The sequence below is a fragment of the Pangasianodon hypophthalmus genome, chromosome 5, assembly GCF_027358585.1.
Source record: "Pangasianodon hypophthalmus isolate fPanHyp1 chromosome 5, fPanHyp1.pri, whole genome shotgun sequence".
Taxonomy (NCBI): domain Eukaryota; kingdom Metazoa; phylum Chordata; class Actinopteri; order Siluriformes; family Pangasiidae; genus Pangasianodon; species Pangasianodon hypophthalmus.
In genome coordinates, this window is record NC_069714.1 from 23545538 (window position 1) to 24039729 (window position 494192).

Here is a 494192-nt window from a genome sequence, read left to right on the forward strand (position 1 = left end):
TCTATGTGTGTACCTGATTACCAGTGCAAAAGCAGCACTGAATGGTTGTTCATCTCTCTTGAGTATGATATATGATTTATGATTATACAACATCTTGGGAATCTCATAACGCTCTGTTTTTTTGGTTTTAAAATATTGGATTGATGACAGAAAAGTCAAAAGAAAATTAATATTTGCACAAAAAAAAGTCCCTGATTACCCTGTTCATGTACAGATTATGGTACTCACCAACCCTTGGAAAAATGAAGAAATTTAAATTAATAAGTGCTAAATCTATGACTGACCAATATGCAGCACTACACACAGCCACTAGAGAGAAGCATTGTAACATGTTCACTTTCCAGCTGCCTCCAAACCTGTTTCCGAATTAAGCTGAACTCAGTTGTTGTGTGATTTATTACAAGCGGGTTGCGCAGTGGCTAAATCAGCAGCACATATATCAACCATTCAGCTGTTTCTCGGTTTATAAAGAGATGAACCAGCAGAAAAAAACCCAACAGCACACTAGTTCAAGGAGACAGGGCGCCTGCAATGTTTCGGAAGTATTTTTCTGTGTTTGCTGCACCTGCAAAAATGCATGTTGACACAACCAGTCTCAGAAAAATGGATCTTTTAAAGATTCTAGAGCATGAAAAGGAGGCTTAGCTGAGTCTCTGTAATGCTGTATACAGCACAATACAAAAAACGGTATGTGACAGCTTTATAAATGTGTAATACTCTATTAGAGCTACATATCTGTGTAATTTCATGCTTCATTTAGGCAAATTCTTATAGAACCACTCACTAAGAAAGTAGCCTGCTGTAGATTTTAGATTACAGAGTGGGAAATTGAGTGGGTCTACAATGCACTAACCAGGCAAAGAAATCATGTTGAGAAAAAAACATCAATAGTGTGAGATGAATGGTGCTACAGATAATTATTTGTGGGAAAATTATAGCATCTGACTATTCAGAAATTAAAAATGAGTTAAAAAAATAATCTCAGTCAGATCAGCAGGGCAACAAATTTGGATTCTTTTGAATTCAAATTGTTTAACAAAATAAAAAATATGGCAGAACAATGTTACAGCAGTCGGAATCCGTTTCAGTATGGTTTTAAAGTTGAATTAATGTTGAGGTAGAGTGGCTATCTTGCCACCTCACAACTCCAGGGTTTCTGGTTCGATCCTGAGTTTTACATTTTCTCCCCATCTCCATGTGGGTTTCCTCAGGGTTCTCCGGTTTCCTCCCACCTCTCAGAAACATGCAGATGAGTGGAATGGCTATGATAACATGCTCCAGGTATGAGTTTGTGTGTGGCCAGGCTCTGGATTCAATGTGACCCTGACCAGGATAAAGCATTTACTGAAAATAAGTAACATTAACTGCTTATAGACTGGATATAAATGCATAGCAAAGACCAAAGCAGGATCTTCCTTCGAAGAACACTAAGGAATTTATTAAGGAGTTAAGCAGGCTACTGGGGTTATTTTATCAGCCTGTTCTTTTCTGAGTGAGTAGCACCACTGCAGGGGACATCAAGTGCTTGAGTAAGCTGATTAGAAAAGCCAGCTCCATCACAGGACTGACTCTGGACTTACTGGAGGCACTGACAGAGGATGGTAGTAAATTTGCTGACAACTTGTCAGCATCGTCCAGCACTGAGACACAATTCTGCTCATCCCCTCTATGGTTCAATATCCAGGAGCATCTCCAGCTGCACTCTCATTGCACTAAGGGCATTCTGGGAAACATTATTGGGAATGCTTTCTGCCAGGTGCCATCAGACACCGCAGTGTCTCCCCTCAGCAATAGGACAGTATCCCTGAGCAATAACTCATCCTGCATACCACTGGGTACTTTCTATAAGAGCAATAAATAAATAAAACACCATATACCACTGCTTTAGTTTGATGCAGTCTTTTTTTTTTTTACCTATCAACTGACAGACTGTCATTAGCCTACTTTTACATATTTGTTTACTTTTACTTCAGGTTCTGTAATCACTACCAGTTTTGCTACTATCACTTAAAGACATACCAAAATATGGCTTTCACTGGTGGAAAAAAGCATGTGTATTTGTATAACTCTAAACAGCGCTGAATGATTAAACAGCCGACTGACTGATTTTCTTATGGTAAGTAATTTGCATGTAATAGCAGGAATATTGGAAGATAAAGTGCAAAGACAGCTAAAACAAGTATATAACACATTAAGCAGTGTATGAGCTGAATCTAAAGATCTTTATATTCTGTAACTGCTTTATCCCGGTCAGGACCACAGTGAATCCTAAGCCTATCCCTGCAACACTGGGCGTCGGGTGGGAGCAAACCCTTAATGTGAAGCCAGTCCATCACAGGGCACCTCATTCACACCTAGAGGCTATTTAGAATAGCCAATCCTGCATGTATTTGGAAGGTGGGAGGAAAGACATCCCAGATTAAACCCATCTGGGGTGCTGTGAGGAAGCAGTGATTGGACCACTGAAGATTGGAAAATGACCAATTTCAGTCATAAAATCAGTCTGTTTTGGTGAGCGTGTGCCCACTGTAGCCTCAGTTTCCTGTTCTTGGCTGACAGGAGTCTGCTGTTGTAGCTCCTCCATCTCAAGGTTCAATGTGTTGTGTACTCTGAGATGCTTTTCTGCTCACCATGTTTGTAAAGAGTGGTTGTTTGAGTTATTGTAGCCTTACCGTTTGAATAACTGCATGGATGAGCAGGTATATAGGTATTCTTAATAAAGAGGTCAGTGAGAATATTAGAAAATAAAATGCAAAGACAATTAAAAAACAAGTATACGACACATTAGGTATTGTATGAAGCAGAGTACAACAGAGTACAATTTGAAAAGATGTGAAAGATTTTCCTAACATGCCCTGTTATTATGACTGGCCAGGATAAAGGCAGGAATGGCTGCTAGAGGAAAGAAGCAATAGTGCTTTCTAACATACTGTAGTAGAATGACATGGTGGCAAAATCTGCTCCAGGATGACACAAGATATTAATTCAACCCAGTTTTATTCATATGTATACAGTGGTGTGAAATATTGTGCCTGCTGGGCTAAGACAGTACAAGGGCACTGTACACATGACTGCCAAAAAAACTCCAGCATTAACCAGCATCCTCTTTTCAAGCATTACCTCCAGCGTCTAACTGACATTATTAAGAAAGGATTAAAGATATAGTCAGTATAAGTCACATTAGGATTACTGGCGCCACCACTGAGCACTTGGCCTTGAATTATCCCTATTCAGCAGTTTGCTAAAAGCAAAAAAGATATGATGTGAATGCGTCATAAAGTGCACTCTTCATCTGGCTCCTTCACGGCCCCACAGGAGCAGTAATGTTTCCCAGCATCTCCATCCCTGATGTTTGCTGTGAATGGTCGGTCTGAGTCCATACAGTGCCTGGGGATGAATGATGGAGCATGGCTCATGGATATCCACTTGCAGCAAATGAGATGCTGTAATAGCTCATTTCTCTCTCAAATTGCCACCTCTGCTGGGACTGTTTTTTTTATTGTGGGGTTGGTAGACTTGTGCCAATTCTTCTGTGACCCAGATAGGTTTATTTTCATCAAATTTACAGATTGGAGAAATAACAGAAGGAGGTCACCTGTGAAATCTGTAGGGTAAACACCTATGGGAGTGGGCATACAAATAATTTGTTGAAATATAGCTCAGGCAAAGTTATTTATTCATGACATTGCAACATATTAATACAAATGAAATACATTTGTTTTTGTTGCTCCACATTTTGGGAGCCCCAATCCTCTGCGCCCTCGTTATTAATTAACTGCTGTTGTTTATTGTAAATTACAAAGTTTTTGAACAAATGGGATTTTCTTTCTTGTTTTATTGCACTATTGCATTATTAAATTGCAGAAGAAATTAAACATGTTCCATCAAATAGCTAAATCTTTGTATTTAATGACTTTTTCATTCTCGGATTGTCATGGGACTCTGAGCTTTATTAAAGGCAAATGCACTTGAACCAGATGTCTTATAAATCTCAGATTATATTAGTATCAAATATAAGATCTTATCAAATATAAGAAAAATATACACTCTCTGGCCACTTTAACAGGACCACCTGTGCACCTGCTCATTCATGTAATTATCCAATCAGCCAATTATGGCAGATGCGTAATATATAAAATCATGCAGATACAGGTGAAGAGCATTATTTAATGTTCAAATCAAATAGGGAAAAATGTGATCTCAGTGACTTGGTGCTAGATGGGCTGGTTTGAGTATTTCACAAATTGCTGATCTTTTTTGCTACTTTTTTTAAGCAAACAGTCTTTAGATTACATATAGAATGGTGCGAAAAACAACAAAAAATATATATATATATATATTCTTTGACACAATCTGTACTGTAAAAAACATCTGTAAAATGGCACAAACTGTCCAAACGATTGATTGATCAGTCCCGAAGGGGAATTTTGGGTGAAATAGCTGGAACATGAAGTGCAAGCTATAAACAGACTGTTTATAACTATGTCTAAAACCATGCTAGCTAGGTGTGATTTCCTCACATGATGAATGTCAGCCTGTGATCAAGTTGATGGTCAGCTACAGTCATGTACATAAATATTTGGACATTGTGAAAATTGTTGTTATTTTAGTCACCAGCCACAGGCTATTGGAGTTGAATTAAATAAGAGCTCAAAATGCAGACTTTCAGCTTTAATTTGAGAGTATTTCCATCCAATTTGGGTAAACGTTGTAGGAATTACAGCACTTTATAATATGTGGTCTCTCCCCCTTTACTCAACCTTAATTTTATGAGATACAGAAAAAAAAAACATATTATAGTTAAAAAAAAGTAGTTTATAGTTATGAATGTAGTTTTCATAACTATATGTAGTAGAAAATATCAAAAATTCACCATGTGAAGAGTTTTCCAAGGCCGCCACACATACACATATATATATTGGTTTACTAGTTCTATACATGCTTTGGACTAAATTGTAAGTAAATCTTATTACAATTTTGGGTTTAGTCTAAAGAATACTCTGAAGATGTTATTGGTACACTAGCCATATACTTATTAGTGACCTATTATCTGGGAAGTTGAGGGTTGAGGGCTTTCTCTTAGACATGTGATGCTGCCACATCTTTTTGTACCAATGGGAAGAATCCCACACTTGCTATGGCATCATCAAGATTCAAACTTCTGATCTCCTAACCACAGAGTGAATACTTAATAGCTGCTCTGGAGCAAATAAATTTGTTGTAAAAGTGAAAAACAAAATGTTCTGATTATTGTTAATTGATTTTGTGAATTAGGAGACCTTTTTTGCATAGTACATTTAAAGACAATGCTGGATCTTTGCTTATGTGTTTCACAGTAAATGAATTCATTCATTCATCTTCAGTAGCCATTTTATCATGGAGTTGGAGTCTATCCCAGGAACACTGGGCATGAGGAGGGAATACAGTCTGGATGAGATGCCACACCATCTCAGTGCTTCACAGTAAAATCAAGTTAATATGGATTTGAGTAAAGCGGGTTCTTTATCCAAAACCAGTTTAAAATGCATGATTGATTCATATTGAATGAAATATTGGATACTAAATGTATTGGCTCAATAATTGAACATTATTAAAAGTAGGTTTAAAATATTTGGCACTAAGTGTACATTTCTTCAGTTGTACTTAGACATGCTGTGATATCAAAAATTGAGTGAAACTGGCACAGAAGTATACATTGGATTATGTATAGTGAACTTGAATTGAAGTATATCTGAGCAAAATTTCCACCAGCAGGTAATAATGAGAGGTCCAAATGCTATAAAAACAGTATAAAAATGTGTATTTATCACAAAATAACTCATGGCTAGCAGTGCATTTTATGTGTAAAGTGCTTTTTACAGTACAAATTGCTTCAAATCAGCTTTTCAGATACAAGTATTGCTGATTTTCTTTATAAAATGGTTGTCATAGTTAAGAGAAAAAAAAATTCTTTATTTTTAGATTTCACAGTTGCTTATGATGCAGTGAAAATCCTGCTTGAGTCTTAACATGGCACCGCTAGAGGACTGTCGAAATATAGAGTAGGTGCCAAGCCACGGCTTTTACGCTTGACAGACTGAAGTCTCCCAGTGCGCCTTCCCCTTTATCATACCTCACAAACAAGCCCTGGCTGTGTGATGAGACTTCTGGCCCTGTTCGTCTGGACAGATCTGTGAGCTGTTCCATTTTCATGTGCTCTTTGGGACCAAGGCCCTGAGGTAGACAAGTTGTGCGCCATTTGTCTTTTTGTGTGTTCTTGACCCATCCATTAAGCACTGCTGGCTACTGAGTAGTTCCTGCTGGAGCACAGCACTTTGCCAAATACGCTCAACTCTTACATGTGACAAAGCAGAGGGAATAATTGAATTGCTGGTGCCGCAGCATGTTATTAATGGCATGAGATGTCGCCATCGTAGCACTCACAATTTATAACCAATAACGTGGAGTGCAAAGCTTCACATTTCTTTTCCCAATGCTGACTTGTCCTGACGTCAGTGCTTTGCACCTAAAGTGTAAATTTTAATCTCAGTGCTGGGTCTTAAAGGCTACTCTTGACCTCAGTGCAGCAGCATTTGACTAGAGAGCTGCAAACTACTTCAGGCATTTGCACCAGAATAAATTCAATTTTCTCCAAGCTAATGAAAATGAATATGGATAAGGGAAAGATAAGGGGAAATTATTACCACTCTCAGGCATGGATGCTCCGAGTCAAGGATTCAGGCTCTTTAAAGGGTTTTTCCCTTTATTTATTTATTTATTTATTTATTATTTATTTATTTATACTTCCAATTGTTTATATTTCTCATGGTTGGAAATGAAGCAACTTCACTTCTTAGTTGGTTTTCCTACAATTTCTAATTCAGGGCAATATTTCAGGAACACCATGTCTAAGAGGAGCAGAATACAGAATTAGATTAGCCTACAGCAAGAGGAGGCAAAGCTTAGAAAGTGATGGAGGGTTGTCAGTATTTTACAGAGTGTTTCTTTATTATTTATAAGACACGAGCATTTGCAAGCAAAGGCTTAAATTAAATGCCATAATGAAGAAGCTAACTGACGGAAAAAAAGCTTCATTTAATATCTTGTGCTAAAAACCCACTTAGTGTTGTAAATAGATTTTCTTTTATCCAAGAGCTCTGAACATGAACAGGATGAATGCCTTGCTGGGAAGCACTATCCACTTCAGAATTGTATTTCAATAACATTCACATGAAGTTACCATCAAAGCTGTCAAGCTTCAAGTGATATTATGATGGAACGGGATTCGAGAGCAAAGGACTGTTGTAGTTATAGACCAATAGTATCACCACAATGGTACAGAAATGATAACTATGACTAAAGATGAAATAGGATCCAAGCTGCATATAAACACTCATGAAAACAAGAGATTCGTAAAACTATAAGAATATTTATGGTGGCACTTGAAAAGCCATCAGATGTTGCTCTGACTGAATTCTAGCAAACTGGCCCAAAGTTTTTCTGACTATAACATACAGTACTTAAAATTCAACTTAAAGAAATCATCATGTTCATGTTGTGTAAGGAGCCAGTTTAAGAAACACGGTGGTAAAAACCATCAGTGAGCCTAAAGATGTCTTGCTATTTCCTCACACAGGGAATGTTAGGCTTTGATCAACTTGTTGGATAGCTGTGTGCCCTATTTCCATTCAGGAAAGCCTGCTGTTTTCAGAGCTATACATAGTAAAAAATGTCAGTTGCACCTTGTGAATGAGTCATCCAAGCTGCACATATTAGGGAACACTATTTAAACAGTCCACTTTAGGCTGGTCAACATGTAGGTGGTTTGTAGGGTGTCTATCAACTGTTTCTCAACAGCATGTCAAATTATTTTTATCTACCTTTCAACAATGTAAACTGTATTAATACCAGATGGGTCCATGTGAACTGAATTAAAATTGATAGGACGAGGGAGAAGTTAATAGATAATCAGTCTATAGAGGATCTACTGAATATCAAGAACTACAAACTGGATCATTCAAATAAAGTGAAAGCAAAAGAGATGAGTTTATAGAGTGGCTATACTTGATTTACAAAACCTCAACAACCATAATTAATTGATATATTGTTTAACTTTGGTTGATTGGCTGGTCTTTATTGATATGAATTTGTCTTTATTCATATGAAATTAAACCAAATCCAACACATCCAAATTGTTGACAGTCTTTCAAATTTGTACTTGTTTCCAATAAGAAGGGGATCATGTAAGATGTGTGAAAAGATGTGAGATATGTAGGATATCTGTCCCAAAGAACCTAGATTAGAACCAGGTAAAGCTGCGTCCAACCTGGTAATACCTGGCTTGAAGAAAAGTCTACTTCAGTGCCTTTATACTGATACATGCCTGTATCAGTCATGGCAAATGGCTTCATAAAGCGAGTCCATCAGACAAATCAAAGCCACTCTGGCAGGTGATAAATGGTGTTCATTGCAACTGTATACAAGATCTGAGAAGTGACAAAAGGATTCCACATCACAGAAAGATTGCCTTACAGTTATCAAGCTGGCAGCCTCTGACTGTTTTGAGCTTCAGATATAGCTTGCAGCTTTGGAGTCACTGACAGACAGGCTTCATCTTTGTTGTGCCTGGGGGAAACTACAAAGTACTTCAGGGGCTAAAATTTGATATTTAGTTCTCCCCAAGGTAATATGACTGAATAGCTGACCGAAGGTGCTTTAAAAATGCAATAAGGCATGTTTGCTTTGCATGCAGTAAAATGTGAGGGGGACAATAGTATTTTTCCTCTCTTTTTAAATGTGTATAGGTTTTTTCAGTGCCTAAGGAGGAGACTTGCTCTTATTTATCTGTCTGCTTGCACTCACTAATCCAAAAAAATTCAGCAACATCATGTCCAAGGTAAGGAACAGAATGCAAAATTAGATTAGCCTAGAGCGAGAGGGGGCAGCGCTCAGAAAGTGATGGACAGTGTCGATATTTTTCACAATGTTCCTGTATTATTCATCGGATTTAAACTTTGGCAAGGAGCAGGTTAAAAAGGAATGTTGAACTGGATGGAAGAATGTCATATTTTCAGCATAATCCACAAAATTTTATTCAAACATATTTTAAAATTGCTTTTTAAGCAAAGAAGTAAAAATGATGTACTGTGGCAACAGGTGAGGTATCAATTTCTTTTCAAATATAATAGGATTTCAACTCAAAGTAAACAGACATCTTTGAAAACCAAAATCTCATATGTTGTATTTCTTTTTAATATCCAGTGAGCCAGAGGCAAAATGGGTTTGCAAATAAATGAAGCTGTAACTTTCTCTTTCTCTCTGTGATAAACAGGATGGTGAAGAAAGCTGATAGGATTCAATTTAAAGGTCAAAACTTCATAAGCCATTTATTAATTAGTAATGATGTTTGGCTGAATGTTGATTTTGGTATATACAAAGCCTTACAGAAATAATTAATCAGATAATCATATCATTTCCATCCCCATTTTCATTAGTGTTCATATCAGCATCAAAGAGCTGTGGCAAAAGAGCAGAACTATTTAGATTAATAATTTCCCTTTCCTGTGTTATAAAAGGTTTAAAGAAAATACTGAAAAAGAAGATCTAAAAGAAATTATTAGTTGCCTTAGAAATCTGTCCTTTGAAATGCAAAACGCAGGTTTGAGATGTATGCCATCTGAAAGGTTGTAAATAATTTTTAAAAGCTGTTTCCCTTTTTGAGATATTCTATTTTGACAGGTTTTGTCTAGGAGACAATGCTTCAAGGGAAAAAAAACAGTCATCTAAGAAATGGGATGCTGCTCAAATTGTCATTAGTTATTTCAAGGCAGAATTGATGAGCATATTATGCAAGGGGTCATTAATTAAGGTTTTTTTTGTACCGCTGTCTCCCAAAGTAAAGCAATCAGAATAGTTCATATTAATCACGGAGCTGTGGAGAGTTACAAATTACAACAATGCAATTAGGCACTAGAGCCCTGGACATGTACTCTAGTTGTTTGTAATTAGCCAGGAATAATCAAAGATTTTAGAAATGTTTTAATGGGGAAAACATTATATTATATTCTTATATTTCTTTTCAGTATGTTTCCAGTAGAGACAAATACATATGAAGCCTGATATATTTATATCCCAATGTATCAGACATTTGTGTTCCTAAAAATTTGTCACCATCTCCGCAGGGGAAACCATGGATGAACAGTACATTGGTTTTCTTAGTCTACACTCATCTTTGTCTTGTCGACAGATCATTGACCTGACACCAGTCCACAAGCCAGCTCTACCTCTACTATGTTTGCTGTCTCATCATTGTTACTGATGAGTTCCAGTACCATGGTTTCATCTGCAAACTTGATGACTAATTTCTGGGACAAACCCTGAAAAATAAAGAAAGAAATTACCCATGTTAATTGTGTAGCAATGTTGCCAATTACTGTTTTTCTTTCTAATTATATGAATATTTTCATTCCAGAAACACATTAAACATTAGAAACTGCACCTTTAAATGTCATGTAAGCATAGGATGTAACTCAGTGAGGATTAGATATTATGATGCACAGTGATGGTGGACACTTGGACCCTTCTGACCTTCTCTTCTTATTTGAATCCTTTTGGATATCCACATTATTCACCAACAGTGTATCTGTAAGGATTTTTAGTAATCCTGGTAAATTTGAATACCTGTGTGACTGGACCTTTCACTAACCACACAGGGGTATCTATTTTACATGGGAGACTCAATCGACTGAAATGTAAAAAAATAAAATAAAATAAAATAAAATAAAACAAATAATATCTTCCAGTTTATGACTGTTAAAGTTGTAAGCACAGTAAACAGCAGAAGAACACTGCTGAGGTGATAATGGTGCAGTAACAACAACAACAAAAAAAAAACTGTGAGAATTATAAAAAGTCTGAGACACAAATTAACTCCCACTGGTGATTCCTCAGCAGTCTGCCAAGGCTTTGATGAGAGCATTAGCATATGTAAGAGCAGCTAAGGGGACATCTAGCCACAGGACATCTTCCCTCTCATATGCTACAGCAGACAGATCCGTGATCCTGTCTGTGGGCACTGAAAACTCTGATTTTTATGATTAATTCCTCTTAGCATGATGAGTGACACTCCAGAGTTATGAAGTCAGGCAACTTGAGTTAATGAGAAAAAGTGCATGGAAATGGACACATACATACATACATATGTTTGTTTAGCACTAAGATGCAGAGGGAGAGGAACCGACAACATGGTTTTCTATTGCAGCTTACAATTCACCGACTCCTTTTTTTGACACATGAGCACATATAAATAGACTTTTACTCAGTCTGTGACTGTTACACAGTTTGTGATAAATGACAGATATTCAAAAGCTAAATTACAGTAGGTGTGAATATACTCCATAATTACACTGCCTGTTCCTGGTGTCATTTGGCACCACTACAGTAGTGTACATGACACGTAGATATTAAATTACCATGTCTTATGTGTCAGTGACTAAAATGGCACTTCCAGCACTGTAGAAATTCCGGCCATAAACCACTAAGATGCAGGAAGTTTTCTATTTTAAAGGTTAGGGTTCCCGGGAACCTTGGAACTAAAACAACCTGTACCAAAAGATCTTTAAAAAGGGAAGTTAAATTGAATTTTAAACAAGTAACACCTAAATGAGATGTAACTTTTTATGAGTTTATAGATGTAACAATTATCTATATCTACTTACAGCACAATACTGCTGAATTCTCAAATCTGATTGGTCAGAAGATATTAATTAATTTTGCTTTGGCTTCAGAACTTCTGTCGGAGCCATGGGGTTGTAGAACTTACAGGTTTACATTAATACACTCATTCTAATATGTATTGTTTCTATACTAACAGTTAACTCACTGGGACTTGTATGGCAGACATGAGGCATAAATGGATTTTAAAAGATTACATATATAATTGTTCATATGGGGGGAGGAGCATCCAGTGTCACTGCTTTGTAACAGTCGGAAAGAAGCCGGGCATTGCGGTTTCTTTATACATGACAGGCTGCATTTTTTGGTCTTATTAACTTCAAGAGTGAGGGGTTAAAAAGAGAGGCTGGTGAGTGAACTAGTGTTTATAGATATTATAAGCGATAACAGGAACAGTTTCATGGACATTCCACAACATAGAAGCATAAAATGTATGACGTGTTGTTCTTTAATAAATAAATAAAATGTCATTGGAAAATTGCTGTAGTATAAGAGAAATAAAACACTTTTTTTATTAACAGGTGCTGTTATTGAAAAATTCCATAGAAAAACTTTACTGCAGTATATGGCTACATTTTCCCCCTGATATTTTGAGTATAATCTTGAACTTGAGCTGAACAACAAAAGTGTTTTTCCAGAAATTGTTTTGCTAATCTTAATTAAGTGTGCCAATAATTCTGCCAAACACTGAAAATGTTGGGCTAACAGTCCTGTTGCTATTTAAACTCAGCCATATTTGGACCAGAATTATGTGCGCTCAGGACTAGAATTCAGTCTTGGAGCTCTCCATTGAACTGCATTCATTAAGCGGTGAAAGGTGTAATCTGATCCTAGATCCTGTTTAGTACATAAGGTCCATTTTATTTTCCAGGCCAGTGGGCAGAGATTTCACTGTGTTTTGATTCGTGTAATTCAATTATTTAAAGGAGAGGACACAAATGAATTTAACTGAAGATGTCCTTACCATTGACTTTCCAAATCACCGGTATAGATGGATTCGAAGAAAGTGCTTGTTGAATCAAAGCTTGTTGTAACCTCAGACAAAACCAATTTGCCTCCTCCGGCTCAGCTCGAATAAAGCACCCAGCAAAACTGCTTCAAATCTAATTTAAGGTTCAAGCTAAATAATTGCCTGTTAATGTCACTCTAACTGATGTTTGCTACAGAAGAACCTGATTTTATAGTGCCATCTTCCCTGAATCTTAATGCGTCACACAGCAATAACAGATACCTGTGACAGTTTGTGCTACAAGAGTAGACATTTTTGGGTATTCTTGTTTCTCTTATACTTTCTTTAGTCATAGAGTTATTTTTTTAGTCTTTTTGAACTGTGCTCTAGCTCAGAGTTGATGTGTTAACAAGGAAAATAAACATGTAATTATTAGAGTCGATCAATAATCTCATTATAATAAACACATGCTAACAGTCCTTTAAACATCCCAGTTGTGTTTTCGCAGCCAAATTAAGGTTAGAATTGCTGTAAGTGTAAGACAGCTAACAGACCTACTTTTCCTGTCAATCTTTAAGATTTATGAAAGGCACCATGCATCAAATCATAACTGTTTGGATTATTTGCATGGTCCAAAAAAGGCAAAGATTTATGCTTCATGTAGCTGACCCAGAAACAGCTCTTTTTGTAGATAAACTCAGGACAGCATGATGGGTAGTGATAAACAAGCATACTTTCGGAGTGAACATTACACAGGCTTGCATTACACAGCTGCAAAAATATGTCTCTACTCAAAAATGTTTCCAATAAACATTGGATGCATGTTGCATACACATTACAAAAGTACTGGAAGCCACTGAAACAAAATTATTTCAAACCATCAAGGGATCAAGGAGGAAACTAAGGACAAGTAAAATAATTTAATGTGTGATATGGTTACAGACCATATTATTGGTCTTTATTGGTATAAAACAAAATAATACAAAAACACATAATTCTGTACAGTGTTTGTGCCATTTACATGCAGAATCAAACAGGTTTACATCAGTGATTGGCCAATTCAAATGTGTGAATTTCAAAAATGTTTGTTAAAAGACTATTTTCAAATTACCCAAAATGGTCTTCACAGCTACATATGGAAATGGTATATATTATAATTTATACCACATGGCTGTTGAATGTGACTGGTCAGAAGGTGTTTATTTATTTATTTATTTATTTATTTAATAAAAGAGGCTCTTACAGTAGTTCTGGCTGCAAGGCAAATCACAGGTTTATATTAATGAATTTGTTCTAATACATTATCATTTGTATAGTAACAACGTACACAGGGGCTTGTATGATGAATTCTCCATGTAATCTAAGACTAAAAATAAATGGACTTATTAACTAAAATGTTAATAAAAACAAATGTATAAACATTGATATGAATATGTGAATAAATCACACCATTCCATCGTCAAATATTATGCTTTTATAGCACTCCCTGTTATGTTTTACATTATTATACTACAACAGTTATGATCAAAACCCTGTCAAATCAATGTTTTAATTATAAAACTACATTAAATATTGTATCATGCTTTCTAGATTTATAAGAGAAACAGAGAACTCCAAACCCGCGACCTTTCAAGGAAGGTCTAATAATATACACGAGTGAGCAAGGACATACGCAGCCATAAAATAATTGACACAGCTCGATCATTGGCTGATATGCAGGCAGGAGCCTAAAAATAGTCTTGATGCTCCTAGAGAGTGGCCAAGTCCAAATAAACAGATATGGAAGAGGTCAGTCAATACAGGTGTCACAGCAACACTTGAGATTAATCTCTACCATCCTGGAAATGCAGGAAATCAAACGACCTGATCTCTCTGATCTTTGTCCTATCTGTCCATCTCTCACTCTGTCTGACCCCCCTCTCTCTCCCCCACCATGCACAGTTCCTCAGATTTCATTTCACACAATCAATAATATATTCCAAATCATAGTGACATTTATGGGACAGTGCAATCTATTTCCTTGTCTGTGCAAACCTAAAAAAATCTACATTTTCATGTTGTGAAAAATATGAGAATAGTACAGTTCAATTATTGTGCTATATGGATTTACCAACATTTACATAACTACAGCCAAGCAGCCAGAGTGTAAGTTTCAATATTTCTTGTTTAATAATTTTGGCATCAAAATATGTATTATATTTTTTCTGGCAAGAATAAATGATACCATAAATCCTCTGACCCAGCAATATAAACAGATTCTGCTTTGATAATCAAATGTAGATTGACACCAGATTCCTTGGCCAAAAGAATCATCATTATTATAACCATTATACCATACTATGATTTACTTTTCCTTTAAATGATAGTATTTAGATATGCTTGCTGTAATCTAAAGGTCCCCTCAGGTTCCTAGAGCCCTCTGTAACACCTGGTGTGTTTCCACCCCGAAGTGGATTAATTCTGTATAAAAGCATGGCTGGAAGTAAGTTATTCCACTCGTATCACAGCAATTTACAATTTTTAATTTATTAATGAATGACACATTTCATGTTTTAAATCATTTATAGTTACATCTGTGTTTGCCTTAACTTTATGCAGATTGTCATGTTACTGAAAAAGTGTAAAATCCTCTAAACTCTACAAAAGGAAAAAAAAAAACAACTTACTGACTGACAAAGTGCTGACACATTAGACTCCTTCCATAAATGTTGCATATACATCTCCTAACAGAAAATTTCATCAGATCAGTGCTTACACATTTTTCTTTGTTAAACAAAAACATGCCTTTTTAAAAATTTATTTATTATTATGATTTGATTATGATTTGATATGCTTTGATTATGTAGAGCTTACACCATACAAGTCCCTGTCAAGGAGCTGTTACTATAGAAATTATAATATTTTAGACGTACAAGTGCATTAATATAGACTTTAATTTATGTTACAGCCAGAACTTTTGTCAGAGCTGCTGTTAGAGAAAATTAATCCACAACTTCTGAGTCAAGAATTCAACTGCACTGTGGTATAAAGTATTATAATGCAGGATCTCCTTGATGCAGATTTAAAGGGTCACACTCCTTTTGGTTCATAAATCTGACCTCCTCTGTGTGGGATGAGTGTCCAAGTAATTAGCAATTGCTTTGTGTTTCCTGAATTAATTTGCCTTCATAAAAACCTACTGGGAAGAAGTTAAGTTTAACTAACACATGGTGAACCCAAAGCATGTTCTTGTTGATCTAATTTCAGACTTATCTGCACAAACGTAATGGGTAGCTGTAGTGTCAGCATGTCCTTTGTCAACAAAAGCACAACTGTTCATTGTATTCAGCATTAAGCTGATCATGAGTGTGCTTGTTTTCTACTCTGAAAATAAACCTAGATAGCAACACATAGGTATTTGAATTTAGAGACGAGAAATTGTGCAATCATTAGCCATAGTAATTATGCTGGGGAGGTGGCATCAGAGCTGGAGATGCAGAAAAAAAAAACCTTAACAAACTGATCAAGTCAACTCATCAACTGATCAACTCACAGCCATTCTGGACAATAAACATCATCCCCTCCATGACCTACTGGTTAAACAGCGGTGCTCCTTTAGTAGAAGACTCATTCAGCAGTATAGTAGGTTGTTTGTACCAACAGCGTTCACACTCTACAACAGCTCATCACTGTGCTGGGCAACTGTTTTGCAACTATAAGCTCATTAACTGACATTAATATTAATTGACAAGTTTGGTACAACTAATTTAATAAATATAAAATATTGATGTGACTGTGAAACATTGCATAATTAGACAAGGCCTCGGCAATCAGAGACCAGTAAGTGTGATGCAGAAGAGCAGTGAAGTGCTCCAAATGCACTACATAATGCACTACATAATGTACTTCATTATGGCACTTGAAATTACAAGTCTGTTCTTTGTAAACTACACTTCCTCACATCTCAGACTTTACCTGCCACTGTTAATACTACAAGACAATACTACGAGACATGTTCGTGAGACACAGACGCAGTGCTCAGTGCTCCATCTATAATTATACAAAGTGTGATGGTCTTGCTCTTCCACTAAGTGCAATATCGTGTCATGGTTTGACCTAGTGAGACTTGGAACAGGTGAGAGAACATGAACTATGAGAAATTTGGCAGTGACTATGTCAAATGACTTTCAGAGGTCCTTTCGCACTGCATCACCTACACGAAGTTGGTCAAAAAACTGATGAGAAACATTTATAACTAGTTAGTCTAGTTGTCTAGTCTAGACATTTTGGATTAACCTATAATATGAAATAATATGTATGTTGTCTTCACAATACAATAAAAAATGGACAGAAACAAGGAAAAATTAATAATTTTTCATTTTACACAAGAAAAAAAAAATCAGTAATAATTCATTTTATAGTTCCATCATGATACAAACTCCAAATTACTGGGTAGTTATGTTCCATGACAGGCCTAATTTTCATAAAAAGCTACTCATTGTTATCTATAACTTCTGTGAAGAAATTTGTACATCAGTTGCAGTTGCAAGTATTTCATATTTTTTTCTTCTGGCTGGATTATTGGGAGTTAAAATATTGCAAAAATATTAGAGTGTTTTTCATGTAAATTAGATGGATATGAGGGTAAATTAAGGCAATCTGTATGTATATGATATAAATAAGGCACTAGTGGGTGCAAACATTTTTCCATACAGTTAAAGCCGATCTATTGCACTGAAATCACCGCATGTGGGCTCAAAAGATTTAATACTCAACGGTCTTTCACCATTTAACAGCTCTAACTACACAGGAAAGACATATGGGAACAAGTTAGCTAGCTAGCAAATCTACTAATGCTATTGCTGTATTTGAATTAATGCATCCAAATAAGTCAGTATTAAGACAATCTCTCATAACTCCAGACATCTATATTGGTCATCAACTTTGTTTCAATTTTAGTCTTTAGATCTTCTTGTAGTATTCACATTTTTGAAGACTACATGCTGTATCAAACACTTCTTATTACATAGGTGCACATGCTTTGCGTCAAACTTGGTTTGTCCTGAGAATTTCTTCTACATCAAGTAAATTTGGTGACAAGCATGGACTTAAAATCAGTGGCGTTGTATCAGCTGTTCAACAAATGTTAAGCTTCATAGTCCTTATTCACAGCTCCAACTTTTTTTGTTCTTTTTGGATTGTCCCCCATTTTCTCCCAAATTTTGGTCTTGGCCAATTCTCACCCCCTAGTCAGATCTCATCTGTCATTTTTTTATGACGACTACCAACAAGGAAAGGTTAACACTAACACATGCTTCCGACACGTGAAGCCAGCCAACTGCACCTTTTTTGAACTGCTGCTCAAACTGCTGTGTCGCAGGGCGACAGAACACACTCAGAGGAAGGCACAATTCACTCTCTTCCACATACATGAGCTTACAGATGCTCATGATTGGCTAGGTTTGCTGTGATCAACAGGGGAGGAAGAGCAATACCATCCCTCCCAGCTAGAAATTTTGGTCTCTTGGTTTCCAGCCATGGATGTCTGTGGCACCACCAGCATTCAAACTCTTGGTCTCTGGATGATGGGGTGAACACTTTTCTGTCGTGCCAGACTGGAGCTTCCACAGCCCAATATGTTTTAAATTCTGTGTCTTTTGAGTGACTAACAATTTTTTTTTAATGTTGCAATTTGACAGATATTTAGCTGATATTCAATTTTTTGTTTGTATTTCTAGATGGTGAGTTCACAGCCCCATTTAGTTCCATAGAGTTGTAAAAATGGCAGCTGCAACAAGCACTAATAGAGGCTCAATGCCTCAGGAATCATGCTGGTGCATAATTGCTCTATGAACACTTTCAGTGGGGGAGGAGTAGTGGAAAGGACACTTAAAGATATTGTTGCCAGGGTTGTGGTTTTATACCAAATTGGTCTAGTTAAAAAAAAAAGCTCAAACAAAATCTTTTTTTATTTTATAGAAAATAATTGGAATTAAATCTAATATATTTCTGCAAAAAAGGCCAAATGTAAGTGCAGACAGTATGTTTTGATTATATTGTAAGATATTGCAAAGATTGGGGGAAGGAAAAGGGGGATAATGTCTGTACATCAGAAATGTGTGCACCACACTGACCTTGTTTCCTATTTAAACATTGAGAAAAAGAACAAAAATGTGTCTCACTTTTCCCCATGCCCAATAGTTTTCGGACAAGTTTAACATCTTATGTGGATTTGAGATGTAGTTGGGTTGAAAATCTTGCTGAAACCTGGCAACTCTGCTTAATTATGTTAGCTCTTCTGCGTAGACATCTCTGACGACAGGAAACAACACCTGCTGTTTTGAACACACTTTAACAAAGTTGCATTTAAAACCACTCCAAATGAGCTGCTAGACTGTATGCTGGATGACTGCATGTTGTTGACTCTCAACTGCCTATTACGGGGTTACTCTAAAAGTTCACTTAAGTCAAGTTAGATAGAATCTTGACTGAATTTTGTTTGAGGTATGTTGTTGTTAATGTTGTCCTGCCCCACCAAAATCTATGGTCATGAGCTGCTGCTGATTAAAATATTGATAATAGGAACAATAAGTGATATAATGACATAATACGCAGGGGATGGAAAAGGGGAATGGCAGTTTTCCAAGGGCTTTGATTTTTTTAGAATAATGTTTTAACAACATACCCTTGTATTTTGCTGCAAATCAAGCCCAAAGTAACACTATAGTTATCAGACCATTTCAGAAGAGTGTATGTCAGTTCCTAAATGGATTAAACCCAGTCCATGGGTTTTTGGGAGCTTTACTGTCAGAGGAGGTGGCCAGAGGCAGATGGTGTTTAGATGCACTGCAGGATGGAGCAGACTTCCTTCTGTCACTTAGTCCTCACTGCATGAACAGAGTTAATGCAGTGCACTTGAATAGAAGAGGAAGAAAAGATATATATGTATATGCCAGGTCCATAAGTATTTGGACAGTGACACGATTTTCATAATTTTGTCTCTGTATCCACCACAATGGATTTGAAATGAAGCAATCAAGATGTAGACTTTCAGCTTTAATTCAAGGGGTTTAACAAAAAATATTGCATCAACTGTTTAGGAATTACAGCCGTTTTTACAGACTGAAAAAAGTAATTGGACAATTGACTGATAAGCAGTTTCATGGCCAGGTGTGGCCTGCTTCCTTGTTATTTCATGACACATTAAGGAGATAAACGGTCTGGAGTTGATTCCAAGTGTTGAATTTGCATTTGGTAGCTATTCATGGGAAGAAGTGTCGATGCAAGTGAAGGAGGCTGAAAAAAACAAAACAGACCTATCAGAGAGATAGCAGAAAGTTTACGAGTGGCCAAATCAACAGTTTGGTACATTCTAAAAAAGAGGGGAATGCACTGGCAAGTTCAGCAACACCAAAAGATGCAACACCAAAAGTCCTGGAAGACCACGGAAGACAGCTAAAGTGGATGATGGCATAATTCTCTCCTTGTTGAAGAAAAACCCCTTCACAACATCTAGCCAAGTAAAGAACATGCTGGAGGTATGCGTATCTTTGTCAAAGTCTACGATCAATAGACGCCTTCATGAATGTAAATACAGACAGTTTACCTCAAGATGCAAACTACTGGTAACACTCAAGAACAGAGAGGCCAGAGTAGACTTTGCTTAAAAAAAAAAAAAAAAATATATATATATATATATATATATATATATATATATATATATATATATATATATATATATATATATATATATGCGTGTATATATATATATGCGTGTATTTGCAATCTCCTCTGTCCAAAATTCGCATATATATATATATATATATATATATATATATATATATATATATATATGCGAATTTTGGACAGAGGAGATTGCAAATCTACTCAGAGCTGATCTAGTGACCAGATGTCAGATGAAGTGTTTTGTTGGTCTCTATTAACTACATTCACCAAATACTCTGGAATTTCGCTTAAGCTACTGATTGCAGTCCCTTGTGTTTCCCCAGCAGATTAGTACTCCTATATATATATATATATATATATATATATATATATATATATATATATATATATTTCCTCAAGGGAGGAAACTCAACATTTGATGATGTCCCTGGGTTCCAGACTTCAGGCAAAGGACTGCAAAGGATTTTCATCCAAATATTAAAAATAATCCTAATATTTATGATTGTTAGTTTGTCCGATTACTTTTAAAATTTATTTAAAATGTAATATTTTACAATTAAAAATTGTCACTATCCAAATACTAATATATATATATATATATATATATATATATATATATATATATATATAGAGAGAGAGAGAGAGAGAGAGAGAGAGAGATAAAGATATATAGTAGATTGAAAACAAACAAAAAGTTACAGTGAGATGCTGTGTATGAGCCTGGCTTGAGTAAAGCACTTACTTAAAATGAATGAATTAATGTTTAATATTATAAACATTTGCAGTTAATCTGTAAGTTGTATTCACATTTCAAGAGTGTAACAGATGCCTTACATATCAGCAAACCAGCACAATCACACATTCTGGACTTTCTGTGATTGTAGAAGGTGAAGTACTAATCTGCTGGGGAAACACAAGGGACTGCAATCAGTAGCTTAAGCGAAATTCCAGAGTACTCAGTGAATGTAGTTAATAGAGACCAACAAAACACTTCATTTGACATCTGGTCCCTAGACCAGCTCTGAGTAGCTTTGCAATCTCCTCTGTCCAAAATTCGCAACACCTCAGCGACCCTGTGAAGGGAGTAGCAGTTTGAACTTGATAGCTGGATCAAAAGTAACATTAACAGAAATTAAAAATTAACAGAGTAATATCACAGAGCTTTCACAGTGACTTACACGTCTTCAAGCCAGATATCTAAAGGTTATCTAGAAATAACATTTGAGAGATACTTTGCATGAGGAATCTTTCAACTCTGAGACCAAACAGAGGGAAATTATTTTTCAGCTTCACCTTAGTGATTAAAGGCCAGGTTTTAAAATGAGTCTTGGAAATGGAGTCTCTGAGTTTGAGTTTGAGACACATTTCACAGCAAGACAATAAGGCTGGAATAATCAAAAGGTCTGCAGTGTGGCAAAACGACTTTTTGCTGGAACTTCATGCTACCCAAACACAATCTGCTTTCACTTATTAGGACTTTAAAAAAAAAAAAAAAAAAGTATTTATTTTTCATTTTTTTCCATGTTTTAAAATTTATCAGACTTGCTTGTTATGTTATTTTTTTATTATGCATGACAAAATAATCAAAATATGGAAATATAGTTGCTGAATAAATCAAATTATGGTTTGTCTGAGCAGACAGCTGACAGGTTTTTAATTAAATGAATGTATTATTTTGCTTAAAACAATTAATATGAGCAATCATTCAATTAAAGTGGTATATAAATGCTGCTCAAAATGGACAGTAACCACAAGTCTACAAGGGAAGCTACATGTTGACCTTAGTGCCAGGAACTTGCAGACATTAATGAAGTCGGTTGCAAAGATACCTGTGATCATAGAACAAAAACATAGCTTTAGATGTTCTCCTGTTGGATCCTCTATTGATCAACAGTCCTGACCCCTACCTAAGCCCTCTCCATGGATACCATATTCACAACAAACCACTAGAGAGTCAATCTAATCATAGAGCATTGACCCAGCTAATCCCTGGATCACACACAGCCTTGCTTGTAGATTTTCACTTGAGGAACCTGATATACTATTCCAAGCAATTTCATGCAGACAGTGCTGCATGAAATTGCTTGGTGTAAAGACAATTGATTATTGAAATCATGTCATTCCATGCAGCAGCAAATCAGCATATCATAGCAGCTTATTTTAATAATTCAAAAACTGAAAATAGTAGAAAAGCAACACCAAGATCTACAACAGCAATAACATAAAATAATGATCACACTCAAAAACCAATGATAACATCTCACAGCAACATCATTAAAATGGTTTATCATCTTCTTAGGGTTTCCAGGAAGCAAAAGAGCTGCTCAGTAGCATAGAGGCAAACATTAAACACATGGAAACAAAATCAGCACTGCAAATTTTCCACGTCTGAAGCCCACCTGGGACTGGGCTTCAGGACATATATGACTGCTTTGGCACTGTGTGATTAGCAGGTTTTGTGACTGTCCATTATTAACACAGTCAAGTTTGAGTGAAACTCCCATTGGCAAGAACCTTTGTCTGTGTTTATTAAATTATGACAGTTCTTTTCTTTTTGATGGTTTAACTGCCACTGATTAAATGTCACAACAATGGTTGTTATTCTGTAATGATGTTGTCTGCCATGAGATATGATTAATAAAGCTAAACCAGCTACAATATCTGCATGGTCAAGGATTGCATTGTCCCTTAAGAACTAAATGCTCCTTAATTATGCTCTAAATAAAACATCCTATTTATATATACTTTGATCTTTTCAGTTGTTTTTTTATGTTGTGTAAAGGCTGTTATCATTTGTCTATTTGTTTCATAAATGAACAAAGTAAAATCTTTAATCCTGGGTGGTTTAAGTTATCTGTTGGAAACTAATAACAATTTTTTTTTATAGATTTTAGTATCTGATTTAGTATCTGAATATTTTAGTAGTGACTGTTTGCATTTAGAGCACTGTGGAATACACACCTTCAACAGAGGCCTCTATGGTTAGGTCAGATGGGTAGTGAATAATTGGACAAATGAACATGGAAGGACTTAACCATTATTAACTAGAACAAATAACTCATATCTTAACTGTAAATCAGTGGGGTAATCAAAGCTGTACATACTTATACGTAATATATCCACTTTTTAGTTGATTGTTTTGGTTTTAGAATGAATTAACCTGATCTCAGGTGTGATTTTGGACAGGAGAACTGTGGTGTGTATAAATCTCACTAATGGAAATAAAATGTTGATCATAAGAATCATTTGTGATGAAACGATCTTGGTAGTCCCTTTTTGTTGATCTTGGTAACCGTTCAGCCATGTTGACATGGTATGATTTGCACAGGCTAACATTATGTTGGTGAGTCACTTGCACCAATGAGCAATAAACGCAACACTTACAAAAGCTGGAGTGGCCAGTGAATAGCCACGAATAGACTGCATTTATTGAAAATTACACAAAGAAAAGTATTTTACTGGCATTAAAGAGTGTTTGTGGTGGGCCACGTGTTTCCCTAGTTTAATATTACTACTGCATGCTACTGCAGTTGCAATTGCTTGTAATTTGTTCTTAAGATTTTTATTAAGGAAAACTACTATACATGCATCCATTATCATTATTATTATTATTTTTATTATTATTATTATTAGTAGTAGTAGTAGAAGCAGAAGTATTATTGGTCATATATTAAATATTTAGGGAAATGGTCACAATAAAATGCCATGCCAATTACTGATCATTTGGATCCTCAGATTTGCAATATTCACAGCTACAGAGCAAAAGCATAAAAACAATCTGTTTTTCTTTGATAATATATCTTTAGTTCTTTCACATTCACACTGCGGCGTGATCGGACATCTTTAGGGACATCAGTCTGATGCCCTCACACATGGAAAAAACAAACAAACAAACAAACAAAAACTCCTCAGGAACTTGCTCCATGAGATAAAGCTAAGAAGCCATCTTCCCAAAGAGCAAAATATTGCTCTATTAAAGGGTAAAAGGACATCAACTAGTCATCCTGTGCCTGGACAGGATTGTCAGTGGCAGCTGACAGCCACTGAATGCTCATTTTTATACATTCAGAGTGTGCACTTGATGAAGAAGTCTTAAAGAAAAAGGCTTGTACCAAACATGGAAGAGGTTTACATCCTTTGATGAAAATCAGTATATTGGATTTTTAAAGGTCACAACCCCCAAAAGACGTGCTTATGGACCTTAACCTAATTTAAACAGAAATGTGTCAACAACATGGCTTGAACGTAATCCTCCATCAAAGGCTTCTTGTTCATTTTCATCTTTTATTTGGCATCAGCAACCCAAATAATACTGAATAATTCTCTGACTAATCGTGTTTCCATCCTCTCCTTATGATAGTTTTTTAGAATTCCACTTGAACTAAGACACAGTGCAGATGCTGTATGGTGAACTTTGCTATATATATGACAGGCCTCATATATCTGTACAACGAATGCTACTACAAAACGGTACTGTTACAAACATATAGCTTTTGATAGAATTCAGTGCCAGGCTGATTTAAACAGTTATGAGAGTGTGAAATCATTCTTTTTGTCCTTTCAAGCACGATTGGTATGCGCAAAAGCTTAATAAATCCTATTTCTGGTGTTTTATGTTTGGCTTTGGTTTTTCTCTATAACATGACAAGCTGAATTTTTGTCTTATTAACTTCAGGAGAGAGAAAAAGTTCAGGCTGGTGAGGGAATGACAGTTTACAGCTGCTATAATGTAAGTGTTAACACAAACTTGTTTTGTGGATGTTCTACAAGAGTAAGTATAAACAGATAAAATTACAATGTGTCGTTCATTAATAAATGAAGAAAATTGTCATCCTTGACAAATGATTGTGTAGACAAATAAAACTCTACATGACATGCTGTTATTGGAAAGTAATCAACTTCAAGGTGGTAACAGTAACTCCGTTTCACATCAGCTATATCATGCCACCTCAATGTTGATGAATTTTCTATAACAGTATGTCTTGTGGTGTTTTATTCCTTACTTAACAAGCCCTGAATATTAGGGCAGGTATACTGTATATATACTGGATGAACTCAAACAAAAGTCAGGAACAGCATTTGTCCTATTCTGAAAGGATTTAAAAGAACTGTACAGAGCGACTTTTGCATATTTAATTGATTTTTCACATTAGATCAGCTGCTTAGTGCAGGCACAGTGGTTACGCTTAAAAGACTTCTTAATCTTTTTCGAGCAGTAGTCTGAGGCACTTTTTTTTTTTTTTGCATTTGCATTTCTTCAGTCTTGCTTTTTGCAAGAGGAGGCCTATCAAGAACCCAGTGTAAATGCGTTCGTATCTTGGTTTAATGATTTCTTCTTGAAATTGAATGTCAGTGTAACTTACAGTATTTGGCAGGCACCATTATACAGAGTGACCTGCAGATGTGATTTGCAGTCTTGATCAAATGGTATTTAAGAATACATGTTGGTAAAGCAAGAAAAAGCATACAGGTTGAGCGTTTTTCATTTATTATTATTATTATTATTATTATTATTATTATTATTATTATTATTATTATTATTATTATTATTTAATTAATGCTCATTTGAAAGTTTAGTGAAGAGATGCTTCTTGATTTTAAACAAATGTCTCCTGCCTCTAATTAGTGGACAGCTAGTAATATCTGTGTATGCAAAATGTACATTTGAAAGGGAGAAGACGACCTGCATGTTCACTAGATGTAGGTAGCCACAGATGACGGAAATCTTTTAAAGGTGGTTGCTTAAAAAAAATAATAATAAAATAAAAATAATAATAATAATAAAAAAAAGATGGCAAAATTGCCAGCCCTAAGCACCTCCAGGTTTGCCTTGTAAGTGCCACAGTAAACCATATTTATTTATTCCTCCTGCACTTAGGATAATTCAGTTCATTTATTCCTACTGCAGTTTGGGTGCACAAAGTGCAAAATAATTTGACTAAAGAGACAACACATTGAATTAATTAAATCTGGGGTACAACATTTTTTAATGGTTGATGATTTTTTTTTTAATGGTGTAAAAGCTTAAATGAAGTGCTGCGTCGCCTTTGTGTTTCTGTGCTTAAGGCATGTATGTAGTCTGAAATTACTGATGATGTCATCAACTGAGCATGATTATCAAGGATGCACTTCCTAATTGGTCCTGTCCCAAATGGTGCCCTAACCCTTTCAGTCCTCCTCCAAGTCTGCACTTTGGTGACATCATTGAGGATCATTTTGTAACTTAAAACAGTAATTTTAGATCAAAAATATTTTCAAAAATATGTCTCCCCGATTTTGAAGTGAGTTGGCCCATATTTCACTGGACAACTTTTTTTTTGGTTTCTACCACACAGGTGTTGCTACCCTAGACATCTTTGGTGATCATGACAGAGCTCTCAAACTGAACATAAATATAATTTCATACATTTCAGAAGTTCTTCAACCATCGATTATTTTGGAAAACATATCTCAGTTTTTGAATTCCTTTTTGGTAAGTAAACCTAAGTAAATACTGGGATATGACACTACACATCCAATACTTGACAAGACTTAACATAGAAAATGGTGCTTTTTGTATAGTGTTATGTAATAATTGTACAAGGATCATTTGTGTAGGTGCTCATACATTTTATGGTAAATGCACAATTTAATGCACAATATTAGAAACCATACAATGAAGCTTGGTAATTAAGCACTAACACGTTTTGCAGGCACTCTTTCCCAATGAAACATAGTGCACTAAATGTGCTGTGATGTATGCGCACACACACTTAGACCCACATTAAGGAAAGTAATTACAATGTTCTCCAAATGCAAATGGATATATATAAACAGAGTCTATGTGATGCCATTTTCCAGCATCTCAGTTTCACTGAAGCTCTCAATAAAATCATTCAGAAGGGTACCTGGTGTAAATGATGCTCAGATGTTCTGATACCATATTTCCTATTGACATGCAAATATGATATTTTAGTTCTAATTGTGTGTGGCAGGTGCATTATGTTTTACATCAGCAGTCTGTAGAAAACTGTTGGAAACTCATTAACTCTGATGAATATGGTTTAGAAGGACTAATGCCTTCAGATACGCTGATAAAAGTTTCTTGTTGAAAATGTCATACTGAATTTCATCTCATTTATTGCATATTCGGTTATTCTTTTACTTGCCACCCAATTTCCGCTAATTATCTGCCTTCCATGTCTTGCAAAATGACACCCTAATAATTAGAGGGAGAGGACATTTTTTTTAAGTTATCCATTTCAGAAGTGTTACTGAAAATCAGTTTCTTGCCTCAAGTATCATTCATTATAATGGATCCCCATACGAACAAATATAGAAATATTATATAGAATAATTATAATAATAATTTTATTAGTACACAAAGTTCAGGCGCAAAAATATAGTCTTTATTTCATGGTTTTTAAGTGCTTTTACAAATTATTGGTGATAGGTTTTTGTCTTTTTATCCAAAGGTATTCCATCAAGAAGAAGAAGTTTTAATATATGATGAAAACATTCATGGCTTTGGCACTATTGACTGTTGATATGATCCAGCTTCAGTTTTAGCTGGCAGCCATTATCTGCATCAGACTAGCAATTACCTTCATAGCAAATAGCCAAAAGTCACAACCGCATTGATCTTTCTGTGAATGTTAGATACATTTTGAACAATTTCCTGAAGGAGCAATTTCAACAAACAGTTAATCTTCCATAGAGGCTTCCAGTGCCATTATAAAAATAGAATTCAGTACAGGTAGACTTTATTCAGTAGAATAAAATGCTAAAACAATATTAAATTTTTGTTTGAGATTTTGCTTTAGTAAAAATTCAAAAATCATATATAAAAATAATCTTCAATTATATTTTAGTTTAATTTTTCTACTTTTACTTTAATTCAAGTATTGCAGGATTTATATAGCACTTGTACAGGGAGGTTGTGTCACTCTGTCCTCGTCAGTGAACTTCACTGTCTTGATACGTTGCTGCTTTCCTGAGGCAATTTGTCCATTTTTGACACCATATGCTGGATTTTGCTATAATAGCTCTAGGACTACAATGAGATTGTATTGATAAATGCATTTTGCTTTCGGTTTAATCATTATGTTTTTGATCTATGTTTTCATTTTTTGTAAGTTGCACATATAATAGAGAGAAAATGCCAGATCCAGTATCGATAATGTAATTGCAAAGCATTGCATCATAAGTCTTAGTGACAAGTGTATAAATAAAACATTTTCCCCTTTTACATTTACCAATAAACTGAGCTAAATGTATTACTCATTACAGAGAGCAAAACATTACTTATACTAGAACTACGCTATGAAATGGTGTTAAAGGCTGATAAAACATATAAGCTAAAATGATGTAAGCTACTGTGCAAGTGTTGTACATTGGTGAACGATATATATATCAATTAAGGGTACTTTAAGTGGAAATAGAAGGTAACATGACAAGAAGTCTATTTCAGTGGAGTGGACATCAAACTCCTATTCTTCTTCCCATCTTAATGGGAAAACAATTGGTTCAGCATTACACATTTCTCTATACACATTCTGTATTTGTGAACATGTATATTCACAAATAGTTTATATTTCTGGTGAGCATTCAAGCTGCAGTAAAATTGTCATGTCATTGGTCATTGTTGGTCAAGGGACATAAAAGCAAACTGGGAAAAAAATGTTTACTAAATGTAGAGAAGCTCCTAAATATTTTCAGCCAAATATCACATAGGTTATATATTCAGCTGGTATCACTGAGGTGACATGGAAATTATACAAGTACTGTTATTAGCAGTACTAGTTTATGCCTAGTAATACTTTAATGATACTTATAGAAATTCCCATGGAGTACATATTTTTGTAATGTTCATGCATTTTCATTTGGAATGCCATGTTCAATTGACATCCATACAGGATTTTAATGTGCGATCATAGTGCATTATTGTTGTTTCATAATCCTATTGGATTGGGTTGGTGAGGGGATGACTATTTATAGCTGCTGTAACAGAAGTGATGACAAGAACTAACCTGTTTTGCAGATGTTCCATGACATTAAGTATAAACGAATAAAAAGCATGATGTTATTCTTTAATAAATTTTTAAAAAAAATGTATGAGGAGCATAAAACAGTTTTTTGATGCCTCAGCCCATATTTCACCACACTGTTGGTGAGTATTTTTCTATAACTGCACGTCCCTGTCATGTTTCATTCCTTACATATGCAACAGAAGAACATAACAGAGTGACAGTATCTTGGTCTAGATGTAGTTTTAGAGATTTTGAGTTTTGAGGGGCAGGAGAGGGTGGGATGTTTTGGCTGCAGAAACTGTACTACACTAATATACTGTATCACTCTCAGGAACCCATCATCTCTGCTGTCAGATACTGACGGATAAGTAATGGTAGCACAATCAAATAAGTTAAATAAATCTCTCTTGAGAGAACTGTGTCAGCGATGGTGTCTGGCAAGGCGCTATGAAAGGTCACCTAAAGAAAATCCAGGAGAACAGTGCTGATAGAATGCTGGCTGTGTGAAATCTGTCACATTAGGTTTAGTGTAAACAGAATGCTGTTACATTCTGTTTACTGTTATGCTGGCTGCGAGTAGCCGAGGTTTTGCCAACTCATAAACTCTTCATGAACTGGTATCATTAGAAAAACTTGAGTCATGGATAGCAGTATGTGATTTTTTTTTTTGATTCCCCTCTTATGAGGATCACACATCACAGCACACAGCAACAATAAAGACAATGTCAAAATTATTAAAAGGAATCTGCACACTCATAAAAATGTGAAATTGTGCTATAAAAGTGATTTCAGGTTCAGTTATTGGAGATCATGACATGACTATTTTGCAAACCCTTTTACACTCACACAGTGGCAAGCATGGAGATTTCACCACAGCAGATGGTTTCTTTATAGTAGCAAGTCAAGTGACTGGATCTGGGTTATAATCTTAGACATGTTTTACTATTTGCTTTTCTTTATCTTGATAGCATTACCTGGCTTCATCCCTGGCTTCAGGTTTGAGTATATTTAAAATTCATGTACCAGGTTTTCCCTGAACACATTGCATCTATTCGACAGTGGGACTGACTGCCTGTCCCTCGCTATTAACGTGCATGCTCCTGTTCCTTACATCTTAAACCAATACACATTCTTGCCCCTTCATATCTCACAGAGCATCTCTAGCCTTGCACTCCAACTCACACACTCGGGTCCTCTTGTTCTGCTCTACTGGAGATTCCTAATTAGGGAGAAAAAGTTCCCTGCAAGCTCCATTATTACATTATTGCCTCCTTACAACAGTGATTGTGAGAAAGATGTTAAAATGATTTTTCTTATGAATAAAAAGTATTTTTCTTTTATTAATAATTCTAATAGTTTTCTTTATGAAAATAATAATGGTGGTGTTGGTGGTGGTGGTTGTGTTGATGATGATGATGATGATGATGATGTCTGCTGAGTTTTCTTCCAGTTCTGGAGACTGAGAGGGTCATGGCAAAATATCTTTACACTATTCTTTCCTGTTATTTGGCTTATGTTTTGTATGGTCTCCTTGTAGGGCTCACAGAAATTAATTTTATTGAAACTTTTTTCCCCTTTCAACAACTAGGGTAGTGTAAACCTTTTCTCACACTACACAGACCACCTTGAAATGCTTCTGCCATGAAAAACACTCAGTGCTGTAGAATGTCTGAAATATTATTTATTACCCCAGTGCTATTTACTGCAAATACACCACTGAATAACTTGCTTTTTGTACAAAATATATTAAAATGGAGTTTGATAGCTGTCACATCCAGGCTGTCACAATCTGACAAAATGTGCAGCTCGCTAAACTCGAGAGGTAAAATGTGGCAGAAACATCTCTCCTTGCAGAAAAAAAAGTATGTATTTTTTAAAAAGTTATTTTTGCTATTCTGTAGGACCAATTTTACATGATATAACCTCTGTTCAGTATCACAGTAGTTTTTTTTATTATTATTATTGTTTTCCAGACCATTGACTTGCATTATTTACCAGACTACAGGTCACCATAATTGCTGTGGTACACATGACCTCTGCATATTTATCATTGCAGGTCATGGAAATCTAGCTCAATCCAATGGCTCATAGCTGTGAAAAAACATTACCAATGGTGTCAGCTCTCATCAGGCATTTTCTATTCTTGAATCACTATGAAGCAGGTACCTCCCAGACAAGCAAAATTTATCACTGACTCAGGAATTCTACCGTTTAAAAAAATGCTCACGGTCACTCTTTTGTCACTGTTTTTTTCCCCAAAAAAATTTAATTGACTTCTTTTCCACAGAAACAGCAAACCATAAAATGTCATTAACAACAATGTAAAGACTAACAGATAATCTAATATGGAATTAAACACATAAATAAGCACAGACATAATCAGTGATAACAATATTATGTTATACATATTGGACACATACTTGCACAAACATATAAATTTATAAACTTGTTTTATAATTTAATACAATTTCATTTCTACCTAATTTATTATAGTAAAAAAAATTCCAAGGAGGCCATGACAAACATCCAAGTACCAACATAAGTTATCACTTTACTCATGGGTTCTGTTCAATGGCCTACATGTCACCTACATAAGCCCTTAATGACAACTAATATAAGCCTTCATATCAACAGGCATCAGCTGTCGTAAAGACTGTTTTCATCAGTTTTAATATCCAGCTTTGTTAACATAAGATTCCGTTATGAGACTTTGTGGTACGATGACGTGTCTATGTCATGACTCATTTTGTAACGCAGTGTACTTCTTGTTTGTCAGAGTCTGATAATGGCGATGATGTTTCAGAACCTGCCAAGTGAGATTCTGTGGCAAAATGAACATGTTTAGAATCATCTGAAATTCACACTTTGTGGAAACATAGTTATGAAACTCTGAAATGATGTACCACTGTTAAATAGTGAAGGTTTTTCACAAAATAGTTATGGATGACTTTGGCCCTTTGGTAAAATTTGTTTGAAATTTTTGTGGATAAGGTTTTTATCAATACTTATACCACATTACTGTTGAATTCTCAAATCTGATTGGGCAGAAGGTATTAATTAATGTTCTATAACAGCAGCTCTGACAATAGTAAATCCCAGTTTTATATTAATGCACTTGTTTTAATAAAATTAAATATACTGTAATATTTCTATCAAAATTTACACAGGGACTTGTATGGTGGCAGTTCCACCTTAACACATTTTTAAAAAATATCTGTAATTGTTCATATAGTGAAGTTTTCTTTGAGGAGACATTTACTGTGCATGTATATAAAAGTTGCCCAGTCTTAGCAATTTGTAACAGTCTGAGTTAAAGTTGTTCCTTGATGTTCTCTGACATGGGAAAGTCTTCAGGATAGAGGGTTTTGCAATCTGCATTTTTTTTTGTCTCAATAACTCAAAGAGAGAGAGAAAGAAGAGGTGCTGATGAGGGAACAACTGTTTATAGCTGCTCTAACATACATTATATGGCCAAAGGTTTGTGGACACCTGACCTCACACCCATATGTGGACCTTCCACAAACTGTTCCCACAAACCGATTGTATTGGATGTCTTTGTGTGCTGTAGCATTACAATTTCCCTTCACTAGAACTAAGCAGCCCAAACCTGTTCCAGCATGACAATGCTCCTGTGCACAAAGCAAGCTCCATGAAGACATGAACACTTTCGGGTTGAACCGTTACTCCAACTGCACCCCAGGCCTCCTCACCTAACATCAGTGCCTGACCTCATTAATGCTCTTGTGGCTGAATGAGCACAAATCCCCACAGCCACACTCCAAAATCTAGTGGAAAGCCTTCCCAGAAGAGTGGAGGTTATTATAACAGCAAAGGGGGACTAAATCTGGAATGGGATGTTCAACAGACACATATGAGTGTGATGGTCAGGTGTCCACCTTTGGCCATATAGTTTTAATCATTACAGGAACTAATTTCTTTTGCAGATGTTCCTTAAGATTGAAAGCCCCCAAGTGTTTTATTTCTTATGTAACTACACTGTAACAACATAGTTTGAATAAATGTATATTTTATTTAATCTTTAATCCCTATAAGTCTTAGGGCATGATGGCAGGTCCAAACTTATGAACAAATTCATCTATGATGTAACTACATACAATTCCTATTAGTTGTACTGTAGTTATAGAATAAATCTTAGCAGTTCCTGAATACTACAGGGTGTCCTGTACATAGGGGAAACACTTTTTAGCAAAATGTAACTTTATTTACAAAACATCCTCTACATGATTTCTTTGTAAACACGTATGGAGTCATCTCTTCCAACTTTGACTCCCAGTTTGGTAACAGTGTTGTGTGTGACGTGCTCGCCATGTTTCCTGTAAAATTCCACTGCAACCTTGCGACAGTTTCCCAATCCAGGCATGAGAATGATTTCACTAAGTTCTTCTTTTGTCAAAGGCATTCTTAAAGTCTATCTGAAAAAAATATATAATATGAATAAACTAAGTATGGAAGACATTTTGCTAAAAAAGTGTTAATTTCCCCTATGTATGGAAACTTTTGGTACACCCTGTATGTTTAAACTGAATGCTAAGCTGAGAATTTAAGTAGTTACATGTTTTATCAAATATACTAAATATAGAAAAAAATACTTTTTTTCAAAAACTAGAAGAATGACATCACATCATAATGAATAAGTATTAATTTATCTGAATTTTGTCATGACATTTAAATGTGAGGCGTTGTCATGATACAACCTAATGACAACAAAAATCTGTCACTTGAAAGTCAGGTGTTATGTGACTATGTGACTGTTATGTGACTGAGAAAAATAGCTCTTAGCTGACTCCTTTTTGAATAAGCCTTTATTCATGTTCATATAGTTCTGTTATTTGCCAAGAAGTGCTTATGTAGGTTTCGTGTATCATTGTGAGCACTGCCATTATATTACGTATTACCCAGTAAAATCTAACTGTCTGAGAGGCTGGGATTATCGCTTAGATCAGTAAAATGTTGAATTAAACAATGTATTGTTGTGGAATTTAAAATTGCTTGTCAAACATATTCAGTCAGACCTGAATTGGACACACAGCATCAAGAACAACACTCATCAAAAACTTAACAAAAGTAATGTTTGGAACTGCTATCCAAACATATCACTGAAATAAATCTATCATCGCTGTCATAGAGTCAGAGAACTGAAAATGAGCCAAGCACAATCCAGTGAGGTGTGAATGCAAAAAACACATTCTCAGATGACCGTCAGTCAGTTAAGAAAAGTTCTGAAAGTAAAATAAATGTAGATAGAAGGGTATAATGTTTGCATTTAACAGGTGTTTTCATACTGTGAACTATTATTGCAAGAATTAATAGATGAGAGTACATCATTATGGAATGTTTAGCATACATGTGAAAGAGACGTAATTTGGGAAACATGTTACTTTTAAATGCATATTCAGTTGCTTAGTGGCATTTTCTGTGTCTGGCTGGAATAAGCAACATTTTTGTGCTGCCAGATAAACAACACGGATATGTATTTCTACTCATTACAAAGTGTCAAAAGTTATTTGTTAACCATAAAACTAATGTGTCTGAATATAATGGATTCATAGATGAACTGACGGAGATATAGAGCTATTAGTGTGTCGGAGAGCTCTAAGGGTCTGGCGTGTATAATGGGCTAGACAGCCGAAGGTTATTGTGTTTTGACATAATTATTAACAAATCTTGTCAACCACTGTGGAGCACAAACAAATACATGTACTTTCACTGAGAAACACATTACTAAAGGAGCCCTTTATGGTCAAATTACATATACTTCATACAAGCACTGCAACAATGTGACAGCACATCTATGTCTCATTAAACACATCCTATATGGCTATGACACAAACAAAACTATTAAGTATTAAAGGTCTCTTGTCAATGGCGGAGGGACCATGAGGGGCTGAATAACCCAACCAAAGCACAGTGTTTAGGTATCATGGTACCACATAGGCACTTCGGCAGTTACATCTCGGCCAAAAAAATAATAAAATGAAACACAGCAGCGGCTTGTGACCATAGATTTTGTTGGGTAGGACATTAATAATGATATAGCCAACTGTGATAGCCTTGACTTCATTTCGTTTGAGTCTATTGCAGTTGATTTATGCTGTAGGCTATTATCTAGTGAATTTAAAAAATAACCCTGTAATAGACAGTTGACAGCATACAGTCATCCAGCATACAGTCTAGCAGCCTGTTTTGAGCAGTTTTAGAAGTACCATTCTTCAGCTGCAGGTGTGTTTCCTGTCACACACACAGTGGCTAATATAATTAACCCAACGCTACATCTTAAAAACCACACAAAAGATCTGAAACTAGCACACTGGAAAAGGGAGAACCACATTTTGACAATCCCCCTTTCCCAATCTTTGCAATACGTCTTAGACTAGAAATGGTTCTGTACATCATATATACACTGTCTACACTTACACTAGCTTTTGTTTGCAGAAAGTCTGAGAAGATTTTAAATTAGCCCAATTTGTTGTTCCTCTTTTGGCTGCTCCCGTTAGGGGTCGCCACCGCAGACTGTTGGTCGGCGTATTTGATTTTGGCACAGTTTTCACACTGGATGCCCTTTCTGACGCAACTCTCCCCAATTTTATCCGGGCTTGGGACTGGCACTTAAATTAGCCCAATCTAATATATATTAAAAAAAAAAAAAAAAAAAAAAAAAAGATCCAGGTCCAGGTCGTTAACTGTTCTGTCCACTGCTCTTCCCCCAAGAATGGGGCAGCATGACTCTTGCCACAATAGGCCTCTAGTGATTGTTGCCATTGCCGTTTTTGACCACTAGGTGTATTGTTGCCCCATGATTGCACAACATCTAGAAATGTGAGGAAATCAATGGAACATTGGCATATATCTCAAATAGCGGATATCTTCCTTTTTTAAATTATTGGTCACTCAAAAAAGGTTATTACTATTTCAATGGAATTTAAAATGTATAAAGTTGTGAATGGGGACTTAATGAAGATTAACATTTGTTGAACGGCAGATATATGATAGGGATCCGTTCCACCTGCCCCTAATGGATGAGCTGCCATTGATAAAATACAAGGCAGAGCTTTAATGAACATTAGTTGGCAGTGATGTTAGTCCCTATATTCAGTTGCTTTTCCTGAGTTTCATATGCTGCACTATAATAAATATATTGGAAATAAGGCCTGCCAATCTCTGGTTCTCTCCTACTTTCTCTATATTAACACATAAATGGACAAATGAACTGACATAATATGAGAAATTATGCACCTGCTGGGAAATAGAGGGTAGGAGGATTTAGCTCTGCAGAGCTTTTCTGTAAGAGCCACAAAAGAACATACTAATATTACTGAACATATACTTGGAGGGAAAAATTCCCAGAAATTCATAATATCATGCTTGTGTTCCTACCAAGTAGGAACACGGCGCTAGTCATTGCTAACCAATATGTAACCACAGTCTTAAAAATGCAAGTAATGCTAAAATTTATCAGCATGACCTGCCTATTGAAAGTCATACATTTTGAGCTGTAAGATTTACTTATTTAGAAATGAATAAAGAATACAGTATTGTGCATTTGTTTGTGGAGTGCTCATGATGAGCTTTAAGGCTTGCTGCTGCGCCATCATGGCTGTGCCCCATTAGTTGAATACATTCCTGACCCAAGGCTTTGATGCAGACGCTACAGAACAGTACTGATTGTATCCAAGTCTTTGCTAATCTGGGAACTGCTTGGCAGAGACTTGAGATACTCCAAGTGCCTGCGGGCGTCCTCTTGGTTGTGCCGCACGTAGTATATGACATAAGCAATCACCATGGTGAACCAGCCGAACATGGTGACAAACATGGCCACGTCTGTCGTCTTGTGATGAACATTGCAGAAGTTGATGCCAGAGTCCAGGACCTGAATGACGGGCTTGCTGGCATACTCATCCTGCACAGCTGTATGGCAGCTCACCTCGCTGGCGGTCTCAGGGTCGAGTTCTAATTCACGCAGCACCTCCTGTAGCGTGCATTCACAGTGCCACGGGTTGTTGGCCAGGCCAATCTTGGCATGGAGCCGTGCAAAGGCCTCCTTGGGTACTCCACGCAGGCGGTTGTGGGACAGATTAAGCATACGCAGGGTCTCCGAGATGCCCTGAAAAGCGCTACCGTCCACACTGTCAATGGCATTGCGTGACAAATCAAGCTCCTGCAGGCGAGGGAGGTGTTTAAAAGCCTGGCCAGGGATCTTAGTGATGTGATTGGAGGAGAGCAGCAGAGCGACGGTGTCATGCGGTAGATCGGATGGGATGGTCTCAAGGTTGCGGGAAGAACACTGAACCACCACCAGGCCATTCCTATCTGTGCACAAGCAGCTCTTGGGGCATGCGGATGCCGTGGTGCACAAAAAAAGCACTGTAAAATGCAATCTCAGCACAAGGGAATGCACTGAGAGGAAGAAATGCTTCCCGGATGCAGAAATGCCCACAGGGAAACTCATGGTTTCCGCCACACTAGAGTTCAAGGGCGGTCATTATTAATCCATGTGAAGCATGAGGAGCATTCCCAAAGTGACTTTTCTTCTTAGTAATCCATAGGTCAAATGTAGAACGCTGACTTAGCTGTTCTGATGTTTAATGCGATCATTTTAAAGACAAAGTGTATATTATTGTTTACTGCAACTGTCTAGAAATCAATCCAGTAGGGCATTAAGACTGGCAGTTGAGTGTTGGAGAGAGACGTGTCGGAGCCACGTTTTAAGTGCACCCTGAAAGCAGGAGGACAGTGAAGGTGGGGCTGGACATAACTCCTGTAAAATATAAAAGAACAAGAAAAAGATTATATACAAGAGGAGGCCTTTAAGATCAAATTACATGTGGTATATATTTCAAATACAGATGTTCTGTCAGTGCTGTTTGTTAGTCATTAAGCCTTAAGAGTAAACCCAGTACTCCAATCCAGCAATACTTTCTTCACTAAAGCTTTCCAGTGAGCATCGACTGAGCAATCTTGCATTATTTGTCCAGCCTGCCCCGATTCACATCATATACAGTATCATGTACAATACATAGAGTAGTAAAGGTCTCCTGTGAATGGCAGATGGATCATGAATAACAACCTGAGCTTGAGAATACAGACGAATATATTACTGCACAGCACCATTTGAATGATGAATAATCAATTAGTTGGAGAATAACTCATGTTTAATTTTGAAGTGCAGTTCCTTAATGAGTACTCTATGGATATAATATTTTAGAATACTGTTCAATATTCAAGAGGGTCTTAAAATGTAAATGTAATCCATTTCTGAGTTTCTGAGTATTATTTAATAGTAAGCACAAACAGTGGTGTGGAAGCGAGGTGTTGGAGAGAAGACTTGTGGCTGTCTGCAGGCTGAGTGTTTTGCTATTGTTTGCTCACTGCATGGTCGATGCACTGTGCCATCAAGACATGTTCACATCATGGATTAATTCATAGGACCACCCTTATTTGGGTAATGGCTATCTATCTTGCAGATAACATGTTGCTGTGCAGTATTATCTCAGGCTCACTGTAAATATATAAATGATTTGGTGCTTTTTGCTTAATGCCTGTACAAGCTGACACATTTCTCACACAGCAGTTTGTCTCAGTGGTTGAGGTTTTAAAAAGTAAGTGACCACAGAGACAAATTTGAGTTTTGTTTACCACGAGGTATAAAATGCAAAGTGGGACTGCTTGCTCTGTCTCCACAGGAAAACGGTGGTAATACAGTAGCTTGGCTAATTAAACATACCATAAGATAACTCACTGCCTTGTGAGGATGATGTGAAATTAAATTAATTATAAAGCGGGCTGTGATGGCACACCAGCAAATGTCTATCTGCCTACAGCACATGGACACAAACTGTATAGTGGATAAACACTTAAAGCAGATTGAGTTTTATGGCATACATTTCATTTTGCATCCGTGTGTGGGTGGCAGTTAAAAATTTCAATTATTATTCATATGCATGTTCTATATAGACTTTTGCCATTACAAATGATAGGCTTCTGGATTTTCTGAAATATTGGCTGTATAACCATAAATGTACTTTAAGAAAACATTGCATTAGAGAATATTAGAGGTTTAAGAATAAAAATATATTCCTCCCAGTTGAAATTAATGTTTTTTTTTTTACTATAATTACACTCTTTGATGATGGAACAAAGAAAAGCTTTTTACTCTGTGGTGAAATTTATTGCCATAACTAGGAGGGATGATGACTTTAAGCAGACACATACGACAGGGGGGAAAAAAAAATTACACACACTCAGTGTGCACACTGACAGACCTGTCTGCACTGGCACATTTTGAATTATTTGCATTTGCCTTATAACAGTATATGCTGGAATGTCATGCGTATCTTCTTAACCACAGCACAATAGGCAGAAAAGATTCACAGGGAACCTAATTCACATTCACATATCATAAATACTATTAAATTATTATCGGAAAAACATAAAAAATCAATTTTTTAAAAGCAACCATGCACAAGTGTATAAAGGACCATTGTAGCAAAGCAAATGAACAAACAAAATTTTATATATTTCATAATGAAAAAAAAACATGGTCCAAATAAGGTTCAAAGTCAGATAAATATCACATTAAACCCCTTTAAAACTGCTTGATGACCAAATCCAGCACACACCTAAACCAACTGCAGTATTTGACAGCTTTGACAAATCTACTTGTTCCTATGCAATATACTGGAAAAACACATTTTGTTTTTCTATTTCTTTCTACTACTGTTACTGTAACTGATAGGCAGTTAACAGTCCGTCATAGCTGACCACATGTGCTGAGTTTGTATTTCAGCATACAAAAATATGCATTGCACAAAAAAAACCAAAAAAAAAACACGAGAGATCAAATATCATAAGACATTTAAGCCTGGTCCCTGATGGCCAAGGCATTCATCCAGTAAAGCTTTGTTAGCAGGACAAAACACACTGTGGAATGAAGAACGTTATTTCTAAAACCCTTAAGGGTAGCCTGCTCTGGTTGTCCTTTTTGAGTGACCTTTAAATGGCCTATGAACCACCCTGTAACAGAGGATTTCCATTTTAGAGAAGGTCAGAGGACAACCCTTAACAGAGGAGAAGCCGAAGAACCCTAAGGGAAGCTTGAAGGGTTCTCAGTTGGGCTAATTCTGGAATATCTGGAAATGATTCATGGCTTTTGTTAGACAGCTTCAACACTCTACTATTATTATTATTATTATTATTATTATTATTATTAGTAGTAGTAGTAGTAGTAGTAGTAGTAAGAAACATCCTAGAACAGAGCCAGAGAGCTGATGCGATTATTTTCTTATGATACGAGTCTAAGGCATTTACCGGTTACAGATAATAAACAATACACAACATTATTACAGATATTACAGCGTCTCAGGAGAGAAATGCACATACTGTACCGTACCGCAGATGACCGGAGAGAGTCCACTACACTTGTTGCAGCGACCCGCAGCTCCCTTTAACCGCTTTCTAATGTTCAAATGAATAAGATCGAGGATAGAGGAAATAAAGCTGAGCGCTGATTGGACGCTGAGTGCCGCTCGCTCCGCCCACACTGATCTCCAGGAGCCGGCGCGCGCTCAGACGCGAAGCTGCGCGTCTCTGGACGGAGAGCTGGAGAAAGTGTGTGTGCAAAGTGTTGAGCTGGAGAAAGTGTGTGTGCAAAGTGTTGAGCTGGAGAAAGGGTGCGTGCAAAGTGTTGTGCAAAGACCTCGGTTTGCTATTTCTAGTGGATTTTCCGTGCAACAAACTGCAATTTATTTATTTATTTTATTTTCTTAAGAAAAGGGACCTCCTTTCTCCACACTTGGACCATATTGCGCGTACAGTTTGGATGTCCAAATAACCCATATAGAATAATAAAACTAGAGGTAAAAAGGGCTTGCTCTCTCGCACTTCCTTTCTAAGAGACTAGAGATTTGGATCATGGTGTATCATGAACGCGTATTCTAATAAACGACGTCATGCGTGGTGCGTTCATGCGTTAATCATGCGTTAATGATTCACTTTGGTGATTTTTTTTTTTAAAGCGTACTTGAATCTAAAATAGCCGCACCGTGTGTGTGATATTGGCAGCTTATGTAATGACTCAACATAATGCGCAGTCTGTCAGTAACAGCTGACAATCCGGTGCATTCAGACCGAGCAGCACTTCCAGCCTCCTTCTCTGTCTCTGATCACAGTAAGCGACAATCACGTCAGATTTTACACTTCTAGGTAAACTGATGTATTGTTAATGGCACAACGAGATGCTGGACACAGGATTAGCATTAAAGAACTCAAATGTTTGTCATTATTTAGTATTATTATTATTATTTCTGATCATCATCACAACCTGGTCATGAATCTGTGTTATTAATCTACATAAAGTAGCCCATAATAAGTGAATGAAGTGGGGGGGGGGGGGGGAGATCAATACACAGTAATTTGCAAGTTTAGTCACAAATTAAAAAAAAAAAACAAAAAAAACAAAATTGTGATTGCATAAGTATTCATTTTCTCATGCAGTTTTCATCCAAATGAAGTCTGGAAAAAGACCAGGTGAAGTTTTTCTAATCTTCAACTGCCCAGTTTTGGTGAGCTGTGCCCACTGTGCTGTAGCTTTCTCCTATGCCATTTATATATATATATATATATATACACTGTACAGTCCAAAGTTCATACACACTGAACAGTCCAAAGTGTATAAACACAAGGCACCATGTGGCAAATATATGGTCTATGCAACGGCAAGGACTCTTGGCACATGAACATGGTGTTGGAATTGGTCAGGCTTCGTAAAAACACTTGTTCAAATGTCTCAGACATGTTGTTCATGAGATAATGGCAAACAAGGTTAAGTGTTGAGGCAGAGGGTATATGGAGAACTTGGAAACTATTTAAATAAAACTTCACTTCAGTTCTGTTCACTCACATACTAACAAATATGTATATGGTATCATGCTTGACATTTAGAATTGGAGTCAATATACAGTAATTATACAGTAGTGTTTAGTAGCATTTTGAAAGATGGCCTACTGTATGTGGGTGGATATGAAGCCATGTTTGCTTCATTTGTACTGCATTTCTCTGCAGTGTTTCATGACATGTTTCACGTTACATGTTTCCTGATAGCTCAATGCTGGAATGTTGGATATATATCACTGTCCACTTTATTAGGAATTCTTTGTTTTATTATTTGTTTGAATCAGAATCAGAATGAGCTTTTGTTGCCAAGTGTGCTCACACACACACACACACAAGGAATTTGACTTGGTATGAAGCTTCCAGAACACACATACCAATAAGATGGCAAGACATATAATAATAAAATTTACAAAATAATAATAATATGAGAGAATATATAACACTGTACAGTAGACACAATAGGCTTAAATGGAGTAGATATATGTACAAAGAGATTGTGGCCTGGGTGGGAGGTGTCTGAAATTATTTTACTTGCCCGTTTCTTCACTCTGGTTGTTTATAGAAGTTGGTGAGGAACACACAGTTGTTATTGTATTGCCCTGATAAATGAAAACATAGTTTGAAGGAGGGTGTATTTTCTTTTTCTCATGACTGTATATGCATGCGTACATACATACATACATACATACACACGGGGGTCCAAAAGTCTGAGAATAAAATCTGAGATTTTCTTTCCTAGAAATAAATAGAAGGTTTTAGAATTTTGAAATATTTAAAATAAACAAAGTAAATGTTAAATATCTTATTTAATATGAATATTTAATATTCAAGATTCTGCACTATTTCTAGGTCCCTATTTAAATGTAAGCAAAGTGGTTATATTGACCAGCTGCTTTGTACAGAAGGTCAGATTTTCCTCATGCCTAATCTCTTCTATTGAAGCACGTGTTCAGACGACACTTAGATGGATTTGATGGTTTTTGTGAAGTAAGAGAATGACACTAAGATAATATCAGATCTTGTCTCACCTTTTTAGTTGAATACAGGTCTGGGCTTTGATTAGGCCTTTCAAAAACATTGATCTTCTTTGGGTTAAGCCGTTCCTTTGTTGATTTGGATGTATGCTTTGGGTTGTTGTACTGAAAGGTGAAATTCCTTTTCATCATCAGCTTACTAGCAGACACCTGAAGGTTTTTCACTAAAATCGACTGGTATTTGTAGCTATTCATGATTCTCTCCACCTTGTTATGGTCTGATGAGATCAATTTCAAAAGGTATAATAATTCCATAATTCCAAAATGGTATTTTTGAGACCAATTTCAAAAGGTATAATAATTCCATATTTCCAAAATGGTATGTTTGGTGCAAAAAAAGCACATCAACAAAAGAACACCATACCCATGGAGAAGCATGGTGGTGGCAGCATCATGCTTTAGGGCTGCTTTTCTTCAGCCAGAACCATGCTTCACCATGGGTATGATGTTCTTTTGTTGATGTGCTTTTTTTGCACCAAACATACCATTTTGGAAATATGGAATTATTATACCTTTTGAAATTGTTTTTTGTGAGAAAGAGCTTTAGTCTAGCCACCCTACCCCATAGCCCAGACATGTGAAAAATACAAGAGATTGTTGTCACATGCAGAGGGTAATCAGTACTTGTCAGATATTCCTGCAGCTCCTTAAATGTTGCCGTAGGTCTCTTGGCAGCCTCCCTGTTAAGTTTTGTCTTGTCTTTTTGTAAATTTTGGAGGGATGTCCTGTACTTGGTGATGTCACTGTGGTGCTCCATTTTCTCCTCTTGTTGATGATGGCCTTCACAGTGTTCTATGGTACATCTAATGGTTTGGAAATTCTTTTATACTCCTCTCTTGATTGATACCTTCCAACAATGAGACCCTGTACATGCTTTGTAAGCTCTTCAACAGTCAGATGAAACCAAGAAGATGTGAATCCTACAGAAACAGCTGGTCTTTATTTGCGGTTAATCAGAACAATTTCATTGATGACAGCTTTATGTTACTTTTGAACATGAGATTGAATGTGATTGGTTCATTCTGAACATGGGCCACTTCCCCAGTTATAAAAATGTGCACACTTACACAACCAGGTTATTGTAACTTTCTTATTTTTCCTTTTTTTCCCTAAAATGTTTCTGATTGTTTTTCACTTAATTTTTATGTGCTGGAATTTCACATTGAGGGTGGGAAAAGTTCTGACATAATTTATCTTGGTTTAATTTTTATCACAAAAAGTTAGCATTTTAACAGGGGTGTGTAGACTTTTTATATCCACTGTAAATGTTTCAAAATTTACAGTGGATATAAAAGGTCTACACTCAAGTTGTCAATAATATAATTACTAATAAAAATCATTGTATTCAGTTAGAAAAAGAATGCAAAATAGAAGCATTTTCAGTAGTACTCTACGACTTTTGGACCCCACTGTATACAGTATATACACAGTACATACTATATATCATTTAAAACAGGCATCAAAGGTGCCAACAGCATTATTGAGAACCCAACACACAATACACATGACATATTTCTGTTGTTCCTTGCAGGTAGACGATTGATATCTGAAACCTCAGGTTTTAAGGTTTTAATAACATTTGGTATGGTCTGATATATATTCATGTACACTATGTGTATAGTCCCTGTACTGCTGCTGTCACTTGTTTGTACTAAAATGTATCATCAAAAATTTCCACTGTTTGCAATAAATCCCATTCAGTTCTTTCCAGTTGGCATGCTTCACTCTCTGGGTTGAAATCTGTGCTGGCAAGTTTTTCTGTGTGAAAGTCCTCCAGGCCTGGCATTTATTCATCAAAGCAATTTTGCTGCTCATCTAACCACATCAGTTTAATCAAACTGGGAATTTAACATCATATTGCCAAAAGCAAACATCTTTTGAAAAATTGAGCAGTTCATCTGTCAGTATGTGGTAAAAAGCTTGGAAGTAAGGATGAAGAATGACTTGTTCAGCAGGTGATCAAGACAGCACATTAAAGTATTAAAGTACACTATGGATTAACTTGCGGATCTCTTTGTCTTCTCAGAGCCATTAATAAGCAGCTCAGTGGCATGCAGTCATATAGGCCTAGATCATTTCCGCCACATAAAGTGGAAAAGATGCAAATTGGCTACTATTGGTTTAAAGTGAAAGCATTTTGTTGCTGTGGAAATATTTGAGTGTTAACATGTCTTACACCACACTATGGTTGAATTCTCAAATCAGAAAGTATAGATTCATTTACTATAAGAGCACAGTTATAACATAAATGATCGTTATTGTGTTTGTTTTAAAATGTTTAGCAACCCGTACATATGGAATTCTTTGACAGAAGCTGTAAAATATATATATATATAATTGTTGATATGGTGATGTCTTCTGTAAGGATATGCTTATTTAACTTTTTAAAGGAGTCCCAGGTGTCAGTGCTTTGTAACAGTCAGTAGGTTTTCTGACACAGGAAAGGAGGTTACGCTTTCCGGTTTCTAAGTAACAAGGTGTGTTTCTTTTTTTTTTGTCATGAAGAGGGAGAAAAAAAAGAGATGCTGGTGAGGGAATGAATGGTTCTAGCTACTATAATATAAGAGATAACAAGAACTAATTTGTCTTGTGGACGTTCCATTACATTAAATGTAAATAAATGAAAACTGATGTTTTGTTCATTAATAACTTTTTATAAAAGCAAATTGCTGTGGTATAGGTGGAATAACACTTCAGGGCCATGCTGTTATAGGAAAATGATCCGTGTCGGGTTGTATCACAGCACGCCAGCGTGAATTAGTTTCCTATAACAGCACCATTCACCATGTGTTATTCTGTACATAAACAGAAAGTTACCCAGGACAATTTGCGACATATTATTTTGGCAAATGCATATGAAATATAATCAGTAAAAATGAACCATGTAACTGTGTTAGTAAGTGAGCAGAAATCTAATCATAACCAACTTCATATTACCAAGCTGACAGTGATACAAGGGCTGTAGTGCTCTTTACAGAGCACTGAGGTGACATAGTTGTAGTTTTTAATAAGGCATGGTCATAAATGAATATAATGAGGCCATGAGTTAATATATTGAGGCCACAATTTAATATTTCGAGGCCACAAACTAAATAAGTAAGCTGTGGATACTAACTGTGTAACTACAGCGGACAACATGTTATGCTGTAGAATGACGTATTTAATATCTCCAGTTAATTACTTGGCTAGAATAAGTAAAAAAAAAAAGGCTATTCTTTTTGAGAATTCACTGTAGGGGACATGGGCTAAAGGTATTTCTGTGTCTCAATGCCAGTGACTCCAGTATGTCTTCATGCTCCATTCCAGGATTAAAATAAGGTGTAATATTACCACTCGTCTCCAGGCTTAGCTTCCTGTGGCCACTGTGAATAATTCAATTGATTTCTCTATGTCTCACTCATTTTAAAATCCAGTAGTTGCCAATATATTCAAGCACTTCCTAGCTATGGACCTTGACCTAATATATTAATTTGTGGACACATTTTATTAAGATGAAAAACATTTTATACAGGATGTTGTGCGTGCACACACAAAAATTTTTTGTCTTATAGAAAGTATTTGGTTGTGTGTTAGTTGTTTTGAAAGTGGTGTGTATACAGAATAGTTTAGGGGAAAATCACTGTGGGCTCATTTCATTTGGAGTTTTATTGACAGACAGCACTGAATTTGGTTCTAACAAGCAAATTACAGGTAGTTCAAAATGTAGTACATGCTTGTTCTTCTGTGATTAAACAAGAGAGCTCTCTTTAGTAGAAACGATTCATTTATTTTCTACTGGGTCCAGAGCCTTTGGGAGCTGGGAACGCACCCTGAATGGGACAATAATCCATTGCAGGGCACCATGCACTCACACATTCACCATCCAGTCTACCTACTGGCATGTTTTTGCAAGGCAGGAAGAAATCAGAGAACACAGAAGAAACCCAGGCTCAGGCTCAAACCCTGGAGCTGTGAGGTGGCGATGCTACCTGCTGCACTACTGGGCCTCGCAAGTGCTATGAATCTGAATGAGTGAAAAAAAACCTACAGAAATCATTGTAAGAATATTGAACCATAGAGAAATGCACAGGGGACCTTTTCCAGGCTTTTCATTTCATTATAATTCAGGGGAATAGAGCAAATGGATATATGAATTTATTTACATTTTTGTATTAGAAATATATATAATAGATTTCCTTCATGTAACGCGTAGTGTCCTTAGAGGAAAGACTTATGACTGGCAGCTTTATTAAAGAGCACAGTCTAATAACATTTGATGCTTGTGTTTTTGACCCAGGGGGAAATAAAAGGTAGAAGTGGGCTGTTAATTTAAATACTCACACATTCAGTTTTAGGAATGGATTTGAGCTATTGAGCTTGCAGTTTCGATTCTGAAATATATAGTCAATTTATTTATAATAAACAAAATATATTGATAAACGATGTGTCATAAATGGTCAGTTCACCAGGTAATGTAGTTTAAAATACAGAGTAACTGTGTCCTTAAATCCCCTTGACTATAAAGCTCTCTGTGACCAGGCACCGGAGCGCTGGCAAGAGATTCTGCTTTCTAAAATAACGTTAATCTGTCTCCCTCAGCTCTCACAAGACCTCTGTACTTATGTCATGCATAATGAACTAGATAAGATGCTGCTTGCTATAGCCTTAGCTATATCTGATGGGTGTGAATGTGATTGCTATAATGTACTGCAATTTTCATTTGGGAAATTAGGCATAATGCAACCTAATGCTACTTACTTCTGAAACTAAGCAGCCTAGAAATGTTCAGAGACAGGTTGTGTAGAAATGTGACTCAATGTGGCTTAATCATAGTATTAAAGTACTTTTAAAGTGCAAACATGGTACAAAATGCTTTGGAAAAAGATGTTTTAAAAACAACAATATCTTAAAAATAACAACAGCCTATGACTACATAGTGGTAGCTCAGTGATTAAGGTACCAGGTTACTGCTGAGAAGGTTGGGGTTTGAACCCCAGCACCACCAAGCTTGGGCCCTTGAGTAAGGCCCTTAACCCTCTCTGCTCCAGGGGTGCTGTATCAGGGCTGACCCTGCACTCTGACCCCAGTGTGGTCAGAATTTCACTGTGCTATAGTGTATATGTGACAGAATAAAAAAAATAAATCTTCTTTATTTTAAATATTGTAAAATTACAAAGACGGCGGCCCAATGAGACACATGAGACAACACACGAGAGGGTGAAATGAATCAAGGTGGCCTGCATGAGAGTAACAAAATAAAGCAGGCAAGTGGTACTGTAACGAGATGCACTAAAGTGACAGCTTAGCTATACATTTACACTTACAGCATTTAGCAGACACCCTTATCCAGAATGACTTGTAATTTGAAGTGATTTGCAGTCTTGAAAAACATCCTCATGCTAGTAGAAATAGACCAGGATGTAATTTGATCAATTTAATTGATTATTTACTGCTCGTTTATGTGCTTGGTGAAAAAGTAGATCTTCAGTCATTGAAATAAAATGAAATAAAGGGAATATGTGGTCGGTTCGATTTGAGAGAAAATGTTGTGTATGTGATTTCCAATTTGGTTATAAAAACAAATATGGAATCTCCCAATATGAATTATGTAGACTGAATGTGATCAGTTGACCTAATATTAACATGATCCAATTACATTATAAAATCTCATGAGGCTGTTGGTGCTGACAGGAAGAAATTACTAGCATAACATTAACCTGATTAACTTGATGAACTCATGTGTGGCATGGTAATGCAGGGGGTAATGGTACCACCTTACAGCTGTAGGGTCTGGGACTTTGTGGTGTTCCGTTTTATTCCAGGGCTTTGAATTATACATGATCAAGTGATGTTGTCTGTAGAAAAAAAAATTGTGTAAATGCAAATCAATTCATTCACGTGGAACCAATGTGCACATTTGAATCAAGTAAATTCAACAAACTTTTTTTTCCCAGAGTACATGGGTGCCAGTACAGAAGAGATTCTTAATGCATGTCTTCCTTTTATCTTGATGAATGATGGGTCAGGTTGAGCTAGTGGCTCGAAGGGAATGTGGGGCAGACTGGGGTGCAATCATCTGCATTTTAAATCTAATGTGGGCAGCTACAGGCTGCCAGTGGAGAGAGCACAGCAATGGGGTGATGTGAGATAACTTGGAAAGATGGAAAACAATGTGTGTAGCTGCATACTGGATCAGTTACAAGGGCTGAATGGTATGTATGGGAAGACCTGACAGGAGTCCAATCTGGTACTGAACAAGCACCTGAGTTGCCTCCATGGACAGGAATGGCCAGATGCTTCTGATGCTGTAAAGGAGAAACCTTTATTGCATGCATCTTGAGACATACTAGGATTATGTTTGAGGTGATGAAGCTTCAGGATGTCTTCTGAAGAAAGAGGAGAAAAATATTTTAAGAGAAGGGGAAGAGGGATAGTGCAGTGTAGGAACAGGGGCAGGAGGGAATGATTGGCAGATTTTGTTAATCTTCTCATCAGCAGTCAGGGTAGAGGGTGAAAATACAAGACTTAAGTGAATAAAAATGTAATGAAGCTTGTGTGGATCAGTGAATCCATTGTAGAAGGGTGTCTTATGCAGCAGTCCCATTAGAAGAGAACCTTGATAGAAGAAAGAGGTATGAGAGGAGATTTGCATCTATTCGTGATCTCTTTGACTATATCTCAGCTATGTTGATGTATGGCATTGAAGATTTGAGGTCAGAGGGCAGTCTTACATGATTGTGTTTTTTTTTTTTTTGCATGATATTGGCTCTAGCGAGGAGCAATAATAAGTCCAGGGCCACCGTCTGACAGATTGTAAGCACAATATGTAAATAAATGTTTTGGGCATTGTAAACACTCTAAAAAATGCAATTCAAGGGCAATGTTAAACACTTAAATATGACCCTATTAATGATTTAATCACATCATCTCTATAAAGTCTTTTTGTTTGCATAGAGGAGATTTTTGCATAGAGAGACAGCATCTTAATGGTAGATATTGCTTAACATGAGAACATAATTATATATTGATAAAATATATGAACTGCACTTGTGATCTTTAACTGTAGCAGGTGAGTGATTCGTCAGCTTGTTCTTTATAGGAAACCACATCAAATTAACCAAAACTTTTAAAGCATTTATAATTAGACAATTAGTATAGAAGAATATTATATATGTGAATTAATAGCACAATCAAATAGTCTACATTACACACACGTATTACACACAAATACAACCTGAATAAACACAAAATGCATTTTTTAAATTATCATTTCATTTATTGAAGGAAAACAATTATCCAACAACAACTGGCCTGGTGTGAAAAAGTAACTTCAACCCATTCACACACTACATGACTATTTGGAAATGCCAAACAGTCCACAACACATGTCTTTGGAATGGGGATGAAAGCTGCACACACACATAAGGCAGAGACAGGATTCAAACCCCCAACCCCAGAGGTGTGAGGCAACAGTGCGAACCACTAAGCCACCATGCTTTTTAACAGCACTGTATATCAACTTTGATAGTGCAATATCAAATATTTTATTATCTAATGTGAACCTACTGTTTTTCATCATATGCTTTATTCATCCAGGCACATATTTGTTCTTTTAAGCTGTAGAGTGTGTACACTTCTAGAAGTTTCTCTGTAACCTATGACATGAGGACAAATTGTTCATGCATCTTTGTTCTGGTAAAAACTGGTTCTGCCTTAACGTTTTCTTAACACAATGTTTTCTTCTTTCTATTTCTTAACACAAGAAACATACGATAAAAAGTGCTGTTAGGCAAAGACAGTTTTTAAGACTGCACTGAGCACTTAGTGTAAGTGTCTGTTTTTCCCTTGGGTGCTTGAGCTTAAAGTTGTTTTGCTCATATGGTCTCATTCAGTGCTTAATTTGTAAAACATGAGGTACCTGCACACCAAGGAAGAGATCGAAAAGCTCCTGGAACATACAGACACTACAGTACTCCAAGTTCTGTATTGACTGCAATCATAGACCTAGAGCTAATAGCGTAGGTATGATGACCATGGATCAATGAGGGATTGCAACTTTAACAATATACGCTCAACCTCACAACAAACATTTTGCTCAGAACACTGAGTCCTAAAAGTACATTATGCACTTTAAATGACATAAGACAAATATAATAACATGGATACCAAAAAAAACTTTCTTAGCTAGCCTAATTATTCAAATTACTCCACAATGCGATCATCTAACTTGCAGTCTTCCCCCAGTGGCACAATTTGCTCTGCTCCTCTGTGGCAGTTTTTTTTTTTTTTACATCTTGTTCTTCCTTTTGCTTACTACTTTTAGAAATGACATTAGTTCGCTTCTTTTCAACATATCCATGATGTGTGAGTGTGTATGACTGATAACGTGAGTACCCTAAGATTACTAGTTACCAGTCGGTCATCATGGAAGGGAGCCAATTGTATTTTTGGCAGGGAGGTTACACATATAGTACGATCATTCATTAAACTGATTTTTGTTATTATATATTATATATATATATAATTATTGTTTTAATTCAAAGGAGAAACAAAGCTGAAGAGCTCCTAATACTTTTGTTAAATGATAAGCATGAACAAGGTTTCTTGACTTTTTTCTGCCTGTTTTCTTTCAAGGTAAATGAGAGAAGCAACAAGAAACACAGAGAGTGCTCTCACTGATATCCATTATTGACATTATTCTGGCTGTATTCACACCCCTGCATCTACACAGACAGCCTAGTCAACCTGCAAAGATAAACAATGTAATAACTGTCAGTTTTCTCTTTCTTCCCCGAGTAAAACAGGCCTTAATGTCAGACTAATGAGCATCTCAGCACACATTGTTTTTTCACTCTCCTTTTCCTCAGATGACTGAAGGTAAAAGCAGGGTGATTAAAAAACAACCCTCAGTAGCGCTCAAAGCAAAACCTCAGTAGTGAAGAAAACACCCATGACAGCAGAATGATGGTGTGCCACCTTCCCTTCTTAATGAACACAAATCAAATAGATTTGGACAATGCTAGCATAGGATGTAACCCTCCAAAACACACATAAAAGTGAAAAAGGATTTTGCCATGGGCAAAGGGCTATGCTGTCTACTGCCTAAGCAAAGTGTGCACTCAGCTGGTAGCATTAGCCATGCTGAAATGGACATCTTAGTGTGAGATTGAAGAAAAACACCCTTCAGTCAAGCCTTCTAGAAGTTCTGTAACACACTATGATTAGATGTGATTACATCAGCAGGAGTAATATTGAGTTTCAGCCAACATAATTACAGTATGCAATTGAAATACACTCTAAAATTCAGTAGATGTCTGGAAATAAGTTGTATATGTTGTTCCCTTAAATTAATTTATAGTGGAAAAGCTCTGCTTCTAACCTTCATTACGCTTCAATCTGTAATACGAAGAAAATAAAAAGTATATCAAAGCATGACTGATGAATTATGCATTGTTTTCAAGTAATCACTGCATTAGGTCCAGACATGATATTTTATTTCACACTAAATATAACTTTGGTGTAGGTTGAAGGTCACTGAATTTGGTATGGTTGGTATGGTGTGGTATATTGGTATAACTCAAGGTATGGTTCGAGGAAAAATAACTTGGTATGACTCTTGTGTGTCAGTATTATCAAATCAAATCAGAAAACAACGCATTAGTTTACACTGTATTAGAAAATTCCACTATAGACAAATTACAAACCATATATAGACATGCCATGAAATAGCGTCCACCAATTTTTCAACAAAAATCACCAATTTTTCAACAACATGGAACCATTGACATCATAAACATGGAATGAAAAGTCTTAACTGAGTCCATGTGAACTAAATTTGAAATTGTAATAGCACTACAGATAAGCTGATGGATGATCTACTAAATATCTATCTATATAAACTGGAGTATCTTTGTAAAGTGAAACTGCAGAGTTGATTATTTTTCTATTATAACCTATGTCCTATAATGTCCTAAAGTGTTTTATTTCTCTCATACCACAATAAATTGCTAAACATTACACTCTCATTTATTAGAGATAGTCAGGTGATACTTTTTGTCCATTTATAGTTACATTTAATGTTGTGGAATATACACAAGACAAGTTAGTTCCTGCTATTCTTTACACAATAGCAGTTATAAACAGGCTCCCTCACCAGTCGCTCTTTTTTTTCACTCTCTCTTTCAATAAGATTAAAAAAAATCGGGTTACCGTGTTATACCATAAAGACTCTCCCTGCAACAGGGAACTTAAAGGAGCAGATTTACCTCAAAGCACTGATGTGGAGTCTTCTTCTATAAATGTTAAATTAACATTTTCCTTATAGAAAGCTTCACAATAGCAAGAATTACATTTCTCTTACTTACTACAGTTTCAAATCATTTCAGAGCCAGCTGAAAAAAAATCCTTGCTTTGGATAATATTATAGATTGAGAAGTTTTATATTATGCAGGAATTTAGCATGACAACCATCTCCTGAATATATTATATCCTCAGATACAAGTGTGTGTGAGAGATGGTCGTCTTGACCTTCCTCCAAACCAATCTATCCATGGACCTTTTTATTAAACAGGGATTATTATTAAACCCAGTTCAAGAAGCCGGAACTAAGCGGCTGCCTTTCACTTATGAAAGAAGCAGACAAGGCCACAAGGTCTTGCACATTTGAACTGCAGTTATACGTTGGTGCATACATTTCTGCAATCTTTGAGGGTATTGTGAAAAATGACATGATGGTATTGTGAATAATAGCACACAGTGACATTGATTAATATTATTTTTGCCCATATGTGCCTGCATATTGATAGAAGGTTATTTTGTTTGGAATTCATGCTGATGAATTGTGGAAATGTGGACATGAGGTAGCAAGGTAAAAAAAAAAATTGATTTTAGATAATTGTTAAGATAGAATGAGTCTTGTGATGGGAAAAAAAACCCTGTAAAATATGTTTGTTCATAGTGGTGAGGTTCATAGTAGTGAAGGGAAGGGAGAAAAGGAGAAGGCTATTGTTTGAGTCTGGCTACTGGACTGCAAAAAAGGGCATACGTGGGGTACAAGCTCAGTGCCTAACTGGAGTCTACCCTCAGGCAATTCTGCTTCTGCTGGTTTATCTCGTTCCTCTTCTCTGGTCTCCCCACAGGAAACAGCCAACCATAGAGTCCCAATGCAGTTTTCACCCACTGGCCTTAGGTGATTTGCTGTAACCATGCACCCAGACCCTCTGAATTCTTGTTTAGCATTGCTAACCATAGAGCTGACAGTGCTCCTGGTAGGGTGATGCGTTTAAAAGTGGCCTTCCATCACAGCCTCAGCTCACGCCATGCCATGCTTGTTTACCCCAACCACTAGATGAGAGATTGTGTTACTTTTAGAAGGTCATCTCTGGATGTCTCAGTGGCTATATAAAGTTCCATTTATTGTTGTGGAGTCCACAAAGCAAGTTAGTTCCTGTTATCCATTACATTGTAGCAGATATAAACAGTTAAAAGTTAAAGGAACCGCTTTGCTGCTGACTGTTACAAAGCACTAACACTGGAGACTCCTTCCAAAAAGTCTTCTCGCAGAAAATCATATCACCAATTACACATTTTGTTTATTCCTTTAGTCCACCATACAAGCATACAAAAACAAACAAACAAAAAAAAACCATATTCAAATGAATGCATTAATATAAACCTGTAATTTGTCTTGCAGCCAGAACTGCTGTCAGAGATGTGCTTTTATCTAATCAACCAGAAATGAGAATTACTTTTATTTTTAGTTCAGAGAAGAAACTTTGTTAACTCTTTGTGTAAAGAGTCCCTACATAAAGGGACTACACTTCTTAAAACTGCACTTATTTAAAAAGCCTTTATGTTCGCAAACTGAAGTGGTAAACAATTTATATAGCAGTATTTATACCTTCTACAACACTTATTAAGAAGCTCATATGTCAGTGAACAAGATATATAAGATGTCCCAAGGCTTCATGAATGTGCTGTTGGTGAAAGACCAAATGTCCACTTACTTGCAAGATAACATTTAAAAATACAGTAAAAATATTTATTATCTGCCCATAATGAAAATTAAGGCCTCTTCTGTCTTCTCTTTTTTTTAGGTAAAGGCAAAGTCATGCTACATAAAACACCTATTGGTCCCTCATGAGTTTTGACATAAGCCTTTAATAAATCTCCAGCATTGCTTTATAAGAGACTTAGGCCCAGTTTAGGGATGCTTCAAATAAAGAACTACCAGAATTTCTTACATTAGCTGTGTGTAACTGTTTAGATGACCTAAGCAGTGATTAATATGGACCATGAAAACCGAACACTTTGTTCAGCTCAGACATGCGAAGGCAGTGTGACCAATGACTAAAAGAAAGCAACACATTAACATGGGCAAACTGTACCTAATTGTTCATCAAAATTGTTCACTTTCCCTCTAAGTACACCTAGACCTTGAATTCCCCATGCTCAAGTCTGTTTCATAGACTAATTGCATGTGCCAAATGGCAGGAGTGAAATCTGCTTCTGTAACCATTTCGCTTATTCAAGTGCAGCAATGCTATGACAACGCAAATCCATCTCCATCTCTTGTGTAATAGATTCTGATTAGAAAGACCTTTTGTCCCAGCAGATGCATCACAATTACTGGCGCTCACGGGTAAATGGTCTGACCACACCATTGCTACTCAGCTACTCAGTCTGCCAAGTCCACCTCTTTCGCACTTGAGAGCATTTTAAAGGTCAACAAACTCAACTTCTTATCTTTTCAGATGCAGTCCTGAACACATGCTTTCATGCTAAATCAATAACAGCTATAGAACCTCAAACAAATGTTTATTAGGCTAAAAGAAGGAATGGGAATAAGGGAAAAAAGAACTGAAGTGAGAGAAGAGAATTTGGAAAATATGTGGAAATAAGGCAAGCCAACTGGGTTTAAAGGTGGGAGGGAGTTAAGTCATTTCTGACATGTCATTAAGAAATTAATTTAAAATTAATTTAAATGGATTCTCTCTAGAATTAATGAATGTAATATGAGCCTACTATGTGTATTCATAGAGCTGTGGTTTATTGTATAAATAATCTAAAACTGATGGTGATTTTATGGTTAAATATGTTTTCATCTGATAGATTTGTCATGTAAATGGTAAAACTTTATCCATAGACTTTGGCATCCTGAAATAGCGGCTGTCAGCAAATCCTGAGCCTTATCTTGTGAACACACGTGGAAAGCTCCTGGGCTGCTTAGGATGCTTTACCTGCATTATATAGCTAATTAGTTTGACATATTATAGAAAATCACACTATTCAATGATGAGCCAGTTTTAACCTACATGCCAGCCTGGAAGTGCATGTGGGAATTCAGGCATATTGACTTTAATTACAACTTTGTTCAAGACAGTCCTCAGGGGGCTACTTTTAATTTAAAGTGTCAAGAGGCAGCTGGAAAACAACAACCCAAATCAGGAGACAGGGAAACAGGTCCTTGGCAGTCAGAGCATGAACTCCTGAGTTCCCTGAGGCAGTACTGTAAATCTTAGGAACTTTCTGAAGCAGATCTGAATATTACGGAAAAGTGACTAGTGGTATGTTGAAGATCCTCAATAAAGTTCCAAACACAAGCATAACAGGGTTTAGCCTTCATGTTCTGTTCATTACTTAGCAATAAGTGTGAACAAGATCTCTTTTATTTTATAGAAATATAACTGCAAGAATGTATTTGAAGATTCTCAATATATCATCACCTATGTAATTTATGTTATTGATATTCATGGAAATGGACACACATTAAATTCCTTCCAATGCTTAGGGATCCTACTGATAGCAAGATCAGCAAAATAGTGTGAGTGTGAGAGTGACAAATTCTAATGAATGAATTCGGATAGATTTCGTTCAGTTTCATACACTATATGGCCAAAAGCACGTGGACACATGACCATCACACCCATATGTGGATCTTCCTTTGCCACAAAGTTGGAGATAAAAGCTGTATAGAATGTCTTTGTGTGCTGTAGCATTAAACTTTCCCTTCACTGGAACTGAGAGATCAACCCCTAATCTAACAATGATTTTGTACATTTTATTTCATTTGAATTGAGACCATGTTGGGATGTGCATAAGAGTGTAAATAAGAGATAAAGGGAATGTCCTAGTGCAGGGGTCTTCAGTCTTATCCACAAAGGGCCGGTGAGGCTGCAGGCTGTCATACCAGTCAAATCAGAGGCACTCTTGATAGTTGATTGAAGTGGAATCAGGTGTGGCTCCTGCCTGGTTGGAATGAAAGCCTGCAGCCACAGTGGCCCTTTGTGGATAAGATTAAAGACTGCTGTTCTAGTGGCTGAAAATCAATTTCTTGTTTCATATTAACAAAGATCAGTCAATCTGTAACACTTTTATATCACTTTGTCATTTTAGATCCTCTAGTGCTTGTAGTTGTGCACATTCTCTAATCTAACACAACAAAGCAATTACTAGCATGTAGCCTAGTTTATGTTCTTCATATTTTCATCAGAATAACATGGACATTCATTTCATTTTTCTAAAGGTTAGAAAGCATTTGATAGTTTTTGTACAATTTTCTGGCCACAGTCTTCAGGATCTTGGACATGTTTATTGAGGAAAGATTCCTGAGGCCTGTTTCACGAAGCGGGTTTCAGCGGCTACCCAGGTAAGTTTGCGTTTAGTTTGAGCAAACTCTGTTTATTTGTTCTCAACAAGGTGGATTGGTTTTCAGCGGGTTTCATCGTCATGGCTAACCTGCTCCGGAGCAGGTTTTATTCTGGGTAAGAGAACTCAAACCCAATTTGGGCCAATCAGCTGTGAGCAAAGTGATATAAATCTGATGCATGATATTTAACCCTTTAGTGTTTGCAGCGATGGCTTCAGTGTTTGTGGAGAATCCTCTGGAGCTTGGAGCGCAAATAATAGGAAGGGCACATCAAAAGGAAAGGATTTTTAGGGACAGACACAATCCTGGATCTTCCCAATGACCATCTGTACAAAAGATATTGCTATTTGGCAGATGGAAAAATGTATCTATGCCAGCTTCTTGAGCCGCAGGAGCCACGCTCTTACTGTACCGCAAACTGTGTGTATTGTTTTGCGGCTCTTTGTGAGTGGTACATATTTTCATGTGGTGGCATTATTCCTGTCCTAATATATTTTCACAAATTTATATATATTTAAATATATTTATATTAATATTTAATTTAAAAGGACATTTATATTAAATGGAATTACATGAAATATGTTGGTTATAAGTTTTCAATCTGTTTATGCTCATTGTGAGCTTATAAAATTAAACATTTGCATTTACACAATCAGCAGTATTCCTGAGTTCTGGCAGCTGCAGTGGTGTTGCTTTTATGCAGTAAGCGTAGGTTTAAATTCTTCATATTTCCACAAAATAGTTTTTTGCCCTTCAGCCGGAAGTATGCTGACCTGCCTTTTTCCATGTTGAACACTGTTGGCTTTTTGCTGCAAATGTCTGGATTTTATGCGGATGCGCATGCTAAGCAACCACTGACCCAGGGTTAAAACCTGGGTTGACTGAGAATGTTGATAACCAGGGTCATGAAACCTGTTAACCTTAATTAAGGCGGGTTGGATTTGTTTGGTTTTGTCAACTCAAAACTTGCTCTGCAACTCTGAGTTTGTTCAACTCGCTTCATGCAACAGGCCTCTGACCTTCTACTGAAGCTAGGGGTCTAAAAGACTAAGACCCTTGTGATCATGTTACAGCCCAATAGATAAGAAAGGAATGATTCCTGTAAATACTGCACAGGATGGTGTTTAGTATATTTAGGAATTCATCAGTTTGACTTCCTGGTGTATGTAGTATATATGCCACATATTAGATTTGTAGAGTAATTTACCTTTCCAAACCTCTTTGTCATGCATGGTTATTTCTTTTCAAAATATTATTTAAACATACAATGGATCTAAAAATTCTACACATCCCTGTTAAAATGGCAGGGTTTTGTGATGAAACAAATTAAACCAATATAAATCTGGTCCGCTCTTTTCCCACCTTTAATGTGCAATCAAAGGTATACAAGGTATACAAATAAGTATAGAAATAAAAACGATCAGAAACATTTTAAGTTACAATAACCAGATTGCATAAATATGCACAGCCCTAAACTAATACTTTGTTGACACACCTTTTTGATTTTATTACACCACTTAGTCTTTCTGGGTGAGTAGCGTGGCACATCTTGACTTGGAAATATTTTCCCACTCTTTTTTCCAAAAACATTCTAGGTCAGTCAAATTGTAAGGGCATCTCCTGCACACAGCCTGCTTCAGGTCAGCCCACACATTTTTTTATTGGATTCAGGTCTGGGCTCTGGCTAGGTCATTCAAAAACATTGATGTTCTTCTGGTTAAGCCATTCCTTTGTTGATTTGGATGTATGCTTTGGGTCATTGTCATGCTGAAAGGTGAAATTCCTTTTCATCATCAGCTTACTAGCCGACAGCTGAAGGTTTTGCACTTAAATTGACTGGTATTTGTAGCTATTCATAAGTCCCTCCACCTTGATAAAAGCCCCAGTTTTGGCTGTTTTGTTGATGTGCTTTTTTGTGCCAAACATACCTTTTGGAATCATGGAATTATTATACCTTTTGGAATTAACCTCATCAGACTATAACGCATTTTGCCACATGGTTTGGGGTGATTTAGTTGGGCTTGGATGTTTTTTGTGAGCCACCCTACCCCATAGCCTGGACATGTGAAGAATATGAGAGATTGTTTTCACATGCAGAGTATAATCAGTACTTGTCAGATATTCCTGCAGCCCAATGTTGCTGTAGGTCTCTTGGCAGCCTCCCTGGTAAGTTTTTGTCTTGTCCTTTTGTAAATTTTGGAAGGACATCCTGTTCTAAGTCATGTCACTGTGGTGCTCAATTTTCTCCATGTTGATGATGGCTTTCAGGGTGTTCCATGGTACATCTAATGTTTTCTTTTATACTCCTCTTCTGATCTATTCCTTTCAACAGTGAGACCCTGTATATGCTTTGTAAGCTCTGTAAGTGCTTCAGCTGTCAGATGAAACCAAGAAGATGTGAAGAAAATCCTACAGAAACAACTGGTCTTTATTTGCGGTTAATCAGAATAATTTCATTGATGACAGCTGTATGATAATTACTTTTGAACATGAGATTGAATGTGATTGGTTCACATGGGTCACATCCCCAATTATAAAAGGATGTGCACACTTATGCAACAAGGTTATTGTAACTTTTTTATTTTTCCTATTTTTCCCTAAAATGTTTCTGATTGTTTTTCACTTAAGTTATATACGATGTAATTTCACATAGAGGGCTATCATTGTGGCTAGAATTGAGCCTATGACCACTATCCATCTTATCCATCTTCAGGGATACCACAAGTCTTTACCATTTACTGTCTTTACCATTTATTTGCAGATTCTAAAAAGGTTAATGGTTTACCTGGTTTACAAAATTTTTGATCATTGCTCAAAGAATGTTTCCACTTAGACAAAAGCTAACACTAAAGAAACATTAATGTTCCTGCAAATAACATTCCTGAAGGTTATATGACAAACATGTCAGGATACCCAGAGAACTTGACAGATTGGATGTTCTTAGAACCAAAAATTCCCAGAACCATAACCTTCACAGAACTTTCTTCTATTCTAATATACTCTGGGTAATAGCTGGGAAATAGGAACGGATGTATATGTCGCTGGCTACAATGGCAACGAGCTGTATGTCTAAGAAGATAAACATACTTATTTATAAATATAAACTCTCCCTTGCTTCAGTGGATAATCTTACCTAGATACTCTAGACATGTTCCTAGGAACTTCTGCTGTAATCATAAAGACTGCTCATCCCAGGACTATTATTCACTATATGCTCATACATCCTTGCGACACACGTAGCACTATTTGACTTAAGAAAATACAATTGTAGAATGATTTAGAATTTCACTATCTTGTGTCATCCAGAAGAGGATGGGCTTCCTTTTGAGTCTTGTTTCTATTCAGGGTTCTTGAACTCTACAATGCCAATTGTTGACAACAGTATAGAAATAAAACTGTATTAAATTGATAAGAATATTTATAATAGATTGGGTTAAGATTTTTATATTATTAGATTTCTTCACAGATATTGGAGAGAGATGGTATAATTATACATATGTTTAATATTAGTTTCTAATTTAGACCACAAACCAGAAAAATCTACTGAAAAACAGAGAGAAAAAAACTCCTTATTAAGTCTAATGGGTGGGCATGTTTGTATAAGTGTGTGTGTGTGTGTGTGTGCCAGCTGTCGACTCATACAATCAATTGAAAGTCATATGTCGGATTAATATCCAAGCCAACTGGCAGAGATAACACACTGAACCCTGCTACACTGGCATGTTTATCTTGCTTTTCACTTTTTTTCATATGTAATTTATTTATTTTTCTGGTGGAAGGGATTCAGACAAGCAAATGCTTTTGGGGACTTGGGGAAAGCAATCAGGGGCTGCTTTATCTTATTTCTAGCCAAGAGTAAACTCAATTGGAGAAGGAACAGAGGCAGTCTGGATGTGACCTCAGCTCTCCCTGGAGCAATGGTGCTAATTTGGAAACACGATGATTCACTGGGACTGTTACTCTAAGCACTGTGCTTTTCCGTGGGGATGTATGTTTAGGCCGAGCAAGGAAGCCACAATCTGATTTCACTGAGAATGGTGACATCCTAAACGTAACTCTTCTACAATATCACATCATCTCAGTAACACATGCCACTGTCCTAAGATGACATAATTCCATTCAGTTCAATTTTATTTGTATAGTGCTTTTGACAATAAACACTGACAAAGCAGCTTTGCAAGAATCTGTATGGAGCTTTACATTTAGATCAGTGGAAAGGAAAAAACTCCCTGAAACTCTTATGAGGAAGAAACCTTGAGACGAACCAGACTCTAAAGGGTATCCACCCTCTTCTGTGTGACCCTGGATAGGGGAATTATAAAGCATTATAAAGCTGGGTATACTCTACCATAATTGTATACTATAAAGTTGTTGAAAGGATGTTTATTATGAGCATTATAGTCTTTATGATTACAGCAGCAGTTCTCACATACATGTCCACAGTTACTATGTGAGATTATCCACTGATGAAAAGGTGTGTTTTGGGCATAAACTTGGGTTTTTGGGATGTGCAGTCTTTAGGGTAACCATGTGGGACCATTCTCACCACAGTGAGTCACAGTGAAGACGTTCCAAGCCGAAGAAGAAGCAACAGGATGAATCAGGCAGGTATGGAAGAGGAGCCATAGCAGTAGAAGTGTGTCAGGGTCATGTAGGCAGCAGGGGTACAGCTCAAAAGAGAGAAGTGGTTTAAAAGTTTACTTTACCAATGATACTGTTGCAGATGAATGTGCAGTGGACTAATATTCAGTTCCACTTCAGATATAAGCTCCTACCTTTAACCTTGCTAGTAATGTCATTCATAGTGCTGCTTATAGTTAAAGTTACTGGATGCATTTTAATAATAATAATAATAATAATAATAATAATAATAATAATAATAATTAGTTTTATGTATATAGCGCCTTTCTCAAACACAAGGTCGCTTTACATCGGGATGATAAGGAATTCTTAAGTAACACATACAAAAATGTAAAGGATCAGGAAAAAAATCACGACAGTTAACAGAATGGGGTTAAGGATGAAGGGATGGAAGGTGTTATGTGATGGGGCTGGAGCTAGTTATTTACAATCAGGGAATTATAGCACTGAGTGAAGAGATGGCTTGTGAGAGGAATGTCTTGAAGGAGGAAATGGAGGAGATTTCTCTGAGGCTCTGTGGAAGTGAATTCAATAACTCGGGCACAAGCAGCACTGAAGGACCTGCTGCCCATGGAGGAAAGTCTGAATCTAGGGATTGTGAGTAAACTGGAGCCAAATGACCTTAACACATGGGTGGGGGTATAGAGAAGCAACAGTTCAGTTAAAAATTTCAGCTAGTTTCTGTAGTGATGGCAAATTTTATTTTGTTTTGTATTTTTCCCCATATCATAGCTAGTGTCTTATGCAGTGTATCCATTGCTAAAAAAAAGCATGTGATGGTTCAGGTTTGGTCATGACTCAGTGTGTGGTCAGAAACCTCAGAAAACTCTCACCTGGAGTAATCTAGTACTCTACATCTCTCCCTCTGACCTATAGAAGATGCCAATTATTCATTTCCAAACAGCTGGTTAATTACCCCGTTTGTGTTGGCCTGTTCCAGAGCCATTAATAGTACTGCGTTTCAGGGAGATGCAGTCAAATAGTTAATATTATGAGGTAATTACTGCAATATGATTACAATGTACAAGTACAGCCATGTTAGGCTGGGTTCATTAAGCTGCTTTGTAACATTCAGAGCCCTCTAGTGGAAGTTGATAACATATAATTGATATTTTCTGCAGGTAGATTATATGCAAGGCAACCTATTTCATGCACAAAGGCATTAAGTGTACAGACATGGCAACAACATAGATAAATAAATAACACAATATAATATATAGGTAAAGCTTTACATTCCTTATCTAACATTATTGTATTGCATTAGTTAACATTACAAATGATAAAGTTCAGCATTAATAAAAGCATATGTAATTTTAACAAAGTAACTTAACATGTATTAACTGACATTTGTTGAAATGTTAACTAAACTCACCTGCACTTACTTATGTTTATACGGTCTAAAAATAAGTCTGCATAGATAAGCAAATAATAATAATAATAATAATAATAATAATAATAATTAATTACAGCATGATACTAAAAATTTGATAACTACTGAATTTTGGTCTACAAGTGTAAATATTAAAGCTTGCTTTTTTTAGCCTCAGTTCTGATTTTTGCTAGTTAACAATCACAAACTTGTTCATGGTGTTCATATTGTTCACTGTGGGCTTCATTTTATTCATTGAAGGCATGAATGTTTAATGCAGGTGTGGATTATTTGGCTTATAATAATTTTATTATTTAAAAAAAGACATAATTAATACAAATATTAGTTATTTTGTTAATATTACTTACGGTGTATTATTGCTGATTTCCATGGTTTGCTAATGTTAAGTGATGGGTTAAATAATGTCAAATAAGAGAACCATAATGCAAGCAGTTATGTGCACAAGAGAAACAGTATTGAATGTAGTCCATTCCATAGCCCAGGGATTTAATCACAGGCACAAAAGACCAGAAATATTTTCAATCTAAATGGCCGGATCTCAGTTTGAGCACATTTGAGATCCTCCTTGGCTCCAGTAGTATAGAAGCCAAATGCTGCCTCACCATATTTTAATTCTCTGCACCACTAGCTGGCCAGGTTGTATAAAGGTTCTTTAAGAGGTCTGATTCCATGTGAGAAATGATCCTATGAACTATAGTTTGTAGGTAAAACAATCTTAACATTAGTTATCATGCTAATATCACTACTAAAATACACACACACAAACAATATCAAGGGAAAAAACAAAACTTTATTTCCTTTTACAAAACATTTCAAAGGTAACCTAACCTCAATCTTTTAAAACTAATATAGACCTGCAAGCAGCGAATTATGCAATGTTAAGTAATTACTCCAAACAGCATAATTTACAGAAGCACAAAGAGGAAAAGGGCCCTTGGTTTTTTGCAGCTCTAGTACAACAAAAACTGTGTATGAAAGATGATAAATGATTGAAAACAGATTTGTCTGTGTTACATGTGACTAGCAGTAAAATTTAATGTTAGTAGGTGTCACAAAAGTAACATGAAAATACAGTGACTTTAATGACATGAAAAGACATCAAAATGCAATGTGATGTGAAAAAAAAAACATGATGGCACTGTATATAGTTAATTGATTTAATACATCATGGAACACCTATTTTATTGCATTTATTGTGTTGTAATAATAATAATAATAATAATAATAATACAAGTACTAAGAGGTGAGAATATTATGCTTCTGTATAATGAGCTACAGCACGGCACATTATATACCCAAATCATAACAAAAAGAACATTCCATATGAATAATACAAGACACAGTCTTGCAAAAACATACAATCTAAATGAATGTTTGAATACAGCCTAAGACACTCGCACAAAAATCCTACATTTCAACTCAGTGCAAAATATAATGTATATGACATTTAATAAAATAATCTCTAGCATATTACTGACACAACCATTAATAAAACTATAATGAAATTTCAATGAACAAAACTAATTTAAAGCAACAATATTACATCATCTCAGTCATGTGTAGCGTGCCACTGGCTCGAGATGACTGTGTGCATACTTTTTGTGTTCACAGCTGAAAATAATTTGCGAATAAACTTCAGATTTTTGTCTGATTACATCGGAGCATGTTGCGTAGTGGAATAACATTCAGTTGCATATAACTGGATCGTTTAATTGTGCATCTCACACCAAATGGGATGCATGAGTAACTTCATAATGTTTTAAGCATGAATACATGAATTTCCTTTATGGATATATGTGGTTTCATAAGTGTTCTTTCCAGACTCAGATTAAGTCTAATCCCAGATTGAAAGCCTTTTCAATGCGAAATGTCTACAAATTCTAATCTACTTTACTGCACTTAATCTGAGTCTTGAAAACCAGGTCAGAATGTGATCCTTTTGATTTGAAGAACATTTTAGGGGAAAAAATGGAGACTATGTAGAAATATAAAGTCTCCATTTAAAGAATAGTCCATGAAAGAATTACATTCAACTCAGCCTCAGTATCAAATCTTTTAATTTGACACTGAGGCACACACGGTTAATTTGAGATTTAAACACTGAGCTGGAAAAACAGTATAATAACCATAATAGAGTCTATTTACTTTTATCACCAAAGTTGCTGTGCGCTTGACAGGGCTTTATGGTTCAGAGTGTCATTTTTAGAAGAATAGCTGATGACCAGAGCTAAAACCGGCCAAATGGATCTGAACATTTAGTAAAATGCTACACATTTGGCTCTGAAAGGGTCTCAAAATAACTCCAGATTACACACACAGAGTAGCGCAGGAAAATTACCGGAGACTGCATGGAGCTGCAGGTTACAGGGTTTTATCGCCAATGATGATTACGCTACAAAATGGCCAAAACAAACGGTAAACAAGGCTCCAGAGAAGAAAGAAAATAGAGGTCTGGACTGCACATGGGGAACCATGGGAAGCCAGTTTAAAAAATGAGTCATGGGGGTTTGAAACAAAACTGTGAATGCCAAAAAGTACTCTTTGATGAATAACAAAAGTAGACACCTAGGGCCCAGTTTGTGTCTAAGGATTTTTTGCTACAATACCTTGGTTCACCTCAGGCTGGATTAATGCTATAACATAGAATTTCACCCAAACCCATTAAAATGATCATTAATCATCTTCACGCAATGGTCCTAAATCTTGCTGATCTCAGACACAGTGGTCGATGGACATGTGAGAAACATATTGCTGTGTATAAGCTGCAGATTGGGTGGCTACATGTTCGAAAAGCTCTCCGAAGACTACAAGCTTTTTACCTGCATTAGCTGCAAATGTGCAGGCAAAAAGACGTTTGCTGTCCATTAAACTCTTTCAGTTCACCGAAAAGACTGGAAAGTAATTTGTAAAACAAAATGAATCATGCAGTCAGTGAATCAGGTTTCAGTGAATCAGTTTTACACTTGTAATGCTTTAACAGATATCAACAAACCATGTTTTATAGACTATTATACCATGGCGGCTGTGTATGAAAATGTGCCATAGAGTAATGGTCATATTTAATTTGAATAAATCGTAGCAAGGACACAAGCTACACTGGTTCATTTCTATTCAACTCCTTTGTGTGCTGTAACTGGGTATTTATTTATTTATTTATTTATTTATTTATTCAGCAGCTCTGAATGTGAATGCAGAAATCAGGCTGATAACGGACATTGTGTGTTGTATCATGTTGCAAAGAAAGGTGTATAAAAATGCGGGAGCCACTCGATCTCTAGGTCTGTTCCTGGCGTTAGCTGGTGTGTGAGGTGAAAGTCTGAGCCCTTGTGAGCTACTGACTACTTATTCATTTTGAAATACATTAATTTTGAAACCAGCAGTGCAGATCCAGCAGCACAGCAGAATATGGATTGAAATAAAAATAAAAAAAAAAAGACGACATGAATGACCCACAGTGAAAATATATGGTGACATGGAAGGTACTAGAGTGTCAAAAAAGTAAAGTGTCCTTTAAAATCAAGAGGTTAGGAAAAAAAACAAAACAGAGGAGCATTGAGATAACAACGCAGGAGCAGTAGGAACAACACTGAACTGGAGATTTTGAACAGACAGAGATTACAGAATCTAAAATCGTTATAATAATTTAAAATCCAGGGTAAACTAGTACAGAGGAAGAGAAAAAAAATAATAACCAAGGTGTAATGCCATTGGCTCAAGGGTCATGTGATGCAGTGAAGGATGATGGGTAGAAATTAGATAGTGCCCATTCCAGTGACTTCAGACGTCAGCCTAAAACAGTCAGGAGAGGAGGGACGGGGAGAGGACAGGGGTAGGGTTGGTGGGGAGAGAAAGAAAAGTAGAGAAAATAAAATAATTTTGAATTATTTTTGAAACTTTAGTAGTAAACTGACAACTCTCTTGCTATTACTAGTGCTAAACGTTTTTTACCTGCACAGTGGTCATGCGTTTGTATTTATTGATGCAATCAAGAAGAAAACAGTGAAGCACATGGCTAAACTGAAATAAAATCAACTTCTCTTGCACACAAAAAAAGTCTTTTGAATTGAAATCAAATTAAAAGAACAGTCACAGTGTTTGACAAGCGCAAGCAATCAAATATCAAAACTATGAGAGGAATAAACTGTAATCAGATCTTGCATGGCAAAATATGCCACTAGATACCAACCACATATCAGTTTTCTTCTTTTTTTTTCTCTCTCTCTCTTTTGCATTTTTATACTACATGACTGAATCAGTAAGCAGAATTTATGGAAGTCCTGAACCGCAATATGTGAAAAAAAAAAGAAATGTCATGTCGTTATTGTGACTTATTTCAATATATCATTATTTTAACTTAATATATTAAAATAACAATTTCAACTTAGTAACTTATTTCACGATATTATATCAATATTTCCACTTAACATTTCATTATTATGATTTAATATCTGAAAATAAATGTCACTATTCTGAGTTCTCATTATTTAGAGATATTATGTAATTATTTTGACTTAACATCTCATTATTTTCTATTTCCTATTGCAAGATATTATGTCCTTATTTTGAGTTATTATTTAAGATATTATGTTGCTTCCAATTGACATCTTTATTATAACATAATATCTTAAATTCAAAAGATGTGACATTGAAATAAAGATACATCTTGAAATAATAACTTGAAATAATGAGAACTCTTGACAATAATTAAAGATATTAATGACAATATCTTGAAATAACGAGATAATACCTTGAAGATAACTGAAAATGTGAATATCTTGAAATAAGTAGATATTAACTTAACACAAAAAAATGACATCTTCAGCTAACAAGATAAATCAACAATGAGATACAAAGGACATAACATCTTGAAATGATGAGTCATTAAGTTGAAACTGTATCATAGGGTCAGGTGCAGTTCATGGCTTCCGTAATATTTAACTAATCTATCAACCAAAAAAAATAATAAATGACAATCCAGAAGAATCATTCAGCATGCTGAAACACTACTGAAACACTACATAGCACAGGATATTCCTATTCTGTTACAGTATTCTGTATACACAGATTAATCTACAGGTAGGGGCAGGGAATGCTGGGACATTTAGGGAAGTCTGGTACATAAAGTTAATGGGGAAAATTAACTTTCGCTGTTCGCTTCAGATAATGAGAGCAGATTTGGGGCTTCAGGATGTAGTCATTGAAGAGGGGTCAATCCACATGGCTGCCACATCTCTGAACCTGTCAGCGGAATTATGGGAAAGCAATATCCATTAGTACATCCCCCGCCGCTGACCTGCAAGGCCTACCATCACTCATATATATACATATATATACATACATATATATATATATATATATATATATATATATATATATATATATATATATATATGTAATATACACACACACACACACACACACACTCACACATGACACGATATACACATGACTCTGAAGCTGAATGTCCTACTTCATTCACTGCTTTGCAGAAAACATTTCAAAATAACATCTGTCCTGCCTTCCAGTACTGTATTAACACGCTATCATACACTTGCCTTTTTTATTTTCAAATGCAACAGTCTGACCCTCGGTAACTGACACAATGTATGCGTCGAAGACAAAATAGAATTTCAAAACTGATGTAAAATGCATCTGCATCAGAGATATTTAATAGAAGTGAATACCCTTGCCTTTTAGCAAGCACATGAAGCCCTACCACATACCTGTTTAGCTTAGCTTCATACAACCTTTTGAAAATAGTGCGAGCACTGTGGCTCACACTGTTGCAAACAGGTTTCCTGAAGATGTTTCCTTTATAAGATTGAAGGAGAGCTTTGATACTTGACTCAGCATGGATGTGGAAGACCCGAGGCACTTACCTTGCATTAATGAGGTACTGGGCAAGGCTGATGTTGGCGGGGGTTCCTGTGATGGTGATCTGGCGCTCTGACGACCCTTCCATGGCATTAGCAATTTTGATCTGTGCTCCAGACATCTGACGGATCTCGTTGATTTTGGTTCCCTGGCGCCCAATTATGCAGCCTATTAGCTGGGGAAAAAATTGCGAAGGCTATTAAAATGCAAAATCATATTCTGGGAAACAGACCTGGAGAGCTCTCTGGTGGACCAAAATAAGTGCTATGCAAATTTGTATTGATATATAAATAACATGTTTTTTTTTCAAATCTATATATCTGTATATATATCTATATCTATCTAACTATCTATACATATATATATATATATATATATATATATATATATATATATATATATATATATATATATATATATATATGCCAAATATTTCCACAGTATAACAGAATATACCAGGGATTCTTTACCAGGTTAGATGGTCATGCTGGTATAATTTATCTCTATTCCTTTTATACCACAGCAATTTACCAACACTATTTTTTTTATTAAGCATGATGTATGTCTTATCCATTTATAGTTACATTTAATGTTGTGGAACGTCATTTTAAACAAGTTAGCTCCTGTCATCACTTACATTGTAACAGCTATAAGCTGTCTTTCCCTCATCAGCCTCTGTCCCTCTCTCTCTCTCTCTTTCTCTCTCTCTCTCAATCTCGTAATAAAAAAAATTGGAGTTCAAGTTCAAGACATTCCAGTGTTGGAAAAGGTACAGCTTTACCTTTGTCTGTTAAAAAGCGATGACACTGGAGACTCTATAAACTATCTGTTTATGTGGAGTGTCCATCATACAAGCTGTTACTACCAAAAGACAACGTGTTAGAACAAGCCCATTAATATAAACCTGTGATTTGTCTTGCAGTCACAACTTCTGACCAATCAGATTCAAGAATTCAACACCACTGTGGTATAAAAGTTCCATAAAGAAGTAGAATAACTCAGTAAAAAAAAAACTCAAACTCGAACTGTATTATCACTGGATATTTTATTTTTTATATCTTAGAACATTGTGCCAAACCTCTTAACTGAGTGTGATTCTTGTGCATTGATTCGAAACTATGTGCTCAGGAAGCAAGTTCTGCCTTCAATATGGCTGCTATATTGCTAGCATGTATAGTTTACACCTTTATAGATAACAGTGCATTATACAGTGTTAGAAGTCATATAAGTCTGTTAGAGATACTGAACAACTTGATATGGTTCGTGTTGAGCGTATCATGATTTCGACATGTAGTTTGCAAATTGGTTATAAGCGTCCCCAAATTTTCACAGCATTAGCCTTGTAGCCCCAGTACAAAAGTGAAACAAAACCTGATTGACAATCTTCACATTACCCCAAATGCAGGTTTATTGTTAGCCAACACATTTTTATAACCATAAAGTAATTAATAGTAGTATTTAGTCTCAAAGTTAACACTATGTTGAGCAAACTGGTGCAATGCCTGCTCTGTGTGCGTTTATATTTCCTTCTCTGAGCATCACAACAGCTAAGATGCTACACAGCATGGGAGCTCAACAATGTACATTACTCAAATGTGTATAATAATATTTTCCACAGACATTCTAACATTATATATATATATATATATATATATATATATATATATATATATATATATATATATATATGGAGGTTTTTTTTAATATAGTTAATGTGGTTTGAATTAAATTAAACCCATTCAAGTAAAGTGAGCAGTCAAATAGGCTAATGGCTATAATAAGAAGCAATATAGTGACTTTATGACTTGATTTCCACCACTGCAACTAAAAAAAAAAAAAAAGACCTCCATAGCTCCATAGGGTGAGTGTATTGTGTGTTTGTTTATACTCACATCATTGGGAATGGTGAGTTCATGAGTACTGGCCGGGGGACTGGCATCCAGACCTGAGAGACAGAGCAGGTGAGGGTTGGGGGAGAGACCACAATAAACCACACACACACACACACACACACACACACACACACACACACACACACACACACACACACTGCAATCTGCTGGCATGGTGAAAGGATATACTGCCAACAAGCTCAAAAAGCAAAACTCTAGTTCATTCCAAGTATATAATTGTCTTAACAGTGTTACATTTTTCCAAATTGAAAAGTTGATTTTATTTAATTAGCTCTGACATGCATAAGTGATGTACTAACCATGACCATGCATGCAATAATACTAAATTTCCAGTTTGGGCTGTTCATGCCAAAACACACGCACACACGCACACGGCTGACATAAAAAAAATACTTATTAAGGTGCCTGAAGTGCACTATATATTTTCCCCCATTGTATAATCTCTAAGACTTCTTTTGAGGCATTAGGAGAATTTGGGACAGCAGTTTGCTGATGTGTTGCATAAGACAGACTGTTAGAGATGTCAGGTGTTTAAAATTTCACTTTTGGAAGATTCAGGAAAGTTGCAATAATGTCCTTTCTTAAAAAGTGCCTTTTATGCTTTCTCTAAGTGCCTTTTATCCTTTTCAGCATTTGGGAGAATGAGGCTTCTCTTTCTTTGCCCAGACTGAGGCTACACAGTGGTGTCAAATGAATGTGCATAAAATATCATGTAATGGGCAACAGAACTAAATATATTTCATTCTCTAGCAGGTACACCCAGGGCCTCATTTATAAAATGTTGCATGGATTGCAGTAAAACAAGGAACTGAGCATGATGCCCACACAAAAAATAATCAGCTCTATAACACCATGCCAGGGCTGTCTGCCACTAACATTGCTCTTCAGAAATTCCCACCAGTATACGTGTGCGCATACACAAGCTTTCAGTTCCACCTTAAATCTACCATCTGCTAAATACTGTAACCTTAATTGTTTATTAACACACCCACATGCATGGCAGTCTGGGAAAACCTGTCAGATGTCATTGTGGATAAATTCTGGGAAGCCAAGGATATACTTTCTACTAAAATTCTTTTCTGCCAATAATATACTTTGACCTCTACTTTAAGTAAACATTATATATATATTTGGGAAAATAGCCTAAAATAATTTTCATGTTTTGTAAAAATACATACATACATACATATATATATATATATATATATATATATATATATATATATATATATATATATATATATTACACACACACACACACACACACACATATATATATATATATAGATAGATAGATAGATAGATAGATAGATAGATATACATACGTACACACATACATACATTATATATTTATATATACATATACATATATATGTGTATATATATAAGGAGCAAGTTTATACATGTGGTTGTGAAAACAGTCTTTTGTCTAAAACCTTGATAGCTAAGCATGCTCTTCTCAGCCATGAATGTTACAATTTTAATGAGCTACATGCCATAGTGAAATGGACATAAGCCTAATCAAATCAGTTTGTACTCATATTGGTACCAAATATCCACAATGCTCCTGCACCACCACATCAACAGAGAAGAGTGTCTACACACTGATAAGGCTTGTGCTATATTGATTTTTCCCTGCTTATAATTTTCCATTTAATTTTAATTGCCCCAAACTGTTTCAAGATTCATGAAGTGACGTGACGTGATATGATGTATGGTGACCCATACTTGGAATTTGTGCTCACACACAGCCAGAGCAGTGGGCAGCCTTTTTTGCTGTGGTGCCCGGGGAGCAGTTGGGGGTTTGGTGCCTTGCTCAAGGGTCTCACCTCAGTCGTGGTATTGCGGGTGGGAGAGGGCGCTGGTCATTCACTCCCCCCACCTACAATCCCTGCCAGACCCGAGACTCAAACCCACAACCTTCAGGTTCACCTTCGGGTTGCAAGTCTGACTCTCTATCCATTAGGCCACGACTGCCCCTACATTAGGAGAGTAGGGGAGATTTTTCAGGGACATCTCTAATAAATAGACTTAATTACTGTAATGTTAAAGATACATGACAACAAGGAGGCTAGTGTTTAAATGCAGTGAGTGACTTTTACCTCAGGTGATGAGAGAGATTGATGTGGACAATGCTGATATTCAAAGTCAGAACTCATTTCCCATTGTAAACTTATAATTCTTCACAATTTGTCAGTAACGTTGTTTTTCCCCATAGGTAGATTAGGTTATAAGTGTAGAGGTAGGTGAGGCATCTTTCACTGGAATTAGATTGAAATCTTAAAATGCAGTTTTCTACCTTTTCACTTTTGGGGGGTAATCAGATTGTTAAAATGCGATAATTTCACTTGTGATTGCGATAGCTGCAAAAGGGAAACATAATTCAGTTCAGGACAATGTGATTAGAAGAAAATGTAAAAATTTGACCAGGTGAATGGTTTTCCAAGGCTGCCACACATTTATTATTAAGTCATGATCTCATGTGCATATAAATAAAATCATGATTTTCAGTGTAGCCTGTTTCAGTGTTTTCTGTTTGTAGGAAAGCTGGTGGAAGTGAAAAAAGTAAAAAAAAAAAAAGATAACTTCAGAATGTAAATAGTCTAATACATAATCATTAAATAAAATATATGAATGTTGACCCAGGCCATCTTTGATACCATGTTAGAATAAACTGCATATTACATATGGTTATTACAATGGTAATTCTTCCAGCAAATGAAAGTAAATTCATTCTTCAGCAGTTATACTTGCTGTATATATTATTACACACCCTACAGTCTGCCTTTATTGCTATAGGGTGCTTTCAACAATGTTTTTGGAAAACTGGTCATTGGTGCAAGCTACATTTTTACCCTAAGTGTGAGGAAATCTATCTATCAGGGTGGTATCTTCCTTTAAATCCGAAATGACGCAGGAAAGACCAGAGATGCCAGACTAATCAGTCTGATCCCACTAAAGATACTGTTGGCAAATAGATTATCATTACCTGTAAAGATAAGGGGATTGGAGAATTAAATTTTTAATTTCATTTCATTCATTCATTTCCCAGACACTTTTATCTGAAGTCATTACAGTTGAGACAGGATACAACCCATCCTGCATTGCTCAAAAACTGGATAATAACTGGAACTGAAAACAGCACATAAGTCATCAGAAATATCCTTGTGTCATAAGACATACTCTTATGGCATAGTCTGCCATTAGCACAGTTCCTTAGAAGTCCAAGGCATCCATTTTCTGTAATACACCATTTTTATTCCCGCATGCGTACTAGAAAGAGCTTTATGCTTACTGATAAGAAACTATGGCTCAATTGTTCTGCTTTTATCATGACTAGGGAATATGGTTAAAAGCATCATTTTAAAGCACTACTTTAAAAATATAAGTAAAAGTATATTTCCACATCAAATTTACTTTTTTTTTTTTTTAAATACTGATGTGTGCATGGAAAATTACAAATGCACCTTTCAAGCTGTGCTTTGTGCGTACGACATTTTTATAAATGAGGCCTCTGGTTATACAAATGAGACCCCTACTGATTTCATTGCCATCATATAGATTAAACTTCCTGTTATTTATGTCCAAGATTTATGGTTAAACCCACAAACACACATGCACACACGTACACACATGCACACACTTTTTTTTTCTTTACTAAAATAGGTGATGCTGAAATCTCATTTCTCATCCGCACTCTATTATTTTCTCTTATGTCCTAGCTAATAGTAGAGGCTGTTCAAGCAAATAAAATAAATACATATACAAGTTAAAAAAAAAAGTCACAGCAAAGTGAAGAGCAACCACCAGGGGCATGTCAAGAAGCGTGACATTAAGAGAAGAGGAAACAAAAGAGAGTGAAAGAAAACGACAAAGAGAGTGTTTCTACAGGTACAAAGAGAAGGAGACTCTGAAAGGGCTTGTGGGTACGTACCGGGGAAAGCAGGGGTGGTCTGTCCGAGGGGGGTAAAGGGGGTTTGCTGCATAGCCAACTGGTGGAGCTTGGTCAACTGCTGAGGGGGTAGGAGGGACAGTAGAACTAAGAGGTTATTGTTATAACACAGGTCACACTGAGAAAATCAAGAAACCGAAACTAGTATAAAGAGAAGACGAGGAGAAGAAGCCGTGACACAGTGGTGAAACAAAAGCGCTAGAAAGTGAGAACGAGAGCAAAAAGTGAGATCAACTTGAGGAGGACTTGGCCTGACCCTGTGAATGAAAGTCTCAAGCCTGGTTTATACTTGGCGCATGGCTTTGTGTGCGTATGTGTTTGTGTGTGTGTGTGTGTGTGTGTGTTTGTCTGTGTGTATGGCATTGTTCACATACTTGCCTGCATACTTTATGTACATCTGTAAGATTAAAAGCAACATCCACTTGATGGCACATCAGAGCCAAAAAGTCCCTGTCCATCAAGTCAAACTGTAGAATGTTTAGCGATTTCATGCACATTGATTTTAAACAGCACTGTTTCTCTTAAAACGTTCCGCTGTTGTCGTGATAGCTGTCATTATCCGCATCTTGCATTGAAAAGTTTTTTTTTAATTCAAACACTAACCATAATGGGTAAACTGGTTGTTTGTGTGCACACATTAAATATCTAGAACATATCTAGATATAAGAATGTGATTTGAGATAATGCTAGTTTGTTTAGTGAGTTATATTGCCCTCAGTATTTACATTGATATTGCACCATGCAGGCATGTAGCTTTAATTTCTGATGATGTGCAAAAGTTAAGCTTAAATAAGCACAGGATATGTGCTGCAATCCTCTTGTGTATGTGTAGTTAAAAACAAGTATAATTCAGGCTTTATTGTTTGTTTTAGCAGAGAACGTTCTATCTCATATAAAATATTTAGTTTAATTTTTTCATATATAAATGACAATCAAAATAAGGCTAATTCTTGAAATATTACCATCTCTAAAAGTGAAATTATGCTCACTATCTTTTCAGATGCATGCTTGAACCCTGTATGAACTTTCTTCCACGTACAGCCTTTCATGGCTCCCTTCACTCTTTCTAACAAATGGTGTTACGAAACTCCCTCACTGTTCCTCACAATCTGAGACTAATGCATAGTGCTGCATTTGTCCTCTAAATCTGTGTTTAAAAGCAGGTAAAATTTAAGCCCAAGCTTCATTTGAGTGATTGTAATGTCCTCCACTTTCTCCCTAAGCATCAATCACTGCCTAAGTACACTGAGAAGGACTGACACACACTAATGTCTCTGCATATGATTACTATTGAGACAGATTCATTCTGATTATTAATGGAGATGATGATGAGGCTCAAGGGGACTGAGGAGACGTCTGCTGTTTGCGTATGTAACCCAGTCTGTTTAATCAGGAGCATTATATTGTTTATCATGAGTGTCATTGACAGATCATTAGCATTTATAAAGGGCTCATTCAGTGAGAGATAATAATATGGGCAACAATGAAATGATTAGAGTGGAGTATAAACTACAGCAATTAGCTCGCTTGCTTCCATTGCAGGGCTTCAAATGTTTGAAATGTACGTAAAATGTTTCTTTGTGCTTACTTTTTTTTATTTAAAAAATCGTTGTACAGGAGGAATAAAACACTTCAGGATGTGGTGTTATTTGAATTTTGAATATTTTGAATATTTCCACTACACATATACTGTTTATAGCATAATAGTTCTCTGCATGTGGATTTCCTCCAGGTTCTCTGCTTTCTTCCTACATTCTAAAAAACATGCACTGCTATGCTAAATTGTGTGAATGTGTGTGTGTGTGCACGGTGTCCTGCAATGGACATTCAGGGTATATTCCCACCTCACGTCCAGTGTTCCACGATATGCCCTGGATCCACCACTACCCTGACCAGGATGAAGCACTAACTGAAGATGTATGAATGAACGAGAAAATTATGAAGGTACCTGTGTAGTGGTGTAATACACCATTACACCACTACAATTTAGCTATCCTCTAATGTAGGCCTGCACAACATGCACAAAAATACTGCAATTACATTGTTGATATTTCAATGCCACAGCTTGTCAAAACAAGTAATACATCACGGTTTACACTCAACAGTTTTATAGCTGTTATAATCTAAGTGATAACAGGAATTAACTTGTTTTGCGAGCATTCCTCAACAAATTGTTAGCGTTAGCCAGTTATCGTTGTACAGGAGGAATAAAACACTTCAGGATGTGGTGTTATTTGAATTTGAAAATAAACAACTTCGGGATGGTTACAGTAAATCTATTTCGCACCAGACTGCATCAAACAAAAAATAAACCACCCTGCCACTGATTATTTTCCTATAACAGCATGCGCCCAAGTGTGTCATTCCTTATATAACAGTGTAACACTAAGTTAACAGGAGTATTTATTTGTTAACTATTTGCACCATTCATGAATAAAACTAATTTTACATATATTAGCTTGTATTAAATTAAATCATGAGTATATGTTAATCAACGTTCCTTGGTGTAACAAAAAAAAAAAAGGGACACGACATTTAACCTAACAAATATTGCCAATTAAACACTGCAAATGTTAATTAAAGCATTAGTTCATGGACTTTTTTTATTCAAAGATGGAATAAAATAGAAATTGGTTAAAGCTGGTGTTGTTTGGTTTATTTTGAAAAAAAAAATCATCAACTAATACAAGTATTAATTACTTTATTAGCGTGACGTATGGTGTATTACTGCTGAAGTTCACGGTTTTTATTGTTAATTGATTTCATAAATATTGTTGCTTACTGAAAACATCTGAAACATCAGATGGTTGGAATGTTTAGAGGACATTATAAAAATGTAGAGATTATATTAATTCTAATATTAATTATAATAATTTAGAGAGATTTTTTTATACAAACAACAGGCTTATGTGAAATCTGTTTCACAAAGGCTAATATCGTAATAATGATTAACTAACAATATATTGTGCAGCCCTACTCCTTTGTTTGCCATTTTACTGGCATCACATATTTGTTATTGTGCTTACAGTCTGAAAAAAAAGGCTGTTCCTCCAGAAAATGACAAATCCTGTGATGGTGTCATTTTCGAATATGACAGGCCAAGTCCTAATAAGTCTGGCCCACACCTCGGAGGGCTCACGTCATGAACAATTTCAGATTGTAATGCAACAAAAATTACACATCAGAAATGTCATATTAATATTATTGCTTAATATTAATAGAGATGCATGTTGAAAAGCTACAGAACCATGCAGATAGGAAGATAGGAAGTGGGGATGGGGGAAGGGAGAGCTGTTAGGAACTCACATCTGGATGTGGAATAGCATACTGTCCCTGAATAGTGTAAGCCTGTGAGAGAAGAGGAGAAAAGGGAAAGACGGGAAAATAAATTAACACTTTTTTTTTTAGCAACCTATTAAACAACAAACAGGTGATGCATAATCACTAGAGCTCCTGTTAAAACCCCATACTTTCATGTCTAGGCTTGAAATATCATCTTCGCACCCAAGTATGAATAATTTAAATGTAAAGCAGATTGGACCTCCCTCATTTCAAGATCACATATATTGTCTCTGACAGTCAGTAATTTTTTAACTGACTGTTTAATTTGTTATGATGTGTTTGTGACTTGCATTCAGAAAAAAATGGCATTAATGATTTCTGCTTTGAGTTCAGACTCCATCCAAAGGGCCAGCTATAATTAATTAATGGCTGTATGAAATGGAAGTGGATAAGGTTAAGTAAGTGGAATGTTAAGGGTGCAAAATCGTCATAACTCTTCATTTAGCTTTCATTATAATATTATTGAGAATATCTTAAGCACACACTGCACTGTGAGTCATGTTAACAAATGAGTTGGAATGACTGTTAAACTTGCCTGATAAAATATCCCTTTAATATTTCTTCTGCCTTCAATGGTGCTCCCTTTATTTTGGATTCCTTGTCAATTTAGTATACAACCCAGGGCATTTTGCCCCACTCTATTAATTGCGGAAACTATTTGTTTTTATGCATTGATTTGATTTTTAGGCATATTAAAAGGATATGATATCTTATTTAAAGGGAGAGAAGAGATTTGCTTGACAAGAGCTTGCACATCAGATGTTAATATAAAACTTGAGATGTTATTCAGGTCAAATACAACACATTTTTGAGATCAAGACAAACAATCTATCTCTACAGTGTAAACTGACATTTTGTATATACACTAAGGGTTGCATAGAATATTCCGCTAATAAAACATTCACTAGTTCCTGCTTTGGGGAGTTGTCACCTAGTCAGGATGGTGGAAAACAACAGCGAGGCAGAGGGCAAGGAAACGCAGGCAGATTACAAATACAAATTGTTAGTGTGAAAGTATTTCAGACTATATGAAGCATGTTCTACAGTCAACTGCACATTGTGTAAGACTATTCTGGTAAAAGTTGTTGTTTTTTTTAATCAAACTTTGTCATCACTTTGTAGTATAGTGGTGTGTCTTTTTTTTTTCTTTTTTTTTTTCAATTCCGACTCCCCGAAGGAATTCCTTCTGCAGTTATTTATGTTGTCCTTTAAAGCTAAATAAAATTTAAATAAAGTCCTTGCACTGAGGCATACTAAATTCCATCCTGACCAACACTGTGTGAAAGAGAACATTCAGTGCTCTCAAGTTCACATCACTATAATCCCACTCAGCTAGTTCGTTGAACATGGCTGTTCAACTCCTGGGGCATTATCAGCCTGGGAAAACCTCCCAGATTTTTACTAGTCGAGGCCAGTCATTGAGCTATAAGGAGAGATCTGTTGACGGGCATGAGCTTCCATGCTGCGCACTGTCGGTGCCAATGCCACATGTGCCAGCAATTTGTCCACACAAGTGCATTTTCAGACTTTGTACATCCTTACATAGTGTAATATAATGTAATACACATATTTAAATAAATATTTATTTATTTAATGTAATTCATTGTATTATTTAATTAATACATATAATACAGATTTATTATTTTGCTCATTTATTACATTGATTGCTGATTTATTTTTCCCATGTTAATGTAGCCTAAAGAAGCCCAAAATGTAATTTGTAGCCGGGGTTTGGCTGTTAATTGAAATGCGGTTTGTTTGGTTTGTTCTTTGCTGTAATCAGCATTTAGCTGCACTAATAAAATAACCTAAAATAGTTACGTCCTGAATCAGTTGCCTTAACTACGGCAAAGATGACTAGCTGACTAGTTTATCGAATTACTGGTTGACCAGTAAAAATGAATAGTCATGCAACCCCTAACATAAACCAACAAAATGCCCAACACACTTCAAATATTATAGCACTATAGTAAACAGTGCCATCATGCTCAGTATGTATCTATAAGCAAGTCCAGTCTCTCTCTCTCCCCCTCATATAGTATTTGTCCCTGGGCAGTAGGGACTATAGCCGTAGGTAGCATGCATGTGAAAAGGTGAGAAACCTGAGTGCACTAACAGGCAGTGGCTGGTGCTGCAGTAAAAGGCTGAGATTGGCTGCGGACGCCGCCAGCGGGTCGGCTCTTACCTGGCCACCTGAAAAAATGACCGGGGTGGAGGCAGGCTTTGGGCGATAGGGGATGGTGGCACCTTTCGGTGGGGACTAGCAGAGGGAAAAAGGGAAGAGGTGAAGACAGTGTTAGACCCAGGAAGACATAGTGTGTACACAGGTCTGTGTGTCAGTCTGTGTGCAAACACATCAGTATGTACATCATTGTGTGAGTTTGTGTGCGTGATGTGTGCTTGAGTTGTCACAATGTTATATATATATATATATATATATATATATATATATATATATATATATATATATATATATAAAGAACTGAGATGTGGAAACAATTCTGCCAGTCTCTAACATCACCCATGAGAGTGCATAACCAAACACAAACAGTACTCCTTTCTCTTCCTATTTCTCTCCCTTTTTCAACACTCCATCCTATTTTTCTGTCATGCTGTCTGTTCAACTCCCTCTGAGCCATTTGTGATGTTGGCTGCGTGACTGCAACAATCACCATTATAAATTTAGATTCAAATTTGGTCATTGCATGAATTTTTAGTCAATTTTAGTATAATTAGAATTGCATACAGCAGTTGTTCCTAAAATAAAATACCACAGACCCCCTTATAATTGCAGCACAGATTGATTTCATGAATATAAATTGATTATTCATATATTAGGCACATTACGGAAATATACCCCATAATGTGTGGTGGTCTGAGAAAACCTGCTGGATGTCACTGTGGCTGAATTCTCCCATAAATCAGTAAAACAAAAAAAAAAGTAAAAATAAAAGTTTTTGGCCAAAATACTTATAATATACTTTGACACATCAATTTTAAGAAACCATAAATGTAACGTAGAAATGTTTTTATTTAATCTTTGTAATCTTGCCTTGGCTGCCTTCCTGAAAAGAACTCAGTGGTAAAAACCGTTAGACAAAAATGTCTAAAACCTTGCTAGCTAAGTGTGATTTCCTCACACAGTGAATGTCATACTTTGATCAAGTTGTTGAATAGCTGTGTGACATGAAAAGGACACAAGCCTAATCAGTTCAGAACATGTACGCAGTCGGAATGATATTTTTAAATGCAAATTTCTCCTTCACTTTTGGGGGTAACTAGAATTTCAAATGCTATAACTTTACTTGTTATTGAGACACATACAAAAGAGAAACACACTGCGGTTCAGCTAAGCCTGTAGTTTTTAGAACTATATATAGTGGAAAATATGAAGGGTTTTCTCAGGCTGCCACACAAAAAATGTGTTACTTTGAACCACTGAAGCTTTTTATTCTTGAACTCCTGTCCACAGAACACAAACCTGTTATAGAGTGCTTGTATTATATCAACAGCAATTTATGTAGTTTTAGTAGTTGACATTATTTATACCTCTTTGTCATCTTTAGATTAATCTTATTTAATTCATGTGACTATTCCATTAAGTTTATAACTACAATAAATAAATGATAAGTATAATAATTTGATTGTGGTTGATCAAAATCTCCAACACTTCTCCATTTTCTCCTCAATTTGACCAGCTACCATTTCCCACCTAACTGCTGCTCATGCTGCATCACAGGGAGGTGTAACACACTCTGAGGAAAGCTCTATTTGCCCTCTTCTGCATACCTCACAGTTGTCCGTGATAGGCTAGTGCTACTGTGATTGACAAGGGGGAAAGAGTATGCCATCATTCCCACTCAGAGTCCATAGCCAGCTTTGCTCTCATGGCTCATGGCCACAAAAGGCTGTTTCATTGCTGGGATTTGAATACACAATCTCCCAAAGATAGGATGAACGCTTTTCTGTTGCACCACAAATTGAGCCCAAAACAAAGAAACAAACAAAAAGCACTCTATTTTGCATAGTTTCTATCCATTCGTGCTTTAATTAAATGAATAGCCCATAATGTCACTCAGCTGGCCATCAAAATCCAGATCGTACAAAAAGAGTGCTGCTTTTTAAAACCTAGACGAGCTGTTTGTACTGTTAATTCTCAACCTGTACAAACCCAGCACAAACAAATATAAATACTATGTGTTCCCTGAGTCCATGGGATCTGAGGGGAGTAATAATATCTTTATTTTTTTGTTGTTGTTTTAGACATATTTGCCACTAATCAGTTGAAACATTGCCGTGTTACAACCTTTTTGCTCCGTGGTTATTTCCTTTGGTAGAATTTAAAAACACATTGTCAATGAGAATTTTTGTCAGTAATTTCAGTGATAAGAACATTGCATGGTATTGCATTTTAATGTCTATTTGCACTCTGTAGATGCAGTATTATGTACTTTATCAGCCTTATATTCAGGTTTTGTCACAGAAATATCAACTAAAAAATAAGAAAGGACTGGAAAGAGGGAACTCGACAGAGAGAGCAATAGAGCATGTGCATCAAGGAAAAAAACTGTGCTTCTGCCAGATAATTGACTGATGTGGCAGAGAAGGAGCAGAGAATGAGAGTATTTCAGCTCTGTCCTGTAAAAGCAGAGAGAAAGAGAAGGCCATGTTTGTCTCATCAAAGGGAAGACAAATGACAGACAGGCTGTCAAGGCTCTGTGTGTGTGTGTGGGTGTGTGTGGGTGTGTGTGTGTGTGTATGCTTTTGTACTCTGAAAGCCGTTGCATACAGGCTACTTAATTAACAGGTGAAAAGTTCTTGGCTAATGTGTGCTACTGTAGAGTAGGGAGAGTTCAGCTGAGTTTGTACTGCATGTGGTATGTGGTAGTGTTTGAGTTTTCTCAAAGCCTTGGTCCAAGCACACTGGCCACTGCACTCTACCTCCAGCATGACCACACATATCTGTTTGACACACTGGATGATGGCGTCCGGGGTGCCCGAGATTGTCACAGCGCGCTCTGTGGAGTTGGGCAGCATGTCCCCGGCCACTTGCACCTGAGCTCCTGTGGACTGGAGAGAGACTGAGAATATAACACGAGCACACACAAATATAAAGAGGTCACATCACACACACTTTAAAAAACATGCTCAAACATAAGCATACAATGGGGGTCTAAATTTACAACAGATTCTGTCATTTTTCACTGAAAAAAGTGTACAAAGTAATGTGTACCAGTGTATCAGACTGATGATGGCAATAGAGTGTGTTAGCCATTAAGAACAAACACAACAATGACCACAATGTGTGACGGGAGTGTATGTGTTAATAAATAAATAAATTAAAATAACATTAAAAATTCAATCAAAGCATTAACAAGATACATCATCAGTTTAAAATGTGACTTGTCATATTTTAAATTTTTGTACTATTCAATAATACACTTCAAATTCACAAGTAGGGGTCACATCTCCCTTTATACCACTGTGCTGTTGAATTCTTGATTCTGATTGGTCAGAAGGTGTTGATTAATTTTCTACAACAGCAGCTCTGACAATAGTTCACATAGTTCACGCTTCACATAATCTAATCCTAATAAACAGATTTTTTTTTTTAAAAATGTATAGTTATTTAACTAGGAAAAATGTATAATCATTGATATGGTGAAGTGTTCTGTAAGGAGATTTATATAACATTTACGGAAGGAGTCTCCAGTGTGAAAGGTCAGTAAGTTTTCCACTACGGGAAAAAGATGACTTTTTGCTTTCCCATTTCTTGAGAAAAAAGTACGATATTCATTAATAAATCCCTAATTGTAATAGTTGGCAAGCTGCTGTGATAAAAGAGGATTAAGACACTTCAGGATTTGTTGTACAATTTCAACTTCAGGGTGGTAACAGTGACTCCGCTTCGTGTCAGGCTGCATCACACCTCCCTGTCGTGCTTTATTCCTTAATTATTTCTGGCTGTTCACATCCACATGAGAGTAAAACTGTCAGTTGGTGGGCAGAACTGATTGTCATGCTCTATTTATTTTAAAATATAGGGTTTCTATCACTCAGCAGTACTGTGGGTGGGTATAAACACTGTACCTCTCTCATCTCCTTGATCTTGGAGCCTCCCTTGCCAATGAGAGAGCCACACTGGCTGGCTGGGACCACCAGCCGCAAGGTGACAGGGGGCTTGCTGGTGGCCGGGCTGTTGCTCATGGAGTTGATTATATCCTGAGGAAGCATGTGAAAGAGAACAAGAGTCAAAATGTCAAACGGCTGCAAAGCTCTCATTCACACAGTTTAATTTCTCAGAGTCCAGGCTAATGATTCAGTTATCTTAGAGGCATTTATTCAGTAACTATGATGAATTATTCAGTAGCTACAGTGAAACAGAGAAAATGAATGTAGGAATGAGAGTGAGGAATTTAAGATGTTCAGTCTCAATAGTTTTTCCATTCAATTTTATTTGTATAGTGCTTTTAACTATAGTCACAAAGCAGCTTTACAGAAAAGATACAGCTTTATATTTCGATTCCTAATGAGCAAAGCGACAGTGGCGAGGAAAAACTCCTCAAGATGGCACAAGGAAGAAACCTTGAGAGGAATCAGACTCAAAAGGGAACTCATCCTCTTCTATGCAACAGCAGATAGTGAGATTATAAATCATTACTCTCCTACAACTGTATAGTATAAAGTCAAACAGTACTAAGTGTGTTGGAATGTTCAGGATGAGCAGATTGTGAATAAGAGTCCTGGAATGAGTGCAAGACAGTGTTTATGATTGCAGCAGCAGTTCTTAGGTACAAATCTATAGTATGCAGGTTAGTTTATCCACTGAAGCAAGAGTGAGACATTTTACCATGATGGCTGAAAACTTTCTAAAGAATGCAACACTTTTTAAAGAAGGCAGAAGCCTTGTGGTATTTTGTAATCTGAATGCCTCCCTGAGCAGTTAGTGAAGTGCCAGCTGCAGTGATTGGTGATTGGAGATTTAACTTTGATGACATGTTTTATTTCAGAGTTTGAGGAGCTGCTAGCACTGCTCACTGAATGGATTCAGTTCTGCTCAGGACAAACAAACTTTAATCCATTAACTTGCATGCAATGCATTGTTGTTTCTAATTTATCCAGGTATGTAAGACAAAAAGACAAAAAGATGTAAGACAGAGATTATTACTATTAAAAGCCATGCATGATCAGTGGCTAATAATGTGTACCTCTTCAAATTTATAGGCAATCATGGCAAAAGCCTTAAAGATGGCGTCTGTGGGTCCTGTGATGGTGACGATTCGCTCTGGACAGTTCCCCTCTGAGATGTTGATGCGAGCAGCACTCTGTAGATCACACAAAACTTGAGGTGAACCTTTTGAAGTACAAATAAGGTTTTAACCTTAGGGTCTATAAAAGATGCATATTCATATAATATTTGACTTTATTTCTGTACATTTTTTTGTAAGTAACTGCTGGTTCTTCCCAGCTCTGTCTAAGGTTTAGAAAGCTAACATGCTGTCAGTTTTTCAGTATTACTGAAACCTGAGTGAGAGGAGATGTCACTCCAAAATCCCTGCAACTAGGGCTCAGTCACTCCTGGAGGATAAAAAGAGAAACAGAAAAGAGACCAAGACAGAGAGAGGTTTTCCTTACCTCCTCGCGCATCTTCTTCACAGTTTCTCCTTTCTGAGAAACAAAATATAGTGTCAGGATTTAAAAAAAAAAAAAAACTTTAAATCATCTCAAAATGCTTTCAAAAAGTTTTTAAGACCATATAATATTGTAGATATTCTTAACATACCTTTCCAATGATGCTTCCGACTTCCTGAAAAGATAAAAGTATAAAAAGTACATTCCCATACAACGCAGTAACAGCTCAGAGTGACAGTGAAAAGGAGGAGGAACTAGTTTGTTTAATTGCTGGTTATTTGATGACTAACACAAGTTTAATGCATTAAAAAAACAACTCAAGTCAAAATGAACAAATCAGCAGATGTATTTTGCCTTAGTATTTAGCTTTCTATCTATCTATCTATCTATCTATCTATCTATCTATCTATCTATCTATCTATGCCTGCCTGTCTATCTATCTCTCTCTCTCTCTATCCATCCATCCATCCATCCATCCATCCATTTCTTTCTCTCTGTGCTTGTCTATTCATCTGTATGTCTCTCTGTCTGTGTCTGTCTATTGGTCTGTCTGTCTGTTTATTAATTTATCTGTCTATCTTTTTGTCTGATAGAGGTAAGACAAAGCATAAATAAAAATATAGTGATCTAGAAAGCAGCACTCATTACTCAATATTTTACTACCCCATCTTCCACTGTACATACTTCATACTTATACCCCATCTTCATATATACATACTTCTTCTCTGTACATACTTTGCCATGCATGAGGAGGCGGATGGTGAGGGTGACGTTGAGGCCGCCCTCAGACTGCACTTTGCTGGATTCCATGGTGGGATTGAAGGAGAAGTTGGTGTATGGTCACGTGACAGGAAATCCCCAGGAGTAGGAAGAGAGAGATGGTAATGACAGCCAACCAGTCACCTGGAAGGTATACATATGGATTTACACAGATAAGTGACATGCAGAAGAATATACCTTTACAGTATACTGCCTTTGCATAGGTAAAACTTTTATGCATGTTAAAAGGAGGGCTGACTTTATATGGCAGCATGTTCTGAAATCAGTACTGATGCTATATATGCATACTTTGAACACGAGAGGGAGCACTTCTCATCCTGTAAATTCAAGTCTCCACTTTCCTGACATACAGTACATCTTTAAACCCCAAGGATTATTCAGTACCTCATCTGGCGCTTTACTTCATATGGCGTAAAACCCTCAAACACAAATAACACAGATCAGACCCTTTTCATGAAACAAAAAATAATCATCTGTAGGACAGAATCCTGTACTTGTATATGAATCTAAGCTTTAGCATTATACACACAGAATGAAAATTTTAAGAGATGTTCTTACTGAGAAATCATTTACTGTCATTATACAGATGTGTGTGCTGTACAATGAAATTCTTTCTTTGTATATCCTAGTTTGGAAAAGTTGGGGTCAGAGGAGTAATTCAATTTGATTTAACTCAATTTTATTTGCATCACACATGTAACAGTAGACCTTGCCATAAAGCAACTTTCCAGAAAGATCTAAAGCTCTGTTCCAGTGCTCTTACAGAAGAAGAATAACGGTCACAGTTTGCTGGGGCTGAGATTTAAACTCTAGCCCAGAGCCTTAACCATTGATAGGCAAAATCTGCTTTCTCTACAAGAAAATGAAATGAGATTAATTCCCTTGCACTAGTTCACCATCAAACTGCAAACTGGCACACATGGAGAGAGTGTGTGAGAGAGAGTGAGAAACAGAGAGAGAGAGGCAGACAGAAAGGGAATGGACAAAATTAGTTCTCCCTTAATGCTGTGGCAGGTCCACCCAAACCCCCCCAGACACACACATACACACACACACACACACACACACACACTCTCTCTCTCTCTCTCTCATATCACACCAGTCACTCAGCAGACATTGAAAGATGGAAACATTATGCCAGGCTCCAGGACAGAAAGTTGAGGATGGTGAAAAGACAGAGAGAAAAATAGTCCATGAAATAGCTGAGGGAGTGAGTGATGAAGACTGCACGTGGAAGATGATGGCACAGCAGGAGAATTTTATGGAGTGTTTGAGGGTGATTTTTTTCTAAAGGTGTATAGGAACCTGAGACGTGTTTGTGGGATGAAGCAGAAACAGAAAGGGAACAAGAGAAGTGATTGAAAGGTGTGTGCATGGTGTGTGTGTGTTTGTGAGAGAGAGGGTGGATTGAGAGAAAGCAGTAGAATAAGATGGACAGATGAATGCTGGAGCCAGATGTCCACCAATCTCCCCATAAAACTGCGGATTGCATAAAGCCCCTAATCCACACTAAACCCATGATGGGAAATAAAGCCATGTCACAAAAGATCAGAATTCGGCCTTGTGAGGTCCCTTCCTTTATCATTACGAGCTCTTTGCTGTGAGGAATCAGTGACCTGGTGAAGCATGAACACTATCAGCTAGTTAGACTTCCTAGTGACATAATAAAGATTCTTATATATTTATTTATTTGTTTTTAACCCATTAAATTCTTGGGCTTGAGAAAATAGAGTACATACTAGTAGTGCATAGTAGGGCATAATCACAGACAAATTAAAGAGTATAAGGAACATAAAAATATTTTTTCTATCATTAAATTACTCTTTTTAATGCTAACATATATATATATATATATATATGTATGATGTGGACATGCACAAATTGTGTGTCTGTTGCACAACTTTACTTGCATACTGTACATTCTCTTAAATCTCATGAACACTATACTGTATTTGGCAGTAAAAAGGCCAGAACAGGAGCATCCTTTTCACTAAAGTCACCCATCAGTATGAAAAGAAGCAGCTTATAATTACATTAAGCTCAGAGTCACGGTGAGATTTTTGTGTTGTATGATAGCCCTTTTAAAGTGTCACATCTGTTCCTTCAATCAACACACACACACACACTCGAGAGAGGCTAGTTTTGTTTAAAAGCTAATTAATATCATCAGTACACAGCACTAAAAAAACAAACCACACAACATGGCATAATTATCATACACTATAATGGAGAACGGGCGCTGCATAACAGCTGAAGAGATGCACCTGTTATATCTCTGGTATTTTTAACCATGAGCTGTTTGTATTTCATGACTACAGTCATGTCATTACGGTTTCATTAAATCAGCATTTGTGCTCGGAGGTGAACGGCTGAATGGTACAAGAGCTATTTTGAGAATCCTAAACATGAGGTAATACAAATGTACAAAAAAAAAAAAAAGAGAAGCAGGCACTTAGGCATGCTCAGAATTTAAAATCCGAGTCCTTCCTTTGTGTTGGGGTTAGCCGAGTCAGTCACACAAACATAATGCATATCTGAATCAAAAGGCCACGTGTGCTTTGAACCCACAGCCAGAATTAAACATAAGTTCTTTGAATACACTTTTGTATCTAATTTAATCATTAACATGACAAATATGTAAATTTGATATATTCCTGATTGTTATTAAAAGCCATTTGCTGTATACCACATGATGCTGTAAGTGGGTCATGCTTTTCCATAAAGAGCTTCCGGCCCTTCCTCTGAGCTTGCTATCGAATTAATCACGCTTTATGCTTGGTCAAGCAGAGCACCCCCAAAAAACTGCTCTGCTCTTTTTTTGTTTCAAGCACACAATTTCATTATCCAAATTAAATTATAAACACTATATATCTGGTAACACTTTACTATTAAGTCCACAAATAAACATATACTGTATATAATGCATGGTATGTTAAGCATAGTAATGCTTAACTAATGTTTTCATAATGATGAATTATGAATAATGCACAAATAAAGAATAAATGCACTAATCCTTAACACATCAGGAAATAATTAAGAGTATACATTAACTACATTAACACATATGAGTCATATATTGAAAAAACATTTAATAGTGATAATGATTAGCATCATATGAACATCTTGTCTACTCATTCTGCAAATTAATAGATTATTTACATTATGAAGAGTGTGTTTAGAAAGTCAGTTAAATTAAATTCATCATTATGAAAGCATTAGTTTCATAATAATGAATTTAATATATGCTTATTAAGGGTGTAATGATAGTGTATTGTATCATTCACAGTCTCTTGATTTAATACGCCTGGCTCTTGATTTAATACGCCTGCTTCTTCTTTATGTCAAATCAGAAAAGGTTACTGGGATGTAAAGTCACGCTTCTCTTAAGCACATTGTTTTTCGAATATGCTAGCATACTCGCGTATCGACTTGGAAAAAGCAGCAATGGCTATAATCAGCATCAAGCAGGTGCTTGAAGTTTCCACCAATCTTGAACATCTGGTGCAAAGGAGCACTTGGCTTCAATGCTGATGGCCAGTGAGTGGTGGACCAAAACAGTGTGCCGAATCTGCCAAATAACAGTACAGCACACTGGCGCATTCACCCTTCTGTGTCTCTGAAACTAAACAAAACATGAGGCAACACACCCATGTGTATGCATGCACAGCAAACTCTCTTCAATCCGAGCGAAAGAAATCACTGAAATGATTGGGAAGTTCGTAGCGGAGAACGCAGTATTCAAAAACACATCCAGGGCTACAGAGAGCTATGTAACTCTGACAGCGGAACAGGAAAAGCCCTGTGCTTCAGACATGCACACGAGAGTCACGCCAGTGAAACCTTAGCTATGCAAATACTGTCGTTATATTTTAGTTAGAGAACCTTTATAATTGTTTTAATCAAGTGAAAATGAAAACCTAAGTCACATATTCAGGCAATGCTTGTGTTGCTGTTTTGAAAATGTATCATATTGAGACACCATTGTATCATATTGTATCACATTTGACTTTTGTTTATCATTACACTCCTAATGCTTATTTGTGGACTTAAATAATAAGTTGGCAAGGATTCAAAGTTTATCTTCAGCTTGTCAAATCTTATCTAGCTCAACATGTTTGCATCATCCCCCAACTGTAAACACTACGGTGCTACACAGCAGCACCACTTTTAATAACATTATATCTGATGTATGCTCTTATGCTGACTACTGGTGCTTTATTAACTGTAACATCCATCTCTAAACTTGCTCAAATAAAAAGTATTTAACACAAGCATCCTTTCTTACAGTCATCTGCAAGAGTTGAGGTGATTCAGCACTCTTTTCGTATAAAGGGTCCATCAATAGATTATACTTGGGCTAGATGTGCATTAGCAGGCAATCAGTGTATTAAAAGCTACTGGAGAGGAATATGCTGAGTGACTTCCCAGCAATCTTAGCTCCTTTTCAAGCTCCTTCATAGAAGATTAGAGAACAGAAGTGTTTCTTCAGACATGAAGATGAAACTGGACAAATCTCACATGCACAAATACGTCTTGCCGTCACATGGGCAGCAGGGTGTAAACTACTGTCCCTACATTCAGATCAGGAAAAACTATTGTATGCACATAAACAATCTCTCGTATTGCAACGTTATTGTATTGTATGAAATGGTCTAGCTGGGGTTATTGTTACGTTTGCATGTTGTGTGTCCAAATCTCTTTTCAAGAAATATGGATTAATATTTTGAGATTATTAAATACTCATGACTGTATTTAGTTTTTTTCATTTTTTGCTGCTTTATATGGCTGACTTGTGCTCGGACAGACTTCCTCCAATGATTTGAAAATCTATTAAATCTATGAAAATCTAGTTAGTTCGGAAAAATGTTCATATCTTAAATTTATGTATAAAGATTCACTAATACGGATTGTGCTGTAAGTTTTTAAATAGTTTATTTATTTATTTATTTATTTATTTATTTAGATTTTTTTTTCATAAATACATTAATATATATATTTTTTAAATTATTTCAATCACAATGTATTGAAAATTTTGTGAAACTAGTTTCATATTAATAAGTTGAAAGAAAGCAATCCAAATCAAATATATACATTAAGACAAATAAGTCTAGCTATTCAATTAGGACAATAGAAATGTCACCCTCTAAAAGGAGGAGGAGCGATGTAGTGGCTGAGCTGCATTACTGGAATATTCATCATATGCTATGTGAGTACACTTGGTAATTTATACTAGATTAGCATTTATCAAAATATGAATGTGAATACAAAGAAAATGAACGTTAATGAAACTTTTGCTGAATCTAGTGGGAATTTGTAGTTTGGTTTGGCCTACAAAATATTTGCACACAACCTTACTAGAAGACTGATAAATGAGGCCCAATTTACGAAGAAAAAGGTTTTAAAAATTATAATATTTTAGCTACGATTTATGATTTACCTAGGTATTTAATGAGCTATAGCCTACAGTACATAATGCAGTGGTGTGCTAAGACTTATCACATGACGTTCAGCATGTTTCAGTTGATTAATTCAATCACGTTTTTCATACTAAGGCAGAGTAAAGTCTTAATTTTAACGTTTAATCCATGGAGAGGTGTTCAAGCCTAAACCACAAGTCCAGATACCTTTGTTGCAATTCCATTTGTAGAGAAATAGAGAAAGAGTTTGAAGTGAAGGGCTGACAATATTTTAGAGCTAGACAGAGCAATAAAAAGAGAGAGTGAGTGGGGAAGCAGTGAGTGCAGCCCTTGCTCTGGGCTGTGGAGACCTGGCAGAGGAAGAAGAGGAGAGAGAGGAGGACTGGAGCTGGAGGGGAGCTGGCAGTGCGGCCTGTGCAAATCGACAGCCATGATTTATTGTATTAAACACATCACCAGGCCTGTCAGTGTGTCAAGGGCCTGAGCATAACATGACATGGCAGTGTTTATTGGAGACACCATGGCTCATACTACATTTCAGGGCAAATTACTGCCCAGGGCAACACATTTGTTTTTTTTTTTTTTGTTCATTCTTGTTCCACACTACAGCTTCGGCCTAGAACAGGCAGAACATGAATATAAAAGCAAGACAAAGCAGTAAAAGTTAAAATGAAAAGTTAAACAATTTTAAAAGGTCAGTAGTCAGTTTATTTGCTCTATCTCCTGCCACTGTCATATATATGAAGCGTCTATCTAAAATAGGTCTACATCTGTATTTTTTTTTTAAATACATAAATTTTTTAAATAGCATAGATTTTCACAATAGATAATATTTAGTTATAGATGAGTCACTGGGCTGAAATGCCTCTCTGCACAGCAATATAATACAGTAATCAATCAGACAGACTCTTACACACAGCTGAGCATCTGTCACTTGAATAATGCTTGGCAGATTTTGCTTCGTCACTGGCACTGAACATTGCACTAATAATATGCACAATGACGCATTATGCGACTTACTGTTTTGCTCTCATAATGTAATGAAACTTGGTGAGGGAAAAAAAAGAACTGATGACAAAAAAAGCAAGCTACAAAGCAGCCTCCCATCAGCCCTCATGTCTGGCTGGGTGGGGAAGATTATCTTTCCTTGCCTAGCTGAGAGCTCTCCTGTCATCTCCATGAATGTGAATGTGAATAAAGTACTGCATTCTGGAAATGGTGCCCACTTATTCCTCACATTATGGTTCAAATGCAAAGCTCCAGTTTAAACAAATCTACAACACAAAGTGGAAAACATTTTGTGTCCGTGCTAATTCCTATTCTTTTATCTACGTGTCACAAAGCTGATAAATAAAGCTGTAAAATTGCTGTTAGAATGTCCCAGAAAAATTATTTATAATGCATGCCTTCTATCTTATGAAACGAGGTTTTCCACAAATGTTGAAATCTACCGTCTACTATCCTTCACCATAATATGGCTTCAGAAAAATGCTCACAGAGACAATGAAGACAATGAATCTTCTCTTAGTAACGAACTAAAGAAACAAAACATTGACAGTAAACTAACACAGACACACAGGATCAATCTCTTTACACATCTGTATTTAATTTATGGATGATTCTAGTTTGGAAATGCAACATATCCGTGAAATATCACCAGGCAATCAAAGCTATTTCCTGAACAACCACACACAGTTAACCGTTTTATCAAAATTCTGATAAATTAATCTTTGTGAGTGTTTAGATGATGCCTGCTTCCTTGAAATTCTGGGATATAAAAATAACTGTAGAAGACTGCATGTGACTATACGTTACTCATTACCATGAAAACATGATAGCGATTATACAGATATTATAGAGAAGACATAAATGACTGGCAGATGCTGCCAGACTTTTATTTTTTGAACATTTTTCTTCATTCAGGCGTTGTTGGAATCAAACTTTAAATGAAGAACGGTAGAAAAATCAATCATAGTAAACACAACCACCAATAATAATAATAATAATAATAATAATAATAATAATAATAATAGAGATTACGTTGTTGTACTGTGCTGTGGTCCATCTGCATTCTTGGGTACATGCATGTATGTGGAGGAGGGGGTGTATGATTACAGACATTCGGATCTAACAGCTTTAGATGAGGGTTTTTACTGCAGCGCTTGTGTCAGCATGGGCACCGTTCTTCCCTCGCTTTCCCACTCCTCCAGTCCAGCCCCTCCCTTACCCTTGCCTTTCCCCCGACGACCGCCTCTAAAGCTGTCAGCACAGATCAGTCGCCCTCGCCCAAATCTCACCCCGAATTATAATCACAAATCCAGCCACACATATCCACTAAATCAGCACATCATATAACAAGTTATTCACTACTACAAAAATCATGGCAAGAGCCCAATTGCAAAGGAGGCACCTCTAGTTGTTGGCTGGTATCACAGCGAAGGCAAGGTCTGAAGATGCAGGCAGTGAATGATATCATCATCTCTCCTGCAATGTTGCCTTTATGAATTCATATTGACTACTTCATCAGTTAAGAGCTTGCTAAAACAGTTTCCCCTGATATCATTTTGTCAAAGGAAGTGCAGCCATTGTGTCAGAATTAACTGCTAGCGACCATTTTGGGATTGCAACAAATGCACTAAACATATCCGCAGCTGGCTACAGCACTAAATCCAGACCTCAAGTCTCCACCTAAGCTGATGTAGGTTCATCACCAAAGCCTCAATCCCACCAGAAACGACAACCAGACAACCAACATCAAAACCAACTATTTTCTTATTTTGGTGATGTGCATTGGTAAAGCCATAGCAGAAATCTCCAGGGCAATTATGCTATATTATAATTTTAATATGTTGTGAAATCTATGAGATATGTCTAGGTTAATATGGCACCGAATTCTAGCACACCGTAGACCAGTGATGTTGTGCAAAAACATTTGTCTGATTCACTGTGGCAGATAATGAAACCATGACAGTAATCGAAGTAACGATGTCACGGAAGACCACGTAGTGGCTTTCATAAGGATGATGTACTTTTTTTCTCCTTTACTGATGCTGACAAACATGGCACATTGTGTAATACAACACTATCTACCCTTAGTAGTCACACCAGCTGTTAAATGATGAACAAAAATTGCTGCATTCTGCATTACCACAACTCAAAAGCTAGCGATACAACTGAGCAGTCATGTCATGACATTATTCTCCATTCACTGACCACAGAACTCCATCCACTGCTTCCTTTGGCAAGTTCAAGACAGGCAGTGAGGTAACCAATTGACAAATAATTAGAAATCTGGTCCAAATAGGGGTTTATAAGCCAATCCAAATCAAACAGGAGCACAATGCTAACACAGAAGCAAGCAATGAGATGATCGATCCTACTCATGTCTTCAAAGGATGACCATTCATTTGTTTTATTAGAGCTCCTCAATCTGACGTCAAAGACAGTATTTAGTATAACTATTCCATAAAAGAATGTTCAGTCATTACATAGTTAGAAAGTATTTAAGAAAACAATTAAAAGAAGCTTTAACAGGAAGTCTTTTACCTTCGTGCGGCTCCTAAGAGATGGCCACAAATTAGGACGCTTGGAAAAGACTGAAATTATTCAAATAATTGCACGAAGAAAGGATTTCTCCACCGTCCTTTCTTGCTCTCAGCCCCGACAGAAGCTGGAGTTTGATTGGCCCACATATGAGGTCACGTGGGCGAGGCATTGAACACGTGACCTTTGTGGCGAAAGTGAAGCACAAAAAACTGCCTGCATCAAAATGTCGCTGTTTGTGCTATTGTTTCTGATTGAGGTTAATTCTTGGTTTAGAGGACGAGAGGTGGTCTCTGTGTGCCAATCGAGCAGCCCCAGGGGTATTCGGGGCGAATGGGGGGGGTGGATGGCACCCATGACACCCGCGATAGTCATCTGGATTCTCTTGCAGGTCAACACATCAGCGGTCTGCACAGTTGTATTTATCTCAGTACATTCACTTCTATTGCTTCATTTGTCAATTGAAAGAGAAAGGTTTGTCATAACAACTGGACTTCAACCAGACCATCGCCCATGTCCCCATTTTTTCCAGGCAAAGGACCTTAGGCATGGATAATGACATAAAACACAGGGAAAAGTCTTACTGTTGTAACCTGGCTCTCCTGATGGCTACCATGATGTCTGATCTGCATCATACACTCTCTACCCCCATTTAATCTCACTGCATTTGAGATTGCAAGCAGTGTCACAGACTCAGGCGGGATTATAAACCCCACAGACTAATCCATTTCAGATGGACAGTAAAATGGGAATTAATCAACAGATAAGCTGCATTGCTTTTACCAAAATGGGACTGGATGAATTTACAAAAGGGGTATGGCATGATGAAACCACCCAGTGAAGGTGTAAAAAGATTTACTCACAAAATTCACTATATTTAAAACCACTATTGTAAAGCAATTCCAACAACATCCCACACCTTCTGTAAAACACATAGGGCCTGTGGGATATCGTCTAAAGATTTTGCCCTTGGGATGTCAACTCAAATGGAATATCACAGTGGTGAATTAAATGAGGGCGCAGCAGTCGAGGCTTTCTGTGCATTCAAAAGAAATTAGGGTCATGAGCAATTTGTTTCACATACAAACACACGTGCACTTATGGGCCCATAAAAAGGACACAACTAGGTTCAAATTTAACCAAACAACAAAACAGGAGTACAAAAAAAACTACAGAGCACAGTGATGACACTCGGAAGGACATGTTGTATTTTTAACTGTTTATAGTTACATTTAATGTTGTGGAACATTCATGATACAAGTTATTACCTGCTATCTCTTAACATTATAGCAGCTATAAACAGTCATTCCCTCAATAGCCACTTTCTTCTCTCTGTTGAAGTATAAGAAATACCTAAGACCAAAAAAAATGCAGCTTGACATGTTACACAGAAATTGGAAAACAGAAAGTCTTCTGTCCTGAAGACTCTACCATGTCAGACAACTTACTACCCGTTACAAAGCACTGACACTGGAGACTCTTTCCATAAATGTTAAATAAACGTCTGATTATAGCACACATCACCATATCATCAGTTACATGGGTTTCTTTGTTACAAGATTGTTTCGTTGTTACTATAGAAGCAATAACATGTTAGAACTAGCACATTATTGTAAAGCTTTGATTTGAATTTCAGCCAGCACTATTGTCAAAGCTGCTGTTATAGAAAATAAATCAACACCTTCCGAACAATCAGATTCAATAATTAAACAGTGTTGTGCTATAAGGAGCTATAAGCGATGCCCCAAGCACTGTCTTAAAGCTATGTTTAAAGTGCATGGAATGTGCAAAAATGTAATTTATGTTAATAGACTATAATCGAATCTGTCTGCCATTGGTCTTACCAGATGTAGGGAAAGTTCCTGAGGTTGATTTAGGACCAAAGGTGGTAGAGAATGGGCACAATGAGGGATGAGAGTGACATCCTGGTCCTATAAGTAAACTGCCCTATCGCCTCCAGCAAGGACACAAATCAGACAACTTACATGGAGTGGGATGTGATTGGCCAGTGGGTTGTTCAGGCATAGCAATAGCTTCATCGTCTACACGTCAACTGAGCAAGCTAATCGGCCCAGACGAGCGTGAAGGACAGAGCAATCGGTGTGATCAAAAAGACAAGAGGTGTGAGTTAGCTGTTAGACAGTAGATATAATTTCACAAGAACTGATGGTATGTAGAGTATACTTTTATAATGCCATTGAAAGACGGGACACCTACTCATACATGTGTTTCTCCAGGTTGGGACTCATGATTGGCTGTTTAGCTATGCAGTGCTAAAGCACTTCCACCATCGATTGGTTGAACGAGCCTCAGTGTCAAATTGAGCTGTGAACCCTCAGGCTGTAATCAAGCACCTCATTATTGGGTTGGAACTTGACCGTGGCTCGCCTGGCTCGGTTCTCTGGACTCCGAGAGCAGTGACGGGCCTGATAAAATCTATACATCACTTACTGCTGATGGAGTGTGTGAGAGCCTGCCGCAGAGACTGGCAGTTCAAGTCATTCGAAAATCCTTTAATGTTCACTTTAGTGACAATGTATTTCCATTGTAAAGTCACATCCACTCCCTTCCCCGATCTTCCATTCTCTAAAAGGTGAAAGAAGAGGATGATGCTTGGGACAAATTACTCTGGAAGCTTGCTTGGAGGGAGTTTGTGTGTAAGTGTATAAATAGGGTTAGAGTGGAAAATTCTTTAGCTCTCGGATTGCGTTGTGCCAGCTCAAAGGGGTATTTGTTTCTGCATTTGATTCTATAAGCTTTTATGCCCCCTATCCACATTCAACCCGGATGTAAGTAGCTAATGGAAAATTTCGCCTGACCCTCCACTCGACCATGTTCGGTGCTTTTAATACTGAGAACGCTTGCAGCTAAAACCAATAACCAATGAACATGAAATAGAACAATAGGAGAGCTGCACACTCTAAGAAAAAAAATAGCACTAAACTGTACCTTTCCTTGTTGCATGTGTGGTACCATCTAGAGTGCATATATTGTACCTTTAATATGTACCTTTCACTTAAAAATAGCTTAATCCATGGTGCTGTGAACCATCATGTCTTACAACATATTGCTTAATTTAGGAATTATTTGGCATAAAGACTAAATTACAACCTTTCTCAGAGATCCATGACTTAGCGTTAAAAGAAAGTCATGACTGCAATTCACTAGCATCATCACACTTTAGCAGGGAAGAAAAAAAAACATTTTTAAAAATTTTGTTTGGCTTATAAACCAGCACTCTGCAAATGTTCTTTTTATACATTTATTTTTTCACTGCTCAATGGTAAAAGCATAACTCTGTGTTGAAAGTTACAATGTAAAACACCACATATCTATTTGATTTTTTTTTATTGACTGTTAAATCTAGGTATCAAAAAATGGGCAGAAATATGTATAGAGGGTTAAAGTACATATAGTTTTTAGAGTATAGCTTCCAAGGCACATTATATGCACCTTTCTAGGTAAAAGATTCAAACTAAAGGCACAAAAGGTGCACCTTTGTATCACCCCAGCGACAAGGACAGCTTCAGTTTAGTACCCTTTTCGCTGAGAGTGTACTACAAATTTACATACGTATATTTTATGTACTAATGGTGTCAATGGGGATGTCTCCACCACCAGCAAGTATAGTCCTTCTTGTAACTATTTTTTTTCCTCAAATACATTCAAAATATTCTTCAAACAGGAAGGCAGCTATTGAAGAAAAACTATTTCAGACATTTGACCTTGCTTTGACCTTGACCCTGTTTGGACCATTTCTAAAACCTAATCAGTTCATCTGCTATTTACAATGAATTCCATTATAGCACTGTGTAACATTATACTGTACATCTAGTTCAGGCTTCTTTTTCTTCCCCCATCTCATTACTTTGCTGTGTGAATGGATATTACAGACAGAAGCTGAGTTACCGTGCAGATCTCCAAGCTGCAGATTTCCTGGCCACCCGTTTTTTGTTTATAAATATTTGCTGATGCGCTGTTTCAATTAATCATGTACATGCTGAACTGACAAGCAATACAAGGCTATTAAGACACTTTGCTGAACTTGATGCTTTTATCCCCCTTCCTGCTTTCTTCTCTCTCTTCCAACCATTTCAGGTCAAAATTTTGCAGCAGTCTTTTTTTTTTTTATTCCCTATCAAACATTGCAGACTAGGCAGTACACAGAATGCACAGATCTCTATGTGGCTTCTGTAAACTCCCCACCACAGGATTCATTTCTAGTTCTAAAAACTTCAAGTGTTAATAAATATCGAGCTTAGCCAGGCAATTGTGAGCAGCCATGAGACTGGTATTAAGAGTTGAAATTACCTTGCTGTGTACTGCAGTTCAAAAGAACCTGATCAACACACACACACACACAAACACACACACACAAACCCCTACTGAAGTGTAACCAAGAATATATTTCCATGCTGTGCATGAATGAACCTGGGTTTTCTTTGATGCTGCGTTCCAGGACATTTCTTCCCAAGATCATAATCTTCATGAACTTCCCCTGGGGTGCATCTATCACAGATCCTTAGCCTAGATTATTTACTGAATAAGTAATGCTATAATGTAGCGAAGACCCTGCCACCACCACCACCTCTACCCTAATACACTGTTTTTGGCATTACATCCTGATATCTTGGCTCAGCATGACTTTAGTTTGATCATTGTTTATTACTGAGAACAGGATAAGAAACCATGCAGAACACACTCTGGTGTTTGGAGATGATCTGTTGAAGATAAGCCTCTAGACATAGTTGGAGGCAGCAGTGTTTTGAGGGGCGTGAAGTGAGGTGAAGTCACTATCATCTGTCAAAATCTAAACAGCAAATCATCCTTTGGGCTACGGATTCTGGCTTTAAAGACAAATTATAGTGCAACCATAAGCATAATGTCTACAACGAGATAGCTGTATGTAATTGTACCTCATTTAGCCTAAGAGCCTAAGACACTTATAATGCCAATGTGTTCAGTGATTACCAATGCAAAATGTGAGCAGGAATGAAAGGGAAATTGTAGTATGGGAGAAATCACTAGGAGAGAGATTAATGCTGAACATAAGAGCCAAAGGTTTAGCATACTCTGAGTGAAGTAATGGGGATGGAATTACATTGACTGCTAATGTCAAAGCTACTCTACTTTTACTGGGAATTTTATAATGAAAGTGAAATAGTTAATAATCAATAAATAAAGCTGTTAAATATTTCACTTTACAGATTGTTAACACCCCTGTAGCTATACAGTGAAGCTATGCTGGTTTTAGATATTTGGGTAATGAGAACAGAAAAGCAGCTAGACATGCCAATTATTGTCTCATGTTAGCCAATTTCTAAGAATCCACATTACTTAATTTTTAGGTAACTTTCCAAGGGTTAAGGCTAGAGGCTATACCTTGTTTATAACCTGAAATCCAACAGTATCCAATGATGTCACACTTGCTTTCTGAAGTCTTGGAAAAGGTTTCATGAGGTCAGGCTCAAGGGAACACATGATTACTAGAAGGTTAGAGAATTATCACTGTATCAAATATTTATGTAGGGTGTTTTTTCTAGACCTTTTACTTTCTATGCATAAAATCTAAGTGCAAACATATGAGCATTCACCGGATTCAGCCAGTGCTAATTTATGCTAGGTACCACTCTTTCTATGAGACACACACACATCTTTTCTCTGTCTCTCTTTCATAGTTACATAACATTTTTGGTTATTTTCATTGTAGTTAATGAATAACTCACTAGTAGTTATTGAATTCTGGAATGTCATCTGTTTCCCTTTTGTATTAAAACCAAATAAATGCATTGAAATATGAAAAAAAAATACATTGGAACATTTTTTTGACAATGTGGATATATTCAGAGCAAATTAACACTTACTATTTACATATTATTATGCCCAAGTTTAAATAGTGAATATAAGTTCAATAACTGTAAACTTGATGAAATTTACCCAATTCTTACAAGTCTCAAGTTTAGATTTCAGCTTGAGTCAAATCACTACCTTGAAAACGGCCATCATCATATTAACTTATAAAAAATATCTTAAAATTGTGTACATGCAGCCCTGACAGTATAGCCAATCATAAAAATCAAATGTAATGTAAGACAACACTATCATAAAACATTACACCACTACAATAGGTGGTTGTACATCCAGCCATCCAAAGCCAGTATCCCAGCTCAGCCTGCAATGAGAGGTCCAGTGAGGTCAGGAGGTTGTGCTTTTCCTCAAAGGGAAGCCACATCATGCCTTAAACAGACTCAATGATTCAGAGAGTTTCCTCTTCATGGGCTATTATTTACACTTCTCTGCTTCTATACAAGCCATCTCTAATCCTAAAAGAGACAGCCATTCAAAAAGACAGCATAGCCAGCAGCAAGCCAGTAACCCAGAGACAGAGAAAGAAAAGGCAGAGGAGAAAAGTGTGTGTGTGTGTTTAATGCCTTCTATATGAGTATGGCTATACAGCCCAGGATGTCACAGAGGATCCTGGAGTAATCCTCCTCAACCTCTCCTCTCCCGGAAAAATGTCTGACTCAGTGGTCATGAATGTGGCCCAAGCACACCCATGCCCACTATGAGGAATCTAAATTACTCACATTTCAAACTAAAACTGACAACAAGTCCTACAAAATGCACATAGAAGTAAGGTAGTGTGCCATAACATCTGCATACGACACTCATGCAACTACCATGACGCAGTGGGCTTAATGGTGTTCTGTACAGACAGAGGCTAAGCCGTCCTTCCCACTCAAGGAGAACAAGCTGGCCATAGCATTTCTACAGTCGTTAGAACTATGGCCTTTACAAGCTTTACATGGTTTTCCATTAAGTTCATTAAGTTACTCCAGAAATGCCCTAATTTGACAAGGAAAATAATTTTATCCAAAACCATCATGTTTTATTCATTTATTTTTTTAAGTTGACAAATATTGTTTTGTTTGCTCAGTCATGTATGAAGCTTTAAACAGTGCACCAACATCTGTGCATGTTGTGCACTATATTACCACTATAGTGCAACATCTGTGCACTATATTACCACTGGAATATAGTGTACTTTCTATTACCCACCTTCACATATGATCTTACTCAATCTTAACTCATTGGTTTGATACGAAAAACTCCCAATACGTCCAAACTAGGTACCTCCTGCACACACTTAAAATATGGACAGAATAACAGCATTAAAGTAACACTAATAGTACTGTTATACACGATATGGTCAGAAGTATGTGAACACCTGACCATCACACCCATATGTAGTCCTTCGTCAAACTGTTACCACAAAGTTGGAAGCACACAATTGTATAGAATGTCTTTGCATGCTGTAGTATTACTATTTCCCTTCACTGGACCTAAGAGGCCCAAACCTGTTCCAGCATGACAATGCCCCAGTGCACAAATTGAGGTCCGTGAAGACATGGTTAGCCAAGGTTGGAGTGGAAGAACTTGAGTGTCCTGCACAGAGCCCTGACCTCAACCCCACTGAACACCTTTGGGACAAACTGTAACACTGACTGCACCCCAGGCCTCCTCACCCTACATCAGCGCCTGACCTCACTAATGCTCTTGTGGCTGAATGTGCACAAATCCCCAGAGGCACACTCCAAAATCTAGTTTATAATAACATTAATCCAAAAAAGGATGAAAAAAGGAGTTGGTTTTTGTTTAACTGGGTGAATGGCGTTGCATCCCCACTCAATTTAAGCTCTGGCTGTGGAAAGAAAGCAACCATCTTAGCCAGTTCCTAATATACCCTCTTCTCCTTGCAGAGCTTATGAACAACCTAAGTGAATCTGCATATTGTACATGAATATGCAAATTATAATGCATATTCATACACTCTTAAATATGAATTCCTTATGTTTTGGATGTGATTATACAAAATAAGGCTATTTTCAGATGTACCATATATTTATATAGCTATAGATCCTCTGTGATATTTTGAGCTAACAGCTAATATCACGGTTGAATCACACTGCACTAGATCACATTATTATTGTAATTTATCTTCAGCACAGTACATGAGAAAAAAAAGCTAATAATAATAATCTAACAGTAGGGAGAAAAAAACGACTTAGCAAGTGAAAATATCTTGAGTAGTTAAATTTATTTGGTATTTCCTATTATAAGATTACCATAAACCAAAAATAATATTGGTAAACTTTTTTTATTTTTTATTTCTAGACTTCTTTTAAACTAATTTCAAACTTGAAATAGTCTTGTTCTGTTGGCAGATAATTGTGCTCATTTTAAGCATTTGTTTCTAGAAAGAAGCAAAATTATCTGCCAAAAGAATAGAAAAATATAAAGCTTAAAATGAGTAACAATTTCTCAAAAATAGGTTTAATAATCTTATATTTGGTTTATTGTAATCTTATAATAGGAAATACTTGATCAATCTGACTATATTTAAGATATTTTCACTTGGTAAGATTTTTTTTTTGTATGTCTATGTAAGATGTCTATATGGGTTTTTTCCAGATTCTATGGTTTCCTAACACCTTCCAAAAATCTGTCAACAGGTGGATTGAATGAAACAATGGTACCTAGTATACCATTTTTGTGGTTTCTCTAGAAATGGTGCATGTGTATGTATCCATACACTGTCATGAATCATTAGAAGCACTGGAAAGCATTACAAAAGTTTCCCAGGCCACAACAGACGAGTCTTCCTTGTTTAACAAGCAGCAGACCGACTCTGATCGCTGAAATCCAAAACCTCTGCAAATCCCAAACAGAGGGACTCTATTTCTCTACACCAATCTGAGGCAAAAACCAAGCTTCAGAAAGGAAACCTGAAATAAGTTAATGAGGGCAAAGTTAGAAAGCAAAACTTTTGGGCAAAATGAATGAAGGCCTAATAAACCCCACAGGGAGGTCCAGTCCTGAACTTTGGAAGTGGAAAGTAGCTCAGTAAGGAAAGAGACATCTGCTGTTTCTCCACAGATGGTTGAAATCTTGGTCAAATCTTTTGACCATGTGTTCATACCCTTCTCCCTTATCTCCAAGGTGGACCCAGTACAGTAAGAAAGTTTTATAACCACAACATTTCACAATGAAAATGTCATTGTAAATACACACAAAATCTATGGAATGCTATTTAAAAGCAGTAATAACTCATTTTTTGTCAATCTCTATCTTGCATGAGAAAACACTGAATAAACAAAACAATAGAAATTCCAGCCACACAGGAAACCAGCAAGGACTGTAGATTTAAAACAATGTTTTATTGATTTCAAAAATGATGCTAGGCCAAAATTATGTGCGTACACTAAATTTATGGTTTTAAACCATAAGTGGTTTTAACACGATTGCTCTGGGCTGACAAATAGCACAACAGAAAAGCTTTGGCCTTATCTTCAAAGCAAAATAGCAAAACTGGCCATGCTCTCTGGGTGGGAAGGATGGTATACACTCTCTCCCTCGTCAATCACAGCGATACAAGCCGATCATGGGCGTCTGTCATCCCATGAATGCAGAAAAGTGTGTAGAGTGCTTCAGCACGTTGGCTGGCTTCTCGTGTCTCAGAGAAAGCATGTGTTAGCCTTCACCCTTCCTGGCTGGTAGCTGTCATATGATAGGGAGCTTGCTGGTTGGTGGGAATTGGCAGGTGACCAAATTGCAGAGAAAATATGGGGGGAAAAAACACTTTCATCTGTAGTGACTTACATTATCAAATTTAACTTCCTCGTTCACTTCATAGACTCATCCGGTATTTAAGTCTCACTTGGGTGACTGTGTTCATATAACATACAAATAACTCATGACTGCTATACATACTACAACATAGAAATATCTCTAGGAATTTAATATGCATACAAGGATGTTTAAAGTACATGGGAAATGTGTCTTTTCTAGTGTTAATGGGATGTCTAGGTATTGACCAAGATTTTAATAAAATGGGAAAGATGACTATTATAGTCATATACAAGATGGAGCAGGACAAACAATAATTAGATCAATGACAATGTCCAATTATAGGCCAATTTAAATCAGGCTAGATTGGCCTCAGTAGTGATGTTTATAAACCTCAGCAGTCAGTCATCAATGGGTGATGGTGTATAAATGAGAATTTTCTGATTTAGTCTATTAGCTGAAGATAGATAACTGGATGTCACAGAGGCACCTGGAGTAATAAAATGGAGTAAAATAAAAACTAGAATGTTCTCATGTGTAACTTACATATGTATATAAGCTAATGCTAAAAACAACAACAACAACAAAAACTTATTTTAGGACAAATCCACACCGGTTTGCCCTTCTGCCTCACATCCCTCATGAGTCTCCTACCACTTCAATTTTGGTGCACTAACTGACACAGAGAGCATTAAGAAGAATAATGTTGTGGTGAGTATTCCCTCATTTCTCTGACACAGGCAGCTTTGCCTTCATTGTGAGCACATCTGATAAGTGCATTATTCAACTCAAAGCACTCAAGCAGCAGAAATCATTCGGCATAATCACTGAAACACTGAGACAGAGAGGAATGCCATGTGCAAACTGCTAGCTATTCCCACAGATCTCCTCTTGATCTCACCCATAAGCCTTTCCATGCAATTTTGACTTTCACATGCTGAGATTTGGAGTAAAAAATTAACCAGACAATGAGCACGGAGCATTTATGTCTGTATTGTACTGGTAGAATTTTGGTTTATTTTAGAAAGATTCTCACTTTATGTGCCAGATCTGTCTCCAGTTTCTCTTTGGAATGTACCCTTGGCTAAAAAACCCTAGAGTAGAAAAGACTTGAGTGTGCATGGGTATGCTCTCGCTACATTTTATTGGCACCTCCAAAAACGGGGACAGGTTGCTGGCAGAAGACACCTGAAACTGCACTGGGTAACTGAAATCAACTGTTAAGTCACTCATCACTCTTGGCAAAGAATTTTTTGTGCAGTCCGTAAAAACATATGTGTGTGTGCGAAATCTTTAAGCAAGGCATCAACCCAATCAATCTTTAGTGCATTTATGATTTTAGGTGGCAAAAGAAAAGTTATCATTGGAACATTTAAAGAGCCATCTCCACCTAAAGGGACAGAAGGTTACTTTTGCCCCAAAATATGTAACACAAACTGTGTATAAATATACTTATCTAGGACATTATGAAATAAATAACTGTATGAATCTTTCACACTTCTCCAACTCCCTACAGCGTTTTTCACTCCTCTCTAAGCTTCAAGATTTCTGGTGCTGTTTATACCAAACCAAACTGTGTGAGAGTTTGGTGCTGAGCAATTTTATTGTATCATGCTGTTTTATAATTAATTTAATTATTTTATTTATTAATTATCATTAATTTAATAATTAATGTGGGATAGAAATTTGCTTGGATTATTCATAACAATGAACCTCAGTATACTATAATATGGTATATATGGGTAGTATTATCTCCACACGGTGACTGTGAGTGTACCTAACCACTTTCCTTCTCTTTCTGCCGAGCTACACTCCTGAGCTGCCGGTGATCCAGACCCCCCTACGCTCTGGACCAGATGAGCATCGCTCCAGAGCTGCTGGTGATCCAGACCCCCCCCCTTCACTCTGGACCTGTCCACCAGCAATGCTTCACACTGCCACGAAGACGCTTCAGCTGTTTTCCATGGACTACACCAACAAACATTGTACTCACACACACGCACACTACAGTGTAAACCCATATGAGGATGGGTTCTCTGTTGAGTCTGGTTCCTCTCAAGGTTTCTTCCTATCACCATCTCAGGGAGTTTTTCCTTGCCACCGTCGCCCTGCTTGCTCATCAGAGACGTCTCGCACACACACACACACACTTCACTTTACTTTTGTTTGTGTAAAGCTGCTTTGAGACAATGACCTTTGTAAAATAGCGCTATACAAATAAAAATGAAATGAAAAAAATGAATATTCAATTATTTTATTTGCCTCCTCTCTCATAGTATTAGTCTACATTTTATTTTTTCATTGTGTGCTGTTTTTATTGTGTGCTGCATGGTACTGCAACAGACAGCATAGTTCATCCTTAAAATGTCTCATTATTCAGTATTTTCTGCCTGATTTCTTTGGTCTTGTAGGTGAGTGCTTGTTATAATGAGGGGAGCCTATTAATGAAATTGAAAAACCTGTGTCCCAAAAACTCTACACAAGAAAAATCTGGCAACAATAGTGATATAAACCACACACACGTCATTTTAAATCATTTGAATGGTCCACCTAAAGTCAATGAACAAGCAGAACTTTGAATACAGAAAGCTTTCTCAGTGTACTGACCTGCACTTTGATCTTAAAATGCCATAAACTGTAGTTAACAGCTCAAACGCAATTCGGAAAATGTGACTTCTCAGAGCTTCTCAGACTCCATTCTCATCTCTTAGCTGCTTTCCATTTTACTAACCTCAGAATTACATGAATTCACTTTCTGTTTGGGTGTGAAAGTAGACTAGGGGTGATCTGTATGACCTTCTCAACTTTTCATGAACCAACGTGTGGAGAAAATGCCAATGGCTCCATGCAAGCTATTTTTAATGCCCATTCTGCAGTTCATGTGTGGATTACCCTTCAGTGAAAGCTGCCAATGTGGCGAAGGCACTCATGATGACAAAGGACAACAGCTCCCTTGAGAGTTCCCTCAGAGGTGTCTGACAGACGCCGCATGCTGATGGGGAAGTAATGTGCTGCAGCATCAGCATGGAGAACAAGGAGTGAAAAAAAAATCTTGGGGGAGTGGGAGGCTGGGGTAAATTCATGTTTGAACCCTCCCCGAAATATTTTACAGTAGTTTCAAATGCTTATTAGAGAGTATTTAACACACAGCACAGCTGATTATATATATATATATATATATATATATATATATATATATATATATATATATATATATATACATTTTAAATATATATATGTATATATATATATATATATATATATATATATATATATATATATATATATATATATATACATTTTAAATATATATATATATATATATATATATGTGTGTGTGTGTGTGTGTGTGTGAAATAACATTGTTTTGCACAGTAATTGCACTATAATGATCATAAAAGGTCAACAATGCCATCATTATGATTCAAAATTTGTTTTATAACATTTTATGGGCTACCGGCTCCTATGGTGAGAAACAGGATTAACCAATCATCCATTTTTCCCAGTTCAGCTAGCAACACTCTGAACATAGAGATATCAAGGTGACAGCCAATGAAGATGTCACTTCTCCATTAGTACTAGCATATTATTTTAATCCTTTTCAGTATAAATATCATAAATGCATTTTATTTTCTAGGCATTTTTATTTTCAAGGAAGCTATTAATGCTATTAATACGGCAGGTTTGGTTGGCTGTAGATCATGCCTTAAATAATTAAACGACAAATTCTGAATACCACCACTGCTCCTGTCTGGCATCCCCTCAAAATGTATGAGCACATCATACTTATCAGTGTAACTGTACAAATCATGTGATTCACACAATTTCTCACCCTTCCTGAAATTAATTCCTGGCTACAACAGAGCTATGCATCCTAATGATATAGATATTTATGACTACATTTCCTGTAATTTCAGTCACATATTTATTTACACCTCCAATAAGACAACCTTATTCACTAGATGTTAGACAAATCTTTAGCATGACTAACACATTTATTTTTCAGTAGGGTAAACTGACAACCTGTCAGGACATTATTCTTCGATCAGAGTGGACAAATGCTCAAAATGCAGCTAAGATGAGAACAAATCTCTCTCTCAGTCACCCTGCCCCATAATTTTATAGCATTTTCATCAGACCACTACTCCAATCATAAAATCATGTGCTAGGTCATTTGAGTAATGTTAACTGCTTTCATTGCTGATGAACAAAAATGTCATGTCATACACTAGTTTTTAAGTTAAAGTCTTGACTGGAGGATGTGGATGACATTTAGGTCATTAATAAAACTTCACAAAGACACTAGGCCATATTGTATAGTGTAGCTTATTGTTTTAAAAAAATAAAACTGCCTTTAATCAGTTTCTCCTTTAAGATGTAAGTAAGCTAATATTACGTTATGTGTGTCAGGAGTGTGAAACCATGTACAGTTCCTGAGTTTAAGACATCAATACCCGATCTTTCTACAAAATAAACACATCAATTGTGCAGTACTGTGGCCCACAGGATGCGGAGTGAAGAACTCCAGCATGAAAACATTACAGATCCCAGCAGATGGTGGACCTCAGGCATGATGCCAGATTAGCAGAGCATCATGCAGGGTTCTAGGACAAAAAAGAGCAGCAGGAAAAACAGAAACAGGAAGAGGAATGCAAAAAAAAAAAACTCACCAGAGTAAGTGCAGGGTCAGGGCTGTCAGGTCATAAATGGTCCGATTGGGCCGACAGAGAGCACAGCTGTGTCGCAGTGTGGATCAGTACATCAGCCTTTAGACTTCTTCCCAGGTTGATAACCGGCCCATTCTGCAAAAGAAATCACACAAACTCACTAGCAATGACTCATAGATTAGTCCTAGCTTTCCAGTCATCCTTGGCCACCATACGTAGCACAGTAGCCACGCCAGGGTCTTACTGCAGCCAAAGGGGCTTCATGACCCAACAGCATGCGTGAACACACACAGGAGCCATATGAGTAACGATTTGCTTATCATACGCTTAGATGGCTTGCCTCATTAGGAACATCTCCACAGATGTAGAGGAAAAACAGGTATTTGCACAGGCTTTTGTCTCTAATTAATTAGTACAAAAGTAGAAAAGTCTTAGATACCACATCTCTTATATGCCTAATGCATTAGTGTGTCAGTAGAAAAGTGAAACAATATTTTCCTTCAATATACTTTTCTAAATGTATCATTACAGAAGAACAACTGTTTTAATAAGTATTTTTAATAAAAACATCATTAATACTGTTTGGGATTTTACCTGTTGAGACACACGAACTGTAACAAGTTTATCAAGAAGCCTGAAAGTCTACCGGCCCATTTCTTTAGAAGACTGCATGACAATGTACCTGAGAGAATTTATGCAATTTTAAGTTCAATTATGACTTGATTAATTTTTTACTGGTTGTTTACTTTGATACTTAATAGCTTTTCTTTTTATTACTTTTGAAGGCTTGTTCCCTTCACACAATTCCTTTACATTTGTCTAAGAGGAGTGGCTGGTCTACAGTCCACTCTGAAAGTATTGGAACGGCAAAGGCCAATTATTTTGTTTTGCTATACACTAAAGACATTTGGGTTTAAGATCAAAAGATGAATGAAATGATAGATGAATTTCAGCTTTCATTTCCTGATATTTACGTCATTTCCTGATATTACATCCTGAAGAAACCCACTCTGGATCCCTCTGACATCAGCAACTACCGACCGGTATCACTTCTATCTTTTCTTTCTAAAACCCTTGAACGAACTGTCTACAATCAACTGTCTCTCTATCTCTCACAGAACAACCTCCAAGATTCCAACCAGTCTGGCTTCAAACTGGCACACTCCACAGAAACTGCCCTTTTGGCTGTCACTGAGAAGCTGCATGCTAGATCATCCAAACTATCTTCAGTCCTCATCCTCCTTGACCTTTCTGCAGCATTTGACACAGTGAACCACAAGGCTCTCTTGTCCACCCTCATGAGCCTAGGAATTTGTGGTGCAACATGGCAGTGGTTTGCTTCCTACCTGGAAGGTTGGTCATATCAGGTGACATGGAGGGGATCCACATCTGCTCCCTGCAGACTCTCCACTGGTGTCCCACCAGGCTCAGTATTTGGTGCTTTCCTGTTCTCCCTCTATACTCGATCTCTTGGTGCAGTCATATCCTCACATGGGTTTTCATACCACTGCTATGCGGATGACGCTCAACTCATCCTCTCCTTCCCTCCCTCAGACACTCATGATTCTGCTCGGATATCAGCATGTCTGGCAGACATCTCATCAGAGATGATAGCTCATCAGCTGAAACTTAATCCCAGCAAAACTGAACTGCTGTTGATCCCAGTTGATTCATTCCCATCTCAGGATCTTGCTATCTCCCTAGACAACTTTCAGATCTCGCCTTCGGTTACTGCATGCAACCTTGGGGTAACCATGGACAATCTGTCCTTTTGCTCTCACATTGCTAATCTGACATGCTCATGTTGATTTCTCCTTTGTAACATCAGAAGTATTCATCCATTTCTTTCCACACAGGCCACACGGGTGATTGTTCAGTCTCTTGTCATTTCAAGACCAGACTACTGCAACTCACTCCTGGCAAGTCTGCCTCTGAGTGCCATTCGTCCTCTGCAATTGATCCAGAAGGCAGCTGCACGACTGGTTTTCAACCTTCCTAAGTTCTCCCACACCACCCCATTGCTACGCTCCCTCTACTGGCTTCATGTAGCTGCCTGCATCAGATTTAAAACACTGATGCTTGCCTACAAAGCCAAAAACGGACCAGCACCCACTTATCTCAAAGCATTTATCACATCCCGCATGGCAGCACGCTCCCTCCGATCCTCTAGCACTGCTTGACTGGTCCCACCATCTGTCAGGGTACAAGGAAGGCATGCATCGAGACTGTTCTGGCACCAAGGTGGTGGAATGCACTTCCCCTAGATATCCGAACAGCTGAGTCACTGGCACTCTTCAAGCGACGTCTAAAGACTTACCTCTTCCTAACGTACTTAAATTAACACTTTAAAAAATTGTATTGTCTGAGTGTTTGTCTATTACCTGCCTAGCAGAATTTTTGGACTGATGGTATTCCTAGTTTGTGACCTAGCGGGCCAGTATCAGAATGTATGTTTGATAGACTTCAAAGCACTTTTGTAAGTCGCTCTGGATAAGGGTGTCTGCCAAATGCCGTAAATGTAAATGTAAATGTAAATCTAGATCTGTTAAACAGCTTAGAACATGGCACCTTTTGTTTGAACCCACCCATTTTTCAAGTGATTGAAAATATTGGAATATGTGACTGACATATGTTTGTTGTTGCCCAGGTGTGCCATTTTAGATAGATTGTTTAAAGAATTAATAGCTCTGAATGTCAACTGTTTGTTTGAGCCCTAGGTTTCCCCTGTGAAGAATGCATTTGTTGTTTAAAAGGATAAACCAACAAGAAGACTAGAGAGCTCTCTATGGGACAAAAGCAAGCCATTTTGAAGCTGAGAAAAGAAAGGGAAATTTATCAGAGCTACTGCACAAGCATTGGGCACAGCCAATACAACAATTTGGAACGTCTTGAAAAATAAAGAAACCACTGGTATACTAACAAACAGACATCTAACAGTTTACCACAAGATGGAAACCACTAATCAGCAGTAAGAATTGGAAGGTTCCAGATTGGATATTGCAAAGAAATACAGAGAGTTCTGGAACCAAGATTAACCTCTACCAAAGTACCAAAATGATGGAAAAGCCAAAGTGTGGAGAAAAAATGGATCTGCTCATGATCCAAAACATTCAAACTCACTGGTGAAGCACGATGGAGGTAGTGTCATGACTTGGGCTTGCATGGCTACTTCTGGAATGGCCCCCTTATTGATGATGTAACTCATGATTGTAGCAGCAGAATGAGTTCAGAAGTCTACAGAAACATCCTGTCTGCCAGTCTACAGAGAAATGCATCCAATCTAGTTGGATGGAACTTCATCATGCAGCGAGACAAAGACACAAAACACACTGCCAACACAACAAAGAACATCAACAGTGGAAAAAGTGGAAGGTTTTAGACTGGCCACGTCAATCACCAGACCTTAACCCAATTGAGCATGTCTTTCACCTCCTGAAGGGGCCACTGAACTGAAAGAAGCTGTGGTATAAGCCTGAAAATGCAACACAAAATCTATCTGTTCCAATCTGCTCACCTAAAAATTGGGTGGTCTGCTGCAAAGGTGCCATGTTCTAAGTTGTATAACACATCTAGATGTAAATATCACAAACGAAAGCTGAAATTCTGATCTATCATCTTATTCATCTTCTGATCTCAAACTCAAACTTCAGCGTATTGCAAAAAAAAATTGGCCTTGCCATTCCAATATTTTCAGAGGGGACTGTAAATGTCCTGGCAGGGCTAACCCTTCCTTCTCTCAAAGATTAAAGGACACCAATAAAACGTTTTTCATTTTTGGCAATCTGATTATTTGCTGTTAACAAATGTCATAAGGTGATTTGTGTGCATATGTGTGTGTGTGCGCGCATAACCAAGCACAACAACGGTCATCGGAAAAATACCGGAGCTGATTTTTTTCATGCAGCCCATCGGTGTCAGTCATGTCAGGTGATTATACAGAGTGAAACAAACCATAGAGTTCTTCATTTGGAGCTTCATTTGGGCAGATATTGGTCAGCCCACTTCACTGACACATTTGAATGTGAACAAGGTCGATTATTTACTCCATCATCCTTTTTTCCCCAAAATGCCTTTGGAGGAGAAACTAAAAGGACTAAGCACACACTGTCCAGTCAAAGTACAAATTACACAAAAGGACAGATGAGAGAACCGTAAGTTTAGTGTTTTTGGTGTGAATAGTCTGCCCCACATGATTCTTATTATTGATGGGACTTCATTATATAATGCATTGCTTATTCCTAATAGTTTCATTGTCAAGTTATTGAGAGATATTAGACTTTAGTCCTCCATCACTGAGTTCAAGTCTACTGAACAGTACCGTATCTCTATTTTCCTTTAACATTAAACATACTGTATATGTTTGGCATAAAGCACTACAACACACTTGAACACACACACACACACACACATTCATGAGCACAGCTCAGATGAATAAATATAATTACAATCTAACCAGAGAGGGATCCAAAAGGTCTCCTGGCTTTTCTCTTCCAGGTCATGTGACCAGGTGCTGTCACACTTCCAGAAGACTGAGGAAAGATCAGTCTGTTCAGTACAGTTCTACCTGTGGGGAAAAAGAGAGATAGTGTAAGTGTGAAAAGAAGAGAGGATTAATTACAAATCAAAATCGGTTTACAGTATTCATAATTGATAGAATTTACATATTACCTAAGCCTTGTTTTCTTTTAAAGGGATTTGTAGATATAAACAATAGTTTCCGGCTTTTTCTTCTTCTCAATAGGCAGTTCTGTAAACAGAAAAAAACCAACAAGTCAAAGTACTTTACTTCATCTGTAAGTAGAAAACTAATCTGTATTGTAAATTAATGATAATCATTAAGAAAGTGCAACACAAGTGGTTTGTTAACTGACTAGCTTTATGTGTCAAAGATTTTTTAATCATCATCAAATATAATAATCATAAGTATATGCTACAGATATTAATTTGTTTTACTATACTTCATTAATATTTGATGTTAAGATTGTAATGTGAGCTGTTATTCTGACTGACAGTTTTCTCCCTTCCAGCATCTCTGTATCATATAGACAATTATTCTGACACATTTCCCTGTGCAAAGGAGGGGAAAAAGCTGTTTATTAGAAATTCCTTTATAATAAAGGTCTTAGGGCAGTTATTGAATTTTGTCAGTAAACATTTATGCTTTATCAATACAGGTATTAGACACAATATTAAGTCTTACTAAAGCTGTTCTTATTTACTTTTATCCAAATTTCCTAATGCAGTCTGCAGTCTTTATGTAGGATATATGTTTGTACCGGTAATACACAAATTAAACACCGGTAATACACAAACTGTTTCCTCTAAAAATGTAGTCTTACCTCTGAAAGGATGTATTATGCAGATTTAAATCATGTTTAATGATAGATTTCAATAACTGCAATTAGACTTCCATTATAAGTGAGCTTTGAAAACCATGGTAATTGCACTTGTACTACAGATATGATAGATAGATAGAAATTAGATTGGGGGTGGAGGGCAGGGGGCGGGGGGGAATTGACAACCTTTACTGACAGGGATGCCTCTGTAACCAGCAAGTCTAGGCCTTCTTGTTACTAATCTGTATGCCAGAAATACCCTTAAAATGTACTTCAAAAATGAAGGAAGCTATTAAAGAAAAACTATCAGACATTTGACCCTGCTGTGACCCTGATCTTGTTTGGATCACATCTAATCAGTTCATCTGATGGTTACAACGATAATGCCATATAAATCCTACAACATTCAACCACTCATTCTTGAGATATCACACTAACAGACGGACAGAAGGACAACCTGAAAAGATGATAACTCCCTCCCCCCTCAGTAGTGGAGGCATAAAAAGACAAAATGCTGGAGTCTTTTAGTATGTGGGTTCACAATGATTCAACTATATGAGCATTCACTACTTCTTATTTCTATTTAAACTATTTAAATGACACTCTACACTGCAATGTCTATTACAGGTACTTAATAGAATTCATGGAGTACCACAATAGCTGAACACATTAGCTCTAACAATCTAATTTCAGGTGTAGTGTTGTGCTGAGAAACTACTGTCCTAACCAAAGGATAGTTATAGAAAATATAGAAAATGGTGAGATTCAGACAGACAGCAATAATGAGTGAACACAATCAGCTGTGTGAGCGTGAGAATTGACACCTCAGTCCTGCCTCTGACAGCACACTGCCATCTAATGCTGCTATTTTTAAACAGTGAATTTCAACTGTTAAGCTAAAATTAGATATCTTCTCGATCTAGATCGTATTAGGCACAGATGTCATTCTTAACTGTTATAAGTAATAGTGCAATTAAATATATGTACCTAAAATCAAAATGGTGGTTGCAACAAATATTGGAGTAAGATTTTCTGATGACAGAGCAAACAGTGGTTAATCAATTTATTTATATTATTGTTCAATCTCAAGATTGAACTTCTGCAACTTGTTCCTGGCAAATCTTCCCCTGTGAGCCATCAGACCTCTGGAACTGATCCAGCCTGCAGCTGCACTACTTGTTTTCCATCTATCCAGGTTCTTCCTGTAGCTTTCCCTGCACTGGCATCCTGTAGCTGCTAGATTTAAAACACCAAAATATCAAAATTAAACCTCTGAAGAGCTGAGACACTGGCTGTCTTCAGACGAAGACTGAACACCTACCTCTTTATTGAGTACTTAAGCGAGCAATAAGTCTACACATAATTATTGAAAATATATTACAGGGTTTTAGCTTTATTGTATTCTTAAAACCTGGCCTGCTTGTACTAGTGTGAGGATATTTTCCAAGGCTATAAAGCACTCTGGATGAAATGTACATGTAAATCTGTTTTATATTTTTGTATTTTTATATTTTTTATATATTTTATATCAAGCCAGGTTTGTGGTTATTTGGAGAACACTGGAGAATAGTTATTAAAGACTTCTTTATCCACCACAACTATCTATGATAGTATAGACTATATTAATCCAATTCAATTTTATTTTTATTTTATTTTTAACAATAGATTTACAGCAGCTCTACAGATGTAAATTTAGCTCCCTAATGAGCAAGCCAGAAGCAACAGTGGCAAGAAGAATCTCACTGAGACAACATGAGGATCCAGACTTAGTACAGATCCCATCCTCTCCTGGGTCATACTGTATAGCATGATTATAAATCATTACAGTATAACTGTATTAAAAGAATGCTCAATATGAGCATATTGTGAATAAAAGACATGGGTTAAGCACTGGAATGCAGTTCATTTGTAAAGCTGCACCAGAATGCTTAAAATGAGGACAGACTGCCCTCTATTGGCAAAAAAGAGTAACTCTACAAATCAGAGCAAACACATTTATACAGGATCCTGAGCTCTGGTTCTGGGGACCAACAGTCCTGCATAGCTGCAATATTATCATGTTCATGAAAACTAGCAAGAAAAGTGTACAGCAGTGTAACTTGTAATAGGACTCAAGCGTAGAGAATCTATGCATTAATGAATAACTTGGTGCAGTGGTTCCCAGTGCCAAGCTTGTGGATGACATTGTCTGATAAAAAAATAAATTATTAATACTAGCATGCCTCGTTTAGCTTTTCAGCCACTTATCAGGTTATTTACCAGGTTTACAGGTGACATGACTGCCTTTTCTACAAAATCAGGTTTTAAAACCAAATCAAAATACTCACTTAGTCCAAAATGTAACTGTATGAACCCAAGACATATCTACCAAGGTCAGGCCAAAGTCATTTTCATTTCCCATGTGAAAAAAAATATAGAGTGGATTGAAGCAGCCCAGTTTGGCAACACTGGACCTTTATGATACAGTAAAGAAGTGTCAGGGGCATGGCCACATGGGTAGCACTTGACATTAAGAGTTGCCACCTCAATTGCAATCCAAATGCAAATCACATCTCTGAGAGGTATTTTAGTACACAATTCATGCAGACCTAATAAATCATATCTAGCTCATCTTCAGCAAGAGCTTTATCCTGGCCAGGGCTGCAGCAGATCTGGAGCCTACCCCAGGGAGCAAGGTGTGAATAAACCCTGGATGATATACAAATCCATGCACACACATTCGCACACTCATTCACAACTACTAGCCAATCCACCTACCAGTATATTTTTTGGGAGATGGGAAGAAACCCACGCATACACAAAACTCACGAAAACAATAACATGAGTTCAGGATCGAACCTCAACCCTGGAGCTGTGAGACAGCAGCACTACTCACTGCACGACCACCATATCTAGCTTGTGTTGATTTAAATAACCATTGAAGCTCTGTATCTGTTTTAACCAAATTCATTGATCAATATGTACTATAGATCAATTTATAATTCAGAACACTAATGTAATTATGTGGCCATTTATTTTGGAACAGATCACATGGACTGCAAAAATAATCCTGTCTTATATATAGTGTCACTCTGAAAAGCTGGCTGCAGATGAAAAAAAAGCTACTTTCAAAAAAACATCTTTTGAGGGTTGAGTTCATACACAAACACATACAGAAACTATCTGAAACCATCCTCTGCCTGCAAATATCATAGAGTTGCTTGCATCAGTGCACCGGGGTCGGCTGTTTGATTTCAAGTTCCTTTGTTTGCTTGATGTTTGTGGCTGTGAAAGCAGTAGCATGAACATATCTGAAGGAGGTGAATGTGCTAATCCTGTTCTCAGAGCCTCTTTAAAACCACTCTAAGCCTCTAGGGTCCTAGAAAGACTTATAATGAGTTTTTATTAATTATATTTATGAACTTCGTGGTGTTTTTCTTCCAGTTACTTCTCTTTTTACTTGAAATATACAACCCACATTTAGTGTGTTCTTTCCCCTGGCCTTATTTGCACTCCCTTTCTAAAAACCTGGGCATGCTACAGTGTCAGAGCTAGAAAACCACAAATCTGTCTAGACCAAAGTCTTCAGAACCAGAACAATCTAGTACATGCTTGTAACTCTGCAATGCCAGTTCACAGAGAAACATTTGATGTTTATCATCACTGATGTGCAAAAACATGGAGACAGGCCACTTTATCAAGTGTAATCATTAGGGAATCTGTGAGACAGTCACATCACACGTCCATCACATCTTCTGTTCCTCTGAGAGAATGCTCATTATGAACAATAAATTTCAAGTCAAAACTGAGTGCTGCATTCCATTTGTTCCATAATCTACAGATGAAATATGCGTTCAAACACTTGATGTGTGTTCCTCAGTGCTGAAATTGTCAGACGGAGTGTACAGAGAGCAGTTAATTGTTTCCTCTGAAACAGCCACAGATCTGATCTCATTTGACACGGGGCGACACCAGAGAGACACACAGGTGAAGATCTATTAGGACACAGCATGAAGTTCAGCAAAAGGAGACTCAGCACATATCTCTCACCTCATAAATGTTTAATGATATCTAAAAGCTAATACTTCTCACTTGGATTTCTCTGGCCTTAAGAGTCTAACCTCCATACACTCTGGCCTGACCCCTGCTCAGATAGCCAGGTCATGAAGAGACACTGAGATGGAGATGTGGGAATGTGGGAATGTGGATCTGTAAATCACTTATCATAAAACAATTTGTTTAAGAGAGGGGGAGAATAAGGTGCTTTTATTTATGGCCAAATGGAGTATGGACACAATAATCCTATGTGCATCAATGGATAATAGAGAGAAAATGCAAGAGAAAGCCTAACAGCTAAGCAGTGAAGAGTTCTTCATTAGATTATACGGTTTTAAAAAAACATATTGCTATAGACATTTTCATGATGCACAATATATCTAAATATATCTCAGAATATATTCATGTATCTAAATACAGTATATACACAATATATCATAGTACTCAAGTTACAGAGCTAACCGTGCCTTTTTCAAGCTACTTGCCAGGGCAGTGTAACACACTCAGAAGAAAGCACTATCTGCCCTCTTCTGAACATGTGAGCTCACAGACCCCCATGATTGGCTAATATCACTGTGATTGACACCCACTGACAGAACATGGTCAATTTTGCTGCCTTGGACTTCACCCATTGATGGCTGCGGCATCGCCAATTCAAACTTGCAACCTCCTGTTGCTAGGGGAGCACTTTTCTGTTGCGCCACTCAGGAGCCCAGTATTTAGAAAAATTATTAGAGGAGGAACATTAACACATTCACTACCTAGTAAGATGGTGAGAATGTGTAACTGAAAATAACAATGAAGTCAGTGTTCTAAAAATATTTCAGATGCATAAAAGTATAGTGACTTAATTTATTACAGTATTATATATTAATTTTAGGGAACATTAGAACAGTACAGGAAAACAGCAAAAATTTTATTATTTATTATTTTTAATTTATTATTATTATTTATTTAGCAATCTTGTCATCACATCTTGTCTATCCGTGATGCTAAACAGAGAGACTTATTCAACACAGACAGCTTGTTACTCTCAGAGATTAAAGGAATACTCTGTCATTTTCTCGATCCACTGCATCTATAACATACTGCAACTATCACAGACAATAATTTTGACATGTACTGAGAAATGAACAAAATAAAAAAAAAAGTTTGCTAGCAACTCATTTAGAATGCAAGTCTAAGGGCAGTTTAAGTTATGTAACTATAATAAATTCAACAGGTTTTAGGATGAGAGAAATGTCTTACTAAAGCTGTGCTATGGTTTTATCTTAATTTGGAACACTGAAGCCATACACTTACAGGTAATTCTGGTTCCTTACACTTTCCTGAGAGGACTCTGATCTCTTAAAGGATGAACTATACAGATTTTAAGATTCCTTTACAAATATATTTGACTTAATCAGTCATGAATGTGTTCCGCAAACAAGTGCCCTTAGATGTCAATTATAAGTATCATTTGAGTAAACTGGATCTCTTCATTTCTCATTACAGGGAAATGTGTCTTAATTCTTGTCTGTGGTAATCACATATGTAGTAGATTGAGATTAGGTTGAAAAACTCTGGAGTGTTCCTTTAAAGCCCTGCATCTGCATCTGCATCAACAGAATATGGTTCAATTCACAGAAGCATCAGGGGTTGTAGGAATTGATCCTGCAGCCAGAGGGGGAACTAGTGCTACAGTCCTGTCCTAACATGACTGGGGTCTTGGACTATCTCCTCAACTCCAGGATGCTAAATATGCTGATGCTGTGCTTTGGCCCTGTGCATCTTTCCTTGTGAAAAAGGAAAAGCATTGGAGTATGCAAAGAAGTCTTTTGCAGTAAAACTCTTGCCTACACATTATGCACATCAATAAATTGATGCTACTAGAATTTATTTAATAAAGATTCTTTATGTAAGAAAAAAAAACAATATGGGGTGTACTTTTTTATCCATTTATAGTTATGTTTAATGTTGTGGAACATCTCATCACTTATTATACAGCAGCTATACACAGTCAGTCCCTCACAAACCTATTTTTTCCCCTCTCTTGAAGATAAGACAAAAAAAAAGAATGTTACACAGAAACTGCAAAGCCTTCTATCCTAAAGATTTTCTCAATGAGGAAAACCTAAAGGAACAGCTTTAGCTTTGTAACATCTCTGACTGTTACAGAGCACTGACACTGGAGACTCCTTCCAAGTATGCTAAATAAACATCTCCTCACTGAAAACTTCACTGTACGTGAAGCGTCTGTCATACAACTCCCTGTGTACATATTAGAATGAACATATTAATATAAATCTGCGATTTACTTACTGCTGGCACTACTGTCAGAGCTGCTGTTATAGAAAATTAATCAACACATTCTGCTTAAGCAAATTCGAGAATTCAACACCACATGGTATAAACAATAATAATGAGGTCCAATGCACAAATTTTAAATACTTAATATCAGCGAGGGTGATTGTGAATGCAATTTCTGTTAACATCAACGGAAACAAATGCATCCTACAATTGCAACACACTGTATATAGAGCTGGCAAACTCAAAACACCTACATAACATGCTGCATATTTATTTATAATTATTACCAGCAGTGTGTTAGCCTCAAGACACTGTCATCAAGTTTACCAGCAATCATTCAAATCTTTTGCCTTGCAGTCATGAAATATTAATAGGACCTAAACTATTTATATTGTGAGTATTAATAATAAATGGCAGGGCTTTAAAATTTGTGCTTCAAGTCAGATCAGAAGGCAGCTATTTCATCCATTTCTGTTGATCGAAGCATATATTAAAGAACTACTGTTATTACTGTATATAGTTTTCCAGTCAAAGATTTGTCTGCATATAATCCACGTAAATAGTGTTTTTGTAACACATACACACACACACACACATATATATATAAAATTTGTAGATGAAGGTTTTACATGTAGGATAAATGGAAAAACATGTTCTTTTCTTCACTGCGGAGGGCCAGGAAATGGTGAAGTGACAGAGTGATTGCTTTATGACTGGGATAACGTGTGTGTTTACCAGCATGATGAAAATGAATCAGCAGTGATGCTCTTGGGGTAAATGCTCTTCAGGCAAAGATAGGCAATCAGAATGTTTACCAGTACTGACATTTTGTTTTATCGACATTATTTCTGGAAATTTGCAGCAGTCTTGCTAAATTCAAACTGTTTGCCTGCAGTGATCTCTACAGTATCTCTTCCTGTCCATCTCTTCCTGGAGACAGCAACAAATAGCGCTTAGGCATCACAATGAATGAAAGTGGAGGAGGCAGGGTTTATCACATGTTCAGGTAAACAAAGCAAAAATGCCATGGGCAAACTGACGTTTGTATGGCAAATAGCTCATTTGTAACCTTAAAAAAAAAATATATATATATATATATATATATATATATATATATGTCTACCTAAAGGATTAAATGGCCAAATTAAAGTCAGTTATTTATGCAATACCTTTTTGCAATTCTCTAGGAACATTAACAAAAGAGCTTGTAGAAAAAAAAAACCCTCTAGCTAGTATTAAGCAGAAATCATGCATATTGTGTTACAAATGGAAACATTAGCAGTGGGATGGTGAAGAAGTGGGTAGTGTTGCCGCCTTACAGCTCCAGGGTCCCCAGTTTGATTCTGAGCTCCGGTTACTGTCTGTGTGGAGTTTTGCACGTTCCCTCACCACTCCCAGACATATGCATGTAGGTGGATTAGATACGCTAAATTGCCCCTCAGTGTGAAACTGTGTGTGTATGGTGCTCTGTAATGGCCCGGCATCTCATACAGGGTGCATTCCCACCTCATACCCAGAGTTTCTGGGATAGGCTCCAGATCCACTGTGACCCTAACCAGGATAAAGTGCTTACTGAAAATGAATGAATGAATTTAATAGTGATGTTGCTATAATACTTCTTTACATGTATCAAATCATGCTGTAAAATAAAAAAGATAAAAGCTTAGTGTTCACTGTGAACCATTTCGACTGTGACTTCAGTTTATTTTGTTAAAGCCTTTCTAAATGTAGAATTTGACTTGGTGATTGTTCCATAGCCAGATTTCCTAGTCAAAGGGCATGTTGTCCCCAATTTCAATTGAGTAAACTGTTATACAGCATTAGACATTGATTGAATATAGTTATCTACTGCTGCCTGCTACTGTTTAACCCATCTTTTTTTTTTGCTTTTAATAAGTTTACTTTAATGTGTCGTCACAAATTGTTCTAATGTGACAACAAACCTGCATATTAAAGTAAGATTCTTCGTAAAATATTTTGCAATTTTAAATTCAAATTGCCCAGCACTGCCATAGACTGATAGACACGACTTACTTCTATTAATCCACAAACAAGGTTTTTTTAGGTGATTTTAAGCGCCATACGCATACACAATATTGTATAGCATCTATGCAGCACAGCCTATATGCACAGTAAATTTGCATTAATAAATGCTGAGAATGCTCCATTAACATAAATGAAAAAAAAGACACTTTTTGTGAAAACTGCAGTAATAAAACTGCAGAACAGTCAACAGCAAAGCTGAACGCTGAAATCATCATTGGTGATAGTCAATGAATCTCTCAGCAGTGTAGATCCTAATCAATTAACCATTATCCCACATTCTATTCGGTTCGATTAACATGAAGAAAATGTTAAGTGCCTGTCAAGCGTGTTCATGGGAAAAAAATGGGCTACAATATTTTGCTGATTTAAACTGATCCACAAAAAAGAAGCGACTAAGGCTGTCACTGATGCTGAAATGACAAAATATTAAAGCAAATAAATAATCCCTGAAATATTACTGCTAACACTGTGCAACTTAGACAGAGAAACCAGGGATGAAAGCAAAATTTCTACGCAGCAGTTGCCACAATCGGTGCGACGCAGGTGTGTGTGTGTCTGTGTTTGGGCTGCTCGTGACTAAAACCTTTGAAAATCCTTTTTAAGACGTTGGGGAGCGTTCAGCAGTGGAACTGAGCTTTCAGCAGGCCGGAACGCAAACACAAGGAGCGGTGGGATCACAATCACACACACAATGCACACACACACAAAACAGCTCAGAAAGAGTAAGCAGAAAGTCAGCAAAGTGCTTATGTGCAGAAACAGCGAGCAGGACACCGGGGGTCTATCTCCTCCACACAACCACACAGAAAGACCAACAGTGGAGCTTAGAAACACTTCATTTGAAAATTTTAGCAAATATGTAAGGAAAAAAACCACTAGGCTGCATGCTGTGATAGGACAGTAATCAAGGACAGAGTGGTAGAATGAGTTACATTTACCAACGCAAAGTTGATTTTTTTCCAATTACAGAACATCCTGAAGTGTTTTATTTGTCTTATACCACAGCAATTGGCAATGGTTACAATTTTTAATTTATTACTTAGATAATTTTTATCCATTTATAGTTATGTTAATGTTGTGGAATGTTAATGAAACAAGATAATTCCTGTTATCACTCACATTATAGCACCTATAAACAATCATTCCCTCACCAGCCTCCATTTTTTGTGCCTTGAAGTTAAGACAAAAAAAATGCAGCTGGTTATGTTACAGAGAAAATGCAAAGCCCTTGGTCCTGAAAATATGCCTGTGTCTGAAAACTCACTGACCATTATAAAACGCTGACACTGGATACTCCGTTCATAACTTAAATGTTTCCTTACAAAGTTTCACCTTAGATTAAATGTTTTTCTTTGTAAATCACCACATTTTTAAATGCATTTATTTTTAGCCTTAGATTATGTGGAGCTTGCACTATACATGTCCCTGTGCAAGTTGTTAGTACAGAAACAATAACGTATTAATGAAATGACAAGCTCATTAATATAAACCTGTGATTTGTCTTGTGATCTGCACTACTGCCAGAGCTGCTGTTGTGGAAAATTATACAAGAGTTATTTCTGGTCCACTAATCTGATGGTCAAGCAGTGTTCCAAGAGTGCTTATATTTCTTATAACCGCACTGGAAACTGATGTTTCACGGTGTGTATCACTCCTCTTGTCTGTGTTTGCCACTTAAATTTCCACTTCCTAGTTCTAAACGGTTACTACAGTAGAGTTAGCGACATCATCAGCAGACATGGTAAACTTTACTTTTTTCATGAATATAACTTTTGACTTAAAATATGAAAGCTCGTCAGATGAAGATGAAAAGGAAGAAGGGACGCAAGTTTTACCAGAAACACCTTTAGCCAGCTAGCTGACGTGCTATAAAGTGATTGTAGCTTCTTTGGGATCTATTTCCTCTAGCAAAGCAAAAATAAGCACAACAACATTTGGCCATATTATATGCAAATTATCACTTATTTGATATTAATTTCTTGTTTATAGAACTGTTAAATAAATTCCATATCACATTTGCAATCTTGTAGTTACACTGAATATTGGTATGGCTTCTTATCACTAACACATACACTTAAGTCACGTACACTTAAGTCACATGTGCACCAAATCCACCAGTATACACTGGTATACATTATATACATTTTAAATGTACACATTTACATTTTATACATTTTAAATGATTTATTGAACACTCTATACTTTAGCATTTTGTTTAAATGACCTCATTTTAAATGATTTAAATTATTATTTATTTAAATCTAATCAACGAATGGGTTTAAATTTTAGAAATGTTAGAAGTTACTTTATTTTGTCGGAACAATCTCATGTAATCGGAAAAGGCCAATGTTCGTAAATCACTTTAATTAGGCACGCCGCATATCTATGTTTTGTTACTAGCATTGTCTAGGAGTCTTTTATCTATATGCTTAATGGTTTTTACACTCCAAGTGCCCTGCCTTTAATAAAGCACTCATTTAGAGTTACATTAGGATCTGAGAGCAAACAATTAAGTTCCACAAAGATTTAGGTTTCCTTTTCTAGGTGCTATTCTGTATCATTTTGTTTGCTCTGTGGCAATAATATTGCTTAAACTGCAAGAAGACTCTAGGTGTTCAAAAAAACTTTTGACTACTAATCCATTATGATTAGCACTAAACATATTCAACACCTACACATACACCACCAATTCATCAGTATCTGGGCTAATACTTGCCCGAAACACTGGATTCGTATCAGATTGGATTTGTCTTTGTATCAGCGTTGGCCTCCCAGAAACACAGCAGACCCAAAAAAGAGTGCACGTGAGCTTTTTTAAACTGATTATTTAGGCTTGTGCCTGTGGCACAGTAGTCCATCAGTAATATAAAACCTTTCAAAACAAAAAACTTGGCAGCTTTCCAGCTCACTTACCCCTTTCTATTTTGCTCTGCTCATGGCCACATAGACACATATGCCCAGCATTTTGCTCAGGGAAAGAGAGAAAGAAAGACAGCTCGCATTATTATATGGGGAAAATGATGCTCAGGTGTGCCTTCTATTACCCCTGTAGGTTTTGCCACCCACCCAGTGCAGAGCCACGCTAATCCACGCCCCCACCTGCTACACTCATGTGTTCCTATTCAATCTATACTATTGTATTTTATGCCAAAGGCTATCAATGAGGGGATTTGGTCCATGTTACACCTCTTGCCAGGCACTAAGTTATGACAGCTAGCTGCTCATGTCTGAAACGAATTTGTAATTCTTTAAATCGGCTCATCAGGAAAATGGTTTAGGCACAGATCTTAACATAATAGAAATGATAATAGCTGAAAATCACACACTGATTACTGCAGGTGGCGGGAAGTGTGGCCTTTTCTCGGTTTCTTATGTCTCTTTTTTTGTGTCATTCTATTTCTCCTAAGGAATTTTGTCACATTTGTGACAAAGTTGATACCTAAATGACCCACAAGTGAGAATTCCCTCTAAGATATCAAAGAGAAAACTTCTGGAGTTCTCATCACTTGGAAATCAATCATTCAAGTCTCCATCAGTGAACAGTTGATAACTTCAACAAAATAGACTTCATGTGGAAACTGTAATGAATTTCCTGGTTACACAAATGCACTTTTTGACCATGTAGTACACAGTGATAGAAGGGAATTATTTATAATCACCCTATCCTGTGTCACCAAAATGAGGATGGGTTCCCTTTTTCCTTGCCACTGTCGCCTCTGACTTGCTCATTAGGGACAAATGTATAAGTGTAAAATTTATATCGTGAATTTCTATATTTCTGTAAAGCTGCTTTGTGACAATGTCCATTGTTAAAAGTGCTATATAAATAAAACTGAATTGAATTGAAACCTTTAAGCAAAGAAATTCCTCTAGGATAACAGCCCTGTTGTGTGTTATTCCTTACTTATAATTCTGATATCACTTCCATTTCAGTAACAGTAAAATGGGATTGTGCAACCAGCAAACAGCAAACAACGACTTTGTAGCATGAAAAGAAAAAAAAGAAGCATTTCTCTCAGAGATGCTTTTATATGCAAAATACAAGCAGGGTCCGTGCTCAAGTCACACAACTATTGACTGTTAATTTCACTTGGCATAATGTGCCTGAAGCAATTAAGATCAGTGCCATATTGTTAGCAGGCAGGCTGGGTTGTGATCAATATTGTTCCCCTTGGAATCGATTTAGTGCTTTTTGTTGCAAGTTGTTAGAGAGAAGACCTGACGTATCTTTGGCCATCTACCATGACTGTCTGTGAAAACAAATGGATTTAAAGATAACTTTTTAAAATTGTGTTCCAGAAGGACAAATTAAACCCTTTCACTAAGAATTACATGTGAGATATAAAAACATAATTGTAGATAAACTGGAATAGCAGCCCCGATCATGGTTCACCTGAGCACCACGTGTCAAACACAGAAAGGTTTTGATTATGCTCCGATTGTCACAATGGCATCTGTGTGCTTGATTGCATGTTTGATTCAGGGAAGATGATTCACCCTCACGTTCATCAGTGACCTCATCTAATACTGTGCATTCGGTAGTTATACAGAATCGCTTATTAAATGACTACCACAGAATGGCATATAAATATAAAAATATGAACAAAAAACTTTCTTCTTTTCAAATAAAAGACTGAGGTTAGTTTGGTGATGCAACGATGCTGTCTTCTGAGAAACAAGAGTGAACACAAAAAATAGATTACACGCCAGTGACTAACAGCAGCTCATGTAAGCATTCCACCATAGAAAGACTGATTGCTTATTGAACAACATGGTTTAATAAATAAGTACATTTACAAAGGAATTGTTCTTTTATTCACCAGCATGATAAATTACCAAACTCCAAGACATGCAACTGAGCCTAAAATTATCCATGACTGAGTTTCTCTAATGTAGAAACTTGCCTGAGGTAAACCTGTGAAATATTAGGATCTAATGGCTTGTGGAGTCTCACAACGCAATAGAGGAGTGTCTTTAAAATGGACATCATTTACATCCAACAAATCAGATTGTTAGATGATGCAGGCATCTCAAAAGGGACGTCATTATTATATAGCAGTATAATATGGGCTTATCAGTGCTTTTTTCAATGCACTGCACTTTCATAACATTTCAGCTGCAGCCATTTGCTTCATAAAAATGTCTAAGCAGAACAATCATCATGTACCTGCAATAACAAACACAGGGCTTTATTTATCAGTCTTTTAGTAAAGCTGTGTGTAAATGTTTTCATAGGCGAAACTGAACTAAAAATTCCTGGAAGATTTACAAAAGATGCTGATTTTCTTCATACTCACATATGTATGTTAATAAACGCCAAGTACCTGTAAAATGCTAAATGTGTTCACAGCACAGCGGATTTACGTTTAGTGAAACAACACTCACATCGAGCTGAAAACTTGACAAATTGATGACTAAACAGTAAAAGAGCGCCTCCCAAAAGCAGCGTGTGCTAAATCTTCCAGTAATGAAGCTCAACCACTGCAGCTTTTTGGTTACCACAGCCACACATTAACTCTTCCCATTCTTAACCGTTTATCTTGGCCTAATTGAATACCTAGGCGTATTTGCCTTAATTTATGGATTTGTTTTAGATTGCTTTCTTTCAAGTCATTAAAAATATATAAATAGACTGAGTATAATTCACTGAGCTTTACATTAGTGAGTCTCCTTATATATAAGCTTACACACCCTCAGAAGTTCTCACAGGATACAGACGTTTCTCTGAACTAACCGGATTTTCAGGAATACCACATTTCATTTTTGAATACTCCTAGAAATGATTTACAAATGAATTCATTCATATCCAGCTTGATAAATGAGGCCCATTGTGCTTTCGACTGTGGAAGTCCTAAAGTGGAAAAGAAAATGAAAATTGAACATTGTATGAGTCAAATGAAAACCTCATTTTTTTATTTTGCACTGTTTATTACAAATACTGTAGTTGTCACAAAAGGGTATCAGGTTTAAGGTAAAGGCAGTGGAGGGGTATATAGAGAACAACGGACCAGCAGTACATTTGCACTAGTAGTACTTTTGCAACTACAGATTTAACACACTGTTTCTCTAATCTATGTCACACTTTTACTGGACTCACCCACAGAATTTGAAAAACACAATAGGAAGCCTAAAAACCACACCCGCAAATCAAAAACTGAATCTGAGAACACAATGGCAAGTCATTATGGAAACACTGTGAACTAGTAAGTGAAGCAGGTTGAGCATTTGTGGAGGATACGGATACATTTTAGAGGATCTTGACAAGTAAATATTCTCTTAAACAGTGAATGATTCAGGTATGTCTTCTGATGCATACTGATTTCCACCAGGACATTTATGATGATGTTATATTGAGGTTAATATACTGTACTATATACTGTATGTACTTACTACAGTATGTACCTTTTCTGTGGCTGATTTTCTGTTGTGTTTTGCATTTGCGCTCTTGGATTTTATTTATTTATTTATTTATTTATTTATTTGTGTTTTTCTGATAAACACACTAACTTAAATAAATAAATGATTCTTGTTTTTTCTTGCCTTTTTTTTAACCACTGAATTTCCTCTTTTATTCAACAAAAGATTATAGCATGATAAATATCAAACCCCCAAAACATGCAACTTAGCCTTAAATTTACTCATAATTGAGTTTTCCTAATCCGTAACCTTCCCTTTGCTGTTGTGTTCTCTGATTTTTTCAATAGTCTTTTGGTTTTGCAATTTAGGGGCTCTATAAATAGCACACAGCTGTAACAATACCATCTGAGTCACATAAGACAAGGCGGCGTACGCAAACATGATAGCAGCTCATTCTCAGAATCCAATTCATTCCCAGCACAAAGCATGTGTGTTTTCCAGATACATCAGTGTATTTTACATGCCCTTGCTTTTAATTAAGTGCTAATTGGATTCCATAGATACCCTTCATATGCCCCATCTCACTGTGTCTCTGAGTATTGTACTGCTACACATTGTCCACATTCTGTCTCGAAATCCCTGGAGATGCCACACAGTTCCCCTCCATCCTCCAGAGAGAGGCAGGGCTTTGTGCCACATTACCCATAGTCCCCTTGTGCTGCTTGAATCGTTAAATTTTGAAGTCCTTCATGGTCAAGATGGAGCGAGACAGCTGGCTCTGAAAATCATGAGCAGTAAAAAGCAGAACTACACCAAAATATTTCATAGCTTGCAGTGCTGTATATTAATGAAGCTCTCAGCTAACTCAACGTAAAGGAAAAACATGTGAAAGTGCATTTCACCATGAAGCTGTACATCTGAACTCATGTAGAGGTGAGAACATATGAATAATATGTGTTCATGTGGGAAAATTTACATGAGGATATAAATGAATTGTGTAGAAAAATCACATGAGAAAAATGAATCATGTGAGAGAAACACTTGTGAAAATAAATGAATCATGTGAAAGAATTGTGTGAAAATAAATGAATTGAGGAAAAATCACATGTGAAAATAAATGAATCATGTGGTGGGGAATCACAGGTGAAACAAATGAATCATTTAAAAATAAATGAATCATGTGGGGAAAAATCACACGTGAAATAACTGAATCCTGAAAAATCACATGTGAAAATAAATGAATCGTGGAAAAGATCATATATGAAAATTAAATGACTTGTGGAAAAGATTCATGAGAAAACGTAAATAAATGAATCATTTGGAAAAACACTCTTGTGAAATAAAAATGAATCACACGTGAAATATAAGTGGAACAATCACATGAGACAATAAAAAAAATCATGTGGAAAAAATCACAGGTGAAAATAAATGAGTCGAGGAAAAAAAATCACTTGAAAAATTAATCATGTGAAATCATGCAAAGAAAATTGCATGTGGAAATATAAACAGTCACACATGTAGTCAAATGTCTATGACATGAAAAAAAAATCCCATTTGAAAATATAAACACATGAACCATGTGTGAAAATTCCACTGGATTAAAGAAATGGCATAAAAATAAAAACACATGCAGTACATGTGAAAAATGTGTGAAATGTAATGTGTGAATTGTATAAAACCACATGACCACATGTAAATTTCTCATATGAATCACTTAATTATTCACATGTGAAGCTGATATGATTCTCTGTAAGGCTAGCCATGTATAAAATCTACCCTTTTAAATGAAATCAATGCAAAATCAACGCAGCTGTAATCTAATTCTGTCCTCAGACATTATCATTTACATTCTAACAACCGACAGCTGATCATTTCTGAACAGTTACATAGATTATGTAATTAGTTACGAACTCTGAATGTGTAAACTGGCAGATTAAGCATCAATTCAAAGGCATTAGAAGAGCAGAAAAGTGACTCACTTGGGAATATTTGTATGCAAAGAGTGAAAAGGAGGGCAGAATCAATTGAGTGCACGGCTCAATGACAAGGCATATATGAAAAGATAGCAAATAGGTCTTTAAATTAGCATGGGGAAGGAGGTGTGCTGCGATGTTTAGCAAACCACTCGACACACTCACCCCCTTACAGAGCACTGACATTAAAACACTTTGATGATCAGGAGCCTTTAAAGTCTTAATCCTACAAACGGCTCCTTTACAAAATTCAAAGCCTCATCCGAGATTTGAATAATGCTCATACCAACCGCTCCCCAACTGCTACCAGCCTCACACACACACACACACACACACACACCTTTTTTTCCCCTCCATCCAGGAATAGAAGGAATAGACAGCCCTCAGCCCTATCTTCAGATTTACCTTCCCTACTGTAAGAGATAGGAAGGATTGTGTTATGATCTAACTGACAGCTCTTCACTCTCTCCCCTAGGTAATCATCAAGGGGAATTAGCCGCTGGATAAAATTCCAAACCGTGTGGGAGAAGTCTTGCTTCGCTAAGTCATCTGGCACACAAATTTCCCTGCAGGAAGCAGATTGCTCTTTAAAAGTGTCAGAAATTAAAGCTCTTATTAATGACAAGCACTAAAGACTGAGGCACTTTCTACTGCCCACTGCCTAGTTTAATATTTTGTCATGGAAAAAAAAAAGATTGACCATGAATATTAGTCAGAATTATTCACATTTAGACCCTTTTCCTCAAAACTGAAATGAATAATAAACTACCAAGACAATATCGGAAACACAAAACAGCATATCAGGAGCAGTAGTGAAATCCTGAATCCATGAATCCATCCTTGAATATCCTCTTATATGATACAATAATGATATGTTGCTCATAATGAGACTGATGATAGTTTAAATAATGTTACTGATAGCTTGTTGACAGTGTAATAATTATCCACACCAGATTACTCCAAATAAAGTGTTAATGTATTTTTATGGCTATAATATTCCCTCAAATTTATAAATCCTAATATAAGTCAAAATAAAACTGCCTTAGTAATACTAGCTGTAAAAGCAATTTTAAAAAATCAATAAATTTTATCCTCACTGATATTATCATTATTTTATGTTATGTTTAATTACTTGAGAAAAAGCAAAAATCATACTCAGGATTAAAAATAAGATTAATTGTGCAGTCCTAGGTTTTTTTCCTTACTCAAGCAGAAGTTCTTCTGCTTTTAACAGCAATCTTGTAATGAAAATGAAACCATTAGAATAAAGCAAGCTGTTAAATCTTTCTGTTTAGATGATTCACAGCTCTGTATTTGTAATGTGAGAAACTAGCTGTCTGGCTGGAGACATTGGAATAGGAGCAGGAATGAAACACCTGGGCGTGTGCTTTTACTTATAATATAATATAAAATAATCAACTGCAGGATTGTGTGATGCACAAAATTGATATACAATAAAGCTATTAGAGTAAGAGTTCGTTCTTGTGTATAACTTAAAAATGAATGAGTGAGTGAATGAATGAATTAAAGAATGAATGAGTGTGAGTGATTGAGTAAGTGAAATGAGTCATTAAATGAGGGAGTGTGTGAGGTAGTGAAAGAATGAGTGAGCAAGTGAAAAAATGTGTGCATGTAAAACGAATGAGTGAGTGTGTTAGTGAAGGACTGAATGAATCAGGGAGTATGTGAGTGAGTGAGTGATTGAGTGAGTAAATGAATGAGTAAGTTATTGAGAGCGAGAGAATGAGCAAGTGAGTGGGTGAGTGAGTGGGTGAGTGAGTGGGTGGGTCATTAAAGGAGTGTGTGAGTGAATATATGTGTGAATGAGTAGAAGAATGAGCGTGTGAATGAGGGACTGAATGAATCAGGGAGTGAGTTAGTGAGTAAATGAATGAGTTATTGAGAGCGAGTGAGTGAGTGAGTGAGTGAGTGAATATATGTGTGAATTAGTATTATATAACAAATGAATGAATAAGTGAATTAGTGAGTAAATGGATGTGAGTGAATGAGTGAGTGAGTGAATGACTGGACAAGTGAATGAATAAGTGAGTGAGTAAATGAGTGAGAGAGTGTGTGAGTGAATGGGTGAGTGAGTGAACTTCTACATAGTGCTTCACATCTTAAGCAAAAAAAAAAAAAAAAAAAAAAAAAAAAATTATACACCAACTGGCCTTCCCTGAGAGATTTAAGGCTACCAGTTTACAGAGACAGTGCCATGAGCACAACAGCTTTGTGTACTAGTCTAGCTGGTAGAGGGACAGCAGTTCCACAGCCATGTGATTTTGAGCTCAGTGGTTTGCCACCACACATGCTGTTCATCTCTGTTCAGAGAGCTAATCTGGAGAGCAATGGCTCTGGCTCATAGAACAGCAAACTGTGCTGCACAGGGATGAAGTGTTCTCTCCTCTTCCATCTGCTACCTTACACAGTGCACTTACTGCTGACTTAGCTGGGCAGATGCTTCGGGAGTGCAAACACAAGCCACTCGAAAGTGTGTCAAGCAAGCAGAATTGTTACAGAGAGGGCATGCAAAAGACCTAGGCAGAAGCTCGCGGAGAGAAAAACAAGGAAGCACGGAAGGGAGCAAGATATGGGAAGGTTCTGAATAAAACAGAAAAACTAACATTTTAATTTGGAGGATCTCACATGAGTCCATCTCAGGGTTAGAAGAACCTAAAAAGGTCTCTTGAGCAGGACATGACATGTTTCCTCCTCTCTCCCTCCCACCCTTTCTCCTGCTGAGGCCAATCTGCCCATTATTGCAGTCCCACACTGCCTGGATGGCGAGCTTGCCAAGTAGCAGGTGGAAGCGTAGCAGCAGATCCTCAATGTAAAAAGCCCTGGCCAAAATCTCTGGAGAGGAATCCATTTGTGCCACCCTGTCACTTTTTATCCACGCCACCCACGATGGCTAAAGCTCAGAGGACCGAGGGAGCTGAGAATCTGGTCCATCACCTCGTGTGTGGTGTTTCCTCGCTCTTCCTCCCCTGATATCAGGGTCATGTGACCCACTGACACAGTCACATCATTGGGAAGGGTTAGGAGCGCGTGTGCGGTAGAAGGGCCAGTCGAGCGAAGTCTCACGCTTCTAGTGACACTCAGCGGATTATGTCTAAATAAAGCTTCTGCACTGTGTGATTCACACGGCCAGTGATCCCAAACACGAAGACACGACACTGCTTCAGCTTCAGAGAGAGAGAGAGAGAGAGAGAGAGAGAGAAACGGAGAAGGCATTCGTCACTGAAGTGCCACGGCTTAGCACGCCTTGAATAATCAGTGGTTAAGCTGTCAGCCCTGCACTTGCACCTAACACAAACTCTTTCACTCACTAATCAAACAAAACCTCACACATCCCTAGAGGGCCAAAAGCAGGCAAGAAGAAAGGCCCCTGTAGCAACTCTGCCTCTTTTATTATTTGCCTTACTTTTAGTGACATGCTACTTTTATAGTACTTTTATTTTTTATTTTAATTATTTGACTTTTACTCTAAAGCTTTTACACACACACACACACACACACACACATATATACATACATATATATATATATATATATATATATATATATATATATATATATATATATATATATATATATATATTTTCTTGTTTTTTCACTGCTATTACTTATTGCATTATTATTATTGCCTATTTTACTATTTTATTTTAAGAGTTTTGTTGTTTATGTCTCAAAGAATTTTTTTAGTTCACTCTACCACATAAAGTAAAAAAATAAAGAAATAAACAAACTAAATTTTGAGCTGAATTAAAACTGTATGCTACATAAATAATGCTTTTGTTGTTGTTGTTGTTCTTCTTCTTCTTCTTCTTCTTATTATTATTATTATTATTATTATTACTATTATTACTATTATTATTATTTAAAGAGGCACAGACTCCACGCTCATTCACGCAAAAACCTTCACAAGGTCATTGTTTGCGCCCTGTCCCTGGATTGAACTATGATACAAACTGGAGTAATTAAACTGGATCATAGACAAATTAACACCTTGGGAGATTGTACTTAATTACACATCCGGTGCCAACTGACTTTTGTGACCTGTGATAGAGAGAGTTGAGAAGTATGTGTGCTGTTTTCTCTGATTGTCCCTGAGAATCATAAATAGTCTGAGCTTTAAGGCAGACTCCACCCCCTCTCCTGCTCTCAGGCCCCGATTGATCTCACGGCCCATCGGCGGGTTAAATTACACTGCAGAGTGGCTCTGCACAAAGGGCTCCTGGATTTCACAGGCCATAATTCTGTACCACCAACTTCGTAAAGGTACAGCATTTCAATCACAGCCACACCACCACCACCACCACCCCACACACATACACACACACACACACACACACACACACACCTCAGGGCAGCTCTTTGGATCGCCTTATGAGTTATGTCATGATCCTGATGCTGATAGCTTCATGGAAGAGGGTGGATAATCACCTATGCGAGTTAACCCTTAGTAACAAGCAAGTGTGCACTACATAAACCACAACTCACCCTACAGCAAGTGTTAAATAAACACAGGAAACAAGAAATAATTCCCACACCCTGAAGATAACGCACATCCAGTTGAAAAGTTTAGCACAATCAGGTCTCCATATACTTTTGACAGTGAAATGGATCTGACCCTGAGGGCCAGACTACCACTGCGTTCTGGCACAGAGAGTGAGAAAGAGAAGAGAAATGGCACGACCCATTCATACTGCAGCTCTGCCTTTCCAACAGCACGGAAGCAAAAACAACATGGGATCCGGAGGAATAAAAGAAACAGCCAAAAGCACAAAAAGACCAGCTGCTTCAAGAGCATGACTGTCAGGAGGGAAAAAAATGTCTGTTTAGAAAGAACATTATAATAAGAAATCATCTTGCAAGTAATAACTTTTGCCTAAAACTTTCTGTCACGCGTCACACATCTGTCTGAAGCTGATGGAAGCATACACAGAGATAAATATGTAACTGAAACTAATCTGGAGTGGTTTAGCAGGTTTTTAGCCCCACATTGATGACATTTTAATTTAGCAAGGCTTAAAAATCGGGTCCGTATATGTGAGATAAGCTGGGTTCATTTTTAACACCCAGCTTTGCAGCATAATTCCACCATGGCACACCGCTGGAATGCAAATCCATGTTGACTGACAAGCAAACTTTACAAGACAGAAAGACAGGTTTTTAAAAACAACTTTCTCTCTAACAGAAATTATTTTGTCTTGCAAAGCAGGAGAATGTCACCTTGGCTGAATTTCAGAAACAGCCAAAAGTGATGAAATTCGGGTTTTCACCAGCATACTTTGGCATCTCTATTTTAAGAAAACACATTTCACCAGAACGAGTGGAAATGTTTTTATTTATGCTACTTTCTAACTTTGCCTTGACGTCTGCCTGTGAAGACCATGTTGTGTAAGGACAGTTTAACAAATGTGCTCAGTTTGTGTAAAGCTGTCTAAAACCTTGCTAGCTAAGAGAGATTTTCTCAAGCACTGAATGCCACCATATGATCACATTGTTGCCATAGCAAAACAAGCATAAGCCTAATCAATTCAGTCTGTAATCAGATACCGACTCTCAAAATGTCTGCAATGCTTCTGCACCATCACATCTTCAAAACAGAGAAAAGCGCATACACACTCTGTACAGGCGATAGCCAACAGAACAGAACAAACCCAAAATAATCATTCATTATTTAATTAAGTCTTTAAAATTTGGTAGCAATGTTGTCCTGCTCTAAGTAGATACATTAGGCAATAAATGTAGAAGTAGGCAAGGAGTGTGTCAGTAGAGTTGGGATTAAAATCTCCACTTTTGGAGGTTTCCAGATTAGAAAATGCTAGCACATTACTTCTTTAGATACATACAAAGCAAATACATTTAAGTCCAGGAATTCATAATTTCTGTATATGTAGTAGAAAATGATCAAATTTCACAGAGTGTAAGGTTTCCCCAATTCTGCCACACATACAGTATCCATTCACCTCTACACGACGGTCTTTATAGAGAACCGACCGTTAATATTAAATTCCTTAAAAGAACAGCAGCTAAAAATGAGAGCTTCTGAAAAGTGTTGACGCACTGCTGTTTCTAGGATTTGACAGAGGTAGAGAGGAAAGAGAGGGGGCAGGGTGAAAGAAGAAGCTCATAAATTACTTACTCAACATGGGATGTGATATATGCTTCTGAAATAAAGCTTTTAGTCAAATACGTTCCATACAACATTGTGGGCTCATAATGCAGGACTATGCAAACCATAAATATATTTACTTAACAAGACAGTGACACTGTGCTGATTAAAACAATAATAATTAAAATAAAAGTTAAAACGAAAAAGCTCTCATTATATAATACAGTCACAGTGTGCACAAGAAAATTTTCCTAAATATGAAGCTGATATCACCACAGTTACACAAACAAACACTGAACTGAATCAAATGCACCGTAGGAATACCCATTTAACTCGCTAGGATTTAATCCTGCACTGGAGATTTTTAATGTGTATGTGCTAAAATGCGTCACCCCGCTAAGTTCCAGCTCCACTTCCTGCTTGGATCTGTCAACTGCCTGCGATGAATTAAAGCAGCTTTTTAATTTGAATAATCACTTGTTCTTTATCTCACCGCTGGAAACAGGCCAGGGTGGCTGCAAAGGGATACTGGTGTTAATTAAGACACCTGTTCTTCTCTCAGTTTACTTGCCTAATCAATGCCTCCGCACTTCCAACATCCCCAGACAATTTGAGGTCTATGCTGCAAAACAAGCCTGCAGTCTCAGCATGATCATGATGAATAAAGCTTCCCATAGCTACACCCGACAAAGCACTTAGAGAAATTCGCTTTTTCTTCCAAAAGGCAGGATAAAGAGAATGTATGTGAGAAACTGGAAAAACAAAATGGCCAATTATGATGATGAGTGGGCTACAGTAGAGTGCTGATTCCGCTTCAGTGTCCACATAATGTAAAATCAAGACTAACTACACTTAGTGGTCATGGCTTCAAACAATCCTGTAACAGAGACCACTGCAGGCCCAACCTGGACTAGAGACTAGAGTGTGATGCAGCCTGCTTCAGCACAAGAGCCAAAACACTTGAGGATCTCTGTGAAATATGTTCAGTCAGTACTGATAGCTCAATCACTTCTTCAGGAAAAATCTAATTCGCGGCAAAGTGCTGCGGAGTGGAGGACCAGGAACTAAGCAGGTTTTTTTTTTTTTTTTTTGCTGTGGCTGCACTGGTGTGTAGACCATGTTAATGCTTGAACTGACCACCTTGATTGGATCAGTTCTAGTCCTAAAGTAATTACAGTTTCTGCTACGTCATGCTGTTTGTCTTCTCTTTCTCTGGAAATCTCCAAAGCACATGCACTATCAGGTTTACCGTACAGTATCTGCTTTTACACTGAGCCATTTAGCCGGTGATTTTGCCCAAAGGAACTTTTAATAAACAGCCACAATAAGTTTTTCCTGGAGCAAATTGGGGCTGCAGTAAGTGTCTCACTCAGAGGCACTATAGCAGCGGATGGGAATCAATAAACATAAGCAGAAAAGTAATGATACCAATAAAACTACCACAGCAGAACAAAAGAGAGCTGAAGTACACACTTAATACAATTTCTTTTTTCAATGAGGCTATAGACTGCTTCTAAAGTGGTGCAGGTGAAGTCACAGCTTGACAAGAGAAAGTTGTATGAAGCACTCAGCATGAGCCGAATCTGGGTTCAAAAGCCGTGACAACAAACATCCTAATCCCTCATGTCTCTACCCACTTCCTCATGAGAGGAACTGCCAGAGGGAGAACTTAAAAAGCCAGAATAGAAAGAGATGGTGGGAGTGTTAATGTGTTTGTTAGAGAGTGTAATATGCAGGGAAAAGTGGGCCAAAAACATGCAAAATGAAATCAGACTTAAAAATAAAGATGAAGAAAACAAAAAGCCCAAAGGAGAGAAAAGCTATTATACCTTGTGAACAGCTGGAGCAGCTCTGCAGCCGGTCATGTTAGTGCGGCTCCTTACCTGCGGCGGCTGAGATGGGATGGTGAAGAGAGGAGAGTCAAAGGGGCTGATGGGTACAGGGTCCAGGCCAGTGCAGTCCGGGAGGGAGGAAGGACGGAGTGACAGGGAGCAGGGAGACGGGGAGGCCAGAGGGGGGAGAGGAAACGCTGCTCCTCTTCCTCTTGCTCTCTCTGCTACAGACACACACACAGTGAGACACACGCACACACACAGAAGCACGCGTGGGCGCGCGCAGAAGAGGCAGACACCAATACCTGCAGCCAGTCAAATAAGAGGAGAGTAAAGAGTCCCCTGCATGCACGCGCACTTCAGCACTAGGAGGAAAGACACAGCTCACCTCCCACTCTCTCCCAGGAGCCAATCACGTGCCAGCAAGCTGCTTCTCTTGCCACCAATGGGAGCCCAAGCAGCCTTTTCCTCATACCAGCCAATAAGTGCAATAGCTCATATCCAATCGGAATAATGAATCTGAGAGCAGTGCAAGGCTTCCCTTTCTGAAGGACAGACTGAGCAGTGCACTCAGCCGGCGAGTGTGATTTAAGACTGCAGCTGACATTAGAGTAATTAGATTGTGAGGCACTTAACCCACCACAATAACACCGCATGCTCCACTGCAGAACTGGCAGAAAAGCTTCTTCACATCCACACAAGGGCTTCAGCAAAGTGTGCAGATGCAAAATAAAAGCAGCAGAGGCAGAGAGAAGGAACAAACTGACCTAATACACTCATGTACCAGAGTGTATTTATTCTGTATTTATTATACAATTATTCACCTTTTTTCCCCAAAGCCAACAGAGACATGGCATCTCATACATGTGACTAAAACCCAAGACACAAAAGTGAGCTGATTTCATAAAGACTTATTTTATTTTTCAGATCGATAGCACAGCCGAGCTCCCAGCATGATACATGATCAATGGCAGACTGTCAGAATGATAAATGAAAAGCACATCAAGCTTCAGTTCCTCTGCACTGCAGGAAGCAGAGCTCCAGAGACAGAAGAGCAATAAATGTCCCGTTATTAACAAGGCGCAAAGATCAGGGCTGTCTCTCTCCTTCTCTCTTTCAGGTAAGCTCTTGGGAGATACTGGGATTGAAGAAGTGAAGAAAAGTGCAAGAACTGTTCTTCCTGCTGAAGCCACAGCTTTATTCCAGACCAAGAGGCTCCAGGAAGTGGTGAAGTTTACAAAAGCAGAAAAATCAATGAAGCTATGAATATGGGAGTGCATCATATCATGGGCCAATACCACACAGCATCACTGTGCGAAACACCCAATCATGACTCAGCAAGGTTGTGGGTTGAGTGCACCATCAGCACTGTCAACTGTCCTTCTGTCTCACTAACTTTTTTCCTCCACACACCTACATGCACCACAGACCGGACAGATTTGAGTGTGGCTACCTGGCAAGGTGTCGCAAGGACCCGATATCATGCAAAAAGAAAGAAGCGGCATTCTGGATGGAGTTCGTTCACTTTGTACGGCTGTTTCTGGGAGGGAGAAAGTCCCATAAAAAATGCATGAGAGATGGGAGCAGATGTCACATTGAATATGCTTCCAGCTGTAGAGATATTGGTGCACAGAAACCTCAGAGAGTGCTAGGTACGTACCAGTGAACTTAACACTAAGAGCGTGTGAGTGGGAGAGAGTGTGTTTGTGTGTTGTGAGAAGTGGGGGATTATGGGAGTAGGAGAAGCACTTAAGTGTCTCTGAAATGCTGCTTCTACAGGACGTTCCAGGACGAAGTCTCCAAAACAGTGCGTAAAGGTAAATATTTAGGAAATAAGGCAAAGGACAATTGACATTTAAAGTGTTCATCATCTACATTTCACTGTAACAAACATATAAAGCAGGATTTCTGTAATGTAGACATTGTTAACACCGGTAATATGCAAAGACTGGGTGCGCATGGGTGACTGCTGCCATATTGGATGATGACAGGAGGAGATCTCATTAAAAATGCATAAATTCAGGGGTAGTCATGCTTTAAATGTCATTCCTACCAGCGAGAAAAGCCTCTGTACATAGTCACTGTGTGTTATAGTAAGTAAAATGTTTTCATGATGGTTTTTATATGTGTGCCCAGTATCAGCAGGTTAATAAAGCAGAGCCATCTGCGATAATACAGGTCTTTTTCAGATCACATTCTCTTGACTGTGACATTTTAAAATCTGTATATAAGTGTGTGGCAACCTGGGAAAACCCTTCAAAGGTAAAATTTTGACATTTGCTATATTTTTATTGGGTCATTCAAACATTTGAGAATTTTTTCTGCTGTCATCTGTACAGATGTGTACTTCTGATCATTTCTGTCTGTTCTGATGATATGATGGCACAGGAGCATCGTGGACATTTTGACAGTTCTTATCTGATTGCGAACTGAATCTATTAGGCTTATGCACATTTCACTATGCCACATGGTGATCAAACGACTTGATCAAAGCCTGACATTTGATGTGTGGGGAAAAAAGCACACTTAGTTAGGAAGGTTTTAGACATCTTTAGGCAGAATGACTACATTTACCACTGAGTTTGTTAAACTGGCTCCTTACCCAACATGATCATTGCAGGCAGAAAGCCAAGGCATAGAAATAAAAACATTTTCATGTCATTTTGTTAAAATATATTTGTGCTTTCTTAAAGTTGAGGTGTCAAACTATATTATTGAAAATTTTGTTTCTTTGTCATTTTGTTTACCAGAATTCAGCCGCAGTGACATATGAATGGATTTCGCAGGATGTCGATGATTTAAGGAAACACATCAACTAATAACTATCTGATTCCTCCTTGATAAATAGCAGATTAAAATTTAAGTCTTATCTGCCTCTACAGATCCGGTAACTTTTAGACCCGGTAACTTTTATATTTTCTGTGTAGAACCTTATAACAAAGTGTTTTCCTAATAGAAAGGGTTCAGTAGAACCTTTTTGGAAGCTAAGAACCCTTAATAATCCAATAAACCCTTACATAACCCTTGACGAACTTTTTTAGAGTGTACCAAACAGCTTAAAATAAGCAAGTGTTTCTGAATGTCTTTTGATGGTTTGGTAAATTTGGTTTTCAAACTCGGCTTTCCCCGACATTAAGCTTATTGACCTCACGTAAAGAAAATCAGCAATGTCTTCTATACTGAAAATATGCTATTTTTAAGGGTTTATAAAAGTTAGTGTCTGTGCTTGCAAGGTATTGTCTCAAAGCGGCTTTGCAGATATCCGGATGTAGATTTTTTTTTGCAGATAGATTTTGATCCCTAATGATTAAGCTAGAGGAGACAGTGGCAAGGACATAAGGAAGAACTTCTCTTGTGGGTGACACCAGATAGTGGGACAATAGTCATGCCATTTCAAATAAGCCTTAGAAAACATCTTAGTTGTAATATTTCCATGTTTATTTCCATGTAAACATGGAAATGGCTAGTTTCTTTGTTTTAGGCCTCAGTTAACATTTTTCCGGCGCAAATTAGCACCATGTCAGCAAAAATAGAGCTGCTTGGTTCTGAACGTTTTTTTTTTTTTTTTTTTTTTTTTTTCTTCTTCGCTAAAAGGCAATTAATGAGGCATAGTTTCAGCAGATAGGGTGAGGTATGCTGGGAGTCAAGGGAAAGGCTTGTCAGTGTATTTATTTCAAGTGCAGATCTCCTTGCAAACATCAGATGGCTCTAAAAATGACAAACTGCTCCTTTAACACAGACCCCTTTCATAAATATTGTACAAAATTCTTTATTAAATTAATTATTTCTTTTTTCTTGGGAGCTTTTAAAATATGTAAAGTATATTTTAAATGTATAACTACTTTTACAAGCTTTAATCTTGCTTTCATATACATACTGGTAGTACTTTATTATATTGTACGATTAGTAGCTGGTATTTAATAGTTTTTACTATGTAAGTGTGGAGTAGGTAGCTGGTATTTAATAAATAACTATGTGGGTAAATACCAAAACTGAAATTCATCACTACACTGACATCCCTATGCTACAATATTTAGCTATTGATATATTACAACCAAAATAGAAACCATTTGAGTATCGTAAGACCAAATAAACAACATTGCAAACAAAAAGCAGCTTTTGTTTCCAGACATCCATGTTTCAGCATGAATGTGCTAATATTGAAATTTTTGACTTTTTTTTAGTTGAATGCAGCCAATAAGTTGTTACAGCAATGTCGCTTATTAAAGCATGGGAGGAAGATTTTGCAAGATTTTTCACAACAGGCAAAAGAAAACTATCAGATTCATGACCTGACACAGCCTTGGATTGCACCACTTTTTAAAAATTACACAAACATGAGCCTAATAAATAAACAAGCAGTCACAGAGTGAACCATATGTCATGTCCTCACTTAACACCTGCTTGAAATTGACTTTGTTAAAAAGCCAGCACATTCAAGTGCAGATATTTTAGCAGATGAGCCATTAAAGCAAACTAAAAAAATACATTGCCTTTACAGTAACCCCAGAGAAACATGTCCATTTCAGTGACTCCTGAGGACAGCATAAACACAGCACGTCTAGCACACATGGCTTCCACACGAGCACCAATGTAATTAAAGTCCTCATTCTGTCCCGCTATTGTATCATTACTGTCTGTAAGCCACTTAAATGTGATTACTTATTACTCACCAGATACTAAGTATAGCCTTGGTGGAGCAGAGTGGAGATAACAGGCAGCTGAAGATGTACCGCCTCGTTCTGAAAAGCAGAGTCTTAGGAGCATAATCTAGCACTCAGCAAATTACATACAAGTGCTGATTTACAGGCCAGGCATCAGTGATGCCAAATGCCAATCACAAAATAACTAGATTTTGTGGGGGGAAAAGGAATATTTCAGTTTAAATTCACTACAGTGGATAGATTTTGAAAATCAGTTTTAAATTGTTCATTTGGGAATAAATAAAAAGCAGGTTTCTAAAGCACAGCAAAAGCAGTTGGAAAAAAAGCAGAGGTGAACTGAATCAAATCGTTTGGCATCATGCAATTTGTTCTGACTGAACAGTTGCTCTTTAACGCACTACTGGCTGAAGAAGGTCCTTTCCACAGTGTGAGCAGCTCTTTTTACTCACTGATTTGTACCTCAGAGGTCCTCTCAAGGCCGCATAGCTAAATCCTGTTGAAGGGGTTATAAAGCCCTCGAGGCGGACACTGAGCCAGGGCAAAAGACACTATAGAGGAGAGTGCCGTCTCGTCAGAGGGGCCTGGAGGGTGATTTAGGGACATACATGAATCATAGCTTCTGGCTTTCTTTTCCATAGGGGTGAAGAGCACAAGCATGTGGCTCTGCAATGCATGAACTGTATTTAGGCCACTGTCCACTCTGGAGTTATATCTAAATGGACATGATCACTTGGCAAAAAAACCCAAAAAACAAAACAAAAAAAACATTAAAATTTGGAGAAAAAAAATATATCACCATGGGAATTTTTGGTATTTTGAAATAATTGCATAATTTTCTAATTTCCATACATTTCTACATCAAATATGGACAAGTAAACATACAGTTTGCCACCTAATGTATTCTCATGATGGCAGCAAACAGAAGCTCAGAAAGGTACGCTCCATATTCAGCATGATGCAACACTGCAGAAAGGTACAGTATTATCTCATTCAATTCCATTTTTCCAGCTATATGGATACATAAGTTTCACTCTTTGGACAGTCTTGTGGCACATACTGTATGCTTTTTCAAAACTGTTTTGGAGAAAATATTAGTTTAGTCATAGTTGTGCCTCAGCTGATCAGTTAGACCCAACAGTATAAAAAACGCATTAGTGAAATAAAGGTAATAAAACCAAGCAATTTTCACCACATATACATTTTCATTCTGTTGCATTTAAAAATAACAATAAAAAAAGCGATTTTCTATCTGACAATTCTGTAACTTTAAGATACTACACCGTAAAGTTTTAATAAGGTATAAGCTGCTACAAACTTTCAACTTTATTTGGTATTTATACCTTTTTTATTGTGTTAAACCTCTCACATATAATAAGTGGCATGTAAGTAAAATATTTGTAAGAAGAGAGCAGCAGTTTCTGAAAAACCAGTACGCCTGGCGCCAACAACCATGTCATGGTCAAATTAACTGAAAACACCTTTTCTTCATTCTGATGCTTGATGTGAACATTAACTGAAGTTCTTGACCTGCATGATTTTATGATCTGTGTCTGCATGATTTATGGATTTCATAATTGCTGATTGGATAACTGCATGAATGTGCAGGTGTTCCTAATAAAGTGGACAGTGAGTGTATGTTGATGGGATGGTTTGAACAAAAGTTGTGCTCCATCAGCTGTGCTGTAGCAGGTGAAAACACTAAATATTACAGTTCCATTTGTACCTGTCTTATCAAATGATTTACATACCTCTTTTGATAGAACTCCAGTGCAGCCATCTTCTTTCTCAGGTGTAAGTTTGAAGACAAAAACCATGTTCAAAAGCTAAAAGATTCATATCATATCATATCGAAGTCTAAAGATAACATCTATTACACAAGAAGTATTACCAATACCATGTTTTTTTCATGTGAATGGTGAAAAATCATTTATTCAGTGCCATGTAAAAATGATGAAGCACAAAACAGTTACAAAAAGGATGTGAGTTCCACAGGGCCATACTTATATCATCACCTCTACAGCAGAGTTAGCATTTGAGATTTCATACAGACGTATTATAAAAGCACGTCATTTCATAAATTACTCTCTGTACTGAACGTACATGTCTAATTTTCAGAAAGCAGCAACTGAATGAGTTTCCCACTTAGTGGTGAATGATTGCAGTTTGAAGTGGTACTGATTTCCAATTAAAAGCACCTTTAACTCCTTTACTGTTCTCTGAAATATATGGAGATTGTTCTTCTTTTTTTTTTTTTTTTTTTTTTTACATTTCCTGTATAAGTGGTCTGGAATGAAAAAAAAAAACAATAACACAGAGAATAAAGTCCATATTAATTTTCCACGGATCATATTTCATATAATTTTGATCCCATAGTCTACGTACAAGTGACATTTGCGTGTAGTATTTCAGGGGCTAAATACTGCAATATTCAAGGAATCACAAAACTAGTCTTTTGTGGCCATGGTTTAGGAAAAGCCTATTTTAGGTTCACACTTGCACCTGTGTATATACAAGCCATATCCTGCAAAAAGTGCTAGCTAAAATAGAATAAAACAGTATTCTACATTTCAAATTCATCACTTAGGGTTTTCTTTGTTTTGTTTTTAGCACAAAATAAATATTTACTCTCTTTGTAAAATCTAAAACGGTTTTAGTCACGTCTGCCCCTTAATTTTCAAAAATCCTTGAATGAGAATGGAAGCAATTAACAAAAACAAAGTTACACAAAATATGTAGCTACAACTGGTTAAATATACCACTTAAGACATTTTTTTATAAAGAAACATAAAAACCAACAGGAACGACAAACATTTCATATACAATTTTATATGGAAAATACAATTGAAAACCCTGCCTCTCTGCATTTCCTGTCCTCTCTGGTTCAAACCCCTCCTACAAAATATGTGCCAATGCCGGGAGACAGCGCCAACAGCCTGTCTTGTTGGCATTATAAAAGGAACCAGAGGACAGCGGGCAGCCTCTCTGCGATGCAGACCCAGGCTCTGTCTTTTTGTTTTTCACGTTATAAACAGGGTGGAAAATTGGAAGAAAAAAAAATCTGCCCAGACAGTTAACCTAATGTGGTCTGCACTATATAAGACTGATGGATCATTTACTTCTTAGACTGTATGATGTAGCTGTTCTCGATACACAGCACTATGAAGTTGTTGGAGCAGCTGCTGGGTTTCTGCTGTAGGAGCTGGCCAGCCTGCAGAGATGAGGCCAGACCCATCACGGCGTGATCTGACGTCCTCCACGTCTCACAGTAGTTATCCATTTGACGGTGACCCTTACCATTGGAGCCATGCCAGATCATCTTCTCTGGCCTAGAGCGCACACAGGAGGAGAAATATTAGACTACAGAATGAAATAAAACATGTGATGCCACATACAGAGTCAAGCAAAGAGGGGGTGGGGGATTTAGTTTTGTCCTGTGTGAAGGTGACTCAGGTGTCGTTACAGTGGAGAAATGCTTACGCATCAGTTTGGGTACTCTGTATGAGGCCTAGGGGAAAAATTTCTATTTTAATATCTAATTTTTGTGTAGTGACAAATCAGAGCATCTGACCTCACAGTAACCTAAAGCACTGATTTTATACACCATGATTGGTGCTTTATAGTAAAACCCTGACAATGAATAAGATCCGTTTTATCAGAAGTGATACCAGTGCAAACAAAACACAAAACTACACAAAATAAGTACAAACACAGTGAAAGAAATCTGGTTGAAATTAACAGTGAGGATTGTTGTATGTAAAGTCAAAGCACTTACCAAGCACTGTCCCTGAGGATATCTCTGCCATCAAACGAATATATGGGTACGTTGGTGTTAATCCTGCCCTCTGAATCCCCGAACAGTGATTCCCAGCTGCTGAACAGCACTTGGTCCTGTGGAGAATAACATCAGCACAACATTGACCCATGACCAAGCACAGGGGAAGCCAAATGGCTCAGTTCACTGCTTTCCCCGCTAACACACCCCGATTCAGCAACTGAAATTAGCTGATGAGTGCAGAGAGAGAAAACACTAAAGAGCACCAGGACTGCGGTGGGAATCTCTAACTAAAAAAATGGAAACGAAGAAAAAACATACACAAGAGTGTAGTATAAAACTGATAAATTTAAATATTTTGGCATGGGATATACAGGAATAATACTGAACATGAGTATTCCTTGTAAATATGAAGCAAAACTGCCTTTATTTTGTTGTATTTAATTTAAGATGATGGTTAGATGACACCCATTTATAAAAGGACATGAGGGTAAAGAGGACACATACCTTGAGGTTGACAATGGGCAATGTGTTTCTGTCAGATTTGCGAACGATGCTGTAGAGATCCTGCAGTTTGGAGGACAGGAAAGCCCTGAACGTTCCCTTCAGGCCTGCAGCACGTGCCTGCTGGAAGCACAGGAAGTCTGCGCCACGGATGCCCCTCATGTTCCCCACCTGAGGGCTGTTCAGGGCTATCAGATGCAGCTGTTCACACAGAGAAACCACATGGCATTATACACAAGCAGCTCCAGCCAAAACAGAATTAAAGACACATTTACAGCAGTTATTAAGGACACAGCACCACAGAAGTCGGGTTAAGTTACAGCTTTGTTAAATATATATAGATTATATATACAAATACACTGTATGGATACCATGCTTGTGGACATCTGAGCATCACACCCATATGTGGATCTTCCAAAAACTGTTGTATGACTGTCATAAACAATTGTATAGAGTGTCTCTATATGCTGCAGCATTAAGATTTTCCTTCACTGCAATTAAGAGGGCCAAACGTGTTCCAGCATGACAATGCCCCTGTGCACAAATCAAGGTCCATGAAGACATGGTTTGGCAAGGTTGGTGTGTAAGAACTTGAGCGATCTGCACAGAGCCCTGACCTCAACCCCACTGAACACCTTTGGGATGAACTAAAACACAGACTGCACCCCAGGCTTCTTTGCCTGACATCAGCGTGTGACCTCACTAATGCTCTTGTGGCTGAATGGACAAATCCCCACAGCGACGCTCTAAAATCTAGTGGAAAGCCTTCCCAGAAGAGTGGAGGTTATACATTCAAAAAGCACATATATCACATGTATGTAATGGTCAAATGTCCACAAATCTTTGGCCATATAGTGCAGTTACATATATAAGGTGATAACATTTCTATAATGGTTTATATTAATGCACTCATACTAATATGTTATTGTTTGTATGGTAACAGATAATTAACAGAGACTTGCATGGTGGATGCTCCACATAATCAGAGTGATAATAAATGACTTGCTGCTATTTAACAAATAAAAAAATATATAATCATTGATGTGGTGAAGTTTTCTGGAAATGTTTATTTAACATTTGTGGAAGGAGTCTCCAGTGTCAGCATTTTGTAACAATTTGTTTTCGCCATAGGAAAGGTTTCAGGACTTGTGCTTTTGTGTTTCTGGGTAAAATGACAAGCTGTATTTTTTCAAAAACACCTCTGAGCAGAGAAGCTAGTGAGGGAATGACTGTTTATTGGTGCTCTACCTTGTCTCACAGACACTCCACAACATTGTGAAAAAATTGTGAAAAAAGTGCTACGTGTCATTGACCAGTAAAACAAAAAATTGTATTTGTTGGCAAATTGATGTAGTATAAGAGGAATAAAGCTGCTTGCAGCATATTGTTATAGGAAAATAATCAACTTCGGGATGGTAAAAGTAAATGCGCTTCACTTAGGGCTGCATCACACCACCTCATCATTGATAATTTCCCTATAACAGCAAGCTACATTAGGTTTTATTCCTTACATAATTATAGAATTATTGCTCTGTTAACAACTATGTGTGAAGTAGAGAAAAATGACTTTTTTTGATGTCAGGTAGTAAGTAGAAAATTTAAATAGAATGTTTTTGATGGCTAATAATAAGATTATTTTAATGTATTAAACAAAATGACAAAGCAACAAATACAAATACTGAAATTCTGACACTGATATTTTGCCTTAGAAGGGCCACATCAGTTACCAGAAGAAATAATAATAATAATAATAATAATAATAATAATAATAAAATCTACTGTGTATGGTTGGAAGCTTACCCCCGGTCCTGATGTGTGTACATGACCCTCAGGCTGATGGACGGGTGTGCTGGGTCTTTGGATCGGGGCGATGGGGTACCTCTCTGGCTGTACAGGGATGTACTCCTGATGAGTGTGGGACGGATATCTGTGGTCCGGCTGAGGTGGGTACCTGGTGTCTGGGTGAGAGGAGTAGTGTATGTTGTACTGTGGATCACTGCCTGGTTGAAAATGCTCGCTCCCGTGGCTCTCCGGCTGCCGGACTGGAGTTTCAACAACATGGGAGTAATGCCCTGCTCCGTTATTTGCTGAGTGGCTCTGAGAGTAGTGCACTACCGGGGGAGGCTGTACTGCTGCCACCTCGTTGTTCTGTAAATAAAGTGGACAACAGTAATACGTATCACAGAAAGCCAAACCGTTCCTTCGATGCTCTACCATTTAAGCTGTACACTTAAATGCAGTTTTAATGTAGTTGCTTTTTTATGTAGTTGCTTAAGTAATAGCTGAAGACTACAGCTCTTCAGATATAAATCTACTTACTGAATCTCTGTAGAAGGGGCTATAAGTCCCAAGCTGGAAGAAAGCAGAATTTCATAATCAAAAGAGTGAAAGAAATGCCACTCTGTTTGCATAAGTATGAATTTATTTTGTGTTATTTCTGACAGGCAAAAGCACCATACCATGACTTGTTTGACGCCATCACGCACTCTGACATAGAGATCACTTTTGTCCACTATGTAGATGAGAGCACCCTCTGGTTGTCTCTGTGCTGTTGCGAGCATTAAGTCAAATGTTCTCACTACTGTCACCTATAAAATATAACAGGGCAGAATATTATTGTTATTGGAGTCTTGTACCAAAACTGAAAGCGGCTCAGTTGTAGGTATTACATAAAGCTAAGAGCTAGATGCTGACTTAAAGCAGTCTGCAGTATTAAATCACACTGCTGCTCAGGTTTGTCAGGCTTAAACTCAGTATGAGATCTTATAAAATCTTATACTGCAATGTCCTGTGGAACTGAAAGTTACTGAGCGCTTCCAGGATTTTACTTACTCCAGCGTTCTGGCCAGGCAAACCAGGTGGACCAGGAGGACCAGGAGGGCCAGGAATGCTGACTGCTGAATGGAAAAAAAAAATCATCAGTGTTCCCAATCAAGAAATACAACAGACTCTAGCTTAAATTGAGAATTGAATTCTTGTATTAAAGAATTTAGAATGCTCTTTTTTTGGGACTTACTTGGCCTGTGAGCGCCAGGTAATGAGGGTGAACCAGGTGGGCCGGGAGGTCCTGGTGGGCCTGGGGTTCCTGGACGGCCTTCATAACCAACACCAGGAGGTCCTGGTGGACCCTGTGGACCTGGAGGCCCTATGATAGAATCTCCTTTTGGACCCTGCAATGAACAGTACAGGTAAAGAAATCATTAGGTTTAGACCCCATAGATTTGGATAAGGTTTGTCCAAAAAATATGCATTTCAGTGTCTTCATTCTCTAACAGAACCTCATTAGGTCTTGATAGTTTGCTAATGAGCTAAATCACAGGTGCTAATAGAGGGTTAGTTCAACCTAAATCTCAGGGCCAGATGTATGTACATCAAGAGGCGTAGCACAAAACATAACTTGCTGCAGGCACAAAATAACACTCGCTGTGCATCTGGAATTAATGTTCAATTTACTAACGCTGAGCTTGGAGCCAACTAAATGCACTCTGCATGAGACTTAAATTGCAGTTTAAAAGCTGGTGTAACATCAACCACCAAAAAGCTCAGAATAAAAAGGAAGTTCACTAACAAAGATAATGTGTTAATAAATTAAGTTCTTATTAAATAAGCTGTACCAAATGAAAATTCTCGTCAGAATAAAGTAAACATTTTGGAAGGCATTAATATGGCTGATATGCTTTTAATTACTACTTGGTTTTAATGAAAGCTGCTCTGTAGATAATTAGCTTTATAGAAAAATATGCAATTAAACTCGACTAAGCCTTCTATAAAATGTCACAAATGTCCTACTTAATGCGTTGAATATCTTTGCTGGACATGACGAAATTGACCTGTGTTCTCCTGACATATGTGCTATGATCAGGTTTGCCAGATCTGTATGATAAACAAGCCAGATCTGTATGATAAACAATTACTAAAACATTTAGTTTTCCTAATTCACAGAGATTCCACAATGGTCTTTATCATTACACACTTTCTCATCCATGGCACAGAAGTTCACAGAATTTTTTTTTTTTTTAATAAAATTGTATATTTCCTAATTGGCTTTTCTGAGAAACATCTGTGATTGGCCATCTATCATATCAGTCAAAGTGCTTCCCATGCATCACAATATCACAATGCATAATGCTTTTTTCCTATATATATAGTACTGTGAAGAAGTCTTTTACACATGAAAAGAAATGCTGTGAAGCAAAGACGTTTTAAAAATAACAAAATGAAACATTTCTACATAAAATAATACTATAAAGAGCATTAAACAGTAATAAACTAAATAAAGTCAGAATTTGGTGTGATAACCCTTTGCTTAAAAAAGTATTCTCAGGTACAATTTGTGCAGTTTTATAAGGAAGTTGGCTGGTAAGTGTTACTGAGCATCTTGGAGAATCTGTCACAGTTTCTAGAGACTTTGACTGTCACACTTGCTTCTGTTTTTGCATCAAAACCCAGCAGGCTTCATTATGTTTTTTTGTCTGAAAAGTGGTTTGTTACATAATATGTTGCATTCTTTACTGACATACAAACATTTTTCTGTAACTTTTAATATTTTTTTGGAAAAGTAATGTTTGGAAATATAAAATATGTTTTGTACTGACTCCATAATGCAGAAGTCATAAAATAAACAACTAGAACAAAATTTGTACTTTAAAAATAGGGTGCCTAAGACTTTTGCACAGTACTGTGCATAGTTACACAACCTGCCTTCGCGCAAACTGCAAAAGCCATATGTCACAGGCTGCAATGTGTGGGATAAATCAGATAGTGCACAGTTTATAGCATCAGTTAGTGCTAAATTGAGTGTTGAAATGGCAAAACAAGTGACCTGAGTGCCTTTGAACGTGGCATGAAAGTAGGTGCTAGTTTCTTTGCAAAAAAAAAAAAAAAACATCTCAACAATTGAAAACATCATGAATATAGTCAGATTTATCTTATAATAGGAATTACTAGATAAATCTGACTATATTCATGATATTCATGATCATCAAACATATGTCTAATAATATATTAAATATTAAACATTAAATAATATTTTAAAACATTTTTTACTAATTTCAAGCTTGTTATCGTCTTGAAATCGTCAGATAATTTATATAAGATATCCTTTTTTCGCAGCATATGCTTGATCTAGCATCTTTAAAGCAGCTCTCACCCTGGACTGCTTCATGAGCAACTGTGTGAAGGGTTTACTGAGAATGGTGTGAAAAGCAAAACGCTACCAGCGATGCCAAATCCTGTGGCTGAAAACAGACTGGAGATCTGTGTAAGCATACAGTGCCATAACCAGGCAACTTACATTACAGGCCCTCCTCTTTAGTGTCAGTAGTATAGATAAATGGTGGCTGTATGATGGTGTGGGGAATGTGGGGCAAACGTAAGCACCCCCCGATACATACAGAACAAATATCTTAGCACCGCAAAGTTCATTTCATAATTTCATTTCTTATAGCTACAGTGTACTAACACTTGGACATACACTCAGACTTAGACAGTTAATGCATCCACCGTTTTGTCGAATTCATGCTCAGGTGTATTAAAAACAGCAACAAACAACAACTCAGTGTATATGTTTCCCAAACCCTCCCCACTAGGTCTTACGGGAGGTCCTGGTGGTCCCTGAACACCTCCGTAGGGAGAACCGTAGTGTCCGCCCGGCTCGCCCTTCTCTCCTTTCAGTCCGGTGTCTCCACGCTCACCCTTCAGTTCGTTCTGTGAACATACACAGCACAAAGACACGGCTCTCAGCACACACCTTCTCCATTGTGATATATACCTATTCTGTATATATTCTCCATTAAAAAGTAACTGACCTTCAGAGTGTAAATGTCAAAGTTACCTACAAAAAGATATACAAAAAGAAAATATGTAAACAAATGTAAATGTAAACTGTTGGATATTCAATCTGTTGGATTATACAGATCAAACTGATGTTTTTTTTTTCAGAAATGATTTATAAAGTTATTTACATGCCACTAAATATACATTTTCGAAGTTGTACAGGAAAACATTGCTTAAATGCTAGAAAGGGAGTGATACCTGGCGCCCCAGGAATACCAGGAGTCCCACGGTCTCCCTTCTCTCCTTTCATACCTAGAAAAAAAGAAAAGTTGCATAAATAATGTCACTACATCAGTCAGTAAAAACCTAAGAATAAGACAGGTGATGACTACAGCCTCTGTAAGCAATATATTTGATCCACACAGTGTGTATTATTCCTGCATCATGAGCTAAACAACTAAATGTAAATATCTCCTTCAAAAATGGCAACCGTTAACAATTAGGGAAATAAGTAGGTGTTCAAAGGAAAAGGTCAATCATTACTGGCATTGAGGTCCCCACTGGACTCTGTGTAAACAATTTAAAATTAGTGCAAATATGCAAAATGGCTCACCAGGATACACTCTTCCAGAGTCTTCATATCTCTAAAATGAAGCACAAAGAGTTAGGAGCCTTATTGCACTTCTTGTGCTTTGAAAATCCAGATATAATTAATAATCCATTTGTTCAGCAGTGCGGTGTTCTAAGCAACAGTTACGCATGAATTAAACAGCTTATCTAATACTAAAAAAATAAATAATAGTAATAATAAAAACATACATTAAATCTCTCCACAGCTGTAGGGTATGCTGGGGGTCCTGGGGGACCTGGAGGGCCTGGAGGCCCAGGTGGACCCTTAAAAGACAAAAAACAAAAAAAAAAATTAAGAAATGCTGTTCAGTTGTCAAGCCAGAAAAGATTTCATACACCTAAAAATATACAAATGCACATTTTATTCATTTTGTCCTTACAGGATAACCATATCCTGAGCCAGAGCCTGACTCTCCTTTTTCTCCTTTACTTCCAGTGATACCTGGTCGACCCTGTAGTGATATGACAATGCCACTTTAGTTTACACAAACAAGCTGTCTGGAAGTTACAAGATTTCAGGAAGTTAATAATAACATATTTCAATGTTCAGCTTCATAAATGGAGGACTTACAGGCCTGCCTGGCATCCCGATCTCACCCTTCATGCCAGGAGGACCATATGCTCCCTGTGTGAGTACACAGCCAGAGGGAAATGTTACTTACAATATCAACGCTGTAATTTCTTCAAAGCAGAAATAAAAGCAGAAATAAATAATAAATAAATAAATAAAAAACCTATATTATACTCACAGGGGGTCCAACTGGTCCAGCAGGTCCCCTCTCCCCCTGGAGAAAGCAACAACAATGAAAGCATGAAAAAAGAAATCAGTGAATTTAATATGCTGCTGTACATGGCTATACATAGCTTTAAAATTCCCATTTTAAGCCCTCACCTTTTGACCAACTGTTGAACCAAGAAACAGAGGGCTTCCATCAGGTCCAATAACCACTCCAGGTTCTCCTTTCTCACCCTACAAACAGAATGTGCTCAAGTGGAGGCAAGAACAGGGCAACATCATATGCATTATCCATGGCTCTATTCTTTTGGTTATTCTACGTACACCACAAAAAAAGAAAGATTTAATTGGGAAAGCTCTGAAAAAATGATAAAATTTGAGACAAATCAGCATCAAACTGTGTGACTGACCTTAATGCCATGTCCTGGAGCACCTGGGTCTCCTCTCTCACCCTTTGGTCCCATCGGGCCCTTTTTCAAAATAAAGACAAACATTAGGTAGAATTCAAAATTTCATTTAAAGATCTACACTATTCCACTTACATTCACTATAATTGATTGGCCATATCAAATATACAGACAGGTAATAAATTAAAGAGAAAACTCTTCTTGGCTCCGTTATATTGTCTGAAGCATTTTGCTAGCTTGGTTTAAGTGCACTTGTCCCCCTTGAAGGAGGCATCACTGCAAATCAATACAATTTATAGGGCTTTTGACTGATCATCTTTATCCAATGATGAAACATTTCAGGGTATAAGGGCTCAGTGAATAGTTTGATGAGTAAAGCACCAGACAACAGCTCAACTGAACACATATGGCAGACTCCAGAGCAATGTTTCAGACAGTGCTCTACATCACCATCATATAAACACCAACTGAGGGTATATTTTTTTGGTAAAAATGGTGTTCATCCCTCCAGTATATCTTCAAAGACTTGCAGAATCTATAACAAGCAACTTGTTAGCTGCTCTGGTGCCTCATGATGGCCCAACACTTTACTAGCATACTTTATGTTGGTTTTCATCAGTCTGTATGTCACTCCACTATACTAAACGATTTTATCTCTCCACTTCTTACCACTCCTGCCATTCCAATCATGAAGTACCAAACCTGAAGCCCACAAGCACTTGCTCCCACTCAGCCTATATATGCATCTCCTCCATTGCCACTGATTCACTGCTGACTTTGATCAACCTTCTCCTTCACCTAGGAGTTACGGTTTTACTGACTCAACCCATGACTAGTGCATTGTGTGCCCTTACTAGCCATTAATTTATATTTCCTTGTGACATACTATCTGATATAAAACTGATTCATGATTCACAGTGCAGGCAAGAAGATGATGGCTTTCCCAGGATAGGTCTTGGTTCCTCACAAGCTTTCTTGGATTGCTCACAGAAATATGTATTGTAAAATGCTATAAATATTAAATTCTATTCTGAAACTGAATTTAATATATTTGAGATTATCAAGTGTATACAATGAACCACAATAGGCAGTGTCCAAACACTGTACCCAATATTTATCTATAACAAGAGTTCATTTGAATTGTGGGTAGTGTGCAGTGGCCACAAAAACCTTACTAAGACACTTTGTTGTTTTTTTCCCCCTATAATTTGTCATCTGTCTGTATTTGAAATTCAAATGTTGTTTCTTTAGTTTTCCAGTGAAGCAGCAAATTTCAAAAGCCACTATTATAATGCGCTAGTTAGCCAGGAAAATGAATCTAATTTATTTAATTTATTTAAAATTAGCCAACAACACTTAATGAAGAAAATTTGAGATAATTTTAGCGTAAAGTTTGCATACTCAATTATTATTTATTTATATATTCCTCAATCTACCTAACCCAGTGTTCACACTAGCAGGCGACAAAGCGACTATTCATTTTCTATGTACGTATACGACAAATAGATGATTGTAAGACATAAAGCACGACATGTGATATTGAGATTTGAATTGAGATTTTCACAATTCTATTTGAATTAGGTATGACATGGGAAGACAGCAAATCCAAAAAACTGGCTCAAATGATTTCCCTGATCAATCGTATGGCGTGTATGGTCCGATGTCTCTTTAGTTTAGCACTCATAACATTAGTTCCTACCTGCAATTAGTTCCAGTTAACTGTCTGACAAGAAAACTGGAAAAAAAAAACTCTAAAAGCATGGTTTTATCTCATCTGGTCACATACAACCATTTTTATATGTGTACAGAGACATTACAAAGAAAAAATAAGGCTTGGAGGGAAGTAGCAGAGATCACTGGTGCCCCTGGTGGGTACATAGCTAGTACAGTTGGATCTCTTTGCTAATCTGCCAACAGAGGTTGCATGAAGCCTAGCAAGTAAGATGTACATCAAACAAAAAAAATTTTCATGCTGATTAGTGCATTATTTAATTAATATTTAACTAGTTAGCTTTTTAAACTATATATAGAGTAGCTACTACTGTTTCTGATCAAAAAATATAGAGTAGCTACTACTGTTTCTCATCAAAACTAAAATGTGCTGGAGAGTGCACAACTGACAACAGTTACACACCCACAAGAGACAAACTACAAGCGACTTGTTGCTTGCTATTGTGAACATAGGATAAGTCTCAAAGCTTTAGTACAATGTAGAAAAAGCAAAATTTGGACAGCAAACATGTCTTGGCTCATAGCCACCAATTTCGTAATTAGAAAATGTGCGTAAATTAGATTTTTTAACCAAATTGGTCCTTTAACATCAGTGACTTAGCAACTAAACTGACAAACTGTACTTACTGGGAATCCTGCTTTACCAGGGATGCCAGACTGAAAAGAAAGTAATTCATCTTATTAACATAACCATACACATTATATATCAATTACATAAAGAATGTTAAATATTGTGACCTGCATGGTGCAGAAGATAATCTAAATGCTGTGCCACAACAACAAAAGCCTAAAATCTTTTCATTTCTCAATCGGGGAAATAAATGTCATGTTTGACTTCTTCTGTACAGCACAGTTTGGTCAGGAAGGGTTAACATACAAAGTTTTTCCTTCATATTATGCTGCTCTCACTTTTTGTGCTCGCTAATGTCTGGCATTTCTTTACAATTCTCTCCCTCAAACAAACACAAGAGAAAACATCTGTTTGAGCGCTTATTTTCTATGAAAGGATGAGCAATAATAACAAGGTTACAAATCAAAACAGTGTGTTAAATTGGTAGTTGCGCAGCAGAAAAAATAAGTTGGTATTTTAAAATTACTGGTTATAATCTGTGCAACACTGAACAGATATGAAAGTCCAACTATGATGCAATTAATTGCTGGAAATTGCTAGGAGCAGCACCATGAGAAAGATCCCTGCTCCGGTTATTTGCCTGTACAATATTTGTCATTATGACAATCATTGTATATTTCTATTTTGTAAATAATTAAATATACCTATTGCAGTGGGACAGAATAAGTTTCAGTTGAATTAAAAGGCTCTTACCAGACGTCCTTCAACCACAGTATCATGCTGAGAGAAAAGGGGAAAAATAAACAATTAATTATTAATTGTTCAACAAGACTTTCTGATATAGGTGTACTAAAGCGACAGGAAACCTTTTTATTTATATATTTTATTTACTTCATCCGTAGACCGATAGATGATTTGTCCTGGAGGTCCAGGTGGTCCTGGAGGGCCTGGATGGCCAGTACCATCGCGACCTGGATCACCCTATTACGTAAACACATCAAACCAATTACATCTGAGTCACCATCAGGATCCTACATGTTTGTTAACTTTGTTAACATTTGAGGAAATACTCACCTTCTCTCCTTTAAATCCACGCTCTCCCTGGGGTCCCTGTGGAAAAAACAAATCTGCAGTTAGTCTCCAGCCTTGATTGCTCATTACAAGATTCACAATGCTTGTCCTAATGATGTGTGGCTCTAAGAAATCTGTTTATACCAGATTGATCTGGTTTATGATAATGAATGTTTTGGCCCGAAATGACACAAGGGATTCAGTAGAACATAAAAAAGTAAAAAAATCTTCCTGCGCCATATTCATGCCTGTACCTATATAACCCAATCCAAAATATAGCAAATATAGCTAAGACTATAACACTAGATAATTGTGACTGTCCTTAAAAAAGATTAATGGAGAAAGAGAATCATTGTGGTAACAGTGCACTTTATACACAGGGACTGATAAGATCTGATGTACACATAACCCTGCGTAGATGTTTTGTATCTACAACTTAGCAGTTTCAAGAAACTGATTATTAAATACCATTTATACCACAGCGCTGCTGAATTCTCTATTCCGATTGGTTAATTTTCTACAACAGCAGCTCTGACAGTAGTTCTGGCTGCAAGGAATATCACAGAGGTATATTAATGTGCTCATTTTTTTTTTTTTTTTATAGTAACAGCTTACACAGGGAGTTGTATGGTGGGCACTCATTCTACATCTTTTTTTTTTTTTTTAAATGTATGTAATTGTTGAAACGAAGTGAGGTTTTCTGTGAGGTTTGTGAGCTTTGTGGTTTCTCAGTAACATAAGCAGCTACAATTTCTTCTTACCGCAGATATTCTTCAATATTAAATGTAACTATAAATGGATAAAACATACATCATTCTTTAATAAATAATAAAAATGTTAGTGCAGGCTGTGTTGTAAGAGGATGAAATACTTCAGGGCATGCTTTCATTTGAAAATAATAAACTTTGTGATGGTAACAGTGACACACCATCCTGTCACTGATTATGTTCCTATAACAGCATGCCCTATGTGCTTTATTCCGCACATAACATGGTGGTCAATTATTTGCTAAGAAGAAATAGCTTTCTTTGATATGCATCCTATGCAAAATTGTGTTTACATGGGAACAATTCTTTTCCTGTATGTCATCATTTATACTGATATACAACACCATTAATGGTATAGCGTTTATCCTATAATATCATCATATTTTTTTTAAATCACACGCCTACCTGTGGTCCAGGGAAGCCATCAAGTCCAGGATGGCCACCTGTTCCCGGAAGTCCCTCGCTGCCTTTCTCTCCTTTCTGCCCAGGTATACCAGGCTGACCCTACAGAACACCACACACACAGCAAAACTCAAAATGTCATCTACATACATAATCAAACAACAAAATCATTTAACAAAGAATTACTCTAGAATAAAAATATGAACAAAAGAACTTACAGGCAGACCAGGTGGACCCTGAAAAAGAATTACAGTGATACAAAATCCATTAATTTAAAAAGCACTGCAAATAGAGTCAACAATAATGAGATATTACCAGTAGACGAGGTCACTAACCCGTATGCCTTCTGGTCCTCTGACTCCAGGCACGCCACTGAAAAAGTTTACACCTGAACCCTCCATGTCGTCCTGAACAAAGAGGGAAATGCAATTCTCATAACAGTCCCAGTCCACCCAAAACCAACACAGCACAAAGTTCGTCAAAACATAACACAGCAGCACAAATTAGATACCACACACACAACACTTATATATATATATATATTTCTGATAAGAAATTTAACAAGTTTTCATCTTAAAATACAGATTTAATATCTATTTTTATACAGATTAAAAATATCTATTTAAATACAAATACAGAATTTGTATTTATCTACATTTGTTTCATTTTATATGTGTATTTTTCCTAATTGCCTAATTTTCACTATTTTATAATTCTTTTCATTCTATTGCTTAATTTAAATAAGAGTGCTGTGAGATTTTGGAAATCTCAATAAAATCTCAAAAGTAAAAAAAAATGTAACACGAACTGCATATAAATTTATAGTGATATTATTATTGAACTCACAAATCCAGCACGGTAGCCCGGCCCTGGAGGCCCAGGTGGTCCCACGGGTCCCATTGGTCCTGGAAGGCCAGCGAGGCCAGGCTCTCCGGGTGTTCCTGGAAGACCAGGAGGCCCCTGTGCACCCTGTGGAAATGCAGAAAATGAATGTATAATGGGTGGGAATAAATTAATATTTTTAGATAAAAGTCTGAAATATCTCATACCAACAAGACTTGACTTATAGTTATCTTACCTTAGTTTTACCTTATACCACTTTCACTCACAGACTTGCTATTCTATTCTATTCTATTAAACAGATAGATGATATAATTTTGACATGAGAGTTTACGTAATGATGGTAAAGAAGATTTTGGCTAAGTAGGTGTGTGTTTGGTGGTCTTCTCTCTCACTTTCATTTCACACTGACACCCACCAGGAAGAGGGGAAGGAAAATTAATAATTGATTTTTGATTGATTTTCAAATGATATTTGATGCAGCAACCATCTGTTGTATAAAACACAGGAAGCTGTTGTTCAAGTATAATTAGTTGGCTTAAATAATAATGTCTGATAATGTCAGCTATTAGATTTCTGCCTAATCATAGACACATGTGAGTACAGGTCAACCGCACTTGCTACATGACTAAAGATGATACAAAGATCAACTGGGAAATACAAGAACAGAGAACATGAAAACGAATAATCGGAATAATCAGCTTACATCAGCAGTATTCAGTCAGGCCACTAATATCACACAAGTTAGATCTGGTACTAAACAAAACTACAGTGCAAATGCAATTAAAGATTAGAAAATTAGCACTGTAAATTCACAAACACAACCATCCCAGTTTGCTCACAAATAACATCCAAATAGAAAAATATCGACAAACAACTTCACACATCCAAGATTCTATATAAAAAAACTCCAACAGAGAGTCAGCAAGCCCTACTCTACCTGTCAAACTGAGGGTGTTTTATCACAGACAATGAGGAAGAGAGGGAGAAAAGCTGGAGGAAGTAGAAGAATAGAAACTAAAGAAAACAGATACATAGGAAAATCTTGAACTGGAGATACTGAATATGTCTTTGGAGACTATACTTAGTTTTAAGTATATAAAAACGCTAGCCTGATTAAGATTTTCTTTAATCTTAAGTGGTGAAAATACACACTGTATGCTCTGTAATACATACAGCACACTGTAATCACTAAGATCTCCAGAATGCACCGCTGCTCTCAAAATGCATGGGTTTCCCAGAGTATTTCACGAGTTTGCATCAGCATGTGCATGTGCATACGTGTGTGTGTTGTTGTATATGTGCACGTGCTCTAACCTTTTCTCCCACAGCTCCAGGTAAGCCGAGCTCGCCGGTATCACCCTGCAGAGCATGACGTGAGTGTGTTTAATATCACATGCAGTGACATTTCAGAGGACTTACAGGAGAAGAATTAGGCCTGACATGCATTTATAAATCCCTCAGGGGATTATCATCATGATGTTTAATTTTAACATGCAAATTCTTCTTATCCGTGCAAACTAATGATGCAAACCCACAACTTGTCAAAAAACTAGTAGGAGGCTGGGGATTAAGGTGCTAATGCTCTCCTACCTTCTCTCCTTTAGGGCCAGGCAGGCCGGGTTTTCCATCAGCACCCGAGAGACCTGGAAGTCCCTGTAGGTTACAATATTTATGTATTTTAAACAACAAGTACTGCATTTCTGAAAATGTATGGTCAAAGGCAGGGGTTTCTCAAAGACTTAGCCAGGTTCAGGCATATTTGTAGATGAACCAGCACATAGAACTTGGACTTGGTAAAGGCCTGGAATGGAATACTATCACGTATTGCAGATTTTTTGAAAGCTATACCGGTTGTCCTGGAGTACCGTCCTTTCCAGGTGGACCAGGAGGTCCAGACACACCAGAAACAGTAGCATGTGTAGCACTAGCAGGACCTACAGGTCCTGGAAGCCCAGGTTGGCCAGGTGGGCCAGGAGGACCAGGCAAACCAGGCAATCCCTAAAAGACAGATTTACAAAAAAAACAAAAAAAAACAAAACAGAAATACTCTATTAAGGCTGGATGGAAATCAGGGGTGGAGAAATCAGCAACGTCCACAAAGCAAAAGTTTTCATTTGATATGTGGCTATTTTTAAAATTATGGTAATTAGTTATGTTGATATCTATATGGTATGTAGAAACTGTCATGTAACTCTCTAGCGTAGTAACAGACACTTTGCATTTTAAACATACTGAGATGTTAGCCAGACTCGAATATTATATTTTACATGTGATACGAGGATAAAACACTGCAGCTCATAGGTGAAATCTTCGCCTGTGATGTTAAAATGTAAAAAATTTTGTTAAAATAGGAGAATAATTTACACTCCCTGGGACGAAACATACCATTCTTCATACTGTATATCTAAAAACATCATTCAGTTATTATTGGCCCAGTGAGTGGCTTAAATTGCTGTTTAGATTTAAAGATCATGGAAAAACTAAAGAGAAATCAGGAAAAGGGAGGAAAAAAACATATCAAGACATATCCAAGTGCATGCAAAAATGTTTAACTAATGACATTCTACATTATGTTATACAAAAATGAAAAACACGGTTTTATTGTATGGCATGCTGCTGGAAAGCCAAAGTTAAACTGAATTCACTAATGGAGACTAACTGCAACATAAGATACCCTGTGTTTCTAACGCTTACCCGCACACCCTCTAGATCACCAAAGCCAGAGCCCTCCATGTCCACAAATGTCTGCATATAAAATAAAGAGTATTGATTATTAAAACAGTTTTTAACAGACATTTTGACACAAGCCACCACAAGTCTGACACAGTTCACTGAATACTCACAGGCCTGTCTGAGCGAGACGGGGGTCCTGGAGGTCCCGGAGGTCCTGGTGGTCCCCTGGGTCCGGGATGACCTTCACCCTTGTCACCCTGAAAATGAGATATTTGCAGATCATGTATGTGAAATCTTTTATATCTTTTACATCACCAGGCACAAATCATTGTAACTAGCATTTCAGTGTTGTTACTTCAACCACAGAAGCATTTCATTATGAACAAGAACATCATTCTACAATGAACATTCCACCATCCACCTATTAATACCGCTGGATGCTGCTGTGTTGCAGCAGGTCTTGACTTGGGCTTTAAAATGCATGATTCATAATGTGATCATTGCACTCACTTTTTCTCCTTTAGCTCCAGTATCTCCAGGAGTTCCTGGGAATCCAGGTTGTCCGGGTGGTCCCTAAAAATGTACCAGAGAAACTGAAGTTAAATGTAAGGTATTTGCATATATATTTGTGCAGTGTATAATGAAAGCAGGAAATAAAAATAACCATTCTGTTTAATCAATCCATTGATTAATAATAATTTAACTTTCCCTGTGCTACAGATTAATCAAGTCAAAGAGAGCTAGAGCAGTGCACTGTGGGACATTGTAGTTACAAAGAGAAGTGCTATTCACAGCCATTTTAGTGACCATTTGTGCTAGTGGGCGTGGCCAATTCATCAACTATGGATGTCCTTGCAAATTAACACAGAAACGCATTTCCTAAGTATGAAAAGTGCAATGTAAATGGGTGGATGCAGGAATTATGCAATGATATTTGCAATTTTTAAAAAACAAACTGAGCATATAAGGCATGTATGTGTGCGTGTGTGTGCATGCTTTTTTCTGAATGGGGGAGACTATCTGAATACTGTGTACATATGAAAACTTTATAATGCTGGAATATCCAAGTATAGGTATGTGCAGGACTGTTTTTTAATCCCACTCCTGCCACCTGTGAAGGAATTCTGACCAATCTTAGCCCTTTCCTGCAGAAAGTTTAACCAATCACGCTTGCTCTGCTCACAGCTGCTCTTGCTTGTGTAGTCAAAAGGGAAATATTACATGGAAGCCATTCAAAAGCAGAAATGCACTTGACCCCGGTCCACATTGTATAAGTGTTCCATTACTCAGGAGAACTTACAGCAATTCCATCTTCACCAGGGTCACCCTATAAGAGAACAGAAAGAAATCTATTTATAGGGTGCATTTGTTCAGACACGAGCTGAAGCATCTGGGAGACCCCATGCATTACACCGCACGTTTCAAGGGCAGAATACAATGGCCGTTTGCGCCATTAATTGCGTTCAATGGGCAAGACACAATAGGGTTTTGACACAACATCAGTTTGTATGACATCCACAAATGAACAGCACATATTATACATGAACATATTATACAAACAGGATGCTGGGTGACACTGGTCACAGCTTAAGTCAGTGGTGTTATAAATGAAGGGTTTCAAGGTTGTAAGAGAGCCTGGTGCTGTTCACCTGCAGTCCATATGGTCCACAGCACTGCAGAGCACTTCTCCAGCCTACAGCTGGAGGCTGGTACATTAGGATTACACTGGGATAGGCTTTATAAGTAGCTGATGAGCTAAATCTGATTTATTATAGCAGGATAAATGCTAAACTCTGCAGTGCTAGGGACATCCACTGGCCTCATACCACAATCTGGAAATTCAATTCATTTCAATTTACTCACTTCATTGAGCCTAATTAAGTGGGAGATGCACTGGCCATTAGTGCCAATTATTATCAGTTAGAGATTACAGACTGCAAAGGTGCTATATAAGTGGATGTGCAGTGGATCCTAAACCAGAAGCACATAACGATCCAAACTGAGTTTGTGAATGCTTGGTTTGCACTGCTAGTATGAAGCCACACCTTCAGGGCATACAGCAGTTATATTCATTTTTATTTTTTTGGCCAAAGCCCTACATACATCTCATTAATTTCCATACAGTAAATAAATCACTGTATGTGTGTTTTCGCTTGGGAAAACTCTTCACATGGTCACATTTTTCTACTATACGTTATTAAAACTACATGCTTTCCTGAACTAAAATATGTATCTCAACCAGAAATAAAGATATAGTATTTTGAAATCTGGTTAACCTCAAAAGAGGAAAGACAAAGTTTAAAGACTCTGTTCAACTCAAACAACTCAAATAAAGTGAGTGTAACATCGCTGGGTGGGGAAATCACCCTTAGCTAACAAGGTTTTAGACATCTTTTGGCAAACCAACTGTTTTTACTACTGAATTCGCAAAACTGGCCTCTTTCTCAGTATCAGATTATGTTATAGGCAGAAATACTCAGTTTTGTCCAACACCGGATTTTTTGGTCTTTTTTGACTGTTCCCGAGAATTAAGCCACATACCTGGCAAGTTTTCCTAGAGCACCACACATTTCTCTGCTGAGAATAACTCAAATAAATCCATATAGTTTGTCTTCAGTTACAGACAAACATACTGTTGTGTATGTGCTTCTGCTTATAGACAAATAGTCCATACATAAGTTCTATATATAACTGTCTCATGGATCTCTACTAAACCATGTAAATAGCAGTGCATATGTATATTTATAAAGTTCTGCATTTATCAATGAGCAATAAAAATTGTGTTTACATTGTTTTACTACATTGTATTGTATGTTTTGTTCTTCAGAAGTCCCTTCTGCTTATTCTCCACTGTATGAATACTACTAAAGAGTGAAGAATTGTTTAGAAAAGAAGTGTCTATGCATGTTATAGAGTTGCTCACAGGTTCTCCTTCAGGCCCTGCTGGCCCTGGAGGTCCTGCAGGTCCTGGAGGTCCCCTCGGTCCTGCTATACGTTGCACTACTGAGCCGTCTCCCCTCTCCACTACGTCAGCACTGGGCCCGGGAGGACCAGGGGGACCTTGAGGACCAGGAGGTCCTTGGTCACCTTTTGGTCCAGGATAGCCAAATCCTGCAGCACCCTGAGAAAATGAGAACCATGAGAATCAGGAAGTGCATGTGACAAAAATCACATTCTTAAAAGAGCTAATAACTTTTGCACATGTTGGAAGTCATAGTCATGTTTAAGTCACTTCAGAATTAAAGGAGCAGTTTGTAATATTTTGAGCCCTCTGCTGGCTGCGAGAGCAAAATTGCAGTCGCAATGAAAACAACAACAAGTGTCTTCTAGCCTAGCCTTTCTGTTGAAACTACATTTGCTGTGTGAGATCATTTCTAGGAATAGGGGCAGAGCTGGTGGAGTCTTTTCTGGCTGCGGGTGGAGTCTAAATGAAGAAAATTTGCTATAAAGATCCAATGCTATGCAATATATAAGCAATAAAACACTACAGTTACAGTTTTGCCACTGACTGTTACAAAGCACTGGAGAATCTTTCCAAAAATGCTAAATAAACGTCTCCATACAGAAAATCTGCCATCCAGGTACCTGTGTAAGTTGTTACTATAGAAAAGATAACCTACTAGAACACATTCATTAGTATAAACCTGTGATTTGCCATGTAGCCAGAACAAATGTCAGAGCTACTGGTATAGAAAGTTAATCAACACCTTCTGACAAATCAAAAATTCAATTTATGCTAGGACTCAATGATTACTACAGTCTGAAGCATTACAAACTGCACATGTAATGGTGGAATTTTTAACAGGAAAACATTGAGGAAAATTCACAATGGAATAAAAGACAAGATATCAGTTTTACTAAAATATATACAAAAAAGATCGAGCCAGTTTATCAACGTAGTAATATTCACAGTGGGTTTTGGTAACTGTCATAGCATACCTTCATTCCTTTTTCTCCTAGGCTACCCTGAAAAAGTACACATAAAAGACAAATGTTGATATTACAACACAAACCTTCTGACATCTATATGGGTGAAATGACCAGTACAGAGGCTTCTTTATCTCATGGTTTTGTCTAACATACATTTCATATACCTCAAATATTTATACAGCCTGTATACAGTGTTTAACAGATTACAAATATATGTTTTAAAGATAACATTTAGCGTACTTTCTCTCCTTTAGCACCGCCTCCAGATCCGGTCATGGACCCTGCATCTCCCTTGGGCCCCTCAGGACCACGGTCTCCTTTGGGTCCTCTCTCTCCTTTCTCACCTTTTTCTCCCCGAGCTTCACCTATGCCTGTTAGCACTGGACACAATGTGGATGTTTCAATGTGAGGGGCATCAATGCCACTTCAATCAATGTCAATCAAAGCTTGCAGCTTTTCAACTTAACAACAAAAAATAATTTTTTTAATCTTAACTAAACACACAGCTTCCCCATTCAGCCCTGACATCAACATATTTCTTAAGGAATATCTTCCATCATACTTTCCATTTATGGCTGCTAAAAAACATAAAAAGCATCAGGAAAAAGAAAAAGCATTATTTTTCGAAGTATTGCTGAAGTATTCCTTTAAGAAATATTCCCACATCTCACCAAGCTGCAGCATCAGCACTCCTGTACAGTGACATGAAATAGTGTAGCAATGCCGCATTTCATGCAATACACAAAAGTCACTGGTGGTACCCGCTCTGGCACTGGTGCAACTAGCACTTCTGAAGCTTCAAGCTTTATCTCAGCACTTCATGCATAGCATCATTGGGAAAGTCTATTGGAGAGCACAGAGCAGCAGCAGGCCTACGTTCATGCTCTGTGACCCACCTTGGGAGCTGGAAGTCCCAGGCCTGAGCTCCACAGAGTTGCCTCTCTCAGCACCGGAGCCAGAAACTCCTCTGCCACCAGTACTCACAGTATATGTATGTCGGGAGCTATCAGACAACCCTGTTACTCTCCTAGAGCTTGAAATTCGCCCTGAATCAGCAGTTCGGTCTGAGGTTCGCCTGCTATCTTGGATCAAAATTGAAGTTCGTGTGCCATCGGCTGAGACAGATGTACGCCGGGAATCATCATGTATATCAGATGTTGGCTCAGAATTGTCAAATGAGCCAAATGATCGGTGTGAATTGTCAGAAGTGCCAGAAGAAGCATCATTTGAGCCAGATGATCGTCCAGAATTACCGTGTGAGCCAGACGTTCGACGAGAATCAGCATATGAGCCAGAAATTCGTCCATAGCCATCAACTGAGCCTGATGTTCATTAAAAATGATTAACTAAACCCATTGTGGAAAAAGAAACTTGAAATGTAGACACTTTAGTTATTCCAAAATCATTCAGCATCTTTCTCACACTACCATTACTTTATTAATATTCTATCAGTAAAGATATCCATCCATTTTATTTTTTATAACTAGCATCTTAATGATGATTGTAACACTAGGGTTTTTTTTTAAATAAATCATATGTGACATCAATAATTTAATGTGAAATCTGTTGTCGCTTAGTCACACTGACAGCTGTAAGTGATATCATGGCCACTAGAGGGCGTGACATACAACAAGATGGTCTCCACTTGAAATTTGGGCTCATCACAATAGAAAAGACACTGGATAGTTCTTTTCCCTTTCAAACTTGGAATTAGACTGCAATTTTGACAAGTAATATCTAAGCAGAAGATAAACATCGGAGACTATTGTAACCACTGTGCTAAAACCGCAATCATAATTAAAAATATTTCCCAGTATAATCCAGTTTAACTCTCAGAAGTAACATCAACTGTAAAACAATCTAAACCAAATGCATTAAAAAAACTTTACATTGCTGTCATTTTTTTTTAAACAGCAGTCTAGACTGAGGTTTAGGTCATAAACACACTCACCTTTGGGCACATCCTTGCTCACTGTTACCACAGTAGGGTTTACTGGCGGTTGCTGTAAGGGGCTGGAAGGTTGACTTGTGGTCTACAGGGGAATATACAGAGGGAAGGTGAGATCTATACAGTATACAACATAAACTACATACTATAGCACTGCACAAAGCCAAAGGTTGCTGGTATTTTTTAAGCAGATGTAGTAGTTTTTGTTAGGTAATGACATACCATACAGCTTTTGGAGTATAACTGATCATTATTCATTGCAGATGCCATGTTATGGTTTGTGGGTTTCAACATTATGGCTGCTTAGGATTGATTCTAACCATAAGAGAAAAGTAACTCAGCATCCCATGGGCTCTGGAGTGTTTTTTTTTTTTTTTCCCCCATGTTCCATGTTCTATGTTTCGTGAGTCAGAAATAAAGGAATTTATCAAAACAGTGCTGTCACGTATGTAAGGAATAAAACGCAAACAAACATGAACAAACAAAAGTTTACTTCAAGAGAGAGACTGCTGAGGTTATAACTGTTTATAATGTAATGTAAGGGAATGTAATACAGGAAATGACTTGTTTTCATGGATATTTCACAACAATAAATGTAACTATAAATGAATAAAAAGTGTGCTGTGATATTATTAACAAGTTCATGTGGTATAAGAAGAATAAAAAAGACAAGTACACTATAGCACATGCTGTTTTTATCCTCTCTCTTGAAGTTAATAAGACAAAACAGCTTTTCATGTTACTAAGAAGCCAGAAAGCACAAAATCCTCTGTCCTGAAGACTTGTCTGTGGTGGAAAACTTATCATGCATTACAGAGCACTGGTACCAAAGACTCCTCCATGGATCAACATGGATCCATGGATCCAATACAATTATATATAATTCTTTGTTTAAAAAAAAAAAACAAAAAAAAACTTTATAATCAGTTTATTATTAGCCTTAGAGTGTCGAGCGTCCACCATTCATGTCCCTGTGAATGAGCTTCAGACCAATCAGAACCAGATCCAACATCCCGGGTTGCAGAATATAAATTAAATATATAATTTAGTTACCTTTATACGGCTTATGGTTATTCACGATTTCTTGTTTCCTGAAGTATCCTACTGTCTAAGTCATGTTTCCCTGAAGATTCTTTATCTCACATATACAGTGACAGCATGTACTTATTTTAAGTCTGACACTCTCACAGCATAGTCCAAGAAACTGAAATGAGAGTCAGCTCCCACTGGGGCACAGAAATAGGACAAGAATGGCGTTTAGGGTATACTGACAGTGTGTATTTTAGCCTGAAGAGAGTGATCAGGATGAGAATTGGGGCCCAGGGCCTCACACTTTTTATCTGTCAGCAGATAGACGTATGTGGAGGAAAAGAAGCTGCTGAACATCTGCTATCACAGCTACTGGTCTATGTGTGGGAGAGTCCTCCTTACTGCTACAAGGCAGAGATGACATCTGACACAACTCCACTCCCAAAATCGCTAACTCGCGCTGAGCACATGACAGTAAGGGAGGATAGGTGTTGCCAAGTAAAGCCTGCTTCAGGGGGAAAAAAATCACTCTCCTTTGTTGGTACACATTCCTCTTATTGTTGCACAAGACTGGAATTTTGCTCATCCTTAGAAGCTCAGTGGTACTGTAATAAGGCAGGACCTCCATTCCACGCATCCATTCGTCCCTGAGGGAACTGGGGAGTCACTGACCTTTCACTGGACTGCTTATTAACTTTACGCAAACTGAAAAAAAGCACAACCTGTGACCGGCATGACCTGCACGCCAATAAACCATAATGCACTTGTGATTCTGCAAATCATATTTCAAGCTCACGGCGCTAACTTAATGAGAACAAACTCGTGTTCGCACAAGAGTCACAAGATGAAGCCTTTTATTAGCAGAAAAAAAAATCCTACAAGATATGATTAGATGAAGCAGCTCGCAGATGGTAGACTCATGCTGAAGTAGCTACAAGAGTTCACGCTTTGGGAGTTTTTACCCCAGAAATGCTTCACACCATGAGACATCGTCACGCCAACATACATCTTAATCCACTGTGAAACAAACAGGGAAAATGCCCCCGAGGGAACAGACCATCAATCAGGAACAAATTCCACTGCAACACAATGGAAAATTTGCTTTGCGGCACCTTCTTGCTTTTCTTCAGGAGCTTGTTTAAACCCGTTGCATGCTGTAGGAGGATTGGAAAAGAATGAAGCTGCTGACTCTGTGTTTCCTAACAGCTGTTGAGAACATTTAAGGCTGATTTTATAGTCCTAATAAATACCTGTCAATGAAAGAAAAGGCCGCCGTGATGCGGCACAAGCTTCAAAACAGGAGTTTGATACTCCAAGACTTGTTTAATTCAGGAGGAGCACAGAAGCCAAAACATCCCCCTCTCAGAGCATAATGTTCCTTTACACTGATGGAAAAAACAGTGTATTAAGTAAAAACGCACACAGAAGCTGAGGGAAGAGACCAGTGCCTTCAGTCCAGTGGAGCCACCTGGTTTTCCCTTCCTTTGTAATTGGGGCCAGCATGCTCAGGCAGAAGCACTAACTATCAGACTGAAGGTTAATTTTTAACCTTAATATGGTCCAGTGTATGCGGAACAGGAAGGCACAGGATGTTTTTTGTGTCAGACTTGGACCCAGATGTCAGTGTTTGACTGGATTCCCTCCAGAAGATAAGAGTTTGTAAAACCGCAGTCTGGCCAAAACTCACATGGCACACACATCTAGAAACAGACTGAAACCGTACCACACTGCTATTTGACCAAGTTTTGAGTGTGGAAGATTACATGTAGGTTGATTGTGAAAGTTTGAGGTCCCATTGTTCATGGTTACAAATATAAAGATAGCATAAACAATGCTTTAAGGAAAGTTAAACAATAAAAGAAGATAATACCGAGACTGTGTACTTGTTTTCGTAATCACCGCTTCCATAATCACCCGAGGCCTGAGAGAGAGAGAGAGAGAGAGAGAGAGAGAGAGAATTATTTCATCTCCTTAACTTCATTTTATCAGTATGATCTTATTACCTTGATGTTATCTCAAAAGCCAGAGGTTCTGCACAATTCTGCAGGCTAAAGGATCTTTTTCACTGGGCTTTAAAACTTGACTGTATGGAAACGGGACTGCAGGCAAAGCATTCTCTCTGAAATATATGAGAGGATTCCGTGCACTACCAGCCACAGGGCTGGTATCTATCAGTGCACAAGCATTTACAGTGTAGACCCTGGTTAATGTAAACCCCAAAACATGTATAAAATACTTCAGAACTACATACCATCTATATTTCTTTTTTTTGCCACTGCTGGAAGAAAGTAAATGAATGTAAACATTGCACAGCAATCAAAATTCACTCTTTTTTGAGTTTCTGAATGTGCCCCCTTTGGGTCCTATGGTAAGTTTTAAATCCAGACAGAACACAGTAAAAATATGAAAAGTCCTGCATCACTTGTTTTATTAAACTTTTTATTGAATATATAAACCTAATTATGACAGTAAAGGATGTCTCCGCCATTGCCTAAAGCTGTGCTGTCTGGTCACATTCTTTTCTAAAGTTTTACCCTGAATAAATATACATTTTCATAGAAGAATTTCTATAGTTACATAATCTATGTCTATTATGTTACTTCATATATGGGGAAGTGGCAGTTTAGCAGTTATGGCTTTGAACTAGTGATTGAAGAGTTTAAACACAAGAACAGAAAGCTTGGACTGTATCCTCTTTTATTTGTAATTTTTTATTTTACTGATTAAAACAAAGTTGTGGTTGAAATTGGTTTTACAGCTGTCTTCACAATTATATATATTTTCTAAGATATTCCTGAGACAGAAATTGAGTTAGAACAGTTTGTTCAAGATCTGACGTATTGGGCTGCTTTCCCAAACACACATTAAGTCTAGCTGTTGTCCAGAAAACCCCCTACGAATTCCACTAAGTACATAATTTATTCCAAGGCAAGGTGTAATCTAAATCAGATCATCCCATGAAGTGAGTCAGGATGTGACTATGGTCCTTCTGGCTCATGGAAGCAGCTTTCTGGGACTTACTCCATCGGAATCATCCTCTTCTTCCTCACAATACCGTTCAGCTGCACGAGGGTCTCCAACCACCTTCAGATCTCCAATAATACCCTGAAAGACAGACATTCACATAAATGAGCAAGTCTGTGTATTAGTGCAACTCGCATTCTGTGTCAGATTCCCCCTGGTTTTCTCACATAATCAAACAATTGGTATGATGTCGCTGACTTCGAAAGAAGAGTGCCTGTTCATCCGTGTGCTTTATGACCATAACTGTAACTGGTACCATGAATATAATGTTATTCAGGCTACCAACTACTAAGCAACATAAGCACAAAACACACATTAAGAGCTTTTCCAAATTACATTAACTGAAATTCATCTTCACAAGTATCCAAATTTCTCTCTCACTCAATGACCAGGGTTGAGGTCAAAGGTTTACCGCAAGAATGTAGTCAAAGGGGCTTTATGACACCTTAACTGAACTTTTGTGGTGCACCGTGACCTTTACTGAAAATCCCACACATCCGCAGTCCTAGCCCGGCTTAGTCAAAGCACAGATCTGCCGATTAGTACACAGCCCTAATGAGAGCAAAAAGATGGTAATCATATCTAGCCTAATGAAGCTTGTAATTATAATGGCTGACTCATTACAAAGACATTGCTGATGTCACTCTGAAAGGCCTCCCTAGACCACATAAAACACAGTGAGATCAGAGGGGTTGTGTTGAGGCGCATCCCACCCATCTGCTGCTGAATGCCTATTGTGAACTCTTAGTCCAGCACTGAAAGTGGAGCATTCCTGCTGGCCCGGGCGCCTCACTATGGTTATGGGCAGACAGCAGGACAGTGCTGCCATGGATAATAGGTAGGAGGGAGATAACCTCAGTGTGGTCCCACTCCCTTGTAGAAGATCAAGATGCATTTTCAGAACCACTTAAATATTTGGAATACCTATGTAGCACACAGATATAAGGCTACACAATAAATCCATTTACAATGGCTATTACAGTGACAGTTATGTTAGCCCACTACATGATGTGTTCAGTGAAATGGAAATGGGACAGTTCAAACCTAAATAAGTGGATGATTCCATGATTACAGTGCCATTTAGCTTGTAAGTCTTAAAAATAATTTGTATTATTTTATTTACATTTAGATATTATTTATCAAAAGATGTGTTATCCAGTATTAATCAACAATATATCATGTTTACGAGGTTTCTTTGCTGACAATGGCTGCATGTCACTCTAAAATGCATAACATGGATAAAAGTAACTAGATTAAGATTTTCAGCATAGAATTAACAAATATACAAAATGTGGTTAACTAGTATCTATGCTAATGACATGAGGACATGTCTAGTGATTTATTTAAAATATATTTTAAATTAATAATTTATTTTCAAGCTACGATTTCGGTACCAGGATTGTACGTTCAAAATGACCTCATGAGTCAATGTCACATTACCACTGAAAATAATTTTCTTCTTCCCATGATCTTCAGTAAATTCATTCATACAACTTCCTGTTGAACATGTGATTTGTGGAATATTCTAAATAGTGTGTTCAAGTCTTTTGTGCACCTCACTAATGGAATTACCCATGTAGTAATTAGCTAGGGTAACCCACAGAGAAAAAAATGCTACTTGCACACACTTACAGATTAGATTTGGCTAAAAGTCTGCAGTTCTCATCAAGTGATCAGGAAGGGTTAGTCAGACCATGATCAAAACCACAAAGGGCCATTTGGAGGCTGACTCTACTATATCTGCATTTCCTTGTTCTGGAGTGGAGTGTTTGACTTGAAACAAAGCCCACAGTGTACTGGCTTATAACCACATAGAAGAGTATGTCTGAGGAGAATCACCAAGAGAAGCTGTGGCATTTATACACTGATTAAGAGAGTTAGCCTTTAAATTAGGTTCATATGAGCATTCTCTAGCACTACCAGACAACATTTTTAACATGTTTAAGATATAATTTTCAGGCCTAGGATAAGATAAGGAAGGAGAAGGTTGCTGCTCTAAATTTTTTTCTCCCATTTCCTTCCAATTTCCATTTCCCATCCACTAGCTAGCACTAATGTTACGTGACAGTTACCAACCAGGGAGGCTCAAGGCTAGAATTTGCTTCATCCAAGACATGTGAATACAGCCACTGCATCTTTTCTAACTGCTGCTCACACTACATCACAGTACAACTGAGCAAACTCCAGGGAAAGTGCTAACTGCCTTCTTCCACATTTATGACCTCCCAAACAGCCGTGATTGGCTAGTTTCACTGTGATTGACAGAGGAGAGGGTAATGACATCCCTCCCACCCAGAGAACACAGCCAATTTTGCTCTCTTGGACTCCCAATCAAAGATGGCTTAGGCATTATCAGGATTTTAACTTTTCTGTTGCACCACTTGGGATCCCCTGGATCCCCTTTCAATAGACCACAGGTTTTAGGGGTAAATTCAGGATTTACAAAATTACATTAACTACTCAATCAAATCAAACTAGTACAATGGCAGGCATAATGGCTTCTGCTAATTTTGCATGCCTCATGCTTGAGCAAGTGATCTGTTTTTGTAAAACACAATACTGTTACTCTTGACTGTTTTCCAGGCTATCTCTGACTCATGCTTAAACTGGCAGCAGGGCAAACATACCACAAACTTATCGTCATCAGCTCCTCCAGCTTGACCCACAAAGATCCCGGCTCCTGGTTCCAACTCCATTTCATCTGGAGAACGCTCAAAGCGGAGCACCTGGGGCTCCGAGTCACAACTGGGGTACAGGGTGACTTGATCGTCCAACACGCTGATGGAGAAACGAGTCCAGTAGTTGACAAGGGAGGGAACAGTGAAGCTTGCAGCCTCATAGGATGCCTGGGAGTCTGGCTCAGTGTAGAACAGGACAATATTCTGCTTTCTGTCCTTCACGGCTGTAAGCTTCACTCCGACGTACATGATTTTCTGGTTGGTGTCGGTTATTGAGAAGATGACTCCAGCTTTGGTAGAAGTGGGCTTCAGGTTGAACAGGAGGGAGAAGTCACGGTAAAAAGATGTGGGCAGGTGCACCCGGGCCAGCTGACCAGTCTTGGAGCTCTGATCGAGCACAAAGCCAGGGTCTGGTTCATAACTCTTGGTGACGCCTTCAGGAAGAGGGTAACCAATCAGCTGTGAGAGCGAAACACCTCTCTCTGCTGTAAAAGAAAAGAAGAGGAATAGAGATTAATTAAACATGATAGACAACATATAAAAGAAAACGTGGAAATAAGTGAGGTTTACATTTGGGTTGTAGGGAAGGACCTGGTTAGAAAAGTGTGTTGTTAGACTGCTGGATCACACCTTAAAGGAATGCACTCAAAAGTGCTAACATTCCTAACAGTGAATGAAAGTATGTAAGGACTAGTTTGCATGGCTACATTTACCATAATCCCAGCACAGCTTTCATTCAACATTAGCAATTAGCATTTTTGTTCCTTTAAGATGGAGTTTTTAGGGTTCATTTGGGATTAAGCAGACTTCACATGGAAAAGTACTCAGAACGCCCAACCCCACCCCTTCCCCTCCCAAACACTGCCTATATAGTGGTATATTGCTTTATTTTTATTTTTATTACCATGCAATTCAATACACAGAAGCAAAATAATAAAATAACACTTGCATTCAATCTATATTTTATTCTGAAAGTCCTACACTGTATGTATGAGTCCTATACCATATATATGAGAGAAATGTGTTGGAACCTTTAGGGGGAAAAAACTCCATGCCTTAATAGGAAATAACATTTACCCCAGATGTCAGAAAATTCTCGTCTTTCATTGGGGCAATGACATTCAACTTGTATTTCTCCTTAGAGGATCAGTGGGTCACCTCAAGAGAGTTGTAAAATAAAATAAAATAAAACAAACCTGCCCACACAGTCTTCTCTAAAATAGCAAAACCAACCCTGTTGGAAAAAAAAGCTAAGCATAAGCATCATTTGTGATAGGGACTGCTCCACAAATTCAATGCTTGTGCAAAAAAGGAAAGGAGCAGGAAGGATTCTGTTGTAAAGAGCCATCGTTTGTTGTTTCACCACAAATGTTCTAACATTTTAAGACATCAATGCCATGGCTAATTAGACTTTGTTCATATAATCAGAATAATTAGCCTTAATTTGTTTATTTCACCACCAATTTCAATAGTCAAAGGACTGTTCGTAGGCTCAGCTCAAACTAAATTACAAAACAACACATCCAATGCCTGTTAGTGTATCTAATTTAGATAAGCAGAGGAGTGCCCCAGTGTTATGCTATTTACAAGCTATTTTTTTATGAAAAATGTCCTATTTAGCTGTAAATCAGTGTGGAGAGAGAGTCTGCCGAAAGACAATTATGTAACGACCCAACTTTATTAGTTTAGCTGGCTTCTAAGAAAATAAGTGCAGATGAGGTACACAGACACTTGACGCCATGCAGCATAACATGCTAAAATGTAGTGATAAAGCTCTACAAAGTCTGCACAGATGAAACCCTTCACATTCTCTTCCACACTTATCAGCCTTGTCACATGTCACATGGCATTAGCTGGCATCTGGAAATAAGATGTCAGTTAGCCCACTATCACTTTACGTGCACATCTGGAACTGGAAGCCACATGTTAATGTGATAATGTATATCTTTCTTTCACTGATAATATATATCTTTCTTTCAGAACACAGTGCTATGTTGCACCTTCTATGGAACTTAGGAGCCAGGGCCAGATTAACAAATGAGATGGTTAAAACAGTCAGTCTGCCTAAAGAGGTTTAATCCTACATAAGTAAGCAAGATTTTCTTACACAATAAATGTCACTCTTTGATCAAGCTGTTGGATAGCTCAGTGCCACAGCAAAATGGACATGGACAAGCCTAATCAATTTAGTGTATAATCAGATAGCGGCTGTCAGAACGTCTGCGATGCTCCTGCACCATCACATCATCAAGACAGAGAAGAGCACTTAAACACTCTGTACAGAAGACAGTGGGAAAAGTTTTAAAATGCTTACATAACCTGATAAAATACATTAATAACAAGAAATTTAGTCCAGAGAAGAGAAGTGACTGAATAACTAGAAGAACTCAGCGATTATTATTATAACTAGAAATAAATCAGCGATTATTTCCACACCAATCTTGGCATGAACAAAGATCAGACAAGTGAAGAGATGATGATGAGCCTTGCGTTTAAATGCCTCGAGTAACTTTACCTCAGGTGATGAGATTAGAGACTGATGTGAATGGTGCTGATAATCAAAGTAAGCACTACTTAGCTTAAATTACAATTCTTACAAATTTGGCAGTAATGTTATTTTTCTGCAATTAGATGTACAAATGCAGAGGTAGGTGGTGTGTCTTTCAGTGGAATTGGAATTAAATCTTTAAATGTGATTTTCTCCCTTTTCAGGGTAACCAGATTACAAAATGCTAGAACTTTATTTATATATAAAATATATAACTGCTTATACATAAGCATATGTAACAGAGCATTCTACAGGTTTTTAAGCACTTGGTCTCATTTATCATAATCATTTGGGATCCTGTAATTTCATCAAGAGGTGCAGATGGTTTAGTTTTGGTTTTGTCAAAACATTAAGTCAAAATATATGATCAAGAACCTGAGGCAATGCAATAGAGTTTAAAAATAAATAAATAGATAAATAAATAAATAAATAAAGACCTGCCAAAAGACCACTGTCACATCAACACAAGGGTCATAGCCTGCAAGAAGTGCAAAACATACATCATTCACAGCAGACATGCAGGATCTGAACCCCAGCTGAACATTTCGTTGTAAACTATGCAAGAAGAAAAGGACTAAAATAACCAAACCATAAAAGAAAGACCCTGACAGGACAATGCTAAACTCAGAATAGGGCGAACATCCTGCACATGTCCAGGTGCTGCTGTGTGAAGAGCCAAACTAGAAACTGAGCACTCTGAGGATTGATCCATATATAGAGTCTGCGCGAGACTGGAAGAACTGTCACTGACCAGCTAAGATTCCCAAGCACCTTAGGGAAACAAGAGTCCTTGACTGTTACATTTCTGTCAGCAGGCGATAAATTGTAACAGCAGAATCCAGATGGCTGCAGGAATTAAGTCACACTCAGAGACTCCCTCAGGGTGGGACAGGTCTGTTCTCTGAGAGGAGCACAAAGCCAGCTAATTCACCAGTCATTTCACTTTAAGATTTGACTATACCTTCAGTTATGTAATGGCCCCAGGGTCACCAGACAGCTAAGAAAGATCAAGCAAGAGCCATGAACAGGAATGTGGTGCTAATCTTAAAAACAGAGACATGCTTTTTCTGAAGCATGGCCATGGGGACTGCAATTGTTTTAATTGACTTACAGCAGTGGAACTCACAACCCATATTTATCCAAGTTATTATATTTATTATTGAGTTCTTCTAGTTATTAGTCAATCTCATTTGAATTGAATAGGTTTAATCCAAACCTTAAAAATGCACATCAAGTCTTATATGGTTTGTCAAGTCAAAGCTGTGTAAGAGATATTTGGAAAGGAAAGAAGAAGTAAGGCAATGACCTTAATCCAAATGAGCTGTTATGGTATAAGAAGGACGAAAAGATTCGAAAGAGGTGTCTAGCTAGTTCCAAAAACCTCTTGGGATGTCCTGCAACATTGTTAACAAAATACCACAAAAAGCCCATGAACAAGATGAACATGATGGCCCTTTTTTCCAGATGTGCACCAAACAACAGTAATAAATTTGCAAGGCAAAATTCTATTGAATAATTAGCAGCTACCCCATTTTCATTTCTCGTCACCAACCAAACAGACCACAGACACGCCTTCTTATGTTCTATAGGTTCACGAGAATGAGGGTAATGTCAGCACAAAGAAAAAATAACCAGTATCTGAAGCAAATGCCATCTTCCACATCCCACATCCTTTAGTGAGTTGGCTTTTTGATGGGACAAATTTTAATCGAGTTGGTTCTGACCACTACTTCAGCTGAAAAAAAAACAACTCAGAAATGAATATCTTTCAAATAGTATTCTCCTGTATCAATTATAGCAAATATTACAGCTAAAAGTCCCTCCTCTGGGACCATCTGGAAAAGAATGACTATATGAAAAAAAGTGTTTGTAGCAGTAACAGCTGTTAAATAAGGTTTTTAAAGAATATATAGTTTAATTCCATAGTAGTTTTTTAAATCTTTTTTTCCCTTCATTTTTTTGTAAAAGAAATGCTAGGTCTCCTTAAACGTTCGACATGAAAATTCTTATTTAGTTATTTTACCTAAGAATAAAAGCTGGGAGCACAGGAAAGCAATTCACATGAGCAACTTGATGTGGAAGTTTCTGACATTGGAGAAACACTCCAGGCAATTAGCAACCTTTCAGGTAATTATTCCCATTAACTGAAATTAAGTCTTCTTTGCTTAGTATACCGAACTGACTCATTGTCAGATATTAAGTGGATGAGTTTTGCATGTGTGCTGAGCTTTCAGAGGGTGTACCACTCTTTCTGCTCCTCAGCTGTATATCACTGTCACTTACTCAGAAAAAATGCAAAATGCACTGTAATTTAAGCTTGTTTGACTAATCTCAGGAGTCAAACCAGCACACTCTCACTCGAGAGAGACCCAAAGCGGTGATCCGTTAACCCTAAAGGTGCAGCAGGAATCAAGAGTTAAAAATTAGCAATTTAATTAGAATGTCTTCATGCACATGGGTTTTTTTCTTCGCACAAATTTCTGACAGTTAAATTAGTTACTGAAGGCAGTGAGGCACAGAAAAAGCAGACTTCTCAATGAATGCGCTTGCAGGCTTTACGCTTCTCAGCTTGCACTCAATCTCACTCTGTTTGCACTGACGAAACAAAAAGGCATGTCTTTTTGGTTTACAATCACTTTGTTGATGGGAGAAAAAGACTGAGTAAATATTCCCATTCAAATTAAGGTAGTAGAGCTGTAGCTGACAGAATGTGAATATATTCAAGTGCATTCTAAGCTCCAACTCCTTTAATAGTGGTCGCCAAGAGAAGAGAGTTTGACGGTTTTAGATTTTTTTTTTTTTTTTTTAAGAAAAGTTCCCCATCGCCAGGCAGTGAGCCATGCAGTCAAAACATCACATTAGAGGCTCTCAAGACCTTTATGACCTTTTCCCATGTTGCCAAAATCTGTGCCTCATTTGGGTTAATTTTGTAAACCAAATTTCACATGTAGACACAATACATGCCCAGATCACTACATCCTTATAAACCATTTAAACAATTAAAAAACACTAAATATTACATTGACAAAGTAGAGACCTTGAACAGAAGAAGATGAGCACACAGTTTTCTAACTATTCTTTGGTGACTTTTCACAGAAAATTGAATGTCGGAGAAAACAAAGGATGATTGTGCTTTTTGCAAAAGCCACACCAAAATGCTGGCATTAGAATCTGATTAGAGTCTTTTACTATGCATAAAATGATATTTCATTTACTTATATAAAGCTGGTTGTAAGGAAACTGTGATAAGAGCTGATCTATGACTGATTTTCTTATTGTTTGGCACAGTTTGAGGAAAAGAACGCTCCATCAACCAACCAATGTCTCACTGAAGAAGGCCACATAAGAACATCATTTCCTAAAATGCATCTATGAATATATAAACATATTGGCTTTCAAATATGTTCTTACAATGAGTTTAAAAAGCAGTAAATCTGCATACCTCTGGTACCCAGTTGCCACTCATTCATAGAAACCCCCACATCAGTCCCAATCACTGAATGAGTAATTAATGGAGAAAGTAGCTGGTTCTGCTTTTGGAGTTTACCCATAGAAATCAACAAATGAGCTCAAAGCCAAGATCAGAGATGTGCCTTTTTTGATCGCACACATTTTCCTAAACAAGACCTCAGCAATGCTTCAAAACATGAGGCTTGAGATCTATATTTATTGACTGCATGGTGTGCATGTGCTTTTTTTTAACCACTGATGAGACTCTAAATCTCTAAAGTTAATTCCTACAGGTGTCATGAGATCTTAAACAATTTATTAGAACATATTAAGTGTTAAAGTCTGGCTCTGGTCAATTTTGAAAGAAACTACACCCAATTACAGGTCCATTTCCTCTGGCAAAACATCTGGATAGTGAGTCAGCACTGAGACCTGTGGTCACCAAACACTGTCAAGTATCAGCAAACACATTCTGCCCACCAAGGAAGAGGACAGGAAAACACCAACAAACTAAAAAAGGAGAAAATGTTCCCAGACTTTGCTGAGAAAAAGGAAAGCCTCATCCTCCTTGAGTCCCTGAAGTGACTTACAATACAGAGAAACACAATCCATGTACTGTATATGATAAGCAGCTGAACATTCTTGACCAACAGCTGCTCTCTGGCAGCAATTTTCCGATTACCAGCTCAGAACCGTAATCACTCTGCCACCACTTCCCACGCATCAGCTGTGCTATACAATCAATTATCTACACATCATCTTGGCAGACACAGTTGAAAAGTTTGTCCCTTTCCCAGGTTCTCAGCCAGCAAATTAGGTTCAGTTCTGGTACCAAAAAGATGCTGGTGTGAAAATGAGAAATCAGTAACTTTAGAAGAAAAAAGAATTAATTGTTAATATGAACAAAGCTTCACTTAAGAAGGTACACATTGTAAAATATATCGCTAAAAACAATCACACCATGCTGTCTTGCACCTAATCACTGTCTATGGTGATATCTTTAAGATGTGCATGGATGATGAATGGGAAAGTATGTTCCCAGAAACAAAACGTAAGATCCCCCAAAGTTTGTAGTAATGGTGTAATGCAATGAAGCTATCTGTATCTGTAATTTGTTTTGTTTGCATTTTCGTTTAAATTTAATATGTACCCTAACACTATGCCCCCAGAAAAACTGGAAATCCTGCTCACGCAGCTATTATACCTGCCTGTGACATTTTCTAACACATTTATTTGGTTCTACTTCCCTAAATATAAACAAAATAGTAGCCTAATTTAAACCACAGCAACACTGACCATGCAGTTACTATGTAAATGCATCACACAGCACCACACATTCATGTTAATGTAACGTGGATACTTTATCCCACATGGTTCCTATATGACTGCTCACCCGTATAATAGTACAAACCTCCCACTCACGTGACTTCACCTGACCAGGCACACAGCTTTAGTCTCAACCAGGTGCCCTGTGAACCTTTCTAGCAAGCTTTCTTTGAAAAAAAAAAAAAAAAAAAAAAAAAAAACCCACAAAAACAAAAAAGCAGGAATAGTAAGCCTCCTCTTTGTATCTGTAGCTGTATCTGTTTAAAACACATCTGTTCAATCTGAATAATGTTTTCATATTTGATTACATCCTTAGTTGGTGGTGTTTTTATGCCATGTACTCCCACATCTCATGGCATGATGGTTAAGCTCACAAACTGACTAATGTGAGAAGCCATTCTTATAAAGGTTCAATAGACCAGCACCAGAACTGACGCCAGATCCTTGTGAGTGGAAAAGACGGTAAGAGTGATATGGGGACACAGTATATTCCAGTTAGACACCCTACTATAATAAAGATGTCAAAAGTGGGGCCTGGTCCAATTAGATTCAATCAGCAATATTCCCACTGTGATTCAATCATCCATGTTCCCAACACAGGATCACCTCAGTGAGAGAGAAGTCCACAATGTATGCATTGTAATTTGTTCATGCAGCACCAAAAAAGGCCTGTGTAAAACCTCTACCTCCTCTGAATTCCTGCTCCTTAAAAAAGAAACAGTGAGATTGATCACCTACAGAGCCATCTCTAGTGGCTGACAGGACGAAGCCTTAAACTGTTGATAAACTGGCATAAAGTAGCACTTCCCACACACCATGACGCAGTCAGTACAGATAGCAGGATGTGTCTGATATATTGACCATTGAGAGCCATGAAGTGTGAACAAGTAGACTCTTTATTAGGACTGTGTGTGAGCGTGGGACAGAGTGTGAGAGATGAGAAAGACTGAAGTATTCAATTGTGCTGGGAAATATGGGGCAAAAGGAGAAAGTTGGACATGGGTGGGGATATGAGAGGGCTGTGGCTGAGTAAAACTAACAAGGTAATGGACAGGAATAGTAATAAATCTTTACTCATACCAAGCCGGGCAGGTTGGACCATATTAGCTCTCCCATTCAAACCCACCCCACAAATTTCTCCTAAGGAGATTAATAAAAAATTGCAAAAATGAACAGTGCCCCATTTTTTTTTTACCATAGTTAACACAGTTCAATTTTTTTGCTAATAAATAATGTGCAGAATTCACTTCATTCTGTACTAGCACAATCTTGAAAATGAATAAATGAATGGAATTCCTTTCCATCATTGGGTGCTTTGCCATTGAATCCTAACCACACTTTTCTGCAGACCACCAAGAAGGTTTTCCAGAACCTGTTCAAGTGTTCAGCATGCTGTTTGCATTAAAAACTTCCCTAATACTGCGGTCTGAATCTTGCCATTGTCCCCTCTGCACTGAGACAGTTGCTGGTTTCACTCCTCCTGATTCTGAAAGAGTGATACCAGATGCTCAATCTAGGAGTGTAGAAACACTTCAAACACAGTTTTTCACATCGCTCTGTGGAACATCCACCTGTGATGTATTGTTCAAGAAACACAGATTTACAGCAATGGTGCTGTGAAGTTCTCTGAACAGGTCTCAGAATGCATTTCCTCTATCTCTGCTCTGAAGGACTTGCCCAGAGATGTCCATTAAAGGATATTATTGGTGCATGCACTCTTCAGGACAACGGCACTCTTTAAAAATAAGGAGTTGATGCTAAGAATGCATTTGCACACATCTGAAAGAATATGAACAATAAATACTGTTCTGTGAAAGCCAGATTTTTTTTGTATCAATTTTAGACATTTAATATCACCAGAAGCCATCATCAGAAAATCACCCAACAGTAAACTCTGCAGTCCTACTAAACCATAAACCCTAATTCAACATGCTTCCTGTACATCTGGCAAAAGACAGGCAGATTGTAATCACAAGACCCGTGACTGTGGGAGAAATTGAAAAAATGGCTGTGAAAAATTCAGCATGACCGTAATAATTGCAAACCAGTGACATCTAGCTGCTAAGAGCTTTAGGAAAAAGCTGGCGATACTAAGGAAGGATCATGTGAACATTTAAGGAAATTTTTCAGAATTGATTACAGACTAAGGTTTTGAACTAAATTGCTTCCCTTTAAAAACTTAAACTAGATTAACTCTTGTCTGGAAAGTACATAATGTCTATGCATAATGTTATGGAACACAATGTTCCAGTACAATGACTGACGATACTGTTTCACATGCCCTTTAGTCACACTCTTTTTTTCAGGAATGCATTCATAAATGTACCCCATGCCCCTGCTGGATAGACATTCCAGCATTTCAACGATTTAAACAGCCAATGACCACAAGAGACACATGTTACAGGGCATAAAATTTCCCATTTCCCACCCCATGTCTGTAAACCTCACTACTTCCACATGCATGTCTTTATTAAAGTTAATTAAAGACGACCCAATTAAAAGTAATGACCCTGAAAGTATCCACAATTATACCAAAGGGAAATTAACCTAGTTTTGATGACATTATGAAAGAAATTGCTCTAGGGACATGGTCACATGTAAAGACAAAGACATTAACAAGGACATGCAAAGATTTAGTCAGGCTGTGCCATGCATAGTGGAACACCATGAAGTGAAAATGAAATAAAGCACAGAGCGTCCTGTTGCCTTCCCTCTCCCCATCCACACCACCATGCACTTACATCTGTCTCAAGACCACACAGCATTCAAGCATGCAAATCAACTCAGACAAATAACAAAAAACGCCTTGAAACAGGTGAACGACACAACCCACAAACAGATGGCCGCTGGTTCAGAATGCATCTCTTCAATGGGCTGAAAAGAGAGATGGCATTCTAACCCGCCTTTACCTTTCTGGGTACTAATGGACAAGCACTGATTGCCATCATCACCCTCCTCAGGGAGTGAGCTGCATTCCACTGGGAGGCGTCTATCCTGCAGGAGTGTCCAGCAGCTGTCGATCAGGAGCTCGCAGAAGCTGCGGCATGGCATCTGTGGGGACAGGCCTGGCACCCCGCAGCGTGGCATTGCCAGCAAACAGAAAAACCACTCCACTGCATGGTGGCAGCCTGACTGCATGAGAAAAGCCCACTCACCCAGAAGTGCCTGCACATCCTCCACACTGCTCTGGTTAAGAAAGTTGGGTACTCTGAAACTATCGGTTTTCAGGCCATGGCAAAATGGCAAATCATAATCAACCAACACACAGCGTGGGGATTCAGTGGCAGGTGTCTCCCTAGCTAAGAAAGAACGATTGCTTTCTACAGTTAGTAAATCATTTGAGACAGAGTATTCATGAGAATACTGTGTCATGTTATTAAGATCAGCATGCCATGTAGAGCTATTGCTATTTGATGTGTTTCTAAAACCGCTGACACTTTCAGAAGAAATGTTTATGCTTATGTTTAACTGACTTGTAATGGGGTCACCAGGTGAACCAGCAACATTGCCAATGTGTTCATCCATTTGAGAGAGATCCGCTTTGGTCAGATTCTTCTCCAGCTTAGTATCCTCTGCAAGAAGATGGATATTATCCCCACCAATGGACAAATTGGTTTGAACATTGTTGATTTCCTGGTCTTCCGACAGAGGGGACAAAGTGGCAGGTTTAAGTGTAGGCCCAGATGCAGGTTCAACCCCAGACCCAGAAAGAGACAATGATCCAGATCCAGAGCCAGACTCTAACCCAGAACCATGTTCTACCTCTGCCTTTGACTGCTCATTCCTGGCTGAACCAACTCTAGAGCCCCCTCCACTCCCCATCTCCTCACCCTTAGCAAGGACATCCACATCGGAAGCATCTGTGCCTTTTGTCCTCAGGTGTTCTCTTGTAGGTACTGTTGTTGGAACGCTTGTGCCCAAAGTAGTCAAATAGTTTGGTGTCTGAGTGCCCGGGCTGTTGTCCTTTGAGTCATCAAACCAAAACCATCCATGTGAGTGCCCAATGCACAGACCCACCAGCACACCAAGCCACAGTCCAAGCGAAGACATCTTGTTCAACATCTGATCTTTCAGCAGCTCACACAGGGTCTTGCAGCAGGCATGCCCACATGCAGTAATCCACACTTACTCACCCTGGAGTCACAACACTTAGCCCCTCAAAGCAGGCAGAAAAAGTACAGAGGAGGAGTAAACTATTCTGTGTGGGGGGGCTGGTTCCTTATTGGGCTGAGCTTGGGACTTTTCCTCCCACAGCTCCTCCTCCTTCTTTTGTCTCTGTAGTGATACAGTGTGTCTGCTGATAGATATTCTTGCCAAAAAAATGCCTGTGAGGCTTCCTTTTGTGAGTGCTGGTGATTTGAGCGACTGGGACAAATGCCTCCCTGATGGAATTTTTTTTTTTTTTTCACTTTTACAGTCTTTACTGAGGCAGAGACATTCCACAAACTACCCCCCTGCAGTTTAAATGGACTGTGCAAAATTAGTCTTAAAACACTTCTGACTCTTAAGATTAAGGATAAATTATTGTAGAAGACCATATTTTTGGTTTCTAAAACAGGTTGGCACTATTAGATCAATGAAAAAAAATATCTGAATAGACTTCATTAGCATATATCCTGCAAAATATTTCTTTTTTTTAAAAAAATCTGAGAGCACTGAATATCCATCAGCTGTGCCTTTCCCATTCCCATTGAAATAGGTTAACCCTATAGAGCAAACTTAACTAACAAGACAGATCCTTTTGGATGGCTAAGAAAAAAAATGATCAATTTTTAAGTATTAACAAGGCATGTCAATCATATGTACAGTATCAGACTGCAGATGAGAATTCCTGTACAGGAATTCAGTACAGGATATATCTTCATCTATCTCTCTTTCTCTTGCTCTCTGGTCAATGTAAATTGTGCTCTTTGGCTCTACCTTGCAATTACTTTTCCACCCCCAACTCTCCATTCCATGCAAGAAGTAGTTAAACAGTGATCCAGGACTCACTCTCCTGTTCAGACTGGTATAGACAAGTCCATAAGATCTGGTGACAAGGACACACATTAATGGGAGTTGTGAGCTACAGAATTATTACAAGACAAACAACTAGTTGTTCCATATGCCTGTAGAGGAAATAAACTCATGTAAAGGATGATCAGAAGTGTGCATGCATGGTTGCCCATGGCTTTCACCTCTATATCAGCTGTCTGACAACAGAGACCATCTCATGTGTCAGCTTAGCACAGGAGTATGACCATCACAGGGGAAGAGAAATTCTTCCAAAAGCAGGCACTTCCAGCATGCATTAGAGTTTAATTCAGTATAATATCTTAAAAGTGTTATTAAAACAATGTTTACATTTTTTTGCCTGCCAACAAGACTATAGGACATTAACCACTGTAAACAACTAAATGAGTTTAATGAGAGCTCTTGCCTCTCAATTAAATATTACCTGATAAGGTAAGGCATTTAAAACATCTAACTAAATATGTGGATGGGAGTACAAGTCATTTTGGCAAATATTTAATCCTTTTTAAGCATACCTCTTAAGCATACAAGAACACAAGGTGGCCGAATGCACTTAGCTAACCTAAAGCTGGACATAATCTGGTTTAGAAGCAGTCATACTGAGCATAACTGGGCTCCTAGCATATTTGACGCACACTGCCTGAATTAAAAAAAAAATAGATGGAAAAGGCTGGAAGCCTCTGACTGCTGTAGTTGCATTGTAGTTCTGTTTAAAACTAAGCTAGAGGAAGAAACAATGAGCAATAAGGAACAATGAGCAATCCTACACACAAGATACTTGAACCTGCCTTGGTTCTCAAGGAGCAACTGCAATTCGTGACCCCTCCTCTTCGCAAGCATTTAGCCAGGAAACAAGGTCAAATGAGTGGGATGTCCATGGGGAATAATGTGGGAATGACATGAACAAATGCTAAACAGCACTTCATCTATTTGGCCTCAAGCAACATGACAAATGGCTATTGCAGAAAATGGTAAAATATGCCAAATACACTAATATAGGGATGTACCAGTGAGGAAACAGATGCAGAAAATCAATAGTTCTGTGCCTATATCAGCCAATGAATAAACATGAAATATGGTCAATTAAATAAAGTTTAATTAATCTTAAAAACACGTCTGATTCTTAAGACTAATGAAAAAAAAAACTTGGAAGACTGCATTTATGGTTTCTAAAACAATGTATTCATGGCACTATTAGATCAACATGAATGGTATCTGGATAGACTTTTAATAGAGTCCATCCTACAAAACATGTTTTGAAAGTTATTTATTAAATAAAAATAAAAATCTCAGCAATATGCACTGTGACTGATTAACAGCTGGTATCAACACTAATTAGCCAAAAACTTATGGAGACCTGATTATATAATTTTATATAATTATTTGCCAATGTAGATATTATTATTATTATTATTATTATTATTATTATACATTAAATATTAGTGCTTATGACCAAACATGCAGCAGTACATCCAATTAGTTTCATCATGACCAAAGTCTTAGAAAAGTATCACTTGCACATTATCCCTTCCTCTCCGGGAAGAGAAATTTATGAACCATAACACAGTCACCACCATTCATAACCTCAATTCACAATGGGCTTGTTCTCTGAGGGAAAGTGCAAAATATCACTTCATGGCTCGGGTATGTCCACGGATGGAAAACCCCATGCTCTATATGTTGATTCCCTCACAGGACCTGTTCTTAATGACCTTTCCCAGCACGCACTCCACCTCTTTCCCACAGCTCACTCTTGCTGGAGTCCCGTCACTGGGACATGCTGTTCTCCGGTGTGTTTACTGGTCAAGCTGAACCATGGCACTGGCTCTGTAACGTATTGCTGCAGCTTCCTGTGCTCCAGACTTCTGCAACAAACTCCCCAACCTCGTTTCCTTCCTTTCTTTCTGCGCGTCTTTTTTTTCCAGAACTTTAAGTGCCGAAAAGGTTCTATGAGCCAGGAAGCCCCCTGGCAGACTTTCATGCAACAAAAGACTCTGGCATGACTGTGGCTCTGGAAATGTTATGGTGTCAGAGCTGGTAAAAAAAAAAAATAATAATGAATAGGTCAGAAGATGTTAAGACGTAAGTCTGTATTGCAGAGGATTTTTGAAAGATGGACTGCAAGGATGGGTGGGCAAGACCTTCATCAGGGGTCGACATGTTATTCCTTCACGCTCTTCCTCTGTACAGGAAACTTCCATCGTGTCCTTCAATGATAAGTGATAACAATGTTTGTATTTGCTTTTAGTGTTTGAATTAAGTCATTAATCGAGCTGTCTCCTGTTACAAGTGAATTATAGTCAAAACAGTAGATATTTCTGCAAATTAACCAACAACTAAGACCCTGTGTAAGTCCTAGCAATGATGTAGCATATTTTACTGAATGTATTATTCTCAGGCATTATTAGTACAACCATCTGGGTACAATGGATACAAAGCCGGGTGCAATGCGCAAAAAAAGTCTTTGTGCAAAGACCTAACATAAAATGAAATGTAAACTCCACAAATGCCACTGTACTTACCATAGTACAATTTACAATCTGATGTACCATTATAAAATGTGTATAAGGTATTGTCATGATAAATTGCAGCCAGCCACGTTTAGCTTTTTACTCTAGTATGCCTCATCCTCATTTTATAGACTCTTCTATGCCATTGATTTTGAACATTTGCAATTGCATAATTATATTTTTTAGCAAATTTAAACTGGAGCAGCATGGTGGTGCAACCAAAATATTTGCTGCTTCACAGCTTCAAGATCCCTGGTTTGAGCATGAGCTCAGGTTACTGTGTTTTTGTGTCTATGGCCCAAAGCCTTAACCATAGATGGACTTGACTACTTTGAAGAAAGCCACTAATATACATTCAACAGTAGAGGCATGAAAATCATGTGACGTAAGTTTGGATTAAGTCCCAATATATCCCTCGGCAAACTAGGGATCTGCAGCAATTACACCAAGCCGCAATGTTCTCTTTAATTTCTGTAATGATGCTGTGCTTTTACATACAGCGGCATCCTGCATGGGGCTCCAACCCGGGTTATAACTGATAATTACATGAGCGGTATGAATGATGGCTCAGACAAATGCAGACTAAGCAATAAACACCCTAAGAAAATTAGAGAGCTATTTTTTTTTATAGAGCAAGAATAGAGTTTGAAACATTTCTTGCTGGAAGGTTAGAATACAGAAGTCTTTGATTTGCTTATGTGTTTACAATCCCTCCAAGTAATTAGCAAATTGAGAAAATAAATTATGGAGCCCATGTCCTTATTTAACCTTACGTCAGAATAAAACACTTTCTCTTACGTTTTGTATTACTTTCATGATGCTAAACTGACTCCAAATATCTTCGGCTACAGTTAGGAAATATTAGCAAGATGATACTAACACTAAGAGTGCAACAAGTGAGTGAAGAAATAAAATAAATTAAAGGAGATGCACATTTTTTACTGCACACCATTCTGTATTTACCCATCAGATGGATTTACAGCCTGCTAGGAATACACCTGTCCATACATAGATAATAACTTCTCTGGATGTCTCATTTCTGCTGTCACAGCGTCTGAAGCTTCGTAAAAGTGGAAATCTCCATGTCAAATGTAGACAAGCTCACAGCGTGTATTAGGCCCGAAGCAAAACCAGATGTGACAGTATCATTGCTGACAGTATCAATACTGCCTTGGCTGATAGAATTAGACAGGACAAACACGTCAAAAAACAAACAAACAAAAAAAATATTTATTGGTATAATATTTAAAATATTAATATACACATTGGTCCGCATCACGTTATCTGTGTATAAGTAAAATTAAAGTTTAAAGTACTCATGAAATTTAACATTTGTCACTGAAATACTGAAATATATCATAAACGATAATGACATTTGTGTATAAAGTGCAGCGTGGTGTTTTTTCAGATCTCATCCCAAATCTTTTTTTAACTGTGTTTCTTGAGAAGCGTCTGCATTCATTTGAATTTACACAATTTTTTAAGTAAACTTTTAAACATGTATTTGAATTTAATACTTAAGCCCAGTTTACAACTGCACACTACATATCTTTTGTTTAAAAGAAAAAAAGTTTTTACTGCTTAATAAGTCACAATTTCTGTGCCACAGATCATGTTTCCCTATGTTTCAGCAAAGGAACCTGTCAGCTAAAGGTTTTTCTGTTATTCCTCCAGCATGCCTGACCCAGCCTGTCTGAGCTTGTGCAAGCACTCAGCAAAAACAACATCCTTAGGCCTGGTAATTAGGTGCAATCAGAGAAAAGTCTGTGCACAGAGTGAAACTCCACTGACGATAGTCATCACTTTGCCTCACTAAACCATGAGGAAACTGCAGTCCTGGTGACCTGGACGTGACCGGGTAGTTGTTCATGTATGTAATTTATTATTTCTAGCACTAAGGCTATCAGCCATAGGAAATAAAGAGAATGCAACAGAGGGGACATACCGTCACAACTTCCTAAACTCACATGTGATCAGGTCAAGAAAACATTGTTTTGCTTCTTCTTTCTCTCCTGAAAAAAAGTTATTGTTCTTAAGAAAGTTTTCTTATGATAGTGATGATATAGACTGTTTAAAAAAACAAACAAGATTAGGTTAGCTCTGAACTGTTGATGTACCAAACTGGGTTTTTTCCACTTCCTCTTATTTTAGTCACAGACATCTGACGCACAAGAGCATGCCTCAACCACCACAAATTTAGCCTTTAACCAAAAGGCCACATTACATCCGACTGCACTAGTAACTCCAGCAGTAAAGTAGAGATTACACTTCATCAGAAGTGCCTAAGAGAAACACCCAAAACAAAGTTCTGAAAGCCTGGAACATTCCTGGATCTTCAGACCATCAGGAAGATCTTAGCAATTTACTGGCTGTCCATAAACAAGCAGGCTGGGATAGTATTAGGTGAATTTCATTTGCAAAATGGCAGCAGATTTTAACCAAGACAAGATAATATGGTGTCCACTCATTTAAAGAAAAACAATCACAACATCTCAGCAGTGTTACGCAAGGTGCTTGTAGAAAAATTACATTAACTTAGCTTGGTTACAAATGTACTTTCTCCAGAGAAATGTGGCTATCATGAATACACTTTCCAAGTATTAGTAAGTAACATAGACAAATACTGTTATATAAATGGCTGAATCGATGCAAGATAAATTAATGTAATATTATTTATATAGCACTTTTAACAACAGACGCTGACACAAAGCAGTTTTACAGAGGTGACAATGGCAAGAAAAACTCTGAGACTTTATGCAGAAGAAACCGGTTGGTTTGAACAAGACTCAATCTGGAACCCGTAAGCACAGGACCGTCTTTATGATTACAGCAGTTCTTAGGTATCTAATCTTAGGTATGTATCTTAGGTATGTAAGTCTACAGTATCTATGTGAGATTATTAATTGAGGAAAGGATAGGTTTTGGGCACAAAATGTTTTTGAAACAATGTAAATGTTGAGTGTATTCATGTGTGGCCATCAACAGGAGCAGCAGACGAGTCTTCAGTGAGTATAAATGATAACTTACTGTGCATTTATTTATTTAGCATATGCCAAGTTGAGAGGTTGAGTTAAAGCAGCTTTTAATGTTCTTCTTGCATCATCACTTCACATTTAAACAAGTCAACCCGAAGAACTAAGATGTGAGAGAGACAACACAGGCTGCATTATAGAGATAACAGCCAAAAACTTTGCTGCTGTTAGGTTTATTCCCAGGGAATTAAAATAGCTGCCAAGCTGTGCAGCTGACTATTCAAGCTGACCAAAATACCCATCTCTATCAGTGATACTATATCAGAGAAAGTTGACCCTGCCAATGATTTTGTCAAGGTGTTAACTGGACCAATGTTTTTTGTCCATGGGGGTGATACAAGAAAAAAAAGGCTGCGGTTTCCTGTCCTAAAAATAAACAAATAATCATCTGATAATTAGCTTTAATCTCTAACTACGGATCCACAACTGCCCTAGCACTGGGTTGTTTTTTTTTTACCCATAAATGAAAAACTTTGGGTAGAGAGGGCGTTTCCTTAAGTAACTATACACACATGATGGAAATGGATGGTTGAGTTGCTGAGCTATGAACATACATGGCCAGTTCCCAGGCTCTTTTGACAGACTCTGGATATTGTTACATACAGAAAGGCTCTCAGACTGCTCCATAAACCACAGATCAGAACATATAAGCATTCAGCAACTCACACATGTTTATCTGAGTGATCCTGTTTCTGAAAATTTCCTCCACTCTTCCAGGTCAAAGGTCTCAATGTGTGTACAGTAACAGTACAGCAGGAGGTGTAAGAGGGAGGAGTCGTGTCTCATGGGGAGACACAAAGACCCTCCACTTAAACATTCAATAGAAATGCTGACAATAGCATGGCATGCAGGGCATGTCTCCCTGGGGCCAGCTGCCTTTTGTCCAGGGCTTTTTGTGTGGCCCCCTGCGGAGACGAGCAGATAGATGGGGGACATTGAGATGCTAAGCACTACTTGCAGAGACGACCTGGTCCAAGAGACGCACGGGGACTACACTAATGTGTTTATTTTTTCTGACAACCTGCCCAATGGATAGTAAACTAGATCTGAAACACCTGCGACTGTTTTCTGTTGATCTTTTTTTCTGATTATATGCTGATAACAGATGCTAATCTCCAACATTCACTGAGTCTGTGCCAGAATGCTTTCACTGAAATCTGAACTGCAAGCACATGCAAATCTGTTTTTGTACGAGGAAACGTGAGTCCAGGAAGTGACAGAAAGGAAGATGCATGATAAGCAGAAGACCTTTTTTCTTTTCTGCATATCATACAGTACAAGTAACATCATAGGCCATTAACTATAATTAGAACCAATCTGTAAAACCAGAAAATCCAAAATTATATTAATTATACAGCAGTTAGTTCCGGTTCACAAATCTGATTGGACAAGCAGCGTTCCAAGAGTGCTTATATTTGGTATAACCACACTGGGACGTTTCACTGCGTGTATCACTCCACTCGTCCATGTCCACCACATAAAATTCTAATTCTAGAAACCAACAGTTAACAGAAGCCATTACTATAGCAGAGTTAGTGGCATCATCAGCAGATATATTTTTCGAATGATACATTTTTCATGAATATAACTTTTGACTTAAAATATGAAAGTTTGTCAGATGAAGATGAAAAGGAAGAAGTGAAGCTAATTTCATGGGATGCACCTTTAATGGGAACGTACAAATCAAAGTGGGCCCAACGAGCAGCAAGATAACCATGTAGCTAATGGGCTATCAGTGAGAGTGGCTTCTTTGGGATCTATTTCCGTTAGCAGAGCAAAAATATAAATAAAATATAAAATATAAAAACATTTGGCCATCTTGTGTCTAAAATATCAGTTACTCAATATAAATTTCTTGTTTATTGAACTGTTTATAAAAGCAATACTGCACTTGCAATTGTGTGGTTATACTGAATATCAGCACGCCCGTGATTAGCTAGAGCACTTGCCCTGTGAGCTCGTGCCTACAGCCGAATTACAGCCATGCCTGTATATAGTATAACCACATTCTTGCTCGTGTGACCTTGCTTAATTATGACACTCATATCTACATTCTGATAGTCTATGAAAATGACCATCTTCCTCTTTCTCTGCAGTGAGAGAAGTTGTAAAGTGTTGAGGAAAGAGAAGCAGGAGCACAGGATGCTCTCTTACCCTGCTGATCAGTACGCTCTACATCTCTTCAAATAAATACACACAGTGTATATAAAGTGAGGCTCCTTGTCCTTTATACAGCAAGCTCCTATATCCAGACATGTTTAACTCGTATATACAGACATACAGAATCCTACTGTTATTTACACAACAGTGCAGTGGTTTGAAAATCAGTCATTTTGTAATTGTCCAGCTTGTAGTGGAGTTAAGCTGTTTTGGTATTGCATTTTTTCTTAGTAGATGAGGAGACTGCTTCCCTGACAATGTCCAGAGCAATGCAGAAACACAAACCTGCTTCGATACAGAAGTATAAATCAACCCTATATCATCACAGGTGTATGAGCTGAAATGATTTGTGAATCTCTATAAGAAATGGACTCCTAAATTACTTCAAGAACACTCATCTTTTACGACTTTCTCTGAAATCTGCCAGGAGTTACTTTTAGTGTTACATTTTTTTATACAGTCTTGCACTTGCATCTCTAAATGAGACCTGGTGCAGGATTCAGTGGGGCATGCCTGAACAGAAAAGAGAAACCACCTTGAACTGCAGAGGAGCCCCTCACTGAGACACTGGGGTATAGTGTATGTGTGTGTGTGTGTGTGTGTGTGTGGATGTGTGTATGCATGACAGAATGCTAAGTTAATGCTGTGGCCTGATAAATACATCCTGTGGTGATGGCCCCAGCTCTGGTGAGTGAAGAGCCCAGAGGGTCTGTATTCCTGCTTAGACATGCATAATAACACAATACACAAAACATGCTAAATAACATACGGTCCCCTCTGAAAGTATTGGAAAGGCAAGGACAATTCATTATTTTTGCTATACACTGAAGACATTTGGGTTTGAGATCAAAAGATGAATATTAGACAATAGATCAGAATTTCAGCTTTCATTTCCTGATATTTACATCTAGGTGTGTTAAACATGTTAGAACATGGCACCTTTTGTTTGAACCCACCGATTTTTTCAAGTGTGCTCTGTTAGATTGATTGTTTAAAGACTTAATAGCTCTGAATGTCTACTCTTGGTTTGAGCCCTAGGTTTCGCCTGTGAAGACTGCATTTGTTGTTAAAAATTGTAAAGCAACTTGAAGACCAGAGAGCTGTCTATGAGAGAGAAAAGTAAGCCATTTTGAAGCCGAGAAAAGAGAGAAAATCTATCAGAGCCATTGCACAAGCATTGGGCATAGTCAGTACAACAATTTGGAATGTCCTGAAAAAGAAAGAAACCACTGGTGTACTAACAACCAGACATGGAACAGGTCGGCCAAGGAAAACAACAGCAGTTGATGACAAACATTGTAAGAGCTGTAAAGAAACACCCAAGAATAATAGTTAGTGACATCACCAACAACCTCTACAGGGCAGGAGTGAAGACTTCAAGAGCAGAAATATAGAGGCCATACCACAAGATGCTAACCACTCATCAGCAGTAAGAATCAGAGGCCAGATTGGAATTCGCAAAGAAATTCAGAGATGAGCCACAAAAGTTCTGGAACCAAGATTAACCTCTACCAAAGTGACGGAAAGGCCAAAGTGTGGAGAAAGAATGGTCCAATGACAGAAAACAATACAAGCTCATCAGTCAAGCATGGTGGAGGTAATGTCATGGCTTGGGCTTCCATGGCTCACTAATCTGATGTAACTCATGATGGTAGCAGCAGAATGAATTCAGAAGTCTACAGAAACATCCTGTCTGACAGTTTACAGAGAAATGCAAGTGTGCAAATGAAAGTGTTACTTTAAGAGTATACGTTCCTATACTTTTGATCACCTAAAAATTGGTGTTCTTAGTTATGTTCTAAGTTGTTTAATGCATCCAGATGTAAACAGATGTAAAGATCAGGAAACGAAAGCTGAAATTCTGATCTATCGTGTCCTATCCATCTTTTGATCTGAAACCCAAATGTCTTCAACGTATAATGAAAACAACAGAATTGTCTTTGCTGTTCCAATACTTTTGGAGGGGACTGTATGATGCTCCTATCACACTCCTACATTACTTCCTCAGATTAAGCATCAGATTTAAAGCAAATGCCCACTGATTTTCAAATGTGTCACCTTATAAATGTTGCATTTACAATAATTTATTCAGCAGATGCTTTTATTCAAAATGACTTACCAGTCAGGACGAATCCAATCTAAGCACATAGAATGTTAAAAGCCTGCTCAAATAACCAATAGTGGCTCTTGCACAGTCATGGGATTTAAACTAATAATGTTCCAGTCCATGAACACGAACTCTAAATGTTGAGCTGCCGAGGACCCCTTTATCTGTAAAATAAATTTCAACTGTTTAAATATTAGGCTCGTTATTTAAATGTGTGTGATAATATTTTGGCTATTCATCTCAACCACAGAGCATTTTATTCCTGAAAATTCCACCAACAGAACATCTGAGAACCACTACTTGAAAAGGTTTGCTGCTTCGCCCCTTTTCCATGTAGAGCCCTACAACACAGAGTGTAAAGTGACTTTCCATTACCAATGCATATGAAGCAAACCCAATTATGATTAACCAGGATTAGATATACTGTATAATATTGATTTAAGTCATTTTTCATGGTTTAAATTTAGATATGATAAAACAGACACAGAAAGTACACAAAGCTTCATTGTAAATGCCAGTACAAACTACTGCCAGATGCTAGAAAAAAAAAAAGTCATGTTCTCCCTTTTGAAAACAGAACAATGCCTGTTCTGAATTATCGTGCAATACAATACAAGGCTAAACACAGATCACTGTCTCTTTCAACATGCCCCAAGCGCTGGAAATACACCCACGAGAATACAACTGCAATCCTGACACATAGCACTGAGGGGCACTGTGAGTCAATGTCTCCCCCTGGTGTCAATGGCAACCTGTTTTTATCCAATTCATTGCTGAAGCCAAATACAATATACAGTGTTGGTTAGTTATTGCTATTTGAAATTATTTGTGATTATTATCTGTTAGGTAGATAACCAGGCAGGAATTGCTCACTTAAATTTAAACAGTTACACTTAACATGTCTAGTTCTTAAAATTTCCAGACAGAGAATGATTGTGCAGGATTTTCTGATCACAGTTATTGGACTACAGAAGACAGTGAACGACCTTTGTTTTTTCAGTTATTCATCTTATAGCATGTTATTCATTAATTACATTATAACCTACAGGAAAGTTGTAAGACTGAGGAATGAGTATGAACCTTTGCCTATTCTGAGTTCCTCATGTTCTCAGAGTGTCTGTGTGAGTTTCCTCAGGGTTTTTTGTTTTTTTTGTCACCTCCCAAAAACACACTAGAAGGTGGATTGGCCACTATATTGGCTACTTGGCTATACTATTACACCCTAGTTGTGGATGTGTGTGTGTGCATGGCATCTCATCCAGGGTGTAGGCCAGTGCTCTGGGGATAGACTCCAGACCCACCTCAAAATTGACCAGCAGTTACAGAAGATAGGTTGATGTCTGGATGGTTTAATCTATATTCAGGAAATGCTCCAAATATGTTCTATAAAATCTAATTTGGAAAATTATTTGTTCAGTAGGGATCCTGAACAATACTTTGTATACAAACAACAACTTGTTTTGTAAGTAAAGCTGAATTGAATGGAACTGAAATGTCAAATTTCAAATTACCAAACTGGTCAAATTATCTCAATTATCATAATTGTGATTTGTATAGAATAAGTGTTTCAGAGAAAAGAAGAGATTAGATCTATTGCAGGATTTCAAGGTGAAGATTGGCCAATAAGTAATTAAATGATTACACAATGACATAAACAAACGTTTAGCTGAAAGCAGTGTAAAACTCAGTGGTGGGTCTTTGGTCCTCTACATATCTTAATGTTCCTAAGCCTTCAATATTGATTCCTGTGGACACAATAAAAAAAATTACACTATCATTACTGCCATTATTACAGCACATCCTGAGTACCCTTCAGCATCTGATTACTTATTCTTTTTTTTTTTTAATCCCAGGGCAGATCAAACCCAAAGCCACACACCACAAAATGGGAGAGCAAACACAGATATGAAGATTATGAGTGTCCCTCACGGGCAAAAACACACCTGTCTAAACATGTGCACACACAGGCACATGCATACACACAAGCCGTGTTAATAGGACTTGTCAGCATACAGCATGCGTTGTGTTTTCAGGCTGCTCTGGTGCACAAAGCCTGCGATTAGACAGATGTGAGAGGCAGTGGAAAACAGATGACCACACTGTGAGACAATGGTTCACTTCTGGTCACATTTATAACTTAGTAACTTACATCATAAAAAGACTGAGGCTAAAGAGCACACAGTAGCAAAGGGCTGCATGTCATTAGGAACACAATACTGTACTTTTACCGTGCTTTTACATTTTATTATTTTCAATAACCAGTAAACACTCTTTTGTTTTTTTTTTTATATAGTATGATATTACATTATAAATGCTCCTTGAGCATTTACATGGAAAAGTCATAAATAAATATGCTCTTACACTATATGCCTACACAGGAGATGAAAAGATTTAAAAGAAGACCTTGTGATTTAATGCCAGTATTTAACTTTAACCAGTTAACTGATTAAACACCAATACTGCAGTCAATTATGTAAGGAATAAAAACAATAGGTCACCTTGTTATAAGAATCAGCAGTGGGATGGTGTGATACCATTACCACCAAGAAAATGATTATTTTTCAATAATAACTAATATTTTATTCCTCTTATACCACAGCAATTTGTCAACCTAAACATTTTTTATTTATTAAAGAAATTAAAGACACATTGTATATTTTGTCCATTTACAGTTACATGTAATTCATCAGCCTCTCTCTTGAAGTTAATAAGACAACACAATGTTAAAGAGAAACCATAATGCCTTAAAGGAACAGCCTGGCCTCTGACTGATACTGGAGTCTCCTTCCACAAATGTTAAATACACATCTCCTCACAGAAGACTTCACCATATAAACAGTTACACAACATTATTTAAACCGTTATGTGGAGTAATTGCTTTTTAAGTTGTTACTGTAGAAATGATAACGTAGTATAATGAGCACATTAATTAAACTTGCAGCCGGCACCATTGTCAGAGCTGCTGTTATAGAAATCTAATCATCACCTTCTGACCAATCAGATTCGAAAATTCAACAGCCATGTGGTATAAGTTTAATTAATCAAGGCTAAAAATGTAACTGTGGTTAATATATGGTTAATTTTCTTGCCCTACAGTTATAGCAAAGTGCTGACTATGTGTATCTCTAGCATTACGCCTTTTAATCAGGCAAAAGTTAAGCAGCACGTCCCACTAAACAAACAGGTTAAGCAAACAAACCAAAGCCACTCAATCACCTTATTTCCAGTGGTGATCCAAAGACATTGCCGTCCAAACCACAAGCATGTGCTTTCTTTTATTACAGCATCTCCTAACTGGCACAAGTCAACCACATAAAACACAGAACTCCTTTATTATTGTTACCAAGGCAATGAGAAACCAGATCTCTCTGACTTCAACAAAAGCTGATGCATACTTGACTGAAAGGCGTGAAGAGGATCCACCCTTATGCTCCTGCTTTCATGAGGAGTTAGCCTGAACTGTGTAGTTATTTATTCTGTATTTATACTGTACATATACTGTTTTATGCTTGTGGCTTATTTAAAAAAAGTGGAGATCTGCAGAAAGTCCTGTCATGTCCTGTTATACTATACGTGTGTGCAACTCTTGTATTGTCGTCTATGTTGCACCCTTGTAGGCATGATATTTCCTCCTGCTCTAAATGTGCATATGCTTAGTATTACAAACAGCTGATTAATTGCCTCCATATGCTATCACAATTGCCACTGAGTCATTTCCTCTACATCACCAGCAGGGAGAGCCGATGAGTACAGGCTCAGGGGGGCACCGAGTTCAGCCGGTCCAACACTGACCTCATTACAGAGGGCAGCTGTATCAGGACACAGTCATTAGTACAGCTTAAGCTCTCCACTATGTAGTGCCTGATCTCTCATGGGGAGCAGGCAGGCCGAGCTGGAAGGTGAGACCCTGTCATTTCATGTGTTTCATCTGTTTCACTGGTCTCTTCTAATGATTTACCTGAGCAAAGAGCTTAGACTTACTCCACCTGCTGGTTCATAATTAACACATGGTATTTCTCAAGAGAGTCCCAAAAGGTGGGGTGTGGTTAGATCAATCTGAGAGCAGAAAATTTAATTGTGCATATTTGAACTGGCAACAAAGAGCCAACAAACAAAATAAGAAAAATGTAATAAACGCATACACACACTTTCTCCTTCAACAAAAGAAAGAGTTCATTGAGAAAAAGAGTATCAAATGATTAGGTGAAAGTCAATCATTCCTCCATGGCCCTGCATTGCCCTCTGCTGCGCGAACAAAAGCCACGTTGACCTCAGTGTTGCAATCCACCACATTTCAGTGCACAAAGTCCTGTCTTTAATGCAGAGCTCCGAAAGAAAGATAGGCTCTAAATCTCCATTCAACAGGAGTAGGGGGAAGGGGCTCATTGATCACAGCAGCTGTGTGTTTGGTGGGCGAGGCAGCTTTGAATAGCCTTGAGTTGGGTAGCTTTTTTAAAAGAGTATAAAATATTGAGGCATGCACTCATAGTTTCATGCAGCTACACTTGAATTACACTTCACATAAACCTTCCTATCTTCACGCAAGTCTCTGAGTCAAAAGCACCAAGTACAACAATAACATACTTAGCACTTTGAGGGCTTCAAGTTTTGTTTTATTCCCATGAAGACTGAAAATGGTGGGGAAAAATGGCCTGAACTATGAAAAAAACAGCTTATGTAATTGTAGCTGGCATGGTGGGAATGGATAAGAGATGGATCAAGAGCGTTCGGTCAAGATTGAGAGTGTATGTGACTCACAAAGATGATGAAGGGGGGCAGATATGATAATGGACAAACTGAACAGTGTGAATGAAAGGGCTCTACTATGTCTCTCACACACACACACTGTATGTACTGTCAACCCTCTGTCACTCTCACCTCTTTGTGAAGTTGTGCATTGCATGGGGAAGCATGGAAGAGGAGGTGATGAATGGAGGGATCAACATCTGGGCCGGATGACCCAAATATAAATGAGCGTCTCAGTGACATCTGCACCGGGACTCTAATTCTAGCTCTGACACCACTGTTTTCTTTAACAGAAAACAAGTCAGGGGTGTTTACTGCTTCCAGTGTGTTCGTTCCCTCTGGAATTGGAATGCATTTTACCCTCAAATTCCCTGTTCCACTCCATTTCCAGATGGCTGTCTAGATGATCATTTTAAACCAAAGTTTCAGGCAAGGGATGAATGTTCGAGGTGACCGTGCATTTTTGAGGGACAGAGGAACAAAAAGCTGTCTAAAGAGGAGCCAGCAGGATGATGGAAAGGTAGAAAATGGGGTTGGTCATGGCTGAATGGATGTCCCCTACATGCCCTTTCTACTAAAACCCACTCTGTCCTACAGAAATGGACAATCTCTCACCTTCTAGCTCTTCCTCTCTTGCACTCTTTCTAAGTACAGGTTATTTCTGCACATAAGCTGCTCTTCTCTCTTCTGTTTTATTGAATCTGTCACCAGTACATGTAATCTGACATCATCCACAGGATTGATTCAAGTACATTTAAAAATAAAAAAAAAAATGACATGAGCCATTTTCCGATGGTTGTACTAACTGGGTATTCAAATGAAACCACAGACTTAAAAGCATGTTGAGACTGCTGCTAGGAAACCAGGAACCATGAAGAGCAAGCATAAGCTAATTAAAAATTATTAATAATAATTTTAAATAATAATTAATAATAATTAAAAAATTAAATCCAGCTAACAATTTAGCTAGTTATATAGCACAATGTAAAGACATAGTGATGCAAGAAATTAGACAATACTGTTGAAATCAACACTTACCTCTGGTCTCATGGTAAATTACCAAGAAAAACACTCAGTACAACCAAAATTTCACTGTAGTTACACACTGAGTTCAATGGGGACCACCAACAAAACTCAATTTGCCCATGATTGGCTAGTGTTGCTGTGATTGACAGGGGCAAGAGAGTATGCCATCCATCCCACCCAGAGAGCACAGCCAATTTTGCTCTCTTGGCTCCTGGCCACAGATGGCTGTGACATTGTTGGGATTGAAACTCATGTTATCCTGATGATAGGGCTCTTTTTGAACAAAGGAAGATTTAATCTAGGAAAAATGGAACTGTGTTGCTGTGAAAACTTCAACTGAGAGCCCACACACTACAGGAACACCCTCAAGAACATGGCTACATGTGTCAAACTGCTGATATTTATCCACTATCACATTTTGTTAAAACCTAACAACTACTCTATAGCTTAATCTTTTGATGTAAGAAAGTCTCAACTGCAGAACAGCTCATGCTCAGCTTGTTCAATGTGTCTTTAATTTGACCACACACATCCACGCTTGAGTTGAATTCGCAAGGTTGTTGTCTGTCTGCCCTCATAATTTGCTCTGCCTCAGTTTTTGTGCTCTAACAAAAAAGCTTTTGTGCCTTTGATTTTATTACAGCTCTTAAATGCCCTTCCAAATGCATTGTTAAAATAGGCCCCGGACATCTGAGAACTTGGAGGAGAACTGAGGGATTGGCTGTAGCCAGCCACTGATTTGTTAGGACATGAAATGATGTATACTGATTCTGTCAGAGTAATGTTTCTGTTCTGTTTGCCTTCTCAGTACACATATTTTCATAGCTTTGTACGCATGGTTATCAAAGTAAATGGGCTGCCCTGCCTGTCTCCCGTCTTAGATAAAATTACATGATTGTAGTCTTGCTAGGACCTGAAAACAGTAAAACTATGACTTCAATATAATGGACGATTAAAAAAAGAGCATGTAGTAAGTACAGTAAGTAAATCTAGAGACATTAAACATGAAAACCTGAAGCGCAACAAAGAACAGTGGTGATGAAAACGGTATGCATTGTGGAAGTGGAAATTGCCCTAGAGCTTGTTGTTACATCCTAAAAAGTGGTACTTCAATGTCAAGAGACATTAGCTTGACAGCAACATGTAGTTATGTTATATTACTTATTTGTTGTGCCATTATATACATTATAAATTAAAGGATTAGTATGATTTACAATAAGGAAGTTCAAAGCACAGTGAAGGAAACCAGACAGAAAATACCTCCTCAGCAAAAAGAGAAAGAGACCATTTAAGCAATTAGATGAAAACAAAAAGAGGTAAACTGTCTCAAAGGCATCAGACTGTGAGTCAGTAAAGAAGACATGAGTCACACCATTGTTGTGTTCTTGCTCTTGCTCACACACAGGAAACTCCCAAACACAGTGTGTGCTTATATACTGCTGACTGGCCCACGGATGCACTTGCGTGCGAGAGCTGCAGCACAAACATTTATACCTGCGAGAGGAGTTTACACACAAGTACGCCCACGCTCTGTGAATTCTTTGCTTCCACAGAAATGTGGAGCAATACAAATAAATCCTCAATATGTTCTGTTTTTGGACTCAACAACCTGTTCAGTAGCAGAGTATGAACGTATAAACCTGTCTCCTACACATCACACGTCTAACAGTGAAAAATCAAGGTGATTATCCTTGTGCAAAATTTTGAGTATCCACTCATCAGAAGTTTGTCAGTTCTGGAACTGCACCAGTACTGATAAAGTCCGTCTAATAGGTGGTTAATTATATTTAAACTGATAACATAGATGCAATGTTATCATGTCATAGGCTATTAGGGATGCATCAATACGATTTTATTTCAGACCAGCACATATTTTTTTGGTACCAACACTATTATTGAAATGAGTAAGCTACTTAGGATTAATCAATCAAGGAAGTCATGGAAAATTTTATTTAGCACTGTCTCTATGTTTCCCTGGTTTAAGCAGTAGCCATGAAAAGTGCACCCTAAGACTACCAGGCTCATTCTTCATAATGTTAGCAAGTTGATTTTAAATGACGTGCATTAGCTAGCTGCATTAGTTACCTTGGGTCAACATACACTACCCTAATTTTTTAAACTGTCACCACTTCAACCCAGGACTCCATTCTTGAGACCATCTTTAAAGAAGGAAGACACTTGGGTTAGTGCTGCTGCCACACACAGATCCTTCATCTTACAAACAAGCCTCAGCAGTTAATAGGCCCCTAAAAATCTCCCATTAGCTAGACGCTATGCAGCATTCTTCTGCCCTCCTGCCAGTCATTTCCAGCGTTTTCTGGTGATAAAATGCCTGTGTTAGTCTGTCAGACAGGCTCTAACTTGGTCTGCTCTTTTTTTCTTCATATTGAAAGCACAGCTATTCTGAGAACGAGGCTATGAGATTAACCCCTCATCTGAGCACTGGTAAATGATGAAATCCTGGGATTTCATCACCTTAATTGAAGAATCATTAGGGTGCCATAATATAGCATGAAAAAGCAATAAGGGCCTTTGCTGTGGGCTTTTACTTAGGCCTGCTTCCATGTTTGCTCTAGCTCAAAGTTGTAAAGAAATAAAGGAGACACAAAGACAAGAACACAAGAGTTCAGAGATCCAACTGCCTTTGCTGGCGAAGGATTAGCCAAAATGGTTAACCCATCCAGGTGTCACCTGGCACTGATTTCCATCCGCCTGCCACCCTGCAGGCTGACTCACCTTCCCTGGGGAAACAGGCCGGATGCATCAACATCCACTACAGCAGCTAAAGAAGCATTCTGTCTTGCATATTCCCCCCTACGCAATGTACTAAAAAGTGTTTCGAAAGCTTTTTCCCAGATCGAGGGGATTGAGTGTTCTGAGATGACTGAGCAGTGCAAGACAGAGAACAACAGTGAAGGGGAGAGGAAATGAGGTTTTGGCATTTATTGACTGCTCATTAACATAACTATCCAGACACGCATAAACTGTTAGCCAGGGTTTGGACAATGATGGTGGCAGGGGGGTCCCGATGAGTCAGGGGAGAACAGTGCAAGAAAAAAAAAAAAGCACAGGCCAATGACCGGATGTAAGACACAGACACTTGTGTCTGCTTAAAGAAGCCAAAGAGGAAGGAGAAAGGACTTGAGAGAGAGAGAGAGAGAGAGAGAGAGGTTGTTGGTAGGCAGAAAGAGAAAGAGAGAAAAAAAGCAGCTAGACACACACAGAGTGTACAGAAGGGACAGATAGAGAAGCAGAGACCTTTATTCATTCTCATTCTTTTCTTTTTTTTTTTGCACTCTTTTCCACTCTTTCAAACCAAATGCCCCCCTGCAGGGAATACATTCCTGCCTAATTATCCTCCATGAACAAAGATCTGTACTAAAAAGAGAGACAGAGAGAAAGAGAGAGAATTCCTATCAGGTTCATTCAGGCCACGCAATACACACATATGAAAGTCCACTCTTGAAAGAAATTATGCAATTAATTAATTAATTTTAAAATTAAAATGATGTGGGGAAGTGGTAGCTCAGTGGGCTTCTGCTCGGAAGGTTGAGAGTTCAAACCCCAGCACCACCAAGCTGCCACTGCTGGGCTCTTGAGCAAGGCCCTTAACCCTCAACTGCTCAGGTGTATATAAAAAAAAAATTTTAAAATGAGATAATTGTAAGCCGCTCTGGATAAAAGCGTCTGCCAAAAAGCCATAAATGTAAATGTAACCATTCAAAAGCCCCATCTTTCTCCTAAGAGGGAAATGAGCAGTGGCAGTATTGGACTAGCAGAAAGAGTTATTAGATGGTGTAGATAAGGTGTTCAAAAGAAAGTAACTCACAGGAAAGGTCTGTGATCAGATGTAATGCTTTGTCAAAACATCATGCTGCTGAGCATAAATAATCCATGGATTTCAAAGCATGATGCTGGCCAGCTGAGCCAAACTGTTAACATTGGTAACACCATGCCAGAGAAAATAAAGTTAACCAGCTGTGTCTAAAGTCTGTTTGAACTATAAACCTTAAATAAAGACATACAGAGGTTATATAACTAGAAAACTTTGCCTTCTTTTTGTGCATGACCACTTTCCAACAGGAAATCAATTTCAGAAGGTCATCAACTCTAAAGGCCCCATAACAACTTTGAACCATTCTGCCATATTGCACACGTCGTAAAGGCTCCCGTAATAGCCATAAACATCCATATAAATTAGCACACCCCAGCCTGATGTCCCAGACTTGCCAATGCTTTTCAGTACTCTGCCTCCCCCATTCTGACTCCTTTCATCCTCTGCTTCAGTGTGTTAAGACGGTACAGAGGTGAAGCAGTGCGCTATTATGTGCCACTCGCATTCCTGACCAAGCTTGTGCTTCACTAAGGAGATGAGATGGATAGGGACCTCAGCCTAGCTGGGCTCTAGCCGAACTACATTTCAAAGCTTAGGAGAGGAACGCAGATGACTCAGCAGGCTGGGAGAAGGACTTGAGTCATGAAGAAGCAGACCTGCACAGTACAAACCTCCATTAATGACTGAGGACAAGTCCTGTAGCTCGTTTTAAGGGGCAGCAGATGTAATGTCAAAGAGCTTCAGGGGTAGAACATGGCAAGATGCCTACGTTTATTATTTACTGTCTCCATGTCTCAAGTCTGACAATGAACTATTCATAATGGGGTTTGAAAAACAAGCAAAATCAAAAACAGCCAGAACATAAGATGTTTTGTAATAAGGACTTCAAAGCATGAAATCTAATTGGGGCACAACACAACCGGAAAATGCATTAAGGTATTTTGTATGTATTTTTGCTCCACAGCCAAATGCTTAATTGCATGAGTAATGCCAAAATGCACTGCCAGATAAGTTGGCAAACAGACAAATGGTTCACAACAAAACAGTTGTGGTTCATGTCAGGCCTCATCAGATAGTTTTTGAAAAACTGTGTCCTCTCAGCGGTAAGATGAATTCATTGGGAATACAAGTAAAGCACAACATGCACTACGTAAAAAAACTGAAGACATGATACCCTAAAGGATGCTGTCGATGGTCCCACATGGATACCCTAATGACTATACTAACCAAAATCAGCTTATGCCCAAGTCTCACCTGTTCTTCAGTGAATAACATCACTCTGATATTCAAGACTTGTACCTAAAATCTTCTGTTGTAATCACAATGACCCTGATGATCAAAATGAACATCCTTAGTACTGTCTGACTTAAAGTGTACAACTGTGGAAGAATAATGGTTTATAATAATAATAAAAAAAATTATATCTTTGTCTCCACTGTTGCCTCTGGCTTGCTCATTAGGGACCTAAAAATAAATCTACATCCTGATTTCTTTAAAGCTGCTTCGTGACAGTGTTAAAAGTGCTATACAAATAAAATTTAATTGAATTACATTTGAGACACTGATATAGAAGATAAATAAATAATACAAGCCTACACAATTCTGATTGTTATTTAGTGCTTTTCAGGTCAGGTTATTGTCTGCATGGGGTTCCCATCCAAAAAACATCCATATAGGTCCATAGGTCCATATCCTTATATCCCGCGATGGGCTCTGTATCCACTGCAACCATGACAAGAATAAAGTGGCTGCTGAAGATGAATTAATGTATGCTTTCTTCTAGAGATGTTTTACCTGATTAAATTAATCTCATATTCAAGTTCAGGCTTAATCTATTTCTCTTTTTTTTTAAATGAGTTTTGGTGGTCCAGCAACTCTTTCTCCTTAACCAAGAAGAACGGCAGAAGGCCAACGATACCAAATCAGTGTAGCCCTAAAAGAGAGCTAATACTCTGGTTGAGCAAAGCCGTGCCTACTTTGAAATTTTACCCTTAGACTGAAACTTCAAAGGCTGTCGTGGCTGATTTGCATCTGATAACTGCAGACTTATTACAAGCAACACTCTGTGCTTTCCCTTAAGTACAACAGAGACTACAATCTGATATCGGCAGGCATGCACAACTGGACCTGTTCTCTCTGAATTGCAGATTTCTATCAGCAGTGTGTCTTTTTGAGAAACAGCACAAGCATACCCCTTGTTCATTTGCATCTCCTATTTAAAACATTTACTCTCAGTGTCCTACAAGGTCAGGTCTTCCACTGATACAAAAAAAAGTACTATATGAATAAATTCTTTTTCTCTTCTGGGTGTTATTAATATCAGAAGGTTTCCACAGCTCTCGACATTCATGAGCGCCTCAATGGTCTTAAATCTACTATAAGCTAATGCAAGTGAACCATAAACTGTTCACAATGTTCATTTTGGTGAAGAAAAAGTAAAACGAAAAACTTTTTTTCACAACAAATTAAAACAAAATTTCCCCTTTCTTCTTTGCACACTCATGTTATTACACAAGGGAATTAATTTAATTCAATTAAATTTTATTTGTATACGTGTGTTGCCGTATACGTTACACACACATGCTCACCAAGAAACACACCAAGAAGACACTGCTGTGGTCGAGCTAAATCCTGGATATAGGACTTTTACTACATATACGCTAAAGCCTTGTGGTTGGTGAAACATGCTGTCATACTGCTAACTTGTTTGGTAACATCAGCAACCTTTTCAAAATAAATAAATACATTAGGAAATTACCGATTTTTATTATTCGTACTGTTAAGCTAATATGACAGTAGCTAGCTAATACTAGCTTACCTGAAGACATTCCACCAAAGTCACTAGAGCAATGTTACTGTATATAAACACCCACTTCTATATGGAGCTGTTGCATCAATGGTGTCTGCCACTGGAAAATTTCCATTTTAATTAGCCAACATACATCAAAGAAAAAGAAGAGGAAAAAGCTTTAGTAAACCTGTAATGGCAAAGTGAATTTGTTGGTGTTCCATTTAAGAAGGAACTGAAGTTTAGCATATTATTGCATTTGCATTTTGGGAACATGTAATTTTAGAAAAATAAAAATTAAAAAAAAATTAAAAGACTAACATGTTTACTTTTCATTTAGAATTGTCCAGTTTTAGTTGACTAAAAGTGCTGTCCTTTTTCTTCACCTAACTCAAGACTAAAACTAAGAATAACCAAACAAATAAAATATGACCAAAACTCTTGTATTTTCATCAAAAGACTAAAGCTAAATCTAAACTGGCAGTTACAAAATAACACAAGTGGAGAAAAGGGAATATGTACTGCTTCTAAAGCATCATGAATTAATAACAAATTAATTACTAACCTTAGAAGCTTTGCTCACATGCATGTACTCTTAAGAAAAGGATTCTTTGATTTGCTCCACTGGTGAAACCTTTAAAGTCTCTATGCAGAAACCTACAGTAAAAGGTTTCCATTTAAAAAGTTCTAAGTAGAACCCAGACTGTAACAGCTAACCCTCCTAAGAAAATCTCTGAGTGTGGCCTTTCCCACAGACTTTAATTTTAGCTTTAATATACAATACAGCCTCAATTGCTTACACAGTAGTGTGGGAGAGATAAACAGAGGTTCAGCTATAACAGACCCATCCTGCCCCTTTAAAGCAATATGGTATGAGCTAATGGACAGATGGCACTTCTAGAAAGTGACTTCATGATTGTTGCTGGTCATTTGGCTAGCTCTGGGACATGCCTGAGAACTCGGCTAAATAAGTAACCTCAGTAAATGTCCGCCTCGCTCTTTAGCACAGATCAGGTGTACTGAATGACATTCTGTAACCGGATAGCGCTGTCTGGGGGCGCAGACTGGCAGGAGGAATGCATCGCAGGAATGTGGAAGAATGCTGCCTACAATTGAAGAGGATGGGGGAAATTTGCAAGGAGCAACATTAGACAGGACAAGACAGCAGTGACCTGTCTGCCTCTTCCCCCAGGGCTGGGGCCGATAATCAGCACTCAGTGTTCCCACAATAAAATTCCCCAAATCAAAGCTGCTCCCAAAGCTCTGCTGAGCCTAGGGTTAGGGTTAGGTTTCTGTAACATTAGTGTTAAAATTACCTGTGTAAATGTTTTACTAAAATGGCAACAATGCTAAAAATTATTTTTATATATATATTTTTTAATACTGGTCATGTTACATATAATATATATATAATTATTTTGACCCGACAGTAATAAAGTAAAGTGCTGAAGATGAATGAAAATGAAATGAGATGGGAAAACCTTATTACCCCGATCATCCAAAGGATATCCAAGTATGTGATACAGTTTTGGATGTACACCTTCATTAGCATTGTCTAATAATTGACATTTAAATAAGGTATATTAGACGTTTTAAAATGTACGTTACAATCATATTCTTCTGAATTGAAAGCCATGATCTGGGTCAATATGAACTCCATCCAGTAAACAGAACATGAGGATTAAGAAACCATTTATTGTCAGTTCGTTTTTAACCTTGTAATGAACTGCTGGTGACGCATAAAAATCCTGGAAACATTCCAGCACTTCATGTCATCTTGGAGGACTCCACGCCCTTTGGGCTCATCCTGTAATGGCAGTTGGCAGTCTGAATGTTGTCCTCAGGCCATGCATTCTACAGGCAGGCCTTGTTATCAGTGTTCATCTTGTGAAAGACTATGTCAGATAAGATTTAGAAAAGTTGGTTTATCCTTCCATGAATGCAAAAACTAAAAAGCAGAGTAAACACAGAGATACGTACAGTGATACTGTCAATGCACTGTACAAGTAAAGGACCATTTTATGCTTTGGGAATCACAGGAAATGGGATAAAGATCATTCTGAAGGGGAAAATACTATGGAGCAGCATTCTGTCAATACAGAGTCTTTTATGGAGCATTCTTTGCTCGTTCAGGCACACTTTTACATTCTCAAGAAGGTCAGCACTTCTGTAAAGTTTTCACATAAAATAATACAAATAGCTAATCACAGCATGGATTTACAGCATCTGATGAAAAAAACTAGTCCCATCTACTTGAAAAAAAATCCATCACCATGCCATAATGTGAGATTCATTAAAAGAAATTGAATGGTATTCTTATCAGCACTATAAGTAATGCCACCCACACTAGAGTCCTAATGAACAGAAATACTGAAATCCACAAACTCTGAGACATAAATGTAGAAATTAGCACCTTGCTCAAGCAAACTGAGCTCTACATAAAACTATTCAGCACTCTACACACCCTTATGTAGATGTAAGACATGTCTTTTTCTGCCAGGAACTTCCTAAGCAGGCTGAATCCCAGTGAAACTTTAAATCCTGGTAATTAAATGAGCATTAAAGATTAAATGACAGAAACCAGCAAAAGAACAATAGGCATGCTACTGTACCTGCATTGAGCAAGGAATAAAACAAGACAGGGCATGTAATTACAGGACAATAAGCAATGACATTACCACACCGAACACCCAATGCCTCAAAGTATTTTATTCCTCTCATACCACAACAACTTGCCAACATTAACACATACATTGTGCATCCACTTATAGTCACCTTTAATGTTATGGAATAATCTTTAAAACACTTTCTTGTTATCACTTATAACAGGAATAAAATTACTGTTCATAGGACCCTAAAGCACTGCCAAAGTAGGATTGTGAGGGGTGAAAAATCTGCTCGGATACATAGACAAAATTTGGGCAAGAAAACCTTATTCTGTGCTCAACATGAACACAGAATTACTGTTGTCATTTTGGGTGTGCTATATTTTCAGAATGTTTCATGGGCTTTGGGTAGAAAAGCAGATCTGAAAACAATTCAGTCTGGCAACACTGGACTCAATTGTCCGTTTATCTGAGAAGTTCAGCCACAAACAATGAATGTCACCATTTACAGACAACTTGCATGATCAGATAAGCTTTGAGAGACAAACTTCCGGAAAGACACCAAGTTATGAGCTGGAGCTTGTTCTCTGCAGGTTTGGTAAATGCAAGATAGAATAAATCTACTCATCTAAGCTAAGCAAAGGCACAGTGTGACTGAGGATTTTCATTCCAACTAAACATGGAACACCTGATACCACCTGTTTATTCGATTGGTCTCAGTCTTCAAACAACTAATGAGTTGTGTTGAGTGGAAACAAGTGGAATCAGGTGTTTCTGTTGCTGGAATGAAAACCACAACATTCATTTGTGGGTAGTCACATCATCCATTCGCAGGGAAGACTGGACAACCCTGGCCTAAGCAAATATTGCCAGGAACAAATCCTGCTATTGTCACTTTCAGAGGTTGTACTAATTACACCTAATCCCTGGCACCTGACAAGTGGACCTGCAGAACAGTGTGGCGCCAGAATTCCAGTGCCAACTGCCAGAAACAGTTTGGGCTTTTTGTTTCACTGATGTTGTGAGTCAGCCAAGCTAATGGCTTGAAGTGGATTAAGTAAAACTAAAATGGACCTACTTGCCTCATACAAAACAACTGTGATAAAGACTAAAGCCAACAAATGCAATCCACTACAGTTTCATCATTAACATCATTATAAACATTTATGACAGTGTCTGTAAACATTTATAACTATATAACTCTTACAATGATGACTTATTTGATTTGGCCACCAATTACAAGGAACTGGGGATGCAAATAATTATTTACTAGCAGCTTGAATGCAATTAAACTGTGTATTAAGGCAGTTATGATTTCTTCTATATCATGTAAACAGAGTAGTGAGGGAACAAAAAAAAAATTGCTGACTTCCGAACACTGTAGATCAGTAAAACATACACTGTTTGTACTCATATTGTTTCTTTTCTCATTTTTGACACACAGGCAACACTTTGTCACATTCCTGAATGCAGTTACATCTAATTAAATAGGAGCCCTGAACCTTACCTTCCTTGCACACTCATGGACAAATTGGACAGGCCGCCAGCATTCTTAGCATTCCCTTGTCAATCACCAAGTCTCCAAAGGCAAAAACTGATTTTGGGTCATAACCATAAGGAAGGAATAAAAGTTCTTCAGCTTAATGAACTGACCAGGAAAATGTATGCAGTTCTGGATTAAATATGCCAACACTACATGTTATCTGTATGTGAAACTTGATGACAGTACAGCATTCTGTTGAGAGCATGATGGCCCCCCTCACGTGCCACTGTTGGGCTATAGTGCAATATATTACTGCTACTTTTAACCGACACTTATTGGTTTGCACATGCTTTTTTCCCCCATTTTTTTTAAACCTACCTGTTGGACATACACAATAATGTGTTTTGGTTATATTGGTCTCTACTGTTTTATTATTTTTCTATTTTTTTCTCCTTTTTTCCCTACTTTTTCTACTTTAACATATTTCTTTATTATATGCTGTAACCCACTGTGTGCTGCACTACATGCATACATATTTCTGTCTTTGTGAACACTAAGGAGTGGGTTTGCTTTTCCAGAATGAAACGTGGAATCAAGACTAAAATGATTTATTATACTGCATGATTTGCTCTGGATGATCTCAGCAGTCCTGCATTTATTGTAATCATGTCAATGAGGAAGTGGTGGGTAAGTGGTTAAGGCTCCAGTTGTGTGTTCACTTTTGGGCCCTTGAGCACAGCCTTTAGCCTTTGCTTAGATCAAATGTACGATATTTTTGATAAAAGAGTTTCTACCAAATGAGAAAATAAAAATGTGTAATAAAAAGTGTTAATATGGCCAGTGTATGAAGGCAAAGAAGCACTAGTTAGCAAGATTTTACTGCATAATGCTAAATTGAACATTTTTAACAATATTAACCTACTGGGGACAAAGCAGTCCTTTAGTCTTGGAAATTTATTGAAAAACTTAAGTAGTATTAAGTAATGAAACATTTCCTTGCAGGAATTGATGATTCTTTATGATCTCTCTTCCTTGTTAAGTTTTATTAAGCAATAATTCTGAGATTTAAGAAGTTGTGGTGTTAACATGGGCTGAAAGGCATGAACGCACTGGCCAGGTATTTAGGCCTACACTGTCTGTAATTTCCACCTCCACTAATTATGTTCACAGATTATAGCCCCTTTTCCTGGAAAAGGCTGAGTCCCTTTACTTGCCCCCAATCATAAAAGACCCAAAAGCTCAAAACCAGATATACCCTTAAACAAACAAGATTTGATTATATTTCTGTAATTCTTCACTGTAACTAAGGAGCTCTATCTTTCTCTCTCTCTCTCTCTGTCTATATATATATATATATATATATATATGAGAGAGGAAAACCATTGAAATATACCACTGATGCCTGCTGTCCTGGATCAAGGCATATTTTTGGCTTTATGCAGTTTAGGAAAATGTTGCGATTTCTATTAAGAGCTGTCACAGTACAAGACTGAGCAGGTATGCGTCTCAGTCAGTTTATGGACTTTCAGAGTTCTAGCACTTTAATTTCCCATTAAGGTCACGGCCCAGTGTTTTTTTCTCCTGATTGCTCACTGTTTATTCCCAAGTTTATGAATAATCACAAAAGACAAACAAACTTTTTTCTAAGTCTCTTGGGGTAGATAGTCTGAATTCTTTTGAAATACCAGGAAATGCTGTAGCATTTAACTTTATGTATACCCCTAGCTGGCTTTGAATAATGCTATGTAAATCAAAATCTATGAAGCAATGTGTTGCAAGTCAAAAGTGTGGTTCTGCCTTTCACCTGGTTTTATAAGAATGAATGAAAGCTCAAGTAAAGGTACCAAAATCAAATCCTAATCTAAGACAAGTGGCAATCGGGTCACTGACTGAAAATTAAAGGATTTTTGTCATATCGGCACTTTATGGTTCAACAGTGACCACCACACTCACACACACCCTGGCACAACATACACAAATTATGTCTTACATGCAGCTCATTTGCTCTTTACTGTATATATTTTATTGTGTCATGTAATATATATACTGGTAAACAACAGCCCAAAAAGAGTAGATTATGTCCATTAATCACAAAAGGAAAGTGTGCGAATGGAACTTGAGCTACCACATGGTGAGTGTGGAGGTTAAATAAATCATTACCAATAAAGGGCACAATGCTGTCATATTTACACTACACATCATATACAAGCATGCCTTAAAAAAGCAGATAATAAAAGCTTGTGCTGACATACTACCAATTAGCACGCAAGGTCGTTGAGACTTCAATTGCACATATCATGCCAAAGTATGTGTACTATCTCAGAGGGAACTGGTTTAACACAGAGACTGTTGTTAAAGCACAAGTGCTCTTTTTTTTTTAAAGTTGGCATCCAATTTTGTTGGCCAATTTGGTGGAATTAATCCCTTCTTTGACCATCTCAAAGATCATCTTGCAGACTATGACACTTCTGATAAATGTAAAATTTACAAATGAAGCATAGTCACAAACTTGAGAGGAAAAATGACTGTATATAACCTCAAGCACATGCGTGTAACTACAGTCAATTAAATTGGCATATTCGTCATCTGTAATGACGTTCAAACTGCATGCAGCAATAACTAAGGTTCTCAGATCCATCAGGACCATACAGGCAGACAAAAAGGCTTTTCATCAAAAAAAGACAGTATCATTCCCTTAATTAGTGAGCTCAAGGCTTCAGCAAATAATTAATGTATTGTCACACTTTATTAGAAACAGCAGTCTCAAAAATATGTGAACAAGAGGCATGTGCTCTCCATCAAACTCAATGACAAGGAGGATGTTATCAGTAAGATTAGTCAGTAGCCCAAGCTCACAGAGTATCCAGTACAGGATATCAGACCTGCACACATTCAGATGGAGAAATGTTAAGAATTGTTGAGAAAGTGCAATAGTGTAATTATGTGTACTTAGATTAAATACCACAATCACTTGAAACATGAAATGTCAATGAGTGGATGAAAAAAACACATCTGTCCTCTAGAAAGATAGAATAAAGCAGTAGCATGCTGTTAAAAGCAGTGTAACACAAGCCAGTGTAATATAAGCAGGGCTTAGAGTACAAATACCAAGGCAGCACTTGACTTTTTAGTATATGTGTTGGTTACTGGGAAACAAATGCATTTAAATAAGGAATTTCTTTTTGTTCCCTTTTAACAGGAAATAAATTCCACAGACCCTCTCAGTACAGTTTTATTTCATGAACATTATTTACATGTGTGCAGTAATTTTTTTGTCTCTTTATTAGACCTTTTTATTTGTGAACTTTCTACATACAGAGCAAATTACGTCTAAGTTTTAATAGGCAGACTTGGTTTTGAGGTATTGAGGTTCTGATTTAAATCAAATCATTTAAAAGGACCAGTCAAATCAGTTAATAACTATAAGAACTCAATAATAAAAATAATAATTTTGATAATAATAGGTGCTCATTTCCACTGCTCTAACTAAATAAAAAATAAAAATGAAAAAATCACAGACCCCCAGACTATGCTTCAGGTATTCATGGGGATCCCCAGATGCCACTTTGAGAACCTCTTGTTAAAACACAAAATGGTTGTAGAGCTTTATTTGGATGTCTGTCCAATTAAGAACAATTTTCAATAATCAGTTTATATTCATTTTTCATTGATGATATGTTTTTTTTTTTGAAGAGTGCTGCTTTTCCTTTAAAATTCCTCTCATCGGTGTAGGTGCTAGCCAATACTTTGGCTGCACTCCGCCCAGGAGGCTATTTTGAAAGTCATAGACTGATCACTTCTAAGGATATAGCACAAATGATTATTCATTCATTTCTGGCAGGTGTGCCTTTTTATTTTTCCTCAGTTGGGAAGATAAGCTCTTACCTTTCTTCAGCATGTCTCAGTGTGTGGCACAGTTTCCCTGGGCTTACATCAGCGAGACAAAGGCTTTGTACGCACCCTTGTTCATGGGCAAGACTTTTACTGGTGCTGGTTTACCTTATCTCTTTTGTGGTAAATGACAACGTACAAAACTCACCATTCTACCTGAACTCTTCTAGGAGTACTATACCCAGACTCAAAAACAGGCAATGCCAGGAAATCACCTGCATTACATCTGGCTGGTTTAATATTTGCCAAGATTCCTTAAGACATCTAAACACCCTTTAATCTGAGTCATCTTTCCTGTAAACAGAAGGGATCATTGGAGGGCAACTGACTATATCACTTAACATGTTTGCAGAAACATGCATCTAGTCAATGCATCATCACAATCCCGCCAACTGAAAAGGCGCACCTGGCAAAAGCAGTGCTTACCCTTGGGTATAAAGACTGCTATGGATGAATAGGTTTGTAGGCAAGCTTCTGGCTACTGCCAACATGCTCAAAGGATACCTTCTGCCATGTCCAACTCCAGTCCCCATGTCCATAAATCTCAAGAGACTTGCTGCTATTGATATTAATCTCCCTTGAGTGAGGGTGGGCCTGTGGTCTGAGATTTGTGAAGAGATGAAACAAGAGAACTGTCTACGGAAGTTGCTGGTGGTGAAACGAAGACAAATGGCAAGAATGTAAAGATTCTTTGCAATGACAATGCAGCTTGAAAGCTCATAAGGAAACAGGACATATCAGATATGAAATATCATCTCTGAGTGCAACCTACAAAAATCATCATTAACTGGCATCAACTGAGCTTCAACTTGTAGGACAGGACTTGAAGAATCAATATGTCTTTGCCTAGTGCATGTTTCAAATTACTGACGTTTGCCTGTCCAGCTTTGTTTCATAGAATGGTCGTAATTCAAATCCCATGTTCATTCATGAGAATAAAGCAACTGGTATAGATTTCATGGATTTGGTTTCATCCAGGCCTGCGCTAACCAGACTGTCACTTGGGCCCTTTAAACGCCTCTTAAACTGGGTGGGGGGACAAAGTGCCAGAGGAGGGGATCTTATTTCTCACATAGGGTCCAAAACAATGCTTTGTGTTTGGCAAATCTGCACCTGGTGACCATGGAAACTGCTTTTCAGACTCTTTATACCCTTGGCAAGACTTCAGCATTTGTGCACTGCTGAATGTAGAAATGACCTGACTGCTCAAGGTCCAGAAACAAACCTAACCAATCACCAGTGCTCATGTAAATGCTTTTGAATTCAATAAAATAGTGTATTACAGTAGTAAGGAACATTCTAAAAAAATAGCAAATAGCACATAAAATTGTGATCCAAACACATAATTGCAGGTAATAATTGCAGCACATAAATGTTTTCAGTTAAACCCCATACTGCATGCGGGTGCTCACTGTGCACAGATGGTGAACAAGTAAGTACAACTACACTCAGTTCGAACACTTGAACGAAAACATTGCCCACATCATTGAAAAGTAGAGAAGAAGGTACTTGTGTTATTATTTTCAAAACAAATGAAAACTTTTGCACACCAGATATAAAATTCTTTAAAAAAAAACATAAAAAACCCGACTTTTTTTTTTAAGTTTAGGCATTATTTTTACCATTGAGTAACATCATTATAGCATAAAATATAACTGATAAATCTATGCTCATCAATTAGCTGTTCAACAGCAACTTTAATAAAGGATACAGATTTAATGTCAAAAAAATATACTGACAAGTTTAGAAAGTTTCACTGGTGGAAAAAATCATGTTATATCTCTTACAACTCATATCTCATCCAAAATCTTGCATTTTGCACCAAATATGATTTTATCACCTGTTCAAGTCAATTTCTAAGTAGAAAAATCAATCTTCCGCAGTTTCCAACACCACTTGAACACAGGATTATTATTAATATTACTATGTGTTGTATGTATATTACAGACTTAAAGATGTCACAACATTGGCAAATCAGGGAATAAATCCCAGGCTTTGTTAATCACCATTCATGGTTTCTACATTACAGCTAAAATTAAATAATGCCTTATTAATTATTTAAAATAATGCACTATACTGTATAATTTACATATATCCCTTAAACATTTTGGGCATCCAGGTCTAAACTTACTTAACTTTGTAATACAAGAGACAGAAATCTAGTTATCTAAACTCCATAGGTATGTGGCACAGCTTTTAATCAGCATTTTCTGATTGGCAGACTGTTTTTCTAACAGACAAAAACAGAAAGAAAAGAATAGAATCCCAAAGCTCTCCAAAATCTTTTTTTTTTTTTTTTTTCATAATAATTAAAGTTCATGCTGTGACTATAGAGAACAGACAGCAAAGACAGCTGCGGCCCCCTGTATTAAGACAAGCCCCCATATCAACTTGAAATGTTTCCGGCAGCTGGAAAAACAACACGCTATCATATCTATGTAGCCATTAAAAAGATTACCTTTTTTAAACCATGTCATTATTTAAGAGGAAAGGCACTCTGTCCAGCAAACCATAAATGTCACAAAGTACACACAGAAATTCCTCAATGCCTAAACACTCCCATTTGTGTTTGGTGCCTTTTATCTTACAGTGCATTTTCAAGACACGTTACGAGTGTACATAGCCTTGTGGCCTGTCATTTGTCAAATAGCACTATACAGGTAAAGTGTTGGTGAGATTATAGCTAAAGGGAGCAAATAAGTGAGGGTTTCTCCCTAGACAGGAAGGGTTTCAGCAGAAGTGAGAGGGCCCACAGTGCCCTATTAGCCCCAGTGATGGCTGGGTGCACACTAAAGGCTATTACAAATCCCCCTTTCATACCACTAGGGTGATAATTATAGTTTTCCTATTGGTTTTTCAGCACTAAGCTCAAATGCTGGTCTAAGTGTGAGAGGAGAGTGCAGCAGATAGTGAGGACAGACAGCACAAGTAGAATACAAACAGCAGCAGTATGAGCCTTATACATGCCCTCAAATGGAAGATGACACATATCAGAAAAATCTGATGAAGGTACAAGTGAATTTGTTGATACTTGGACAGGTTGGAAAGTTTGTTAGAGCTTTCTGAAGAATGTAAATGTTGACGTAATGGTTCAGCTGTGGACTTAGTAGTTAAGACACTAAATATTCAACTTAGACATTTGTGAGTAAAGATGGCTTAAATGCTTTTGGGTGGAGGTACTTTTATGGCTTTGAGTTTAAAACAGAAGGTCAACTGACCTACAAGTTAAAGGAAAACTTCACCATGAAATGCATTAAATATGGTGAAATATTGAAATAGTTATGATGTGTTTAGCTATTTTGGTGTTAATTCCCATGATGGGACATTGCTAGTGCAAGTTCCAATGGTGTTACATAGGAGAAAAAAAATTACTGATGTAAAACATGGAGGATAACATTCAGGTTTTGCTGTTAGCTCCTAAAAACAAAAGAGCAAGAGCTTCTTTTCTCATTTTCCGTGCCATAGTAATGAGAAATCCAATGTAGAAACTATGGAGACAGCAAAAGAAGGACTCAAAGCTCCAGTATGCATTGCAGCTATACAGTGCAGTTGCGCTAAGTGGAGACTACAAGATGATAAGCACAATGGCGTTGATGGTGGTATTAGCATGAAAGTTAATGCTTTGGAACTTCGTCTCTGTGTGAGATGGACATACTAAAGGTGCTGTGGGTGATGTAGGAAACAGTTAGCCAAAGTGAAAACAGATCAACATGTTGGTGAAAAAGTCACCTCAGAATTTCATTACAAAATAAATTTTGGAAGCAATCAATGAACAGCTGCAAGCATTTCCTATCTCATAAACAACCAAGCAAACACTGATCTACTGGAGGTTTTACTATCCAGTTTGGAAAAACCAAACCGGATAGTTCTGCTCACAGCTTGACCATGTCCTACACTTAACCTATTCATGTATGTACCATGGTATTTATGAGTGTGGGTGTGTAAACGAGAATGTTATATGGCTAGCTTAAGTCAAAGCTTCTGCAATCTTCTTTGTGTGGTAAATATGACAGTTATATCAGAGTCATAAATTTACGCCATGAGCAGATGAAGACAATTCAGCTCCAGGGATTAGCTTCTTCACAGAGACAAGAATTTTAATCTACACCTAATCACCAACACTGTAAACTACACTTAACACCCATGTGAACACAATGGACAAGCATCCCAGGTTGCATCATCTCTACCTCTCTATGGAATGGAAAACTTGGCAAGGCTCAAAATACAACATATATCCTCAAGCCTGACACTGAATATTTGTGATGCCTCTGCCCTTGCACTAAAGCTGTGGAAATCTTACAGACCAAATGAGCAGCTCTGTGATCAACTGTGCAGTTAAACACAGAGCGGCTTTTTATGTTCATCTGTAAATCTGCATTCCTTTCTTGGCTGTGTGAAAAGCTAGTTCAAGTGTCACATCTACACACATGTTCAGACGGCACCCAGCATCCATCTCTTGCCTTCGATTTCTCATTCTGTTGCATCATGTCTGCAAGTGGCCAGTAGAGCTCAGTTTAAAACATATCCTTTCACCTGCAAACCAGCAATATGCAGCTTTTGCAGGTTCATATACACAGTAGATATAAATTATCTCCTTTCTAACAGTGAAAATTGAAATGGTATGTCCGAGAACCACTACAGTCTGATAAAAGCACACAAGTGGATTTAGACAGGAGTAGAAAGACTTCTGTCTCAAAATCGGTCAAGGCTCTCCAGACTGAGGCCACTCTAGTAAAGTGGCTTAGGTATGTCATTCTGCTCTGAAGAGGTAGTGTTGTTGAAAGAAAAAAGACAGGGTAAAAAGAAATTGCTAAATCAGCAGTTTTTGGCCTTGGCAGAAGCCATAGACTTTGCACCAACCTCACCAATATCAGTGTAGAATGAACTGTGAATAAGGATAGAGTTCTTAGGCATGTAACATCCAAATGTAATACCAGCAGTAAGACTTCTAGAGTCAGAGTAAAAGCTTATTCTAAATCACTTGTAATCCCACTATTTGTACACAATTGTATGTGCAGAATAAAGTGGCAGTGTTAAATGACCTCTATCAATGTCAGAAAACTATAACTTGCAAAATGATTTTAAACCCAGTTACAGCTATGACAGAAATAAAGCAAAAAAAAAAAAAAAAAAAGAGAAAGGCAACCAAGCCAGATTAAGATACCATGGCATAAATTTATGTCTCTACACTCAGTTTTTGCATCACTCACTGTCTCTTAGAAACAAAAACTTGCAAATGAACCAACAAATGAATTGCAAATTCACCAAACATCTCACAGATTTCTTCTGTTCACCATTCAATCTTCTAATTGGAGAATGTGCTACCAAATATCTAAAAAAAGCCTTAATTCTGCTCTTTTCATTTGCACTTAGATGCATGGAAGCAGGTTCGCTAACTAACTACAAATTTCTGAAATGGTCAATGAGTAAAGAGAAAAAAAAAAAAAACACAGAACTTGCTGTCTCCTTGACAGCAGTGTAAATCCCAAACTATGGCACATTGAAGAAGCACTAGAATCAACACTGACAAAAGCACACAGAGTCTTAACACTAGTGCATTTAAACACAAATACAGAGGCATTAAGCTGCTGGGGCTCTCCAGACTGAGGCCTCTCTTGTAAAGTGGCATAAATTTAGCCCATTCACCTATGAAGTGATATCATCTATGGAGGGGGGTGCAGGTATGGAATAAATGAATGCGCAAAATATATTTCACATCCTCATATCATCAATTTATGAACATAGTGAACCCACCAGGGTAAAAAGTGTGAGTGGGGAAAGTAAGAGACACAACTAGAAAAGCCATGGATTACTAAGCCACTGGACCTGCTGAGGCAAAACAGCTGATAGACATGGCCCTCTCCAAGCTTTTCACACAAGTCATCTCAGCCATTGACCTAAAGGAACATGGCCACAGGCCTTGCCTTCATACAAAGAACATTCCTAAACTCCTCTCTAGAGAGAGACTGAAAAGCAAATGGTACTTATACAATGTTAAACACATCAAATTTAGCATGCAGGCTTATTTACTAAAACTTAAGACCTTCAGCAGAGCGAGTTGAGACAGCCAGCAGGATTCTGGCATGTGTGCTTGTCTTCAAAGCGTGTTATCAAGTCACATCACGTTTAATACACACCCTTAAACATTTTTCTTTAATTAATTTCCAACAGCAGCTTATTTCAAAGTGGGAATTCAACACACAGAAGTGAGTGGGCTTTTGTTATAAAAAAAAAAAAAAAAAAAAAAAGCTCCAGTGTTTAAAAACTAAAGAATAACTACCCAGAAGTGTACAGGCCCGGTTAGCGGCTGCAAATATCAAACTGCAATTCTTCATTATTTAATAACACCTGTAAACAACCGTCAAGAGCCCTCAACAGCAAAGCAAACGGTTTGTGTTGTCAGGATTTACAATGGCAGGAAAATACTTTATTCAGGTGTCAGATGTCTAAACAGTACCTCCCTGATTTATTTCTCAACTTCATGTTCACTGTTTACTATTAATAGCTACTGCTGAGAGGAGTCTAATTTCTAAACACTCAGTTTGTTCAGACCACTTGAACAGCATTGTTAGTTTCAGTTCTTCAGAACTATTCAACTATTTTTAATGGAAAAATATACAAAGCTAAAAAAATAAAGACAAAAAAGTAGAAGAAACCCTGTGGAGATGAAAGCTGTGTACAAATCTACTATGTTCTATGAAGCAATTTTGTGGTTAAGAGAGTATTGTTAGTGGTAAATGTGGGGCTCTCAACAGGACCTTCCTGTCTTTCCGTGTTCAGGCATCCACATGTGCCAGGTGGGGGTCCTTGTTTGCTGTGATTCCTAATGCATAGTTTCATTTGTCTATTAAACGTGCCAGCGGGGTGTCCCCTTACAGCTGTTCCCCCCGGGTCTGCTCCGCTGCCTCAGGCTACACACACTCAAAAGAGAGGGGGAATTGAGCGCATAACAAAAGGAATTGTCCACGAGGCCAGGGAGAATGCAGAGTTTTGGACCCTAGTGGACACGGGATAATGCTATTCTCTCACATGGCTTTAGATCAACTGTGACAGGTTACCCTGCCCATCATTTGGAGAACTTTAAGCCTCTGAAATGTGCCTTAAGTATCCGATTATTTTCAAGACTAATGAAGGCAATCTCACCACCCTTATGTTTCACGCAACGTTGGTAAACGGCTCAGATGTATTATGGACACAGATAAATTTACTCCATGCCCATCCCTTCTTTTGCCAGAGACCAGTCTTGTGCATTTTTGTCAGTGTAATTTGATGATTAACACAGGTATCACTTACAATAAAATATTTACGAAAGTGTCTCAGTTTCTCTCTCATAAATGATAGCTGTACACCTAACAGACATGCAGTCTTCTTAATTAAATGCAGGATGACACCAAGAGGAGTGGCTTAATAATTCACACTACAATAAGTTAATCTTTGTGCAGTTTAACAAATGTGGCAAGATAGTGCCAGTAGCTCTGGAGCAACCTCAGGCTCTACATACAAAATCTCCTCTGTATGATTAAAAAAAAAAAAATTACGCAGGTATCCAAAAACTCTTACAAAGCCAAACATGTGACGAGTGGAGCTGATCTCAGGGAACACTTTATACAGCACTGATCCATGTAAAAGTATCTTGTCCTGATTTCAATGAAGCATTATTGATCGTCTGTGTATACCTTTTCAGGTTGACTAACTTTTATTAGGTTTCTCCACTTAGATGCTCTTGCTCACACAGAAGGATCCTGAACCTTGTAGCACAAGACACAGCATGCACATGTAGTAGGTAGAGAAATGGTTAATCAAACATTTCTAAGAAACAGTGCAGTAGACCTTGGGGGGATCTATTGCACTGTTTCCACCATGATGGAAAATCCTCAAATATATCATTCCCTCATTCACAAAAAAGGAAAAATAAGACCATTTCAGCACAATGAGAAAACTTTATTTGGGTTTAGAAGTTAATTCAGGAGTGATATTTTACAACTTCCTACCCTAGGCTGCTGTCCATAAAACTGGAAAATGTGCAAATAAAACAGAAGCATTGCACTAAAACGTGCTCTTAAATATTTTACTGTCTCCTGGGTCATCTCAGCAGGCTTAGTACACCCCGCAACCATCTGTTCCAAGCCTTCACACTTTAGAAAAGAAAACTATCAAGATGTGCTTAAAGTGTCCACGCACAGCACAGGCATTCCGCGGATTTCTCAAAGTTCTACAAGTGCAACAAGTGTCCTGCGAGCACCGCCTAGCGCGTGAGAGTGCGTGATGCTCGCGCTTACCTGGCCACTGCGACGCAGCTCGCGAGACCAACACGCAGAGGAGCAGCGGCTCCAGCCACCAGATCCACCTGCAACGAGGGTCATACAGCGATCGTTACACTCCCACCGCCTTGATGACCCAAAACCCGCTATACAAAAGTGTAAAGAAGTCGCACACGTACCTGTTAGCCATCCCGGTTTCAAAAGTCCACACGGAAATCCGCTTCTGTTCGTCTGCGCACCGCGCGGCAACGTCTCCGTGTGCCGCGGCTGAGCAGCTGATGCGAGCGCGTGGATGAAAGAAAACGAGAGAGAGAGAGAGGGAGAGAGAGAGGGAAGGAGGAGGAGGAGGAAAGCACCAACGCCAAAAGTCACGCGCAGGACCCCCTACCCTCCACCGGGTCCTAAAGGGCGCGTGAGTGACAAGTCTATGCTGACTGAAACTTAAACAACTAAATCGTTGCTTCCTGTGGGGTCCATTGTTACTGCTGTAACGACGTTAGCACCTCGACATATGTTTAAATTAGTCATTTCACGCGCTAAATGCTAAAACAACAAGATATTTATAGTCAGTTCTAAAATTACTTGGCACTCTTCAGGAGAATGGGTAAAATCTCAGAATTTGTATTGAATCAACACTATGCACATCGATTCAAATTATGAACGCCCCTATAGCCTACTTAAAATGAATGCAACAAATTCCTGTCCTTGGCCAAATATCTGGCTGCAGGCATGGGAATCACAGAGCTTTTAATACAAAAGCCACCAATGGTTCTATATGTGAACAACTGACAGCAAGCACCAGAAATTATGCTAAATACCAGGATCTTTTCAGCTGAAAGTTTCTCCAGGGTATGGATTGACCAGTATTAATTGTGACCGTAACATTGCAATACTTAAGAAAATATAGCTTTAAAATAACTATACAGCATCCCTATTCTAGAAATTCAAAATATGACTCATTACATTTGTTAATCATTTAATATAGTAACATTTTTGCCTATTATTATTGTTTTTACCAATTAATAAAGTATTATTTATTCATTCAATAAATGCACTTTCAGTGACCACTTCATAGAAACTGAGACTCTATGCCCTGCCTGTCCATTATGGTACTATCAGAAAGGTTCACTTAGCTCACTTTTATTGAGTGAATATGGTTCTACTTCCCCCCACGTAACTGCCAGGGGCACTGAACATCACCTGGATACCTTGTGTATGTGCACAAGCATGCCGAAACCTTCCAACAAAGTCACAAAGTGACCATAGAATGTAGTATTGACTATGAATACTTCTGTCATATAGCCTTTCTTCTTCTCACTTCATGCATGCCATACTTTATGTACATTTTATGGAGCTAACTGCATAACAGCTTGTGACTACACTCAGGGCAACCGGTATCCTGTCCTCCAAGCTAGCAATAGACTCTTATTTCCTGTTATCTCCTGTCCGCTCTTCAGCTGCAGTGAGTGTAATTCTTCATACTTTCAAAGTCCATCCATACTTTCAAAGTCACTCCATGGCTGGTAGCCTGAGTACAGCACTCACCTCAGTTCCTTCCTGGTGAGTTCTCTCACAATGCTGAGTTTTTCCACACCACTCACCATCTAGTGACCAGTGGGCTTTAAACACGTGTCGCTAGCATGGTTGAGTGGCCCACCCTTGCCATACTGCACCCTTTATAGCTACCCTACTAGCCAGACTGCTACCAGGGCTGGAGTCAGGTTCCCTCCAACAACCCTTCATTCTCTCCACAAAGCTGTTTTCCCTCTCAGTGATTTCTTCTACAGCTTCTCCCAAAATCTGAAGACTGCTGGGCCTGTGGCTACATATAGGTAGCCTGTTTGATTGCTGGTGGAAGAAATGGACCTCATCTCACTGAGAGGGATCTGAGTTGGTGCAAATTCCCAGGAGAGTGGTACCTATATTCAGAAGTGGTGTCCCAGACCTGAATGAGGATTGGCAATGCACAGGTGGACCTCTTTATCAATGCAAAATCTTTTTGTAGACTGTGGTTCTATAGACTGTGACTCAGTGTAGACTGTAGACTTTTCTCTGGCATACCAGACAGTATGATGGGAAAGGACACACCGGCTCATGACTGGCCTCACTGTCTACTGTACAGATTTCCGCCTCTACCCCTGATTCTGCCCACATCATTCAGCAATTAGGTCACAGAGTCCAGTTTGTGGCCCCAGCAAGGCCATGGTTTTCCACTGCTCATCTCATTAATGGTCTGAGCACTTTAACAACTTTCTCACTGAGTAAATCTGTTGTCCCAAATAGATGGAGGGATTTGGCACCCATGGACAGGTTGCCTGCACCTGTTTGGCCCCATGGAGTAAAGTGCAACTTCTGAACACAAGAGCTCCTAGTACACAGGCCTTGTATTCTCTCAGGTGGAAACTGATCTCCCCCTTGTGCTGGCGTTCCTTAAGACCTCTCCTTAGGAGCCCATATACAATGCCAAACTGAAATTTATTTCTTGAAATCCTTCTTTGTAGCGAGCACCTTGTCTATGCACACAAAAAGATATACAGATGATATTCATCTGGTGTTCACAGAATCAGTTACATTCATAAATATTGTTATGTTTGTACCTCATATTTTCCATCCAGAGGTAGATAAACACCAAAACCTGTCAACATTGTACAATATCCTGCCTCAAATTTTTCTAGCTCATAAAAGCCTGTGGAAAATCTAGCCACTGAATTAGTGCAAAGGCCTTCAATACACCTGACACAAAAAATGAAATCATACAAAGTCTACTTATAGACAGGGATTATTCTGTCTTTCGATAATGACAGTTTAACCCTGGGAAACTCATGGCTGTCCCTGTGACTGTTTGGAAACAAAAAAAAAATTCATTTTCATTTTCCTTTACACTTTATTCTTTGAACCCCACTGAATTTTGTTCTATCACATTCATGAATATCTCATTTTTCATGCAGACAAGCTTACAAGAGCAAGGACTGTTGATCTACCATGCTGGTGGCTTAGGTGGAGTTCATTTTGTCTAAAGATTAGTGCAGTAAGAAAGCCCTCAAATCACTTTATGATGTCACCCAGGCTGTGGCTCTCACAGGAATGATGTCTATAAAAATGGGGTTTGACCTCTGAGGAATGCAAACTATAGATAAGATCCAAGTAAGTGTGAGCCTTGGTCACCTTTTTAAAATACTTACCTTTAGGCAAATGTTTTCTCACAAATAGTACACAAGTAATACTTCTGGAGCTTACTCCTGATGGAGTGGTGCCTATTGTGCTCAAGTTCCTATAAAATATATCAAGTATTCCTTGAATCAAAGGAAGTGAAAACACTTTCTCACACTCCTAGCATACAAAATATATGAGTTAGCCATTGCCCAATCATAGTTTGAGTACAGTTTTTTTATATATGTATACACACACATTCATTCAGTAAATTAATTTGCAGGTGTAGTCAGAGAAAAAAATAGACTCTTGAATTTTAGCTAACCATATTAACACAATCTGCTGCCACCATCAAGTGTGCAATGTGTTGCAGCTATCCTACATTCTAACAGAGAAGCCACAGGCCAATTAACGTCTTTCCATGGGCCACATTTGGCCCTGGAGCTGCACTTTGGGCACACCTGATGTAAAGGGGTACAGTGGCTTGCTGCCATTTTTCATTTTTTTACTTGCTCACTCTGAGTGCACTTTGTGACACTGCAGTTGTTTCAGTTCACTCCAAGCACCTACGATTGTAAAACAGTCTGTAAATACAGAACCATCTGAGATTATTACAAAGCTCAGGTGTTATTCCTGGAACCTTAGCATTAAAAATGCAAGCAGTATCCTCTGGCTGCTGTTGGAACACGTCGGCATCCCAAGCCAGGCCCACTCTGAGTACATTCTTTGTCCAAGCAGGGGGTATATTTAGGAGGGAGTAAGAGGTTACAGCTGGGTTTTGCCAAATACATATTGTTATTGTGAGCTGATTATGGATATTAAAACATTCTGTTAGGCAAACAAAGTACATGAGCTTACATCTGCTGTCAGAATTGCTCTTCTGACATAGGTGTCCTGGAGGTATGATTACATAACATAACATATTGGCAGAGAGCAGAGCAACTTATTAAAGTCAGCAAGCAATCTATTAGAAAGTCAAGAAGTGCCCATTAGCAATAACCTGACTTATTATACTTACTGGTAAAATGAATTCATTCATCTTCAGTAACTGCTTTGGATGCGGAGCCTATCCTGGGAACCATGGGTGTTAGGTGGGGACACACCCTGAGTGGAACACCAGTCCATCACAGGGCACATACATTCAGACACTCATTCACACTTAGGGCAATTTAGAGTAGCTAAGCTTGGAGGAAACCGAAGAACCCAGAGGAAACCTATGTGTACACAGGGAGAATGTACACAGAAACTCCACACAGACCAGTGACCCTAGCTCAGGTTACAGGTCTCAAATTAAGCGTTCAGGTGACAAGAGTCTACATTAAAAAAGATACTTTTGAATACAAGTGCATTCAGAATGCAGATGCATGTGTGTCACTGCATGATTCACTATAATTTGTGGAACATGTATTATTTATTTAACAGATACAAATTAATAAAGGTAGACCAAGGAAAACTACATAAAGCAATCAATTTATCTTAATCATTTGAGCAAATCCATCTTCTACAAGGCTCTTAAAAAGATTAATTAGAGAACTCAAAGTTGACTCGAAGTTAATGGACACAGGGTAAATGTTTTGAAAGGTTTGAAATACCTGAAGTTTACACTGTCAACACTGAGGTCTTGGCTTAGAACAGGTGCATGTCCAGTCTGTGTGCTTGCTTAGACATTTCAGAGTTAATTAATAATACTTAATAAATCCTTCTTAACCTCCTTTTGTGTTTTTGACCTCTTTCATGTGGTCATTCCTTTGGTACACTTCTGGCAATCACGTTACCTCACCTAACACATGGAGGTTGAGTCAGGCCTGACCTTCAGACCACAATACCTCAACTAAAAGTTTATTTTAGGGTGCAAAAGTGGTCATGATTATGACTCTCTGAGGAGTATCAGGGGAAAAAAAACCCACAATCATCAGATCAGGTTTCCAGGGAAATTATTTAGATACCAAGGCTCAGCTTTAGGGGACGTAAAGTCTGAAACCATAAATTCTAATTAATAATGACCTATGCCCTGTTGCTTCACATTCTAACACCAAACTGACATTTTTTTCTGACTTCAGCAACCCCATCAATACACAAACGCAAGTACATACATGTACACACACATTGGATAATCAGCCCCCACTGAACTGAATCACATGTTACCTGTGTAAAACACTAATCTATACAGGGCAGTAGTACTCTACTGTGCACCAGTAATCAATATTTCTAGTTGCATCACATATTTAATGTCTGGTTTTAAACAATCAATAGTCTTTCTTGTTAGATACGCTTTCTTGCCATGTTGGTTTCAAATATGTTACTTTGATTAAATAATTAATACAAATTGATATATGTTTTTAAAATGTTACAGGTTTTTAATTGGCAAAAGCAAGACTTCACACAGTTCAAATATTTTAACAAGTTTAGCTCATTTAATATTAGTTGGGCAGTAATAAATGAGTTGTGTCCCAATATTAGAACAAGTGGTTATGCTCCAGACATCATAGTGAGTGTTTTCCAGTTCAGCTATGTGTCTTGGTCTGGATAACATTTTGCTTTTATCAACATTCATCAAGTCATGGTTATGTAATATGTTATATTCAGCACCAAAGGGCCAACCTAAATACTAACACTAACCAAACTGCTCCCCGGGCGCCGCAGCAAAAAAGGCTGCCCACTGCTCCGGGTGTGTGTTCACGGTGTGTGTGTGTTCACTACTGTGTGTGTGCACTTGGATGGGTTAAATGCAGAGTATGGGTCACCATACTTGGCCACAAGTCACTTCACTTAACACAATCCCAACACAGGTATATATATTTTTTATTGTTATTTCACCACAACTGCAGAATGACAGAAATCCAAATCTGACTGGATAAGAATTCTATGAGAAAATGTATTTGCACAGTGTATTCATATGAAAAGTGCCATTTATGGACCAAAACAAAATCCCTGAAATATTTTCTGTGTAGCTCACAGATTCACCACCATGAAGGGGGAAAAAAATGTAACATATTTGAACAGCTAAGCTGGATGTATCTGACATTTAATAAATGCATTTCTTTAAAGAAGCTTAGCAGTTTGTTTAATTCTGACAGATCATGGTGGTATAAAATCTACATTTCTTCAGCAAAAACATTTAAATGCTGATTTAGTAGCTCATGAATGGTCTTTATTTTATAAACATCCTATTTTACACACATGCTGAAAACAGTCAGTGTCATTACTGTGTTTTACATGGCATTCAAAAGGACTGGTTTAGCTGTACAGTCACAAAGCCTGAATGAACCAAATCTGTCCAAAGACTAAACTTCTTGTGAACGTCAGTAAGTATATGTACAACTATGACAGAACTTCCAGTTATACATAATTTATGAATTAGATTTAATATGCCACATCAGCTATATCACTAACAATCGTGCATGATCATTCAACAATCATTCAGACACGAAAAGGAAAAAGGCTGTAGGTGTAGAATGTGGTAAAGACTCAAGAACAGCAGGATTTCTGTTCCTTTAGTGTCCTGTATCCGGCAATGTTAATCGTGACCATGCATGTAAGAAGGCTTGTATCTGAACAGAACATCAGGCCTCATAACTGGGGAGGAGTCACATAAATCTGTAAACTGTTTCATTGTTTTCACTTCATAAATAAGTCCAGATTCTCAGACAGCTTGACAGCTTAGACATTCAGGCAATTTCTATGTGGCATCTAGCAGGACACAAGCAACAGACTAAGTCATACACAAACAGCCTAAGATGTATTTATGTCAGCTTACATATGCCAGTTACAGTAGGTTGGCTTCTTGTGTGGCTTTGTGTAGTTTGTAAAGGGTTTTTTTTTACAATTGCCACCAACAGAAGTCTATAAAGCTTCACTGGTCAAATAATTGGCCTGCTTTGGATGTTTGCTGAGGACAAGCCACGACAAAACTGAGCCAGAACTTAAGAGCTCCATTAACTTGACCAACCAACTTGCTTTTACGAAAACTCAAGAGGCATCTATGCTCAAACATTAAAACTAAATGATTAAGTATCGTAAACAGACAAGCCAATGCCCACCAGTGAGCATCATTAAAACACATCAAAACTGAGACATTATTGCCCTATATAATTTTCTTCTACTAAGGCAAAGGGGCAACATGAAAAGATAGCACAGCAAAGTTTGGCATTTAAACTAATAGGAAGAGGTGCACTTAAGATATGTTTTTCAACAGGGACTTTCCCAAAAGGAACAAGCCTTATAAACCCGTGTTTCTGAGCATTTTCTGCATGGTCAACATCCAGGTGCACAACAGTCTACCTTTCCTGTTCCTACACACAGAGCTTCTTGCTCATTGCTTCTCATCTTGTGCCACCTAAAAGCCACACCATTTTGCCAAATCTCAGGAAGTTTGAAAGACAAGATCTTGGTAGAGGAGGACTAGTGGTTGGAATATATTTCCTATCCTTAGACACAGCCAAAGTGTACCAAAAAGTAAAGTAATACTCTTTGAGCAAGCTGAAGCTAATACCATTCTTGACTTCCAAAGAAAAGCCAATGTTACAGGTAAAGCTCAAATTATTGCAGAGAAAAACAAGAGATATGTAAAATATTACATAGGATGTAGATAAAAAGACATAATATTAGAATGAAATTTTTTTTTAAAAGTGCAAGAAGTATCGACAAACTCTATTACCACCCTGTGGTCACCAAGAGAACTGCTGTGAACGTGAACCTGCCAATCCCACACACCACGTATTTTCATGTGGGCCTCACCCATCTAAGCCAAAGGTGCCTGTGTCTGTAGATGTGTCTTTCTAAAGATCAAACATCACGATAAGACAGGTTTTCAAAATTTTTGCAGCCAAAAAAAATTCCACATAAGCCTGCAGCAGATTAATTTTTATGAACTATTATGTGTACAATAATATTCTGGCAATTAATTAGAACCATACAGCTTTTTATGGAATTTCCAACAGAACAGCTTCAAGCTTCCCAGATTTTATCCCTAATTTTTTTTTGTTTTGGCTAATTCCCCCCTACCAGTTAGGTCTACCCTATCATACGGCAGCTACAAACCCAGGTGGATTAAGCAATCACGTGCTTCCTCCAAGTCACGTGAAGCTAGCCAACTGTATCTTTTTGAACGTGCTACGGAACAGAGTAACACTCTCAGAGGAAAGCGCTATCCACCCACTTTCACATGTATGAGCTGACAGATGCCCATTATTGGCTAGTGTCACTGTGATTGATAGGGGAGAGAGTATGCCACCCTTACCTCCCAGAGGGCATGGGATATTTTGCTCTTTTGGACTCACTGCCTCAGATGGACGTGGCATCGTCGGGATTCCACTTGCAACCTCCAGACGACAGGACCAACACTTTTCTGTTGCCCCACATAAGAACTCATGAATAAGACTTTATATGTGAATGTATGACTCCTTCGTTCCTTCAGCTTCAGCAACCACTTTATCCTGGTCAGATGGATCAGCAGCCTAACCTAGGAACACTGGGCATGAGGCAGGGACACACCCTGAATGGAACGATTTCTTGTAGTGTTGCTTGATTTACAGAGGTGATGATATTAGCTGACAGCCCGCTGCCGCAGTAGATCAGTAAATGCGAATAGACTTGCCCTGTTGCTTACACTTGGCTCCATGTTGAATCATGTGTAGAGTCAGAGGTGAAAAATAAACAAATGTTCAAAATATATGGCTTTGCATCTATGGAAACTGGGTGTTATGCCAAGTTCTTGTCAGATGAATGGAGTTTATTCTGTCCATCAAGGTGAAAGACTCGTCATCAGATGTACTTTCTCCAGGGCCTAACATGGATGGATTCATTTGTTTCTTTAGCTTTCACAAGCTCAAAAAACAAAACAAAAAACAAAACAAACAAACAAAAAAAAACTAAAAACAAAAGATGAAACAAATAAAAAGGAAAACCCTAAGCAAAATAACCAGTCCAATAAAATAAATCAGAGCATCTCAAGTAATGGTTTGCAGGATGATGTCTCATTATATCTACTTCCGTTTGTTCCTCACAGAAACCCCTTAAACGTTCTATAAAGCAGTGGTTTACCCCATAAACGTTTAACCCCTTAAACATTCTATAAAGCAGTGGTTACACTGGTAACACCAGTGTTTATGGCCCCCGAGACAGTCCGCACTTCATCAATCCCAACTCACTCCCTGAGGACTGGTCTGAGAGCCACTGCTATAAAGAACCATACAAATAGCTTTTCCACATCAGATATGATTTCAAAAAATAACCTCTAAGTACCTTTAGGAAACTAAGAACATTTAATACCTACATTTCTCTCCCTTTCAACTAGAATTTTCTGCCTTTTTAAAATTGTTTGCTTTTGTTTATCACTGTCCTCTACTTTTTTATATTGTCTTGCATTGTATCATATCTCCTCAAGATCACCTGAAAATGTGGTGAATTTATCTTTCATGCCCCTTCATGTTTCTTGAGGTATAGCAGTAAAATATGTATCACTTTAGGCAACTGCCTGTGTGTTATCTCTTGAGAAATTACCTAATTTTAGTCACTGAAACTGCCCTGAGCCCATCCCGTTTACCAGGTAATGTATTAATTCAATTCAATTCAATTCAGTTTTATTTGTATAGCACTTTTAACAATGGACATTGTCACAAAGCAGCTTTACAGAAATCTGGATATAAAATTATAATTTTTTAAATTTATTCCTAATGAGCAAGCCACAGGCAACAGTGGCAAGAAAAACTACCTGAGATGACAAGAGGAAGAAACCTTGAGAGAAGCCAGACTCAAGAGGGAACCCATCCTCTTCTGGGTGACACTGGATAGTGTGAGTATAGATAAGGTCTCTTTTTAACTGTATACTATAGTGTCACAATGTGCTAATTGTATTAACAGAAACTTGAGTAGCATTAGAGTTTAAACTTTAAGTCTATCATATCAAAATGAAGTTATCAACTGTTCAGTAATGGAGACTTGAATGTAAACTGTTCTTATGGATATTAATCACTAATCTCAAAATCTCAATTCATGTCCCATAAATATTACAGTGGGTACACTGAAATAATGTTTTGTTTAAACAGAGTAATAGTCTACAGCTGATCTATAATAAAACTGACAAATATATGTGGTTGTTATGGAAATATATTTGTATTAAAGTTACATTAAATTAAATTAAATTAAAAGGTAATTAAGAACATTTATTTCATCCAAAAGCATGTACACAGTGCAGATCTCAACAACATGCTAGTTGCAATTGCAAGTAATAATTCTTTGTTATGTTGTTACTGCTTTCAGTAAATAAGTATAAACTTCTCTATTAGTAAGAAATAATGCCCTCTTGTAATATACACTATCCTTCTGTACATTTGTTGTCTTTGACTAAGTTTTTATATTGAATGGAATTAGCTTTGTTTTTTTAACCCTTAATGAATGGTAGAAAAGGAGTTGGCTGGTGCCTCAGGGCCTGGGGTACTGGTATCCCATTCAGGTTTATTGCCGCCTAGTGTCCAGTGTTCTCAGGTTAGGCTCCAGATTCACTGCAAACCTGATGAAGATAAAGCAGCTGCTGAAATTGAATGAATGATTTAATTGGTTAATGGTGGCCTCTTTATTTTTCTGCAAAGAGTCCAGGCTGTGGAGCATTGTGAAATGGCATTCACTCAGCGATCATCCTCCACTGCTGACTGCTATTCCCTGGTGGGAAGCTTGAGGGCAAACCACTTGATAAAATATGTTAAGTAGAGATGTTCTGCGTATTTTAACTTCTCGACCATCTGTAGCTCCACATCTCCATCTCTCTATGGATATAAAATAGTCAGTCAGCTTTATTCGAGGCACAGGAGGAAAGGCTACTGCTGCTACTATTGGCAGTATATATTGGCTGTTTGCTGTAAACAAATGGCCTGAAGGACAGTCAGAATGGGTGGCAGCAGGAATGCAGCCAAGCCTGGATATTTGGGACATGCCCAGGCTGGTCAGACAGAGGGCTGCATGTACAGCCTACAGTGACAACTTTCTCATCTTACAGTAGCCTTTATTACTCACTAAAGGGCCATAACGGCAAAACGCATTTATATGTGGTAATATGTATATGTGGACTTTTAAAAAATAAAATTGAAATTAAATATGCAATGTCATGCCTATTTTTATGTTGTAATGCATGGCCCAACTACGAAAGAGACATTGGGATTGGCACCATAGAGAAGAATAAATAAAACTGAAATAGAAATAAATAAAACACTGTAATACTACAACCTTTAAAGATAAGTTTTGTAAGTTTTTTTCTGCCAGCAGAGGGAGGGAGAGAGTTATCATGGAGAGAATGCCAGAATTCTAGTGCATTTACAATCAACACACAAAACTACTTGCCTTAACTACAAAACACTCCAGTACAATATAGATCTATGCGTATTAACAGTACTCAGGATAACATTTTTTTTTTCCATGCTCAAATTCTTGCCATGTGTAAGGAAACAAACTCAAATTAAAGCTTTTCATTTGTCTCGTAACGTGTTAACGTGTTGCAGCTTCTACATTTTACAGCATGAGTAAATTGATGCCCTACGCTTGACTTTTTGTTCCTTAGACCAAGAAAATTTATAAGGGAAATTCCGTGATGCTCAAGTAACATTTATAATAAAATTTAGAGGCTTGTGTGAGAAAATGAGTGTCTGTTGCCTTTTGCAATTATAATCACGCTGCTTACATGATCATAGAGCACATTTATGGAAACTTTCATGACCATGCCAAACAGTTGTATTCCTAGAGAGCTAAAAGTATCACAAAGTCGATATGAAGGGTGTGGGCATGGCATTGCCAAATGAAACATCTGACACTTAATGTATGCTGTGTAACATGGTGGTGTTATTGTCCAGATAGCCTTGTGCTTTGGAGAATAAAAAGCAACTGAAAAGATTAAGAGACTTTGGAGATAAGGGGAGGTTAAGAAATCAGCAGAATCTATGTAATTTATTAGTTTTCTTCTTTAATTACATAAATGAAGAATGATAAACTTAACAGACTTATGATGCTAACAGAGGCTCACTGTTGATAATTTAGTGTGCTTCTTGTGTGTGCTCCCATCTTGTAAAAGAAAGAAAGACATGATGCACTTGCTAATGTCTTCTTTGGCAGCTGGGGGAATGTTGAAATTTCAAAAAAATAAAAATAAAAAATGGGACTGCTAATCCCGGTAAGTTTGTACAAAGCGACTAGTGCAAACTGTGGTTTTGCCAGGACTAAAGTTTTAGAGCTCAGGGTGAGATCGGGTTACTTCCAATGGCTGAAATCAGAGGAGGGAGTGTTAGACAGAGATGTAAGCCTCTAAACAGCTGAGGTTTAATGCCTGATGCTCTCAGTCTCTCATATTCATAGGCCACATGGCACGTGCATGGAGGTCCCCAACAAATTTGACCATTTTAACATTTTAGTTTGGGCATTTTAAAAGGAACATGGTGCAACAGAATCAGTAGCTTTAATCATATCCAACAAAGGCACTACTGTATGCACGAATGTTAATCATCTCCAATAATGTAAAAATGGCCAATTGAAAGTAATCAAGAGGCCTTCAGGGTGCTGTCCTTCTCCTTAGGTTTTATTGCAAGGTCTCAAGTAAGCTAAGAAATCTGCTTCGGACAAGCCATCTAATCTATATTTAGCCACCACAAGCAAGTGAATGGAGGGCCTAACTTATCTTCACTGCTGTCATCAGGGCTGCCAGTATTTTTAGGGGACAGCAGCAGCTGCAAAAGCATTTAACGGTCTTCCATGAACAATGACACTTGGGGTGTCTCAGAGCTGAACAACACAGAGGTTGTGGGACTTCTGTAAAGTACGCAAAGCGGCTGTTCAACATTGTTGAGGAAACCTGTTTTAATACATGTAAAGGGTAGGCAAAAGCCTTGCAAAATGGACAGGTGACAACTACAAGCAACTGTTGTCAGATAGCTCTGAATCGGCTTTTTATCGAAGCGTGAAAGGATTTACCGAAAAAAACAGGAAAATACAGCAGGAAGTGAGCATCCAGGAGAGCTGGCCTGCAATTTTACTGGAACAATCAGAGGCTTGATTCACAATGTAATTCTACAGTCAACCCTGAGGACTGAGGAGAGGTAGGTTATGAAAGGCTTGTGAAGTAAAGCTTCACACAGGTCAGAGATCAGACTAATTAAATCAGAAACACAAACAAGGGGTTAATCCCTATCGTTAACCTCTTGTTTGTATGTTTGAAAGTATTATGTGACTGATGATTGATGTCTGATGATTTAACTGATATTTTTTTAATTCATTTTTTTAAGTATTAATTTTGGGGATAACTGGATATGATCATAATAATTACATAGCCATGTTAAGTTTGCTAATTGCACACCAGACTGATTTACTTCTGACCACATTGTGTAAACATAACAATAGCAAGTGAATTCCTAATGGCACAAGATAGCAACATTTTAACAAACTGGCAAGATTCATGAGCAGGGGTCTCATAGGTAGAAGGTTTAAAAGGATTTTTTTTTTTATGCAAAATATGTGCTACAGCTATTAATGGCCAATAATCTGATTACTAAGTTCTTTTTTTTTTTAAATCTTATATAAGTACCAGTCTTGGAGCATGGTAAAACTTGAGAATCACAAATAAAAATTTGACGATGAGATTGGTTTCGAACTAGAACTAGAAAAATAGTTTAGAACTAGACTGCTTAACTTGCATTAGAAACTCAGGAGCTTGGAGGATATTTTAGAGCAAATACATCATTAGGACAGTGTGTGCATGAGTTTGTTTTTCTTCCTTTTTTAAACAAATGACAAATGGAACTAATTTTGACAATGACATTTAGGGGCCGAATTCTTCAATCAGTCTGCCAAGAGGGGTGTGATGAAGGCAGAGCATATTTTGACTTCAGCGCTCTCTCAGGCTGTGTACTGCATCTGTGTGCTCTGTGTGAGACCTGTGTTTGTATGTGCACGCTTGTGTATAGGGTGTTCTTTGTGATACCTGACACATGCCCTCTTGCAGGTCTTTATTTAGGGCTGACTATATAAAGCACTTTCCCATTGAATTACAGCACCATCTGTGCTAGCTATGTGTGGTGAGCACTGTTCACCTCCAGACTGTTGGCTTTGGCTTCTCTCTCTCTCTCTCTCTCTCCCTCACACACACACACACACACACACACACACACAGGGCAAATGTGTTAGAAAGTTCTGGGAGTAAATACCATGGTGAAATGCAATCCTGTTCCTCCGTCATTAAATGCCACTAGTAGGCATACCACCACTCACTCACGTTGGGGGGAAAAAAACGAATAGGTTTGGCAACTTTAAAGTTATTTTCATGCTCTATATTTTGATATAGTCATGCAATGATAAATAATACTGGGACGCATTACATGAAATAATCAAACAAAGAGAAAACATCTTAAACTGAAAACATCAAAACATTAACTGCTTCCTTGAACAACCATCAAGCTAATTATTAAATATTTGATGACTAAGGTTTTGGACATTGCTTCAACTCTACATCAGTCTCATAATTTATTGAGAATGTCTCCTGAGGCTTGGTTAGTCAGCACTGTGCTGTGGATTTGAGAGGTAATTATAATAATTATAATAATTATATCAGTGATTAATGCTTGCTGCTTTAGAAAATGCTCTAAACTGGGCTAAATGTCTAAGCCATTTTATCCATGAATAAAGTCTTTGGTACAATATATTTTATTAAAATTTTATTAAAAATACACTTACTGTCCACTTTATTAGGAACACCTGCACATTCATGCAATTATCCAGCTAATCATGTGGCAGCAGCGAAATGCATGAATAAAATCATGCATTTACAAGTCAAAAGCTTCAGTTAATGTTCACATAAAACATCAAGAGGAAAATGTGATCTTTGTGACTTTGACTGTGGCATGATCGCTGGTGCCAGGCAGGCTGAGCAGACAGTGAGCACAGGCTCACTGAATAGCTGGAAGACTGGAAAAACCTCACCTGGTCTTTTTCCAATCTTCAACTGTCTAGTGTCAGTGAGCCTTTGCCCAGTGTATTCTCAGATTCCTGTTCTTGGCAGACAGGATTGGAAGCCAATGTGCTGTTGTAGCCGATCCGCCTCAAGGTTCGCTGTGTTGTGCGTTCTGAGATGCTTTTCTGCTCATCATGATTGTAAAGAGTGACTGAGTTACTGTAGCCTTCCTGTCAGCTCTAACCAGTCTGGCCATTCTCCTATGACATCTCTCAAGGAGTTTCTGCCCACAGAACTGCTACTGTTTTTTGTTGTTATTGTTTTTTTGTACTATTCTGGGTAATCTCCAGAGACTTTACAATCATGTCAGTGTCAAACCTCATTCTGAAGTTTGATGTGAATGTTAAGTGAAGTTTATACATTGTGTTGCTTCCACATGATTGGCTGATTAGACAACTGCATGAATATGCAGGTGTACAGGTGTCTAATATTCCCAAAACGAAAGGCCCTCTAATTCAATGTTTCTCAACCAGGGGTCTGTGGACCCCTTGCCGTGTGTGGCATAATTACAGGGGGACCGTGGGATTGTTTTTAAAAAAAAATATTTAAAATATAAGTATATATATATATATATATATATATATATAAAATATAAGTAGTATTTTTGTTAAATATTTAAAAAATATACTTTAAATACATGTTACAGGTTCATTATATTTCAGAAAATCTGCAGGGTTTTATAAATTAACCTATATGCTTAGTAATGCGCATTCACAGCCCTTTCACTAACGTAGCTTAACTTGCTCATTTTGGAGTGCCCTCAATCTATGTTCACCATGTCATTATTAGCATAAGGTCTGCATTGTGTCCAACACTGATGGGTTAAATAAACAAATTATAATTCAGAATGATAATTAAATCAAGTGTAATGTTAGCAATAAATTGTATGAACATTTACTGTTCACCCCAGGCTGCAAAAACCTCAAATGTGTAATGTCAAATGGTAATGTCAATGAACAAAAATGTGACTGCTAATGTGAATAGCAGGCAGTACATCAAATCTAATATTGAACTGAAAATGTATTAAATTTGACATTTGTTGGTTTATGAAAACATGTGGTGTAGACTACTTATATATTATTATACATTATAATTATATATTAATATATACATATTATGTGTGTGTGTGTGTGTGTGTGTGTGTGTTTGTTGGGGTGTTGGTCATGAGGATCAGTCAGAATATACTAGGGGTCCATAGATGAAAAAAGGTTGAGAACCACTGCTCTAGTTGGCTCATGAATCTTGAATGAATGAATGAATGAATGAATAAATATAACAGATTTCCAATGTTTTGATTCAGATACCTAGCTGCTATAGATACTCTGGTGAAAGAGAGACTCACAGGCTGAGGTGAGGCTGGCAAGGGAAGAGAAATGGATGTGTTCGGTGGAGCACCCCGGTTCCTGGCCTACCCTCGTCCTGTGGTGGTGCAGAGTGGCACTGATGCTGTCCTTAAATGCCAGATCAGTGGGGATCCAAGACCAGCAGTCATATGGGAGAGAAACAATGAAAAAATCCATCCCGGTGGCAGATATCGCTTGTTTGAGGATGGAAATATCTACAATCTCATCATCACTGTTGTGACAGCAGAAGACAGTGGCCAGTACATATGCAAAGCTAAAAACTGCATAGGGGAGACATATGCTGCAGCAACATTAAAAGTAGAAGGCGAAGCTCAAGAGATGGAGCTGAGAGAAGAGAACAAGCCCCGCTTTCTAATCAAACCCCTGTCTACGCGAGTGGGCCGAGGAGATGATGCAGTCTTCTCCTGTAAGCTATGGGGAAAACCTAGGCCAGAGGTGGTGTGGGAAAAGGATGGCAAGAAGCTAAATGAGATCTTCGAGAGTACACATTTCAGTGTCGGGTACCAGGACGGAGGATGGTTTCAGCTAAAGATTTTCAAAACCCGGGCACCTGATGGTGGAGTGTACACATGCAAAGCCAGGAATGAGTTTGGTGAAAGTCTGGCTGGAGCTGTGCTGCTGGTGGATGCTGGCCCTGGACATGAAGATGAGGGAAACCGCAATGGTTATACTAATGGCCACTGGAAGGCACATCAGGGAAAGCAGAGAAGCAGTAGGCATGTTGTAACAAGGCTAAAAGAAGACCCCGTGCTGACTTCAGCCAAAGTAAAAATGTTTGCTGTGACAGAAGGAAAACATGCAAAATTCCGTTGCTATGTGACAGGAAAACCCAAACCAGAAATCATATGGAGAAAAGATGGAAGAATAATTTTGTCTGGAAGGCGGTATCTTCTATATGAAGACAGAGAGGGATACTTCACACTTAAAGTACTGTACTGCAAACAGCAGGATAACGGAGTATATGTTTGTGCTGCATCCAACACCGCAGGACAAACACTAAGTGCAGTACATCTTTTTGTTAAAGGTATGTGTATATTGAATATATTGTATATATAGTTAGCCGTGATCACTAGTTTTAAGCATCAATAACTTAATTCCATAATCTACACAGTCTTAATTTTGTTTAACCACCTGGGATGCACAATGGGATGTTAACAGCCATGACCAGGCCATATTAAGATAAATTAGATACCATCTAAGAGTATAAAAGCATTAATTATTGGAAATAAATGGTGGTACAGTATTTAGATAATCTGATATGTACCACCATATACTAGTGAAGGAGATAGGATTAGTGTGACTACACAGTCAGCAAAATACATAGTGGCTGCTATATGTGGTTTAGATTCTTTCATTTACAACTGTCTAATGGTGTCTGAAGGTATCAGTTACAGTTTATTTCCTATCTAATCCAACTGTGTGGTAATGGTCTTTCCTTAGCACAGTTAAATGCTGCTGCTTGTCTCTTCATAGACTTACCATGCTGCATTTTACTCAAAAAGTGTTCATTTAATTACAGTCAGTTAAAAAATATATGGATGGATAGATAGATAGATAGATAGATAGATAGATAGATACACACATAAAGAGTAAAGGCTTTTCTTATCTATTCTTCTATTCTTGACAACATCAGAACCACCTGTAAGATTCAAGCAACCACTCAATGACCTTGAAGTCTGGGAGCGGGACCTGGCCATCCTTGAGTGTGAAGTACCGGAGGACTCTGTGCCCATCACATGGTATTTAGAAGACAGGAGGCTACAGCCAGGGGCCAAATATGGGATGGAAGAGTGGGGAACAAAGCGCCGACTCACAATCCGTGACATGGGAGTTGATGATGATGGGATCTACCTCTGTGAAATGCCAGATGGAGGAAGAAGCATAGCTGAGGTAACTGTGAAAGGTAAATATCCTATTTTTAGAACTATTTTTAAAGCTGTGCTTCAATACAACCCAAGTCATCTTTAAAAATTGATTTACACTTTCACACCCTCTTCACAGGTACAATCGTAAGAAAGCTGCCCAGAAAAGTAGATGTTCTGGAAGGGGAAAATGCTGCTTTCTGTGTGGAAGTAGAAGAGGAGGAAATGGACATTCACTGGTACAAAGATGGGACAGAGCTGAGGGAGACACATCAGACCATCATCAAATCATTTGGCAGAACTCACATCTTGGTCTTTGTTAATACTACACCTCAAGATTCTGGCATGGTCATTTTCTACGTTGGTAGATCAAAGACATCATCTCAGCTAAGGGTGAAAGGTTAGGAATTATTCATATTTAACCAGTCCAGTTATAAGCTGGATTAAGTTTTTGTGCACTTTGTCCACATTACTCAGATATGCAACATTATATTTCTTCCAAAATCAAGGAATAACAATATCCTACACAAACATGCATAAAAGCCTTAGGGGTGTAACGATACACATAATTCAAATTTGATATGATACTGTGGTGCCTCAATACGATACATTTTTGATACAGCAAAAATAAGCATTGCCTGAATATGTGCCTTAGGTTTCCATTTTCAGTTGATTAAAACATTCAGCACTATAAAAGTATGATAACTGAAACTTGATAATGACAGTGTTTTTGTGATTAATTAATTAAGAGACTCTTAGCTGCATATAATGAAACAAAAGCAAGAATATGGCTAAGCTTTCAATGAAGTGACTCAAGGGGGCATGTCTGAATCACAGCATCCAAGTCACTTAGCCCTAGGCAGCCCTTGATGTGTTTTTGAATCCTGTGTTCTCCACTATCGAATAAGAACTTTAAGAACAATCGCCACAGTGATTTCTATAACCCTGACTGGATCAGCGAGGAAGGGCTGCCAGAATGCATCAGAGAGTTTGTGTGTTGCTTCGTGTTTTTGTTGTGTTCAAGACGGTCACAAAAGGGTGATGTTGCCACAGATGCATGGATGTGTCTGTGGTATTAGTGTTGATGCATTTTATACATATTTACTAGATTCGGCACACTGTAATATTTTGGTTCACAACTCACTTGTCATCAGCGTTGTAACTTATCAGGTAGCTGAAGTGCTCCCTTACACCAAACCTTAAAGATCTGATGTACAACTTAGCCATTGCTTTTTCCGCAAGCTATTTTTTCTCTGCAAGCAGTGCTTCTAGCCAAACCAGGAAAAAGACCTACTGCTCTTTGTGGTCCCATTATCTGGCGACTGATCCACTATAATTCTATTACAGAATAATCTAACTTATAATTGCAGTTAACAGCAGCACCTGTAGCAGCACACTAATTTGACAAAAGCATTTGTTGGGAAGTTGACATTTTGTGATCATGCCACACTTATTGTCACTGGGTCACTGAGCATCCTATACAAGTGCAAAATATTGTTATGGAGATTACATAGTTGTACAATCAGTTTAATATCTGTCATCAAGTGTGCGTTAAATAGCCAAATTGACTAATTACAAAGGTTGTCTGGATTCTTTTGGACATATAGTGCAATGATTTAAATTATTTTACTTTTGTATGTTATTCATTCTTTCTCAGCGGTTAGGCAATGTCCACCTAGCTGCCCTGTTGGGGTTCAGATAAACACAGAGCGTGCAAATGCAGCGCTCCTCTCCTGGGTTCCCGCACAGGACTGTCGGAAGAATCCACCCTCAGGCTACATCCTAGAGAGACAAGAAATAGGTTCTCAGGAGTGGCTCCAGTGCCTAACCACTGACTCAGCGACCTCAGTGGAAATTCTTGGTGACAGTGTTCCATGTGAGGCTGACTACAGATTCCGCATCTGTAGTATCAACAAGTATGGAAGAAGTGGATATGTGGAGTTCCCTCGAGCAGTTCATCTGGGTAACATTATGTTAAAACAATTATAGCATAAATTGTCAGCATATTGTCATATTGTCTCAACTGCCGACTAGAAGTTTTCTGTTAATCAGATTTTCATTTCACTAATAGAGCATCTTTGGTTTTTCAGTCTGTCCAACCCACATATATGTTACAACAAAACAGTGAAAACTGATTTTTGACTTTTACAGTTCCAGTAGCAAAAATACAAGCACCTCTACAAGATGCACTGGTGCCTGAAGGCCAGGATGCCTATTTTTCCATTGAGCTGTCTGCCTCAGTCATAGGCACTTGGTTTTGGAACGGCAACCAAGTTCAAGAAGATGAACGTTTTCTCATTAGACGGTCTCGAACACACCAATCACTTCGAATTCGAGGGGTACGAGACACTGACAACGGAGCTGAAATCACCTTCATTGCCTATGGAATTCGTGATTCAGCAGCTCTATATATACAAGGTGAGCACCTGCACATGTCTTGGGGCTAACACTGGGGCTCCATTATAGATTATTTTCCTTTCAATTCCTTTCATATTCCTTTCAATATGCAGCTCCACTAGTTAAATTTACTCCACTATCTGAGATGGACCGAAATAAGTTTGTGGAAGTAGGCAATCCAATAGTCCTCTACTGTGAGCTGTCAGACCCTGAAGCACCAGTCCGCTGGTACAAGAATGGAGTTGAACTGCACTCGGTTGAAGGTCTTCACATTCAATCAGAAGGAACAATGAGGAGAATTGTCATCCAGTCAGCTGAGTTCTGCCATTCAGGGGTTTACAGCTGTGATGCCATTGATGATGTCATCAGGTTTAATGTGGAAGTTGAAGGTAAGTTGAAAATCACTTTCATTTAGATCATCATCAAAATTAGTAATTCAGTTTTCACCATCATTTGTTGAGCTGTCTGAGTTTCAAGTGTTTGGATTAATTGCACAAACTGACAACATATAAAGCACAACAAAAGCAATCACTGAAACATCCTTACAGCTGTGTTGAAATTATAAATAACACTGATCAAAACACTCATAGCCCCACCTGTGAGGTTCATAGCACTTCCAGACCTGGACAGAAATAAGTCCATTGAAGCTGGATGTCCAATTGTACTGCAATGTGAGCTCTCAGATCCAAGTGCCCAGGTCTTCTGGTACAAAGATGAAGCAAAACTCCTCCCACAGACCGGACTAGACTTCCAGTCTAATGGAACTAAGAGGGCACTGGTAGTCGAAAAGGCTGACTTTTTCCATTCTGGGGTGTACAGCTGCAAGACAAAAGGTGCTGCTGTCCAGTTTAATGTGGAAATCAAAGGTGATTACTTTGCTTTATATAAATTGCACAATGTTTGGTTAAGCCACTAACATGGACAGCCTTACATCCTGCCTTAGTGTCAAACTTCGCAGTAAAACAGTTTGCTAAACAAACAGTTTGCTAAAATTGTTCAAATGAAAATTCAAATTCAAAATTGTTCTAACATTAAATACTAGTGGTGTGAATTCCTCAAAAGTAAGGATTAAAAAGACTTTAAAATATCTATAGCTCCACCAGTGAGATTCTCAGCTGGTCCGGAAACTGAGAGGAGAAAGTGCATTGAAGCAGGCTCCACCATTGTTCTGCAGTGCGAGATATCAGACTCCTCTGGGCAGGTCCGCTGGTTTAAGGATGGGAAGCAAATTCTTACACAATCCTGTGTAGACTTCCAATCAGAAGGCTGCATAAGGAGATTAATTATTGAATCAGCAGCCCTGTCTCACTCTGGTGTGTACAGGTGCACAACAAAAGATGACATTATTGAGTTTCAAGTCGAGATCAAAGGTGAATCTTGCAGTTTCTTCTCTGTTGCTCTTCAGTGATATGCTATAAAACCCTAAGATATTTACAGTACCTTTGAAGAGATTAATTTTTCAGTCCTCACATTTTTAAATGTTGTCTGTGTTACAGTTTTTGTTGTTTGTTTTAATGTTGATGTAAATCTTGATTATTCTATCATGAATCACCATCTGCAGCTGTGCCAGTGCGATTCTCAACTGTTCCGGAAGTTGAGAAGAGTAAATGCATTGAAGCTGGCAGCTGTTTTGAACTCCGCTGTGAGGTATCAGATCCTACAGCAGATGTTCACTGGTATAAAGATGAAACAGAGATTCTCACGGACACTGGCTGGGACATACAGGCAGAAGGCACACTGAGGATGCTGGTAGTCCAGTCAGCAGAACCCAGCCACTCTGGATTATACAGCTGCAACATGCCTGATGACTCCGTACAGTTCACTGTGGATATCAAAGGTGATTTGTGGCTTTCTGAGAAGCATGTACATCCAGTAACCCAAAGCTGCATTTATTTGAAACTAGAAGCAAACTAATGGAAAACAAATGTCTGTGCCTCATAGCACTGCTTTTATGGACATGCCTCTTACCTATGCATCATGTCTTGTGGGCAACTGTTTGATACTACTGTTACATGTGTTGCATTCTATATTTAACTTGCTTTTTGGCAGAAGGTCTGAGAGATCACAGGTTAGTCAGTCTGGGAAATTCTTTCTCTAAGTTTTGAGGTATTAATGTCATGTATATTCCACAATAAGCTCCACCGGTGAAGTTCTCGGCCTTCCCAGGGGTTGTGAAGAACCAGCTGTTTGAAGCAGACTACCCCACTGAGCCACACTGTGAGATCTCAGACCCACCGGCCAAGGTGTGTTGGTACGAAGATGGAGTAGAGCTCCTCTCAAAAAGTCAACCTCATATCAAAATGGAGGATACCAGGAGAAAGCTTGCTGTAAAGGCAGCGCAGCCCTCTGAGTCTGGATGGCACGACTCTCTGAGAAAGGATGATGTCATCCAGTTTAATGTACAAGATGAAGGTGATTTTTTGAATATTTGCCTCTAACTGACATAATGCTTTAGCGTGGCGTCTAACAACTTGTTTAGGTTTTTAGTTGTCTTTATGTATATTTTCACAATAAAACTTGTGCATATCATTGACTTTCAATAGCCGTTAAACATTTAAGTTTAATTAATAGTCACCAAAAATGCATAAAGTATTCCTTTATTAATGATCATCTTTAGCTCCACCTTTGAAACGGCTGGATGTCCCTGATGTTGAGAAGAGCAAATGTACTGGAGAAAGCATCTCTACTGCACAACAATGTAAACTTCTGGATTCCACTGAATATAATTACCAACTAAAAGATGAGGGAGAAATACTATCTCAAGACGGAATTGAACCTGAGCCTCAAATTAAGTGGGAGATGCCTATAAGAACTTTAAGCAATGAATCATCTGAGACACCAGACAATGAAACAAACAGACCTAGGACACCAGATGATCACCCCCCGTTTAATGCGGATAAAGGTGGTTTACCACTATTATTTGTACCCCATTCTTAACTAGGAGCATTGACCTAATTGAAGCTAGAAAGCTTATTGTTTTCTTTGTGGCTTTCCTAACAGCCGAGCAGTCTCACTCTGAAGTGTACAAGGGTGAGACCTATGATGACACTGTCCAGTGCACTGTGGATATGAAAGGTGATACAACTGCTACTCCACCCTAAGCACACTTAACCCAGTGCATCTGCGCCACTAACAATGGTGGTGTGTAACCTTTCTAAGGCTGTGCCTAAAGATGCTGAATTCATGCACCTTGGTTACCCATTCTTGAAAGCGCTTCCCAAACTAATCCCTGCTATTATATCTTAATCCAACATCCAGTTGGTCTGCAAGCCTTTCTTCCCAGCTAACCATCATGTAAAATGTTTAGATTTCATTCTTAATTGCAGTACATCAACATCACAGAAAACGTTCCATTTGCTTCAGTCATCTTCCTTAATGCTAATCAGAACAAGCATAATGTCTTGAAATGTCTATATAATGTCTACATGAAACATTGAATAGATGGTTTAAATGTGAATGAGCGAATGAATGAAATGCTGAAAGAAGCAGAACAAATAACTAACTTTATAGCATTAGCAAGCATAATCTTTTGTACTTGTTGCCTTGATTTGTGTGACTTGTATCTAGACCACTCTGTCATATGGTCGTCTCTCTTATTTTTCTCTTCTATGTTATAAATCTTGAAAGTAACAATCATTGACAGCAACTATTTAATCAGCTTCTAATTAAGAAAGTGGAAACCCACTGAAACTTTTCTTTGTGCACATCATACAACTATAGCTGAATCCTTCCCTGAAATCGCAAAGACCAACATCATTAAGGAAAGCTTGGGTGTCACAGATGGTTCTGAATTTGCAGAGAGCAAGATCATTAAGGAAAGCCTGGGTTTCCTCCAGGGAACAGCAATTCCTGAGTTGGCCAAGAATGAGGTCATTAAGGAAAGCTTAAGCTTTACAGACATTCCCAAGCTCACAAAGAGTAAGATCCTTAAGGAAAGCTTGAGCTTCACTGCAGTTCCTGATTTGGCTGAGACTGAGAGCACTAAAGAAAGCTTAAGCTTCACAGAACTTCTTGAATTTTCAAAGAGCAAGAACCTTAAGGAAAGCTTGAGCTTCACAGCAGTTTCTGGTTTTTCCAAGACGGAGAACACTAAAGAAAGCTTAAGCCTTACAGATGGTTCTAATGTCTCAAAAAGCAAGAACCTTAAGGAAAGTTTGAGCTTCATAGCAGATCCTGATTCAGCCAAGACGGAGAACACTAAAGAAAGCTTAAGCTTCACAGATGGTTCTAATGTCTCAAAAAGCAAGGACCTTAAGGAAAGTTTGAGCTTCATAGCAGATCCTGATTCAGCGAAGACCGAGAACATTAAAGAAAGCTTAAGCTTCACTGACGGTTCTAATGTCTCAAAAAGCAAGGGCCTTAAGGAATGCTTGAGCTTCATAGCAGATCCTGATTCGGCCAAGACCGAGAACACTAAAGAAAGCTTAAGCTTCACAGATGGTTCTGATTTTGCAAAAAGAGAGATCATTAAGGACAGCTTGAGCTTGACAACATTTTCTATGTTGGACAACACTGAGATCAGTAAGGAAAGCTTAAGCTTCACAAACTGTCCTGAGTTTACAAAGAGCAACATCATTCAGGAAAGCTCGAGCTTTACAGCTGTTCCTGAGTTGTTAATGAAGGAGAACATTGAGGAAAGCAGTCTAAAACCAGTTCAGCATACAAAATCAGACTCCACTGCCCCATTCCGCATCTACAAGGATGAAGAACTACTCCAACCACAATGTGTTAAACAGGAAACAGCTTGCAGCTTTCAAGAAGACGACAGAAGTTACTTCCAAGTACAAGAAATGTGCACGGATGACGATGTTTTAGCATTTAAGGTGGATCGTGAAGGTGATTTAAATAGTTAGCTCCATCATTCAGCAAGTAATGATGAGAGCAAAGTACATCCCATTGCCAACATTTTAAACATAATTTAATGCCATTTTTTTCATTCTGACTCATTAACCTAAACAACTTAAAAGTTGGTAAATAAATAAATAAGTAAATAATTTGCATGGCTTGACAACATAACTCTATAGGAGATCAGGTTTTCACTAGCTTAATTGAATAACTTGACCTAAAACACCTAAACAAATTAATCCATTAAGAAATTACATTCACATCTAACAAAAACCATCTGTCCAAGAAAAAGGCCCATGACCATAAACAATGACCAATGCTAAGGTATTTGAAAGATATGCCTTTAATTTTTTGTATTAAATATTCTGAAAGACAGTAAATATCTAATTTAAATTAACAATCAGCTTTGAGGTAGCTTACAATTTCAGTCTCAAATGTCAGCCATAGTCATTATTTTATTTTCCTTAGTAGTAATACAAATCTCTCTATATATAACTTGACACACTCTAGTTACAAAGATGAATATCTCAGCACCTCAAGGCATGTCGGATGAGAAGGCCTTTGAAGAAGGCTGTCTCACAGACCTGGGTGAGATCTCTGAAAAGAAGGCCCAAATCTTTGGGCATGGAGACGTTTCAATAGTCCAGCAACAACATGGGGAAAACATGATGTCTAATCTGACCTCAAAGGAACAGTTTGCACAGTTATCCAAGATACCACACAAAGAGGTGCTGACAACTGAGACAAAGAATCAATCTGTGATGTATCAAGACCAAGTAAAAGGTGACTCAAGGCTATGTGTCTAGTATACTACTAATTAGCATAAAAGCAACTAACACTGTATTGTTCAGAGATTCTTTAATTAAGAAAGGCCAAATTATTCAACATAGCTATGCTATCATTGAATGTATAACTTATTTTAATACATGACTTTATCTCTCCAAAACTGAAGCACCTTCACCTAAACCAGTAAAATTTGCACCACTCCCTGAGACTGGCAGGACTAAGACCATTGAAAGTGGTATGCCTCTAGTACTCCAGTGTGAAATATCAGAACCAGATGCCCCAGTTTGTTGGTTCAAGGATGGAATACAACTCCAAACGAAAAATGGATTAGTGATCCAGTCAGAGGACCGCATACGAAGGCTGGTTGTTCCGACTGCAGAGCTCTGTCACACAGGGGTGTACAACTGTGAGGCAATGGATGATGTCATAAAATTTAAGGTGTATGTCAAAGGTGATTTAAAACCTAGTTTAATCCATGTTGAACGCACTAAAAACATAGTTTAATTCAATCAACATCCAATCTTTTTTTCATTACAAATTTATATTAAACAGAATAGATTTATAAATTAAATAGTCATAATACTATTTAGAAAAACATTTAATTCACCATCACTATAGTGTAATTGTATGGCTTTTTGCAACTCTTTAAATATACAAATGCTTTGGTTTCTTAGTGACATTCCTGCACTTAAAACATACCTACAAACGAAAGCTGCTTTAATTAAAACATGCTAAATTAAACTCTTTAGCTGCACAGCTGAAAGGTTCAACGCTCACTGAGACTGAGAAGAATGAAATGAAATCTGATGAAGCAGACAATGCAAGTGCTCCACAAAAAGAGCCTCTAGATTCTACAGCTCAGGTCTGCTGGTACAGACAAGAGCAGCAACAACAAATTCAAGAGTGTCTCACTGTAACACAATCAGAAGAGATCAGATCAGAAGAGATCAAATCAGCTGAGCTGTCTGACTCTGGTGTATACAGTTACAAAATAAAGGATACCAACATGCTGAGTACTGTGGATCCACCAGGTGATTCTTCAGTCATCTTTGACATCTCAACCCATCTGATTACAATACTAACCCCTTCAGTCATGCAATGGTCACTAATAGTCATTGAGCTGACCACTTCATTTGAATAGATCTAAGGTTAAATCTGAGAATATTTATTTATTTATTTATTTACATCTGAACCATTTATGTTACTTCAATGTGTTTTACTGCATGTGTTCAGAAACTAAACTTGCAGCAACAGAAAGAAAATGGATTAAGTGTGAGGTAAATGTTTGACTGCAAACATATAGTCCGGTGATATTAAAAATAGACGTAATAAAATTGACAACTCATTTCAGTAAGTAGAACACATTTTACATGCTACTACACAATATGAAGGGTTTACCACTATGTCAAGCAGAAACCTTTTAACTTTGCACAGACCTAAACTCTTAAGTAAGTTATAAGGCTTTTAATTTGCAGGACCAACTAAGGAGATATTAAAGATTCCAGTAATATGCATGATAATTAAATGCATATTTAATTTAAATTATAATTTAAACATACCGCTTACCCAATATGCAAGTAGTACTATCCTTAAGAACTTTTTCATTAGTTTTTTTTTAACTTTGTATTCTGTTGCCTTTTTGTCATAATTGTTGAATGTCTTTAGATTTTAATAAGCTTTCATCATTTACTCTTGCGCTACTAATGTTATATTTCATCCACACTATCATCTGATTGTCTGTTTTCTTTCTTTCTTTATTTATTCATAGATTTTCTCTTAGTTTATTGATTGTTGCCTGTATGTTCTTATTGGCATTTAATGCACCATAATCTTTCTTATATGAAATAACCAAGTTAAATCAATGATTTGGTGCAACTCTTGATAATCTCTCTAGTGAAACAATACATTTAATTAACACATACGTTCTATATGGACACGACTAACAATTACAAATGTATCTCTCTACAATGATGCCCACAGCACCAACAGTGATGTTCTCCACTGTCACTGAAGCTCAGAGGAATAAATCTGCTGTAGTTGGAGAGCCGTTTGAATTGGAATGTGAGGTCTCAGATGCTGCTGCTTATGTATGCTGGTACAAAGATGGAAATGAGCTGTCATCAGAAGCTGGAGTTTTGGTTACATCTGAAGGTACAATAAGAAAACTCTCTGTACAGTCAGCTGAATTATGTCACAGTGGAACATACAACTGCAAGACAGATGCTGATGCAGTCACATTCAACGTGGATATCAAAGGTGATTTGCGGATTCCTTGATTCTAAAAACTACAATAGTTTCAAAAACATTTTTTTAATCAATGTAGTGACACTATATAAATGGAAACCACTAATGCTTACATTTGAAACAGGCAATCTCGCACAGTTACAAAGTCATAATTACTCAGTTATTCATATCATTTCATCTAAACATTAGGAAGTTGAGGTTAGGATCAGTGCTACAGTTAGAGTTTTTTTTTTTTAAGTAACTTGAATCTTATTTGTAAAAATTAAATCACAATCACTAATTCATATAGATTTTACCTGACATTGAAATGGTTATAAAACAAAACATCATCTAGATTTTTTCCTTGTCTATTAAGTCAACATTATTTCTCTTTATGCTACTGACAACTATGTAGCTTCATCTACGAGGTTTAAACCACTTGCAGAGATGGAGAGGAACAGGTCCATTGAATTAGACTCACCAACTGTTCCAAAATATGAGATTTCAGACTCCGAAAGCCAGGTTTGCTGGTATAATGATGGCACAGAACTCCTCTCAGACAGTGGACTTAATACCCAAAGAGATGGAAATGTGAGGAAATTAACTGTTCAATCAACTGAGCTTTCTGACACTGGACATTTCATCTGTGGCAGTCCTGATGATGCTGTGTCATTCAAGATGGCCAGTCAAGGTGATTTTCGAGCAACCTTAAAAATTCAAACGAATTAACTGTATATTTATTATATATAAAATCTAGTCTCCAATTAGCAATTATATTCCCTAATAAAGTTTACCTGCCCTCCTACCAGACCCGGTGTCAAGGGAGGTGGTGATGGTTGGGACAGGGAGACCTCCCTCATCCTGAAGACAATTGCTTAAAACATAAATAAAACCTGTTGGCAATAAATTAATCCAATCAAATCTGAACAGAGGTTTGAGATAAATATGGCTGTAATCTTTCCATTTCAAGACAGTCTATTAAATCATCACTCGGTCCTGTAGAGGAGCTAGACAGTAGTACTGAATTAAAGAGTTACACAGGAAAAAAAAACTATCAGTGTAGATTTTTACAAATGACATGACGTGGCACAAGCTTAAGTTTGTAAGGCTATAATATTCGTAATTTCTGGCATGCAATACTTGGCTTGCCAAAGATTATCCTATCTTTGATATCCAAAAGTCCTGCTGACAACTTTAACTTGACGCCGGGCCTGTCTCTAACATTCTACTGTAGCCTTTTAAACTTACCCTACAACTATGCAATTACTTCTTCATTTACAAATAGGAAATATGCTTTGACTAACATGACTGGTGCTTGGGATAATCCAAAAGAAAATTATACAGAAACACTGTTTCCATGTTGTATACTTCTGATTCAGCAGTCATGTTTTTTTCTAAATCTTAAAAATTTCCATAGCTACTCCCATTAGGTTCTCTGCCCTTCCAGACGTGGCAAGAAACAAGTTCATTGAAGCAGGCTGCCCCATTATACTTCAGTGTGAAATCTCCGAGTCAGCTGCCCAAGTTTCCTGGTTCAAAGACGGAGTGCCACTCCTTCAAGAGACTGGACTTGACATCAAATCAGAGGGCACCATGAGGGCACTGATCATCCAATCAGCTGAACTCAAACACTCGGGCACGTATAGCTGTGAAGCTGGCGATGATCGTATAGCATTCAAGGTGGATGTTGCAGGTGATTTTGAGTCCACATACTTTCTCAAAACCACTAACATGTCAAATAATGCTTCATCCACTAAATGCCTTGTCCTTATATAAAACTTAAACAAGTAAATGTAAATACACAAATACTGAAAACCTCATTTGAAAACGTAGACTGTGCTCAATGACAGATCCCTTAAATAAAACCACACCTTTATTTTTTCAAACCAAACCATTTAATGGGTCCAAAACCATCAGAATATTTTTTCACTTCTTTACTGCTCATTCTAACTGCCTTTAAATGCACTACATATTTCAGAAACAACAAGTAAGGATATACATAGAATACATCATTCATATGTAAGACTTCTTTGCTCTTATTAACCCCCCTCATCCATTAGCAAACTGCCACATAACATAAAAAAACAATGGCAGAGAAAATCTGTGTACAAATCTAGTAATCCCATTTCTTTGAATGAATGAAAACACTCCTAGCTTCACCAGTGAGGTTCACAGCTGTCCCTGAGACTGAGAAGACCAAGTCATTTGAAGCAGGCTCACCTATCATTCTCCAGTGCGAGATATCTGAGCCCACTGCCCTGGTCCAATGGTACAAGGATGGGACTCAGCTCTTCCCTCAATCTGGAGTTTTCTTCCAATCAGAGCACACCATGAGGACATTGGTTATCCTGTCAGCCACGTTTTCCCACTCTGGGGTTTACAGTTGTAGTACAGCTGATGATATCAGCGAGTTTTATGTGGACATTAAAGGTGACATCCAAAGTTTATCTGAACAACTGCCATATAACTAACAAATTCATCATTGTATACTGTCCAATTTTTATTGGTTGAAAGCAATGGATCCATTCTGCTGCTTCTGTATATGCTAGATAATCATTTTCCTAAAACGGATGCACAGAGCCATTTGCAACATTTATACCATGTTTGCCAGCTGTAGTTGCAGTCTACCCATCTTCTTGGTGCTTTCTGTTTACAAAGGAGTCATGCAAGGGGAAAAGCATGTCCATTACATTGCTCAACTGCAATTCATCCTCATAAAGCTTTATTCGTTTATTTCGTTTGGCTGTTAATAGTGGAGACCATCAGCAGCACTTGATGATAATGCATGCTTGATATGAAAATAATGCAGCATACATGGATTGAAAAAGGACTCCAGAAATCAATGTGTGTAATTCTTATTGTTCTGCAGCACCCGCTGTGACATTTGTCTACATCCCAAAGGAAGAGCTCCACAGAAATGTAGTGGAACAAGACAAACTCTTCCTTTGTTGTGAGGTGTCAAGATCTGATGCCATTACACAATGGTACAAAGATGGAGTTGAGATACAGACCTGTAATAAAGTCATAATAGAGACAGAAAACACCATGCGAAAACTGATCATTCCATCTGTTCAAATGTCGGATGCTGGGACATATACATGTCGTGCAGGAGGCAGTGCCTTAATATTCAAAGTTAATGTACGAGGTAAGTATAGCACCTTTAACATATCTGACATGCAGGAGAAAATACTTACGATTACATTATACAGTCGCCATCCACTTTATTAGGAACACATGTACATTCATGCCGTTATCCATTCGGCCAGTCATGTGGCAGCAGGGCAATGCAAAAAACTTGCAGATACAGGTCAAGAGCTTCAGTTAATGTTCACATCAAACATCAGCATGAAGAAAAAGTGTGATCTCTGTGACTTTGATTGTGACATGGATATTGGTACCAGAAGGGCTGGTCTGAATATTTCATAAACTGCTGATGTCCTGGGATTTTCACACACAAGAGTCTCTAGAATTTAAACAGAATAGTGGAAAAAACAAAAAACTGAGTAAGTGACAGTTCTGTGGGTGGAAATGCCTTGTTGTTAACAGAGGTTAGAGGAAAATGGCCAGATTGTTTCAAGCTGCCAGAAAGGTTATAGTAACTCTTTACACCTGTGGTGAGCAGACAAGTATCTCAGCATGCACAGTACGACGAACCTCGAGGTGAATGGGCTACCACAGAAGACCACATTGGGTTCCACTCCTGTCAGCCAAGAACAGGAATGGGAATAAGTCTATCATGGGCACAGGAAGACTGGTCTTTTTCCAGTCTTCAACTGGCCATTTGCGGTGAGTCTGTGCCCATGATAGCCTCAGATTCCTGTTCTTGGCTGACAGGAGTGGAACCTGATGTGTTCTTCTGCTGTTGTAGCCACCCCAAGGTTTGATGTGTTGTCCTTTCTGAGATGCTTTTCTGCTTATTTGAGTTACTATAGACTTCCTGGCAGCTCAGACCAGTCTGGTCATTCTCCTCTGATCTCTCTCATCAACAAGGTGTTTCAGCATGCAGACCCTCTGCACACAGGATGTTTTTGTTTTTCCACAACATTTCTGTGTGAACTCTAGAGACTGTAGTGTGTGAAGTTCCCAGGAGATCAGCAGTTTATGAAATACTCCAATCAGCCTATCTCTGTGCTTTTAACCATGCCATGAAAAGTAAAACTATGGCAAAATTTGAGAAAATAAACCAAATTAAAACAACAAAACTAAAAGCAGTTTCTACTCTCTTATCATTCATTTTTCAGATGCTTTAACAAAACAAGAGTTTATGGCCATATAACTCATACTTTCAGTTTAAGAACTGCTATGTTTTTTTGCTCAACAGAGCCTCCCGTAATGATTGTCTATCCCAAGGAAGATGTTCATCTTGATCGACATGTTCCAGAGGAAATTGTCCTCAGCTGTGAACTTTCACGTCCAAATGGAAAAGTGACTTGGTTCAAGGATGGACAGAAACTTCAAGAAAGCGAAAATATGAAACTGAAAACAGAAGGTCCATACAGGAGACTGAAGATTCTTCACAGCAGAGTTGAGGACTCAGGAGAGTATGTCTGTGACACTGCTGATGACTCAAAATTCTTCCATTTAAGCATAAAAGGTATACAAATGCCAAATTATGAGAAAATAAATTGTGAAAGTTAACTATGCCAGTGCCTGACTTACAAGAAGAAAAACATCATATATGTACCAGGTTCATTCATTCATTCATTCATTTTTCTTCCGCTTTACCTGGTGGAGGGGTGGAGTTTCGGGTGGCAACAGGTTAAGAAGGTCAGCCCAGACTTTTCTATCCCTCTCAGCTCTGTTCCAGGGCTATTCCAGATTACTGAGTTCGTCATCCTTTCATGGAGAATAAGCCCAGCAACCCAGCAGAGGAAGCTCATTTAAGACTTCCTATACTGCCAGGGATCTATAGTGACCAAAACAGAGAGCTTTATTGGAAAACTGAAAACCTGCTTTACCACCACAGACCAAGACAGTGACTGTAGCTCTGCCGCCACTGACCTGATTCATTTGTCACTTACCCTCACCTTTTACATTGCTCATGAATAGGGCTGTGCCATGTTGTATTGTCCATGATATACCAGTACAATTCCTCCCCAAGAATAGAATTTGTCATCCCGTGATATTGACGATAGAGTTCATGATGTGTTTACGCGCCGCAAAGTGGGCATCTCACATGTAGAACGAGAACGAGAAGCGTGGCGGAAGGCGGAGTTCCAACCCTAGACGAGGAAGATGAATTAATCCACAAAAAACAACCTTACTCCATAATTTGGAAGTGGTTCAGATACAGAAGATTAGATGTGAATCAAAAGTCTGTGATTTGTAAAGTGCATCAAAAACCCATTTCAACAAAGGATGGAAACAGCAAATTTGTTCTACCACCTCAAGCAAAAACACCAACCAGAAAATGAGGAAAGCCAGAAGATAGTGTTGAATGTTACTATTTTCATATAGTCATTTATATCGTTACCATATCAGACAATACCATGAAATATTGTAATATAGTTTTGTCTATATCATTCCTCCCTACTCATGAATACGATAAGGTACTTAAAGTCACCCACCAGGGGTAATGTCTCCCTCCTCACCTCAGTCCTTTCAAGGAGAGAACCATTGCCCCAGAAGTGCTGATTTTCCAGCCACTTCACACTCAGCAGGGAAACACTTAGGTGTGTGTCAGAGGTCAACTTTGAATTGTGTCAAAAGACCATCACTGGCAAATAATAGGGATGTTACTGAGATAATGGACACCTGTCCAAAATTGCCTGTATTTTGATATCTTGCCCATGAAAACAACAAACAGGAATGGAGACAAGAGACACCCTTGACAGAGTCAGACATCCATCATAAATGGTTCCAACTTAATGCCAGGAAATATGACACAATTCTCACTGCATCTGCACTGAGACTGGAATGCATAAATTATACCCTGTACTCTATACCCAGATACACTGTTCTTCTGCAGCACCTCCCACAATATAGGAGGTACACTTCTCTAAATCCACAAAACACGTTTACTAAAACAGCATAATCCCATGACCCCTCACAAAGCTGCGCACGAGTAAAAATCTGGGCTAATGTTCCACAGCTTGGATGGAACCTGAATCCTAAGTACAGCTATCAGAGTGAGTCTCCTCTCCATATATCTGGCATCGACCTTTTGGGGAGGCTGAGCTGGGTGATTCCCCTATAATTAAAACATACACACTAGTCACTTTTTTTTTTTTTTAAACAATAGACCACCATACTAGTTTGACAGTCCAAAGGTGCTGCCCCAGATCTCCATGCAACATTGAAGAGGCGTCTTAAACACACAACCCCAACTTTGACTAGTGCCTTCAACATCTCTGGCCGAAACTCATCCACCCTGCATCCTTGCCAGTATGAAGGCTTCTAACTGCCATAGTAACCTCAGTCACACAAATGGACTCCAAAAGACCAGAGATTTTTGGCACTGCTTTCTGGCACTGTTCTGCAAAGTGCTCCCTCAAACAATACCAACAACAGAGGTCAAACCTCCCCCACATTTGCTCAGCAGCATTTGTGCATGGACTCATGTCCCCCTTCAGATGCACTGAATACTTTGCCCGAACATCTTTGATGCAAACTGAAAGTCTTTATTTTAATGACCTCTACAAACTCCTCCTATTCTTGAGCTAGCACTTTTGGAACTGCTTTTGCTGCAGACATTCTAGCAATCATATACCTCTCAACTGAATCAGGAGAGCCCTCTAAATCTGAAGACTTCCCTCACCACTGGCGTCCACCAGCAAGTGCTAGGGTTACCTCCATGACAGACACCGACAGCCTTCCAGCCACAGCTTGCAGCTGCCTCTGTAATTGTGGACTTAAAAATGGTCCATTGAGACTCAACATCTCTGATATACAAGGAAGGGAAAAGTCCTTCTCATTCTCACTAAAATCTTTGTCAGAAACTCAGAAGGAAACCAGAAAGCTCTCCTGGGTTTACCAGGTAAACCTAGATTGAAAACACATTGAAGCAACCCTATTGTCCATGGGAAAAAACACCAACTACAAAGTCCTCAGCCTGGCACTGGTGAGCATCTCCAGACCTAGCTGATATCTGTCTTTTTTGGGAACTCTGGAGTAGGAGAAAGAGCACCCCCAATGGCACTAAAACCCATACTATGTATGGATGTAAGGCAGACTATATCTAGTCCATACCTTTCCATCTCTCACATTAACTCAAGCTCTATCCTTGCCAGTAAAGTACGAGATACAAAACAATTTATTTTTAATCGATCTTAAATCTGCAGACACATTTTCCGATAGACAATAAATCAGCCAACTTCATAGCCATCACAATAGCTGGAATCTATCTGCAATTCCTGATACTATCATCAATTGTCCCAAGCCTGATGAATTCTGTTACAATACATAAAAATGTAATTTATTCAGAATACACTCTACATTTTTACTCTAGTTATTGTTCCACACTGCACAAAGAAACATTAAAGCATTAAAGTAATTATTCTCAATACTGCCTTTTAAAAATATATTACAACCTGCATATAGATACTTCAGTTCCATATTGTGAATATGTTACATTATTACTTGTATTCTGTTACATCCCAACACTGTTTAGACCTGTTATAGATCTAAATAACTGTCCTATTTGTCAGATTGCATCAGGGACTGACCTCCTTATGTGTTCCTACAGAACCCCCAGTACGCATAGTTTCCCCAAGCCAATCCCAAATGGAACTTTGCCAGCAAATGTCAGAGAGGATGGTGCTGAGTTGTGAAATTTCCAGAGCCAATGCTTCTGTGCGCTGGTATCGAAATGGGCTCGAGGTAGAAGAGAACAACAACCTAATTCTTGAAGTTGATGGTATTTACAGAAGACTCATTATACCAGAGACAACAGTCAGTGATTCTGCAGAATATGTGTGTGACACAGCTGACGACTCTGTGACATTCTTCGTAAACATTGCAGGTGCTGCATTATACCCCTCAAAACTGTCAAATGGAGAGACTGAAAGAAATCATACGCTATATGGCCAAATGTTTGTGGACACCTGACCATCACACCTATATGTGGTTCTTCCAAAAAGTGTTGCTACAAAGTTGGAAGCACACAATTGTATAGTCTTTGTATGTTGTAGCATTACAATTTCCCTTCCAATGTTGGGCCTAGAGCAAATGTTCCAGCATGACGATACCCCTGTGCACAAAGTGAGGTCATGGATTGCCAAGGCTGGAGTGGAAGAACTCGAGTGGCCTACACAGAGGCCTGACCTCAACCCCACTGAACACCTTTGGGATGAATCGTAACACTGAGTGCACCCCAGGCCTACCCACCTGACATCAGTGCCTGACCTCACTAAAGGTCCTGTGGCTGAATGGGCAAATCCCCATAGCCATGTTCCAACATCTAGAGGAAAGCCTTCCCAGTAGATTGGAGTTTTGTTTTTTGTTTTTTAACAGCAAAAGAGGGACTAAATCTGGAATGGGATGTTCAACAAGAACATATGGGAGTAATGGTCAGGTGTCCACAGACTTTTGGCCATGTAGTGTAGCTGATGTTAGACATCAATTTTTTTGTTTGTTTGTGTCATTTCAATTGTTATACAGCTGATCCTTAAGATGACAACTTCTTTTTGTGCAGAACCCCCAGTGCGATTTATTCGGCCAAGGAAAATGGCCTACGAAGTTGAAAAATTTGTTGGAGAAACCATAGTGCTTGACTGTGAGGTGTCTAGATCAAATGCAGAAGTCAGTTGGAAGAAGAATGGAGAAGAGATTGAGGAAAACAGTAACATAACCATAACTGAGGATGGCTGTACTCGACAATTAACAATTCATTCATCACGGCTTGAAGACACAGGCCAATACTTATGTGATGCCAAAGATGATGTAATGGATTTTAGTTTGAAAATAAATGGTAAGTTTTTTGTCAAAAGTAATAACAATAGACTAACTTTATTAATGACCGTGTCACAATAAATTGTTTTATTCTTCTTTGCAGATTCACCACTCAAATTTCTGCACAAAAGTGCTATAATAACAGACAGGCATTTTGTAGTGTCAGATGCCATTGTGCTCAAGTGTGAACTTTCCAGAGCAAATGGTGTAGTCTGCTGGTACAAGGACAATAACAGAATTGTGCTTAATGATCATGTCACATTTGAAGAAGAAGGGGCATTCAGATCTCTAATCATCTTAAATGCAGAGATTGGGGACACTGGTGAATATATATGTAATGCGAAGGATGATGAGCTTGTCTTTAATATCACAGTGCAAGGTACATTAGAAATTGCAGTCACATGCTACTGTTGGTGAAAAAATAATATTTAAAATATTTAGGCATAATAAGCTAAAGCCTAGTTTTGTGCTCTATTCAGAGGCACCAGTGTCTATCCTAAGGAACCCTAGGACCCCAGAACACTACTCACTTGTGGCTGGAAACGAGCTGATCCTTGAATGTGAGGTGTCTCGAGAGAATGCCACTGTTCACTGGCTCTGTAATGGGAAAGTACTGCAGGCAGATGCCCGAATCAATATTGAAAGGAGAGGCACGATGAGAAAACTTGTGCTCTCAAACCTTCAAGTGTCCGACTCAGGAGAATACATATGTGACGCCATTGATGACAAAATGAACATCATGGTGACAGTTCAAGGCAAGCTAACCATGACTTCTATTAATATGATCATAAGGTCAACAAATTTTAAACCTTCAGATAGAACACTGCATAAAGTGATGCTAATCTCCAAGTATCATTCTCTGTTTAATAGAGCCACCATTCAAGTTCATCAAAAAGGAAGAAATAAACATTGATGCCTATGAAGAAGAAAGCGTGACATTGTGTGCTGAGGTTAACAGAGATAATGGGTCTGTGCAATGGAGCAAGGGAGGCAAAAAAATTAGTGATCATCGTTTTTATGCCACGAGTGATGGACCTACCCACTACCTCACTATCAACCATCTTAAAAAATCAGATGCTGGAGAATATGAGTGTGATGTGGGAACAGACAAAGCTCATTTCAGTATCCAAGTCAAAGGTAAATCAAGACCTTTTGTGTTGCCTTGTCACTCAACTTTTTGAGTGCTCAGGCAACACAATTATTTTGATATAAGGTAACAATTAGTTGGATCTGTATTGCTTCTGGAACACGCGTGTATAATATTCTGCTTGTTAATCTAGGACTACTGATAGTATTGTCCTCTACTGAGAAACCTTTGTAATATACAGATGTTTAGTCCTCCATAAATGTTAACCATGTGTTTACAGCAAATTTTGAATTGCTTTATTTTCTTTTAGCTATGAAGGTAAAATTTTCCAAGCCACTGCAAAATATAGTAGGACTCAAGGGTAGTGACGCTGTTTTGAGATGTGAACTCCACAAATCCAAAGGAGATGTCCAGTGGCTAAAAAACAACCAAGAAATCACACCAAACCGACATTTTACAATACGTGCAGATGGGCAAGAAAGAAGCCTCACAATACACAATATAACAGATGATGATGAAGGAGAATATACATGTGAATCAAAGGATGAGAGAACATGTGCAACACTAGTAGTTAAAAGTAAGTATATTTCACTGAAGAAGCTCAATAATTCAACATTGACAAAAAAAATCTAGTTTACACTGGATATGGAACTGAATTAGGCTTCCTCTCTCTAATTAAGCCAAATTACCCCATTTCATCAATACTGAACACCAGAGGAGATTGCCACTGGAATAAACAATCAGACTGTAAAACTCCTCCTCTTTCTGCATAGAGGGGTTCCCTAAACCCTAAACCCTAATGTTGAGTCAGTAGTTTTTGCACATGTACATTTATAAAGAATACTTCTGGTTTTATTACCCATTATAGGTTCATATTTATTTTTACTAGATATATTGTACTCATGTGTATTGTCTTGAGCAAGTTAACACAAAGTTCCATAAGAATCATTAAAGTTTATCTTAACTGTTCTTCTACAATCTCTTCTCTGGTTATTTTAAGCCCCTCGTGTTGTGGAGTTTATTGCTGAGCTGCACAACATAACTGTAATGGAAGGAGAAGATGCGACATTTAAGTGCGTGGTGTCCCCAGAAGATGCAAAGATGGTCTGGTGTAGGAATGGATGGCCCATTACATCAAACGAGAGGTTTAAAATCTCAAGTAATGGACTGTGCCACATGCTGTATATCAGAAACTGCCAAGTATCAGACAGCTGCAAGCTAACTGCAGAAGCCGAAGGAGTGATATCCAAAGCTATCCTACAGGTTCAAGGTGAGATATTATTTACTGCTATTTAATTACATTTCTTAAAATTAATCAATTATATTTTTCTAAGCTCAACATGTTCTAACTACTTACTAATTTAAACCATTTCTAAGAAGGAAGAAAGGCTTCTTTCAACATGTGAATTGTCTTTGATGTAAAGCATAGGTCAAACTTTTCCATTACATTATGAAACGTGTAAAATGGGACATTAGATAAATTCTTTGAGAGCTTGGACAGGTCTTTACTGCCATGGCAACATATTTGCAATAAATAATGACCCCTTCAGACATGGTTGTTGAAAAGGTGCCTATAATGGTTTGCACTTAGCAGCTTCTCCAGTTAGAATTCCACTGGTAACTGACAGAGGCAAGTGGCCATTCTCCTGTGCATAGCACTAAGGACACAAGAGTTACACTATAGCAGGCATATACAAGAGAAATTGTGTACTACAACCTACCCTTATGTTAAAGTCAGTTTTAAAAACATCCCTATACAGTGATGACCAATTAGAGAAAACTGTGTACAGAGAAACAGGTGCTGTTCACAAAGAAAATGGAGTCAGTGGTGGCAGAGGAGTTTGGGGAGGCAACTCTTGAGGTGGAGCTGAGCCTGGAATGTGGAGAAGTGCAGTGGATGAGACAAGGTGTGGTCATACACCCAGGACCTAAGTTCGCACCAAAGCAATGTGGCCAAAAACGGATGCTCACAATCCACAAACTCGCCCTTTCTGATCGTGGGACTTACAGCTGTGAAACTCTTCATGATCGCACACAAGCCGTGCTCAGCGTGGAACGTGAGTCTGCACATGCTGCTGTCTATTTCTCAGTGTGTGGTGTTGTTCTTTGTTTACTGTGGTTGCTGGTGACGCTGATTTGACACTGAGCCCTTGTTGCTGTTGTTATTTTCTTTATATCAATTCAATTAACTGAGTAAGAGTAATATGAGAGCCACATCAGTGACGCTTGTTCCACGACTTGACAGTCAGGAACAGCTGAGTGACAGGTGATTCCCAAGGAGCACTCTTCTGTATTGACATAAGATCAGAGGCCAGTGATAATTCAATTAAGCAGGTCAAATGAAAACCGGATTGAGGGCTAGAGAAATGTCTTCTTGTGGTTGCCATTTAATCCCTTTGAATTGGCTGTGAAAATGTCCATATTAACATAGCGAGTTCAGTTCAATTCACTAATGCTAACATCACTTAATTTACAGTAATGTAAATGTCTCTTTTTTTTTTTTTTTTTTAGGTCTTTACTTCTAATGTAGAGTTTACATTTGTTCCCTATTCATCATATTGTGCCCTTTTGGGGTGGGTGCTGCCATTTTGTAGCATTGTCTGAATTCTAAGTGGCCAAATCATATTAATTGGATAGTACATTATATTATTACACATAGTGCACCATATCTGGTGTACAACCAATGGACTCCACACTAAAGTTCCATAACGCATAGTATTTCTTTCAGCTTCCCAGAATGAATACCAGAGCACACTCAAAAATTAAGATAACAGGTACTTGTTAGTGATGTTCTACAGTGAAGCTATCTTAGTACTGTTGTATTTTTGTGGTTTTGGTTTCAGTTCACAATTTTTCCAGGTTTAATTGTTTATGATAGCAAGTCACAGTGATGCGTTTCTTGTGGACTCTCAAGTGTCGTTGGAATTATGTTCAGTGTCTCCCTTACTCTTTCCCTAGAGAACCCCTACATAGAACAGTCCGTAAAGTAAATAGTGAGTGAGGGAATGATTTCAGACACAGCATTAAGTTCATAAAGCATCCTCGAATCAAGCTGTGCTAAAATGTAAGACTATTTTTTTCCAAATGTGCTGGTCTTACGATTTTAAAATTCAGCCCCAACAAACATTTAACATATTATTCTTTGTCACTCATTTAATTCTCCACTATAAATTAATATTTTCTGATGTATTCTCTGCATGATTCAATATGAAAACCAATTTAATTAATATGTTTAATGTATAATACCAGTACCCTCTCAATCTCACCCACTTGTTAAAATCCTTCATCACTTGTTCACAGCAATAGACCAAGCTGCTTAATTTGGAGCAACATTGCAAGTTTATCCATTTAAGATAAGTTTTACTTTACTAATCATAAACTATTTTGTGAGAAGCTAATCCTCAAGGTATTGATGCATACACCAGTTTAACTGCTAAATGTAATGTTTTTTTTTTTTTTTAGTTGAGGTCCTGTACAAATGAGCATGTGGTAGGGAAATGTCAGTGCTTTGCCTGTCATTGGCACCTCATATGAATTTGGATCTCTTTTCATAACAGCTAAATATATGCACTGGTCTTCAAAATCTAGGGTGGTGTCACCAACCATTAAAAATAAACCAGTTTTTTTCCATGGGGAATGCTGGTCTGTTCTTGAATACTTCAAAATATGTTGGCATACCCTCAAACTTGCGATTTAATACAATGCTGGGCAAAGAATCCAAACATGTGGACTCAACTGTCATTCTACGTTATACTGTTTATCCCTAAAATTCTATTTCTACTCAAGAAAAATATCTTAACAATGTAAATGCATTTTTTTATTTCTTATTACTACTGTTTTCATATTCACGTAGCACGGAAAGTTAAAATACGGAAAGGGCTGAGGGAGATCCAAACATTTGAGCGTGAGACAGCATCCTTTGAGGTGGAGCTGACACACAGCAATGTTGAAGGCATGTGGCTGAAGGACGGAAACCGCCTCAAAAGCAACAACCACTGGCGCATGACTACCAAAGGTCGCGTTCACAGCTTGACCATAGCCAACCTGTCACTGGAAGACACGGGAACCTATACGTTCTCCACCGAAAATGCAAGATCATCTGCCAGACTTACTGTTAAAGGTAAACACACTGATTACAAAAAAGTCCATACATGAGGGTGGCATAATTCAGTGTTTTCAGCAGAAAACAGTATTGGCTTACAGCTTTGATCTTTCAGAAAGGATTACATGATCTATTGTATTAATTTACACTGATATGATTTATATGAATTTATGTACAAACTTTATACTACAAAGCTGCAGCAGGAGTAAGGTTTCATAATACACTGTTGATTCACTCTTCAACATTCAGCAATATTGCAAAAACCTGCAACTATTTTCCAACACTTACTTATTACGTATACTACTGTAGTGGTACGTTTTCACAGCTAAAATGAATCAATGCAGCTCATCTAACTCAAATGCTACTACTGAGTCAGCATGCAGAACATGGACTCCACTACTGCTTAAATTGTGATAAAAAAAAAGGCACTGTCCATCAAACAGTATTTACAGCAGATCTTCAATAATATTTTGAGAACCAAATACTGAATTTGCTGCATAGTACACAGATGACCAGAAATACTTAATTTTCCCACTAAGTGTAACAAGACATCTCACAGCAATTAACTTATAAGGGGTGGAATTCAGTTGTGGGTAGGGTCAGCCGCAGTAGGGGGTAGGATGCTGAGGCATGATGCAAGACAACATGATGCAAGCTGGTTAAATTTAAGACGGTGATGGCAGTACAATGGAATGGATTAACGGCTTTCACTGCGGCTCTTCCTTCGTGTCAACTTACACATATAAAAAGAGTCTGATCACATGGCCAGAGTACAGCTACCGAAACTTTTCAAGCATTCATCAAGCATACGTTGGCAGTATGTAAGATAATCTCTTCTATGTCAAGTCACTCAATAGGGCTTATCTGATGGAGTCTGTGAGCTGTCAGTGAGGATGACAATAGATTGAAAATGCCACTGCAACAAAGGGATCTCTGTGCATACCTGACCATTGCCAAGTTAAGTCTGGTTACATTCAGTCCATCATTATACTACAGACTGGATTAGCAATATCTGGCTCTTAAGCACTGGAAAAGAGCAGTGTAGGTCAGCCTAATGTGATCTATTTGCCCCATGCATGTCTGCACAGGTATAACAGTATGTAAATAGGAAGTCCAGTCTAAATATTTAACTTGCTCAAAGCTGAAACTTCATATATGTTGAAGAAGAGATTTTGTGCAGACATGCCATGGTCTGATAAATGCTAAAAAAGAGGTCATATTGGTGCCAGGAAGGATAAAGTAACTCATATCACTCTTTACAACTAAGGTGAGCAGACAAGCATCTCAGCATGCACAAAACATTAAACCTTGAGGTGAATGGGCTACAACCGCAGAAGACCACATCAGGTTCCACTTTTGTCAGCCAAGAACAGGAACCTGAGGTTATCATGGGTACAGACTCACCCAAACTGAATGCTGAAGATTCAAATAAATAAATAAACCCCCTGGTCTTTTTCCAGTCTTCAACCGTCAATTTACAGGGAGTCTGTGCCCATGACAGCCTCAGATACTTATTCTTGTCTGACAGGAGTGGAACCTGACGTGTTCTTCTACTGTTGTAGCCCATTCACCTCAAGGTTTGATGTGTTGTGCATTATTTGAGTTACTATAGACTTCCTGTCAGTTCAGACCAGTCTGGTCATTCTCCTCTGATCTCTCTCATCAACAAGGTGTTTCAGCATGCAAACCCTCTACACACAGGATGTTTTTTTTTTGGTTTTTCACACCATTCTGTACGAAATTCCCAGGAGATCAGCAGTTTCTGAAATAAACCAGCCCATCTGGTATGAACAACAAGCACTTGTATCTGACAAGATTCAATAATGTTGTATTACCATTAATGACCTGGTACAAAAATCCCAGCACATACTACAATATCACCAAATCATCATTGTCAGTGCTGTGCTGGAAACAGTCCACCACTCAAAAATATCTGGGCAGCGGTGGTTCTTGTCCAATGACGGATGCGGTAGAAAGTGGCTAGCAAATTGTGAGAAAAGGCAATAGCATATAGAGCTACAGTCTGTAACTGTATACAAGAAAGTGTTATATACACTAGGTATATCTAATCAAATGTCCAGTGGACAAGGGGGGAAAAAAATGTACCTATAAAACTGAGAAAAACAATGTGTCATAATTCTAATATTAGATCAAATAAATTTGAACTGTTTAATAATGATCTATATAATAACAAACTGGCTAGGTCTTCCAAGTAGGCAGAATCCAATCCATACAGCTTGGCAGATGAGGGTTAGGGCTCTTGTTCAAGGGCCCAACAGTGGCTTTCCGGTGATCCTAGCAGTTCATGAGTTACAAGTCACCAGTACAGTATAACTGTTAAGCTACTACTGTACCATAAGAAACTGGACCTTCATTTCTCCGTATGTGTTTTACTTTTACAATGCTCTGATTGAAAGACTCACCACTTTTTCCAATCAATTTGTTCAGAAATACCAGTGTCCATTCTGAAAAAGCTGGAGGACAGCACTTTCCCAGAGGGTACAGGAGCCACCCTGGAGTGTGAGCTGTCCAAATACAATGTCACTGTCAAGTGGACAAAGGTAAGAAAGACTGCAGAATTACATAAATAAAAGACTTTCACAACTAATCCTTATTATTACAATAAGTGGCTTTGTTATTATTATGAGGAGTAGTAGTAGTAGCAGTAGTAGTCGTATTTGATGGGTATTAGTAACATGTTAACCTTATAATACATATTGCTTAACCACATGCGGTTATGTACGTTACGTTTCATTTTCATCACGATATGATCTGTCATAGATAGGTTTGAAATATTTTGTTAGCCTGAAGTTCAGTGGTGGTCTTGTCTGACCTAGAATGGAGAAGAACTTAAGCCAGGGAAGAATCATCGTATCTACTCCATGGGGAGGAAGTGCTTCCTGCAGATCTTGAGATGTGAGCTTGGAGATTCGGGTGTATATGTGTGCGATGCGGGAGATGCCACCACTTCCTGCTCTGTGGAAGTTTACGGTAAAGAAAGAATATCTTGACAGTCATAAAACTATAACATTGCTGCAAGCTGGTGTGTCCATTCTCCATGCTGTCGACTCATTGCTTACTGTCTTTCAGTACTACGCTGCCACCTGCAGGAAAAAAAAATAAGTGTTGGTCCTGCTTTAATTTGAGAGCAAGTGAGAAATACCATCGGTGGCACCAGGAATATTTCATATCAGCACCAGTCTCATCTTTCTTTGCAGTTCTTGTTCACCCACATTTGCACTTATTGCCCTTAAACTAAAAGCACATTGGCATATTTTCAGCTCAGTGGTGTAGTGTTCTGATCACTCCTAGCTTGTGTTCCAGTGGATGGTAGGAATTAAATACTAAATAATGTCCATTGTTTTTTGGGTTTTTTGTTGTTTTTTTTTTTTTTTTTAGATATATTGTCATTCTCCTTTGTGCATACTAAACAGTCCCAAAAGCCCAGTTCATTGTACTCTGTGAACTTTATTTGTCCATGTGGGTTTTAACACAAATAATGTCCACATACCTGCTCGTTTTGTTGCTTATGTTGCTTCACAAATTCACAAAAAAAAAGATGGTGTTTGCCAGATTTACTAACTGTGCTAATTCCGAAGTAGATTATTTGGTTCTTCCTGTGCTGACTGATAACAGTATCTGCACCGAATGCATAATCAGCAAAGCAGTGACTGGTTACTGTAAATGGTTCAGGTATCTTGTGCACAAGATAGTAGATCTGTACCCAATTTAGTTTAAACTGGCTACAGAATACTAAATCAAAGTCAAGAAATCATGAAGCTTGCACAAAATTTAGCTACTTTCCTCATGCTCAATTTGCTCTTCAAGGTTTAATTTTTGCTCTCACATTTACCCTTAAAATGTGTACATGATTTCATTCTTGCGTTTACAGACTTATCTTGGCAGCTGGAGCCAGGTTTATCTCCCTGGAAGGCACTTGTTACTTAGCTGTTATGTTTGCAACAATGCAATTCTTTTATTTTTTTGGTTGTTTATTTATTTTTTAAGTTATGAGATTAGGATTTGTGTGTATGTGTAATCAAATGCAGCGGCTGCAGTTGTGTAATTTCTTATTGGAACAGAGAGAGACCTGGAAGTATTACACAGTCTGGAAGACCTGGACATTCAGGAGGACCAGAATGCTGTGTTTATGTGTGAGGTGTCTCTGGATGACGTACCTGGAGAGTGGTTTAAGAATGGAGAAAAAATCAAACCTACTAGCACCATCAGGATCCGTCAAGAAGGTATAAACTGTCATAGACAAAATATTAGCTTCCTGATAATATAAGATTCCTGTAATCCCTCTCATATTTAACTCTGTACCACAGGAACCAAGCACTTCCTTCTTATGTGCAACGTTAAGGAAGAGGATTCAGGAGAAATCAAGTTTGTTGCCAAGAATGTCGAGTCTGTAGCTTACCTAGAGGTGGAGAGTAAGTATTTCATTGTCCTTGCATCAGAGTTGTAAATGTGTTTAGATCTTACCACGCTTTTCTTGCAGGACTTCCTGTGAATATTGTAAAGCCGCTGCAAGACAAAACAGCTCTGGAAAACACTCGGGTCTTACTGGACTGCACTGTCTCCAACCCGCGCTGCAGCATTCGCTGGTATAAAGGCCGTAATGTGATCCTGCCGTCAGAGCGCTTTGAAATCTGCAGTGAAGGCTGCTATCGCAAACTTGTGATTCAGGAGGTCACACTGGAGGACGCAGGCATGTACAGCGTGCAGGTCGGAGAAAACACGTCCTCAGCCAGGCTCACTGTAGAAGGTGAGACAAAGTCAATAGTCAATTTATATACTCATGGAGAAGTGGAGTTAAAAGCCAAAAAAAAAAAAAAAAACAAGTCCCTTTATTAGCAAACCAAGACTGAAAGTTTTTTTGTTGCAAGAAACTTACTTCTGTACTCATCACCATTAATTCAACAACTGAAAAATATACACAAAAAAAAAAAAAAACATTATATGGTCAAATGTTTGTGGACACCTGACCATCACACCCACACGTGTTTGTTGAAAATCCCATTCCAGATGTAGTCCCCCTTTGCTGTTAAAATAACCTCTACTATTCTGGAAAGGCTTTCCACTAGATTTTGGAGTGTGCCTGTGGGGATTTGTGCTCATTCAGCCACGAGAGCGTTAGTGATTTCAGGCACTGATGTTGGGTGAGGCGGCCTGGGTTGCAGTCGGTGTTCCAATTCTGTGCAGATCACCCATGTTCCTCCACTCCAACGCTGGCAAACCATGTTTTCATGGAGTTCACATTGTGCACAAGGGCAATGTCATGCTGGGACAAATTTGGGCCTCTTAGATCCAGTGAAGGGAAATTGTAATATGTTATACAATTGTGTGCTTCCAACTTTGTGCTGACAGTTTGAGAACGGACCACATATTTGTTTGATGGTTAGGTGTCCACATACTTTTGGCCATATAGTGTATGTTTAAAAGGTCAGTGCTGCCCTCTAGTGGCTACAGTCTAGGTTCTCTAATGTGCCAACAGACATTCAGACCCATTTAAGACTCACATTAAAACTAATCGAAGATATTTAATTGTAGAATATGCCAATAAAGCATTATTGCAGTGAAATCAATAAGCAAGCCAAATACATCTACCAGTTTCAAACGGACAGACAAGCAGTGAGTGAAATCTTGAAAATTAGCCCCAAGTTTCTTATCAACAAAAATATACAAAATGACCATGAAAATGACATGAATATACGCGTTAATGCTTGAGAAAGAAAGAAAAAAAATCTCGGATTCTGGCTGTAGTATAGAGCTATGCAAATTAATATACTCGGAGGGTATTTCAACGGGCTTTATGGTGGAAAATAGTTTGAAAGCAAGCAGCCAACAAAGAAAGTAATACCTATGTTTAAAAAAAAAAAAGAAAAAGAAAAGTTAAAAGTGGTTTTAATACAGAGCTACGCGCAATAATGTATTAAGACTGCATTTCAGTGGTTAGTTCTGTTTAGTTCTTCAGAAAGAAAGCGTAGCTACAACTTCACCAATACCTCAAGCAACAATACAGGCTCTAACTTCATTTTTACTGTAGTATGTATGGAGTTTCATTATATAAGACTCGGTCTGAAACTGCGTAGTAAAGTGTTAATGTGAGGTGTTGGGGTAAAAGGTTAACTTTAGCAAGACATTAGCAAACCCCAAGCTAAGCGAGTTATCTAACTCGCTAGCAGAAATGTACTTACCTGTAAAGTGCAAATATTACATTTAATGTATATATGCTACCTTTGTTTACTCACTAATTTGATCATCTACATTTATATAAAGCAATGAAATTGGCTAAACGAGATATTTAGTTAGCAAGCTCATTTTGCTAATGCTGCGTCCAAGAAAAAAAGACATTAGCTAGCTACTACGATGAATGTAACGAGGCACTCAGACAGAACTAGCAATAACAAATTAACACTGCCTTAGTTCTAAAGTAATTATCATATTTTCCTTCCTTTTTGTGCCGAAAGGATAATGTTTTATGTAAAGGTAACTGTTTTATATCAATTGTAAGGTTTTAAACTAGACATTATCGACCAACGAGAAATGCACAGTCACTGAGAGGAGGAGGGGGAGGGGAAAAACTCTAACTCGCGCGCAAATCCAGTCACGTGATTGACTGATTTCGCATTATTTATATTAGCGATTTGCTGAACCGTGATCTATCTGTAGCATTTGTGGGCATAACAATAAAAATATCCATCATTAAATAATCATCAATTAGAAAGAAAGAAAAAAAAGCCACAGGGGTTGTCATGATCAGTTTTTACACCCACTTGTGATAGTTGACAGTAGAAAGAAAAAAAGTGCCTTTTTTCTTCTTTTTTTGGACTACTAATGGAAATTAAACCTAATTAGTTTCGGCAAATGAAGGGCTATGGCAAACAAAGTAACTGTGTAAGTGCAGACCATGTATCTATGAACCACTTTTGCTGGTTCAGGAGAAATCTCTAGTCTGAAATGAGAATCAAAGACTACACACAAGTGTTTTTTTCCCCAATCTCTGGTGACTAAAACAACTCTTTTCTTCTTCTTTTTTTTTAATGAATGTACAGACATAAACTATATTGTCACTGTTCTGTCATATACCCGCAAAATCTTTGCGCTAGTTTAAGGTATTTTTGTGTGGATTCTGAGATGATTTTGGGCTGGAAATTTTACTGAGTCTAGAAATTTTACTATACAGTAGGCCTATCATATTGAACTTTTAGTGAGATTTAAAAATGTAATCTCATGAGTTCCTATACTGTGAAATTCTAACACCAGAATGCTGGTGGAACACTTTTTGCTTTAGTCAAGTAAAATCCCAAAAGATTCCATTCTCCCTGTGTCCATTTGTGTTTCTGCTGGTTTCTCTCGAGAACATTCTGGTAGGCGCAATGGCTATGCTAAATTGGCCCTAGGTGTGAATGTGTGCGAATGGTGCCCTGTGATGAACTGGTGGATTCCCGCCTTGCACCCAGCATTCCCGGGATAGGCTCCGGATCTACCGCAATCCTGACCAGGATAAAATGGCTATTGAAGATGAATGAACACTGGACCTGTAATGGAAATTATAATAAATGTTTGACTCATGCTTGTGCTTGCATCAGCCCAGCCGATCCTGATGGTGCAGGAGCTGCAGGACGTGGAGGTGTCGGCTCCAGAGGAAGCATGTTTCATGTGTGAGGTCTCTGTGCCTGTGGTGAAATCACCCATGTGGACTCTGAATGGGGAGGTGCTGAGACCTGGGCCCAAAGTTCTCCTGGAGAGGATGGAGACGGTGCACAAGCTGACTCTGAAGCACACGTCAGAGGACATGAACGGTGTTGTGGTGTTTGATTCAGGAAAGGCCAAAAGCACAGCAAACCTGCGTGTCAAAAAGTAAGTCAAGCTTGTTTGATCTTAAAAAGAAAAAGATAAGCACATATCAAGACCTTAGTATTACAAGGTTCAATCTGGAAGGTCATGATATATGGAGAACACAGTGGAGAAAAACAGTTTACGCTTTATGTTCAGAATATGATCATAAAGCATGAACTAGTTTTAGCCCCCTTTGATGGAATTGTGTGCAAATTTTATTTGTTTGGGTTTTTTCAAAATGGCTTCAAATAAACATGTTAAATTTACAGAGAATGGATTTGACTACACAGCAACACACTACGTTGCAATTAATATCAAACCCACTATGTTTTGTATGTATAATGCTGAATAGTGCTTCTGCTACAAGTTGGCCAATTCAGATACATTATCTTATACGGATATACAGTCAAGTCCACTTAATCAGCAACACCTGTACTACTGCAGTGCAAAAAATCATGCAGATACAGGTCAAGAGCTTCAGTCAATGTTCACATCCAACATTAGAATTAAGAAACAGTGTTATCTCTGTGACTAACCAGTTCTGTGGTTGAAAACTGGACAGTTGAAGATTAGAGAAAAAATAACCTTTTTCCAGTCTTCAACTGTTTTGGTGAGTCTGTGCCCATGACAGCCTCAGATTCTTGTTCTTGGCTGACAGGAGTGGAACGTGATTTGGTCTTCTGTTGTTGTAGCCTCTCCACCTCATGATTTGATGTGTTGTGCATTCTGAGATGCTTTTCTGCTCATCACGTTTGTAAAGAGTGATTATATGAGTTACTATATCCCTCCTGGCAGCTCGGACCACTCTGGCCATTTTCCCATGACCTTACTAGTCAACAAGGCTGTAACTCACTCAGTGTTTTTTGTTTGTCTCACCATTCTGTGTAAACTCTAGAGACTGTTGCTTGTGAAAAACTCAGAAGATCAGCAGTTTCTGAAATACTCAAACCGGCCCATCTGGCACCAACAACCAAGCAATGATCAAAGTCACAGAGATCACACTTTCTCCTCATTCTGATGTTTAATGTGAACATTAACTGAAGCTCTTGACCTGTATCTGCATGTTTTTTGGGGGGTTTTTGTATTGCACTGCTGCCACATGATTGGCTGATTAGATAACTGCATGAATGTGCAGTTGTACATGTGTTCCTAACAAAGTGGATGGTGAGGGTAGATATTTTAATAACTCAGTATACACTAGTTACTGGTTATACTAGTATAGCCAGGCTGGTGTTGAGTGGAATCAGTCAATGCAGAATCTGTATCAAATTGATTTTATAATGTGTCTTCTCCCCTTTACAGATAATCCCTGCCTGAAATGGACCCATGGCTTTATTTTGCGATTTTGTAAACAAGGAGTTTTTAATGGAACTATTATATCCTTAATACTACTTTTCTTCTGTTGAAAATTCAATGCTCTGGATTTGTTATATATTGTGATTTTTCGCCTGCTCAAATGTTTTTCCTGAATTGTAAATGACAGTAGACTAAAGTTGCAGCGATGAGAGGAATCCATCACTAATTCATGGTTAACTACTTGGACAAAAAATAGTCACATCCACCAATATCAGTGTCAATTTGTTGCGCACCTGGAAGAATGCAATTTAGCATAAAACCAGATCATCAGTTGTTGGCCAGACTCTGAATTTTCCTTTTGTCTTTCATTTCCAAACATAACATAATCTAGGATGACAACTGTAGAGTCCTTAGGGCCAAGTCTGTGTGACTTGTTTGACAAGCATGATGAAACACTGGGACACTTTGAATTCAAAATAATCAGATCTTAATCCCAATAAAAACATGGGACTATTTGGAACATCAGGTTCAATACACCGGTGGCATCACTACCTGACAGGATTGATACTATTATTAAGGCTAGGAGAGGCATAACCCATCAGTTATCACCCTAGAGCATTTGAGTGTCAAAGTTGTGTTCTACTTGGACATAACACACAAATGACAATGTCACTGTTGGTCAACAACTGACTATCTGGTTTTATGCTAAGGTTCATTAGTCCTGGTGCACAACCTAATGAGATAATAAAGAACGTTGCTAATATTTCTGTCTGGGGAGCCAACACTTAAATTGGTTGAGAAGTAATTGTTTAATTATTTTACATTTATGTACATTGACCTTTGTATAGATACCTTTTCTAAATAAATGTTTGTGGAATGCAAATTAAAGGGATATTGGGAGGTATACGTTTACACAGGTCTGAAAAAGCACAGGGCCAAAAGGTTATCATATGAAGCCTGAATATTGATCGCTAGTATATTGATAGCAAGTCAAAAAAATATCTACTAAACCAATAGTTTTATCAGACTAGCAGGAAACCTATGTCATTGACAAATAGAAATGTTTTCTTGAACAGTATGACCTGTTGCATCATCCATATGTTTTAAAAAGTTTCTTGTAGTCAGCAGTGGTCCTGTTTCTTTGCTTTACCTATAACCTCCAATAAAATAATCTTTACCAATCAAGCTTCTAGTTGTTTTTAATCTTCTGTTATATCTCACCCTGCTACACAATCAACAAACCCACAATCATTTTTTTCATCAGTTTCATTTATGATATAGCTCATTCAGTACAGTAAAATACAATTAATAATTACAAAAGTTTCAAGACTAGGTTACAGCCGACTTAATTTAAACTTGGCTTTCCTATTTCCAAATCACAAAACAAGAAAGAAAAAAAAAAGAGCATCTCTACCCATTAATGCTGAATTTGGTTTGACCTACACAAATTACCAGACATACAGAGTTGTGGGACAAATGTGGTGTTTTTTTTTAAATGTAGTAAAGCGGGGGCAGTACAGTATAACAAATAAAAAGGCAGAGGGTATACATGTTAAATAAATGGCTATATACATTGTGTTACTCTTGTAGTTGAGCATATCAGAATAAACAGACACTTAAAACTCAGATCAGGAATTGGCTAAAAGGCACCATGGCTGTTTCAACATGAATTCAGAAGTTACTACCAGGGTGAATAGTAAAAACTAATATAGTATGCCTTAGTACTTAGTTAAATTCGACTGAAACTAGCACCCATTCCTGATTGTAGTTTTACATAGTTTCATCTTTTCAGTTTTCAAATGTAAGCTCTTAGATTTTCTTCCAAAAAAAGTTTTAACATTAACATAAGGGCAGAAGAGGTTCACTTGCCACTGGTTCAGTTGCTAACTGCTGATATGAATGGGTGGATGACTGACTGCAAATCAGTTTTACTTGCATAGTGACTCATACAATATCAAGAACTGTAGTGATAAAGTCATAAAACACTGCATATAACTGAACTCCAGGGGGAGCCATTTCTTCTAAAACATCAGGGGTCACGTTATACTGAAACACTTGGCTTAAGTGTTAATCTTTTCAAGAATGTTGGAACAGGACTGCTGATATAGAATACACTTTATAGGGTCAATCCAGATAACAGATAGGTCAGATTTTATACCACCACTCCTGCTCCCATACCCCTTATAATACCCCTAAATCACTAGCTGTATTCCGAGATGTTTTATACACACAGGACCAGATATACTGTCCCCCTTCTAATTACGACTTGGCTGCGTGTTCTACTGTGAGACGGTATCAGTGCTGGTGCTGGAAAAAGCCACTGCTGCTTCAGCAGATGCTGCTTATTATACTGACTATACAATGACCACATTAAAAAAATAAAAGATCTAAAACACCAATGTCTCCCAAATGGACAGCACCAGAGGTCAGAACAAGCTGTGAGATACACCAAACATACTCAACATTTTCTTTTCAGGAGCTCAAAACTATCACGGATTGCTACTGAGATATCAGTTACAAAAACTAAGTGCTTGATTACATTAACCACCGTTCCTGGGTTATAAAGAAATCAAGAAAAAACACAGACTTGTTATGGAAAGTGGACATCAACAGAACCTGTTCTATAAGATAGGGAAATAAATAAGTGCTGTTTCAGACCAGTGTGAGGGATCTATGAGATTGATGAGGCCTTTAGGAGTGTACCACTTCAGATATGGGATTCGATTATATTTTGACACTGTATCAACACTATATGTGTTCAGAGAGGACTTAACGTCCTCGCCAGTGAACAAAACATTTTATAAAAAACATGCAGATCAGCAGGCTGCTGTACCTGGATTCTTAGCCACTAGAATGTTTGTGTCTACTTCTTTTCTTCGTCCTCTTATAATTTGAAATATTGCTTATCCAGGGTTAGTACCGATCTACTTGTATGAAGTATAATCTAATGTCATAAATATATTAAATCTAGAGTAATTGGGACATCCAATATGTGGCCAGGTTCAAATACACATAAAAAAAGAAATCAGTTGTGCTTGTGAAAATGAAGCATGACTCAAACCTTTAGGCCCGTTTCTCTCGCTCTCTCTCATTGCAGCACTACACTCATTATCATAAGTAGAGAAAATCAGCATGGCCCTACCATAATCATGCCTGTACAAAATCTAATACAAAAAAAAGACAAAACAACGTTACAAACAGCTGAATCATCATCATTGTCACCACCATCATCAGCATCATCAGCAAAAAAGTCCTCCTGCCTTCTCTTGATTATCTCTTCTGAACATATCACCAAATGTCACAGCATCAACACTTGCAAAAAAGTCCATCTGATAGTTATAAGGTAAGCTCGAAATGTCCACATTCATTGGCATTGCTAGGCAGAGAAAGCTGCACGTCCAACACTAAGGCACCCAAGTTGGAGTTCTAACTTTGGGAAGTGTGTGAAATCCTAAGTTTTAATGCTAAAAGGCTCTTTCTAAGGCTTGCAAAAATGTACTTCCACTGGTAACAAGGAGGATTTGTTTAAGAATGCTTTACTTTTTTGAGCAGTATAAGGTCAGAAATGGCATACTGTTATGAATTTAAATCATTCCGCACAGTACAGAGTGAATTTGATAAAGAGCACTTGGGTCACAAAAGACTGACTACAGCAAACCCTAGGCCTCACTGAGGGAAATTAAAGCATGCCCTGTGTCATTTTGTTTAAAGGTGCTTTAGCTCCTTTATCCACTAGCCTGAAAACAGAGCCCTCATTACCAAAGGTGCCCTTCCTGCTTCCCTTTCATACATCCATAAAATCTGAAATCTGGACATGATTGTACAGCATACACCAGTTTTCTATTAAGAAGTCAAAACCAGGGAAAGAAAATAATGATAAAACTGTTTACATTTGGGCTGGTTAAACAAAAGGAGAAGACATAGTGTGCTATGTGATTGGCATTCCCAGTGTCTGAGGTAACCTCACTAGGTCAAATAATGCCTTAACAGACTAGCACTGACATTCTGGCAAATCAACTCATGTTTCACTTGACTCCTGCATAGCAACTTACACACAAACACACTTTACACAAACTGCAGATTCCAGTGAGGAATTTATTGACGCAGATCATCTTCATGAAAGCAAGCAGGGGTCTTCAATGTGTAAAAATAAAACACTTTTTTTCTTTAAATAAAAAACGTTAATGTTCTCAGTCTTTTGGAGTTTTTAATACATAATGTGACCATTCTGTAATTTGAGAATTTGGATTAAAATGGATTAATCTTTGGTGCACTACACATGATTTTCTTTTCATACTTAAGACCAACCAAAAGAGAAAGACACTTTGATATCTGATCAGTCTATAAGAGCATCTCACAACTCTTACACTCATACAAACAACCAGACAGAACAAAAGTATAATGCTTTAAAGTTACGCAATAAAACTGCTTTCACTTTACAATGCACATCTGCATGGTGACAGCTCAGAGTCTGGCTCTTTCCCCACCCTGTTTTGGAATGAATCTTCAAGTTCCCTTGGCTCCCATTAATGCCTGGGGAGAAATTCTGGTTCTCCGAGTTCCTCCCAGAAAAACCCATCCGCTCCGAACATCTCTAAAACGCACTTACTGAATGTCAAACCTTTGAAACATGAGGCTACTTGCCAAAATGTTGGCACCAACCTTTAGTAAAAGTAATTTAATAAGCTATTGTATTGTCTTTGAGAAAAACATTTCTCAATCTAAAATCAGTGATAATCAGTTTAAACAGGGCTTCCCTCTACCTTACCTTTAAAGTGAAGAAAAAAAAAGTTACAAAAAAGAAATAACACATATTCAAGTGTTAAAAACTGATAAATTTCTTTTTTCATGTGTGTGTGTGTGAGAGAGATAAAGCAGTCCTTCACAGTTCCATTGTTCTAGCCATACCAGTTTTCCATCAACTTTATGCTTCTCTGTCAAACCTCCTGCAAATGGAATTCTGGGTAGGTGATGAGGAGCGAGCTGGCGGCATATCCCATGTAGCAGGGAAGTGGCGCTCTGAACCCCGCCAGCCTCCCTGGCCCCGTGGTGAAAGCTGCCCCATCGATCACGCTAGCTGCTAGTCCTCTGCTGTTTGAGCACAGCGTACACGTCATCCACTTTACTCAGTCTCTCGAAGAACGGGATCAAATCCAGCAGCTCTGTGTCGGACATGTCGTCAAACCAAGAGGCTACGGGTACCTGGATACAGTCAAGTAACAGCATGGGGTGGTGTTAAAGAAAGCTTAACCATGACAAGAACGAGTAAGTATGCATGCACACAAGAAAAATACACTGTATATAGATATACAGAGACATACAGCATTGTCTGGGTGGAAGATGTATGACGCTGGTGAGTTATCCACGATGATGACTTTGTTGAGGTCCCTGCCCAGGCGGCTTAGGTCCTTGACATAGTTTCCACGATGAAACACGCAGGATTCTCGAAAGAGACGGCAGCGAAAGGCCCCCCACTTATCCAGCAGGTCTGACACGGGATCTGCATACTGCACACAAAGAACAAGCAGAAAAAAAACTAGAATCAATATGATTTTTTAAACAGAGAATACTGTTCCGGGATGGACAAATCAGTAGCCTGGGCTACTGGAACAAACAGATTTTATGTCTGGGCTATTAGTTTTTATTTTGTAATTGCCTGGCAGACAGGTAGGTTCAACAACCAGAAAAAGCAAAAAACCCTCCTTATTTACTTTATTCATTCATTCATCATCAGTACCCACTTTATCATGGTCAGGCTAACGTTGGATCCAGAGCCAGTCTGAGTAACACTGGGTGCGAGGCAGGAGAATTCACCCTGGAGGAGTCCATCTTAGGGCACCCATTCACACTCACATTCCCACACTCATTCACACCTAGGGGCAATTTAGCGCAGCCAAACTGCCTAACTGCACATTTTTAGACAGTGAGATAAACTGGAGAACCCGGAGTAAACCCACATGGACACAGGAAGAACATGCGAAACTCCAAACACACAGTAACCTTATTGCAATCAGCAAAGCCAGTTTTTATTTGATATGTAGCTATGTTTAAATTAAATGCATTTCATGGTGGTTTTCCATATCTATGGAAAATAAAGATGCTAGTCAGAGTCGAGTAATTTTTTACAATCAATGCAAAGATAGAACCCCTCAACTCATGTCCTAAGGTTACATCACCATATATTCACGCCTTCCCCTTAGTCTGTATTAATGTAGTTAACTAACTAACTCAAGATTTGCCATTTCATTATGTTAGCTACCACTTTTTAGCCTACTCATTTAGGTTTCCGGGTAACTGAAACATGGGACTGGGCAGCACACTGGAACTATTACTTGCCTGGTGGGCTCGCAAATAAATTTATGATTTGTCCACTCCTGCTGTTATATGCAAGATTTTCAGCATAAAGCCCTTACCTTGGCTAAGCTTGCAGTGAACAACACACACTCAAATAATTCGCCCATCCGCTTTAGGAACTCATCAACATGAGGTCGCTTCAGTACATAAACCTGGGGAAACAGGGGAAACAGAACACGTATGAGACATTACTGCCTTCCAGAATTGACCATTACTGAAGTCTGAATTTCATAGCAAGCATTAAAAAATCTGGCACTGAATCAAGTCACTGGAGTATAGAATGTAACACAATAACTACACATGACAGATTAGCAAATAAAAACTCTGGCACAAGATCCAATTTATAGCACCATCAGAAAATATCTACATTTATGATTTCTCATAAAATGGTTCGATTTACAGTAGGGTCAGCCAAATTTATTTCTGAAGCTGGTGGTCATGTTCCTGAACCAAGTGATCCTGAATAGGCTTTCCCGACATCACAAGCCTATCCTGGATTACTTGAATCAGGCCAAAGCCGCTAAGTGTCTTCCAGACTGGGGCTGGATTGGTCCTTAAAAGGGGCCCTGGGATGTCACACTGCCAGGACCTGGAGCATAGGGATGAGTCTGGACACAGATAAAAGTGCGGTGGGTTCTGGTGTAGCCACTCATGCTTGTGCTATTTCATCAGGGTACAGAAATAGTCCTCCGCTGCTCACAGCCATCAACGGAGAAGGCCATGAAGCTGTCAGGTAGCACACTGGTGTTAGATACCTTACAATAACACAGTAAAACACATGGCTGAGGTGTTCTGCACTACTGTATGGCATGATGCTATTAAAAACGATACTGTATCTGATGTGTGAAGAGTATGCACTTAACAAGAATGACACTTGTACACTTATTCACAAGTGCATTTTTTATTCCAAGTGGTTGGGATAACTGAAATATATACTGCCTGGCATGCTTAGTATCTTCTCATTTAATTCTATTGCTTGTTTCATACCTATTAAGCAGCTGCACTAAACACTATTATGAATAAGTATAATGAGATTTTAACTTTCCCTAGTTGTCTGTATACCTATATAATCCAACCTATAATCCATCTGTTTCCATACAATATGATTATTAAGCACTTTATTCCGTGACATAATGATTGTTGAACATTTACAAGGCACATTTTGTTATAGCCTGATTGTGGAATCACAGAATTATCAGATCACTGACAGTTTCTTAAACAGAGCTGCTAATTCTTTTTTTTTTTTTTTTTAATAAAAATCCCACCTCCCACCTCTCAGTGAACACCTATTTTGTTGCACAAACCCAATATGCAAAGTATACAATAAAGAAAATATATGTTAAGATGTACACTATGCATGTTACAATAATAATGCACCAATATGTTGGAGTTTTGAATGATGGTCTTTCTGCCAACATGAAAATAGGATCCTATGTTTTTACCTCACTGTTCAAATAGAAATGAACCAATAGAGAGACAATATGGTAAAAAAATATTGTATAACGATACTTGAAGACATCTTTATGATACACTATATTCATCACAATATTGACTCCTTTGAATTAAGGTTCTGAGTTTTCTGGCCAAAAAAAATTAGTTAAATGTTAATTTACATGCCACTGAAGTTGTGGGACATTTTTACACCAAAATACTGACAAAGTATTTTTAAGAGGTATCAGCTTTGACTTTATAGAGGGTTAAAACTGTATATCTTAAAATCACAGAATGATATGCTAGAACCTTATAATTCCAAGGTCTTGATATTTGCTTTTGCTGAGGATTGCTAACAAAACCACCAAAAAATTAAAAAAAAAAACAGTGGAATGTTATGAGAAACTGTGAGTTCAGAGATGTTTTATTCAGTATTTACAAAAATTAACATTTAATGAGAAAAAAGAACATAAAATGCAACTGGTACAAAAATGATATGTTAAGGTTCTCACCTGGTGTACAGACCCATCAATTTCCACCGGAATGATAAAATCAGCATTGTTCACCGGCTATTAAAGGCAAAAACAGAAGACAGCCCAGTTAGTTCAGGAAGCAAATAAAGAGATAGATAGATTAGACAGAAAAAAAATAATTTAGATACGATAAGTGATAAGACAAAGGAATCGATTGATAGACAGATTAGCCAACTAAATAGATCAATTAGCTAGATAGAGAAGACAGTTTGAGATTAGACAGACAGACAGATAGATAATCGTTTTCTTATAATCACTCACTGAAAATGTTTTTGAAGCACAAGATCAGGCAAGTAGTTTTCATGCCCTTTACATTACAGTAAGATTTACTTATCAACAATCTGTGTACATCATAATGAAACTCAACGAATCGCAGCATTTATCTGCAGTGTACCATGGTTGTACCACGCTATGATGCCTTCTGTGTGTGTGTGTGTGTGTGTGTGTTTGTGTGTGTGTGTGTTAGTTATATTTAGCTGCACGTGAGAACACTGCTGCGCAGCTTAGGTCTTCAGTCATTCTGAAAAACACGTACCCCTAAAACCTCAACCACTGAGATGTATAAAACCTTACAAAACATCTTAAATAGTTCAGTAAATCAGCAGTATGTGCTAGTGAGGAGTAGGCCACCATGAGCTGCATTTACAGACTGTGAAGTAACATTTAGCTAGTCAGTCATAACAGTAAGTGAAAAAATTGCACAGCCAAACCACAATTCAACAACAAGCATTAAATATCAGTCCAAGACGAATCCACTGCAAAACAAACATTCTCTTACAGAGGTAACAGAGAGACCTAAAATAAAGGAAGTGGCATTACTAACAGTCCTAACTGTCAACAGTGACACAATTCTACAGTGTCATCATTAACACCACACCACAGAAAAGAACACTTCAGCCTGTTTTTCATTAAAGGCCTCACATACCTGCTCACTGATGTAATGCAATTTAACTCAGCAGGAAAAAAAAAAAAAACACAAGGTTTTTCTGAATCTCTCCCACTTAAACCTCTATTGACACAATGTTTTATACAAAATGGTACAAAGTGACGATTAGGAAATAAAAAGAAAGGAATACATAGGAGTAAAGAAGTTAGAATGAAATAATAAATGTATATATGATTTAAGACTCGTTTTAGCCAGGTGTTAGGGAACACAAACGCATACTGATGTTCTGAATAATGCAGCTGGAGCTACCAATCATTTTAATACAGAGCAGAGAAAGACAATATTTAATTAAAACCTTCATAAAATCATATGATAAATAAAAGAATCATAAAATTGGTTCTATAGCATACAGCTATTTATTTGTGAATTAAACTAAATAGCAAATATCACACTAACAAGATGATAATAATAATAACTCCAGTTCCAATTATTTTTTAATAAGATGATTCATAATACTTTAAAAATTTATGACAGATCAAGTAACACTTTGACCTTCATTCAAGTATATTATTGCACTCTTCCAGTAAATGAGCAGCATGGAAACGAACATGTGACCGTTACTTGACCAGAACCGTGTCTACACTTGGGACCGTAGTCATTTTTGATATGTGCTTGACACTGTGTCCCTGGCCGTCAAACTCAAGATGATGCATTGCAGGAAGAAGTTGTGTTGCTTGACAAGTGAACACCTTCCTTACACATATTTTCCGATTACATAGTAAATCTTATTTGTACAGACATATCCATCACGTAATCCTATGAAACTCCTTAATGACGGAGTTGAGTTTGATAAACGTTGAAGCTGAGATATCTGACATCGGACCTCATAACAATTCTACGCACATGCTCACTCGACCATGCTGTACAGGTGTCATGCTGTCTTGTGCTCATGTGCTAACAGTGAAAAAGTGGCTATAGGCAAATAACATTTAGCTTACCTTAAATGAACTGTGCACTAGCGTCTCATCCAGATCAATCACTACGCAAATCTTTCCTACATCTTTAGACTTTATCTGGGGAAGAAGTGGCTTGGCTGGCACCTGTGGACAGATAGTTGAGGTAAATTAATAGTTTTATTAGACACCCACTATCGAATGAACCAATTTCACACTTTTTCATGAGCATTGTAAGCATGAAGTACAAGCAAATAATAGAAATCAGGTTTAAATTGTTAAACAGCAGTTAAGTTGAACATTTTAGAGTTAAGTGTTAGGTCATCATTGTATTTTATAGACAAAATACAGCAGGTCTGAGCAATAAAAAAGGGAAAAGATATCTGGTTTTATGGGTGAATAAGCCAGGTTATTTAAGCGAGGGACAACGAGGCGGCATAAGGAAGCTCTTTGACTGGTTTCATTCTTCACCCAAGATCGTGTGACTGTGTGCTGCTTGGGTGCGATTACACTTCTGCAGGCCAGCTGATTCTTGATCAAAAAGTGCCAAAGGCACATAGGGCTTATGACTGAAACACTCTCTCTTCCTAACGGAGAATATAATACACATGTATACAGAAAACCCAGCTGCAAACAGTCACTCAAAAATGTCAGAGTTCATTAGTGTGCTGAGGAGGGGCCACTAAATCAAATCTTTCAAAGCTCCAGACTTAAATAACAAGACACATGGCATGGAATAAGAGCCCTAACACAGGATGGGGCTTCTTTTATTTTTGCTGCTCCTTGCCATATTTAATTTTTGTTGCCATCGTTCTCACCTAAGCTCATCACACATTTAAAATTCTAGCACTGTTGAACAGACACTTTGAACAGATCAAATAAAACCTCAAGCACAAGCCAAACACACACTTTCGTCATACCACTCTGCAGGCAAAACCCATGCATTTACAACATCAAAAATTACAGGTCATGCTTTGAAATACTTAATAATGCCAGCTACAAACAAGTTGCGCTCAGCACGCACTGCCTCCTTTACAGTAGCACATGGGACTCAAAACACTGTACCTGCTCTATAGACTGCACACAGAATTCACATTCGCAGAACTCGGGGTAATCCTCATCGTCGGATGCCTCCGTGTCCTCGGAAGCTTCGATCTGTTCAGATGTTGTGTTTTCACCAGCTAGCTTAAAAAAGTCGTCTGGCTCACTGTGCTCGGTCGTTTTAATTTGCAAAACTTGATGTATTATTTCATCCTGTTTTTCGCTGCACTTACTTTGAGGTGGAGAATCATCCTTTTGCTCTGTTGTTTCTGTTAGATCTAATGAAATACTACAACACGCTGGTGGCTCTGGATCTTTGAGAGGATCTTTGTCTGATTGCAGCTCGATGGCCTTTTGCATAATCAGTAAGTCATGGGCGCCATTCTGGGGATCTTCACTTTTATTTAACTCACTGTGTTTTTCAACATCAGCTACAACCTCTTCAGAGGTGAACAGAAAGGTGTCTACGTCTTCACACGTTTCTATCTCGCCACAGCAAGGTCCATGAAATCCCTCCGTTTCATCTATAACTTCCAACTCATTTTCTTCTTTTATTTGGGCATCATCAGTCAGGTTAGAGCAGCATGCTTCATTTTTATTTGCACTTTCACTTTTATCCGGTCCTGTCTCAGAAACGAGGTCGTGTTTAACTTCCTTTTCTACAGGTCTGGAACCCTCGGTAAACTTTTCAGAGACTTCACTTTCTGTAATGCTGTTATCTTCAGCATACATTTCAAGGCCAGAGATTACTTGTTCATGACATGTGCTCTGAATAGAACAGGGATCTGAGGCATCTCTCTTGTAAATGCTTTCTTCCACAACGGGAAGTCCATAAATGTCACCTGCACTCTCAGAGGGGTCCAGCACAATCATTTCCCCATGAGATTCAACAATCTTTTCATCTTTATAGAAGACTTCAGAGTCCTGGTGTTCCACAACATGAGCTGTGGTATCTTCATCATTAGGTCCATAATCTTCCTCAACAATGGGCACTGCATGTTCAAGGCAGAGTTTTGGGCTTTGAACTGTTTCTTTGCATAGTCCAGAGCAAAGTACCTCTGCATATGTTTTAATTTCTTTTCTTAAAGTTTCTGGTTCAGAGCAAAACTCCTGAGTATTTTCATGTGCTTCTACTCCATCATGTGTATATGGATCATGGGTATCCCCAAGGCCATCAGTGACCTCATGTGACTCCTGTCTGTATCTAGTACAACACTCATCTTCCTCAGGGAGATCATGTAAAGATTTGCCATCATCGATCTGAACAGGATAGATCTCCTCGGGCTCATCGATAAAACTTTTAAATGACTCATCTGTTTCAGTACTGTCTTGGCTTTTACTATCAATACAGTCAGCATATTCCTCTTCACTACCTTCATCTATTGACGCTTCTTTCACAACCGACTCTCCAGCTTTGCTTACATCATATTCAAGGTCAAATGTTCCAGCCTTAACGTCACAAAGTTCAAACAGTTCAGAGGGCATGTCATATTTTAACTGTTCTCTTTCTCTCATTTCACACTCTCTACAAAGCGTCCTCTGCTCACTGGAGGTATACAGGGGTTCAATTACAGGTTCACCTTCAGCATTACTGTCACAGGGGAGTAATTCATCACTTGGCTCAATGATTGCAACATTGAGGTCCTCAACTTCCTGCTGTTCAAAGGTATTATTTTGGTGGCAGTCAACAGCAAGAAACTGTGAGAGCCAACGAGCCTCAAAGGTTTCCATTGATCTGATAAACATCATATCACACTCTGGCCGCTTTCTAACGTCATTTGTGTTACATTCTATAGGAGGGTTTTCTCTAGGGAGTTCAGAGGTGTGAAACACAGAGCACTGTGTTCCAAAGGTCTCACACAATTCAAGGGAGTTTTCAAAAGATTCGCTTTGTTGTGAGTCTTCAGAATTCTGAGCAGGCTCAGTGGGCTCACACTGTTCAGGAATTTCACATTTCTCAAAGTATTTTCCACAACTTGAGCATTGTTCTAGTGTGTTAGCACACTCAATTTCATTTAAAGACATCTGGCTATAATCTTGCTCAGTGTAATATTCAAAGCTCTGATTCTGCTCCAAAGTCTGTTCAGCAAAGTCATCGGAGAGCTCACTTTGAACAGATCTCTCAAATGAGTCTGTGCAGGATCCTTGACTGTTTTTTGCGGTTAACACGCTGTCGTATGTGTTTTCTATTTGTCCAGCAGGTGGTTGTTGCTCAAGGGACCCAGAGAGTCCAGCTGGCATGCTTTCTTTAGAGGCCTGGCTCATTTCAGAGGATTCAAAATGTGTGGCATGGCATTCACAGGGCATGTTTTGATTGTTAAGCTCACATTGTTCAAGGGATCTGCATGGTTCTTTATCCAGTTCAAATACAGCATTTTGATCTTGTTCGCTGTATTGCTCATACAAATCCGAAACACTGATTTCTTCAGACCCTTCCTCACTACTGTCCACTTCTGAAGGGTGTTCAGATTCAGTTTCATGCTTATAAAGCACTTCATGGTCTGATAAAACCAGCTCTTGGATTTCAGAATCTACCTGTTCATAATACATACAAAGATCAGGCATGGCCTGAAATAAGGGAAATGCCTCTGGCTCTTGTTCTTCCATTACAGTTTGGTCACTAATGTTAGACTCCATTCTATATTCGGAGCATTCATTGTTTTCAATTAAGTGGACAAAATCACTGCTTATTGAAAAAGACTCACTGTGCTCCAAGTCGAATTCAGACAGACTACTGCTCTCAGAACAATCCAGTTTGTCTTGCTCTGTTAATTCTCCACTGAGCTGTCCATTTTCAGTATAATCTTCATCAGGCTGCATTAGTCCAGAAATAGTTTGGTGCACTGTAAAATCAGCAGATGTTTTCTGTTCTGCAGAGATCATGCTCGATTCTGTTGCAATTTCCAAAGACTTACTCTCCTTTGTAGGACAGTCCTGCTGTAAGACGTCTGAAGGGTCAAAACAGAGTTCAGCTGGCATATTAGCTTCAGTGTGCGCTCTCCTAAAAAAGGCAGACGACTCCAAGTATTTGGTGATATTGCTCTCCACAAGTGATTTGGTGTCCTTGCATAAGTTGCACAGCTCAGAAGCCATAAAACACTCCAGACATTCTGCAACAGGTTCACTTGCCCTGCAAAATGTGCAGAGCCGAGAGGGCAGACGTGGGTCGGCTACGTCTGCCTGCAGAGGAAACTCGTGGGAGTTTGTAAGTTTGTTGAGCCTGCAGGCTGCCTGGGACATCAGCAGTAGTGCACACATTGACATGACAGGCAGATCAGAGCGACACCTCCAAATCTTGCCTGTGCTTCAGCCCGCCTTCAGGAGACCTACAGATTTATTTTGGGGGGCTTCAGAGATGTGACAAATAACTCCTAGAATATCAAATCACTATTAAAAGCTGAAGTAAGGCATAAATCTGAAACGGACACCCAGCAGCGTCTTGACCACCTGATCTGCTACTAGTTACTAACTGGCATGTTGTTTTCCAAGAATGGGGTTTAATTGAGTCATGGGCAGCTTTGTATTATGCCAAGACACACCAACATATCGGTTACATTCTACTGCTGTTTTACAAATTATACAGACACATTCCATTTAACTTATATAGATTAAATGGGGTAAATAGGATATAATCTTTGGTTAGGCAATGGAAACAACAGTGATTTAGTGAATGCCAATATGACTGATGACCACCAGCATGATATTTGGTCACTGGCCACTGAGAATTATGATGTAAACAGGAAAAGGGTTGTGCAAAGCAAAAACCGGGCTTCGGTTTCTTCACTGACACTTCAGAAACTTGTGGCTCTTGATCAGACACACTGATAGACTGGGGCAAGGAAGCCACTTTTGATTAAAACCTTTAAGAAATCTCTGACCATGCCTTACTTTTGAGATGGTTCCATTCTCTTCCACCAGGAGTGGTGCATTGTTATTGACAGGCAGCTGATCTGTTTCATCATGACACAGGCAGCAGAAGAGGCTGTGGAAAAAGCCACGGTTGCGGGGCTTCTTTGAGTTTGACGCCACATGCACTGGAGCACCTGGACAAAAACAAAAAAAAAAACAAACAAAAAAAAAATATCAGCATCAATCCTGGAAACAGGTATTTACTTACATGTTACATGAGATAAATTCTGTAAGCACAGAAAGAACAAACTCAAAAGGCCACTTCAAAAGTTAACCGTAGCATGATTCAAAATCATTTCTTTGGAGTGAACTGTAACTTTCTATTGCTACTATGGCCAAGAGACACTACAAAACTATCACAATAAAAAAAAATTGAAAAACAAAACCAAATTCGACGATACAAATGCAAAAGCACATCTGCAAACAAAACAAAAAACAAATTCAACACAACAAAATCTAGAAAAACAACAATAAAATTTTTTCTCCCAACATATACATTTCCTCGCTGTAATTAGAGAAGATGACAATCATATTTCCACGACCGTGGAGATAAACTACAAAGGCAACCTTTCCAAAAAATACAAAGTCTTGCTTGGGTTAAATGCAGAGCACAAATTCCGAGTATGGATCACCATACTTGGCCCAGTTCACGTCACTAAACTGTAAACCATCAAGCCATGATTACCTTTAAATACACACTGATTCTACAAAACAAGGAAAAAAACAAAGAATGCAACTGGCTGTTGTCAATTTTTCTCGAGGACACAAACACAAACTATATAAAGACAAAATCTCCTGCATTTGTGTTGTTGTGTTTGACTTTGTGTGTCTGGTTTTGTGCTGTCAAATTTTGTTTTGTGTTGTGGTAAAAAGAAATAGTCAGAATATTAACAATGTAATCTTACTCATAATTGTGAAGCCACATAATCACATCCTGCATATGCAAAAATGTATGATAAATACTTCTGCAGAAATATCAAAGTCTTAAGTGCAAGCTATTATACTTTTTTTAAAATCAAAATGGTGAACAGTTGCCTTGAGATTTTGCCATAGACAGCAGTCATTAATTGAAAACATATGTTCACCACACCCACAGGATCCTAAACACATGCGGTATTCCCTCCACTCCCTGCATTCCCACAATAACAACATATTTCATCTTAGTCACTCACACCGGGCCAAGTTTATCTCACATACCTCAGCACTATTTGCTAATAAGCCGGATATTTGTCAGCAAGTAAAGCAAATGAACACAGGGTTCAGTGAATAGCGAGACATTACGGGGAATCCTTGCAATTAGCAACCTATGTCTGGCTCTGGAGGAACAGCATGTAAGGCAGGCGAACGGTGACGAGTGCTGGCCTTTGGCAGCACAAAATCTTGTCAACTGCAACCAAGATGGAAGAGGTCCTGTCAGCATGAAAGATTAGCCTGCCGGTCAAAATTCAACTAGGCTCATTTGTACAAGACAGCTATTTCATTGGGGGTAACATTTGCAAAACATATATATATATATATATATATATATATGCACACACACACACACACACACACACATATGTGTATATATACATATGTGTATACATATATGTATATACATATATACATACACACACACCCACACACACACACACACACATATATATTTGGTTTAAACATAAATACAATACACCCCTGTTCTATCACCCCTTATGACATGACCCACATTATAAACCTTGACCTGATTCAACCCTGGATTGGAGGGGTTAGGTTGGGTGGCCGTCTCCATAAAAGTGCATGAGATCTCCAAGTGTGAATGGTCTTTTACTGTCTCTCCAAAGAACACATCAAATGTCTTCCATCAAGAACCTGGCAGACCTTATTATAGGTTGTAGGACAACATGGCAGTGTTGATTGGAATCCTGGCCACCATGAATGGACAGTAACGGTAAGACATGAGTGAAGGAAGAGACCTGAGAAGGAACCTGGTGAGGAAACATCAGGCTCCTCTCTATGTTGACTCTTCTGATGTTACATATCAGAGCTTTAAATAGCAACAGACAGGCAGCTGCTGACAGTAGTCAATGATGGCACTCTCCATATATATATAGCACACTCTGTTCAGGCCATAAACGGAGACACAAAACAAAAAACTTTGTTGTGTGTCTAACTCAAACTAGCCAAATGTTTTTCTTGTGCAAATACACTCAACAAAACTGATTTCACCACAATGCTTAGGCTGTACCAAGCCAAACTAGACCTGTAAATAAAAAAATGACATAAAACAATTCCATACGCATAAATTGAAGACAAAATACACTGAGCTTTATACACATTTTGCAGTTCTATGTGAATGTGTGTCATGCTGTGATCCTGCGTTAGACAGTGTACTGAATGCTGCTAATGAGGTTGCAGGTTTTCATTTTTTCTGAAGGCAGTGCCGCTCCACCCAGGTCAATCTGTCTTAGTGCGAACTGTATACAGTACCCAATTACAGGTATCTGATCTGAGACATTTTTAAAAGTCTATCCACTGCTAATCCATTGCAGTTAGAGACCACTGAACATCTGATCTAATGACTGTGATGTGATCCCCTTTTACAATCTAACAACTTGTTTCACGCCAGCGGCTGGGAGTAACAGGGGTAGCAGGCTCAGCTGCGTTGCCACACCATTTTAATCCAGCTTTGCAGGCATATGGCATAGCACAAATACTTTCAACCATGGTCATGTAAGCAATAAATAAATAAATAAAATGAAGATAAAAAGTTTTATCTGATGTATTTTATTGTTGTGTGGTAATTTTCAGAGATTAACCCTAACCCTAACCCTAACCCTAAGTTTATTTCATTCCATCAGTGTGCTTTATTTTATATAACCTAAACATAAATACTCTGTTCAACTTTTTAATCTTTTATACATTAAGCAATTTGAGAGTTTGTCACAAATTATTATTATTATTATTATGTATAAAATATAAGCTTTATAAAGACATCAACTTTATAAAACATTTCTGTCTAAATTGACCAAAACCTCAAATTTAATTCTACTTTAAACTAATCAAGAGAAAAAAGTTACATAAGGAATCCAAAGCACATGTTTACTTCAATTTGTAAATTATTTAATTATCAGTATATCTTTTATAATTATCAAAATAAACAGTTGTTAACAGTTAATACTCAATAACTATTAACGATAATAAAACTACTATACAATAAATTAATAGTTAATGTAAACACGATACTACAAAAACCCAAAACCCTTCTAAATTAGGTCAGATCGATTCATTCCATAACAGCACAAAGGCCAGAAAAGAAGCTCAAGACAATGACAGCATGTCCTAAATAGAGTTTCACAGCTCAACTGGAACTCTATGTGCAAAAAGAATCCCTCTGGAGGCCCCACTAAAGCTCCTCTTGCTCACCATCTCTCTCCCTCTTACAGACCGTGCCGCTGGAATGCAGCCATTTTGCCGGCCCATAATCCTGTGCTGTGCAGCGGGGCCCAGCCAAACCAAAATAGGAACAGGAAGTGAAGTAAGAGCTGGCTCTGTGTGCGCAGCCTCCACTGTATCGCATTTCACACAACAAGGCAGGTACAGAGCAGACAAGGCTGCAAACTGCCCAAATTACCCACAATGCCATGCACACATGCACTAAAATCCCACAAAAAAAAAAAAACAAAAAAAACACAGTGTCGGTGAGCACAGCTGCAATCTGTATCATTTATTTTTGTTGACAGGCTTGCAGATAATCACAAATTTTGCTAAATGTTACAAGATATTGGGGTAATGCAATACAGCCTTCTCTACATGAGTCAAACATGTAACACTGTAAAGATGTGAACATGGCTCACACTTTTACATTTATATGCTTAACTAAATCCTTGAGAAATAAGAAATATGATTTTGAAGAGAACCTTTCACTGCTAAGTTTTAAGCCAGCTAATCATTCATAACTGCTAATGTTTTCATTTTCTAAAAATATCTGTTAATTGCTTTCAGAGTGGGCAAAATGACTCGGATATATCAGGAAGCATCTAACATGAATTAATAACTAGTCATTTATTGCTACATTTGGTATTAATATACTAACCATTTCAGGCTTAGAAGATCACTTACTGGAATTCTAGAATGTAAATGCTCTAAACCTAAATCCTGGTTAAAATGATATGATATGATATGTCAAATTATAACCTTCAGACTTTTACATCATTTTAAGCAATTAATAATGTCCGCTAGCTTTGCTTTTCCTGAATGAACCAGCCTTGGTCCAACTTGCTGACCATAAAAATCAACTTTACGTTTCCAGTCATTATTTGAATTTGGCAGCTTTCAGATTATTCATGTGTACATCTACAGCATGCGATGATATCCTAAACCAGATTTTTTTAAAAATCGGAATAAGATTGCAAGCAAGTAACTGGGTTATTCAGCATATATATACCATTAATCTGTTATATTTTATTATGCCATTTTATTATGTTAGCAAACATAACCAAATAGAGAAGAGCTGCCCTAGACATATTTAACACCATAGAGACAACCTTTCAAAGAAGAACAGCATTATGCTGCTTCCAAAAAAAGAAAGAGTTCGAAGAGTAAGTCATGTCCCTTTTCTTCAGTGAAATCCAGTTATTGTCTGTCTCATGTGGACCCAGAGTTTCCAAGTTATCATATTACTTACATGCATTAAAACTCAACAAATTATTCCCAAAATCTGTTTTTTTTTTTTTTTAAGAGTAAACACACTCCCTCGCTATGGTCTGTAGTACATACTGACTTTCTAAAACTTGTTTTAATCAATCACTATATGGAGCTGAAGTTAATGGTTTAATTTAAAGGTAAGTTTTAACAAATCCCATTCAGCTGGGCTCCATTCATAAAACATCTGTGAGGAACACTTAGCTAGCAAAGTAGCAGCAGGAGATTTTTATAAAATCAGTTACACAGTATTTACAATTGACAATGAAAAAAACAAACAAACAGTTGATACCTTAGGGAAAAAAGGACATTGACAAACAAAATATTTTGTCAATGAATGGTCCCCAGATGGCACTGTCTGCACAGTCTGACGTCCATTAAAACAAGGGAGAGCCAGTCAGTCAGACAGACTATTCTTGGCCAGGCCTTTCAGCAGTACACCATTAACTATGCAATAAGAAAATGAAGAACAGGTGTTTGGACCCAATGCTGGAATGGTGCTGGACAATGTCTTGACACAGTTTTGAAGGGTCACACTGAAAGCTTGAACTAAGTAATCATCAGCCAGTAACACATCATCCATGTTAAAACACAAGTACAAGCAAGCAGCCAATACATTTCCTGGAGTGTCTTTCAGCTCAGAACCCAGGTCATAAAAGAGATTATGACAGAGTTATACAAGCCTTTAAACGTTCTAGGTGACTGGGTGGCCGGATCTAGATGGTCAATGCTGGAGTGAAGCCTACTCAGTCCTGGCAGCCAGGAAAAAGAAAGGCACTGATTCTTCAGCGTGTGTCTTTCCCACTGTTACGTAACGTGGAATTCCACAGGTTTTCCATCAAGAGCTGAGAGGGTGGTCCCAGGGTAGAAGCCAGAGCTGATGACGCAAGTTATCCGACACTGCTCTAGCTGAAAACGTTTTGTTTTTTGGACATGTGTGTGTGCACAGGCACTTCTAATCTAAGTATGCAGAACAGAATTTTACTTAATCACTAGGTAAGGCCGATATGACAAAAATATCAAATCGTGATACGTAGGTTTGCTAACAAACTGCCAAAACTGTAGTACTAAAAAAAGAGCATTATATAAACCAAGTTGGGCATTTTTATAATCTGTAAAATGTAAACATGTTTAGATATAAAACGTTATGAAACTAGCATCTAATCTGCTATCTTCAAACAAACAAACAAATAAAAAGATATTGAGATACTCGCGATATCTCAGAAAAATATACAGTGGCATAATTTATCACAATATCCTTATCATCATATTGTTCAGCTCTACTAAACACACACATACACCAGCAGAATAGTCAACAATCCTTTCCCATTATGGTGCAACTGTTCATTTTTCACTATCAGTTTTCACAAGTATTATTTTAGCTTGAGGGAGTGTTCTGGCTTGTAGTCAGCATATAAAGATCTGCTGATAATATATTTCCTGATTTTTCGCTAGGTTCAGATTATGAAAGCGCCGCAGTATTTTTTCATAATACTAAATATCCAAACATTCTTAGGAACACGCCAGCAAGTGCAGACAAGCAGGCTGGAGAGCGATGCTGCTCTGAGATAAGACACTCTGGGGGACAGAGGTATGTTTATCAGACGTTCAGAGAAAGAAGCAGACAGGGCAATGATAAGTGCATGACAGCCGAGGACAGAATTTCCTGGATATATTTTGATGCATTTTTGAAACAGTGTAAGAGTGTCTCATTTCCTTTATTAAAGCAGAGGAGCATTTTTTTTTTACAGGTGAGCTGAGGGGGAGGTTCCACCAGCAATGCCAGGTGCTCCCTGCGGCATTTCTTACAAACGAACACTCATAACACTCTGCGGGCCAGATTTCTGTGCACAACTCAAGTTCAATTGTCCCTTGACAGATAACAAAGACAGATACAGGTCCAGTTCTGACAAGTCCAATTCTAATAATCGTCAATAAATGTTTCTCTCCATCTCCACTTTTTGTTACATTTATTCGTCTTCCAGGCACATTTAGCATCTGCCAGAATCCTCTCCAGGCAAAAAAGCTGAGCAGCTGATAGTTTAGAGCCGTGCTCAAAGGTTCAAAGAGCTGGGATTTTTAAAAATTATTATCATGCGACACTGGTTTCCATTACTTGTTAGCTATATTACACCCTCGTAACTCCAGCGCAGCACTACACCAGCAATATTAAAGGCTGGTTAAACAATTAGCTGTGGAAATGTTTCTGTTCTTCTGTCAAAAGCTACTGATAAGCCACATGAGGGTGAAAATCAGTCTTGATAAACACATACAAATGCGTCACTGGCAAGTTCTGAACACAACTGCAAGTGCAGCCTTATCACTCGCCACATTCACTAATTTCCTACATTTACTAGTTATTTGTTTAGTAATCAGTAATTGAATATTTAGTACATAATATTACCCATTTGTTTAAGAAATATTTGTTTCTTCTCACTAAGTGGGCTTCTTAGTCATTTTCAAATCCACTCACAGCTTTCCAAGGTTGTTTGTCCCCTTTCTTTCTGGAGACTTCCAGCACTTCTGGTTAGTGTGTGAGGTCATGTAGTACAATCTCTGCGCTCATTGGTCACGGTGAATTAGGGGGAATAGTGGCACTCTTTTTCTGCAAATGCTGCAGAAGTCATGCTGTTTTTAAGTCAAATTGCATTGAGAAACAAATTGAGATCAGGATTTTAATCACATTTTTAGTGCAACCCATTTACAATTTAATTTTCTGACTGAATCTTATAATTTTTTTCTTTGATAATCTGATGTTTTCCCAATCTTTCACCGTGTAAGGCAACATTTGTGTTTTGCTTGCACTAACACACCCATTTAACCTGATGAAGGCCTTGATAAATACATAATGAGTTGTCTCAGGTGTGTTAGAGCAGGGAAACCATTGTACTGTCTGGTGTAAAAATACACCAGAACCAGGACTCGCGGAAACACGTAAACGTCTATGAATAAACCTCACACCACTGTGAAATCTGTAGCAGACCTGAGATTTAAGCAGTTTTCTGACAGATATGTGTGGAAAACTTTTCAGTAGTCTGAGAGACATGTTTTAAATCAACGCATATGAAATGTAACTAATATGTCTGAAACCTTAGGGAATGATAAAGACTACTTTCTGCATAACTGTGCCATGCAATGCACGTACTGTCTCTTTTATTTAGACTCATTTACACTCACCTTGTTCTGCAACATTCACTGCGCACAGAGAAAGAATAGCAAATTGTGCTACTGGGTATGTACAGTTCTAATAAACATGCTGTTTCCTGTTAGATACTGACACGGCAGCAGAGTCACATGGCCCCCGATATTTTCATGGAGGCAAAAAATATTCAAAAAAACAAGCGTTCATGTCAACACACCTAAGGAAATAACAGAAATTTGTGGTGAAAGGACGTTGGTATCAGTTTCTATAGGAGAAAAAACAGATACAAAGCCATCATGGCCAAGCCTGATCTCTTCTTCTTGCCATGGGTTCACATATTCCACATAAACACTTTTGTATTTTCACACCAAAAAATTAGGAAGTGCAAAAGCAGCCAGGTTTAGGCCCGCCACAATTCCGCCAGGAAGATAGGGGCTTTGGAGTCATTTCCACAGAAAATGAGCAGGAAAAACAAGTGCTAGCCGGGGAAAAAAAAAAAAAAAAAAAAAAAAAAAAAACAGCGGTCACAAAAACAAGCTGAGAGGTTTGTCAGCCATCCTGTTCACCCCAGAATGGAGTTGAACCAGCGTGAGACGCCCTACAGGTCACCACTCTTAAAACGCAGCACTATCAATCACCAGAACACACTGTACTTAAGCTGTACTGCAAGCAGCTGCTCTGAAACGCTTTCGAGATTTACCAAACATTTTTAGTAAGGGTGTATTAGCCTAGCTTTTTATATCAATGGCAAAACAACAGAGTACAACCTTTTATGCCAGCAAAAATAACATACTTAGCATAAATGACCACGTTTACATTCAACATTTATTCATTTGGCAGAAACTCATACAGACTGCGTCGTAGATTGTGCAGTGCATGGGTCAAACATGAGACGTGTCTTTTTTTTTTTTTTGCATCCAGTGTAGTGATGGGTATTATAGAAAAAAAATTATATAATATTTCAATATCTTTAACAATATATAATATAGTTATAATATTTAGGTTTGCTAACAGAGCTCTATGTATTCAACTAAACTTTTATTTACCATCCACTAAACTTTTTTTAACAAACATATATTTTCTAGTCCAATCTGCTACTTGTTGATCTGTTACTGAAGTTCTGATGTCTCAGAAAAGTTTACTGTGAAGAAATTTATCAGTAAGTGTTTAATTTTGGTCAGGGTCACGGTGGATCCGGAGCCTATCCTGGGAAACCTGGGTATGAAGTGGGAATATGGAAGTCCATCGCAGGGCACCATGCACACATACACTCACACAATCAATTCACATCTAGTGGCAAATTAATGTAGCCAGTCCGCCTACTAGAATATTTTTGGGAGGTGGGAGGAAACTGCAGAACCCAGAGGAAACCCACACAGACCCAGGGAGAACATTTGAAACTCTACACAGGCAGTTACCCAAGCCCGGGGACCCTGGAGCTGTGAGGTGGCAATGCTACGCGCTGCAGCACTGTGCTGCCTGCTCGTTTTCAGTACAAACTACATATACATATAAAATGATATTAAAAATTACCTGTCAAAGGGAAAAACTTCTAAAGTGTGAAATTCATTCAGAACAACAATCCACGTTATAATTCTCACATCAAATGTTACAGAAAAAACATCTAAATTTTAAGCACAAATAATCTGTGTCTGTTACTATTATTATTAGTAGTAGTAAGTTTTGGAAACCCTTTAAGATCTGAGCCACATACATTAGACACCTTAAAAAAAAACTAAGGATGGGTGATAGTGCAGAAATATCATTGCATCACAATATATAGTTTTGGAAACCAACTACTGGCAAAACAGCAGTGCTTCATTAAAACCCTGTGAACTAGACTGAGTGTAATGATGCTTTTAAAATGAACAAAAATAAATTCTTTAACACTAAAAAAAGGAGGGAAATTTTTTAACATCTAATCTGCTGCTTTCAATCAGAGTTTGTAATTGTTATAAAAAAATACTGATAATATGCCTGTGATATCTGAGAAAAGTGTATTGTGACATAATATACAGGATGTCGAAAAAAATCAGAAACCAATGAGTGTACCACGGAGCACTACGTCTACCCCTTCATCCGGTGTTAATGCCATTTTTCACCTGTAGTAAGAAAAAAAATAAATATAAAAACAAATCATGTATACGTAATTTAACTCCCACTGGTTCCTGAATTCTCGGACACCCCGTATTATGATATTGTTATTATATACATATTGCCCTGCCCTAAAAAAAGACACAAAAAGTTTTAGGAAACACTGTAGCTGGTACATTATTAGTTGAAGTGTTGTGCTGGTGAACAGAAGGTCAAATCTCAGGACTTGCCCAAGAGCCACTGCTGGGCTTTTGAGCAAAACAGTTAACCCTCTAATGCACAGCTATGTTGTTACGTTAGACATCATTTATAAGTCACAGAAAAGCTTTTGCCAGATAAATAAATGTAAATGTAGTAAAATATATACACTGTAGTTATGTAGTTATATCGTTTCTATACTCAAATTTTGTCGTTTCTATTTATTAATGCCCTAAGGGTTAAATAAATAATTAAAAAATCTAAAAGTTTATGACTTCCCCAAGAATAAAAATGGTCTATCAAGCAATACATTCCACTTATGCATTCATGGTTAGCTTATTTAGGGAAGCATTAGAGCAATGAGGCTAACATTGTTGCCAAGTAGCAAAGGTTTATGTCTGCCAATGAGCATTATGTAATACGTACATAACGACTGCAAAGTAATCCATAATCCAAAAAGTGCCAAACCTAAATGTCAAAACGTGTTAAAACCTAATGCATGCATTACCAGAATGAAGCTACTAAATCTCGCTTTCAGATAAAACACCCTTCTCGAAGAAGACTGACAATATTTCTACCTATGCTCTCACAAGCTTTACCAAAACATAACAGAAAACAGTAGGAAAGAGTTAACCATTTACTAGAGGATGTTTAGAGCACTTTAAAGCATTCCAGCACACTGTTTACTTCACAGATACTAGCCTTGAGCACAGAGGCGATAAGGAGAACCTCACATTTACACGACGACGCCACAGACAATGTGATCAAGCACATGCAAGGAAACCTTTTTTTTGTTCACAAACGTTGCACATGGGACATCCTGCCATTTTAGCCATCGAGCTGCAGAAAGTGACAGTGCATCACATGATGTCCAGCCTTTGACCTGCAGTAAACAATTAAATGGCAGCACAGATTTAGTACACACTGACATGGCCCATGATCCTTCCTCCAGGACCGGTCTAGCAGTAGAGAACTTTGTGCATCAAATGACTAAGATGGATGAGGCTTTAAATTGGGGAGAAAGTATCAAGTCAAGCCAACAATATACTCTAAACAACAAATGAAGTAAAGCTTCTGGACCACACAGTGTAACACTGATCATTCCACTCGCAGATAAAATTCTGTCCATTAAAACACACCACATATGGGCTTGCTCCGAAAGAAAACAAGCAAAAATTGACACGTAGATAAACGATGAAGGTGCAATGTAAGACAAACACCTCAACCTTTCAGTACTTTCAGCCAGTACTAACATTGACACAAAATTACTGTATACCACAGCGCTGTTGAATTTTTGATTCTGATTAGTCAGAAGGTGTTGATTTATTATTTAGCATTTTTTGTAAGGCGTCTCCAGTGTCAGAGATAATGCTGTGACATTAAGTTTCCTGCCACAGGAAAGTCTTAAGACAGAGGGCAGAAAAAGAGAGGCTGGTGTGGGAACATTTAGCTGTTTTAACATAAGAAATTTGTTTCATGGCCGTTACACTACATTAAACGTAACAATAAAGGGATAAAAATTATAAGGCATCATTCTTCAATAAAATATTATCGGTGGTATAAGAAGAATAAAACACTTCCGGACAGGCTGTTATTGGAAAATAATCACCTTTCGAGTGGTAACAGTAACTCTCCTTTGTGTCAGGCTGCATCACACAACCCTGTCAATGAATATTTTCCCATAGCAGCAAGCCACATTGTGCTTTATTGCTTACCTACACATTTCCTGCTAAGTTGCTAATTAACTAAACAGTACATCATAAACTACCTCCTACAAAACTAATAGGATGTGAATGTTTTCAAACTCACGCTCCACGCTTTATATCAGATCCCAACTTCTCCAAAGTCAACAAATAATAAACAAACTTGCTGCATTGTGTACGCTGTACAGTAGACCAAAAGGCGTTGATTTGGCTCCTGAAGGGCTTGTGCAGTTTTGTATCGTCCCTGCTGTGAAACACATACCAGACCTGGTAATTTATTGAATCAAGTTAATTTAAAGAGGATAACGAAACGGTGCTGGCCCTACCAGGAGCAGTGACCCCTACAGTAGACCCATAACACCAATCAAACAGCTGCATCCTTCAGCTATCAGCAATTCTGATAAGAACTTCCATTTCAAGCTTATAATTGGAAAGGTAAAGTCAGTTTCGAATGTTTTCACACCAAACATCAGAATGCGGAAAAAATGCGAAGTCAGTGACGTTAAACGAGGCATGGCTGTTGATGCCAGATGGGCTGGTTTGAGTATTTCAGAAACTGCTGAGTTCCTGGGATTTTCATCCATAACAGTCCCTAGACTTTACACAGAACAGTGTGAAAAACAACAACAACAACAACGAAAACATCCAGGGGAGCAGCAGTTCTGCAGAAATGATGATGAGAGAGGTCAGAGGGGAACGGCCAGGTTGGTTCGAGCTGCCAAGAAGGATATAGTAACTCAAACAATCACTCTTTACAACCGTGGTGAGCTGAAAAGCATCTCAGAATGCACAACACATTGCACTTTGAGGGAGATGGACTACAACAGCAGAAGCCCACATCAGGTTCTACTCCTGTCAGCCAAGAACAGGAATCTGAGGCTACGGTGGTCACGATGGTTTCCAATTAGTATACGGAAGTATATAAGCTCAATGAGTTGTATCCTTAATCTCAGGGGACACTTTATTAGACACCACCTACTCATCCATCAATGGAAAGTGACCACCAGAAGATACCACATTCTCAGCACAGCAGTGGCACTAACATTAGTGTGCGTGTTCCACTTGTACAAGAGCATCAGGCCCAGGAGCTTTACTGTACGTTTTAAACATTCTCAGTGCTGTGTTGAGAATAGACCACCAATTACATAATATCTGCTCAGCAGTGGTCTTTAGGTTGATGGATGAGTAGATGGTACCTAATAAAGTGCCCACTGGGGAAAGTGTGTATATATGTATATACTGTATTTAGCCTTCATGACCAAAGGTTTGTGGACACCTGACCATCTCAACCATATGTGACCCTTTTCCAAAATGTTACCACAAAGTTGGAAGCACACAACTGTATAGAATGTCTTTGTATGCTGTAGCATTACAATTTCCCTTCACTGGAACTAAGAAGCCCAAACCTGTTCCAGCATGACAATGAACCTGTGCACAAAGCGAGCTCCATGAAGACATGGTGTGCCAACGTTGGAGTGGAAGAACTCGAGCGTCCTGTACAGAGCCCCGACCTCATACCCAATGAACACCTTTGGGATGAACTGTAATGCTGACTGTGCACCAGGTCTCGTCACCCAACATGAGTGCCTGACCTCACTAACGCTCTCGTGGCTGAATGAACACAAATCCACACAGGCACACTCCACAATCTAGTGTAAAGCCTTCACAGATGAGTGGAGTTTATTAGACTAAATCTGGAAAAAGATGTTCAACAAGCACATGTGGGTGTGATGGTCAGGTGTCCATAAACTTTTGACCATACAGTGTACCAATGTGTACAATCAATCAACATATATATATGTATTGTCTTTGTATTTAGCATACAATTTACTAAGCTTATATATTGTGTTCGTATTTATTATATAATTTATTAAGCTTATATATTTTTCTATACAAGTGTACATACAAGCTGTTTATATAAAAACATATACAATGTGCACTATGTATGTATGTATGTATGTATGTATAAGTAGTACAGATATGAGTGTACACACACACACACACACACACACACAGCTTTCCGGCCCGGCCATGTGATCCACCACACACTTCGATCAGAAAACTTATTGCCAGTTTGGACTTGTTGACTTTCTCACCTTTGTCCCGCAGAGGAGCGCTTGGCTCTTCATCCCGACTCACTTGCGTGATGATGGATGACGGCGCGTCCATGAAGCTCCGCAAAATCCCGCACTTCTGCACTTTCTGAACTTCTAAACACACAACTGACAAAATTCCCCACACTAAGCGTCCCACAAATCCTAACAGCACTTCAGGAAATGCATCATGCGCACAGATGGAGACGGTTCCTTTCTGTCTGGAATAAAGCAAAAAAAGAAAAAGAAAAATACTAGTTTAAAATAAGTTTCGTTTCTTAGTGGCAACTTTGTTACAACATGGAGTTCGGCTCTGCTCTCAATTTCAAGATACAAACATGGAACTCGTCGGTTTCAAGGCGCCCGACGTCTTAAAGGGGCAACAGTGAATAACGCTCACATGGGCCCTCATTTACATATTATTATAGCTTTGAATGAATCATTTTAAAAAGGAAGGAAGAAAGAAGAAAAACATAAAAGTTGAGGTTCCTGTTTATTTTCAAGCTGTGTTCAGTTGTGTAAAACAAAATTATATATCCTAAATAAAATATAACATTACCAGTTGAAGTGATAACCAAATATATTATATTACATGAGGTTTTTATGCAATTTGTGGCTAAAATGTGAAAAAAAATAACATTAATTAAGCTTAGATACACATTTGTTTAATAAACAAATTAAACACAGCCTAAAAACTTGGTGAAAATATAAAGTAAGTTAAATCTGTTAAAACTAGTTAGGCAGTGTAAAAGTTTTAGAATGTGATCCAGATAAATAATCATATATTAAACATTAAATAATCATATATTAAACATATAATAAAAATTAAATATTGGTCTAAAGTGATTTGAAAACAAAACAGTCCTGTGAGTTTGTATGTAAACTCTATGTTAATGTGAATGGAGGATATAGAGGCGTTGCCCCTTTAAATTCTGCAGAGTCTACCACGCAAAACAAAGTTTAAAAGCTCTCTCGGCCTCGCCGTAGAGGATGCGCTTTTTCACTTCACTCTCCCCGGTCCTTTCAAGGACGGCAAGCGATAACTAAAACTAATACCTATACAAAACACATCTCTGAACGCTCACTATGTGCGCCAGTGTGTGTTTATTCACTTTAAGCCCCGAGTTTTCAGGTGTAAAAAGTTTCTTGCGAACTTTCCGCTGGCGGGAGCGGGAGCGAGCGGGGCGCCTTGAAACCGCCGCAGAATGAAGAATAGGGAGAGTCCACAAAGTCCGAACGCTTCGTAAACTTTAGAGCAGCGGCAGTGTGTCAGCTTCAGATCCCCTGATGGGATACAACTCCTCCTGAGCTCTGTTTCACACTTAACACACCACATCTGCACCACCTGATGAGTTAAAGGTGATATAAACACTGCACGCCAGTAGTCATGGCCCACTCTAAAGCACAGCAATGTGCAAATAATATCATATTCAGTGATAAAAATATGTAGTTACATATATCTGGTTATACATTATATACATTTTATATATCATATACTGTACACTGTTTATGTATCATACATACTTACATACAGTACATATGATACATAAACACGGTGTATATGATACCTACAATGGATGTTCTGGTTATACATTACATACATTTTACATATCATACTATACACAGTGTATAGTATATGATATATCTACAATGAATGTTCTGTTTATACATTATATACATTTTATATATCATATACTATACACTGTGTTTATGTATCATATGTACTGTATGTATGTATGATACATAAAGACAGTGTATAGTACATGATAACTACAATAAATGTTCTGTTTATACATTGTATGCATTTTATACATCATATACTATACACTGTGTTTATGTATCATACATACATACATACATACAGTACATATGATACATAAACTCAGTGTATATGATATATAAATGTATATAATGTATAATCTGTGTTTATGTATCCACATTGAAAATCTGAGATTTTTTTTTTTGCATTTAAAATGGGAAATATACAAAAAGTTTTAGGCAACGAAACAAAGAAAGTAAATGTTCAATATCTTGATTAATCAATATTTAGGATCTGCACTATTTCTAAGTCCCTATTTAAATGTAAGCCACTTTCTGATATTGACCAAGTTAACTGTTTTGTACAAAAGGTCAGATTGTAAGACAAACACCTCAACCTTTCAGTCAAACTTTCAGATGGCTTTGGGAGGTGGGAGGAAACCGGATAACCCAGATAATCCCACACAGACACCCGGAGAACATGCGAACCTCCACACAGACAGTAACCCGAGCTCAGGATTGGACCTGGAGCTGTGAGGTGCCAATGTTACTCGCTGGACAACTGTTCTATCTTGCCTCGAACCGCATTTTTACTGACAGACTAGGTTAGTTAATGTGAGCATGGTTATGACCAATTTCATAAAGCTTTATATCTGGCAAAGTTGTGATTATTAATAATGATGTCAAAACTTCCACCATAAAGCATTTAGAAGTCAGCCACTCCCACAGAGAATGTGTAATTTACTCTTTTTTTTTTGTAGATTAATATGTAACTAACAGTTTTTAACTATCTATGCATATTTGATATCCCAATGTGAAAAACCTGAAAATCTGCAGGTTGTCCCTCTTTATCATGTGTCAAGCATTTTTTTAAAGGAAGGAACAAAGACCACTGATCTTCTTCATCTTGTTCTTCATCTTGTTATCTTTTAAAGGGGTTACAATGCACAGTGATAATTGCTTGTGGTATCCCTCAATGATAGCAATCAAATTTTCACATTAGAAACCCTCCACATTCTGTACTGCCATCGAGGTAGCTTGAACAAATGAAAGTCAGAAAGCACATGAAATAAATATGAAAATCTGTTTTTATTTATTACTGCATGTTTTAAAGGTAGTAGATTTTTGCATATCTTGCTGTTCTGACAGGTGACATTCATCTACTAAAAACCCTGAATGTAACACATAAATAGTGTTCTCAGGCTATTTGGTAAAAAAAAAAAAAAAAAAAAATCATGGATTATTCAACATATATATAATGTCATAATACAATTCTCCTTAACAATACAAGCGATCTTAAGTTGTCTAGAGACAACAAAGTATATTATACACACCAAATAACCTTCCAGATTGGTGCAAGAGTTTGAGGTCCTCACAGGATGTCCACTCGAGCGAAGGACTGATCCGTTCCCAAGTTGTTCTCCACGAACACCTCATACTTTCCCGAATCCGATGGCCGTGCACTTTTGATGGTGAGAATGGTGTTGGTGTCACCTACATCGAAAAATACTCTAGGGGAAATATGTACACCAGTTAAGTACACAACAGAATTTACAACTTACTACTTACTACATGAGAACATGAGACATTTAGATGGATGGACCTAAAGAATACAGCTACCAGACTGAATGAATGCCACTACCTGTCGTCTTCCTCTATATCGTCTCCATCCTTGAGCCAGCCAACGTCAGGGGGTGGTTCCCCACTGATCTCCGCCTTCAGCACCACCGTGTTCCCTCTCCTGCCTTTTATGCTGTCCGGTCCCTTGGTCACCTTAGCTGGTACTGCATGTAGAAAATGTTTTTTTTAGTATTATTCTTGAAACAATGTAGATATGTATTATGCTGTTACATCTTTGCAAATTCTACACACCCTCCACTATGATACAGGCAGAGCCCGATGTCTGACCAAAGGGGTTTTTAATCGTAACAGTGTATCTGCCGAGATCTGCTAACTCTCCATCACGCACCACCAGCGCCACAACATCAGGGTCCTCAAACACATAGCGATACTTGGGTCCATCTTTAAGCTCTTTTCCATCTTTTGACCAGATGATGAAGGGGTCAGGGAAAGCGCTGACTCGGCACTCCAACTTTGCCGCACTTCCTTCCAACAAGAGCACGTCTTTTAGCTCCTGCAGAAACTTTGGCGGCCCTTTTTCACGTAGCTCTTTCCTCGACCTAAAACAAATATTACAAAGGAAAGGACCTGGAGATGTCCTTAATGGCATTCTATCAAAAAGACTTGTTTGTTCATGCAACTGGTTTCACTGCTTAGTTTCATTTAAATTGCACCTAACTTACAATTTTCTCTTCCTGTATACATTTCTATTTCATTTGTACTTATAAATAATTTAAGTAAGTTAAGCAACTTGACATCTTGAAATTGACTGAAGATTTCAGTAAGTCATCTGAGTATGTGTAACAAAACAAGTTTTACGGTGCTCATGAGAAATTAAAAAAAAACTGCACACACATTGACCAAAATTCCTGTTTACATCATTTCTAACAATATTTGAAGTTGAAGTATATGCACTAATGTTGTGTAGTTGTTTATTACCGATGGCCCCGATATGAAGCCTGGATGCGGATAGCTGCCTCTTGTACTTGAGGGTCATTGACGTTGATTGTGCACCCTGGTGGGGGTGCAGCCTTGACTTTGGACATCTGTTAAAGGCAACACATTAAAATTTAAAATCAGTGGGATGGCACATTGTTTTTTTTAAAGGGTTTCTTAGAAATAACCACTTAAAATAGGTAAAAGACACAATGTAAACAGCAAGTGTTTAGTATCACTGGACCTATAGTATAATATGCACCAGCAGCAGCATTGACCAGCAGTATCTGATTTAAATGATTACTAAAGAAAAACAAAATTTTAAATGCAATAATTATCACCACAAAAAAGAAAGAACTTACCCCAGGCTGCTGAATATCTCCACTCACTCACTCACGATACACACAGAGTGTTGACCTCACCCTGGCTTTATATACACACCTCCAATGGGACAAGTCTGATCTAATGAAGCCTTAATTGTAAGAGGCCTTCAGATGCCACCCGAACATTTGTCCTTCTTTGGATCTTTGCCTGGAGTCTCCTGACTTCCTGAAGTCCATAAAAGATGTTCACCAAGTGTTCCAGAGTAGCAGGCCAGGCCTTGTATAGTGAACAGAGGGCTGAAAGACCCAAGAGACTACCCAGAATGTAGTTTGGGCTTTGACTGAAGCTGCCTGAATAGTAGATGTGAAACACGAGTCCTCCCGGATGAGGGCTTCTACACAGGTGGGCTGCCGTTGGGAGTTCTAAGACTCGGGTTGAGACCACTTACATCAAGACATTTAGATAATAGACCTCTGAGGACAGTGGAAAGTCTGTCTCATAATCTAGTTTACACCACAGCACTGCTGAATGCTCAATTCTGATTGGTAAGAATGTGTTGATTAGTTTCCTATAACAGCAGCTTTGACAGTAATGCCAGCTGCAAAACAAATCACAAATTACTATAATGTGCTCATTCCAATATGTTATCATTTTTATGGTAAAAGCTTACACAGAGACTTGTATGGTGGAGGTTCACAAATGGATTAAAAAAAAGTTTAATTGTTGATATGATGGCATTCAGAGGTCAGAGGTAAAATCGTTAAATTTCCTTACACAGGAAAGTCTTCAGAACAGAGGACCTTGCAGTTTCTCAGTGACATAACAAATTGCATTTTTTTTTTGTCTTATTAATTTTAAGGCAGAAAAGATGGGCTGGTGAGGGAATGACTGTTTATAGCTGCTATAACGTAAATGATAACTGGAACTAACTTGTTTTATGGACATTACACAACATTAAAGATAACTATTAATAAATAAAACAGCTGCGTACTGATGATTATTCATACTTTTACATAACATTTGTGGTCTTTACTTCTTTAATTCTGTTAATAGTTATTCAAGCACTGTTAGCAGCAGTTGTGGTTTTGAGCTAATACTTTGAACCCCATGCCATTTTGTAGAAATATTTGATATTTTCAAGTTTTTCAAGTTAAGTTTATTATAAGTTAAACCACTGTTGTACAATTATGAGTTCAGTCAATGGGCCTTTAGACAGTTATGATGAATTTTGCTGACAAAATTGACAGATATAATACTCTTTATATCTGACTTTATTTCAGTAAATGTTGCATTTTCACATATACACTTATTTCATACAACCCGTAAAGCATTCAGACAGTGTCCAGGTTTGTCAATGTTTTTAGTGCAATGCAATGCATTCCAAATTCTGGTTTAGTTTCACATTAAAGGGTTTTTACGTGTAACACAAAGAAAAAAAAAAAACCCCACCAACATTCACACATCAACTAATAATACCAAACAGCCTTTGCCTGTAGCCATGGATCCATTTTTACTTCACTGTAATTCTATGTGTGCTAGATTCAAAGTTTACTGAACAGGAAGAAGATCCACAATCCACATTACCCTTTGTGTAATGAAATTACAGCTACAGAATATGAAAATTAAAGGTAGAAAAGATAATAAACATTAATAACAAATTTGGCAAGAAATACAAAAGGGCCTTGTGAGTACAGCTGAGGTTTGTATTTTATGCAAATGAAAAATGGAAATAAGCCAGCATAGTTCTGTATCGCAAAGACAGCAAAACTACTCACTGCAACGTGTAATAGTATCCAGGATTTAATTTTGTACCCAAACAATTTCAACCAGAAATCTATATTCCCTTTAAAAATATAAAAGATGACAGCACAGCTTGCAAATACTTGTTCCATCATGTGATAATGTCTAAAATTAGTGCTGCTCTAAAAACTGCATTGTAATAACATTTGCATTACTCACTCATATAACAAGGAAACATTTGTTCTACAAAAATTAAGTGTCTACTTTCAAATACACACTGCGTTTCTGGAAGCTGGATGTTTGGTAGACAAGCACATGATATTTTCTTTATGTTCAACTGTGGAGTCTCAAAGTTACAGTTAAGGTGTTTTTGATATGTTATTGAATGATTTCTATAATTATTTTTTAGAATTACTTTGATATCACCCACAATCATACACAATCAGGGCAAAATCTGCATGTGCCTCGTAAATAAAATGAACTAAAACATGATCATAATTGTTTTTGAACTAGACAGACTGAAATGAATTTCTGTCCAATAATCATTCACATCCAATTACTCATCTCAGCAATATATGTGCCATTGTAATCTGACTTACCATTTATTTTAAAAATCTATAAGATCATGCTTAAGATTAAATAATTCTAATAATCCCATCTAATATAATCTTAACATTTTGATGCTTTTGGTAAGCAGCATCATTTACTTAGATAGAATAAACACAATAACTTGTAAAAACCATCATAAAAGCCCAATAACAATGTGCAAAATAAAAGAACTGTATACTTATTTGAATATATATAGAATAGTATAGAATAATAAGAAGTATAGAATAGTATAGAATAATAAGAAATAATCCTATTTCACATTAAGAAATTTCTTTAATTTATCATTCAGTATAGCAGCCGCTGTCTTGACCATATTAATTTTTTTCTATATTTTATTGCATTCTTTTAGAGTTATGACTAGAAAAGTGACACTCGTTGCCATGCAGTCCCACACTACAATATAAGTGGACAGCATGCTAATGGTATTCCATTAAAACAGGTGAAATGAAGACCTATGTTATAGACGTTACATAGGTTAATCGGTTGTAAAGTACAGCTTGCAATGTCCTACCGTCCTACTTGTTGGTTTGTTTAATGATTATCGATGAATTATTTAGCAGCTTCCTTCTTGGTTAAAAAAACTCTGTGACTAATCTGATTAAATGAACCTCAAATAACATAAATCAAACATTTCTGAAGAATAATGCCACAATACCTCGTCTTGCTGCCACAGGTAGTGAATTTTTATTCTATTTATTCTATGAAAGAAATATTTGAATTGATCACATGCTTGCACTCCACCAGTGTACAGAGCGAAAAAAAAATGCATTAAAAAACCCCAAAAGCCAATACACAAAACTAGCTAAAAAAAATTATGTGATGTTTAATACATTCTAGACTTTAAATGCAAAGGCATCTTTCAATATATTAATAAATAAATAAATAAATAAGTGACTTCCAAATCCTGGGAATTTTTTGCAAACAGTTCTAACATTACTTTTCATTAAAAAAAAAAAAATCAAACATTTATCTGACGTCACAGTCTGCTCAGGACCCAAATCAAGGACAAAAAAGCCTGTATCTGTTGTAAAACATCAAGTGGCACTACAGTAAGAAAGGATTGAGTGCTCAGTGGTATTTAAAAGAAAATTCCAATGATTTTCTAAAAAAAAAAAAAAAAAAAAAAAAACCCACACAGTTCTTTTACAATGTTTTAAAATCATTTTGGAAGTGTGAAAAAATTAGAAAGTGAGCTCATAGATATCCACAAGGCATATAATGAGTGAAGAAAATTCCAATATAGAACAAATGCAAGGAGAAAATGTCTCTGTGTAATAGACATGCTATTATATCCATCTTACACCACAGCACTGTTAAATGCTCAATTCTGATTGGTCAGAAGGTGTTGATTAATTTTCTATAAGAGCAGCTCTGACAATAGTTCTGGCAGAAAAGTGTATATTAAGTGTATATTGCGGTTGTTCTAATAAGATATCATTTCTGTAGAAACAACTGACAGAGGGACTTGTCTGACAAATGCTGTACATAAACTGATTTTAAAAAGTGAGTAATTGGTGATGTGATGTAGTTGAATCTGCAAAGAGATGTTTATTTAATATTTTTGGAATGAGTCTCCAGTGTCAGCACTTTGTAACAGTCAGATGTCAAGCTGTACACATGGTTACTTGATAAAATGACATTTTTTTAGAATTTTATTAACTTCAAGAGACAGGAAAAAAGGGAGGCTGGTTTTGTGGACATTCCACAATATAATATTAAAAGTAACTATAAATGAATAAAATGTACAATGTGCCGTTCTTTAATAAATAAGAAATTGTTAGTGCTGACAAATTGCTGTGGTATAAAAGGTATAAAAATAATAATAAAAATAATAATCTGGATGTACTCTTAATCAATTCATCATTAATCACTAATAATCAAATTCAGGCTGGTAATAGTAACTCAAGTTGGCATCACACCACCACATCAATGATTTTTATTTATTCCTTACTAATAGTAAAACATAATAGGAAACAGTACAGAATTAATAATATAACTTGCCTAGGACTATTTTACATACTTTAGTTGACTATTTTACAATAGGTTATTATAACACTGAAAGTATTGTGTGTTATCTCTAAATCATAGCTTGTCTCAGGTAACTGAAGCGAGTACAGCCACTATACTACCTATCAAATTAACTGCATAAAGAATTAGTTTATGCTAAATTTTTAAAAAATATTATTAATAAATATCTTATTCACAATATTATATGGTTGTACAAAATGTACTGATGACTGGATTCAGTTTATACCCTGTGGAAGCCTATGGCAAGTATTTTTTTGTGCAAAACTCACTCATTTCTCACAATAAACAGCCAAATTGTTTTTAAAACACTGTTCAATATACAGACAATATTTCTTTCTTTCTTTCTTTCTTTTTTTCTTTTTTTAGGAAAAACGTTGGAATTGTCATTTAAGTCTTCTTTACATATATAGTGATGAATACAGTATAACAACTACCTGTAATAAAATTGTCAATCTCATAAAAACTAGCAGAAAACTCTGATATACATGTTTTTTTTTTATTTCTCTCCACAAATGTCAAGGCCCCAGAATTATTATATGGAAACACCACAAACGTTTACATTTACAATATGTTTAGCAAATGTTGTAGTACACGTTCATGTTATCTTATCTTAGTCAAACGCTAAAAAAGGAACATGGATCAGAGCAAGGAAACGCGTGGGTGTGGCACGGCTGTTTGTGGGCGGAGCTAATTGCAGGACATTGAACATAACAGCACTGAACATGCTGGCCATAGCTGATAGAGCTTAGTGCGTTATAATCTACTGTGTGTGCTAGTATTAGTCAGTACTGTATGTGCTTGAGTTTCTTATCTCAGATCAGACAGTGGATGTGTTTGATTATTTCTGAATAGTGTTACTGAGGCTGGGCCTGATGTGTTCACACACACTCTTGTGATCCAGCCAGGGCTCAGCATAGTCTCAGTCCATCACGGGCCTGTGCCTCTCCGTCCTCTTATTTTGAGATCCTCTCCCCTTGGGTAACATCGCTCCATCAAAACCAAGCCGAGCTCACTGAGTGACAGGAGTGGAGGGTGTAGAGGATATAGTGGTGGGCGTGGTGGGCATGGTAGGTGTGGTGGGTGTTGTGGGGGTTTGGGCAGAGTAGGAGCGCAGGAGCACTTTGTGCTTGGTAGCCACCTGAGCTCTGATCTGCTGCTGCTGGCTCACGAACTCCTTGAGACGCGTGGTGGTGAAGGTGAGTGTCTGCCGCCGTAGCCGCATCAGATAGGCATCCTGCAACCAAGAGTTGCTGAAGCAGTCTTTGATGGAGGGACGCGCCCTGGAATATAACACCGCATACATACACACACACACACACACGCACGCACACACGCAAATCAGTCATTATTCTGACATTGCCTAAGAGCAATTCTTCAGCTGAAAGACAGATAGATATACTTTGGAGAAGAGAAAGTACACTGTACACACCAAGGGTAGCTGCACAGGATCTTCTTAAGGAACAGGGAGGCACTTTGGGACACGTTTTGGTATAGCTTGCTGAGGTCAAACTTGGCTGCCTGGATTCTGGCCTCTGTCTCTGCTGGATTATTCTCCGTGAATGGCAACCGTCCACTGAGCCTGAACATTATAAAATCCACAATAGCAACAAGAAATCTGTGTTATTCTGAAGTGCATTAAAAAAGCTAATGTTTACCCATATCAGGCCATAATATTTCACTTGCTCAAAATCTTATTCAAAATACAGGACTGAAAATGAATGTACTTTGATATGCTGACATCTAAAACACAACGACCAGAAAAAAAAAGCAAAAAAAAAAACAACACATGCTTATTCTTTATAATGTAAGAAAAAGCGCTGCTGCTCTGACGATGCTCTACTCACATGATGTATGTCAGTACACCAACACTCCAGATGTCAGCTGGAGGACCCACGATGTCTCCTTTCAACATCTCGGGAGCTTTTAGCAACCAGCAGGGATTCAAAAGAAACGCAAATTACAGAGTACAAAGATGTGCTCAATTACTTCCATAAAAAGAGTAAAAGAAACATGCGCTCAAATGGTTAAGGTTACACGGTTAGAATGATCTCTTGAAAGGGCATAAATAGAAAGAAGTCATGCCTAGATTGTGTAACACTGTTTGATGTAAAGGTTCACATCTGTGAAATTCCTTCTTAGAAAAGTATATCTTTTCTCTGAGCCATCTGTGACATAACAGACATGCTTCCTAAAAAAGAGGATCATTTTGAATGGTTTGAGGTTGAATTCCTCTCTGCAGTAGAAGTGACCACAATATTCTTTACTTACACATGTACTCCAGCGTTCCTATAGCAGGGCTGAACTGCTTCAGAAAGAGTGGGTTGAAAGTCTGAGCGCTGCCGAAGTCAATGATCTTGACCGTATTCATGTAGGTGACTATAATGTTGTCAGGCTTGATGTCCAGGTGGAGGATTCTCCTGTTGTGCAGGTAGTCCAGACCCTGCAGGATTTGCACAATATAGGACACCACGTCGTCTTCAGAGTAACGGAACCTGAAAAGGAGGGAGTGTTTGGTATAACGCTGGGGCCTGGAGTATACGTATGCATATGTATTTTCTCCTCTCCAGAAAGAATGATTATTGATTACTAAAGAAGTGAAGTGGAATTAAAGCATTAGCACAGTTTACGACTTCAATACAAACTGCATATTTGTGTCTAAATAGTAGCTGCGAACTGAATTACAGATGAACAGATTACAAAAGATGGAATTCTCTAAGGGCTAATGGAAAGAAGAAGTGAGCAAAGGCTTAATTTTCTGAACTAAACCAAGATTATTTCTTTCACTATCAAGGACACCATTGAGTCAAGTGAAGACACAACAGGCACTTGTTTTGCGTAATACAGTACAGTGCTGTGTCTCACAAAATAAAATAAATAAATAAATAAAAAACAGGCAGTGTAAGTCTGGAAGCCAGATTGTTTCTGACCTATCAATCAGGCTGTGGAGGAGCTCTTTGCCTGTGCAGCACTCGGTGATGAGCACAAGGTAGCGTGGTGTGACATAGGCCTCATGGAGGGTCATAATCTTGTCATGATGCAAGGCCTTGAGGATTTCATACTCCTGCAGAACATTCTGCTTGCTCTCAGGCTCATATGGAACAATTTTAGCCATAAAGAGGTTGCCTGTGGCATTTTCTCTGCACTCTCGGATGACACCAAAACGGCCTCTAAAGGAAAGATCAAGAAACAGAAATTTTTATTTGTCTTTACTTATTTTTATTTATGGCTATCATAAAAAAGTGATAGACAACTAGACTTCAACCTACAAAACAAAAACAAAAACCCTCTCAATGGCATGAGGAAGATATACAAATACATAAACTCAGATAATAATCCGTACTTATACAATGTACATTACCTGGCCTTTTCGTCCATGAAGGTATAGGGTTTCTGGGGCACACCCTGTCGTAAGGCAGACTCTCCTGGCTTGCCCAATGGAGTTCTCCGCCCTGTGGGAGTGACACGTCCTGATGGAGTGACCCTCCCACTTGGGGTCATCCTACTTGGAGTAGCACTTCCCTCCCCGACAGGAGTGAGACTCGTAACCAACACCACAGGTGGAGACAAGGCAGGAGAGGGAGTATTGGGGGTAACTGGGGTCACAGGTGTTGTTGTGGTTGCAGGGACGTACATGGGTACTGAAGAAATAGGTTTACCAAGGGTGGGTGGAGGAGAAACTAATGGGGGTGGGGACACTGGAGGAGTCTGTGCCATGGGTGGAACCACATTGATAGGAGTCTGTGGTTTAGGGAGAACAACAGGAGGAGAGGGTTTGGATGGGCTAGGGAGGACAGGAGCAGATGAAATAGTGGCAGGTTTGGACACTGTGATATTTAGGGTGGTCTTGGCTTTGGCCAGGGTGGGTGTGCTGGGGGCTGGTGTGCTAGAGGCAGATGTGCTAGGGGCGGGAGGCTGGACCTGAGGTACCTTAGGTACATTATGAGGTGTGGCGGCTGACAAGGATGTTGTAGCAGGAGATGGGGTTGTTGGAGCAGGTTTAGCAGAAGGTGCAGCAGGTTTGGCAGAAGGTGGAGCAGGTTTGGCAGAAGGTGGAGCAGGTTTGGCAGAAGGTGGAGCAGGTTTGGCAGAAGGTGCAGCAGGTTTGGCAGAAGGTGGAGCAGGAGACTGTACTGGAGTTGTAGAAGAAGTGGAGACAGGTTTACTCCCAGCAAGCTTTATAGGAGGTACAGTCATGGTGGAGGTCACCACGGCAGGACCTGCTGAGGATGGAAGAGTCTTGACAATGACTGTTCCAGTGGATTTTGAAGGTGCTGTCAGAAAAAAAAGAATCATTGTATAAACTTAAAGTTCTTAAAAAATATTAATGACATTGAATAGAGTTCCCACATTTGGGTTAGTTAAGAGCAGGGATTCTCAAACTTTTGGCAGCCATGAACCCCTTTAACTGTTTAAAAAAAATCTACTGACCACCACAGTACAGACTATTTTATACAAACATAATCCACACTATTTAAATAATAGGCTATTTAAACATGTACAGTAATACTGTAGCTATTTATTGGAGCAATAGAATTATTTATTCCCAAATTTTCCACTCATAAGCATTATCATTAGGTTTAAGTTGTCATTATTTATAGGCCTACTTATTTCTGATGATTATTTAGGTTTTGATTAAACCCATTCATTTGAAGTGTACAGTCAAATAGACAAATAACTACAAAAACTCCGACAACTACAACTCTGATAAAGTGTTATAATTACCACCACCATAATTGAGTTTTAAAAAATCATGACTATGCTTCACAGACTCCAATTTGAGAACCATGGTATTAGAGAGCTGTTTAGTTTCAGGTACAGCAGCTTATTCTTATTTGTTAAAAAAAAAGAAAAGAAGAAAAAGCACCTTAGGAATCTCTCACACTCTCTTACACTCAATAAAATGTTTTATTCTTATAATCATCATTTGGTGCTTCAGTCATAAAGGAGTATCTTAAAACCATCATTTGTGATACTTACACTTTTTTAACTAAATAAACACAAAATATGCATTAAGGAATAGTAAAATGTACCTGCTGTATCTAGGGTGACTTTCTCAGACAGATTGCTGTATGGTCCCTGGCCAGCTTTATTCACACAAGCCACTCTGAACCTGTAGGTGGCGCCAGACGGAAGGTCTGTGACATTGTAGTAACAGTCAGCCACACCAGTGGCTACTATCAGCCAGTTACTTTCACCTAGGGAAAAATAATAAAGTGATTTAAAAAAAAATTACCACTCCTTTTTTATGTGCTGATGAAAATCATAACCTAAAATAGAAAGTAATAATATTAAATACCACAATAGACGAGCTAACATTATTTGACTGTCTTGGAAAAGTTGAAACAAGTTTTACTCTTTTAAAAAGGTTCAGTTTATAGACATGGTCCCTAAACCTGAAGCGGAAGAAAGGAATACACTGCAATACCTAGCTTGTACTAATGGTGGCAGTAAAGATCTACTTGAGGTTTTACAGAGCTCAGTATCTCAAAGCTGTTAGCCTATCTCAGGAAGTAAACATTACTCCAGGAAATATATACTCCTTATTAAATTTCCTCTAATGTGTAAAACATTTTAGAATATTTTAAGATGATGTATTAAGATACACGATGATCACTGATCAGTAATATTACATCAATTTATAAATTAGTAGAAAGTCTAACTTTTACTTCCCATTCATGCTGTTGGCATGTAAGCATTCTGTGCAGCTGAATATTAAGTTTGTTTAAGGTTGCTTACCTTCTGTCCTCCGCTCCAGGCAATAAGTACAAGGGGCCAAGGTGTCTGATGGACGCCAGACCACCAATGCTGTGTTGTGATACTTTTGAGGAACTTCTGGCGTACCAGGCTGGTTTGGCAAACCTAAATAAACATTAATGACGTAGTTAATACTGAATGTGATTTGAAAGTCCAGGGAATAGATTTCTAGATGTTTAATGTAAGAGTAAACATTATTTTGAACAAACTCTCAACAGTTAACAGTATCTAACGCTACAGTAAATTCAGTGAATTTAGGTCCAAGGTGGTATTTTCTATTCAATATTGTACAGACTCATTTGTCTTGAGAAATTGCTGAAGGATGTATTTTATTTCACATTTAAAAAAATTTCTTTATGTGTAATTTCCTTACAAAATGGGGAAATGTGAAATGTCATTGCCAGTCTTGGGTAGTTAAGTGTAAAATTTCAGCATGGAAATGCAAATGTTCCCAAATATAGCAAAATGTGTGAAAAAAGAAAGCTTTGATGTGACAATATCTCACAGTCCCCTTGTGAATGACCTTGCCCAGTTAATCAATTTTAAGGAAGGCTTGGCATAGACAATCTGTGGCCTGTTGGCCTGTGAGCAAATTACTTTGCACATTGATAAGAACCACATTAGCCTTTTCATCCAATCAAAGAGTGGGACGACAGTCATGCGAATCAGTGATGACATAGCCAGTGACACAGCTGCTGCGACTGTACTCTGTACTGTACACACACACACACACACACACACACACACACACACACTGTATATACTCATTGTGTCTCCCATATATTCCTAATGCTTTATACATACACACACTCTCTCTTTTTTTATATTGTCTAAATGTTTTGTCTTCTACTCTTTCGATATTCTCTGCATATATGGGTATGTACAGGGCCATCATGCATATTACCCAGGCCTGAGACAGATTGTTTGAAAAGGGCCCTGAAGGAAACACACACACAACGCCTAATATAAACAGCTGTAATGAACAATCAAGCTATAACTCATTTTAATGTAATATTTAACAACGCTTTAAGAACTTTGCTGTTTACTAAACTGAGTTAACATGTCCTCCTCTTTTCTTTTTTTTTCTTTTTTTTTCTTTTCTTTTTTGTGTGCCTGACTTATGCAACATCTTAGAAAACTTGCATAAATGAAAGTAATTACTAGAGAGGGGCTACATATGAGTTTGTGGAAGTGCTTAAGACCAAACCATTTTAAAAAATAGAGGAAATATTAACTTATCAGATGAGTTGCAAATGATACATAGGCCCACAATGGAATACTCAACCTTCCTGAGGCCCCATCCAGCCTGAGCCCAGGACAGCTTCCCTGGTTGTCTAACCATGTACGTACTGTATGTACATATGTTCGTCTTTGCATGTACTCACGGGCAAGAGAGAGTTTACAGGAGCTGCTGACAGAGGCTAATGTGTTTGTGGCCACACATTCATAAAGGCCTGCGTCTTTCTTGGTGGTCTTCATAATCATCAGCAGCTGTCTCCCATCAGGGCAGGAGATCACATTCATTCTTGGGTCAATCTCCAGCGGCTTTTTATCTGAACAGGCAAAAGAGAATCCACAAACACAGTAAAGCTATGCAATGTTTCTCATTTCACTCCAAAATCACATTTATTAAAGTCATCTCAAAGTACCTCCTAAATTACCCCCATTGTTACATTCTCTGAATTGTTTGGCTAATGTAGTGAAATATGACTTTGTGCTGATATTTAGCATTAGACAGTGTTCTATAAATATCTCCAGTGCCTGTGAAAATGTCATCCAAAAATCTATTTATGGGATACATGATTTAGCCTAGCATCTACAATGGAGCAACACCTGTTAAAGAGCTGGATTCAGTGGTGCAATTTTGGCTGGTGAAGATTTGGCTGAACAGATTATTTTCCAAGAGTTTGTGTAGGGATTGTGAATAAATGTGCAATAATTTAGTTCAAGGTGTCTGATGGATGCCACACCACCACCGCTGTGTTGTTGTAATTCTGCGGAACTTCTGGCATACCAGGCTGGTTTGTCAGACCTAAATGAACATTAACAATGTAGTTACTACTGAATGTAATTCCCTGAAAGTCCAGGGAATGGATTTCTAGAAGTTTTAATGTAAGAGTAAACATTATTTTAAACAAGCAAATGTTTTTCTTTTGTTGTCTCTACTATAAGCACTCACAGAGCAGTAACAGTATTGAAACTGACAGATAATTTAACACAGTGGAAATTATAACAGTTATTTCACTGTCTAATTTTAATGCACACAAAATTCTAAGACCACCTTTTTTTTAAACAGTACATGTCACCGTACATTAAAATAATATGTATATATATATCAAATCAACTGCTCTTTTAATATAATAGATATGAAATAAATCAATTAAAAATGTTGTAAGGAATGTAAGAAAAAACATTCAGATTATAACAGATTATAATGATATATAACTATTATATGAAGCTCATGAAGATGATATGCCATACAGTATATGACATATATGTAAAGTAATGTATGTAATATGTAACTTGGTATTCCCTCTATGTAATACCTTCAATTTCAGACTAGACAATTGTAAATTAGGAAATGTCATTTCCGTTAGTTTGTGAATACTTTGCAAAATTAGACTAAAACCGGGATGACACTTTAAATCACACTTTATTAGTTATAAATCAATTTTGAAAGGAGGCATTTTAAAATGAGTCAGTTAATCATCAAATGCTAATATACTGCATTTGTTTGGTTTCATACCTTTCATCCATGTGATACGTGGGTGAGGACTGCCAGCAGGCAAGCAGCTGAGAGTGACTGGATCTCCCTCAAGCAGAACATGGTCCCTCAGTTTGATATGGAATACTGGAGGGAAGTCTATGAAATAAGTTGTAAATGGTGCATAAATAATCATTATTGCCTTGATAATTCCAAAACAATTTTGCATACATAATTCCTAGTGATGAGTATAGAGTTATGACAAAAGCCTACCCTGTTACAAAAAGTAAGAAAATTTTGACAGACAAATCTGGACAAGGCATAAATTATGAAGTTCCTGGTTCCTATGACTGTTTGAGATAAAATTTCATTTTGCACAACAATAATTCAATAACTACCCAGTGAAGAAAAAGGCATACCTGAGGCTGTCCGGGAATACTGGCGAGAGCGGAGTGAGCCATTCTCTCTGGCTATAGCAGTGGGTATGTCTGGCTGGGATATGGTCTTATCCCTTCTCCCTCTGGTTAGACCCCATCGATCCCATCGTGATCTCCGTTCAGTCTCTGTACCTTGGAGGAAATTAACATAACACTCAGACTCAATCCCACAATAGTGTTCATATAGGGCTGGTATAACGGCAAGCTTTTGTTGGAACTAATCATGGTACACCTGATTCCATTAATTAAGTTTGATTGATTGGCAGCCGAAAGAACAACAACAACAACATATACTACATACCTCTTCAGTTACAACAAAAGCTTGCACCCACATCATAGTGTCAATCAAAGCTAGTTCACAATCAACTTCACAATAAATCTTACAGTATACCTTAAATAAATTATGTAACATACTTTTGACAGCTGACTCTGACTGTATGCTGGACATGGAATCCAAAGACTCAGAGGAGGCCCTATTGCCAGACTGGGTAGCTAGCTGATTCTGTGGGATACCCATCCTCTTCAGACTGCCTCCCTCTGAGGTAGAACGGCGCAATATAGACAGCAAAGGAGTCTTCTTGGTTTCTGTCTTCTCTTTTTCATCTTTCCTTTCCTCAGAATGACTCCTGATCTTCATGGATATGCCGGCTACTGTGTTGCTGATCTTTTTGCGCATGGCTAGCACAGGAGACTCATTTGGCTTTTTGGTCTCTGGCTCTGGAGGTGCCTCTGGTCCTCCATCCAGTCTCATCATCTCCACTTCCTTCTTGTCCTGTGACCCTCTCCTACCCAAAGCCCAAGATAAACGACGCCTTGGGACACTGATATCTTCTTCTTTGGGCTTTTCCTCATTCCTCTCAATTGAAGGGGACCTCTTCAGGCGCATGGACAGTCTTCTCATAAAACCTGGATCTTTTTCTGCTTCACGGAGATCCTGAACCGACTTGGACTTCTCCTCCAGTTTTCTGTGTACAAACTCTAAAGGAGCGCCAACTGGTCCTGGACGATACATCTCTTCTGTAACCTCAGGAGCAACTGTAGTAGGTTTTTCTTCTGTCTTTTGCCATGAAAGAAGTTTCAGCCCCCGAGTGAGAGACGACTCACGTTTCTTGAACCGAGCCTTAAAGACCTCCTCAGAGTCAAGATCCTGGATTTCACCTACAGCAGAGGACTCTCTCTTTGGAGAAGAACATTTGGGAGTCTTGGGTGGACTTGGTTCCTTTGCTGGTTGTTCTACTGATGCAACTCGAGCGAAAACTGCAGGATGTTCAGTAGTTTGCTGAGTGTCTGACTTGGATGGTTTTGTTGACACAAGAATTGGTTCTGAAATATTTCCTGACATGGTTGCAGGGACAGGTCCAGTTGGAGAAGTTGGTGCTGTTGACATATTTGTAGATGTAGGGATGGTTGTGGGTTGGCTGGGTGGTTGCAGGGATGGAACTATGATGGCCTGCATGATACTTGCATATGCAGATGTCCTCCCATCTGGAAGTACAGTTAGTACAGGGGGACTGGGGGTCACATATGTTGAGACAGCACTGTGAGGGGCCACAACTGGGGCAACCTCAATGGTACTAGTGGGTGAAATAATCTCTGAGGATTTAACCAGTGCTACTTCTTCATCAATTTCTTCATCCTCCATCGTAGGGACAGAAGGTTTCCTTTCTATTACAGATTCTATTAATTCCTTCTCCTCTCCTTCCTCTTCTTCTTCAATCTTCTCTACTACCACTCTTGGCACCATAACAGGTGTTGACCTGCTTTGTTGGACTTTCTTAGGTTGTTGGACAGTTTCCTCTAACTTGCTTAAATCTTTCTTTTGAACCGGATCATCACTGGACTTCTGATCATCACCTTTCACTACAGTAGCAATGTCTGTTTGCTTAATAGGAATTTCCTCATGCTTAAACTCCCTGACAGGTGATGGTTCCTTGTCTTCTACCTTTATCTTTGTCTCATGTTTCTTTGGTTCAGGAGTAAGTGGTTTCGGGGGAATGGGTGAATCTGGCTTGACTGGCTCTGCAAGAACAGACATAGACACAGCTTCTTGCAGGCGACGTTCTTCAACCTGGGCTACAGGAATCTCTAGAGGCGCCCCAATCCTCCGATGTAGGGGCATAGGCTCAGCATCACCCTGGCTGAAGGAAGCACTCTTGCGGAACACTTTGGTCTGTGGAATGTCATCTCGAGGAGAATCACTGGATGCTGCCCGAACTAAAGGAGGGTTACCTAGACGAGGTCCTCGTATAAAGCATTTCTCATCACCCATGCCCAAGGTCTCCAGCAGGGGACCTCGAAGACCACTCATCTTGTTGTCCACAGAGCCTCCTCTGAGAAGCCTTTGTCTCATCAGCTCAAGTTTCAGGGCATAATCCTCTTGGCTCAGCTTGGCTGCTCCCGGGCTTGGGCTCCTTCGTGGCAGTTCCATAGACACCGACTTTTTAAGGATTCTTCTACCTTCTGTGGGACTCTCCTCAGCACCCTCCTCTGGCTTCATATGGAGTTGTAGGGCACTATCTGCTGAACTCCCTCTACGCAGTTCACCTCTACGACGAGCTCCTTCAGGCTTGTCAGACTCCATACTTGAGCCTCGTCGAAGGGGCCTTTTTGGCTGCTCTGCCTTCTTGGACGATTCCCCTGGTTCTTCATCAGAGGACCCTTTTTCATCATCAAGTGTTGTCCTCTTCCTTGCTCGGCCTCGCGCATCAGCAACACCAGCTTCATCTAATTGCTCACACTCCATGGGCTCTGGCTTTTGAGCGATTGGTCCTGACCTTTCAAGGTTGCTATTAGTCTTGACTATTATTTCATCATCCCCAATAATCTCATTCAGTGACATTCTGGATCCTGAGAACTCCATATTCAGTGGCATGGGTATAAATGGCAGCTCATCAATATCTTCATCAGAGTCCGATGAAGAGGATGGCGGTGGCGAACCTTCTTTTAAATGCCGTGGAACAGCTATGGAAATATGGCTTGAAGAGTCATCCAGCAACGCAGGTATTGACCTCATGACCATTTTGGACTTGTAGCTAATAAGAGATCTCTGTAAATGGTTTAATATTTGTTACTATAAAATAAAAAATAAAATGAAATATAGAAGGATGTAAATAAAACGTCTATGTTTCGTTTCTGACCTGCCATTTTCTTCTCAACAAGAATTTTTTGAGGGAATCTGTGCTGATGTTCTTTCCCTTATTCAGTATCTGAAAAAGGGAAAAAGGGATGGCTGTCAGAGAAATTAATTGTAAAGAATGATTCATCATGAGACAAAAATGACAATAACTACCATTAGTTTATCATTATAAGGCATCATTGTGTATGTTAGGCACATTAATAGAGATGGATTAGAAACATAATGTTCAGTGTCAGTTTGAACAATATTTATTATGATACTCAATTTGAATTAATTGAATTGACCTGTTTGCTAACTTAAAATTAATTTACCATGTAATAATAAAAGAAGAATAAGTGATAATAAATAATACAAATTTATCTAAATTGAGATTCAAATACATAGTATTTCCTCTCTGTGTTTTGTGCGTTCTCTGTACATACAATTTCTTGTTTTTTGTTTCATGTAAGATGAATTCTGATTAACAAAACAGAGTTTCTGTAAAACAGAAGGAGATTTTCTGCGAAAATTAAAATACTGAAAATGCAGATTATAAGATATTCTGGCAAATGATCTCTTCTTCATTCTTCTCTCTTTTAACAGTTTGTCTCCCTCATACCTTGAACCATGGATGACGAAGACACTCACAGGCATCTGGTCTCCTGTGGAGAAAAAAAGCCACATGATGCCATTAAAATTCTAAATGTTCAGTGAGTAATTTAGAAACAATTCACTAATGACTTCTACATATAGCTTTAACAGCACTTTGGACTTACAGTCTGTCAGCCACTAGTAATTTGATGACAAATCCTTTTGCTTCATTGCAGAGATCAGCAAACATGCTCTCCTCGAAAGCCACGTTGTAATTCCTGATGTTGAGGACGGAGGTTCGGTCATTTTCTCCCGCAAATGGAGACACGCCAGTTAGACTACATGAAAGAGGAAACTTTGTTTAACATAGTTTTTTTTAAATTTATTTGAAATAAAAGACATACGGTAAACTCAGTAAATGTACAATATTATAATATCAAAAAGATACTTTCCAATTATACTTAAAAATTCACATTTTTATATCAGATATGGCTTATAAGAAGTCAACCTACCACAGATAGGTCAAGACCCCAACTGGCCTGAGGAAAAAAAAATAATGGTGTTAGCATATTCATGACATTCTTGTCTGTACACTATATTTTTATTCTGAGAGGCACCAGTTTACCAGATGTCAGTTGCCTTGGAGACTGGTGTCTGGTTAACTATCTCTGGGGCAATGAATTCCGGAGTACCATATTTGCAATACTGTGCTTCACCAGGTGTAAACTTCACTGCATTTCCAAAATCACAAATCCGGATCTGATCGCTGGAATGGTCAGCCATGAGGATGTTGTCAGGCTATGAGTCAAAATACAAGTGGCCAGGATTAAGAAGAAGAAGAACAAAAATGTCTTACATGTTTAAATCAGTTCTCAAAGTTGCACAAGAGATTGTTAAATACAGGAGGAAATAGTGTGTAATACGTACTAATAATAGAAATCTGAATGTAACATGTAATCAGTGTAACAATAAAACCCATGGTAAGAAATGATTTGGACAAGTGGCTGCGTATAAAATAGAAAAATAGGGAATGAAGAATGGATCCCTGTGACTAGTAAGTGGTAGTGTGGTAGAAGAGAATTTATATCCCAATTGTATTAAAATTGTGTCTATAAATAAGTTTTGTTATAAAACAAGTGAAAGTTATATACCTGCAATAACAACAGAAGAAAAGCTCAGCCAGAAGTATTTTATAGTTTATGATATCAATAGCAAGCTAAACACTAAAACAATAAAATGTGTAGCGGTATCAGCAATGGTGTGAAGGACTGCTAAATAGTATATACAATAATAGACTCACCTTAATGTCCAAATGCAGAATGTCATTTTGATGAAGATAGTTAATTCCCTCTAACACTTGTCTTATGCTGGAGCGAATCTGTGAATTAATAAAAAGAAAGAAAAAAAAGAAAGAAAAACATACAAAAAAAGAATACAAAGTCTTAAAAAACACTTGCCTCTTGTGCTGTACTTTACTGCACCAGGTACATTCAACTCTACCTCTAGAAATGTATCCTCTTACAGAATTTATTTTCACACCTAAATCTAATGCAGCCGTGTGTAGACCACGTGCAGCCAGCGTGTGCATCACCATTTGTCACTTATTTGTGAGTACTGGGAAGGACAGGAAGGTGTCACTCACCTCTGCCTCCATCACTGTTGATTTCTTTGAGAGCCTATCCAGAAGCTCCTCGTGACATCTTCAGGTAAATGTTAAGGGCAAATACAGGCTCCTAACCTAAAATTACATAATGAGTATCCATTTGTGTGTGTGTGTGTGTGTGTGTGCGTGTGTGTGTGTGTGTGTGTTTGGTAGTGAAACAACATTGGCTGTGATTCCAGCTAGCGTAGCAACAAAGATATAACCAGATTTATATTACACACACAGCTCCAGCCTTCATGGCACCAGGCCAAATTCATTAAGAAAAGTAAGACTACAGGCCTCACAATGAGGCCCATAAAAGGCTTCATTGCCAGTACTCAGCTTTTTTCACATTATATATTTCAATCTGATCTTTCAATCTCATCTTATAATCTGTTCTTTTTACTCTATACAGCACTTTGTAAATGTCTTTAAAATGAAATCTACTAAGTAGAGTTACTGACACCACCCAAAGATGATTGTTTACCAATGAGAGCACATCATGAAGTGTGTTATTTCAATTATACCACAGAAATCTTTAATTTATTAATGAATGCTAGTCCATCCATCTATTCTCTGTACCGCTTATCCTACGCAGGGTTGGGGGTAAGCCTGGAGCCTATCCCAGGGGGCTTGGGGCACAACGCGGGGGGAAACCCTGGATGGGGTGCCAATCCATCACAGGGCAGGCACCATCGCACACACACACCCATTCACACACTATGGACAACTTGGAAATGCCATTCAGCCTACAGTACATGTCGTTGGACTAGGGGAGGAAACCTGAATACCCGGAGGAAAAACCCCCGAAGCATGGGGAGAACAGGCACACTCCGCGCACACAGGGCCCCAACCCCTGAGGTGCGAGGCAACAGTGCTAACCACTAAGCCACCATGCCCCCCATGAATGCTAGTCACTTTTTTAAACAAGTTATAGATACATGTAACATTATGGAATGTCCAACGAAAAAAAAAAAAAAAAATAGGACAAAAAACAAAGCACTGCCACTCGAGAGTCCTTTAATAAACATTACATAAAAATCTCCTAACAGAAAATGTCACCAAATCACCAATTATATGTTTTACTCTGTTAAATAAAAACACATTATAAAGGTCCATTTACTATTAGGCTTAGACTTACAGCCTGAACTACTATCCGAGCTCCTATTACAGAAAATTTATCAAATTAATATAAATAATATTTCTTCTTATTATTATTATTGTTATTATTATTAGTGAAATATCTGAAGTTTATAGTTATTCTTGTAGGCAGCGACAAATATTTTTTTTTACAAAGCATGACAATTATTTAGACAGAATAATTTCTGTGTTGACAGGTTTGTAGCATGGGGATTGAAACAAGTATTCACACCGGAAAGGTTCTCTCTCTGAAGAATAATGAAAAGGATACATCTCAGTAATGATAATGACAGCATTCTTCTTCTCAAAGGCATCATGGAAGTAGATGATCCTTTCGTGGTCAAGGTGAGACAAGATGTTCATCTCCCTTAGGGCTGAGGCTTTTCTTTTGGCTCGAGCTGAGATGAACTTTCCTGCATACTCCCTTTTCCCCGCCTTGTGTGTCACACGCTTCACATATGAGAAGGCTCCTCTGGAACAGAGCATGTCCCAGGCACAATTAAAATGAAGTAAAATAAACACAGGCTCAACATTTTTGTGGAATACTTTGGAGGATATTTTATATTTGCACCTGGCCTATGAAAAGCTGGGAAGTGAAATAAGAATCCCAGCAGCAGATGGAATATTGCCTGTGGCTTTAACTTACTACATTAGAGGTTGAAAGTGTGTTGGAGGAGTGTGTTTTGAGCAGGTGAAGGGATATGTCAGTGATGATAGAGAGGTGCTGTGGAGGGACAGAGGTGAGAATCATTCAATTTTAGCCTGCAAATGGTCTGTGATGTCTTACAGAAGAGAAAGTCCCTCCAGGGAAATACACAGCAGAAGAGAAATATCATTGAGCCAAAGAGAAGAGAGAAGATGATAATATTTTTCATTAACGATCTATACACTGACCATCATAATGCTGTCAGACAGCAGGATGAATATGTAAATAGCTTCTGTCTCAGACATAGGAATATTTACATTTGCAAATCAGTGCCTATCAGTTTGCATTATCCAGCCAAGCTTGAAATTTGCAGTAAGCCTGTGCTGTTACACTCATTTCATTGTAAGCATTCGAGATCAACAGACCTAATGAGCCCTCCCAAGTTGGTAGGTGTCATATGATAGGGGAGACCTGGCTGGTTGGTGGGAATTGGATATGACTAAATGTGGTAGAAAATCGGTAGGGGTGTTTGGGGTGGGTGCAGGGGAAGAAACTCTATATATGTGCATATATTAGTGCATTAATTCATAGATACCTGGCTGACAAGTAGGTTCAACAACCAGAAAAAGAAGCTACTTAGCTACCAAACCTGGAGGCAACATATTATGGGTTGCAAAGCTGGTCTGTCATGTAATAAGAATGAAGAATATTTGTGCTAAACATTATCTATAGATTCTTTTTGGTAGATTCATATCATATATATCTATAGATTCCTTTTGGTAGATTCATATCATATATGTGATATGTTAGTTTCTATTGCAAGGTTAAACGTGATGAAACCCATGAGATCAAAAGTAAGGAAAATGAGCCTCTCTCACTGAGTATTTCTGTTCAGAAGCTCCTAAAAAGAGCAGAACATTTCTTCGAGCTTCAGTACAATTAAGTGAATATCAAACATCCTAATCCTCTGAAAAAAGTCATGTCAGAGATCAGCATAAATTTCCTTTCTTCACTATCTCACACTGAAATTAAGCAAGACCACCCACCCAAACATTCTCAGACCTTTGACGCTAATGCTTTCTTGAATGTTAAATTGCGCCTGATGATTCAGAGGGGCTTAGACAGATCGTCAGTAAGAGCTGACGGAGTTGATTCTCCACGGCTGTGGTCTGGCGTCTACAGTCATTACAGAGAAATGGTGCGTGTCCAAGCGTGGCTGCAGGTGGATGACTCACCTTCCAATCTCTTTGTGCACGTCATAGTAATCAGTGAGTCGTCGCATCCTCCTCAGGATAGACTCCTCATCCTCCATCGGGTCGTCCTTCTCCTGTTTAGCTACAGATGTATACAGGCATAGATATGAGTACACATACAAAAATATGGACATGGACATGCACATACACAGAGAAAAGACACTACCTAATAAAAAAGATTTTAGAATTAGAAATTAAAGTTTACATTAAGATTTAGATTTTAAAATTAAAATTTAATTAAAGTAAGCAGAAATGGAAACATCCATTAAATTAAACTCTTGGAGAGTCTGCCTTGTATTTTTTGTGATGAGCGTTAACACATTTATCAGAATGGACCAAAAAGAAATATAATGCGGAACAACTTCAGAAGATTTAGTAACACGACTGTCCAATAACAGTTGTAAGGGAATGATGCTAGGTGGCATGTCATGTTATTAGCAGCACTGACACTACTAAAGATGAATAACAGTTAAACATTTTCAAAATATGTAAAGAAATTTTCAGGATACATGATATGTGTATAAAATATTTAGTTTCGCTAACATGCTGCTGCATTAAATAACAAATGAAAACTTATGGTTTCAAAAACAGTTAGGATGCTATTTATCTCTTGTAATTCCCTTACTTAAAAAGTAAACTGAAATTATTTTATCTAAGAAAAGATATATAACCTTTAAAAATGTATGGTTAAAAGGGTTTGGGGTTATACTTTCAGTAGTGACCTTGTCAGTCAACAACACAATATCACTGAAAATGCTTTTCTTCAGGAAATTCAGACAAAGCAACTTTCTGGTGAACATGTGATTTGTGGAATATTCCAAATATTTCATAGGGGTAAATGTGGTAAAATGTACATTTTTCACAAACTATAACAAATGATTCATCAAAACCATGACAGAGCATGATATGCTAAATGGACTCACACACACATAAGATTTTTAAAAGTGTTTAAATGATTGTATTTCAAAGTAAAGTGTAGCTATAGCTATAAAATGCTGTTTCCTAAGTGCTGTAGATACATGGGTTGTTGTTAAGGACAATAACTGTGTTTAAAATGTCTTTTACCTTTACTTTGCATAGAAATTTATAAATGTAATGATAGTTAGGCACAAAAGGGACCCCAATCATTGAATGACCCAAATGATTTAACCCAAAAAAAACCCAGTAACATTGGAGTGGATCATAAAAGTCTTCAGAAAGAGTATAGTGACCTAATTTATCATGATATTGATCGATAGTTATATGGCCTAGTTTTTCTGTCTGAACACATCTGTTATGGGGTAAGAATTATTCTGTTTGTTTGAAAAGAGACAACCCTGAACCACGCACAAATATGTAGCAGTACCAGTCTGAACTCTAGCATTGTAATCAGAAATGCGAACTTTAAAGACAGGACTCATACTGGCATGGACAGTGAGCTCAGCCTTGCAGGAAACGGAGCCGGCGAGGTTCTTGGCAGTGCAGGTGTAGACCCCAGAATCTTGTAGCTGAGTGTTGAGCACTACCAGAGAGCACTCGTTATCATCGTACACAAAGGTAAAATGGCTACTCTCTGATAGAAGGATGTCATTCTGAAAAACAACAACAACACCTTCAGTGACTCAAATACCTAGTCAGGAAAAGCTTCAACTGGCACACACTAAAATATGCAATATGTCTTTTCATAATGCTTTCCATTAGCTACACCATATTGCAGCTGAAGGCTGTAGACAAAATTTTTAGAATATTTTCTATTTTCAATTCTCCATTGAAATTCCCCGGACTTTCCATGGCTCCACTTGTGCAGACTTCGGTTGTTAACCACAGTGAGTCATATTGTAGCCCTGAGGCGCAAGCTGTAACATCCAGTGGTATATTTAATAGCATAAATTAGCATGCTTAAGAGAGCATGGGGATTCTCCATGGGAAGTGAGGTGGGTGTGTGGGAGATCAGTCAGTAAAAGAAAGAGGCAAGAAAGGCAGAGAGAGTTAGCAAGACCATTGAAAGGAAGATATGAGTCTTTAAAAGCTTAAGAAGAAAAAGAGAGAAAGAGAAGAAGGGAGATTTGTATGAGTGTGAAAGTGTCTTAGGTATAGCTATATAAAAATCCAAGCAGGTAAGGAAATTTTTTTTTTTTTTAAATATTTTTACAAACTGAAAGTTTCTCTGATCCACAAAGCAAGATGAGAGACTCCTACATCAAGCACATAGAGAATAGAAATGAACCTGCTTCAGGTGCAGGGATTTGTATTACATATACAGTGCAAGTAAAGAAATGTCAGCAAACACATTTTAGAACATGGTTTGCAGATATGAAATGCTTTTGAAATGCTTCCTGAATTATATCATTACATTCTCACAAAACCAGCAAAACCAGCCTCTACTTTTGTGGGGGAAAAAAACCCAAATAGGCAGAGGTAACATACCTTGTACCACAGGATGTCTGGAATGGGCCTCCCTTCAACCACCACAGCAAAGCGAGGTGTCTCACCAACACTTACATCCAGATCCTCCATAATAGACTCAAACGTTGGGGCCACTGGAAAGAGAGCAACACACAGAGCAAGAATGAGGGAGAAAACAGTGAAAAGGTCACCAACAAAGATCATTCTTATAAATATCAGAGCATTTCTAAAAAAACAGAACACCTTTACAACATAACAAAATGGCAAAATGTGCCCAATATGAGTAGATGCTATGTAGTTCTTTGCCTACCTGCCATCTCTAGGGTGAAGAGGCAGGAATCTGTACCATATGGATTGCTAGCAGTGAAGCTAAGTGGTCCCACATCACTGCTCTTCACCTTACAGAGCTTTAGTGTGTGTTGGTCATCATCAGGCATGCTCATCTCAAACAGCCCAGCTCTGTTCGACAAGGTCGCTCCTCTCCTGATAAAAACAGCAGCCAGTTTTACCACAGCTACAATTTACTGCAGTGTGCAGAAAATTCTGATGTATTGTTTGAGTACAGTTATACTGTTTCAGTTCAAAATACTATAAATGTACTTGTCCTTGAGCAAAAGTGGAGCATATTTCAGTTAAAAGATCTGTATTTTCAATAACTATATATAGAAGAAAATGTCAAAGTTTTCACTATCTGAAGGGTTTCCTCAGGCCACCACACATATTGTATGTCCTGCTGTCTGATGCATTGCTTGCTCTGTCATGTTGTCATATATAGAGTGATGATTTAAACAAGAAAACAATATCATAAAAGTAGATTCTGTAAAGGTACATTTTTGTTTTAATGTAAATGTGTCCTAAAAAGTAAAGGGTATAATTAGTGTCCAATTAAGTATTACTGATGTCCCTACGTGGTTATGATCTTCTAATTAAAGCAACAAAAGATATCTACTGAATGATACCGCCTCAGTGACAATTCCTAATTTTACCTTTTTCCCCTAAGTGTAGAAAATATATACAAATTCAGACTCTAATTATGTGGTGAAAATAGTGGTGACAGTTGGGGTTAGGGGGACATCTTGTGTGACATATCATTATCCGAGGTTGTATTGAATCTGGGGTTATACTGTTTACAGTAATATGTGATGAATTTGTCAAAAATGACACTGTGATCATGCAAAACACAGAAGCATACAAAAGTGGAAAGACTTTAAATGGTATGCTTGAAAGAGTTAAAGCCACTGCAGCCTGTATTCAGGTATGTTAATATTCTGAAAAAAGAGGCAAGTTTGAATGAGTCATAGAAATGTCCCTGCAGAGTTTTGACCCAAACCACATCCTCTCAATTAAGCTTTTCAGTGGAACCAATTTATTTTCCAATTGGGTTAGACCTGAAATTACTTATAAGGCAGATCTTTAGAAATAGCTTTATAGACCCAAGGCATGTTTGTATAATTGAACAGATAACTCACATCTTCCAGGTGACAGCTGCATTGACATGGTTAAGAGTGACCGTAATGCTGACTGACTGATTCTCCACCACATATACAATGTCTGGCTTGTCAATAATAACTGGGGCTTCCTTGAGATATGGACCTGCAGGAAAAGATACAAACATATTATAATTATACTGAAATAACAACTCACTAATATGTTTGTGTGTGCTTACCTCTGTCTATGAGCTGCACTGTGTCTGTGGCTGGAGACGGCTTGCTAAAGGCTTTGCTGGTGATTGATAGGACCCTAAAGGCATAGCGGACACCCTTGGATAGTGATGTGACAGTGTAGGAGGTCTGCTTTAGGCTGGAAGCGATTATTGTCCATTGTATAGAGCCCAAGGCCTGTTGCTGGACAGCGTACATCAAGGTGCTGGGATCTGGAACCAGGAAATAGATTAAAACAACATTTTCATCCTTTCCTTGATCAGACCACCTATATTGGGGTTGTCAATTGGTGGACCATGTTCCAGATGTGGATCCAGCAAAGTATTTAAGTGGATTGAACTGAGTACTTATAAACGTATAAACATATAGTTTAGCATTAGTTTACGAAACATGAACCAATGCAGCTTTTGTAGCAGATCCATTGTTGCGGCCAATCAAAATTATTAAATTATTTTTAAAATGACAAAATTATTTTTTTTAATTATCTAAATTATTAAGCTGAAAGCAGCTCATCAAGAGACATTTGGTCAGAAAGAGGAGTTTTCGCAGACTTTTTCGGATTTTTCATTTTATTTACCCTCACTTTTCTGATTAGTGAACTGAAGACATGGCTTGTTTAAAAAAGTAGAAGCATGCATTTCTTTTTGTCTATATCAAATTCAAAATCAATGTATCTCATCTGAGTCCATCGCATTAGTCAAAAGTGATAATGTGAAGCATCAAAATATAACCAGTTTAAATTGTCTTATTTATTGCCTCAAACTAATCATTAATGGTAAAGTATTAAAAGGTAACTGTTGTCAACATTCAGAAATGTTAGTTATTTATCCAGACGATTGTAAACAATTTATTTTTCATTTAACTGGACCTTTACAAATTTTAATTGAATGCCCCTGCACTACATCACACATCAGTCAAGGCAGCAAAGGGATAGTGGCTATTTAAAATAAGGGAATTTTGAATTCATAACAGAGAAAGTCACAGCAGTGAACATGAGGGTGACATGAATACAAGAACAATTGACAGCTAAACTATCTTTTACAGGAATATGCATATTGAAGACAGTGAATTAATACTCCACTCCAAATCTATCAAAGATGGGGCAATGTGTGCGGCCTATATTCATGAAGGAATGACAGCAAAATAAATTAGTAGTGCACATCCATATGAGTGTAGATGGTGTAGCGAGAGTACCAATTGATGGGTCCAGCCGTTTGGGCTTCTTCCAGCTAAGAGTGACAGTCTTGCCAGTAATGCACTCAATTACTGGTGCTCCATCTGGAGGATCGGGAAGAACGTCTGCAAAAGAGATGAGAGGAAAAATCCTGAGTAAGACACACATAAACCCAGACATGTGGTCTATTCCTCAAATGAACTGACAGCCTTATCTTTTAGAGAGTGGATGCAGAGAGGATCAAGCATAGATTTTAGGGTTGTCTGTCTCATTAAAGGATTTGGCTCTAGGATGTTAGAAAGACCACTTTTCCTCTCTGCGATGATAATCAGAGGATCAAGAAATCCAGGCCACAGTTGTACTTATATGGTATTTGTATCTCAAGTGCAGTTCTTTTCAGTAAATTAGTCCAAGCATGTGAAATAATATTATATGGTTGGAAACTTCCTTTTACAAACTATAAAGTGCTATAAAGCCTTAACCCAATTGACATTGTTACTGATTTTATACATTACACTTTTCATTTGTTCAAAAACAAAAAGCATGCTGTTATGTAGATCCTGTATAAAAATATCTAAACACTACTCATCACATCCAGGTAGATATTATTAAACTTAATCTTCTATAATTGTCTGGTTTGACTGGTTTAACAATTAATGATAATATTTAATCAATAATTAATATTAACATTTTATACTTTCATGTCATCTTTTGTTGCTACTTCTTAGTTCTTCATGTAAGGGAGATACAACTTGTTTTGCATGAAATTAGAGATATTAGGCTACTAGCAAAGCCCACTTCGACAATGTAGACAGGTTCTCTTTCTGATATTTTGGGAAACAGAACCAACATAATTTCTTTAGAAAATGTTGCAGACATGTACAGACAAAAATAATAACTGCATGAGCATTCCTACGCACATCTCTATTTCTTTATGGTTTAAGCCCCACCCACTTCAGGTTTAAATCCAAATACAGTTACAGATGCAAATATTTGGAGCACTTAGATGCAGATACAGATAGTGGCATTGCATTACACCCCTAATTAGTTAATAGATTAACAACAATTTAGACCAATGTTTGAATATTTTAATCTCAGCTAAGGTTGTGCTGAATCTGGAAATTGACCATTCCTGATATTATGGTACTGTATAAATAAGGTATAAATGCCTTAATGTAGGTAGAAAAGGGTTAACACTTCTCCCAATACTTTTTCCCTGAATGTTAAGCATTACTGATCAGTATTCCCTGCCATCCTCTAGCCCAACCAGCATCCTACTGAACTAGAGATATGCCAGACAAATTCAGTGCATATGAGGCATACCAGGCATATAATATTGAATAAGTGATGGCATTTCTCTCACCTGTTACATACAGATGGGCATAACATGTGGCCTTTCCCAGCTTGTTGGAAATAACGCTCTTGTAGACACCACCGTGGGCATGGCAGACAGAGCGAATGACAAGACTGTGGATATCTCTGACTGCAGATGAAGAAAAAAAAGAATTAGAACTGCTTAAGAGAGATAAAGAGTGATTACAAGTGATAAATTTAAGGCAGTTTCAAAGAGAAAAGAAGCCAGAGGGTATTAAGAAGGACAGTCAGGCCGGCATGTAGAATAATCTGTAAATTTCATCTCCTGACACTCATTTCGACCTGAGACTGCAGTCTCAGAGTTTGACTGACGCTCTGACCTCCATGCAGAAGACTGAAATATTGCAATGGCTCACACTGCGTCATCTTCCTGTCCTCAGTGCTTTCAATCTTCTTGCCATTGTGGAACCAAGAAATGGTGGGATATGGCAGGCCGGCCACTTTGCACTTCAGCACGGCCTCTTTACCCTCGACAACATCCAGGTCGTACAGTGGCTTCACAAAGTCAGGCATGGTAAAACGCTCCACTTCGCTCTCAGGAACCTCTGGCTCCTCGGGAATGGATGGCATCTTCTCTAACTTAGCCCTAATGGGAGTTGGAGAGTGAAAGATAGTCAAGCAGAAAGCATGATGAATAAACTGCAAATATTTAATTCCAAGTCTAAACAAAATCTGTTGGTGTTTGGCATACAGTATAAACACAAGTAATGAGAATCAAACAATAATTTGCATGAACTATAGCTGACTGTAGAAGATAACGTTCTTAGTTAATAGATATTTGACAGCAACATAAACAAAGTATTAATGCTGAGCAGTAAGGGGGTGTGATAAAGCGGAGCTCTGTCACTTTTGGTGTATGTGAACGGCAGTTGCCAAGCTCTGGTCCTATAATTTGAAGAAAATGTTAATAATTTCATCAAATTCATTTATCTATTTAATGTTAGCACCCCAAAGTTGATTATTTTCCAATAACAAAAAATTTCCAGCACTTACAATTTTAAATTCATTAAAAACAACACATACATGTTAGCAGTTTATAGTTAAAATAATATTGTGGACCAGCTGTGGAACGAGTTAGCGCTATAGCAGTTATAAACAGTCGTTCCCTCACCAGTCTCTGTTTTTTTCTATTATTTGAAGTTAACAAGACAGAGAAAACTGAGAAACCAGAAAGTCTTTTTTTTTCTGAACACTCCCCCATGATAAATACTAATCACCCATAAATTGCCAAGTGCATTCACGGCACAGCGATGCACACAAAACTCTATTAAAATGATAAAGCTCTTAGAGAGCTGAAAACAGGAAAATAAGAAGTATCCCACTTCATAAATAAGTGCCATTGCTGGGATCAAGAAAAAGCAGGGCTATCCCACTTCCTAATTCCCAGTTAAATGCTTCTACTGTATATACATGTAATGAAGTTAAACAAGAAGAGTTTACATCTGAGATGACATAGCTGGCCGGGGTTCCTGTACATAGAGCTCTGCTGAACATTCGGCCTTGCCATGTGTGTTCTTGGCCACCACTGTGTAGAACCCTTCATCCTCACTGCTCACATGGGAGATAACCAACGAATGCCGGCCACCTTCCTTCAGGATGCGAAAGTCCTCACTCTCTACCAATGGATTGTCTAGGAGAAGAAAACACACAGATGTCCGCGGTATAGTTAGGTGCTTAACTAATTGATAACAGTTTCTCATGGGAAAAGCCTCTTACCGAAGTGAGTCCAGGTGACCACAGGTGGTGGCGTTCCACTGACCTTGCAGTCAAATCGTGCATTTCGACCCTCGATCACCTCCAACACATCCAGCTTTCGGGTAAACAGTGGCTCAACAGAGGCAATGACCTTCAGCTGGGCACATGAGGTTAGTTCCTCTGCAGAAGACAAGCAATGGTAATCAGTATGATAATGAGAACAATTCAATAATGAAGGTCAGTCGTTGAGTACTAATCACCAGTTTCAGGTCTGGAGAGTCATGGCACTGCAAAGATTAGTGCTCTGATCTATCTAATTGGACAAATATCCAGTTTAAACAGCACAAGCTGAAATGCCAAACATCCAATGCTCTAACCACCCAAAACCGGCACAAAGCGATTAAGAATGGACAAAAGCCTGCACGTCCTACATTTTTCTACCATGATGTCATGTCTGGAGATGCTTACCTTTGGCTGTGCTCAGTTTACAGGTATATGTGCCACTGTCGTCCTCATGCACTGAGTTGAGCATCAATCTGCACCTCTTCCCATCAAAGTGCATCTTACAGTTCAGAAGTGCTGGCTGGATAAGCTTCCCATCCGACAGCCAGTCTACATCCACGTCCTGTGGTCCAATCACATGGCATTCAAACAGCACTGACTCTCCCGCCTTCACCATCACATCCCTGAGAGGCCGCACTATGGCCAGGCCAGGTTCTACTGGAGCGGCTGGAAGATGAGTACAGAGGATGGAGGAGATGACATACAAGGGATTTTGATTAAAAATTGGTTTTGTATGATGGTCATTGAACATTTATGTTTGTTTGGTAAGACAGGGGTGCATGGTGGGCCACAGGTAGCATTGCCTCCTCACAGCTCCAGGGTGGGTTTCCTCTGGGTTCTCCAGTCTCTTCTTACCTCCCCACAACATTCATGTTGGTGGTTTGGCTATGCTAATTTAGCCTAGGTGTGCATCAGAAACAAGCCGAGATGACAGTGATGTCCAAATGTTGGTTAGTAGCACTTATGCACTTGTTAAACCTGGTTGATTCAATTACAGAATCTTACACTTTAGCATAGAGAGCAAGTCCATGGATAATTTGTCTATCATAGAAAATTGTCCTTGTCAGAGCAAATGGAGCTTGGCTAAGAGCCTGAAAACTGTCAACTACCACAGCAGGCAAGGTAGATCTGGTCTGCTAATAACCTATGCTAATGACCTTGCATTGAGTTTAATGCATTCCTGTGAAGTGCATCTGATTTTTCAGGAAACGAGCCCTACATTTTGGAATATGTTTTTATTGTGGTAAAATATTAAAATATATGTTATACGTAATCACAGATGTGTCGTACAGCAACGTGTCATACAGCATCATGTCCTAGATAGAACGAAAGTCTGGCTTCTACCATTCATGTAATTAGCAAGCTTCTGAAATGATAACCAGCCTAGCTGTAAAGGATCTGGAGACAATCACGGGAACACTGACTGTGAGGCAATACACCCCGGATAGGACACCAGTCCATCACAGGTCACACACACGCACACACACACACACACACACACACACACACGCACACAGAGCTAGTCGCAATTTAGACCCAATCCACATACCAGCATATTTTTGGGAGGTCGGTGGAAATTGGAAAACCCAGAGGAAACCCACACAGACATGGTAGAACACGCAAAACTCTACACAGAGAGTAACCCAAGCTCAGGATTAAACTGTAGCTGTGTGGAGCCAACTCTACCTGCTGCACCACCGTGCTAATATTTTAATTGTTGTTTAATTACTTGGAATACCTAGACTTTATTCAAACCTGAATACTACCATACTAAATAGAATGTGAAATAAATACACCACCACTGGTGTCTTTACTATTTCACATACTATTAATTAAGTAGTATTCTGTTTGAGGTGCAGTCTTGAATACTTCCTGAATGTTTTTGTTCACAGCAGTATTTGTCTGGAGGCAAGCACAAATCACATTACTTCTATGAGGTGCTTACAATCTCATATTTCTAACAGAGAGGACTTCTAATTCCCAAATTTTGATACATATTTATTTTGGCATAGGGTAATAAAGTTTTTCAGCCAAGAATGAAAAAACATGGAAAGATACACACACACATACACACAAATCTGATTCCACTGATGTCTTTACCCCACAATAAGATGTAATCTGCTGCTCACTAGCTTACATAATTAGAGATTACTTGCTCTCAAATGTAGCAAAAAAATAATAACAAAATTAAATAGAAACAATTAAAGCAATTAAACATAATTGTTGAGAAAAAAAATTACGCTGAACGACATGCATGTTATCCTTAATGTCCATTAACATGTCATCTTCAATGGCGTCTGAGTTTTATTCCAAAGCTTTAACTTTCATGCTATTACTTTCTTGTTAATACCATCATTAACATAAAGCAAACATAGTAAACAAAGTAACATAAAATTATAAACTTTAATGTTAATACCGTCAATGGCATTGTGCTAGTCATCTCATAGAGTCTCAGCGCTAACGGCGCTAAAAAGTGCATCGTATAACTGTATTTCATTCTGGAACTTTGAGTCCACAATTTGCTGGCTCCACTTCTTCTGTGTAGGATTCCTCACTAATACGATATTGAACATTACCGGAAAAGTGGTGAGTGATAAAAGAAGCTCTTTTGTTTTAGGAGCTCAAAGCCAAACCTGACCCTTATCCCTCATGTTTGAGATTGTTAAATTATTTTCTCTTATTAAAAATAATTGTAACTGCTTTAACAGTCTCGCCAATCACCTCTTACCAATCACCTCAGTCTCACCTTCTGGCATAAGAAGCACCAAGCACATCACAAATACACTATATAGCCAAAGGTTTTGGACATCTGACCATCACAGCCATATGTAGCCCTTCCCCAAACTGTTGCCAAAAAGTTGAATGCACACAATTGTCTAGAATATGTTTCTATGCTGTAGCATTAAGAGTTCCTTTCACAGGAACCAAGGGGCTCAAACCTGTTCCAGCATGACAGTGCCCCTATCCACAAAGCAAGGTCCATGAAGACATGGTTTGCCAAGGCTGGAGTGGAAGAACTCAAGTGACCTGCACAGAGTCCTGACTTCAACCCCACTGAACACCACTGGGATGAATTTGAATGCTGACTGCACCCCAGGCCTCCTCACTCAACATCAGTTCCTGACCTCACTAATGATCTTATGGCTGAATGATCACAAATCCCCAAAGCCACACTCCAAAATCAAGTGGAAAGCTTTCCCAGAAGGAGGAGGTTATTATAACAGCAAAGGGAGGCTACATCTGGAATGGGATGGTCAACAAGCACATATGGATGTGACGGTCAGGTGTCTACAAACTTTAATACTTTATTTACAGCTGTACACAAATCCTTTTCCGAAGTGAAACAAAACATGCTCTTCTCCACTGCAACTCTACTTGAGCCAAGTTAACTAATGTAGCTAGCTAATGCAATTCATTTAAAATCAACTAGCTAACGTTATAAAGAGCGAGTCTAACGGCCTAAGTGCATGAACACCCACATCTGAGCTTTTGATGGCTGCTATTTAAACTGGGGAAACATAAACAGTGTTAAATAAAATGTTCAATGATGTTGCTGAGGTTATCGACAAGTACTCATACTTGCACTCATACATAAGTCTGGAAAAAATGGTATCCATGCATCCCTAATACAAAGTGTCCTTTTTTGACAGAAATTCTGAAGAACATCATTAAACTATCTGTGTGGAGAAACCTATGGGTAATGCAGTTTCAATGATCATTATTCTAATCAGATGGCGCTGTGAGAGAAAAACCACTCTTCAGTGCAGTTTTGATGTGAAGTGTGTGTTTGGGAAGAGAAGAGGCTCTTGACCTTACTGCACCACAACCTAGAGCAGATTGGCTGTAATTAAAGCAGACATGGTGAGAAGTAGGTCTTCTCCATGTCCACACACAGACACACAAACAACTGGTCTGTAAAATATGCTCAACCTTATGGTGCAAATCCACAGGTATTAGCATGTGCTAGTATAAATAAAAACTAAAACCTTTTGGGACCTTGTTTATGCTTTTCAGCCTGCAGGTGACTATTTTAAGAAGAATATATGCTCCTGATGATTGACCACAGAATTTTCAGGACTCAGTGGCTTCTATAATTATGATGATGGATTATAATTCTGTGTTTATGGAGTGCACAGGCTCGTATTATAAGATAAGGCCCTCACCTTTCACCTCTAATTTGGCCTCACACTGTTTGGTGCCGTACTCGTTGATGATCTTGCAGGTGTACACACCAGCATCAGACTTCACAGCTGATTTTATTATCATCTCACAGTTGCCGTCCTCTGTCTCACGGACGATGTGTCGAGGACCTGTTTTTATGGTTACTCTGTCCCTCAGCCTAGATTTGAAGGAAAAAAACAGGATTTATATGTTAGATTATGCTACATTGCTGTACAAGAAAGTTTGAAAATAGATCCATATAGTACCTATAATAGGTTAATCTTTTTAAATGCTATACAAACACAGAAACAAATAAATGAGGAAATAAATAAATATATTATTAGTGTTTAAACCTATGATTACAAAAGTTACTATACAATTACATTTTAATGTCCAATTACCAAATTTTGATTAAGCTCACAAATATTGCAGCTGAATATGTTAAATTAATTGAAATAGAACAAGTATTAATAAAATATTTTAGAATATTAAATAGCATTAAAATACTCTCATCTACACTCACTGTCCACTTTAATAGGAATACCTGTACACTTGTAGACAGTTATGCAATTAGCCAATCAAGTGGCAGCAGCACAATGCATACAATCATGCAGATGCAGGTCAAGAGCTTCAGTTAATGTTCACATCAAACATCAGAATGGAGAAAAATGAGATCTCTGTGACTTTAACCGTGGCATGGTTGTTGGTGCCAGATGGGCTGGTTTGAGTATTTCAGAAACTGCTGATCTCCTGGGATTTTCACACACGACAGTCTCTAGAGTTTACACAGAATGGTGTGAAAAGCAAAAAAATGAGTGTACAACAGTTCTGTGGGTAGAAACACCTTGTTGATAAGAGAAATCAGAGAAAAATGGCCAGATTGGTTCAAGCTGCCAAATAATCACTCTTGGTTCAAGCTGCCAGGAAGGATATATGGTAAGTCAAATAATCACTCTTTACAGCCATGGTGAGCAGAAAAGCATCTCAGCATGCACAAAACATCGAACTTGCGGTGGATGGGCTACAACAGCAGAAGCCCACACTGGGTTCTACTCCTGTCAGCCAAGAACAGGAATCTGAGGGTACATTGGGCATAGGCTCTCAGAAACTGGACATTTGAAGATCACCTTTCAAAAATATTGTCATGGTCTTTTTCCAGTCTTCAACTGTCCAGTCCTGGTGAGTCTGTGCCCATGACAGATTCTTGTTCTTGGCTGACAGGACTGGAGCCTGATTTGGTCTTCTGCTGTTGTAGCCCATCCACTTCAGGGATTGAAGTGTTGTGTGTTCTGAGATGCTTTTCTGCTCACCATGGTTGTAAAGAGTGATTATTTGAGTTGCTGTAGACCTCCTGTCAGCTCAAACCAGTCTGGTTATTCTCCTCTGATCTCTCTCATCAATAAGGAGCTTCAGTTCTGCTAACAGGATATTTTTTTGTTTTTTTTTGCACCATTCTGTGTAAGCTCTAGAGACTGTTGTGTGAAAATCCCAGCTCTTGACCTGTATCTGCATGATTTTATGCATTGTGCTGCTGTCACTTGACTGAATGTTTGGATAACTGCATAAATGTGCAGGTGTACAGGAGTTCTTATTAAAGTGGATGGTGAATGTATGAGCATGACACTTTCCTTTTTAAAGATTATTGTCTAAACAGCCATTATGTTGTAGCTTTCACCAGTAGATGAAGTGCCACTAATATTTCCTACTATGATTGAATGACAGAACCTACCAATAGAGCATTGGTTTAGGCTGGCCAGTCATTCGGACAGACATGATCACTTCTTGTCCCTCTGTGACTGTCTGATCTCCTACTGTAGCCTGTAAATATGATACAATCATACTGAGACACATTTTATACTGAATATATCACAATAACCTAAAAGCAAATTGCTGATGCTACAGTGTTGAACTGAGTTTTATATGCACACTTTATATGATTGTTAATTCAACCCTGCATTACTTAAATGTCCAAAGCTAATAAGACCATTCACCTGAAAAGCAGGGGGCTCTTTAAACCGAGCGTCTATGATCTTCCGGGGTTCAGGACCACGGTAGGATGATCCTATGAAATCCATGGCCTCCTCCAGGGGACTGAGGTACTCCTCATCAGAGGTGATGGGGCTACTGATGTCCATGGGAACACCAAGGTTGCCCCTCACATCTTGGCTAGGCTCTGAGGGTAAGACACATCAATCTCAGATAAGTCCATATTTAAAATACAGTCAAGATAATAATAATACGGCATTGAATTTTTATAGCACCTTTCTAATTCAAGGTCGCTGTACAAAAAAGCAGACTCCAGAGTGGACCAAAGACTAGCAGGAAGAAGAAAGAGAAATGTGCTGGCAAAAAGGTATATTTTAAGTTCTCTTTGACTATTGTTTTGGGAGAAGGAAGTTCGGTTATGAAGGTCTTGTGGGATGGCCCCCCCAACCCCCCACTGATGTCAGTATTGATGTCAGGCACTCAGAGAGATGGAGGGATTCTCTGTGATGGGTAACCAGTGTAACTCTTGGAGTACAGAAGCAATGTTTGCTGAACTTTTGGTATGTGTAAGTACTCCAGCAGCTGAATTTTGAATATGTTGCAGTCTATTTAGGGTTTTAGCAGAGAGTCTTAGTGCAAGATTAGCACTTAGTGCTTGAAAGAAATGAAATTCAGTTCTGAATTTGGCTCAAATAATGAAATGTGGATATTTCATTGTTTACTTAACACTATAGATGCACGGCACACATGCTAACTAATACATTTATGAATGGCTTTATAATATAAACTGGTTTAATATCCATACATCACATTACACAATCTTCAATGTTCTACTTGTAATCTCACTACTATTCCCTAACCACTGTCAAGCAGAAAAACCCATTCTAGCCACACAAGTTCACTGAAGTGTAAAATTCACACAGACTAGCAGGGATTGTGCTGGATCCTATCCTGTTTCTGTTAGACAGGCTTTTGAATCTGATCTTGGTGAGAGGAGAGGACTCGAATAGAAGGAAGCTAAAGACGAAAAGGTTAAATAAAAAGAGGCCCTCTGCATTGTGGATGGTTGAGGATAGGATGAATCAGGTAATGCCAAATCCAATCTCACAGTGTGACAATGTGGAGATTCAGCTCAGTACTTTTATGAAACATTGTCCATCTTGGTGATGGGAATCAGAGATGGACAAATGAGCTCTGGGGATATAATGTATGATTCTAGCTTATTTTAAAGTTTCTGTGTTGTTCATATATATCAGTAGTTAGTAATAATGAAACAAATCATAGGTCTCTCAAAAATACTAATATTAAAATAAAATGTAATATTGACCTTCACTTGCAGTAATTGCTATTATTCAGTATACTGTAAATAAAGAAAATATATACAAAGCACAGATATACACTACAAGCAAAATTGTGAAAGCAACATTAATACCATAAAACAAAAAGGTTTCATTTAATGCAGTAATATCACACAATTAACTAGATTCTAATTTATTTTTTCATTTTGCCTGATATACACCTTATTATCAGATTCAGGTGTCTCTGAACATTAAATAATGAGTGTTAAATTAGGAGTTTATTAATAGTTAAATAATTATTTATCTAAAAAAATCTCATATTAATGTAAGAAACTGCCATATATAAAATGCCAAATGCTATAAACAAACCAATGAAATATTTTGGAAAAATGGCAAAACTTCTTTTCAGTAAAGGTCTTGTGATATTGGTGGAAAATTGACTTCATTGTAAAATATTTAAAAACCTTTAAAAACCATTGCTTCCTCCATATCTTTGGCCTACACACTATAAATAATGATGTTCATAAGAATAATAAGCGTTTTGGTTAATTTAATTGGCAAACTAGTGGTTTTACTGTCAGAAAGCCCATGCTGTTGGGTTCAGAGCAGATCCTGTGAGTTTGCAGTGGGAATAAATAGATAGCACTTACAGGGTTCTGCTTACCACCTTGTACACAGTATATATTACAGCAACCAGCATGTGATTATCACTGCTAAGCTAGAACATTTGTAAAGCACCCAAACACTTACTACAAGAATAATACCTTTTTAATCAGTAAACAAATGTTATCAACATACAAGCAAAAACCAATACAATATCAACTGGGTATTCTATCCATTTCAGTTACCGTACCTTTCTTTAACATGAAATTTAGTTTTAGAACGGTCTCACACTTACCTGTCCCACTGGTGGCCAGACAAATGCAGTACTGTGGTTAAATCCTGTCACCATTTACAACAATTATCTATTTTTTTATCTCAGTCTTCATTTTAAGAATCATTTGCAGAAGTCCTTCCAAGCAGCCGTGCATACACACAAACACACTATACATGCAGAGCTCCTCCTGGCTCCCATTAAGGACTATTTCAGTAGAAGAGACAGCCATACCATGTTTCTCATAGCAACCATCCTATTTATATATTACAGTATGCGGTTCAGTCCTAGCAGAGGCAGTATGGTGCCATTTCAGTAGATCGATACTATTGTTTTAAAAAACTGTGAAAGGAAGATTTTGTTTGACTAAATTCGGGTCATAAGGTAAAACATAAAGTGCTTGCAGATACACTATGTGGTGGTTCATTTCACCAGAAAATGTTGCAGTAAATGTCATATTTACTAGTAAGAATATGGGGCCCTTACTACCAAATCATCATCAGATCATTATACGTATATATTCAGATTATATAAAGTAAATTGCAAATAAGAACTTCAGCACACTGACAGATTGCACAAGAGATTCTAGCTGTATCTCACATGATTTTATGTAAATGTTCCCGTCAGTCTGTTATTCAAAATGGGATTGATACACAAATGATTGTGACAGAGAATGAAAGTTGAATTATAGGCAGATGGATGAATTGTATTTTAACTCTGTTCAAGCAGAATCACTATGCAGATGATCATGACCACATTTCCTGACAATTTGCAATTTTATTCCATTTCAAGTCCATTTACATATTCATTCTATTTTGTTTGTGAATTGGTTTACCTTTAAGTGCCACCTTTTATCATCAACACTGCAACATGCATCTTAAAAGCTATGTAATGAATTCAAGAGAAACATCTTTGCTGCAGTTAATTAATGAGGATTGAGTGCAGATGTCATTTAGATAACACTTTGTAATGAGAGCTACTGCAAAGTGCTGTTGCAGCTTGTTTGAAGCTTTTAAACATCCAGGCTAAACGAGTACTAGAGGTGTGTAGCATCAGTCGGTGTGTTTCTAATTTGTCCAGCTGCTTGTGTGCGTTTGTATAAAATCCACACCAACAAAACAGCAAATGAAGAGAACACAAACAGTAATAAAGCAAACGTTTAGTTAAAAAAAAATACCCTGGGCATGGCTGTGCGATTTTCAAACAACAGTCTTTTGCTATGGTTGCTATGGTAACTATTACTATGGAGCTAAGGTTAGAGAGTGAGGGGAAAGAAGGAGGGGATGCAAGACACGCACAGATATAAGTCTAGAGAAAGAAAGCAAAGGGCTTACTTAAATGGAAAGTGTCAGTAGGAAGATAAACAGGAAAGCATTCAATCTAAATTAGTAACTAACTCCCTCCAGGGATGAGTTTATCACCAGCACCGAGCTGCTAACCCAGACCTATAGGAACGTAGGTTGGTGAAATGACTCACTGTTTCGTCCTTTAATCCCACTGAAATAACCAGAGGTGCTAAAATTCCCCACATCACCCTCCAAAATGCCTCCCCCTCAGCTGGGAATATAGAAAGTACTGAACTCTGAGGATCAGTGATGTAATGGTATGTCACCTTTCTCTGCTTTTCAAATAGTCTTTTCCATGAATACACAAGGAAGAGCAAGAGAGAGCAAGAAAGTAGAACGAAAAAGCAAAGTATCCTTTAAAATGCATTTCCAAAGACAGCTTCTCAAGAACCCTAAAAGAAGGTTTAAAGATGGCATGCTTCTCTGTGGGGTGCACAATACACATCAGTGTCAGACTTTCTAAATATATTACTGATGAGATTTCTGACTCCAGGGTGGTGTCAGAAAAAGGGCTTGTAATCATGTTATGTTCTGGACAAGTCATGCCAGAATGAAGAATTTAGTTTAGTATAACGTCTCTGCCTTGTCATCAGAAAACAACTTCAATGAGTGACACATTATTCTTGACAGGCCTGGTAGGCTGCCTAAAAGTAAGCACTTACCTGGTTTGATAAAGAGGGTGGCGCTGCAGGAAGCCTTGCCCACCTCATTTGTAGCTGTTACGGTGTATGTACCAGCATCACTTGGCTTTGTCCATTTGATGAGAAGAGAGTGCCTCTCTCCTTCCACTTTCACCACATGTGTGGGACTGTTCTTTATTTCCACATTGTTCCACGTCCATGTCACTAGATATTAAAACTCATACATGTAAGCCTATTTATATTCAGTGACTGGCACAGTTTTAGCTTTGGAATTAAATAATATGGAATTAAAGGTCTGCAGTCATGTCAGACATTTAAGCTTTTTTTTGGTAGTCTTCAAAAGGTTAACAGGAAGAACTTGCCTTCAGGGAAAGGATTGCCAGTGATGATGCACTTCAGTAAAACCTCAGCACCAGTGGATGCTACCATGTCCTGAAGAGGCAACTCAAACAGTGGGGCCTCTAGAGGGTCTTCTTCTGCTGACACATAGGAGTCATCGGAAGATTCTGTAAAAGTAAATATGAGGATAGGCATGTTATTGCAACAGAAATATATTTTGCATTTATACTTATTCATTTGGCAGATGCTTTTATCCAAAGCGACTTTATCAAGGGCCTTTGTTCAAGGGCCAGAAGCGGCAGCTTGGTGGTAACTGGATTTGAATTTATAACCTTCTGATTTGCCCTGGGCAGAACTTTCCATTAGCTACCGCTAACTGCATTTTAAGTATGCTAGGCTACAGCTTATTACAGTCACTTTTAACAGAGGTAGGTGTTTCCAATCCCACGTATCTTTTAAGATTACTTGTTACACGTCTTTTAAGAATACATTTTGGACAGAGCTTGTAATACACAAATTCTGATCCATATCCAAGGATTGCTCCTGGTTGGTTTAGTACATAAAGTAATACACTGACCAATTGCCAGGACTTGTTGAGGAATTAATAGATAATAGACATGACTTTGTCATTATCAATTTGTTTCAGTCTGAATAGAGGATTGTAACTAGAAAAGTAAATCTTGTCAAGCCAGAAATTCAATATCTCACTGAATGTTATAACTTGTCAGAATATGCCACTTAGACATTTAATATTTTAAATCACAGACTATTGCACACAAATTATTTTGTTAAATGAAAATCATTCATGAATAAACACAACATACCCACCTAATTCAGGAGACATGGGTCTTTGTTTACGTCCCCTCCCTCTCACTCTCTGTGGTTTTTCCTCTTTGGAAGTGACATTTTTGCTTGTTTTATCACTGTGTGGAGGTACAGAAGTTTCTGTCTCCATTGGCTCTTCTTCAACAATAATCTGTGGGATAGTGATCTTTAGGGCTGGTGCTAGAGGAGTCACATCTATCTCCATTTTCTCTTCTTTAGAGGAGGTGAGTGAAACCCTTGGAGGTTTAAGAGGTGGTGCCTGGACAGGACACTCTTGTACTGCACTGATTTCACCCTGCACAAGAGGACTTTCAGGTCTTCTGTCCAGCTTTCTCAGAGTGATCTCTATGGGTGTTTTTCTATGTACAGTTTCATCCTCTATGTGGACTGGTGTGACTTCCTGGACATGACCTACCCTCTTTATGAGTGGACTTGCAGGTCTTGGTTCCACCTTGCGTAATGTCATCTCCAGGACATTTCTGGATGGCGACTCTGCTCTTGCTCTGCGAGGTGAGTGTGGGCGCTCATCAGTCACAGAGGTGATTTCCACAATTGGAGATCTTCGAGGGTTCTCAGCAACTGATCTAGGTCCACGCATTAGTCTTGGAGACCTTTGTCCAGGTAACTCAGATGGTGACATACCTTCTGGAGGTGAAGGCTCCTCTCCCATTTGGTTAATTGTTTTAGTTGTCATGGGTGACCTCTCTCGCACAACTTGTTCCTGTAACAATGATTCCTGTTGCTGAACCTGCCGTGTTTGCACCTGTGGTGATTTGTCTATGGCTTGCTCTTTCATTCTCTTCTCTTGCTCCTGCTGAGCACGCTCCCGGTCCTGTAGCTTTTGAAGCACCTGAGGTGGGATGGGCTCCAGTTTTCTCATGGGCTGCCTGCCCCTGTGAAAAGTGGAGAGCTGATCAGTAGAGAAGGACTTCTTCATATGTGGTTTCCCCACAAGCTTCTTGATTCGCTGGAGCTCTTCTGTGAACTTGTGCTCAATGTCTTGAACTTTCTGAGAGTAGCGAGGTCTGTCCTCCAGAGAAGCAGCTCTCTGCCTGAACATTGATCTTCTCTGCTCTGCATCTGCCTTCAAAGCTTCATGGAGGTCCTCCTTGGAACTTTCTCTTGAGATCCCTAGACGACTCCCTCCATCATCAGAGTCAATGGAAGGGGCTCTGTTAAACCCAGCCCAAGAGCGTCCAGAGATTGACCCCTCAGGATTGTCGATGCTTCTTCTGCGCTCTTCAAAAACTCTCACCCTTTCGAAGATCTTGGAACTCGGTCGTGTTAGTTTAGGAGAGGGACGAGGGGTCAAGTCCTTCCGGGAGTAGTCACTGACAGGGGTCTGGGGTCGAGAGTCCTGTGCACTACTCTGTGACATGGCTGAAGACTTGGGTTGCTTAATCTTCTCCTCAAACTCTCCTGGTACTGTGTCTTGGTATTCACTCGGCACAGTGGCTTTCTTGCGTGGGGTCAGGGGCGTGGGAGGGCCTGAGCCAGATCGGCCGAGCATGGGAGAGGTGGATGAATGGATTATTTTAGGGGAAGGGGGAGGGAGAACTTGTGGGGGAGATTCCCTCAAAACTTCCTCAGATTGGCTCCTGAAAGAAGGCGATTAACGGAAATGTTCTGTTAGACTATTGGGTTAATAAGGGGGAGGAGCCCAGCTATTTGGAAGAGGATAGGGGGCCAGAGAGGCATTTGTCTTGGGAATACAATGTATGTGGGGGGAAATTTGTGGAGGCTTGTACATTTCAGTGTCTCTGTGTGTTTAGCTTGAGTGGAAATATTGGGGTTTAACTTTTGAATTGTCCCAATTATAAGTGGGGTAAAGAAACATAAAAAGGCTATCTACATCAGATAACTAGCAATCAGATCTACTCTAATTTCTGTAAGTTTGGGTAAAACTTGTGAGTGGAAGTAAAAAAAAAAAAAATATAAATATAAAGAAATAGGAATGTCTTTTACATTGGTCTTGGGGTGACAGTCAAGACCAAGTCTCACTCTGCCCGAAAAAGTGAGTTATCTTTCATCACAGTAGAACCAAATTAAATCAATTTAATTCAATTTACAATACACCTAAGTGTGTAGGTTTGGTAAAGCCAAATTCAATGGAGCCTACTAGCCAATTCCTTCCAAAAACACTGGACTAGACCACCATATATGACTGGATATACACATCTGTAGGTCACATGTCACTGCCATAGCTGAGAAGGAAATCTTGCAAATTATTATTTAGAATAAGCACTTAAATAATTAAAAAGACTACAGTTAGGAGGCTATATGAATTATCTCTGTGCTTGAAACCATCCAGAGTGAAGAAAGGTAAATATTTCCACTTTATACACAGCACATGCTGTAGTCACCTGACTGTGCGAAAACTGACTTATTGTAAATGTGTTTTTTTTTTTTTAATCCATGGGCTTCCTTCCCAGCCTGCAGATGTTTAGACTTACTTCTGTATGAGATATCCAGTGTGAAGGACTGCATGAACATCACCCAAGCAGTGTCAAAACCATGCAAAGGAACATGACCGTGCAAGAATTTGGAAAAATAACACTCAGATGCTCTTTAATAGTGGGTTGTGTTAGTGCACTATGAAAAATCCAGCAATTAGTAATGGCACCCTAGCCACTTGGGCTGTTTTCTCTGGAACATTTTCCTTTTTTTTCAGTAAAATTTAAACTGTAAGCCAATGACACTAATTATAATTACTGAAAAATGAAATAGGCAAATTACCAAGATTTGGTTCTTCATTTAAAACTTTATTTCAGATATCAAATTTACAATGTTATGATGACTATGACTTTGTTTGGCGAAGCCTGTATTCTTTTGTGCTTCATTGTCTAATATCAAAAATCAAAATAATTATTCAATTGCTATATACGCTGAGGGATCCATATATATATATATGTTATCCATTTGCATCAATATTTTTAATTACAATATATGTAAATATGTTTATATATTTATATATCATAATTTTGGCATAAAGTGCATGCAAGGAGTCATGCTAAAGCAATTCTTCAATAAAAAGCATGCAGAGAAATCAGAGAACCTAAAAGGGCCGATGGCACCTCACACAAACAATATGATGCAAATAATAGCAACAACCACAAGTTCATTTTATTTTGCATCTATTGCTGAGGAGGTAAAAAAAATAGAAAATAGGCAAAATAGAAAACGCACATAGAAAATGGGGGTCAAAGGAAAGTATGAACTAAAAGAAAATAAATCTAGATGAGGCACAGAAAAGGCAGTAATTGTGGGCAAGGGAGGTGGCAGTTAATTTAATCAAATTCTTTTTATTCTTTTTTTATTTTGTGAAAGAAGTTCGATTTTTTTCTGTATTGAGTTACAGTCTAATGTGATGAAAATGGAAATACTAAAAACTGTCCCAGACATTTCACTAATTTGACCTGATTTGAAAATATAATGACAAATACACCATATTCTTTCTTTTTTTAAGGGTCATTATAACATTTCTAATATTTTGCTTTAACATTTAGTTGCAGTGCAGTGAGATAAGACGTGCGCTGGCCAACAAGAAAAAGGCACGTAACTTCCTTATAGAATGTCGGCTGGCACATTACATAACACAGGATTATTGGCTGGTAGGCTTAAAGGCCAGGCCTGTAGCTGGATGATGAACAATGATTTCTCTGTGCCTGCCAAGGTCAACTTTAGACAGTAGACAAGAACACGACCAGCCTGCCATCATCAATTCACTTTCTTGAACGGCCGACGTGCTCCATCAAACAAATGGAGAGATGAAAAATGAGATATATGTGTATGTGTATATAACAGAAATTAAAAGATGAGCATGAGACTGGAACTAAATTGCTCAGATCTTCTAGGCAGTATTGCCAAAGCACTGACTGTTAATGTACTGTGATGAAATTTACATATTTACTGAAAATATTATTCTGGCCATTAAATGGGACATGATTTTTTAATTTATTTGGACTATGGAATATTAGGAGAGTCCTAGGTGCTGTTGCATGTATCGTTGGCCCTGGCTCTAACATGGCTGTGGGGATGGTGCTGAGGAGGAGGGACAGAATCAGAAAATCCTGTCTTTCTTCTTCTTTCTTTCTCTTTCTTTTTAATTCCATTTACCATATAACAACTGCAAACTGATCAAGCACCCACATGAAGAATGATTTGTGCTCAAAAGCTCTGCTTTGCCACTTTCTTAGCAACACTTTCGGAATTACATAAGGGTGAGATTTGCAGCTGAAAAACAAAACAGCCTCAACACACTTGGCTTGCATCACTGCAATATCTGCTCATTCCTACATTGTCATTGTTTCAGTTTACTGAACCTCCACCTGTGAATGAGTCATGTCTAATTGTAATAGGTTTGGCAGCTCATGCTGCTCTCTTGCAGTGGGCTGATCTGAACCTCATCCAAATGTGGAGAGCCTACTTTCTTTCTTTCTCTCTCTCTCTCTCTCTCTCTCTCTCTCTGTCCTATAGACAGAGCAGGGAAAGAAATTAAGGGGTCACACCCTGGGCTCTGGTCTGAGTCACCTCCCCTGCTCAGCACACACACAGGGCTCCATGTCACAGCGAAGGCCTCCTGTGGCACTAAGACTGGGAAAGTGGGCTGTTTATGGATGTTTTTCAGGGTTGTTTTTTAAAAATTATTATTATTATTATTATTATTATTATTATTATTATTATTATTAATATTATTATTATTATTATTTGCTGTTTATATTGTGGGCTGCTGGAGTTATGAATAGTTTAATCATTTGCGCTTGGGAATGCTTTGTATTACAGGGGAATAGAAAAAGTCCTTCCTCTATACAGACTGAACGTGCTACCATAGTAATCACTAGCTAAAGACACACTTTCCTCGGACCCCCACACTGGCCGGGACAGATTGGCGCGGGATGCCCGGATCAGCGGCTCGACCCCTAGGTGCCTGATGTGGGTGGCCGTCGGCTCCCGGCCGGTGCCTTGCCTGGCGGCCTGTGGCCCCGCTGCTCTTGATCCCAGGGACTGCATCTCTCTCTCCACCACCGTGTTCTCACCATGACCACTCGCACCTGAAGCCACGTCCATCATCCGCTCACCTGTAGAAACAATAAAATAGTAGGACAGGTAGGAGCAGGTGCTTTAAAAAAAACCCTAAATGCCATTAGGTGGGTATACCACAGGAAGTATACATCATGACCCGGTCTCCTCATGGAAATGGAAAAAATTTAATGCAACACTTTGTTTTATGTCACAGAGCTGCTGAAGGTTGGATTCTGATTGGACAGTAGTTCAAGCTGCAAGGTTTATATTGTGCTCATTCTAATATAATAAAGCTTCCCTAGTTACAACTTACACAGGGACTTGTACAGTGTATTCTCTACATAAAAACCCTGTAATCATTTATATGGTGAAATTTTCTGTCAGGAGATTACTTAGCATTCTGTAACAGTTTTCAGGATGGTTTTTTTTTGTGTCGTTTTCGTGTTGTTTCTGAACAACAAGACAAGCTGTATTTTTTTTGTCTTATTAACTTCAAGAGAGAGAGAGAAAAAAAAGAAGCTGGTGAGGGAATGCCTTAATAAAAACTCATAATCGTCGGCAAACTGTTGTAGTATAAGATGAATAAAACACTTTGGGACATGTTGTTACTGGAAACATTGGGGTCAAAACAATAACATGCCCTGTCATGTTTTATTCCTTACTTGAAAAACACAAAAAAACTTTAATAGGGTCCACCACCATCTTCTAATTGAGGCCATGACAAAGGATGGTAAGAGCATATCTCAGTCAATTGGGCTAAACCTAGTTCATTTAGCATATACAGTTGTTTGTAAAAGTTTTGGCACCCCTGGCCAAATTCCATATTTTGTTGCCTTTTGAAGTGAAAAGAACTAAACACAACTTCTGCGGTGGAAAGAAGAAGAAGAAAAAGAAGTACTGTATTGGATGGTTACTTTATATTTGATTAACTTAAAAAATAGAAAAAAAATGTGTAAGTATGGCATGTGCAAAAGTTTGGACACCTTACTACATCAGTACTTAGTAATACACCCTTTTGGCAGATATCACAGCTTGAAAACTCTTTTCATAGCCACTTAAGAGTCTGTCTACTCTTGTTTAATGAATTTTCACCCACTTTTCCTTGTAGGACACTTCTAGATCAGAGATATTCCTGGGGTGTCTTGCATGAACAGAATTTTTAAGATCTACTTGCATATTTTCAATGAAGTTCAAGTCTGGGGACTGACTTGAACAGGGAATCTACAAGCTTCAGCTTTTCCATCACAAAAAAGCATATAACTTTAAAGCAGATTAACTTTAGCAACCTTGTTTGAACAAGTTAAAAACAATTTATCTGGCTTGTTTTCATTGATGCTTCATGGGCTCTTCTGAGCTGATTCTAACTGGTCTTTACATGGCTTTCAGTCAGAGAAGCATGTACATATTGCAATATAAATTAATGTAATGGCATTATGCTAGTAAACACTAGTAAATAAGCTAACATTATCCTGTTATATAATTAAATGTCTTAAGAACTGAATTGACTAATTTTCATACTCATGTAGAGTGGAACTTTCCTCATCACTGCATGAACCTGTGTCCTTACATGATTGCAGAATGGCATTTAGAAATGTGACTGTGTCAGATTTAAATAGGTAGCAGCTGTGTAAATATTGACTGGGAAATCTTCTTTCATCACTGTAGTATACAATTAAATAGGTCTTTTTTCTGATCTTAATTTCAGCCTTTCACAAATGGAAATCTCTGGATATAATATGGAGACATTCTATGGCAGCAATGAAAATGACAATTATAACACTCTATAATTCTGCTTTATCATAACCGCACCTGCAGAATAATCCTTTTTCTTTTATGCCTACTTAGATAAAACCTAAAAAAAAGGAAGCAAGGAAGGAAGGAAATAAAGGAAGGTTGGAGCATTTAGAAAATGCCATTTAATCCAGGCTAGGCTCTGTCATTTTATGGAATCCCTGAGAACTGGATTGCTTGGATTACATGCAATTTGAGGAAAGCTTTAAAAGAAGAAGACAACCAGGTGCATGACATTTCCAGCAGGCTCTGTGGTAGACGGCGTGCCCTCAGCAGGAATCGGTTCTCTCAGGGCCTGGTTTGTTGCGGTGGGCAGATGCAGCTTGATGCAGGCAAAAACGGGAGCCAATGTAAAGGGCAAACATCCTTCAGATTCACAGAGACAAAGCCCCCACCCACCGATCCACCGTCCTAATGCATCAAATCAATCTGATATGCATCACTCCATAGGAAATCTCAAAGCTTGACACGTTTATTCCCTCCATATTTCTTCGCCTGTAAATTGTGGGTGTTCATTATCTAGACAGGCTTGAGAGACGGTTTTCATAGCATTTGGTGTTAGATAGTGAGGAGACAATGCATCTCATCACTCAATATTGAATTTACTGGAGGAAAGCCATTTGTCAGAGAAGGAAGCAGGCTAATGCGATTGTTTACTAAAAACATACCTGATTAAATACTACAATCCACTATATATATATATATATATATATATATTGTATCTACTGTATATTTCCATGACCTAATTTATTTTGGTTAGAGAAATGCTATTTTCTTTTTTCCTTCTATTCTCCAATGTAAGAAATACATTTCCCTCCATCTGAAAGCACCCCAAATGTACACCCACTTCCTCTCCCCAGGGGCTGCTGGGACAGCTTTTCTCATAACATATAATGACAGCAGAAAGTGCCACTGCCAAGATCCTGCAAAGTGACTGAACAGAATGGCAGAATAAGCTTCTTGCTTCTCGCTGCTGTCCATGTAAACATGTAAGCATTCTTTCTCTGTTGAGAATAACACTGTTGGAATCAGCAGTATAAGGGTCTTTAAAAAATGTTACAGTTTGCAGAGAATCCGCATGCCTCTGCACATGTTGAGATTTAAGAGGTGGATGAGTTGATGTGCCAAAATATATTTATTTGTATACTGTAGTTGATTTGTAATGGAATAGAGATATAGAACATTAAGTAAGAAATAAAACAACATGGTGTGCTGATATAAGAAAATAATCAACCAATATGGAGTGTTTTATTCTTCTTATACCACAGCAGTTTGCCACCAATTACAGTATCAGGTTATAGTTACATTTAATGTTGAGGAACATCCACAAAAGAACTTAGCTCCTGTTATCACTTGTTATAGCGCTACAAAAATTTTTTCTCTTGAAGTTAATAAGGAAAAAAAAAAAATAATAATAATAATAATAATAAAAAAAAGTCACATACCTAAGAAAAGTCCTCTGTCCTGAAAACTTTACTTTTGACTGTTACATAGTACTGACACTGGAGACTCCTTCCGTGAGTATTAAACAAATGTCTCTATAGCAACAGCTTTTACACCATAGCAACATTTATTCTTTTTTTTTGTTCTTAAATAGCAACATTTTAAAAAAAATTGTTATGTTTAAAATCTGTTATATGTTAAATATTTGTTAAATTATGTTGCTTGTCTGCCATACAAATCCCTGTGAATTAGCTGTTACTATAGAACCGATAACATATTAGAACAGCACATTAATATAAACCTGTGATTTACTATTTAGCCAGAACTACTGTCAGAGCTTCTGTTATAGAAAATTAATCAACACCTTCTGACTAATCAGACTGGAGAATTCAGCACTTCTGTGGTGTAATTCAGAACAATATACTGTATGTATCTTATGGATATAAAATATTGATACATATAAACTAAAATATAAGGTTAAATATACAGCTGAGTGACAAAGTTGGTGTCCCTTGTGCATTTTCTATTTATGTTTTCTTTATCCACAAAATTCAATATATTCAAATTGTACATTGCAACAAGTTAACAGTCCAAAACATAAGGCTAGACCTGATTTGAAAAAGTCAGTGCATGATGCATGTCACTGTTATTGTTATAACAGATATTTTAGGAAGAATGTTAAAAAAAAATGGCCGAACAATTGGGCACAGCTACAACAGGTATGTCAGGAAATTGTTGCAAAATATTCATGTATAACACGATTAAAATAAAAATGCAATCTTTTAACCTGATATGCTTTAATTTTATTCCACTATTAATATCTTAACATGTACTATTTGACCATTTTAGAAGGAACCTCAGTAAAACATACACTAAATATGTTTGTTCTTGACTACAGTATGTTGCAATAAGCAAAGTTTTGCATAAAATGCTGCTTATTTTTGATACTTATTTTCTTGTGGGTGTAACTTATCGATTTAACTCCAGACAGGCTGACAGGCAAAGCAGCATGAATAACTCCTCAGATTCTGATGTATGTTTGAGACACTGTTATAAGACAGTCTTGGATATTTTATATTGCTTTAGGGTTTTAAGAATTCTGAGGGTTAATCTAAGGCCTGTGTGGAGAGAAGATCGATAGAGGCAAGCAGGGGAAAAAAAAGAATACAATTTTTGAGATTTTCAATCTCACCAGTCATATTTTTTTTCTGGCTCTGAGAAAAGACAACAAAGAGTGAAGTAAACAAGGTGACAAAGTGAATGTAGCAGTACACTGTGGTGTGAACAATGACCAGATAGCAGATCAAAATAGATAAATGACATTGAATTTCTTTCACTGAAACTGTAAAAATCATGACGATTTCACAATGAACACAGAAGAAAATCATGTGTACTTTTATACATTTCTTAAATCTCCTGGTTTCTGTGTTGTGCTATGCTGCTGTTTTTTTTTTTTTTTACATTTTGTTGGAAATTTGTCATACATTTTCCCCCCTTCCACTTTGTTTTTCTATCCCATTCAAGTGGCTTTGCTGTTTGCCAGGCCAGACATTGTAAATAAGAATTGTATTTTTAATTACTTACCAGGTTAAATTAAAGGTTAAATAAAAATAAAATAAAAGAAAAATGTGTGTCCATTGTGAATTGAAGAGGCAGTGTGGGGTGGGCTGTGTGTGAAGAGTGGAAAGTAACAATGCTGATGGGGAAAAAGTGTAATTACCTGCAGGGACCCGCTGGGAGGTCTCATCTGGATCGCCTCTGCCTCCGTCTTTGGTCTCCATCTGAGGCTCGGCTGCTTCGTCCTCTGTGGTTTCAGAGTCTGCGGGCGAGAAACAAGCCAATCACACTGAAATCTAAAACCTGCCAGGCTGAAATGATGAGCGCAATCAAGTAGGAAAATAGCCCCAACAAATAAAATTAACTCCACAGCTGAGGCTGCGCTGTGTTTCTATGTGAGATTTCTCTATCTAGGAGCTTATATTTTCCCAGTTTTGCAAAAAAAAAAAAATATATATATATATATATATATATATATATATATATATATATATATATATATATATATATATATATATATATATATATACATATATATATACATATATGCAAGAAAGAAGAACCTCACTAAGAACCAAGTGAAGTAATGAAGGCAGAGGATGAATGATGAATTTAATTGTGCGACAAAGACCTACAATGGGATAGGTTTAAAAAAGTGCAAAAGTGAAAAAAAAGCATTACCATAACTCTGTTTCCTGCACGAGCGAAATACTTCGCTTCCATAGCGGCAGAGGGGAGAGGAAAACAGGAATGCACTGTTACTATAGAAACCAGTCCCACCCCCAGTGAATCAGTCACACACACTACCAATCCCTGGTTTAAAAAAGTGCTGAGCATGCGTTTATTTCCAACAACATTGTCACTGATAGCCTTCATGCTGACACGCAGGGGTTTGCGTCAGAAATGTTTTATTTTTGCCTATATTGCATTGGAGGCTAAGTTTTAAAAAATTCACCTCGTGGGAAGTGGGGATGTTGTTTAGTTGTTCAAGGCAGATTGTTCAGAAATATCACAACACTAAAAAAACTATGACACATTCATCATTCCAGTCTCCCTAATACACACATTTGTCTTGTAACCGATAGATGCTACAGCATATCCACTCAAACATCAATTTCATGATGCAATATTTCAAGGGACAAGACCACAATGTAGAGCTCAAACGATAAAATCAGCGTATTACTGGAATTATTCAGTTATCTCCTGCAGGATTGTTTGTGTACACTGGGAGCAGCTATGAAATAATAATGCTACAGTGCTTTTATTGTCACCTATAAAGTTTTAGAAGAATTCTGTCAATACTATGGCTTGTAAAGGAACAAAGAGTCTGAACTACTGTACACTTTATGTTAATAAGTGTAACTTATAATAAGTGCTGTTAAGGTCTCTATAAAGCAAGATAAAACAATGTAAAATTAATTAGACTATTAACCAGAGGAATGATTTGGATTTCAATGTAAAATGGAACATGCCATTTCTCTCTAACAGAGCAGATAAAGTGCAAGTCATTGTACAAAATTATTCACTATTCATTATTAATTTGGCTTCGGATGTGTCGGGTAAATTGAGGTATTGTCAGTTCTCACTTAATCAGAGCTCTCTCTGACAGATGCCAGAGTTTTCTCTATTGCATGACTGCCCTTTTTCTTTCTCTCTCTTTCTCTCTCTTTCTCTCTCTCTCTCTGTCTCAGACACACACACACCATAAATGCAATGAAAGAGGCACTAACATAATAATCCCCATAACATCAAATATAACACAAATGAAAAATGATAATTCAATCCAACCAAAAACAGATTTATTAAAAATACATAAAACATCAATCATATACTGTGACATTTCATAAAATAACACAAACATGGTCAGCAGTAAGATGAAGGATGCTTGCTGGTGAAACTGTATACATGGTGCAGCTCATTTTGATGGATAGAATACATTATTGTGAATTATCTCATTATCTGTTGTGTATCTGTATTATAGCAGTCCATAATAATAGATGGTTAAGTAGAGACTTTCTAGCAGTGGCACAATAAGATGCAGGTAGCACTATTAAATATTTGTTCAGGTGTCTGTTCTCATATATCACAGTTCATCATAAAACTGCCAACTAAAGAAGAAAAAGAGAGAATGGCTTGATGCTCAATTCAGATTTGTGTTTTCTTTCTATCTATTTCACACATGCTATTTAAACACGTGATAATATTCTGGAGTGAATGGCATTATAATTAGACTTTGCATGTGATCTTAAATGTGCACTAGAGCAAAAAGACAGCCTTGAATGCTTCTCTTTTTTCCCACTCCTACTGAATCAGCTCATCAGCTCATTATCAAGCTCTTCATGAGCTCCACCAGGTATCATTTTTTTGCAGAAAAACATAGCAATGTGCACAACTTGGATTGGTAACTGTTGTGTAAGGCCATTCAAGGCTCTTGTGTGTGTTTTTATGGACAGTATTTAATACTTTTAGCTAAAATGCATCCTCAATCTCAAGCCCAAACCAGACTCTATGATCACTGACAGACTTCATGATGTGATTGTAAAATCTCTTTTTGTAATAACCTGTTATCTATAAAACCAAACACACCATGGGTAAACCGGCCAAATGTTCGGTTTGAGTGTCCGGTTTTCTGAAATAAAGAGAGAGAGAAAGCATTTCAGTGAACACAGTTCAACACGAGGAATATCAAAATGTTTATGCAAATCATGACAAATCAGATGATTGAAAAAACAAGCACATGCACACATACACAGAAGAAGTGTCTGGATAACTACAGCGCCTTGCATAAGTATTCACCCCCTTGAACTTTTCTACACTTGCAGTGTTACAACCTGGATTTGAAATGGACTTGAAATATTTTAAATTAAATTACACAATAATAGACATAATAGAGCCCCATGAAATGTTAAATAAACACCCCTGATTGATTTCCCAGAACTTTTTACCAGACTTGATAATCATCATGATGCTGTTTGTTTAGGTATGTTCTCTAGAAATATGTGTATTTATATTGAGATCATGAGACACTTTAATTGCAAACAATTGAGCTCCATTCATCTAATTATGTGACTTCTGATGACAACTTGGCATCAGAACTAATTTAGGAGTTTTACACCAACGGGGTTGAATACTTTTTTCATTCTTATTCTTATTCTTACATCACTTTTATGAGCATTTTGTGTAGATTCATGACATATAACCCCAGTGAAGTCAATTTAAGTTACAGGTTGTAACACTACAAAACATGGAAAAGTTCAAGGGAGGTGAATACTTCAGCAAGGCACTGTATGAAGCTAGCCTTAAAAAGTTAGAAAAGAAAAAAGAGCTCAAGCAGATCCACCACCATGAACATGGCGTATACTTTGTTGTGGGTCTGTCATTGTCCTATTAGCCTAGATTCAAATGTGAAAGTGGGGCAGTTGGTGACCAAGAGGCTCATAAATTGGGTTGATATTTGGACCATCTACATCTACAATGTCTCTTAAAATATCCATACTCTGACTAGATCTAAACATCCTTAAACATTCTTAATCATTGCAATTCAAAAGGATGGAGAAGAAGGAGAATGGTACACTCTCAGAAATAATAGTACTTAACTATTAACCCTTTCTTGTTGCTGGGGTAGTACCATCAAGGGTACAGCTTCTGTACCTTTAATATGCATCTTTCACCTGGAAATGTGGATATAATGTACATTTAAAATGATTTAAGATACAGAAATGAACTGTAATTAGTTTTTAAAGTAATGGTAAAGCTCTACAGATACTCTACCTTTCTGAGTAAAAGATACAAACTAAAGTACAAAAGGTGTACACTTCATAGTACCACCCCAGGGAAAAGGAATGGTAGTACCAATAGTACCGTAACAGTTTACTATGCTTTTTTTGTAATGGGTGAACTGACAGGATCCTAAATTGCTTAAAAGATTGGTTTTCCTTTTTATCTTGTTTAACTACATCAGATATGCGGTTTGTGGCGTATCATTCTTCTTTTTTTTAATGCATTGTGTATCCTGCCTCTGCAATTCTCCTGCCTAATACCAATTTAAGGCAATAAATAAGGTGATACGGAGGATGTGGCTGAGGCAGAGGGACACAGAGGCTGGGATCGGCATGCCTCCTGTCACTCCCAATTCATTAGTCATGGTGAAAGAGATGCACTCCCAATGCCTGTGGCATCCGAGATTTCTGCCCTTCTCCTGAGAATAAGGTTAACTAATAGCATTAGTTATGGATGGTATCTGTCACAGTGGCAGAGGCTTATGCATGGAGCAGCAGTGCTAGAGGGCATTAGGAGAAGAAGGAAAGGAAGGTAAGCTTAAAATCAGGAGTCATACATCAAAACACCTACAGAAATAAGAGTTTGTTCAGAGCAACAGGTTGCGTCATGCTGTTTTTTTTTTTTTTGGGGAGTCGTGACATCTCTAGAAAATTCCTCCTCCTTCATATCTTGACATGTGGCTTGTCAGGATTTTCTGATCATACTACAATGTTTGCTTCGGTTGATACGAAGACCATGCGCATCAAATCTATTTGGATGGACATTTATGGGCCTTTAAAAAATCTCTGAATAATTAATGAACAGAGTGGGATTCATAGTGATATGCTACAAGGTAATTTTTCATTATCTCCCATGTTTAACATCTTTATGAGGGCGAAAAGGCAAGTAGCACTCGAGAGAGCAAGTAGCATGCATAATACACGAGAGGCATTCTTCTGGCGCCTCGATTAGTCCAATCTGCGAACAAATAATGACATGCCACATACTGCGCAAATGGCAAATGATGGTGACTCAGATCATAATGTGAAATACGCACAAAGGAGCATGATTTTCAGATGATCAGTGCTGGTTTATTTTTTCTTATCTGTATTTGTTATTCAACCTTGCATCTTTAATTGAGCATATAGATTTTATAGATATAGACTGTTTTTATTTAATAAGCTTTAATGTATGTAAGTTAATGTGTATGGGGAATAATCTAAGTAATCATAATTTGTGAAGTTTGTTAAAGTAAAAAAAAAAGTTTTTTTACGCTATTGGCCTAAATAATCATATTCGTCACTGATAAATATTGCAAAGTTTCCAGATATTCTTCAATTAACAATAATCAAGCCAATCCATATCAGACACCATTATGAGACTCAGATAGTTATGAATGATAAACCTTTGCTCATTGACGATAATAGGGGAATGTCTTCACGCCTTGGTGTAATAATGTGGTGGTGGTAATGTGTGAAATTGAGGGTTTGTATGACATCAGCATTGTATCTCTGATTCATGTTTTTCTGAAATTGTTCCAAGACATTCTGAAATCCCCATCTAACAGAGAACGACTAGCTCCTGTTATATTTTCCAAGCTAACACCCATCTAGTGAACACAGCCAAAGACAGACAGGCTCAGCTAGCTGGGAGCTGGCTGCCCAGTGAGGATCTCCAGCCTGCCATCTGTGCTATTGAAGAACACAGCCACGCTTGCCTTTCTGGGTCAGATATGAGTAAACAGGTTATGTCCACTATATGGTGTTGACATTCAGTCACTGAGTATTAGGATGCACCAGGGAAATGAATGCAGAAAAAGGACAGTTCTGGCTAATTGTCTACTGTAGAAATACAGCCCAGAAAATGCAATAAACTATTGAGCTGCCATAATTGGGAAGAAAATCTGAACAGTGCTAACAAGATGAGGATGAAAAGTTGAACAGGCTGTGGTCCAAAGAAATAAAGAGAAAAAAAAAAAGCTTTGGGGTTTAGTTGGGAAATCAGTGGACCATGCAATGGTGGGCTATCGATCTTTAAAATTAAATAGTGTGTTTCTAATTTAATCATTTAACCTATTGCAGAGCAAATTCTGTTACTTGGACTATTTGCACTATTGCACCGTTTTTTTTTTTTTTTTAATATTCTGTTAGGTTTCTACATTGTGGTTGTAAGTTTTGCTTTTGTTCACATTTGCCTTCACTTAAATAAGTGTCATTTTAATTTGCAGTGTGTAATGTAGCACTGAAGGGATAACTACATCATTCGATTGTGCAATATGCATAATAGCAACAAAGTTGATTTTGACTTATATTTTAAAAATGAAATTCTCTTTAATTGCATTGAATCTATTTGAACACATAAATAAAGCCTTTTCTGCAGAGCTTTGATTCTGGATAGCTTCTCAGTAGGGATGCATCGATATCGATATTGATACTGGTTATCCATCCACTACCGTGCTCATTTACTCATACTCTGAAAAATTGCTCTAATACCAACATCTGTCATAATGTCAAACTGTTTGATGTAATCCTAGTGTACATTGCTGTGCTAATGAAGAAAAAAACGCGAAATGACAGGGATGTATCTCATGATTAATGACACCAATCAAAGCAAAGAAGACTGTAAACTGTTCTCTATGAAACATCAAGAGAAGGAACTACATCATCTTCCTATAATACAAGTAACCCGAAAAAAAAATTAAAATAATATTAAGCACGAGGAATTCATTAACAGTGGCACATGGCAGCAAGGAAATGTTTCCATGGCCAATATGTAAACTGGGGAAACATAAATAGAAAGACATCCCTGACTCCTTAATACTAAGTAGGTACTCATTTCTGTATCAGTATTGGTACCAAAAAACAGGTACCAGTGGTATCAATGCATCCTTACTTCTCAACATTACATTTACTGATGTGTTGCATATTAATGATGCTTTCTCCATAAAGTAAAGATGACTGTTGTGGAAATATTAGATATTTATTCTTAATCCAAGACAACCAGCACCTTGAAGAGCTCCAGTGAATAGAAGAGCTGGAAAATGTGATAAATCCTTATGGTCTCTGATCACTTGTTAAAAAATATCATTCCAGGTGCATATTTTATATTACAGGTGCATAAACAGGTCTAACCCAAGTCTAAAGCGTGTGATGTCTCGTTTAAATTCAGCTTCGTAAGCCCTGTAAGTCATTTCATTCTTGTCCAACCAACTTTCATCACACACACAGCTGCCATGTGGTAAATGAGTCACTTCACACTTTGGAGTGCACGTCCCCCGCAGTCACCCAGGGTGCTTGCTCATTGTGGTTGAGCTCGAATCAGCAGCTGAAGTTAGCAATGGAGGCCAGACTCTCACTCACATCACACCCTCTCCCTACAGTTATCACACACTGTTGTTCTTTATGGATCTCTTACTGAGTCTGATAATGCCAGTAGGTTTATTAACAGCTTATCAAGCCGAATATGTACATTGATGTTAAATCAGAGAGGAAAAAAAATCATGTTTATTTTTGACCTAAATCATTTGGGCCAATGGTGTCAGGTTGTCTTTCATCAGAAAACACTACTGGATTGACTACTGGTCACCAGTGAGGAGGTTTATGTCTGGATCCTTACAGATTCTATGTATTTGATTTTGATTCATAGTGTTTTCAATGTGTTTATCTTCACTTTCAATGTGTTTATCTTCACTTCTCAGTAATTATAAGTAATCATTACTGGTAATCTGATAATGGTTTACATGAGTCAGTCAATAATTGGATTTCTTTATAATTACATGACATGACATATGCACCTCTAGTCTCTCTGCAACCTGCCAATAAACCCAACAATAAAGGAATGATTTGATTTATGATTGAGAGTTTCTGACGCAATTCTTTAAATATTAATGGTAAACATGTATTTAAGCTTTTTTATGGTTTTCAATTTCACAGAAGGCTCTTCACTATCTGCCATTATTTGTACAAGTCTGTAGAATAATGATAGATATCAGATTAACAGTATACATGTAACCTGATTATTAGGTTATAATTTTGCTTTTTCTAAATCTGATATATTGAAATCCGATATTAGCTTTACTCCAATTTCAAATATTCTAGTATGCTGCTTACATGGATATTTAAATAATCTGGTAACAATTATCAAATTTTTATAGTTATTACTGAGATTATAATGACATTGTGCATTTAATTACAATTGATGCTTCTATAATAGTCCCTATATTGCTTACAAGTCTATACATCTATAGGTAGCACAGATGACTGGATTTTATAATGCTCCAGTCATTATTAACACTATCAAATGTGAACTGAAGAATGTGTTATTGTTCAATTTTTACAAAGCTGGAAAATAACCCTGGTGTCTTTGCTATGCCCATATCTTCATCTCATCTTTTCTCCACCTGTCTGCCTCCGTCTGCAGACTAAAGATCCAATTATCTCTCCTTTTCACCCACCCCCTATTCCCTCCTCTGCCCTCCTCTTTCCATCACACCCGCTTTCCCACTGATTTCCATTAGCCCTCAGAGCTGAGGAAAAAGGAAACGCGTAACATTTGCACATCTCACCTGTGAAATGTCGGTGTGACATTTTCACAGGAAAAGATGAAAGTGTGGAAAAATCATGCCTTTCAATTTTGGCTGAAGATGAAGTGTCTTGGTTTGCTATCTATCTTTGTTTCTGTGTGTTTCCTGACTTGTAATGTGGCACTGACACAGTTTTTCCATATTGATCTAACACTTGAGCATAGAGAATAGTGCCTTCATGGATCCTTTGATAACAGAACAAAAGAATTACTGATAATGCATTGATGCTGCACCAGGAGCAGTTATAACTGGGAAATATTGTATTTGATAACTAAAATAAGGTTAGATGACTATTATTAATCAGCGCTTTCCTAGAGAAATAAATAATTTCTTATGAATAATGTCTTGTGCATTCTAGTTGGTTGATTCAAATGAAAACAAAACCAAAAACAAAACAAAACAACCTGCACCATAAGGGATAATGAGGTTGCTGTTACAAGCAATTTTGCTTTATTACTCTTCGACCTGTAATAACCTACATGCTGATTTGCCATATGTTACTCCCTTTCTGTGGTGGCCCTTAAAATGCAGAGACTTATAAAACCCAATCCTTATATCAATTACAATCTTATAATTTATTCTTGAACAAAAAACCTGGAATCAGTATAATTCTTCAATCAACCATAATGAACTAATGATTTTGCTGCTTGCTCCTAGAAACCTGCATAACACAAGACACGCATGCTTTTGAGTAACGAGGAAAACCTTTTATGGACGATTGAACAGCGCAGACCCCCAAAAAGCTAAAAGCTCTCATTATCCCCCCTGTCCATCATCAAATAAAAACATAACGAATTGCATTTTCATTGGAGTGCGAGCATGTACGCACTGTCACTTTGTTTACAGATGAAGGGTGGGGCTCATCAGGCACTATCTTATTGTGGTGTATCCCCATAAAGGGAATAAAAACTAGGGCAAAGCTTACACAGACTACACACACCGAATGACGAATATAGCACATATGGGTTAAGCTGTGACACCAAAACACTTCTAAGTCAAACAGATAGAGAGCAAGTTTAAAAGAAGAGGCATGCAGGACTAACCTGGAAGCGTTTCTTGGACCAGATTTTCTTCATGGTTTGGAGTAATCCTGGTCTTCTGTTGCGTTTGGGGGAGCCCGGGGTTTCTGAGACCTGGGGATTCACGGTTAGACCTGACGCTGACCCGATTGCATCAATAAAAGCATTACCAGGATCCAGTGTCGATCTAAAACAAAGTGTCACTTGGGAGAAGAAAACGAGTTGCTCTCAGTTGGCTGGAGCAAATGTCATTTGGCTCTGAGAGAAAAACATTTTGTAAAAAAGTGTTGCTGTTCTTTTCTCGGAACTTGCTTCCTCCTTCAGTTAAAACTTAAACAAGAGATCGCAGAAAAAACTGGATCATCTTTCATTTTAGGATGCGAGTCAAACTGCAGAGAAGAAAAGATGACAGCTCGGAAAAAGAATAATACGAAAAAGATAGAAACCTTGACAGATGGCACTGCCTGCTCTCCTGTAAAGCTTCTGAGAGATTTAATGGTCAGGAGTCCCACTCAAGCTGAGTGGCGTCAAAGCTGGGACTAAAGCATCAACACTGAGCACGGAGCCGTGCTATATAATCAACACAGGAGAGCCTGCTCAGACAATAGCAGCGCCAGAGAGAGAGAGAGAGAGAGATGAGAGGGGGGAGGGATCGCATACGTGCAATCCTACCCTGCTTTACAGAGAAAGAGAGAGAGATAAACAGAGAGAGGGAGAGAATGAGTCAGCCCTAAAGAGAGCGTCATGGAGAGATGCAGACTGGCAGAGCATTTCGTTCTTCTGTCTTCATTATTCTTCTTTATACCCCTCCCTCCTCTCCCCTACTTCCTCCCAATTGTGTATCCAAGTGAAGCTCTATGTATGTATGTGTGTGTGAGACAGAGAGAGAGAGGGAGAAAGCTGTAGCCTCCTCACCCACAGCCCATGTTATATGCTCAGGATCAGTGCCCATGACATCCCAGCAGCCTCTAGGCAATAATCATGTTTCACTTAAATAGCAATCAGCGGTGGCAATTTTTACCATAACTTCAGGTTTCCCATGTTTTCCTTCTTTTCTCGATAATGAACACACACAGAAAAAAAAAGATTAACTCAACACTGAATGTTCCACTGGAGGGAACCTTTAAAGGTTCTGTGTAGAGCCCTACAACTGATTGTTTTCCTATTCCATGCATAGTTCCATGCAGAACCCTTCTAAGAAGCTATGTCCTTACTATCCAAAGAACCCTTAAAGGATTCATTTTTGAATGATACATACAATTATACATATTTTGACAAGCACCAGAATAAATTGAACACATATTTACAAATACATATAAATAAAAATTGCAGAATATTAGTCACAAATATTTAATGCTTGTTTTTTTTTATTTTTTATTTTTTTTATAAACAAAAAACTGCAAAATAATTTTTACGGTTTTGTATTTTTGGTATTTGGTAAATTGTTCGAGGCCCAAAGCTTAAGGAATACTAGAGAAGTGAGGAAAAATAAAAAAATCTCTAACTATAAAAAAAAAAAAAAAAGAAAAAGAAAAAGACAAGGTGGATGGGGGAAAAGAGGTCATAGGTCACTAGTGCTCAGTGTTAATGTTCAGTTTGTCTCAGTGGGGAAACTGTTAAAGGTCCAGTGTAGAACCCTACAACAACGGCATCCCCTGTCAGAGATGATTCAAAGTAAAACTAATTTAGAAAACAAAAGGACCCCTAACTATCCCAAAAACCATTGAAGAACCGTTAGTTCTTAGTGTCAAATCTTCATATTCATTTTTACTTTTATTAAATCTAGATATCTTTAGTCTTCTTCAGATTGCCACTCTGGAAATTCTTTAAAGCATCTATATGCAACCTTTACAAGTGAGTCCTTCCCAAACAGAGAGAGCTCAGAGTAGAATGCCTTGAGGAAGCAAACAACTAAGAAGCTAAGAACATCCAAAGAAGCCTTGAGTAACCTTTTTTTCCAAAAAAGTGTATAGTTTTGTTCCACTTAAATCCAGAAATGAGATGCAAAAAATGGAATGGTTTATTTGAAGAACATCAATATGTAAGTTCTCTAAAGCTCAATCCTCCTTACTCCCACTCCCACTCCAACTCACCCTCCTATATTTCCTTTATCTTATTCCTCTACTAACTTCCCACCAGTGTCACATCCAGCCTCAGCTCAGGATCTCTACTTTGCTTCATGCTAGCAGATAAGCTGGAGCCCTTTCTTACAGCAGCTTGTACATTGTTTTTGCATTTGTATTCACACCTCAGATCGTCAAAGCCATGTAAAATGAATTAGTAAAAGCTAGTTTGATAGTAGAACAAACTAAACAAAACAAAACTATCATTTATATTCTTCTTGCATCTACAATCTTGTATGTTACTTCATCAGTCTTGAAGAATTTCAAACATATTTTATGCTAAACTGATTTTTTTGTACATGTCATGTGTTTATTAGTCTTAGAAACAAATTTCAGCCATTTAGTGATAAGAATTTTGATTAAAATGTCATAATTTTAATTAAAATTAAAACTAGATTTTAATTTTAAACAAGTCTTAAAAAAACAGATCATTCTATGTCATTATTCACTGCATTTTGATAGTAATTGACCTTCCACATGTGCATACTATAATTCTTTACTTTTCCTCACTAAATCATGAAATACAAACTAATATTAAATAACACACACTGCAAAAAAAAAAAAAAAATCTTACTAAGTGAAAATATCTTGAATATAGTCAGATTTATCTAGTATTTCCTATTATAAGATTACCATAAACCAAATATAAGATTGTCAAACCTATTTCTAGACTTTATTATATAGTTATTTTTTACTAATTTCAAGCCTGAAATAGTCTTGTTCTATTGGCTGATAATATCCTCATTTTAAGCATTTATTTCTAAAAGAAGCAAAATTATCTGCCAATAAGAATATGAAAATGTAAAGCTTAAAATGAATAAAAGTGTCTCGAAATAGGTTTAATAATCTTATATTTGGTTTATTGTAATCTTATAATAGGAAATACTAAATAAATTAGCCTATAATCAAGATTTTACTTGCTAAGACATCAGTTTTTCCAGTGTAGAAAGGGTGTATGGCAATAGCTTGTGTTATAGTTTAAATACAATGGATTACTTCTCATTTCTAATTGTGTTTTATTGATCAGCCTATTAAATATCTGTGGATCAGACTGAGCTAAACAATCCACAGCAGTACTGATATGATTAGACATTATGTGCAGAGCAAAGAAAAGGAACACATTTTAAAATCAATGTGTCGGAATGAATAAGCCAAGAAAACATATCCCTGTTTCTCAGCATGGTCAGAGATCTGCTCAGGATGTATGTGAGTAACAGAGAGGGCATATTGGTTAAGTCAGTACAATGCATTCTCATCCTGCAACACTGCTTCCATAGTGTTTAATTATGCCCTGGATTTACACGCTCAGTTTTCCACCATACACCTGCTGCCTGCTGGAGTGCATCTACGTTCTCCACAGACAATCCACAGGAGAAAATTACAACAGAACAAGAGAGTGTGAACACATGAGCGGAATGAATAATCAGAGCATTCAGTGGAGTTAAAATATGATAATAGCTTTTTGGCCAAAATTGGGTTTTTCTGCCTACAACAACTTAACTTTAAGAAACTATATAGTATATAGTTAATATAGTATATATTAACTTAATATAGTATATATTATATATAATATAGTACAACAAAACAACAAGTCTGGTTTTGGGTACCTTCCTACAAAGATCTTTTTTAGCTTTGGTAAGGTAAAATACTCTAGTAATAAAGCATACCTTCAAAGATTAGCATAGCATGAGCTACAGGATTGTTAAAAGACGTTATAGTGTCCAGTAGAAGCCATTAGTTGGTGTTATTTTCCATTTAATTACTGAGGTCTTGGTCTCTGTATTTTCTTGAGCAAGTTGGCACAAAATTTCATTCAGGATCAATTTTCTTATCTAATGTCATCTTATCTATTGTCATTAACCGCTTTATCCTAGTCAGGGCGGGGCCTCACAGACCTTCACACTAATTCACACCTTACCTAATAGCCAAATTAGGTAAGACAAAACTAAAGAACAAGAAACCCACTTGGAGAGCATACACAACTCCACACAAACAGTAAGTGGAGCTCAGGATCGGATCCTGGAGCTGTGAGGCACCAACACAACATGCTGTGCCACCATATGGTAATGTTTTTGCTTTACAAATTAAAGCAACTCAAACTTTTCTTACACTTCTTAGTTTTTCATTAAACTTCATACTGTGATTGCAGCATCTATGTCTAACGTATGGAATATTTCTTTATGACTCATCTGTAAATGTACATCTCTGTTTGGGCATGTTATCTGCTTACCTATCAGTCTAAATGTGGCTCTGCTCCATCCTCCTGGCTGTCAAATATTTTGAGAACATTGTGGAAACTCACATGGACTGTCAGGGATGCTAACAACCCGTTCCATGTTTCTGAAGATCTGCTCTGCAGTACATACAATACCAAGTTACACTGTTAGAAAATGATCAATATTGCATGAAAGAAACAAATTTTAGTCTACCCATGTATAATAAATCCCAGATAGACCAATGAGTTTCTCCTCCTGAAGAGGATATGTCTGGATAAAGGAGGCCATCTAGTTACCTACTGCCTCTGGGCCTTTTTTAAAATTTATATTTAACCCCCTACCCATTTCATTTGCTTTTTGAACACCTCTGCATCCTCCCACAAACTGATGCTGGTCCTCTATTACACAACACTGAAACCACACCAAACCAAGGTCTCCATATGCCATAGTCAAAACTCAAACCACACGTCATTGGGCAGCTAACAGCCCGGCTGTGCTGCAGGATCAGCGGATACACATTTTATATCTGGCAGTGGAAGGGAGAGAAGCTTTTTTCTTAATAGTGTATTACCACTGCAGTAAACTTCTCAGAAATACAGGAACTTAAGGTACATTTACAGTGGAAGAAATCGCATTAATTTTTGTTCCTGGACTTTTTTCACCATTTTAAAACATGCAATTACTAACTTTTTTCTTACAGAAGCAGTGCAGCATGTACAGAAAAGTGAACATCCCTGAAAACCTTTTTTCCCCATGGATTCTAAGTCAAAAGTAGTACATTTTGTATATTTCTTGGGGTATACTGATCACCGTAAGCTGCAAAAATATTCCTGAGGGGGGATCAAATCTAAAATCTAACATTAGCTTGACAGTAAAACTATTAGGGTTGAGCAATACATTATATCAGGAGGTCTCAGTGATAGCATAATAAGAATGATTATATACAAAAACACACGTAAAGGCAGACAGGAAGCTGTATTTGTGATTTAGAATTTTTTACATGTTTCAAATTCAGAATGATCTACTGGTTTATGGCATTTCCTACGAACATCAAACACTGTAAAATTAAAAGTTGTAACCCTTTCATTCAAACCAAAAACCACTAATCTTATGGTTCTTCCATTTGTCTTTTTTGGTATTTTGTACTTTTATTGTCCTTAGGCTACCTACTCTTATTTTCCTCTAAAGGCATATTGTGGAAAACAGGATGATAGAGTAAATAATTCACCTTGTTAACATTCATTAAACCCGTGACTGTCTTATCACTGCTGTTGAAGTCTTACGAACGTGCCAGCAAAGCTAGCTGAAAAATATCAGCCCAAATAGAGATCAAACCTAGGGGTTGGTACATTCTGTGTAATCATTTGACACAAATGTAGACTGCAAGACTCTACAATCTGGGTTAGAAAGAATTCAGCCTCAGCTTTGCTTCTTAATATCATTCTGTGTATTTTTCTTATGACCATCAGTGGTGCTGTTGCACTTAGTAGCACAAAAATCCAAAATAATCCACCGTAAGTCTTTTGTTGACAGCAAATAATATGATATAGATGGCCAAAACTTTTTTCTCTTTCAGCTGCTCCCATTCAGGGTCCCCACAGTTAATCACCCCTCTGCATATTTTTATTCTGGCACAAGCTTTATGCCTCGTGCCCTTCCTGAGGCAACTCTCCACATTGCACTGGCTCGTGCAACCCTACAGAGGCTGGGGTTGGTTCCCTGACTGGGAATTGAACATGAGCTGTGGCGGTGAGTGTGCCGCATGCTAGCCACTAGTCCACCAGGAAACCATAGATGGTCAAAACTATGTTGTAAGCCCTGCTAGCCCATTTACACCAGTCGCCCTTGCTTGAAAGAGTGTGACCGCTACTGAGATGGTTTATTAACATACATCAGACGTCAGAGGATTAAAACCTCAGTTCTCAACATAGATTCTTTCAGTCGAGATCAGAATATAGTAGCAGAATAGAGTAGACCAAGTCTGAGGACCAGTGATTACTGAGCTCAGGAGGATTGGAAACCAGTATTGAAAACAAAAATGTGAACTAGCAGGGGGCTAACAGGATTCCTATACTGCTGGAAGACATCCCTGCTGACCCAAAGACCTCTATCTCTCATTCCTCTATTCCCTGACCCTCTCTTTCACTCAGAGAGAGAGAGAGAGAGAGGGGGGGGATCGATTATTTGGGGAGCCGGTAAAGCTTTGCTCCTGACTGATATTGATTTGGTCCAGGTGCAATCACAGCCTTGAGCTCTATCTGAACAAGTTCCAGGCAGCTGGGGATGACACATTTATATGGTTTACACCTGTCACATACTTGCAACCGGGACACAGATAAAAAAAAATGGTAAAACACCTGATCTGGGTCACTCCAGCCAAGCCTATTGCTTTAGTTCTACAGCGTGGGAGGAGATTAACAATCGCTGTCATTGTGAGTAAAGTACTGATGAGCTGATGCATGTACCACTGACTCATCTACTTTTGTGCTTTTTACATAACTTTCTTTGCTCTAGAAGCTGTATGAATAGTCAAAATAGCTTAGAATATGAAGTTAAAGAAGTTAAAAGACACCCACACAAGTATAGAGCTTAACTAAAAATACCTAAAATACAGTTTGCAGGCTTCTCCTCATTAGTATGGTGGTGCTGTGGTACAAATGTGAAGAAATGAACTGCCGTGGAAATTGGTTATGGCAAACAAATATGTTAAAAAAAATTCTTACAGAAATTACAAAGCGCTAACTACCTCTAGTTTTATGAGTCCACTGATTAAATCAGAGAGAGAATGAGAGACAGGGAAGAGGGGAAGAGAAAAAGAGAAGCCAAGCTGCAATGTGACTGCCTCTGAGACCAGACTGTTTGGAGGCTGACTCATTTCTCAAATGCTGGATGCACTTTCTGAGTAAACCAACTAAGCTGACTGTTGTAAACTCTCCACTGCTAGCCTAGAAAGGTGGTATGATTAACTGCTGAAGTCTTTTTACAGGAGTCGTGCCTTCTAGTCAAGTGGTGAGCAAGTAGCAACCCCAATTTGATACACTGGTGCTCTCGGGCTCAGTGGCTTCACATAGACTCACCCCAGGGAGTCATTCAGTGAAATGCATGCGGTGCTAAAAGCATACTGTAATCACCAAAAGACCTCCATTTAACAAGAACAAAAACATATAAACTATGCTCCTGACACTTTAGTGGTGAGTTTGACTGTATGTTTTGTATGGGAATGCTACTCAGTGTGTGTGTTATGTGTGTGAGAGACTATGCATGATGACTCAGTCCTGAGTCAGTGGTGTATATGTGAGCACAAAATATACAAAATATGTAAGTCTTCCCTCTCTTTCAAAGAAAAAAATACATAAAAATAATGCTCTTTTTTTTTTCTTTTTCATCGTTTTAGTGCTTTTCCACAAGTCACTATCATGTGGCAGCATGTGGTAACAAATACAGAAATCACAAATTGTTTTTATTTCCATCACCAAATGGCTGGTCTATTATATTAGTCGCTTGGCAAAGAAAACAACAATACATTTATACATTTTAGAACTATCTATTTTGAAGGTGCCCCTTCTTAACAGTTCTTCAGTTCGTCTACAGAGGGTTTCCTTATTCACTTATTTTAGCAAGTGAAAATATCTTGAATATAGTCAAATGTTTTTTTTTTTTTTTTTTTTTACAAATTTCAAGCATGAAATAGTCTTGTTCTATTGGCAGATAATTTTGCTCATTTTAAGCATTTGTTTCTAGAAAGAAGCAAAATTATCTGCCAATAGAATATGAAAATGTAAAGCTTAAAATGAATGTCCTGAAATAGGTTTAGTCATTTTATATTTGTTTCAACGCGATCTTATAGTAGGAAATACTAAATAAATTAGACTATAGTCAAGATATTTTCATTTGGTAAGATGTCAGTTTTTGCATTAAGCGAGTTCTAAGTAGAACCCATTTAGGATAAAGTCCTTATTCAGTTTTTTTTTTTTTTTGGATAACTGTGGATAGGAAAGCCCTGTATAAGGGTCCTACAGGACTTGGGAATTCGATGTCATGTGGTAAGTCACATTAGTTGTGTTGCAAACAGTGTAGAAGCATTAAAACAAAAGTAAATAGCCTTATCATGTGAGTAATATGCTACTAACAATCAAGATAAAGTTTTATTAAGTTAGTCATTAAAAATATTTCCCTGGATAGAGCAAAAAGAAGTGTAAGGTCTCTGAGGTGATACAAAGAGCCTCCACTTCTGAGACCCTCCAGAGACTCTCCTTTCATGCGTACCATTTTATTATGGCCTTGCTGAAAAATCCAGCTAGCAGCTACCAGATCCAAAGCACAGGCTGAGCTGGTCAAGCTGGTAGATGGAAATCATTTCTAAATTATTGCTACTAATGCAACATCATGGACAAGGTGTTTTTGTTTAAGAACAGGAAGGCAATTAGAAAAATCTAAAAAAAAAATGCATTGATCAATTTAGACAAGTAATTAGGGAGCTATAAAATATCCAGCTGGCAAAGATAGTCTACCAGCTTGTACAGCTTGGCCTGTGTTTTGGCAGAAGGTAGCTGGATTTTTTCAGCAGGGAGAAATGGATACAGGGACTCAGCCAGGGTAAGGATAGTTCTGCCTTTGGATTAGTATCAGTACCATGCTGTACCACACCATGCAGTGGAAAATCAATGTGTAAAATGTAGTGTGTGTAATGCATGTAGTGCAAATCAGTCAGCGATGAGTCACCTGAGAACCCCCAATCAATTGGAAGAAAAATGTGGCCCTCAAACACAGAAATTGGGAAATTATACTGACATCTTGTCTGGGCTTTCACAACTCTGAGATGAATGAAGGAATGAATGAATGAATAAGTAAATAGATAAAACGAGCACTGAGGGAAATTCAGGTGAGTCAGTAGATGCTGACACCGATGGGGAGAACACACTCAGGGAGTACCCAATGCAGACTTCACTGCTGCACTCCCATTAGCACACAGCTCCCATTCTGCCATACACCCCACACTAATCTCTTTAGCACTAGATATACTCTGACAAAAAAGAAAAATGAGTGCTGCTTACTCATTCCTTACAGTAAGAGAGGCTGGGGAGGCTAATGGTGTAAGAGCACAGATAGTGTTGAAGTGACCAGCAAGGAAAGCTATCCTTAATAGATCAGAGATCTCTGTGTGTGTTTTCTTGTTTATACTCCAAGGAAGATATCATTCTGTTAAAGAAAACCAAGGAAACTGGCTGATTTTCTTGGTTCTTTATAATGGTTGTAATCATTAGTAATAATAATTTCTGCTGTCTGAGCTTCTAAGTTTTGCAAATACGATTCTGTCTGGCAAAAAGCCTGTTCACTTGAATAGAAGAGGGTTCACTTCTGGCAGTGGGTAAGATAAGACACTACAGTTAGAAATGATGATTTTGGACACATCAGTGATTTTGCACATTTTTTGGATAAATTACATCTACAAGGTTTCCGAAACACTGAGAGTAAAAATACATATAATGAATTTTGTATTTATTATTTACAGTATATGTTCTACATGGTCACCCTTACACTCTATGCATTTTCTCATCCTGTATAACATGAATATTCTTAAACTGTAGAACACTGTTTTGTCCAGATGTGACCACTGCTTTATGTGAAATTTAGCAACTCTGATGAAAACTCCACTCACTTGGTACATTGAAAAGCTTTTTTCCTGACATAAATGTAAAGTAATTTGTCATTATGACAAAGCAGTTTCCTTTATTAACCTCATAAGTCATGCTTTTGAAATACATGAAATCACATTTAATTTTAAAATTTTAGTTTTCTCAAAATAAGTTGTACAGAGACAAAAACTCAGTTTTTAGATGACCTGCATTCATGGAATTTTACATTATCATTTATATACGTATATATATATATATATATATATATATATATATATATAAAATTACATACAAACACATACACATTTCCACATTATTTCTCTTCAGTGCATGTCGGCACAGGGAATTGGGAATGAATATCCTTTTGGAAATCATTAAATCCATTACATCCTGTTAGGAACATGCTTAGTAGTAATCATTAGACTAAATCACATTAGGAAAGAAAAAATTTTTTTCTTTTTTCCCCCCTAGCAGGTCATGACTCTGGCAGTACTCAACAACAAAACAGGATGGTTATATACACATAAAAATAATTATAAGATACTTTTTAATTGAGAATCCTCTATTCAACACTTGAGCTTATGGCTTCTTTGTTTTCATTTTTAAAGTCTATGGGTAATCCACAAACAAGCAGTGATCCTCCTACAGGGATTCCGACATCGCTAACAAGAAAATCCAACCAGGCAGAGAAACAAAAAACCCCTCAAAAACCCAAGTGTATGTCAGTGGATGAGGTGGCTTTTTTTTTCTTCAGATGTGCAACAAAAGTAAGAAAACAGCAAGGCAAAGTCTGGTGTGATACTTAATAATAAGCAGTTCTTCCATTTTTGACTAAAAAAAGAAACCACAGTCCCCCATTCTGGGTTTGTACTGACTCACAAGACCAAGGCTGAAAGGATATATATATATATATATATATATATATATATATATATATATGTGTGTGTGTGTGTGTGTGTGGTGTGTGTGGGTGCGTGTGGGTGTGTGTGTGTATACAGTACCATGCAAAAGTCTTAGGCACATGCAAAGAAATGCTCTAGAGCAAAGAGCCTTCAAAAATAATGAAATTAAATGTTTCTACATAAAAAATAAAATACTATAAAGAGCAGTAAACAGTAATAAATGAAACAAAGTCAATATTTGGTGTGAAGATCCTTTCATAGTAGTAGTCTCAGGTACAATGTGTGCAGTTTTATAAGGAAATGAGCTGTAAGTGTTACTGAGCATCTTGCAGAAGCAGCCACAGTTCTTCTGGACACTTTGACTGTCGCACTTGCTTCTTATTTTTGCAGCAAAACCCAGCAGCCTTCATTATGTTTTTTTGTCTGAAAAGTGTCTCTTATGTAATCTGCTGCTTTCTTTACTGCATACACACATTTTTCTGTAACATTTAATTTTGTGCTGGAAAACTAATGTTTGGAAATCTAAAATGTTTTTGTACTGAATCAATAATGTAGAAGTCATAAAATAAAAATCTATAACAAAGTCTGTACTAAAAAATATAGGGTGCCTAAGACTTTTGTACAGTACTGTGTATATATATATATATATATATATATATATATATATATATATATATATATATATATACTTACATACACACACACCACTGCCAGGAGCAAATGCACATCTTTCACGTTCCACATCCTATATCACCTTCAGTGACTCAGCTTTTCCTCTGGGTGAATTTTGTTCACATTAATTCTGACCATAATTTCCAGGTGTCTCCCATATCACCGTAGCAAAAGGTCTAAACTGCAGGTGTTAGCACCTCTACCTACTTAATTCAACATAAAAATATGTCTGGCTGTGTTAAGCATCAAGCATCTCTTGGCAAACATAGCTTTTTTTTTTTTTTTTTTACATTCAGAAGTTCTTTTCTCCTTCTACCTGTATAACCCCTGAGCTTTCCCCCTCCTCACGCTCCATTTTCTCTCCTGCTCTTCCTTTCCTTTTTTTCTCAATGCACTTCAATTGCTCTCTCGCGTTCATCTTTTTCATCATCTATACTGCACTCTGTGCCATTTCTCAACCACTTAAAAGTCATCTTCTCCTTTAATCTCCTTTGTTTTCCATCACAAAGACACATACCTAGCCATGCTGTCAGAGTCCTGCTATCACAGTGGGGCCAGTTTTGTGTAGTGCTGTGCCAACAGTCACAGATACTGTTTTTGAAGGATACTATCTTCCAAACAAAGTAATAACACCTTTAGCACTAGGAAACTAAAACCGTTCTTTTGAAACGTTTACGGCATTACACTGTTAACCCTGTACAAACAAACTAATGCACAAAATCAACACAGTGAATGTCTCCAGGATTACTCGAACACTAGAGGAAAGTGCTGATTTACTTGATCAATTAGATGCTCGGGAAACAGAATTGGCATCTTTCATAATTGTGCTGTTACTTGTCTACAATACTGCTATTACTGATTCACAAACCATCTTTTCCTCAATCTATGTTACTGATGTTATAAACTGAATCAAATAAAGTACCTTAGTTCAAAGTTAATAATGGTGTTGTCGACAAAAGCGTAAATCTTCTTTTCAGTTGGCATGCACTTGCATTTCCATGAGTTTTTCAGCAGCCTTGATGTGAAATATGATGACTGGGAACCGCATGGGCTTGGCTGGGACGCTGTGACGCCTTAATGCAGTGAAAGTGAGCTTTTAAAAGCCTCCTTCTGTGCTGAGAGAGCATCTAGCCACAACTCGACGCTCTCAACAACACATCGTGTCAGTTCTTTGGCATGCCAGATGACAAAATAGGGTAGTGATAATGAAATTTTGCAGAGGGATAGCAGCCATTTGAAGTCTGGTTCAAAACTGTTTTGGTTCCCTAGCTCTGAGTCATTAGTGTTTCTAGTCATGTCTGTTTCTTCTGCCCTATTAAGGCATAATAGAGTCTGTGCCAATGACTGAACAGTCATTAGGTGAACTATAAAGTCATTTTTCTCTGGTTTACTTTAGAAGCTATTATTGCTGTTTGTTTAGATGGGGAGATTTGAACTCTGTCTGTGGTTTTGAGTATTTATTTTCCTGCAATTGCCATGTCTGCCTGTATCCTGACCATGCATTTGGACTATAATTCTAATGATCTATATGAATCTATTTCCAGTCTCCATGATGTGGAGTTCTGCTTTTGAATCCCATCTGCCTCAAAGTTTGGCGTGTTGTACGTTTTGAGATGCTTTTCTGCTCACCACAGTTGTAAAGAGTGGTTCTTTGAGTTACTGCAGGCTTCCTGTCAGCTCGAACCGGTCTACCCATTCTCTTATCAACAAGACGTTTCTACCTATAGAACTGCTGCCCACCGGATCCCCCAGCTTTGCAGTTTCTTAGCAACATAACAAGGTGCATTTTTAGTCTTATTAACTTCAATAGAGAGAAACAAGAGAGACTGGTGAGGGAATGACTGTTTATAGCTACTATAATAGCTATAAGTAATAACAGGATCTAATTTGCATTGTGGACATTCCACAACATTAAATAAATGGATGAAAGCATGATCTAATTCTTTACTTAACAAAAATGGTTATTCTTGGAAAAAATTGCTAAGGTATAAGAGGAATAAACCACTTCAGGATGTTCTTTTATAGGAAACTAATCAAGGGGGGGTATTAGTAACTGCTCTTCATGTAGAGCTGCATTACACCATCACATTGTTGATGATTTTCCTATAACAGCACACCCTGCCATATTTTATTTCTTACATAATGAATAAAAGTGCACAATATACATTTTTACACAATATAATACCAAGACTATTATCCACAGATGCCACTGCCATTCAACAATGTGTAATGGTCAGGAGTTATATTGATATTTATCAGCATTGGTGCCTTAATTCTTTCATAGGTTTGAAAAATGTGAGAACAGTTTTCAACATATGGCATTGTAAAAATGCTATTAAAACATTATTTATGCTTTTATTCTAACGGCTTCATTTAACTAATGCACTTGGGTGGTGAGACATTAAGCTTTCAGTATCCCTCGCTTTTTGGATTTGGCCTCAAATTAATATGAAATTATCTTCTGATTCTTTTCTGGCAAAGACATGGCTTTAGACAAAAAAAAAAAAAAAACACTTTTGCATAAATTTATTTACACTGCAGTAATATACATTAAAATTTTGAAATAAAAACGTTCTATAAGGCAGTGTGGAACTGTATTACATCATTTTTTATTATTATCACCTTTTGGACCGTGCTATGATTTACATTTACAGTTCTGCTTGCTGTTCAAATAATCTAAAGATGGCTCTCCCAAATTTAACCCCTGGTCATGGATATTCATAAATTTAGTTCATAACAAAATGCCAGCACATATAGAAATAGCATTAGAATATTTTGTTGAGTTAGTATTTTTACTTATATGGATGCTACAAATAATAAATCAAAATTCAGAAACCACAAGGAACTACAACTCAGAGGAAAAGTAATATTTTGGTGATACGCAGAAATGAGCCAAAGGGGTTAAATAAGGTAGAAAGGAACTCAGAGGACCAAGCGTTAGATAGAGGCAGAAGTGACAAAATAGGAAGCTTTGACCAAATATGGAAAGTGGGAAACAAGGAACAGGTGCAACCAATTAGCAGAAAAGCTGGACAGCAAAAGGGACAAAATGGAGGTACAGAGTGTGTTCGGTCAGTGAGGACAAAATCATGATGGATGCAAAAGTCTTTGAAAATAAATGTTTCAGCTCCCACATATGTAGAGGAAATACACTATTCTGACATATTTGTCTCAATTATGGATGTTTTTGATTAACTCTTGAATCAGTTGTTCCTCAAAACAGACACTCACCCTAAATTACTCATATTATCTAGAGAGAAAATAGTCCTGATCCACAGTGGTGCTCATGTTTAAAAAGAAAGCATGACCTGCTTGAAGACATGTGTGTGTGTGTTAGATGTGCAACAAGCTCAATACAAACAGTGTGTGTGTGTGTGTGTGTGTGTGTGTGTGTGTGTGTGTGTGTTGCCTTAGCAACCCAAGATCCAATCAGAGTTATGTCTAGTGTGATGAAATTGAAATGAGCATGGCACATTCCAGCAACTTTATCCCCGAAAAAAAAAATAAAAAAATCACCATCACGACTGGGACGGATTATGAAAATTCGGCAGCACCTTCTGAAGTACCAATTTTAGCTCTCATAATTTAGTAAAGAAAATGATGGAAGTAAGGCTTGTTGAGTTAGGAGACAGGATTATCCCAAAATGCATGGCATTATAATCACGTTGAGTTTGAAGATATTTGAAAGGTACATTTTGGTCCTATGAATTACTCTAGAAGTATAAAAAGCCCAGTGCCACAGGACTACAAGCATAATATTAAAACTATGCTGTTTTATACAAATCTTTGTATTATACCATAAAAAACTAGCATTTCACATGATTAAGAATTCAATATACAGCCAATTCGATATACAGCCAATCTCAAACACACACACACACTCAAATGCAGCAAAACAATGGCCCTGTTTATCAGACATCAGCAGCTCAGAGCTATTCTGATGTGAATCCTACGTCAAAATGCAAGAAGCTCTATTTTTACAAGGGAAAAATGCTTTGAGAACAAAGTCTCATTTACAAGCCTTTGGAATTTAGGGAACAGATGCTGCTCTAGCTAATATAGCCTAGAAATAATACCTCACCTGTCTCTCTCAAAATCTTTTCCATCACCATATACTTCAAACCACATTCATTTCTTCACCGTCATCACAGACTTGCTGCTGTGGTTTAGGATACAGTGTGATCTAATCTATAGACACGAATAAACCTTCACGATGAACGGTGTGACGTTATGGGTGCTGCCGTACAGGAAATGTTAACTGGAAGTTATGCAGATTATAATGTAGTTTTACATTGAACTTAAACTTGTATATGGAGAAGATGTCTATATTAAAAAATTACTTTAAAAAAGTTACGTGGTTATGTAGCTTACGTTATTTGATCCTTGCGTGTAAATTTTTTTTTTCCAGTATAACAGTTACAGATGAATGTGACGTTATGTGGGACAATGATGGTTCTTCTGCACACTGTGTGTGTGTGTGTGTGTGTGTCAGTCCTGTGTTCTTCACACTAGCTTAAATTAGGAATCATCTGCAGCACTTGACTTCACTGGCGGCTCACAGATCTCTGTACTGCACACACACACACACACACACACACACACACACACACACTCTGAACAGCCTGTTTACTCGTCCTCTGAACGGCAGCAGCAACTGCAGCTCAGTTAGGGGAAGTCCCACTCTCCCTGTGAGACCACACTCACACACACACTCACACACACACACAGCATAGTATGAATCCTTACAGTTCACATGGTACATGGAAACTATGACTGTATCGAGAGATTTCTAGTCTGATGGATGGACACGATGCCATTGCACAGAGATCACAGCGCGCCATGCTGCAGTTTCACCCTAGCACTACACAACCAGCTCGCTGTAATATTTCTTGCCCAGAGTTCTCATCTGACATTGATGTAGCCTTGATATTGTACCAGCACCTACAGCCATGTCTGTATTTCCATCTCTATTTTAAAGCCTTCATTAGCCACACGCATCCTCCTCTTCTGATCCACTCCTACTGTACTTATACTGTTTCAGTTTCACAATTTCTCAGGGAGAAGCTTTTCCAAAAACAGTAAGATGGCCAAAGAGAACATCAACTTGATCACTTAATGCAATCTTCAAATGATAGTTTGGCACAAAAAGAAATTCAAGATTTCAATATCAAAATAAGTATTAGAAAAGTGTGTGTGTGTTTTTTTTTTAAGTGTTTTGAATAATTTGCTATAATAGCAGCTCTGGCAGTAGTTCTGGCTGCAAGGCTTTTCACAGGGTTATAGTAATGCACTCGTTCTAATACATTATCATTTCTACAGAAACAACTTACACAGGGACGTGTATGGTCGATGCTCACATAATTAAGCCTAACAATAAGCTGACTTAAATAAAATAATAGCTAGGTTCCTGTACATTTAACATTTAAGAAAGAAGATTTCAGTCAGTGTATGTCTTCAAGACAGATGACTTTGTGCTTTGTAGTTTCCACAGTATGTGAAAAGCTGTATTTACTTCCTTATTTATTAGCTTTGATAGAAGGAGAAAATAAAGAGAAAGGCTGGTGAGGGAAAGACTGTTTACAGCTGTTATAACATAAGTTGTAACTAACTGGATCCACAACCTTAACTATAACTGTGAATGATTCTTAATTTGAAAAATTCTAATATTAACTTCCAGTGAGAGAAAAAAGTTGATAAGGGATCAGTTGCAAATTCCTGTGGTATAAGAGGAATAAAACACTTCGGGATATGCAGTTATGCTCCACGCTTGTTGCACACCATTATGTTATAACACCTCGTCACCTCGTACACCTCATCACCTTTTATTCCTTACAAATAAATCAAATTGGATCAATGTGGTCATCTGCATCACTTCTAATAAACAATTCTGCTTTAAAATTTTAGGCCACACCTCCTAATTGAGCCTGATTGAGTCTGATCTGTTCAAAATGGCTGCCACTATTACTACTGCTGTAACATCCTTTTGTCCATTTTACAGATAACAGTTACAAATAACAGTCATGTACTGACAGAAAGCACATACAGAGGTTTTTCTGAGATACTGAACAGCTCAAGATGTCTGCACATTACCAACCTAGTAGCTATAAGCTTCCATTATTTATTAGTAAAATCGTTCTCATTGCTGCAGTGCAAATCCAAAAAAGCAGATATTTGACACCAAACATGTCTTGTCTAATTACAATTGGGTTAAAAGCTAATATTGTGTAGATTTCATTTAGTATGATGCTTTGAGACTTTTTACTAGCATCTAACCATATTTAAAGTGCATATTAAATTAAGCAGTGGGAACAAAGGCAGTTGTGAGTGTATAAATATCAAGCTAGTGACATCTCTATTGTGTGCACATTCCCCAGCTTTAGGCTAGTAAAGAGCACTGCATTTTGGGATAGCTAACAAGCTCAGCAAGTGTATGTGGGTAATAATATATGGAAATGGCATGCATTTGGAAAGCTACACATGGTTGAAACTGACACAAACACTATTTTAGTCATCTTTGTTGCATAACACAGCAGTATATTGTTACATTTATGGACCAAACCCTGCTTAACTCTGCTTAATCTTACTCCTACTGGAACCTAACACTGGAACCTAACCTTGACTTTGTGTTATCTATCCTCTTATTTTTATTATATTACATTTTCCCTTTTCACCCCTCACATTTTACTGTACATGCAGCAATGTGTTCCTCACTAGCATAAATATAGATGTGTGTGATGTTGAAAATGCAAAAGAAGATAAAACTTTCCAAGGAGGAAGAAACTAGCAAACACTGGCAGTCATACCACATATCGTAATATTTGAACACTGCTTGAACTCTTTCTCAAAAAAAAAAAAAAGAAAAAAGAAAAAAATGAACAATTTAATTTCATTTTCTTCTTTTCAACACAAAACATTATTTCCCAGAGTATTTCCCAGAGTTCCCAGGATGAAAGGAAAAGTTTGAAAAAAGTGGCTTGAATATAGAAACATCTACTACTGTAACATTACAGTTACCCAAAACCGCTGAGTTATGAGGTTGTCTTTCTGATGTGACAATGTGATGATCACTATTTGTGAAAAAGTCATTTTTAGAAATGGTCAAATTCCTTGCAAATATATGTAAGCAATGCTGCCATACTGAGAAGTCTATCAACAAGAAATTGTGTATACGCCACTGAATAAATAAAAAGATTCTGCCAAAAACAAACCTTAAAGCATTTTATAAAAGAAACCAGAGCTCCCCAAGTGAGAGATTCCCCAAGTTCCAGAGGTGCTAAAATTCTTTACTCAAGTCTTCTGGTAAAAGTTGAGGTACAGCTTCACATTTTTCACTCAAGTTAAAGTATAAACTTTCAAATTTACTTAAAGCATGAAATAAAAGTACAAGAAAGATTCACTGATATTCATTTAGTTTTCACACTAATTTTAGTTACCAATGATAAATTATTGTCTCGTTCATCAGGGAACCTAGAAATGTGGGAAATTGCCAAATCTAACTATCAAAACTTTATTCCTAATCTATAAAATGGTAGTAAACTAGCTAAATGCCAAAAGCTAGCTGTCACAAAACAAACTTCTTTGATAAATACCAAGTGTATGTAGGGGCAGATTGATTACAGTGATGGGAATTAGGTCTCAGTCATTTGTTAGGAATTGAGATTAACTCCTTGAAGCTGTCTGATCCTAAAAAGTCACTGTATGGCTTTATAAATACTATACATGATTACTGAGAAATGTAGAACTGCAGTGTTTGAAACTGTAGTGAAAAAAGTAGAGATTTTTTATTTTCAAATGTCACAAGTCAACAGTGTTAGGTGAAAGAACATCTCAAATAAGGTACTGATATCAATCTATCTATCGATACCATACCATATTACCATAAAGTCTGGTAATGAAGTAATTGTACTTCATTAATTTTCACCACTGCCAAGTTCATAATAGCTAAATTATGAAATCTCAATTCAGGAGGGATATATATATATATTACCTGGGGTTATTTATAATGGTCATTCGGTCTGCAGCCTGTAAAATTTACTGACATGACAGATTCGGACTGGACTAAAATCCCAGAGATATGCGGCTAATAATTTCATTACTCCACCTCCCCGTGTAAAATTAATCTAATCGGAATAGGCCTCAAGACTGTAAATCCTAGTACCATTTTGAGCAGTTTCACACTCAGAAGTATATATTATATTTTATATTTTATATACGGTATATAATAGCTTAAATTCCAATTTTATTGAACTTTGAAACATCTCATCATTAAGGTGACAGCATGTGAAGGTGTCCCAAATGTTCCCACTATCAGTCCATACATCAAATATTTACATTTTTGCTCCATATAATACCAGTTCATCAGCATCTTATCTGAATTATTAATATGGCTTTTATAATGCCATAATGGCTTTTATAATAATTCCCATAATGCCGACTCTGGTAGCTTGGTGTTAGATCTGTTCAATATTTAAAACCTAGAAGACTGCTTGGAGTAATGTCAGTAAATTAACCATCACTACATCACTGCACCTGCACAATCCCAGATTACTGAAGCCTAATGGCATTCAAGTCGAACATCCCCAGTGTGTGCATGAGTGACAGATCGAAGCGAAAGCGATGAGATCAAGGAGAGAGAGTAAATATTGAACAAGGCCTACCTTTCCATGTCTTGGGCTAGGGTACAAAAGCACAATCACCCTTGATATCTTTAAAACTCTTTGCATCATTCAGCTCCTATTTCAGCTAACATTTCAGGATAGAGCCAGCAGAACACAACACACTTCTGCATTCCCCGCTGTCAAGCCATGTAACTATAAGCTAACAATAAATCTTACATGCTTAAAATCTCTTTATGTGTTGGTTTTCTTGCTTCTCCGTCCCTCGGCAGTGTTCCTGCAGTTCCAAAGCCCCCACGCTCTCGTGATCTCACAGCAGAACATAAGTGAGTCAAATGATCTATTTCTGGGGCCATGTTCATACACCCTCTAAACACTAGCACACATTCTGCCTTAGAGCACTCAGTAGCTGCAGCATTCCACCATGGAGGATATTTTATTTGTAAGTTTAAGTAAAAAGAATTACAGCTTTTCAGGTAATCTGGCACGGCACTAACACATTTAGACAATTTGAACTGCCATTGTTTTTCCCTTATTGCTCCATTTTCATTGTGTTTGATATGCTTTGAGAACTTCACAGCTGGGTGCAAAAGTTTGCATACCCTTAGGACAAAGTAATGAAGAGAAAGAAATTGTATTTATAGCAACAACACATCTAATGTGTTAAGTTTCACAGATGTTTCTTCATTATCACAAAAAATGTTCAAATACTGTATGTGTGATTCCATGGTTAGGATTTGTGTCTCACTGATATTATAGTTACGAATATGTAAGGTAAAGGTAAATGACACTTTAAATACAAGTAATATATTTAAATTTTAAGAAAAATAACATTATTTTCTCCTGTCCACCCAACCCACTATAACTTCACTTTACTTTGAAATATATATATATACACATACATACGTACGTACTGTACTGTGCAAAAGTCTTAGGCACCCTATTTTTGTTTTCGTTACAGATTTTTATTTTATGACTTCTACATTATTGATTCAGTACAAAAACATTTTAGATTTCCAAACATTAGTTTTCCAGCACAAAATTAAATATTACAGAAAAATGTTTGTATGTCAGTAAAGAAAGCAGCAGATTACATAAGAGACACTTTTCAGACAAAAAAACATAATGAAGACTGCAAAAATAAGAAGCGAGTGCGACAGTCAAAGTCTCCAGAAGAACTGTAGCTGCTTCTGCAAGATGCTCAGTAACACTTACAGCTCATTTCCTTATAAAACTGCACACACTGTACCTGAGACTATAAGTACTTTATAGTATTTTTTTTAAAGTAGAAACCTTTAATTTCATTATTTTTGAAGGCATCTTTGCTCTACAGCATTTCTTTGCATGTGCCTAAGACTTTTGCACAGTACTATATATGAAAATATAAAAACGTGGATTATTTCAAAGGAGTTAATATGTGCAGATAACAAGTCTGAGTGAATGTTGTGGGACACATTTCATGCAAAAATAAGATTTTTGGATGGTTAAATGAATGTTTCTTAGACTCAATGTTGAAAAGTTTAATTTTTATGTGTTACATGGGCTAAATAGCACTCAGATCATGGAATCACTTACATATTAGGATATTAATAGAAAAGTAATAATCTAAATAATATAAATATGATTATGAAAGATCTTGAATATTGTTTACCTTTACAAACTGCCTCCAACCTCTCATATGCTCTCAACAGTTTTAGGATAATCTGACTCCTAATATTTCTGATATATCAGTTTTAACACTGCCTGACAGTGTTGCCATTTTTGTCCATTGATCTTGACATATGTTATAAATCTGTTAGATTTCATACACTGCCTTATTCAAATCAGGTCTGCAGAATGAGCCACTTTTCCTGTTCACTTTGCCTTGTGTTTTGGATTGCAGGCTTGTTTCAGGACATGCTCACATTTTTAACATATGTATATATTGTTACAAGGTATATATTGAAAAATAGAGGTGTATTTTGTATGTTTTTTTTTTTACCCAGAAACCAGGAGGGTGTAACCTTCTGCACTTCTGCATCTCGTAAATGTGATTTTCATTTTGATGTCATTTTATATGTATCTTAAATATGACCATGTGTTTTTCACACAGGATCATACTAAAAGCAAGAAGATGAATAACACTCAACAAATTTGGTGAACCAGGAAAGCATCATTTCACCTGCTACGCAGTATGCAGTTATTTTCTATCTCTTTTTATTCTCGTTTAGAGAATTTAGATGGGAAAGTCCATCACTGTAGATGTCCAGACTCCTAGATGTCTTTCAGTTAAGCATGTTTAAGTGCACATCAATTGCTTGTTTGGCCTACATGTAAAATGCCAATGGAGCATAGCTGAAACATGCAGTAAACAAGATGCTTTTAAGGAAATTACGCTCTGGAGGAATCATAATTAAAGTGCTACTATAAGCAAGTCCAGGAACTGAAATTTATCGTACAGTGATAAAGTGAGGAAACTGGTATACAAGAAATACCACAGACAGCTCAGGTTTAAAGTCTAAAACATCTAAATTGCTCATCAAATAATACAGAATGTGAGAAATGGTACTTTATTTTAATTTCATTGAATTCAAAGCATTAGCTCTTGTTATTAATTATATTAACTTTATGTGTGAAGCAGGGCAGTAAGTCGATTACCAGGATGACTGACTGATGATGAACTGCTCCTTGCTTATTTGCTCATAGATTTTCTGTCTGTTTGTTTACTACAGTAACAGCATTTCTCATCACCCTTATTTCTTTTTAAATGCAGAGAAAAAGGTATCTCGTCTCTTATGTTTCTCCATAAGTGATCCCTGCTGAGCTTATTTTCACAGGAGGTGACTGTCAACCAATCCCGGGCATGAGAACAAGAAAAGAGTGACAGAATTGCACTTTTTTTTGTTTAGCTATAAATGTGTCAACTGGGATCTGAAGCATAACAAACAGCAGGATGGCACTTTTCCCTGAGGACAATAAGAAGAACAAGAGTTTTAACATCACAATTCTTTAGCACGGGGGGTCAGATTCATTTTAGTTAATGGACGACAATATCAAGTAGGCCAGACCAAAAAAAAAAACTATTTGATGACCAAAAACACATCGACAACTCCAGTTAAATGTGTTCATTTATCAGAGATTTATCTGATAGATTTATCTGGTAAGGTACATTCTGAATGCCAACAGATACATCACTGAAGTAAACAATATAGTTTGCAAATTTAATTACAAATAAAAATGTAAAAGTTGTGATTGCAAACCCTTAAATTAGTTCTTTTGGAAAGAGACGTGGTTACAGCATCAGATTTTAACTTGCTAATGTAGAATTTCTTATCATTAGCACATTTTGTCAGTAGCCACATTTATAGCCCTGAGTTCTGCTCTATTCTGGCCCCTAGTGGAATAACAGAAGCAAGCTCTTTTTTTCAAATCTATCAGTTCAATTACAGCTCACAAATAGATTATAATTTAAAACATAGATTTTAAAATATTTTAAATTCACTTCAGGGACCGGATTAGAAACTTTACCAGGTCAGTTCCAGTCCACAGACTGTATGTTTGACATACAAAAGGCAGTATGGAAGCCAAGGTCAAGAAGGAATAAACATATAATGAAATATACAAGCGATAAATAACTAACATGAACCAGCCAAGTTAACAGTGTCTTTATTCTTTAAAGAATGTAAGAACTAAACAATAACGCACTGAAGACACACTTGTTTGTAACCTTACAAAGAAGTTCCCCCTTTGAGGGAGCTGTGAGCCAAGCCGATATCATGACATCAAACAGAGGACTGACAAACAAAGAACAGAAATGGCTGAGGTGGAAAAAGACTTGTGACATTTGGACAAAGTGCAGACAGGCAGACGTCTAAAAAAAGAAAAAAAAAAAACAGTGTAACAGGACATGTAAGTGAGACACATACCGTCTTGTTTATTCCTAATGAAATGTCTTTCCGAACATTTATTTTCCCCAAAAGAATTATTTTTCATATTATCCAGGCAATACAGCTCTTACAAAACAGTGAATTTTACTATCGAGGTAGAATACACAGGTGTCAAAATTACCAGGCAATACCGAAATCTAATCATCTGCAGCTCCACATGTATCTTCTTGCTTTAATGCAAACAGTTTTCTTCTGATTGAGTGGAATTTTAATCGGAGTGATGTTTGACTCTAAAAAAAAATTATATTAAACCACAAGAGAACAATTTTTTTCTTGATGATTTGCTAGCTCTAGAGAGGCCCTATGAAATATGGTGGGAACTACTGTATGAATAGCTGGTATAAATAAGCTAAACAGGGCTGAAAGACACACCCCCCCCCCTTTTTTTTTTTTTTTTTTTTTTTATTAAGATGCAAAGACATCAATATAAGGTTTCATTTTTGGTATCCACATTGAATATTTACTGTTAACAAACAATCTTAAGGCAGATTATTTGGGACTTTTGTGGAAGCAAGTGCAACACCACCAATGACTGTAAGAAATGCGTACAGTATATACACAAAATGGTATGAAGAAGTGACGCTGTGGCTGATTTCTTTCTAGCCCAGACTGTAGATTCATGCAGACTATCAGTGACAGTCATGTCAGGTGATTGCACCTGACAGAGTGAAACACCTCCTAGATTTGATCTGTATTTGGGCTGAATTTTTTTTTCGGGCTACTTTTGTGACACATCCAAAACACACCATCCGCAGTGACTCAGAAAGGGCATGTGAAATACAATCGCAAGTGTAATGAACAAGGTGGATTATTATCTTTTTTCTCCAAAATGCCTTTAAAAGTAGACTAAACACACATTATCCATCAAAGTAAAAATAACACTACAGGGCAGACAACTGAACTGTACATTTAGTATTTTTTTGTTTGTTTGTTTGTTTGAATACAAGTATTACAGCTTTTCTGTTTACTACGTTTGGTACTCAGAGCAAACATGGCATGAACCCAGACGACTTTAAACACGAAAAAAACAATTAAGGAACGCGGGAATGCAGCTGCCTATCTGTCTTTAAGTGTGTGTGTGTAATAGTTTACCCCATATCATTCTTATTATGAGACTTCATGATATAAAGCATTGCTAAATCCTAATAGTTTAATTGTGAGGCTATTGAGATATTAATTTTTAGACTCCCATCTAATATCACGACCAACATTCACTTAGTGTTTGATGAGCTTCTGCCACATGCTAATTTCTGTTCATACTCTAGTCATAACAACATAAAGGCTCTGACTGAAGAAAGCAATGTCATCTGATTACATTATTTCTCATAAATAGTTATGCAAATAGTTATCATAACATGTGCCTGACATTTTGTTGTAGTAGTCTGATATTCTGTAGGACCTACGATATGTCATAGACGTACAGCTATATGCCAACAAGATTACCATTGTAGTGACTTTAATATGTTACATAAGTTGTTATTGCATCTACAGTAAACTTAGAAAAATGAGTAAACCTATGAAAAATTAATAAGCTGTGAGGACATCAAACATTAAAAATTCATCATGGCAATTACCACTAACAGTAACATGACACTGTAACATGACTGGAAAATATTGCTGCTATGAGGTGTGTATGACATGGTTATGTCAGCCCTACGGTGCAGGGTTCATGTAAAGTGCCGTCACCACCACAGTTAAAGTATAGCAGTTTCAGAAGTTTAACAAAATAACCATTCATTCCTAGCTCGCATTTCTGGAAATGTTTATTTTTGAAAGTCTGAAAAGCCATGATGGTTATTTCTGAAACACCACATGGTGAAATTCCCAGCCAGTATCAGTATACATCTACTTTATATGAGAGTTTAAATCTGCCAAGCTCTCAGACAGCTCTATTCCAAAGCATGCCAGCAAACATGTATTGACATTATGGTTTAATCAGGAAGCACACACAAATCCCTCCACTATTCACCTATTCATTTAGACTGGGCATACATGGAGAAGGTCTTGTCAGACCTCCACGCCAAAGGTACTATATATAGGTGTGATGTCTTTCTGTGCAACTGGAGAGTCAGTGGCCTATTAACATCACGAAAATGTGAGACCTGGCACATTCCAGGGACAGAAATAACCTGTTGAAGGGTCAGAGATGGTGGGGAAATGAAGTAAGAAAGAGTGATGTGTGCAATATTAGACGGAATGTATGAAAAGATACAGAGAAAGCAAGAGAGAATTTGAGAAAGGGAATAAGAAAGAAAATGTGAGAATGATGAAATAAAGGCCTGAAGAAAAGACACAAATATATAGACACAGAAAGAGAGGCTAGAGCCATGAGTGACAGAACAGGTGTAAGATGTTGAGGCTGGTGAGTACTGACGTAAGCAGCCCTGGCTTTTAGCACAAACCCTCACACTGCAGAGGAGGCTCTCAAACAATCCCCACTGATCTGTAACTCAGTAGTCCAGTCACATAATTGTACTTCCTTTGATCCATAGATAAGTATAGTGCAATGCGAAGCAATGTAATGCAAAAACAATGCAACTGATCGCATTTGGCCTTCTGATGTAATCTGATATATGAGGTAGTTATAGGAAGTTTGTGATTTATCTCTTGTATGTTGCTTATCTATATATTTCAATTATATTCCACCTAGTCAAATCTGTACAAATCATATTTCCAGGGGATAGGTTAAAATGATTTAGGCCCTGCCTTTACAGCAGTCTCAGCTTCAGATGCTCTGTCCATGGGATACAGAGTGTCTAATATCTTCTGCACACTTTTCTGGCCACAACCTTCAGCATCTTGGTGGTTATAATATGATTGAATCTTTGCATGTATGTAGCTTCCAGTTAGTTAGTTTTTTGCTACCATATTGGATAAAATGTTGGACAAAATGTAACAGCTTTAGCTTGCAATACTAGCAGTTGTTGTTCTTTTTCTTATTTCAGCTGCTCCCATTAGGGGTCGCCACAGTGGATCACTGGGCCGCATATTTGATTTAGCACAGTTTTTATGCTGGATGCCTTTCCTGATGCAAACCTCCCCGATTTTATCCAGGCTTGGGACTGACACTGGGAGTGCACTGTCATGTGCGATCCCAGTGGCTAGGGTCGGTTCTCTGGCCGTGAATCGAACCCGGGCCACAGCGGTGAGATACTTAGCTAGGCAACCAACCTAATTAAGGTTACAGGTATACCATATGAGAACTCAGGTACATCAAATATCCATGCCCCAAATTTAGGCATGAAAGAACTCTGACTACATAATGACTGGCAGGAGACACAGCCAATCAAGAGAAAGAGAGAGAGTGAGTGTGTATGTGAAAATTTAAACAAATGGGAGTAACAGAGTAAAAGAGTCAGATATTATCCTATAATAGGAAAAAAGGTTTAAATACTGATGGGTTTTACCCTTTTCATTCACTATTAAGGTCTTTATTTGTTCTCAAATTTGGTGGGAAGCTAGTGATTGACAGATAGAGTTCATAACTCAGTTTTGTTTAGCTAGAGGGCTCTTGATAGCTGTTGAGTCAATAACAGGAGGCTGTGGTGAGTTTCTCTGTATTTTTATATTTTAAACTCTGGTATATTGGATGACAGTGAGTGATTTGAGACTTTTGCTTGAAGCCTCTGCATGATCTATCTTTTTATTCTCTGGTGAGCATTTTACCTAGTGCACTAACACTATCTGGTTCATGCCAAACGTTTTTCACAGGCTGGACAGCAAAGTATATAGATTAGATAATAAAAAACACAGATTAGATAACAAGATACTCAGAGAACACATATTAGGTTAAAAAAAAGACTGAAAATGACTAAGCATAAAAGGTTTGTTATCTACAATATAGTTTAGCTAGTTTTTTTTTCTGTTATCAGTCCCAGAGATATACACACACCTTTGCAGAAAGCATTTAACCCATGGTCTGGCCCTCTGCATGGCATTATGAGATTACAGTGGACAAAGTTTTCCCCTTCACCCAGAATTTATCTTTTACATAGCTAACTAATGTTAGGTCACAAATTTGTTCACAAAAATTGTTGGTAATATACTGTTTATGATACTGAATGAGCACAGTTACACCACGGCATCAGCGATACATAGGCAATGCTGCTTGATCAGCCAGTCACATTAAGAGAAAACAAGCTTTTGTTAAAGAAAACAAGCTTTTGTTGAGATGGTCTGCTACTTTATCCAGTCCAGTTATTTCATTCCTCATAAAACTTCTGTAATACTCAGCAAATGTGAGGCCAAATATTTAGGCTGCATCCCAAACTGCATACTACTGTACTACACCACTATACCATTGGTATCATTGGCAATTAGGCATACTGCTTAGTGTGCATTAGGTGGTGTAGGACACAGCCTTGAATTATAATTCAAAGGGTGCATTTGCAGATTAATCTGTGAAGTGGAAGAAGGGTGCAGCACAACCTATATTACAAAAAAGTTCTTCTGAATGTAGCTTACAATAGCATAATAACAATTTTGTACCAGAAAAGGACACATTTCTAACTCTTACATCCTGTAGCTTTAACGATGGTTTGCTTAACACCTGTTTACCAGATCTTGTAGTTTTTGCTTTGCCATTTTTTGTTACCAATAATAATGTGACTAATTCAGAGGAAAACTGGGTTGGTAGCTTTATAAAGATGATAATATTTGTTATTATTTCCTTAACAAGACACTTCATTATGTTCCCCGTTGAACTGAGACCTGGTTCTGCCTCACTTTTCAAATTCAATTTGATAAAACCTGCTAAATTAGTAAATATAAAGGTTAAAGTTTAACCAGAGAAAATTCAAAGCCACAGACATGTTCTCATTTAGGACTGGAACTGATAGACCTGGCCCTGGAGCAACCTGTAAATCACAGCTCTTCTTCAGACAGCTTGACAGTAAAGATAAGGGTAACAGTGATATAGTAACTCTACCAGCGAGGAGTAGAACAGCCAAAGGTACAGCTCTCCAACCAACAAAAACAAGCAACAGGTACAGAGGCAATTCAGTCAAAACAACATTCACTAACAAATAATCTGTAGAATGTAAGGAATTCCCTGCTGAAAGCTGTTTTCAACTAAATGACACAATGGCCTTTAATGGCCATGCTGCTGTATTTCCTTAGGAAACTGTTAACCATTGACCTACATTTCAGATCTGCTTCAGAGTCCCTGCAACACTGTCTATTGATTTACTTGCTAAACCAGCTGTTGCATATATTCACCCACCCATGGTGGCCAGTAATAAATATGCGTAAGTCTTTTTCAGCATCATGTATCTGATTATTTCATTTTTCCAACACATAGTGTGCTACTCTTGAATATTTAACATATTGTAATTTCACAGCTCCACTTTGGGACAAGGAGCAGTTTGAGTCACCTCCCCAGCTGCCACCGTCACTCTCCTTGCCCCACACTATCACCAAACCACCCCCGAAGAAGATAACTGCTCACAGACTCATGGCAAATAGCAACTGAGGATACTGGCCACTCCATTTTACTTCACTTGTCTGATGATCCACCATTTTGTGAAAGACACGTATGAGGAGACTAGTTGCCCATTAGGGTAATTATCTCATTTGCACCAAATCATGGGTACACTGTGCTATTAGAGTGATAATACGAACCTTTCCCTTCCCCAGCTCAATATGTGACAATTAAACAGCACCAGCCTCATTAGACAGCAGAGCAAACTCCTGCAGGGGAAATCCTTGCAAGATTATTAGGTTCCATAATAAAATTGGATTAGGAAAAGGAACTTAGGGAGGGGAAATTAATTACACTTTTGAAGTGATCAACAAGCCTAAGAGAGACACAAATCCTGGTAGAGGATGCAGGTTGCACCTGCAATAACTAATAAGATTGGCAGGTAGGGCTTGAAGTTTATCCCTGGTTACCTTCTCCCAGATCCAAGACGGCAAGGACGGCGCTGCTCCTGGCCTCCCCCAGGTAGTTGGTAGCAATACAGGTGTAGAGGCCTGCATCAGTGGGCTTGCAGTCACGTATCCACAGTCCTCCATACTCCTGGTTATCCATGTTGAGGAGGTCATCATTGTGGTACCAGTAGAGAGAGGGCTGTGGATCTCCTGCCACAGCTACCTTCAGACGGATGTCACAGCCAGTACCTACGGCAGCATTCCTCATTTTTCGGATGAAGACAGGTGGTGTTGGAGTGGGATAGATGGAGCTTGGGTCAGGCACCATCTGGTCGGGGTTGACTTTAGCCCGTTTGGAGGGTATCCGTGGGCTTGGAGGTGCAATTCCCCCAGATCCATCTTCTGCACCCTTTTTCAGGGTCATCTGCACCTCGGCCTTTCGCATGACTCAGCAGAGAGGTACCAAACTTTCTTTGTAAATTTTTGGACTAATTTGATTGGATTAACAGTTTGGCTTTATGCTAAAACTAGACTTTCTGACTCACTTGAAAAGTTTCACTCGTCCATTTCATAACTTGAAAATGCATTTCAGAAGGAAGTCACTCGAAGTCCAATTAAGGTTTTGCCAATGCCAGCTTGCTGACAGCAACTCTGAGATTCAAAATGTCTCCTTAGATATTCAAAGAGCCGTGAGCAGCATGTGAAACTTCCAAAACTGTTAAACATAGAAACATTTTCTAGGAAGCCCTCAGGCAAGTGAAGGTTAGTCAATGAATTCAAGAATTACCTTCAGATTGAAAACACAACTTTTGGAATATGTTTTGCGCATCCTTAAACAAGTCCAATTACAGAAGCAGAAAAAAAAAATTAATGTTTGGCCAATTAGACAGCCAGAGCAAGTCCATGTATTCCTGACGATGGATATTTTTAGAATGAGTCCCACAGGATCACGTTGCTTTAGCAGCTTCCAGAATACTCTTTTGGAAGTTTGGACTCCCTTTCAGTCATAGCGATGAAAGTGGTTGCTTAGTTCTTTGGAGTGGCCTTCTAGTGACTTTCTGGGTTCCCAGTCTAAAGGCAGCTAGTTCTACCGAGTCCACAGCCCACTATATCCCCTCCTTTACCCTAGGAGTTAGCCTCTCTTGCTCAGAGCTCCCTCTCACAGCAGTAAGGCCCCATGCCGAGGTGACAAAGCAGCCCCACTAAGCTTCCCTCTGACAGCTGCACTCTGATAGGTCACAATTTTTAGACAGTCCAGACACTTCAGCCAAACTTCTTTTGCCCATGGGCTGTCTTTCAGCACTGGTGGCCAATCACAAGCTCCAGAGAGTGTGACACATTGTCTACATTTTCCCCCAGGGATTTTGTCTACATTTTCCCCCAGGGATTCTTGTTTTATAATCTACTCCAATTCAAACTGAAGTAGTGGCACGGAAAAGTACACTTTTCAAACTTATATGGGTGTATAGAAAGAAAATTGTTTTGGAAAAAATAGTTTTGGAAAAAATAGAAGAATTATTTATATACACAAGTGATGCTTAAGATAACAAAAGTCAGTCCAATGTATCATGACAGAAAGGACCTAAGGGAACAAAATGGCTAAGAATAACTATACACGAATCTGCTCTTGCATAACACAGACTGCCATCTGCTGGACTGTGCCTCTAAATGCAAGTTTAAATACAAAATTGAGCAGCTGAGGGTTAAAGGCTTTGCTCAAACATTCCCAACAGTGGTGCACTGGTTATCCTCTGATCCTGGGATTTGAGCTCAATCTCCTGATCACTAGCTCATAACCTTAAATGCTGAACAACCACAGCACAGAATGCAGGCATTAGACCCACTACCGCTCACATTCTGAGTAAACGCTTGAGCTACTTCCTCAGAGACCCACAGGTTTCGAGACTTTTAATGACAAGCAATGCATCAATCAAAATACATCATACAGATACAGTTATGTTCACCATAAAACATGTTTTAGTGCATTTATATTTTGGCAAATCAGGGCTAACGGAAAGAATGTTATCCTGTCATTACTTCTTTGCTAAAATGATCAGTCACACCCCTGTAAAATAACTTCTGTGTGTCTGAGTGTGTGCAATGTAAATATGTTCATTCAGATTTTTAAGTCCTAGTACTCATGTAAGTTGAAGGCTTCCCCACAACCTTTTACATCCTGTCCCTATTTAAAATGACAAATTGTACCACAGAGGGTGATTAATATATTTTTACATATACTCTCTTTCTTTCTATATGTTAATTTTTTCTCTGACACATGCAACTTTCCAGCACCTTCTCAGCCCTACAGGGACTATGCTTAATCCTATGATTATAAATTTACCATACTTATTCATTTGGCAAACTCATTTGGCTTATTTTCAAAGCAATTTACAAAAATACACGATGGTACAAAGTACTTAGAGAATCTTTAAAAATGTATAATGTGAAAAATTAGTCACTAATGGGTAGAGCTGGTTCCAGTTCTGCAGAGCCCCGAGACTTCAGATTTTAGCTTTCTATATCATTGAACACACCAAAATCCATGCCTCAGCTCATTCCCACAGACTTCATAGGTTGAATTTGGTGATAAAAAAGGGTAAAAACAAATCTTTGTAAAGTTGCAGTCCTTCAGGACCTGGGTAGAATGTTCTAGTAGGTAACTAAAACCGATAAGTGACACCCAAGTGCCTTAACAATAAATAACAAAGCAGTAACAATTAAAAAAAATAAAATAAAAAAAAGTGTTCATAAATAAGATGAAATGTTGTCCTGGATAGTACATGGAGGGGGAGGTCTTTAGAGATTTGTAAAAAGAATGGACACATGGATGGGTCCATGACACTGAAGCAGTGAGAACTTGCCTTACAAGTATTTTCAGAGCTCAGATAAGGATGGGGCCCTAAAGTTGAAGACCCAAGCTGGTGTCTGTATAATTTACGACACAAGGCACAAAAATATTGTGGTGCAGAGCCTTCAAAGCCTGGATTTCAGTGACAAAGGATTTCAATTTGAGATTTCAGGAGGGGATTTACAATATTACATAGTATCTGTATCCTCTTGGTTATCTGGTTTCCTCCCACCTCAGAAACATGCCAGTAAGTGGACTGGCTACTCTAAAAATAAATTGATTGAGAGTGTGTGCATGCTGCCATGTGATGGACTGGCATCCCAGCCAGGGTGTATTCCTGCCAGGGCTGTAACCAGGATCAAAATTTTAGTGGAGGTCCACATTGCAGAAATGTGACCCACTTCATTACATGTATATAAACATTTACAACATATCTGTGTCATATGTTAGTTGCAAAATTTCTCAGCAAGAATTGAAAATCTGGTAGTGTAGTATCTTGTAATGGGTGAATAAGTCTATGGGCTAGCTTTAAGCATCCTAATCGGCTGCTCTGAGATCAGTTGAGAATAAGTCATGACTACTGATTGAGTGGTCATGGAATGCAAGTTTTTATGCATAGTAGGCTACGTTCTGCCACTACATTATCACAACATCACTGTTTCCATATTGAATTTGGCAACTGGAGGCTAAAAATTCCTTCTGAAACTACTGAGGTCTGGACCTCAGTGTCATCACAGATAGTTATGTTCCTGCCTCGTACAGAACAAGAGTTGACCAAAAACTGACCCCTGTGGAACTATAACCTATAGTAAGCCTACTACTACTATGTGGTGATGACGCAACCTCACTCCCTTTAGGGTGATGTGGTAGGATTGATATCATTGATATCTATATATAGATATTATATATAGTTGGTGTGAACAACCAAGTTACACAATGTTTAGACCACTAGTGCAATTTTTGGAGAAGGTTTCTGATATTGTAATCTCATAACAATATAGGATTCACTGAAAAGACTGATATGGATCCATTGCAATCCAAATGTCATGCCATCTCTTAGTCCCCCACCCCCCTCGCTTTCTCTGATACCAAAGCTGGGATGCAGTAGGGCCTGTTGTCATAGAAACAGTATTATTCTCAGGCCAAGAATGAAAGATATGAGGATGGTTTTCAGGCCTGACAGAGAGAGAGAGAGAGAGAGAGTGGGAGGAGAAGAGGAGAGAAACTACAAGACTTCACAATACACATCAGTTCATACAGGGGGAGAGAGGTCTGAAATCAAACGACCAAGACACACAAACGACCTACACATCAAAAACGATGAAGTGAGAATATGGACATGTTGTTCAATATGAAGCATGCGAAGAATGGTAAAAAACAGTGCTGATGAAGGTAATTAATTGCACTTACCTCTTGGGGTGCACAGGAAGCTTCTCTGCCAGGGTGCCGCTGCAGGTGGTGCGAAATATCAGGATGCTGCCCTCTGCTGGTCTGAGCTCCACACCACACCTCTATGTCATACCATGACATCAGACAGAAAGATACATGATATAGGATGAAATTCTCAAGCGATGACTATATGCATCCAGAGCAGTGCTGCCAGATTGGACTGGAGCCTCATATAATTGGGCTATTTTTAAGCAAACAAGGCTGCTTCTCTCCAAACCCACACAAAACCACGATCCTCAGACCCTGAATACGCTCTAATGGAGCAGAGAGAAATAAAACTCAGAGACACAGCTTAAATTCTGAATTTTAAGATGAAAAAACAAACCCAGTGTTTATATAAGAAGGAATTCTACACTGTATGGAGGGAAGCGATTCTCTTATTGCCTTTCCAATAATGACACTCAATAAAATCCACACAATTAGCAGGATCTCTGGAAAGCCATCACCGCACGTAGCCCATGGTGAAGCTTTGGCTGATGTACAAAATTCCGGAAAGCTTTATCTAACATGTTACTGGCCAGTGCAACATATGATTAATGGCCTTAAGCATTTACATAATTAGTTAAGATAAGGTGTAAACCCCTGCAACAGATACTTAAGCCTTCTTGAGAAAAGCAAGTGTTAATAGCATGTGGAATAATACTTCACTGGGACTTTATAACACAAGTATTCAGTTTTCTTTTTCAGACTGTTGTACTACACTAGAGGTTTAATGCAAAAGCTAAGCTAAACTGTATAAAAATGCATACACTAGGGGTGACTAATATACGGCTTACGGACCAGGACAAGCCCAATGAAGGTTCTGATCCAACCTACCAACTGGAGTTAGAACCTGTGTTTTAAATTAAAATTGTCTTGTGGACTGTAATTGAATCGAAAGATTTAAAAAAAACAACAAAAAAACAAAACAAAGGTAGTCTCTGCTATTCCACTAGGGGCCAAAATAGAGCAATAAACTCAAGGCCATAAACTCAGCTCTTCAGAAAATGATTTAAAAAGGTCTCATTAGCAAGCTAAATTTCTCTTTCCTAAACAACCCAATAACAGCAACAGGGTGAATCTTTGTAAATAAATTTGCAAACTATTTTGTAGTTTTCTTTCTAACTTCAATATTATGGGCTATTCTGTGTAGATTCTTGACATATAATCCCAGTTCAATCCAATTCAGTTCCAGGCCGTAACACTACAAAATGTGGAAAAGCTCAAAGGGGGGTGAAAACTTGTGGCCTGTTACCTAAAATCAACTCGACGAAAATGGTGGATTGTATATAATTTCAGATAATTTAATCATCCAAAAATGACAACCTGACTAACAATGAATGCATCAATGTAACAGTAAGTAGCAGTATCAAATTCATTATACATACAGGCCTCTATTATTTAATTTAAAAAAACAAACAAACAAACAAACAAAAAACTATCCATAGGCCACTACCTATGGCTTGATGATTTCAGTTTTTATTCAGCCACTAAAAGGGCCTGAATAGTTTCAGAGGAATTATTTATCCTGTGGCAAAGATGCCAGGACTCAACCATACTTGAACTGCATTCTGTGCATGTTATAAATTATATAATAGTATCTGTTTTCTTGGCCAGGGAGTTCCCTCTGTGAAGTTGATACAACCTTAAAGAGTCACTGGCATTTCAAAATAAAAGCCAATTTTAATCATCCTAAAGGCTGAGTAGGAGAAAGCTGCAGCTTGAAGACTAGTGGGTGGGACGAGTAACTGCTTATAGCCATCAATCACATTCTACATCCTTCACCTTCTGCTAACTTTTAACCTAGCATAAGAAAAAATGTGGATGTGACAAGCAAGATTTAAAGAACTTATGGATGTGCAATGGCAAAAATTTAGTGCACTATATTATAAATTAGGAAGAAATTCAGACATGCCTTCGCCTTGGATTTAAGCTAGGTTCTAGGCTGAAAAATGGAAACATATCCTCAAAAAGAAGAAATTAGCCAGATCCTATGCAAGACAATACTGAAAATCCTTGCTAAAAGCACAATTGTAATGATTATAATAGGTTGTAAGTGTTAAGGTCATGTGTGTTGTTCTGCTTTAATATGTGATAGAATTAGAGAGCAGAATTTAAAAAAAAAAAACAAAGTTACCTTGGAGTCACTCTGGGTTATACACATATCTCAAGACTAAATAAAGAGACACAAATCTGTTACAGCACAAGATTTATTCACCAATATACAGATCCATATTTTCCTGCATCATAGACTGATATTAACATCTTCTCACTTTCACTCTTTTTGTACAGTTTTATTTACAAGGATTTAAAATAATCTTTCCATTTACATCAATGGTACAATATTTCACTTCGGAAATTGCTTTGATACAGCTCTGCTTTACATCTTTCGGTTGAAATCCTTCTGTACAGCGTAACCACTCATTCCATAAGACAAACCTACACCATGCCTCTGTTTCAGGGCTCCTCAAGATCATGTGCATGGCTTACACTGAAGAAACCTGCAAGCTCAACAAGGTCCAACTGACTTAGTAACTTTTATTCAGTGATTTTTTTTTTTATGCACACGCACACACACACGCACACACACACACACTACCTCTTACCCTATACCTGATCTTAAACCAGGACATCATTCGCTTAAAACAGCAGCAACTCTGATGCAGTTCCTCACTGAAGCACCTGAGGAGGAACTCGCACACGCATTCCAGCTAAAACCTACCAGCTACCCAGAGATTTGGAAAAAACAAACAAACAAAAAAACCCCTCAAATTGCATAGAATCCGTTTGAAATAAAAACAGTGGAAACGACCAACTGTTAGGTGTAGAGAAGTAGGAAGAACACCTGAAGAACACCAAACGGAGATCTGTTCCTGTACAGAATATTTGGATTGCGAGGAACGGTGTACGTTCCACTGTAATAGTAGCTGAGTAGACTGTAGTAGGAGTTGGCATTCACTTCTGTTCTGTTTCACATGCACACATTTTCTCATAAACATATCCACACGCACACACGCACACACACACACAAATATATCTATTGTCAGTCACCGACAACACCAAAGTCTGGATAAAGTGCATCGTATGAAAAGAAGGCCTACACTCACTACATGCAAGCCACTCACCAAGAGACAAAGAGGGCAGATTAAACACACATCTCTCTGTTAGCGGTTTGGTCTGAGTGAGAACAAGAGAAGGGACATTGATAGTACACATCCACGCTATAACCAACAAGATACTTCACCAAAAATGAAAACTGACACAATGTCCCAATTACCACCATTGTAGTTACTGAGCCAAAAAATTTGGTGTCTGAAGATAGCGTTGTGCAAAAAAAAGCATAAATTATCATAGACTATGATTAAATTGAATTAAAAATGGCCAAATTGAAGCCAGAATATCTTGTTTCACCTCAGTTTGACATCAGTCTGAGCATCAGACTCAGGTAGGAGGCAGAATTGTAGGTTATACGAGATTTTCAAAATAAAGCAGTTTCATTTGGATATTTTCTCTGTGAAGATGTTTATGTACAAACGTTATTACTGAGCCAGAAATTTGCTCATTAGCCAACTTACAATTGAGACAGGATCCATCTGAGCATTTAATGGTTAAAAGTCTTGCTAAAGGACCCAACTGTGGGAGCTTGTCGGTGCTGGGATTTGAACTCACAACCTTCTGTTCAGTAGCCCAGGCCTTGAGCATTGAGCCATCACTTCCCCAATGTCTTTTAAGTTGAGTACGTGCAAACTTCAAACTCCAAACATGCCCTGGCTGATCAAATACATCTGGGGTAAAGGCGAAAAGTGTACATTTCATTTTTGGCTAAACCGTTCCTTTAACTGTTGACATAAAAGACAAAATAATCTGTAATTGAAACTGATAGCTGCTGTCTACACTGTCAGAAAAAAGTACTACACTGTACCAACTGTAGAACCATCAAGGATACATCTTTTGTACAATTCATATACAGTATATCTTTCACCATTTAAAAAGGTACAGCAGTGCTCCTTAAGGTCTAATTATACAACTTCAGTTTTAAAGGTACATTTAGAAACATTCACCATTTCATTTTAAGTGAAAGATAAAATAATAGATACAAAGGATGTGCCCTTGAGAGTACCACCCCAGTGACAAGCTTAAGTACAGTTTAGTACATTTTTTCTCAATGTGGTCTCATATCGTGTTCTAGTGTTCCAAATATAGACCTGGATTTTTCAGTGTACACCTCATTCAACCCATTAAGAAAGCCTTCATGAGGATAAATGGGCGAGATATTAGTGAAACACACCACAATGTACAGTACAAGGAGGTGAAGAACTCGCATTAGAACAAACTGTACAGCAGATGCACAGACCAGCAGTCCTCCACATCACAGAGAGGAGGTTAAGACAGTTTATAATAAAACATTACAGCAAGTCTCATCCTAACACACTTTCGTCAAGTCACTTTTACCATACTGCTTATTTAGGAAAAGTAGAGTTAAACAAATCAGGGCTGTAGAGTAATAAATCATCTCAGCTGTTTGTCCAGCAGCTCTGCCGTACACACACACTGACCACACTACCTTAAGAACCCATAAATCTAAAGATCATGGCAGACTAATGCAACAGGCTGTGCTCTCCTCGCACACAACATAAAAAAACCAAACCTACAGGAATAACCTGTAGATCCACACCACATACATACCATGGTTAGGTACACACACTCTACATCTTCACAGAAAAAAAAATTCTCAGCATGGGTGGCATTATAGATTTAGAAGACACTGTTATACACATTTATCCAAATACACTACACCTTCTCTAACTTACATATTAAAACTAAGACTGCTATCAAACCAAATGATCAAAAAAATCTTCCACTTAAGACAAGGATTGTGAAAGCAGTCATTCTCAGGAGGCTGTTGGCACATCAGATAAGACGTGAGATGAAGAGGTATTATGAGGACTCACTGGTAGAAGTGTGCACAGGGGCTGGTCGTTAAATCCCACTCCCAAAGGAATTCTGAGCAATCCCGCCCTCTCCTTCAGAAAGTTTGACTGATCCCACCTGCTCCCACAATCCCACCCGCTACAGCATAAGGTCTGACTAATTCTACCTGTACCATCAGAAACTTTGATTAGTCCTGCCCACCTCCTCAGAATGTTTAATCCATTTCACCAGTTCTCCTGTGAAGTTTGAGTAATCCCGTCTGCTCTTGCCAAAAAATGTGCCCAATCCCTGCTTCTGCATAAAGTCTGACCAATCCCACCTGCTCCTGCAAAAAAATTTGACTAATCCTGCTCGCTCCCAAAAAAAAAGTCTGACAATTCCCACCCACTCCCACAGAAAGTCTGACTAATCCTGCTCGCTCCTGCAGAAAGTATGACTAGTCCCACCGACTCCCACATGAAAATGTGATTAATCCCCCTGTTCCCGCAGAAAGTTTGACCAATCCCGCTTGCTCCTGCAGAAAGTCTGACCAATCCCAACCACTCAATAAGAAAAGCCTGACCAATCCCGTCCAATCTTGCAATAAGTTTGATAGTCCCACCTGCTGCCAGAGTGTCTAACTAATCCCACCAGCCCCACAGAAAGTTTGACTAATCCCGTCCACTCCTGCTGAAAATCTGACCAATCCTATTAATTCCAGCATAAAGTTTGTCCAATACTGCCTGTTCCCACAGTTGTCCCTCCCGCTCTTGCAGAAAGTTCGCCCAATCCCAACCACTCCTGAATAAAGTTTGATTAATTCTTCCCACAGAAACCCCCGTTCCTGCAGAATGTTTGATCAACCCCATCTATGTCCAAAATAATCCCCTTCCAGCTCTTGCTGAAACTTTGTCCAATGCAGAAATGTTGACTAATCCCATCTCTCCCTCAGAAAGTTTGACCAAGCCTGTCTGCTCCTGCAGAAGTGTTGACTAATCTCTTCAGACCTTGCAGTTATTTTTAAATGTAAATGCCCGCAATATATTTTTATTGAAGTTAGTTGATTCTATTTTCCCAAATATCTGACCTTCTGCAGCAACGACAGAAAAAACTGTGTGACTTTTTTTTTGGGTTGTGTGGGGTTCCAGTTCCGATGCACACGTCTACTCAGTGGTTCAGTGTACACTAAACAGCATGATGGATGAAAGCCAACATTCACATTAACCAAATCTGCAGTGACGCCTATTACTGAACTGAAGTTCTGCTCAGTGACTGAAGGTCTAAAATCAAACAGCAGAAATATGACGTTCATGCAGACTAGCTAATGGTTAAAAAACAAACAAACAACAAAACCAAAACACACAAAGGACTGACACCTACACGCTTATGATTATCCTGCGAGAACAAAATGTCACCAGGTTCAACCACTAGATGGAGTTTCTGGTTAAATGCACCATCAAGAGATCACATGAATATGAATGTATTAAAACAGACCTTGAATGAAATGATTTTGGACAGAAGAACCGAAACTCAACATTCAGGGATAAATCTTCAGTCATTTTCAGGGATTTTTCAGCACACAGCTAGACAGTATGAGAGTCCAGTGTTTCAACGGCTGATGGATAGAAGACGAGGTAGAACTAATGAATCAAGGATCCCTGTTTGATTGCCTGACACAAATACAAGACACACACACACGTGCACACCCATATGCACACACACGCAGACACACACAAGACTTCTGAGGGTAATACAGGATATTACAGCTTTACCATGTGTGTTTGACACCAGCACATCAGAATCATGCTTAAGCTTCTTCACAAATCTCTTGAAGAGGAAGATCGTGAGAAATGTTCGCCCACTCAGCATTAGTCCAGAAAGGTTCAGGGCTCTCTCAGAGTACACAAGAAATATCATTCAACTCAGCAACGTTTTCTTTTTCTCTACACATTTGTACAATTCTCCTGCTTGGGATCAGATCATCAGCAGATACACACCAACAACATTCTTAAACATCTTGGCCTCTGGTATTTGAGACAGACGAATCTAAAACGACTAGAAGTCAACAAAATACATTGTCGTTTGATTAAACATGTCGATTAAAAAAAAAAAAAAAAAACTCAAACCATACAGGTCAAACCATATATTAATAGATTGTGTTGTGTTTTTAAAGCAAAATCAAGGCAAGGTCATAGATAATGGTAAAGACTAAATATGATTTTGTTTGAAGATTGAAAACGTTTAAAATAATAAATACAGCCGTCTTTGGGACGGAACGCAGAGATGAAAAGAACTAAATATCTTTAGGTTTTACCTTCAATGACTACAATAATAATAATAATAATAATAATAATGATAATAAAAGACCTTGATAGAAATTGCACAGGACCCAGGAGTTCAGCAGGAATGCATACTGAGACACTGCAGTGATTGCTTTGTGTCAGATGAACAACCTAAGATTTATTGCTTAATTTTTAAAAATATAGACTAATCTCTGAAGTCCCATAACAATAAATAATATAATATGCCTGATCTCTACTGGCTAGAGCCAGATTAACTCAACCTCCATCTCCACTGCCTCAAAAGTGGTTAAAACACTCAATGCTGAACTGGAAACACAGGTAATAGCTTTAATAATAGGGACTGGCCTGTATTTACCCCTGAAACACTGGGGTTTAAAGTTAACCATCATGCTTCTTTGTCAAAACGAGTTAGCAAGCCTGTGTTGTTTCTGTTGAGCGTTCATGAGGCAGTATGTTCATCACATCTCCATATCGGCGACACAGTGGAGATGCGTCTGAGACCTGACCAGTGTAGATCAGGTGGGACATCCAAATCCAAAACATCACGCTGCCTCGGTCTGTTAAAAGTGGAATGCTTAATTTGGTCTGAGGAAAATACACAGAGAGAGGAGGAGAGACATAGAGAAGAAAGAAGGTTTTGTTTCCGTCCAAATATTTTACAAATGTCTTAAAAATTTCCATCATGGTTAATTTTGTATATTCTGTATAGTGACATATTGATTTCTGTTTATCAGCCTTCGCTTTATCCAACGTTTCTACCTCAGCCCAAATAAACCATATTTTACTGCTGTTTCATTTGTGCCAATTCAGATTTGCATAAAATGGGTGGAAAACCCACAGAAAAACAGAGAGAGAAAGAGAGAGAGAACGAGAGACAGACCCACCCCAATGACCAGGGTTCTGCTTTAAAAAATGGACGGAGAGAAACACTGAGCAGATGAGATGATGTTGATGCAGATGTGCGAGTTACACCTGCGATATGATCTGCATGTTGAAACTGGGCGAGCGAGACTGCTTGGTAAGAGGAGCTCCAGGAGACAGCAGATCTTTCCCCCCATCAGGCCGCACCAGATGTTCCTCTTTCAGACTGAGGCTGGAAAGGCGATGCGCTCCTCCTGCTCCTCCTCCGGAGCCGAGCCCTCCTTCTGTTCCTCCTTCCTCCTGCTCTCCGCTCACTCCGGCGTTCATACTGCAGGTCCGGCTCAGGCTCTGCGTCTTCTTCATGGGGGTCAGTTCAATGGTGTCCAGTGTGACGGCAGGTGGAGGAGACTGAGCTCTCTGTGGGTGCTGCGGCTCTTTATGTTTCTCAGCTGAAATATCTCTCTCTTTTTCCCGGTGTGTGCGACTTGAACTGCTCTTCTTGGTGCTCTTTTGGGTGCTGGCCCGCCCTCCTCCACTCCCCGCGGGTCTGCCTGTGCTCGGCTGGCTGCTGTTGGACGCTCCGGACGAGAACCCTTCATCGGGGTCGTTCAGGTTGAAGGACTCTTCACCTCCGCTCATGCCATCAGCATCTGAGAGAGAGGAGAGGAAATGAGAGAGAGAGGGGATATGATGAGAAAAATGTCAATAGAGATCGAGAGGGAGAGAATTGATTGAGTTAGAGAGAGAGAGAGAGAAAAGTGAGAAAAAGAGAGAGATAGAGAAGCAAGGAAAGGAACGGAATGGAAAAGACGGGAAAGGAAGGAAGGAAGCAAAGTAGTCAGGGAAGGAGGAAAGGAAGAAAGCAAATTATTCTGGAAAGAATAAAGGAAGCAAAGTAGTCAGGGAGGGAGGGGGAGGAAGGAAGCAAAGTATTCAGAAAGGAAGGAATGAAAGAATGAAGCGAAGGATTTAGGAAGGAAGGAAGGAAAAAAGAGTGTTTAGGAAGGAAGGAAGGAAGGGAGGACGGAAGGAACGAAGGATCACCTCATACTCTGTGCATATAAAAAGTAATAATAAGGAGCTGTAATATAGAGCTGTGCTAATGAATGCATCTGCGGTGAAACTGTTCTTGATAAATCAGCTGGAATTGCAGCATTTAATCAGAATCACAAATAAACTACAGGCGACTTACTCTTCATTATTAGTCATGCTTTATATGAGTCACTGCCCTTCTGTACGTCAGCCACGGAAACAGCTTACCTACAAAATCCTTTCAGTTTAATCAAAATCTCTTGGTTTATATGAGTGAGTGAAGAAAACACTCAGCTCTCAGTAAATGAGGAGTGCCCTGATGCTTGGAGCTAAATGAGATTGGAGTGGAGTTTAAAAAAAAATGGCCAGGTTCTCCATCAGTGCAGTAGGCGTATATTCATGCTTTTCCATCAACTGTTCAATCTGAAGTCCTACCGCAATTACAGCCACTGCACTAGGCTTAACCTTGGCATTTTAATCATACAAGATGCAAGGACAGAGTGTAGAGTGTATTCAACACAAACTCAGGAGATAAATGAGTGTTTGTGCATGCACAATTGTTTTCACCGTTTTCACTCATCTGCTCAGACTGCAGAGTTTTGGGCAAATTCAGTTCAGTTGAAAAGTGCTAATGCTATGCATCAGGAACTTAATTACCTCTTGTGAACAAAAATCATTTGCTTCAGAAAATATGCTATAAAATCACAATGTAAACCAAAGGAAAAAAAAATTGACCATGATATTGGACTGTAACTGAATGATGGACATCCACCAAGTGGCCATCCAGAGAGCTAGGACGAGACAACAAGAGAACAGAACGGACATGGCGTGGAGTGAGACATTCAACAGAGATTAAAAAAATATATATGCATGCATGCAGGATCAGGCAGACAGAATGTGGTTCTGTGCGATTCTGTCCATCACAGGAACTCAACAGGAAGCATAAGGAAAGAAAGAAGAGGAAGAATGACAGAAAACATGCAGTTGTTGAGGTCACCAGCATGCATGCTCTCCTGTCACTCTCAGCTCACAGAGAGACTCATCATAAAGCTGAATGGCAACCAACCCTATCGCTCAAGACTCAGGATGTCTACACACTGTACAGAGACTAACTATACTGACGACTACATGCTCAGTCTACTGTATGTGCACAGAAATAATACCAGTTTATACCACAGCACTGCTGAATGCTTGATTCTGATTGGTCAGAAGGTGTTCATTAATTTTCCGCCTCAATGTGATTACTTGAATACGTTATTTTTTTCTACAGTACTAACTTACACAAAGAGTTAAATGCTGGACGCACCACATAAACAGATTATAAACGTGTGCTTGCTGATATGGTCAAGTTTTCTGTGAGGAAATGTTTGAAGGAGTCTCCAGTTACAATACTTTATAAGAAATCAGTCAGAAATAAAACTTTTCTAGTAAATTTTCTGGATGGAAGGCATTCGGTTTTCTCAGTAAACCTTGTGACAATCTGCATTTTTTGTCTTATTAACTTTAATAGAGAGAAAAAGAGAGACTGATGAGGGAAAGACTGTTTATATTAAAGGTACCAAGAGAAGGGAAAGCATCTGTCCTGTCCTCCATCCACTGGCAACCAGTTACATACAGAACTGAATTTAAGGTTTTATTGTTTGCTTTTATAGAGCTACATGATACTGCACTAAGCTACATCTCCAATATTCTTTGTCTCCTTTCTACCTCCAGAACATTAAGATCTTCTGATCAGCAGCTTTTAACCATTCCACGCTCACAGAGGAAGTTCAAAGGTGACCTTTTCTCTTGCTGCTCCAAGATTGTGGAATATTTTATCATTGTGTATAAAGTCATCCCCCACAACAGACATTTTTAAATCCAATCTGAAAACAGATTTTTTCTCCAAGGCATCTGGGTCCTTGTAAGGTCTCCATCATCTGGCTATCTGTTTGTTTCTGCCTTATTATTGATGGTCTTTGTTTTTGCTGTCTCCCTATTGTGTTAATCTATTTGTTCAATTAATTGTGTTGTTTTTTTATTTTATTTTATTCTGTCTTACTCTTATACTGATTTGATTTCACTACGATGCACTTTGGTTCACACTTGCTATCTTCTAAATGTGCTATCTGTTGTTTTCATCTTCCTCTGCATGCACATGCTTGGAGACGAGGCGGAACAGCTGGACGTGCAAAGAAAGACTCTTCCGCACTAACTGAGCTTGCCCTTGAAACCAAGTATTCTCCTCTCATCAGGTGCATCACTTAATCCAGTTTAAACCAATTTAAACTTCAGGTTTTATCCTCTTAAATCTCCACTAGTGACCAGTTAATCTGAACATAAACCCTAATCTTAAGAAAAATGTCTCGACTATGAATGTTACTACAGGGTAAAAATTAATCAGGGTCAAATATCATGAGTTTCACTGGCTCCAATTTATTATTCTATTAGTGCTGAAACTCCACAGTATTATGTTTTAGCATTACTGATATTTAACCCTTTCATGCATACCATCTATTAGTGTATGCACCATTACTGTAATAAAACATGAATCATTATCCTGATATCTGTTGCTCTCCAGATTATTAGTCATTCTCAGTGCAGCATGCCTCTGGTATATCTTTATTAACTTTCTATATAAAATCCCAAATTAAGTAAAAATAAATAAATAAATACAAGATATATATATACAGTCAGGTCTGGAAGTATTTGGACAGTGACAGAGTTTTTGTGATTTTGCCTTTATACACCACCACAATGGATTTGAAATAAAACAATCGAGACGTGATTGAAGTGTAGACTTTCAAAGTACTTTCATTTTCATGGGCTCAAAGGTATTTGGACAATTAATTGACAAGAAGTTAACTGACCAGGTGCAGTCCATTCCCTCGTTACTTCAAGACAAATGAAGCAGATAAAAGGTCTGGAGTTGATATCAGGTATTGAGTTGGCATTTGGCAGCTGTTCGACTGGAGCTACCAATATGAAGTCCAAAGAGATCTCAATGCAAGTGAAGGAGGCCATCATTAGGCTGAAAAAACAACATAAATCTATAAGAGAGATAGCAAAAACCTTACGTGTGGCCAAATCAACAGTTGGGTACATTCTTAAAAAGAAAGAAAGCACTGGTGAGCTCAACAACATCGAAAGGCCTGGAAGACCACGGAAGACAACTAAAGTGGATGATCGCAGAATCCTTTCCTTGGTGAAGAAAAACCCCTTCACAACATCAACAGAAGTCAAGAATGCACTGGAGAAGGTAGGCATATCATTGTCAATATCTACAATCAAGAGACGCCTTCATGAATGTAAATACAGAGAGTTTACAACAAGGTGAAAACCACTGGTAACATTCAAGAACAGGAAAGCCAGATTAGACTTTGCCAGAAAACATCTAAAAAAGCCTCCCATGTTCTGGAATAAGATTCTTTGGACTGATGAAACCAAGATTAACTTGTACCAGAATGATGGGAAGAGAAAAGTATGGTGAAAGAAAGGAACAGCTCATGATCTAAAGTATACCACATCATGTGTCAAACATGGTAGAGACAGTGTTATGGCATGGGCATATATGGCTGCCATTGGAACGGGCTCACTGGTGTTTCTTGAAGATGTGACTGCTGACAGAAGTAGCAAGATGAATTCTGAAGTGTATAGGGCTATACTCTCTGATAGGACGCCGCTTCACAGTGCAGGTGGATAATGACCCTAAATATACTGCGAAAGCAACTCAAGACTTTTTGAAGGCAAAGAAATGGAATATTCTTCAAGTCAGTCGCCTGATCTCAACCCAACAGAGCATGCTTTTCACATACTGAAGACACGACTGAAGGCAGAAAGACCCACAAACAAGCAGCAACTGAAGGTGGCTGTAGTGAAGGCCTGGCAAAGCAGCTCCAGGGAGGAAACTCAGAATTTGAGTTTTGAGAACATGGGCTCCAGACTTCAGGCAGTCATTGATTGCAAAGGATTTTCATCGTAGAATTAAAATTATGGTTATATTTACAGTTATGTCACTTTGTCCAAATACCTTTGAGTCCCTGAAAATGGAGGTACTTTGTTGAAAATGGCTGTAATTCCTAAACGGTAAATGCCATATTTTTGTGGAACCTCTTAAAATAAAGCTGACAGTCTACACTTTGATCACATCTTGATTGTTTTATTTCAAATCCATTGTGGTGGTGTATAAAGGCAAAATCACAAAAACTCTGTCATTGTCCAAATACTTCCAGACCTAACTATATGTATGTATGTATGTATGTATGTATATATATATATATATATATATATATATATATATATATGTATATATATATATATATATATATATTTATATTTGCTATATTTTGTTAAAAAATTATATCTAATGTTGATAACCAAAATGAGAAAATATGTATTAGGTCTGAATATTAACCATTTTTCTTGGCTTGGTCACACTAGAAGAATTTCCCTTTTTTTGATCATGGTATTCCAACACATGGACAATCCATTTACTTTTTAATAAGCGATATTTAGAAAAAGTTAAAAATGCATACAACAAGCAATTTGAAGGATTAAAAAAACATCCAAAGAAGCTGGGTATATTTTTGAATAATTTACGCATGAAAGGGTTACACAGATGTTTTTCAGCAAACACAAGGCCACAAATACAATGTTTACAGAGCTATGACTGAGTGGAAATTACTGTTTACTTCCCAGGAGAGGCCAGATGGACCCACATGACCTCTACCAACAGCAAGGAAGAGCACAGCAACAAAAGTTAATAACTGCTCTTAGAAGCAGAACTCTACCTCATTGAGCATGCTCAGTCAGTGACCAATAGGCAGAATCTAAGGTCAAAGGTTGATTAGTAGAATGCCAGGGTATCATGCACGTACATCTACCCCCACCTTACCCAAACCTGGCATAACACTACAGGGACGGAATGGACAGATTTATTAATGTTTAGTTCCAAGCAAAGCTGGCTGAGTCTGGGGAAGCTTTGGTGCCCAAAAAGGCAAGAACGATACTGGAGCAAATTTAAACAATTCCCCTGCTTCAGTCGTCCGCTCTGCCCTCCCCTGCCCCCGGACCGCCTACCCTCAAGTGTGACTGCGAGTACGCCCCTCCCTCCTCGCATGGGATTGGCTGCCGGCTCCATGGAAGTGTGCAGACCGGAATGGATGGAGAGGTTGAACTCGGCTTCGGTCGAGAAGTCAAAACAATCTGTGATTCGACACAACAGGGTGGAAACATGCTCCTTAGTGCTGTTTGTGTGTTATTCCACCGTAAAACATTAGACAGTGGAACGTCTGTCTGGTGTCACAGCAGTGCACAAAATCAGCAGCACAAAAGACAAAGAACAACAACACGAACAACCATAAAAAGAGAGGTGCTACAATATTACATTCATTTCACAACAAAACCACAACATGAAACAGTTAAAATGATGCCTTGGACAGATGAGAGATTAGAATAATAAAAAAAGAATCGAATCCATTTCTAATAAAAGGGAGGTTAGGAAGAACACATGACGCCCGATAAGCTGTCTTACCTTCTCTCTTCCAGCGAAGCCTGCGAATCGAGGCTGCAGTAATGGCGGAGCGAGAGATCCTCCTGACGGTGGGAGTCACCTCCACCTGCAGTACCTTCTTCCCTCGAGAACCATCTGGAGCGCTGTCTGGCAAGGAGTTCTTCATTGCGTTCCCCAACTGATGAAGGAGGAGGGGGGTGGGGTGATAAGGGTAGGAGATATTGATACTGCATCACTGCAAATTACCCCTGGTAATGGCAGGTAGGTATTTACATTTTCTTCACCTTTCTGTGGTTATATTTGTGCAGTAACTGGTCATTAATTTGGAGTATCTGTATGTCATATTTTCTATTATGCTTAGGCAATATTGATTTTTCCCAGCTTATGATTTACCATTAAAAATCAAGACTAATGATTTAATCATTTAGAATCGCTAAAAAAGACAGGAAGACTAGCATTTCAGGTTTATGGAAATTAAGGAAGGGTGTAATATTATTAGCTGTGCAGTCGGGAACTGCTTGCTGGCAGTGGCAATGCACAGTAAACAGTATAATTAAAAAAAAAAAAGAATTTCAATGGTCAGGTGTCCACATACTTATGGCCATATAGTGTTTAACGCACAAGCTTACATTCTAGTCATAGTAAATCAGGAATTTCTGTGTAGTACTGTGAGTTCTCACCAGCAGAGGCTCAGAATAGAGTTCCAGCTGAGCTCTGTATAAGATATCATCCAGCGCCTCTCTCCCCAGATCCCACTCCCCATTATAACTGCAAGAGATCACACACACATACACCAAGTTGCTAGTCTAATGGGCATACAGTACTTTACAAAAAGGTGCATTTCAGTAAGTAATAAAACACAACTGGGATGTGATGTTACAATGGGGTGGTGTGATGCGGCCTGATGCAAAGCAGAGTTACTGTTACCACCCTGAAGTTGATTATTTTCTAATAACAACACAACCTGAAGTGTTTTATTCAACCTACACTGCAGCCAATGCTAACATTTTGAAATTTGTCAGTTTTATTAGTCACAAAAAGCGACACATCACAATTCTATAAGAGATTTCGACAATGAATCAATATGAATCAATATGAAACACAGTATATATTTTCGCTAAGAAACCTCCATCAAAACAACATTTTGAAAAATGTGAAGACGGTGTGTAATGATACTTTAATTTGTGTGTAGATATTAGGTGTAGCTATTAGGTGTAGCTATTCATGTATTGTACAATTACATACACAATGTCTCTATTGTCAGCAAATTTAATTAATTTTAGCTCGACTGGGACTTCTGAGTTGTAACTGTAATTACTAAAGCAAGTTAAGAATGAAAGTATGTACTATAAGCATGAATTCAAAATGTCCCCTTTCTGTTTGCTTTCCTGATGGAGAACAGTAGGAACTGAGCATCTTGCCAGCTGCTCTAATCAGGTAGATGTGTGTTTGTTCAGAGAAGCTCAGAGATGCTTATTCATGTTTCATCTACAGCCAACAAGCCGAGCAAACACAGAGGAGGGGAACTGGGAGGATCTGAAATCTCACTCTTTGATCAGTGTTAGTGTTACACTCATGCACAGGAGGCCGAACTGTACACCGTGTTCAGTTGCTTGTATGTTAACAATGTAGATGCACGTGTGGCTGCTCTTCGGTCTTTTCCTGCCACACCTCAGCTTTCTGTAGCGGTGTAATGGGACATTACATGCACAGGAGTCTCATTTGTCCCGCATTATCCATGACTCCGTACTGAATCCGTAGCACTAATGAGCACTAGCACTTGCTCCAGCTTTCATGTTTAATTATCTAACTTGTACTGATGTACTGAAATGAAAACTTGAGCATCGAGCCTTGAATTTATTTATCAGCATTTATTTCATTTATTGGGGTTTTAAAACCATTGCATAATTAATAGGAATGATAGTCAGCGAGACCGGATTTCAAAACTACAAGAAACCTGTTGTAGTCTGGAAAATAAATAAATAAATAAATAAATAAATAAATATAAAACTTTTTTTTTTCTCAAATCAGTATCCAGTCCATTAGGCTATTAAACTGTTTTCAATCTAAGCAAGTCATGAACTGCTCTGCTTTTTATATATCCGATTAATGAATTTCATTTTAAATACACAGTTTTTAGTGCGTCACAGTTTGAACACATTATCAAGAACAACAAAAACAGTGAGGTCTAAATATGCATATAGAGTATCTGATGAAATATTCAGCTTCATTACTCACTCATCCTGGGACAACCTTTGATATTCTCTGTTTTTACTGAACTGACATACCAACATGCTAAAAAAAAATAATAAATGTGAGTATGAAAACTATGTCTAACTTCATACCCACCCTGCCTTTGTTATCTACCTTATCCACCTCCTTATCTTTGCAGAAAGCCTAGGAAAGTTTAGAAAGTGCAGAAACATTTCTACAACGTTTTGGGAAAATATAGTTACATTTTCTTAAAGTAAATATGCCAAAATAGCTTTCTCAGCCACAGAGTTATCTGATGGGTTTTCCCAGGCCACCTCACGAGTAGCTGTACTGCTAAACTGCATTGTTTCTGGTCTTCTAATTGATAGAAACTTGTAGCAGTTCTATCTCTACCAACTATATGCTTGAGTGTCTTCTGCTTCACCTGAAAGTCACTATGGATAAGTGATTTATAGGTTTAAAAAAAAAAAAAAAAATCGCTTCCTGTCTCTTGATGAAGATTCTCTTTGGGATCATGACACCATGATGCACTTTTTTGAAATCTCATTTTCAGTCGCTCTCAGAGCAAACAGGTTCAATAGACACATTAAATAGTGAGCAGCCTCATAATCAGACGTGTCAAACACCAGTTGTGGAGAAACACAAGACTAGTATCCCTCGTTCATCTCAGAAACAATGTGCCAAGTAAGGAATAAAACATGCCGTTTTAGGCATGCTGTTATAGGAAACTAATCAACAGTGCGGTGGTGTGATACATTACCGTGCTAAAGTTGATTAATTTCCAACAACAGCATACCCAGTCATGTTTTACTTCTCTTAAACCACAGCCATTTGCCACTGTTTTTCAATTTTTTATCAATTAAAAAATGCCACGTCATATTTATTATTTGTAATCAGATAAGTGATTGTATGCAGCCTGTCATTTTAATGAGAAACCGTAACGAGAAAATGGGACTATGAGATAATTGTGTCGTTCTGTTCATCACTGTTACAGAGTGGCTTCTGAGTAAGTAAAAATCACGTTTGCGAAAATCACTGTTGTACAATGAGTATATCGATCTGCTCTCACTTTCCTGCTCTCTCTCTCTCTCTCTCTCTCTCTCTGTCCCTGTCCTTCCTCCTTATATCACAGCACAGCAATCAGAGCAGGGACTCCATTATCATCCCTAACTTGTTTAGCAGCGGTCGCATCCAGATTAAATGAAATCGACTGCCCCTCTAGATAATAGAATAAAACTGCTGCTAATTGAGGCTTCTTGACAACAGGGAAGATCTCTGGAAAGATACGTCATGTCTGTCGTAGCCACATACATGACATCCTGATAATCTGGACTCAGTAGTCATCTGTGTTCAGTGTCTAAAAATACCACTGGCGCCTCCTATATCCGATAACACAGCCCGTGATGTAAACTTGAAACCGACTGCCACTCCAATGCAACCAATGCAAACTCAGTGACCTTTCTAAAGACATATGGTCACATGACACTGCATATCTATGCAATTTATAGCATATAGGTAAGTGTTACTTGAATGTGGCATAACCAGATATTATCTGAGTCCTATATATCCGTCAATCTACACAGAGCGCCATATGAGTGCTTCCTCACTCTTATGTGCACACATATCCAATATTTGAGTCCTAGATATCCATCAATCCATATAGAGTGCCATATGAGTGCTTCCTCTCACTGCTGTAAATTTAATATCTGTCCATAAACATTTAAACATACTTCCATAACAATAACCAAAATGTCAGCAAGTGCTGTGTTTTCCTTCAACAGCATTTGACATAAGTGTTGTGGCAAGAGGGTTTATGAATAAAGTTAATTATTCAAGTTTACTTGCTTTAAAAGCAATACAAGTCACACACTAGTATGCGTGTGTTATCTATCTAATTTAGTTAATAATTATTGAAATCCAAATTTCAAACACAAATACACTATATATATATATATATATATATATATATATAAATCTACTGTTGTCATCATCATAAAATGAAAAATTAAGAAAAAAGGACTTCAGAAATTAACGCAAGTCTATGAGAAACACATGCTTCTGGGAAGTATACACTTCTGGAGTAGTGGCTTCATCAGTGCAATTTTTTTGCTGCCTATCCTGGTCTCTAACATGTATATTTATTGTTGTAACACACTTACATGGCATGATAAACGGCAGTGAGCATCTGCACCATAAACTCAGGGTCCAGCACCACGCGGTTACAGGGTTCCCGCCACGTCTTCTGCTGCTGCCGTGGAAACCCACACACACACAACCTAAAACAAACGCAGCACTGTTAGTACACACACAGAAACACATACACACACACGCAAACTGAAAGACACGTAATACACAGTCTCACCTGATACAAGGACATAAAATATCTATTTATATGGATACGATTCGAATTTTTAGTTTTTATTTTAGAAAGTTTGTCAGAAAGGTTCACAAGTCATCTCGTTGAGACTAGAGGTGTACATTGGGGCTGGGATCCTGCAGGACCAAACAACAACAACAAGAAAATCACACAAGTTAACGTTTTTTTACCTTAACTCAAAGAAATTTTTTGTGTGATGCATTTACAGTAACCATGGCAACTGGCTGGTCAGGGTCTCGATGCTTTAAATTTGTCTCCTAGTTTGTTTAAATTTTGAGAAATATAACCAGCTATATTCCTTAGAAAATACTCCAGGCAAGTACAAACAAAGCGGGATTAAAAATAAAAACCCATTCTGTGCACATCTCTAGCTGAGACCAATTATAAACTGGAGTAAGGTAGCTGAGGTTGAGGAACTGACCATGCTGTCATAGACCATGCTGATACATCTGTTTTTTTCCCCCCCAGTGTTAGAAAGACAGGTAGGGTTCATATTTAATTAAGGGGGGAAAAAAAAACAAAAAAAACCTGGCTTAGGCCATGCTCATTGTCACGTTTAAATCATATACACTCACCGTCCACTTTATTAGGAACGTCTGTATACCTGCACATTCATGTAGTTGTCTAATCAGTGAGAGCAGACAAAATTTAAAAATAATGAAAAATCAGGTGCATAGGTGTTCCTAATACAGTGGACAGTGAGTGTAGATGCAGATACGAATATTTGGAGCTACAGATACATAACATGAGACAGAATGACAGCACTTTTAATGCAAACTGTCCTGCAAATAGCCATCAATTAAAACTTCCTGTTTGAAGTCCTCCTTGTGCATTCTTGGCTCAGTGTGAGTGTGTGTGTGTGTGTGTGTGTGTGTGTGTGTGTGTGTGTGGCTTACTTTATTATATGGCCTGTTACTGTTTAATGATGCACCATGTGGGGGTTGATGTGTCAGACAGGACTGTTTAACGCACACATGAGCGATAGAATGTATTTTCAGGTCAAGTGCAGGAAGTGAGAAGCTGACACAGAAAACATCTTCAGACTCTAACATCCTGCTGAGGGCTAATGAGGCACTCCATCACAGCTGTCACAAAGTTCCAACTGTCTCTGTGTGTGTGTGTGTGTGTGTCTGTGTGTGTGTGTGTGCACTGTGGAGCTTTCAGAACACATTTCACAGTTTCATCACTTATAAAATATTTGTAATGCGTACTTGGTTAAAGGTATTTATGGAAAAGAAGAAGAAAAAAAAAAAAAAAGAAACAAGTCATTTGTGAAATCCAGTTCCAGACACTAACATGGCTGCCAATAAATCTCTGGAATGTGAGGGACTTTACAGTAAAACAGGTCTATTGCTTTATGAATGTGACATCATAACTCCTCTTATGCGCTTCCATATAAACATGTAAATAAGCACATATCAGTACATTCTTGATAAAATTAGATTTTTTAACTTAAAAAAAGTGACACAATGCTCATAATTAGTTGATGGGATACGAACTCATGGTGTAATGCTGTTGCTGACATTCATTCGGTCTGTGCCAGTATAAAATGATAGGCTCATTAATATTCAAATGCCTACAAATGATTATTTTTTTAATGCGTTTGAAGATTAATGATTCTATCCTTTTTTTTAAATATTACTTTACAAGTGATGTGCAAGCTAAAGAGTGCACAACTGCTGAACGTTATTCTAGTTCAGCTGTGGATATCTGTGTGTGTGTGTGTGTGTGTGTGTGTGTGTGTGTGTGTGTGTGTGTTCTATTGATTATCACTCAACATCCCTGCTGTGTCCAAACCTGAATCTTGACTACAGCAATATTTTAAAGCTTGTGTATCTCTCCGTGAACGCCGTGTTCATGTGATGACTGCACTTCTTACCGTGAGCTCATGCGGCACACAGCCTGGTATGACGAGGAGGGCATGTACACCACGGCTGAGTTGTAGCACAGCATGAGGAAACACAGCACCTCAAACCTGGGAAAGCAGAGGAACAGCGATCAGCTCACAGCAGTGTTGGAGAACAAGAGAGTTTACACACTTCCTGGTGAAGGAAAGTGTTTTCCAGTGTTACCAGCTGATTCACACACAGAAATGCTCTTATAATATCTACTGCACTTACATATTGAGAATTGTGGGAAGTGTTCGATTTGCAACATTATTCCGGAAGAATGTGTGTAAGGTTTGTGGGAGTTTTGTGTGCTTAGAACGAAGATCCAATAACATCAACTATCACAAAAAAAACAGAGTAAAGAAAAAAAAACACAATGGAGCATGCTGTTATAGGAAAATAATCAATGATGAAGTTGTGTGATGCAATCAGACACAAAGCTGAGTTATCACCACCACCAACACCACCATGACCCATGGCAACTCGTCAATGCTAACAATACGTTATTTATTAAAGAATGACATGTTTAGTTACAAGTTACAAGGTTGTGGAACTTCCCAAAGCAAGTTCCTGTTATCACTTAGCACCTATAAACAGTAGCTCCCTCACCAGATTCACTTTTTTTTCTTTACTGAAGTTAAAAAGTTCATAATAAATGCAGCCTGTTGCCGAGAAACTGCAAAGCCCTCTGTTGTGAAAACTTTAAAGACACTTTACGTCTGACTGACAAAGCACTGACATTGGATACTCCTTCCAAAAATGCTAAATAAATGTCTCCTCACAGAAAACTACACCATATCAACAATTACATGTTTTTAAAATGTGTTTAAGTGAGCATCCATCATACAAGTCCACATGTCAGATGTTAGTATAGAAACGAGCGCATTAATAAGAACAGCTGGAAGTACGATCAGGGCTGCTGTTATAGAAAATTAAAACAACACCTTCTGACCAATCAGAATCGAGAATTCAACAGCGCTGTGGTATAACATGTGGTATAATGACAACGTATAATGCGACCCAACACCAGCCAGTGTCTTCAAACTGTTTCAGTGATTTTTTTTTTTATTTGGATTGGTCTGACCCTTTGTTCAGAGCAGCTGCTATCGATTTCAGCACTGCTGCAGGCCAGACTCGACTTCTCCACAGAGGAAGATACTGTATGTATAGCCGAACTCGTCAACACAATAAACACGTGCAGAGGGTGTTAAGTTTCAGCTAGTGAGCCAAAACAATCAGAGAGCTTCTGTGTGGCTCTTTACACACGCACTGTATACATGACCTTTACTGCTTACAAGACATTGGTAGAAAAGTTCAGTTCCTAATGTTTGAGTGTTTTCTAGACCTATAATAATAGATATTTTAAAGATATCTGAGAAAAAAACTGTAAGTCACAATCCTGTAGAGGGTATGATGGTTTTATTTCAGGCTTCTCTGACCCTGCCTCAACCAGAACAGAGCCAAAAAAAAAGTTTTAAACTAAAAAGTTACCACAGATATCACGTCATATCACCCTGTTAATTATCTTAAACTCTCAGGATCTGTCAGTTTTAGTAAGTACATACGTTTCATTTGTATTTAAAGTTATTGTTATCAAGTTTCAGTAGGATAATTAAATAAATAAATAAATAAATAAATACTCAGACACCATGTGATCTAACACATGTGACACAACCGTTAAATTAAAAGCTTTAAAAAAGCTTAAAATTATGCTTGTAATATTAAAACTCTGTAACTTTTCTGTAACTATTACCTTCACTGAAGTCACTAAATAATGCACAGCAGGTACTGAAAAATAAATAATTATAATAAATAACCGAGTACGCAGCCAGACATTTAGCCAGAGTATTAGTAATACTTTTGTAAAGATTACATAAAGATATGATAACTAAGAAAAACAAGCTACTGAAATAATTGCCAAAATAATATTGTTGTGAATATGTGAACTCTTTGGCCAAATAACCCTTGTTACTTGCCGCTGCATGACACACAGCTGGAGAGGTGGACAAGACACGGCACATTACTCAGCTATGCAGGGAATGTAAAGCACTCTCTCCTTTAACTCAGCAGGGGTTAATCAATGGAAATGTCTGGAACTAGTGTTCTATTTTAGTGATCATTGCACACACAAAAACATTACACCAATGTATATACAACCCGGTGTGTTCGTGACCTTTGGTGTAAAAGGCAATGAGCAGGATTTTAATGAATATTTTATTAACAGGTGTAATTACGCCGGCAGCTGCAATGTCCAATCCAATCAGCGCCACTTGTTTCCTTTAAGAACAGATGTATAATGGCATATACTTATACAGAGTTCACCTACTAACTTCGTACTGATTTCTAGTGGTAGTAATAACTAGCTGACTGAACTTAGAGAAATATTTCTTTTTTCTCTGTGCCTAGATGAATCAACAGTCCAAAATCAGTGGAAGGGATTAAATGCAAGTGGTCAAGAATACAGACACCAGGATAATGCAGAGATCGAAATGTCTTAAAGAGAAAAACATGCAGAAATTCGGTGATGAACATAGACTGAATGTGGCAGAGTTCAGCCTCTATTTATCAAACTATAAACACTACACAATACAGGATGCATGCTAAAGTGTGCAGTCTAGACCTGCAGTTAAAGCAGTATATATTTATCAATATTTAATAGTGTGCTTAAAAAAAAAACAAAACAAAGCAAATAAGCAAACAAACAAACAAACAAGCAAGCTAGCAAACAAGCAAGCAAACAAGGCATCAAACAAAAACAAACAAGCAAACAAGCAAGCTAGCAAACAAGCAAGCAAACAACAAGCAACAAGCAACCAAGGCATCAAACAAAAACAAACAAGCAAACAAGCAAACAAGCAACAAGCACACAAACAAGCAACAAGCACGCAAGCAAACAAGCAACAAGCACACAAGCACACACAAGCAACAAGTAATCCAGCAAACAAAAACAAGCAAGCAAGCAAACAAACAAGCAAACAAGCAAACCCAAATGTTTTGGACTAATGGAACTGAATCCTCATGCTCATGAATAAATATATACTAATTACATCTTATCAATTTACAGCATGTGTGTAAAGCCTCTACGAAAAACATGACATCTACCACATTTGTTTTTTTGTAAACATATTAAAGGAGAATTTAAGACCCATGCACGACTACATTAGTTATATAACCAGCTTCATACCAGCTCCAACAGCAAAAAAAAAAAAAAAAAAAAAAATTTTTTAAGTTTAATATACAGTATGTGGATGCATGTCATGTTATTGGAACTTTCGATAACTGACATCATCTTGAGATTAACTGAGCTGTTTGTTCTTAAAATGCTACATATAAAATAAGAAATCGTTTGATTTGATTAGTAGTTGAATGAAGTAGACTGTGTATGTTGAAGTGGTATGAAATAAAGAGTAAACATCCACAAAGCCAGGCTGTAAGTAACGGGGCAGGATTTAGAAGTCAGGGAGAGAGGAATAGGAACAGGAATAGAGTTTTATCCCTGCGTCTGTCCTGAAATTTTTTTTGAAAATCACACACACTCTTTTGCGCCACACCACCACCATCAGTGTACCATTCATTTATGACCACAAAAATAGGAACAGAGATGAATTATGATTATGGTTGTGCTGACAGGAAAAGAGGGACCCAACTACTTCAAATCATCTGACTGTAATTATATTTCTGCAAATGTTAAAAAAAAAAAAAGACAGCATAAGGAAACACACATGCGTACACAAAAATCTGTTCGAGATATGTGGGACATATCCAAGCTGAGATCGATGTGTGATATTTATGAGGGCCAGGTGCTCTCTCTCTCTCACTCTGTGTGTGTGTGTGTGTGTGTGTGTGTGTGTGAGAGAGAGAATGAGAGAGTGTATGTCCCTAGGGAGGCAACTAAGGACTGAACTAAAAATAGCACACGTGTGATACCTGTTTTGTGCGGTGAAGGTCTCTCTCTGGGGATGCAGGCCGCTGTAAACCACTCTGATTAGATCATGCTGACATAGAGCTCCCTCTGTCAGAGCCATGGAACCGAGACTGGAGGGCTGAGGGGACACACGTTAAAAATAAATAAATAAATAAATAGATTTCAAAAATGAAATATCACAGTGCTTAAAAAAAAAAAAAAAATCACTGAACAATAATCTATGAAAATGCTTAATACATTCACAACCAAGAAACTGTTGAAAATATTTCACTATCATCTCAACATCATTAAAAATGATTCTGTGTATGACATTTATAAGGACCCCAAGTGCCACTGCGAGCCAGAACAGGTATCCAGGCCCAAACGTTTGAGTTTGTTACAGGTAGACATGAGTGGGATTTCTGTCCCTGAGCCTCATATAATTAAATTAATAAACCAGTCAATCAATTAATTAATTAATATGTAACCAATCCTAAGAAACCATATAAAAATAATTTTTGATTTCAGGGACACTTCAAATGATTTGGGATAGATCATCATCATAAATTCTATATTCTATTTTCAGTGAGGTTAAAGTGTGTGTCACACGTCACTCGGAGAACAGCATCAGATTTAATAAGCTTTGTCATTCTTCTCAGCACTGAGGAGCTCCACAGTCTTCTGTACCAACACATAAGCAGCACTGCAGAGACACACGCTGGCAGTGTGACAGCAGAATAGTGACGAATACTGAAGCCTCTGCGTGCGTGTGAGATAAGGAGTGTGTGATGTAGAAAATCTTTCAAGAACTCACACACACACACACACACACACGCACGCTCCCCTTGCAGTAACCTTGTGTGGCAGTGCTGAGATTGAGGGATCTCATGCTTGTAATTACTTGCAGTAATTTAGTCATACAGTGTGTCTGTAGAAGCTAAAGCACAGCGCCGCATCAGTTACTGCTGCGTCGCTGCAGGGCAAATCTAAAGCTGAGAGTAGATGCTAAATGTGTTTGTTAACAAAACTGCATGAGCCAAGAGGAGTGTGTTGATTATTCACTGAGGAAAAAAAAAACTCAGGGTTCCCACACGAAATACATGACATTTCCGTACATTCAAACAAACTTCCAACCATCCATCCATCCATCCTCTGTGCCGCTTATCCTAACGGGGACGGGGTCAGCATGCAAGCTGTGCGCACACAGGGCGGAGGCGGGAGTCGAACCTCCAACCCCGGAGATGTGAGGCAACAGTGCTAGCCACTAAGCCAGTGTGCCCCCCCTCAAACAAACTTGTTTTTGCCTTTTTTTCCCCCTCCCACTTAATAAACTGTCCATTGGACACAATATTATAAGTAGAAAGACATTTTAGACTGGGGTTGTACTTATTTTTAATTAGCAATGTATCAGTAGCATTTTTTTTGCTGTTAGCCATGAACTCTTCTTATTGAGTTATCGTGTTTAAATAGTATCTATAATATATAGATACTCTGGCTCTAACCTGCCCTCTAAGTAGATTTAATCCACTTTTAATCCAGATGTTCCAAAAATATGTAGGTGAGTACGTAATCTGTGTCACTTGTGTGTTTGCACATTCTCATGTAGTCCGGCATCAAGCCAGTGGCCTTTGACCAGAGGTATTAGATTCATCCCTTTGAGCCCCTGTCCTGGATATCGGTTCTCAAAAACCAACTCCTGCATATGTTACACCTTAAAAATTAGCTACTTTATATTTAAACTGAGGCTGATAAAAGATTTCACATATTTTCCAAAACATAAAGAATATTTTATCATTTACCAAAACCTATCCAAGTCTGGAAAATTCCAGGGAAATCATTTCCCATGACTTTTCCAGGATTTCCATGACCTTGGAAAACCCTGTCACCCTGCATTTATGCTAGCAAGAGACAAGTCGTTTGTCCCGCCTGTAAATTGTCTCTTGTAGGCATGCGGCGAGCGCTATTGCTGTCGCTTGTGGGCGTGGCCTGTCCAGCGTTTTTAGTCCCATGAGAAAGAGTAGTAGACAAAATGTATGGTCTATAGCACAGGATTTAGGTATTAATGTTGCTAAGTGTTTACCATGTGAAAGAAAGTGCGAAAATTAGCTGTTTGTTGGTTCTATGTTACATGATAGACTTTGTGTTAAGTTTGTTAGCAGATTATCAGTGTAAGATAATTCTACACTAACTGCATACACTCATAGGCACAGTCATAATTTTTTTCTTCCTTTTTTTTTCAGGTCAAACTATAAATGAGAGCTAATTGAGTAAATTATAGAATATATTAATTAATTATAGAGAAATTCCATTACTAGCCAAACATTTTGCACCAAATATTGTGCAAATTCAACCTGTATATACAGTAATTCAATGGTGCTACTCCTTAAAATGCTCTTGTTTGACACATTGGGTAATGAAAACCACAATTAATTCTCAAACTCCCGACCATTAGGTGTGTGTGAGAAATTGCTCTCCTGCATTGCCAGCTTCATAAAGACATTATTAAACGTTAACAACACAGGAAGCAGTGTCAGGTGTGACCTGGCCAGCTCGCATAAAAACAACATAAACATCGACATAATCAGGCAGCTCTATGGCTAAGTGCAGGCATGAATCTCATTAAGACAAGTCAGAGAACCATGAGTGTCAGCTCAGAGCGAGGAAAATTACAACAAACAAGGGAATAATAACATGAAAAAACAAATCATTTAACCTCATTACGAACAGTGATGAATATTTAGAGGGCACCCACAATTCCTTCAGGACTAGGGACAGGAACAAAAAAACAATAATAAGATAAGCAAGAAGAAGACAGAGCAGAAAGAAGCAGCTGGAATCATAAAGTATAGCAATTAATATTAATTAACAAAAAAAGAAAGAAAGACTGAATGAATAAAGAAATAAAATTAATGAATATGAATTAATATAATATAATATAATATAATATAATATAATGGTCAGTATGTGTGCATTAGTACAGGTAGTTTCAGGTATAACATGAATGATAGGTTAATATTAATTCACTCATTCTAATGCATTATTGTTTCTATAGTAACAGCTCATACTCAGGGACGTATATGGAGAAAATGCCATATAATCTAAGACTGATAATAAACAAACTAATAATAAAAATGCTTTGTTGTTTAACAATGCAATTCTTATAATCATTGATGTGGTGTGTGTGTGTGTGTGTGTGTGTGTGTGTGTGTGTGTGTGTGTGTGTGAGAGAGAGAGAGAGAGAGAGAGAGAGAGAGAGATGCTGGTGAACAGGAACTAGCTTGTCTCTCAGACATTCCACATCTTTAAATCTAACTATAAACCATTAAAATGTGAGACATGTCGTTCATTAATAGATTAAACATTTTAATTGCTGGCAAATCGCTGTGGTATAAGCTGTGGTATAAGAATAACACACTCCAGGGATTATTATAGGAATTAAGGAAGCCCTGAAGCGCAAGGCTGAATTTTTTTTTAATTGCCGTACCATTATTTTGACTAACCAAGTCGCTGAATTAGTGTCTCGTTATTTTGAGTAACTTCTTGTTTTGACTTCCTAAGTCATTATTTTGAAGTCAAGAGAAACAACAAAAGTTAAAACAACAAGGTTGTTCTTCAAAATAATGACTTAGGAAGTCAAAACAAGAAGTTGAGATATGACGAGATACTAAATCAAAATAACGACTTAATAACTCAAAATAATGGGATACTGTCAAAATAATGACTTAGTAAGTCAGAATAATGAGATACTAAATCAAAATAATGACTCAGTATCTCTTTATCAAGTCAAAATAGTGACATCATAAGTCAGAATATGAGATACTAAATCAAAATAAAAACTTAGTAAATCAAGATACTATGTCGACATGACTTAGCAAGTCATAAAATTCATAGTAAGTCAAAATAACAAGATATTAAGTCAAACTACTAACTTTGACACAGCAATTGAAAAGGAAGGAAAAAAAAGAAAAAAAAAAAATCACACCTTTGTTCAGGGCTGCCACAGGGAATAGACTTCACTCTTTGTAAAAGATTTATAAAAAAAAAAAAAAAAAAAAAAAAAACAGTTGCTTTGCAGTACTCGAGTTGGCAATGATGCTCACTCAAAACACTACTCAAACACCTAAAAACCACTAATGAAGCTGCATGGAAAGATTTGTGAAAATCATGGCATGATTTCTGGTCAGTGTGCACTGAGCATCTTCACGCTTGATGCACCATTTCTGACACGTCTGAAAAGCACAGGCACTTCTCCGGAACAGCAGGAGCTCGGATCAGCCGTTGCTGAACGCCCACACACACACACACACACACACACACACACACACACACACACACCAAACGTGATTGAGTCCTGTGGCGTGCTCAGCCTGCTGTTATGAAAACTGAGAGAGCAAAGGCAGGAGTGAAATCACGCACGCTAACTACCGTGTTTGTGGATATTAAGCACTTGAATGCATTACAGCGTCTCAATCCGCTTTGCTCATTCTCACACATGAGAACTTCATTCGTCAGAGCGAGAGTAGATAAACAGGTATCACCAACGGCATTCATACCAGTACCAGTGGATTTATACACACTGAAAACTCACACATTCACAAAAAGAGACACACACACTTCCTTACCTCGTGATATATAGATGGTTTTGACAGTGAAGGAATGGTGAAGGACAACAGCTTGCTGTTTCCCTCTTTGTCTACAATCTCCTGCAACATAAAAGAAATGCATTTCATCAGAGAAAAATGTAACTGACCATCTACCTCATCATTTATGCCAAGTTATGATACACCTTCAGCCAGGTGTATAACAAGCGGAGATGCCAAAATTAATAACAACAAACTCCTAGAAGGCAGGCAGGAAAAAAACAAAAAACAGAATTTACCGCAGTATATGCTGGTTCCATGCAAACTGTATAAATTATAAAATGCATTGGTTGAACTGATATTTAACTGAAATCTGCCAAAATGTTTGGATTTATAAGCAGCCATCTCTATATACATTATGTTGCTTCTGGATGTGATTTCGGTATAGTGTTATCTAGCTACTATATTGGAAGGAGTCTCCAGTGTCAATAATTTGTCACAATCAGTAAAGTTGCGCTCAACTCGCCGTCAGACAAAACTGCCTCAGACAACGACAACAACAACAACAACAAAAAATCCCCTCCTCAATTCAGAATTCCCTACTCTGGGAACTTGTGAAGGACTCCTCAACTCTGAGTTCAGCAAGTGACAACAAATCAACATGGCTGCTCACAGAGTCAACAGTAAACAAAGTAGCACTTCTTTACCTTTAAATGAGTTATTCTGTATATACAAGTATTTGCTTTAGATCAGTCAGCATACAGACATAATCGCTTACTAAATCTATAACATTAACTATACAGTTTACTGTTTTAAGGAGGTAAATATACACCACTGATCATAGTAAGCTGGCTAGCTTGATGCTAACAATTTTTTTACACCACAATACTAAGCATGTGCATTTTGGTGGGCATACAAAATCCATCACTGTGTGTGTGTGTGTGTGTATGTATATATATATATATATATATATATATATACACACACACACACACACACACACACACATACACACACATGAACACACTTCATATTCTCCCATCATGACTCATGTGTGTCCTTGAATGCTGCCTCACAGCTAACACTGGAAGTCCAGTCTGCTCCTGATACCAAACCGCTCTGAAATCTCCTGCACCCCATCCACAACACACACACACCCGCACACACTTTACACCGTAATAAGTCTCAGTCTACAGCTGTGACGTGTCCTACTGATCATAATGAGTTATGATTACACTGAGATAGATATTGATCGACTCTAAATGATCTAACACAGCCATTTGCAACTCTGCAGGAGAGTTTACACCCCTGCAGAGTTTAGTCAAGAGTTAACACACCTGATTTACACACACACACACACACACGCAGCAAGGTGTCTGATTAGGGATGGGAACAAAACGAGAAATTAAAAAAAAAATTATCAGTAATATGCAGGTTTTGATAACTTTACTTACTGGCACTTATTTTTTTTATTTAAGAAATATAGTTTAAGAAACCCATATTGTTTTATTATAACTAGCAAAATAAAAGTTATTGGAAGTAGACTTTAACTTCTGGGATGTTTACACTATACTTAATTCTGATTAACTGCTTAAATTCATTTTATCGTTGTATTTTTAATAAAGTCCAGAATTATTGGCATCATTGGTAAAAATGAGTATGAAAAATCTCTTTGTGGTTAATGAGAGAACTCTAACTGTTAATTAAAGTAAATTTATCCTAAAATACTTGGTATTTTACAGGACAGTAGTGGAACCATGATGTGGTCATCTGCTGTTGTAGCCCATCCACCTCAAGTTTTGACATTATGTGCGTTCTGAGATGCTTTTCTGATCACCATGGTTGTAAGGAGTGGTTATTTGCGTCACCGTAGCCTTCCTGTCAGCTCGAACTAGTCTGGCCTTCTCCTCTGACCTCATTCATCACAGCTCACTGGATGTTTTTTGCACCATTTGGTCTAAACTCTAGAGAGTGTTGTGTGTGAAAATCCCAGGAGATTAGCAGTTTCTGAAACTCGGAGTGCTCCTGCATCATTTTCTGATCTTTACTATTTGAGGTGGCTGAATTAAGCTCCTCACTGAAACCACTTTTAAGAAATAGACGATGGAACTCAAACCCATTGATTCACCCATCCATCAATCCACTCACACATAACTGATTCCTGTACCTTTTACGCAACCATCTGCCACCTTCTTCATCCAACAATCCAACTATACACCTCCATTTATTCCTTTACACATCTACTTATCCATTTTCCTACCTTACTGCTAACCATCCATCCCTAGAGCCACTTCAGTTCCATTAAACAATCACCTCTTCGTCCATTCCATCCATCCCTTCATCCATTCCTACCTACCAGGTTATAGATGCCCAGCAGCAGCGCCTCGATGCAGCCGTTGATCTGGCGCTCCCTGCTTGCCGTGAATCGCAGGTAAACCCACACCAGCTCGGGCAGGAACTGCAGGGTGAAGCGCCGCAGACGGGCATCTGAGTTCCGGTACAGTTCAAACAGCTGATTGCACACTGGTTCCAAAAGCTACACAAAACAAAACACAACACATACACACAAGTTAACCTAGGTGAACTTCGTAATGCAGGCTGGAATGAACCAGAATCTGGAACAGTCAAAAACAGTTTTGTCAATGACATTTGTGGGTTGAAAAAGAAAGTCAAACAGACTATATGAGGAACAAGGTTACCAGATCCAGGCCTAACCATAACCACCAATATCAAATTTTCATCACTCAATATTGAGATGTTTAAAATAGTTTACAGTTATTCACTTGGTATGCATTTTTATCCAAAGGGCCATACAACTGACAGAGCATAGAATCCATGCAGGGTTAAGAGCCTTGCTCCAGTAGTGGCTCTCTGCCAGTTGTAGGATTTGAACTCACAACTTTCTAACATGGTGGGGGTTCTGGGAATCCTAACTGCCTGGAAAAGGAATCTGTTGAGACCCTGACACACTGAGAACTAGGCCAAATGATGACTGCCTCCTGACTTCTGAGGGACAGCTCACTGGTTAAAGCTGTAGGCTAATGGAGGGTTGTGAGTTTAAATCCCCATGACCAACTGAGAGTCACAGTCAAGTAATCCAAAGTCTTCTCTCACCTCGCTGTTGGGGTCCTGGATGACTCTGTAGAGGGCCGGAACCAGATTCTTCTTCCGATAGAGAGAGCTCGCATAGCTGGAGAATTGAGACTCGGGTAATGTCTGATGGAGAGAGAAAGAGAAAATGATTATTACCCAAGCTTTGGAAATATAAATGCAGGAATACTGTCATATGAATGAAAGAGCCTGAAATAAAGAGAGAGAGAGAGAGAGATGAAGAAGATTAAGAGGAATTTAAGAGGAAAAAAATATATGAGTAGATACTATTAGCTCTGACAGCATATTTCTCTTGCAACTACCATGGTTTCATTGTTTTCTGGGTGTAGTCAGAAGTAGAAAGAGTAGTCAGACAGAAAGCGAAGTCAGACAGAAAGCGAAGTCAGACAGAAAGCGAAGTCAGACAGAAAGCACAGTAACACAGTTGAGAACACTTTAGGGTTCTCAAGGCAACGACTGCTCCATCCTGTCTTCACCAGATGACTGGAGCACACACTCCTTCAGTTACCACCTGCTCTTTACCGGACCATTCAGTTCTGTTCTCTCTCCCTCCCTCTCTCTCTCTCTCTCTCTCTCTCTCTCTCTCTGTGGTGTGCATGTAGGCTTCAACAGTCTAGCACTTAGTGCTCCATTCATTTCACAAATCACAATGACATCTAAGCTCAGCATGCATGCACGCACACACAAACACACAAACACACAAACACACACACACACACAGCGCTGAGATGTTGAGAACAGGATTTGTTCAGTTTATGAAATGTACAGATTACTGTTTAATTTCTCAAAGCTTACACAATCACGCTGATGTACTGCACCCTCATAATACAGCTAGGAAGAAAATAAGTATGGAATAAAACACTCGTGGACATGCTGTTACAGGAAAATAATCAACATTATTAAAATACTGAACAAGTTACTGTTGATTATTTTCCTACAACAGCACATCCCAAAGTCTTTCATTCCTCTTATACCACAGGAATTTGTCAACAATTACAATTTAATATTTATTAAAGAATGACTCATCATTATTTTTATCATTATTTTTAATGTAGCTATGTATAGTTACATTTGATGATGCGCAATGTCCGCAAAACAAGTTAATTCCTGTCCGTCCCTCGTCATGCTTAGCTTGTCATGTTACAGAAAAATTGTTAAACGTCTATCAAAGCTGCTGCTATAGAAAAACTATTTAACACCATCTGGCCAATCAGAATCGAGAATTCAACACAGCTGTAGATAACGAGTGGAAAGAGGAGTGGAATTGAGCTGAGCAATACCACAGTATAACATATCACAACGAATCATCTTATAATATGCTTTTCTGAAGGTCTCATATGTACTGTACCGTATGTATTGTAACATTGGCCTAATTAAACACTCTAGCAATGTATTTGATTGGATAATAAAATCTGTTTCCTGTTTCACTTTTTTTCTGCCATGTTACTAGCAAGCCTAAAGTGTGATACATATCACATATTGTTTAAATGTCTATCATGAGTATCTTTTTTTTTTTTTTTTTTTTTGGCATTTCGCCCATCCCTAGAGTCGAATTAAATAAAGTGAAGGATAAAACTGAAAGCTGAAGAAGAACGACTCACCTTGAATTCTGAAAGCCATTCCTCCACTACTCTCCCCTCCCCCAGCATCCTAGAGAATGAGTGTGTGAGAGAGAGAGAGACAGAGAGAGAGAGAGAGAGAATATTAATGAGATGATTTTGTTTTTCCTCAAAGCTTCTGCTTTGACCTTTTCCTGTTAGAGGGGAGACTGTCTCTAGTGTGTCTCTCTGTTAGCTGATATCAAACCATGCAGCATGGCTGTAGCTTCACCTTCGTGACTTTTAACCTCGTTTTGTCCATGATTCACCTGTTTTTGGGAGTTGGGACACTCCTTCAGAACCAAGATCTGGGTAATATATTATAGCATGAAATAATCAGAATCAAATGACAGAAGCAGCAGTTAAAGAAAAAGGTGATTGGACATACATGTATTGGACATGTATAAGCACTCCATGCAAGAAGAGCACTACAGAGATGAACACACCCAAATATCTAATATTATGGAGAAAAAACACACCAAAAACATGACAGAAAAAGAGGATGATGTTGCTGTGCACATAAAAGTACAAACTAGGCTGACAAGATACAATACGACCACAGCTACACTGATCAGCCATAACATTAAAACCACCTGGCTAATATTGTGTAGGACCCCCTTGGGCCACCAAACAGCTCTAACCTGTCGAGGCATGGACTTGACAAGACCTCTGAAGGTGTGCTGTGGTATCTGGCACCAAGTTGTTAGCAGCAGATCCTTTAAGTTGAGAGGTGGGGCGTCCAGGGATCGGACTTGTTTGTCCAGCACATCCCACAGATGCTCAGTCGGACTGAGATCTGGGGAATTTGGAGGCCACGTCAACTTCTTAAACTCTGTCATGTTCCTCAAACCATTCCTGAACTATTTTTGCAGTGTGGCAGGGCGCATTATCCTGCTGAAAGAGGCCACTGCCATTAGGGAATACCGTTGCCATGAATGGGTGTACTTGGTCTGCAACAATGTTTAGATAGCTGGTACGTGTCAAAGTAATATCCACATGAATGCCAGGACCCAAGGTTTCCCAGCAGAACATTGCCCAGAGCATCATACTGCCTCTGCCAGCTTGCCTTCTTCCCATAGTGCATCCAGGTGCCATCTCTTCCCTAGGTAAGCGGCGCAAATGCACCTGGCCATCCACATGATGTAAAAGGAAATGTGATTCATCAGACCTTTTTTCCATTGCTCCAAGGTCCAGTTCTGATGCTCACGTGCCCATTGTAGATGCTTTCGGCAGTGGACAGGGGTCAGCATGGGCACTCTGACCGGTCTGCGGCTACGCAGCTCCATACACAGCAAGCTGTGATGCACTGTGTGTTCTGACACCTCTCTATCACAGCCAGCATTAACTTTTTCAGCAATTTGTGCTACAGTAAATCTTCTGTGGGATCGGACCAGGTGGGCTAGCCTTTGTTCCCCACCAATCATGAGTCTTGGGTGCCCATGACCCTGCTGCTCTTCCACCTGTTGTCCTTCCTTGGACCACTTTTGGTAGGTGCTAACCACTGCATACCAGGAACATCCCACAAGACCTGCTGTTAACCCAGTCTTCTAATCATCACAATTTGGTCCTTGTCAAAGTCTCTCAGATCCTTTTGCTTGCCCATTTTTCCTGCTACCAACACATCAACTTCAAGAACTGACTGTTCACATGCTGCCTAATATATCCCACCCCTTGACAGGTGCCATTGTAACAAGGTAATAAATGCTATTCACTTCACCTGTCAGAGGTTTTAATGTTCTGGCTGATCAGTGTATATCATTAGTACACTGGTGCTATCAGGAATTTCAGCCTTCGACTTGATTGCCTCTGCCAGGAGGTTAAGACTTGGTCATAAACAGATCTTTCAACCAGACACACATCCAAACTACCACAGTTACCACATGCTTTGCAATGCCAATTCCAGAAAACATAAGAGTATTAAGAAGTTTGAAATGGATAAGATTGCTGTGCAAGATCCACTACAAGTGTCTCCAACCTTGTTTGACTTAACAGGAGGAGACTCACTGCTGTAATTCCCTCTAATACCATTTTGCAGAAAGAAACACATACATTAAGATAACTATGGCAGTAAAAAAACATATTGTCTTAGAAAAACATTTCTAAATGTTTAAGCAAAAATATTGCATGTTTGAGAGTTTGAATCAAACCCTGGTGCATAGGTAACGTCCTTCGTTTGGGCAACCAGTTCAAGATTAACCGAGTGAGGTGGTGCCGGTCCTCTTCAGAACAAACTCTAGATAACCAAAACAAATAACAAGCAAACCAAACTGGTGAAAATGCCCTTCCTAATTCTCTCATTTCTCAGGTTGTCAATTATTGTGCAGATGACCATGAATGTGAAATGTTTTCCATTAAGTACAGCCAGCTTCACTATCTTATCTTCTTCAGGCTTACTATCTTCACTATCACTAGCTCTCAAAGCCCACCTTGCAGCCATAACAACACTGAAAAAGTGCTGTGTGTGAGCAGAATGTGCCTCAATTCTTATATCTATGACAGTTTCAAAGAGACAAGTGAATGAAAGCAGGTGAGCGAGAGTGCAGCCAGCTTTTCTCTGGTCGTGTCCTGAATAGCAAAATAAGAGCCATCAGTACAGGAATCACACAGAGCTCAGCCTTCAAACTAAAACACTTCTCCACCTGACACTGTTCTCCACCCTACTGTGCTACTCACAGCTCCCTTAGTCCATCTGCCATAAATAAAATGCTGCAATACACCTGGGAGGGAATTGTGTGTGTGTGTGTTAAGCTTGATTGATAATTTCAACGTGGGAATAAAGTGTATACCACTGAGGCCTGACGTCACATGCCACAGCAGCAGGTCATAAATTGTTATTGCCTTTAAGCTTTGCCTGTAAACACAAGTGCTATAAAACTAAGAGCTTCCAGTTCCAGATGAAGAAGCCCTGACGTTTCTCTTATCTCTTGCACCAGACAGGGAAGAGCAAACATGCATGTGAGTAGCGATGTGCGATGATGAGTCATTCCTCAGTATGTGTGCTTGTGTTCTGTGAGTAAGAAACTACAGCACAATTGGTACAAATAGTCTGTTATATACAGACATCTGCTATGAATTAATTACAACACACCTACACACAGCAAACGAGGACTCTCGTCCAGATGGACTGAACAGGTTATACTCTGAGCTCTGATATCAGCACTGTGTTGAAAAAGAAAATGGAGCATACTTAATATCATACATGTTGATCAAGACCCTGTGACAAAGACCTTATCCTAATTAATATATATTTTCTCCATCTAGGCCTTCTCACTAAAACAGCATGTTCAACCACCGCTTTAGTGTTGATGGGGAAACCGGAGATCTTGGAAAACAGTGTCCCCTGACTATCACATGACCAGTCCCCTGATTGTCACATGATTCTAGCTGCACACCATTCAAGAGTTAATTTCACTTTCGTTGTTAATGCTGTTTCAGTCACGCTTCTACAAAAAATAAACAAACAGTGTAGCACTGACATTAGTAACCCTAATGACCTGAAAGACTTCTTGTCATTATAAGGTTGCTTTGCTGAACCAGGCACTAAGATGACTAAAAGGATCTTTTCTGGCACAACACTGTTGAGACTGGTGTGCTTATTATCACCAACATTGTCCTGATGATTAGTGTGTGTTTGTTACTCAAAATTTCTTGTTACTCAAGATTTCTTTATCTAAGCATAGCAAACTGAATAAAAGTTTGACCATCCAGTGTAGATAGCTTTGTGTTGAAGGGTAGGAGTGCTATCATGCTAAAATCACACCTCTTGATTTTTTGAAAAGCTTTGTCAAGAAATGCAAATTCACTCTTCCCACTAGACTAGTAAGACAGTTAACAGAATATTTCTATGCTTCTTTGCTTCTTAGTCAGTGATGTTACACTTCCTATATTACTGACATAATAAGATGTTACAATATTCCAAAGGTATAAACCTGTTGTAAATTATTTAAAAAAAAATGTAGAGGGGCCAAGGCTTAAAGTCACAGGAAATTCAGAATATCCATATGGGGTTGTTTGAGACTCCTGGTATAGGCTGATTAAGAACTCATGACCTTTTGAATAAATTATATTCCATATTATGCATGACAGGTTTATGCATAGGCTGTCTCTGAAGATGCTGTATTTCTCATTTCTTGCGTTTTGCTGATGTTGTGTCACTGTTAAGGTCAGAGCTGATAGCACTCCCTGACACATCAATCAATAGGCCTCCTTTCTTTGTATCTCCACACTGTTTTAACCTCTCCCTTCTTCTTCTTCTTCTATATATACACAAGACCTGTTCAAGCTGGTGAAATCTTCCTGAGGTTATGCTACTGTTAGTGAATAAACATCAAGAATGCGAAGATCACATCAGCCTCCTGGTTCCTGACTCATCCTTGCCAAATTTCTAACACAATGTACGATAAATGGAGGACCTCTGCATGCTCACTGCCATTACCTACTATATACAGAGTCATTTTTTGAGTCTTTTAAAATGATATCTATCATCAGGATGCCAGGAGTCCTAGAGAGCAGACTTGGCAGTTTTCTAGGAGTGGGAGGGATGCATGCAACACTAGCCTATCGTGGGCGTCTCTGAGCTCATGTATGCAGAAGAGGGCAGATAGCCTTTTCCTCTGAGAGTGTTACGTTTCTCTGAGATGCAGCATGAGCAGCAGCTGGAAAAGATGTGACAGCTGGTTTCATGTGTCTCAGAGAAAACATGTGTTAACCTTCACCCTCCAGTTGGTAGCTGTCATGTGATAGGGAATAGCTGGCTGGTGGGTGGGAATATGTAAACGACCAAAATGGGAGAAAATGGTGGAAAATATCAGATAATATCAGAAGGGTGGGTGAAAAACTTTTCTTTATAAAAATGCCTTTTTCAGATGTATCTATATTGGTGTGAACAAGGCTTAAATCATTGACTGTGTGTTTGTTCAGTTATAATAATAATAATAATAACAATAATAATAATAATCTGGTTCTAAAAAAATGTCCTCTACCAGGAAGAATGAAGAGCTGAAAAGCTGAGTTAAGCAAAAGCTACATGCCAACATTTTTGTCAATACAAATGTGATTCATTCTGATTGAATCCAACAGCACTATGGTATAATGGTTATTAAAAATTAGTTATTAAAAATACTGTCCATAGCATGAACATGTCAGCATTCAAAGAATTTCTTGCATCCATAACTCACTAACTACCGAGTCGATCGTTTTGGATGATACCAGTTACCTAAATGAGACTTTATTAATAATAACGTAGCAAGTTTAATTACTTTTCTGCGCCAAAATGAAACACTTCAGACACTGGACAAACTGTAAACCATAATATTTACTCTCTCAGAATAAGATTTTTAAAGCATTTAAAAAGTAATTATATTAACAATGCTGAGTAACATTTTCCTGTGTTTTAACAATCAGAAAATGGATGAAATAAAAATTAATCAAACCTCACGCTCTGACAAAAGCAGGGTAGGGCATGGAAATAGCTAGCTGATTTGAATTTCTGGAAATGTAAGAGACGGCAGTGGGTAGTAGTGCAGGGATCAGACTGGCGGTTGTGTATGATATCAGTATATATGCTGTATTTGTGCACAGCCTGAAGTGTGTAGCTGTGTATCACTGCTAATCAGTTCACGTGAGAGTGAATTAAATTGGCCATTTGCTGGTTTGTCATTAGCATTTTTCCCTCATATCTTGTGTGATGAATCATGTGGAGATTTGAACGGAGAGATCTATTTGCTCAAGTTGACAGATGATAGCACAGCTGTGACACACCACCCTGAATGCAAATGTGGTCTTCTCATCCAAACGCAATCCTGCACTGTCGATCCAAGCCTGTACTCTTTCGCTTTGATTACAATCTGTTTCATTTCACTCTTCCAAATTCCTGCTGTCAGTTTCACTTGTCTGATGTCTTCATTAGTTACTTGGCTGCTGTGACAATGAAGCGATGTGCATATGGCTCTTCCTAACTGACATTCGCAGCCAACATCCTGCATTGTTATGCAGCGATTTTGCATTTTTATTGGTATACTTATCTACTTCTCTTGTGCTACCCTGTATCACACTACCGAGCAAGTCGTATATGAATTGGATTTAAAAGAAAAGTTATTGTTAATGTACAAGCATGGTCATGTGCTGTATACTTATTTATTAGGTTAAACTTTAAATAAAGGTTAATTTTAACCGTTTGAATTACTCTCCTGACTGGAAATTTTAAATAACTGATCTGAGACTGCACGTTTTTGCTAAGAAAATAGATTTCAGCTTATAAACTCCATGTTTGTAAACTAATACTGAACATGATAGAAGTTGAAGTTGATTATTTTCACACAACAGCATGTCCTGAGGTATTTTATTCCTCTTATTCCACTGCAGTTTGTCAGAGATTTTCCAGACTAAGCCACACATAAAATTGGGAAAGACTTCGCCTGCCCATTCATTTAATGTTAACGAAGTAGTATAATATGTAAGAGATTAATATTTACGAAGGGTCTTTAACTTGCGGTTAATTTCGCTTTAGCTATCAGGCTTTAGCACTCTCACCTGAGCTTGCTGTCGTCATTTGGTTGCTTTGTGGCTTTTAATGCATATTAGCATCAGGTCTGTGGCGAAATCAAACTACTACCCATGCGCCGATAAAATTCACTCATTCAGGATGTAAAAGCCACAGGCTAGGGTTCCAGTTTATGTGCAGATACATGATCTCTTTTAACTAAATTATTAATGAACATTATTATATGTCTAGTTTTGAGGCAGATGTGTACATATCAGATCTCCTCATGGTAGCCCTGAACCACATGTCCAGATGTTCATATAAAGTGTTGAAGTGCTATGTCATTATTTCAACTTAATATCTCGTGATTTCAGGCTAATAAAGCATTAAGTAAATTCAAACAGTCAAAATGACTGCTTTGACCATTACTCACTTCCCTAAATTTCAGTGTTAGGAGTCAAAACCTTGAGCACACCTAAAACATTTAAGTGTATTACCAGTCATTTGGTGTGTATGTATCAACTGAATTCCACTCAAGAATTTTCTGGCTTACTTACTATCTGTGAAACAACATACGGAATAAGAATTATATGCTAATATTCAATAAAGTAGTTTCATTGATAGATTATGTGCTGTTAAATATTAACAGGATCACGAAAAAAATAACAAAATGTTAAAATAATGACAAAATACCAATTTATTAAGTTAATATAATGAGATATTAAGTGGAAATGACAACATATATCACATTTCTTTCCACAAACTGGGGTTCAGGGTTTTTTGAAATGCACAACAGCTCTTATTATCTCAGCACTACAATGTTATCACCAGCTCTCTGTTCCAATACAAACTTGTTTTTATGACCACAAAGACATGATGGTGAATTTCCCTGCCTATTCCACCTGCTGATCTAGGAGCTAAATATTTAACAGTACTCATGTTTAGAGGCAGACCTTCAAGTCAGCCAAAACTTGTTTTGTTTTTCTATATTTTTTCTATATTAAATAATAATTAAATTATTATTAAAACATAACTGTTAATATATATTATTTATTATTATAATATTAAAGTATATTAGTACTTTAAAATATATTGGTATTTTAATTTAATTAATAATAATATTAATATACGTAATATTTAACTATTAATTAAAATCTAATTAATTATTAAATTAAAACAATTTTAATTTAAATCATGATCACTAATATTAGCTGGCTAAAACACTTTCATGAAGACATTCATGTTTTTCCCCCACTCTGTAGCTTGAACACAATATTAAATAGTAATATAAAATTAATAGTACTCTATCTATCTATCTATCTATCTATCTATCTATAAACTGCTTGATGTAGCAGTTCTATAATAAATGCCATTATCCTACTATAAAAAAAAAACACAGACATGCTTACTTTCATCAGGATATCCAGAAAATCATTTTTCCTTGCAAACTGGTGCTCCTTCATTTGCATTTGCATAATGCAACATGATTGGTTCTTATCGTTTATGACATCATAACACCTGCTCTAACACTAACTCATATTTTCCAATGAGATTTTCAGTGAAAATCGCTGCACTGAATTGAATTTTTATATATTTTTTTTTTTGCAATTTGACCAATCTGCACTCAAGCTAACTGGACTGGATTGGAATTAACTGGATAATTAAGGCTTTATGAATTGTTTTATAATGTTCTGGTTGATATTAAAGGTAGTAACTGTTTATGATCTGCTGCTGTATCAAAGCTCAGAGCACTTGACATCAGCTCCAGTGCTAAAGATTACTACATGCTGCATTTGACTAAAGCTTGTAACCTTGAAACCATGACTAGGAAAAACAAAGAAAACGCCACTTAGAATTCCTCCTCGGAAAGTTGAGAAGGTATATGATGATGCATATGATGCATATGATGGCTTGTCAACGTGGTTGCTGATTTACTTTAGATCAATTAACAGACACAGTAGGTGGCTAAATCTATAGCACTGACTATAAAGTTTGCTGTTTTGAGAAAGTCAATACATGACAAACTCGTGATCACTAATGTTAGTTGGCTAGCTTGTTGCTAACAAAGCACTTTTATGGAGGCATTAATTTTATTTTTGTTTGTTTGCTTTTTTTTGAAAGCGGCAAGCTTGAAAATGACCCAATTCCCAGTTCAGACTTCCTCCTTCCAAGTTAAATCAAATACGGCAAAGATACAGCTCATATATTTTAATGACTTTGGGTTCTATTTCATGAAAGTATTCTGTAATAAGTGAACAGATCTAAAAATGTTTTTCTCCCGTGTGTGAGATCCATGCCAGATCTGACTCTCTTCCATTACCTCACTCTCTCCCGATACTCAGATCGTCAGTGCGTGAAGAGCTCGGGCCTCCATGTAGCCGGACATCTGCTGCTCTCCCACTGCTCACCTGTAGTGATAGAGGGAAAAGATGGATCAGGTCAGGTGAAGGACAGAGTGCTTGTTCAGTCACGACTAGAAATAATCCAAATCTTAACTCAGGGTAGGACTCAGAGCGTGGAATGTTTTAAACAAAATGGATTAACTGCTTGTCTTAAACATAACAGTCGGTCCAGATTAAAGAATAGTTATCACATGTGTTAATACAACACACTGCACCTGTCAAAATCGAGGAAGTGTGTACGCGCAGTGGGATTTAGTCATGACGCTGTTCACTTCTCCTAATCTAAACTCCCAGTATAAATAGAAAAGCCGTCTTCTGGACAGCCGATTACATTTTTTAGCTTTCATCCCAACGTGAATGTGTGTCATTTGAAAATGAATTAGCATTAAATTATCATGAAGGCTGTCAGAGGAAGTGGAAATTTTACATGTATTTGACACTAAGGGTGGGCAAAAGGACAAACACATATCATATAACGATACTTTAAGACATTTCTACAATACATGATATGTATCGTGATTATACGGCTTTACTAATAAAGTGCTAGCAAAACAAACTTGTCAGTAATATGGGTGGGCAATTTGATCAAAATATCCTATCGTTTATATAACCATGATATATAGCTTTGAAAATAAATTGCCAGCAGCAGTCCAGTAGTGCTACATTAAAAAAAAAAAATTGTCTACAAAATTGTGTACAAAAAATGTATTTTTACACAAAAAATACATTTTTATTTACAATAACTATGTACAGTACTGAAAAGGAGAAAAATATAAAATCTGTATTTAAAAAAAAAAAAAAAAAAAAAAAAATGTACCATTTAAAAACATTTAACGATGAAGTACAAAATTTTAACATCAGCTGCTTCCAGTCAGGCTGTAATGATTTAAAAAATGTAATTTAATTAAAAGATATCACAATATCCAGGCAGAAAGGGAAAAAAACCTTGCAATTATGTAATTATATAATTGAAATTATATAATTGAAGTTCAATTATATTTTCATTTAATGTCTACAAAAACAAATTATCACTGAAGAAACTGATTTTTTTAAAAAAAAAATTCTGTAACATTGAATCAGCTACTTCCAGTTTGTAATATCATAAGCATACTGATGATACCAACAATATCATGATAATTTGTTATGATATTTATTATATTATCATATTGCCCTGCTCTATTTGACACCAGTCCAATAAATAATCAAGCATGGGCTGTATTCCTATATTCATGTATTTATAGATATTGGAATCTTTATTCTATAAAGATTTACATTTACTCACTTAGCTGAAACTTTTTAACTGATGCAAGATACAAATTTGAGTAGAAGCGGGTGGCAAACTGCCACTGTCCCAATGTAAACTTCTGTAAAGTAAATATAAGCCTTGCACCACCGTAAATTGTTCCAATTGTCACATTTTCTCAATAGCATAAACACACTGAGTACTGCGGTATATGATATTTGCCAACACAATTCTGCTGAAATGCACAGCTCTGTATTTTGGCTCAAACTACAATTACACCACCCACAACACCATGGGTGGGAAACCACAATAAACGAAGGAGACACAAGAGGTGGGAGTTACAGAGGGCTGAATGTATAGGATATCTTTACTGGTTGGTATGTCTGTAACACAACTGATTATACACACATATACACACACACACACACACACACACACAGGCAGATTCCACAAATGATATGCAATTTGGGTAGACATTGATACACTATATGTATGGGTATGTATACATGGAGCCCTATGAACAAATTTAAAATGTAAATGTCTAGGTGTACCATGCATAATTATTTAAGTTATATCGTGAGCATGCTTTCCATATTGACACATGGCACGCTGCCATTTTCACATATACACTGACACAGAAAACTAGAGGTTGTAAGTATTATGTTGTTTACATGTACATTGCATTTACATTCAGTCATTTTGTTGACGCTTTTTTTCCCCAGAGTGACATATAAAATGTCAGTAGAGCTTGCGAACTGACGTCACGTCATGCTGCATTACTGGACTGTTCCACCATTTTGGTAGGGTTAGTTCTTTGTTCACACACTACAAGTACGTCACAGGCACAGCAAGAGATTGCTGTTTTATTGTGGTTTTGAGGACGTGTCATGCTTAAAAGCGAAACAAAGGTGAAGGGATCGTAAACTCCAGAGGACTGTCAAGAAAAAGCATACGGATAAAATTAATCTTAATGACCATGTGGATCCATATCAACTGCCAAACAGTGTGGAGTAATGATCCGGATATGTTGCGTCCTGTTACGTTTCCAGATATCATCATATCTTGTTTGTGGCTCGAGTCCCTATTTTTAGCAATATATTGTATGTTTAAACATGTAAGCATAGACTCACTAGCTACTTTATTAATAACACTTGTACACCTGCTCATTCATGCTATAATCCAATCAGCCAATCAGAAGTGTGTTGCATAAAATCATCAAGATCAAGGTCAAGAGTTTCAGGTAATGTTTATTCTCATTCTGATGTTTGATGTAAAGTGTGATCTCTGAGACTTTGAATGTGGCATGGTGGTTGGTGCCAGACGGGCTGGTTTGAGTATTTCAGAAAGTGCTGATCTTCTGCGATTTTCACACACAGCAGTCTCTAGAGTTTCGACAGAGTGGTGCGAAAATAAAACATACAAAAAAAAAACATCCAGTGAGTTCTGTTGGAGGAAAAATGCCTTTTTGAAGAGGTCATAAGAGAATGGCCAGACTGGTTTGAGTTACAGTAAGTCTAACCACTCTTTACAACCACGGTGAGCTGAAAAGCATCTCAGAAAGCAGAAGACGTGACCTTGAGGTGGATGGGCTAGAACAACAGGAGTCTGAGTATAAAATGGGCACAGGCTCTAGACCATTTAAATGAAGAAGACCATTTAAAACCACTTGTGCAAATTATTTTTTTGTACATAGGAAGATTTTACAGAGCCCAACCAATAATCACATGAATCCAGTATTTCCTTAATATCCACTGAAATGTGAAAAATGCCAATATAATGTATAAAATACCATTCTTTTACATTACCTCTGAAAGTTTGCTTCTCTAGATTTTATAATCCATTGTTGATTTTTTAGCACAGCTATCAGGCAGGTATATGTGGCAGGTTGCAACAAGAATACAACAACAACCACCCAGCATAATGACCTGCACAGTCAGTTTGTATGAAAACTCCTGAACTAAGCTGGCTTAAAAATGGCGCCTCACCCATAAGACGCTGCATCCTGACGTCTCTAAGCCTAATAGTGGATGGGATCTGCAAAATTCTCCGCAATATACACTGCCTGGCCAAAAAAAAGGTTGCTGTTTGGGTTTAAATAAGCAAATACTTAAGAGCCTATGATTGGATCATTACTGCAGTGATTAATATGTTTCAGCTGGCAACAGTTCTTTTAACCTTAACTGATGCAGTGTGTAGCTTCTCATTTATTAAATAACCATGGCAGATTACGTATCCCATGGTCGTGGAAAAGATGTTACTGAAGGGGAAAATTGTTGGCCTGCATCAAGCAAAGAAAACAACTAAGGAGATTGCGGAAATCACTGGAACTGGGTTATGAAATGTCCAGTGCATTATTAAAGCCTGGAAGGATAGTGGTGAACCGTCAACTTTACAGCAGAAATGTAGTCGGAAAAAAATCTTGAATGATCGTGATCGGAGATCTTTAAAATGCTTGGTGATGTCGCTTCGTAAAAAAATCGACAGGAGAATTCACAGCTATGTTTAATAGTGAAAGTAAGAGCATTTCCACACGCACAGTGTGATGAGAACTTACAGGATTGGGACTAAACAGCTGTGTGGCCACAAGAAAGCCATTTGTTAGTGAGGCTAATCAGAAAAAATGACTTCAATTTGCTAGGGAGCATAAAGACTGGACTGTGGAGCAATGGAAAAAGATCATGTGGTCTGATAAAATCAGACTTACCCTATTCCAAAGCAATGGGCGTGTCAGGGTAAGAAGGGAAATGCATGAAGTGATTCACCCGTCATGCATAGTGCCTACTGTACAAGCCTCTGGAGGCAGTGTTATGATCTGGGGTTGCATCAGTTGGTCAGGTCGAGGCTCAGCCTCATTGTGCAGCAATAAAATGAAGTCAGCTGAGCACCTGAATGTACTGAATGACCAGGTTATCCCGTCAACGGACTTTTTCTTCCCTGACGGCACAGGCATATTCCAGGATGAAAATGCTAAGATTCATCAGGCTTAACTTGTGAAAGAGTCGTTCAGGGAGCATGAGGAATCATTTTCACACATGAATTGGCCACCACAGAGTCCTGACCTCAACCCCATTGAAAGTCTTTGGGATGTGCTGGAGAAGACTTTATGGAGTGGTTAGACTCTCCTGTCCTCAATGCAAGATCTCAGCGAAAAATTAATGCAACCCTGAATGGAAATAAATGTTGTGAAGTTGCATAAGGTTGTTGAAACAATGCCAGGATGAATATGTGCAGTAATCAAAGCTAAATAGAAGTGCAACAAAATATTAGATTGTGCGACTTTTTTTTTGGCCAGGCAGTGTATAATATAATAGTTATTTTTGTGGCCTGATTGTGCTTAAAACACCACTGATGAAATCAGTCACATCTGAGTAAGAATGAAGGAGGGAAAAGTAATACTATTAGCATATCAGCACTAAAAGATGTTCCTTTATCCTTCAGAGCACTTGTTGCCTTAGAGGCTGTAATTTTCATTTAAAAACAGCAGAGTCATCTGAAATGAGTCATGCACTGTAGGAAGGCTTTGCTTTTTTTTCCACAACAAGGAGACAAGAGAGACAAGAGCTTGCATTGAACAGACACACACTTCTCTAAAACCCAAGTAAGAAAAATGTTAAAATCTGGCACCGCTGTCTAATAAGAAAGAAAAAAAAACAACTTCATTTTAGAGTTTGCCTAATGGATTCTTGGCAGATGTTTCCAAAGCGCTGCGGGTGCATTAATCTGGAGCCTGCAGTGATGTGGTCGAGCTATAATACATTTCAAACAAGACAATGTTTTGGCTGGAAAGATGGCTTAGCTTAGTATTATGGTGCAGTGAAAAATTTAATTAAAAAAAAAAAACTTCAGTTAATTATAGCAGCTTGTACTGGGCGTGAGCAGGCAAAAGGAAAGGGAATTAGGGATGTAGTATCTTCACAGGGTCAGTATTGACCTGTGATGCTGGATTGTATTGGATTAGATTAGATTTTCACTTATTTTATTCTATGAATATTTGTGATGTTGACTGACAGACACAGATTGTACACGTGAATACAGGTATAAATATTTAGTGAATAAAAGTTGATAAGTGAATCCCTAATTAAAATAACAGCATTTATAAGTGATGGTGCAAAAATATAAGATGTGAAGAGGTGGTATTTCTTTGTGGTGGTAGCTAATGTGGCTAATTTAGCAGTGGTATCTAATGTAAATCAGGCACTATAGGGTATTAATGTTCCTAAAAGGCTACAAAAAAGGAGAAAACGAAACACATTAGGAGATAAATACAATATATTAGTGTCAGTCTTAAAGCTGCTGACACCACGCTTTCCTACGGACATTTAAATTGTCCGACATCAGCCATCAAGATGGATGGAATCTATCGGCAATTCCTGCTACTATCTTATCGTCTTACGCTTAAATGTACATAAAAGATGTTATTAGCTAGCATTTGGCTAGCATCTTTATCCTGTCTTGATATGTTGCTCTGTTGCGTCATACCTGTGCATTACTGATTCTGAAAAGATCATCTATCACCCACGCAAGCTAATTAATCCATCTAGTAAACATCTGTCTACCGACAACCAGATCAGGTGATGTGCGTAGTGCCTCAGGTGGATGGACACTGAATAAGGAACTTGCGCTATAGTTATAGCAATGAGAGTGTAGTATGTTTGTTTTGCATTTTTCCATGAAATGGACCTGAAAACAAATAGCATGGATCTGAAATCTGCTTGGGACAGATTTTTCCTCCCCAGCAAGTAATTAGAAAAAGAAATTCAATAAAATAAACCTGTTTGTCAAACAGGGGGTTTTCGCATCCCAAGCTACGCAATCTCTGACGTGACTGAATGCAGATCATTTGGAAAATCCTATTAAACTTCTGCCGCTAATCTGATCCACTTAAAGCACGCTCATCCCTCAAGCCAAACAGAACGGCCAGAAAACTAGCTCCCTTTTTTTTTTTTCCCCCCAAACGCAGATTTTTCTAAAAATACAGCTCAAAAAAAGTGTTCAAGAGATTGCTCTTTTAAGACTAATCCCCTGGAAAGAAAAGGAAGGAAACAGGAAATGGATAAACATTAGTAATGAGGTCAAACATGCCATACGAGCAGTCAGATATGAGAGCAGATCAGTAACAGCTCCCATGAAAAACCACAAGGCCAAAATAGACCCATATTTGAGTGATATCTTCAACCAGAGCCACTTACACGCTGTGCTCGGTAACGAAGCCACAACATTAACTCAGCCAGATTCTGCACAAGATAATACTGAACACAGATAACAAAATGAAATAGCACTTTTCCATTCATGAATCTAGGGCAGTTAGATGGCTCATGACGTTACATCACTCTTTCTTCCCAATACTTTAAAATTAGAGGCTCAAGCACACACAATGGGCAACTGGATACAAACGTAAATCATTCTCAAGGGCATTTACACAAGAAATGTGGTACTCATGAGGATCCTGTTCATTCAGAAAACCTTTTGTATTCTACAAGAGCTCCTGAGCTTGGAAATCTATGTATAAATTATATAACTGATAGTGAGTTACTGCAATTTTATAAACAGATTATGCTGTCGAGTTTATTTATTTCAACCACATGTATGAATTAAATGAAACTTTTTTAAATGCTGTCATTTCATATAATGATTTTCATATAATGAAATTCATAAATTTAGACAAATAAGACTAGAATTCAATAAGGACAAATTGAAATGGCGCCATATAAAACAGAACACATACACCACACACACACAAACACACAATAGATAGATAGATAGATAGATAGATAGATAGATAGATAGAAAGATAGACAGACAGATATATTTGGTGTAAAACTGCCATTTTTATACCAGCCCTTACTTTCACACCAGAATATTACAGATTGACAACAAATACGCACTATACGGAGTCTATATTTCTACATCAAAATATACTAATTTGGATCATTTGGGCACCCATACTTGCCTCTTGAAATCCACCCATTAACACCAGTTAATTCTCAGTTTTTTTTAAGTGTATACACCACATGGTAAGATGCAGGGCTGAGTGATATGTTTGAATACACTCCTGGGCAAAAAAATGGGCCAAGCCCAAAATGGCAAAATATTAAGCTTTTAATGGCCTTAACAACAAATCATTGGTTCATAGGAAATTAGCAAGAATTAAACAAACAGATAAAGGAAGTTAGTATGCGAAGCTTTTCCCTTTGATTTCTTTAAATGTTTAAGTCTTGTGGCCCTTGATGGGCTGAATCAGGTGTGGCAGATTTTTAAGAAAAAAAAAATAGCCCAGAAGATATTTTTGGAAAATTTTGTACACCCAGACATTTGCATTTTACAAACATTTTAATCATTATCATGATTTTATCTTTGCTACAGTGAATGTCCCTGTTTCTAGCTTTTCTGCCATCACTTCACTGCAGCAAAAGTAAACGAGTAAAATGGAGGCACAGGAGCTCTCAGGAGTGCATCTGTTTAATTCTTGCTAATTTCCTGACCAACGATTTGTTGTTAAGACCATTAAAAGCTTAATACTTGCCCCTTTTTTTGCCCAGGAGTGTAATATCAATATTGTGATAAAATTACACTACAATATTTTTTTCTGAGATATTGTGATATATTTTAATAAATAATATTAAAAAATAATTTAAAAAAGATTTGTTTCAAACAGACTTGAATCAGCTGATTTGATGTTCATTTTTGTAAAACTATAAAATTTTACATTTTTACAGATTTCTTTTTTTTTCACCTTTTCAGTGTTAAATATATTGGCATCACATTACACATTTCAGAACTGAAGAGAACACTATTATTCTTATTGCAATCTACTGAAGTTGTTTAAAAAAAATCGTATCACAAAATAGTACCACAAAGTAGGCAAGTATAAGAGTTAACTTCTTTCTGATATGTTGGTGAAGAGGAAAAACAGACAATTGCTTCTTATTCCTTTCATTCTAGCCTTCAAACAATCTCTAAATAAAACATGGATGGCTTCTCCGAATGTCGATAGTGACGTCTCTTTCTCTGGTCACTGCCAAGGGACCTTTCTGCCCATTTCATTCTATCATTACCTTTTTAAAAAAGTCTCAGTTTAGAAGAAAGGAAAAGTAACTGCAAAAAACTGAAGGTATTGTGTGCACGATGTGGCAGCCCACCCAGCTTTGTACTTTCCATACTCAAATACAAAAGCAGCTTGATCGACGCCGGTCTCATTGTTGGTTATTTGTGGCTAAGCCTAATGAAGCGGAGAACAAAGAACTACTTTTCGAGGGCCACTTTCCTCTGGAAGTCGACTCGTCGCAGCACTGGGACACATGCCATAGCTTCCTGTTTATTGCACTTCACTCATCAGGACATAATGTGACCCCATAATCACTGACCAAACACAGGTGAACAAAAGTAATGACGTAGCAGGCATGCATACCTGACTGATGACAAATCCCTGCTGATAACAGTATGCATTCACATGCTGACAACATAATGATGAGCTAATGGCTTTAGAAGGGTAAGCACACCATTTAAAGGAAAATTTTAAAGGATTTGTTTTTCCTAGCTTAAAGGAAAAATGCCATTTGACTAACTGCAGTTAGTGGCACCATTAGTAGTCCTTGCATCATCTTTACTTAAAGAGAGCGATGCAGCAGTGTTTTAGTCTGTCCCGCTCTCTCACCACATCATCTATACAATCTGCTCAAACAGACCCTCTTTCAAAGCTTCAACGTTCATGCTAATACTGCTGTCATGACCAGAGTCTCTGCTGTAACTCATATAGCTGTAATGCATTCTGGAAATGTGCGTCCAATGAATATTTCAGTTTGGTTTGGCTTACACAAACATTACTAAAGGATTGCTAAATGATGCAATTATATTTAAAAAAAAAAAAAAAAAAACAAGTAATACTCAAATAGTGTAGTGGTAGAGGAGGGTGTGGTTAAATTACATTGGTGCAAAATGTGGCACACAGATCATTTGGGTAAAAGTCGATATACACTCCGGGGCAAAAAAAAAAAAAAAAAAATTGGGCCTGACCATTCCTGATCAATGATTTGTTGTTAAGACCATTAAAAGCTTAATATTTTGCCATTTTGCTCCAGGCAGCAGGTTTGCTGGAGACAGTGTGGACAGTTAGAAGCAGACCACACACATATATTTTGGAGTTGTGAGAAAATCCAATCTTTTTGGGATGATGTGCAGGTAGTTATGTCTGAAGTGCTTGGATATAGAACACCCAGAACCTCTTTATTTTTGCTTATGGGAAATATTAAAGGCATAGAACCTAAAAGCGACCAATATTTATGTAAGACTCTTCTTGTGGCATGTAAAAAGACTGTAACTAGGAATTGGCTTAAAGACATCACTTTGAATTGTAAACAGTGGTTTGAGATTGTTGAAGAAATCCTGGTGATGGAAGAACTTACATATACGTTAAAGATGAAAAGAAGTGCTTTTAGAACGGACTGGGAAAAGTGGTTGATATATAAAGAATATAAAGACATCCTCAGCTAAGTAAACTGTAAATGTTATAGAAATGGTAACCTCATCTGTTTGGCTTTGTTGTTATCTTGTATATTGAACTAAATAAAAATAAAAGTAATAAAAAAAATACATTTAATAATATTTGGCCCTTTTTTTTTTTTTTTTTTGCCCAGGAGTGTATATCATATGTTTGTGACAGAACGTTGATATTCATCATATAGACGCTGCTGCATATAAGCTGCAGATGAACTGTGAGACTGGAATTTCTGTGAGACTGGGTTGAATTAATCCATATACATGGTACTGCGAGGATAAGAGCCATAACATAGCGTTAAGACTAGATACAAAAGAAGTCCATTAGAGTAATGGCATTCCATCTCAGTGGGATTTCACATCGGTATACAAGTAAGTGAGAAAGGGTGAGGAAGTTTGTCTAATTAAAAATGTTTGCTAGTCAGTAGAGAAGCTAATTCCAAGTCTACAAAAAGTGCCTGTAAAGAGTAACAGCGTGACTCAGACAGGCGTTAACAAGACTATTTAAAACAAGGAACGGATGTATAAAGGAGATCTGTAAACCACATGTGGTGACATTTCCACCATTGTATTGCTGTGTGTATATTACACCAGCTGACAACCCCTGACCTAAATAGTACACTCAGGGGATTTTTAAAAGATTGAATCATTTTAGAATGCATGGGTAATTATTGGGACTACCAAAAATATGCCGCTTCACACACACACACACACACACACACACACAAGTACTAACAGATCTACCTTAGCACGACTCAGTCGAAAAATTCACTGCATTATTGACCAGCGCCACATTTACTCACTCAGCGATTTCTGAAGACTTTGACAGGAACATACTCAAATGTCTAATCTGCTGTCCAGGTTCAGTTAACTCATAATAGTTTAAACATGCAGACTTCATCTTTAACACTTGCGCACAAATGCAGAGTGTGACCTTAATGCATAGCCCATGACCAGAGAATAAGGGAATCACTAGTTCTGCAAGCCAGACTTCTACACACACTCATTAACACTCATTGAGGGACAACTGAAGGGGTCAATGAATCTACCGGCATGCTTTCAGGACTTGGGAGGAAACTGAAGTTCCTACAGGAAACCCTGACATCATGTGAAATCTGAGTATAGGATCAAACCTCAAACCCTGAGTCACAAGCAAGCCCCGCTGCACCACTGTGCCACCAAGTCATAATAATTCGGCATGAGAGGATACACTAACGCCGAGATATGAGACATATCCCGATACAGGCTTCATGTGACATGATTGACACAAATAATGGTTTGATGGTAGATTTTGCCATAAATGTTTAAATAAAAAAATTGTGTCATCACCACTCCTACGGCTGTCTGACATCCACCTTAAATGCGCGAGTGCGTCACACTTACCAATTTATTTATACAAAACAATTGCGACTTTATTTTGTGTATTGCCTCATACCTCTGAAATTAGTTTCTGGTTACGCCACTGCCAGCACAACATACAACGTGCTTCTGAATCATTTTTAGACATGAGTGTGACTCACATCAAGCACAGCACACAGGGGGAAATTTTAACCTGCATTTCAGACTGTTTAGTCAAGCCTTTTGTGAATAGTTTTTTCTTAGGTACAGGGGCAGGTATGGAGGGTTCACAGTCATAGTGTGTTGTGGTGAACTGGGATGTTTGGATGCTGTCGCCTCCCCCCCACTCTCACACGCTCACTCAGGTTTGTCGACGGAGGAGTGACTGGCTGCTTTATGTCCCAGGGTGCCCTCATGTCTGTGTTAGCTTCTGGCTCTCCCTTTTAGTTATGCTGTCATAGCTAGTCTTGCCGGAGTCTCTGCTTGCACTCTGCACGCAAAATACATTGTCCTTAACCATTAGAGGACAAAAGCTTACCTAACAATCTCTCCCTCTCTCTCCATCTCTCTCTCTCCCTCACTCTCTGTCGAGCTACACATGCTACTTCTGAGATGCCAGTGATCCTGACCCCTTCTACTCCTCCTCGCTGCCTGACCCATCCTGATGCCCCTTCTGCTCCTCCTCGCTGCCTGACCCATCCTGATGCCCCTTCTGCTCCTCCTTGCTGCCTGACCCATCCTGATGCTCCTTCTGCTCCTCCTCGCTGCCTGACCCATCCTGATGCCCCTTCTACTCCTCCTCGCTGCCTGACCCATCCTGATGCCCCTTCTGCTCCTCCTCGCTGCCTGACCCATCCTGATGCCCCTTCTACTCCTCCTTGCTGCCTGACCCATCCTGATGCCCCTTCTGCTCCACCTCGCTGCCTGACCCATCCTGATGCCCCTTCTGCTCCTCCTCGCTGCCTGACCCATCCTGATGCCCCTTCTGCTCCTCCTCGCTGCCTGACCCATCCTGATGCCCTACTTCTGGTTGGAGTTCTCATCGGTTGAGTTCGCTCGCTGCTGCTGGGGGCGGCCCCATATGGACGGCCCGAAGAACCATTTGGATTGCTGGGGATGGTGCCACCTGGGGGCTGTGGAGATGGCTTGGGGATCACATATGGGGAGCTATACTGTAATGGCTTGGGACTGCGATTGCTGTAGTGGCTTTGTGGCTGCGGTTGCCACGAGCACCTTTGTACTCAGGTCTCCATCAGTGGACAGTGGATAGATTTTAACCAGTCGGACTTCTTGCAAAAACTGTGATGAATTTATTGGTTGCACAATTGCACTATTTGTCCATATAGTACACAATTAAAGAAGGGATTTATTTATAATTGCATTATCCAGTGTCACCCGGATGAGGATGGATTCCCCTTGAGCCTGGTTCCTCTCACGGTTTCTTCCTCATATCATCTCAGGGAGTTTTTCCTTGCCACCGTCGCCTCTGGCTTGCTCAATCGGGATAAATTCACAGGGATAAATTCACATATTTACAATATATTTTTTGTGAGTCCATTTATTTCTGTAAAGCTGCTTTGTGTCAATGTCCATTGTTAAAAGCGCTGTACAAATAAAATTGAACTGAATTGAATTGAATTAAACCAAACCAGCCATGGTGGAAACCGGAGTGCACGTATATACAGTTGTTTATGGTAACTACCCTTCGCATGGCTATGTGACGGATCTGCTGGGAATTCTGGATTGTATGAAAATGTTGATCTATAGTGCACTACGGGCTGTTTTTTTTTTTTTTCACACCCAGTTAACATGGATCTTGCGTTTGATACAGCACTTCCTTCTGATTAGCTTAACTTTTTGGACTGTTAAGTAAGTATGCTTTGAGGCAGTTAGGCTCCCACTCACAAACTTTGCTCTCTGTATGCTACTACCTCTGCTTTTTTTTTTAAACGGAAATATCACGATACACCACAGAAAAGCAAAATTAATCTCGCCAGTATTTTTGTATCATGATATTCAGGACAATGAAATTCTGTCTCTTGCCTAATAATAATACTTTAAAACCTCTATTTGTGTAGTTTATTAACTGGTTAAAAACAAACCCAAGACAGGTAACGGACTGGACTGGGCATTAACAGTAACAGTAAGCAGAACATCACATTCTCCTCTGCTTTAATCAGGCTTATGCACCATATATACAGAATTCTTTTGCCCAATTGCCACAGATATCCCAAAATAGAAAATCACACAGGAAGTCTCCACCCATTAACTCCATCTCCAAGAGAAAATTGGCACTGCTCTATTTGAGACTTAAGTTTAAAAACATCAAACTGCTTACACAGACAAGTAAGTTCAAGTCAGAATAACTGAATGCACTAAACAGATCTCATTTTGGGAGTGAGTGCTTTTTTCAATTAGCACACAGCAATCAGTAAAAGCCCTATTGAACCGGCACCAAATATCCCCCACAGGACTGGCCTCATGGAAAAGCACAATCCATAACAGCTCACTTGAAATTCAATTCAACCTCATTACTAGCACTGGTGTGTCTGGATCAGGGTGAAGTCTGTGGTACACAAGGACATGCAGGAAAAGCTAAAAATCTTTTTTTTTTTAGAACCTCATGAGTTCAGGAATGGCTTCAATACTTGTGTATCCATGAGGTTTTTTCTTTGAGTATTTCCTTATAATTGGAATGAGCAACTCTTGTTGGTGGACCAGCATTACATTATCATCAATTATGACCAATTAACCACATTAAAAATACCTGTAGTTGCTTAATATTAATAACAATAAGAGGAATAATATTAATATTAATATTAATAAGAAGAAGAATACACCGTATAGAACTTTTCACACATAAAATGCAACACAAAGTGTTTTATAGAAATAAAATATTACAAGAAAACATATAAAACAAAAAAATATATATTCAATAAAAGGAGGACTTTAATTAAGAAAGAAACAAAGTAGTTAAATAGTTAAACAAATAAATATATAAATAAATAAAACAAAAAATATAGAGTCAGCTAGCCAAAGGACTGAGTAATAAATAAATAAATAAATAAATAAATAAATAGATTTACACACTTGAAAATGAGTGTAGCAACTCGTTCAAGTGTGTGGAAGTCACTACTACAAATTTATTCTGCATTTCTATTCCTGCATATTTTCACTTCTGTGAAAAGATTAATGCAGATCTCCCTTAAGAAATGGGAAAGGCAGAAATCAGGTCCAGCTCACCAGCTCCACGCTGCCACAACTCGGCCTGGAAGCATTTCAAGGTCAGCCTCGGTGTCTACCATCCACTGAGCCATCAATTATTGAACTCCGGGCAGGTCACAGGCTCTAGTAGAACTCTCTCTCTCTATTTCTGTATCGCACTCCCACTCTCACTCTCTCCCTCAGTGTCGATTCCATTTCTCTTCCCTCTGCTGATTTCAGTGTGCTTGTCATGGCAGAAATAGCCCTGCTAAAAGGCACGGATGGAAGCAGAGCTCAGATGTGACTAAAGGACAAGCGGGAAAAGTCAGCCTGGTGTGTATTAGGTGTTTGTTAATGTGTAGGTTGTATATTGTGGTGTTGAAGGCAGAACTGCTTCAACACCCTACATAGTGCCCTACATGGAGTGCATACAATTTGTGATTCAGCCACATTACACAATCAAAGTAGCCTACATGTGTTTTTACATATTTAAACTTCTCTTATATTAAAGCTATAATTTGTTTTTTAAAGCCACTGCTGCTACACATTTTATAGAATATTTCAGACTAAGATTGTTATTTTGTCTAAAACTGAAGTGCTGAACTACAGATTGGTGCCCAATCAACTTTTAGGGGGGAACAAAAAAAAAACAAAAAAACAAACATAAGGTATCTTAAGAAGATGGTGAAGCTGCAAAGCAAAGCAATTTCAGTGGTGTTATTATTCCCAACTTTTAAGCTGTTCTGTAATTGCAGTGTTTCGTGATGTTGCTCATTGTAGAAAATCACATCGCAATAAAATTATGATTAATCCCAGGAAATACAATGAGAATTCAAACTGAATTTAAACTCTGACATTTATTCTGATAGCGCAACTGTTGATGAGTCGTTTACCCGTAAGGAATAATACACTTGGGGACGCGGCGTTATGAGAAAACAAAATAATCAACAACACAGTGGTGAGGCAGTCTGATGCTAAGTGGAGTTACCGTCACCACCCTGAAGTTGATTATTTTCCAGTAACAATGTCTCGAAGTGTTTTATTCCTCTTATATCACAGCAATTTGCCTATGATTACAATCACTTATTTATTACAGAACTGCATATAGTACTTTTTTCTGTTTAAATTGAGTTAAGTTTAATGTTGTAAAATGTCCAGGAAAGAAGTTAGTTCCATTTACATTCTAACAGCTATAAGATAACAGTCGTTCCCTCACCAGCCTCTCTTTCTTTCCCTCTCTCTTACAGTTAATAAGACAAACAAACGCAGCTTGTCATGTTCCGGAGAAACTGCGAAGCCTTCTAGCCTGATGACTTTCTCATGGCATTAAACTTAGTGACTTTCAGCTTTACCTCTGATTGTTACGAAGCGCTGACACTGGAGACTCCTTCCAACATGTTAAACAAACATCTCCTTAGAGAAAACTTCACCATATAAACAATTAGATACGTTTGTAAATGTTTATGTAGCGTGCCTTCTATACAACTCCCCATGTATGTTGTTACTACAGAAGTGATAACGTATTAGAACAAGGGTATTAATATAAACCTGTGATTTGCCTTGAGGTGAAACTACTCTCAGAGCAGCTGTTACAGAAAATTAATCAACACTTTCTGACCAATCTGAATGAAGAATTTAACAGCACTGTGGTAGAAGTCTATTTCATTACATATGTGTTTACTTACAGCAAATATAAGCAGCAGGTTGAATTAAGCAGCCAACTGGCATCCATTTAGGCCTACATTTATGAACTTGGCAGATGCATTTAAGGGAAAAAACATTCCTGGATTATAAACTTACACCTTTCTGTTTGTCCATATCAACTGAGCTACAAATTCTATACTACAAACAACACACTCTGTACAAAAAGACACATTTAATTTTTGCAAAATTGCTATGACAAAAGCTTTTTTCCTTGGTCATATGTTAAAAAATTATTTTAAAAAATGTAATAAATCCCTGCAAAAGCCTGTCTTCAGGCATTCCTGTATGAGCATAAGCCTCCTGCACAGTGGCTGACAGATCACTGATCCAATCAGATACATCATCTAAGAGAGAAATGCTCTCCTTCCTCAGTTCCCTCTGCTGTAACTCAATACCACAGCTCCATTTTTGTTCACAGACACAACAAGGAACAGGATCTGTACATTACCATAGTGTGTAAAGCAGCACAAAGGCACCCCCCCACACACACCCACCCACCCACCCACACCCACACACACCCACACACACCCACACACACCCACACACACACACACACACACACACACATATTACTTCAGGATTATTCTGTTACAGTCCCCAGTGACAGCGCTGTTATCATCTCTGGACCTGGAGTAATGAAGCAGGGGAAGATCACGGCTAAATTTGGCTTCTTCTTTCTCTCAAGCTACCTTCTCCATCAGACACACACCACCTGTGCACATTACTGCTTTAAATAAACCAATAAATCGCAGCATCACCAGGAACACGAGGCTGACTTAACACGGTGTATAATACAAAAAAAAGATACCAGTGATCTTTTAATGGCTTCGAATCTGATTGCAACTGTCAGCCATGTTATCACTTTGGGGCCAAGTTTAACTTTAAGGAGCTAATGCAACATTACGTCAGATTAGCAGTCAAGCTTGGTGTGAAATGTGAAATATGAAATGACTGGATGACATGGAGACAACACCAACACCACAGCATGGCCGAAATCGCAATTCTCAAATCTTCTGATTGGTCAGAAGGTGTGCGTTATTTTTGAATATTGTTTATCGTTACTATACCTTAGGTGATAATATGATCGAACTTGTCTCTCAGGTGTTCCACAACATTAAATCTAATTATAAATCGTTAAAAAGTGCGAGGTGATGTTTATTAATACATTAATCATTGCAATCGCTGTGGTGTAAGCGGAATAAAACACTTCAGATCAGGCAGTTATATGAAAACGTTACACTTCAGGGTGGTAACAGCACTCTGCTTCACGTGAGACCGTATCACACCACCCCTCCTGTAACAGCACATACTGGAAGACATTTTAAATCATTCAAGGTCTGCATGAAAGAGTGATATATCTACCTGCTCTAAAAGGGTAAGAGAAAAATAGATAAGAGCTATGAACGATAGGCACAATACTATACACAACATTAAAAACGTCACATCTCAGCATTTTCATTTACATCCAAAGACAGCCAATCGTTTTACGCCGTTGGCAGGATGCACCAATAAGACGGTATAGAGAGAGAGAGAGAGAGAGAGAGAGAGAGCTGCTGACTCTGTGCGTCTTTCTCCTTCCTCTGCAGAAAACCAGAACAGGAAGTGCTGAACCCCACAAACTTCCAAACCTCCGCTAACAATGGAACACCTTGAACCGCAGAAGCATCACGAGACAGTCAGCTCGTAAAACACACTCGCTCTGAGCGGATAGAGAACTCTGAGAAAGGCAGAGAAAAAAAATGCTGAACACAAACAAATGTCTGCCGAAGCAAGTTCAGAAACCTCAGATCCTGAGATTTACACTGGATAAAAAAGCTTTTCCTCAATTACATTATTACTAGCTACAGCCTTCCAACCTAGCGCCTGGATCAGGAGACACTAAACCGTCTTGTGGGAATCTAATGTGAAAACAATATCAAACTGATACACTATAGCAGGGTAAATAAACAAAATAGCAGGAGTAAGAGGAATAGTTACACGTAAAAGGGCCTTGAGTAAGGTTATACAAAAATATCCCAAACTGAATGATCCCAAATCCTGCGGCATACCATTAAATGGAAAAAAAAATAATAATAAATCGAAAGAATATGGCAAAACCGTGACTGTCCACTAAAAGTTAGTGACAGGGTAAAGAGGGGATTAGTCAGAGAAGAAAACAAGTACTATCTCTAGAGGTTATGCAGAATGGTGCAAAAAACAAAAAACATCCAATGACCAGCAGTTCTGTGGGCAGAAACACCTAGTTAATGAGTAAGAGGTCAGAGGAAATTGGTTCGAGCCAACAAGAAGTCTACATTAACTTACATAACCGCTCTTTACAACCATGGTGAGCAGAAAAGCATGTCAGAATGGACAACATGTCAAAAATTGAGGTGGATGGACAACAATAGCAGAAGACCACATCGGTTTCCACTCCAGTAAGCCAAGAACAAAAATCGGAAGTCTCACCAAAACTGGACTGTTGAAGATTGGAAAAATATTATCTGGTCTTTTTCCAATCTTCAGCTGTCCTGTTGTGGTCATTGAACAAAAGGAACATCCACAGTCTTAAGTAAGGTGCTCATGGATCAAGGCCAGGTCTGGCACAAAGATCAGAAGCTCCCAATTAGCATTAGCATGAGTGAAGGTGGATACAATCAGAATATTGTTTTGAAGCTGCTCTGTCTTAGCATAAGAAAGACTGAATACATATGATCTAGTTATATAATCTGAATTTCTTCTGGCCTTGTCTGGTATATTCAGCTCTCAAAAAACCAAAGACAAAAAGTAGATAAATGAATAAAATAACTAAATTAAAAAAGCAAGTAAATCAACTAATAAGCAAAGTTCTATAAACTACCTGAGAATGCTAGTGGTTTTATAGATTTTGAATTTTGCATGAGGTTTTATTATAACAGCTAGAGTCCAAGATACAGTCCTGAAACAAGACAAAGTTATGGAAACAAGCAAGTTATGGATATAACATGGGCCATAGTGAAGACCATAGCTTGAGGTGTGCTAAAATATATCTTTTTGCACAACATTCAGTTCCTCTCTGTGCAGCTCCAAGCACTTGCATGAATGCAGAGTTTGTAGAAACAGACTTTGTCTGCTAAAAAAAGAAACAGTGCTAGTGTGCTGGTTGCAAACAGCTGCTGTAGTCAATGCAATCTAACAGACGCCCAGGGCAGGTTCTCAGCGCTTAACTGCACTGCTGGAATAAACCACTGGATTCAGTAAGGGCTAGTGATTCGTTAGTCTTGGGTTTCCTTCTCAGTCCCTATACAGCACCATGAGAACTGAAAGTCATCAGCTACGATGAGGAAATCTGCTTGGTTATGTCATGTTTCCTGCTGCACAATAACCACACTGATGATTTCTTGTGTCTTGGGAAATATTTAACACTCATCTTAAGCCTGAAGATAAGCATTTGGCTTATGAGTGAACAATGTCGGACAGTACTGTAGACAGCTGGGTTAACGTTTAACATAGAAAACTCCCCACACAGTAGAGCTCTGCCATAGTCAAACAAGAGCAAAGTCCATGCAAAGCACAAAATGACTCAGAAAACAGTCCTAATCAAATATCAGTACAATACAGTAGGGGTGTAACAATATATCATGACACGATGCATTGTGATGCAAAAATGTGATGATGTGCATCATGGAAATGTGTGATATCACCTATTAATTATGCATGTAATGCAATCGCATTGTTCAAACACCAGACACCAGATTGTATCAATCTGTACAAGCCACAAAGTTAAAATATATAGAAAGCTCTCTGGTCATGTGATCATGTTCTTTCATGGAGAGCCTGTGAAATCATGTACACTTGTTATGTGACTGATGGCTCTGGATTGCAAAGACCAACACGCATTATACTTTATATAGTAAAACGACCAGGTTATAGTAATTAAAAGGAGTTCTTCAGCAGCTTTCAAACAACACCATCTCTTTGCCTCTGTGATCTATATTGCTCGCGAAAGAGGCTGCAGAAATGGGGCATTTTAGCCGACTTTGGAGCTTTATTTCTGCTACAGAGCTCTTTATGTTTTAATCAATCATTTTCAAAGTTCCCAGGTCAGACACTTTGTTTACTTAATCAAAATTTTGGGAGGATTTATAAATTTATTTGTTTATTTTTAAGATATGGTGAACCTGTAGTACATTTGGATTTATTTAGTTTTATACAGACAAAAATGCACACTGTTTTGCATTGTTCATTATACAGAAATAATGAGTGTTCTCAGTTATTTTTCTTTAGTCAAATTTTGTTCAAATTTTCTGAGAATCGAATTAAATCGAAGTATTGTGAATCAAAATGAAACGAATCATGTCTGTAGTGTATTGTTACACCCCTACAATACGGCATCGCCTCTGAATAAAGCGTCCAGCCGAGGCCAGCTTACAAGCATCTCCATTCCTTCAGTCACAAAAACTCATCACTACTAGGTTCCACAATAACTACAAAGTCCTGCTTATGACATTTGAATCTGTGAATGATTAAGGTCAGGGCATCTTTCTGATCTCATTAAGCAGTATAACCCATTCGAAACACTTATGACTACAAAGTCAAGACATTTAAAGCTCTCAATGGTTTAGCTCGAGCATAAATTGCTGAACTTATCAAAGACTATAGCACATCCTAAACATGTCGCTGAGTTGACGAAGGCCTACTGTTATTCCAGAGGATCAGTCATAGCACACAGCTGGAACCATTATCCATACAAAGAATCTTTGAGGAACCTTTTCTCCCCCTAAGACAGCATGATACAGAAAGAACTGTTCTGCATAATAAATTTGGTGAAAAGCAGTTTCTCTAACTTAGTGATCCTTAGAGAAGTTTCCTTCCTTTTGAAACATCCTCTTGATGTTGAAGACAAAACACATGCAACCCTTTTTCGATATGAAGGGACTTCAGAAACCTGTACACCACAAAGAAATTACTACTTCAGCAAATACGACATGGGTTTATCTTAAAATTACCTTCAAGTGAGACTTTGGATCAATGGTTTGTCTGTTAATTTGGCATGTCTGCTTGCAATCTAATTTCTATCACAACAACTTCTGCAGTTTACCAACAAGAAAAGGTTTCCCCAAAAGGATTACAGCGTTTAGAGAGGTGAATTGAACCCTGATGCAGTTTCCCTGGGCAGGTAAGAACAAAGCAATTGCAAGACGGGAAAAAAAATCCTGTGTATTATGGGCTGCGTTTGGCTTTTTTTAAATTTTTTTTTTAATGTAGATATAGAAGTGCTCTTGATGTCTGGACCAAGGAACAAAAGGAGAAAATAATCGCTGGATATGATTCACAAAATGTTTTAAAGTAGTTCTTTCTACAAATATCTAATCAATTATTTACAGCTAGCTCCATGTTCAGGTGATTTTTGTGATTTCTACATGCATTTGGCAAAGATTTGTTTACCTTCTTCTGTTGCTGCACTTCTGAATGAAAGTGGTTAATGAGTACCGATTCAGTCCCACACAATCCTTAGGCAAAATTTGTTTGTGCTTTTGGTTCATTTATTTGTGCAGTGTGAAACCAACTGAAAGCAAATACCAAACGAAAGTTATACTTTTGGTTTCGCTCTGACTCAGGCTCAGCAAAGGGACTCGCAGTTGTGAAAGCACCTTAAGATTGAAGCAAATAAAACAGATACAAGTTCAGAAGTACTGACTGTAACAGAACATATTAAAGCAATACAGAAAGATTGTGGGGGAACAAAATGGATGAAAAGCATGTGCGTTACGGTCTGATACGTCTTTTTTATATCTTTTTATATCTGTGAAATTGAAAGAGAAAAGGGATGCCTGTATAGCAATGCCACTATCATTATCCCCTTCTGCTTTTTTCCTGTCACTGTTGTCGTTCCTTGTTTGTTCAGTCTCATCACTTAGACCCTCTGGGTGCACTTGATCAACTTGCAGTCAATGACATGAAGTGCTCTCAGAGTATGTGAGTGTGTAGAAACAGAAACAGCGAGTAGATTTCCTTGCATATTGCTGAGCTCAGTCTTAAAAGGGGAAGGTGGCAGGAAGAACAAAAGCATATGACTATGTGTATTCACCAGTTTATTTTTCCATGTCCATGATCACTTCCATTTTTTCTACCACTAATCAGGGGATATTTAAGCTTAGAAGCCAGAAAGTCATAAGACAACTGTATGCTTGCACGCACATCTGGATTGGTTGCAGTGCAATCAGGTCAGGAAGGCTATAAATCAGTAAACCGCTGACACAGTTAAGTATTTACCTGGATCATTATAATGAGGTTCATTACTCAGGAGTTGTGAGGCATGACAGAAAAAATTATTCTCTGTACACACTGTATGCATTGGATTTAATCAAATCCTCAGTGTCTATCAGTGAAGTTCTGTGAAGGTAGGTCATGAAAACTGGTCTGAATCCATCATGTGGTTTAATTTCAGATGGTTACTCACAACTGGAACAATAACAACTACAGAAACCAAGCTAGACTGGTCTGGGGTTAAAAATTCCTGGCAAATCGGCTATTTTTAATATTAATCTGACAAAATTGACTAAACGTATTATTTATTTATGTGAGGAATACCATACGATGGGCCACGATATTATAGGAAAATAATCCTTCTGATTCAAGGGCCCAAAGTGTCATGTTACTGAGAAACTGGAAAGCGCAAACTCCTCCATTCTGAAGACTTTCCTGTGGTGGAAAACCTACTGATGTTACAAAGCACTGACACCTGAGACTTGTTCCATAAATATTATAAAAACATCTCCTGACAAAAAACATCTCCTGCCAGGAAGCTTTATCATATCAATCATTAGACTTTTTAAATCCATTTTTATTAGCCTTAGATTAGGTGGAGCCTCCACCAAGTCCTGCAAGCTATTGCTACACGAACGATAAATTAAAAAAAAGAAATGATTAGAATAAGCGCATTAATATAAACCAGGCCTTTATGTTACAGCCAGAACTACTCTCAAAGCTGTGCAGTTATAGAAAATTAATCCACGCCTTCTGATTCGAGAATAAACAGAGCTGAAGTATAATCAGTTTATAATCAATTGGGAAGGACCAAAACAGATGGCATTTGGTCCTGGGTACTAAAAGAAATCTTTCAAGTGCAAACACTACAGATAGCATGGACATGTACTTCTACCAAAAACTCTAATTCAGACATTTTACATTTAACCTAACCACTTAAGGTCTTCATATACTCAATATATAAAATGTTAACAAGCTGAATAGTAAATCACCAGAGTAACATCAGAGCATACAGAGGTCAGCAGCAAAACATTTAAATAGAAAGCCACAATTTACATTGCCTTACTCCTGGTCAGGTTTGTGGTGAATCCAAAGCCTATCCTGGGAAACACTAGGCATGGGGCAAGAATACACTCAGGATGGGACACCAGTCTATCACAGGACACCATTCACACCTAGGGGCAATTCCAGGGCCTTCGCAGTGCTACTGATCCCATTACTGACTAATATTTTACATTTAACAAGCCTCCATATATTCCATATTCTAGATGTAACCGAATATAAATGAACAGATAATGTGTTTGAAACAAAAAGAAATACAAATTCACAAACAGATTTTTTTAGAAAGCTTGCCAGAAAGGTTCACAAGGCAATCTGGTTGACACTAGAGGCAGGGCAAGCAAGCAGTCATATATGAAGCTTGCGAGACAAACAAAGACCACACTGATTAACACGAACGTACAACATTCATTCATTCACCCTTAGCAACTTCCTGGTCAGAATTACACTACTACTTTTTTATGCTTTGAGAAGTAGAACCAGCTAAATTCTATAGAAAATAGCACAGGCATTTACAAGCAAAATTAATAACTGTGCAAGCAAGTTATTTAAAAAAAAAAAAAAAAAAAAAAAAATGTACATCTCTATTATGAACTGGAGTGATATAGCTGAGGTTGAGGAACTGCCATGGCCAGAATTCACACATCATGCATTTCTACCTCTGTTTTTATTTAAAAAAAAAAAATAATAATAATTGTTTACAGTTTTTCCAGAGCTTTAATAAAATAATTATCCCCAGTTTTTGGGGTCTTTGCAGCACTAAATGATCCCATTGCTTACTGAGAAACTAGCCAGAAAAACAGTGAGGCCAGTCAGCCTAGCTAATCCATCAAGAGGCTAATTACAGCAGCAAGCCTACTGCCATGAATGTCCCAGTGGGCACAGGAAAGATGGTGCAAGGAGGGAGGGAAATGGGGCTCTGGTCCTGGGAGCATTGCAAAATATTGACCATTTTCATGATGGCTTCTATTCGATTCCATTTACTTATTTGGAAGAGATGGAATACAATCTAGGCACATAACTAAGGAGCTGATGGTTAAGGTTCTTGCTCCAGAAGCCAACACTGGCTCTTTGGTAAGATATTTGAGCTTGGAACATTCTGGTCACTAGTACAGAACTTGAACCATGGAGCAACCACTGGCCCAAAGCCACTGACCTGACAATATTGGTGTATTAGTACCATATACTAACTATTTGAGCTGACCAGCTACCGATTACCAAATGTCCAACGAGGTAAAACGTAAACACCTTCCCAACCCCACAGGGTTCATATCAGCGACAGCACCAGCTGATGTATATGGAAAAATAAACAATCTGGTTGTAACTTGAGGCATTTTACTTCTCATATGGTAAGTCAAAACAAGTGTTTCCACTTTCATATCCCGGTAAGAGCAGGGTGTTCCCAGAGTAGATGTACAGACGATACTGTGGGGATTTGTAGCAACAAAGGTCCTGGAGCCATAAATCTGAATTTTACTAAGAATAAACAGGACCTCGGTTGTCATCAACAGGAAGATGGCACAATTGAGTCAAGCTTCCTAAAAGGCCAGCCATTTGAGGAGTCAACATTTCGCCAACTCACCTGATGAGCACACTCAAATGAGCTAAGACAAATATTAGAGATTTGAAGCAAATTTTGGTGGAGTCATACAATATTATGAAACAAATGATAAGATTATGTGCTCTATCAACTGTTTCCTTCTAGACATCCAAAACACAGGACAGATCCTCGTGAGCATGAGGTGTTTGACAGGCTAGAGCTACAGATGGTACTGCAGGGATTTGCTGCAGCCAAGGTCCAGGAGCCATAAATATGAATGTTTCTAAGAATAACCAGGATCTCGGTAGGTGACTACAGGAAGATGAAAGCACCGTTGAGTCAAGCAGGACCACCTTAGATGCAACATGACTTTCACTAGTATGTGACCTGCATATAAACGGCTTGCATTTTCTTAACCATGCATGAGAAAACACCTTGTGGTGGCAAGGATAGAAACATGAGGTTACCTCTGAAATTACACTGCACTGAGACTGTGTGGGGTGGAAGGTGGGAATGTCTGACTCCTGTCTTCACCCCTCACTTCTTACCTAAATGTTCAGCATTAAATATTAAACCACCACATGCTTTCGAAGAGTTTTGTACCAATGCAGAAGGGAGTACCATGTGAGTACTATTATGCAAGTGAGCCTGCTTGGACTAAAGGACTAAGGTCAATGAGTCATGAGATAATAACGTGGGAGATTTAACGACTGAGAATTATATTTCCACTGGTTAAAATCAATTGAATGTGTAAACCTTTCTCTATGGGAAACCTTTCTGAAGCATGTTTCCAAAAAAGGAGAAAACTTCTGTCAGGTTCGGTCTAACAAACTACTACAATAAAAGACACTGAGAAATAGGATATCCTCAGCTTCAGTAAAATCAGGAATCAACAGGAATTTTAAACTTCCTATTCACTGTTGCGTTTCTTCCTAAAAAGGCAGGTCATGTGACAGGTCAATATTCAGCCAACTCATTTGGGGAACAAACTTAAAAAGAGACAACAGATCACAGCAATTTTTGGGCTCAAATCCACAAAGGTTTAAAATGTAATCCTGACAAGTATCTAAACACGCAATTCATTTATTGTGTACTTAATCAGTAGAAATGTGCACCAGGAGAGAGAGAGAGCCAGAGGAGAGTTACATTGTCAATAAATTACAAAATGACATGGATTAGGACTACTTTACATTAGATAGTGCAACGGCATGAATCAGCGATTTAACCCACACACGTACAGCACAGATTACTCCAGTCTCATAGTAATTGGACTAAAATAGCTGCTCACAAAGCAAACACGCTGGCTACAGTCTACACTGAATGAAAGGAGAGTGAATGAAGCTAACTACTATAAACAGAGCTTTCAAAAATGTATAATTTATTCTACTTTTATGCCACAGCGCTGTTGAATTCGATCTGATTGGTCAGAGGGTTGATTAAATTTCTGCAACAGCAGCTCTGACAGTAGTGGCTGTATTCAAATCACAGGTTTATATTAATGCACACGTTCTAATATGGTGTACACTATATGACCAATAGTGACTCGATCATCACACCCATATGTGGTTCTTCCCCAAACTGTTGCCACAAAGTTGGAAGCACATAATTGTATAGAATGTATGCTGTAGCATTGCAATTTCCCTTCACTGGAACTAAGAGGCCCAAACCTGTTCCAGCCCCTGTGCACAAACTGAGCTCCATGAAAACATGGTCTGTCAAGGTTGGAGTACAAGAACTCGAGTGTCCTGCACAGAACCCTGACCTCAACCCGACTGAACACTTGATGAACTGGAAGACTGACTGTGCACCAGGCCTGACATCACTAATGCTCTTGTGGCTAAATAGACAAATCCCCATAGCCACACTCCAAAATCTAGTGGAGGTTATTAGAACAGCAAAGGGGGACTAAATTTGGAATGGGATGTTCAACAAACATATGTGTGTGATGGTCAGGTGTCCACAGACTTTTGGCAATATAGTGCATAATTAATAATAACAGGAATGTTGTAATCAATTACAAATTGCTTTGGTATAAGAGGAATAATAGGAACACTTTGGGACATGACGTTATTGAAAATAACCAACTTCAGGGTGGGAACATTATCTCTCCCGCCGCTCAGTGTTTTTCCACCATAGGAAATTTTGGTAGTGTATGAGTTGCTACATAAACATTGCTTCACCTTTTATTTAGGTACAGTCAAGAGTAAAGGTGCAAATATACTACACTTTCACCACGCATACGTGCGTACTATGCGAGCGACATTGTTCACGTAGTCACTTGTGTATCTTATCTACATCTGGAGGACTAAAAGTCAGATCCACTAAATGGTACATCAGAGCCAAAACATCTCTGTGCATCTGATTTCCAAGTGGAACTGTAATGTTTAGTGATTTCATGCACATCACTGTTAAACAGACTGATCAGCTCATTTCTCTTTAAAACTTTCTGCCCTCGATGTAATCGAAATCGAAAACTCGCACCCTACATTCTAAAGTATTTACTAATCTAGAAAATCCAGAAGACTGGTACTCAGTAGGTTTTAATTTCAGTAGGTTTAAGAGGTTTTTAAAATTCTAACACTAACTGTAATAGGAAAACCATTAGTGTTAGTACCCTGAGATTTCCATAAATGCTGCAAATCTCTTCTATAACTTCATTCAACATTTTTGGTGTGTTGTGTAAAGGTACAATGGTTAGTATATGGTTCAGGCAGGAAACAACGCAGATCAATTTTGACTTGGGAAAAACCCTGTTGCTGATTATTTTCCTCTCAGAGCTCATGTCGTTATGTTTCATTCTTCACATGACAGTATTTCTGTAACTGTGAGAGATGCTTCAGATACTGAATTACACTGGAAACAGTATAATGTAGGTCAGGAATGTCCATCCCTGACGTTTACAACCAGCGCAAATACACCACACCCGACTCATCTCATTAATGAGTAATGAACACGCTGCCTCATTAACTGGATCAGGCGTGTAATAAACTCTGTGCGATGGTGACTATCTAGATTTAAAGTCATTTATGAGCTCGTATGACTCAGAAGCTGGTTTTGTTACTGTTTCTTATGTGAGCTAATACCTGACCTTTTACTGTTCAATATGATAAAATAGTAGGTAGCTAGAAAATAAACAGATACAGAAATATGAAACATGCAGCATTAGCTGTACACAGTGCTGTTCAGAATTATTGGCACCCTAATGCTAAAAAATAATATTTAACAAAATGACATTTTGAGTTCAAACACAACATTAGCTTCAAAATTTTTGGTACCCTTACAACTAATATATTGTGATGCCTGCTCTGGCAAGAATAACAGAGCATACAATCCACCCATTAGCCAGCTACAGAAAATAAGTTTAAAAAAAAAAAAAAGTACTCACGCATGTTAATTAATTTATATTTGCACACTAACTTACAAAAACTATTAATATATTAATAAAAAGAGCATGTTACTCTTTACTCTTAAAAGAGGAATATATCAAGTCACATTCATAAATTATAATATTAATGTGTAATAATAATAATAATAATAATAATAATAATATGTGTGAAAATATTAAATATGATCTAAAAGATACGAAAGAATTTGAGAATATATTAGAACACATGAATAAATTAATTTTATACAAAAAATTGCATGCTGATATACTAATATGATTATATTAATAAATACAGTATGTTAGTGTTTACTCTTCATTAAATATGTATAACAATTATGTAAATGTACTGAATTTAGTACATTTAAAATTGTACACTAATACACTAATGGCTTTAATAGAAATAGCATGTTCAACTCTTCTCTTCATAAGTGTGTGTATGTATGTATGTATATATGTAAAATATATATATAAAATTCTCTCTCTCTCTCTCTCTCTCTCTATATATATATATATATATATATATATATATATATATATATATATATATATATATATATATATATATATGTATATGTGTGTGTGTGTGTGTGTGTATGTATGTATGTGTGTGTATAAAAGGAGAGATGTACACATGCATTGAGTTGAATAATAACTGATTAATGAAAAATGATGAATACACACAAATTATATTAATAAACTACTAAAAATTAATTGTTTGTTCTCTTGGCATGTTTACATAAAATATAACCCATAACCTATAGAAAATAAGTACATAAAAAAAGGAATGTACTGAGAGATTTGAATAAATTTCATCTGCATACTAATGCTCAATTATTACTCCTTCCATAATATATATATATATACATATATGTGTGTGTGTGTGTGTGTGTGCGACAGACAACCATGGAGCTGTAATGAAGTGTTTCTATGGCCACATCATCAACATCACTGTGTGTGTGTGTGTGTGTGTGTGTGTGTGTGTGTGTGTGTGTGTGTGTGGCTAGCAAACCTGACATTACGGCTTTGTAGAGTTTTAGGAAGGAGAAAAGAAGAAAGGTGTGAGCTGTACCAGGTGCAGTGTGAGCTCCAGCTCAGAGCTCAGGTCCGGACTGTCAGCTCTCAGAGCTTTGGCTATGCAAATCTTCTGCTCCTGCTCGTGCTCCTGTTTCTGCTCGTGCTCCTGTTTCTGTTTGTGCTCGTGCTCCTGTTCCTGCTCGTGCTCTTGCTCGTGCTCCTGCTCCAGTGTCAGTGAATCCAGCTCTCTGTCATCCCGGTCACTGCTCCTGTAACGCCGCTCACCGGAGCTCACTGAACCCTCCTACAGTCCCCACAGCGCGCTCTCAGAGCCTCTCTTCTCCTCTCTCACGCATAAACACGCACACGGACACGCAGCACTACCTGAACCTCCTCCACTCACCGACATTTCCCTCCGCTCAGCTGCAGTACAGTCATTTCATCTCTCCGACCCGCATTCGGACTAATCCCGCCTCCAGCGCTGCGATTGGCCGACACGATTCCGCTTCCTCGCAACGGATTGGCGGGTCACAAGCAGCTCGCAGTATGTGGTTCTAGCCAGGAAGGCGTGATGGTGCCAGCCAATCCTAGCGCAGGAGGCGGGATGGATCACAATGCGGGTGCAAAAACCTAACGCGTCATCAGGTAGCCTTGCACCTGCGAAAACAGCAACGACAGCAAGCCAAAGCTACCTATGTGTTTTCAAAATAAAAGCTCAATCTCCTTTTATTATGACATATTGTCTCCACCTGCTGGTTCAGTATAGTATCAGTCTGTGGATTATGTAAGGAGTAAAACCTTTTGCGGCGTGCAGTTATAGGAAAATAATCAACGACAGGATGGTGTGATGCGTCTCAACAGAAAGCAGAGTTTACTCTTAACATAGCAAAGTTGATTATTTTCCCTTAAAAGCACATCCTAAATAATCAATAGCTATAATATGGTTGCATTTGTCACACGCAGCTCAAAGACTGATAATACTAACAATAAAAATGTAAATATGTGTTAAATAGAAATTGGAGAAGATATTCAATTCATTTTCAATTCAATTTTTATTTGTATAGCACTTTTAACAATAGACATTGTCACAAAGCAGCTTTACAGAAATAAATACATTCAGGATATAAATTTATCCTTAATGAGCAAGCCAGAGGCGACAGTGGCAAGGAAAAACTCCCTAGACCGATATGAGGAAGAAACCTTGAGAGGGACTGGACTCAAAGGGAAACCCATCCTCATCTAGGTGACACTGGAAAGTGCAATTATAAATAAATCCCTTCAATAACTGTATACTATATGCTCAAAAGTGCAACTGTGTAACCAGGAAATTCATCACAGTTTTCACATGAAGTCTGTTTTGTTGAACCTATCCACTGTCCACTGATGGAGACCTACAAAACTGCTCGTGGCAACCGCAGCCCCAAAGCCACCACAGCAATCGCAGTCCCAAGCCATCACAGTACAATTGCCCATATGAATCGCAGTCCAAAGCCATCTCCATGGTCCCCAAGCAGCATCATCTCCAGCAATCCCAATGATCTTCATGCCGTCCATGTGGGGCCACCCCCAGCAGCAGTGATTGATCTCCAACCGATGGGAGCTCCAACCAGAAGTAGGGCATCAGGATGGATCAGGCAGGTCCGGAGAGCAGAAGGGGTCAGGATCACTGGTACCTCAGGAGTAGCAAGTGTAGCTTGACAGAGAGCGATAGAGACAGAGAAAGACAGAGAGAGACAAAGAGTGAGAGAGAGAAGGAGAGATTGTTAGGTATGCTTTTTGTCCTGTAATGGTTAAGGGCAATGTACTTTGCATGCAGAGTGCAAGCAGGGACTCCGGCAAGACTAGCCGTGACAGCATAACTAAAAGGGAGAGCCAGAAGGTAACACAGACATGAGGGCACCCTGGGACATAAAGCGGCCAGCCACTCCATCGTCGACAAACCTGAGTGAACGCGTGAGAATGGGTGGGAGGCGACAGCATCCAAACATCCCAGTTCACCACAACACTCTATGCCTGTGAACCCTCCAGACCTGCTCCTTCACCTAAGACAAAACTATTCACAAAAGGCTTGACTAAACAAATATGTTTTCAGCTTAGACTTAAACACTGAGACTGTGTCTGAGCCCCGAACACTAATTAGAAGGCTGTTTCATAACTGTGGGGTTTTGTAAGAGAAATCTCTACCCCCTGCTGTAGCCTTCACTATTCAAGGTACCAACAAATAGCCTGCACCTTTTGATTGAAGTAGGTGTGGCAGATCATAGAAGACCAAAAGTTTGCTCAGGTACTGAGGCACGAGACCATTCAGTGCTTTATGGGTCAATAGTAGTATTTTATAATCAATGCGAAAATAGGGGTGATGTGGTCATATCTTTTGGTTCTAGTAAGGACACTTGCTGCTGCATTCTGGACTAACTGGAGCTTGTTTATGCATCTACTGGAACATCCAGAGAGTAAAGCATTACAATAAACCAAGTGGTAGCAAAAGCATGAACTAATTTTTCTGCATCACGTAGTCACATTATATTTCTTATCTTAGCAATATTTCTGAGATGAAAGGAGGCTATCCTAGTAATATTATCTACATGAGTTTCAAATCAAAAACCGGAGTCAATAATCACACCAAGGTCGTTTACTGCTGCACATGATGAAACAGAAAGGCCATCCAGAGTTATTATGTAATTAGAAAGCTTACTTCTAGCTGCATGTGGTCCTAGTACAAATACCTCTGTCTTGTCAGAATTAAGAAAAAGAAAGTTTATAAGCATCCTGATTTCTTTACACATTCCTCAACTTTATTAAGCTGTTGTCTCTCATCTGGCTTTGCTGAAACATACAACTGTGTGTCACCAGTGTAACAGTGGAAGCTAATACCATGTTTACGAATACTTTTGCCCAGAGGTAGCATATATAAAGAAAAGAGCAGTTGGCCTAAAACAGAACCTTGCAGAACACCAAACTTTACCTTAGTATGCGTAGAGAAGTCACCATTTACATCTACAAACTGATAACGATCAGTCAGATAAGACCTGAGCCAGGAGAGGCTAATATCTGTTATGTATTTGATTTAAAATGATTCTTTCTACCAAATCTTAGAAAACAATAAACAGAATGTTAAAAAACACATCTTGAGGTGTTTTATTCCTCTTATACCACAGCAATTTGTAGTACACTATTATAAATTTATTAATAAACAATAGGATATGCTTTTTAACCATTTGTAGTTATATTTAATGTTGTGGAACATTCATGAGATGAGTTAGTTCCTGTTATTACTTACATTATCGCAGCTATAATCAGTAGTTCCCTTACTGGACTCTATTTTTGCTCTCTTGTCTTGTCTTTAAAAGACAAATTAAAAAACAGCTTTTCATGTTAATGAGAAACCACAAGGCAGAAAGTTCTCTATCCTGAAGACTTCTTCTGTTGCGGAAAACTTAATGACAGTTTCTGACACTGGAGACTCCTTCCATAAACTTTAAATAAATGTTGCCTTACAGAAAGTCATCATATCAACGATTACACATTCTGCTTTGTTAAATAAAAAATGAATTGTCCACCTGTGAATTAGTAACAGCCACAATAATTTATTAGAATGAGTGCATTAATATTGGCACTATTGTTGGAGCTGCTGTTATAGAAAATTAATCAACACATTCTGAAAGATGAAGGCATGAATCAGTGACTCAGCATCTTTTCCTAGTAAATGATTTGATATGGGGCTTGAAAGGAAGTGAAGGGCCAAATTTACATCATGATTTCAGACCAGTTGTGAATGCTTTACAAACAAATCATCAATGTCAAAGAGCAAAGTGCTAGTGACTACAGAAATGAATGCGGTAACTGTTGGTTTTGCCTTTTTTTTTTTTCTTTTTTTTTTTAATTCAGGGTCAGTCATATGTGCTCAGTCAGTCAGTATTCAGCCAGTATTATGCTCATAATTATCATAAATAAAGTCTAAATACAGTATATTTGCTACAAAATGTAATAAATTGTACATCAACAGGGCGAATTAGCTTTCTGGATCACTGAGCCATAGATGTGAAGCTTAATACACTGTTCTTCTTGAAGTGGTGCTAATATCTAAGATTTCCTGAAAATCATGGTTATTGTGCCATACCACAGACATAATGCAATACTTCGATTTATCTTAGTAAAAAAATATGAAATAAATAAATAAATAGTAATTCCCAGCCAGTCTAGGCATTTATCAAGTTATTTAGTATTGCCATCTACTGGACATGTGATAAACTACATGGATGAAAAGTGTCCTAGTAATAAGACATGCTTTTGTATCATCACACTGATCTATTATTTGAGAAGTAAAACATGGCAGGTGTGCTGTTATAGGAATACTATGTCACAGTTCTTCTGGAGACTTTGACTGTCGCACTTGCTTCTTATTTTTACAGCAAAACCCAGCAGCCTTCATTATGTTTTTTTGTCTGAAAAGTGTCTCTTATGTAATCTGCTGCTTTCTTTACTGACATACAAACATTTTTCCTGTAACATTTAATTTTGTGCTGGAAAACTAATGTTTGGAAATCTGAAATGTTTTTGTACTGTATCAATAATGTAGAAGTCATAAAATAAAAATCTATAACAAAGTTCGTACTAAAAAAAAGGGTGCCTAAGACTTTTGCATAATACTGTATATGCAGATATAAATATATACACAGATATAAACAGATATATATGCAGTTAAACAGATATAAACAGATATAGTTGGGGTCATAAGTTTACATATGCCCTGCAGAATCTGCAAAATGTTAATAATTTAACATTTAAAAAAATAAGAGAGCTCATAAAAATTGCATTTTGTTTTATATTAATAAGCCCTGAATAAGCTATTTCACATACCAGATATGTACATATAGTCCACAAGGCAAAATAATAACTGAATTTACACAAATGAACCAGTTCAAAAGTTTACATACACTTCATTTTTATGTATTGTGATAGCTGCTCATGAGTCCCTTGTTTGTCCTGAGCAGTTAAACTACCTGCTGTTCTTCAGAAAAATCCTCCATGTCCTGCATATTATTTGGTTTTCCAGCATTTTCTGCATATTTGACCCCTTTCCATACACTGGCTATATGATTTTGTGATTCAACTTTTCACACTGAGGACATTTGAGGGACTCGTACACGACTATTACAAAAGGTGCAAACATTCACTGATGCTCAAGAAGGCAACACACAACATTAAGAGCTGTGGGGCATAAACTTTTGAACAGGATGATCAGTGTAAATTATTATTATTTTGTTTAAAGTTTTTTTTTCCATTTTGTACTGCCCTTCAGAAGCTACATAAGCCATTTACACAAAATAACATGATGCATTGACTGAGCATCGGGCTTCCACTCTACTGACCTAAGGTTGAATCCTGGCCTTGAACACACTCCCTTCCCACACACTCCTACCTACCCTAACCCCCAATTAAACTCGTTGTGATCATAACAAAAAGAGTATGCCAGAAATAATAATAAAAAAAACAGTCTAAAATACGTAAATCAGTTCTAAAATACGTAAAACTAAAGCCAAAATTTTAGAAAATATAATTTCTGAACATTTACACAGTATAGGACTGCTCCATGATACAAAGAGGTAAAAACAAACAAACAAAACCTAGCTTTTAAAAAATCTAAGGCATTCAGTGGTGTCTGGAACAAATTTTTTTTTTTTACTTTATTTTTTTTTATTATTGATTTTTTTTAAATCCAATGTATAAAGTTACTAAAGCTTGAGAACGACTAATAGTCTAGAGAGCTGCAGAAATTTATCTTAATTTACAATAATGCTCTCAGGTGTTTTGGAGGTGATTTTACATCTTATATTTTCCTGAAGTATAAAAAAGGGCCTTACCCAGCAGCCGTCTTTATCCCGAGCGACTTACAGAAGTGCTTTGAAGTCTCTAGCAATAAATACTGAGCCTTAAATTGAACTGTTCAGGAGTGTGGACACTATGCATGAAAGGGTTAAACTGTTTAGCTGTGCCTTCACAACACTGTAGTGAAAACAATGATGCATTAAAGATGAATTAATGCTGTTGAATTAATAATTAGAGTTTAATAATTTAGCTAAATTTGGCAACCACGTTATAAGCAGGTCATGTCAGATGTCATACACTGGGGTCATTAACACAGTTTATGTCCAATTTTATGTAATGTTATTCTAATAATATAAATAATATAATATAAATTATATTATTTATACTCTCATTGTCATGATAGCTGCAAATTTTGGCTTTTATACTCTAGTTAACATGTTTTATGACTCTGTGATACCACCCTCATGAACTTGTCTCAAAAGAATAGGGTGACTCCATGACTGAGGTCCCACTTAGCTCGTGTAACACTTAAAATCTGTTTTTTTTAAATCCATTTTTCAAGATAGCATGCATTTAGCCATTCAAAAATGTGTTAACTGCTTTCACACAGTTGTTATCAGGGATGGAAAAACTACTGAGAAATTCTACTTAAGTGAAAGTGTAGATACTGTCTTGAAAGAAAAGTTGCTTTTAAATGTACTCAAGTAGTAAAAAGTAAGAGGTAAATGTAAATGTAATTTAACTTCTGAAAAGAAGTAAATGTCATGTTTTCATGGGTCATCTCTATAAATAAATACATCCTGATACTGGTTCACTGGGTCATGGAATAAGAGTACTATCAGTCTAAAAAACCTCAGACGCAAAAAAAGTAACTTTTATTATATATCTAAAACTTTTAGAAGATCATTTTCACTTTACAGCAACTCTTTGGCCTGAAAACATCATTCAGTCTCTCTAAGTTTGCTGGTCATATGCAGGATTAGCACTACATAGCTTACTAATGAATTTATCAGAAGTAAAATATTGTTTAAATAACCAAAATTTACCATTAGCTGGAATTTGACTTGCTAGCTACTGGAGTCAATGCTAGTCTAACCTGGCATCAGCAAAGTAACCAGGTCAGCTTGTTAGCAAATTAGCGAAATTTACCTCAACATGCTTTTTCAAATTAAATGAAGTTCATGCCTTCTAGGGAGGCAAAAAAGACGCCTCATTTTACACAAGGCTTTGCTTATTCCAACATATTGAAGCGTTTTAGTGAGGTAGGGCCGGGCCGCTTATCATCAAATTCTGTACTGTAGTCTGGTGGATTATCCATCTTCAGATGCACATGGATAGCTATAGTGCTAACTGCATTGTGTAGCATGAGAAGGTCTCAGTAGATGGCAAACTGGAACAAGACAACAACAACAAAAAATTGTTTTTACATTGATGAAATTTATTGGACGCTAAACATTGAGATTTGTAACAAGTACTTTGGTAAATGTACAAGTAGTCCATTTAAATAATATTCAAGTAATAAGAATGTTAAAACAATACTTAAGTAGAGCATACAATTATACTCACATATTTTCCACCCATTTTTTTTTTCTTTTTTTTCTTTTTTTTAAACATAGAATGGGCAACTATACAAAACTCGCATCTAGCATGTTAATGCACCTCATTAATGAACCTCAATAAGGACATTAAAGATGTTTTAAATTAATAATTTACTTTTGATCTGTAATTTAGATAAAAGTGTTGTTTGATGGTTGTTGAATTTTCTTCTTCCTATGATCTTTGGGAAATTTGGATGATGTAACTTCCTGTTGAATATGTGAAAATATGAGGAATATTCTAAATATCTTATAGATGTGGTAAAGTGAGGTAAAGTGTAGTTGTAGAGGCGTGGGACATGCCATGCTGCTTTCTCAGTGCTGTAGATATGTAATACATGTTGTAGCCTGTAAAATCTAGTTACCAGTAAAGTTATTTAAATTTATATTAAATAACTGTAAAACCTTTTCAAGTAAAGTACAGTAGATCAGTTTGCAGATAATCAGTTACAGTAGATCAGCTTGCGGATAATTCCTGTTGTTTATTTATATTTTTTACAGTATATTACTGTATGTTTCCAGTAGTATATTGTAAATTTTGCTGGTAAAATACTTGGAAATATAATTATAGTATAAAATCAAACAATTTAGGACATTTGTTCATTTTGTTAATGCAGGATACAACTAAACAGAAGGTTAAGGGTCTTGCTCAAGAACCCAACCATGGCAGTTTGGTGCTGTTGGGATTTAAACACTCGACCTTCTGACCAGTTACTCAAAGCCTTAAATACTGAGCCACCACGACTAGCTCAAGCAGCAAGTTCTTACTAGCATATAAAGTTAAACTCAAGGTTTATTTTACCAGCAGAGGGCAATCACACACAACAAATAGACAGAGTTCTCGCCACAGTTCTTCAATTAGTCTGTGTGTAAGCTCTTCTTCCTACCACACAGTAACACACCTGACTAAACAGATCAAGCTGTAATGAATGAATGAAACACATGCCTGGACAATAACTCTGTAAATTATGATGTCACAACCCAAAAAAGTCACCTCAGTTTAATCTGTGTTTAATATGGCATGAACAGTAATTCATGTAGCTCTTGTAGCTCAATTTACATGACTCGAGAGATTAAATCTTCAATTTCTGTTTCTTCTTCTGTTTCAATCTTTCACGTTAAGGCTCGTAAAGCACTTGCTGTTTTTAAGACTCACACTTTAAACAAAAATTTTTACAGTTCTGTCCTTTACAAATTTATAATAAAGGACAGTAATACTGCACCACAACACTGACCAGGATAAAGCGGCTACTGAAGATGAATGAATGATTCAGTGAATGAGTAAATATGTGTAATACTGTCATGTTTTCTGGGAGGTTTTAGTCATTTACATTAAATTATTTTTTCACCTGTTTTTTTTTTTCTCATTTGCATTGATGCCAAGCAGGATACAGTTTTGCACTGATAATATAAAATACAGTAAAACCCTGTACCTTGCATGTTACTGAAAAACTGTGTATGAGCTAATGTTAACTAGTTCAAGATTTTTGTCTGTGGAAGCGTACTCTTTATGCTAATGCCTGTTCAATTACTGTTTTAATTGTTGTTTTTATATTTCACAACTGCTTTCATATTTGCATTAATAAATGCAAATGCATAAATGCATTTTAACTGTGAAATTAAACATTTTTAACTGCAAAATAAAGTGAACCATTTATGATTTATAGATAATTTTAACATGATGAATGCAGTATGTAATATATTTATATATGTAACTGTGGCCCAAATGCTAGAATTCTGGACACAGGACTCCGTTCTACTTTCACCTCAAGTGGATTTCACTGAATAACTGGATTTCATTGAGATTCAGTTGAATCTCTTCAATTATATTGTTGTTAATGAAAGTGAAAATGGAAAAATCCACTCCTGCTGCACCTTTCTCCCTGAAGGGATGTCCTCAAGGGCATGTCGAAAACAGTATTAAAATCTTTAGCCTGGGAAGCAGATACCCATAATGCACTGTGAGCATATTTCAGTCTTAACATTGAGGACACCATGCACACACACATTCACATCTAGATGCAATTTAGAGTAGCCATTCCACTGCATGTTTTGGGAGGTTGGAAGAAAACTGGAGAACCACAGAAGGAAGAAACCCACACGGACACATGAAGAAGACGTGAAACTGCACACAGACAGTAATCTGAGCTCATGATCCAACTGGGAACTCTGGAGCTGTGAGGTAGCAGTTTCTTTTTTGATTTTTTTTTGTATAAAGACAGTTATACAAATAATTATGAATTTGCAAGAGACAGCTTGATTTTGAATTGGGGTGATGCTTATTTCTGGGCCAGAAAATTGGAAGCTGATGGACGAAACAACAACAACAACAACAAGAACAACAGAAACAACAGCAACACCAGCAGCATGTCTTCGCAAGGTATCTTCGAACTCTTATAAACTCTTTGAAACATTACAGACTGCACCTTTAAACTGGATGAGTATGAAGGTTAAGGTTAATTCTACTGATTTAAAACAAAGCTGATTTTCAGATGCCACAAATGCAATTTCTGTTACATCCTCAAGATGTCAGAATAAGTTCACTAAACTGAAGCGGAGCAAAACGGAGCATTTATTTCTCCACAGCTCCGTCCTCACACTCAGCAGGCCTACTGAGGAGCAACAGCCGCTCAGGTGAGTTATGGCTTATTTTTATTTCTTCACATCTTTCCACCATTTTGGTCTTTTGTTGTAGAGAATAGGAATCTGTTAGAAAATAGACTGGATTAGATTAGATTATGAAATAGGCATGTTGCTTATGTTCTATATATTACAAATTAATTTGAAAAAAGAGCTGAATTTAAAAGTTGTCTTTAATGACAAACGCATTCAGAAAAAAAGAAAAATCTTAATCACAGATTTGATATAATTTAATATAATTTAATATAATTTAATATTTAATAATTTAATATAATTGTACCACAACAGCTTTGTGTGGCCTATATATAACCAGATTAAAAACATTACATTCTTCTGAATCCAAAATCACAACTGCAAGAATTTAGGATTTTTCTTTGTTTGTCATAAATGAAATATTTTATATTTTTAAATTGTGTATAATTAATGACACTATGTTATAGGTTCAGATTTTACTTCATTGTGTCTGTGTGTTATTGTTAATGTCATTTGTGTGTAGGCATGTACGGTGTGTGTTTACACGTTTGTGTTATCTGAGAGAAAGAAAGAGAATGAATGTGTTTGCATGTGTGTGTGTGTTTGTGCATATTCAAATTTACACTGAAGTGTGCATGAACATGAACATGAGCATGTATGTGTGTGTCTTTGTGTATCTCTACGTGTGTGTGTATGTGTGTGACTCAGCCTTAAGCGTCTCACCCCATTCCGGCCCCTTCACCTAATTCTGTCACACAGATTTGACACAGTGTCAGTCTCCCTCTGCTCTTAACTGACATGTATATAATGTGTGACACAGTGTGCTTTTACAGCCGTGCTCGCCGTATCAATCTGTTCGTCCCTCGTTCCTCTCCGTATCCCTCTGTAAATCCTGATCCTTCAGTTTGTCCCATGTTTCTATCTGTATTATTCTCTCCACTTTCCAACCTATACAATAAGAGCATTATGATTTATAATAACACATGCATTTGAAGGAGTTTTGCTGTTTTGTCTTCACAAATCTATACACATATAATTCTATACACACACACACACACACACACACACACACATATATATATATATATATATATATATATATATATATATATATATATATATATATATATATATATATATATATATACAGTATATCATATCTAATAACATACTTCATATGGTTTTTAGAAACTTCACATGTCATGTTTCACACATCTGGACTTTTCATAGAGCATATGTTGTTATTGTTTTTTTTTTCACACTTTGATTTATCCAATGATTCATTTCTTTGTGATATGTTGTTATTAATTTGAACACATGATTAGCAAATCATTAAGAAATCTTGTTTTTTCACATGATCACATGATATTATGGACATTGTACACACCTTCTCATGTTTTTCACACGTGATCACACATTACTCACATTAATCACGTGTGAAAAACATATACATGTATGATTTATAAGTAAGGCGAGACAGACAGACAGACAGACAGACCGATAGATAGATAGATAGATAGATAGATAGCAGTGAGCTCTCTGCACAGGAGAGAAAGTTCCTTTGCTTTGGATTAAAGATGTGATCGGTTTAATCTCAGATAAACTCAGAGTCAACAACAACACAGTTTTACATTTGCACTTTTGACAGTTAAAAGGATTTTTTTTTCTTTTTTTTTTTTCTATTCAAACCCAAGAGCACAAAGCACATATTTTCTCATTTTTTTCATTATTCTTTTTTTCTCACCTGAGCGCAAAGCATCATACACACTGCAGATGGATTTTTAAGCATCAGAAAACTAGAAACCCTTTAAAGGTTCTCTGTAGAGCCCAACTTCCAAATAGAACCCTTAAAAAGTGAAAAATCTTTAACGAGTTCAAGGACTTTTTTCTAATAAGTAATAAGTAGTGTACACTCAGAAAAAAAGGGGTTCTTTGGATAGTTAAGGGTTCATTACTTCCTAAAGGAGTCCTACTTAGAACCCTCGTTTAGAAGGTTTTTTTAAAACAATTTTATTTTATATATTTTTAAAATTATTTATTATTTTTTTAATAAAGAAGAACACAAACACAAAGAGAACACAAAGAACACAAAGCACAGGCGTCATACACACTGCACATGGATATTAAAAGATCAGAAATTTTAAACCCTTAAGGGGTGTTTGGTTAAGGGTTCTGTGCAGAACTCTAATTGTCCAAGTAGAACCGTTAACTGAACACTGTGAAGGGTTCTTCTTTCTGAGTGCACTTATTCTAATTTATATGATACACGGGTTCTTTGGGTTCTTTATATAGTTAAGGGTTCTTTGGTTAAGAGTTCTATGGAGAACCCTACAGTTGCTTCCCTATCAGAGAGAACCCTTAACTGAAGAACCCTTAACACTTTAACACTTTCTCTGTGTGCAATTACACCCATTTATACTTTAGCAGAAAAAAGGGTTCTTCACTTCCTAAAGGGGTTCTACTTGGAACCCTCTTTTGCTCTTTAGAGTTTTACATTTATTTATTTATTCATAAAATAAAGCACCGGCATCATACACACTGCAGATGGATATTAAAGCATCTGAATTTGAATCATTAAGGGTTCGGTGGTTAAGGGTTCTATTTAGAACTCTATAATTGTTTCCCTGTTAGAGAACTCTCCAAGTAAAACCTTTAACTGAAGAACCCTGAACACTTAAACACTTCTGATGGGTTTCTTTTTTTTAGTGCAATTATAATAATTGATTTTAAAAAAGGTTTCTTCACTTTCTAAAGGAGTTCTACTTAGAAACCTCTTTTATGCCTTTGCATCATTATTTCATTATTTATTTTTCA

General features: G+C 37.8%; 8 protein-coding genes and 2 long non-coding RNA genes across 43 annotated transcripts; 2 read left to right on the top strand and 8 right to left on the bottom strand.

Moving 5' to 3' along the window:
• Window positions 1–31579: 31579 nt before the first annotated feature.
• lrrc3 (leucine rich repeat containing 3) lies at window positions 31580–40814 on the bottom strand. 2 transcript variants are annotated; one of them, XM_026912872.3, is made up of 2 exons: window positions 40742–40814; window positions 31580–38110 (listed from the first exon to the last, which is right to left on the bottom strand). In XM_026912872.3, exon 2 carries the CDS (start codon window positions 37799–37801, stop codon window positions 37001–37003), a length of 801 nt encoding a protein of 266 aa, XP_026768673.1. In that variant the 5' UTR covers window positions 37802–38110; window positions 40742–40814; the 3' UTR covers window positions 31580–37000. The 2 variants fall into 2 exon arrangements, with proteins under 2 accessions (XP_026768673.1, XP_034160298.1); XM_034304407.2 differs by having other exon boundaries at window positions 40732–40786.
• Window positions 40815–64704: 23890 nt separating this feature from the next.
• Window positions 64705–141009, bottom strand: pcbp3 (poly(rC) binding protein 3). 10 transcript variants are annotated; one of them, XM_026912563.3, is made up of 16 exons: window positions 140722–141008; window positions 115350–115428; window positions 115135–115245; window positions 110685–110816; window positions 87383–87550; window positions 86799–86822; window positions 86651–86683; window positions 86224–86340; window positions 85106–85237; window positions 83957–84085; window positions 81132–81275; window positions 78980–79021; window positions 75656–75731; window positions 71701–71753; window positions 69814–69983; window positions 64705–67723 (listed from the first exon to the last, which is right to left on the bottom strand). In XM_026912563.3, exons 5-16 carry the CDS (start codon window positions 87455–87457, stop codon window positions 67687–67689), a joined length of 1032 nt encoding a protein of 343 aa, XP_026768364.1. In that variant the 5' UTR covers window positions 87458–87550; window positions 110685–110816; window positions 115135–115245; window positions 115350–115428; window positions 140722–141008; the 3' UTR covers window positions 64705–67686. The 10 variants fall into 10 exon arrangements, with proteins under 10 accessions (XP_026768364.1, XP_026768363.1, XP_026768369.1 ...); XM_026912562.3 differs by having other exon boundaries at window positions 75656–75734; XM_026912568.3 differs by having other exon boundaries at window positions 81201–81275; window positions 140722–141007.
• A 6223-nt stretch (window positions 141010–147232) lies between these two features.
• col18a1a (collagen type XVIII alpha 1 chain a) lies at window positions 147233–228940 on the bottom strand. Of its 6 annotated transcripts, XM_026910830.3 has the most exons (42): window positions 228787–228940; window positions 228626–228693; window positions 177775–178310; window positions 175145–175228; window positions 173994–174044; window positions 171098–171179; window positions 169387–169526; window positions 169156–169182; window positions 168140–168337; window positions 166517–166543; window positions 165727–165789; window positions 165387–165473; window positions 165238–165288; window positions 164392–164541; window positions 164134–164196; window positions 163858–163902; window positions 162547–162669; window positions 162036–162107; window positions 161919–161936; window positions 161704–161802; window positions 160535–160570; window positions 160352–160441; window positions 160214–160240; window positions 159517–159546; window positions 157162–157221; window positions 156908–156985; window positions 156765–156800; window positions 156587–156640; window positions 156396–156467; window positions 156205–156279; window positions 155999–156029; window positions 155644–155697; window positions 155418–155443; window positions 155206–155316; window positions 152627–152780; window positions 152443–152507; window positions 152070–152198; window positions 151930–151962; window positions 151411–151758; window positions 149614–149811; window positions 149107–149222; window positions 147233–148660 (listed from the first exon to the last, which is right to left on the bottom strand). In XM_026910830.3, exons 1-42 carry the CDS (start codon window positions 228795–228797, stop codon window positions 148447–148449), a joined length of 4032 nt encoding a protein of 1343 aa, XP_026766631.3. In that variant the 5' UTR covers window positions 228798–228940; the 3' UTR covers window positions 147233–148446. The 6 variants fall into 6 exon arrangements, with proteins under 6 accessions (XP_026766631.3, XP_026766612.3, XP_053089921.1 ...); XM_026910811.3 differs by lacking the exons at window positions 228626–228693; window positions 228787–228940 and adding an exon at window positions 188623–189319 and having other exon boundaries at window positions 152443–152504; XM_053233946.1 differs by lacking the exons at window positions 228626–228693; window positions 228787–228940 and adding an exon at window positions 188623–189318 and having other exon boundaries at window positions 161919–161930; window positions 162048–162107.
• A 12545-nt stretch (window positions 228941–241485) lies between these two features.
• On the top strand, window positions 241486–281617 carry obsl1b (obscurin like cytoskeletal adaptor 1b). 10 transcript variants are annotated; one of them, XM_026912540.3, is made up of 39 exons: window positions 241489–241833; window positions 245041–246128; window positions 246738–247007; window positions 247106–247366; window positions 248624–248929; window positions 249118–249384; window positions 249477–249752; window positions 249954–250229; window positions 250458–250733; window positions 250925–251200; window positions 251500–251775; window positions 251981–252265; window positions 252364–252438; window positions 253084–254199; window positions 254719–254991; window positions 255161–255445; window positions 255744–256025; window positions 256975–257250; window positions 257633–257908; window positions 258635–258910; window positions 259372–259647; window positions 260087–260362; window positions 261539–261811; window positions 264902–265177; window positions 265850–266125; window positions 266210–266485; window positions 266586–266861; window positions 266977–267243; window positions 267504–267770; window positions 268194–268463; window positions 268984–269250; window positions 271047–271313; window positions 273744–273856; window positions 274133–274286; window positions 275378–275539; window positions 275624–275728; window positions 275797–276063; window positions 278891–279161; window positions 280443–281617. In XM_026912540.3, the coding sequence occupies exons 2-39, from the start codon at window positions 245114–245116 to the stop codon at window positions 280444–280446; spliced, it is 10986 nt and encodes a 3661-aa protein (XP_026768341.3). In that variant the 5' UTR covers window positions 241489–241833; window positions 245041–245113; the 3' UTR covers window positions 280447–281617. The 10 variants fall into 10 exon arrangements, with proteins under 10 accessions (XP_053090438.1, XP_026768341.3, XP_026768342.3 ...); XM_026912541.3 differs by lacking the exon at window positions 259372–259647; XM_053234462.1 differs by lacking the exon at window positions 257633–257908.
• On the bottom strand, window positions 261805–275882 carry LOC113525899 (uncharacterized). Its single transcript, XR_008301817.1, has 3 exons — window positions 275781–275882; window positions 273719–274399; window positions 261805–262439 (listed from the first exon to the last, which is right to left on the bottom strand). It is a non-coding gene; the product is annotated as an uncharacterized LOC113525899 (long non-coding RNA).
• A 2900-nt stretch (window positions 281618–284517) lies between the features above and the next one.
• Window positions 284518–309764, bottom strand: ctdsp1 (CTD (carboxy-terminal domain, RNA polymerase II, polypeptide A) small phosphatase 1). Of its 2 annotated transcripts, XM_026912551.3 has the most exons (7): window positions 309457–309764; window positions 295523–295677; window positions 290639–290740; window positions 288734–288790; window positions 286850–286942; window positions 285758–285943; window positions 284518–285638 (listed from the first exon to the last, which is right to left on the bottom strand). In XM_026912551.3, the coding sequence occupies exons 1-7, from the start codon at window positions 309527–309529 to the stop codon at window positions 285510–285512; spliced, it is 795 nt and encodes a 264-aa protein (XP_026768352.1). In that variant the 5' UTR covers window positions 309530–309764; the 3' UTR covers window positions 284518–285509. The 2 variants fall into 2 exon arrangements, with proteins under 2 accessions (XP_026768352.1, XP_026768350.3); XM_026912549.3 differs by lacking the exons at window positions 295523–295677; window positions 309457–309764 and adding an exon at window positions 291659–295507.
• Window positions 309765–312337: 2573 nt separating this feature from the next.
• Window positions 312338–315218, bottom strand: LOC113526273 (SPEG neighbor protein). The gene is made up of 5 exons (XM_026913170.3): window positions 314130–315218; window positions 313771–313877; window positions 313084–313391; window positions 312854–312995; window positions 312338–312722 (listed from the first exon to the last, which is right to left on the bottom strand). Exons 2-5 carry the CDS (start codon window positions 313875–313877, stop codon window positions 312584–312586), a joined length of 696 nt encoding a protein of 231 aa, XP_026768971.1. The 5' UTR covers window positions 314130–315218; the 3' UTR covers window positions 312338–312583.
• Window positions 315219–315344: 126 nt separating this feature from the next.
• spegb (striated muscle enriched protein kinase b) lies at window positions 315345–405915 on the bottom strand. 7 transcript variants are annotated; one of them, XM_053234460.1, is made up of 43 exons: window positions 404725–405915; window positions 367972–368014; window positions 366067–366101; window positions 365549–365647; window positions 360539–360650; window positions 355576–357170; window positions 354771–354914; window positions 354430–354612; window positions 350255–350436; window positions 349993–350081; window positions 348266–348441; window positions 344508–344768; window positions 344061–344219; window positions 343785–343974; window positions 342701–342930; window positions 342334–342453; window positions 340991–341095; window positions 339802–340008; window positions 339605–339728; window positions 338446–338618; window positions 338157–338269; window positions 337153–337321; window positions 335733–335832; window positions 334123–334323; window positions 332712–332769; window positions 332370–332447; window positions 331695–331867; window positions 331582–331608; window positions 331255–331407; window positions 331098–331140; window positions 330501–330569; window positions 327778–330409; window positions 327346–327495; window positions 326969–327085; window positions 325608–325775; window positions 324205–324327; window positions 323499–323663; window positions 321827–322739; window positions 321396–321635; window positions 320737–320960; window positions 320313–320388; window positions 319898–320047; window positions 315345–319748 (listed from the first exon to the last, which is right to left on the bottom strand). In XM_053234460.1, exons 1-43 carry the CDS (start codon window positions 405146–405148, stop codon window positions 319478–319480), a joined length of 11064 nt encoding a protein of 3687 aa, XP_053090435.1. In that variant the 5' UTR covers window positions 405149–405915; the 3' UTR covers window positions 315345–319477. The 7 variants fall into 7 exon arrangements, with proteins under 7 accessions (XP_053090435.1, XP_053090436.1, XP_026766887.3 ...); XM_053234461.1 differs by having other exon boundaries at window positions 367947–368014; window positions 404725–404824; XM_026911086.3 differs by lacking the exon at window positions 404725–405915 and adding an exon at window positions 374770–376009 and having other exon boundaries at window positions 366067–366096.
• A 5256-nt stretch (window positions 405916–411171) lies between these two features.
• Window positions 411172–481860, bottom strand: LOC113524760 (hyccin 2). 3 transcript variants are annotated; one of them, XM_053234466.1, is made up of 13 exons: window positions 481337–481860; window positions 452052–452139; window positions 443254–443302; window positions 441656–441757; window positions 440898–441077; window positions 438584–438664; window positions 433985–434100; window positions 430048–430143; window positions 427951–428067; window positions 424258–424345; window positions 423599–423755; window positions 423145–423270; window positions 411172–417704 (listed from the first exon to the last, which is right to left on the bottom strand). In XM_053234466.1, the coding sequence occupies exons 3-13, from the start codon at window positions 443299–443301 to the stop codon at window positions 417160–417162; spliced, it is 1656 nt and encodes a 551-aa protein (XP_053090441.1). In that variant the 5' UTR covers window position 443302; window positions 452052–452139; window positions 481337–481860; the 3' UTR covers window positions 411172–417159. The 3 variants fall into 3 exon arrangements, with proteins under 3 accessions (XP_053090441.1, XP_053090440.1, XP_026766930.3); XM_053234465.1 differs by having other exon boundaries at window positions 481397–481859; XM_026911129.3 differs by lacking the exon at window positions 423145–423270 and having other exon boundaries at window positions 481397–481845.
• On the top strand, window positions 423262–425874 carry LOC128318423 (uncharacterized). The gene is made up of 3 exons (XR_008301818.1): window positions 423262–423436; window positions 423613–423838; window positions 425072–425874. It is a non-coding gene; the product is annotated as an uncharacterized LOC128318423 (long non-coding RNA).
• Window positions 481861–494192: the final 12332 nt, after the last annotated feature.

Excerpts from the sequence above, each read along its gene's own strand:
- lrrc3 (XM_026912872.3), bottom strand. The coding sequence starts at position 37,801 with ATGAGTTTCCCTGTGGGCATTTCTGCATCCGGGAAGCATTTCTTCCTC.
- pcbp3 (XM_026912559.3), bottom strand. The coding sequence starts at position 87,457 with ATGGAATCCAGCAAAGTGCAGTCTGAGGGCGGCCTCAACGTCACCCTC. Across the intron at positions 86,823-87,382 it reads GCCTCCTCATGCATGGCAAA|GAAGTCGGAAGCATCATTGG; the intron begins GTATGTACAGAG and ends TTATCTTTTCAG. Across the intron at positions 81,276-83,956 it reads TATGTGTGGTCATGCTGGAG|TCCCCACCGAAAGGTGCCAC; the intron begins GTAGAGTGCAGT and ends TCCCTCTGCTAG.
- col18a1a (XM_026910805.3), bottom strand. The coding sequence starts at position 189,211 with ATGTTGAACAAGATGTCTTCGCTTGGACTGTGGCTTGGTGTGCTGGTG. Across the intron at positions 156,030-156,204 it reads CAGCTGTGGAGAGATTTAAT|AGATATGAAGACTCTGGAAG; the intron begins GTATGTTTTTAT and ends GCTTCATTTTAG. Across the intron at positions 155,698-155,998 it reads CTCTGGAAGAGTGTATCCTG|GTATGAAAGGAGAGAAGGGA; the intron begins GTGAGCCATTTT and ends CTTTTTTTCTAG.
- obsl1b (XM_026912540.3), top strand. The coding sequence starts at position 245,114 with ATGGATGTGTTCGGTGGAGCACCCCGGTTCCTGGCCTACCCTCGTCCT. Across the intron at positions 259,648-260,086 it reads GTTTTATGTGGACATTAAAG|CACCCGCTGTGACATTTGTC; the intron begins GTGACATCCAAA and ends ATTGTTCTGCAG. Across the intron at positions 276,064-278,890 it reads AGCCAGGCTCACTGTAGAAG|CCCAGCCGATCCTGATGGTG; the intron begins GTGAGACAAAGT and ends TGCTTGCATCAG.
- ctdsp1 (XM_026912549.3), bottom strand. The coding sequence starts at position 294,898 with ATGTCAATGTGTGCACTACTGCTGATGTCCCAGGCAGCCTGCAGGCTC. Across the intron at positions 290,741-291,658 it reads GTGTGCAGTCTATAGAGCAG|GTGCCAGCCAAGCCACTTCT; the intron begins GTACAGTGTTTT and ends ATCTGTCCACAG. Across the intron at positions 286,943-288,733 it reads TTGATGGGTCTGTACACCAG|GTTTATGTACTGAAGCGACC; the intron begins GTGAGAACCTTA and ends CTGTTTCCCCAG.
- LOC113526273 (XM_026913170.3), bottom strand. The coding sequence starts at position 313,877 with ATGTCCAAAGTCAAGGCTGCACCCCCACCAGGGTGCACAATCAACGTC. Across the intron at positions 313,392-313,770 it reads GCTTCATATCGGGGCCATCG|GTCGAGGAAAGAGCTACGTG; the intron begins GTAATAAACAAC and ends TATTTGTTTTAG. Across the intron at positions 312,723-312,853 it reads GATATAGAGGAAGACGACAG|AGTATTTTTCGATGTAGGTG; the intron begins GTAGTGGCATTC and ends TATTTCCCCTAG.
- spegb (XM_053234460.1), bottom strand. The coding sequence starts at position 405,148 with ATGCGAAAGGCCGAGGTGCAGATGACCCTGAAAAAGGGTGCAGAAGAT. Across the intron at positions 323,664-324,204 it reads CCTGGAGCGGAGGACAGAAG|GTGAAAGTAACTGGCTGATA; the intron begins GTAAGCAACCTT and ends ATTTTTCCCTAG. Across the intron at positions 322,740-323,498 it reads AGTCACCCTAGATACAGCAG|CACCTTCAAAATCCACTGGA; the intron begins GTACATTTTACT and ends TTTTTCTGACAG.
- LOC113524760 (XM_053234466.1), bottom strand. The coding sequence starts at position 443,301 with ATGCTGGGGGAGGGGAGAGTAGTGGAGGAATGGCTTTCAGAATTCAAG. Across the intron at positions 423,756-424,257 it reads TCTATTCTGAGCCTCTGCTG|TTGGGGAACGCAATGAAGAA; the intron begins GTGAGAACTCAC and ends CTCCTTCATCAG. Across the intron at positions 417,705-423,144 it reads ACTCGCAGTCACACTTGAGG|ATGCTGATGGCATGAGCGGA; the intron begins GTAGGCGGTCCG and ends CCTCTCTCTCAG.